The 576,716-nt window shown below is 42.4% G+C and overlaps 1 protein-coding gene across 1 annotated transcript; it reads right to left on the bottom strand.

Annotated features, from left to right (window-relative positions):
- Positions 1–97,861: 97,861 nt before the first annotated feature.
- Cadm1 (cell adhesion molecule 1) lies at positions 97,862–424,515 on the bottom strand. Its single transcript, XM_027412060.2, is given in 12 exon segments — positions 97,862–100,865; positions 102,916–103,047; positions 121,218–121,250; positions 131,720–131,809; positions 136,559–136,731; positions 140,348–140,447; positions 150,503–150,661; positions 152,410–152,547; positions 159,726–159,878; positions 161,337–161,483; positions 424,369–424,422; positions 424,425–424,515. Coding segments are annotated over 12 exon segments (1,374 nt in total). The 5' UTR covers positions 424,501–424,515; the 3' UTR covers positions 97,862–100,746.
- Positions 424,516–576,716: the final 152,201 nt, after the last annotated feature.

Genomic DNA, 576,716 nt, shown 5'->3' with positions numbered 1-576,716 from the left:
CTCTCTCTCTCTCTCTCTCTCTCTCTCTCTCTCTCTCACACACACACACACACACACACACAGAGCATTTGAAAAAATCTTGCAAGCTTGCAGATAAAAATGGGAGATCCATGAGCTCTAGATGTTCCCTGGCCCTGTTTTCTCAGGCATACTTCACTGTGAGTAGGATGGGAAGCCAACAGGCAGATCTATGAGTCAAAAGCAGATCCTCAAAGACAGTGAAGAGCCCACAGACTCCTTGAGCAGTTGCTATGGGCCAGAAATTGTACTGCACACTTCACACACCTGTCATTCAATCCTACCAATTCCGAGACAGCCTATGACAGTCGGGAAACTGAGGCTGGTTGAGATTGACAACCCAGATGGTCACATCTCACTAGGCACAGAGCTGGGACCTCAGGCTTATTCCATCTGACACTCAGACCACTAGTAAGAGCAGCTTTTATTTCTTGGGGGCATCTTATGCACAAGGACTGCCCTACTGCTGTCCCTGAACTAAGCCTTAGGTCTCATGGAGGGTATGGATACTTATGGTCACTAGTTTTTTAAGAGAAAACAGATACAGAGCATTCAAGAAGTTTTCCTGGGGAGTCCTATCTAGTCAATGTACATCATTCGGGGTTTGTGTGTGTGTGTGTGTGTGTGTGTGTGTGTGTGTGTGTGTGTGTGTGTGTGTGTTTGTGTGTGTGTGTGTTGCTTTTCTTAGTTCTCTGGTAATTTCATACAGTGTAATTTAATTTTATTTGCCCCCAACTCCTCCGCTCATCCCAGGCCTACCCTATAGAATTTGAGAAAGTTTTTGACAGCAATACTTCTGTCATGGGATTAATATCTAGAATATATAAAGAACTGCAAATATTAGACACAAAAATCAAAAACTCCCAATTGATAAATTGGCTAACGGAAGGAACAGATAATTCTAAAAAGATCAATTACAAATGTCTAATAAACATTTTTAACAGCGTTCAATAGTTTTAGCCATCGGGGGACATGCAATGACACTACTTTGAAATTCCATCTCACCCCAGTCAGAATGATTACCATCAAGAAAATAAATGGCAACAAATGCTGGCAAGGATGTAGAGAAAGAGGAGCCCATATTTGCTGTTGATCAAAGTACAAACTGGTGCAACCATTTTGGAAATTGAAGAAAATTAAAATAGAGATACCATATGAGCCAGTTGTATCAATCCTGGGCATACACCCAAAGGACTCTATATTCTACAGAGAAGACACCTGCTCATCCATGTTTATTGTTTCTCTATTCACAATAGCAAGGAAATGGAAACAGTCTAAAATGCCCATCAACACAGGAATGGAAGTGTGGCACATATACACAATGGAATTACATTTATCTGTAGAGACAACAAAGTGTATTCTTTTGTAAATAATTTATTTCTTTTTAGTTTGTGTTCATTGTTGTTTTGCCTGTATGCATGTCTGTGTGAGAGCATCACATCCTCTGGAACTGGGGTTATGAACAGTTGTGAGCTGCTTTGTGGGTTCTGGGAATTGAACCCAGGTCCTTTGGAAGAACTGCCAGTGCTCTTAACTGCTAAGCCATCTCTCCAGCCCCAACAAAGTGTATTCTTACCTATTATTTGTTCTATCTGAAAATGACCAGGTGACTCCTTTGTTGGGGCTACAGACTAGCACAGAATCCGTTGACATACATGAAGACTAACACACAGAGAGTACTTTACTGCGCTTTGTCATCTCGTCCTCTTACCACAGTCCTGTGACAAAGAGAGCAAGTCTGAGGCACAGAGAGATGAGGTGAGTGGCCCAAGGTGATTAGAAAGAGGCAAAGCTGGGATTTGAATGCATCTATGCACTTTCTATTAAGCCCTCGACTGTACAACTGAACATGTATCAAGGAGCCCTCAGTATACTTCCTCCCAAGAGCAGAGAGATAATGGCCTGAGGACCAGGCATCAGGGGCAGGAGCTGGAACCAAACAGCAGAGAAGACAGGGATATCCTTAGGACACACAATTATCATTGCCTTTAGAGAAGCAAAGAAATCATTCCCACTGTCCCAAGAGCAGTCCTCTAGTAAGTGCATGTGTGTACACACATGTATACAGGTGCATGCATGCGTGGGCATGCTTGGGCATGCTCGGGCATGCGCGCGCGCGCGCACACACACACACACACACACACACACACACACACACACACACTCACACTCAGCAGACTCTCTGCAGCCTGCCTGGAAGGTTCAACCCATATGACTCGCAGGGCCCAGCCTCACTAGCTGCCTCACCCAGATGTCACCATCAGAGCCATTGATCACCAGGTCAGCCTCATCCTCTCTGACAGCAGGGCAACACTCTTCACTCACCTCCAAGGAGCCTGTCTCTCTTAATGGACTCTGCTGGACAGATACTGACAGTGAAGTCCACAGCAAGCCCTCCCCCTCCCAAGGACTCCAACAGTGGAAAGAAAACATGCTTCATAAGAAAAGAACGAGAAACACGTAGGCCCAAGAGAAAAAGCGCAGCCTCCTCCACCTGCTGCACAGTCCTCTGTGTCACCCAAGGTATATATTCAGCCCCAGTGCTATGCATGTGAGGATATCTGGAGCTGGGTTTGAGTCTCAACTTTGCTGTGGGGCTGCAAGAAGTTTGTCTTCATTGGGCTTTCACTGCCTTTGAAAAACCAAGACTAAGTACCACTTTGGGTGCTAAGAGCCTCCGTGTCTAGTAGTTCTTTTCCCACTGATGCACATGAGTTACTAACTGGAAAAGCCCGGCTGCTGCCTAGAAGCAGGAACTCTGAGATTTGCAGACACCACAGCTTCCTCCTGCTGCCCTGACTAAGGACAAAGATGGACAGATGGCTACATGGATGGATAAGCTTGATGGAATCTGTGATTCTTTTCCTCCACCATATTCTGTCCCACCCAAAGGTGACCGTCTCCCATAGTACATTCAAGACCTCAACTGACCCCATGTCCCACACTGAGGTGAGGATTCCTTTAGTGCTCTGGCCTTGGCTCCCTCCCCCCATGCCCTGCTGGCTAAATGCCCTCTGTGCAATGAGGAACCCTTCCGCTAGCCGATAATTAGCTATGGAGAAAGCTGTATTAATAAAAGGGTGCAGGTGTGCAGTTGACCGCGGCTGTGCAATGAATTGCTTTAATTTGTGAAGAAAGCTCTTCTGGTCTTAAGAGATGATGCCTCCGGACACTCAGACCCCGCTCCTCAGCAGAACAGATACCTACTTCTCTTTTATTATTTTTTAACGACGGTGTTTCTATGTAGCTCAGGGTAGCCTTGCAGTCATAGCAATCCTCCTACTTTAGTATCTGTCTCCCCCCAACACCCCGAGAGTTAGGATTACAGGTGTGAGTGGCATTACAGGCTAATTTCCCTCTTTAACCAACATACTGGCCAAACAGCTGCACAGCTTTCTGGGTGTCAGGATCACCCCTCCTATGAGGTACAAAGCAGAGATGAGGCAGCTGCTCAAGCGGCCCCTGAAACATCCATAGAAGCAGGGGCTTCTGTCTGCTGTCATGAGGCATTGGCCTCTGACGGCAGTGAGCTAAGGAGACTGTCTCATGGGGATATGATGGTGCTTGTGACTGAAACTGTGTGCAAGGCATTCCAAATCATCCCTCCTCTGCTTCCATGTTGGTAATAACCGAGTCCAGTGTGTCTGAGGATCTAAACAGACATCTCCTGGGCACCTAAGCCTGAGAAAGGAACTCAGAACACCATTCTGTATGCAGTTATCAGGTAAAGCTAATGGTAAATCACAAGCTGGAAGTCAAAAGGTTTCTGGGTTCCAATCCTCCGGCAAGCTCTTACCCTCTCAGAGCCTGGCCATTCACATCTGTAAAATAATTTGACAAGGCTGAGGGATGGCTCAGTGGAGAATGGTGCTGGCAGCCAAGCCTGATGACCTGGGTTTGAGCCCATGGAACCACATGGTAGAAGGAGAGAACTGACTCCTGAAAGTTGTCCACTGACCTCCGCGTGTGCACTGTAGCATGTGAACATGCACACACATACACAGGCACATGCACCCACAGACACACATGTCCGCAGCACACATGCTAAATAAGTAAATAAATGAGATAATACATCCAAGTGCCTTGGACTAGTCTCTGATGTTGGAAAGTGCCTGCTGTCACCATCAGCATCACTGTCTACAGACTCACAACTTCTGAGGAGGCAGGGATCACATGCAAGTCTGTGTCACAGCTCCACAAACACTCAGCGACAGAAGAAGACTGGGCAGCCTGGGCCTGTGAACCACACTCAGGCCAGGCTTCCAGACGCCTACTCCTCACGGGAATAAGAATCTGCTGTATAGTCTCCCATCTTTCTTCTCCACAAAGAACCAGTGCCTCCCTCCCACCCAGGTTACACTGTGCACAACAAACAAAATAAGGAGGAAGAAAGCCTAAGCAGCTAGGAGATCCCAGCCTCCCCTGGTGGGTGGGGCCTCTGAGAAGGGTGATGTGGGCATTCATGCCTCCATGCGGGGACCCAGGAGGTGCTGGCAACATTAAATGCCGATTACTCTTGGGGCACGCGATTGCTGTGCTGTGCTAACCCACCCCCTGAAGCGGCTGATTGCTTAAGCATCTCTTTGCAAAATGTTTATTTTTTTCCCCATGAATCTTTAATCAGGTGCCTTGACGAAGCACACAGCAGCCATCTCCAGAGAACTGCTGGAGACGGCTTCATCAGTCCTGTTTGTCACATAGGCTAGTTGGGAGTGTGGCCACTGCCTCTGCACTAACTGTGCGGCCGCCGCCGCCACCACCACCACCCCACCCTACCCCCACCCCCACTTCAAAGACCTCTCCACCACTGCACCAAGGCAGGGTGTCCAACTCCCCCACATGGCCAAGAGTCTCAGGGTGAATCCAGATATTGCAGTCTGGTTGTATATAGGGGGTCCCTGTTTTCTTGACACACCACCTGTGGATCAATGTCTCCCTGTGAGAAGAAAGAGATGGAGGGTTCCCAGCCCAGCCTCTCCAATTCCACACCTAAACCGAGGGAACCTTTGCACACTTGAAAACCTGAAGTGGGTTTTTATCCCCCTTCCTAGCCACCTTTCTGTTTTCTTTCTTTACCCCAAGGCCATCTGCATAAAAAGGAACCAAGGAGCCCATCCCTTGCATTGTCCTAACCGGCTTCCAGCAGAGCATATTCTCTGAGGGACTTGTCTATTTAACCTGCTAGAGGCAGGAGGCTGGGAGGAGGGGAGTCCTCTGGAACTCCTAATTGAGGGGGAGCTGCTCCCCGTACCTCTCCCCTCCCAGCTCACTCCCAGCAAGCTCTGCTTCAGGCGGCCTCCTGACTTCCACTTCCCCTTCACTTATCCCCAGCCTCTTGGGATTATGGGGAAAGCCATTACCTCAGGATTAAGCTTCAGTTTGATTCTCATCAAAGACCCTGGTCACTGAGTATTTGCTTAACACCAGACCTTTCAGGCCCCATCAAATTTAACAAGGCCTGACAGATTTGGGATTAAACAGAGAAACCCACACAAATCCATACTTTCATAGGCACCCCCAGTGACTGCAGCAGGACAATCAGGGCTCTAAAGAAGCAGGCTCTACAGTTAGCGCCTGCATTGTGTCACCACGATGACAGCCCAGCTTCCCAGCTGCCAGCCCTGACCTCTGCCCAGCTCTCCACACTGTATCGGATCTTTTCACTCTAGCGAGTGAGGAGGCTCAGCTCACCTGTGTGCAATGCTGCATTGCTGGGGGCTGGGGAAGCAGGGGATGGAACTCCAGGAGCAGGCGGTTGTGGTGCAGTATGGAAGGAGTCCACGTCTGCATTCCTAAGGCTGTTTCTAGCTCAGCCTTGCACTGTGATCGGAGCTACATGGCTCTCCCCAGAACTTCACTCCAGGCAGGGTTTCACGGATCGTAGCACGCAGAACCAGCACAACGAGGCAAATTCATCTCAGGAGTTACTTTGCAAGAGAAAGCACACATTAGTGGACAACTTAGGAGCTACCAAGTAGGTGTCAAATCTGACTTGCTGGAGTGTGTAAAGGGGTTAAGTGTAAGACAATTATTTCCCTCATGTGTAATATGGGAGTATTGGGGTATGAATTACTTACCTCATTGTTGTAACCTGTTTTTGTGGGACTTCAGTCGGATCCAGCTAACTTGCCTGGTTTGTATCTGAGAAGGGGCGTGTGGATTGAGAAAGGGCAGGTAAAGACAAAAAAGACAAAGATACAGCATATAATCAGGAGGGAAATCCAGTGAATACTGGACATCCCAAGTTTATTCTTCAACATTCTCCAACATACCCCAACCAAAAAGGGGATCATGGCAAAAGACTTCTTTATCATGTACAAGGAACAGACTTTCTTCCTTAATTATCCAAACATTTGGTAGCCACATCTTAGACTCAATTTCTCGTTATCTGGCCTTGAGGGTCAAGAGTAACCATACCTCAGACCCTGTCTGTTGTTATTTAGATAAGACATCCTTGATCAAGATCAAACAACCTACAGAAGCCACACCTTAGACCTTTAGGTCTTATTAATTTAACTTTGGAAGACTAAAGACAGTTTTGAACTCTCTGACCTTAAGTCAAGATGAAGCAGAGCCATCTTTGTGGGCCCCGACACCTCAGAAAGATGTTAGACAGTGAGAATAGCCACATATAATTTCCCAAACGAATGCTCAACTACCTTCTTAGGTGCACATGTGCATGAGTTTAGTGCCTACTTAGACCAAAAGAGGGCATCAGATCCCCTGGAACTAGAGTTACTGGCCATTCTGAGCCTTCTGGTGTGGGTGCTGGGAGCTGAACCCCTGTCCTCTACAAGAGCAACAAGCACTGTGAGCCCCTGAGCCATCTCTAGCCTTCGACGAGTTTCTTTCCTCTTTCCCTCTTAGTTATTTGCAGAATCTGATTAATTTAAAAATTGCTCTAAAACATCTCTACCACATTCTCTCAAATTTCGTGTTTCTACCTGAGCAAGTACAAGGTACCTTTTCCCTACTGAGCCCCTAAAGAGGTGCAGAGCTCAGTGAAAATTACATACAACAAACTCCAAAGAAGCAATTGTTGAGTTTCTCTGAGGCCTGCTGCCTGATTTCTCTCGGGCTGTCTGCCCAGTTCACTTTGGCCTTGCCTGGCTGATAATTTACACCATTGCCTTTCCACCCCAAGAGCCTGGCTTAGGCTCAAACTTCATCTTTAGAAATGGGGGCTCTGGAGGAGGGGGTGCCAGGGAGGCTCCACTTTGACTTTTATTACAATAACAAAGAGGAAACAATGGCTTGTGTTTACTGAAAATTAATTTTTTGGAAATTACTTTGTCATTTGTTTTACTCTTCTTAATTAAAATTTACTTGGTGAAGAGAACACCCCATAAATTAACTCAAATGCAACAGCAAATTAATTAGCATTTAGTGACTAGACATTAGTCACAGACCGGACAAATTGTTTTCAGGCTATCGCCTGCATTTGATGAGGTGAGATGGGGTGGGGGAGGGTCTGAGTACTGAGTGAGGGTATTTTGGGTGGTTGCTCCCCCAAGTCATCCTGGCCCATACTCCCCTGTCACCTGTACTTGCAGACACTCCTGTCATCCTGACCCAGCCCCTATGTGTCCCTTCTTAGCGATTTCTCTCTCTCCCTGGAAACAATTAGGATGAAGAACACCAGGACAGCAGGGGTGTATTGGAGACAGTCTCGCCCAGAGGCCAGCAATGGGCACAGTGCTTTCAGGGGGCCCCTTTCAACCAAAGAGGTCTCAGATTTTATGAAACGCTGGCTTGGAAAAATCAATGCTGAGTGTGTTCTATTCTTAAGTTATGCGACAGATTCTTTGTGGACCCAAGAAAGGGCTTCCCAGAGGAAAAGACTAAAATGACAGAGGAAAGTTAATGCAAGGAACAAACTTACTTGAGCTGCGTCTGCTGACATTCCACTATATTTCTTCCAAAAGAGGCATCAGGTACTGTGGTTAAGAGCCAAGATTGGTAGCTACGAATTGAATCCTAGCACATCTTACCTACCCCTGATCTGGAGAAAGCTATTTATCCTCTCTCAGCCTTATTTCCTTTGGGCACCAGTAGTTCTGATTACCTAGAGTTGTGCTGAAGCTTAGAAGTTCCAAGAATAGAGCCCAGCACGTGTCTAGGACCCAGTGTACATTGAAGGTGGCTGACTGTGCAGCTCCAGAGCCGGATGCCAGGCCTTGAAGAAGAACAGCCTGACCACTTACTAGTGTCGGAACTTCTCAGTGCCTCAGTTTCCCCATCTGAAGAGTAGACACAGAAAGAGGTTCTTGCTTCTAGAAGTGTGTGGTGGTTTGAAAGAAAACCACCCCAAAGGGAATGGCACTATTTGGAGGTATGGCCTTGTTGGAGGAAGTGTGTCACTGTGGGGATGGACTCTGAGGTCTTCTTTTGCTCAAGCTTCCCAAGGTGTGACTCTCAGCTAACTTTCTGTTGCCTGCAAGATGTAGACCTCTCAGCTCCAGCACCACATCTGCCTGCTTTCTGCCATGCTCCCCTTCGTGATGATAATGGAATGTACCCATGAAACTGTAAGTGAGCCACCCTCAATTAAATGTTTTCTTTGTAAGAGTTGCTGTGGTCATGATGTCTCTTCCCAGCAATAAAAATTCTAAGACAGAGTAGATGGCTCAACATATGCAAAGTATTTGGAGAGTAAAATAGTGCCAAGCATGTATGAATGACCATTGAGTGACTTCTTATTGGTGCTTCTCTCAAGACTACTCATTTACATCCTTTTGACTTTGTGATGTGTCTGAGAGGCTCAAAATGAGGCTAGTTCCTCATGACCATCTAAGAAGGGGCCTACTTATCTAGTGTCAATTTTGGCTCTTACTGAAGACTCATCCCCACAACATGCTAGACCCACTAACAAACAGGTGATGACAGGTGACTCGGCCCGGCCTGGCAGCTAGACAGCAGCAACACTGCCATGGTACAGCCTGACTCCTCCTGGCTATGCAAAGCTCAACTCCAGAGATCCCCTTTCTTGACAAGCATCAGGGATAGCCTGAAATAGGCATTCCATGATGAACACTGATCAATGGCAGGTTCTCTGGCAAGCAGCTGTGCTTTTTCAGGGCGGACTCACCACTAAGGAAAGACAGGAAGTGACCTGAGCCTATGATCAGAAGAGGAAGCAGATCCCAGGTTGACCTGTGCTGGGTGTGTGCAGCCAAAGGCCAGAGTATCGAAGTAGCTTTGCAAGGTACCATGTTAGAACAGGTGCTCAAGGGGTGCCACACTCCTGTAATCTCCACACTTTAGAAGCCAAGGCTGAAGCATCAAGTTGGAGGCCACCTTGGGCCCTCCTAAAATAGAGATATTTACAGTGTCCAGCTCCTCAGAGGATTATAGGAGCTAGACTGTGCTTGTACAATCTAACACCTTTAATGGAGGAAGCAGGATATAAATATCTCGTGTTAGCATTAAAAGTCCAATTCCTTCCCCATATATGTCATTCCCATCCTTAGCCTATTTTTATGCAGCACTTACTGTGTGGGAGACACTGTGTTCAGTGCTGAGAGCACCCAAACATGAAAAACAGCCCTGCTATTCAGGAAGGAGCGCCTACTATATAATGGGATACATCTCAGCATATTCCTATATCCGTGGTGTCCCCATCAAATCTCACATTGCTTATTATTTATTTCTTTCAACCACAAGAATTAATTTTGGAGATGTGGTCTCACTATGTAGCTCTGGCTGGCCTCACAGAGATCTGCCTCCCTCTGTTTCTGCAGTACTGGTATCAAAGGCAATAAAGAAAATATTTTGGAGCTACCAGAATGTGTTAGGTACTGTGGAGTGGGGCGCACATGTAAAGAGCCCTACCTATAAAACATACAGTCTAAATATAAGAATATATATATTAATTTATGAGTTATTACTATAGTGTCTTTAGCCGCCAGTCACCCAGAATTTATGTCCCATGTGGCCCCTGATGGGGCCCATGTAACAAAGGCTTGTCTGTCAGCAGGTGGCACTATGAGATGTAGCAAAAGCCTGATAAGTGAAGCCTAGTGGAAGGAAGTGAGGTCATTGGGAATGTTCCCTAGTACAATGCCTGGGAAAGCTCAGTAAAACAGATGCTCAACCATTTCCTTTCTCAAAGATTTATTTGTGTGTGAGTGTGTGTGTGTGTGTGTGTGTGTGTGTGTGTGTGTGTGTTTGTGTGTGTGTGTGTGTGCCTCTGTGTGTGTACATGTATGTGTGCATATGTGCCTGTGTGTGTGTTGTATATTCCACATATGTGTGAGTACCTGAGGGGTCAGAAGAAGGTATTGGATCCCCTTGACACTGGGGCTCTTTCCCACAGTCATCTTTCTCCCGACCTTTCTGGTTGCCATGAGGTGAGCATTTTCTTCCATTATCAGCTCCTGCCATGTTCTTCTGCATCAGTACCAGCCCCAGAGCAACAGGACCAAAGGACTGTTCACTGAAGCAGCCAGCACCCCTCCTTTTAAGTTAATATATAGCATGCTTTTTCACAGCAACAGAAAGCTAATACATCCTGGTTCCACCCAAATAGTCTGACTCTATGCTGCCTCCACATCTGTAGGCCTGCCTAACTAATCCAAACATCCCATAGTCATTTATTGTCCTAGAAATAGGTATATGAGCCCATTTCTATTAAATAGGCACGATGAGAAGGCTGCCAGAGGGGGCCTGGAAAAGCTTCCTCACTCCCAGGAGAAAGCTTTTTTTCTTTCTCAGGACTTGCTGTATCTGCATGTTGCCCAGACCTGTTAAGCATTTCATACAAGACCAAAGATGGTGCTTACACCCATGATGGTGGAACACAGACACAGAAGGAACCTGGACCCCTGGTACTACCCATGAGGCCCTGAGCCTACTAACTCTGCAGCCTGCTGTACCTTCAGATCTTTAGTTATGTGAGGGAATAAATCTCCCTATTGTTCAATCAGCTGGATTCTGGGTTTCTGTTCTTCACTGCTAAAGCATCCCGTGGAATCATAGGCTAATAATACTACACATCACTATTAATAGTTAACATTAAAACATGCTTGACATTTCACAATACACTTTCCATTCATTATTTTCATTTGATTTCCAAACCAACACTACCAGAAATGTCTCCTTTCTACCCTTATTTCAGAGGTGTAGAAGTGAAGACTCCTCGTGGGCTCTGGATGGCTTGCCAGGGCTATTCAGCTCCAAAGTGAGAAGCTGGGCTGTCCCTACACATGTGGGTCATCCAACCCCATTAATATCAGCTACTTCCTATTCTCACAAGACTGTAGTGCTTTAGCATTTTTGTAGCATCTGTTCTGGGATGAGCTAGAATAGATTTTGTTCAAGGGCAAACAGGTCCAGAAAGGGGGCTTCCTAGGGGTGCTCCAGAGGCATCCAGACATGCTAGCTGGAAGCACATGGCTTTTCTATCATAAGGTTCTGGTAGGTGTCATCAGAAATTGGAGACTCTGGGATCTGGGGATGTAGCTTGGTTGATAGAGTACTGTCTCAGTGCAGCCAAAAGAAGGCATATTGAGAGGGAGAGTCAGCAAGATCGCTCTTGCCTATGTAGCAAGTTTGAGGTCAGTCTGGGCTACTGGAGACCCTGTTTAAAAATAAAAAGAGAGATAGGATGAAACAAGATGAGACTCTGGAGCTCCCAAGAGGGCTGATGGGAGACCAGGGCTTCATGTCTTGAGCAGTGACCCACTGTCCCTATGGAGAAATAGAGTAGCCCACAAGCTGTTGAGAAGCTGTACGATGGTTTCAACCTCAGCCTTGGTGCATGTATTCTCTCCCAGTGTTGTTCCAAAGAAGGCAGATGCCAAGTCTAGGAGGAGAAGAACATAAAGTGAGGAAGAAGGAGCCTTTAAACAAGTTCTAGCTGTGAGAAGCTGGAGATACTGTGGGTCCAGGGCTGGGAGTGATCATGGCATAATTGTGTGAGAGGGGAAGCTTGGCAGAGGCCTGAACAGGCAAATGGTCTTGGAGGGACACATCCAAAGAGCAAAGAGCAGGCTGAGGCCAGACAACAGCCCACGACCACCCATGGGTCCACTATCAGGCACACAGCACAGAAGAGATGCTGGGGACCAGAAGGGTCTACTACTCATAGTGCCCCAGTACAGACCTTGATCCCTTCTTCCTCTGGTTCTTAAAGGGGCTGTGCACACTTCTGAAAGTTTTAAAATAAAGTACTGAAATAATTAGTCCATGTGCCATCACTCCAGAGACAGGTAGGTGATGTATAATCCATGATTGGAATGAAGAGCAGTCTTTGGAACACAAATGGTTTCCTCTCGGGAGTTAGGCATCAGACCCACAGGATACAAGGAAAGAGGGCTGCATGATTGAGAGCTCTGGGGTGGCCACTGCAGCCACCCAGAGGTTAGGAACAGGAAGCTTGACCCCACCACCATGAAAAGAAAAGCCAGCTGATTCGGAGGACACGGTTCAGTAACTGTGAAGCAGAGGGAAGATCATTTTGTTTTAAAGTATCTATGTCCTTCCCTTCTGTGCTGATGCAGCCTGGGAAGTTAAGGTTACAAATATCCCTATGTATAATGAGAGTTTGCAGTCTGAAATCTTTCAGGGACAATTACAGGGAGCAGAGTGAATGACCAAAGTGAGAAATACCACATTGTGTGTATCAGCTGCTTCTAAAGGAGAGTCGAAATTACCAGTATTGAACAACTATAGCAAGTGTGAGGTCTCCCAAGGTCTAAGATCACAGGATGGATTGTGTCCCACATTGCCCTTGGTAATCTTTATTTTGAGGTAGAGCAACGGGCATGGGCTTTGAGGTTGGATGTGGTCCTGGCACTTTCTATTCCTGTGAAAGTAAACTTAAATACCATGAAATGGCGTCTCACAGAATTGTGCTAAGGATGCAGTAAGACGGGATGTGCAAAGGGCTTGTCCCCAAAGAGACCATACCAATAGCACCGACATGGTTGGTCCATCAACAAGAATGTCTTGGACACATGCTATATTTGTTAAGAGAGACATCCCATGAAAAGTGTTCTCCGCACAATCAAAAGCATGTTAAAACTCAAAACCCCAAGAAAAATAATTCTCCCTCTTCCTCTACCCCAGGGCCTTTCCAAAGCAGGGGGTCATGTTCGACTGTTTGTGTGTAGCACGAACTCTTTCAAACGCTTCAGAATGCATACATCGAGAGGTTGGCCTTCTGAGATAAGTTCTGTTCGAATAGCATTATTGACGTCAATGAAATAAGTAAACATTGTCTCTACTACTGGCCTTGACTCCTGCTTGCCACAGTCTAGGAGATAGTGACAATCTTGGGCTCTTAGCCTCCAGCTCACAGCACACATGGCAGCAACCTCAAGCATTAGCCAGACACCTGTTACGTGATAGATGCTAAACTATTATTTATATTGAATCTTATTGCACACTGGGCTTCTGCAATAGAAACCATAGGGAGGGAACTCATGGTCTCCCAGGTTGCCTGGCTAGCTGTGGGGCAGATCAAAGTTAATCTTAGTTTTCTCAGATGCCAATGCCTACATTCTTCCTCAGGACCACACGTCATCTAACATCACCTATATACTTCAAAATGTATCGTTTCATCTCACAGCCTTTTAAAAAGCTGTCAGAACAAATGCCAAGGCATCCTAGACTCTCTTCATCACTCCAAATGCATAGCTAAGTTTAACAAGAGCTTTCTTCCCGTTCAGTTTCCATTCTAGAATGAATCTGCCCCTTTATCTAATTTTAACTCTTCAATAATCCTCCCATTAGAATCATGACATCTCTGATCTTTTCAGTATTTCCACTGTGCCAAAGCATAACTGTTCCGGGCATCACTGTGGACAGCCTGACTTTGCTTTCAAAAAATGTGAATGCCAGATCTGGGGAGATGGCTCCGTGGGTAAAGCTCTTGCTGTGCTGGCATGAGGACTCAAGCTCAGATTCCCAGCATCCAAGTGAGGATCCAGGTGTTGCAGAATACCTGTAAGCCTAGCATGGCAGTGAGAGACAGGGACAGGCCGACCAATACAGCTAATCAGTGAGCAGTGGGCTCAAAAGGTAAAGTAGAGAACAACAGTGGTAGATATCCAGCATTAACCTCCATCCTCCACATCCATGTGCACCCTCAAATACACAGGCATATGCTTCCAAATAACACACATGCACATGAACACGCAAAGACACACATGCTAATCGTTCTTCTGTTGTTTCTCCATCTACAAAGGATGCTTTCGCCCTTGTAAGGGTCTTTCCTACAGATATATACAGCCCCATGCTGTATATATGACTATATATCATGTTAGTCTTTGCTCTAAACTTCTCAACACAGGACAATACACTTCTTCAGTGCAGAAGTTACACATTTCCATTTCAGTAACCACCAAGGGTCTTCAACTGCCACCAAGCATTCAACCCATCTATGTCAGCATTTTAGATTCAAACCACACAGCAATGCCCAGATCTCTCCATATAATAGGAAGACTCTACTCTCTGTCAAAATACAATCTAACAGTTACCCTTTGGCCCACTAACACTACTTCTAATAATCTACCCCAAGGAAATCATTGAAACACAGACAAAGATACACATGACACTCACTGCATATTATATATAATAACCTCAAATTGGAAAGCATCTCAGTCTCAACAATGAGGATAGTTAAATAAATTATAGTGCATAACTACAATGGGATATTATGAAGCCTTTAAGGATCATGTTTTCAAAAGATATTTAAAGACAGAAAATGTTCATGATATTCTATAGAACTAGAACTGAAGGGGGAAAAAAACGCTTTTAAAAATATGAAGGATTACTGAGCAGGAGTTAAGTTGTTTTACGTGGCCATACTAGGAGAGACACAGATAGCATCAATAAAAGAAAGCTACCTAGAAACACATTTTGGGTGAATATAAGCTGAATTTCCTAATGGTTAGTGTGGCCCAAGCCATAAATGATTTTCAGAGTAGGTGATGAGCAGGGTGAGTCAGAAAGGATGGAAAGGAAGAGGCTTACAAAAAGGAGGGACAAGGCCAGAACCTGGGGATCTAATCAACACAAGCAAGAGCAGACTGATGTGACTAAGTGCTGCCCCAGACCACATTGTGTTAGCCTGTGGCTGGCCTTCACCAAATCAAGTGGAGTAGCATCTGTCTCATTCCCAAGGGTTCATTTCTCTTCCTAGGAATCCTGTTTGGTCCAGGTAACTTCATGACCCCCCATTCCTACCTTAACCATGTGGAGCCTGGATCCACTTCCAGAATAGGGAGATGTGGTCTTTGTTAAAGAGGCTGGGAACAGGTGGGGAGACAGAGCAGGAAGTGGGCATATGGTATATCTTATTGCTTCATTAGCTGTCAATCAGAACTATCTTGTATTATTTTGCTAGGTTTGTGCGGGGGGGCTTTGGAAAATGCTAGTTTATAAGGGAAATTCAGTCAGTGATAGATCACTGGGAGAGGGCAAATATTACTTTGGAAAAAGACAAAGAGAGGAGAATTTTAAGACACAGAAAAACTGGGAAAGGTAAGATTTGAAAAGTCTGAGTACTTCTTAGTTCTGGCATCTTGGTTTTACATTCATGTTCAGTTTCTGGGTCTTTTCCACAATGGTCTGTCCTGGAGGTTTCCCAGTCTAAGTTTGCATTCCTCCTCCTGTGTTGTGGACATCACTATCTACTCAGGGAATCATTTATGACTTTGGGCAATGATAACTATTAGAAAATCCATCTTAGCCGGGCGGTGGTGGCACACACCTTTAATCCCAGCACTCGGGAGGCAGAGGCAGGTAGATCACTGTGAGTTTGAGACTAGCCTGGTGTACAAGAGCTAGTTCCAGGACAGCCTCCAAAGCCACAGGGAAACCCTGTCTTGAAAAACCAAAAAAAAAAAAAAAATCTATCTTATATCCATATATCCACCCAAAATGTGTTTCTAGGTCAGAGAACCTTGATTAGATATGATGAAAATACCACTTCACCTTGAGGTCTCCTTTCCCATACCACCACATGCCACCCTGACCATGGGAAACTGTTACTGAGGCCCTTCAACAATTCACCTGGCCAATTCTTAGAACCACTCAAGTCACCCAAAATAGGAAAGACTAAGAAACAGGTACAAGCCAACAGGAGACACAATGGCTAAATGCCATGAGATATGTCTAGTGGGGGGCTGGACTAGAAATAGTAAATGAATGTAAGAAAGTCTGGTGTGGTGGTGTAGGTCTGCAATCCTAGCACTTGGAAGGTAGAGGCGGGAGGCTATTTAGTTTGACGCCTGACTGAGCTACATATATAGTTCCAGGCCAGCCTGGCCAACAGAATGAAACAGGAATTCAAAACTCTCTCTTCTCTCTCTCTCTCTCTCTCTCTCTCTCTCTCTCTCTCTCTCTCTCCCTCCCTCCCTCTCTCTTTCTCTCTCTCTCTCTCTCTCTCTCTCTCTCTCTCTCTCTCTCTCTCTCACACACACACACACTCTCTTTCTCTCTCTCTCTCCTAGGAGGACCCTGGGAAAGGGGCTGGGAAGAGGGCTGAGAAGGCCCTGGGAAGGGGCTAGGAAGGGCCTGGGAAGCGGCTGGGAAGAGGGTTGGGGAGGGGGCTTAGTGTGTAGTTTTTGCTATGCCAGGGTCAACAGCATGCATCCATAATCTTGAGCTGGGGATGGGTGGAGGTTTACATGGGAGGGGGTAGCAAGACAGGTGGATTTAGGGAACACATTGGCCAACAAGTCTAGTCAATCGGTGAGCTCCAGTTTTAGTGAAGGGATGGTGTCTCAAAAACTTAGATGGAAAGCCATAGAGGAAGAAGATTCCTGACCTAGATGTCTGGTCTCCACAGTTAGGCATACATATGAATGTATATGTCACACACGAGACAGGCAGGAAGAGGGAATAGGAGCATTCATAAATACTAAGGAAATAAGAATGAATATGGTGTCACTTTTGGTAATAATAATGTATCAACATTTTTAACTCAGGGCAGAATAACATATTAAACATAAGATAGCCAGCTCAGTGGCAAGTGAATTAGAACACGTGGGAAGTTTCTTTTCTGTTATCTAGATTTTCTGTAAATCAAAAGCTATTTTATAATCAGAATTGGTTGTAGATTGCATTTAAGACTATAATCAAGGGTTCCGGAGAGGTGGCTGAGTGATTGAGAACATGTGTTGCTCTTGCAAAGGACCTGGGTTCAATACCCAGCATTCACATGATGGCTCACAACCATCTGTTACCCAGTTTCAGGGATCCAGCTGACACACATGGTGCAAACACATGCATGCAGTCAAAATATAAAAGTAGAAATAAACAGAACTTTCAAAATTTTTAAAGAATATATTCAAAGTGTTGTATGAAAGTTTTTAATAAATAAATATGTTAAAAGATAAAGTAGCAATGAACTGGCCTAAGCCTGTATAACCTTCAAGTATGGCCTTACTCCTTTCCTAGATATTTTCTGGAAATCATAAAAGCAAGATGTTAATAGTAACAACCACCTTGCCCTGAAACCTTTGTGACCTAGGCAAAGCCTCCTCAGCTGAGACCTCATCCAGGGCTAGGAATCACCCCACCATCTCAATCAGGATCATCAGCCATCCTTGAGACATACTTTATAAGCTCAAAAACAGTCTATGTGGCTGGTATAAAGACACCCATGGTAACATTAAAACACTTTATTGTGACTCTTGATCAGGAAACCCTTCCTTGTGCTCTCAGCTATGTCTTTCTTCCCTCTCTCTCATAGTTTCTTCTTAAAATCTATACTAAAAATATCTTTTAATAAACTCCAACTCTGCTTCAAAAGAAAGATTATTTAAAAACAAAACAAAACAAAAAGTCTAAGGAAGAAACTAGAGAGATTTGGGCTGCGTGAGCCCTTTGTAGAAGTTGGCTAAGGGAAACAGACTGCATGGATGCAGCATTAAGACACCAAGAACAAAGTGCTTGGCTGGGAGAAGCAGGGAGCCAGTTTCATCCTGAGCCTGGAGTTTGGGCCTGGTTCCTGCCAGCAATGCCCCTGCTTCCCCAGGCCTCTAGATCTACACGCAATTGTCTGCCCAGTTGGGAGCAGAGCAAGCAGGGCCAGAGATCAGAAGGCTTTGTGTTAAGCAAGACAAAGCCAACGTGTGCTTACCCGCCACTCAAACACCTGTGTCACTTTCTATTCGCTCACCCAGAATAAAGCCATACTTTTGGTTTTTGGGTTTTTTTTTTTTTTCAAATAGCTGCACAAGCTAATGGCTCACACACCTTCCAACAGAGAAAACAGAACCCACCGGAATTGGAGAGTCAGGTTGCCAGGCCATGAGGCATCATCTGGAGTGCTAATGGGTACTTCTTCCTTTTGTATTCCTGGATTTGTGTTTCTTGGGAGCAGAAAGCCTGAAGCCAAACAGGGTGGTTGAATGGTGTTCTATCATAAGTGGAAAAAGAGGCCCAGTGATGAGAAAGAGACTGAGAAGCCAAATGTGTCCTTTCCCTGGTAACCAGAAAGCAGAATTTTAGGAGACCAGGCTGGCCTGTAAACTCATCACTTGGGAGGCTGAGGCAAGGGGATCATTTTTAAGACCAGCCAGTAAGACTAGAGAAAGCACTTAGTTGGTAATGTCCTTGTCTAACAATCGTGAGTTTGAGCCCCAGAAGCCATGTCATAAAGCTGGGCAGAGTGGCTTTTGCTTGTAATCCCAGTGCAGGGAGGCAGGGACAGGTAGATCCCTGGGGCTCACTGGCCAGCCAGCCTAGTCTAATTGGTGAGTTTCAGGCCAAGTTAAAGAAAAAAAAAAAAAAAACTGTCAAAAAAGGGGAAGAAGGAAGGAAGGAGAAAAAAGAAAAAAAGTACTGAGGAAAGATAGCCAAGACTGTGCATGCCCACACATGTGCATATATATCCACATATACACAAACATGTGTACACCCATCCACGTAGATCAGCCGGCTTGGCTACATAGTGAGAGCCTGTCTACAGAGAGGAAAAAAAAAAAAAAAAAAGCACAAAAGAGCATTGTTTCTATGACTCTAAACACTAAGTCCCCTAGTTCTTGAGTGCCTGTGGTAGGTGGGTCCAGCCCTGCCCTGCCGTGCCCTGCTCTGTAATTTGACAGGCCCTGGGCTGACTTCCACCCAGAACTCATCCCTGGCATGGGTTCTCTGAAAATGGCTGGCACTTAGAGCTCAGAGCATGCCCTCCAACAAAACCTATTCACCCCCCCTCATATCCCAAGGAAAAGGAGTAGGGAAAAGTTTGGGGGGTCTCATGATTAAAAAATTGGAGGGGCGATGTCTCATGCATGCATCTGTTATGCTAAAATAACCATCCTTTCTAACCAGGCCCACCTGCTGTCTTTTTCAATTTTAAGTATTTCTAAGTAGCAATCAAATCAGTATAATTTGTTCTTTATCTCGGCAAAACCATTGTGAAAGAAAAATGTGACCATTATGTTACATCAGGGAAATACAAGCCCTTTATCTGCAGCCTTCTCTATATTCTATCGGATCTCGCAGTTGTCATTATGCCAGTTGTATTTAATGTTGTTCAAATGAACAGAGCTTTCTTTAATCACTACAGCCTTCTTTCCCCTAAATGCTTTTTCCAAGGTTATGGTTTTCAGAGATAAATACATAAATACCAATGTTATGAATACGTTAAGGGTATCCAAGAGACAGCTTTCAGGATTTGTAGCAAGAACCTGCTGTCATTGGAGTTACACAATAGCTGGCTGATGTTTTGAGTATGAAGTTACTGGGTATTAGGCAAAGGCCTGATACCCCACATGGAGCCATGAGGCTATTTTGAGCCGATCACAATAGGCCACTCAGCAAACGCTGACTTTAGAAATCTGGCACCAGAATCCTCCCAGCTAACAACCAAAGCTAGTGAGTCCAGAACTGTGAGTACCCTCTGTGCACAGAGGGAGGGGTGCAGAGAGGGGAGCTGTCCTGTAGGCTTCAGGACTCCACCTGCACAGAGCATCCGACTGGATTCTAAAGGCAAGTGTAAGGACTTGCTTTTAAATAGAGGAGCTACCATCCTCTTTAGTTTACTCCATTTGGAAAATAAGAATGAGGCAAAAAGACATCAGATGACTTTCCCAACTTGTGTGTCCAGTTTCCAGCCCAGCTGCACTAGAACCCAAGGCCACTACAAGTAGATTTTTGTTTTGTTGCCAACTGGAGTACCCCCCAGCTCTCTAGAAAACATTAGTGGGGGTGACTCAGAGGTTATAGGAATTCTACCCTTAGTCACTCAGACATCTATTCAGAAAACACTTACTCTTTGTGAGGCACTGAGAATAATAATACTTACTATTAATAGCTAATATTTTTGAGTGCCTGCCACCATTCTATGTGCTAGATGAAAATTAATGTATTTTCCCTCCCAGTAACCCTAGGGGTAGGTGCTATGATGACTATCATTTTATAGACAATAGAGGCCAGGCACAGAGAAGTTGAGTATCCTGCCCAAGGGCACACACTGAGGATTCCCATCCAACAGCAGGTGTCCAGAGTCAGCACTTAGATCCCTACGAAGGGACAATTTTCCCACATCACTGCAAGTGCTGAGTAAAGCATTGTATCCTGCCCCTGTGAAACTCACAATGCAGAGGGAAAACATTTATGTAAACAAATAAAGAAAACTCAAGATATGATATAATTCGTCTTGAGAGAAACATAAATAAGTACCAGCGGGGGTGCGGAGGAGGGAGAGCATGGTGATGACTAAGCAGGAGTTTGCAGAGGGTCTCTGCATTATGGAGAACTCAGTCTGGACAAAAGGTCTGGGGATTCCTCAGTCAGTCAGCAATCCAGGTGTGTGGGATCGCTCCAAGTTCTTATGCTACTAGCATCACTGCAAAACCCTCCAAGGGTCATTAATGACCTCAAAGATATGACAGTCCAGCCTCTCCACTGAGGAAAGGCTACAGAACCAAACACGGATTCTGGACTTCCAAGAAGTCATTCCTCCAATGGTGGACACTGAGGTACTTTGCCTCCCCTTTCTGTCCCCCTGGGTCTCTTGTCACTCAGGCTGCCATACAGCTTGTGGTGGAGCCAAAAATGACCTTCAACTTCTGATCCTGGGGATGCATCCAGGGAAGGCAAACTAAATCCTGAGCATCAGCCCTTGTTCAACAAAAATACCCTTGGGAAATTTTGGTGACATCTATGGAAATTTTGGGTTTTTTATTATCTCCAAGACTTTGGATAACTGGAAAAAAAAAAAAAAACTTGAACCTAGTTCCCTACATCACTATGTTTGTTTGTTTTGGTGTTGGGAATGGAACCCAGAGCCAAGCACCAACTAGGCAAACATTCCACCATTGAGCTGCATCCCTGCATCACAATGGAAGTCTAAGCATCCTTCTCATGAGCTTCCGTTCTCCTGTGTAGTGTCCTCACAAAGTAATACAGTGATACAGAAAACCCAGGCTTGAGGGCAAAGGGCTTCAACTAGCATTGCTTGGTTTCTAGTTCTGAGACCTTGGGGGAATGGGTGAATCTCTCCAAGCCTCATTTTTGCTGTCTATAAAAGGGGGGTGGTAACAACTGACTACAGAATGTAATGGGACAACCCAGTTCATGATGATGCCAGGGACTCCTCTCTTCCACTCTTCTTTCCTTGGGCTAAGCAGAGCCCCCCTCTGTCTCACAACCCATTTGTCTGGTTGGTTTGACTTAGATGTGACAACCATTGTCCTAAGTTTTTCTCACTCAGCCATGGGCGATGTGAACAGAGCATGATACATTCACATTATAAAGAGACACAGCCTGAAGGCCAAGGGCTCTGAGGCTGTCTGCCTGGTTTCAGATGGTCACTTTAGACTAGTCATTTAATGTCTCTGACACTCACATTCTTAACTTATAATACAGGGATTGTGCTGGAGGGAATAAATAGAAAAACAATGCTTATGGAATAGAGTCCCAGCTGGGAATGATAGTCAGTGCCTATGATCCCAGAACCAAGAAGGATGAAGCAGAAGGACCTCAAGTTCCAGGCTAGTCTGGACTACATAGTAAGACACTGTCTTAAAACAAACAAGGGCCAGTGAGATGAGTTAGAAGGTAGAGGCCCTGCTTGGATACAGGCCTGATAACCTGAATCCAGTTAGGAGATTTGAAGGACCTTCTTATAGCCCACAGTCTTTCTTCTTAGACCCTAGCAAACTCAGAGGGTGACCTGGCTACAGGAACCCTGCATCTCATACTCAGAGGGTGTCCTGGCTACAGGAACCTGTACCTCCTATTCAGAGGGTGTCCTGGCTACAGGATCCTGTATCTCCTATTCAGAAGGTGGCCTGGCTATAGGAAAACCTCATCTCATACTCAGAGGGTGTCCTGGCTACAAGAACCTCACATCTCCTACTCAGAGGGTATCCTGGCTACAGGAACCTTGCATCTCATCAGAGAGAACACATCTCAGAGTCCCCTCAAGAGTAGAGGATCCTCAAATAACCAAAACCAGCCCCTTGGATGGTCTAGAAAGCCCTCATTTAAGAATCCACATACACCCCTCTCCTGCAGCTTCCACCTGTGCCCAGACACTTTTGGTCCTTGGTTTTCTCAAGGCAGAGGGAACTGAAGCACTGTTAAGTGGCTGCAGCCATCCTCTGGAACCCATCTTCAGGACCATGGCTCAGAATGATCCACTCTTCCTACAAATGGGGCTGTGCAGTATTTACAGAGGGACACCCATCATTAAAGAGGTTGAAAGCTTGTTTTGTCCTAATCCTGCTGGCTGAACAGGAAAACAAATGGCACTCTATGTTACAAAGACAGAGGAGTCGTCCCAAGAACTGTTTCATCAGGGTTCATTTCACAACCTCCACCAGCACTACAAACACTGTAACTGAGATGTCGAAGAGCGTGATTAAACATCAGGTGGGGCTGAAGGGGGACCCGCTAATTAGATGGTTCTCGGGCTAGTGTGGAACAGTGCAGTCTGGTTAGGAAAGAAAGACTGTTTTCACCATGAGTCTGCTGTGGGTCAGGTACCAGATCAGATGCCACACTGATTAGCAGACTGTCAAATGTCAATTCGATTTCAGTCCCATTTTAAAGGGAGATGGCTCAGTAGACAAAGTGCTTACTGTGCAAGTGTGAAACGGGTTTGGGGGGGAAAAATCTTAAAAACTAGTTTTTAGCCAGTGTAGAACTTGCCTCTGTAACTCAAGTACTCCTACAACCAGACAGCAAGAGGGGACAGGAGGAGCCACAGAAACTCACAGGCCAGTTAGACTAGAATATGAAGAAGCAAAATTGGGAGACTGATTTAGGCAATGACCAGCACCAAAAGTTGTCCTCTGACCTCTACAGGCCAGGGAATGTGCATACCATCACTCACATAACACAAGCATGTACATATGTGTAAACTAAAACTGCTAGCCAAAGAAACCCACCCTGACCCTGAAACCAGAGCCAGTGAAAGAAACACACTTTAGCCCTGAAACCAGAGCCAAAGAAACACACTTTGACCCTGGAACCAGAGTCAAAGCAACACACAGACCCTGAAATCAGAGCCAGTGAAAGAAACACACCCAGACCTTGACCAACTGAGCATGAAACCAACCAATCCCTGGGCAAGAAAACTAACCAATCCCTGAGCAGGAAAACCAACCAATCTCTGAGCATAAAATCTAGCCAATCTCTGAGTTTATCCAAGCTCAGGGATTGAAATCTGACCAATTCCCACACTGAAAATCTTCTCCCTGGAAAAACTCTGCTCCTAAGAAGGCCTATATAAACCCTGTGCCTGTTCAGTTGGCAGCTGCCCCCAAATAAATCTCTTGAAAGAATTTTGGGTGAAGACCTTCTTTCCCTGGTGTCAAACAGAACATCTTCTGGGAAACTCCCTAGTGGAGTAGAGCAGAGAAGAAACTGATACCTCTGCTGAGAAACTCTGTTAGGGGAACCAAGCACAAGTAACAACTTTCGCTGGACTCCTGAGCAGACTGCTACATTTCCACAAGGGTTTCTCCCTTAGCAGAGTGAAGAAGAAAAGTAACAATTTGCGTGGAAGCTGAGAAGAAATGGACCTCTCTGCTGGGAAAGTCCCTTAGGGGAGTGGAGCAGAGCAGCAACCCAAGCCTCTGCTGGGAAACTCTCCTAGCAGAGTGGAACAGAGCTCAGCTATAACAGCTCTGAGGGAGCAGGATTGCCACATGCCGTGGGGAGACTGTCCCCCATCAGAACACAGCTTCAGGTACAGACTGACTTCCTGACGGTCAGGATACCTTTCTCCTTACAGCATATGGAATCCAGGATACCTTCCTTTCACAGCTGTAGGTATAGCTTGACTTCTGACAGAATACCTTTCCTTCAAGAACTGTAACACTTTCAATATATGCAAACACACACACACACACACACACACACACACACACACACAGAGACACTTTCAATATATGCAAACACACACACACACACACACAGAGAGAGAGAGAGAGAGAGAGAGATTCTTTTTTTAAAAAAAGAAGGCAAATCCCTTTTTTAAATTGGTATATTTATTTGTAATTTATGTGTATCAGTGTTTGCCTACATGTATGTGCATGCCCTATGTGCATGCTTGGTACCTGAGGGGGCCAGAAGAGGGCATGAAATCCCCTAGAACTGAAGTTACAAACAGTTGTGAGGCACCTTGTGATGCTGGGAAGAACCTGGGTCCTCTGCGAGAGCAGCTAGTGCTCTTAACTGCTGAGCCATCTCTCTAGGCCCTAAATTCTCCTCTTTTATCTATAGTGGCAGCAACATTAACCAAAACAGCAAAGTGAATCCATCTACTATTGAATACTGGCATTTAATAATGGTGAGAGGAAGGATAGGATTTCAATTCTTGTGCAGTTCAATCATCAGATGTTGATTAAATGAAAGAGAGTCCCCATTCCAGAGCTGAGTGTCCTTTTCCCTAGCCACCAAGAGAATAAAGTTAGACCCATTGGGCCAAAGAGGTTGGGGAAAGCTGAGGAAGGAGCACAGGAGGGTGGAGTGTTGGGGAGCAGAGGGTCTCATTCCTTTCTTATTCCCTCATCCCCTATTACCTTGTTTCTGCAGGTAATGCTAGACAATGAAATTAAATATAAAAATAGGTTGCACTTTCTCTGGCCTTCACACATATGTGCACACATGTGCATGTGTACCTACACACACATGACCCACACATGCTCATTTTCACATGAACATATTCATACGCATGTGTGAGTGTGCACACTCATATGCATTATCACATGTGTGCGCATATTTGAAAACTTAATGGTCAAATGCTTTCAAACCAATATACTTTTGTTCAATTAAAAATGGAAATCAAGGTGTAGTGGCTTACCTCTGTAATTCCAGAACACAGGAGGCTGAGGGAGGACAATCACCATGCGTTTGAAGCCCACCTGGGCTACATAGTGAGTTCTAGGACAGCTTGGGCTATGTAGTGAGCTCCCACAGGCTTAGACCACAGAGTAAAAATCCTGCCTGGAAACAAACAACCCATAAATGTGGATAGCATATTTTTCTCTCTTGTCTAGGGGGTGCAAATAACTTAGAGTTTATGCTTCATGACTTTGGAAATGATAGCATTGGGTACTTATTAGAATATAATAATAATTTACTTTAAATTTTTATTTATATGAACATACTAACAAGTAATCATATACGATTATATAAATTATGACAGTTAAATACTATTATCTTACTATTATAAAAATAGCAGTTATTTTGTACCAACAAAAATATCAGGACTTTTGTATTTGAAAATAGTATAGAATCATAACGCAGCAACACCCCAAACCAGCATTATAATTGTGAATTATGTTCGGTTCTACGCCACCTTCCATAACATTAACCAGTGTGTGTGTGTGTGTGTGTGTGTGTGTGTGTGTGTGTGTGTGTATGCCACACATGTGATTATGCATATGAGTGTGCACACTCGCACATGTGTGCACGGATGTGTGAAGGCCAGAGGGGTCAATGTCAGATATCTCCTCCTTTAGTCATTTCTCTACCTTATTTATGGAGATGTGGTCTCTGACTGAACCCAGAACTCACGAACTGAATAGAGCCATCAAGTCCTAGGCATCCTCCAGTCTCCACTTCTCCAGCACCAGCCTTAAAGTTACACAGTGGTTTGCCAGCCTTTTATGTGGGTGCTGGAGATTCAAACTCAGGTTCTCACGTTTTACCAAATGAGCCATCTCACAGTCCACACCTGGTCTTCAGCTTCTTAATGCTTTGCTTATCTGCTCAGCATCTCCGAGGCAGGAAACAGGAATTATTTTACACCCACTCAACAGACATGTAAGTTGAGTCTTTGGGGCAGGTGTAGTTCAGTGGTAGGGTGCACACATAGCTTGTACACTGCCCTGGGTTCTAGTCTACCATCAAAAAGAAAAGGAAGAAAACAGTCAGTATGTGATCCTTTGGAAGAATCTGAGCAGGGACTTGAGCCCAGAGATGACAACACCAAGCTGCAAGCTTTGTCCTGTTTCCTCTCATGTCTTCTGTTGGGGCTTTCCTCTGACATGTGCAGTGGACATGTGAGTTCTCCTGACCTGACTCCTGTCTGTCACCTCCTTCCTTCCCTCAATCAAAAACTCTTCCAGGTATAGGGGGAGGCAGAAGAAGAGATTGTTAGTACTATATTATTATTATTATTATTATTATTATTATTATTATTATTATTATTAATTTTTCCCCTGTTTTCAAATAAGGGCCACTTTAGTATTTGCATTTTGTACTTCTCCCTGGGCAATATGCAGTTGTCACTCCAAAAAGGGAAACTAAGGCCCAGAGAATTGGCATCATCTGTACCTTGCCTCATTCCACAGAAATAAAACAGTGTGAATTGTTATATTCTAGGCACCCAGGTCCCTTGGGCCACACACGCCTCAGTCATCCCCAGCTGCTGTGTCTGCTACTCCTCTTCCTGCCCATCAAAGCCAAACCTCATCTGCTCTCACGCTGAGATGAGATGTGCTATTCATACAAAAATGTCGATGATGGTTTCAGATCTCTGTCTCTCCCAAGAGAAGCTAGAGTAGAGTAAAGGAAGCCTTACCCCCAAGCTTAAGCTTCTGTTAGCAATTCTCACTACACTAGCCTGGCATGTGGGAAGCCCTGAGTTCCATCCCCAGGAAACACACACACACACACACACACACACACACACACACACACACATACGTACGTCAGTGACTGCAATGACAATGAGAAATAGCTCTGATCATCTACAGTGCAGTGCTCCACATCAACTCCACAAGGAAGCTGGCTTTTCTTTTTTACCGAGGAAGACCCTGAGGTTCCAAACCTCTCAGCCTCTTCCCACCAGGATGGCAGTAGCTTCCAGAAGCAAGTGGTAGTGTGTGGCTATTTGTTCTGGATTGAAAGCATCCCCTCATGGAGAGAAGTGGAAGAGGATCAGGATATTCAAAAGAGTTTTAACTCACAAACAACTCAGGAGACTTACCAGACCCCACTGGGCCCAGTCATATAAGCACTAAATATGCAGAGGTAGGGAGACTGCTTCAAGTTGTTCAGGGAGCTCAGGGATGTGGTTCTCTGGAATTCTAGCCCATCCTGAGATCAGCTTTTTGCTGATGCAGCTGCCCAAGTTGCCCGTGCTCCTGTAAGTAACTGTGGTGTTTTGAATGAGAAATGTTCCCCATAGTCTCAAATATTTGAATATGCTGTTTCCAGTTGGCAGTGCTGTTTTGGGAAGGCTTAGGAGGTATGGCCTTGTTGAAGGAGTTATGTCCTTGGAGGTAGGCTTAGAAAGTTTGAAGACTTGGGACATTTCAAGTACACAGCCCCCCTCTGTTTTGTGCTTGTGTATTTTGGCCCTCAGTGTCCTGTTCAAGCTACCAAGCTTGCCACTTGCTGCTATGCTTCCCTAGCGTGATGGACTCTTAGCCTTCTGGAACTGTATGTCCAAATAAACTTTTCCTTCTCTATAAGTTGCTTTCTTCATGGAATTTATCACAGCAACAGAAAAGTAACTAATACAGTAAACCTAATAAACTCATTATTTCACCAAGATCCACGGGGGTGAGGGTGTTTCTTTGGTCCTCCTATCTGGGGTAAACAGTTTTTCATTTATGTCTCCCCAGGAAAAGACGCATAAGAGAGTGACTTAATCAAGAAAACAGCACTTCCAGGCTTGCAAGCTTGGGCTATGGAGGTAGGTAGAATGTTATCCATATCTATTCAGCTGGTTCTGGAAGCAATGGTCATCTGGCATTGGAAATGCAAGCTGATATTTATTCACCAGGGGGAGCAAAACTAAAAACAAGTGGTCCTATCTTCTATGCTGCTTCTGTCTAAAGTAACTGAAAATTCATTCATAATATAATTTTAAAATGTCCTAGAGGGCTAGGATATAAAACACTCTAATAAGTTCAGATAAAGGAAATAGATAGGGCCCCATGTTCTCTAGAAGTCATGTCCTCAGAGATACAGCTCCAAACACTAATCCACAAAGCAGATTAAGAAATAGTGTAAAACCGGCCATTGGTGAGTCACCCCTTTAATCCCAGCACCAGGGAGGCAAAGGCAGGTGGATCTCTGTGAGTTTGAGGCCAGCCTAGTCTACAAGGCGAATTCCAGGACAGGCTCCAAAGCTACACCGAGAAACTCTGTCTCGGAAAAAAGGAAGGAAGGAAGGAAGGAAGGAAGGAAGGAAGGAAGGAAGGAAGGAAGGAAGACAATGTAAGCAACTGGAGCGGTGGTTTATTGACAAGAGCATCTATTGCTCTTGCAGAGTCCCAGAGTTCAATTCCAGCACCTGAGACAGGTGGCTCCAAACATCCTGCAACTTCAGCCCCAGGGGATCTGACTCCCTCTTCTCTAGCATCCAGGGTCACCTGAAAGGTTCAGGCATTATGCTGGCCTGCCCCTGTTACCTGGTGGAATCCACTCAGGCAATACCCTGGTCAGCCCAAGGTTCCATGGGAAAGAAGTCTGTACGCAGGTGCAGAGGACCCCTTTAAAAGATAGGCCCCTGCCCTCTCTCTCTCTCTCTCCCCTGTTCCTGCTCTCTGTCCCCTCTCTCTGTTTCCCCGCTCTGTCTCTCTATGGCGACCGGCCATGGCGGTCAGCCATTACCCTGTTCCTCTTCTTAGTCTACCCATTCTGCCTTATAATAAACTTATAGTCAATATGTCCATCTCAATATTTCTCTTTTCTTCTTTTTAAACAAAAGAATAACATTTGGCGCCCGACTTGGTTTAGGCTCCCTCCGTAGACCCTCTCCCAAGGCTAGCTGGTGGGATAGTCTTTCTTTGTAACTTTTCCTGCCAGGAGCACGGGAAATCTCGGAGATCCTAAAATCTGAACTCATAGCCCACTTCCATCTCCACTTTTCCTGGCACTTCCTCCGCCTGCAGCAGCCTGAGATGCCGGAACTCAACTCGCCGCTTTCCAACTAAGGATCTCTTAAACTCACTGATCTGCCTATTCGCTACAATCCGGTAAGAAACCCAAACTGTTCCCATGGGGCAGACCCAGCGCTGTTCAATCTGGGTCCATTTTTCGGTTTCGGGCCGGGTGCTCTCAGACAGGGCAATCTGTACATTTTTCGGCCTTGCCCACGGGAAATACATTTTTACGGGATCTTTCGGTTACTGGCAGTGAGTAGGTAAATGAGCGGAGTTCTGCCTCCCAGTGGGAACTTTCTTTCACCTGGGAATGTCCCTCATTGTTCTGTTTGTTCTTTCTCTGACTGTTTCTTCTTGGTTGGCAATGTCTGCTTGAGATGCTCTGAGAGTTTTGTTTGTCTGCTGGTTTTCATTTTTCCACATGAATGAGGTTTAAAACTTTTCTGGCAATTGAAAATGTGCTTACGGGGGGTCGCCACCTCAACCACGTGTGCTACCCTGGGGGCCGCCATCTTGGTCATAACCATGTGACCTAGCTTAGGCCTACCCACTCACTTCAAGCACTGCCACCTGACATCTTGCTTTTTATTTCTTTCACTTGTTGGGTGCATTTCCTAAAGGTCAGGCATGGGATCCCGCTCCAGGAGCGGTGCTTTTTTGCTTTTTTCAGTTCGGACTGCTGGGTCCTTTTTCAGTTTCGGGACAGCTGTGTCCCCTTCGGGGCCAGGCCCCTGGCAACTCCCACGGGCAGACGTGCATCCGTAGAGGAGCTTTTTGCCGGTTCTCCACCTGCCTCACCCATGGGAAATGCATAGAGGAACCTTTCTGGTTTCATCCAACAAGCAGGTAAACAGGCAAAAGCGGCTTAAGGTTGCTGCCGTTTTGGTCATGTGACCTACCTGTAGGCACGCACAGCTCCAGCGGCCTATCGAGCAAACCTGTCTGCCAGATTTTTGATTTCTGCCAGATCTTTTTGCTTTTTATTTTATTTTTTGTCTGTGATTTCTTCTTTCACTGGCTCTGTTGTTCATGGCTTGTTTACTAAATACTGTGCCTTTCCAGGACCCTCTGTTTACTCTGTCTCTTTAAATCTCCTGTCTGTTTGCTACAATGTACGGATCAGAGATTACAATCTGACTCCCCCTTTACTGTTATCCAGTCCTGCTTATCTCTGTACCTGTAATTTAACTTTATACTTATCTAGCTCTATATGCAACTTAAATTAAACTATACTAAGTCTTATATTTCTAAATTGCTATATATCTTTAAATGATGGTAAACATTTAATGTCATAAAGGTATAATTTAACTATACTTAAAATATAAGCTAAGTCTATACAACTTAAATTTAACTCATATCTTTAAATGATGATAAAAGTTTACAATCATAAAAGATCTATTTCAAATTAACAAAATATTTATACCACTCAGTCTGTCCTATAAGCCAGTTACAAAGGTACAGCTTTTATTACAAAAAGGGATTTTTCTCTAACTAAAGGCAAACTTTTAACTGCTAAGATACTAAACAGACAGCCCTCAAATGCTCAGAGATCTAGAGAATATGGCATTTAAAATGTTTTGTTAAAAAGCTTTTTATAACAGAGAGATAGGCCAGCTGCTGGCCCCACCCCATTTCCTCCGAGAAGACTGGGCACTGAAGAAACTTCGTCTCAAGTCAGTGACAATGCTGGTCACTGAGCAACCCTGCCCTTCGCCTCAACTACTACAAAGTATTCCAGACCTTGGACAAGAGGACAACGGAATCGACTTTCCCAGCGTTGCTTGGGCCAACGGTAGGCGAGTCTTCCCAAAGTCTGTAATCCACAGGTCACAAGTTATCAGCAAGAAGGCAGGTGTCCTGCAGCCCGCTACTATGGATGGAGGACCTTGGGGATGGCTGTCCATGCAGCCTGCTGGCAAGTCTCTGTTATTCTTTAATCATTGATTCAGGTAAAATCTTATCCTTCTCAAGAACTCTGATGCTTTTGACGACTGATAGTCTTGCCGGCTTAAAGCAAAACAGATTCCAGTAACAGGTATTTTAGGGTTTATCTATATAAAGATAGGAAAGTCTAAGAATGTAGTTATAAAGGCCTGAGGATAAAAAGGCTTAAATGATGATAAAATGAGTTAAGACATTAAAAAGAATAAAATATGTTCCTGATTTCTCTATTTCTCATGCTACTGTTCATAGTAAAGTTCAACAATACCACTATATGATCATAACTACAAGGTCAAGATTATAATACTTTTCATTGTCAAAAAAAAATCTGTCTGTTTTAAAATGGTAATGCTTTTAGCCAAGTTGCTTCTAACATGAATATGCTACTAATGTGTCTAATACTTATGTTTCCACAAACTCTAAGGATTCTTGTAAGTTCCAGGGAGCTGAATCAGATCCAAACAGGTCAGATTCACTCCAGGTAATATTCAATCTTTCCCTGGTCCCAAATTCCCTTCACTCATCTTGGGACACCTCGGGAACCCCTCCCTCATCTTACAATCTTCCCCTCAAGTGACAGGACCTAAGAAAATTTTTTTTTCTAATCTCAACCTTGTCTTCTGCTCTGTCAACATCTTGCCAGGTCTAAGAGGCGCCAGGGAGTTGCATACAGCCTGGACTACAATGAAACAACCAGCTTCCCCAGGACGTGGCAGCACCCCAACCTTCTCGGGTCCCCCAAAGATGGTCAACGCCCCCCATGTCAGCAGGAAGCAGTCTTAAGAAGTCGACGCCCTTATTCCTTAACCTGCCATGTCTAAACACCCACCTTTTTTTAATAATAAGTAGAGGTGGGAATGAAAGGTTCAGGCATTATGCTGGCCTGCCCCTGTTACCTGGTGGAATCCACTCAGGCAATACCCTGGTCAGCCCAAGGTTCCATGGGAAAGAAGTCTGTACGCAGGTGCAGAGGACCCCTTTAAAAGATAGGCCCCTGCCCTCTCTCTCTCTCTCTCCCCCTGTTCCTGCTCTCTGTCCCCTCTCTCTGTTTCCCCGCTCTGTCTCTCTATGGCGACCGGCCATGGTGGTCAGCCATTACCCTGTTCCTCTTCTTAGTCTCCCCATTCTACCGGGCCTTATAATAAACTTATAATCTTATGTCTGTCTCAATATTTCTCTTTTCTTCTTTTTAAACAAAAGAATAACATCACCTACACACACACACACACACACACACACACACACACACACACAGAGAGAGAGAGAGAGAGACAGAGAGAGAGAGACAGAGAGACAGAGACAGAGACAGAGAGAGAAAAATCCTATAAAAATACAGCTTATAAGTTAGCCTCAGCAGAAGGATCCATCCACACATGCATAGCTGAGACAAAACTTTCATAATACCAACCCTTGCTACATACACTACTATGAGTTCTCTTTATTTCTTTCTAATGCACCATGGAACTGACTTCAAGACTAAATGATAGATCAAAGGAAACCTCAGAGTGGACGATGGAACTGAGTGCTGATGTGCTGGGAAGCAGTGGTTTGTGAAGGTGCATGAGATAAATATCATTTTCCCAGACATTGCAGTCAAGTAGGACTTCCTGTAGGAACTGGCCTTGCAGCTGAGGTGTGAGTCTAAGATCATGCAGACATGTGTGAGCCCTCTCCAGAGCAATGTGTGTGTTATCCCATGGATCATGGCAAGCTGCTACAGGCTGTCAGACAGGTATAGGAGTTGTTACAACTGAGGGTGGAGGCTCTACTTCTCCCTCTGGGAGAGGGGCACCATGGTGCATCCTTCCCCCTTTTAAGTGAAATGGAGCCCTGAGTCTGGATTGGTCCAATGACTGGCATGTGCTAGTGACTGTGAAAGCTTAAGACTCAGTCAATAATCTGCCATATTTATGTCCTCTTGGTGTGGTGACCAAGGATACCGCTCAGCAGCACTGATCCGTGGAGCAGAAAGTAGAAAAGCTCATTTATTTAGTAATGAGCACTCTTAAGAAAAAAAAAAAAAATCAGGGCCGGGCGTTGGTGGCACACGCCTTTAATCCCAGCACTCGGGAGGCAGAGGCAGACGGATCTTTGTGAGTTCGAGGCCAGCCTGGTCTCCAGAGAGAGTGCCAGGATAGGCTCCAAAGCTACACAGAGAAACCTTGTCTCAAAAAAACCAAAAAAAAAAAAAAAAAAAAAAAAATCAGAGCAAGGAACAAGGCTGTGGATGTGTCTAGTGAAGCGCTCACTCTGAAAGGAAGGAGCTGGCTACACAGTTATCTCAAAGATGACTACCAACCAGAAGGTACAGTAGGTGCAAAGGCCCTAAGACAGATCTGTGTCTATTAGTGGCTGGTGTGAGCTCAGTGCACTTTCTCAAGGGGCCATGACTTCTGGGACCATGAATCCCCAAAGCACTCTGGGAAATAAGAGCTTGCCTTGCACTGTTTTGAAAAAGAAACATAAAAGGTTGAGGGACACCAGAGCAGAACGATTCACATCTTTCAGAGATGAACCCAAAGCTTCTTGCTGGGTTGGTGATTCTCCATGCGTGACTTTTGTGAAAATGACCTTCCCTCCCCCACCCCCATGGCCAGAGACGACCAGTTCCCACCTCCTTCCTGGATGCTCTCTCGAGAAGAGAGCACACACACACAATTTGTTTAGGCAAACAAGTTGTACCCGGTTGTGGGATTTAACATCTCTCCTTGCTAAAAATAAACTGGTTATGGAAAATCCCCAAAGATAAAGTGCATCTCTCACCTTGGGAGGCCCGAGCTGGGCTTCCAGCCCTTATCATTAGCTGTAATGTGAGGTCAGGAGGGGTGGCCCCACTGTTTTCAGATGTGTGGGCTGCTGACTGATTTCCTGGGGCCCTTGAGAGAAAAACACAAGCTCTGCTTTAGAACAGTGCTGGGTTTGTTTATCAGTAACGATCTTTTCCTTAAGATTCTTCAGTGCAAGCTTCTCCCTGACCATCTTATAGCCACCATCTTGTCCCTGGTCTTGCACAGCCTTAGTGGTCCAGAGAGCCCTGAAAACAAAACATATGCTCTCTTTCCTCTCAACCCAGATCAAAGAGTGGATAGCTGGCTTGCATAGCTTCTTTAGGATGTCCAGACAAAAGATAGTAAGTTCTAGTTCCCAGAGGCAGTCAGCAAAGACAATTGGGCACAGACCAGTAGTGACCACAACAGTCCATCTCTTCCTGCTGTCCCACAATATCACTGGTCTCTTTATACGTGCATGTACATAGTGGTAAGAGCTACTCTGAGTTGTGTCTGTGCTGGGCTTGTCTACTGTTTACATCATCAACCCCCAGCAACCCAATTCTGTCACTGGAAAGTGAGTTTCAAGTAAGTACAATGAAGTATTGGGGCCACTTTATCCTCTTAAGTGGCATCAGCTGCTGCTGAGTGCTGAAGACTAAATTGTGGAAGGATTGTAGTCTCTGCCTCTACATCAGGGGTACCTGTATGTGGAGATATGTCACATGTATGTACTGTGTGTCTGAGAGATAGATTTGTGCAAAGGCAGAGGAAGGAATGCTGATGGAAAAAGCATGTAGGACATCAAAGGAGCATAGGGAGAGTAACCCTTGAGGAAACAAGCAAAGTGACATAAAGCATGGTGTGCTGGGATGTGCTTATGATCCTAGTGCTGGGTTGGTGGGGACAGTAGGTCTAGCCTACTTGGAGAGTTCTGGGCCATTGAGGGACCTTGTTTCAAAAGACTAGGTAGATGCTGCCTGAGGAGTGGCACCTGAGGTTGATCTCTGGTCCTCACATATACATGCAAATACAGGTGAACTTGTACACCTGTGAACATGAGAGCACATGTGTGCATGTGGCTGTGTCAAGACTCAAGGATGTGCAGATCCTTGGCCCGTGTCACTGGGCAATAAAAGCACTTAAGACAGTTTTAAAGTTGGAGAAGATCAGGCACTAGCCCATATGTATGAGCTCTAATGGCTTCAGAAAGGACAGCTATATACTCTGTCACCACTACACAGTCACATATATACCTCATGCCAATTAGCAACAGAACTGTGGAGAGCAGAGGCTATAAATAGGAATCATGATAACAATTGCATCGAAAAGAAACTCTTGAATGCATTATCTATTGGACTGGACCCTTTGAGTTATTCTCCTAGTGACCATTTGACAGGTGGAGGAAGTGATGCTCATAGACACAGACTCCACTGTAAGGAACTCACAAATGAACTCTATTTCCCCCTGCCTTGATGGAGCCATTCTATTGATTTGGCTATTATGTCCTTTCCTCACATAGGAGGCCAACTCACAATCAGAGTAATAGCAACAACTGTCATTTGTCAAGTTCTTATTCTGGCCAAACAGTAAAATCCAAAGGGAGGCTGGTAAGCTTAAGATAGGGTGGCATCCCCCTGAGGTGTACTGGTGTAGACGGTCTGAGCAGTGAATTGATATATGGTCATGATAGCCCCACCCGAAGCCTTGGCTGGAATATCGGTAGTCTCCTCCTGTATGTGGCCAAGCCTTGGTGGCTTTCTGTTTGTTATGCAAGATGGTTGGGCAGCATCACCTCTGATTAACACACACTTTCTGTATGTGTGTTAATACACTCAATCAATTTACTGTTAAGTCACACCACCCAGGGAGCCATTCTGCCTCCTGAAGGTGACTTTGCGGCTCTCCTCTGTACCAACCTTAAACTTTAATTGGTAACATAACAGACAATCTTAAATTCTCTACAGACTCTCAAAGGTGCTTCACTTTACTCCCACTATCACGAAAAACATACCTAACATACTAGAAAGCAATGTATTTGACTAGTAACAAAAAATCATGCCAAGGAGTTAAAATTGGAGAGGTAAGTTGGCTTAGGGAACACAAAATGCAGGAGTCATTGATCTCAAAATGACCTCTTGGGCCAGGGACATGGCTCAGTTGAAAAAGCACATGCCATTCAAGCACAAGAACCTGAATTTGCTCCCTAGGACACACAGTTTTAATAGGCTGGGCATGGCAGTGCACACCTACAATCCCAGCAGGAAACACACTGATTCCTAGGGTTCACTGGCCAGCTGGCAAATTCCAGGCTAGTGAAAGACTTTGTCCCAAGAAATAAAAGGTGGAGGGAAAATGCTCAAAGTTTCTCTGGTCTTCACATGCACATTCACACCTATACAAATACACCCCCACACACGCATGCTCTCACAAGCACAGAATGGTGCACACGCATACACACACACACACACACACACACACACACACACACACACACACACACACACACCAGAGTCCTTGCCTTTCATGAGCTTTTCTGGAGCAGACAGTATCTCACTGCCACTGGGAGCATAAATTCATGTATGTTTCTCAAATTCATTCCATCCCTCATTCATTCTGTGCACATTGCCGAAGGTACCACATTTACAAAGGCATCTCCTGTTCTAACAGCAGCTCTGGGTGTCCACTCACCGTCAGCACCAGATGGGACAGTCTCAGAGGGAGAGCAGGAAAGAGGTGGCAACAGTCCCCTATCCAGATCCAGCCCACACCTCCAGTAAAAAAAAATGCTGATTGAGTAGGAAAGGCACCACACATGAGGCCATACATTGTTTCCAGCCAGACTCCAAAGCCTGGTTAGGGTTGAGAAAAGTAGAACAGATGAATTTTGAATCTGGCTCAGGATTGAAATTTTAAACTTCACTGAACTGTGTTATTCAAATAAATAAGTCTCTGGCCAAGGTACCAAGAGGGAGGAAGGGAACATTATTAAGAGCAGACATGAGAAAAATCAGAAATCTAAAGCAAGTCTATATATCGTCGCATGAGGATTTTTTTTTATTAACCTCCTCTTTCTGATCTCGACCCCTGCCATCTGTCACAGGTGATCTGTGGTTTGATCCTCTTCTCACTGGACTCCTACAAAGTCCTCCTTGCTGGTTCATCTTCATCCACCCTTGCCCTGACAGCTTAGTTTCTATCCAACAGTCTGTCTGACTTTAAAACCCTCCTGGTCCTAACTCCAAGCTTAAAGTTCTCCACAGATCTGGGTAAAAACAAACTTAGCGCCATAGTTCAGGGGTCAAAGGACATATTTAGGAACCAATATCCTCAACTTTGCTTTGTACTGGTTGGTTAATATATTCTTACATCTTTGTTCTCCTATGTTCTCAGCAAAATGAAGACTTCGATAGAACCAGCACCTAACAGGCTAGTCAGCAGCATCACTTGTCAGATGTTGTCTGCGTTTAAAAACTGGGGCTGGAAAGATGGTTCAGCCATTAAGAGTATGTAATGTTCTTGGAAATGACTGGGGTTTGGTTCCCAGCATCCACAGTCAGGCAGCTTACTACCACTTGTGATTCGAGCTCCAGGGCATCTCATTCTTCTGGCCTCTGCAGGTGTCTGCCCTTGCACACACATGCAGTATGTACATACACATGTAGCATGCACATGCACATACACAAATACAAATAAAATCTTTAAGCTCTTAAAACAGTACCCAGCACACAGCAATCACTGCCCAGAGCCTACTACTGTTATCCCAAGGAGCTGCATAGCTAGCGTTTAATAACAAAGCTGATTGTGGGCTGCCAGAGAGTACTAGAGAAACAGTCATCTTCACTGCCTGACATGGTACCACAGTAGAAAAGACACAACACATTTTTCCTGGCTGGCTGGACACATGGACATACAGACAGATGGATAAATGAATGATGTAACCCTCCTCCTAAACAAAGATTCTTGGCCCAAGCCTCTGAGTACTGTTTGTACAAGACCCTGATACCATCTGTGCATCACTCCTCACTGGGCTCTAAAGCTGCACGGAAGGGGCTGTGGTAACTTAGCAACAGAGGCAGCTTCCATAGAGACGAAGCTGCAGACAAAAAGATCAGGTGCCAGGTCCCACCCTACATTTGAGTGCAGAGCTCGTGCAAACAGCAGCCTGCACCCCTGCTTTGGGATCCTGCAGGTCTTGACACTACCGGGAGGGCCAGACCCAGTCCAAATTCCCCTGAGTTGAGTGTAAGAAAGCTCTAGAGTAGGCGATTAATCTTTCTGGAAATGTTGGAAGAGTGCAAAATTCTCACATAGATCAAATGGCAGGCCACCCTTGGAAACGTCCTTCCAGGCCAGGAAAAGTAAGAAAACGGGAGGCCTTGATAGCCCCAGCTACAGTGAGAAGCAGCTAAAGGTCAGGGAAACACAGGGTTATCCTTTAAAACCATGTTTCAGCCATGTGAGGTCCCGGGCTGGTGCTCAGTGGAAGGCTTCAGAGAACACAAAGACAGATAGGATGACCTTTTTAGGCTGAGGGAGGTGTGTCATGATAGGCAAATGAAAAGGTTTGACTGGGATATACAAAATAAGATGCCTAACCACAAATACATGCTGAGTCCTGAGTCGCTTGTGCCAAGCTTTGTTCTTGTCTTTGTAAAGTGGGGGCCTAGTGGGCCCCAAGGTCCCTGGCAAAGGCACCGACAGTGAGTCCATACAAACCCACCCTGCCCCAAAGAAGGTGTTCTCATTTGGATTCAACAGAAAAATAAGTTCATTTTCTAGCTCCTTTCCCTTCTGACCCACCCAATTCTGCCTGTGACTTGCTTGGAAGACGTAGGGCCATACATAGTAGCAGATCTAACTCCCCACGTCCCATCCACCCACCCTTTCCTACTAGCCCAAAACAACGCTCACAGAAGCGCCCCCCCCCCATTTGCTATCCAGGTGCCCAGGGATAGTTCTGTGCTGCTAGAACTATCAAGCCTGATAATGTCTAGATTCTAAAGAAATACTATCTGAGGCCATTGTCCCAAGCCCCTGAAGTCACAGGCAGGTGTGAAATGTGAAAATCAGAGAAGGATGTGGGGGGAGGAGGCCTGAGGGGAGCCAAATGCTAACTTGACATCAGATGGAGGCATCTTGGTCACACTGAGGTATAAGGGGGAAGTGAGGGCCACACATTTTTAGTGGGACCCACTCTGTCCAGCTAGTTATTGATAAAAGTAAAAGCAGAAGGTTGGGTGTAGGGCAAGGACAATTGGGAGCTAGTGAGGATGGGAGTGGACCTAATTCTATCTCACAGCAGCAGGCCTGCCTGCTCCCTCCCTGGCGTGAAGAAGCCTGTGTTCGAGAAGAGACTACTCCTGGAAAGGCTTGCCAAAAGGTGATCCCCCTAATGAGGCAATAAATGGGGTAATTACTGACTAATTACTGGCCCTCCAAGTGTCTGGGAAGCCTCGGGTGAGAGAATTTGGCCAGCATAATGCCTCTCAGCTCCCATGAGCTGGAAGCTTCACTGAAAAGTAGACCGTGTGAACAGGCCAGGGTGAGGCTGCTTCGAGCGCTGTCTCTTGGTCTGGCTATTTCCCCTCTTTCCTTTCCCTCTCTTTCTGGCACTGGACTCAAGGCCGTTGCAAAGCTCCTAGGGGCCTATGTATTGCCTAGAACATGGAGGCTGCTACATGTCCAGGTATCTTTGAAGACCAGCCATAGTCATGCACTATAGTCCCTTAGTCCCTTGTCACTCTATCCTAATCCATCAGAGCTCCACCCCCACCTGAGGGCTACCCTGGAGCCAAGTGTCCCAGGGACAGGGTCTAAGTGGAGCTTCTTCCTGATACCTTCTCCCTCCTCCCCTGGGAGGAGAGACACTTTCCTTACAGACACTTTCCTCCCTGTTGTGTTAGGAATCTTGATGCCATCAAATCAAAGGTCCATTTATTTCAACTGAGGGTGAGGTAGGGGTTTTTTGAGAGGGTGAAATACAGAATAATTGTTTTAGTGTTTTTTCTAGGTCATGTGTCTCTTTGTTAGTTTAAGAATGTTAAAAATCCATCACACAGGGCTTGCTCTGCTCGGAAAGTGATCCTCTTTGGCATATTAAAATTTAAAGTGTAGTTTATTTCGGCAGTAATTACACTTTTACTAATTGAATTTACTCTTAAATATTTCAAAGTTTTATAATAAATTGAGCTACAAGATACCGAGCCTCGAGATATTTACATTCAATCGTGTTTGGAAAAGAGGCAAAACCTTGAAAAACGGAAGTAATTGCAAGCATTGGAAAAGAAAAAGATTTGTTTTCTGGTATTTTTTTCATTGCTGCTAAGGAGAAGCAGTGTTCCAGTACCTGATGAGGCCCTGGCTATTTACGTGCCTTCCCTGCTTTGCTCTTTGTGGCCAAGGTCTAAGGAACTAGAAGAGGGGTGTGTTTCGAGATGAGACAAACGTGTGAGAGCATCTGAGGGACTTGCCCAAGGTAACACAGGGATACCTGAACTGAGTGTTGTCTTTGAACCTCAAACTCGTTGTTAGAAAAACTTCCCTGAGCAAACATTCATCAATAGGTGAACAGGTACACAGACTGGAGTATACAAACAATGAATGTCATTCAGACTTAAAGGGGAAGGAACTTCTCATTCCAACAACACTGCCAAGACACATCCTGGAACATCCTGAACAAAAAGATGCTTGCCATATGAGTCTCCATCGAGTATGCAAATCTGTCCAAAGGAAAGGTAGCATAGTGGTTGGCAGGGGTTGGGGGAGTGGTTCAGAAGTGTTTGTGAATGGCTATCATTTATGTAATGAAAAAAATCCTGGCAAGGGATAGTGGCAATGGTTGCATGGAATTATGAATATATTTTATGAAGCTGAGTTGCATATTTAGCAGTGGCAAACAATAGTTTCTGAATTGTATTTCTTCGTGTGTGCATGCACATGCGTGTGGGCATGTATGTGGCATGCCACATGTGGAAGTCACAGAACAATTTATGGGAGTTATCCGTTCCCTCCTTTCATCCTGAATCACAGGCTGGAACTCAGTCTTTGTGGCAGGTGTCGTTATTTGCAAAGCCAACTTGCTGGCCCACAATAGTAAATTTTTAAAAAGTGGTTTCTCCTGCACATAATTTTTGCCCCCAAGGCTTTGCTATTCCTTTCAATATTTTCCAGGGCTTTTTCAAAGTCCCCCACTTCTGTTTATTCAAACAAGTTTGAAAACCAAAATTTTGCTTCTTGCACTTCGAGATTCTCTTCTGAGCCACGCCGACCTGAACCAATTGGTTCTTTCTGTAGATGGCTAAGGGGATGCTCCCAGTCCCAGGAGGTGTGTTTCAATGAAAGCACATCTCAGGCTTGGCTTGCCCGTGCATACAAATACTTATTAGCAAGCTGGCCCCAAACAAAGTTTCTATCCAGTGAAGTCAATATCATTCTAGCCCTTCTGAGTGATAGCTCTCTGCACGAAAACATAGCATTCCTTGGGCACTGAGTTAGGAGCAATTCTCTGATGAGTGCCTGCCTATACATGGGGCTTGTTTAGAATCTTAGGGTATTGTTTCAAGCAATGTGTGTGGTCAATGGACTTTCAAAGTTTGAAGACCTTTCTGGGGGGGGGGCAGCAAGTGTCCCTGCATTTGACACTTCTGGTAGAGTGCACACACGTGGACCTCTATTTAGTTTACCAAAGAAGACAATTTTTTTAACACCCCAATTATAGTGATTAGCAAAGTCTTTGGTATTGACATGGTATAAAATAACTGCTGAAGGTCTTGCACTAACTGTCTAGGGATTGTATCTTCTGCTGAGGGTCCCATGTGCTACTTACTTGAAGCACCCTTGAAGTGTGTGTTCATGGGGTGCTTCACACATTAACTTGTCACCCCCTAGAATTTAGATCAAATAGTATTGCATAGTTAGGCTTGCAAGATAAAATACTGTGGTGGGCCCCTGCCATCCCCACCATGGTCTCAGACACTTGAACACTTGGTCTCCAGTTGGTGGTGCTGTTTGGGGGCTCTTAGGTGATGCAGCCTTCCTAGAAGATATACATCACTGGGCTGGAGAAATGGCTCAGAGGTTAAGAACACTGGCTGCTCTTCCCAGAAATCCTGAGTTCAATTCCCAGCAACCACATGGTGGCTGACAACCATCTACAATGAGATCTGGTGCCCTCTTCTGGTGTGCAGGCAGAACACTGTACATATGATAAGTAAATAAGTCTTTTTTTAAAAAAAAAAAAAAAGATGCACATCACTGAGGACTGACTTTGAGATCAAAACCTAACTCCATTTCCTGTTTGCTCTCTTTGCTTCCTGCTTGTGATTGGACACATGAGCTCTCAGCTTCCTGCTGCTGCACCATGTTTGCCTGTTCCCAAGTCTCCTGCCATGATGGACTCTTTTTCCTCCAGAACCATAAGTCAAAATAAACTCTTTTCTTACATTATCTTTGGATGTGGTGTTTCACCACACCACCACCAAGAGGTAAATAATAAAAATACATATAATATTTGGGAATGCTTACATTAAGACTTTTTATACTCATCTGAAATTCACATTTTACTCTGTGTTCTGTATTTTCATTAGGTAACTTGAGCAACTCTGTTCACCACCCACATGGCATTGAAGTCTTCAAATACTTAGACAACACGATATATAACTTTTGTAATTTAAAAAAAAATGTTTTCCTCTTTTACATGACCACCTCCAAGCAGGAGTCGTCTCTACAGGGTTGCAGTAGGTGTTAGAACAAGCTCCTGTTTTAAAATCTGCAGAGGCTATTTTGGCTGCAGTCTGTGGCTGTTTGGCTTCTTGTCATGGACAGAAGTCAGCAAAGGGGCTGGAGGTCAGCTTAATCAGCAAAATACCTGAGCTCAGCATGAGGACCTAAGTGTAGATCCCTATCACCCACATGAAAAGCCTGGAGAGATGGCTTAGGGGTTAAGAGCACTAACTGCTTTTCCAGAGGACCTGGTTTCAATTCCCAGCACCCACATGGCAGCTCATAACTGTCCATAATTCCAGTTCCAGGACACCTGACACCCATGGCAAAAAGAAAGAGAGAGACAGACAGACAGAGAGAGAGGGGGGGAGAAGAAGAAGAAGAAGAAGAAGAAGAAGAAGAAGAAGAAGAAGAAGAAGAACAAGAACAAGAACAAGAAGAACAAGAACAAGAAGAACAAGAAGAACAAGAACAAGAAGAACAAGAACAAGAAGAGAGAAAAACACAAATGCACATAAAATTTTTAAAAAATAAAAAGCCTGACATGCACCTGTAACTTCAGCACTGGGGGAGTGGAAACCAGAGGATTCCTGGGGCTTGATGGCTGTGGATTGTAGAACCATGTTCAGTGAGTAACCTTGTGTCATAAGGTGAAAGGCTGAGGAGGTGGTACTTTGGGTAAGAGCCTTTGCCATAAAAGTATGAGGACCCAAGTTCAAATTCCTAGTACCCACATACAAAGGCAAGTGTGACACCCAGCACTTTGCGGGGAAAGGGGAAAGGCAGAGGATTTCTGCAGTTTTTTTGACCACCAGCCTACCTATAACTGTGAGCCCCAAATTCAGTGAGTGACATTGTCTCATAGGAGCAAGGTGGGGAGTGTTAGGGCAGGGCACCTCACAACCTCCTCTGGCAGCTGCACACACGCGCGCGCACGCGCACACACACACACACACACACATACACACACACACACACACACACACACACACACACACACACACACACAGGGGTGGTGTGTAGAAATAGGAACTTCTTTCTCTGGTTGAGGCTCTTCCCTTTCTTAATTCGTGTGTGTGTGTGTGTGTGTGTGTGTGTGTGTGTGTGTGTGTGTGGAGAGAGAGAGAGAGAGAGAGAGAGAAATGGAGAGAGGAGAGAGGCAGGGTGGGGGAGAGAATATGGTACTGCCCCAGGGTGCAGGTGTGTCCCTTCATCCTGTATGTGCAAATGATACTGACATTAGGAAGTCTTAGAGTCTTGCCCCTGGTGGAAAGTAGCGACAGTGATCTGGTATTCTGGGCTGTTCCATAGGAGCCCTTCCCTGTGCATAGATGGATACAGAACTCATTGACAGAGGGTGGGGAGGAGCCAGGACAAGCAAAGCAGGAGAGATAACAGCAGCTTCCCTGAGTGATTTCCATCATTGTTCTAATTTCCAGATTGGTCCTTGGTTTAATTGTTACCATGGTTCAGGGGGAAATGCTCAGGGCAAAAATAAAATAACATCGTCTAGTCCCTGAACTTCAATTTTTCACTTCTCAGATATTTGAAGAAAAAAGAAGACAGAAACAAGCACTTTTTCATCTCCATTTGGGCATTAAATAGTCTCTCCCAAATGCTCCCAAAGAAGGTGAACTGTAAAGAAAGAAAGAAAGAAAGAAAGAAAGAAAGAAAGAAAGAGGAGTGTCCCCAGACCTAGCACCCACACCTACAGCTAGCCCCCCTCCAGCCCCCCCACCAGCCCCCCACCAGTCCCCCCACCCCCACCAGCCCCCCACCAGCCCCCCCACCAGTCCCCACCAGCCCCCACCAGCCCCCACCAGCCCCCACCAACCCCATTGGGCCGCAAAAAAAGGTCACAGAGCAGGTCAGACTTAGCTGCAGCTGCCCAGGGTGCTAGGGCTGCCACCTCCTCACTCCCTATGTTGCAGCTTAATAAAGCTTAATAAAAGGTGTGATTGCCATGGCAACCTCAGAAACACTGTCAACTAGATGGCCAATTATTATTCACTCATTTACTGTTTATTGTAGCGATGCCAATCACAATGAACTCCAGGGGTGTATTAATGGAGATGTGATCCTGGGCTCAGGGCCCTGGGGGAGCAGCATTGTAATGCCTCCTTCATTAGCATGTAGCATTCCAAGGGGTGGGCACACAGCCTTTCTTAGGTACCTTAGCACCCAAGCACAGCCAGGGAGGACACAAGTGCACACACACACCCACACACCCACACACACACACCACAGAGTGCCCCTACAGCAAACCCAGGCCTCTAGACAGACAGACAGACAGAAATCTTTCTTTGCTCAGTCCTGACAAGAATTTTAATATTTTTCACCTTCCCCCTGGACCCTTTCCACATTTCAAATTCGATAAACAAATCCTCTGTCTTGTTAAACCTTAGCCAAGCTCTGGGGAAGAGGAGCCAAGGCCAGTTCCCCTTCCAGGCAGCCCTCTCCATTGGTGGCTTAGGAGGCTGGAAGGGAAAACAGGCCCAATAATGTTTCTCCCTGGGCAGACTGAGTATCCCTTCTTCCAAATGCTTAAGGGAGAAGAGTTTCAGATACTGGATGTTTCTGGATTTTTGAATAGTTCCATATACATAATGAGATGTTTTGAGGACCCAAGTCTAGATTTTCCATATCCAACACACGGGATGACCATGGCTCTATACATTTTCAGTACACTTAAAACTTGATTTTGACCTTTCTCTCGGGATCAGGTTTAGAATTTCACACTGTCATCATTTAAAAATTTCAGGTGTTTCCCACACACCCAACACACAGCATGGCAGTGGTTCTATACATTTTCAGTGCACCTAAATTTTAATTTTGACACTTCACTTGGGGTCAGGTACGGACTCTCACACTATCATCAGTCAAAACTTTCAGACTTGGGAGCTCAGGGATGGGTTAAGAGTGCTTGCTGTGCAGCAACATGACCTGAGTTTGAATCCTCATCACTCACATAAAAACCAGGCACAGCACCAAGTACACCTATAAAACCAGAGGACAGAGGCAGGGGGATCACTGGGGTTTGCTGGATGACTGCCCAACTCTAGATTCAATAAGAGACCTAAATCCAAAGAAGCAAGGTAGGGAATGATAGGGCCGGTCACCTCTGGCCTTCACATATGCAGCCTTTCAGATTTTAGAGTTTTGAAGAGGGGTGCTTCAGTGGTGGTCACACCTTTAATCCCAGCACTTGGGAGGCAGAGGCAGAAGGATCTCTGAGTTCAAGGCCAGGCTGGTCTACAGAGCAAGTTCCAGGACAGCTAGAGGCTACACAGAGAAACCTTATCTTGGGGAAAAACAAAACAAAACAAAACAAACAAACAAAAACCCTCTCCACTCTGAGCACTGCCCCTTTGGTCCTCTTCTCCCATACCTGGGCCACCTAGATGATGTATTGAGTTGCTAACTTGCATTTTATTCTTCCTATTCTCTTTTTCAAGGAGTTAGTGAGTTGCTTTCCAAAGCAGAAGTTGCAGGTAGGCCCTTTCCCTGCTTGGTTTCTTGGCAGAATCATGCCAAGCCTTCCCAGAGAGGAGAAAAGAAGGGTAAATGTCCATAGGGAAGGAGAAGAATAGGAACTTCCCAAAGCCAGACAGTGCTGATGGGTGTGGAGGCTTCAGAGTCTGGCTCAACAAACCTGATATGGCTGGAGGAGGAGGGGCACACAGAGGAGGGGCACACAAGGCCACTGGGGAAGCTGTGACCATAACTGGAGACAAGAGGCCACCACCAGAGAGGGTTGAAAAAGTCAGAGCAGAGGCCTTTGAAAGTCACTAAGACAGGTGGCACTTCAGAAAGGTAGTTTGGTGGTAGTGTGGGGGATGACCAGTTGGAGCAGTATGACGATGTCCCTGCAACAGTCCTAGCTAGGGACAAAGTAAGAATATAGTAGCTGAACTAAATCTCAAAAGCCCAACACTCTCAGGGTTCAATTCTAGTTCCCCACTAACCAGCTGACACTTCAGAATCACTGACCCCTGGGACCTCAATCTGTCAAATAAGAATATGGGATACCTCCCTTTGTGTTTGTTCTCAGCATCAGCTGAGATGGTCCCACCTCTTGTCACAGGCATTCTATAAAACTCAGGTTTGCCTTAAGGCAAGGTCTTAGAAGAGATGTATCTGAAGTGCAGACACACATAAAATAGCATCTGGCATGTACCAGGTGCTCAAAAAGTATCTGCTGGAAACATCACAGGTTGAACCTAGAAAGAAGAAAGGAGAATTAAAGATAATCTTGAACATTCTAGAATGATCTCTTGGAAGGGTACTGAAGACAGATGGGGAACAGAAGGGGAGGGGAACTCTTGGCGGAATCCTCGGGACCCATCTCCCACTTCTCTCCAGGTTCTGAGGCATCTTGTCTCTGTCACTGTGACCAGATTTCTTCCCAGAGGGCACTGTTTTCACTATAGTTGATGTTCTGCCAAGATTGTAACGGGAAGGAAAACACCTGTTCACACAGGTACATTTCTTCAGCTTTCTGTGTGCACACAGTCATTTCCATGCCAGGAGAGGGGAGATGGGAAGGGAGGTCATGTTCTTTAGGGGACAATAACTCAATAACACCAAGCCTGTGCAAGCTAGGGACATCGCTCCATCCAATCTTCACAATATAAACTTTCAAGCTTGGTGTTATTGACATTATCCATTTTATGGAGGTGGAAAATTTGGCTCAGAGAAGCTTAGGGATTAGCCTAGGATCATGTAGGTAGTATGTAAAGAAAACACCTTCCAACCAGATCTGACTTTGAAACCCAGGAACTAAGAAAGCCTGTCAGTATGAAGGACGGGAAAGCAAATATGAGCAGATGGACATTTATGATGGGTTCCACCCTCCAGCCTCAAAGGGCTGCATCTCCTTCCTGTCACTCAACACCTACAAGCCTGATCCTACACATGCCCTGTCTTTGTCTCCACCCTCTTCTCCAAACATCCCCCACTCCACCCCATCCCACCCCAGGTCCTCAGTGCTGGCAGGAGCCTGGCTTCCTTCAGAGCTCTTCCTACTGGCCAGCTCTTGTCTTTTTGCTGTGATTTGACAAGGAAATGGCCCACATTGAACACTTGGTCCTCAGCTGGTTCATCTGGTGCAGCTGTGTGGGGAAGCCTTCGGTTCCTGGGGAGGGGACTCTTGAAAGTTGTACACACTTCAGCTTGCAGCCCGCTTGCACTGCCTTCTGACTGTGTAAAGAAGTGGCCACAGCATGCTCCTGCCATGAGTCTGCTGTCACCTCTCCCACCATGATGGGTCATACGTTCTGAAGCTGCAAACCAAAATAAACCCCTTCTCCTTTTTGGCATCTTGCCCGGTATTTTGTCATGGCAATATGGAAAGTAGCCAATGCAGGGTGTTGGAGAGAAGCTAGGTCCCAGAGACATATAGAGGGGATTGCTTCATCCAGACCCCTGGACGTCTCTGCAACCCAGGGACACCCAGCAAGACTCTGTCAAAGAGGCCCCTCATCTAAGAGCCCCTCCCTGGCTACATCATCTGAGATAATGATGGCTTGTGGCTATTGAGGGCTGGTTATACACCAGACCCCTGCATAGAGCACCCTGCACACACTCTCACCTGTTCATAGGCCACTGTCAAGGTCAGCAAGATCCATTTCTTTCTTCTCCCCCCTCCCCAGATATGGTCTCTAACAAACATGGACTGTTTGCCCAACAGTCCATGGCTAGGAAGAGAAACAGCAACAACATTGGGACCCAAACCTACTAGACTTCAAATATGACCTCTGCTCCATTAAGGTCCATTCCCTCCTGCAAACACATAAAGTCCTCCACTGTGCCTGTGCAGCATGGTCCAGTGAGTGACATGCTGACTATCAGGGCATGAGGACCTGGAATAGTATCCTTCCAGGTGGGTGACTAGGTGATGCTGTGAAATCCTACTGTGCTTCCTCTCAGTCATCTTGAGTACCAGGAGGAATGTCAACATCAGGACCCATGGCCAGAGATACCTGTACTCTTTGTTCCCTGGGTTTCCTCAAGGTGCTGTCTGAAGCGAGTCACTGAAACTCTCTAAGGCTTATTTTGCCCGTTACAAAAAATGTAAATAACTATCACAGCGTAAGTCATGGGGTTTTACGAGGACTTAATAGGATAATGGACGTGAAATGCTTTATAAACTGTAAAGTACCACACAAGCGTGAGGCTTTGTAATTAATTACCGATGAGTATGCCCATGCTCACACACCCACATCCATAGGTGCCCATTCATCCGTACAAACACGAATCCTTGCTCCAAAGAGAAATTAGCATAAGGATGCAGCCTGCTTACAGCCTCATGCTGGGACCTCCCTGCGTCCTCCACCCTCCCTTCACCATTACCCACTTAGACTGAGTGGGCTCAGGGAGGCTGAGCAGGTTGAAGAGCTTGGAGGAGAACCAGGTGGGGCTGGAGCACACCCTGCTCCCACACACCTGCCTGCCCTCCTGCCATCCGGGTTTATTTGCTGGTTCCTTGACAAGCCAGCACCTGGGGAAGCAGAGCCAGCCCTTGGGAGAAGGTGCTGAGTAGAGCAGTTTACCTATAAAGGAGATTCCACGTCAGAGGTTTTCCCTGGATACCGGGTGTTCATTCATTTGTCCTTCCTAATCCCTAATAGGTATTGAGCACCTACCTACTGTATATGCAGGCCTGTCCCTAGTGCTAGGAACATAAAGAAAGGTCTATTGCTAGGATGGGGTGGGGCTCAGTAATAAAGCACTTATTCAGCATAAGGCTCTGAGTTCCACCCCCAGCATATCCAGAAGGAAAAAAATTAAAATTAAAATTAAAAAAACTTAAACCTCTATATATTCATTTAAGGCAGCTATGTGAGAAAGGTGAGGATGCGGAGAACCATGGCTCCCTGGGGAAGAATGGGCAGCCTTGTGCCTCCTGGGCATGTCTACTGAGCTCTGACAGGTGATAGTGGTTAGGGAGAGGAGGCCTGTTGCCCGGTAGGAGCTTGGACTTTGTTGGTCATGGGGAGCCAGGAAGGAAATCGGGAAAGATGGGACATGAGCCAGGTAGATTGCTCTTTTGCTTTCTTTTACTTCTTGTTTTCAGTACATTTTCTCAAAAAAAAAAAAAATCCCTCTTCAAACTTGATAACAGTGACAGAGTTGTGCTAAAACTAGTGAAAGAATATGAGATGTATAAAGATAAGTCCATAGTCACCCCTCCCCAACATCTGTTGCCTCATCCCCATTCCACATTGCACCATGGTTCTCAAAGTGTCTTCCCTGGGAGGATGGCAGTAATGTCACTCAGTACATGTTCATCAGACCCACTGTTGTTCACTCTACCCCTGCAAGGTCTGCAGGAACTCTGAGGTGACCCAGGCATCTGGCACCTTCTATCAGCCTTCTAGGTGTTTATGACTCTATGAGGCAGTTCCTCACATCTGTGATCCAGGCACAAAGACTCCTTTTAGCTCACAGTTACAGAGATTTTAGTTCGCAATCCTTAGTTCCATTGACTCTGGGCCCATGGTGAGACAGAACACTGTGGTAGCAAGAACATATGGAGAAAGAGGCTGTCCCCATCATGGTGGACAGGAAATAGAGAGAAAGGGACCACCTATAACCTTCAAAGGTGACCTGTTTCCTCTAGCTAGGTTCTGTCAAAGTTTTCATAGTCTCCCTAAAATATTACCAAGTGTGCAACACAAGCATGCAACATTTCCACCCAAACCATAAAACTAATGGTTTTAAAGTTTGGGAATGTATGCTTTATGCTATGTAAGGCACCCAGTAATTTTCAACACCTCCTTCTGTGCTCATCATGTACACATAGATGCCTTTAAAAAATGAATGATACTCTTTATAAAGCAACATGTTTATCTTAGGTTGTAATATATCCTAGTCAACAGTTATAGAACTGACTCACTAAAAAATGTATCATTTTCTAGGGTATGGGTTAATAAAATGTATTCAGATAATTACTATTGGATCTCCAGGTTATTTAAAATTATGTCATTACCTAAAGTCATGCTTTATAATAAGCAGTTCAATCTGGCAAGCTTTCATACCAATGCTTTTGCTTCCATAGGACGGATCTGTTGAAAGTGCTAATGCTGAATCAAAAGTTATGGTTTTCTTGTCATAACAGATATCACTGCCTGGACTTCCCCTAACGTCACAGAACTAAACAATCGCACCAGCAAAATAGGAGATGCCCAGTTTTGTCCCATCTTTACCAGCAGTTGGTCTTGTAGGTCCTCAAATTCACATTTCAAAATCAGGATGGCAATAGACGAAGAATAGATTTAATCCAATGGCGAAGAGGTAAACCCAGAGGCAAAAGACCAGTTAGGGGGCTGTTGTATTGGCCCAGGTGGAAGATGAGAAATGTTTGAATCTAGGAAATCCCTGGGAGGGGGCAGGACAGGTTAGACCAGAGAACTGGCGAGAACCTTCAGTGACTCATTTAATCTTCATCTCCATCTGTTTTCCAGCTGATGAACCCAGGACATTTTGAAGAGGTGACTTGTCTACTAACCCATCCAAAGCCCATTCTAGGGGAAATGGCTTGTGCTGGTTAATTCCAAGTGTCAATTTGGCTGGATTAAGACCCACCTACAGCGTGATGAGGCACACCTTTGAGTATGTCTTGTGAGGGTTTTTCCAGCAAGGATTCAGAGGGAGAAAGAAGACTCACCCTGAATACAGAGAAATCTAGTTGAGCTCTGGGTTTCATCCCTTCCTGCTTTCTGAGTGCCAATTCCTTCCCCACCACGGTGGTCTGTATGCCTTCAAACCAGGATCCAGATGAATTCCTGCCCCCCATCTCTGATTGCTTGTTGCCAACTATTGGGTCACAATTATGAGGAAGGTTGTTAACACACCCTTCCAGCCCAGAAATACTCTCACCTAATAGTTCCTGACCCTGTTCTCCAGCAACTGGTAAATGAGAAAGGATGGACAGGACACTCAAGGTGATCCATAAAGTGGCCTGTGACCAATGGCCTGTGGTCAGGGGAGAGTTAAGTTCAGGTCTCTTCTGGAGTTTGACAGGGACTTAAAGAGCTGCCATCAGTGACAGCAGGTGGCACAGAGACAGGACTAGGGAATCTGTGGGCACAGATAGGTTGGTTATAAGGTGTGTGGAAATGAGAAGCACATGGGGTAAGCAGGGTGTTGAGAGGGTAGGGCAGATGAGCTGAGGAAGGCAAAAACAGTGAGAAAAGCAAAGCTTCTGGAGGAAAGCGGAGATTCGGAGCTCAGCTGCTGCTGAACCAGACTTACTGCTTTCCTTCCCACAATGCCCTGCAACTCTGCAGCTTGAGACCCTCATTCTCATCCACCATTCCTCTCCATGCACACTGCAGTGGTGGCCTAGAGGTCTCTACCGTGTGCGTGTGTAAGCCAGAGGTTCTTATCAGGTGTCTTTCTCTATCATTCTCCACCTTGTTTTTTGGAACAGGACCTTTTGCTGAACCTGGAACTCATCAGTTGTCTAGACTGCCTGGCCAGTGAGCTCCAGGGAGTCTCAGTCTATACCTTACTAGCACTAGGATTAAGATGTCCTCTACAGTGCCTAGGTTTTTACATGGATGTTGGGGAATCCAAACTTAGGTGTGTATGCTCACACAGCAAGCTCTTTACTGGCTAGGCCGTCTCCCCAGGCTCTGGAATCTCTGCTTCTTGTGACCAATGGCTCTGAAAAGAGTAAATGGGCCAGAATTTTCCTGTGCACTACAAATAAGCCTTCAAAATCTAAAGTTCTCCTTTCTTCAGGCTCATGCTATTTGAAGGAAAAAAATAATACCTCAGTATAGATTGTTGTGTGATATTTTGTCTGTGCTTTGACAAATAAAGCTACAAATAAAGCTTGCTTGGAGTCAGAGGGTGGAGCTATCCACTAGTTAACCATAGAGTTCTGGAGGTTTGTACAGAGATGAGACAGGAAGTGATAAGGTGGGGCAGAGAGAGGATCCAGGCCCTTATGGGAGGAACTGTAGAGGTAGGAAGTCACTGGTGGCTGCTTCTCTGGTTCTCCGATCTTTCAGTTTGTTTTTTTGTTTGTTTGTTTTGTTTTGTTTTGTGTTTTGTTTTTTCAAGACAGGGGTTTCTCTGTGGCTTTGGAGGCTGTCCTGGAACTAGCTCTTGTAGACCAGGCTGGTCTCGAACTCACAAGAGATCCACCTGCCTCTGCCTCCCAAGTGCTGGGATTAAAGGTGTGCGCTACCACCGCCCGGCGATCTTTCAGGTTTTTAACCCAATATCTGACTCCTGGTTTTTATTGATAAGATTAATTAGATTTATGCTTCAATAGATAATTAATAAAATGCTTTTTATCTGTGTTATGTATTCCTAGCATTTCCGGGGAGAAGAAATAATGGCCAGAGAAATTATACGATGTCTACATGTCTTGGATTGCTTTCTATAGCTTTGAAAAAAAATCATGCATGACTAAATGCAATTAGGAGAGGAAGGGGTTTATTGGCTTTCATACCCTGATTATGAAGTGAAGTCAGGTTGGGAACTCAAGACAGGAACCTAGAGACATGAACTGAAGCAGAGGCCACGGAGGCGTATTGCTTTCTGTCTTGCTCTCCATGGCTTGTTCTGTTTGCTTTCTTGTACATGCTGGGACCATCTGCCCCAGAGGTGGCACCAGCTACAATGGGCTGGTTCCTCTCACATCAATCATCAATCATCAATCAAGAAAATGCCCCATAAACAAGTGTTTTCTCAGTTGAGGCTCCTCTTCTCAGATGCCCCAGCTTGGCTTGTATTAAGTTAAGAGAAAATAGCCAGCACATTACAGTAGAACACAGTGAAGGAGGGGAGATTTGAATCCTGGTCTTCAGATTCCAAACTCCACCTGTACCGTCTTTCTCTCTGCAGAGATGGTACCCAGGCCACGAGCACCTATAACACCTCCCCATTGGCTCTCCTCCACTCATGTTCCTTTCATCGTACACTGTGGTTCCAGAACTTGCTGTGTACATATGCTGAAGGGTGTGAGCTCTGGCTCACATGAGAATACTGTCACACAGATCTATCTAGATGTCCACACCTTGAGCCTGGGTCAGATTCAGAGGGTTTAGGTGGAAGACCCCAGTACTGAAGAGGGTCTCTTCCAAAGGTGTGACTCGGGGAATAAAAGCCCTTGTTCTTAATTGGATTGCTGTAAAAAACATATCTATTTTAACTTTGGAGTGATTCATTAGCCTCTACCAAGACAGGATCATGAATAGGTTTAAAAGCCAAAAATAACTAACATTTATTGAATATTTATTATGCTTCAGGCATTGTGCTAAGTTCTTTACATAAATTCATTTGAAGTTCCCAATAACCCTATGAAGTGTTATTATACTCATTTCTCAGATAAGGAAACTGAAGCTAAGAGAGGTTAATTAACTTGCCTGGAGATGGAAGGCTCATAGGGGGACCTGGATTCGAACCTTGGTAGCCTGTTTTTGTTCTGCCTGTCAGATTATCTGGGTCTTCTTACAGAGTTCAGGCCCCTGAGCAAATGGACAATGACCAAGGGACTGGCTGAGGGCTGGGAGGGAGAAAGGGTAGGGATGATGCCGGCAATATCTAATCTACTATTCACTGATAGGGAGTCCACAGCACCTGGAAACAGGGCAAAGGCACTGGGCACCCATCTGGATAATTAGTCCTGACTCCAAGAGGAGGAGGGAGGACTGGGAGGAGGAGGGAGGACAAGGAGGAAAAGGGGGAGGAGTGAAGAAGGAGACTGGCGTTTTCTGGGAGACAGAAATAAGTGTCTCTTGAACCAGTCACCATCCCTTCCATCTTGCCCTGGGGGCTGGTCTAAGGGATAGACAGGTAACAATCCCCCAGACAAATCCCAGAAGAAAAATATTCTGTCTCTGCCGATTGCCATCTCAGTCTCTTTCCCGGGAACTTCTTTGAAGGAGTCCTGGTTTTCTCTTGGACTTTGTCCACTGAGGAAGCAGGAGATTCTGGCTGCTGACTGATTCTGAGCGGGTCACAAAATGTGGAAGTGCAGTGGTGTCAGCTGTCCACCCGCAGCTCACCTCCCAATGAAGTCATGCCTTTGAAAGACACTTGAACTTGGTTGAAGCCTCTATGCACACAAGTGTAAGCTATCAACGTCTCCAACTTCTCGCTTCCTCAGCCTCCCCTGAAGCCAGAACTACCAGGATTGTACCCCAACTCCCATGAGAGCAGAATCCAGAAGGGTGTCATGGAACCGATGTCACCTTGTCATATGCCCAGCCTTTGCTGCTGTACTCACAGGACAGCAGTCCTCCCAATGTAAGAGGTGGCTATCCTCTGCCACAATGCTCAGTGGATGCTTGGAAGACTCCCCATCCCTATCCTGATGTTACCTTCTAAAGTCAAGCCAGATCCCCAGCTGTAATCACCTCCAAACTGAACTTGAGGCCACAAGGGTTCGAGACAAGGAGGTGCCCAGCCCTTTCTGCTGTAGGAGGCAGACAGAGCACACTGCACACCATCTCACAGTCCATTTTTCAAAGTTTGACGTCAATTTGCGGCCTTAGATTGGTTTTTGTTTCTCCGTACTTTGTTTTCTTTTTGGTGATGAATGGTTATTGTCAGGCTGGCTTAGGAGAAGCGATAGGCAGCAGGTGGGGGCTGGGGTGGAGAGAGCACGGTGGGGGTTTTCATGGTAGGGTTACTGTTTACATTTCTTTTCTAGGGATGAAATGGAGTAGGAGGTGCCTGAGGTCACCCATGGGTCACAAATGATAGATACCAGGGTCACTTTATGTCTGTGTTCCCCTTCATCCCAGCCAGGAGAAAGCAAGACCTCTGCCCCTTTCTTTTCCCCATAAGTACACCGTCTGGTCTGGGGGGTGGGCAGTATGTCACGGCTGAGGTGGCTGACGCTGTCAACTGCAGATAAATACAACCAAAACAGACCCAGAAAATTATTTCCTCTTAATGGAAAAATTATCAGGCCCTGAGCAGCCTGATCTAAGGGCTTTTAGAAGCACAGAGAAATACACTCAAGCCTGCACTCAGGCTCCTCTCCCCAGCTCCCTCCCGGGACAGCTCTGCAAAAGCCACGTGGGCCTGACTGGAAGAAAACAGCCTCAGAAGGACCACAGGTTAGGGTTGCAGAGGTGATTTGCTTAGGGTCTTCAGGGCTGTGCACTTGGAAAGATTGTAGAAATCACTCTGCCCATCTTGCTCACGTCCCAAATAATTAAAGTGCAGCCCAGAGAGATGTGACTTTCCAAAGGTCTTCGGCCACTCAGCAGCAGATCAAGAGACCAGCTTTTTTTTTCCCAAGCCCTGTTTCCATTACCCACAATCCCCTGGTAGACCTACACAGGTGTGATACCTCTTACTCAAACACTAGGTCCACAGGCCCAGGGGCATTGAATTCTTGACAGGAATTATCGTATTAAAGTCTTTTTTTTTTTTTTTCAGTACTTGGACTCAAACCCAGAGCCTTCCTGCATGCTAGCAAGCTTTCTACTGCTGAGCTACAAGCCTGCAATTCTGCTTTCCTTCCCTCTCCAAAGTGGTGTGACTCACTGGACCCAGAGCAAACATCTCTACCTCGTTGACTCTGGGCTCATTGCTTGGTCTGATTAACACATTAGTGATGCGCTAGGTAGCAGAGGCTTTGGTGTGCTTGCATGACTTAGCTGAGTGGTTAGCATTTCTGCAGTCAGCCATGATCTAGAAGTAGCCGCATGTGGAGCAGATCTAAGCACACCCCTCAGCCTAAAGCTGCTACCCCAGTCAGTACACACAACTGTGAGTGATGAACACAACTGCGTTGGTTACCAGTCTGTGGTCTTGCAGCTGTGTCCCAGCAGAATCCAGCAGCTACCATACTCCTAGCCTCTATTTTGAGGTAGAACCTTGTCTAGGTTTCCTCTTCTGGTCACTGAGGCACCTCGAAGTTAGAGGAGAATGATGGCATGCATTGGTGTGGCAGGTGGTTGCTGAAGGAACCCATGGGGTCTGGATCTACTTTCTTTTTCTCCTTATGGCAAAAGCTTATTGTGTTAATTATGAGATGGGTGGCTAGTGTCTCAGTCCCTACAGCTCAGTGGCTTGATGTCTTCTTACACTTTCTATTGCTATGACAAAACACCCAAGACTGAATATATGTATGTATATACACACACATATGAAAAGAAGTTTATTTTGGGTCATGCTTCCAGAGTCTCAAAACCTCTCAAGAGCATCCCATCAGTATCTGCCTGGCTTTTGGTGGGAACCTAATGGAGGAAGAGCAGATAGGGATATATGAAGTGAAAGAGGCCCCAAACCCCAAACAGCTAACTTATCCCTACGTGGTCTGTCTGTGATTCATCTCCCATAACTCAAACACTTCCCCCAACACACGCTAGACTCTAGCTCCCAAAATACCACACTGAGGAATTAAAGTTCTAGCCTGTGAATCTCAAGAGACATGCTCAAAACTTACATGCTGAATGCTGTTCCCTTAGTCATGGAAGTTACTCAGAGGCTCCAAGTATATCTGTCTAATATCTTTGTCACCTTCCAGAGCCTTCCTTGGACCCAGGTGTGTGAAGCAAAAGGAGACAGTGTAGAAGAAATCTGAGAGAATCTGAGTGTGCTTCAATTCCACCCATATTTCATTGACCAAAATTCAGGTTAATGGCTCCACAAATCTGGAAGGGAGGAAGTAGATGGAGTCCAACCACCAAGAAGAACAATACCACTGTGAGTGGACCAGTCTTGGCAGTGACCACAACCAACCAGTCTCTCCTCTGCCCATGGCCGTAGATCACCCAGCAGAAACTTCCTTCCCTTGATCTCTCTTGGGATCATGAATTGTAGACACTTATCTTTTTATGAGAATTTAGTCTCTCCTCAGCTCTCTTGGATTTCCATTGACTCAAATCCAAATTCCTCCCCTTTTTATGCATTGGTCAAATTGATTTGTACAGCCTGCCTGACTCTGGTCATCTTTGTCCCCAAGTGACTTCTGTTGGCTCCATCCTAGCTTATCCCCTTCTCCAGGCACAGCTTCAGCTGTCTTCTGGGACATCGTAGTTTGGCCATATCAAGAGGAAAAGCTCACACTTAATGAGAACACAGGAAGCTGTTCTGAATTATTGAACAGAGGAGTGCTATTCCAGTGGAATTAGGGTTTGAAGAGGAGACAGTTAGCTAGCTAAATTAGAATGGACCAGGAGGGGTGCAGAATGGAGAGGGGAGAACACGAGGAGTCTACTGCTGTAATCCAAAAAGGGATGTCAAGGACCTGGACTAGCACTGAAGATGAAGCATAAAAAGAGAAGGAGGCACTCAAGAGATGATGGTGAAACTGGAGCCCAAGCCAGCAGGTACCTGTTGCTTGAGATGGGGGTAGAATAAAGGCAGAGACACATCCCCTGTTTCCAGCCCTGGAGCAGCAACACACTTCCAGAGCGTCTCATTGCCTCAGCCCACCTGCCAGCCCCCCTGTGCTCAGCTCCACCAAGTAGCAAGACTGCCTGGCCCTTCCAATCTACTTGCAAGGAATGTGGAGTTACATTTAATTAAAAGTATCTACACAGAAACGAGATTAATTAAGTCTCTTTTACCCAGGAGCCCTCTCTTTGTGTTCACTTAAATGAGGTTTTAAATGTTGTCTCAATGTTATATCTGGGCAAGATTTCTCCAGACAACACTTCGAGTGGTTCCGAGGCTCCACTGTAGCTGGCTGCAAATTATTTCAGGATGAGAACAATCCAAGGACAGTCTTTCCCCCGCCTCAGTCAGCTGAGCTCCAGACAGGTGGGGACCTTGGGCCACAAAAAGTAGAGTTTTAAAATGAAATGGGGGGGTAAGTTCTCTCAGGCAAGAGCTGCCTCCCAAGGCTTCCTCTCAATGTGGAACAGGTGGTCTGAGGTGCTCTCTGAGTCATGTTTAGGGAGTGCTCACATTATCAAAGTTGATCTGAATACAAACATGGCTGTCCAGAGGCAAGCAGCTGAGGCAGTCCCACCTGCAGGCAGTGCTCACAGAGCCCAACAAGGAAGTTAGGGAGGAGTCTGAGGAAGGGCAAAGAGCCCCAGCCAGCTTTAGCACACTGTCTCAGACTACTTGCCTGAACCTACTTTTAACAAATAATTGTATATCTTCCTACAGTATGGTCCCATGTTTTTAGTAGGGTGTATTGACTCTAGCAAATAATGGGTTTCATTGTGGCATTTTCATACATGTCCATAGAATACTTTTTGTTTTTTCTGGTTTTTTTGAGACAGAATTTCTCTGAGTAGCCCTGGCTGGCCTAGAACTCACTAAGTAGATCAGGCTGGCCTTGAACCTAGAGATTCGCCTGCCTCTGCCTCCCAAGTACTGAGATTAAAATTCAAGGCTACTTTAATTTTATTCACATCAATTTCCCTGCATCTCCACCTTACAACAATTTCCCTTCTACTTTACTGTCCTTTTTATCTTACTAGATTCTACACACAAGCAAAAGCTTGTGCTCTATGTCTTTTGGATCCTGGCTTAACACTTTGCTTAACATTGTGCCTTCCAGAGCCACCCATTTTCCTAACAATGATATAATTTCATTTTCCATAGCTGAATTAAGAACTCCATTGTATAAAATTATACTTCATTTATTTGGCCATTGACTGGCATCTAGGTTATCATAGAATAATTCTCCAGGGCTCAACAGATGCCTCAAGCAATAAGGTGATTGCTGAGCAAACATGAAGATTGGAGTTCAGGTCCCCAGGACCCATGTAAAAGCTGGGAATGGCAGCAGGTTCTGGTCTGTAATCTTTTTTTGTTGTTGTTTTGGTTTTTGGTTTTCGGTTTTTCAAGACAGGGTTTCTCTGTGTAGCTTTGGAGCCTATCCGGCACCTGGTCTGTAATCTTAATGATGGGAAAAATGAACACACGAGTTCCTTGGGGCTTGCTGACCAGCCAGTCTAGATGATTGGTGAGCTCCAAGTTCAGTGAGAGACACTGTCTCAAAAAATAAAATGGACTACAATAGAGGGAGACACACTCAACATTGACTGTTGGCCTCCAAAGCATGTACACACACATGCACATGCATGCATACACACACACACACACACATAAACACATATAACACACACACACACACACACACACACACACACACACACACACACTTAAATCTCTAGCTGTGTCCGGTGGCACATGCTCTTAACCCCAGCACTCATACCAAGAGAACTACTGCATGTTCAAAGCCAGTCTGGGCTACATGAGTTTCAGGCTACCCTGGGCTATAGAGAAGACTATGGCTTGAGAAAACAAAACAAGCCAAAATTAACTTTCCAAATACGTTCATAAAACTGCCCTGTTTTTAGAGGGTTACTGGAAGAAACTGGAGATATAAAATATACAGCAGGGGTTATCATCTGGTAGTCAATATTGGCTAGGATGGGTGGGGAAAGGTGGACTCAGCCACTCTGGTGACTTAGCTCTCATTGGGTTTTAGCTAAGGACCAGCCTAAGGCCAAAGGTTTGTTAGATTCCAACCTTCATTTATCCTTGAACCATTTAACCTGATAATGACTGAGGTTCAAGGATAGCCCTACCTTTCCTGCCTATGATTGATTTTGTATCTCAATTTAACTGAGCTAAGAGGAACCCAGATTGTATCTGGGTGTGTCTACATAAGGGAATTTCCAGAGGCAATTAGCACTAGACTTGTAGACAGAATAAAGAAGACCTATCATGGCGGGTTTCTTTATCATGGGCTGGCTTCATCCAATCTCCAGAACACCTGAAGAGAACAAAAGAGGTGTAAGTGGGCAAATTCATTCTCTGCTTTGAGCTGAGACAGCCACCTTCTACCCTCAGTCCCCAAGTGCCCTGGTCTCGGGACTTTGAACATTACCTGAATTCTATCATTAGCTTGCTGTTTCTCCAGTTTGCAAACAACTTATTAGGACATCTTGACTCTCCATGAACCACTATATATATATATATATATATATATATATATATATATATATATATGAACTCTGACTAATATACTAACTTTCAGTGTATTATTAAAACCCAAAGTGATAGTTGGAAAGAAATCTCAGGCAGGAAGAGCACTTGTTGCTCTTCCAGAGGACCAGAGTGCTATCCCATAACTGTTATTCAGGCAACTCATAACCTCCTGTAACTCCAGCTCCAGGGCATCTAGTGCCCTTTTCTGGCCTCTGCAGGCACCAGCATGCACTTATACATACACTCAGAGAGACGATTAAAAAACAAAAATCAGTATTAAAAAAAAAACCTCACAAGGGTGATCTTCCTCTTTCAGAATAGGCAATCCCTTAAGTAGTGTGAACTACTCTCTGCATTTTAGGCCTGGATTGTTGTTCATTTTTGAAGCATTTATTAAGCCTCGAGGAGCTTACTGTCTCTGGAAAAGAAAGTGGATTCCCAGGATGGAGGCAGAACAGGGTCATCTTTAGGGAAGGCTTCCACCTGGCATACCATGGCATAAACATTGGCCTTGGGGTACAGGATCCTGGAGATCTTTAGAGAAAATGTCCACCAAGCCTCCAAAGTTGAGTGACAATACAGAGCAGTATGAAGCCCAAGGATGAAACCTATCTACTTAGCCAAAGGCCCTAGAGCAGCCAGTCACTGGACAGAGCACGGGGAGTCAGCTTCACAGCCAGATCTGCCACTGACTGATGGACAGATGAACCAGCTCTGAGCCCACAGCTTCCTAGACTGTAGAGTGATAGAAATGGTTCATGAGCCTTTCAAAGGGATTTGTGGGGATTAAATGGGACAGTCCCTGAGCCTCACTCATACCAGGCTCTCTGGAAATAACACACTCCTCCTCCATGCATTGTCCTGTCTGGTGGAATGCACTACTTTTGTGGGGTGTGTTGGTTTCTGGCAGTAGAACAAGAATTTATTAAAAAGGCATCCAGGACTGGGGATGTGGCTGCACAATGAGAGAGACCGTGTGGCTTCTTAGCCTTCAAGTTAATATCAAGCGTCTAAGGGAGCAGGTGGAATTTTACAATTGATGGGATTTTAAGAACTGATCTCAGGCAAAGTTTTATGCAGGGCAAAAATCTGGTTTTCAGAATGTTGAAGCTCTAGCAATGATCCAATATCTATATGTTAGGAACAAAGAAGTAATTTATATAATTGATATCTGTGTCCTTCCTACAATGTTCTCCCCATTTTAACCATACACAAATGGAAACCCAGCTCTAGTTCAAACACAAATGTCTCAGATGAGGAGCCATGGTGGCAAGCATCCATCAGCTTGGTGATACAGTTTGCTTTATTCCTGATTTCAAGGCCTAATCTCATTTAACATCAGTTCCTAGGATAGTGTCATGTATTACCACACTCCTTCCCTTCCTTCCTTCCTTCCTTCCTTCCTTCCTTCCTTCCTTCCTTCCTTCCTTCCTTCTTTCCTTCCTTCCTCCCTTCCTTCCTTCCTTCTTCCCTTCCTTCCTCCTCATTTTCCTTCTTTTGTGTTTTATTTTGTTTTGTTGACACAGGGTCCCTCACTATGAAGCCTTGGCTGACCTGGAACTCACTTTGTAAAGCAGGCTGGTCTCAAAGTTACAGAAATCTGCCCATTTGTGTCTCCTGGGTTCTGGGATTGATGCTGTGAGTCCCCTGCACAGGCTTCTTTTCTTTTGTTTACTTCATTGTGTTTACTTTTGATCTGGTTAGAACCACAGTCCTTTGGTTTGGGTAAAAGGCAAGGGCACTAGCAAGAAAAGGGAGGAAGGAAGGAAACGAAGTAGAGAAAAGAAAATGGAATACTCCCTCATCAATTCACCCAGGGCAGGAGCTGAAGCCACCAAAGTCACCAACACAAATAGCTACCAAGGAAAACTTGAAGATCTTTCTCGCTGGGCCCAAGGCTGTGTGGCCTTCTTAACCAGAACTTAGGTCCGACATGGCTTTGGTATTTAGACGATAAGACTGGCAGCAGTGGAACATGGTATAAAGGTGAGGATTTCATGACCCCTCCACAGATCCTTCCTGGGTACTCACTGTACACCTCTTTAGAGAAAGTGTGTTCTGCCCCCTGCCAAGGGCAGAAGATCCCACACCCCCAGGAGATCCCAAAACCATAGTGCTACATAGCTGCCACCCAAGACCCCATAGATGACAGATGTCCATCCTTCCCCGTCCTCCACTGCCACTTTCCCACATGGCTGTGTCCCCTATGCAGCCACCTGGATGTCCCAGCAGCAAGTTCTCTTGCTTCTCCCAGAGCCTGCGCCCTTTGGTCACTGTGAGGGTACCCTTGGGAATCTGACTAAAGTAAACACCCATGAGGAGCCCATCCTCCAGCCCAGTGATCCTAGCACATGGATGGCTGTCACCATTTGCCACCTCCAACACACACTGGAAGCTGGTCCCATTGATGGAGTGAGCAGGGGCTGGTGGTAGCCAAAGATTAATTGGTATGGGTTTGGGAGCTTTCTCTTCCGTTAACAGTGGGCTTTTCTGCTTGTACTAATGAGACGCCAATTAGGATATTTACTCTTTGGGTTCAACTTACAGGTAAGCCTGCTTTCTATAAGGTGGGCCAGAGGGTTGAGACCCTCCTAAATGAATTATATACCAATAGGGAGCAGGGAGGAGAGCAAGTGGAAGACAGAGCCTCTCCCCAGGCACTAGGGAGTTTACAGACTCTAGGGGGAACTCAAATGAAGCTGAGCTCTGCACCCCACCCCTTCAGTTAGTTCTAGCTCTTTGGAGTGACTTAAGACAGTATGCTATTACATATGCCAAATGTTGCTTCAAGGGGGAAAAGGCAAAGAAAAACTCTATTAGAGACAAGGAATCAATCTGGTTTTAATTTATTTTCATGTACCTCTTTATTCTCATCCTTGTTTGGTCCTTGAGATCACATCTGTTGTCACTTTTCCAATTTCTCCTGGGGTCCTGGCCATTCTGCCTGTTGGTCAGGAGTTGTGTTGAACAGGGCATCTTGCTTTCTCAGGTCAGGAGGTTAGTGCTGTAGTACTGTAGGGTAACTTCACACCTACTGTACGCCTAAATAAAGGGCCTCTGCGTCCATTGGAGACACACTTTCCCTGAGTCATAGTCTAGGGACAAGGGTAAAGGAGCTAGAGCACATTCCAGACTATGCTGGAAAGATCCACAGCCTCACAAATGAATGATGTTCACACGTGGCTGTGCTCTATGTCCCCAGCCAGTGTGTGAGCATCTGAGGGCATGGGCAGACTCTCGTTCTCCCCAGGCCCACATCTCTCAGCACCATAGTGAGGACCAATGAGGAGCAACTGGTTGGCTGGTCACTTTTGGCAGAGAGCAGAGTAGCAGGCTGGGGCACAGAGGGAGGCCTGAGGTTTCTTCCCACACACGGCTGACCTCCTAGCTCCTGTTTCACTACAGTGTTGGCTCCTTGTGACCAACAATGGAAATTATTCTCTCAAAGTGCTGGAAAACAGTCACCACTCAGGAACACTCTATGCGGAGGCTGCAGGAGAGAATCTGTGCCTGCTCTCTTCCAGATTTTTTTGGCTGCTGATAGGCTTTGGCTTGTGGCCACATCACTCCCACATTCAATGTCAACAATCTCTTTCTCCTCTCTTCTCCTCTGTTTCTCCTCAACTTCTGTATGTACAGGCACTCTTGTGTGTAGCATGTGTGAGCATGTATATGATCATGTGCGTGCATGTATGTGTGCACACTGAAGTGAGCATGTGTATATGAACAGGTTTGTGTAGACATTTGTGTTCACATGTGTTGTGAGTGTGTGTGTCCACATGTGTGACGCATGTGTGTATGTATGCATGTGTTGTGAGCATATATATGAGCATGTGTGCACGTGCATGTGGAAGAACAGGTGTGTGGCATGTGCATTGCCACGTATGTTTGTGTTCTGGCTTCCTGCTCTAAGAGCATCTATGGTGTTCTGGGCCCACATGGAAAATCAGGGCTAATCCTCCTCAGGATGCAAAGACCCCCTTTTCAAGTGTCACAACCCAGGCTCCAAATATCAGGACCTGAATCTGTTAGAGGCCACTATTTAGCTCCCAGCACTGTCTCTCCTGGCCTTTTCTGCTCATAAGCCCATGTCCAGAGTAGCCCCTATAGGCATCAGTTTCCTCTTCTATGGCACAAGGAGACTTCCAGTGGTTTGGCTGCTTCCTTGTGGCAGTGGAGACTTTCAAACAGAGAGAGGAAGAGTTGTAAAGCTCCACACAGATGCAGGACTATTATTGCCCTGGGAGTGGTGAGTTTAGCACTTGAGAAAACTATCAGATTTTAAAACATGTGAGGGATAGGAAACCAATGTTATTCAAAAACCTCATTTACACCCCACAGCAAAGCCTCCTGCCCTCCCTCCCTTCACATTCCCCTGTGGCTACAGGGGTGTGACAGAAGCCTGTCTTGGGGGTAGCTTTGTGGCCCGAAAACAAATCATTCTTCACAGCTGGCTCCCAAGTCCAATAAGCCAGAAGGAATTGGGAGAGAGATTTAACGATATGTATTTCAAGAAAAAGATGAAGACGTGTCTGCTTTTAGGAGATGCTGTAAAAATGCATCAGCCCACAGTAAACTTGCAGCCAGATGAAGAGAGGGGAGACTCTAACAAAGCCTGGGACGGGATGTCTTCTTTGGAGGTAAATTGCAGGTCTCTTAGAGTCTGCTCCCTACAAAGCCCAGCACAGCCTTTGAGTGTAGGGTCTCACACACCCCAAACACCAAACCCTGAGGCCTCCAGACTCTGCAGGGAGCCAGTTGGCTCAAAGGCATGCTGTCCATGGCCTACCTTTGGAGTGTTTCTGATATAGCTTTGCAGATCTATTCACTAGGGGTCAGTAAAGAAAGTCCTGAACACTAAATCCAAACCACGGGGTCTTGCTACATAGCCAGAGCTGGCAAGGAACTCACCAAGTGGAGCAGTCTGGAATTGGTCTTCCTGCCTCTGCCTCCTAAGTGCTAAATTACAAGTTTGAGATGGTCCTTCTCCCTGTTCTTATAAATAAAGTTTTATTAGAAGACAGTCTTGCTCTTTCAATCTATTGCTGCTTTGACCCAACAACAGAGTTCAGTCTTTGAGATTCCTATTGTTGGGCCTTCAAAGTTGAAAGTGTTTTTTACAGAAAAAGTTTATCAATAACCAAATTAGAGCATTTGATTGCTGATAGTCTCTGGTTGTATGCCCAGCAACTAAGAAGAGGAAGTGTAGGAAGTGCTCAGTGTGGGAGGTGCTCGACGTAGGAGGAGCTCATTGGAGGAGGAGCTCTGTGGAGGAGGAGCTCTGTGGAGGAGGAACTCAGTGGAGGAGGAGCTCTGTGGAGGAGGAGCTCTGTGGAGGAGGAGCTCTGTGGAGGAGGAGCTCAGTGGAGGAGGAGCTCTGTGGAGGAGGAGCTCTGTGGAGGAGGAGCTCAGTGGAGGAGGAGCTCAGTAGAGGAGGTGATCAGTGGAGGAGGTGATCAGTGGAGGAGGAGCTCAGGAACAAGAGCTCAGTGGAAAAGCATGCACTAAACATGCTGGAGGCCCTGGGTTCCTACCCCAGTAGCAAAACAGAACAAACAAAAGCAACATCAATGACAGAAAATAATTTTTTCAGACTTCCTGTGTCCCATTCCATGGTACCCAGAGCAGTCTTGAGAAAACTGAGACTCAGGAAGGCAAGGGGTAACTTTCTTAAGGTTTCAACAGCTCGACACAAAAAAATTGGAGACCCAGGCCCATGCCTGCCTGACCTCCCCACTCCATTCTGACCTGAGCTCTGCAGCCTTGCTCCCTTACCGGTCCCAGTGGGTGGTTCTCAGAGCCCTCTTCTGTCTCCAGCAGCTTTGCAGCTTCCAGATGTTGGGGGTCTTATTTTTTGTTGTTGTTGTTGCGTTATTTTCAGGAGGAGGGGGAAAGAGCATGAATGTGTCACACCGTGCACATAAAGGTCAAGGACAATTTGTCTCTTTATCATTTGTCACTACCCTGTGTATGCCAGGCTAGCTGGCCTGCCTCCAGAGATTGTCCTGTCTCCGCTTCCTGTGTCACAGTAGGAGCTCTGGAGTTACAGACACACATTGCTGGGCTCAGCTTCACATGGGGTGTGGGGATTCAAACTCAGATCCTCACTGCGGCAAGCACCTTGTGTCTCCCGGCCTCCTCTAGACAAAGTCGACACCCGCTGTGTACCAGGAGCCCAGAAAGGAGAGCTTCCCAAGGCTCCTGTCTCATCCTTTACTCCACATCTCCACATCCCTCTCTGAGATTCTGCCGGCCTGCATCCCCGCCCTCCCTGTGTGTTTCCCACTCTGTCCTGCGGGCCGCCCCTGGGTGCAGAGGCCCCATGAAGCTGACGGGGGCTGGGGGGGAGGGGGCGAGGCATTTGCATTCCACTTCCCGGGGCTGTTCAGATCTCACCTGCAATTCTTCTGACAAATCCTTATCAGCGATGCCCATGGCGGAGTCTGTGGCGACTTTGTTCGTTCTTATTAGCTCTGAACAGATTAGCTCTTCACAGCGCTTGGCTGGTTCATACCGATTCCTGATAAACGTGGTGACTGATTTTTCCCGACTGGGACCAGGCTGGGACTGGGGCTTGGGTGGAAATGGAGGACTGGGAGAGGTGCTGGCCAGAGGCAGATGAGGAAAACGCAGGCAGGATTACATCTGGACTATGAAATATTCATCACATGCCTGCTGGAGAGGGGTCAGCCCAGGAGTCTAGCAACAACTTCTTCACCGGGCTAAGCTTTGAAATGCACAGGCCCAGGCGGGAGGGGCCACCACAGCGGCCAGCATCCGCTCCCGAGGCTTCTGAGAGCAGGGGCAGAGGGAGTTAAAAGGAAGGAATAAGAAACCCGCTCACCTGGCCTTCGCTGTTCTCCTCCATCCTTTCTTGCCCGTTCTTCACGATCAGCTTTTGATGGTGGAATACTAATAGCCCAGGTAGACACCACTGTTCTCTCGGCAGCTCCCCGTCTCCCTCTCTGGACCAAGGACTCCTGTGCAAGCAGTCCACCTACTACTTCCAGTTCTGAGGATGTTAGACAGGGGCAGACACCAACCACTTCCCTACACTCCACCAGCTAGATTGAATTCTGCCTAATGGCTTCCACACCACCACCACCCGCTAAATGCCCAGCATATGACTGGTAGAGATGTTCAAAACACTGTTGCTGAATTAAATATGCTCCACTCCTTTGGCAAGAAGGAAGTGGGTACCATTGTCCATGCTGGAACAATGCCAGTATCAATACATCATTTTTCCACTTTCTTCCTGAGACCAAATGTCCTTCCCCAGGTTTTCTTACCATGAGTCTCCAATCAGCTACTTCCTAATAAATAAGCTTGACAAAGGGCTTAGAACCCCACAGGCTTTCTTGCTTCTTTTCTATCTATATAATCCTTTGTGAGCAGAAGCCTTCGCACTCTAAGAGTCTGGTTGGAGGACTTCAGTCTAGATAGATGCTCTACATATACATATTTTGGAGATAAAGATGACTCTACAGGCACAGTGTGCATTTTATTTATTTGTTTGTTTGGGTTTTTTGAGACAGGGTTTCTCTGTGTAACAGTCTGGGTGTCCTGGAATTCACTTTGTAGACCAGGCTGACCTGGAACTCACAGAGATCTGCCTGGGATTAAAAGTATGTGCCACCATGCCCTGCTTCAGTGTGTATTTTAAACCACTCCTAATTCTACAAAGGAGCTGGGCATTGTGGCACATGTCGTTAATCTCGGCACTCAGGAGTCTGAGGCAGGCATATGTCTGTGAGTTCAAGCTCAGCCTGGCCAAGATGTACAGTTCCAGGACAGCCAGGGCTACATAATGAGACCCAGTCTCAAAACAAGTAAGCAAAACCTAAAAGGAAAACTATTTCATAACTTTTCATAGTTATTTGATCAAGGTTATCTAAAAATTCTTACCCTAACACATCACGACACACTGTAAATATGGTGACTAGGTTTATTAGCCATGGGGAATGAATGCGACTTGCCTTTGACACAGACCAGAAGTTTCAATTTTGTTTGTTTGCTTTTTCATTTGAGATTGATTCTCATGTAGCCAAGGCTACCCTCAAACACACTACACAACTGAGGGAAACCTTGATTTTCTGACACTCCTACCTCCACCTACCAAGCACTAAGACTACAGGCAGCTGCCAACTATGCCTGGCCATACAAAGCTTTCAGCACACAGGTCAGCGGCCTCAGGACTTGCCAGCCACATCCTCTCTCATCCCAGAACCCAGAAGATGACCCCCACTTTGCCTCTAGAAGGCCTGAAGACTCCTGGCAGCCATCTCAGGCTGCAGGAACAGCCCACTCATTAGCCTTTCCCCAGATTTATCTTCTCCTGGTAGCCGGCAGCACTTTGATTTGTCCTCCTGTCACCAGGACTAAAGTTGATAGCAGCACCCCCCCGGGGGTGTCAGGCTCTCCAGCCTCCTGCCAGAGGCCTCAAGGAAAATGGATGAGCAACTGACCTGCAAAACAAATACCAGGCTTCCAGGTTCTGATAAAGATTAAATATTGGAGGAGTCATTTCAAATGAATATATAAAAGGAAATGGAAGAAGCCTTTCAGGCAGCGACAGAGTGAAATACAGGCAAAGAGAGATGTCGTCGGGAAGTTCGATGGCAGGGAAGTTGGAGGCGTACAGTGCAATCTCCCCAGAAATACTCCAGCTTCAGGGAAGATTCCAAAAGCCATCATCCCTGCCTCCCATGCTATGCCCACCCAGACAGTGAGCGGGAATGCTCAGCTTCAAATGTGCTGCCAAAAGGATGCTGAAGTCAGCTCTGCTGAGCTGGCCCAACCTACAGAGGGAGAAGAGAAGCCGTGGTGACTCAACACCATCTGCCTTCCATGTGGGGCAGCCAAGAACCTGGATCATTGGTGGAATGGGCTCGGAGACCCTAGCTGGAAGACTTCTGGGGCACTGAAAAGCTAGACATCTCAGAGAAAGGCCTGGGAACAGAGACAGGAGTAGCCAAGGTCAGCAAATGAAGATAGTGTTTCTTCAACCTGGGGCAGAATTTAGTCCATTTTTAAATGCTTGCCACCTTGTTTTCACATAGTAAAATTCCAAATAACCAGAACCTTGCCCCTAGAATCAATCAAGAGATGATTGAGTTACAAGGGAACAACAATCAAGGCTGAATGCTGGCTACTGCAAGTCCAGTAGGATCCAACACCTTGTTGGCCAATTAACATCTAGGTTTCATTCACTTTGCATGAAAATCTTGAAAGATGGGTATTGTCACCCACTGTGAAGGAAGGCTGTGGCTAAAGAGATTAATGAGAACCAGGTCAGGGGTTTGAAAGACTCTGTTTCATTTATTACTCTCAGCTCTGCCTAGGTGGTAGGTTCTGCTGAGCCCATGTTTAGGTTACACATAGAGACTCTGAACTGAGTATATGCTCTATGAGTTGAATATATACATTTATTTTAATTTTAGTTTTTTTAGATTTACTTGCTTTTTTTTTTTTTCCTGGCACTCACTCTGGAGACCAGGCTGGCCTCGAACTCACAGAGATCTGCCTGCCTCTGCCTCCCCAGTGCTGGGATTAAAGGTGTGCACCACTAACGCCTGGCTTGCTTTGTTTTATACATATGAGTACTTCGCTTGCATGTATGTCTGTGTACCACATGCATGCCTGGAGCCCACAAAAGTCAGAAGAGAGCATCGGATCTCCTGCCACTGGAGTTATGGACGGTTGTGAGGCACCGTATGGGTGCTAGGAATTGAACCTGAGTTCCTCTGCAATGGCATCAAGCACTCTTTATTGCTGAGCCATCTCCCCAGCTCTGAGGTATGTGTTCAGTGTGTAAAAGAACTGGTCTTGTTTGTGTCTGACTCCTAATTCCATTCTCCTTCCCACAGGAATGACTTGTAGAGAGCCTTAAGAAAGAAGGAAGATCCATGATGTGCCACTGAGTTTTAGGTGGCCTTTATGACTTGGTTGAGGTCACACAGACTAAGTCTTGAGTGGGCCTGGGAACAAGAGTATAGCTAGTCCACTAGGGCCTGAGTTGGCACAAGGTAGCAGGACGTTGGATTTGAGGAGAATGATTGTCATCACAGTTTGCAACCTTTCTGTGTTCCAGTGGCATCTATGCTGTAGGACAGACATCCTGGTGTAATGACTCTGCACAGGGAGAGGAGGTGGGGTGGAGATGGAGGATGGGAAGCAGGGGATGGTGTGGTTCACATGGAACACGACCCACAGCAATTGCTGCAGCAGTAGCCCAGACACCAATGAGTCCCCAGTCCCGTCTCATTCATGGCTGCCACACTTTCTCCAGAGACTGTATAGAGGGAAGGAGTACCTTGTGGCAGGGGAAAGGGGGAATCTTCAAGGCCGTTCCTGCTTGGGGGTTTCAGAGTGAGCCTGTGACAGGCTGGTTGGAATGCAGTAGTCTTGGGGCATTTAGACTGAGAGGCGCTGAATTGGGCTTCTACCGGCTGGTACCTTCTTTGCTAGCCAATGAGCACACAGAAATGAACCGAATCATCCTGTCCCCAGTCTCATGTACTACAAGGAAGACTGGTACGAACCCACAGTGGATGACATGACTGTAACCTCATTATTTCTGAACCAACCCCCACCCCCAAAAGCACCCTCATGCTGTGTGTGGTGTGTGTGGGGTGTGTGTGTGGGGGGGTGTGGGTGTGTACACACGCACATGCAGGCACTTGCATATGGCTGTATGGTGGTGGGATGACAATCTCTGGTGTGGTTCCTTAGACATCGCCCACCTTTTTCACCCTTTTCTCTTTCTTCCCTTCTTTCTTTCTCTTTTATGAAAGGGTTTCTCACCACTCACCTGAGCTCACAAAGTAGGTTAGGCTTTCAGGGCAGGAAACCCCAAGACTCTGCCGCTTTTGCCTCCCTGGTACTTGGCCTGCAAGCTTATACCACTCATCTGACTTTTTTTTATGAGGGTTCTGGGCATTGAACTCAGGTCCCGATGCTTGCAAAACAAGCACCTTATAAACAGAGTTATCTCCCTATGCCCTGAATTTTAGTTTTTCATCTTCCAGAGTTATTGCTGTTTCTCCACATCTAGTCATAAAAAAACAAAAACAAAAACAAAAACAAAACAAAATAAAACAAAGCCCAGTGAGTTAGGGCTTTCTCATTGCTACCTCACAGCCAGTACCGGAGCTGGGCACCTGAGGACAGAGTTCTCTCTACTCTGTGTCTAGCCACTGCTCTATCCATGCTTCCTCTGTTTGTTTTTCCAGAGGGAATGCCAAGGGTCTGCTGTCAGCCCCCTGAGGGTTCTGCAGGGAGCCAACAGGCCAGGTCACTGGCCAGCAATCACCACAGAGAGGCTCTATTGAGTCAGAAAGAATGAAGTGTCCACACCAATTCCCATCTTCCTGGCCTTCCTTTCCCCTCATATTACTGTGCAGCTGTTTCCTTCGGTACCAGGGCAATTTAGCAAGCGTGTTTTGCATCAGTCCAGCAGTTTCTGATATTAACTCTCCCTGGACTTTCTCAAGGCTGCCTTGCTGTCTCTTTCTCTGACCTCTTCTGACTACAAGAGGCAGCAGTGGGCCACCTGGGGCCAGCCCTGCTAGCCTCAGGAATTGACCTCCTCCAGGGGGTGCAACTGTGTGTGTGTGTGTGTGTGTGTGTGTGTGTGTGTGTGTGTGTGTGTCTGTGAGTGATGGGCTGGGGTCTCTCGCAATACACTTCATGGCTTTTACAACACATGTTACCAGGTCTACCTTACCATGGCAGAAATTAAAGGGTACAGACAGGACGGGACCTACCATGTTGAGGTGTAGTCCTCTTACTTACACATCCAGACACTCTGCTGCTCCCCACTCTGCTTTCCTTTCCCCCTAGAAGGAAAACAGCCTCTTCCTGCCTCCATTTACCTCCTTGCATTGGCCCAAAACAGTTAACATGATCTAGGACAACAAGACTGACCATGCAGAGCAAATGGCTTAGGTCCAGCATGGTCCCAACCCCCACCCGCACTGTGCCTTGGTCACATTAAATCCCTTAGCATGTTTGGTTTGGAAGTCAGTGGGGTCCTAGAGGAGAAGGACCGGGTGCAGATGGAAGTGGGGAGTGGGAAAGTTCCAAAGGACCTCAGGGTAGTGGTTACATTCCTATTTTGATATCTGGTCAGCATGTCAGTCCCACTGGCCTCCAGAGTATCAGCCCCACTTGTGAATGCTAATACTCTGGCCTTCAGTTTCAATCACCCATCTCCCTTCTCTCTGTCTCTCTTTCTCCCTAGTCCTTTCTCTCTCTTTCCATTTAGTATTAAAATGAAAGAAAGGGGCAGGTTCATTCTCTCTAATAATTTAAGATCCTTGCACACAAGAACGTGCAGGTGAACAAAAGGGAAGGGTTAGAACACGCTGGAAAATGATCTCCTGCCTATTAAAAATTAGGCAGGCTGAAGTGGGCCTGACTAGCAGACAGGCCTGCAGCTCCAGGGAAGTGGTACTTAAGGGAATTTGCAATTAAGAGAAGCTTGGAGCTCTGCCACACATCGCTTCCCTTGCCTTCTTTTATTTAGAAAAGCATCACAAAGCAGGGACCTAAATGGAAGATGACAATAATGTAAGGTGACAGATGCCCGTTTGGCAGGGAACACCAGGAAACCAAGTTACTTACCTGTGGCATTCATGCCCCTATCACATGCTCAGCGCTTCATCGTTCCATCTCAGTCTGGAAGGCAAAGCCTTGGTGGCTGTCCAGGGATGGCTGTCCAAATTCCTGGGGAGCCTGCTCAGCGTCCAGGTCCCTCCAGCCCACTCTGGGTAAACATGGGCATCTGCAGGCAGAAGCCCAGCCCCAGTAGGCATGCCCACTCCAGGAATCCTGCCTACTCCAGCTGTCTGTGGGGCTGGGGAGACCACCACCACTCATGCCAGTTTTTCCAGGGGCTTGGCAACCCTGTCTGCCAAAAGCCACTCACATCTTTGAACAGGCTCATTTCTGACTTCAGCAGCAATTGACAGCAAGCCCTGGTAGAGACTGTAGGGGCTTCTGAAAGCCCCTACAATGGAGACCCCAAATCTGCTTGGAGAGATTGACAATATGATTCACACACACACACACACACACACACACACACACACACACCTTCAAACACTCAGAAGAGGGTGGATGGGAGCCATGAGTCTGTGTTCTTAAACTTCCTGCTGGAGTGATAGGCAGCCTGTTATAACCATTGGTTCACATAGAGGGCTGCAGGCTTTTTCTGCTTCATAACTACACTGCTGATGTTGTGCTATCTAGTACCTCCTTTTCTGGGGTACCGTGCATGATGACAAGGAGAACTATAACACCATAATCTGGTCCCAACTCCTTTCCATCATGGCATCTAGTTGAAACTGGTATTGCTGGAGAAGGGATGTGTGATTATAGGTGTATGTGATATGTATTTGGCATGCATGAATGTATGTATGTGTTATGTGCAAAGTGTATGTATTTGTGGGGTGTATGCATGCATGTGGTGTGAGCATCTGTGTGTGAGTGGGTATAATGTGGTATGTGCATAGTGTGTGGTATGTGTGATGTGCATATGTGGCATGTAAGTGGTATTTGACTATCTATGTTTGTATGTGACGTTTGCATGAGTGTAGTATGTAGTGTGTGATTGCATATATGTGGTATGCAACATCTGAGTTTATGTGTGTAGCATATATGTGCCATGTGTGTGTATGGGGTGTGTTATAATATGTATTTGCATGTGTAGCATGCATATGAAATGTATATGTATGTGATGTGTGTATGTGGGTGTGACTATGTGTGCATAACATGTGTATTGTATGTGTGTTTGTAGTATATATATCTGTATATATCTGTATATATCTGTATATATCTGTATATATCTGTATTTAATATCTGTTTTTATATATAGCATGTATGTGGTATGTGTGTGCATGTGTATAGTATATCTCTATGTCATATGTACATATATATGTAGTGTGTTACCATCTGTATTTATGTGTGAATATTTATGAAGTATGTGCATTTGTGGTGTGTATATGTACTATGTGAGCATCTGCCTCTATGTGTGTAGTATGCATGCAGTCTGTCTATGCAAGAGAAAGTGTGTGTGTGTGTGTGTGTGCATGTATCAGGGAAGGGAACTCCTCACAAGGATGGAGCATGGCATGGATATAGCTTGTCTCTCATCTCAAAGTGCAGCTGCACTTCACAGGCTATGCAGTTTTCCTCTGAAGCAGGACCAGTTACCTCGCCCATATCACTTTTATCATCAAATCCTGGCCACCATACAGTACTTCATGTTTATCTTCATACAGATTATTTCATTTTATCTTTTCAGCAACTCAGGATGCAGCTTGCATTTCTACATTTCAAAGGCAAAGAACTAAAATTCAGAAAGACAAAAGTTTGGGATACAAGGATTTATGCCTATAATCTTAGCACTTGGGAGGTGAAGGTAGGAGGATCAGGGTTCAAGGCCAACTTCAACTTACAAGTTCAAGACCATGGCTTCATGAGACACTATCTCAAAAAAAAAAAAAAAAAAGAAGGAGGAGGAGGAGGAAGGGAAGGAGGAGGAAGGGAAGGGGGATGAAGGGAAAGAGAGAGGGAGGGAGAGAAAGAGAGAAGGATAAAAAGGAGCAAAGGAATAAAGATGGGATAGGGGACTAGCCCCAGGGAACAGGACTGCTGAAAGGTGTAGAGCACACTCTCTGCAGGATGGGAGCCTTTGGTCTATTAGAAGGTTGGCATCTCCCCTCTATGGAGCCAGAGGAAGCTGTATGTCCTGTTTTAGAAGGCATAAGGATCATAGAACCACTTGGCTCACCTTGTTTAGATGAAAACAGCCCCTTTGTAGGCTCTGTAACTCTTCATAGTATTGTTTACTTGGAACCTGATATCATGAGGGTGCACAAACATACAAGCTCACACTTAAATACACACAGACACACAGACACACACACACACACACACACACACACACACACACACACACACACACACACAGAGGCTAGACCTCTAGATTATGGACATCAGGGCTCTTCTCTCACCACACATGAATCTCAGCAGAGCAAGGACATGTCCTGGGAAAGTCAGACACTCAGAGATTGGGACTGGAGGTTGGCTGCATTGGGAATCCATGGTCTCAGATGCCAACCTACTATCTCCCTAGGGACTAAAGTAGCTACTTGCTCTTGCTTGCCTGCAGTTTTCTTGTCTGGAATCTGTTGGGGACTTGTTAAGCATACTTTCAGCTACAGCTAGATGAGTCTATGATTTCTTGATGGCCTCCCTCAAAACAAAAGCAAACCCCAGTGTCACACCCATGTGCTAAGTGCCTTGTGCTAATCATCTCACCAAATGAGAAGCTTTTACTAACTCAAGTCAGGGAGTAGAGGACAAGCTGGGGGAAGCTAAGCAACTCACTTAGTAGATGGCCATCAAGTGATCTGGTGGAATTCCAGGACATCAGGGCAATCCAAATTACCTTTGTCTGTTTTTAAATTGCTTAATAAAAGCATTTCTTTCTGTTCAACACAAACTATCACTTACAGAAATAAAGGTATTTTAGGTAAGAAGTAGCGCTCTCATAAGACTTTAGGATAAATAATCCTAAATAATAATTTAGGATTATTGTGGAAATACACAGTCAGGAGAGGATCCGGGGACTGTGATGATGTCATTTGCTTTAGCTAAGTAGCTGCCATGAAACCTTCTTGGGGAGAGAAGAACTCCAGTTTCTCTTTGCGGAGGGAGTCACTCATTCCTTGCTTTGGGTGTGGTTATGTCGGGTCCAGGGGTGTGAGGTGGGGAGAACAAGTAGAACTGACCTGTCATTTCTTTGGATTCAGCAGCTGTTTCACAGATATTCCTGTGTCCTATGTACATCAGATGAGACAAAGAGACAAAGTTGATTAAACAAAACAGGGAAGTTGAAAACTCTGTGGCATTGGGCTTGGCTGTGCCAGGATATGGGCCTTCAGCTAAGATTAGCCACATGGACACCATTAAGGGAGGATCTCTCCAGTTAGGAATGGCAGATCCTTCATACATGCACTCTGTTTCCAGCCCTCTCAGATCATGGACATGTGTGCTCTCTACATTCCCCTACATGAGTCACTTGAATCTTGTGATCTGTCACTTAGATCCAGAACACCCTAACTGGGAGAGGGAAAATTAGAGTGAAGGAATTGGAGTCTCCTGGCTCCAGCCCTGGTCCTGGTGGAGGGGGTCTGCTTCCAGGGCAAAACTGAGGCGTGACAGAAAGAAGGGGAAATGACAGGGACATAGGAAAAGAAAGGAACCCTCACCCAGGAGTCTGGTGAGGTTGCTTATCAGCTGGGAAGCAGGAATGTGAGCACCGCTAACAACCTAAGACCTTTCCATGCTCAGTGGTAAACCTGCACTTTTCTGGGTATCTCAGCAGAAAACCCTTGGACAGCTCTAGCTAGTCCCGGTTTCACCTTATCAGACTATAGTCCCAACCATGGCACCTCTGAAGCCACCCCAGAATATATAATATATATATATATATATATATATATATATATATATATATATATATAGAGAGAGAGAGAGAGAGAGAGAGAGAAACAAGGAGGGGGTAATCCTTTGATAAAGATAAGCACCTACCAACTGAATTGCACCCCAGACCTTCTTCTGGATCTCGTACATAGATCAGGTTGGCCCCCAAAGCATATATAGCCCAGACTAGTCTCAAACTCACAGTTTTCCTCCTGACTCAGACGTCTGAGATTATAGGAGTAAGCCACTAGACCCCAATTCTATACATCTTCTTGCACAGAAACCTCCCTTGCTCCTCTACTGTCACACAACAAGACCTAAGTCCTGGCATTGTGTCTGCCTGCTTTCCCTTTAATTTCCCTGCTCCCCAGTGCTGCCCCACAGCCAGCCCCCATTCTCTTCCTGGAATACTCCCAGCTCCCAGCCCTGCCCACCCCCCAGCTTGAGCTTGCTGAGCACAGTTGCGGAACCTGCACTTCCATGAAGCTGGCATCAGCTTTATAACAGGTGGGTCACCTCCACATCATCCTTTACACCTCCATTAAGACAGTTATTCCACTGTGTGGTCATCGCGGAGGTATGGGTTGGTCTTCCCGAATTGCAGGGGTGTGGTGGGTGGGGTGGGATGTTCCTCTGGAAGGAGCTGGTTCTTTCCTGTTCATAATTGTAGGCAGGACCTCAAGATGGACCAGGAGAAGTGGGAAGAACTTGGTGTGACAGGGTTGAGGGTGGGTAAGAGGGAGGAGAGTGGAAGGTAGGGGTGGAGGAGGTGGGGAAGATGGGGAATGGAGGAAGGGGTGATGGAGGGTGGCGGTGGAATAGGGGGAAGTGGAGGTGCAGGATAGTGATATAGGGTTAAGGGTAGAGACAAGGCTGGAAGGGTGGTGGATAAAAGATGAGAGGGTAGGGGAGATGAGGGATGGGCATAGGGATGAAGGAAGGAGGAGGGGAAGGTAGGGGTGGGGCAGTGTAAGACTGATGATGGGGTGGATATCCTACAGGATGCAGGATATTGATGAGGGAGGTGGGGATGCCTGGGGTTCATAGGCAGCCTGTAGGGGTGGGGAGCAAGGGAGAGTCGCCCCCCGGCCTCCCTCTCTGGCATCTCCTCCTGCACTATCCCAGGGGATCATGGTGCTAGTCACATTGCAGGGTGGGAGCGGGGAGCCCAGCTGATTGGACAAACAAAAGCCTTCCGTTAACTATCCTCAGCGGTGGGGAGAGAATTGCTGGAGCTCTCGACAGCAAATTAGGCATTTAAAGCCAAGCACAGTAGCTGGGAGATTAAATACATTGTAGATTTTCTAAACTTGAGGCGAGCCAAAGAAAAGGTAGACAGACTACTGTTACCCTTCAGGCCAGGGTGGCGGCTGGTGGGACGTGCTTTGGCTCAGGCACAATCACAAGGCACCAACCAGAGACTCCTGGGCTTAATTTTTCATTTGCAATCAATGTCATGCATCCCCCCCATTCACATAGTCCCAGAAACACAGGCCCTTCCTCATGTGCTTTACAGAGACCTCATTGCGGAGAGAAGGAAAAATTATTCAGAGATAATGGTGCTGATTATGGAATGGCAAGTAGCTGGGAAGCAGAGCTGGTGCCTGAAGATGGGGACCTCCTGGATGTGCAGCCCAGCAGGGTCCCCTCTCAGGTCCCACACTTCTCTCTCCCTAGAATAGTGGTTGAAAGGGTCATGGCTTGGCACTGAGATGGGGAGACAGCCCAGTTCAAGAGTGTTTGGGGTGGTATTTTCCTTGTGCCACACCCACCCTTCACGTAATCCGAAAAAACAAAACAAAAGAACAAAGAATTCTAGAATGTAGCTCCTGGGAGATTGGGATTATGGAGATGCATTGGGTGGCAAGAAGCAGCAGCCGCTGGAGGCTCACCGCTGGAGAGGCTGAGTGAGTCTGTGCCCCTTGGCCATCCATACCTGCTTGGCAGAGGCAGGGTCACAACCAAATAGCTTCACGGCCTGGAGAAACCTCGTTCTCTGGAAGAGACAGCGTGTTGGCCTGGGTGGTGCTCAGCCTCTTCTGAAAAGGAGATGGAATAGAGTTAACCCAGTGGAAGCTTGAGGGACTCAGGTTAGACAAAAAGAGTTAGCACAGAGGGGAGTTATTAAAACATAAAATTGGATACAACAGGGGGCTCCAAAAGCCTCCTTTTTCCCGGAGAACTTTAAAACTCACAGCAAAGATGCCCGCACTGTGTCACCCTCTGAGGTGCTGACTTTCCAGGGGGCATCCCACTGGGCACTCAGCCTTCTGGGTTAATTATATTTTTCTGCTCATCAAGGCCTTCTATGGGCCTGACACACATTCAGGCACTCACAACCAGTATTCAAGTATTCATATAATCCCAGATTCAGACTTAGCCATCTTAAAATTGTGGAGATTGTGGTCTTAAAATAAGGACACAGAAGTTTGGGGGCACTACCAATGTTACCATGGGGCTATGCTTGGGAGTTGAATCTGAACTGAAGTCTGACTGGTTTCCAAAGACACATTTGACGGGTGTGGTGGTGCATGCTTATAATACCAGCACTTGGGTAGGCTGAGGCAGGAGGATTATAGTGAGTTCAAGGCCTGCCTGATCTACATAGTGAGACCCTATCTCAAAAACAAATATCAAAATTTTAAGAAGCCATACTCTGCCCCAGACACTGGAGAAAGGCAGGGGAGGGTGGTCCATCACCGGGAGGGCATTTCCATCTGGTATCACTAGGGGCCTGTGAGGTGTGTGCCCCACATATTCTCTTTGCAGAGGTAGCTGTAGCATCCTGGGCTGGGCTTGTGTACATGGAGAGGGTCTTCTCTTGCTCGGGGAAGACAGGAAGCTCCTACCCTGAAGACTTCAGAGACAGCCGGGCTGTCAGCAGCCACCTGTGATCAACTATTCCCTTTGCTTCTTTCACCAGCTCAGAGAGTTGCTGCCACAAGGCCACCTGCTTTCTGACAGTGTGGCAGGGTTGGTCATTAAGTCCTTGGAGAGAGGAGAGGCCATTAACCCTGGAAAGACAGGGAGGGAATTGGCCGGAACTCCAACCAGAGCCCACCCATAACCATGGAAGCCTGGGTAATGACTATGAGGATGCAGGTCTGTACCCTGGTCACTCTGTCTCAGTCACAAGAAAAACTCCAGCTATTGGTTTCCAGAAAATAGCCCTTGCCTCTGCTTCTTCCAACCCACCAGTTCCCATAGTAACAGGAAGCTCAGCTGCCCCCATGCTAAGTGGAAAGCTCATGCCAGAGGTATGGCTATAGGTGAGTCCCCCACCAGCCAATTACTCCTGGTTTTGTGTCCTGGGGCACAAGTCACCTCTCCTATTCTCAGTTTCTTAGAGTGGAAATGGCAGCATCTGCTTCAAAGGTCATTAGGAAGGTAGATGAGCTAATTCATCTGCAGGATTTAGGGCTGTGCCTGCCATGCGTGAATGGCACCCTGTGTGAGTGTCAGCTGTCACCGGGGTTGTTATGACTGCCCCACCTTCGAATGAGAAGGAAGAAGCAGTATCCAGAAAGGAGCTGGGAAACAGAAGAGAGGTTATTCTTCTTTCTTAACCTGTTACCCCGACCGGAAACTCCTCCACCCCAGGATCCTGCTTAGGAGAGTTTGTTGTAAACACAAACTGCAGGAGAGTGGGACTCTGCCTAACTGCTCCTGGTTTAATCCTACTAGCTCTCTGTTCCAGATCACCCTCATTCCTGGGAAAACTAAGAGGGCTGAACAATACACCCCTCTGAGAGGATTAGAGCAACCCCAGTTCAATTGCTCAGAATCCAGGATATTGGCATTCACAGCCATTTTTCCAACACACACACACACACACACACACACACACACACACACACACACACACTTTCTTCCCTCTTACTGTGTGTTTGGTATAGGTTCCTCTCTTCCCCTTCAAGTGTGTGCATAGCACACACACTTAGAAAGGTAAAACTAGGCCCAGCTAGGAAGAATAGGGTTGGGGTTGGGGCAACTGTCAGACCACTAGGCAGGGGCTGGTGTCTGGAAGGCTCATTTCCCACCCACTATGTGACTTATTGAATGAAACACTGCAGCCTGAATGACCTAAACAACACACAGTGTTCTGGGAGGCTGGGACAACCAAGGCCAAAGTATCAGTTTGGTTCTTGGTAATGTGCAAAGAAAAAAAACTCTAGTCCCGTTAGCCCCATGGAGCTGCCGTTCCACCCTGAGGTGCCCAAAAGTTCCCCCAAACCCATCTACCTCCTAAAAGCCTCATTCCCAAACACCATCATAGTAGAGAGTAAATGTTTAGTAAATGTTTTGTGGGGAGGTCCATCTTTCTGGTTTTATTTTTTATTTTATTTTATTTTTGAGACAGCGTCTCATGTATCACAGGTTAGCCCAAAACTTGCTAAGTAGCCAGGGGTGATCTTGAACTTCCAATCCTCCTGCTGCCACCTCCCAAGTGCTGAGATTACAGGTATGGGCCCCCATGAGGATTGAACCCGGGGCCTACTACATGCTGGACAAACACTCTCCAAGTGAGCTATATTCCTAGATCTTAGCCCCATTGTTCTCTTAATACAAAAGGCTCTTAATACTTTGGCTTTTGCCTGGCTAGCAACAACCAGGGCTTGCTCAGAGAGTAGAAGGTGGAGGGAGGCTGGGGAGGACTTGGGGCTTCTTGGCTCTCTTCTTCCCACATGGGCCTCAATGATTGTGTTTCATCAGACACCTGCTGGCCTTAGACAACCCACACACCATTGCTTGGGCGACTCTGTGTATATTTAAGAGAGGGAATGTGGAGGCAGGAAGCAGATGGGGCACATGTGTCCAAAGGGCGATCAAATGGGCACCATCCAGGAGCAGAGGCCCTGATTCACTCAGGCTTCCTCAATTCTAAGTCAAAGGCCAAGCCAACAAGGGCAGAAGGGATCTGGGAAGATGGCAGAGGAGGGCTGGAAAAGCCTGGATAAATTCATTTTGGTTGTTGTTTCCACCTTCCTGCCATTCTTGGGGTCAAGGGTTAGAAAAGGAGGGCCTGTCACACTTCGTGATTGGGCTCTCTCTCCCTGGTCCTCATTACAGCTCTGACTCAGATTGCATAGGGGCAGCTAGTACAGCCATCATCGAGAAGATGCTGAAAAATGACAGGTCTGGTCCTTACAAAGAGTCCCATTGCTCTTCTTGCATCTCCCCTCAGTCCCCTGCCTCACGGCTTGTTTAGCTGGGGCTAGTGAGGTGCTAGTGCCCTTGCTTCACATTTCAGATGGGTCTCTGAGAGGGTTCCAGAACATGGTGTGTATAAGGCCAAGTACTGCCTTCCATGGCTGTGAGCTTTGACCTCCTTTGTGTGAGTGGAGCGTCTCCAACATCCTTTTTTTCATCAGTAGAGCCCTGACCCAAGGGTCTCCTCTGTGTGACACTCCAGGAAGGAAGCCTCTGCTGCCTCTCACTTTCCATGAAGACTCCATTTTACAGAGGGAACTGTAGGGGATGGGAGTGTGGGGGTCCTGCTGGACCACCTCCCAGGCAGGAAGGGGATCCTTGGGGTTTTGTCAAAGTCACATGCCTTCCTTAGTTTTATGGGAGTACAATTCTGTTCTGAGTTCTGTAAAAGCTCGGATTTTTTTTTTTTAACCCAGCATACTGATTTTTTTTAACCCAGTATATGCTCACTAAGGGTAGGAATGAGCTATCTATCTTTTCCTTCCTTCCTTCCTTCCTTCCTTCCTTCCTTCCTTCCTTCCTTTCTCCTTTCCTTGCTTCCTTCCTTCCTTTCTCCCTTCCTTCCTTCCTTCCTTCCTTCCTTCCTTCCTTCCTTCCTTCCTTCTTTCTTGTTAATTTGACTTTTGTTTCCTCAGCACTTAGAAGAGTGCTAGACACTTAACAAGTCTTAAAATAGTTGAATGAATGAATGAGGGGGTGAGGGAGGGAGGGAGGGCAGCAGCATTTTTGCTACATCTCAAGCCCATTGAATAGATGATGACACGAGGTAGAACTAAGTTATTAACTCATTTCCTACAAGCCTTAAGCATTAGGGATGGGGTGCTTACCAACTGACTCCATAAAGTTCTTCTACCAGTATGCCTTGCTTCCTTCTTCATACAAGAACAGCCCATCTCCTCCAGTGAAAACCAACTGAGAGATATGATCTTAAGGAGTCCCCTCGAGGTGAAGTGGGTAGGATCAAATGAAGCTTGAGGAGAGTTTCCTCACCCACCCCCACCAGGAAGACATGGGTGGTAAGGCAAAGCACCTTGCTTTTTACTGTGTGGAAGGGGAGGAAGACTTTGGATGACTTTAGCTATAAATCTCACAGTCACTCTCCCGCTCTCTAATTTGGATGTTAATATATTAGCTACAGCTTTGGCTTCTAGGCTACAAATTGTCCTGTGTGTCCCCCTCTCCAACCCCGCCCTGAAAATTATACATCCGGATAGAGTAGTGTTCATTAAAGTAAGATTAGGAGAGGATAAAATGTGAGAGGTATGTAATCTTTTGCAAATGGTTAGTAAATTGGAACTACCCCAATTACAATCTTGTTCATCACACAGGCCTGAATTACTCTGCCTGGGACGGCAGTCTCAGCCACAGCTCTGCTCAGCTCCTATTTCATAAATATTGTATACAAGTGATATTCTCCGCCATCTGCTTCACTGGTCACTGAGCATGGGTTTTTGGGTTTTTTTTTTTTTTCTTTCTGCTTGACTGCAGAGAGGGGCAGGAGGTGGGAGGCCATCCTGCCCACTTGCCTCCAGGCCCAGCTATGACCACACCTTCTTCCACACCCTCCATCAAGGGCCCTGCTGATAGCTGATGCTCCAGGCTCCATTCCCATGGTATTCTCACTGTGGCTCTGAGCAGGGATCTATGGGAAGGAGGAACTTCTCTGTGAAGGGCTCCCTGGAGGCTGATGAAGGTGACCTGCTGCAATGTTATCACTCCCAGGGGTATAGAAGTGCGGTGATGCCCTAGGTAGGCTGAGAGTCCCATCTCACAGGTATTCTGTGCTTATGTCTTCCACTTAGCTCTTTGGTTCTGACTCGAGTCCCCCATCCCACCTCCTGCCACTTTGATTTCCTAAATCTCATGGATTTCAAAGAGTTAATGAAGCCTACTAAATAACAGAAAGGGCCCAAGGGTCGGGGTCCAAATTTGGAGTTCAGTTTCAATACACCTAACTATTTAAATCTTACATGATCCTGACAAATAGTTTAGCAACTCTATTTGTGAGCTTCTCCACCTGAACAAAAGTCACTGTGATCAAGCTTGACCCATGTGGTCATGTGGTAACGGTTGGTGTCAGCCATGGTCTTACTACCATGGTGTTTCAGCCTCTTCCTGAGATGTAGTGTCTCTCACAAAGGAACACAACAGTACACTGGCATTGGACCTGCTAGTTCCTAGCAGGCAGGGAACTAGACAGAGAGACCAGTTGGATCTTCTAAGTGTTTGCCATGTGCCTAGTGTTGGAGAAGGGCTGTGTCTTGCCCTGGTTACGTCTTCCTACCCTAGTCAGACTCTGAAGAGGCCATGCAGCCCTATGACGCTCATTGGAGAATTGAAGAGAATGAAACTCAAGGGGTCACCTTCAGCCTACTTCCAAGTGTTCCTCCTGGTTGGACTGTTCTTGGTACATATTGCCTCTCTCTCTGCTTCTGAGCTTTCCCTTGTCTTCCTAATCACCACTCAACTCTTGTGCCTCAACTCACCTTTCTCCAGAGAAGCTTTGCATACGGTCCGTCTGAAGACCTTTATACTAACAGTAGGTTCCTAATTTGGTGCTCCTGGGTAGTGAAGGATACTTTCAGAGCTGGAGCTCAATGGGCAGTCTTCAGGGATGGTGGGCTTGCCCTAAAAATAGCAGCACCTTAACTTCATCATTTTCTTCTCTTTTACTTTCAAGACATGAGTTCTTATGCCATGAGATGCTGCTTAGACACAGACCCAAAAGCAATGGGACCAACCAATCACAGACATATGGATACATTGAAAAATGAACCATAAACTGGCTTCCCCCCTTTATAAGCTGACTATCTCTGGTGTCTGTGATATTCATGGTAGGCTGAAAACCACATCTTCCTTAAGGCAACCCTCTAGCCCCAAGTGGAATAAGGCCTCACTGCTACATGCTTTCACAGTAGCATGTACGAGTCCTGATGAAACCATAGGACTCTTTCGTAGCACTTCTCAATACTAGTTGGATATTTCAGAGGGTTTGTTTTTGCATTGGGTGCATGTACCCATATGGGTACGGTCTTTACTCATCAGGAAAGGCTGAGATGGGCAATACCATCATAAATTCCCAATCCAGTTTCTGTCTTGTCCTGTGTCCCATGGTGATGAACAATGGCCTCTGCTCCACTGTGTCACTCAGAGACCAGAGCAATGACAGCTTCAGCCCTTTGTGGATGCACCAGGTAGAACACGTGGCCTCCTCTGAGGCTGTAGCAGAGAAGAGAGGCCGGGGACTTGTGTGTGAGCAGGGGACATGTAGCCTCATCCCAGAGAGGCAGCATTACACCCTGACCTACTATAAAGGGGCTAGGACACAAAGAGCTGGCATATTCTTTGATCTATAACAAGGTGTTAGCGAACTTGGTTTTTTTGTGTGTGTTTTCTATGCCTAGCTCATTTCATTACTTGGCCCTGAGTAGAGGCCCTGGAATATCTGTAGAGGGGATGAGTGTCTGTGTAAGTCTGTGAGGGTCATGCAGCCAGCTCCCTGGATCAAGATTGACTTTCAGGACATGATTCTTTTATTTTCAGAACATTTGGCCTTTGCACTGTATCTTGTCCACCCCAGCTTGTGGACCTCTTTTCCCCCTCTGCATGGAGTGCACAGAGTGCCATGCATTTAGTCACTTAATAGATTTGTCTTTCCTGATGAAACTGATGAAACTTGCATGTCCTCCAATCAGCTTTGCAATCAGACATCCAGCCACTCACCCCAGACAAGTGGCAGTTCAAATGCTGCTAGAGTTTCTTAAGTGCCTACTATGTGCCAGGTGTGTTCTTTGGTGAGCGTACGAAAATACTGGATGAGAAGAGCCAGGCTCCTGCCTTACTAATGGAGACCCTAACACCGTGGAGCAAAGCCACAGCTGCTCTTAGATTTCAAGTTAGCAACTTTCCAACAGGCCAGGCAGTAAGGTTCACAGTAGAGTGGACATCTGGTCACCTGTCGACGTATAGGAAAGGGTGATTGCTGAGCCCCAACATGCTGAAGTCTGAGTCAGTGGCAATGGGTGGGGCTGAGGATCTGCATGTTAATGAGTTCTGTGTTCTGGGTGTTTGACTCACTGGCCTCCTGAACTTGCCTCTTGCCTTGCTTGCAGGAGGGTGGAGGTCAGTAACACACCTCGAAGGCTGGTACCTGGTACTCCTCTGTGAGGCTGTAGTTACAGTCAAAAGTCTGTAAATTGTGTGAGCTGAGGTGCTGGGAGGATCTGACATTCTGTATTGTGTGAGTGTATGAACTCAACCAAAGCTATGGATTCCAGTTAAGTCTCTTCATGGGTGGGGAGAACTGCACACTAAAAACTGCACTGCCGTAAGTACCCAGGGAAGTCAAGGTGTTATCACATAGCCATGGTAGGCTCAGCCCATTGGCTGGCTGTGGGAATCCAAGGTGAGTATGAGACAGCCCCCTGCTCAAGGTGTTGGAAAAACACACACTTGAAACAATGATGGGTGTATGTGTGTGCAAGGACAGAGCTATGGCTAATTGATCTGAGTTAATCACGGGGAGTGGGAGTGGTGAGGGAAACAGCCCTGAGAGGAAGTGGGGCTCCAGAGCTCTGAGTTAAACAATAGTCTATAACTGATATTTGTACAGCAATGGAGAATACTTACCTGTACCATCCCCATCAGTTGGTATGAGGTCAATATTTGGGGGACAAAGAAACAGGCTTAGACTCATCTCAAGTTGATGTTCATGAAGAGAAATTGGGCTTGAATCAATGTCAGTCAAAGCCTGTGTTCTTCAAAAGGTTGGGCAAGGAGAGTGAAAAAGATGGCAGCTTAGACCTCGTGGAGTGTCTTAAATTGGACTAATTGATGGGTGAGGTGAATGCTAACCAAGTAGGTTTAACCAACTGAGCCAGTCAGTGGTGGCACACGCCTTTAATCATAGTACTCAGGAGGCAGAGGCAGGAGGCAGGAGGCAGGAGGCAGGAGGCAGGAGGCAGGAGGCAGGAGGCAGGAGGCAGGCAGATATCTGTGAGTTCGAAGCCTGCTTGGTCTACAGAGTGAGTTACGGGACAGACAGACAGAGAAATCAAGCGGGCTTTCCTTATTGAGGAGCAGAAAATTGTTGTGAAAGTGTTGAAGGCACAAACACAGAGTCAGACAGCGAAATAAATACGCAGCTTTTAAAAATAAAGGTCAAGGCTTGTTCTGTGAAAGAAAAAAAAAAAAAAAATAAATTACCACCACACCAGACTTTGGAGATGCACATGGTTTGGGTGTGATGGTAAACACTTGTCACTCTAGCACTCAGGAAAATAAGGCAGGGGACTAGTAAAAGTTCCAGGCTAGCCTGGTGTACATAGTGAGTTAGCCAGCATGAGCTATCCAGGAAGGCCCTGTCTCAAAAATCGAGCCAGCAAAGAAACAAAAAGATAATGTCACTAAGAGTCAGGGCATGGAGTTTGGCTAGTAGAGGATGAGCCTTATCTCTATCTCCACAGACCCCCCTATGATCTGGAACCCCTGTCAAATGGTTTGTACAATTTTATCTGGTAGTCTTGTGCTCCTCCCTCTCACCATCCATAGCCACAAACACACACACACACACACACACACACACACACACACACACACACACACACACACACCCCTGAGCATGTGCCCAAGATAGTCCCGTGGTGTACTATTTTTTCAGAGTATTCCCTTGGTAGAGGCAATGGGGGTGGGAAACCTCTGTGATTTCCTGCTGTTTTGTTCCCTCCTTCCCAGCAGGCTTTCCAACTGAATCTTTTAAGAGGGCCACTGGCTACGCAGGAAGCAGCTGTGAGAACACAGTGCACAAGGTCAGGGAGAAGCAGGGCAGATTCCTCTCTCTTTAAGGGAGGACTAACAAAAGAGATAGCACATGGAGGTCCCAGTCAAGGGCAGAGAGAGGTGTCCGAGGTTCCCCTCCCTCATCCCACTGTTAACATGGACTACAAAGCTCAAGTCTTTATTACCAAAAAGAGAGAGAGAAAAAAAAGGTAGCCTCAGCACAAGTGGGAGTCCGTGAGAGGGGAGAGAGGAGCGAGCCACACACTGAAATCAATACAGCACAGGACAAGCATTATCCCATGTGGAACACCTCGAGCCTCTGCCTAGAAAATTTGATTGGATCTTCAGAAAAACCTATTAGTGTGTTGTCAGGACCTTCTGGTGATAACTGACCAACTCTTGCCAATCGATGCTCTTCACTTGTGGAGCTCCTGATTTCTTAACAGCATAATTGTTTTTTTAATAACGGGCCGGCTCACCCACTCCAGCAAGCCGGAGTCAAAGTCAGACTCCCAACTTAAAATGTAGAGAAACCTGGGGCTCGGGCCTCTCTGTCCTAATTGCACAATTTCTTCATAGAGCACCAACAACAGGAGGCCGCAGTGGGGGCTGGGGGCAGCGGGGGCTTTTTCACCTGAGTGAAGTTGTGGGGAGAAGTCACAAAAGTAATTATACAAGTAAAAATTACGTGGCAAATGAAACCATTCTTCACAAAAGAGTTTTATTTATTTTTAAAGAAAAGGGGCCCAAATTGGACGATCCCAAGATGACAAGGACACTATGAAACAACAGGGGGATTAGTCATCACTCATTATAGCTTTTTAATTTTCAACTCAAGAGCAGACAGTACAGTTTGTTGGGTTCTAAATGCTCAGGGTCAACATCATCCCTTTTGCTCACAGGTGGTACCTTGGATCTAAGGGGTCAAAGCACTTTACAAAGGAATGGAAAATTTGGGATCGAGGCTCTTTATAGAGGAAGAACAAGGCTCAGGGAGGCATCCATTGCCCAAGGTCACAGGCTGAAACAGAGGGACAGCTGGAAACTCAATTCAGGCCCCTGGCTTTGCAGTCCACCCCACCAGATTATCCCTCTATCCATGCACCAAAACCAAACCAAACAAAAACCCCAATGCTGGAACACAGCAGTGGGCCAGGGAAGAGAGCTGGCCTCTGAAGCCTGGGCCATCACCTGGACAACTTGCCTTTTGCAGTCTTGAAGCTTGGGTGTGCAGGTCACATACCCCTACAGATTGCAATTGCCCTTGCTGCACGAGGGAGAACCATTGCTAAAGATGGTGTTTAATTGAACATTTAACACATCTGCAGGGTTCTGTGACTATTTAGACTAGAACAGCTTGCCATACTGAGCCCCATGTGTGGGAGTGGAGCCTGGCAAAGGGTTACCTTCTGCCTACCTGCCTTTCCTGGACTAGCTTCCTCCATAGCATCTTATATACTTAGAGAAAGGGAGATTCAGGAGAGGGGGAGAAGCAGAGGGGAGAGAGAGAAGGGAAAGGTGAGGAAAAGAAAGGAAGCTGGGGTAGGGTGGAGGAGATGATGAAATCAGGAATGGGGAGGAGGAGAAGGAACAGGTGAGGAAAGAAAAGAAGTGGGGGTGGGGGTCTGGAAATCTTTACAGCGCCTAGAACCTTGAAACTGAAGCTCACTTCCACACTGTGAGAGCCTGAAGCCTACACTGCTTACACTTAAGGCCTGAAGTTAAAAAAAAAAATCAGTTTCATGCAGCTTGCTGTTTGGTTGACAATGTTATAGTTTTGTAGGTGTTTAATTGAACACTTAACACATTTGAGGGCGCAGTTTTCTTGTCTCCTCTGGATTTTAGAGCTCATATTTATTTCCTTTCCAGGCATCAAATATGTTCACAAGCCCTGGAGGTGTTAGTAGGCCATGTACAATGGACCTTAACCAGCCTAGAGAGATCACAGGTAGGATGGGAAAAAGAAAACAAAGAACAGCCAACAACTTTGACTGTAACAGGAAGAAACAAATTCCAAATTCGACAAAACAGGCAGGGGGAGTTGGAGATATTTGAGAACTACTGGCTAGAAAGAAGGGGACAGGCCATACCCACCTATTTTCAGAAAAGAGGCAGACACAGATGAAAAAAATAGTCTTTTTACTATCCAACAATTTACTGAGCCCAGAGCCAGATACCATACTTGGTTTTGGAGATACAGAATAGGATTTGATTCTGTCTCTACTTTCAGGAAATTTGCTGTTTTACTGAGGGAGACAGAAAGTAAATAAATAGTTCAGACATGAGATAAGGACAGAACTCGAGGTAAGAATGAGGGACTGAGAAGGCAAAGGGAAGCATCCTGAATCAGCCCCTCCCCTGGGGGGAAATTCTGCTATTTTCTAAGGCACAGAGGTAGGGAGGGTGCTGAAGTGGCCTCGTGCACAGAACAGCACAGGACATGCAACTGAGGGTCATGGAGTAGGGCTGAGGGCCAGAGTGAGGTGAAGGCATGTTGTGAGCATTGAGTTGATGGTAAACCCATAGTGAAGCAGGGACTTGGCCTGAGCAGGGGATCTACCCAGAGTAGGTCATTAGGTCTAGCAACAGGGTAGTGGGCAGAAAAAAGAGGGGAAGCTAGGGAAAAGGCTGTCACATGTTTTGAGTTGAGGAGGCATGGGCTGTTGATGACACACAAATAACAAGATTAGATGGAGTCCGAGAAGCATTTAGAGGACAATGGACAGGAGCTAGTAACTCCTGATGGTGGGTGATGAGAAGAGAGATTTGAGAATGATGCTGAGGTCTCTGATTTGGGGGAGTGGCTGATACACTGAACTGAGGCAGGATATGGAAGGGAATGAGCACTCTTGAGGAAATGCCACTCCCCCAAAGGCTCAGGACCCCTGGCAGGTTACCAACAGCAGGACAGTATCCACTGAAAAGTTACCGGGAACTCCCATTTAATCCCCAAAAGACTTTGATACCGTTTAAGAGTGGCGCTAGCTAAGCCAGAAACATGGCTCCAGAGACCAGCCACTATCAATCCATCACTCTGCCTCAGAAGAAAGCATCTGGAAGTGGGCACACGCTGGGATGACTGGGACCCTGCTGTCATTCATGGTTGGAGGAAGTATTGGAAGTCAGCTCATGAACACCCTAGCTCTACTGGAATTCTACTCCCACTGGCGACACACCTGGGAGGCAGAGTTGAACTGAGACACAACTATGTATCAGTCACACCTAACTCACTGGGCTAAATTCCTACCACACGTTTTTCTGTGGGAGAAAGCAATGAACTAAAATTAAAAGCCATGGAAATCTGACCTAAGGAAATCTGTGATCATGGCATTGTTTGCCACAGCTTCATTTGGTCTGGGATTTAAACAGGTGGAAACACTTGCATGAGATTGCCAAGATTTAAAAGTGAGCACGCATGTCACAAACATGGCTGGGGAGATGGTCAGCTTGCCCAAGTCCTAACCTGGTCAGCATTCCTGGGAAGCAAACAGTCTCCAAAGCAAAAGGGATGGCGTTTCTTTCTCAGTCTTCAAGATTGGCGAAAGAAAGACAAAGGAGGCTTTGGTTTGGGGACAGCATGAATGAACCACACGTGTCCATAAGTAAACCAGAGGCCCTCCGAACATACAGCTCCTTTGTTCCCACAAAAGCCAGGCTGGCAGCCCCCTCACCCTGCCATGTTCACAGTTGGATCCTTAATGCATTGTGAGCATTCAATCAAACTTTTAGTGGTGAAACTCTAGGAGCAGAAAGCCAGCTAAGCCCAAGTGGTCCCTTTGCTTTTCCATCTTTTGTGGCTGCCTGGCTGTGCTCTTCTGGGTTTTGTTGTCAACAAACTCCTGGCTTGCCTTTGAGCGCTCCAAATTATTGAAAATGACTACAGCTTAAGACTGGCAGGATGATTGTTAAAAACAGCCCTGGCATTAATCATAGCTTAAGAGCTTTTGGAAAACGATTCTAATTCAGAAGGGGTGGCTTACAAAGAGGCTTGTCGAAAGCGAAGCAGACATCAAATTCTGAAAAGAAAAAAAAAAAAGCCTCCTTAGTACCTACACCTGGCTTCTCCTGCAATCCAGCTGGCAGAAGTATGTATGTGTGTGTGTGTGGGGGGGGGTGAGGGTGGGGATGAGGGAGGGTGGATGGATATCTTACCTTTTTACAAGCTTGCCCCCGTTTGAGACCAGCTCTGGGTTTTCCACCAGTCCCATTCCACCTATCCCAGCCCTCCCCAAATCTAAGGACCTTGAAATGGGAAAGACCTTGGGTCAGGGTACCCACAGACTGAAGTATTCCTGACAGTCCTTGGAATAAAAGAGAGGAGGCTAGGAGCCTTGTTTTCTGTCAACAGTTGGGGTGCCTTAGTCCGATGCTAAAATAAGCTGTGCACATAGAGGCAGCTGCCTGGGCAAACACATGGTCAGCATTTGCAAGGAGCCAGGCTCTTGCAAAAGACAAACTAATACTTCTGCCTTTTGCCTGCCTGGCACAACAAAGGAGAATGATTTTTGCCATCAGCATTCTCCCTATCATGGAATCATTGCACAATTTAGTATGATTAATGGTTTCCATTTAGGAGGAGCTGAGAATAAAACAGTGGGGGAGTGATGGCACTGCGCTGGGGATGCTTGTGACTGCAATGAGAGGGAAAAGGAGAGAGATGGGCCGGTGCCTGCAGGCCACGCCCCTCTACCTTCACATTCAGGCACCGTGGGGAAAAGACTCATGGCTTTTGACCTGAATTTGCATCGACAGTCTGGAAGCTGCAAGCCTGTGGCCCTGTCATTCTTGCAGCTTTCCCAGTATTTGTTAGCAAGAAGCCACTCCCTCCTGGACTGCCCAAGGGAATGCCCGTCCCAGAGGCTCCTAACTAAAGGCTGCCTGAGAATTGGCAAGGCAATGTGGCTGCATAGCTGAAGGGGGCAGAACTAGCTACATCACTTCTTGGCATTCCTGACTGGCCACACAGGGATGCCACATGGTAAGGAGGGATCCCACCCTTGTGCTGGGAGGGCAGTGGTGTCCTCCAATATAGCCGTCTGTCTCTGTTGCGCCCAGGCTGCTGAGCTGAGTCCCAGCTCGCCTCTGCTGGCTTTCCTGGAAGTTCTTTTCCACATTGTAGCATCTTTTCTGTCCACATGTGGAGGCACTGTTTCTTCTGGGATCTCATGCAGCTGCAGGCGAGTGGTGAGACAAAGGGCTCCAGAGCCAGAGACTTGTGGGTGCTGACAGAAACCAACCAGGAAAACAGAGAATTCAAGAGGGCCTGCACGTTTTGAGCAAGAGGCTTTGTAACTGAGGCCAGAAAGGGAGAAAACCGGTGATCTTGGCTGGGTCTAACTCGAATCCAGACCCTTCTCGAGGTTTTGGTGTCTCTGCAAGGAAATTATTATTTTCCATAAACTGTCTTAAGTGTCTCCCGGCTGCATTTCTGGCTGTGTTAAGGATCAAGCCATCAAGAACAGCTGTGAGCAGCAGCAATGGGCTTTGGCAGCGAAGTAGGAGCAAAAAACCCAAGTAGGACATTTCAGTTGACAGTAATGGCATTTTCCCTTCCTTGTCCAAACGATAAAAGATTCATGCTCCTAACTGCGACACTATAGCTGCCCCCATCACTTTATTCTGGGAGAGGAGGTTAGAGAAAACAGGCCTAGAGAGAGGGAGAGAAAGAGAGAGACGGATAGTAATTTCGTCACTAGCTAACAGAGACTGATTAGTGTAGAAGACCCCATCCATAGCAATACTTTTTAATCAGGACTGCTGTGTCTGGGCAAACAGCTTTTGTGGATTAGCTAGACTGGAGCCTGCCAGCATCCGTTGCAAGTTTAAAGGATGAAATACACAACTACAGAGAAAACAAACCGAAAAGAGTAATAAAGTCACACATTTCAATATTCAGCAACCATTAAGGGATTTAAATATTTGCTTGCTATTAAAGGCTTGCATTAGGCTCTTCCAACACCAGCTCTGGAAGACTGAAATATCAATTACGGATCAATTTTCCCCCTAAGTAAACACTAATGCAGGATAAACAGTATTAGAAGATGCAATCGTAACATTGCTGACTTCAGGATGGACTTCCTGCTGGTAACAGCAAGTTTAAGCCTGGTGATTAATTAACCTGAGAAGATAGCACTTAAGGAAGATTTAAAGCAAGCATGTCTGAAATATGAGCGTGAGCCAGCGTATGTATGCAGGACAGCCGGAGAGGTCTTGGACCAGGGCGTGGGTTGCTTTGCTCCTCAGTAGTGGTCCTGACTCCCCAGCCCAATGTTTTAAAGGATTAGGAGGGAGCAAAGCGAGGAGTGCAGGTGGATGTGATGTTTGCCAAAGAAAAGGCAGTTGTCTTGAAATTAATTCTACCTTTAAATAAGCAAGAGTTGTAGTTCCTATACTGGCCACCAGGGGAGATACACATGATAGTATCTTGGGAAAAAAAAAAAAAAAAAAACAACAACAACAAAAAAAGCAAAACCCAAAAGGCAAACCAAACCAAACCAAACAACAAACAAACAAACCAAAACCCACCATTAGCCAGATGGATCTCTGTGAGTTTGTTGCCAGCCTGGTTTACAAAGCAATCCAGGACAACCAGAGCAGTTACACAGAGAAACCTTCTCTTGAAAAAAACAAAAACAAACAAACAAAACAAAAAGAAAACAAAACCTAAAGCCAAACCAAAAAACAAATAAACAAAAACCCCAAAACACCAAACAACAGCAAACCCCATCACCAAAGCCTGTAGTTCTGTACTGTACCAAACAGCCTGGATGCTGAGGATAGTAAGTTGTTATTTCGGGTCTGGCTTTGGGGGTGCTCTCATTGTCTTGCTGTCCACCCCCCCTCTTCCTACCAGATAAAGTGGTGAGAGTACTGCCCTCTTCCACAGCTCCTGTTGGAGGCATGCACAAGTAAAGTAAGAAGCAGATTTTGAATTTTTCTAACCAGTGGTACCTCATTCTGAAGGACCCTTATGATATATGACAACAATGTTACCTTACAGCATTTCTCAGCCATTACCCAAAAGTCATCATCATTGCCCAAGGAGGAAGAAGTACCAGTGCTGGCAGGCCTCAGAGACAGATGGGACCAAGGGTACTAAACTTGGGGTGTCTTCAAAGCCTTACAGGAACTACCTAGTTGGGGATGGACTTGCAAAGTCAAAGCTTGAAATAGAGACTAATAGTACAAGGTCAACTCAGGCACTAAAGCTTGCTGAATGTTCACTGTGTGGCTGCTAAGACCATGACAGAGGGGCTATGAGCCTGTCTGGGTGACAGCAATGAGCCTCTTCTCCCAATTGCTGTACAGTAGAGTCAGGCCATTTACGCTTCAACTTAGTTTTTTCTGTGCAAATGTGGAACTCACTGAAGGAATCTGACTGCTATTCCTTTATGATTAAATATTTGTGGCATCTTGGCTAAAAGATGTATTAGGAATTTGAGGCCATGTTTTGTAATGTAACAGAAACGCCTTATGGAAGGAAGGTTTTTCTACTTGTCATGTGGTGACCGCATGATTGCTTTAAGGCTCTGGATGACAGAATCAAAGGAACAGCTCTCCATAGAGCAAGTCCACAGTATAAGAGTTACATTTCAACTAGACAGGGGACAGTGAAAGATTGCCCTAATTAACACCTGGGAATTACCTCGAGGTTCCAGTTGATGTATTTGGAGAATGCAGCAACCAGGCCAGGCCAAGCATTTTCGAGAACCCTCTGGAGGGAGCAAGGAGAGTTCTTGTGCTATACCAAGAGGCACACCGGAAACTTAACAGGCAAATACTAACCCAGCTGCTTCTAGCATCTTCACATTTGCAAATCTTACTGTGCTTCAACAGCCAAGTGGCCTATCACCTTGTGTCTGCCTCAGTTCACTGACCACCAGGGGTCCCTGCTCTGTGTGTTAAGGCTGAATCTGGAGCCTCATGCTATAGGCACATACAGCATGTCATGTGGCTCAGAATAGTGACAAATAAGTACATCGATGAATCATGATGAGAAAATCCTTCAGTATTCTATGGAAAAATTCTCAAGGGCATGAGTTCACACAGACAGTTCTGTCTAAGGAGTAACCAGTTCTTATAGCCACAGGCACCCTTGTCTTCTAAATCAACATTTCAGCCTAATGAACACCTAATGAGTGCTTACTTCCTGAGTGCAACCTTATTGCCTAAGCACCAATTTCTTATCTTTTTGGTGGTACTGGAGATTGAACTGAAGGCCCACTGCATAGTAAGCACAGGTTTTTACCAATGAGTTATACCCCCAGCCCATGGTGTGCATTTCCCCCTCCTCTCCGAATGGCCTTAGAGGTTATAACAAACTCTACCTTACCCAGCAAAAGACAAAGATAAGGTGCACTAGGCAACATTCTGAGGCTTCACAGCTAGCAAAGATGAGGCAGTTTCTTAAACCAAGACTGGTCCACGCTAGCCCTTGATCTTGAGTGCTATCCTGAATTGTCCTGTGGGTCCTATAGAAACCTTTGTCTTTTGGCAGAAGTTGGGAGAGGCCAGTGAACACTCAAAGCTTCTGCCTAGACTATGAGGACAGCTACATGACGGACCCGACCCACAGAGCACCTTACTCTTCACATGTTGGTCTGATGGCGAGGTTCATTGCCCCCTGCATCTGACTCCGTTTTCTTCTCTAATGTCCTTGGAAATCCAGCAAAGTTCCAAGCTCTTCCGTTGAACTGACTTGCCAGCTTCTGCTCACTTGCCTCCCCCAAGAAATCCCCACTGCTTTTGCCATTATTACATCGGGTGTGACACTCTCAGATGAGGTCATTTCTTCACTGGTGTTAACTGGCACCTTAGCCTCTAGTAATCATTTACACTTGTCTGTGTCTCCCACAATGTCCATGTGTCACCCAATGACAGCATAGCTGCTTCTGTTGGTATTGCTCTACTTAGAGACAGACTAGAGACCAGACCACGATGTAAACAAAGTGACATGCCCAGTCTTGGTCTTTTCTGGAGCTTACCTTGTCTCTCCCTGCCAAACCTTCCCTGTTACCTGCCTGAGACAGAGGGAGAACCCAAGGAGAGCTGGGGTGAAGGTGAAAAAGGGCACTTTGGGGTGGTCATACTCCTGCTTATGGATTACAAGTACGATCCTTGCTAACTTCGCCTGCAAGGTAAGGACATTGACACGGTGCTGTTGAATCTCAGTTCACCTGGGCCTGGAAGTTTCCAAAACCTAAATGGTGAGTGAGGACAATCCACAGGCAGCCAAGCTGTTAGTCCTCAGCAGCTCACCGCTTCATTTTTGTTAAAGGAGAGAGAATTTTAAAAGGAAGAAGGCAGTATGAATCGTTAAGACACACATCCCAAAGAAAGAAGACGGTGGAGCAGGCGACACAGGAAAGTTGGCGGGTGGTGGGTGAAAGTTGGGGAGGGTGGTGGTGGACACATCCACAGATGGGGTGCCATCCCCAGCAGCTGCACGCACACCTGCACAAATCATTGCGCCCACTGGAAGTGACTCCTTTCAGCCAAGCACCGGACTCCCCTGTCTACTGTGAGGGGAGAAGAGGACAGGACACAGATGAGCAGACAAGAGAGACAGCTGGCAGCCACTTCCCAGCAACCTACTGCCAGTGTTCTGGGCCCCATACAAGGTCCTAGGAAAGGAAGCTGGGACCAGAGGCCGAGTATCGTAAGAATCCAGAAAGAGATTTAAAGGATCACTTGTAACATTAATTTTTTTTATTAAGAAGACAGATATTTTATAGTACTTCTTTTTTTTTCTTTTTTCTTTTTGTAAAAATGGTATACATGAACCGATACAAAATGCGAATGGGAACACACGGATGTGGAGTTTCTTACACTGTAACATGGTCCTTGTACACCTTAGAAACAGAACTGGCCTAGAGGGAAAAACAAGACGTTGTTGTGACTAAAGAACAAGCTTATTTGGCATCAATTATACATCCTTCATTATTTTATATTCCTTTAAAAAAACACAAAAAAAACAAGTTTGTTCTTTCTTCACTCTAAAAGTGATCAACCTGTACAAAGTAATACTCAACAATACATTTCAAACAGTGCACTGTATACTTAAGAAAAATACATAAACCAATATACAACTAAAATCCGTAATTTCCTGTTTTTGCTTTGTCTTATTATCATTATAATTATTATTTTTTTCCAATGTGTGGGGCCTACACTTTGCAATCTACCTGAGACGGAAAAACACCAATCAAAACACAGGAACCTGAGACATGTCAACATTGTAAGCCATAAAGTTACATCAGAACACTGCACTACTGTACACTTGTCAAAACAGAAAGATGGGCGGTCCCGAAAATGAGATGCCAATTCTGTGAACAATGGTAGTTTTTTTTTTGTTTGTTTGTTTTTTGTTTTTTTGTATTTTTTGTATTTTTTTTTCTAAAAAGAACAGCTGAAAAATCCTTTCAACGACATGCTAACTGGTTCTCACCCTTTGATATGGTCACACTATGTTCAGGATGGGTGCTAAGGGCTCGGAATAGATGCACATTATAAAATTCTTGAAAAAGGGATGTTCCTTGTGGCTTTTTGTCTTGGTTAAGTGCCTAGGGACAGGAGAGGGGTCAACAAAACACTGCTCGATAATGAATTTTCCTTTACATACCAGTCCGTTCCCAAAAGGCCCCCATATTGCAATGGTTCTATCAGAAGTGAAAATAAAGACAAGAAAAAGAAATACGCTTTCAAATAACAGAGTCGACACTTTTTCCCCTTAAATAAATCAGCGTAAGTTTTCCACATAATGTAACAATAGTAAAAATGCACCTTGCAAAATCCAAAAGTACTGACTGAAAATGTTATATAATATATATTTATATATTTATATATATAGATAGATCTATATTTTCTGATGCCACCTTTCCATAGGGACTGTTTTTTGGAGTCTGGAGCCTACCAACACATAGGGTAAGAGCTTAGGTTTTAGTCCTTCTGGATTTCCTCAACACTTTAGTGACAAACCCCCACTTAGCTTTAAAGAATGCAAATGGTAACTTGACTCCTCTATCTTCCCCCAGGCTCCAGTCTAAGATATGTTCAAGGTAACTTATTTTAGTAGCTATGCGCTATGGCTGCCATCATGCGAGATGAGGAATTTTTGGCAGATGGTTCTTAAGGCTGAGGAAAGAGGCCAAGGCTAGTGTATGAAAGGTAGAAAGATAAAAACACATCTGAGTTTTGATTAAGTAACTGAAAATCTCTCCATGCTGTGTTTGCACCTCGGCTCTGACCTTTCGAGAACAATACAGGCCTTTCTTTTGTACCTCCTGCCTTTGTCAAGCCAAATCTGAAGGAATGAGAGCTGCTTAGGATTGGAGTTGGAAATCCCAGCAGGACAGGAGTCCCAGCAGGACAGTGTCTGTAATATACAGTACATGCAGGCCACATCCTACTGCCCTCCTAAGTAAGCACAAAACAAAAACAAAAACAAAAACAAAAACAAACCCCCAAACAAAAACCTGTCCCCTTCATTCACACAACGCACGGACTTGCTCTCTCTCCTGCACACTAGTGAGCAGTAAGGCCAATTGGGAAAGGTGGATGGAGTTGTTTGGAGTAGAAACAACCAGAGCAGGACTGCTTAGCCCCTCCCTGCTTCCTCTCCTGTGGCAACTCAAATTCGTCCACTGACATAAAATGGACAGACCTCACCTGTTGGGTCTGTTTAGGGCAACGAGGAAGGAGGAGACTTTCCACCCCAAACCTTTCTGCACAGCGTGGGGTAATCTATACTGAGCCGCCTACAGATACAGAATTAAAGACAGATTCAATCTCATTGCGACACACCTCACTTGCAGATAACCCTGTACAGTAATGAAGATCCACAGCAAACAACAGTTTCAGAGTCACAGTCTACTTTTCTAGTCTTCGCTGCTCTAAGTATTGAAACATGGGCAGCAGCAAAGAGTTTTCATTGTTTTTTCTTTTTTTTTTTTTCACCCAAATCTTTACGACAACAGAGAAGAATGCATCATGGAGACACTAAATTCTGAACTATGAAATCTAAACTGTGCTGGTTTTCCTTTTATGCAACTGAATTTGGAACAGAAAGTAGTCACCGTCAACACAAAAAAACAAAAGAAAGCAGGAAAAAACGGCAACAATGGGGAAAAGTCTTAGGAATCCCAGCAGGTCAATTCCAAAAAAACTTAGGAGGTTTGGGAAGGGGAAAAAATGATTTTGGGAAAAATAAATGCATAAAAAGGAAAAGGGGAAAGAAACACAACAAACAAATGAAAAACAAGGCACAGAATTTTCTGCAATCTACCGAAACCCAAGTTTGACTTGGTAGAAATAAAAATTAAAAAAAAAAAAACAAAAACCAAAAACCAAAACCCAAATCAAATTAAAACCAGATAAAAAGAGGTGTCAAACAGCAGAGCGTACTTTTCAAAGAACATTTTTTTCTTTTTGTTTTTACATAGCAAATCCCAAGCCTTCCCAGCCTCTCATCTTCCCACCCACTCATAAAAAACACACGAGCGTCTCGCAAGTTCCAGTATCACTGTCTCTTTTATCATCTAAACAGGGCCAGTTGGACACCTCATTGGAACAAAAAGGCTGATCTAGATGAAGTACTCTTTCTTTTCTTCGGAGTTGTTCTGTCCTCCTTCTGCATTGATTATAGCTGTGTCTGCGTCTGCTGCGTCATCGGCTCCTTTGGCTTCATGAGTGAAGTATGTACCTGAAAGATGAAGGGGTAAAGCACTGTGACTCTCTGATGGCCTCTGTGTGAAGTGGTACAGAGATGGCAAGTTGCTTATGGCCATCATCAGCCGAAGTGGTGTGCAGGCAGCAGAGGGGAAAAAAAAAACAATTGGAAGAAGAGAGCAAGGTGGGTGAGACAGATGGGGATCCCGGGCTCCAAAGGTACCACTCCAACTGAGCTGCTGCGATGTAATTCAGCAAACAAGACATTAGAGCAGTGATTATGACCAGAGAAGAAGACGTGAGTGGGGCTAAAATGCAGAAAGCTGGAGAGCTGCTGACTAATGCATAAACAGTAAACACCAAAGACCAATGACCAGAGATGTTCACACATGGTTAAAGACCAAAGCAAGGAAGAACAATTAGCCAATAAATGAATTAGGGCCCCAATGACGCTTCTATTGTCATCTTGAACCAGTTACTCCAACCATACACTCCTGGCTTCATGAATTGCTATTGGCTACCCACATGTGAGACTGTGCTTTTATAAGGACTGGTTTCCCTATGCTTTCCTTTTCAGAGTAGGGCATCAGATATAGACATAATCTGACATTGTCAAGACTGCAATCAAGGCTTGGGCTCTGTCTTCATGAACAAGGAATTCTTTCTCACCATGTTACTGGAGCCTGGACCCAGATTCATGGATTTGCTAATTGGCACAGCCACTTTATAATGACAACAGACAGAACATTAACCAAGTTGGTGACATTTCTATCACCAAATCCCTAGGGTTTACGTGAGGAAGACAAGACTTCACCTCGGAATAGCAGACAGGTAGAACTCATACTGTATAATCTGATAACCCTCTTCCCATTATGTTCTGACTCTAGATTCTTATATTTCAAAAAAAGTCTGAGACATTTTGTTGAATTTTCAGATTTTAAAGGCATAAACTGAGCAAGCAGGTGGTCAAACGCTTCCTTCCGGAGTCCTCTCTCTTGCAGAGACATGTTACCGTCTTCTGATCCTCCATGGATGCTATGCACACTCTGCTTGGCATCCTGGCTGTACCTTCCCAGTTCTACCAAGTTAAGCACTGAAAAGTGGAGGTTCTGGGCCACACAGCTCCAAGAGTCCCCAACTGTTCTGTGCTCCAGGCAGACACTTCTGGATCCTAAAATCTGTTGTTAAGCACCCTGGACCTCCACTGCTGGGGTCCAGGGACCTTCCCCAAACCCAAGTCACAATGAAGCTGTATGCAAGCGTTTACAAAACCCCCAAAGCTCATTGCACAGTGCTTGAGAAAAACAACTGAGAAAGACAAGGGCCGACAAAGAAAAGGAAGACTAAATTACCAGGAGGGGAGAAGAGGCTCAGAGCAGCATGAGGCAGAGAGGAAGAGCATTGGCAAAGATGATTGCCCATCCAGTCTGCACAGTTGGTAAGTGTGATGATTAATGGCAATTTAAATCAATTGCCCTGATAATTTAAAAAATACATATTTATGTGGCTTTTAAGGCAAAGGATTTTTCTCCTTTCTTTCTTTCTTTCTTTCTTTCTTTCTTTCTTTCTTTCTTTCTTTCTTTCTTTTTCTTTCTTTACCTTCCTTCCTTCCTTCCTTCCTTCCTTCCTTCCTTCCTTCCTTTTTTTTTCTTTTTAAAACCTGGGCACATCACATCAAGGAGGAAATATTCTGGCCCTGGGGACCAGCTTACTCAGAGTTCAGGGTCAGAGAACTGGTCCACCTGTCTCTGGGGCTGTGGATGTTTGCCACACATACAGTCTTCCAGGGCTCAGGCCACTCATCACACTAGTCCCTATCTTATTATTTTGACTCTATCCACAAATGTAGACTGGGGCACAACAGACCTATTCAGCTTTGTATTTATAGGGAATTCAAATCGCCATGCAGTCTTCAGCAGCAGTTAAGGTTTCTTCACCTACTCAACCCCACTTCTCCTTGTTTAGGAACCATATACGCTGTGTCATCCTTTATACCAAGCTGCCCACTAATGACAAGAGTGAGGTCCCCCAGTTTCAGGGCTGTGGTGACATGTTGCTCCAGCCTGCCAAAGCACCTTGCTTACCTTTATGTCTGGCAAAATAGCGGCCCAGAATGATGAGCAAGCAAAGCATGGCAAACACGACCACAGCTACGACGCCGCCAATCACTGCATGGTCCACTGCCCCAATGGTGCCCTCTTCACCTGCTCGGGAATCTGTTGAAATCAGAAGAGGAATAGGGATGTAGAACTTATTACAAGACACCAGGAGCCCCAGGGACACTGCCTCCAGGGTCAGAAGGTCACCTTCTTTTTTAATGGAGGAGTCAGCAAGAACAAACCAGATGGATCAAGTTACACAGAGGGAACAGACTGGCCTGTCCAGTGCTGAATTGATCTGTTCTCCCCACAAGGCAATTTCATTAGAGGCAGCATAGGAGTGCTACTTCGTGTGAAAGAAACTTAGGGAGCTGTGTGTGTGTGTGTGTGTGTGTGTGTGTGTGTGTGTGTGTGCTCGCATGCGCGAGGGGAGAGGGAATCCTGCCTGTTCTCACTGATAATTAGCACTCACTATATACATACTGGAACTTACACCTACTAATAATTAAGGAGGCTAACCTAAGTATTTATGGGCACCACGATGGTATCTTCAGGCTATCAGAGGAACAGGGGTGGGGGGTGGGGGAGTGTGGAGAGGTCCCACATCACACTCTCTTAGAGGAACATGCATAGGGAAAGCAATGCTGTGTAGAGATAAAACCAGGCTTATGAGACTAAAGACATATGACATGCTTGCCACATTTACAAGGTGTGAGGAGGGGAAAAGCCTCAATTTAAATCCTAATTCAAAGGTGGGGGTGGGGGGGGGCTGTGGGAGAGAGAGGAAGAGAGAAAATGTTAAGACAGGAAGGAATACTTGTCCATGGCCACAGACGGTTTTGATGTCAATTATTTAACATCTCGAAATGCAATTAGTTTTTCTTAGGAGCCTCACTCCCTCAGGATGTTCCTTTTTGAGTTGGGGAACAACTTCAGCATGAACCCAGAATGAGCTATGGCAATGCAGAATGGATGTATGGCAGGGTAAACAATTTTAATTTAGGAATGTGGCTACATCACCCCTCGCTGAAATCCTAATGGCACCCGAGATTTATAACATAGTAAAAAACAATTATTCTCCCGTTGATTAATACATTAACATTTTGGAGTGGAAGCTAAACCATTGTCCTTTTTTTTTTTTTATTGAGTCAAGTACGACACCTCCATTAAAATGATTTACTGGCTGTACCTTACAATTTAAGCACAGCAGCAACAGAAACGGTAAAAATCTTTTAACTTTACATGATTTGTGAAGTCATATGTGAAGGATTTACCATTTAAATCTTTCAGTACATGAAGCACATGGCCTATAAATCTGCCCCCCTTGTAGTTGCTGGATGCCTAAGAGAAATGCGTTTCACCGGGAAGACCGAGAGTGCAAATTCAAGTCAATTTCTAAGAAAGATTTATCTCTGTCTCTCTCCAAAGAACAGAGCAAATCTCTGAAGCCTCCACCTCTAATAATATTTGAAGTTTATCGATCAAGTGTACAGATCCGTGACAGCTAAAGGTAATGGTACTCTTCTGAGCCGAAACCTGATACACCGCTTTCAGCGGGAGGGCAGGGCTTACACTTTCTATCGATATTTCCAATTCTGCTTGGAGACTAGGCACTGAAGGATGTGGGGAAATAACTCGTGACTGAGGCTCCCATCGAAAGCGCTTTAATTAAAAGAGCTTCAATTAGAATGTGGAGTATTTAAAGTGTTCCATGGAGTTAGCTTTGGAAGGACTACAGAATAACTCAAACCCCAAACCCCAACAGAAATGCCAAGTCATAGGCAGCGGCAGGTCGCCTGGACAACAGGATGATGGGAGTTTAATTGGAGGATAGAGATGGGTTGGAGGCAGAGTGCTGCAGCCAATTAGTCTACTCCGTGATGTGCAAGCCCCTCCAGCAACGTGTCTAATAAGCTTCACTTGAAATGTAATGGAGAGGAATCCCCTGCCTCAGACCAAGTGCTGCTGACTGCAGACAATGCAGCCTCCATTGTCCTGGAAGTCCTTTCCACAAGGCAGACAGTGGTTATGGAAACTTTGTTGACTTTTAGGAAACAGCTTGGTGACAGGAAATACTGTGTGTGGGGTGTGCATTAGTTATTGTTCTTCAGTGATAAAATATCTGCCACAAATAACTGAAGGAAGGGTTTATCCGGTTCCCATTCTGAGGGTACAGTCCATCAAGGCAGGGAAGGAATGCTGGCAGGATTGAGTGGGGCAGCTGGTTGCATGGTATCCTCCATCAGGAAGCAGAAAGAGAGGAACGCTGGTACTGTTGGCTATTTTTTTTTTTTTTTTAATTTGGTCTGGGATCTGACCCCTGGAATGGTGCCACCCACATTTAGGATTGGGCTTCTCTCTTCAATTAAACCTTTCTGGAGACACTGTCAGACACATCCATGAGTGTGTTTTCATGGCCATCCTAAAACCAGTCAAGCTGAAGCTGAAGAGTAACCATCACAGAGTGGTACTGGATTCTGGTACATGCTGGAGAACCACATTTTATATTGTGAAGACACACCCCACTGCAAGCACTCATATGTTCTCACAGGGACTGAGTCATAGTAAAACTCACCACTTGTGTCTGCATGATATCAACTAATCTTTAGTTGCCATGGGTTTCAATCTGATTGAATGCTTGATTTTTTATTTCAACAAACTCTTGTGTGTCTTAGATTTGGGACAAAGTGATAAACAGAGAAAAGAGTTACATGAGGTGGGGAGGTGCCACTTTGGGAGGTCTGAGAGTAGATGGAAGTATCTAGAAGCTGTTTAAGATAGGGTTGCTGTCCATCTGGAGGGAGGCAACTCTTGTCCATTGTTAAAAGACTACTTTCTGCAACTTCAGGAACAACAACAACAACAAAAAGACCAAGATAGGTACTGGTATGTTTGTGCTTAGGGTACGAGAGAGAAAAGAAAGAAAGAAGCAAGGAAAAACGTCTCAAAACAAGGTTAAACCAAAACCAAAAAACCCTGTCATCTTTGGGATTCCTTACTTAAGCCCAACTATTCAGTTGACCTTTGCTCTCCAAATGTGCTCAGTCTAACTATTTCCCCCTGTACTTAGCTCACACTAAATACCTATGTTTTAGTTCTTTCCCACCCTCAAGGACACATACATGTTGCAGATACTTATTTACAAGAATAATCTCTCTAGCTACCTTCTGATACTCACTTTGATCAGAAACTTTACTACTGCTAGTTAATCATCAAGACACTTTTTCTGCTTTCAATTAAAGCAGATGGACACAGAAGGTAACTGATGTTTAATTTACAGGGAACACTGCTGGTTATGAGCTCCTGGCAGCCTCTTCCCACCTCTCCTCCACCCTACTCCCTCCCCTGGTTGACCATGGGAGGCGGTAATAGAGCTGTGACTGTTCTTAAGTGCCTGTCATGGTCTGGCCTCCCATGTGGAGAGCAGTTGTTTCTCATTCATCTCTTCTGTTTCCTCTTGTGGGATGGGAGGCAGTTCCAACGGCGCTGTGGATTGGCTCAGAGTGGCAGGGGTGATGCTGGTTGTCTGCTGCTGGGTTTGAACCACCTGCATCTGCAGCTGATGCCTCGATGGCCACAAAAAGCAGCAACAAGCATTGCCACAGGGATGCACTTGGCTGTCAGAGCTGGATAAAACACGAGTCTGAGGACAATATGTATGACCCACTGCAGGATCTGTGGCAATGTCCGCCAGCCTCCATCTCTCCTATCTTGATTGCGAGGTGAGAATTCAGAGTAGTTCTTGAAGAATCACTAAGTGGAAAGGCCACAGCTGTCACCATCATCTGAAGATCCTACTCCCTTGAGGGAGGAGATGTGTCCATGAGGGTCTCATCCCATTTGCTGCTTGTTTTCCTGGGAACATCTGTCCCTTTAGTACAGAGACAATGAAACTGAAACTCTCCAGCTGCTGCAGCTTCTCAGGTAAAAAGTGAAGGTGGAGTGCAGAGGTCTTCTGAAGGAGCCCAGTCTTCGGGTAAAGGGAGACTCTTATACAGTCATAGGTGTTAGTATTTCTACTTTGGGATAAAGCCATGCCCTTGCTGTATTGGGGAGGAATGCCAAGCATATACAAGAACAAGTCATTCTAGTTTCCGCTACTCTGTGTGTAGTTAATCTCATCTAAGTAACTTCATGCACATATTCAGGTGAATGAGTGAGCTGGCTAAGTCTAACTTAGGCAGCACTGAATGCTAGGTGTGACAATGCTATTTTCACACAATCCCTGGTCTGCCTGTTTTACCCCAGTCTGCATCACTTTAGAGCTCCAAATGTGGCAGCTATGTCATGACCTGGTTAGAGTTGGGAGTTAGCTTTTCTTTTGACATAAACTGAAACAACTTAGCTCCATGTGAGATTTATAAGTCCCTTGCAGAATGTCAAGTTGGCAAAAACAAAAACAATTAAACAACAACAACAATAATAAAAAACCCTGTGCCATAGTTTCAACTACCCTGGCTGTGATTTTAGCATCTTAGAAATCTCAGAATAACAACAATAAAAGAATTAAAAACAACAAGAACAACAACAAAAATACTTTCATCAAGTCCCAGGGATATCCCAAACTGTTCAGCTTTCTTCAGCTCAGCAGTTGACCTGAACCCCCTATTCCTCAAGGACAATGTGAATCGGGGACTTCTGAAGGCTGGAGTGGACTTTCAGTCCCTCCCTACCCCTCTAGTGGACATCTCTCTTTTTCCTACTCGAATTCACTTCTTAAACACTTACTGTAGTGGAGCACTTCCTCAAGAAGCACCCCCTCAGCCCTGCTGCCTGTGTGGATCGGGCATCTGGAAGGGGCCCTGGTTTCTATGGCTACTTTACCACCTGGCAGGAGATGTGCCACACGAACTGCCAGGAGAATGCCATGATCGTGGGTCTGTCATAAGCCTTGCAGGCTGTACTGCCAAAGCAGGGATCCACGGGTAACGGGGAAATGGCTAGGATGTCCTTGACAGGCTCCTGGCCAGGAAGGAGTTTGGCAGAGGGACTCACTGAGCACAACCCTCACTGCAACTGCAGGCTGCCTGTTCGGAAGCGCAGGTAGCAGAATCTCAAGTCAGTCTTTTTGTCAAAAGGATACAGAGCTCTCTGCTTTGGAGAAGGTGAATTGTGAAATGTGCAGCATCAGGAGTGATGGCCATAACTGTACTGTTGTATCCTCATATCTCTGGTTTCCTTGATGTAGGCTAGATACTTCTCCAGCACCCACTGATCTGAGCCTAAAAATTACCTTGGGTTTCATTAAAGGGGAGGATTCCAGGTCTCCCACTCCCACAGGAGCCTCTCCTGCCCAGAGATGACTGAAGCTGAGGCTGACATTTTGCAATAGCTATCACTTGGTGCAGCTGAGGTCTTGCTGGACAAGTCAGTTTAATTAAAAATTCGTAGAATTGGTGTTTATGATGGAAATGCTGCCTCCGGCTTCCTAGAGCCGGACGGATTAATCTGTCTCAGAAAAGGCTTAATGACTGTGATGTCACTCGCTACTTCTTGCTAAGGAGGAGGGAGGGGGGAGGTGGTACACATTCCAAACCTGAAGAAAAACAAAACACCAAAAAGGAGCGCGTGCACACATACACACGCACACACCAGCTGTGCCATCTGAAAGGTGTAGCTACTCATTTTCATCACCTATGGTAGGTAGCTCTCATCTAGGGCAACCAAGCTAAGCATGCGCTTTAAAAGCACAGCTTTATTACTGGAGGGGAAACACTGAATGGCAAGCGCTGACAAAACGCCACGTTGTTTGCTAATCCTAATATGTTATTCTTCTTTTAAGATTTGCTTTTCTCAGCACCAATTCAATTATAGATGCTACAAATCCTTCTGACATTTAATTCCCTCTTGTCAGAGAGTAGTAAATGTATACAGTACATGCACAGCTTTCCCATTAAGATGTTAATATATATTGAAGCACACTAGCCTTTATGCAGCATAACCTTTCCTTTCTGTCTTCTCAGAGAAGGGAAGGGAAGGGATCAACGTAAAGGCAAGAAAATCATGAAGATTCCCATACAGCATGCCAGGTGGCCAGTGTCAGCCATCAGCTGCATTCGATTCTAGCAATGTCATGCTGCTATTCTGACTCTTGGAGGGGCTGTGCAAGGCTGCTGCAAGGAAAACTGCAGTAGTCATCCTCAGTGTGCACCCTGGAGCTCAGCATATGCTCATTTAAATGACAACTGTGTACAGACAGTGGCTGCACACCATCACTCAGTGATTAGGACTCTCCCTGCCTGCCACTACCAAGGCACAGGGGACCAGTTAGGAGCTCATCTATCTGCATGGCCCATGAGAAAGTGCACCAGACTTGTCATCAGACTTGGGCCAGAGCTGAACTTCAATTCTTTCCTGTGTGACTTCAGGCAGGTCAATCACCTACTCTGAGACATTGGCCCCAATGCTATTCTGTCAGGGTTGCTGTCAGGGGCCAGAGACTGGCTATGATGGATGGAAGTGCCTATTTGGCTTAGGGCTTGACATGACATCAGGACTCATAGTCTGATGAGCTACAGCCTGTTCTATGAAAACCCAAGGAGGATCTTTTTGGTTCTTATCACTGACCCTAGGTCAGTATTTGTCAGCTCTTTAGGAGCAACTGGGATCAACCTTTCATTTCACTTCTACAGAATCAATTCGAGCAGTATCTAATGGCTTCGCCATTCTCTATGGTGACAAAGGGAGCACAGGGCCATCGGATGATGGTATGATTCAGGAACACCATTTGAGGACTGTAATGTTAAACATGCAGAAGCTAAAGATTAGGACAAGTCTCTTAAAACATTGATTTCTCTCCCTTCTCCAGCCATGGTTTAGTTAATTTAACCATCAGCAGAAATAACTCCATGAAACAGGATGCCAATCCCAGGCATTTAGCCTCTTCAGAGACCCCTGCTCTACTCATCTTGGAACAGGGCCCTTGGAAGTGGGATTGACTTTTACTGAGGATGACACTGGACTTTTCCTTATAGGAACCTGGTAAAGACAACAAAGTGTAAAGTACTTCCAAACAGGCATTCCCACTAGAGTCTGTCTCTACAGATAGATGCTGCGGTGGTCCTCAGGCATTTGGGGGTGTGAGAAGGATGGAATCATGAATATGGTGAAGTCACCCCAAAGCAGTGTCCAACCTGTGGGACTGGAACTCACACTTCACACTGTGGCTAACAGCTTTTTAGTTTGAAGGAGAGATTTAGTCTATTTGGTGGTGGCCACCTTTCTCCCCATGGTAAAAACAGTAGCATGTTGGATTATGGAAAAGATCAGCATGAGGGGGAATCCAGAATCCTGTTTGTGGGAAAGTCACTGACCATGGGCCCTCAATGAGAGCTCTCAAGGTATTGATTCACACTAAACTCAAGGTCCTTCGGCTTCAGACCCAGAGCTCCAAGGTCACCACAGAGCACAACTTAACTTCTAAAGAAGGAAGCGTCTGTGTCTTAACCCTTCTCAAGCATTATCTCACAATGGTATTTAGGACCACCTCAGGGGGAATTAATCCCATCATTTTGAGGACTCTATGGGGCAGTGATACTGAAAAGTCAGAGCAGAGCATGGATGGATCTCCTCTAACAAGGAAGGCACTTAGTTTAATGATTAAAATAACCTCCCCAGGTAGGCTGGCACACAGCTGTATATCTGAGAGGGACTCAGAGCCCAGCTTTCCCTTTCACCTTCCCTGATGTCAACACTAATATAAAAAGGGCCAAAAGGAATTGTATGCTTGAGAGACTCCAGACTGAAGGAAGCTGTGAAGTTCTCAGAGGCCTCGAACCTGGAACCAAAAGGCTCCATGTTCTTCTGTAGGCAGGAGGACAGTGTTTAAATCTGTCCACATAAATTTCCTGGGCCTCATATGGGTGCTGACTTTCTTTACTTGTAAATGAATAACCCTTCTTTAAGTATCCTGCAGGAATTACAAGAGGATCCATCTCCCAGAGCTGCTGGTTCATTTTCATCCATCAGGTCTTCCTGGCCTTGGTCTCTGGTATGATTTTCTAAACTGGCCTCCACCCTCTCCTGTCCCAGCTCTTCATCTGCAGCTTCTTGGATTAATTTCCCATAGTCATGACCAGCTTGGGTATCCAGGCTGTATTTCCTACTAGAAAGTTATCTTGGAGTAGCAGGACTAGTCTGTGAAATCCAAGGCTGGTCCAATGCCTGCTGGGCCTTATTCACCCCTGTGTCTTAGGGGCCAGCCCAGAGCCAAGTACATAGAGCTCAAATACTTGTGAATGTCTTCATCCTGTGATGGTGGATTCATGTGTCCAGGAGCAAGTGCCAGAATATTGCCCCTTGCCTATGAATCCCTGGATACGAAGGCCTGGGATGTAAAGCCTAGGCTTCCTCTGTAATCCACCAAGAGAGCCAAGTGCTGGCTCACCAGGATTTCTCCTAACACCTATGCAAGGGTTAGTCAAGCAGAATTCTGACCCTCCACAGTATGTTTTTGTGGCTTGTGAAGGGCGTGAAGGATTTTTCCAGATCACTTTCTCATTTGGAGGGTAACAAGAGTTGAAAACAGGCTGGAATGCCTTGTCAGTGCCTCTGATTCTAAAGCAGGGGAAGGGTGGGCTGCTCTCTGGTGCTGAGGGCCATTCTCTCGAATACTATTTACCACCTCACTCCACTCAACAGTTCCCAGAGGCCCCTCCACTGCTGAAGGCAGGGAGGCAGTTGGAGACATTTTTGCTAAAGTTTTAAAATAAAATAGAAGGATAAATATGCTTAAAGCTATTCTATTCCACATGGGTGGCAATAACCACCAGCTGTCACTGAGAAACGACAGATGTAATTGATAAAACAATTCAAAACTAGTGTGGCTCTATCATCAATAAAATTAACACCCCAAAAGTAAATAAAAGGGTTCAAGGAAGAGCCAGATAAGCCCCCCAAGTTGGCCAATAATTAAATCAGTGAACTAGGCACCGAGTCTTTTTTTTTTTTTTAATGCAGATTACAAAGGAGGATCAGCTGGGCATCTCAAGTTGCTGGTTGAGGGCTGCACACCATATGCTGCCTATGAAACTGTCATTAACTGAGGCAGGCACTGGTGAATGGAGGATGAGTGGTGGGGGCGGGGCAGGGGACGATCTGGAAGTGTGAAACATTAATCCCTAATGTGTAAAGGATAGACTTTCTACCCAATACAGCAGGGTGTGGGTAACATTATTCATTATCACAGTTTAGCATTAAATGGGCAACACCTACTCTAATTTATTGATGGGCTGTTTAAGGAGGGTGTTAACCTGTTTGTCTTGTATTATAATTGAATTCAGTCTCCAGGCTACAGAAATTTGAGAAGTTCATCCTTTCTCAATCAATACGCTCCCCTTCAGTGACCCATTTCAAGACAGCTTCATAAAAAATAATGTATTTTGTTTTAATAAATTTAAGCACTATGACAGCTGCTCAATTTTTATTGGTTGTTTTTTTCTCCCTTTAGATGTCTCTTTGCTGCCTAGAGAAGCCAAGCTCACAATCAATAGTAATTGATTAATCAGCATCCCCTTTGAACAAAGGTGCTAATCAGTTTTTGATTAGTTCATCAAACCAGATGCAAAGGCAACCCAGCCCAGCCTGCTAGTTCATCAGCGTTCTACATGACTTATGACTTCCAGCAATAGGAGTGCCTTGGCCCTGGAGGGAATAAGGTGGCAATGTAATTATTAATTTAACCGAATTATTATGAACACAAACAGTTGTTGGTTTATTGCTCCTGACTTGGGTGATTGATAGAACTGCAGTGGGGACCCATCTAACACATTGCAGGGCAGAGACATGCTGGCTGACTCATGTTTTTCTAAAGAGGACAACAATTCCTTTTGCCTGTCTGAGTGATCCTTGTCTGGAAAATATGCCAGGAGAGACCAGGGTCAACCCAGGAGAACTTTCTCAAGATTCTTGAAAGATCCAATTGTGTCGGGCCACTGTATGTGGGGTTGCTCTAAGGTGAGTGCCAGAACAGAGAGCACCTTCACTTAGAAGGCAAGCAGCTGTTTATTTCTGGCATTGCATCAGAGTCAGGCAGGACTTACCTACTTCTACTTTAAAAGACAATAGTTTTATTTTGTTTTCATGTTTTTGCAACTTCTTAAATATTTCCATCACAAGAGGCAAATGAATGACATGACTAGTAGGTGATTACCTTCCTAATCTATTTTTTTTTTTTTTTTTTACTGAAATTCACTGGTATTTAGAATTCATTAATTTATCCAGAAAGTATTAGCTGGGTGCTTACTGCAAGACAGGAGCAGGGGACAGAACCAGCAAATAGCCTCCTGGAAGTGTCTATTCTGGGAAATTCCAACAGCTCAGCTACCCTGGCACACGGGACAGAGCAGAAAAGTGAAGGTATCCCTGAGGTCTGATAGAAGCACACAGCTAGAAATACATCCAGTGAGTTCTGAGATATGGAGGGAGTACTAGCTTGTGTTTTCACTGAGGGATAGTTAAGGATGGCACCTCAAGTGCTAGTCATAAAAAACAAACAAACAAACAAACAAACAAACAAACCAAAACCAAAACTATAGTGAACGCTGTTTGGGAAGCAGTAATATGGAACCCTGCATTCCAGTGGGCTCCAGTTAGCAATCACATGCTGGTGCCTTGGTTTCTCCACTGCAATGTCAAGGGGGCTTGCTTACTGATTCACTAAGTGATCAATCAAAGTGCTTCAGAAGCTGCAGGTAGTTGTCACTGAAGTCTCATGTCATCGTGGGAGCTCGTATAATTGTTTAGCTCTGACCACTTTAAATCTCCTACCTCCCGCCTTTTTAGGACATGCTTCTTACTCTGGATTAGTAACAGCTAAATCCTGGAATCAAGCATGAAGCCTACTTTTTGCAAGAGCTCAGTATGCTGTGAAAAAGGTCTGAGGTGGATAATTAGTTTACAGCCTGGTGTGTGACAAAACAATTGTCCCCCTTCCTCTCTGCCCTGCTCTACCACCTACTTCAAAGTATACGATATGGCTTTCTAGTCTATTCCACAGAAGTAGACAGTCAATATGACTTTAAGATCGTGTCACATAATCCAACATCAACTGCTTTATCATGCAACCAAATTTCTCCTGAGCCATTACACATCTAGAGTGGAAACATTACTTCAAGTCAGCAAGCAGAGTGGCCTCAGCGTTTTGTTCTCTACTGTATTAAAAGCACAGGCCATGGTCTGCACTAGACACATTGTTACCATAGGAAAGAAAGGTGGGTGAGAGAACAGAGAAGAAATTATCTACAGGTGATTTGTTCTTAGTCTCAGCACCCACACTGACTTCTCAGAAAACCAAGTGGTCATTTGGTCACAGTGGACAAAGCACCCACAGGTTGGACACTGCAGCACCTTACCTAATGACTAGCCCTTACCTGAGAGATCCTCACTGTCCAGTTCTTCTGCGGAATTGGGCAACTGAGTAAGGCCTTACAAGTAAAAACAAATCGTTTTTTCTTTTCATTCCTCGAGGGACATAAACAAAACACTTAAGAACTGAGGATGGATTTTGTTTAAAAAAAGAAAACATGAGCCAAATCTCTTGCTCTCTCTCTTTTTTGGAGAGCTTGAATACATTAATCCATATGTTCATTTCCTTAATTATGTAATTGTTATTGATATACAATCAAGGCAGAAAGAGTCCTCAGCCTCCACTGTTGAAAGCACATGAAACATGAGGGTGAATGTTTAAAAATCACTCATTCAAATAAGCATGCAGAAAGAAAAAAAAAGTAAAACTGGATTGTTAGCTGTGGACACTCTGATAGATCTCTTAAATATGAATGTATTTAGATGCTACATACTGACATATGTAAGTATTATCTCACATTTTGCTGAAAATTGAAATCCTTTGCCAATACTGACAAACATAGTTCATTTATCAATTTAGAATGATCTTGGATCACATATTTCAAAATGGTATAGCATCTGCTAAGTGCAGATTGCAGGTTATGCCTTCATCAGAAAAATCTGATTCACAACTCATTTTTTTAAAGAAGAATTTCATAAATCAATGGTATTCCGGAAAAATAAAACCCTCAAAGCTGAAAAAGCAGTTAGGTCAGGAGATAATCAAGTGGGGCTTGAAATGCCTGTATTCCAGTCAACCCCAATGTTGGCCAGCTGGATGGTTCTCCACCAGCTCTGCTCTGAATTAAGTGAGGCAGAGAGGAGAGTAGCTTAACAGAGGGAGGCTCAGCTAGAGATGGCTTTTATCTCCTCATGCTTATTTCTTAGCTGATCTTTTAAAGAAGTTTATTAAACACCATAAAATGTTAAGATGGTCAGGGTGGCCTTTGCTTATTCATTGCTGTTCTCCAATTCCATCTTATTGCCCCAGGAACTCGATTTCCCACAATAGCTATCATACAGCCTGTGTCTGTTGTTTTGAAGATGGTTGTGGATCTAATTCAGCTGTAAGGTCTTTGGAGAGAGACACTAGTTTTGTTTATTTTTGTATCTTTCCTCTCCCTGGAGCTTAGCATAAACTATATTGTCAGTAAGTATTTGCTGAATTAATGCTTTGAGAGTCATCCTTGGTCAGCTACTAACCAGTGCCTAAAGGCAACCAAAATAAATGCTTTGGCAATACACAATGGCAGACTGGTTGCCACTTATATTCATTTTAAATGAACTACAACAAGCTTGTGTGGGGTAGTCATTAAAACTTGTATTTTCTAAGGCGACTTACAAAGAAGCCAAGTGAACACGGTGAGCTGGTTGAGTATGTGAGGAGGGTGTCCCACCATCACTCCTAAGAGAATTTCTCACATGAACCCTGGGTGCCAACTGCTCCAGAGCAGAAGCCAAATCAAAATGAAAGTCTTTAGAGTTCACAAGTGTTCCGAAGCTATGGAACCAGGCAACTAAAGGGAACACGGTAATGCAATAAATTATAGAGGCAGCTGAGTAGAAATGCTAGCCCCTTTGTCCTGAAATCTGATTGGCTGAAAGTATTTCTATTTCTAAATGGCTTTATCCATGGTATAAAGACCAATGAATACAATTATTTGAATTACTGTTATAAATGGGCAACATAAAGTAGTTCTCTGTAGTTAATTATGAATTTGTAGTTTTCAGAAGGCTAATCCCTCACTTCTATGTGGCCTGATGAATATCAAAGTGTTCTACATACATGCTTGGTGCCCACTGAACCACGTTAAACAAGGATGTTTCAGGCAGGCAACTTTACTGCTGAAGGCCTGTTTCCTTGGGGAGGACACTAGAAAGCTAATTAAAAAAAATAAGGACAAATATGTTTATGAAGTATCATTGATATGCAAAGTTTTCCATTAAGAAGCGACAGACAGTTGATATACACCTCATTAAAGCTGAAACTGTCATTTTTAATGGCATAAAATTTTAAAATATACCAAATCATCTGGAATCTCCTGCTTAGATTATGTTCCAAACTGAGAAGCCATTTAGGCCAGTGGCGTTAAATTTGTTTTTGCAGTGCAATTGTGTCTTATGAATCTACAGCACACTGCCATAGTTGGATAATTTCTGAATAAATATAATTAAAAGAGTTTAGCACTGGTGTACAAGTGAGGAAAGACAAAATCCACCTCCTAGAACTGCTCTGGCTTAGGTATTTTTCTTTCATGTTAAAAATTAGACTCCTCTCATTTTCTCAAAGAAAATGACAAAGATGCATTTTATGAAGCAGAGAATATTTCTCAAAAGGAAGCATTGCCATTTAATAATAAGTGGGAAATTACTTCTTGGTGCTTCTATTCAAAGTTTCCTATCATCTAGTCAAGCTCTTTCTAGTCACATCTAATTAAAATGCATGCAATGCATTTCTTTAAACTCCATTAAACAAATGAAAGTTTACTTTTGTTGCACACGGGAATGTTTTTTTTTTTTTTTTTTTTTTTTTTTTTTTTTTGCAACTAAGGAAGTCCTAAGGTGCAGCCGTGATAATTTAATTTATACATGAAAGCTGTCTCTTCTGCATAGACTCATGTTTGGCTTTTTCTTGTGTCATAGATGCTGTGGTTCAGGTTAAACACTGTGCACTTCTGGAGTTGTTCCTCCTTCTTGTCAGCACCTGCTGGCTTCTCAAAGTGGTTATAATGTGGCAATTTTAAACCAGAAGAAAAACCTCAAAGAATTATAACCAATCAGAAATCCTAGCCATTTCAATTAAATGCAAAAATCAAGTAAACCTAAAGAGGGTCCTGGGTTCAATTCACATATATATATAATATATATATATATATATATATATATTTACAGAAAATTATGAAAAAAACCAAAACAAATAAAATCCCTAGGAAAGAAATCCTCGGCCCACTGGCCTTAGTACCATTCTCATTAGGAAAAACAAAGTAGGCGACGGTCTCTCTCTTACCTACGCAGCACACATCTGATCACTTGGCCATGTCATGGAAACTGATACTTCCACCATCAGCCATAAGAGTTCAGACGCCCCCGGTAGTTTTAATCTAAAAGCTCAGTCATCCTGTTCTTCCTGCTTTGTCAGCTTTTGTGGAGAGTTTTTCCCTTCTTCCCATTAGCAGAAATTTGGTTCACGCCGTTAAACAGCAGCACATAGTTTCCAAACTGCATATCAAGGCTGCAACGCAATCTTCAGGTCCTGCAGCCATTCGTAAACCTCTTTAGCTTTGTTCTTGGGTAGAACATACAATGTCTGCAGAGTCCCTTGACTGAATGACAGCCTTTGAATGCCATTGTTATGTACTCATACAGAGATGTACAGAGGTACATACACAGACGGTGGACATAGCGGTTGTAATCACGTGCACTGCTGGCTAGTCTTCTTTCAAACGGGCTTACAAATTTCCCCACAACTGAATACCACGTAAGATAAGGACATAACACAATGCTTTTAGAATTCTATCACTGTCTGCACTAGTCATAAATCAGGGAAAGGGAGACTTTGTGGGGTTGTTACCTAAAGACAGGCAGTGGTCTGGGGTGCGGGCTTGTTCTCTAGCACTGGCAAATACTTTGAAACCAACATGGAAAATATAAAATGAATGTTTGAGAGGGGCTCTCCGTTCTGGAATGAATTAATCTATCTATAAACTCATGTGGGATATGAAAATCCATGAGATTGTCAGCCTCTACTGTCTCAACAGGTTGAAAAAGGTAGGCTGAATTAGAAGAGTGGGGAGAAGGGGATGGGGGAAGGAGGAAAGGAGAGAGGAGGAGAGAGAGGGAAAGAGAGAGACAGGAGAGAGGGGAGACCTTCAACCCAGAAGCCAGCTGATCGCAGTGCAGCAGAAGCACAAGCGCTATTCCAGACCAAGGGCATGCTGTCACCTGATCCCTCATGGGGGCCAGGGGGAGGGGAGGGAGAGGGAGAGGGAACACATGGGACAGAAAAGAGCAAGGCACAAGACATTTAAAAAGGAGTGCCCACATTGAAACAGACAGACAAAAACCATCACACGCACCCACACAGAAAATAATCGGGATAACGACGACACCACCCGTGCGCTAACCACCCATGCATGTCTGCCAGCAGCTTCTGACCACAAGCTATCAGGATTTGGCAGTGGTTTTTCTTATTTCTTTCTTTCTTTTTTTGTAGTGTTCAACATGCACACACAATACAGGTCTTTCTGTTTTTTTCAATTGTTCCCTGTGCAGGCCTTTAAGGATGAGCTCCAAAACCACAAATGCTCAAGATCCTTATTCAAAGAGACCCCTTGTGTCAGCCTTGCCTGAAAACATCTCATACTTATGCTCACATTTGTCTTTACTCTCAGTGAGATCCTTAAAAAAAAAAAAAACATATGGTGAATTGTTGCTTGGTTTTCTTTTGGAGAAAATCCATTTGGTTTTGAAACATGCCCATGCACTTCCAATCTTCCAATACATGCTTATTCCAATCAGTTATTGGTAAGAACAAACAGTCAACATACATGAACATCTAGAATAAACTTCATACATACTCTAGCAACACAAGCTTGAATAAAGTATTTTAATGAGTCTTCAAAGGGAAATCTTGAAAAAGTCTTTTTTTTTTAAATGGAAGAAAATAGAAATATGGAAAATCCAGTATAACACTTTTAAGACCATTAAGATGGCCATAGCTGGCTGACTTAGTACGTCTTGTCATTTATGTTGCTAAGTTATCAAGCCACTTTTTTTCCCTCTGGGACCAGGTCACCATAAGGAACTTCTCAAGCTCACCATCAATTGAATGCCAGTCATGGTTGCTGCACTGACAAAGCTGGGTCTCCAGTAGGATACAGTCAACTCCACAGTATCATCTCCTTTTTAATCTGCTTCCTCCCTCTGTAATTTCCACATCCTGTTACGCTTTACAGCTGACTTGGAAAATTTCTTTCCTTTTCATCAGGTAAAGTTTCAGACATTACTTTGTTTTTCATTAGTGCTTTCGGCTGTGGGCTTGAGAGTCAGCAGGTCAAAATATTGGGGGACACTTTGAGAAGTGACTATGAGGATCAAGGATGAGTTGAAGAATGAATTTATAAATGCACTATGCAGGGGTCATCTGGGATGATCCACCACCACTTATCTGGTCCTCTGTGGCTAAGGAGTCCAATTGAAGGCATGAGAGACGCATGATACAGGAAGGGTGTGTTTGCTACTTTCTCCCACAGACTTCTCACACCTGTTAGTCTCACCCTATGACTCTGGTGTGGTGTTGTCTCCAAATAAAAAGATGGTGGCTGCTTCTCAGCCTTGTGTCCTGCCACCAGTATGCTAACTGATCCCAATGCAGGTGTTCAGACTCATTTCCCTTTCGATCTCTTTAAAGATGAGTAGCTCCTAATCAGAACCCACTTTTAGTTGATATTTTCACTTTCAGACCAGAGGACAACTTTCCCAGTTTGAATAACCTATCCAGATGTTTAAGGACCAGTTCCACAAACAAGAGTTTGGGTTTTATTGAGGGACCTAAAACATGGAACTTTGGAGCTTTAGGGATAAATTGTCACTATTTCTTCAAAGAGCCCAGAGAATTTGGAAATCTAGGTTGTACTTGATCCTGGAATTAATTATAGGAAGCCCAAAACTTGGAGTACTTTAAAATAGTCAGGAGGTACTAACAACTAAATTTAATGTAGCTAGCTATACGGACATCGCCTTACAACATGCACATTTTGTATCTAACTGGTGTCTTATGACTATCAGGTGTACCTTTAACTTATTGCATGGACATTAGGACAGAATGAAGTGGGAGTAGGCTGGAGTGGGCTTTCCTACCTAAGTCTGTGTTGCTCTGGGGCAGAGAGAGAGAGAGAGAGAGAGAGAGAGAGAGAGAGAGAGAGAGAGAGAGAGCGCGAGAGAGAGAGAGAGCTGCTGAGCTGACCCTGAGTAAAGCATACTTTCCAACAACAGCACAACACAGATTTTACTCATAGATTTCCAACTTCTAAGTTCTCAGACATAGTTGTCAGTGTGGGCTAGATGTCATTCTTTAAGCTGAATGAACACTACAGGGCTGGCTGATCACCTCTTGTCACTTAAATGATAGATTTTCACCCTGCACAGCATGTAAAGTGATTGAAGCAGGCCCTTTCCCAAATGATTCCCTTGGATTCAGTTATTAAAATAATGCAGCCCCCTTTTAAACTAGCATATCTGCTCTAAGCACAATCTTGCCAAGGTTAGATTTGAGCTGACTAAAAATTATATACAGATGAAACAGGACTCTTGCTTACTGATTAAAAGAAGGAAGGAAGGAAAGACAGAAAGAAAGAGAGAAAGAAAGAAAGAAAGAAAGAAAGAAAGAAGGAAAAGAAAGATCCACTTTTTATATTTGGCTTGCAAAGTACCACACACCAAAGACTACCTTAAAACCCTACTTCATGCTCTTCAAATAGACTTGGGGAACATTCTTTGGGAAGCTGTTTCCCACTGATGGGAACATAAGATTAAATGAATTGAGACTGGGTGTGTAAGTTCACGGAGGAACATGACCTTTACTTCAGACGATAGCTCTGTAGACAAATACCCCTCCCCATTTAATTAAAAACAGTTTTTTGAAGTCTCATTTAGTCCAAGGTTTGGTGTAATTTTATATGTAAGGAGGAATGTGTGAAGGACACCCTGCCACACTTGCCATCAGAGAGGAGGCCTTATCTCAGACTGCAACCATTGGCCACTGAACTCACAACAGAAATGACAAGACTCAGTGTAGTGTCAAGCATTAAAAAATGATGGTGCATTTATGAGACCAGTCTATTTGGAGTGTGAATTCCCTTGAAGACTGCATTTCTCTTTTTCCCAGGCTTGCCTTGCCTCTCAGCAGCGCTGAGAAAGTAGATAAACAGTAATGTGATACCAACCGTGAACTGCTGGTTCTGTCGTCGCCGTGGTGTCTACAGACGGGAACAGAGGATTGGAGGAAGGGAAGAAACAGGAGGAACAGCATGCAAAAAAAGGGAGAATGGAAAAAATGGAACAGATAATATATGAGCAAGCTTTCAAAGAACACCGCGTGACAAGCAATAATAAATGAAAAGCAAAGAGCATCTGAAGTGAGTGCACTGTTTTAAGACATGCCTTGAGCTCAAAGCTGGGAGCCAGGGAGGAAAACAGTAAATTCTTTGGTTCTGGGTGTCTTGCCAGGACACATGTATTTGTGAGTCAATAATCAGGGGACATGCAAAGTGATGAGAAACACCAGTGCAAACTCAGTGGCTGCTAGATGGCTCTTAAAGCATCGAAGCTCAGGACTTCAGCTCAGGACTGTGACAAAAAAGCTCAGTTGGAAGGCTGGTTAAACAATGGATTCAGACATTCAAACATTGCCTTTTTTAAAAAAACCCAAACCATCCTGATGCTGGGGCTTCTTGACTGGCAATTAGGCATCACAGGAATCAACTCCACGGTCAGGAGGATACTCTTCCAGGTGATGCTCAGATGCTTGCAGGTTAATATACGACACAGATTCCAGTTCTGTATATGCTGTATTACTTCATCAGAAGTTTGCTGGTAAGTTCCATTCATGGAGTGGCCATGGGAGTGAATATGTTCAGGACATATATACACACATTCAACACACACACACACACACACACACACACACACACACACACACACCAGATTCTTCATTCTATAGGGTATGTCATAATCTGTGAGGCCTGTCACAAAAACACACATGTTCACACAACTAGACAAACACCACTTGAGAATTTCAAAGTCTCAAGAATCCAGTCATCCCTGTCTGCGTTCAGCACCGCATCCCCACGTTTGCCGGTTTGGCTGTCAGGGTTCGGCTGTGTTGGCTGGGTCAGGAGACAGAGCCATCATTTTCGTTGGTGCTCTCCTACTTGAGGCCTATCTCTTTTAGTTTCGATGTTGTTCCTATCAGGTTGTGGCAATGGCTTCTCTTTACAGGAAAATTCCTCCAAAGCATCAAGAAATAAATTTTTTCTTCATGTTTGGCTACATAAGTGGGGTGAATAGCTAACAAAGTGCATGGTGAACTTCTTTTTCCAGTCACCTTAAATACAGTTCTTCTAGCAAACTTCATTCTAATGTCAATGTGCCAGCTCCCCGCTCTCCCCTTTCACGTCTGCAGTTTTCAAGTGTGTTTCTTCTACCAGCCCTTCCCTGGTCAAAAGCTGCTGCTGGTGAAGTGGGATGCTGAGGTACAAGCAGTACCCTGCCATTTTCATCATGGAGCTCCTTAGCTGGCAATTGTTTCCAATGTCTTGAACTTGATACAGGCAATGTTTAAATGCACTGGAACTTCAAACATAGAACTTTTTTTGGGGGGCGGGGGTGGGTGTTAAGTGAGCCTGGAGCTTCTGATGTATAAATATGACACATGAATTCACACCAGTGTTCCCCTTCAGTTGGCATGCTTTCTGGGACCACAGGGGCCCTGTTACCATAAAAAAAAAATCAAAAAAAATCAGAGCCCTTCTAAGGAGCCAGAATTAACCAGAGGTCTGGGAGGCCAATGCAGCTTGATATAACTGATCAGTAAATTTCTCAAGGATAGAGGAAGGAGAGAAAACCATAAAATACACTGCAGAAGAATATAATACTTACAAGTCAAGTCTGCGTGCCTAAAATAGCAGTGAAAACAATACAGGAAGTTGTACAGTTGAAACAAACCCTACATCAGATCCTTAAAGGTGACAGATTCACCTCCATAGTTGAGATATCCCAGACCAACATCGGTGTGAGGTACTTTAAATTTGAGGGGCAGGGTCAAAGGCACATTTGTATATGCATGTAATCCATTTTATAGGCAGGCATTGGCTCCTTTCCAAAACAGAAGAGAAAAGCAATAAATGCTTTGGCTCATTATTTTTTGTGGTAGCACTTCTAACACACCTTTATTTTTTTTGACCAGGTAAATCCTTAGTATAAAATGAAAAAATGGGGGTGCTTAAAACACTAGGGTTAGAAGTCTAAAAAATCAGATGTCAGGAGTGACCAATGATCCCAATTTACTGTCTTCCTGTATTACAACATTATGTCAGCTTCATGACAAAATTAAACCAGATGAAGCCAGGCGTCAGCTCTTACATGGGCAGCAGACAATACACGCAGCCATGACCACAGTGCATTTTGCTCCCAACTCTAGGGATGCGAAATCCATCAATTGAACCCAACAGAAGAGAAAAAGGGGTTTTGAGGAAAAAAAGCTCTAAAACAGTTAAGCAGACACATATTCAAGTCAAACAACATGATTACTGCAGTTGGAAATGGAAAACCTAAGAGCAGCAAAGGATGGGCTGCTGCGGCAGGAACACAGGTTGGCTCTGGTGTTAAAATCGGGATTAAGAGTGTCTGGGGAGCTACTGACTCCTTTCTCACAGAGCATCTGGTATGTATGAGGCCTGAGCAGAGGCTACTTCAAGTCAAGAGAGAAAGGAAAATGCTTTAGAAGTGACTGTGTGCTCCCCATTGTGGGGGCGGGGGCAGATATTCTAGGACAGGACCTAATTCTCCTTCGTAACTGCATTATGACACCATGCAGAAACCATATACAGCTTGGCTCTGGGGTGAGTGGAGATCGAGTCAGCATGATTTAGTAGGGTGTCTTCATCAGAAAATGGAGAAAAGTACAAGCCCACCCCCCACCCCAAGAATTAGCTTCTGGGTGATCACTGGAGCATTATAATATTTTAATTTTGTGGGCAAATGCAAACATTTCCAATGTAAGTTGTAAATGCAATAAATGGCTTGAAATACTGTCTAACTGCCCCCACAAAGGTTTTTAAACCTCATTTTTTTTTAAAGCCTTTGAGCTAGGCCAGTGAGAAAAATAGGTCACAAAAAGTTGAATGGGTAAACCATTGTCTCTAGTTTTAATTATACCAAGGGCAAATGCATTTGTGTATTGTTTTATATGTTTAAAAGGAAGGATGAAACAAATAAAACTGCCAACCCCTGTTCTCACAAACACTGAATGTATGTATAGTCTTCCTCGGCATTTCCTAGCTGTTTCATGAGTCTACAATGAAAAGAAGGTATGTAAGCTAGGGCACATAATGACGTGGAAGGCACTCTGTTACAACACTGACTTCCCTTTTTAGGCTCACAGCCCCGTAAACAGTTAATGTGGCTCCACCTCAAATCAACAAAACAACCACAGATATTTCAGGTTGAGGTATAAGATATTTACATAATGAAAAAGCTATGACAAAAAAAACGTGTGAGGTTAGAGACAGTAGCCATTTAACAAAGTAGCCAAGAAGAGAGGGGAAACCAACAAACAAACAAACAAAAAATCCCCCCAAAAAACAAAACCCCAACCTGCCTGAGAGACAGCTGGGCAATATTTAGTTGAAACAGTCATGTGTAAGCCCCACTGTGGCCCATTCTAATCCTTTCAGATGGATTCTCTCCAACTCAGAATTGTTCATTGAGTGTGACAGACTGGGGGCTTAAAACTAATCCATAAATTAGTCCGTGGTCTCCAACACAACGGGTGCCATAAATGAAAATGAAAATCCTAGAACAAAATTAAATTCATCACTTTAAATACTTTTCTTACCAATTGATCTGAGCTGTTCTTGCATTATGACACATAGTCATGGTAAGGTACCACGTGGCTACGTGAATCCAGGGTGGACATTAGAAAATGCTGAGGGTACAGCCTGGAGCTTAGTACAACCTGGGTACAGCAGAGCTTAGCTGTAAGGAATTCAAACTGCTCTGTTTTGCTGGCTTAGATGAAAATGGGACAAGCAGTCTGGCAACATTTTAATACACTTTCCCCTAGTTTATTTTCTTAACTAAAGTCAATACGGAAGCAACGGGCTTTCTTAATTGAATTCCTCTTCAGTCTCGGCTATGGAGGGGCTTTAAATCTCAGCACCAGGGCAGGCAAAGAATTCCCCTGACAATTTTACTTCATAGCTGTGCTGTGCTTGCCAATATATATTAAATATGGGTATTTTTCTTTCTCCTTCCCCCACTTCAACTTATTTGAAATCTGTTGAAAGAAAAAAAAAAGTGCTGAGAAATTTGAGTTTGAAATGTATTTTCTACTGGTTTTCCAATTAATTTCTTTGCCACCTATGTTCTTCTTAATTAACCTACCATTCCTTAATGATGGAGAAAGTGGCTAAGAACAGAGCTAAGCCAAAAGGCCTATGAGAGAAAGCTATTTTACGTGTGTGTGTGTGTGTGTGTGTGTGTGTGTGTGTGTGTGTGTGTGTATGGGGTTAACGAGTGTTATATATGTGTGTGTACTCACCTGTGTGGGTGCATGTGAAGGCAAGAGTTGACATCAGGGTGTTCTCAACTGCTTCTCCACCTACTTATTTGTTTATTCATTTATTTATTTATTTTTAGACAGAACCTCTCACTGATCCTGGAGCTTGCCACTTTGTCTAGACTGGGTTTCTATAAGCTCCTGGGATCCTCTTGTCTCTGCTCCCAAGTGCTGGGATATAAGCATGGCTGTCACACCCAGCTTCTTTCATGAGTGTTGGAACCCTAACTTAGGGTTTCATGCTTGAGGAGCAAGCACTTTACCCATGGAGCCACCTCCCCAGCCCTCGCTTATTTTTTCAAATGTCACCTTCCCCTTAGAGTGAAGATTGTGAGCTCCAGAACAGCAGGAAGGGGAGCTGATTTTGTTGTTGTTGTTAAGTAATTTCAAGTTTTGTTAAAAGCTTCTTCAAAATTGTTCACTCTGTGCAGCTCATGCCCCAGAGATCTTCTCATTTGCAAACCAGATGTTCTCCAAAATAATCGGAATCTGTAGAGTAGTTTCCTTTAACAAGGAAAACAATCCCTATGGCATTGTCTCGGAATGCCAGTGGGATTGGACCAAGGGGTCAGGACATGAGCCAGGGGAGGAAGGGCTGGGAGTGCTGCAGGGAATGTGATGGCCAAGGAGAAAAGGAGGGAGGGGCTCTGTAAGGCTGACTGAGACTCATCTTGCATGAGGTCCTGGAAGACTGTGCCCTTCATTCCCATGTTCCTACGACTGGGAGAGCTCTGGGTATCACTTCTGAATCCCAAGAAATCCATATTTGTGCTGCTGTTATTATGTGCTTTGCTGACAGATGTTGAGCACAGAAACTGGTTGGATCTCTATCTCTAAGACTAATTTTTAAATAAAGAACATACACTTAGGAAAATTATGATAGAAACAGTAGAATAAAGACACCTCACCTCACTTTCCACCCCTCACTCTGTTTAAAAAAAAAAAAAAAGTTGAATCTGATGACTTTCAATATTTGCAATTCTCTTACTTTCTTCTGTTTCTTCCTAAACCAGCCATGGGTCAATGCCGGCTGGATATGAGGCAATAGGTAGAGGTCTTACAATTACTGGCAGAATGAAACTGTAGACAGGACAGTATGAAAAGAAATGGACATGCAAAGGTGGTCTACTAGGTAAAAAGAGGCTCATGATCCTGTTCTCAAACATACTGGCCTATCAGTTACACTCTGTAAGGGTTCAATGCATGAGGAAAGAGTGTATTCACGGAGTAGATGCCAACCCTAGGAAGAAGACAATTCAGTCAATGTCCTAGGATGAAGGATGTGTTTCCTAGAAAAGAAGGGGGCTTACTCTTGGCAGCATAAATAGATACACCTTGAAAAGAGATGCTAGAAGTACTATGGGTTCTTCATGCTTCATTTCCAAATGCTATTCTTTTGTACCTACATTCTATCTGTTCTTTGATGGCACAGAGCAAAGATCCCTTCTTCGATGCTCTCCTGTGGCACCTGTTGCCTTTGACACTTAACACTCCAGCTGCATGGCATCTCTCAACCACACAGGAAGGGGTTTAAGGACTCCTTCTCTGCATACACTGTGGGCGCTCAATCTCTATGGAATGCATATGTAAAAGCAGATCAGCTTATAGCCCTTGCGCCTTGCCAACACCAGCAGCACAGGATTAGAATCACTGGGCTCAAATTGGAGGAACTGAAATCTCGGTGTGGAGCAAAGCTCCATTACTACTTAGATGGCCACACCATAGATTTTGCACCAAGCACACGAGTCCTCTCCTATATGTCTAAGACACATGCTAGGTGTAAGTTCCCTTACTGGCACAATCTCCAAATATCACTAAAGGATAAAGCCTGTGTCTGCTTTTTTTACATGATCTGATCCACATTTACATTGAGAAAAACCTATGATATCAAGCTGTGAAAGCCCAAATAATAACATGGGCCTGAGGCTAGGAGTTACTTCCTCCTAGGTATATTGGCTTTTGAGTGCTTTGACATCAGTAAGAGAAACCTTGCTATTTTCTTTTCCAAGAAACACCAAATATTTAATTGAATACATGCCTTTAAAAAGGAGAAAAACTCATTTAGAAATGACCTACTTCACTGTTATGAAAGAATATTTAAATGCATCTCACTATTTGGCCCTATAGCTATTCATTCTTATTCTAAGGCCATTTTAATTTTTTTTTTTTAATTTATGGCAGATTCGTGTATAGTGTGACCTACAGGTTGAGCTCCCCCTGGCCTGAATTTTGTATCTAAACTGTTAAGAGTGTGTGGGACTGAATACTGAGCATTTTTCATGGCACTCTCTATCAAGCACCCAAGTCAGGACTCTACCAGTCAGGAACAATTCAATATCCAGGTTAATTAAGGAGAAAAACATAGAACATTTTCCCAAGGAAGTTTGAGGAGGGAAGCCTGACCCAATAGAGAGGAAGAGGCTAAAGGTTATCACCAAGCAAGAAACAGGAACTGACACTAGCCCTAAAACACGAGCTTGCCTAAGAAGAAAGGTCAAATAATTCATCTGGTTTGCTTTCCTGTGCCATGGCATATACTCTCACAAATGAAGAAACCTCATGGACAACTTGACGTGGTAAAAAACAAAACACTAAGGGTGGGAGTTTGCCAAAGCCAAGAGCTGAACAGACTCAAGTGATCATAATGTCAACAAGCAGGAATGATGAGAGATACTTGTGAACCTGAGGGCAAATGCCAACGAGGCTCTAAATGGCTTCTCACCCAATTCTATTCTCAAATTATTTTGTATGTGGAGAGGCCTTAAAATAATGCCAATGATAAAGATACAACTCTGCTGATTTGGTAGTTGGATACCAAATATTCTTTTTTTTTTTTTTTTTGAGACAAAGCCAAATTATATAGAACAGGCTGGCCTCCAATTCACAGAGATCCACCTGCCTCTGCCTCCCAACCACTGGGATTAAAGTGTGTACACCATGGCCAGGCTGCGTATTCTTTTCGATACTTAACACATTGCAGAGATTTTTTTCCTTAGACAGGGCTACCATTCAGGTGTGACTGACAAATCACCAAGTGGAGAGGACGGTATGCAAATGCCACTGTCCTCCTAGGAAACTAGAAAATGTAAGATTGAGGGGGAAGGTGGTTAGAACAGTTGGAGGCCTGTAGGATTCCTCCCCTTCAAGGGTCTCCAGAATGGAGAACAATTCCATTACCCTGGTTAGGGAAGATGAAAGATAGCTATGCTATGCAATGCTTCTTTTAGAGAAATCAGAAACCAGCTAGGACCTTTTGGGCTTAAAAATATTTTCAATTGCATTTCAACATTTTTCTGGTAATGAAATCCTAACCTGGAAAATGGGTTCCAGTTACTGCACTTGACTTAGGAGGAAAGAAATAGCTGACTGCAGCTGCTTCTTTTTCTTTTTAGAGCCCCAGCTTTAAGTTACTGTCACTGGATTCAGCTGTTGAAGCTTTTAAGGTTAATGGTGACTGTAAACGTACCAAACAGTACAAGAGAGAGGAGGAGTGGAAATTAATTTAGCTATCCATTTGTCAGGATTCAGTCTGGAAGATTCTTTAGGAACCAATTTAAATCTAGAGGCTAGCCTGGACCTTTAAAATGGGACACAGAACCATCTAAATCCATAACCTTTAATCTGTTTGGAGAAAGGAACAAATGTTAAATTCTACAGGTTGCTTTCTGGGCAAGATAAATATATAGAATGTGGCTTGTTAAGACAGAGTAACCCTGAAAGATCACATCCATTAAGGTGACCGATCCCACAAGGTTGTTTTAGTAGCAGTTTTAGTTTAATGACGCTTGGGTGTGCCACTGAAGATCTGGGCATTCATTACTACAGATGCATTTGGTGTATAGAGAGAGCATTTGAGTGTTAACACCCACGGACCGAGGTGTACCTATGACATCATCCTGAGTTATTTTGAACTGAGAGGCCAGTGGCAGGGACAGAAGTAGACACATTCCAATTAAAGGCATCTCTGATGTGGCAGAAATATGGTGTTGTTTATTCTAGGAATTTCTTTTTAAATGGAGTCTGTTTAGTCAGAACTGTGATCACATGAGTTGCAGATGTCGGAGGACCTCAGAGGAGAAGGAGGTTCTTGGGAGCAAAAGATTATAGCTGTGAATTAGAGCAACTCAAGTGACTTGAGAGATTGATTGTGGTGATGGCGAAGAGTCAGGGAATGCTAATGCTCTTAAAACAAAAGCAAAACAAAACAAAACAAACAAACAAACAAAAACAAAGCAAGCCTAAGCCAGTGATGAGGCCAGTCAAATGAAGTGTTGTTTCACATTCAAGAAAAATGGGGAGTTTATACACAGAATGAATGAGGACTTTATTGGCTTAAGATGTAAACCCCTATAGATACCTAAATAGTACTTTCTGCAACAGGAGGTATAAAGCTAGGTCATACTTCTCCAAAGATGAACACACTGCTAATGATACCTACACAATTTGGTTATTTATCTGACAGCCTTTCCCAGGAAACTATGAAACTGGTAAAAAGAGCACATGACTGAGGATATATTTCAGCTATACAGTGCTTGCCTAGTATTCCAGAGGCCCTGTGTTCCACCCCCAGCAATACCAGTCAAACAAAACACAATAAAAAAGTACACGCCCAGTCCAGTTTACTAACTAGATAAGAGACAAGGAACTGAATTCTTAGGATGAAGCACCAGCAGTAAGGCTGCTGTGGACATCCAAACAAAGGAGGAAGAACATCTTTGATATGCTAATGAATGATACAGAAGATGCCAGGGATTGGTCTACTATGCACAAAACTGAGTTCACTAAGAAGCAAGGGGAACTGACAGCTCAAGCAGAAACACACAGACAGGAATTAGGAAGCAAATTTTCTAGATGGAGCCAGGTATAGAGTGAGACACAACACCAATTGATGGATTTTTTAGAAGGTATAACATTTAGTACAGGCACAGGTGTGTTTGTAACCAGTATTTAGGAAGACCTTCAATGGTGGGTTATGGCAGAGTTCTTTGTCCCACTGCAACAGCTGCAAAGTGAAGAAAACTTGGACTAGACGATCCACTGTAAGATCTACTGATGGGGCCTCCTCTTTCACTGAGCACTCTGTACTCTGGCATCTCATCGACTCTTGAGCAAATGGAAAATAAAATGTCTCCAGAAAAATCAATGTGATCTTAGAAGGTGGTTGCTAGACCTTGAGTGCTAAAGAGCTGAACATGAAGGGCACCAAGTGAGATATTCAGTGGGTATCAAGGAGTCCAGGGATGGAATGGCTGGACTCGTGGTTCAAAGGGACCTCAGACACTTGCCAGGTAACAGACCTAAGTGGCAAAGTCACTTTTTCAAGAGATTCTATCCTTCCTTAGAGTGGACACTAAGCAGCAGTGGTTGGGGAAGGCCTGGTCTAAGGAAGTTCTACACATTTGAGTTGGTATGGTATGGTATAGCCAAAAGCTGTCCTCTCTTGCTATAGCAGAAGAAACCTCAAGGCTCCCAGTCAAGCAACATCAAACTATTTGCGAGCCACTGGACACCAGGATGAGGAGAAAGGCCATATAAAAAAGAGGTGGTGCACATGAGTGCTCAGCTTGGAAAAGACTGGCTCCCTGATTCCTGCAATCTCCTGGGCAACAAGAGGCTCATGCAGCTATACTGCTAGTGGGCACACACTGGAGGAAAGAGGATGATAGGGCATTCCGTAGTGTGACCCAAGGAGGCATGCTGAAATTTGTGCTTTGTTTTCTTCATTGGATTAAGATGAAATTTAGACCAGGACATGATCCAGGCCACAATACTTACCATTCCACCAGCTATAGCCAACCGGAAGCTACTGGAGGGTTCTCTAGTAGCCAGGCTGCCATTTTTCCTAGTGTTATTGCTTTGGGTGGTGACACTTCAAAAAGAATCCCCTCACACTAAGTAAGGTAAGTCATCTGATCTGTTAAAGGCTCAGATGTTAAAGTTTCCCCTAGATCCTTAAGATTCAATTCAAGAGTACAGTATCAAGTGTCTGTGGAGCTCCAAAATAAAGGAATGGTTAGGCTCAGAAGGGGACAGGTAGGCTTCTCCTTGTTTATACCAGAAAGACAATATACATTCAGGACATTTCCAGTGGCAATGAAGGTACCATACCTGTGATGATGGTAAGGATGGTGGTGGTGGTGGTGGTGGTGGTGGTAGTGGTGGTGGTTGTTGTGGGAGGAGGGATAGTTGTGGGGGGATCTGGATAAAAAAAAAAAGGAAAATCAAACCCACAATGCTGAACACAACAATGACCAGTAATGACAAACAAAGACATGGAGACACTGAGATGCTGGTTGGATGGCATCCTTCTTTAAACCATCAAGTTCCTTCACCTCAGAGACGCAGGCATGAAACTACACCCCAAAGCCTCAGTTGGAAAAGCTAAGAAAAGAAGAACAGCTTTCTTATACATGAAGTGAACAAAAATGAAATGGGAAATAGAAAAGTGAAGGAAAAAAATCTAAATACACAAAACCCCTAACCCCACCAGATCTTAAAGGCAAGGCTAAGTCACCTCAGTGCCAAGAAAGCACAATGGCTGTCCCTTTCTACTTCACAGAAGGGAGAAAAGAGGAGAAGGGGATGCTGTATTTAAAGGGCTTGTATCAGCCAAGGATGAACGTGGCACTGCACACATGCTCTCTGCAAATGCTAACTTCATTATTCTCCATCAATACATCCCAGCAGGAAGGAAAACCACTTCTGTATCCATAATAAGTACAAAGAAGAGAGAATGTCACCACGGACGGAGTACCAAGTTCCAGGCAAGTGAGATTTTACTGAGATGTTATTTTTTAAAAGTCAATAAATTTTTACACCTTATAAATATTAATAAGTTGCCTTTGCTCATGTTAAAAGCTTGACCTAAGTGGACCACAATGATAAAAATGAAAGAACATCTTCCACCTTGTAAACAAGAGAGCTAAATATAAATGAGGTTTGACCCTTAAATCCAGGAATCTGATAGGAAGCCTCTGTCTGGTACTTGATACACTGTATCTTCTATCATCTCAAAAATTATTTGGGGATAAGGAAAGGGCAAAGAAAGAAAAAAAAATCTAAGCCCAGATGATCAAACTGAATATGTTAAATTGTCAGCAAGACTTTGAACTAAGCAATCATTCTGCTATAATAGAGCAGAGGACGATTTGAAGGCTTTTGATTTTAAATTTTATCTAAAGCACGTCAACTTTTTCTCCCTGACACATCTGGTGTCCTTTTATCTTCAAGTGAGCTCTCGGATTGTCTAATTAATACATCAAAACTTTAATTATATATTGCACCTTTACTGGGTTTGGCACAATTTCCTGGAAGTTGATGGAATGACTCTTTTGTTGCTTGGCTGCAAGGTCTGCATGAAATGATGTCGATCATTCATCGATAATCAAAGGTTTTCATTTTCTTCACCAACTGCCTCTCTCACACAATCATACTTGCATAATTCTGATAAGAAAGAACCAACAGCAAATGGTTCTGTTTTATGACACACTTTTCTCCTTGAAGATGTGGAAACAAGCAAATTAAACTGTTGTTTAATGCAGTCTCCAATGAGTCAAAAAAAAAAAGAAAAAAAAAAAAAGAAAAAGAAATAAAAGGACTCCAGGCAAAGCCTCATTCTAAGAGGTAGAAATGATGAAATTTAAAATTAAAATTATCTTTTAAAAAGAACAGGATAAGAAATGGTTGGGCATCATTGCAGTCTTGTCCTTTGGTGTGTTTTATGGAAGCCACAGGTGATAAAGTTGTTTTTGTGATTGGCAACTTGTTTGAACACATTTACATCAATGACAGGTGCCAACTAGAGACAGATCATGAGATTCTAGCCAGCATGACAGACACTGCCTCCTTCCACTACAAGTAAACTGTTCAAAGAGTACCTCCTGCCCATCTAGGGAACAAATAATGTGCTTTTTCTGTTTGCTTCAATTATAGTATTGCCACTGAACAGAAATATTGCTACTTGGAAGACTTGCCCTGCTGTACTCTAATGCTATTTTCAAAACCACTTCTAAATGCAAGAGCACAAAGCATATGATGTGTGTAACACAGTAAGAATGACTGTGAATGTGATTTGAAGATATGATTATGAACTAAAAGGCAGACAAGATGAACAAGGGGACAGATGTCAGGGAGAGGTCAACAGGACCTCTCAATATGTAAAAATGGCACACGTTCAGTGATCTCCATCACTATTGGGAAAATCTTGTCCTTCACATCTGGATCAGGAAACTCTGAATGCATCAGATTCCATTATCAGGTGAAATGTCCTTGCTGAGGTCATTTTCAGTAAGAAGGGTAGCACAAGGCCACTATTTAAGAAACCAGAGGGCTGGGATGAAGCTCATCAGTGAGTGCTTACCCAGTATGCCAGAGGCCCTGAAATCAATATGCAGCATTACAACAAACAGGGAGAAACAAAAAGGGCTGAAGCTAATGAGCTGTGCTTGAAACATGGATGCTAACAGAACAAACCCAACTGGGATTCAGGCTCTAACCAGCCAGATGCTGTAAGAAGAGAAGTTACTTCCAGAGAATTAAATATTTTAGAAGTGTATCAACTTTTAGTTCACAGAGTACTTAAAAAAAAAAAAAACTGCTATAGTACCACAGTATATTGCTTTGGAAAGACAATCTGCCCATCCTTCCCCAAATGGTTAGAATGGTTTGTTACTAAACTTCAGTTTAGTATGCTAGCCCTCCATTCCAATGGTGCCACTAGCAGGGGCCAAGAGATAGAGGATCCAGAGGAGGCTGGATGGATCATGGACATGCCTGCATACAGGTATGCTTGCCTAAGTAGGTGAGTTCCTATAGTACTTCGTTTTCAAATAATGCATTGTGGTCCAGGGGGCCAATTTCAAAAGGTCAATCTTATTCTGGAGGGACTTGGTCTACTGAAAAGACATGAGAATAAGAGGAATTGCAAAGACCAACTTTGCAGTGGGTTTTGGGATGACAGTATGATGGCCCTAAGGCAATTTGGGGACCTTGTGAACTAGGCATGTTGTATGATCTTCTAACCTTTATTTTATTGTATGTTGAATGGGGTAAAAAATAAACACAGATCATGGTGTTAGTGTGGAGATTGGAGGAGATCATCTAAAATTGTCAATGCCGGAAACGGCATGAAGGGCACACTCAACAAATTCTAGTTACAAGCTAATTTTTCAAATTATGCAAATATGTTTTCCAAACAAGGTCTCGAAATGTCTCTTCTCATTTTGAGATGTAGGAATAGTAGATACTGCTGAATCAGAGAAGAGTGTCATACACTGGCACAAATTGATCAATATTTTTTGTAATGTGAAATCTGTAAAACGAACTAGACTGATGTCTATAAACCTGGGCACAAATGGCAGGCGCACTTCCATAAGGCTCAGACCTTAGGGTGGAAGGGGGGTGTATGCAAAAACACAGAGAGGAAAGTATCTTCCGTCTCTGCCAAATAATGCAACAGAGCTGTTCTGCACATTGCCAGATGAAACTGGGTGCCCTGTGCCCCTTCTCACTCACACAACAGAGCCATCTCTCTTTGTAGATTTCCTTAACTACTGAGGAGAACAGTAGCTATGTATGCACCACTAATGAGACATGCAAAGACAGTATACTCTAGAAGCTTGCAAATTTAGGGATTTGACAGGATCTTTTAATTTTGCATTATGCTAAGGCAGCAGTTCTCACTGTGTAGGTCTCGACCTCTTTGGGGTTGCATATCAGATATTTACATTATGATTCATAGCAAAATTATAATTATGAAGTAGCAACTAAATAATTTTATGGTTGGGGTCACTGCAACATGAGGAATGTATTAAAGGGTTGCAGGTTTAGAAAGGTTGAGAACCACTGTGCTAATGGGGAAAAACCCCCTCAGGTATAGGCTAAGAATTATAATTTCATATTCATATAAGTATGGTACAAAGGATGCTCCTCTTCTTTTTTCTTCATAAGGAGGGTGACCAGGTTCTGAGACAGTACAGTGTAAATACTATTCCATATGTATAATTTATGTGTCTATGTCTATATTCACTCAGTTGTAACTTAACTTGGATTGTTTACAAAGCTATCACGAAGACAGAAATGTAGCCCCATATTCAAATATTTGTAACATTAGGATCTTGATGGCTCTGGTTACATATTATGTATTGGGCCAGTGCATGACTTTTTTTTAGTATAAAATGAAGAGACTTCAATTGGACAGAAGAGATTCAATTTGATAGCACAAGACTATAAGGAGAGTGTACTTCTCAATTAGAGGATACTTACAATATACAAAATCAATAGCAAGATATAAATGGGAAATGCCTGGCACCATAGGTGTTCAATGCCTATCTGTTGATTCCAAAGTAAAATTCATAATATGCTTTAATAACCCCGTAGAAAGATGTTGATTAAGAAAACATGATGTATTTTTAAAAGTTGGCATTTATGTCTAAAACAGAAGGTGTAGGTGGTTTCTGCAACTACCAAGGACTTTGTATTTATTTTGAGTGTTTACTGGCTTGCAAAGTCTTCTTTAGTAGCTTCATGTTGAAAATAAGATAGCTCTGCTCATCAAAGCAGGAGAAAGGCTAGCCCAGGCATCATAGGAAAAAAACCACTGGGAATAAACTTTCTGAGCTGAACGCCACTAATTGGTAAGGTTGAATTTTTCAGACATTACTTCTAACATAATCTTTATGGCCTGTGCCTGAGGACACCCTTCCTACTCAGCACGACCAGAGACTCTGATCTTGTGGGAAATCCCCGCGATCGGAGGGAGAGAAGAACAGTCACAGTTGACCCAGGTGGGGACCATTGGGGTCCACCTCAGGCCAGGCTTCTTTAAGTTCCTGAAGGACACCAACTGTTTTTTTGGTTTTCAACTTGACCAAAGGCTTTAGGGGTAAAGCCCAGGCAGCAGCTACATGCAAAGGGGCAAGTAGGGGAGTGTTTTGTCTTCTCACGTACCGTATACATACAGCATATAGTCCGAATGAGCTTTCCCCACTATGTTAGAAGCCTCACAACGGTAAGTACCGTTATCTGTTTTGTTCAGGTTATTGATGAACAGGTTTGGCCCGGATAGTACGGCGTGTTGAGGCATTTCATCATCAACTCTCACCCAAGTTACCATCACAGGCCTGCAGAGGGAAGGCAAAAAAGACAGGGCATAGGATCATTCCCCACTCAGGTATCTGTATCCAGTTTTTCACCTGTGCAGCAAACAAATCACATGCAGGGTGATGCCATTAACTGGACCCACTGGAGAGATGTGACATTAATAGAATTAAGACCATGCAACTGCCAAACGCAAGCTTGGAATACGATTTAAAAAAACAAGCAAACACATAATCAGGTGTTTAGAAACCTTTAAGACTTGATAAGTGAGTCTTATGATTTTCAATTCATCTTTAGTAAGTCAACAAATAAGTCAACGTGCCCAACTCACATGCCCTGCTGTTTGGTTTCACACTAATTCAGCCAGGGCAGAGTTCATCCATTGTTAAGACAGACAGACAGAGAGAGAGAGAGAGAGAGAGAGAGAGAGAGAGAGAGAGAGAGAGAGAGAGAGAGAGAGAGAGAGAAGAAGAAGCAAGGTCTAGGCTAGGCTAGTGGTGCATGCAACAACCTAATGGTTACTAACACACCAAATGTTGGCTTGCTCAGAAGCCGCTTGTGAGTTGTAAATGGACTCTGACATCTGAACAGCCCTTCCTTTCTCCAGTGGGCACTGAACACACTGTCTCTACCACTAAGCTATATCCTCTGCCTTCTTTAATTACCATTTGCTCTCAAGGTTGCCCTAGCTGGTCTGGAACTTGGTATGCAGACCAGGCTACCCTTGAAACAGCAGGGAATCTTCTGATTCTACTTCCAGAGCAGCTGGGATTACAGGCCTCTGCCATCAGCTCTGACTTAAACAGAGCTTTGCTATGATCTGTTTTAGGAAAAAACTATCTTTGATTCTGGAAAGATGCAATCACTTCCTCTCCCTTTATCCTGACTCTTGCACCTGAGATGCCACTTGGATGGCCCTGTCCACCCTGTCTGTCAGCAACTGGCCCTCTCTCTGTATTGGCTCCTTCCTCTAAGCCCAGATATGGCCGCATCTTCCCTGTGAGTGCATTTGGTTCTTGGATTAATGATGAAAGAACACATCTCAAAGTGAACTCTTCAGGCACAACAAGGGAAATTGCTTATCAAAAATAAGTTTTAGTGACTTAAAATACCACTCGTATCTTAAGACAGCCATTAAGAAGAAGCAAATTTGACAAGATGCTCTGGGGAGAAGAGTGCGCACACACCAACCATCTTTCACTCACTGAACTTGAAACCTGTGTTCCTCAAGGTGCCTCTCTCATGATCCTATGAAATCAAGCGCATATCTAAGAGCATATCTGAAACCATGTTCTTTTGTGTGATGCTGGAGACAGAACCCAGGGCCTGGTGAGTGCTAGGCAAGCATTCAACCTAGGTTATGCCCTTAGTTCCCAACTTTTATTTGAAAGGAAGACATGAGTTTGAACACATAAGCAATTTTCTTTCCATCCCTATCACTACTTCTGGGAGGAATGATATGGGCAGAGACCCAGGTGTAAATAACGAACAGATACTCAAGTTAGGCCTGTCATGTAGCATTCCAATGTTCAAATGGGATGTGAAGTTGCAATTTTTCTTTAATTACACATGGCTTTGTCATCACAATGCAGTAAATTATTTAAAAGTTAGTACTGCATATGTCCCCCTTGTAGGCAGTGGCAAATGGGGCTGCCTGGCAATCAGACCTCACGTCCTGCTGCTTGACAGCTGAAACAATCAGTGGGGGTAAGCACTGAGAATATTCACAACATATAATGGCAAGTTAAATTACCATTTTTATTGTATGCAATTTCTTGAGAAAATAAATAGGTAATATGCAAGGAGGGATTGCTACAGAGTAATGCCTGCTTGCTCAAGCAACCACATACCCTTTCCAATTTGAGAGGAACAAGCAAATACCCTCTCTGGCAAAAATGTCCTGACGGAAACATGTAATTTACTGTCCCTGTGGCACATACAATTGAACATAGTACCTTCTTCAGGAGAAAAAAAATACAGAAACAAAATACAGGTTAGCAAGCCAAACAGTATAAGTGCGAGTGATGTGGTTGAATATAGGTGCTATAAACAGTCAGAGGCCCATGAGAAGTACTTTCCTTTGGTCCAGGGGCCTGTTTGGGAGACAAGGGAAGCTGCTAATTAGGGCATAAATCAGTTTATAAAAAGAAAGATCTCAATCTTTTTAAGAGAAAAAGACTGCTCTGCCAAAGCTTGGATCAAATATCCCAGCAGCAGCAGAAAAGAAGCTAAATAGAACCTGATCAACCTTCCTCTAAAGGTTACCTTTATAACTCTGCCTCCTCAGGCAGAGAGAAGGCCAACCAGCCCATGTGTAAAGGACAGCGGGAGAGGGAGAAGGGACTAGCCATAGCCAGGCTTCCCTCTGACACAGGGCACTCTTGGCTCCTCAATCATTACAGGGGGAGTTCTCTCTGAGGATGTGGAGGGGAGCTCTGGGAAGATGCTCCAATGTCGTTATAGGAAAATTGTGAAGATGCTGCTTACTCAAGCTGTGATGAGGAAAAAGAAACCACACCACAGGGACAGCAGAGGGAGCTCACTGCTGTTTTCCCATTAGGCACCCCTCAAAGTTTATTGCCCTTAATCCCAACCTGACCAGTCCTTCTAGTTCATGATTCAGTGCATTGGGATGGCTTTTATTTGTTTGCCTTGTTTTTCTTTAAAAGAGTTAAAAACATTTTTTTTTTATTAGAAGGATGAAAACCTCCTTTCCCCCCTCTTCTCTAAGTAAACTGAGATATTTACAGTAGCACAGCCTCAAGGCTTGTTTGCTATGTCAGTGGTGATCCACAGCGCTCTTCTGGTTCTTGCTGGATTACTGTGCAGAGATAAACAGAGCATTTCTGTCACACCCCTCAGCAACATGAGAGTCTGTCAGATTTCCTCTCCTCCTGGGCAGTGACAGTGACATTCTCCTTATGGACAGTTCCTGAATCTCTCCTCTCCTCACTAACAAAGCTGCTTCACAGTTGAGTACAGCACTTTTCTTGGAAGCAATTTTTTTTTTTTTTGTCTATATCTGGCCCTAAATGCTGTACCTCAGAGTTCAGAAAACCATCTTCCAGCAATGGCAAGAACATCATTGTTAGCAGACATTCTATTGCATTGAGTGCATTGAGGGTATACTGACATTTTAAATGATTTTTTTTCCTCTGGAGAACCATGTGTGTCATTGTGTGTGTGCACATGTATGTGGGTACTCATGGAGGTCAGAGAGGGCACTGGGTCCCCTGGAGCTGGAGGGATATGCCTGTTGTGAGCCACCTGATGTGGGTGCTGGGAACCAAACTGGATCCTTCACACTAGCAGTGGGGGCTCTTAATTGCTGAGTCACCTTCCCAGCCCCAGTATGCTGAAATTTTATGTAAGAGAAAATAGCCCTGACCAGCCTGTTGACAACAGTAAAACAGAGTTTGCCAGAATTTCAGCTTTAGCTGGCATTTCCGTCCCAATCCTACCATTAAGAATCATAGGTATTTATTCCCCTCTCATTGAATATGCTTTGGTTTTTGAAAAATCATCCATCCTTTTTACAGCAGGAGACAGGTGACAGGCCAATGAGTTGTGAATGAACATCTTCATGTTGTGACATTTACCGCTCACGACCCTCTGCCAACCTTGGCCTTCAGAACTTACTGGGGCTTCCCGATGGCTTCACATGTTAACTCAAGCGCATCTCCTTCCCGGGTTAGGCCTTGTAGAGGGTAAGTCATCTGGATATGCACTTGCGGCTTATCTGTGTGACAATAATACAAAATGTGATGTTTAGCCAAACAGCGGCATCAGGCAGATCAGACCTGCACACTGCCACAAACCCCACATGGCCAGTACTTACTCTCTCCCCATCCACGTTCCTTCAGCAGCATCCTTCTAATTAGTTAGTAATCCTGGCATTTGTTCAAATTAAATCGACTAATAACTCTAAGGAGTGAACCTTGAGTAGATAAGAGATTCATAAGCCAACTGTGCCACCTCAAACAATTCCTGTGAAATACACTTTGTTACATTGTATCTCTGAACTCAGTCAAGCTAAGGGAAACTCATTTGCCTTCATGTTGAGGTAAAGCTGAAGATATTTGTGGTGCTCAAAATTGACACATTTAATCATATATCACATACCATGTGACAATGTGTTTTGACATTGCATATTAATAAGTGTCTCTTCTATGCTCTTGCTATCAAATTGTTTCCTGAATTCCACTTAAACAGCTTTATGATGAAAAGATCTGGGAGAGATGGGTGGCCCCAGATGAAACAATCATGGCAAAACCATAGAAGAGGAAAGGGGATTGACATTTATCCAGAGCCCACTCTCTGAGGAACCATTACCTGCAATGGAATACGCAAGAGTTATAGGGAAGACAACATTGGTACCCATAAATGACACAGCTAGTTGGAGGTCACAGAGACAACACAATACCAGATAGCCCTATAGAATGGAGGGTGAGACAGAGTTCTGATTCTAAAGTACATTTCTCAACAGCTGTCCATAATTAAATCTGAGCATAGCTTTCTAATATAGTTGTACATTCAGGAAAGTGACACAAGTTATTTTTATTTCCAATGGTGGCTTAAAGCTGAGATTGCTGGAGAGATGGCATGTGGGTTTCAGCAATGAATGATGGGGGTTCAGGGACTAGGGCAGGAAACAAGTAGTTAGAATCAACATGGATAGATGTACAAAGACATGTGTAAATAGAACCTTAGTGGAATCAGATATTTTCCTACGCTTCTCATTTAATTCTGTGGTTCTGTAAATGTATATTTTTGGAAACGGACCCCAGAGTAATAAGTGTGAGAGGGCAAGACATCAGTTGGCTGAAAGGTCAAAACAATTACCATAGTTTTACTTTCCCACACAATCACATCACCGAAACAACAGCTCCTTGGCCTTTTACAAGTAGTGGTGAGCTCATTCGTATTCATCCTATAGAATAAGAAAGAAGACAGAAATATGGCCAGGTTCTGCCAATCTCACCCTGCACACAGCTATGGATGCTGCACAGGGGAGTGAGTCATCACCCAGGACTGCTGTTGCCAGATGAATTTTTAGTCCAGATCCCATCACAAACCTTATGCTATGTCATAGAGAACCCACAACATTATGGTCTTTTTAAGAGAGCCCCCTTGAACAGCCACTAGTATGCGCTGTCCACTGGGAATTGGTACTACTTTCTGTGGTGCAATGTCACTTGTTAGAGGACAGAAAGCTGACAAAACCTCCAGATGGCCATTGCAAGTCACACAGTCCCTCCCTTGGACTTACTGGCAAAGCAAAATGGTAAGGATCCTAATAAATTTTATTAGAGAAAAGCAGGAATATTTGCAGAGAATAAATAGGGTGACCTTGAACTAGCACTGGCTCTGGAGTTGAAGCAAGGGCTCCCGGGCACCCACTTTTAGATCCTATCTTAGACTAAACAGAACCCTGAGGTGTACTGTATGTCTATTATTTTTAGTGATACAAGTTCTTTTGCCTGACATGCAGCTATTTGATGAAACCTGGTTTTTTAAAAGAATAAAAGCAAAAGAGAGGCTATGACACACAGATAACAAAAGACCTATCTAATAGTTCACCCTGAGAAACCAAATAGCACTCAGGAAATCTTGCTTAGGGGACTTCTGACATAAATGGAGGGCCCCAAATCTAGGCAGCAGCAGAGCATTTGCTTATAGGTTTATGTGTGAGCCACAGAAGAGCCAGGTATTTTCATGCCCTACTGACTTCAGCCCATTCATTAAGGAGAACAGAATGGCTGCTGACCTGCACTTGCTACTTGTGTTCACCAAAGCATGCTTGCTGGTCTCCTGGTCTGCAATTGCTGGCTAATGCCTGCTGATATGTACTTGCTGGTCTGGAGTTGCTGGTCTATGCTTGGTGGGCTGTCTTGCTAGTATGTGCTTGCTGGTCTGTGCAAATTTTCTGTTGCTTCTCTCCTCCGTGTAATTTACAAGCAATCAGGAAAGGTGTATTTTCAGGACAGTGTACTTGGGTCTCCCATGTTCAACTTCCAGTTGAACATGAGAGAGTGTAGCAAAGTCTATCCCACCCTGCCTCTTTGTTACCACTTAGTTTTTCTTAGTTAAACTTTCTTTTTAACACATGTTCCCAATGAGCTATTTACCAGTTGTCAGTCACAACATAAATCAGAAAGAATAAGTGAAGGACTTGACATGCCTGTAATTTGTATTTTAAGACAGAAAACTATACCCTGAGCTTTGATCATTGATTTTCTTAGTTTATTGTCGAGGTACCTGGAGAAGCTTCTACCATGTTAGGTATGGACATGGCTGCCACAGTTACCCTAAAGGTTGGCAGAAAAATTGCACATCAATATCGCTTGTATTATGCAGCAAAAGGTCCCTTTCCATTGACACACACAGTATTTATGGGCATATTATCTGACCATGGGCAGCTGAGCTATCTTCATACCCTATAAAGCAAGCAGTAAGATCTGTTCCTGAGGTGATAGGAAATGTAAAGGCAAATGTTATTCCCCTTTCAATGTCCTAACTGAGGAACTTCGGACTCTTCAACAAGTGGAACAGCAACATGGAAGTTCCAGTGATGCCTCAAGAGATCAGGGGCATTAAATTGTCTCCCAAAAGACCCTGGCTACATACACAGAGACATGTCAAAATATCAAACTATCCAGATGGTTGATTGAAGAACCAGAGCCTATCATTTATATTTTAATTCCATCCATAAATCAAATGTTATAACTCACCACATCTTTTCTGAAACAGAACCAGACTCCAAGATTTATCTTTAAGTAATGAGATAAAGCCTTGCACATTTTCTAGGGGATCATTTTACGCCTCAGTTGGTGTCGTTAGGCACAAGGCTAAAAGCCAGATAATACTTTCTACCCATGCAACAACTGTCCAGCAGCATATTGCTCAGAATGGCTTAATGTCATTATAAAATGGAACTGCTATACAAAAATAAGGAAAACAGCTAGGCCTTTGAGCTTAAGGAGAATTACCCTCACAGAGATGGCATCAGCAACAGCCAATCAATTAGGTGGAAAGATTTGAGGTTTTCATAATACACTGTAATTTTTTAAGCCCTCTAAAATACACTTAGAAAGACCACTAGAGCTTACCAAATTTGTTCATGAGTCCAAGTTGCACAGAGGGTTAAATACCAGGAGGCCACAGGGCACACTACAGTAGCAACCAATTAAAAAAATAATTTTAGGAAGACATTCTGATTTGATGAGACATTCCTTAAATGTACTTTTCTCTCTCTATAAAGAGGGACATATAAAAGAAAACTCTTATAGAGGTCTGAATAGCTTTCCGGCAAATTACAATTGATTTCATGCCAGTCTGACCTTGCACTACGTTCTGTGATCTTCTTAGAAGATGAAACTCACGATTTTGCAACCTGTATGTCAATTTCCTATGCAAATGAAAACACAGTCTCTCCTCTTCTGAAGCCCAAGACTGGAGCATCAGGTCTGTGAGACACCCCCCCCCCTGCCATCTTTCCCATGGAGGAGACAGCAGAAGAGCTGAGGCCAGGAAGAGTGCCCTGATAGTCTTGGCAGGAGGTTTACTATCCCCAGGGCACCTGCTACTTTCTCTCTTTTTCTGAGAAGTTCTAAATCAGGGCATGCTAACATCAAATGTTCTTTGACATGGCTACTACAACCAGGCCCAAGGGCTTTGCATGAAAATCTCTACCTATAACTACAAGGGCTTGAGTGCAAATCTCCAAGTTCCTTGTTTTATTTTCATTCAATGTTCAGAAACACACTGAGTGTGGGATTTGATGCTTGTGGATCAAGAGCTCACATTTCAAGTTCTCCCAGGGAGAACACAGCAGCCCCCACCCTGTCTAGGAGAACTCAGCACTACCAGCGTGGCTACGAGAGGGTCTGGGTCAGGCTCTGTGCACTCAAGCTTGGAAGAAGCAGTGACTGAAGAGTCTGTCAATCATGGAGGATTACTGCAGTTTGGAGTAGAACAACAATGCCAAGATTAACCTGAGATTTGGTTCATATTAGAAGCTGTTTGAGCTCAAAGCAAAAATCAGCCCCTACAATATGGTTGTCTAAACTGCTGGGGGAAGACAGCTTTGTATGAGAAGAGGGCAATATGCAGGGCACACAAGGAGACTGCACCTGGCTGGGGAAGAGGTCCACAGAACTTCCAGAGAATTGAAAAAGGACAGCTTGTAAAACACTGGCCTTTTTATTGTTCTAAGACATTTGTGACTAATTTTCAGGGCTAGTTGTTTGCTCTCACGTTGAAAGGACCTCCTATAAGTGTGGCACTTAAAATTATACTCCCTTCTTTTGATCTCAGCAGCTGGGAGGCTGAGGCAGGGGGATTTCCATGAGTTTTAGGAAAGCCTGGGTTATTGAGTGAGACATCTGCCTCAAAGCAAAAAAGAAAAGACAGATTAAGACAATCAATTCTACTTCTTGAGGAGGGAGGAGCTATAACAGATTAAGAGAATGAAATAACTCTGCTAGGGGCAGGGTGGGACCTGAGAACACCAGTACACCAGACAATGTCAGAACACCAGACAATGGCACTTCTTCCTGAAGGATGCACTAGTCTTTTTGTGGATGTTAAAGTTACTGCTCCCTCAACAGAATCAAATTTTATTCTACACCCCTGAGGAACACAGTTCTGCTGAAAATGGGGTCTACATACAGAGAGTGCTTGCTTCCCCATAGCTTTGAAGGGACATTTAGGATCAGAAGCAAGTATTATTGAGGAGTGCTACTCTGTGAGAAGAGACAGGTTTTGTTTTGCCTGGTGCCCACAAGAGGGTGTTGGATCTACTGGAACCACAGTTACCAATGATTGTGGGCTGCCATGTGGGTGCTGGGAATCAAACTCTGGTCCTCTGGAAGATAAGTTGGTGCTTTTAACCCCTAGCCACCTCTGCAGTCCTCTCTCGGCTTGTTTTCAAGCCCCAGGCAACTACAAATGTGTCAGGGCCTGGCACACAGGAGACATTTGACAATGTATCTGTAGAAGACGTGGATAAACATTAGGTCAGGCCTTCTGTTCCTAGCTCAACCACAGAATAGAATAATAGCAACAACAGCAACAATAAATTAGACAGGAGTCCATCTTAGCCCTCAAAAATTAATCTGTGTGTTTGTTTGTATGTTTGTTTTGAAGATCAAGCTGGCTACCCACAGCCCAGGTACTGTGGCTGAAGAATGTGCATTTCAGTTAGCTGGCATTTCTTGCATCTTTTGGGACACTATAAGGGGTTTTGTTTGACTATTCTTTTAACATTTTAGAGGCCAGTGTCACTATCATTTCACCTTCCACAGAATCAGAATGTGATCCCGAGTTAAAAACCTTTAAGCAAAGAGTATACATCAGGAGAGTTTCACTATGTGAGTACTGGATGTCCACACCAAACCAGAGCCATCTTTTATACCTACAGCTCAGCAAGCAGCACTGGCTGGCTTTTGGGGTGGAACTACAGAAGGCAAAGTCCTTACCCTCAGGATCATTCTCTCCTTGTCCAACCCTCACCCTGCCCTTTCATCTTGAATACTGTCACTAGCTTCCTGCTTTCGTTGGTCTAGAAACTTCAGGAACTCGGAGCTGTCCCTGCTCTTGACACACACAAAGAATGCCAGGTTACAAATGGTGCTTCAACTGGGATCTCTCTGCCTTGATGATTTCTCATAAGGAATAATAATAACTGAAATAAGCTCTCTGGAACCCAGCTCACTGATGCATACATCAGATCCTGTTGGACACAGAGCCTAGAGACCAGAGCAACAGGTCCAATCTGAAAACACAGCTGTTTTGACTTTAAGAATACAACCTGGGAGAGTGGGGAGGAGCTGATCAGTTGCTCTGGGAACTTTTGTCCTCCAGTCCAAACAGGAAAGATTTCCCAATTTCCAGGTTTTCAACCTTCATCACCACAGGGTGCTATCAATATCACAGAAACATTCACTTTGTCACAGATAAAGAATGGATTTTGATCATCCCTCTCAACGCTCAATTTTCCTGTAGTTGAGGGAATGGGGAAAAAACCCAAAACAAACACCACCCACCCTTCTCTAGACCTTGGAAGGATGGGAATATGGATTTATAAAATACCTGCCTACATCCAGTCAATAAAACTCATTTTGAGAATGATGCCCACGTACACTATTAACTGTCATGTGAGAATCTTGGCAGGGGAACGGCTCCAATACCGGCTTCTAGAGGCTTTGTTTCATTTTCTCTTTCTAGACTCATCTCTTAATTTGTTTCTTCCTTTTTTACAAATAATGCACACATGCACAAAACCTGAACAAAATGAGGATCTCTTGCAAAAACATTCCAAAGAGAAGACTACGGTGCAGGAGATGAAAGCCACGCAGCGGTCATTCCAGCTCACTCTCCTGAGTCCAGAGCAAGGCTTTCTTCCCTTCTGCACAGCACTCTGAATTCCATACTGAGGGTCACAGCTTCCTTTTGAATTCCCAGCTTATGTCACAATGTGTTGCCACCTTGATGCTATTTAGACAGCTTTCTTTTAGCACACAGACAGTGAACTGGTTTTGTTTAAACAGGCTGTTATTTGACAAGAGTGCACTCCCTCAGATCTGATGCTCTACTAACAGTGCTTCAACTGTATCACACTCTGCTGTAATCAACCATGGTGTAAATCTGGGCAACACACCTATACAGCGCTTGAAAGATGGGGAAGAAAAAAAAAGGCACAGGAAGACTTTAGGGTCATATAGCTCAGCATATTTAAAAGGTACAACTGTTCTCTGCACAACATCTAAGAAAGCAGAGCTCTGAATTCTACCTTTCTAACATAATTATTTTCTGTTTTAAACATTTAGCTGCATGCTGCTGTACCCTTGCTGGGTCTCGGAATGAAAGCTAGCAAGCTAAGAGCCCTACTGTATGTTCTTCATTCCCAGCAATGTTCCTATGAGAAAACCTTATTAATGAGCTTGCAAACGAGCACCCAACAGGGAAATGTCACAAACAAGAGCGGCTAATGCCCCAGAAAATCAAATAACTGAACACTTGGCTGATTGTGGTGCCTTTCATATTTATAATAAAAAAGAGGAGGGGGGGCTTTTAATTCACTGATTCTGGAGGGGTCAACACCTTGCTGAACAAAACAACTCATTTATTTATGTTCAGAAATCTCCAGATGATAAATTACATTGATGTTAATCACTTCAATGCATACTACACAATTAATATCTGTACTCACCAAAATTTAAGGGTTATTAAAAGTATGACAGCATACACATCTGGCTGATTTTTCACATAATTGGGCACAACAATTTCTCCTGGTACCACAAATAGAGGTACTAACACACAAACACTACAAAATACTGATTCAATTAATTAGGACTTGAAATCACAAAAGCAATGCCAAGATGTAGCTCAAACCTTGTCCACCATGCTACATGGAGATACTTCATCTTAAGGGGAGAAGTACTCTACTTCTTTTCTTTTTATTACTCTTCTCCTGTCATTCTTCAAGTTAGATATGCAATGGCATAGAGTAAAGGTTGTCATTTCATTTTCCTGTGAACATCAGTTGTAACACAGGCTCTAACCTGTACATAATTCTACCATTAGTCACTTAGTCCTGCTCCTGTCCCAGTTGACATTCATTTATCTTAGATGGGGCAGAGTGGTCATCCCATAAACCTACACTGTCCAAAACTGCCAAGATGAAAGTCACTGAGGACACTTAACAATATGCAGAACTATTTGCCCCCCACCAAGGTCTTATCTACTTGGGGTAGAATATGAGGGCTGTGAAGGGATTCAGTATTTCCTGGTAACTAACTGTTGATCCCTGATGATAGTCTGAAGAAATCTTAGCTTACAAAGGAGAGGACATTAAAAAGAAAAAGAGTATTTTTAAAAATTTTATGTGAAAACACATAATGAATAAAATGCATATTTTTACAGCTACTAATAATATACAGATCATAGTTAGGTTAAAGCAATAGGTCTTACCAGTGGTTGAAGAAATTAGCAAAACTCTAATGGGTAATTGAACTCCTTATATTACAAACAAAATGTGGTGACTGATTTTATTCCCTTCCCAGGTCTATTGCTATCAAAGGACTCTTAGGGGTCAGTGACTCCATAAAGGTGATAACTTCAGGGATTTGAGTCAATTTAAAAATGGGGGGGGGCAGGATGTACATTTATTCTATATGGATGCCCACAAGAATTCAGCATCTACACAGAATGCTTTCAGAACAACTATTCTAAAAATCCTGTTTGGGGGCTGCAGAGATAGCTCATCGATTAAGTGCACTGGCTGCTCTTCCAGAGGACCTGGGTTCAATTCCTAGCATCCACATGACAACTAAGAATTCTGTCTCTTTCCTTCAGGTCATCAAGATGCCTGTCTGAAGAGAAAGGATTCCTATGAAGGAATGGAGCTGAGCTACCCCTAGTGGCTAACAGCTAAGACTTAGTGTCTAATGCACTTGAGCCTCAGACTTGGGGATAGGAGTCCTCTGATATGGAATAGTTACTGGTGTTTAAGCAGACTCAAGTTGGTTGGGAATGATACAGAGACTCCCAGTGTTTAAAGACACTGAAGACTCCCTGGCTGTCTTCCTGATGGTCAACACAGCTCTGCAAATGCAATGATACTCACAGCCTGAAGAGCCAGGTGACTTTCTTAAGTTCTGAGAGGCTTACAAACCAGATCCCCAATTTCCCTTCAGAATTATATAAAGCTCTGTAATTCTTAACTTTCCTTTTTTACAAGATGTTTTTTCACCTACATATATTTATTTAAAAATCATCAAGAATAAATTGTTTTTATAACTTCAGTTGAGGGAAGAAGAGAGTTGACTACAAAAGGCTGCCATGGTAAAGGTTTGAAATGATCAGTAGCTGCAGACTCATTTTTTTTGAAAGTGTTACAGTCACTCTCCTGAAGGAAGGAACCCACAGTACTTTGTTAGATTGGAGCCAAATGGATTCAGATACAGAGCTATATTCATTTTATTGGAAGGACAAATCCCTCTTGAATATACAGAAAATGAAAACAAGACTAGGAACCATTATCACATTTTCCAGGGGTAGGAGGAGGTGTACTACTTGAAATATTCTGTATCTGGCAGTGAGTATAATTTTGTAGGTGGGAGGGTCTACACTCTATTTAAAAGATACTCTGGGAAACTACTTAAAGGGTTTAGGGGTGGAAACTGGGTGGATATCCACTCAGGACTCACAAAGGAGCTAATGTATTATTAAAGCTAATGGGCCCCTACAAGGAACGTTAATGGATATTAAGTTTGCTTAAATGAATTACATATTAACAAAGTCACAAGAAATCTAGTATCTGCCAATTTAGATAATATCTGATCATTTCTGTTTTCCCATTACAGGGACATTATACCACAATAGTTTTAGTGATATGAAAATTATAAGCATGATGCTCATAATGAAGCTATATAATGAAGTAGAGGAAATGAATTAACAAGAAAAACCTGCATTCTCTAATGTAAATTGAGCCATGCTCGAAGGGCAAGACGAGGTTGGGACAAGATGGTCTCTACGAGCAAGTTTATAATGTTCCCTATATCTTGTACTACTTGGACAATTTAAACAGACAATAAGGAATGTATCAGCTAAAAAAATGCCTTCCAAAGGCAAACTCAAACCCCAAGAACCTATGAATATGGTCTAATTTGGAAAAAGAATCTCTATACATGTAACCTAAGTACCTCAAAATAAGACCACTCTGAATTATCTGGGTGGGTCCTAAATTCAGTAACACACAAACAGGAGAAAACAAGATGCTTGGTTACTCACACTGCACTTCTAGATACCGCTGGGTCTGCAGGTTTCCAGTGACTGCAGGGTGCTCCACCTGACAGATCACTGGGACCCCATCATCTTCCTTGTGCACCTTCAGCATCAGCTGACTGGTCACAGTGTACATGTCCGACCACTCTTCCACCTCCGATTTGCCTGTGTGAAACAAAATGTATCAAGATCTTCTCCCTTCTCCACAACCCCAACAATGTTATTTTACCTAACATGAAGGTAATGTTGTGTCACTAGTCATGGCAATCTGTGGCTAGGGATCCCATAAAATGATTATTTCCATTAGTTTCTTTTTTTTTTTTTTCAGCCTTGTAAAACAGTACTTCAGATATATTCCAAATGTAAATAATAGACATTATTTTTATTCAAATATATTATGTATATTTCTTCTATCTTTGAACCTCCTGGAAAGTCATTTGCAAGTTCAACCATTTTGACATCTGGCTGCTTGTGGTTTTGGGAGGGGGAAGGGAAAAAGCTTTGCACCCCTACCACCATCTGAACGTCAAATATCTACAAGGCTGTCATGCCTCTGAAAAATCTCAGGGCATCGTCTAAATCCCCCAAGCAATTCAATCAGCAACAGAGATATAAACAAGCTCCTTTGCCCATCCCCATCATCAAGAATTAAGAGGGAAAGTAACTAAATGGATTTACATAATTGAAATTGTAATTGAAATGTTTAAACTCGGAGACTTCTGGAAGACCACAAAAAAATGCAGTGGCAGTGGGATAGAGCAAAGTAAGATATAGGGCTTAGGGCCAGATGGGAGACACGTCCAAGAACACCCAGAAAAGGAGGGAGGAGGCTTCCGGAGGGAATGAATAGGCCTAGGAAGTCCCTTCCTGAACCCAGAACTCCCAGGAGCATGGCACACCATTAACTTTCTTTGAATGTTTTGTACTTATCGGTCCACATTTAATGGCTCAATTCACTTAGACAGAGGGGAAGAGGGGAAATGAGAAACTCCTTCCTTCTAAAACCATACTTAGGAAATAGGGGATTAAAACGGAACAAGCTTTTGGAAAGTTGCTGCTCCCCACAGAATTCTCTGTTTCTGGATATAAATTTCTGTATCGCCTTTCTAAAAGGGCTATTTTCATCCTTGCACTGTTTATTTACTTATGAGCACACATATAACACTTGTTCTGTCTCAGGCACTTCCTTAATGCTCATTTCATCTTCATAATAACACCCTATTACAATTGTTCCCATTTCACAGGAAACTGAGGCACATAGCTAGTATTTTTGTAAAATAGGGGTGAGCTCCAGAGTCCTTTGTTCAGGCACTACTTCCAGGGCAAGCTAAAAGAGAGAGCCAAACGCTGACAGGGGTGAGACAGTACGGCGATAGAAAATTGTCAAGTAGGAGTAGGGCTATAGGAGCTGCCTGTAGTGTAACCCCAAACTCAGAGACTTTGCAAATGGGCTGGCAAATCAGGCAAGAGAATTACAGTTCACCAGCCAGGCAGTCCCTGTAAGTTCAGAGGTGACTTGAGCTCTTGGCCTGCAATGCCACGCCTCTGCAGGAAAGCTCATCGCAACAGCTAAGGCTGTGGTGCATGCCAGAATAACTTGGCCTTCTGAACCATTAAGTCACCATCAAACAGAGAACAAAAGCAGTGACACTTGAGATATAGACACAATCTTGGACTGTGGGATATCCCTAGCAGAAACTCCTCCTGGTTTGAAGAGTTGGAGTTTACAGGTTTGGTTCATTACCAACTCTCAAACCCCAGAGGGAGGCTGTGAACGAAAACAATGAAAGCCATTCTATTCTGGCCTCAGATGCTTTTGCTAATTGATTAGAAACCTAGAATTTTCACAAAGGCCTACTTGCTAGAGTTGAGTGCCAGCTAACTGCTTCATGCCTGGGCAGTCTGCATCATACCTTTGAGTTCCTTGTTCCCTTTGAACCATCTGATGGTGGTGGCCGGCTTGCTGGCCATGGCAGTGCAGTTGACTTCAATCTCTTCCCCTTCAACTGCTGTGTCTTTCTGGATATCGATCATCAAGTTACGTGGAGGGACTATAAATTAAACACATATGCTTTATAAACACAGGGACCATTTATGGACAGGTTCTCCTACTCACTGGGAATCAGCATAGTTGTTACTAACAAAGAGGCAGGCAAGGGACATTGCTGATGAGGTCACACCCCAGGTGCAAAATAAACTGCCAGAGGATAGATAATGTTCTATAAAGTGTATCATGCATAATTGGTTAACTCAGAATATCTTTTCTAAATGTATTCTATTTGGTGACCAGTCTTCAATTCCTGAATTATCACCGATCTATAAGATTAACAATCCAGATATTAGTCATTAGAAAATGGATAAGGAAATAGGTATAAAATCAAGAGGAATACACATTATTGAAATTAATGTCCTTACCTGGAAGCCCTGAAAGCAATAATTCTCCTTGAACTCAACCCTTGGATTTCAATCTTCATAGGAAAGACTTCAAAGTCTACTAACAAAGATAAAAAGCTTGGGGTCCCTTAGAAGAATCACTCACCACAAACACCCACAGAAAAAATCTGCCTCAGAACAAGTTCCACTGAACCAAAGTGAATTATATAAGACAGGACACACTCCTGTCCTCCAGTGGGTGAAGTGTCATTAAAAGAAAGTTTTGGCAATATAGGAAATGCCAGGTATGTGCAGGCATTTATCATATTCCAAATTCCAACACTCAGATCTTGGAAACCAAAGGTAAACAAGATTCCTAAGTGCTTGAAAGACACTCAGATATCAGGATTAAAACCACTTCTCTATAAGCATATTAAATATCTCTGTAATAAAATAGTCAAAACAAAAGACTTGAGAGATGACATACTGAATAGCAAATCAAGAGTGTGTGCATGACAGCAGTGATGATGATGACGGGAGTTATCTTTTTTTTTTTTTTTTAAATAAAACTGAGTTGATGGTGAAACTTCATATGATGTGCAGTCCTACCTCAAGACTGAGCTTCGTGAAATAAAAATCAGTAAGAATACAGAATTCAGTAGTGTGAATCTAAGAATAGGATCCCTGACCACCATGAATAAGCAAAGACAGGGCTGAGACGTATGGTTAATAAGTTTCTCAACTCATAAGAGAAACAAGAAATTAAATATGTATAAACATGCCATCCTGACTATCAAGTTGAATAATACATCTCTGATACTGCTTCAATAAATTATGGGATTAAACCATGTTATTTGGGATTTCCAACTGTTCCAGTCCAATGTGAAACTTCTGTCCACAGGAAGACTTTATACTGTATTAGAGCAATTGAAAATTCTTATAGAGAATGATGAAAGAGGAAAAACAAAACGATTTGTTGCATATGTTTCTCAGCAAGATGGTGCGCTGTGGAGGCAGGGAGGGGGTAACTGCTGGAGCAGAGGTGTTGCTCTCTGTTCCCAGGAAAACAATACATTTGCTCAGTCAAGTGGGTTGCTAATGTGGTATGGCCCAAAGGGGTACTTACTCATGGCAAAGAACTTTTAAAAACTAAGCAGAAGACAGTTTAGCACCCAGTTTAAGGATGTACATTGTATGGTATTTTTAGAGACACAGAAAAGCATTGACAAAGAAACAGGATGCTTTGGTTGGCTGTGTCCTTTTCATAGTTTGTGCAAATGGTAGTCAGATGGGTTATAGATTACCATCGGTATAGCTAGACAGTATGCAGGAAATACACAGAGTATATACTCAGAATAAGCAAATACTAAGGTACTCTGGGTGCAGGATGGTAGGAATAGTGAAGGGGAAATGCTACTGTTGGATCAAATGTCTGTGGAAACAACTGTCTAAGCCTAAAGAAACTAAGATCTTGATAAGTGACAGCACAAGAAAAATAAAAAAGGAAATGGCTAAGGAGTAAAAGGCCACAGGCTGATCCTCACAAACTGAGACATAGAAAATGCAGTCTCTTTGGGTCTGGGTGGAAATGAAAACAGTGAAGAAAATAGTTCTTGAAATTGATATACTCGATACTTCCTGATGAGAACTGTAATTACTAACATCATTATCAGAATATGACACTAGCTGGGCGTTGGTGGTGCACGCCTTTAATCCCAGCACTTGGGAGGCAGAGGCAGGCGGATCTCTGTGAGTTCGAGGTCAGCCTGGTCTACAGAGGGAGTGCCAGGATAAGCTCCAAAGCTACACAGAGAAACGCTGTCTCCAAAAACCAAAAAAAAAAAAAAAAAAAAAAAAGAAATAAGAAAGAAAGACAGAATATGACACTAAGGATACAAGAGAAGGCAAATGGCTAAAACTCCTGAGAATGCTGGAATTTCCTCTGAATGGAGTATTCTTCCAACTTTATGATTCTGGGAGGAACACCTTGATGGACACTCAGAATCTAGGAACTTTTTTAATGGGAACAGATCCAGGGGTTGCTGGGATTCCACATGGATGACCAAGTTGCAGTGGAACTTGGTATCCATGCAGTCTGTCAGTCATGCTCTATGTTCTGGGCATCTTGCCCTTGTCCCCCGTCCCCCCCCTCCCTGCCCCGGGTCTGAGACACACCAAAACTCCTCACCCTGGCCCTCTCATAACCTCTACCAAATGCTCATTTCTTTCTGTCTTATTTTTCTTTTTGTTGACCAAACATCCAACATCCAAACAAAACAAACGATTGGCAGGACTATTTCTTTCAGTGCACAATTTCAAAAGCTTCAGTCCTTGGTCACTTTGGGTTTCTGGGCCCAGAGTTGGAAAGAACAATATAGTGATGGAGTTGTGTGGAGGATGTCATGGCAAATAGGAAGCAAGTAGAATAGACTAAAGGGACCAGGGCAAGACTACGTAGCTCCAAGGACAAACTTCCCAAGGCATGTTTCTTTCAGGGAGGCCCTATCTCCTACTATTTACCTCTCTCACAAATGCTATCATGTTACAAATCAATCCAAGGATGAATTCATTGATTAGATAGGGGGCCTCAAGACCTAATCACATCCCCAAAGCATGCCAGCTGGTGAAAAAGCCCAGAATACATGAAGACGACTGATATTCTGATCTTAAGTCTCCAATGGCATCTCTTGGTGGAAAGCCTTTACTGTCTCCACTAAGTCATAAACATGTTATCCGTTCCTCCCACATCAACAACAGTGTCTGCTAATTGAAAGCAAGGAAATAAAAGAGAGACAAGTGTACACAGAACAGGAAAATCCATAAAGATCACCATTCCACTTTGGGGATTGAGAGCTTGACAGACTGTAAGGTTTGTATCTGACTTTCTCCACATTGGCCTTAGCTTTGTTCCTTTTGCCTCTGTTGTCATAGATACACTCTCTGACCCTATGACCTTCCTATACAGCTGGCATCTTCATTACCTTAAGCCAAGAGAAAGTGTAGAGAATTCCAAAAGCTGGAAAATGTATCCAATATAGAAAAACAATGGACTTACATATTGTGGAGGTCAATGATTTTCCCCAAGCCCATAAACAGTTTTCTCAAGGTTGGGATCAGTATTGCTCCTCTTTGCTGACATCAGAAGAAGAAAGAGACAAGTGGGGTGGGAGTTGTCTAGCTATAAGCATAAGGTTTGACAATAAGTTACATTTTTGATGCTATAAGGACACTTGTCTCAAATTCTTTCCCCCTATGTAGAAACCCTTATTTAGTCTGAATTAGAAACACTCACGGGGGGGGGGGGTCTACATTTCTTGGAGCAACAAAGAATTGGACAATACAAGTAAGTTGATTTAAACTTGCTTTTCTGAGAACAGAAGGTTGGAGAAGAAAAAAATTCTTTTGGCCTATTAATCCTATCCCATTTTTCCTCTGTAACTTCATTCTGATTTCATAATGTCTATTCTAATACAAAAGAGGTTAGTAAAGTATGAAATCCATTTCTAGAAAAATGAATTAAAAGTGTTGCTAGCCAGAGAACACACTTTTATACACGATCCACTAAACAGACACAGCTAGTAAGAACTGCCTGCAGCCATTAATGAAAACAACCACAGACCTGTCTGGGAAGGAGCATGCAGAGGAAAACCTGAATGAAAAATCACACACAGGGAAGCACTAGAAGACAGTCTGGAACGTCGAGGTTCCTCGACATTTGCTAACCTCAAACCTATAAGAGTGCTAATTATAAACATTACACCTACAACATTAAAAAAAGATCAGCAATATCAAGATGAGTCACATTAATTACCACAAAAGAGGAGTCTTAAAGCTTATCAGTATGTGAAATCTCTCTCTAAGACCCTTTAAAATAATTAGGTTCTCCCATTCCTGGAGTCTTAAGAGTGAGCACTAATCTTAGGAGGACAGGACTGTAATAATATTAGCTACTATTATCAGTAACTGTATTCATCTCAGCACAGTGTCTTCTCTCTCTTGTTCATCTCCTCTTATGAGCAGAATATAAAGAGTCCTACATTGTGTGCTTGGATAAGGACATGAACTCGTCACAAGTGGAAGGACTGAATGGCCCACATGGCACCTGAATACGCAGAAACTATCACAGGAGAGTTTTCAGGTTTTGCATAGACGAGCTCTAAACATAATGTAACTACAGAACAGCAAAGAAGCCATTAACAAACACTCATCTCTGTATCTTATAATTATGCTAAAGGTTTTGTTGAATGCATTAAATAACTAATAGTCATATGCACTGAAATGAGCATCTTCAACCTATCGAGGAGTTTGACAGCTGCGTAAGTACATATGGAATCCTTTTCAGAGTGCCATGGATAGCAACGGAGATGCTAATACATCATTCTCCATTCATTATAATATCTAAAACTCTAAACCTTAGGAGGAAGGCTTGAATGTGTATCAGTGGAAATTGTCAGATTTTGGAATATGAAAGACTCTCATACTGATGACAACAATTTTACTCTGTCAAGGAAAAGGAATCCTAGAGTAACTTCAATGGAAAGAATATTAAATGAATGCATAATATCTGCAAAAAGAACATTGACTAGTATTACTTTCGAGTACACTTAAGTTAATGCCTCTATAAAATACAAGCAGGAACCTATTACTGCTAGAATAATGAGACCTCCAAATGGATTACAGGCATGATGCCTCTCGGAAGTCTATATGTTGGTAGTTGACTCCAAGTACAGGGTAAATGCACAGCTGAACTGGACCAGCACAGTGACTTGGAATAAATGCTCCAATAACTGACAAGAAGCAGTATCTTGCCAATGGTCTAAAAGATGTGCTCCTGAAAACAAAATGTGAAGCTCCAGAAATGTCCTGAAACACAGCACTTGGGTTTCCCTGAAAATGACCTGCACTGTCAGACACAGCGCTTGTCAGGCAGATAAGTAAGGTCTGTTTTGAGTCCCTAGAGTTTTGTTTGTTTGTTTGTGTGTGTGTGTGTGTGTGTGTGTGTGTGTGTGTGTGTGTGTGTGTGTGTGTGTGTTCCCATATTTATGTATGTATTTGGAGACTAGACCTCAGATGTTGCTCCTCAGGCACCATACACCTTGCTTTTTCAGACAAGTATCTCAGTGGCTTAGGGCTTAGGATTCTCTAAGTAGATTAGGCTAGCTGGCCAACCCCAGGGATCCGTCTGCTTGCTTCTCTAGTGTGTGAATTATAAGTGCATGTTATCATGTCTATATTCTGGGGATTGAACTCAGATCCTTACACCAACTGAGCTATCTCTCCAGGTCTTCAGATTATTAATTCTTATTGTGTGCTTTGTAACCTTGGCAGAGTGGCTTATCTCTGCGAATATAATTTTTTCTATGAAATTAAGATATCAAAACCTAAAGGTCTGTGTAGTAAAAAAAAAAGTCAGAAAATTAAAAAATGTCATGGGTACATTCTGTTTCTTTGCCACCACTCCTGTGGGGATGCTGCAAGTGATGGCAGCTCAAATGTAGAAGACAGTCACTTTACACATGTGTGGACAAGCAGAAATGGGAAACTTCAAATGCTCCAGGTGAATCTGGTTCATCTGTGCATTACCAAAATAGTCACTCCACCAGAACTTCCATGCAGATCTTGTACAGATTAAATCAGGAAGTGACAGACACACACGTGTGAGCTACAGACCCTTGCACACAGTACATTGGAAACTGTGCCAGACGTTAAGTCTGACTTTCAAAAAGCACAGTCATATCAAGAATATACACAGGCTTTGGGCACATGGTTTGGCTTAATGAATTAAAAATATTTTCTCTTTTACAGCTGTGTTTAAATAAAGCGATGAGGAAGCAGCTCAATATGTACGTTCATAAATACATATATGTGCACACACTCAGTGAAAATGTCCTTCGTATTTATCATTCCTCTTTAATCTTCATATCATTACACCAAAAAGCTGCAGCCTGCTGCCTCAAATAGACTTTGATTCATCATCCTACTGAAGGTGTAAATCAGAAATCCTGCCTCACTCTACAGTACTATGTCCTCGAAAATTCAGTTTCAAAACCCTGGATCAGCGCCTGTTATGCACCAGAGTGTATGTCTATGTAAACTGCAATGAACTCAGACCCCTCAGCAGAGAAATACCTGCTGACTGTATCAAAACATAAAACCATCACCCTGGCCACTGGGATCTCAGTGAAAATTGCAATCTGCTGACCACAAATGATGGCACTAAAATCACTAGAGGTGACCTCACAGCCTGCCAGTAGTTCTCTGCTGTTTCCAGGTGAGCTACTCTCAACTGCCTATGTCTGATGGCTGTACCTGGTAACAAGGAACGTGTTCATGGGTATGGTTTTCTGTTCTGTAGCATGAGCTGGGCACCAGTAATAAATAGGGAAATACATAAATAAAGCCAAAGAAAAGGGGCCAACCACTTTCAAATGAGGATGTTAATCAGAAGGACATATTATCACAAGATATTTGAGCTTTTCCATAAGTATAGATATGGGTGCCTATCTTCTCCTTTCATGCACAGAAGGAAAAAAAAAAAAACTTGGGGCAGTTAGAAGCAATGCCATTTCATGTGGTGAGTAATTCACTTAAGGGCTCTAACTTCTCTTGATCTTCGATTCTGAAGCATGAGGTTTGAAACCCAAGAACAGGTGGAATCTATAAAGACGGCTGACTGCTATTCCTTAGAGTATTTGGTAAAATAGGCTATTTTTAAAATTCAGCAAGATGGGTGGTGATTCTCCCTAAAAGAAGTTGAAACAGTGAGACCTACTCTTAACCCTTTCCTTGTTACTGGAAGCCACTTAGTAGCCCGAGCCATCCCACTGTCTCCCCAGGACTAACAGGCATTTCTTACCCAGGACTGTGATGGTGGTGTAACTCTCCTGTGGGGGGTCAGTGTAGAGTTGGCAGAAGTATCTCCCTTCATCCGAAATTGAGACGTTTGTCAGTGACACTTTGAGTTCACTGCTAGAAAAATTCAGCAGCTGAAACCTGCTGTCCTTCAAAGCTGTGAAACAAAACACAGTCAGTGGTTGTGCAAAAGATGATGGACAATCTATTTCCTTTAACTAGGCATGAGAAAAAGTCAGGCGTTAGAAAAACAGCCGTTGAATGGAAATAATTTAAGTCTTTCTGTTTGTTATGGTTTTAGGTTTCTGCAGTAGCAACATGCAGGCAAATAACCCTAATGACCTATCCTAAAGAAATTTATGCAGAAGTAGGCATTGAGTGCACTGTACAACATGCCAGGCTCTCTCAGATCAACAGTAGATGTTCAGAAACAAAAGTATTTTTAAAAAGAAAATACAAAGCCAAAAACAAACAAACAAACAAACAAAAACAGTGGGACCAAATCATGGAAGAAAACAAAACAAATAAGTAATTTTAATTTCAAAGTAAGATGTAAAATTCCAATTTTTATTAAAACTCCAATTTTTAACATGTTATAGCAGACTATTTAACTTGGATATGAACTGAGGTGGGGCAGCCTGATCTGGGCCTTTAGAGGCCTTAGTTGGTTATGCAGTTTTCTAGGTAAGCCCACCTTACAGTGGGCAACTGATCAGATCCCAAACAGGAAATTGAAATCACCAAAGAGCATCATAAGTGGACTTCTTATTTAATACAAAAGGTCTATTTCAATGCCTTATTAATTTTAGCAAAGGCTATTAGTGCCACATGCATGTGAAATTCAGAGGACCAACCACTTTGTAGAGCTGGGTTTCTCCTTCTACCATGTGGGTTTTGGGAATGGAACTAAGGTGCTCAGGCTTGGTATAAGCACCTTTAGCCTCTGAGCCATGTCACTGTCCCTTCTTTAGTCCCTTTAAATGTTCCTTGTTTATCAACTCTTCCCACAGAATGGCCCAAAATACTGGGAGTGGACAGGAGACAAGCAGCTGAAAATAGGCACGATGAATACTTGTTTCACAGTTAGGTGTCTTGCCAAGCCACAGCAACCATATGAGCCATTGGTGTCATATAGAATTCAGTTTTAAAGGCTGGCTTTTGTTAAATTGCATTTGAACGGATCTTAGCATATGGCTATTTCTGTACAGCAGAGGCTATGGTGAAAGATCTGGTCCTGTCATTACAGATAGATTGTCTTGGAAATGCTAATCTTCAAACCAAACAGATTCCCTATCAGAATGCTATATGTTCCTTGCCTTACTCTATTTGAGCTGTTTGTGTCAGCTAAGTATTTGGGACTCGATTGCAATTCACCCTGAATTACTACAATCAATTCCTATTGCAAAGTAAGACTTTTAAAGGGGACCATTCAAGGTTTCTATTAAGTAGAAAGATTATGATTGCCTGTCTCTTTTTCTCTCTAAAGAATTGACTAAACTTTAAGCATCTAACATTAAATTAGAAAAAGGTGGCCTTGGCAATCTCTTTATCAAGACAACACATGGGTAAAAAAAAGAAAAAAGTTGCCATCTACTACTGTGAGGTGGAAACTTACGCCTGAAGTCCTTGAAGTAAATGGTCTGCCTGTTGGGATTCAGTAGTTGAATCACGGAGTCGTCACTCTTATTGACTTGGCAGCTGATGGTTGCGACTTCTCCCTCGATCACTGTCACGTCTTTAGTAAACAGATTCTGTCCATTACCTTTGAAAAAAGGGAGAAAAAGGTCAGATGCAACTCCCCATCATTTAAAATTTAGTCAGTGAGACCCATTAGAGCAAAAAGAAGTGAGAAATGCAATAGGAAATTAATGACTGATATGGCCCGAATATTCTTCTTCCTAGTTCACAAAATGAGTCATCAAACTAAGGCAGAGCTCAGTGAAGATACAACTAAGCTTGGAATTGACATGGCTCAAAGTAAGTGGTATCAAGGTCCCCATCTTCCAGTATTTTGAACTGTCAAGCAGTGTGCTGAGGCGGGACCAGAAAGACCAGAGTACTGACTGTTGTGAACATCGAAGATTTCCCACCTACATGAGGGAAGGTATGGCCTAGCCTAGATCACAGGCCCTTGAGCCAAGCTAAACTCAAGGGTCACTGAACGAAAGCAGGAATGCTCAATAAATGAGCCTGTCTAGTTAGCAGATATTGACACTCCCAGTTGGCAGGCACTTCATTTTGTCACGTGTGGCAGTGAGGACTAAACTGGCTCTTTGGGACCTCAATACACCCACAAGGCCTGCAGTTGAAAGTCTGACTCAGCTTTCAAAAAACACACCTTCATAACTCACGCAAAGCCTCAGGCAGCTCAGAGCTCACCAATGTCCCTGCAGATAACCCCTTCAGTCATTACAAACATTTCAGAACATGTCAAAATGTGAGAGCTCTCAGATCCACTGATAACAAGGCATAGCTCTAGATCTGTGCCAGTCTGCAGCATCAAGATTTGTTCTAGGAGCCAGAGCATCTCCTAAATGTGTGAAAAGATCCACAGCACAGGTGGAAGTTCAATTTAGAAGCAGAAGATAAGGGATTGTGAAGTGTTGCACTCTGTGCTTCACATAACAGGAGACAAGGGAGTCTGGAACACTGTCCTGGCCTTTACGGAACCGAGATGTTCATAAAAAGAACACCTAATGACTACTTCCCAAACAAAAAGTGTATTTACAGGCAGCAAACATAACAGTCAGTCCAGAAGGGGGAAGACAGACTGCTCTTACATCAGGAAATTTATCTACCGTACTGAGCCAGTTTCCCATCTACAAAATGGGGGCAGTAATTAAAAGCTATCCCACAGAGTTGTTATAAACACAAAGCAGTTAACACCATGTCTAGCTTTTCAAACTAAACAGATGGTAACTGCTACTACTATCATCACCATTACCATCACCATCACATCACCATCATGCCACCACCACTACCAGCACCAGCACCAGAACCACCACATCACTCTCATCATTTCTCTAGACCACAAATCTCCACACTTATTAAGCCATTATCATGTGTGGGAGTAGCAAATGCAAGAATGTAGGCTCAAGGCTCCTGCTCTGCAGCTCTCCATGTAGCCCGCATGTATCAGCTTAGGGTATCTTCTTGGCTCCTTGAAGAAATGTTGTTACATCAAGAAGCAAAGGTCAAAGATAAATGCTACTTTAAAGACTAAAAAATCGAGGCAGCATAAATAGAGGTACAATTATAATAAGTGGAGGATTCCACCTGCTACCACATTTCTTCTGAAGGATCCTTTTTTGGCAGGACACAGTGGGAAAGTGTGATGGTGTCTCTAAGATGGCTTAAAGCCAAATCCACATAGAAACAGACCAGCCCCTGGCAGAGGATTAGAAGAGAGGGAACTAGAAGAATAAGGGGTAAAAATATTAGAGCTGCAGATAAACAAAATGTCTCCCTCTTGTAGAGCAAACTCAAATGAAACTTGACCTTGAGCTCCATGACTTGGGAAATTAGCCTTGCTGTGGGGACACAGGCCTGTGTGGCTGGAAGGACTGAGACTGAACTGGGGAAAGTTAAATGCTGTTAGAGAGGAACAACAGAGTGGAAGGTGATCAGAAAAAACAAAAACAAAAACAAAAACAAAAAACCGAGAGGTGTTATTGTTTTTCCTCTGTAGATTATTGTAACAAACACAGAATCCAGAACCCAACAGGAAGGAATGGGTTATTCCCAGATAGGAGCAAAGACCAAGGTGACAGGAATTCCTGCCAATCAGGCCAGTTTTTCAAGGTGGACTTGCTGGCCCTGGATAAGTGTGAACAGAGAGCAGGACACTAGAAACTGTGTTTGCAGGGTAACTTAGATGAGGAAATGAAGGAAAAATTACACTATGTAATGTAAGAGTAAAATGATGTTAAAGTCATGGGCTTGCCTTTAGGAGGCCAGAATATCAAACAGGATCTTCTTTGGGACAGGTAGGGATTTCTTCTGCCTGCAGGGAGTTTATTAGTAACACAAACAAGATTCTTCAACCCATAGAAGGTACATGTGCAGAGGCTGCCTGCTGACAGGATCAGTCCCTTTGGATACCAACTAGTACTTGGAAGCTCCTAAGACTTAAAGCTGCCTCTAATTCAGTTCTGTTCTAATAAGACACTTTCTGTGGAAATAACTATTGGCTTTAATTTTAGTTCTTCATGGTAGGTCTACAACCAGTATGTTCCAAGAGGAGGCTACTATATTTATAGCAGCCCATGTGTAGGAGGTTGGGAGCCAAGACAAATGAAGCATGGTTTTGCATTTTTAAGAATGAAGGAAGTGACAACATCAAGCAAAAGTTGTTTTTGTTTTGTTTACAACACAGTCTACACGTTCCTAATTATTACTTAAAATGAGATACTATATGACCAGTCCATTTACCAAGTCACTCAAGTAAACTTTTTGCCTTTGCTGTACCATTCTGCAAACCCATGGTTTGTCCACATCATGGAGTTATTACTTTTTCAGTTATTAGGACCAAAATCCAGTGTCTCAGAAAAATGCCAACTTCTAGCTATGCTAATATGGTTGGAGTACCAATGCAGGAAATTATGTGATAATGAAGTATTTGGCTGAAAGACATCAAAGTGCTTCGCTGATGGTGGTGGTGGCCCAAGGATGTCATTCTTTAAAAAAATCACCAATAAATTATACAGGTCAGCTAGATGGCAGTTATATTAAACAGAGCCCCATACTTTGAGGCACTATAGATGGCTGCAATGGGATAATAATGACCTATTTATTTGAGGCAAAGGACTTGAGTGACAGCAAGGAAAATACAGTATGTATGTCAGAACTCTACTGCCTGAAGCCTTTATGTAAAAATGATTTCTGCTCACATCCTCAAATATGTCTTCCAAAAGCAAGAGTACATGCTATGGCTTGATAAATTTTCCCCTTGAAATGAATGTTGAGACAATTAGGTTGTCACAAAATGCAATCTCATGTGTAGCAGGAGAGAAACATGAAACTTTGGTATCTTCCTTAAAAGAATGCATTTAAAAACCCTTCAGAGTTTTTTAAAACTCAATTAGCTGACATTCTGTCAAGGTAGGAATAGTATGTGTTCTGGGGAAAAGAAATCAAAACAGGTACAATATCTAGCCATCAAAAGAAGCTGTTAACAGCCAGGTAATTTATTTTAAGGGTGGAGCAGTGGCTGCCATGTGTAGACATTTTCAAGCATTAATTGGTTGGTATATTTGGAAGAAGTTTAGGAGATAGAATCAAACGGAATTTTTATTTATACCAGAAATTGTTGTTATAGGGGTGCTTCCCATGACTTTCAGGTTTTTTGTTGTCTATTTTTCTTCACTTAGCTCTATTTACTTATTTGTGTGTGCATGTGGAAGTCAGAGGATGACTTTCTAGAATCAGTTATTGCCTTCTAACATGTGGGTTCCAGGGAGTAAACTCCTCAGGTTGGGTGGTAGGTACCTCATCATGATAGCCCTGTAGTTTCTTCTTCCAGAAAGTCTCGCTCTGTCCCCTTGAATGGTCTGCTACTGACTATGTAGTACAGGCTATCCTCGAATTTATGGCAATTTTCCTTCTTCATACTTAAGTTTGCTGGGATTACAGACATGCCCCACCACACCTGGCCAATTTTCAGAGTTGCTCTATAATTACTAAAAACAAAGACCTGAATCAAGGAGAGCCTTTTATTAAAGAACAAGTATCTTTCATCAAACCAGACACCTCTCAGATAGTTACAATGACCAGAAACCTTATTGTCTACAAAAGGCAAAACTTCCTTTGATGACAACCAGTGACCCTTTCAGTGCTTGATAGGACTGTTATTGGGATTTAACTTCCTTATTAGCAGCTTTCAATTAATAGTATAATATAATATAATTATATAATTGCTCAGAGACTCTTCTAAATATCATTTTGTTAAATACGACTTTAGGTGACATTGTACAATACTCTAGACTCCATCCCCGTCCATTTAATCAGCAATAAGTCCTAACAGAAGTGACAAGTGACAAGATCTCAAAACTAGAGGTGGAAGTGAGAAACAGGAAGAACTAAGAAGTCCCCAGTGCTGGGTGGGGTACTGGCTGCTTTCCCCTTCCCAGAATCCTGGTGTTTTCACTGCTTTTACGATAAAGATTGAACTCCAGAGCCTGATTTGGGGAAGTTGCCTGGTATGAGTCAGCTAAATGGCTGAGACTAGGGTGTTAGAACCTGGTTCTGGAAGACAACTCCCTCCCTCCCCGTTACAAGCCAACATCTCAGGACTGGTTGCTAAGGACCCTTTGGCTCTGCCTTGAAATTTTTAAAGAGGGTTATTGCCTTATGAGCAACTTGTGATTATTTTTATTTCCATAATTTACCCTGAACACAATTACACACTTCAAGATGAGAGAGAGGCCATCCTGAATGCAAAGTACCTGTTTACTACTGCCTCCTCTTTTAGCACTCAGCACATTCTGCCCCCAGAGAAAGCCTTTCTTAGCAGGGCACAGTGGACATTTGCCAATGCCCAGAGCTCTCACCCTTGCTGCCCGGCTGTTAACAAAACACTTAAAACAAGAAAACAAATAAAACTGGGGGAGTCTTCCCAGGTCCATAATAAAAAGACAAATCACAGTTAGAACAGACTTCAGTGAATGCTGTGGCAGCTATGGAAACTCCCACCTACCCACACACACAGAGGGGCACCATGACACTTAACTGAGATGGTGGTTTTGCACAAAGAAGCAACACATAAAGCTAAATCATATTAGAGAAACTCTGTCCCCATCCCTACTTTAGGAAACACTGAACCCCTAACATCAATTTGGAGGGATCACTGTCTAAATAGGAGGCACCCAAGGCCCAAATGTGGATGGCTAAAAGAAAACTCACCCTGAATATGACAAATTCAGAGACTTAAAAAAGCCCCTACTTTGGTCCCCGAAAGTGTATTTCTTAAATTCTGTGTGCATGTATGCATGTATTTGTGTGCAGGGACATGAGCCAGTGCAGTAGGTGTGGATGCCAAAGGAGGATGGCAGGTGCCCTGCTATACCACTTCACCTCACTTGCTAGGTTGGTGGTCAGTGAGCACCCAGGACTCAGGACTGCTTGTCTCTTCCTGGCCCCCCAGTTATAGACACTATCAGCCCTGCCCAGTTCTTATGTAGGTTATGAGGATTCAGACTCAGGTCCTCATGCTTGACCAGCAAGCACTCTTTCCCACTATCATCTCAGGCCCAGTGCTGGAAGCTTTACAGCAAAGACTTGAGGTTATGCATTCTTATTCATAGAGGCATCAAAGTTTGAAACTTTCAAAGAAGCAAAACATCTGCATTTCTTTGGCTTATTTTCATTGCTATTGGAGCCCTGTGTGACCTGAAGCTTGTCACCTATATTTACTTCTACTGGATCCTATTTTTACTCCCCTGTTAAAGATGTGCCCAACTCAGAAGAGAGTCCTTCTCGACCAAGTAAGACCATTATTACAAGCAGAAGCACTGTAGTTCCAGCTAAAGTTTCAAGAGCCAGAACAGAGATGAGTATATTTCAGAAAAGGAAACAAAAAATTAAGATTCTGTTGAAACCCAGAGGGAGAAATCTTTCTAACTGCATATGTTCCCTCAAGTCAACGTAAACACAGTGTGCGCTACAAATCATTAACAAAGCCATTAAGATTTGATTTCTATCTAAGCAATTATTGTCAGCATATTTTGTACATTTCCTTTAAAAGACTCAATCCTATCTTTCAATTCATTAAACTGTTCCCTACATTTACAGAGTTTTATATCAAATCAGAAACCTATTTGAATTAATAAGAATTACAGTAAAAGTAATTTGAAAATAAATTATTTGAAGTTCAAGCCACGAAAGCTTTTGATGAAAGAATTCAGTCCCATTTAAACATGACAGTAACATTTTGAGTCAGCCACATACTGATGAGAGACAGTGAAAGCCATGTCCCAAAAGAGAGTTCCATCAACCAGGGATTAAAGGTTAAGGGGATGACCTCTTCAAAACAAATACAATTTTCTTTTATTTTTAAGGGAGGCAATATCCCAACCTTCATGAATACTTGAATATTTATTTAAAACCAAAAGGAATCAATCTGTCTGTGGTGCACAAGGCTTCTGATAACCTTTTTGATCCTCATCCATGTTTTTCTGTCCCAAAAAGTAAAATGGAATGTTGACTGTTCCAAGGACCAGCTCCATCTTCTTAATGGTCAAAACAATTATGACCACAAGCCACACAGACCATAAGCTTACAGGCTAAATACAGAGACATGCCAAAAACCCCAGGGTAAGCACCAGGACAGGACATATGTCCCTATGGAGTCTCCAAGAGTGCCTCTTCTCGCTTGTTTCTAAATAACATGAACTGATTTTGTTCTAATTGTAAAAGCGATACATGCTGCAGTTCTGAAGGCTTTGCCATAGTTTTAGATGGTATTTCTAAGGTGTTTCCTATGTAGAGGTAGCCAGATATTCTTAAGTATTCACTGCTCTATAATTGCTGTTGTGTCACTTGAGCTTATAGAAGGAAAAAAAAAAACATTGAATTTATTCTTGCTTTCCTTTTATAATCAGCAAAAGGTGAGGCACATTTCTGAACCGCAAGTTAAAGAGGAATCTTCCTCAGTGCTGGTTTTTCTTCAATTAAAATTGTTGATTTCCCCAGAATACAAAACAAAAAATATCTGACACAACATTAAGCTATTCATGAATATTCTGTATACACATTCTTGTTTAGTTGACTAATGGCAAATTAACGCTCTCTATTTTAGCTTAAACACATAGTATAGGTATGTTTGATTAGCATTGAATTCCAAAAGCTGATTACCATGCATGCTTTGATTATGTAATTACATAATAGAGCATAATGGCTCCTTTGGAGTCATTATGATCTATATGGCAAATATGTTTCAGTTTTGCTATAGTTTAAATACATGCTGAGATGACAGCTCATAACAAGGTCCCACTTTTCAGTCTTATCAGCTAAATGGGCATTTCCTCATTCATCCTAACATCTCCTTGACACCAATTAAGGCTTATTGTGGCAAGCTGCACACACTTTTGAGAAATTCCCTTTGTTTTCTTGGCATTCAAAAATGGACATTAATTTTAAAGCTATATTAAGCAAAAGGTGTGGCTTTTTATTCATTTGGGTTTTTTAAAAGGCTGGAATTCCATCCTTCATCCACCCTCTGAAAGGTCTGTGGGGAATCACATCTAGTTGATTAATCACTGCTCAGACAACCACAAGGGGGTTAAAGATGGAATTTCACCTTTAACTCCAAAATGCAAGAGCAGGGAGCATGGCAGAGAATACAGATGCTCATGGAGGTGGCTTGCCACAATGCATGCAGCTCAGGTCTCCATGAACATCAGCCACACCAAGGGGCACAAAGGCTTGTTACTGTAAATCCCTGTCTCCCTTATATTTTGAAGTTTCTTGGGGTGGAGGAGGCTATGAAACTGCACAGCAAGACCTCTCCTTCACAGCCTTTGCACTGGGGTTTTCATAGATCTAAGGCCAACACATCTTCAGACTGGAGAGATTTTTGATAATTCTACCTTGACCTTACAAACTGCAAAGTAGTCTGTCTGGTTTTAAAATAGGAGAAAAGTTACTGTAAGGAATTATGTAAAGTTTTTCTTGTCCCCATGAAACTCTTTAATCTCAGCTGCAAGAAGAGTTATTTCTGCCTTTCCCTCCCAGGGGAATGATCCTTATACCATGCCAAACTAAAGGTGACCGGAATCTCAACTTTAAAGACGAATACGCACCCAGCTATTTTTACCATTTTGTCTATTGGCTTTCAGCATGGAGGCTGAAGAACTGAGGTCAAGTGCAGTACAACTTGCATTTACATGGAATGGGTATTTCTTTTGTGAAAGGAAACATTGATTAGACACATGAAAACTCTTTTCAAGGAAGATGATGACAAAGAAAGTGTCTGTGCTGTTTCAATTTAAACCATCACGTTACCATTCATCGCTTTGAAAGACTCCAAGTTCAATAACTTTTTAATCAGGGCCTACACCACTAAAAAGGCCAAGCCAATTATGACACTTAAGGTTTAAACTTGTCTGATCCCCAAAAGGAGGAGCTGTGAGCCACCACATTGAATGTGTCTACGGAGTGGTACCAGCTATGAAACCCAAAGGTCTGAATTAGTTTTAAATTAAAATGCATGCACCAAAGAAACTAACAGCAATAAAAGAAACAAGAACATAAAAATAAACCATAAAGATTAGGAGTGATTGCTGAAAGGACTCAGACTTCTCTACCTCCTTTCATTTACTTCCCTGGCTGGATATCATCATCTTGTCCTTCAGCAACAGGATAACATATTTTGTTTGTTTGTTGTTTGTAGAGAATATTGCCTAACCCTGAAGACACTATCCACAACACACATACATACTGGGCAGACTTTACATGAAGAAAAATAGAGCCCTGAAATGGAGTTTTATTTGCTTGGGAGATGGCATTGAAGTCACCTTGTGAAAGAGTCCTTTTAAGCTTGTTAAATCTGCTTAGAGGCTCTTGGGAGAAGGAGGGTGGCTCTTAAAAATATTAATTAAAAAATAACCGCAGTCATCCAACTTGGACTTTGGAGAAGAACAATCTGAAGACAGAGGCTTCTTATAAAACTAATTGTGTTGGCAGAGCAAGTGATTTCTCCTCAATGGGCTCGATTCTGTGATGCGCGTTTATGGCGAAAGAAGAAAGGGCCGGGTTAGATGGCGCTGTTTCAGTCCAACTCAAGCCTGGCTGCTACGCCAACATTTCAAAATGCATTACACTTCTCCCAGACAAAATGCAGCTGTGCTGAAGGCCAACTGTTGATCTTCTGTGTCAGCCACTTTGCTAATGAACTGATAATAAGATATATTCCATTTCCCGGGACTGTTTGGTGACTGCTCTGCAGAGTGAGAGTGGGCTGTTCTTGCCCCCACTGTCCACAAGCATGGATCCAAGGAGGAGAAAATTGCATACGGAAAAAGGGGTGGATTGTGTAGACAGCATCTGAGTGTGGATGAAACACATCCTATTCAGGGTGGTTCCTTGGGCACCCAGATTAGCTGAAGTCTGAGATGACAGGAAAGGGCTGTTTTAATTTAGGTAACAGAACTATCACTATTTCTAAAACCACAGCTATCCACAATGGAAATGAAGGGTTTATACGACTGAAATTCAAATTACTTGTTAAAACACTTGACAACCACCCAAAGCTTAAGCATTCTGTTTTGCTGTTCCTGTATGGATTTCCCTCTTACCCAGAAAAGAGCTGGGTGGCCAACTGCTCAGTATATAAACCACAGTAGCCATGGCTAGGCTACAACAAAAGTACAATGTTAAATTTTCCTAAGGAAATAAAAAGCACAAAGACTATGGACATGGCTGCCTGCTGTGGTAAGTTGGACTGAGACATGCGTTTCCAGTCCCCCTAAGCAGTAAATATAGCAGAAATGGACACCACTCAGCACTTGCCCTTACCAGTTATGCCTTAACAAAATTCTCTAAATTGAATTTCTGTAGAATTCCAGCCTCCAGTCTCAATGGAGATGGCACATGCATTCCGCCTACTTTTAAACTCCCAACTCATTTTTCCCTTTATAAAAGGTACCATGATTGAACTTAGGTCACTTTCGCTTCAACTCACTAAAAGCTGAGGAGTTTTTTTTCCCCCTTTTTGTTTGCCTCTAGGGGTTAAATGATTAACAATTAGTGTAAGGTATTTAAAACCACAAGGTTAAAACAAAGAACTGCAATTCTACACATACACAGAAGAAAACGGAGGTGGCTGCTATTCTTTATGCCTAGAGTCAAGAAAACTAAATGATTTTTCTAAGGTGTTTGTTACTATTAATTTTTTAGCATCAAGAAAACTTCCACTGTTATCTAGAGGGACTATTGTTCAAGTCATCTGAATGAAAACCAAAGCTCATTTATTTTTAAGGTGTTTTCAAATGTGTGAGGTTATTATGTTTTCTTTTATATCATCTCATTTAAACCTTACTATATTCTCATGTTGTTTGCTGTCTTCTGATTGCACCCCATGTGCACACAAGGAAACTAAAAAGTGGTTGGATCTGATCCTCTATGTTAACCCTACATCTGCTGCTACTAACAATCTCAGTGTACCAGTGAAGGAGCTAAAAGGGCATTACATTTTATGTTCTAAAAGAACATAGGGAACTAATGGAAGACTCTACAGCACCTCAGTTATGACTCAGGAATAAAACCAAACAACATGCCCAGCATAGAAAAGAATCCAAAGCCAAGCAACTCATCTATCAGCAATTGGCATGCCCCAATATGCAATACTGAGAAAGGCAGCTCCACAACCAGAGCCCACAGATCAGGTCTTTAGTATTTTGGGAGGAGACCTCTGTTCTTCAGACTAATCAGGCTCAACAGCTCAGCTACAGCTTTAGGCATTCACAGTACCTGCTTCATTCAAGGACATTCATTAGTATCAACAGTCTATGTGACCAAAATTTGGCTGTAATAGCAGTCTCTCTCTATGTCACTTCGTTCATTTTTCCTGCCAACAGGAGCCACTGAAAACTTTTCCAAGTTTAAAGCTTAGAACCGACAGGATGAGCATATAGGGCTATCAGTTGGAGCACATCAGATATGGACTCTGGGTGAATGTCAGCTTCAAATGACATTACTACAGACACAGAAAGTGGGGAGACAGGAGGGGAGAGATGTTTCATATTCTTATTCTAGAGAGTGTCCCAAGTGTGTGTAATGTCGTTTGTTCGAGAAACAGCTGTAAATCCATGATAATCATCATGCTGAATAATGCTGCAACATTCAACTTACATCTCCTACCAGGAAGCCAAGCAGCTTTGGACTATTATATGAAACAACAATTTCTTAGCTAGAAAATTGGCCCTTATTGGTGAGTTATTCACTCTATCGTCTGTCAGTCAGAAAGCAAGTGGTGGGTGGTTTATTTTTTAAACCTCTGGGTGTTTGAGCTGCTGTTCTCAGCTAAGTCTGAAGGAAACACACTGAACTCAGGAAGCTCTGCTCAGCCAGAGTTTGATGATGGGATTGCATAAGGGGAGAGGCAGTGGCCCAAGGAGCTTCCTTCCAGATTCCACTCTCATGCTTGCTGATTGCCCGGTGCCAAGCCCATGTCAGGCAGATATACACAGTAACGATCCAAATTGGTGCCATTATACAAATAACTTGATTAGTATCATCCAAGTGTGGGCTGCTGATTAATCATCACTGAAATTAGAGATAAGTGATAAGGGCATTCATTACTCATGACTTGTTTTTCAGGAGTAAGGGGGCAGCAGAGGAGAAAGGAGAAGAGCATTAGACTTGGAAAACAGGGATCCTTGCCATGGTTCGAAGCTTCCTGGTGATGGAAATCTGTAATTCTGAATTTTCCTACATTTTTAAAGTAGGTAAATCTTATCTCTCTAACAGTGTTATAGGGAGACTTGAGTAAAGAAATGCTGTGTATGTGCATGTGTGTTATAAAAAACACAACTCTGAAAACGCTAAATAAAGGATTATATATCCTTCAAATTTCTTTATGGTCAACATCACCTTCATGGCCTCTGTCTATATTACTAAGATGTTTTTAGTATCTTTAAAATCTGTTGATTTTTTTTTATTTTAAGCTTCAGAAGTTTAGATGTTATTCATCTGTCTTAATTTCTTTTCCTGTTATGATGATAGAACGCTTCGACACAACTTAAAGGATAAAGGGCCTACTGCGCCTTATGGCCCAAGGTACAGTCCTCCATGGTAAGGACGACAAGCACAGGAGCTTGATACAGCTGCTCACATTGCAGTCACAGTCAGGAAACACAGGGATGGATATATGTCAGTGTTTGTGGTTTTTCATTTTACACAGGTAAGGATCCCCTCCCTGCCCAGGAAATAGTCCTGCCCATAGTTAAGATGGGTCTTCCCACATCAATTAATATAACAAGGGAAATCCCTCATATTATACCCAGAAGCAATTCCTGATTTCGTCAAGTTGACCATTAACACTTATCATCACCTCATGCTACTGTACAATTATCTGAAAAGCAGAGAGCAAATTTAAACATCTTCTTTGAAAAACATTTATGTTAAACTACCTACTAAATTCTGTATATATGAAAAATACGAGGCAAGTAGCAGATATAGGCAGATGGATGACATTGGTATTAGATTCAGTGTACAGCATTTAAAGAAGGTTTACTCTAAGGCTCCCTCCCTCTATTTCTGTATGATCCCACAGTAAGTCCAGAGAGCAATTTCCATTTTCTTAGACAACATTAAATTGGCAGTACAACACAACATCTTCCTTGGCAAACTTCACAGTCAACATCACAGATACCTGGCATACTAAGGGGACATGATACACAAAACTTACAGAGATCACAACTGATCCTAAATGCCAAAACTAAAGCTAAATGAAATGAAACAAAAACTCCACCACACTTGCAAACTTTTTGCTATTCTTCAATACCAAAAGAACCCCATGAAATATGGAAATAAGCAGGAATGGCTGAGCCCTCTCTAACTCACCTTAGCCTGTTAGGCTCGTCTATGTCCTCTGCTGTTTCTGGGCAATGTTGGTTGTCACTTCTCACACATAATTTCCTCTTTTCTTACTAAGTGAAAGAGCTTGGGAGAAAGCTACCAGGCACTGAGACCTTTCCTGCTTACTAATGAGTTCCTGGGTGTGTCTAGGATGTCTGAGGTCTCCAGAAGTGTAACCTTCACTAAGTGCTGTTCTCCTGTGGCATGCAGGGGTGTAATTCCCCCCTTCATATGACATTGGAGGAAAGAAAAGCACAGACAAAATTTAATAATAATATATAATTTAGCTTGACAATTATACTTTGACACTAATAGATATTCTTAGGTAAAAATACACCCTTCAATGTAGGAGCAAATCAATACATAACTGGAGTCTGACACTAGCTTGTTATTGACAGTAGTTTCTTATTTTATCACTGGATCAAACCCCCTATCACTAATATATTCATAAAAGCAGAAGAACTGACCCTGAAGAATTCCCACATATTTTGCAGGTTTATATGTGGTGGTGGGGCTATATTGTGCAGGTGTAGTAGGTATGTTCATGTGTGAGTGGGCATGCAGCCCAGAGGTCAACCTTGGGTGTTATTCCTCAGAAGCCACCCTTGGGTTTTGAGGCAAGGTCTCTGACTGGAAGGGATTCACTAAATTGGCTAGGCTGGCTAGTCAGGCACCATCAGAAATCTACCCATCTCAGCCTCCATAGTGCTGGAATTACAAACATGTTGACTCCAAGACTAGTTTTCTTTCTATATGTTCTGTGATTTACTGCCTGTGCTTCCTGACTCCCAGTATACAGTGAGGCACACACATGTCAGTCTCCTTTATTATGCCTACTGCTCCGTTTGTTTGCAGGGTGCTGCTCTGCAATTGGGTCAATCCTACCTTTGCCCTTATCAGCTAGACCTCAGGCCAGTTGCTTCAGCTCTCTAAGCCTCAGGTTTCCCAACATGTAAACAGGACATGAAAATGTCTCCTCTGTTAGGGTATGTTGAGAACTACAGGATTCTCATTTGAAGATCTGAGGCGAATTTATGGATTGATATAGCAGTACACTTAACATGTATATCCCAAATTACTTAGTGTAATTTTAATTATTTTTAAATTCCTTATTCCTGTGTATCCCCAAATAAAAGCTTTATTTACCTATGTTATTATTTTAAGTATTTTTAGTGTCATCTTATTTATCTTTGTATTCCTAAAATAGAACACAGTGTCACCACATATGGCAGGTACTCAGTAAATGATCAACCCTGTTGGGACTTCATATGCCTTGGACACTCTCAATTCCAGAAATTAACTAGTCCATATAATGTCCAAACATCTTCAGATATTTATGTGGCACATAGATTTTTTAATGTAAACTTTTAAAGTATTTCTATAATTTTAGCTTTTGAAATGATCTACAATAGATTGTTTTATTCTGATGTAAAAAAAATCTGTCTCAGAGTTTTTTTTTTTTTAAAATAAGGCTAGAAAGCAAAGGAGCAAGCATCACACACACACACACACACACACACACACACACACACACACACACACACACAAACACACACAGAGAGAACAATGCGCTAATATTTGCCTGCCTCTCCCCCATATGTGTCTCACCATTGTGTTCTGAGAACTGAAGGCCCAACTCACATGAGTGGAATTTGAAGTGTGTGTGTGGGGTGAGTGTTTAAAATACTGTGAAGACTCTAGTGTGTCCTGAAGAGAGAGACAAAAGATGCTTTCCAGAGAGGTCACAGGCTGGATAATGAAGGACATCATATGCCAGGCTAGGGAATGTACACTTTATCTTATAATTAATAGAGAGCCAGAGAGTGATTTGAATCCAGGGAGTGATACAAACACACCTGGACTTTGGAAGACAAGTTTTATATGGAGAGGGAGAATGAGACATCAACCAGAGAGCTAAGTCAGAAATGGGAAGAGTGAGCAGAGACGGGCTGTGAGAAAGAGGGTGACTGATGGATCCATGGGGGCCAGGTACAGGGCTTTACCACCAGTCAGCTTTCAGCAGAAGGGCTCAGTGGTCCTTAGCTCAGTTTTCATTAATCACACAACTCAGCACCAGCTAATGCTCAGTGGCCTTAAGGAAAGATAAGTAAAGGGCTACCTTTAAAAGAAGTCAGAAAGCCAGGCATGGTGGCACCAGTACTTGAGAGCAGAGGCAGGTGGATCTCTGAGTTCCAGACCAGCAGGGTTACACTGAAATAAAAGAGGATGAAAGACACACACTTCCTGTCACTTCCAGTACTCACTACTCAGATGTTTTTAAATATAATGTTTTATGAGTTGTTTGAAAATTTCATACATGTATACAGTGTATTTTGACTATATTTATCCCCTTCCTCCTCTTAATTCTTCCTAGATCCACCCCATCAACATTGTGTCCCCCTTTTTGGTAATAACCCCTAAGCCTTGTTTGTACTGCCCTTAAAGATAGTCATGACTATGGGGTATGAAGCCATAAGACACAATTTGCTTTTTGTAGCATCTCTTTGTTCCTCTGCTCCCTGTGTCTTAAGGTGTCTGTGTGGCCGACCAGCAGTTTTAATAATGTTGGGTGATTGTAAAACATGCATAAATTCAAATTCTTACCAGAACTATCAGTCAGATTCTGCATTTTAACAAGAGACTGGGATAATTCGTGGGCCATGTGAGTTTGAGGGCCTCTGTCTAGAGTGCTGTAGCTGTTCATGTCGTTCCTCCCTTAAACTGGTGTCACTGGAACCTCGAAACCAATGGCTTACAGCAGGGCAGAGCCAGAGGGAGACACACAGACAACTTGTTTCAAGGCCCCCACATATCTCAGTGGGTCACTGGACAGAGAGTCAGGAATCCTCACCACCAAGTGAGTTCAGTGTCCAGGAAGAGAAAGTTTAAAAGCAGATGTGTCAGAAGATAAAGTCAGGAGGTACCAGAATCTAGCATCCTTCCTCTGACTGCACACAACCAACACTGTGCAAATGCAAACTCCACTCTCCAAGCAGCTGCCTGTGACCAGAGCAAATAGATTACTGAGCAGTTAGCTGCAAAAACAACCACTTCTAGTCAGCACTGTCACACAAGTGGGGTTTGTCAGTTACAGGCTCTAGTACCCTAGTTAAATTTTTGCTCATTTGGTTTGCCTGTTTGTTCAGTGTTTGTGAGCATTAAGCCAGTGAAGATAAAACCAGTAAGTCGGGAAACAAAGCAAGTGGTCCAAAATGAAAACTGAAAAGAGGCTGCTGAGGTTTGTTACAAGTGATGAAATCCAACTCTATGATTTGGAGGTAGAAAAAAAAAAAAAAAAGAAGTGACAGTACCCATTATATCAGGCCTTTTCACTCTGCCTAGCAGATAAAATTTGCTGCAAAAATACAGGTGACGGCATAAACAGAACTTTAAGGGAAATAATAAGAGTGTTCAGCTGGAGGCAGAAAAAATCAGGTCTGGAAAGAGCCTGGTAGAATGCTCAGAGGAAGGAAAGATAAACAATGGTTTTACTTTTTTTCACCGCCTCTTAATGAACATCCATAGACCATCCTGGACCTCTCTGGCTTGTTCTCAATTGCTGGAGTAACTGTGCCTTGCCATCCATATGCAGGCTAATAACATCCTTAGGAACTACTTGCTGAAGAAAATGAACATTTCTCTGAAAGCAAAGAATTCACCCAAAAGTAAGAATCTCAGTTTGAAAGGTCTGTCCTATCACTCTGAAACCTTATGTTTCCAGAACCTTAACTTGTACACAAGCTTACTAATATATTTAACTTAGGGGCTGAGGGAGCAGCAACATGGTCACTGCCATGTCCTAGATTCTGGCTTCCCTCCCCTTTCATCTGGCAATTGTAATTGGCTCACACACCATTCTGTTAACAAGTCGGTTTTTAAATGAAAGATTTCAGATTTCTTTTTTAAAACCACTGGCATGCCCAGATGCCTTTACTACAGCAGGAGCAGATCTCTGAGTGGTCTTCTGCTGGGTTACCGAAGTGCTGTTTCAGAGAGAATAATGTTCCGAATTCTAGTCTCTTAAAAAAGTCGTTAGGTTTCTGGGCAGTCAGGCTCATCACATTTAGAGGCTGAATTATGAGCTTCACGGAAACAGTTAAACCCTCAGAGTTGTGCACAGCCATAATTTCTGCACAGAAAACACCAACAATTGGGGGAAGTTTATTACGACTACTTTTCATGGATAAGATGCCAAAATCAACCCTTCCAACGTTATAAGGTAGTTTTTTTTTTAAATTAAAAAAAATAAAGAAAAAGAAAAAGAAGGAGAAGAAAGAGAAAATCCCTAATGGGTTGCTTGCTGTTCTATTCACTTTTTAGATTTGTCAATTTTTGAGTGACTGCCAGCACCGGGGACTCTTTGTAGCACCTTGTACTTGGACTATAATAAAAACATGAAATGATTAAAAATATCGTGAGCATAACTGCAGAAGGGACTATATATTCTGGGCCCCAAGGAAGGCTGTTTCTTTGCAGAATCAGACAGACTCCATTTATGTTATTAAAGTGTAGCACTATTCACTGTCCAGGCTGGAAGCTTCCCAACATGTCAAAAGCACTAACTCTGTCCAAAGCATGCACAGTGCTTAACCTCCAGAATGTAGGCCTCTTCTAGCCACACCAGTCAAAGAAGTGCAGGAAACAGCATATTTACTTTTGCTATATTTTAATTGATTAATGGATGCATACACACACAAATACATACACACAGAGACAGACAGACAGACACAGAGAGAGACAGAGAGAATAAGCACACAAATGTGGGAGTTCTTGTAAGCATGCCACAGCATACAAGTACTGGTCAGAGCACACCTCGTAGAATCTGTCTTCTCTGCTGTGGGGGTCCTAGGGATTGAATTTAGGTCATTAGACTTGACAGAAGGCACCTTTGCCTGCTGAAATATCTTGTTAGCCTAGGAATCAGTATATTTAATTTTATGGCACTGTTTGTGTGTCAAAAATGTTTGCTTTCAGCATTAATTTCTCCATTCCTTGCATGATTCCCTTGTGAATAAGAAAAGTTTGAGAAATGAGGGGCTTGTAAATAGTATTGGGCATTAATAGCAGAATAAAGTATAGAAATAGTGAATCATCAATCCTATGCTACTTTTTTGAAGTAACCCTGTGCCAGGAACCACTTGGGTTTCTGAGTTTTCTCATTGTTTGTCTCAAGGCTACCATGAGATTTTCTGCTGGGTCTCAAGCCATTTGAGGGGTGGGGTCCAAGAGCAAAGAGTTTCTAATTGATGTGGATGCTAATGAATCAGGGACCACACTTTGAGAACACATAATCTCTCCAAACTCTGCATAACCTCCTAGAGCATTGTCAGGGCAACTTTATAGAATGAGAGACTAATGCTGTTAAGACTGAACATCTCTGGGTCCCTGTGAGCATGACCATCACCATTTAATATTTCTCCTACAACCGAGTCTTGTCCTTTCCATCTGAATGTCCTGTCCTGTCCCTGACTTTATCCAGATGTTAATCCATGTCCCCCCCTTTTTCCTACTGCCCATTACTAGTCCCGTATCAGCTCAGATTTATGATCTGCCAGCACTGTTGTGATTAGATGTCATCCCTGTCTTTCTATTACTACGATATTGATAGATAAAATTCTGTGGTGATGCATTGCCTGCCCTTTCAAAGGTTACTGCCAGCAGATGCTGGGAATCAATACAGTTCTTATCTGTCACAAACCACAAGAAAAGCATGGTAAACAAGGCTCAATAAGAGGCCGTGAGCAGGTCAGAAAGAACTCCATGATGCCTGGTGGTACCTGCACTGTTTCCTGACCTACTCCAGAACCCAGTCTTGCTGGACTCTCAGTGGTCTCAGTTTGAGGTCATATGATAAAGACATGTTGAGAAGAAGGCCTTGGTGCAACACTACTTCTGGTGACCCTTGTTATGGACACTGGGAGCTATGGGCCATGTGACCAAAGCTCTGTCTCTGTTGTATATTTTCCCAGGATCAAACTCATATTTGAGTTTCATGGAGGCAAGCATTAAATAAATCCAAGGAGAATGGGTAACTTCATTCACTTCATCCAGATTTCAAGTAGGAAGGGCCCTAGTTTAGGGGGTGAGGGTATAAATAAAATACACAGATTCTATCTGTTTATTTATCTGGTGTGAGTGTGTGTGTGCATGCGTGTGAGAGTGAGTGCACATGTGTGCAGAGGCTAGAGGACAGCCCTGGGCATTATTCCTCAGGCACTGTCCACCTGTCGTTTTTCTTGAAACAGAGTTTCTCACCAGCCTAGGTCCCATGAAGTAAGCTAGACTGGCTAGCCAGCAAGCCCCAAAGGTCTGGCTCTGTCTGTCTAACACCACGATTACAAGCGCACAGCACCATACCCATCATTTTTATGTGGGTTCTGGGGAACAAAATCATGTCTTCATGTTATGAACCAAGCCATCTCTCCAGTCCTATTTTTGTTTTCAAAATGCTATAGCCCAAAGGTATTAAAACATAAATTTATTATTATTATTTGGTTTTTTGAGACAGGGTTTCTCTGTAACTTTGGAGCCTGTCCTGGAACTGACTCTGTAGACCAGGCTGGCCTTGAACTCCCAGAGATCCACCTGCCTCTGCCTCCTGAGTGCTGGGATCAAAGGCATGTGCCACCAACGCCCGGCTGATTATTATTTTTAAGAGACCATGTAAGTCAACTTTTTAATTTTCTTTCAAGAGAATAGAACAAACCAGGGCTAAGGGTTAGGAGCCTGCCTTGCTACGGTTGAATTCAGCCCAATGGGAGTGTAAGAGGAGGGGTGTCTACAAAGACTGCAGAATCATGCCTCCCAAGATCATCACCAGAACTCCCATGCATGCTGACTCCCTCTCCTAGTCCTGGCCCTGGGTCTCCCCACCTTGTCGTCTTACTGTGGGTCCAGGCTCACCCCAGGCTTTGGTGTCACAGTCACTGACCTTGCTTCCCCAGCATCTCTACTCTGTTGATAGTCTTCACCTTCCTGCAGGTGGGACTGGGCAGTCTAAGAACTGTTGCTCCGATACTGACTTATCACCAAAGTGCTTGGTATCAGGTGGCCCCCAGTATGCCTGATAGCCTAGGATAAGTCAAGTTTTCAGAGTATCATGATGGGTGTAGTTGCTCACGTTAGGTCAGATGGCCAACACAGAAACTTACTGTAATCAATTTCAAGCAACCGATTTCCAGATGTTTTTTAATGAGATTATCAGTACTTTGAGATACCTGTACTCACTTGCTATACAGGCCAAAAATACTTTGCAATGTGTGCAACTTACAAGTGGTGAGAGAGGAAACATTTTGTAGGCTAAATGCCATGCCATAAAGTTACATCTATTTTGGACACAATACTTTTTCCCTGTGGAAAACCATCAAAGATATATTTAGGAGTACACCAAGAAACAGCATACAAAAGCAGTTAATCTGAAAATATCATCTATGAGAGAAGACGACTTCTCACAGACGACTGAAGCTACATTTCCAGAGTTCTAGAAGGATTCTTATTTAATTACAGTATTATCCTTTATTCAACTCATACATTAGAAATCCTGAGATTTTCCACCACTAATTTTAAGAACAATGTTCAGTCAGGGCTGGAGATGAAGACTGTCAATCCCAGCCTCTCAAAAGGTCAAGGCAGAAGAATGGTAAATTCCAGACCTGCCTGGGCTTCAAGAAGAGCAAATTTTGCAAGACCCTATCTCAAAAGAAAATGGTTCGTAGGAAGTCTAGAGATGTTGCTTAATGATGGAATACTTGCCTAGTATGCATTTGGTTCCAGGTTCACTTTCTAATACTTGGGAGACAGGGTCTGTGTCATTGTAGTACATTCCTGAAATCTAGTGCTTGGGAGGCTGAGGCTGGAACATCTCAAGTTCCAGGCCAGTCTAATGACACCCTGTCTCAAAATAAAAACAAACAAATAGGATATACCTCAAAAATTAATAGTTTACTGTTTCATTTAATTATAAAATTATAATACTCATGGCACAAAATGTAGAAAAAATTAAAAACAACAAAAAATATCTCATAATACTTCTGCTCATGCAATTATTTTAGTGGAGTCTTGTTTTCACACATGGCTTTACATATGTGTTATTTATTTACATATGTGTCTAATAATTTTAATGCCTATGTTATCATACAGATATGCCAGAGGTCATTTTACCATCTTTCTTACTATTTTTAGATCATTTCTAAGTTTTTTGCCCCAAAATTACTGCAGTGAAAAGAGTTTTATGTATATATTTGTACTGGTTTCATAGCTAGAGAATTAGCATAAAATTTTCATGTACTCTAATAAGAATAATATATTTTTGATATTCAGTATTTTTTTTTAAACTTACAGCTGCTATCTATACGCTTTAAGGCATTGTTGTTGTTGCCATAGAAAACTCTAAGTATGATTCCAAACCCAAAGGATTCTTCCCCAAAACAAAATAAGTAAAACCCCTGGCACTGTGGCAGTTCCAGGACTTGAGGTACACAGGAAGCATTTCAATATAATTCTTAAAGTATTTGGAAGCTCTTAGGGTGAAATGACCTTGAAAACATAAATAATGAATATGATATTCCCATAGACAACACTGACCACTTGGAATGAAGGATTAAATAACGAGCTGGTTCAGATTGCCTGGTCTCTAACAAAGACCCTCTTCCGTGTGCTTACAGGAACTCCCACTTGTCCTATTTCAGCACTTGGTCAAGCCTCTCCATGCCCCACTCGGCTATGGTATCAACAAATGCAGGCAGGGAACTGATGTCTTCTCCAAAGCAGGCACTGTGGAGAGAGCTGCAGAGGAAGATCGCCTGCTGATTCTCTTAGCCACTGTGCCTGCAGCAGCCAGCAGTGTCTGACAGGAACTACTTCAATAAATGAACAAATGAATGAACAAACTAATGAATAAATGAGTGGATGAACAGGATTCATTTTAAATTCTCCTTTGCCTAAGCTTTCAGATGCCCTTGATGGGTCCAACTTTTAGTTTACTCTTAACATTTTGAAAAAGGGACTTGAAAACTTGCAAGCAGCATGTTCTTGCAACCCTTGTGTCCTCCTCTCGTTAATGTCGACATTTACTTACACAGCAAAGCAATGAGCATGGGGCTCACACCACTGTGTGTCCTTGACAATCTGATAAGTGATGGTCTAGCACAACATCCATCAGTTTGGGATTGTTCTGTGTTCTCTCAAGATTACACTGAGATTAAAGACTTAGGGGAAGAGTAGAGAAGAGGTACTATATGACCTCTCTGCATCACATGACAGAGGACATGAAACCAATGTCTTCTTATTGATGATATTAACCTGGGTCTCTTGGTTAACATTGTACATGCTGAGGTGCAGTCGACACTCTACCTCCTAGAGGGAGAAGCTCTACCTCCTAGAGGGAGAAGCATCAAAGGCTTTGTGGATATATGCATACCTCACAAACTCTGAGGTAATTAACACATATTTGGGGGAGATACTTGGGCAGTGTACCTATTACATCTCTCCTTAAACTTTCACTCATTAATAGAGCATTCACTGGTGGATTTTTGCATACAGCAAACATTACAGTGGAATTCAAGTGGTATCCTTAAAAAAATCCTTTTACTTTTTAAATTGAAATTATTTTCAAGACAAACCTTTTCTTTTCTCCTGTTTATTTACTTAATAATTTATTTATACTAATGCAGACTCCTGGATATTTATTTTGTTCTTTGGCATATAGTTCACTTTGGGTGTTGTTATTGAGATTGGCCTACCCATGGCCCCTGGGCACCCTCTCTGTTCCACCCATCAAACAGATGTAAGGGGAACTCAAAACCAAGTTTATAGGGACAAACGTAAACAGACAAATGGTGGAAAGGGAAATAGAAGACGAGTCAATTGGATACTTTAGGAAAAGACAGAGGAAAATAGCATATTTTTTTTAGAAATAAGGATACCAGCTATCAAGCTGGCTATTTGTAATAGCTTACACACACACACACACACACACACACACACACACACTTTCTAATTTCACTGTGACAGCTTGCATTCTCACAAGGTATCTGCTCAGCGAGGGCACTGTATTACGAGGAGGAAGAGTAGATAGTCAGATTCTAACAGACTCAGCTGCTCCCCGCAGACTACTGCTTCCATCTGTATGTTTAAATACTCCTCAATTAGGATCAACATTCATTTTTTATTAATGCTCTTCTGAGACAATGGCTCTTTTATCTGCGTTTTATCTTGCAGCTACATTAAGACCAAGGACACTCTCACAGAAGATCTGAAGGAGGAGACCCTGATGAATTGGGAGTTTAAAATACAAATGGAACTTCCTTTGTCAGTCTTGACTTGTTTTATTAACATCTGAAGGTTGATATATGACAGATTACCAGGCAGGAGGAGAGGACTGTTTGTCCAATCACTTTACTTAACACACACAATTAGGAAAAACAAACATTCAAAAATGTTTCCTTCTATTGGGCAAAGGGATAGCACAATCCGGTCTAAAATAGTTACTTCCATCTCTGTCTTCCCTTGTAGTGACCAAGGACAAGTGCACCCTATCTTGAGACCACAGACAAACAGGCTCTGCAAAATCAAGGTTTCAGGTCCCTCACTTTTTTCTGAATACAAAGAAGGATCCTAGCAACAATGGGACTCTAAAGGGGCATTAAAGGAGCTAGGTTTAAGCCCTGCTTCAACATATGTGGCTCTATGACCTTGAGTCAAATTTCTAACCTAACCTCCATCTTGCCATCCATAAAAAAAGAAAAAAAGAAAAAAAAAAAAGAAAAGAAAAAAAGATTTTAAGAATGGCTGTAGAAGGTTGATTCGGGGGTTAAATGAGATAATGCATGTGCTGACCTTTTGAAGGTTCCAGAAATGCCAGCCATTTTATGCTAATGATTATCTCTCTATTATCCGGTTTCCACATCTTAAAAAAAAAGGGTTAGCTGTAGTGGGTGTGAATATGGTTGAAAGTCTACTGCTGACTAGAAAGGAATTCCATGGACGTGAGTAGTGATTTCTTCATCTCTTTGGGAGGGCAGTACGCATGCAAACATGTGAGTAGGGAAAAGTCGGTCAGCCACAAGAAAAATTGAAAACATCCATTAGTCAATGCTTGCTTTTGAAGTAGAAGATACTAGATGATCTGCAATCTTCCACACCTCTGTCCTTCCCGATCACACTTCAGCTAGAAAGCTGCTCTGCCCATTTGCCAAACCACAGAATTCTACCACTCTATTTTTAGGAATGCAATACCATTACTGAAAGTTTGCATTTTCTTGGTTGGGGGACAACTGAACCTCAGAAAGGAAAGTGACCTGGGTGTTTAGCTTGTGGCTTTCTCTAGTGACTGGAACAGAACCTGGCTCAATCTTTGGGGGTGGGAGGTCAGGTTCTTATCTGTATGCTGAGGGCTGAGTCAACCCAGGCACCTTGGCCAGTGCATTATTGCTTTTCTACCTTTCTTCTTGCCTCTTGCTCTAGTACTTCCAGTGCCAGTGTCTAATATTTGTACTTGCTCCTGTGTTCACCTACCATCCCTGTCACTGACTACATCTCTGTGCCCTTAGTGCAAGAGCTGCATGCAGCATAGGCTGCCTACAATGAATGTATTTGGAGTAGATGATCACTGGCTTTGTCAGGAAGATGATGGAAGTGAGGAATCAGGAAAAAACAAACAAAAACCCACAAATCTTATGGTGTAAAGTCGAGCTCTTTTCTTAGGTCTGGGTACTAATAGAACCAACTCAGTATGTATGTCACTCAACTGGGTTCTCAAATGATCACTGATGGATCACACCATGAAGGAACTTGTTGAATACAAGCTCCCAGGCTCCCTTCCAGCACTACTGATTCAGTTACTGGAGGAGTGGAGCCTGCATTCTGTTTGAATAAGCCTTCCAGCTGATTCTTCGGCCTCCTGAAGTCTGGTGGAAAGGGCAGTCTTTACCCACCTGCGATCAGTATGCCATGCTTATCGCCAGCCATATTTGTCAAATGGCTACACTGTACCCATTATTCCAGGGAGCCAGTTACTATGCTTAAAATAAAGGCGACATTAGTCAGCTCTGTCTTCATATTTGGTAACCATTCTTCAGAAGGACTTTGACAGATGCTGCTCATAGTGGCAAAATTTAACATCCCCGAACCCTAAGCTAACATTTTTAACTCCTCATTTTTCTAGGAAGTATGACTTTCTCAGCTGGGCTCTCTGCAGGACCTACTGTGCTGCTTCTGTGCCTGTGGCCTCCTTTAGGGCTGTGGCTTTCCTGTGTATCTGCTGGTAGAAATGCAGCAGAGTGGTGGGTTCTCACACTAGGCACCTGCAGGATCAAGCTGCCAAAGGGCTACATACTTCCCCAGGCAGCAAACAGAGATGCACACTAGGTATTCCTCCTACATGTTCTGACTTAATACTGTACCCACCACCACCAACACTCTTTCTTCTGCTGGTTAATTTATAGCCACATGGGTATACACATTTGCTGGGCTCTTTTATCATTCGTAACTTTGTTCTGTCAGTAATATCTGTCATTCTTCGCAGCTCAGTAAGCTCTTTCAAACCCAAGATATCTCTATTTCTAAATGGAATCTGAGATGAATTTTGATAAACATGCATCCTGTATCTTAATAAAAAAGGGATTTCCACCCCCTAACTACCTGCATATATAAATGCTCAAAAAGTTGATGAAACCTTTCTTTGCATTAGGTGAAAATTCAATGTCAAAATAATATTAAAAATACACAAAACCGTAGGAAATTGTTTTAACCGTGATGTGATAAATAATAAATCAGAATAAATCAGAAATACAAGTTACTCTGCGATTATGTGTTTTCTCTATTCTTTAAGCTTCTCGCCTGTTCCACATCAGTGGATCGACAGCCCTTTAGTTTAACAATTATGCACGGAGGCAATCTTGTTAGGACTTGATAAAACACTGTCACTGTCTTTGTCACTGCCACGCAGAGATGCCACAGTAATAGCTATAATGCACCAAGCTGCCGTGCAACCAGGCAATGTGCCCAAACGTGAAGTTCAAAGCAAACTCCTAACGGCTCCAATGCACTTCTGAGTGCTTGGGGGCAAATGTGAGAGCTACAACCCCAACACTACTTAGTTTGTGCAACCCTCCATAATTATAGCTCAGACTACCTTTGAATTTGCTTGGCTGGCATGGTAACTATCATGACCCCTCTGGATTCTAATGTATTTCAGGTACCTAAGCTTTCCCCAAAACCAAATGCTTCATTTTCGGTAGCATCTTCTCTGGTGAGGCCAGCCAGCATGCCATCTCCTTAAGGCGTATTTACTTACATATTCAGTTCAAATTTACAGTGCCTGGCTTGCAAATGAAATGCCACTTAGAAGGAGAATACCATACCATTGTGGAGAGAAATCAAACAACCACTTCTTATTTTAACACATGCTGGAAATCACACATTTCTGAAGCAGTATGTAGGTTACATGAACAACAGACATGTTCTGCCCTGCTCAGTACATTTTCCTGGCTACCACACAAACTAACCTGGAATTGCTTTCATTGGCAAAAGTCTCCTTCCTGAAGCATCCAATTCTCCCCTTTGTTTCTATAAAAGAATGTAATGCTTATATGAGGCAGTGAAGCTGGGTGGCAAGCTGAGTCTAAGAAGGACACTTTCCAAAAGGAGCTTTAGGAATGGCCTCGTGGAGGTCACCATCTCATTTATGATAGGGTCACTGGGCTGAACTCAAACCTCAAGGGAAGATGAGTGTTAGCAACAGGATTCACTTCTGGGGTATACACTGCTCCCTTCTGCTGCCATCAATGGTGCCTAGTGACCCTGGGTAAGTATTTACTGAGAATGGGTTTTCCAGCGGCCTTGGAAGGTTTGCATGAAAGGAATCACACAGACCACCAACCTCACTTGCAGCTTTCTTGGGGGTAAGAAAGAGGCTGGGGGCTTAGTCACCAGCTGAGGTGACAGGTGACAATTCTGAGAAGTTCTGTGTTTATAAATTAATGTGTGATGTTTACACTTGAGCTCCTCTGGCTTGACCACTTTGCTAAGAAATTTTCAGTTTGAGATGGATTTCAGCTTTAGAGGAGGAAGAGAGGCTGAACAACTCTGGCAGTTTGTTCATGTAGGAGAAGGCAAACTACCCCCCCCCCCGACTGTCTGTAGACTCTCCTGAGCTTTTCCCTCAGTAAGTCTTTAAGTTACCTATTACTGCTTGCAAAGGGCCACAAAGAAAGGCACATGCCCTCAAGTCTTGAGGAAGGCCTCCCAGTTCCCAGCTAAGAGCCCAGGAAGCACTATGGAGGATAAACAGAGCAGGGCCCAGCACAGCCCCCATTTATTGTCTGCAGATTTTCTTCTTTGCTTTCTTGATGAAACTGTCAATCTTCATAATGGTGTTAGCCATCACAGGGATGTGAAGCGGCTTTAAAGGCATCTGATAAAGAGAAAACCTGTGCTCCTCCCGTTCCTGAGCCCCTCTTTAGAGTCAGTTACCAGTGATAAGGTTGGGCATTCTGACTTGTACAAAGTACAAGAAATCTGACTTGGCAAGTCAAACTGCCACTACCTCAACAGGACAAGTGGGGCTCCAGAGCCACAGTCTTTGCAGCCATGTGCAGGGAGAATTTGACATTGCCATACTGCTTGTTCTGGCTGGCTGCACTCCAATTTTACAAACACAGGTAAAAATGCTTGGGCATGAGAGATTGGCATGGGTTTTCTTGGGCTATTTGGTTAAAAGCAACTCTCTACCTTGGCAGGCCTCTGAATAATAATAATAATAATAATAATAATAATAATAATAATAATAATAATAATTCCCACGAAGAATTATTCCTGTGCAGGAACACAAAACCATGCACTCCAGCACTCTACTCAAGTATGGCCACATAATGACATTCAGGCAATTCTAAATGAAACTGAGTATTGTTCTTGCATACATCTTGACATGGTAAGACAGAGAGAGGCCTCAAGTGCTCATGAGAGACTACCACAACTCTCAAGATCCCCCCAATCACCATCATAACAAGCCTCTAAGACCTACAGGCCTGCCATTTCTTCCCAGAGCAGTTTTCCACCAACAGTTTCCCCTGGCCAACCGGGCAAACAAACACTCAAACTGCTGCTCTGCCTGCCTTATAGGATCTCCACTTCCATTATTCAAGTTTCCTAAATTGCAAACTATTCAAGGGCAAAGTGAGCTTTATGGTCCCAATTAGTTATTCTGGAAAACTAGGAGCTGTACTACACATTAAAAAAAGGAAAACTGCTTAGTACATACTCTGCAGGGGCCTCCTAACAGCAGGTGATTCCACACACCATATGCCATTCAACAGCTAAAGGCACAAAGGGGAGTGGAAGGTAGGGCTAGAGCTTCAACTCTGACTCCAAACCACAGAAGCCAGGAACTTCAGCTGCAGAACTGCAAAGTCGAGTGAGATTTCAGATGCACTCAGACCCGCAGAGTCATGTGACCCACAGCATCTGTCACTAGCCTGGCCTGATCGCCCCTCTGCAGACTTGAACTATGGCTGTGCCCATTTGCACTGGGGCACTGAGGAGGAAAGCAAGGTCCCTCAGGGTTTGATGAGATCTTTAAGGGACACTGTCTCCACTCCAGTGTCTCAGAAAGTCAGCTGCACCAAAATAGGTCATTTGTCAAGCAGTTATTTGCTGTATTTTTTCCTGCTGGAAATTATGCCTTCTGCAAGGGAAGTTTAGACGACCAAAGGATTTGTATAAAAGTGTGCAGTCGTCAACTCCCACTATTTCCTTCTCTTCAAATTCATCCCAAAAGGGACATGCATTTAAGTAGCACAGCAGGCCAGTATGACCAAAATGACAGCGCTCTTTCCAATTTATACTTCTAAAAGAGAACAAGCAGACACACAATAACAAAAGCCTTTAGTCTAGATTTCATATCAGACAATTTGATGAATAGTAGCCTAAAGGGCAACATATTTATAAGTTTTAAGTCTCTCCTGCAACACAAACTGTCCTGATTTATCCCTATGATAAAGGCAGTTCTGAGAGCTACTTTACTGTATTTATTATTTTACAGAGGGGAAAAAATGTTGATTCAGCCCTCAATCTGCCACTGCTGGAGTTATAAATGCTGGTGAGAGACCAATGCTGATGTCTATAAATATTAATCTCTTTGCCATAAGTTCTGGATGTCCCTCCTCTTTTCTTCCAGACCCCCCAACACACACACACACACACACACACACACACACACACACCCAACCCCACCTGCTGAAGTATACAGGATTTGCTTTCTCCATTAAAATCTTAAAAGGGATTGAGAAACTCACTCTTTGCAGTTTATTACAGAGCAGGTAGCTGGCGGCCCGTCAAAGTTCAACTCAGGGTTTACTGAAAAGCAATGTTCTACAGATGACGTCTTTTTGGCCAGTAGAGAACCAGGTAGTTAAACTTATCTGTGAATGTAGCACCTACTCTCAATTCCTACTCTGAAGTTTCCTTCCTTCCTTCCTTCCTTCCTTCCTTCCTTCCTTCCTTCCTTCCTTCCTTCCTTCCTTCCTTCCTTGCTGGGGTTTGAATCCTGGACTTCATAATGTGCTTCACATGTGCTGTACAACTGAGCAACATCCTTGGTCTCAAATAAACACTTCAGTATGGAATATGCTCTAAAAGTACTAAGTTCATTTATTTAAATTATCTTTTCCCTTGGATTTTTGAGGTCAAGAAAACACTGTACTTTCTCTAACATCCAGCTCATTCCATTTATGGCACAGTTAATAAATCATTTTGGGGGTACACCTCAAGTTACTGCTTAGCTCAGCTAACTGGGAGCCACTGGGAGTTTATTCATTAGCAGGAAGGAAAAACATCTGAACACAACCACCAGATTGTGTTTGTCTACAGTGTCAAAGTGAACTGCTCATTAGCATTTGTGAGAAACGTTCAAGTCACCAAAGGGTATTCAGCCAACCTGGGGAAGGGGTGGAGGGTTAGGAGCTGATGTGTTAATTCACTATCCCGAATTAAACACCAGTGACAGGCCCTTCCGTCACACCCTGTCAGGTTAGAAATGGATGCTCTCCTAGGAAGTAAAGGTCCTAGATGTGTTATTATAAGTCAATGCTAAGCAGTTAACTGAGTTCTACATATAAGATCTGGGGCTGGATCCAGTCAACCACAGTTCTGTACTGCTGTGTAGTATTTTATAGGTTGCTACACATCACTGTACTATCAGAGGTGAGCACAGGTTATAACCCATTTTATTCCAAGAAGTACCATTCAGAGGTAGAAACTTTCAGGGGATTCTCTATAGTACAAAGAAATGAAGGTTATTTTTAGGGCAGTTTTGAGGAGTTTCACTGTAATCATTCTTGGCTAATTTTGAAAAATGCTTGGTATAAACATTCCATGTGCTGGTTAGACTGGCTGCCAAAGAACCATTGAGATGTGGTATTCCATGTGGATGTGCATCTTTAATTAGTCTCAATAGATTCTGTATGTATTCAACATTAATCTATACCACCTGTCACAGACTAAAAACATGAAAATGCTTCTTCTTAGCCACTCTTCCACCAAAAATTACTCCGTACCTTCCTCCAACAAATTCTGAAGGCCTTCTGGAAGATGTTAAATGTTAATTTGAATGTAGTAGTTTGAATGTAATTGGCAGCCATAATCTTACAGGGAGTGGCACTATTATGAGGTGTGGTCTTGTTGGAGGAAGTGTGTCACGGGCGGGGAGGGGGGGGAGCCTTGAGGTTCCTTGCTCAGGATACTGCCCAATGTCTCACTTGACTTCTTGTTGCCTGCAAGATATGGGACTCAGCTACTCCAACACTACATCTGCCTGAGTGCTGCCATGCTCCCTTCATGATAATGACTGGAACCTCTGAAACTGCAAGCAAGCCACCCCAATTAAATATTTTCCTTTATAAGAGTTGCTGTAGTCATGAGTCATGGTGTCTTTTACAGCAATAGTAACCCTAAGACAGCACCCACACACATGCGTGTACTCGCACACATGTGTGTGTTCGCGCGCCACACACACACACACACACACACAGATTCATTATGGATTTTTAAAACAGAAATGTCCAGTGACTATGGTTGTATGATTTTGTTAAAGGCGACAGAAAGCAGTTCACAGATGCATTATTAACATCCCAACCTGAGCTACAAGCTAGAGTCTTCCCTCAGCATTTTAATTAAAGTCAGTGTTCCTCACTTCTCCCAACCCAAGGATTAGATTTGGCTACAGTGTTTCTCTGCAGTTTGAAACCCAGCTGAGGTATCAGTTAACAATGTACCTGTCTGTGAACTTAATATGATAAAGAGATTCCTTGCTTCCTTCCCCTACCCTTCTCTTGCTTCCCAAAAGTGTCCCTGGCTTTTGGATTGGGTCAGGTATCCATAGATAACTGTTGGTCATATTTTAAAACAATTGTTTTTTCTTTCTTGATTTCCTTCCTTCCCTCCTCCTCTTTTTTTTTTGTTTTTGTTTTTGTTTTTGTTTTTCGAGACAGGGTTTCTCTGTGGCTTTGGAGGCTGTCCTGGAACTAGCTCGTGTAGACCAGGCTGGTCTTGAACTAACAGAGATCCGCCTGCCTCTGCCTCCTGAGTGCCAGGATAAAAGGCGTGTGTCACCACCGCCCAGCTAAAACAATCGTTTTCAAAGAAAAGAATTAATTTAAAAGTCACTTAGAAGTAAGAGACAGAGTATGGCTGAGTCATAGAAAATTTGTCAATGAAACCTAGGGCCCCTAGTTTGAAACACGAGCAATGCCTGCCCATGCCCAAAGCCAAACAAACAAAATCAAGAGTCTCGTGTGATGGTACATGAGTGTAACTAATGCTAGGGGGGCAAAAGTAGGGGGATCAAAACTTGGAGGCTACCTGAACTACACTGTGAAATCATGTCTCAGAAAAATTTTTTTAAAGCCACTTTTTTGAGGGAGGATGAATTTATAATGCCGTCAGTTAGCCTAAAAAACTGTGAACTCCAAAAAATTCTGCAAATGCCATTTCCTAATAGCAATTTGAAATGCAGAGACTACATGATGCTTACAATTTTCCATAACATGATTTTGAGAAACATTGAGACATAAAATAAGAATATCCCTTCAAATCCCAAAGATGTAGTTTCATTTAATTCTTCTTTCTTTAAAAAAAGAGTGAATTTATTTATTTGTTCATTTACTTATACCTATGTGTATGACCATGCACAATGTATCTACAGTGATCTCATAGGCCAGAAGAGTATGTTAGATGTCCTGGGACTGAAGTTACAGGCAGTTTTGAGCTGCTGAGACTTGAATCCAGATCCTCTGACACACTGGCCCATCTCTCCAGCTGCCTAGTCTTATTTTTTGAGTAAAGAAACACCAGGATGTTTTCCTGTGGAAAGGCACAAAATTTGAACTTCTCACTGCTAAGCAGATCAGGGAGCCTTGATGTCTAAACAGACACGGGTCAATACCAGCTAGTTATAGATCTAGAGCTACAACAGGCTCCAGTCTGGAAAGCCACCCAGCATTCTGTCCATAAGCATACATCAGCCTTACCAGACCCCAGGACTAGCACCCCACAGGAAAGAAGGCTAAAGAACAAAGTTGTTTTTCTCTAGAAAACTACCTACTTTATGACAATAAACATCCTAAAATATATAAACGGCCATTTCTACACCACATACCAGAATATCCCCCCAAAAAACCCCCAAAGCAAAATAAACTAGGCTTGCCCACAGTCGATAGGGCCCGAACGTCACTGCTGCCTGGATAGTCTGTCTACACAGTGGTGGCGGTTTATCATCTGGCCTATCACACTGAATTCAGAAACATCTCTTAAATGTTCCTCATTAACTGAACACATTATTCAATTCTCTGCTAAATTTCAAAAAAGCTCTTTTAACTAGAAATGAGAAACAAGAAGCCATCCTGGATATCAGCTTGATAATTAAATGGGTTCGTCAGTGTTTCAAAGACAGAGGGAAAATGAAACCCACTGATCTTTGCTACTGAAAGCATTGGGATTTTTATCACATATTTAACCAAAGAACTAGGTACCTTAAATGCTGGTTACAAAAATAAATTGTGTTTGGTTTTTAATTAAGTCTTTATCTTTGTGTTAAAAAAAATTAAAAACTCAGGCCTGGGGGTTTAGATTGTCATTTTACACAAAAGTAAATGGTAAATGCCTTTCTACATGCAAAGCCATTAGATGTAATTATGTAAGGAGTAAATCGTGTATCACACTAGAAATGTCATTTGGTTTTACAGTTATAAACTCATCAACATTTATCAAAAAAACATCGCCTGGAGAAAGAATGAGATGGCTATGGCTTGTGACAATACCATCTTTGAAATGAATGACAAAAGGAATGTCACCATATACACAATTGCATGGTAAAGTGGTATCCTGGGGGTCTTCATACCCATTTAGTAGACTGTGTCATCTCTTCTAGAAAAGGGCCCAGCTACAAGAACATTTTTGTGGGGCCTCAAGGCCTATTTTCTTCCCACACCTCCAACCAGCTTTTAAACACCAACATAAGGTGTGCATAATTCCAGCCAACTTCTGCAGAGAGGAGCGTGTGAATTCATCTAGATGAGCTTTAGGGTTGGATTTCAATTGCTTATTCAGCCACAAACCCTAGTGCTTCTTAGTAATCTCCTAATGGAGTTCTGTTCAAATGGAAACCCGGGGACTGTTCCTGCTAGGTTCCAGTTAGACCACGGGGGTTTGTTTCGTGTTTCTTGCTCTGAGTCACAGAACAGCACAGGTGCTTAAGCACGAGCATCAGGCTCTGCTAGCACACTGTGTTAACAGTTCTCCTCTCTGAGTGCCGTTTCACTATCCACATCAATCTAGTAGTTATCGCCCAGGGAGATTTGTCCCTTGAAAAACAAAATGGCTGGGCTTAAAAGTCTCCGTCTTCCCTTGTCCCTATTTCCGCCTCACACAACTTGTTAATATAAAATCTTGACAATGGTCCAGGGTAATAATGCCAATGGCAATGTTTCTGTCTGAACCACTCCTGTTCTTTGTAATGCCTAAAAATCAAGGGAGTTAAGGACAACAGCAGCACCCCAAAACCTGAAAGGTCAGCAACCATCTCCTGAACCTGCTGAAGAGGACAGAGCCACTAAAGCCAATTTTGTTTTATGCAGTCCTCATGTCAGGAATAACCTCATCATACCTTTCTCTGAATGCTTGGGACATCTATAAATACCAGCACGGTGTGGGGGCACTGCCCAGGGACTCCACAGTGGGATGGGAAGTGCAGAGCTTGTGTCTAGCTCCAGATCTGAGCTGGCTTCACTACAGAGCCCTCCCTTGCTCTTGGTCTTGACTGTTCCTTCCTTATATCTTGGCTCCTCTCTAAACCCCATTCCCATGAATTTGACTCACAGACCGTCTATCCCCATTGCCCTTTCAACTGAAGTAAGTTCCCTCTTTAGTTAAGACGTTTCAACCATTATAAACGGTTGTCTGATGTTTCTTAACCAGCTTAAGAGGAACTACAAAGGAAACTGAGGAAAATCTAGTTGTTTCAGTTTTTTAAGTTGCTTCACTACCCAGAACCAGCACCACTTGGGGCGCCATACTGTGCCTTCAGCTCCCCCATGGCTATAGTCACAGAGACTATAGTCATTTCCATGTGCACTGGAAATAACCCCTCTCATATACTTCCAGCTTACCCCTCGAAACCTGCCCATTCCAACTCATTTCACAAATCCTAACTTGGGGCCTTACCTGATTCAGCTCTTCCTAGAGAGACCCAGACACAACACTTTTCCTTCCCATCAGAGGAGAGGTATGCTCTTAAATGTTTTAAAATGTGACCTTAGGAAACACTGCTTCAGTATTTCCCATGAAAGGAGAAAACTCACTGTCAATGAAATGTATACTACATATTAAGACTGAAGATAAAAAGTGAATACAGCTCTTTGACAACAAGAGGTCATATGAATTCAACATATTTAATGATTTGCTCTTTGATCCCAACCTTGTATTTGCAAGTAACCTGTTTGAGGACCTGGGACATGCAGCTGAACTGATTGTGTGCTGATGGGAGGAGGGAGCAGGGATACATTTAGTTAAAGGTTTGTTTTAACTATTCCAAGAGGACCCAGTGAGACTTAATAGGGAGACAAATCAGAATGCATTAGAGGATAATCACACACTTGCTACTTAAGGGTCCGCATTACTTGTTTTCACTAACAGAGATGTATTTTTTTCTTTAAATTCAAGCTGATCCCATTAGCAGCAATTTTCAATTGAACAGTATCTTCAAATAGCCAAAGAGCATCCAGAAAACAGCAGAAGGGAGTGTAGCCCATGACCAGAGTTAGTGGCAGTCTAGTTATCACCCTTACTTGTATTTAATTTTAAGCTAGCCAAGTCATACCTTTGGAAGGAGGGAAAAAGAAAACAGGTTATTTAAACTTGATGTGTCTTATTATTATCCATCGTTAAAAAAAATGAAGCTATTTTACCATTTCAGAAGTAGTGGGCAGTGAATATTTAATGCTAAGGCTAGCTTTCTACAGTTCTTTACAAAATGACAACTTTAAATGACTATGATTTATATTTGTTACTGGCACTCTGGCATTTAATTTCTACTGGCAAGGCATTTGTGTTTGTGCTTAAAAAGCAACTCAGTAGCACCTATGAACCAAAAAACTGCTTGAAACAATAGGCACCATCAGGATTAGAAGGCGAAAAAGTCACACAAGTGGGCACTTGTTACAGAGACAACATATGGGAGCTGGGAAAGAGAGCTGGGGCTTTGCCATTCCCAAATCTATTGGTTGAATACATTAGACCAGTAAGATGGAGCCAATCCAACAGACAAAGCTAAGAGACAGAAGCAAAAATAGGCACAAGAATATGTGCCTATCGGCTCACAAGACGCATGAAAGAAAGGACACACCCTTATGGGAGGTATCAGCACCTGGAGGGCAAGAACTGCCTTTTCCATTTAAGTCTGTTTATTTTTTTACACACGTAGAAACCAACACACTGCACTTTTGTTATCGGGAACATTTCTTTGACAGTTGTTGACCAGAATGTGCCCAAACACTCTGTGGGTATAAACAAACTATTTCTAGCTATTTCTAGCTATTTGCATCTTTTTCTCTATAAGGACAGCATTCTGGTTCTTAATACCTGAAAACACCCCTTCTCCTGTCCTCATACTGTCATCTGTCCCCTCTTGTTTTCTGTTTCTGTTTTTGTTTTTTACTTTTTCTTCTTTTCCCCCACCAGCACCAAGCATCCAACTAGCTCTGCAGATCCGGACAAAGCAAAGTCGATCTGTGCTGAACACTAATAAAGACCACATTTTCTCAACGAGATTGCATGCAGTAAATTGCCAGCCTGAGGGCAAAGTACAGAATGGGGGAGGCTTGTCTGAAGGAGGCATCTCACAGTTGGTAGCCAATACCCAGCTTGAGTAGACAGGGACATACTGCTGACCAGCAACACAATGTCCCACCCCAAGAGCTGCTGCAGAGACATCTTTTGCCCTGGCAAGTTTCTGTTTTGATTCACCTATTGGGATGGTTTTGCAGCACTGACACCCCAAACTCCGGAGCAGCCACCAAGCTTTAATGTTGTTATGGAGACTTGATGAAAGCAATAGCCTGACAAAATACACTGGGCTTACAGCTCCCTGAAGGGCATGCTAAAGAGCAAGGCATACGTTCTTCCTTAATTTGATAAGAAAAGAATCTGCAGGAAAATAACTCTACTGCTAGACTACTCACAGTAGTGCTGCAGTCTGCTGAAAGTGGGGTGACTAGCCAGGATTGTTTTATTTTACCCCATCAGAAGCCAGAGAATAAAGCATTGTGGTTACCAAGGTCAAACTGGGAAACAGGGAGACTAAGAATCCCCTCTCTACCCCTAAAACTCCTGCTCCAAATAGACTTCAGCTACCATGCTCGGAGGTTGAACCATTCTTTGTTCCACTCATCATCACATGTTACTGATCATGCATTTGCCACACACTAAATGCTGAAAACACAAAAGAATAAGTCATGTTCCTTTTCTGCAATGACCTTAAAGTATGCATTTCTGTCACCAGTGTCTGTCGTCTCTGTTACCATACTAAGAGTGACCATGCATCTCTCTATCTATCCAGTAATTCTCCCTCCCTCCAGACATTCTCAAGCTCCTAGTTCATGGCTGCCCATCTCTATAATAAATTCCCTCCTTACTAGACGCTGTGGGTGGGCATGAAGCCTTGTCTGATTATGTTGCATAGGCATGCTCTCTTCTGTCTCTTGAATTCTATGTGCACTGTTATAAATGAAATAATAACAACAGGAATGATGGCTGTCACATAAGCTAAAATGAGGGGAACTGTATAAAGGCCTTAGAATAGTAATGACCATATAGTACACATTCAGTAAATGTTAGCCATAATTAGTACTAGCTATAAATTATTGTGATTGTATGAAGTCAGTATAAACAAGTTAAGAAAGTTAAGTTTGTCCTCAAACTATTTAAGATTCCATTGGATGGATGAGAAAGGTGTTCAGTAAACTAAGAAGAAGGACAAGGTGTGATACAGATTATATGAGTATCTACTACTGAAGTAACAGATGCTAAGATGAGAGAGAAGGAAAAGATTTCATTCTGTAGGTGCTGAAAAAATGAGCATGGAAGAACAAGGTAGAGAGAGATCATGTATTTGCCCCAAGAAGAGTACATGTTACACAGGACTCTAAGATGGACTGCACGTTTTTGACAGAGTATGGAGAGGACAGTGAAATGACCAGCTAGGATGTTAATGGAATACGAGCAAGAGTGATGCTGCTTGAACCTGGTGGATATGAATAGGAAAGGCCATGCTCAAGAATGCAAAGACAATTGATACATTGCGGTTGAAAGCCAATGGTGGAGGGGAGGGGGAATGAGTAAGTGATGAGACTGAGTCTGAAGGCCTAGCTAGGTCTTGCCAATGAAGGTGGAACTGGGCTGGGATGGTAGGTGATATACACAACCACTCAAAAAGTCTGTAACAGTACAGTCAGAACTGAGCTCAAGGGTAAGGACACTGTAATTGCTTTTCTTTGTAAAATGATAATCAGTTAAGAATGCAGGGATTTGTAAGCAGGAATTCTGTATTACAAGAGTCAAAGACAGGCTCTTTTGTATTACAAGTTATAGGAGACAATGGAGTTCTTTCTAAGAGAAACATTTCCTTTAATTGTGTGATGGTTTGAATACGAATGGCCCCCCCATAGGCTCACATATTTGAATGTTTAATCATCAGGGAGAAGGATTAGGAAGTGTGACCTTGTTGGAGCAGGTGTGGCTTTGTTGGAGGAAGTGTCAGGGTGGGCTTTGAGGTTTCAAACGCCCAAGCCAGGCCCAGAGTCTTTCTTCTTGCTATGTACAGACCCAGATGTAGAACTCTCAACTACTTTCTAGCACCATGTCCACCTGTGTGCTGCCATGCTTCCCACCATGATAGTGGACTGACTGAAACTTTGAAACTGTAAGCAAGCTCCAATGAAATGTTTTCTTTTATAAGAGTTGCCATGGTCATGCTGTCTCTTCATAGCAATAGAACAATGACTATGACAAAATGAAAAACAAAACAAAACAACAACAAAAATAAACCCCAAAGACTACATGTAATATATTCTGAGCATGTTTTCTCCCTTCCCCAACCTCTCCCAGGTCCTTACCTCCCTACACATCCAAATTTATGTTCTTTTTCTCTCCCCAAAAGAAACATTTAAGAGCTTGGGGAAGTTAGGATTCTTCAGCATTTATTGTGTAGTTCAGATCAGTAAGAAAATAATTCCCCTGTGGTAAACAGTATCTAAACAATAGCCCTCAGCAAGGATAAGAGTGGGGAGGAGCCAACTCATGAAAATACATGTACTTTTTCCACACATACTCCAATATATTAAGCACAAATTTTGCCATGGGCAGCAAATTCAGTTTAATTAAAACAATATTCCTATCCACATTTGAAATATTCAGTTCCTACCAAGCTCTCATGAAGCAAAATACGGTAGAATGAACACATGACTTGCATACTGCATGGCTGCACTACTAACCTCCTTCTCATACAAGGACAAGGGACTTGGCCATACTGCATGAAGTCACTGGACCTAAACCAGTTAAAAATAGGCACTGGTTAGTAACACAGTCACTATCCAGTCAAAGATGGGTTAGTAACATCTACTATGGTGATATTTCTTGCCTAAAGATTAGAGTGCAAAGCTATAGAAGCCATAGAAGCCAGGCAGTGGTGGCACACACCTTTAATCCCAGCACTCAGGAGATGGAGGCAGATGGATCTTTGAGAGTTCAAGGCCACCCTGGGCTACATTAGAGTAAATCAGTCTAAAAGAGAAACAGAGCTCACACCTTTAATCCCAGCACTAGGGGGATGGAGACAGGAGTGATATGGCTGGGAAGAGAGAAAAATATAAAGCAGGGGGAAACAGGAACACAGGGAAGTCTCAGTGAGTTTGAGCAGCAGTGCAGTCGGGAGCAGTTTGAGGTTCGGTGGTTCACCTCTTTGGTCTGAGCATTGGTAGAGGTAAGAACTCTCTAGTGGCTGGCTACTTTGCTTTTCTAATCTTCAGGCAAGCTTTATTAGATCATCAACAAAATATCACCACAATCTAGTACTAGCCTACTGCTTTAAAAGTTACAAAACAAGAGAAGCAATAGAGAAGGGGTTATGGGTACAGGAAAGTCAGGCAACAAACAGCACTTTCTCTGAGACTCTGTGAAGCTGGTCACCTACCTTCCCAAACACTGCTTGGGTAGTAGTCATCAACATGACCACAAAACGCAATGTCTTTTTCATAAACATGGAATCTGTGTGTCTTCTTCCAAGAGGGGTTAGAAAAATATGATTTTTTATTGCTTTCATCTCCAAAGAGCTTTCTTTGTAAAAATGGAAGAAAAAATGCTAGAATTTGTATATAATGCAGCCACTGGAATAAGAAGGCAGGGAAAGAAAAGGAACAGGGGATTAATTATCAGTCCTACAGAATGAACTTTACCCTGATAGGCAATATAGTCCCTGTAGGCAAAAGAGATGAAAAACTTATACCATGCTTAATACATAGACACTTATTCATATTGTAGCCATATCAAAGTGGGCCTCACATGGCCTCCAAGGCTCAAATCCTCACAGATCTGCAGTATCTCATCACCACCAGAATTAAATGAGGCAACCGGTTCTGAGTGGGCAGAACACTGCTGACCAAGCTGGCAGGCAGGAAGATGTCAAGGAGGGATGTTTTCTAGCAAGATGTGGCTTTATCAAGGAGCTTATTTACCTAGGAATGTGGTCTCTTGGTGATTAATGATGAGGAATTCTACCTTGACAAGTAACTTATCCTTAATGCGGCCCGCTTAAAAACAGGCAGCCAAGAGCAGCGCATCTCCCTAGACAGTTTGTCAATTTCAGCTTCTCTATGGAAGAGAAATAAGAGCTCGCTAATGACAACTGCGGGGGCCATGGCCCCTCTGGCCTTGACCTGATGTTAGCTATAAATGGATTGGACTCCCAGAGGATGGGAAAACCCATGCAAGTTGAAGGCAGAATGTGTTTCTCTCCTTATGGAAAAGGGTTACAGAAAAACAAAACAAAACAAAACAAAACAGATTCTATCTTCTGCTTGTGCCTTCTATAGCCATGTGTCATGGAAGACTGCTGACCAGAGCTGTGAATAGCTATTCTGAAGAGACCCTAGGCCCTTCTCTAGTGCTGGGGGATGGTTCACTTGGAAAGTGTTTGTTGTGCAAACATAAGTACCTGAGTTCAATCCCTAGAACATCCACAGAAGGCTGGGTGAGGGTGGTGTCCATTATCATCCCAGAGCTGGAGCTCACTGGCCAGCCTGCCTCCCTAACAGGAGTGTCTAGGCCACTGAAAGATCTGTCTCAAACGCAAAGTAGATAGATAGTTGCTGAGGAATGGTGCCCGTCTTTAACTTCTGGCACAGACACATGCATACCCTTCGTCACAAACATGCACACAAACCCTGAACACACCCAAACATACACAAATACACATACAGGTATTGAAGAATATATATGTATTTTTTTTTGTCCTTGTAGAGCACAGGAGATAGGTCTTTTGTAGTTATAGAAAAGGCCTAAGAACTCTCAAGAGAAAATAGAGGGAAAAAATAGCAGAAGCATTAATTCAGCCAAGAGAAAGAGCTTAATTCTAGAGGATATTTCTTTCTCAGGCTCTGCACTTGAAAAGAACATCCTCATAAATGCTATTTTTACATCTTGAAGGAGAATAGTCTTTCTCTCTCTCTCTCTCCTTTTTTTTAAGGAGGGTGACGATATTTTCAAAACTATTCTCAAAACATTTTAACCTATTTCCTAGCATCAATTATGCTCAAAGTTATTGAGCATTTGAAAACTTACCCAGTTTAAGATTCCTAATGGGCACTGCTGATTTCATCTGCCAAACAATGAAGCTTGTTCTTCAACGAAATCACTTAGCTCCATGAGAGTTTAAAACGAGTCTGCTAGAAAAGATGGATGTTCGGATCCAGGGCAAATATGCAGTACAAGGTGCGCCCTAAGTGGGAATACGTGAGCTTGTCTCTAACTGCAGCAGTTCTTAGTGAAAAAAAAAAAAATCTTAGTTCTTCACAGTGAAGGATTGACTTTCCAGCTAAACAACCAATGTGCAGAAGGCAAGTTCAAAGTCATGACACTGTATTTAATGGCAAACGGAAAAGACAAAATGCCCTGTACCTGATGCTTAATCATGGGGTTAAATACCTAGTTCATTTTAAAGGTGTATTTCTACATTTACAAAAAGATCTGAACTAGTTTACAGAATGAATCATGCATCAAAGTCATCCACTCTGAACTCGGTGAGCACTCTTCATCATCATCCCCATCTTTATCATTGTTGCGGATTTTAATATTAGAGAAGAAACAACTTTCATGGAAGTATTTCCAGCTAGCAGGAACTAGCTAATAAAGTGATAACTTGCATAGATTTTTTTTTCTCCTATTAGTTTCAGAAGAACCCTACAGGACACTGAGTAACTTACTTTACAGATCGGGAAACTGAAAAGTTAGCAACGTGCCAGAGGCAGGGTAACAAAAAACAAAAACAAAAACAAAACAAAACAACAACAACAAAAGGCTAAGCTATACAGTATGGCTTTAGCCCTTCAATTCTGAGACAGGATCTCACATGTAATTGCCAATGCGTGATGACCTAGAAACATGAATATGAGGAAATGTGAAAGGTCAGACCTCAGTACTCAAACACGAATCACAATACAAGAGGTACCTCAAGTTTTGAGCACACCACAGTTAACAATCTGGGTTAACCACCACCACTGCTTTCTTATTATAATGCTACAGAGAAGCAGCTGAGGCTGCCCAAGGCTTTGTTCCTTCATTCATTTCAAGGAAAATGTTGGTAATTTTCCCTCTGGGGAGCAGAGAAGGGAGGAGTGGCATCTCTCCAAAAGTATTGTTATAGGTGATAGATGACCAAGATATTCTGTATGCAAGCTATATCTGAGTTTTTAGCTAGCACCACTTCATAGGCCAATGTCCTGCACAGAGGAAGACCATTAAGACCAGAAAAGTTACGAATGAGGAGACAGGACTTGGCAATTCTTTGCTGATAAAGAAAGTCTGTAAATGAGAATACGTTGATACTAAAACGGAAAAACAAATGAATTGAGGCTAAGGAAGAACTCAGGGCTTATGGTAAAGAGGGTCTTCTGCCGAGCTTAGAAATTATGGTCCTTTAATGCACACCAAGGCAAACAGCCCCATGAATCCATCTCTTGCTTCTCTGTGGACTGAATTACACTCTACACGATATACTAAAGACAGCCATGAACGGCTTTTATAGCTTTGATGAATGGCACTTTAGTTTAGGTTGCATTATGAGAACAAAACAAGTGGTCGTGAATCATAACGTTTTATGGGTCTGCTGCTTCATATAGTTCTCTAAAATTAAGCCTCTAAATTATACTCCGCCCTCATTAGGAAAACAGACCAGAAAGAGGAAAGCATTACAGAGCCATGCAAAAGAGGGTAAAACTGAACTGATGGGCACTGAGGGAAACAAGGACAGGGTAGAGGTAAGTCAGGTGGCTGGCTGTTGAGGAGCAGAAGACAGCAACTATCAGTAGCTGGAGTTCATGACCCATACGCCAGGCTCAGGCCAGCTTTACAGATGACATCTAAAGGAGCAGAGAGATGAAAACATCCATCTGCAAAGGCAAGAGAAGAAATGGGGTGAGACTGGGAGCAACTTAAGAAGTATTTCTAGAGTATTTACTATCTACTGAGTGCTGTGTAAGACCATAGTGTTAAAAAAGGCAGCAGAAAAATACAATAAAGTAAAGGTCAATTACCTCAGGGTAGTTACCTTTCAGCCATCAAGATGATAACATAAGGAAGAGAGCAATGGAATGAGTGTGCAAATTTCCCTAGGCGCTACTAAGAGAACTCTAGACACTCCGGGGACGATGAGATCAGTGCAGAAGAGCAGACAATACTTGGCAAGGTACCTATTTATGAGCTCCCATAGCTCTCTGGACACTTTGCCATGGCACCCACCATGCACTGGCTTATATCCCAAAGTCTTTTGAGGGTGCAAGCCATGTCCACATCCTTCACTGCAGTGTCTCTAGGGTCTAGCATCCAACACACATGTCCCAAGTGGAGATGGACTGAATGCAACGAGAGAGTAAAGAGAGCTAGGTCTTGGGTAAGTTTTGAAAGGTGAAAGAGCTATTGAGGGGGAAAAGCCATTCCAGAAGGCAGGACTGCAGCAACCCAGAGGGTTACAAGCAGTAACTGCTTGTGCATGTCTAGGAAGAGCAGGAAGGGGCAAGAGCAGTAAAGTAGACATGGATGGTCAGAGAAACAGTTGTAGTTAGAAGACTTTCTGCTCCTAGAAATGGGTCAGTTGTGTCCCGCCTGACAGATGACTCACTATTATCAATAGAAACAGATGTGAATCATTTAAATACCACTGACAATGTTGCCAGCTAAGGAGAAGAAATAATTTCTACACATGGTACAAGAGAGGGGTCAATTGTCTGACCAACCGGCTGAATGCTGCTCCCTCTCTCCATCTTTCAACAGATGTTAGTTTCTTTGCTCCAGTTTTCCAATTATTTAAAGGTTAGAGTCTGTCAGACAAGGCTTGTTTAAACATAGGGAAAACAGAGTTTAAAAAAACCCAACAAACAAACCAAAAACAATAAAACACATTCACAAGTTTAGGTTTTTGTAACTCTAAGTACAATCCAAATGTTCAGTTTCTCTTTTTCATTTTCTTCTGTCACAGTACCTCATAAACACAGTCACTGCGATGAATTTTAAAAAGACAAGAAAAAGTTTTCTAAAGCTCTAAAGGAATGGTGTAAGTTGTACATTAGAGTTGAAGCTTTATATTACTTTGTGCCTGAGAACTGTTCTGATTTATTTTTAAAGGCATTTAATCAATAACTAATGTTCTCCTATTTTTAATATGTCTAAGTGGTTAACCCAGGATTTTTTTTAAGTTCATTCCTATTAAATAGAATGACCAAAGTCTTTGCTTCCTAGTTCAATGGACTCTGTCCAAGAACGCCAAGAAAGACAAAGAATCCAAGTGATTCGGTGGCTCAGTCCAATGAAGCGTTCACCCTCGGCCCCTGACAGCTCAATCTCAATGCTTCCTGACAGTATGAAGGATTGCTAATTTCTTGTGCTCTCACTGGTGGTTCTTAAATGTTCACCAATGAACCAAATGCTGATCAGTCAATGCCAAGGCATCAGAAACCAAACTGCCAAGCCCCTGATTTATACAGTCCAGAGATTCAGGAGAATACCATCTTACCTTGCGGGTTTACTATCAGATCCAACACCATAGAACTTCCAGTAATTTACAGCACAGTCTATTGTGAATGCAATTTATAACTTAAGAGGTGAGAAAGCAGCACTATAACTCAAAATGCATTCTACCTGACTCTGTTGGGGACTGTTTGAAGCAACTGGGATGCCTTAGTCCTTATGTCTTCATTAACAACCCAATGAGGTAGCATTATTCCTATCACCAGTTTTACAAGGGAGGAAATTGAAGCATGGACTTAATAGCTGGTTTAAGGTCACCTAGAGGGTGAGGGGTGAAGTCTAAGATCACTGATAGGGAGCTACAAGTATAGCATCTGCAATACCAGGCATGAAAAGGAAATGACTTTAGATGGAAGCATGAGGAAAAACTTAACTCACCAAATGACAGACAAACATGTTTTCACATATTTTATCAAGGAGGGAAGGGAGGACCAAAACTATAAAGTGGGGTTAGTTTTGTCATTTTGATAGACAAGGAAGCTAAGAGAAATTGAATAATTTCCCAGGAGCACATATGTCATTGGGAGAGTGCCCGGGCCTCACTGGCTCAAGGGGAGCCCTTCTCTTTGGGCCTCTGCACTTCACTAGTCACATGTGTCTTGCAGTGGTGAGCTTGTGTTACTCACCAGGAATGCCCAGAACTCACTGGAAGCCTGAAACCTTGGCACCCAATATCTGCGTTGATGTAGTGACTGCAGAGGTGTTGGTTCACTTCTCTGGGCCTCAGTATTTTTCATCTATAAGGTTATCATAGAAACCACTGTAGTAAGGAGAAAAGAAACGATCGACAAGAGAGCAGCACATGTCATCTCCAAAGTCACAGACACCTGCCAAGTATAAGAGTATCACGAAAAAGCCAAAACCAAAAGCAGAACAAGCAAAAGAGCCACTAGCTGTCCCAACACTTCCAGCTGGCCTTTGAAAGGTCTTCTGCAATATGTGTAAAGGATTCCTTTGTAAGTAAACCTAAAACCTGTTTCTAGCTTATTGAAAAGTTTATGTTGCAATTAGGAGAGTTGTACCATTCTAATATACAGTCACAAGTAGTAACAAAGGGCTACATTATAATTCTTTCCTGCAGACAAACACTTCAGTGGCCCCAGAACAAACTAAATTCCACTTTCCTTAGGCCATTAAACACCCACAGCCATTTTCCAGGCCCAGAGTGTTAAGCTTATATTCAAAACCCGGTATTATATTCATTTCTAAAATCATTTAAACATAGAAACCTGACTACTTAAAAAACCAGGGCAGGCACAAGATTCCCATCACCATGATCTGAAGATACGACAATTTGGACTTGGGTCCTATGTTCATGTTGCGAAAATGTCACTTCAAAGCCAGTGGTGGCTGTGTGGAAATCCTGGTCGAGACAAAAGCTAAGTGGGGTAAAACACACATTCTGATAGAGTCCAACTCATTATGTCCTGATGGCACCAGTCTTCATAAAACCACCTTCCCCCAATTAAGCAACACTTTTGCCAATCAACTCTCCCTGTACTTCATCGTCCCAGACAGAGTAGGAAGGAGAGGCAGGGTGTCAGGAGGGTGCTGTACCTCCTGTCACATCACCACTGATTAAAAGGTCTTGGAAAGAACATGGGAAAGTGCATTTAAAGAACAACAGAACCTTTCAGAGAAAGTACATCCCCCTAATTGAAAAGCAACTCAAAGCTGTTATTTTTAGACTTCAAAATGCTGAATCATTCTTCAAACAATTTTCACAAAATCAATAAAAGAGAAGTAGTTCTCCTCCAGACCCCTTCTCCTAATCATTGCCTCTTTGAAACATTGTCTTGACTTTTGGGGCCTGGTTAGACTGAGAACCAAATTGTCAAAAAAAAAAAAGGGGGGGGGCAGTGACAGTAATGGTGTCAGTAAGGGAGGAGGAGCCTGAGTAAAAGGGAGGAGGAGCCTGAGTCTCGCAGCAAGGCTTTTCTTCTGAGGATTGTATATTGAACTTCCAGTTCTGAAAAACAAGGTGACTGGGGACTGGGGATGGGACTGGGGATGGGATCCAGTACTAATTCTTCCTATTCTAGTAAAAGGTAAGGCAGACAGAATGAAGAGAGAAAGGAAAGGGGAGGAGAAAGGACAGAAAAAACAATAAGAGGAAAAGAAAGGTAAGCCCAGGTAGGACTTTCTTAAACTAGATCTTAGGCAAAGGGCCAAGAAGTGATGGAAGGTACCTAGTTTAAATTTAGAAAAACAAATAACAAAGGGAAAAAGTCAGAAAACCAGGACAGTCCTATGCCAGTGACATGATGTTGGTCCTAGAGACAGATTGCTGTATCCAAGCAGGAAGTAATGGCAAACCCAGTGCACTGTAGACAACCCAGGCATCCAGTGGAGAGCAAAACACCAGGTAGCAGAGTGGTGATGTGGAACTGCAAGGTGAGGATGGCCTCTAAGTTTAGGCCACCTGGAATGGTGAACTGCTCTAAGATCCAAACCTCAATTGTCTTTTTCAGGAGGAATGGTGAAACAGATCACTAGAACAGCTAGTCTAATCATTCCGTTTCATAAAGACAGAACCAACCCAGTTCCTACCAATGAATCAAGACCTACCACATTGGGCACTCTTCAAGGTCATGGACATAGGGCCATAAACAAGTCTAAGTCCTGGTTCAGAGAGCTTACATTCTTACACACACAGATCATACGTGTGATGACATATACAATGTTGGCTGTGAAAAAAGCATTGCTGGTCGAATGGAGATGGGAGTGTGTGGGATGGCCAGTAGTTCACACAGGATGGGCAGCAAGCATGTGTGAGGACATGGCATCCCGGCAGAGTTGGAAGACTGGAAGGAGACAGTCAAATGGACAGCTGAGAGAAAGTGTGTGTCCTTCTAGGAAAATGAGCAATAAAACAAGGGTCCAACAGGAAGAATGGGTTTGGTGTGTTCCAGAAACAGCAAGGAAGCCAGCAACAGCCAAAGTGAGAGGTGTTGCCTGAGAGAGAATGGCTCAACCTCTAGGAACTCACAAGTGGAGTGAAATAAATACTCCATTCCAGAACACTAGGAGGCAGAGAAAAATAACCTTGTTTTATGGTAAGCTTTCAAATAAACTACTATGAGTCTTTGCAATGTCAAGAATTTTATGACTGCATATTTTATATAATTCATAGCTACCAATCTGTTTCTATAAGTGCTATGTGTTTAAACTAGTTTACAGTGGAGAAAGGTACATGAAAGACAGAGCAACTTAGGACCCTCCCTTGACAGTATCCTTTATTTCTCTATTTCTTCCTCATTTCTCCGGAAGTCAGTACAGTTCCTCCTGGTTCCTGTAGAGCTCATGCATACCTAAGCCCTGGCACTTACAAGGCATCCCTGTCACTGTCTGACCTTTGTCTCTTATACTAGCTATAAAATATTGGTTAACTTCACTACAATAGACTCTCAGTGCTTATAGGTGAAAAGAGTGAATGAAAATTGGAAATGGCTCAATTTTCCCATCTTGGTTTTCCTTTCTACTTCCACAAAGAGGGTAGATGACTCAGATAGCCTAGAGGTCACAGATACCATCCAGCTCCCTGCCCCAGGTGATGATGAGCGGTGGCTGTAATTCCTGAGAGGCTGAGGCAGGAGGATTGCTACCAATTTCAGGCCAGCCTGGGCTTTATATGAAGACCCTCTTTTATAACAACCACTCCAAAAGATCTTTATATGGGGTGTTCTTTAGAAGAAATGAAAATACTAAGGGAGCTTCAGCATGTGGAGGAATGAAGAGTGAGAGCCTCTTGTTCCTAGCTGGAAGTTCTGGTGTAGAGCTGTAGACTAGAACCTCATGGGTTAGAGAAGGCACGCTCCATGTGCACTGTTCAAAATTGTCACAAACCATGCAGCTACTGAGTAATTGAAGTGTAGCTGGAGTCTATGAGAAGCTGACATTTTGGGTTTGTTGAGACAAAGTTAGGCTAAATAGTATGTAGCCCAGACTGGCCAGAAGCTGGCAAACCTGCCTCTACCTCATGAGTGCTGGGACTCCAGGTATGCTCCAGCATATGCAGCCCTGAATGGGATTGCAGGTGTACTCCATCACATCTCACTTAGAATGGGGCACTGGTGTGCCACCACCCCCATACCTGATGGGATTACAGGTGTGCAAGAGAGTCCAGCCTCTGAAGCTTTATTTGCATTGAATTTTGCCTAACGAAGAATCACATAGCCACAGGGTGCTAAGCAGCAGCTGTAACAACACACAATGAAGGCCAAGTGCCTTCTATAACAGCAGCTTGTTTCTCCTTCATATATGTCAAAACTGATTTTAATGTGTTTTCCAGGGTGGTTGAGTTTCTGTGTTATGCCCAGAGCCTGGCACAGTGTTAAGGAATCTCTAGGAGTGTCTGTAGGAAGTGGAGGGGGATTTGAGAAGGATAAGTCGGGGTTGGCAGGGCCTAGCTGTACCGTCCATGGATAAGCTGGCACTTTCTACTCACTCTGAAGCCCCAAGACACTTCTTATTACATGCATTTATTTAGGACATTGTGTGTGTGTGTGTGTGTGTGTGTGTGTTGTGTGTGTGTGTGTGTGTGTGTTGAGGTGTGTGTGTGTGTGTATGTGTGTGTCTGTGAGAGAGACAGACAGACAGACAGACAGACAGACAGACAGACAGACAGAAAGACAGACAGATTGTACATGGTGCACATGTGGATAACAGTGAACATCCTTTAGGAGTTGGTCTTCTCACCAAATGGGGTCCTGGAGACTGAACTCATGTCTAAGAGGATTGAAAGCAAGCACTTGTACCACTGAGCCATTTTGCTGGCCCTGAGATACTTCAGATGAGAATGTCTGTCTGTATGGTCTGTATAGCATACTGCTATGGTAAGCTTAAAAAAACAAACAAACAATCAAAACAAAAACCAGATAAAATCAGAAATGACAACAACAAAAACCAGAACAGTTGCATATTAGAGAGGACTTTCTGGTCCATGGGGGCTGCTTTTGCAGAGCTGAGCATTCTTGTTATAGACCACTGCAGGAAGCCTGACAGGCTGGAAGTAACTCCACTAATGTCTGCTTTTCCTAAACATCTCAAAAATCAGGCACACTGTGTGGGAGGAATGAATTTTTTAACCTCATTTGTGATTTTGAGTAGGAAATTAAAGCCTGTACACAGGAAAGGAGTGAGGGCCTGCTGTATTTGATCAGGGATGCTCTATGAAGCGTTTATTATCAGGGACGAATATCAAACGAGAAACAGAAACCACACAGAAGCCCCAATAAACCACCAGAGTTTGACAAAATAAAGGCTGTGCTGATGGGCTTGAGCTGTTGATGGCTGAGGGATAAGGAAAAATAAAAGGAGGGAATTAGAACAAATAAGATGGATGATGTAATTAGGATCTGAACACAAGTGGTAAGGGAGTGAGACCAGAGCTTCTTGGCCACAGAAAGTAAGCGATTTCAACCTAACTCCAAAGAAAGACTTATTTAGAATGCATACATACTGTAAAAAAAATCTATATTTAAATACCCAAACATCAAATTGGACCCACAGTGGGCTCTGGTTTGTGTTGCCTGGCATCCTCTCTTCAGCATACCAAAACATCTCTAAACATAAAGCACAGATCACCTTCGGCTGCCTGACATTAACTCCATCCTGTTCCCCACTCCTTGTTCTCATCTGATTGCCTTCAAGATAGCACAGTGCCCAACATGAAAGGATTACTATAGCAACGCGGGAAGCTCTTTTTATCAGCACGGAGGAGGCTGGGTGGAGTGGCACAGGAAATCCAGAGCGGAGAGGAACCAGGAGTACCCACTCTCAAACCTTCCTGGAGATCCTTCACTGGAGGATATGTGTTCCAGAAAATGATTAATGCTTTGGGTGTGAGGGATGCCATTCTAATTGAACATACAGTAATTCTGAATTTTCTTTTTGCATGATAAGATAAAATCATTGAATTTCTTTTTCCAGCGACTTTGTAGCAAAAAAGAAAAAAGGAAAAAAAAACCTTTGTGGAAGCAATCTCTTTGGTGTCTCAAAGATAGTCTTTTCATATGAAACAAATTCTGCATCGGGTTACTCAAAGCACCCACCTGCTTATCAATCTAAAAGCTGCATCTTTAAAGGTCACGAGTGAAGGAAAATCAGATAGACTCATTCTAATTCCTAGCAAACGGGAGCTCATTTCTCACCAATCCACCCCGCAGCGCTCAGTGGTGTGACCTTTCACTCACAAAGAGAACAGCAGATTTGGGTCTCCCATGCAGGCCTTCCTTCCTCTTCAGGAATTAAATGCAGTTTTGATATTATCATTACACACTTCCATAATACTCCCCCGAAAGTCTATATTTTGGTGTGATTTTGCCAAAATGCCCAACTAAATTTCCCTTACTGTTACTTGGGCTTGGAAAGGAGTATTAATTAATTGCACAAAACACAACTTAGTATACTATACAGTACTCCACAGCCAGAGACAGCTTGGAGGGCCTGGGACTTGCAGCGGTGAGCAAATAAAAAATTAAAAATGAATATTTAATTTCACGTTGGTGCTTTTAAATTTGGCCTGACAAATTCATCTGGAAAAAGAATTCTGAGAGGCTGCAGAGCAGTCCTTCTGTGGCATCTCTGAGATTATAGGTGCCTGGGTGACCCTAGGAAGTAATCTGTATATTGGGAAGCTATAGCAAATAGGGACTAACCAGCTGAAAAACTTCACATCCCAGAGCAATGAAGACTATACAGGCTTGTCTTCTGTTTGCTTACCACCCACCGAAACAACAGCTAGAGGGGTCAGTGACCTGGTGTGATGGCAGAGACACCAGTTTCTGAGCAGCCACTGACAACCTTGTTCAAGTGTAAAGTCAAAGTGACTCCAGATAACACACAGGCACACCCAGATGGGAGGATTAGCAGATCAGCTCCAAGGCTGCCATATTTACATTAATGTTATATTAGCATGCAAATACCTGCAAGACTATTGGTTCATGGGCAAAGGAAATTCCTTCTGACACCTTAGGAAGTAATGTTAAGCAATCTAGTTTAATGTATACTATTTTAGGTTCCTTACTCATATACAAAGGGAAATGGTTTAATGGGAGCAGGGCAGTCAATTCTGTGTGCCTCAGTTCCCCTCACAAGAGAGAAGGGAGTGTCACATACTTATATGATCATGATCTCAATTAAAATTCTGTGTATGCCAGACTAAATCAGATGCCTAGTACATTTTACATTAGTAATAATTAATAATTCAGAGATGACAAGGTTTCTTCTGAAATAATAATAATCTATATTTGTGCAGTGTATTATTGTGGACCAAGTATGGGCTATGTCCAATCCCTCAGGAATCTGTGCACTGAGCAGGACACACACTATCACGCCCATTTGGTTAGAGAGAAAAGGAAACCAGGAGGGAACAACAGTGTGGCAGATGATATTTGGAGTACACTCAAAGGACTGGACCTAATACTTATCAACCCTTGACAACTAGAGTTCTCTCCTATCTAGAAACATTTGTCAGGAACATTGTTTTCTTTTTGCACATGTTGAATCAATATTGATATTCTAATTTAGGAAACAAGGACTGCCCTTGCTATTTGCATATTGTAACAGCCTTCAAGATAGTTATGGAATGGATCTTCCGAAGAAAGAAGCCACATTTTTACACTACTCACTGCCTTTAGAAAAGTAGAATATATGACATTTACCAAATCCTGCAGCAATTAGCCTTCACTTAAGCTACTGCGAGGAAACAGCATTAAAGAGGGAAAATAGAAAACCAACATTTCCAACAACTTCTTTACAGCTAGAAAATTAAAGATAACTCCTCTGCCCTAAAGAGTGCCCACATCACGTGAACAACCAAACCCAACTGGCACTTCAGTTTCTACACTACTGCCCAACCAAATCCTGAACTATTAATTTGAAACATACACATAAAATGTTACTTATGTACAATGTGCTGGGGTCATGTGCTGATGAGAACACCATAGTTGTTTCTGATGCATCTTCCCTTAATAATTTTATTGGCTGTGATTTTATTATAATATACTTTGAGTTTGTAACATACAGTCCAATTTATTGGAGTCCCAGTTTCAAGCATTATAATTCAAAGCAACCCTTTTCCCCTTTAGGTCAACAGGCCCATTAAAGTGTTTATTTAGAGAAGTACACAAGACAATAAAAACATTATATCTGAAGTTGCTTTACAAGCACAGCATATTGGGAATTGACAATGGTTTCTGGTGTCCACCATGACTCCATTCAGAGAAGGAGGGGAAAGCACCTCTACACCATGGGTAACAAGCAGGCCACTGTGAAACACAGTCTCTAGTGGCAGATACCTCATGCCTCTGGGACACCCACCAAAGCTTCTTCACAAGGAACAGGAGGCACTCTCAAGGGAAAAGAAAGGAGGCCTCAGATTGGATCCTGAGAAGTGTAGTCTCCTGAAAATTGGTACGTTCACATCCTGTCCTCTTCTACCTCAAACTCACATTGTATCCAACATTTGGCAGAATACTACCACCTAGGCATGCTGCCTTAAACCCTGGAAGCCCTTATCTTTCCCAGCGTTCTTCCCATCTCTGGCTATTTTTGGTTTATGCTTTGTACTCTTACTGTCCACTAACTGTTAAGTCTCCTGAGGGTCCCCATAAAGTAAGAGAGCAGAGAAAAGACTCTCAGATGAGTACAATAACTTCAGACTGATTAAACAGAGAGTGTACTTGTTATGAGACTTCTCACTCCACAGACCCATGTCAGTTCAAAGAGACACTAATGCTTGTATTTTTTGTTTTGTTTTGTTTGTTTGCTTGTTTGTTTTCAAGACAGGTTTTTCTGTGTCCTGGCTTTCCTGCTTTATTGACCAGGCTGGCCTTGAACTCACAAAAATCCACCTGCCTTTGCCTTCCAAGTGCTGTGATCAAAGGTGTGCACTACCACAGCCCAGCAGTGTTTGTATTTTAATAAATTCACTTTGTTTAGAGACATTTCATCAGATGTTATCAATTCAACTCTTAATGGTATACACATCTGATGTACTTCATTCACCTTCCCATAAAAGTTTACCTAAATTGTTCTAGTATAACAAAAACTTAGGAGTCAGAAATTTAGGTAAAGACCTGATAAATCAAAGGAACAGTGGAGAGTCGACTGACTGACCCTCTCTCCAAATTGTTCTCCATCCATCAGTCCTAGAAATCCTCCTGGACACTCCTTCTTCTTTCCATCTGTCCCTCTCTATCAGACTACTTTAGTCCTCCAATGACTCTATGACTAATCCAGTTCAGCCAATCACAGACTCCATTCTTTGATTCAAGGTGGCTTTATTGGCACAGTGGAATGGCCATTAGAATAATTCTCTCACAACATTTCCCCCTTTTTATATAAATAAAAAGTAAAGGTTTTTAACTCTGACATAGTAAAACTATATACAATAAGAAAAATTACAGAGTAAGAAATACATTCACAATGTCCAATATGTTAATATTTGGCAAATTCAGAGAAATTACCCTATTATCTATCTTGGCAAGTCCAAATTTTGTACCTAATTTACTTTCTATCATAACTAAGGAAAACTGTAACTATGACTATAACCATCTAATCTTCAACCTCATCAGAGATCCAAAAAGGATATAATATTACCTGAGTAAATAGGAAGTCAGAGCAAGCAACTTCCAAAACCATAGAAACAACAGAGACATATGGCTATCTCTGACAGGCACCCCAGGGTTCCTCTGCAATGTTGGGACATTCATCTTTGGCCTACAGTCCTAAAAATATCTGGCAGATGTTTTGTGAAGCAGGATATTTTGAAGGACTGTCCTACCTTGTTTTGACAAAGTTCAGCAGTCACCCATTTTTTGAGTCCTGCTTGTTTGGTTTGGACAGCATACTGTTTGCAGTTGAGGCAAGTGCAACCCCTTGCCCAAATGGCCAGCCTTGCCACATTGAAAGTAAACTCCATATGGAGGATTTTCAATACCCCCATCCTCTCTTCAAGTAAATTGGTGCTGTCAGGAGCAGACATGTCTCAATGCCAAGAAAAGTCCTGTTATCAAAATATTCTGTAGGTCTCTGAAGAATTTCATGACCATCTATTTATTTAAAAATATATCTCTACTTGACCTAAAAACTTATCTAGTTTGATTGTTATAGACGATTGTTATATTAACCTGTATTTCTTTATTATCCTAAATAGTTTTCGAGGACTAGAACTTTACATTAAATTGTCAAAGGAGCTGCATAGGAACAATACCTTAAACAAGAATAGAAACATACATACAGTATAACAAAAATAACCTTAAACTTGTATCAGTAATAAAAATATCTTAATCAAGAGTAGAAACATATATTTAGCATAACAAAAATGGCACCGTGGAATAGCCTTACAAACAAATCTCCTGCAACATCCCCATTCATAATGAAAAGTAAGTCTTGTACATTTCCATCTACATCAATGAATGTTCAGTAAGTAGACAACAAAATATACCCCATCAATCCATCCACTTGCCCTTTTCTTGGCCCCTCCAAGACCATCATTTTGACTCCTTTCACCATTTCCTTTTGTACATTCTACATCCTTGAGAACCTCCCAGAGCATCTGTCTGCCATAGCCAGAACCTTCCTTGTGGTGACAGCTGTGCTCTGTGGCTTGTACGTTCTCACCTCTGTAGTCCATACTTCTTTTCATGTTGTATCATAAACACATTTACATCTATATCCTCTAAAACTGTATCTACATCCTTACCCATGGATCTACTACAATCCACATCTCCAGAACAATTCCCCAGGATGACTCTACCCAAGTTTAAACAAACTAATATAAAACTATTTTCTGGGCATGATTTGGGATTTTCTACTTCCATGCTTTATCTCATTCCATAGGAGGAGACTTTCCCTTTAGTGTTTTTACAGACACCAAGCTTCTATTCCCCGAAGCCATTTTGGATTTCCATAAGTGGAAGTGAATCCTCCATCCATGGGGGGGGGTACTATCTAAATATCTACTTGCTGAAATTAATCTGCAGTGATTCTCATAATTAATCTGTTTCTATCACAGATCTTTTTAGAGTAGGAAGAGTATCCCACTTTGAAATCATGCAGATGGTCCTAAACATAACAGGTTGATCTTAGTAAGTATTTAATAAATGAATTAATGGATAAAATTGGAGTTAAATTCCTGAATTATTATACCCCTCCTGTTAAAAATATAAATCAATTTTAGCAGACTGTGAAACATCAGGAGTACAAGGTTCTCCTGAATCAAGTGTATAATACTTCAAGTATTCCCACAGCACACTCCATTCCTCACTGTTCAGAGTGTGGCTTTGAAGAATAAATTAGCACAAGGGCTTCACTGGGTGTGTGATCGAAAATTAACTTCTTATAAAATGGCTCAGTTCAAATTTATTAGGAAGCACTCTGTTTTACTGTTTTTGCTTTGTGGAAAATTTTGTGTTCACTCTGATCAGAAATGGTGGGAGTCAGAGCAGCATCGGCAGAGCTGTCTAGGATCAGAGAGACCCGGATGATGCAATTAAAAGGCGGACAGACAGGTAGACAGATGCTCAGCTGCATGATCAGGAACAAGATTGTATAAAAAGGCTTCTTTGATCATTAGGGAAGCTGCTATAATGAAGCCCTGGATACCCACTCGGTGTTTGTGCCGGCTCTCATCTCCAGCAGGTGTCTTATAGAGAAAATACGGCAAACACAAACAGATCCACTGCCAGCTAGTCAAAGCTGCTTGGCATTTCTTCCTGTTGATTAAGCCACAAATAAAATCATACATGTTGTGCTTCTGACACAGGCGAGGTTTGCAGTTCCCAATCGTTACAGAATACATCTTTCTGAAATGTTTCAGTATCCATTACTCTATGGGGATCAAGAAACTAATTTCTGTTCAATAGTGTATCCTGTGTGATCCAGAACATTCCCCGGGGCTAAGAACATGACAGTAAGTAGAAGCACCAAAATGGATTTAAACGCCCAACATAGTACAGAATGATACATTCAGAAAATGCAGGTAAACTGTGGAACAGGTAGGCAGAGCGCGGGGCTTAAGAATAACTAACTCTTCGTTATTTAGAAGAGAGAGCTGTGCTTATGGATGAGCTAAAATGGCAGAGCTAAATGCCATTCACAGTTGACTCTGAAATGCACCACATGGTCCCTTAGAAATCATGTTTGCTTCTCGTTTCATTTCTGCACAGCTGAAAATGAGAGCAGATTCTCTGATCACACACAAGCAGAGGGTAAAGCTCATGCATCGTTACAGACTCACCAGCAATGACAGATGTGGGTGCCATACACGGACCAACAGGGCTGGAGGTGGTGGTTAGGGATTTGTTTGGGAATAAGTCACACACGAGAGGCTTGAGAACAAGTCTCAGCAGTGTCACTGACACCCTTATGTACTGGGCATGTCAGTGCACCTCCTTGTCTTGGGTTCCTCATCAAAGACACGAAAACAATCCTAACACTTGTTATTTGCAAGGAAGGGCTTTGAGAGTACAACTAAGATGCTGTATGAAGCAGTGTGACTCATAGTGGTGTGGTTTCTTACAGAATCTATGGACTGATTCTGGCTCCAGGGTTAGGTTGAGGAGGAAGAGAAAGAGCAGAAGGCAGAAAGAGAAAGAGGAAGAGATCTAGTCATTAGATCCTGTTTTTATGGCTTGAGGTAGAAGTGGATGTCTCAGTAAATCACACTTTCAGAGACAGATGATCCTCTTGAACCACAATTTCTCCTTCCAGAGTCGTCACTTGGGCTTGTGAGAGCTTGCAGCATCATGTACTCATGAATCATCAATCCTGTTACAAATGAGTGACACAGCCTGGAAGGACCAGTGTGGTGGGGCTTTGATAAGGAGTTGGAGACACCACATTTTTGGCTATAGGTTAGATAATCAGCTAAGACACCATTGTTGTTGCCAAAAGGTTTGCCCTTAGAGAGATTATTCTCAGCACATGCTTTAATTAGTCATTTAGCATCACGTGGTCTTTGCTAACCACAGTTGCACACCATACAGAACAAGAGCCAAATGAGAGGAATGGCTGCACTTCTCACCAACAGTGGTTCTGTCTGCCCTGGATTTCCACAAGCGGCCCTTTGCTCTACAACTTGAAATCTCAATATTATAGTCCCATTTGTGATGTCACCCGAACACTGTCAGGTCAGACTCTCTCAGAATACTAATATCGAGAAGATCACCATGACATCTGCCTGCTGTAGGTAACAATGACCAACCATAAAGGTGATCTGAAATTGGCTTCTCTTTCAAGATATCACTAACTCAAATTGCTTTTGTCATAGTGCTTTTCAAAAAAATATTTTCAATTTAGAACTGGAAGGAAACATGAAAGAGTGGGCCTGACTGCCCGTGAAGTTCACTGCTATTGCAGTGCTAAGTGGGCACAGACTGGGCAGACAAATGAAACACGGCAAATGTGTTCTCCCTTATGCCCAAGTGTGGTATTTAATACAGTTGAAAATGATTTATTTTTATCTTTGACAAGACCCGAAATGGCCAATGACTTTATCTGCAGATAGGATATCCTCAAAAATATTATTTTCCTACCCCAAAGGAGAATAATTTTTTTCCAGAGTACATCAGATGCAAAAAAAAAAAAAAAACCCTGCTGAACACTGTGTATGCATATGTTCCCCTGTCAACCATCATTAACTATAAAACATCAATGACTCCTAATAAATTCTAGGAATAACATCTAGCAATACATGAGAATGTCAAGACAGGCTACTCTTGTACACCATGATGGAAAGGCCTTGGGATGGTGGCATTCCCTCTCAGTTAGAAGATATTTATACAGTATATAGTATCTCCAAGTTGAACTGCTTTATTATTTTGAGATTCGTTCTCATATTCCTGCAGAGTTTTGTAGTTTGACCTATTTGTCTTAAGGTTGGACTGCATTATACATTCTTAAGAAGCAGAGGCAAGACAGCAATGGCCTCAAAAATCACCATCAACAGTGTAATCAGTCTCTTTGATAGAGGTGACACAGAGCATTGACATCTCAGCTGCCATCTTCCTTTAAGATGGTATTCTCATTCATTTGAAGACAGAAGGAGAGGCCTCTGCCTTGAATTTTCAATGTTTAAAACTGTGAGAAATACCCTATTTGATTCAATGCCCAGACATTAATGAGGTGAATTCAAGGAATCTAAATCACAAAGGGGTGGGGACTTTGTAGTAATCTTTCCATTAAAGCATCCAATATTCCTTCCTGATTGAAAACTGACTTTAGATTTGCTACTCTAAATGTATTATAAGGAGCAAATGCAACTGACTCTTCTTGTTGATCCAACCTAAATTAGGCAACAATTCAGACAACAAATAGGGAAGTAAAACATTAAAAGGAGGAGAGAAGAAAAATATTCCCTAAATAGCTGGAGCAAACTCAGTATTAGCATGTGGCCAGTGTTGACTAGGATGACTTCTAGCTGTGTATTTCAATAGAAAAACTTTTCAGGGTCTTTGTTCATCTAAATTTTGGCAATTACTCCTCCTCCCTCACCATAAACAATGATGTGAGTACTATAAAAAATAATTTTCAATGATCACACATGTACATGTGTGTCTATGCATATGACTACAGATACCCATGGATGCCAGAAGAGGGTGTGAGAGTTTTGGAGCTGGGGTTATAGGCAATTATGAGCTGCCTACTGTGGATGCTGGGAAACCTAAGTTTGGCCCTCATCAAGGGTAGTATGTGCTGTTAACTCGGGAGTCATCTCTTAAGCTCCACCTTTACATTTTTCATACATCTTCATTTTAAAAACATACTCCCTTTACTTTCATTGTGTGTGTTTCACATATTTGAGAAACATTCCATGCTTGTCTTTCTGCATCAGGCATGTGTTCTTTAAAATGATTTCGACTAAGGCAGGGTTGGCTGGGGGTGGAGAGCTAAAAGGCAGAGTAGGGAAGAGAATAATGGAGCAAAGAAAGGCAAGTATTTTATATTTTCTCCAGAGAACACACACACACACACACACACACACACACACACACACACACACACACACACACACACAACCTATACATGAATATGGCAAGGAAGCAGAAGAGGGATTATCTGGGGGGAAGAAGAGAACTTTCAAGAGGGGAGAAAAGGAACAGGGGAGAGCAATGTGGGGGGGAGTGGATAAGAGCAAAGGAAAAAATATATATGTGTGAAAACCTTATAATGTAGGTTAGCTAATTTTTTGACATTTATTTTTTATTTTAATTAGATGTGTAGCAATGTGTATGATGTATATGGGTGTGTAGGTGTCTAAAGAGGCCAGAGATGCCAGATACCTCTGGACCTAAAGTTGTGAGTCACTCAGCATGGGTACTGGGTAGTAACTCTGGGTCTTCTGCAAGAGCACTACACTCTATTAACCTTTGACCCATCTCTAATAAACCACACTACCACCACCACCACCCCCAAAACACATTTTTTTTCCAGTAGATCCCATCATCTGTTTTTATAAATAAATGCCTTTCCTAATAGGAGGGAGGTTCTACAATGCTCCCTCATGAAGGATTACATTAAGGGATCAAAATTAAAACTCTAAAAAAACAGTTGACATCTGGTTCCCTTCCCTTTTCACACCAATACCAGGTGGATCCTACATCTTAGGCATCTATCAATCAGTTTGTCACACAAAACAAGTGCTTTCCAAATTCTTTACAGAAGAACTCTTGAAACCAAATCATCCTGGAGTGCTAACCCTCAGTTGTGCTGTGCATCTCAATAGCCTGGGCTGATTATTATTTAAAGAAAGACAGTAGGTGTCGATACTGGGGGCTGCTTCCTCATAGCTTCATGGCCATTGCAGCTGACTGCTGATCCTGGCCCCTGAAGACAGGAGGCCACCACTCAAAACTGGGCAACAGGTCCGTGGTCCCTGGGCCTAAAGTCCTGTTGATTACAGTCATATCCAGTTTTAGGTTGGGACTGTAGATTGCTTGTAAGGGAGCTTCCCAATGCTTTTCCAAACCTCCTGCCTTCCCCTGAAGGAAGCATTCTGCACCTCTGTATCCAGCTCACCCACGCCCAAGAGAATGTTAGCACTTTTGTTATTGTTCATAACTTCTTTTGCACTTCAGGGGATTTCTCCTGAGTGATGGCAGCCGAATCCTGGTCTAAAGCACAATTCTTTATTGATATTTAAGATGGTGTGCGCATCAGCACATTACAGTGAAAGCCGGGATGAATGATTCTGGTTATTATTCCAAAGACTGACTCACCCACAAAGACAGGGCCACAGCTTCTGACAAGGGGTTGATTTTTCAAAAGAGAGATAGGACAGTGTGAGCTGACCATGACAAACAGGGAAGGCGCCTTCAGTCTCTGTGTGTCTGACACAGCCTGAGGGTAAGTGAGCATGACATGAAGGAGACTTAAACACTGGGAGTTTGGCCCCAGGAACAAGAAGGGTTTCCATATGACTCACAAGTATGTTCATTTTTGCCCTATTTCCACTCTTACCTGAAGCCCAAACAGAACAATCAACCACAAAAAAAGAACAACGGACCCAGTCTTTCACTAGCTCTTGAAAGCACATCACAGAAAATTATCCTGTAATCCTAGACAAGATGCAATACCATGTTTGGATCATCTAAACCTGATGCTTCACTGAAAATGTAGTCCCTTGCCATTTTCTGTGAGCAACAATATAGGATAACACAGGACAGTCTGAGTTCCAGATCCTAATGCCGGTCACACTGGCTTCCCCAGGTATCTGGTGTGTTCATGACAAGGTGGCTCAGTTCCTTTAAGTCCTCATTAAGCAAAAGTAAAATAAAAGGCTGTTAAAGAACATCTGCTGCTCCCACAGAGGACCAGAATTCAGTCCCCAGCACACACACCTGGTGTCTCACTATGGCTTGTAATTACAGCTCCAGGACATACAACACTTTTCTGGCCTCTGTAGGTACATGCATATATGCACATGCACACATAAAAATAAACTAAACTGTAAAAAAATAAAAATAAACTAAAATTGGACAAATGATAACTATCAGTGCCCACCTCATATCTTTATGAGGGCCAAGTGTTTGGGACAAATGAACTGCTCTAACTTGTATATACTTATCCATTAACATAAGACTTAGGAAGACCCATACATACAAAGAAAACAAATACAAAAATGCACACACCTATAAATAAAAGATATTCAGTAATTATACAAGGCTCCCCCTACAGTGCTTACCATACAGTAATTACCAGACTGTGTGTTACCAATACAGCTGTTATTAGGGAGCCAGGTAGAATACACAAAATGGAGGTGGGGGAGGAGGACACTGGCTGGTCCAGTTAAGGCTCTTAGTATATGAGAGGTAAATGCACTTTGCCATCAACAAGTCACTGGGGTCCTGCCATGAGTCCTATGGGGGTGCAGATATTGCCATCTCTGTGCCAGTCTCAGGTTAGAAGAAAACACATTACCAGTTGCAATTACAAGATGCTGGGAGAAAAAAAAAGGAAAGGAAAAAGAGCAGCTATTTCTGTTGCTAGACATGAAAACAAACCAACTGAGAAAAGTGCTTTGATGAGCAGAGTGTATGCTGCTGGGTGTGTGGGCTGGATTCTACCTCATCCTCGGCAAGGGAGGGGCTGAAGGATCCTCCAGGTTCAGACTCAACTGGGTGCAGAATGAAAACACCAGCCAAGCATATTTGCTATTCTTAATAACCCTAAATTCTGTTCTCTTTTCTAGTGTAAAGATCCAGCATATAGAGTTGGAAAGGATTTTTTGTTTTTTATAAAGGCAGAGGATATGGGAAACAATTCAGTGCAAGATTCCAGCATGCCTATAATCATGAGCTTTTCTGTGCCTGCATTTTAAAGACTGATGTTTTTGCTCCAGAGCCAGTGAGCCATTGGCTGACACAGACCATATAATGTGTTGACGCTCCCTGATGGGCAAGCAGGAAAGCACTTATCTGGTTGTGAAAACACATCCCCTCTCAATATGCAAGTCTATTTTTCTTCCTGCAATAAACTACATTTGTTTGATGTGGTATCTGATAGTTTTATAGTGTTTGTTCACATACTCACTAATTTGCAAGATTGGGTAATTTGCAGTGGGTCTCACAGGTCATTAGCACAAACTAAGAGCAGCCTGTAAAAGATAAAGCAAGAAAAACTGGTGCTCTGTCAGAGTGCAGAGCTCTGCATCATATTTCAATTTAGGAACTTGACATCTCCCAATTCCTTCCCCCACTGCAGCAAATCGGTTCTGGCCACCCATACCCTTCACCCCTGGGTCCCTGCTGGAATTGAGTGCAATCCAGAAAGAGATGCCAACCTACCTTCCTATCACAGGTTGTGGTATATTTTGAAAGCACAACTATATTAATATCTTGGCACCTGTCCACCCTAAACAGTATACTATTTATATGTGAACCTGAAAGGAAGGCACAAAGCCATCCTTCCTATACGATCCCCTAGGCCTTCTTTTTTGGCATGGAAAGTACACATGTTTTTGCAAATTTACTCAACATATACAGCTGCATTCCACCGTTTTCATTAAGAATTCACGAGACGAGCACTGTTGGCTTCCATAGGAAGGTGACTAAATCTACAGGGACGTTATGTACAAACAGTCTGGTTAGAATAATAAATGCCGCCTATGCTTTATAATGTCAGACATGTGCGACATGGATTCGTTTGTGATCAGAGTCTCAGATTTTCAAAACTGGATCCTTGCCTGCCTTGAGATAAACTTAAGTAAATAATGTTTGCCATCAACTCTAAATGAAGAATGACAGTTAAATTTTATAATCATCTTCACAGCTCCAGGACTTACTTTATATTTTCTCAGGCTCATGACCCAAAGGTTGCCATAGCAACTAGGAAATCCTACCTTATCAAGCGCTTACATTTACATTCCTTGCAGCGGCTTCCCTTTATGAATTAAATCCATCATGGTCTTCTATTCTCAAAATAAAAAGTTCTTAGGATTATCTCACAGAAACAAGGATCAAATGCTTTGATAGAAACCCACTATGCAAAAGTTAATTCAATGGTGGTTTTCTTTGGCGGGGGGACATAGAAGTATGGCACAATAAACAGCTTATGCCCAAACTTCCTGGCTTCAAAGAAAATTTAAATAGAGACATTGTGCTAAAAATGACACATCTGCTGCCTATCTATTTCACCCTGGAATTATCAAAGAATTAATCTGATTGGATATCATACTTCAAACAGGTAGAAAGATATACAAAGAATTAAAACATCCTGGGAATCCTGTTACACAAACGGCAATCCTAATGAAATGCATAACAGACAAATAGGTTCAAGTTCAGACTCAAGGAAAAGGAACTATGCCAAGCTTCACTTTCATTTTGTACAATTTTTATGGTATCCAGCCTTTGTTTCTAGCCACATGTGATAATAATGGATTCAATGCAAGGCCCCTCATCTTCCATCCTTGGCAGAGATGAGGAAAAAAGGAAGAATATTCTTGTAGGCCTGCAATCCAAGACTGCCTAGACTCTCTCAACCATGTAAGAACCAGACACCTGGAGAGGAGGCATGTAAGGAGGCTAAGATACTGAAAGAATTCCTTCAAGCAAGACAGGAAACTGACTTCTAAGAGATGGACTGGAAACCAAACCACACAGAGCATCTTGTCACTACTTGACAAGTACTTAGTGGAGATGGAGAGAAAAGGAAGGAAGGAAGGAAGGAAGGAAGGAAGGAAGGAAGGAAGGAAGGAAGAAAGGAAGATTCTAGTCTTAAGTGTTACACAGCCCCCAGAAGGCCATGTATAATCTGCTCTGGGCACCTTCCAGCTCATGCCAGTTTCACACAGACCTCAACACACTTTATGTTGTCAAAGGACTCTCCAATTGCTGGTCTCCACATGCATCTGTCCAATGCTGACTTGGAAATTCCTCTTATTTTTTATGTTTTCAGTTCCTGCTTCCTGTAGTCAGGCTCTGCTGCTCGGGCATTTCTGTCTCTGCTGTTTATGTGCCTTTTGAGTAGCAATCTTCTCTCCCCTCTGCACCTTAGAAAGTAACAGCACAGTGGAGGAAGCATAAACAGAGAATCACCTGGCCTCAATGGAAGAGTTTCTTTAAAGTTCTATTAAAACTAAGTTCCTTCTGCCACCACAAGCTCCCCCTCCCCCTTTTTTGCAGCTAATGGGAAACTGGCATCTTGGCTTCAGATTTTGGGGGGAGAGGGGGCTGGGTGTGGAGGGATAGGCAACAGCCCAATTCTAAAGTGTTCTAAGAGATATGGCACAGGGTACCCTTAATGATTTATTAGGGCTCAGAGAAGAGATGGAAATAGACCAGCCAGTTACTTGTTCTATGGTATTTGATTCTTGTCAGATTTTTCTAAAAGCATAAAAGCCATGTAACACAAACTTTTATGTAGCAAAAAGTGTGATTTGATATAAAATACACTTTTCTATACATCAATCCCCTTTTGCCCAGGAAACATTATTTAATGTCAAATTTTTAATTAAGGTTTATTTGTGGGAGAACAGACATCACACACAATATCTACCAAGATGAATGACCACCCACTTATGTGATGATGTATTATTAAAGAATCCCATCGTTTCTTATATAAAACAGAATTCAATTCGGGGAAACATTTATGTACTGAACATAATGCAAGAGAGCTGTCTGTTGTGTGTATCCTACTTTCCTGAATAACTGAAAATTAGGATCATTTTATATTAGTGGGAAAAAGGAACTGTCACAAAGTGTCTCTGTCAACCACTGAAGATATTAACTAGCCTCCAAGAGAGGGGAAACTTCTAGAAAGCATTGCCATGAACATGACTATGGTTCACCATAAAGAGATCCGAAAAGGTACGTCAAGAGCCAAGCAAATGATCAGGCCAGGGCTTTAATTTGGTTAATGCGCTTCTCATTCATTACTGGGCCTCCATCAAAATCTGGTATTCAACTTATGGATGCATTGCTCAATTACCCATGCTTCTCTTTTCAAAATGAGAAAAATTTAGGTTGTCCATCAATACCTCATATAGGGAGTACCAGGATGGATGGAGTGAGTGATGCATAGTTAGAACAGGAAAGAGAGAGCTGTTGCATTTCAGTGGGTACAGGAAATATCTCTGGCAAATCAAACATATGAACCTAATAGTTATGATAGTGATTTAAATGCTCTCATGTCTATGTATCAAGATTTTCAAACTTGAGAGCAGATTGCACTGTCCACATGGCAAGGTTATTTGCTCTAGATATGTCTCAAATCCACTAAAAGTATTTTCTGGCCAAATTTGGGAAAAACTTCAATCAGAAGTAAACATTTATAACTAGACCTTGAATAATTTTTGACATCATTATCCTTTGGAAAAAGTAACTTGCAAAGATAAGATGTCCCAGCAAGCCAGATTCTGCAAACTAAAAACATTACTCAAAGGGCTTACTTATCTTCCATTAGTAGGGAAGACTCTGCCCCATCCCAACAACATCAAAAGGTCATGGAAACATTTTAACTAGAGTTCCCACAGCTAATCCAAGGAGAAAATGCTTAGGCTCAGTTACTAAGACTGCTAATTGCCAAGGTTGATGCTGATCTATGCTATCCAGGAGTAACTAGGTCCCTAGTATCCAAGGATTTTCTTATCTTATGATTGTTTGTCAGTTTTTAAGTTCGCATACAGTAAGACTTTAAATTAATAAGGTTAGAACTGCCAAGGAAAACAAAGACAAAGATTTTAAATTAGTAGTATGCTTTGCACTAGCTGCACTGAAGAGCTATGTGCTGTCAAAGATCCATGCACCCTCAATTACTCTGCAGACCCTGCCCTTGCATGGCAGTTGACCTGTCACATCTATGTTGGAGCTTTAGAGTTACTTCTAGGATTCTCTTGTTTGAAATCCTCAACAGCGGGTCCACTTTAATACCCTAATTCCAAATGTCTCAGTCCTAAATAAGTAACCAGAGGATAAAGATCTGCTGCCATGGAGTCTATACTAAGGCTATCCAAATAAAAGTCATAAGAATAGGTTTTGCTAAACATACCCTCATTGAAACAAGCCTACCTACCTACCTAATCTTCCAAAATGATTACTGTAAAAGACAGAAAGTTTATATGTTTTTTTTTAGCTTATTTACAGCAGGATATGGTAAAATAAACAAATGCCACAAGCAAAGGTTTAATATTAATACACTGCTATGAAGCATTCTAGTGTCAGTTGAATAAATTCACCTCTGTGTTCTGGAAGTAATTTCTGAGGAACCTATGACTGAAATACCGACATGAGGGGTGAAGTCACAGATAGGGCTTCATATATCAGAAACTAGATCCACGGCTCATCCTAAAACTTGCCCTTTGACTCACCAAATATAGTAACAAACACTCTAGTTACGAAGCAGGCTGACTCAATGAGCCCCCAATGACAACAGAGATATAAGTGTGAATTCCTTCCACAAAGCCTTCTGCCATGTCCTCCGCAGTGGTAGCTTTCTTGTAGCAGGAGGTAGTTGACAATGGTACCAGTAATTTTTCATCAGTGCTTCATCAAGGGAAACACTCACTGTTTGTATCATACAGACTACTACTATGTCGCCCTGGAACTTTCTGGATAGAATTCATTCATTCATTCATTCATTCATTCATTCATTCATTCATTCCTCTATTTAGTCAATTAGGAAATATTTATCTGTCACAGTTGGCTGTGAATCTAGATGATGATTTTTCCCTCTTCACTTCGGACGGCTATATAGCAAATAAGCATTCAATTAAGCTACATGTTACATGAAAGGCAGAGATGTGCTTCTATGTCCTGGCAAGAAGCATTTAAGCAAGGCATAAACTGTATTCACAAGTGAGAATTAGATCAGAAATGCTTGGCAGAAACCAATAATTTGGGGTTTCAATTTTCTTTTATCTTCTTTATTTTTTTCTTCTACCAACTATAAATCATATCACTACCCATTCATTCTTCTAAGACATGAGAACATTTAAGTGAAGGTTCTGTTTATTCTTTCTCCAAACCAGTGACTAAATTTAAAGAAAATGTTCCAGAGGTTAAAGGAACACACCACTTCTTTTAAAGTTGTCAACCCTCTAAAAAGAGGTTCTAAAAAAGGGGCACCAAAGGAGGACTTGGCAGTGCATAATTTTAAACATACAGATTGGCCTCAACCCAGTGGGCTTTTTCAATACACAACCAAGAATTCTGTCAAAGTGAAAAAGAAAATAAAAGAATAGATGAAGGGGGAAAGCCATCATGAAACATTAGTGCTTTTTAAAAGTTTTTTTCCCTTTAATTCTCTAGTTTTTAACTAGATAGGTGTGCCAATTCAGCTGTGAAAAGTCGTTTTCAACCAGTCCTTTTTTTTTTTCTATTTCTTTGACAGTTTATCAATTATGAATCACAAATCTCCGATGGATTGGTTAGCTGGTAGGATGAAGACAAGGTCTCTTCATGCAGCCCAAGGCCTTTCTGGGCCTTCCTGCACATGTACCGCCATGGCCAGATACTCCACGTTCTTCTCAGGAAGATGAGCTGTGAATCATGTGACTAGAATAGACTGAGTCAGTGTGACATGCACTTTGGATCTACCCTCTGGCACAGGGACTTGAACAAGTCCTCAAATGATCTGACCCTCCACACCCTCGCATCTGTAAATGAGGATAAAAACAGCATTTATCTTAGAGACTGCTGCTCAGGGCGCACCGAGTTAGCACCAACACTCGAATGGTGTGGCGCTGGTTTCTCGTCCCATTCTCAGGTGAATTCACAGAGGATTATGTTTCAAATGTACAACAGCACAGTAATACTATGCCAATTTCATTTTTTTTTTTCCTCACAAGAAAAGGGAATTCTCTTTCGTGAGAAGCTTGGGCTTCCAGGCAAGCTCCTTGGACCCACATGTGAACAATGACCCCTGCAGGTTGTACATGCTGATGAGTTTGCTGCTGTTGGTGGGGTCATTATCATGTGGGACAAGAGTTAATGTGAGGAGACACGCTGAAAAATTGAAAACACAACCTTTTGTTAAATTCTACATTTGGTACCATCATTTTCTCTATTCTCGCAAATAAGATTTTAAGTTCCTTCAAGGGTAAAAATATGGTAGAAGCGAGTCATTTAAATACACTGGGGACAGGCACAAAAAATAAAGGTAACTTACTAGAAAAATACAAAGGCTATGTCTAAGAAGGTTCATAACTAATAAAAGGAAATTTCCTATTAATAATATGGAATCAGATGCTATAAAATAACAAATTTTCACTTAAATAATATTGATGAAAATATTCCCAAAGGATCAACCTGTTAAACTGAATCACACACACACACACACACACACACACACACACACACACACACACACACACACACTTACCATACACACTGTAGTCTACACTGCTGAAGTTATCTGCTACATAACTCCCCCAGGTAAGTGAGGTGGGCTGAACTACATCACTAGATCCTATAAAGAATAGAAAACAATTGTTTTAATAAAAGGCTGGTGGTAGGGAGATGGTCTTGGATACATTTCAGCTTCTGACCTAGAAACACACATTTTTAAATGGAGGAAAAGAGAAGTGAAATATTTTCAGGGAACACACAGGTCGTCAGTGTCTTATCACTTCACTATGGTGTGAGCAGCTTTCAGAAACATATGATAGCAAATATTAGTTACATGCATTGCGTGCTGGAAAAACAAACAACTGCCACTTTACATGGTTCAATCAATCCATGATCTAATATTCCTAGAAAGTAGAGAGAAGGAGGATCCTATCTCCTATTTTCTTTGACCTTGTGGAACTGTGCCTGCACTTCCTGGGGTTCCCTTCATCATGTCAGAGCCTGCTTAAGAGTACGAGATTGAATAATGGCCACGGCTGACCTCTAGGGAAAAGAACCCAAGGAGTCATTGTTAACTTCATGGTTGACCTTGGTTGGGTCAAGTCCTTCATACCAAAGATCTCATTTGGAACTCATGACAGGTACCCCAGGTAAAGTCCCACTGCTGACCCACATTCACAGGGGGCTTCACAAGCCTATAGTGGGCCAGAGTCTTGCCTGCAGTCCAAAAGTCTCACATGAGAACCTTAATTGACATTGTGCTGCACTGTGGGGCATTGAGCACGTGAATGAGTAACATCCTTTATATTGAGAACCCCAGAACTCTCCTCTTCCAGTTCCTTGTAACATACAGGAAGACTGCTATACACCACTTTACCCTGCATGGCTAGGCAAGAACTCACCCCTCCTATTCAATGGTATTCTGGTACCTATCTCTCAGGTCCTCTGCAGCCCCAGCCCTTATTCTTCTAGCCTCTAAATTTCAGCTTTTACATATAAGAGTTGGACTACGTGGCCTGCCTTATTTCACTTAACACCAAGTCCTCCAGTCATGATCTTGTTACCATAAATGAAAAGGATTCATCCTTTTTTTATGGTCAAGTAAATCCACTACACTTTTTTATCTAGTCCTTCTTGCTGATCCTCTCTATATGGGTCAGTGAGAACCATGTTACTGTGAACACATGTATACACATATCTCTGAAATACTAATTTCATTGTTTTTGGAAATAAACCCAGTAGTGGGATAGATGGATTTAGTTTTTGTTTTTTTTTGAGGGAGAACTTATGTTTTTACAACTAGATGAGTGAAACAATTTTAGACCAATATACACAGAACACATTTTTAAAATTCATTTTAAAAAAGCTATATTAAATATTAAAATGGCAGAGAAGAGTAATGACAAGATCCTCTGCACACAGAAAACACAAATACCAGCTTGTCCAAAATTAGGGTGTCTTTAATTTTAATTTCGAGGGAGGGATAATGTATTTCTCCCTTAAGATATTTATTCATCAACTACTAATGCGTTTACCAACTACATATTGATTGAATGTCCCAACATGAACAGAATACATTCTCTTCCTGAAAGAAGTTTAGAGTGAGATGTGGAAAACAGAAACAGAATTATAAAGCAACTGGGCACTGCAGTGGGAGCCATGTGAGTTGTTAGAGTTAAGTAAGCAAAGTGAGGTGTGGGGAGGTTCGCCATCAGAAAAGCAATGCTCTGCTTCCTGACCCAAAGCCACTTTAAAATTCAGTTCAATTTAATGTGCCCTAGACATTAGGCTTATTTGCAAGACATTGAAAACAGATTAATATTACTAGCTAGGTGTGCCTTTTCCTAGCACCTTCAGTGAGCAGTTTGACACCTAGGCACCCCACATGTTGATTGCCAGAGGGCAGGGCAGTATATAAATGTGTAGTTGGAATTCACAGTCTTTATGAGTCTTTATGAGTAGCCTCAATGTAGCATAAAGTGACTCAAACTCAGAAAACACTTTAAAACCACTCCTATCTTAGGCAATATGAACATTAAAGCCACAAGCTGTAATTAAGATTATCTAGAACATAGGGAGCATGCATTGAGCTTGGCTTGGCACACACTTGACTTTCACTTCTTGTCCCTCCCCTGTCAAACATATAAGAAAACTCAAGGTGATTTTTCTGTCTGTACAAAACAAAAGTAAGGGTTTGCTCATACTTAGGAAGTAGGAAGACGAAGGCGATACTGTCTAAATCCTACCTTAAAAATAGCATTTATTGCACAGCAAGAACTCTGATAATCCTTTGTTTGTGAGAGAGTAGCAGAAGAGATTAAAGTCCATCTAAGTTCAGGCTTAAAGGTTCCAAAGACCTGGACATATTTCATCCTGCAGCATTCAGGAGAAGGTGGGGATAGGATTCCACTACTCAAAGCATGCAGAAAATCAGACATAGCTTCTAAAATCTAATCAAGGTAGAGGAAAATATGCTGTTCATGATCTTTTGAGCTCCTTGGAGGAAAGACAGTAGAAAAGCAGAAGGCAGTAACACTGGTAGCAATCTTTCATGTCATCACAAGAACTGTTTGTGAAGAAAGATCATGAATGGAAACCTGATTTTGCATTAGTCAGTGGCCATCTGTATATGCTGACAGTATTTGCAGGCAATAGTAATTAAGCCTTCTGGGTTTTCCTGTATATGACTAGCATACCAGCAGTACATGTAATATCTTCCCAAATGGGTGGGGGATCACAAATCTACCGAAATTTCCCTATTCTGCCATGCTTCCCAGAGATATGAGAGAGAGGGGAGTTTAAGCATTCAAATGTTCCACAGCAAGTATTTTCCTGACAGACATACACAGTAATTTCAAAGTGGAAAATGTGTGTATGCAAAGTACCCAGCCCTTGACATTAACTAGAAGAAGGTGAGCTAAATGTGCTGCCATTTTCTACGATCATCTTTATAAACAGCTTAGACTCAAAGAAACTAAAGTATTAGCTTTAGTGCAGGCAGCATTTGCTATTATTTAAAGTCTCACACAGCAACTGTGGAATTTTACAAACAAAGATGGTAGGCGGCAAATTGGTTATGAAAAGCTGAAGGTGAAAGAGACCCTACTAACTCCATCTCTGCTTTCATGCAAGCCCAGTCATGTGGTTGATCTGTCAAGTTTCTTTCTCCTTTCCCAGTTTTCCTCACATTGGATTAGTCAGGTGACTAAGTTCTTTGCCTTGTGAGCAAAAGGGGAGTGTGCCTTTCTAAGCCTAGTGACTATGAAGGCTGTTTCTCTTCTACCTTCCCTTTCCCCTTTCAGGAGGTCCAAATGATGTGACCAGATGGCTCCAGAAGCTAACACACAAGAAGCAGAACCTCCATGAACTTTGTCTACTATTATGGCTGGATGGAACTGAGTAACCACAGATATGGAACACCCAGGCTAGACTAGCACAGGTACAAGAAATAACATCACTAGCTACTCAAGCCACTACTTATTTCATGCTTTCCATCTCCACTAATAAAGTCCCAAAGAACCACAGATAGAGATGACAGTGTCAGATGGTTCTCTCAGTTTCCTGTCACCAGTGGCTGGCTCATCAGCGAGGTCTACCACATGACCCCTCTTGGGCAAGTGTCTTCCAGGACAGCCTCAGACAAACACCAGCACTGCTTCAGTAGACCACAGACTTATAAACACAGGCAGGGCAACAGCAAGAGCCCTTCCCTGGGTTCTTCACTCTCCACTGTCTGGTAAATTGTGTGTGAGGATTATGTGGGTGGACACTGGAGGGGAGAAGAAGGGTGAAGAACCACTAAATAATTACCTTAATGAGCTCAGGTTTCTATTATACCTCAACATTGAAACTTTTTCTTCTTATCCCCAGGGAATTATTTCTACTATGAATATAAAAAGTTCCCTCTCACACAAAATAATTGCCCCAGCCCTCCAACTTCAAAGGACATGCCTCAGTGTAATTAATGGAAGTGAGCAGTGCTGATTTCTAAGGAACACAGCAAGGCAGACAAATGAGCCCTCCCAGTGGTGTCTACACTAGGGTTACATGCATGGGTATGTGCAAGTGTTCCTTCTCTGTTCATTTATGAACAATTTACTGTAAGTGCCTCCCAGGTACTATGCTGGGTGCCATAGACACAGTCATAAACAGAGTGCACATCATTAGTAGGCTCAGAGGCTCTGACAATGGGAATTCCTGGGGCCAGCTTGCCTGACAGACATTACACCAGTGGAAGACAAACAGCAACAAAAACACCCACCACGACATCACCCACAAGATGTGCCAGGAGAAGCAACGACAGACAGATGATTCCAGCTCATAGGCAAAGTGGCCATACCCAAACAAATAGCTTCCAAAGCTAAATCAATTCCGACCCTGACATATTGGCATCTAGAACAAATGGTCACTTTGAGCGAGAACTTGTTTAGTAAATTAGGGGAGGGAGTTTGTGAAATGTTGAAAATTCCAGCCAAGCCACTGGGATGTAAATTGTGATCGGATTCCGAGCTGACACGTTAAACAGTTTAATTTAGGTACAGCTCTCAGCAGTGTTGGGCATATGAGAGAGAAACAGATGCCTTGAATCATTTCAAAGTACATTCCTGTCAGAAATGTCCTTTGTGACACTGAAATCAATTTCCTACGCCTTTACTAACTGTTCTACCAAAAGAAAAAAGGGGGAAGGAGGAGGGGGAAAAAAGACTCTTTTAATCAAATGTCTTCCCACTGAGGCAAAATTAAACCCAAACCTATTAAACAGCACAAATTTACGTTCAATTTTTATAATTAGTGTTGCTGTGACAGATAGAACCACAATAGGACTGAATAGGACACAATGCACTTATGTCGTGGAGAACTACCAAAAGTCCTTGATTTGTTCTGAGGAAATAAGGGAAGCCAGACAAGTGTGGTTCTGGGTGGAAGCTACAGTCCACTCGGGTACAGAGGATGGTGAGAGTAGATTTGGCTTCACTTGAGAATCTCAGCCACCTGCCTCAAGTCTGAGGGCATTCACCCAAGTCTGCTGTGTGGAAGATGCCTGTATAGCTGCTGTGGAAATTCAACCAAATACAAACCTTACATGCTGGTTAAATAAATAAATCAAAATGCCACCAAACATGACAGAAATGAAAACACAGACTAAGTCCTGCAGTTGTCCCATCTTTCCTGAAGCACCAACTCAAAATACAATGGTATTTTCCTTTCCTACTGAGTTTTGATCCACCACAAAATCCCAAAAATCTGAACACACACACACACACACACACACACACAGAGAGAGAGAGAGAGAGAGAGAGAGAGAGAGAGAGAGAGAGAGAGAGAGAGAGGCTGAGACTGGCTGGGCGATTGAATGCTCATTCTTCCCCTTACTTTGAAGACATTCCAGGCCCAGTTTCTTCTAGAACCCAAGCATTCTCTGAAGCCCCTAGAAAGTTATATTCTCTGGAAACTCATATGAGTTAGCCAGCCATGGCCATGCCTGATATGGTTTCCTTCTCCCAAGTAGAAATTGTCTTTTATTAGAATGAGATAATAGTTTTAAAGCTTAGCATGGGAAGTTTGCGACATTATGTAGCTTTTAGGGACAAGTGAGCTGACTTATGTCCTACATTGTCAGGTGACACAGTGACTCGTCTATGGTCAATGTGACAGCGAGTTCATTTTGAGAGAGTGAGTGACTCTGTAGGGAAGGAAGCTCAAAAGCATCAGCACAATGCTCCTGGGGCACTTCAGCATGATGATACTTTCCAATCCCTGTGTGACTATTGAATAGTCTGAGGACAGGAAGAGACAGAAGTCTGGGACACAGGGTGTAAAATTCTGAGGCACAATCCCCATCCCTTGCATAGCCTCTGTTCTTACTAAAGTCAAGAGGATACAGAGGCACTAAGTGCACTTACCACACAAAGACTCATACCTAGCCTAAGAAGCAACAAGCTCACTCTTGACCTGTGCCAATACTGCAGTCAAGCTGTGCTTCCAGCCCTAGACAGGGAGTTGGTAGCACCTTATTAACTGTCTGGTAAAATTTACTTCTTAGAGAGGGTGGTATACATAGTGTATGCATACTTGTGTGTGCCAGTGTGTACAGGAGGGCAGAGGAAGATTTTTGGTGTCCTGTTTCACTAAATCTGTAGCTAGGCTGATGGCCAGTAGGCCACAGAGTTCCTTTTGTGGTTCCCCCACAACCCTATGATTACAGGTTACTATGCTTAGTTTTTTACCTGTATTCTAAGTGATTTGAACTATGTCCTCATGGTTGTGCAGTAAGGGCTTTTATCCAGGGAGCCATCTCCTCAACCCTACTAGTATCTTTAAGAAAGAGTAAGAAGGATGCCATGGGAAGACAAAGTGGAAGCAATGCAACATGCTACTCTGACTTTAGTCAGCACAAGCTAATGAGCTGCAAATCATGAACAACTCCGTGTAAAACCACAGTGTGTACATGTTATGAATTTACTCCACAAAAGATTGCTTAAGCAAATTTACAATGAAAAACAACATCAAAACACCAAAGAAATCGGATGAATATGAATATGAAGTACACTTAAACACCTGACTTTAAGGGAGAGGGAAAAAAAATCCTCAACCTTCAAGAATAACTTTTCCTAGAGTACAGGGTGAAGTGGGGTCAGCAACCAGCCTGCCCTTCTTCACTTATCAGTATCGTGTTTATACGGGAAGGTAAGACCAAACAGAAAACTGATCATAAACTGCCCTCACATCCATGAAGATAGCATGCAAAATTCCATCCAAGGCCCTCTTCAAGTGGTGGAAATGAAAGCACAACACCTGGAGATGAACAAGAAAGATTTCATTGGGACCCATGAGTCTCTAAAGAGCAGTTTTGTACTGGCCTATAAGCTAATAAGAGTGGTTATAAACTGTGAACAACCAATGCGTAGAAGGAGGCGCATCTATCACCTTAACATGCCTAAAAAGTGGAGAGGGCTCATCCATGTGCTCCCAGCGGTTTCTATTAGAATGTTAATTGTTCATACCAAAGAAAAGGAGACATAAGGAATGGCTTTTACCATCATGTGTTAAGTTTATTTCAGTTCTTCTGACCAGTTCCCAAGGGGCAGGAGGCTAATGACTGCTCTTCATCATCAACTGCAAAGGATATTTACATCCATCCTGTAACCATGACAGCTGTGTCACTAATTCCCTAACTGCCTCCACCACACGAACCAATCATCTGGCATGAAGCTGCAAGATGGAGTGCCCTGCAGTCATTATTCACCAAGCACTTTCATTAACAAACTGCCCTTAATTACAGTGGTAATTGCAAAATTATTTCATAGCAGCAATTATTTTTCTCAGCCAATCCAGGCTATGTAAGTAGGACAGTGCCTATGAAGATGGCATAAGGCCAAGCAATCTATGACCAAAGATATGTTTTAATTGTATGACCAACTTAGTTCAAAAATATTGCTTCAGAGGGCTTTGAAATTATATTACACAGCCCATTATAACACACACACACACACACACACACACACACACACACACTGATAAGAATAAAACTGACCTTCCCTATTCTTTATATGAAAGCAAAATGCATTCATAGCATTCACATTAAAGTACCCAAACCAATGCTATTGTCTTGCAAAGAAAAAAATAATGAGTTTCTGGCTCCCAACCTATTCTCTGAGAACTGCTGAACAAACCAACCCATTCGTTAGAAGGATGGCTCCCTTCTCCCTTTCCTTCTACTTAAGAATCCTTTGTTCCTTCATGCCTTTATATGTATACATTTAGATACTCAGCTATGATAGAGTGCTAGTCTACCTACTTATTATAGGCCTCAGAAACAAGATCATAAGAAGTTTCCAAAAATCACAATTAAACATTCCAAATTATAGGCAGAAAAAAAAATCTGAACTTTATTGTTCCTCTTTCAACTTGAAAATTCATAAAAATTTACCCTGAGGATAGAACTAGAGCCACAAGTCCTTACTTGGAAAACAGTGAGTTTTCAATGAGGTACAGAGTACATAGACATGTGGCACTGGGTGTGGATGTTGCTAGAAAAGTGGCTTAATTAAGATAAAGCTTTAATACCACAGTGAGATGATAGCAAGGCAAGAATATTGCTGTAGGACATCTGGTAGGTAGTGAAGACCTGTGGAAGCAAGGGATGGAAGCAGCTTCTGCTTAAATAGTGAACACATAAAAAGGAACAGAATGGAGGGCATCATGGACAGTCCTATGTGCACAGCTGAATTCATGATTGCCAAGTACAGAGTTGTAACGAGCATGTCTTCCAAGATGGCTCTGAGGTTTCCCATCTTGTAGGAGCAGGCAAGTGTGCAGCGAGGACATAAAACAAGGATCTGTAATACAGCTGAATGCTTCAAGTTTTAAGAGTGTATACAACATTAACCTAGAGCTATCGGAGAAGTGCAAAGAAATAAGAATAATTAACATTTACTGCTTACTTATAACATGTCTGGCATTGTGCTAAACACATTAGATGCATTAACTCCAATGATAACCACAAACAACAGGATCCTGAATTAGATCTTGTTTTTATGACCATTTTTAGAGACAAGAAAGCTGAGGTACAATAAGATTAAATTGCCTAAGGTCACGATGGCAGAGAGTGCCTAGCAAGTATCTCTTCTCCCTTGCATTCTTGGAAACAGAGCCCCTCTGTTTAAACTGTCCCCAGTAGAGACAGAACTTCCCATCTTCTCGACACCTAGGTGCTAACTTCTGGCCTCTGTGAGCACTCATATGTGTACATATGTACATATATTCATACACTTCCCACCTTCCTGACATCTGGGTATTGATTTCTGGTCTCTGTGAGCCCTCACATGCGTACAAATATACATGGATATGTACATGCATGAACAGAAAAAAAATCACTATGGGAGGGCTCCTTTAGAGACATGAGGAATTCCTAAATGACATAATCACACATTGAGTATCTAGTGTGTTGGGATCTGAACACAAACTGTTGAATCAAAATGCTTTGTTCTTTTTGCACAAGAGTTCAGCTGCTCAGGACAGAACAAGGCCAGAGTCTAGATTTGTCAGCTATTGGTTAAATCACAATTCTCCTCTAAGACAAAAATAATGTGAAGTAGATCACTATTAAAAGGAAAGGTGATTATGGAGGATTAGCATAATATCAGATTTAGGAAAAAATTCCAGTATCACCCTAATATTAGTTTTAGGAAAAAAATTCCAGTATCACCCTAAAATTATCAGGCATAATTTTAAGTTAGTTACTGATACCTCCCACCCATTTGTGTTTAACAGAGCCACAGGAGCGGCAAGACATCCATACATGGAGTAAGTGAAAAGTAGTCTAGTCCCTCTGTCTGTTTTAATTAGAAGGAAACTCAGTTCTGTAAAGAAATTAAATGCAATGATTTTGCAATAAAGTCTCTTCCATATAAAAACAATTTTAACTTCTCTTGCCCCAGTTTTTAATAATTTATAGGTTGAAATCAGTTATTATTTTGTATTTCCTCTACAGAAAGGTGTGTGTGTACAGTTATTTCCCTTTATTACATGCTGGTAAATACTAAGTAAAGGTTAACTGTCTTTTTATTATGACAAAAAATGCAAAAAATACTGAATAGACCTTCAGCTTTATCTTAAATGCTCGAGTATTCTGTGGTTGGTAGGAATCCAGAGAGAAAAGCTTCATTCAGCCAAATATGAAAGTTGACTGGGCCAAGTAGGATCTCTGCAACGACGACGGACACATGTGTTCTGTGGTTGACAACATTCTTAAAAGTCAGAGGAAAGAGTTTCTTTATAGAATTTCGGGGGAATTTTCAACATAAAATGTGGGCTTTAACCAAAGAGAAACTGCATGCTCTGATTAAAATATTATTTTTGAAGTTCATGATTTAACTAGGATTCCAATCTAGTCTCTGTAAGATGAGACAAATGGATTATTCCATCTAAAGTAACTATTGCTATATTCTAGAAGATCCACATAGTTCATGCTTTTAACAACATTACAGCCAGTAAGTGAATGTATTTCATTTTGATGATTTCATATATTGCATTAATGAGAATAAATCGGGGCATATTATCTTAGGATCTAAAATATTGTGCAATTATAAGTTTTATGCCAGCTTTCAAGTAATTCAGTTTTTCAAAGATAGTAAAGGGGGCAGAGTTTGAACTAAACGGATAGCATCTCCCTTAACAATGAAAGTCGTTCTACTTAACAATTGAATTTCTCTCCTGGAAGGCTGCATGATCAGTGGAAAGAAAGTGCTGGATTCATTTCATATTCCTTTCACTTATGCATGCTTTTAACATCATCTGGAGTAAACATTCTAGCAGTAAGCACACAGTACCGGGGAAAATGTCTACCATAGGACACTCCTTGGCCCTCAGTAGTGACTAAAAGCAAACATAATAAAACAATCTGACATAAAATCAGTGCTTCTCTGTCTAGCCAATCTTCTCTCAGTACTTTAAAACATGCAAATCATATTCCAATGCATTCTTAATGCCTGCCCCAGATTACACAAAACAACACCAGGGTAATGAAAACCTTCATATACTTTATTTGCAAATATTGGAATGGATGGATGATAATATGCTACAACCATACAGCTAGCGCTTCCTCCTCCTAATATTACAGTTGAGTTCACAGATAATTCTGGAACTTTCTGTAGCGTCCAGGTCCTCCAAGGTTTTCTGACGACACCATTGCCATGTGTCCGTCTTCCTAGCAGTTTTGTCTCAGTGGTGTGACACTCTAGGCACAGCATACCATAGGGTTAGAGCGCTGCTTAAGGGAACCAGAGGAAGGCAATCATCACACACAAATGCACCATCTGCTGTGTCTTGCTGCTTAATTAAACTAAAACTGGTAGGTTCTTAGTTCTCACAGCTCATAAGGACAAAGGTCACAACAGAGCAATGGTTCATGCCCCATCCACATAGTGTACAGTTGCTGAAGTATTCTGCCAACATCACTCAAAAGAAGAAAATAAGAAAACCATCCCCCCACTGACGTCAAAGGACAGCATGATTTCATCAGGCTGACATCAGATCAATTGACAAGACAGCTACCCCATCAAAATGAGTGACTAGAAAGACAGAGGTTCGATTCCTGGCCATCATTCTTAATATCTCTTCCTTAGCACTTGCCAAGAAACTCCTCACACACTAACAAGAATTCTTACAAATTCATTCATTAATCCATCCATCCATTCTTCAGTTGCTTACCAAGCATTATGTGTAGCATTTTGGGGGTGATATGAAGATGCATTTGACATAAAGTCAGACAAGCACAGCTGCAAGTGACTTCACTGTCTATAGCTTTACTGCACATAAGAGTCGGTAATTCATGCACTTGAAGTATACAGTTCAGTGGTTTCTTGAATGTGCTAGAAATCTTTAGGTTTGCAGGACCCTGTAACTGTTCTTACTACCTAAGTTATGAACACTGACTCCATCCCCAAACAATTTCACTTCCATTAGGAGTAGTCATTCTCAGAACTCTTCCCCACCTTAGCAACCAGTGAATTACTCTCTGAATCTGTAACTTTGCCTTTCTTGGAAATTTCAAATGAATGGAATGGGATGCTTACTTCGGCTTCTCTCATTTAGCATAATGTTTTCAAGGCTCATCCATAGTGTGTACTGTTTTTAAAGACTACATAATATTCCACTGGGTAGATATGCCACATATTACTTATCTATTTGTCAAGTAATGTTTATTTGTATTGTTTCTGGGTTTTGTGATTATGAATAATGCTGCTGTACATATTTTAACATGTTTCTATGGAGACAAACTTTGATTCTTGGGTATATTGCTAGAAGTGATCTTTTGATAACTGGATCTTTTGATAACTATTTTTAATACTTTGAGGAACTACCAAGCTGTTTCCAAATTGATTGCACCATGTTATATCACTACCAGCAATGCATAAACATACTAGTCCTTCCACACCCTTGCTTGAACTTATTATCTTTTTAAAACGTTAGTTATCCTGGTGGAGGATGAACTGTTTCTTACTACTGTTTTGATTTGCATTCCTCCATAGTGATATGACATCAAGCATATTTTGTATGTATTCTGTCTGTGTATCATCACAGGAGATGAATTAAATACTTATTTTTAGAAAACTTTAGTCAGTTATTTGTTATAAATATATGAAATACTATATTCAAAATCTCTTTAGCTCCCATGTGTGGACTTTCCCATCAAATAACATGTGTTCTTATCTGAAAAACCTTTTGGTGTTTAAATAGAAACACAATGTCTAAAACCAGAAAAAAATGTTGAAATTCCACAGTTAAGATGGGGGTCAGTGGGAAATTTTTCATTTGACTAGAGAGCTCTCTCTAGCTATAGGGCCATTATACAAATCTACTAGATGCAAACTAGCAAGGGTTTCTAAAGAAGACAAATGACTTAGACAATATGAATTACGGGAAACTAAAGAGGATGAAGTGATGGAAAAGCAAAACATAAATTCAGTTTTAAACAAGGACATTTAAGAAATGTTTCAGAGGTAAAGAAACAGGCTTGGGACTGACTTGAATTTCCAGTGGAAAATGTGGAAGATAACTAGGAGTTATTCCCCAGAACCCTGAATGTCCAGAAGGTAGGGTTGGGATGGGGATAGAAATACCATGAAGGTGGGCAGGTTACATGACAGTAGCTTCCACTGTGGACAAAAGGGGAAAGCACGTACCCAATGTGTTGTGAACCACAGTGGGTCTGGGGGTGCTGGCTGGGTAGTACTGTGAGTCAGAGGAGGTAAGCCCACCCAAAGAACCCAGCAGGGCGCAGGCGAGAGTTCAAGACCGGGTCTGGGTTTAAAGGAGCTGGTGGGAAAAGGAGCACTGCAGTCATTCATTCAGCAAGGAGAAACCCTACCTTCTTAACTCCTTTCAAACCAAATCCCTCTAGCTGGGAACAATGGAGAGCTTAATTCAGTGATATAGTTATGAAAGGCTGATGAATGAAAATAATTGATCCTCATTATCTCTTCAACACCTTTAATGCACCAGTAACAGCAATCACCTGTCTTCTCTTGGAAGTCTCTGAACTGAATCATGCATCTTGAACTTCCTTGACTGCAGTTTTTTTTTTTTTTTTTTAAACTTCTTAACCTTCCTCTCCAAAAGAAAAACAAGTAGAAACAAACAACAATTAAATAATGTTCTGGATGCCACTCCGTCCACAAGAAACGAAGGTAAAACAGTCAAGTCAGCAGTCCTTTTAGGCTACCCACTCCGGCCCCAATCTATAACCCTGTTGAGGCAGTGTCCAAGGAAAGGGCAGGGACCTTACCCAGCAATTATGTGTGAGGAATCTTCTGCCAAAACAGCTACTACAGATGTAACCTTTCTTCCCACAGACCCTAGCAACTTCCCATGGCCATAGAGAAGCTTGATAAATACTATACGCTTAACAATTGATCAAAGTTATATAAATACTAAATGTGAGGAATGACCAATGGGAGAACCGGGTGCTTCTGTGAGAAGCTGAGGTTACCGCGCTTCCTGTTTCCTGTAGGTGGCGACAAACTCCTTGAAGAAAGGGAGAAGCAAAAGGAAAGTCTGTGGAATGTCTGTCTACACTGAAGCCCTGGAGAACCTGCTTGTGAGTTGGCAGTCTCTCTCCCAAAGCAGCTCTTCTTCACTGTGTTGGCAAGCTCTGGGGCTCAGAAATGATTCACCTGCCCTGCGTTATTTATGAGCCGCTCTTTTCCTCTGAGTGCCCAGCCCCGCATTACAGGATGACCAGCTCCACCGCGGAGCTCAACTGTGTTGAGTAAATGGAAGGTTCTTTACAGTAGCTATTAAAAGGATTGGCAAAGGTAAAAAGAGTGCTTTAAAGCCATTAGGATCCCGTGCGTTAAGTTCTCGTGAAGAAATGTCACAAGGCTGCTATTTAAAGCCACCAGCCAGAAACGGGTATCCACAGTTAATCAGCAGTAAGATGCTTCTGTATGCTCTTGATCTGACAGGCTTGTCAGTGGACACCCCAGGAACACTGCCCAGGTGAGGTGTGCACTTCCTGGAGGTAGCCAGGGCCGGGGCGTTGGTCCTCACCATCCTGAAGTGCTAGGGAGTTCCTGGGAGTGGGATGGGGGTAGGGAGGAGTAAAGAGGCGTGGTCAAACTGGTAAAAGATGCTATGTGCAGGGTGTGTCTCTGAGGGCTCTACAGCCGAGCAGAAACTGGGTATTTCATCCCAGGTTTTCACTTGCATTCTCTAGATCCGATTTTTATGACAAACAAACACTTTCCTGCAACCTCCTAAAATTTTTTAACAGCAGCCGCCAAAACCAACTTATATTCTGCACAATTATATAAGACCGAGCAGTGCACTGCTCTCATTTTTGAAGCTTTGTTTTAAGCTCGCTCATTAATCTTTCAGTCTCTTCCCATCTCTGCCTGACTATAACTGCCCTGAATTTATCCAAGCCTGCAGTATGCCAGGCTCACTGGTGTCTAAATCACCAGGAGCTGAATACACATTCGACTCAGGGGACTCTACATTTCCATCAGAAAGAACCAATCACAGCTTAGGAGAGGTAAACCTCTTTTTAATTGTATTCTATGATACTAACAGGCATTCATTACACATGGACCTTAAAACAAGATTTGCTCTTGGCTGCTCATAATTGTATTTCTACAGCAGTTTAAACCGTTGGCACCTGCAATTGCTAGCAGGCCTAAGCTACGAATTTCTATTATCCCAGTTTCAAGGGTTACATTTAAAATAAAACTCAGAGGGGCAAAACATTACATACACACATATTTACACAAATTAAATACTATGCACAAGTCAATACCTTCCGCACACAAAACTACATTAAACTCAATTAGCCCTAAGCAAAACCACAGGAAACAGGTTTCTGGTGAACCCAGGGTGCTCTTCCCTGTACTACAGAATATAAAAGCAGCCAGACTAAGGAGTTCTGCAGAAGTGTCAATAAAGGCTTTTAAAAAATCATTATCAATACTAATATCTTAATTAATTAGCATATGTAAAATTAGAATAGACCAATCCAATTCAAGGAATTTATATATACACAACCCCTGACTTCTGAGTGCAAAAGAAGAAGTGTTCTTTAAACGTACAAAGGTCAGCCAGAGTTTTCCAGAAAAAAATATTTCTAGCTCTGGGCCACAAAAGAGCCACCAAACTAAAGTACAATGTCCTTCTTGTTATGGTTTCCTTCTTGATTATGACCAAAATTAAATTATACAAATATTTCACTAAATATCTTCTCGAACCTTATAAATATTAATATGAACTCAATCTCCTATGTGCCCGGCATTTAAAAATCCATTTAAAAATCTTGGAAACTAATTTAAGATTTCCATCTAGAATACAAATTAGCAAGTCCTCCTCCTAGCTCTGTTTCGCTCAGTACCCATATCTGCACATTTAGTACTGAATGTCAGTTGGTAGCACTTAGAGACCATGAATATTAAAACCACGCATGGCCTGCTAACATATTAGAGCAGGGCAAGCGTTGAGTTTGTCATAAGCTGAGTTTGCAGTGAACAAACTATTGCCTCTACAACACAGCCTATTGTGAATTCCCCGGTTGTGCAAAGGGGACACAGAGGGTGGAATTTTACTGCTAAATAGACAATCTGGGAGGGTTGCACAAAATTAAAGTCTTTTTAAAAAACCCACCACCATATAATACCACTTGGCTATTTGTCTTTGAGTATTTACTTGAGGACTCTATCTGAACAATAATGTCAGCTACCACTAAATGAATATGTGCTAAGCTAAGCACCACACACACACACACACACACACACACACACACGTGGTATTTTATATACATGCTCATATTTGCACACCACCTTTAGACTACCTTGTGTATATACTGCACACATGAATACTTATCTTTACATATACACTACCACATCAAACACTCTGCCTTGCAAGGGCTTTATCTCTCTGGAGGTTAGGACTTGTTTGAGCTAACAAGCACATTTTAGAATGGTAAGAGCCCCTCAACCTCCTTTCTCCTGAACTCTATTATTCTGCCAACATTTTGACACCTGATGGATATCCTCACCCTATGCTGCTAAGGGGATGAGGACCTTAGCAATACTTATTTTTCATTGCATGAGAAAAAACATCTCTCATGCAAGTCTTGTTTCTGTAAGCACTTTGTTCATCTAGAAGACTAAAGAAAGGTGTGTTCTGATTAAAATACATGAGATTATTTTATTTTACTTTAATCAAAAAATGGCACATTGGGATCATGTATGAAGCAAACTGTATTGCTGTGTAAAACACAGCTTCTTCATCTCCAACTGCCTGGCACAGAAGGCAGGAGAGTATGACTGGGATTGAGTTCAGGACCCAAGTTCAAACCACACCACCACCTTCTAGTCTCATGAGACCAGCCTTGCTGTCTTCATGTGTAAAATGAGGCAAAAAGTGGTGGTACCCCCTTCACAGATCTCTAAGGAGATCAAACAAAAGGATGCTCACAGGGTGCTGGACACAGGGTATGCTCATTGATGCTGCTTGTTATCAATCTCTGGGGTGACATTTTATTAAAACATGTTGGACACATTTCATTAGACTGCTCTGCAGTTCTTTAATTTGTCTCTTATTAAGAACTGTCTTAAAAATTCAGTAAGTTTTTTTTTTTAAACTCAATTTTCTGCCATTGGCTCCACAGCTTTCCAAATCATACTAAATTTTCCTAGACTTTGAGAGATTCAGATTCTTTTTGTAAATGATATACTAAGATCCCCTCTTGAGCTGATTTTTCTAGCTGCTTAATCATTTCTGTTTACCTCTGCTTCTTACCAGATTAGCCAAATCTCTCTGATAGGAAGACACCCAGGATAACAATCAGAACTAACCGCTTAAAAGCCTAAAAATTAGGACTCATTGAAATCCCTTCTACTTTATGACCTTCTAGCATCACCTTCAAGTTCTCTGCCACATCCCATTGTAACATTTCCTTAGTGTCTTATATCACAACAGATGTTCTCTCCAGATTTCAGAACAATCACTCTCTGTCTCCCTCTTTCTCATAACTAGGAAGCAATGGTAGAACTAGTTACAAAATTGTTTGTGGATGAAATACCATGTACCTAGTATATAGCTAGTTAAGTTTTGTAAGTCATCATTAATTCATTCAATAGATAATATAATATCTACTATGTGTCACAATAAGTAGGGCTCATTTGGTTTTGTAAAAATACATTTTATGTTCTAAATTCTGGTTCCTGATAATAGTGTCTGACAGCAATGTTGTAATTTAAGGGTTAATTAATTATTTCTTAGCTATGTAGGATTCATATCTTCAAATCTAGTCTTTTTTGGGAGAAAAATTTATGAACACGGGTCTGCAGATAATGAAGGAAAGGGAATGTGTAAGTATTTTGTTTCCCTTCAGCTAGGTGGGACTGGGCTTTGTATTTGGTTCTGCTTTTTCTAGAGTTTTATATTCATTCAGTTTATAACGTATCGGTTACACAAACTTTCAATAACTTTCAAGCAGTGTCTACTTGCAACAAAACCCCAAAAGATAGCAATGGAAGACTCAAAATTCAGTTCATTTGTTTTCCCTTACTGTCCTTGCCAGTTTCTAGTTTAAAGATACCATTGAAATATTTTTCAACGTTAATCTATAATTTGAAATTCTACCTTGCATGGCTTGGGATTTGTTGTGGAATATTATTTTAACTGGGCAAAGATGTGTTACATTTGTTTATGCTGCAGAATATTACTTTAACTGTGTAAGGTGTGTTACTTTTGTTTTTGCTGCATTTGTTTAAATATAAATAGATGTTTTGCATTTTTTTTTTTTACCTTGCCTGCCTAAGGCACCCGATTAGTCTAATAAAAAGCTGAATGGCCACTAGCCAGGCAGGAGAAATGACAGGTGGGGCTAGTACACAGAGAATAAATAGGAGAGAATCGAGAAGGGAAGAAGCTCAAAAGAAGGAGGAGAGAATGGGGGACATGCCTGGGGCAAGAAGCCAGGCAGATGCTTGACAGACATAGGGGAAGCAGTGAAAGTAATATACACAGAAGTAAGAAAGGTAAAGGTAGATAAAGAGAAACAGGTTAATTAAGTTAAAAGAGCCAGAAACAACCCTAAGTTAGGCCTAGCAAAACTAATAGTAAGTCTGTGTCATGATTTGGGAGCTGACTGGTGGCCCAAAAGAAAACTCCTGGTACAGGGATTCATCTTTTAGTATCTGAGGTCAGGTCCCTCACATCTGAAAGCCGAATCACAGTTGCTCCTAACCACTTCAGCGCTGGATCTGTGACTCCAGTTGCTCATGTGTCCTGGGCATCTCTTCCTCATGTTTATTTCTTTTCACTGTCTTTTGTTTACAAAGACATTCACTGAGTCTTGAAATGAAATTTGTACCTCAGGATACCCCTCAGTAGATACAACCTCCTTTAATATCTGCAGGAGATCACAAGCTTGAGCTGTTCTGTTCATTCCTTAAGTTAAACCTGTTTAAAAAGGCTGTGATACATCTTCTCAATCAGGTCTTGGAGCTGTATGATTCTGTTTTAATCACTCATCTATAATACAGGATTTTGTGTCCTTTTTTTTTTTCTTTCATATTTGAGTTTGGCTCGTTAACCTTGGTTTTCAGTGTGTACCACACTTGAAGACCACTTCCCAGAAATACAATTTGATTAAGGAGTTCAACATTACTTACTGTGAGTGAGCTACCATTCTTAGGATGGGGGATGAAACTAGAAAGACTCTACCTCCAAACCCTACTCTTCCTTCCCACCATCATTGAGTCATGGAGTTTACCCTGCACTGGAGACTGATAAAGAGGCCCTTGCAGATTTCCTAGTGTCTAACGCAGAACCAAAGCCTGGCTAGCAGCAGGCTCACATTCTAGTCCTCAACTTCAGAACAAGTAAAGTCACAGACTAAACCAAAACCTGCCTGGGGGCAAGCAATCAGCAGAATGGTAACAGCTCTCTGCTGTACACCAAGCAGAAACTAAGGCCACCAAAGAAGGAGCAGGTTAGTCATTATTTCCCAAATCACCTGAAACCATCAGTGGCATTAGAGATAAAGGAAAACCAGGCTAGGACAAGGAGAGCAGGGTTCCTTGAGCAGAGGCAGAAGTAGGAGAGCAGTGGAGGGAGGTGGGGTGCTGAGTCAAGGGACTGCAATCTGAATTCACCATAAAGAAGAATGAGGCGATCCCTTCCAGAAACCAGCATGGGCTTCACGCTGTGTACTCACTGTGGTTACTTCTGGGGATTTGTTGCCTTTTCAGATAATTTCATGGGTATTTTAAGGAAGATGTTGTTCACTGCACTTCCTCTCACTCTGCTATATTCTTGGAAGTTAGCGGTTCAATCTCAAATGAAACTTCTCACTAACATTATGTTCAGTTATTTGTGCTCTCCAAACAATTCGTGTTTTTAGGCAAAGATTTTCTAGCCTCTCCAACTAAACAAAAGAGCCTCCTACACAGAACCACATATTTCCATTCAGAAAGCCCTGCAGGCAGATCTGTGAAGCTTGCCATCATAAGACTCATTTAATTTTAAATTAAATTAAGGGCCCAAAAGGTAAGAACAGTGTTCAGGTTATTCCAACTAATGTCCTAAACTTACAATTTCAATGATTCTCCATCCAACTGATGACTCCTACTGTAATAAAGAATTCATGAACCATGGAAACAACTGACAAAAATAAAATAAATAAATATCACTCACTGCTTCAAGAGAAAAGCATTCATGCAGCCTACTCCCAAACCCACAAAGGGTGAATGTCTAGGGGAAGTTTTTGTCAAGGTTTTTATCAAGTCTGTAACTCTAAAGGGGTAAAAATGGGCACTAAGGATGACTGTCTAATAAAAACACACTAGGTTGAGATGATCCCAAACTTCTGAGGACTCCAGCTGACATTCACAAGTGTGCACATAGGCAGCACTACTGGGATGCAGATGTAACTAAGATGAAATACAAGCCTTCAGCTTTCCAAGGTTCCTTTCTCCCAAGTGAACAGGGATGAATCTGACAAATTCCCTTATTCAACACATTTATTGATCCAATTGCCCTAGTTTTTGTGAAGTTTTCTACAATGCTTAGTTGACTTCAAAGCAGCAGGAGGAAAACAGCGGAGAAAGGACCTAGTTTGGAAATTCTCAAAGAACACCGTGCAGAGAGAGGTTCCACTGTGGGATTCCGGGATACCTCTGAAGGGACTGGCCCACCTCATCCCTCCCTCATCTTCCCACAGTGGAAAACAAGGGAATGAAAGGGGAAGAAAGGAAGTTTCTAGAGAAACACAGAGAAAGGGGCAGGTATAGAAGGCTGCTTCACAAGAGGCTAATAGAGTTTGAAATGCTGAGAGTGGAGCAGATCTATTAGGGGTGGCATGTGTGTGCACAGCTGAAGTGGAATAAAGATGAAGGTCATTTGAGATGAGGGAGTCAGAGAACTGGGCTGTAAGTACTAGAAAAGCCATTAAAGGGATTGTGACACATCCTTGGGGTTCTGCATGACTCATGGACAGGGTGAGACTACTTGGAAGCTCCATTTTTATTGCTAGGGAAGGCAAACAGGTAGTGGGAATACTTAACATCCTGGCGCTTCTATACTGCTCTAGCTTGAATCCAGAAGGCTCCTCGAGGCTCATGTGTTAAACATTTGTTCCTGACATGTATGTAGCTCTTTTGGAAGATGGAGCCTTTATACATGGAGCCTTGTGGGAGGAAGTTAGGACACTGGGAGCATGTCGCTGAAGAGGACATTAGTATTCCAATACTTCTTTCTGCCATCCCTCCCAGCCATAATGCTCTGTGCAAAGGGACATGGCCAAGTAACAGTGGACTGACACTCCTGAACTGTAAGCCAAATAAACTTTTCCTCCTTAAAGTGTGTCTCAGACATTTTGTCACAACAAAGTAAAGCAAATACAGAAGCTTGGTTGTCAGTTTCCAAAACTAAGAATGAGGGCAATCACAGTTGCTCCAGGAAGGAATGAACACTAATGCCATCCATCCTTTGCTTGCTACCCTCACCAAATTGCTGGTAGACTGTGGTTATTTATTTAAGAGTAATTAAGTAAAAGCAAATGAGAAATAAAAATGGGACGAGCTGAGAGTAAATAAGGAGGGCTATGACTGTAAGAAAATCCCTGGTTTTCAATTCAAGAATAATAGAAGAGGAGGCATTCCCTAGCCACTTGGGAATCTTCCCGTTTCTCCCCTTAGGTCACCATTGTGGCCAAACCACGCCTGATGTCTTATCCTCCTTACTCTGTGTACCCTAAGTAATGTTAGCTCTACTTCACTAGGCCCTTATCTCACCATTCCTCACTAGCATTCCCAATGTCTTACTGGCCTATTCTCTCTGGATGTCCCATCAGCTCTTCCCAACCAATACCACTGCAATTCAATTTACAGTCTTCCTTCTCCTCTACTGCTGTTCACATAGTCACTCACACCAGAAAGTTACCTTTTAAAGCCTAGTTTGTCTTTCCTTTCTTTCTTTCCCCAATACCAACTGATGGACAAGTGCCAAGGATCACAACTACTTTGTAAATCCATTCCTTTTCTTCCATTCTGACATTTATCATTAGACCCTATCATCTTTACTCACCCAGTTTCCCAAATGGTTTCCAATGGTTCTGTAGGATTCTAAAACACCCTCTACACCACTACCAGCTCTACCTCTCCTAAACAGCAGCCACATCAACTCACTTCCTCACTGAAAATTTTCCATGGCTCTCAGGGCCTACTGGGAGCTCTGCAAGGTCTGAGTGACACTGTGTTAAGAGAAAGAAAGCCTGCTATGGGCCTCAAAAAATCATTGGGAGGATCCAATAAATATTTATGGAGAGGCACTATCAAAACTATAAAACATTAGCCACTGATACTTACCCTGTACGAGGCCACCACAGTCCTCCTTGAGAGTCTGCTGAAAGCTCTGATGCTTTATCAAAAGCATAAATGCATGCCTTTACCTACAAGTAAAATCTGGCAGCCAATGTCAGGACATCTCTGGGTGCTCAAAGACAATCTAGATTAAAACCCTTGCTTCTGTATGGGTACTTTCACATGGGTACACAGAATTGCAGTATCATCTCAACAGCATTTCCAGCCTCACAAACAAGCAATCGGCTCTCCTGTGGGCAGTCTGATTATTCACGCAGATGTCTAAAATATTCATCAGCAGGGTCACTGGGCACATAGTGAAGATAGGCAGAAAATTAGTACAGTAGTTAGCATACAGGCTCACAGTCATTTCGTCTGAGCGCAGCTGTCCTGACGCACGACTGTTTGAAAAGAACAGGTTATTTTGAAAACAATCAGATGAATTGAGTCAAAAAACTGGCCAGTAGGCCTTCATTCTAACTGAATGGAAATGCAGTGAGGTTCCTTCCTTTTCACGCAGCTCAATGATGCAAACACAGACACGCTGAAGCCATTCCATAGCATAAATGTTCGTTATTCATGAGCCTGCTTCTTGCAGCTGCACCTCTCATGGCTTCGCTTAGCCTCATTCATCTGTATGTCTTTCTACAGGTCTGTGCCCACACAGGCTACATGTTTCAGTTCTCGAGGAAGAAGGCAGGGAGTCATGTTGACTTTATGTAAGACACATTGCAGAGGCATGCCGGGCATTGGTGGTACACGCCTTTAATCCCAGCCCTTGAGAGGCAGAGGCAGGCGGATCTCTGTGAGTTCGAGGCCAGCCTGGTCTACAGAGTGAGTTCTAGGACAGCCTCGAAAACAATATAGAGAAACCCTGTCTCGAAAAATGAAAAAAACAAAACCAAAAACAAACAAACAAAAAAGAATTGCAAAGACATGGTCTTTAAGGACAATACATTTCAAATTCTTCACTAGAGAATAACCCTAAAATCCATATCATAAGGCCCCTTTATCATTACCCAGTGACTGACCATAAGCCAAACATAGGTGACAGTGATGGAACATCACTTAAGTGAAACATCACACATCTTGGTGTATCAAAAAGTAAGGGTACCGATATAGACTAGGATCTCGGTACTAGCAAATGTACAACCAGAACATAAGACATGATCATTACTGGCCTGCAAACAATGTGAGTACTTTAAGCACTTTAAGTGTTTTTACTTGCCTTCTAAAAATTAATATTTTGGTACATAAGACCTTAAGACATATCCCTTGGACACCTGAGTCAATGTCTTTCTTTTCTCTAGATAAATTTCCAGCAAGCAGTTTCAAAAATTATCCCCAAGACTTCTTCAAGCAGAGCTTTTTCAGAAAATACATGCACTTCCCTATTCTGTCAGCAGATGGCAATCTCATGCACTGGTAGGCTATAACGATCATAAATCTAATTGTACTACATTAGAGGTGTGGCTCACACATATTATGGTGTCAGAATCATCTTTAAATTTATAGTTAATTGAGGACCCCAAAGAACTTTGTTTTCTTGGGCTATGTATATAGACTGTCATCACATTAGAAATCAAAACAAGAAATTTGATTCTTAGTAATCCAATTAAGATATAACAAATCCATTACATGCTATCAAAGACACAAACAACTACATTTTCCGAAGGGGGTAATATTAGTGAAAGGAAGTTTTGGCAAGTCCCTTTAATGTTTGGTTTATTAGAAGACGCATCGGTTCTCATGTTTGCTTCTTCAGCTGTTGTAATGAGCTGTTTCTGTTCAGCAACATAAAAAGCACCCAGCCAGCCTCACACAGCTATGGTAGGTGGAACAGGGAAAAGGGCTTATAGTTCCTTGTGATAGTGATGGGCACTGATCCTACACCGAACTCAGCAAGAGTTAGTTTTCTAATGGATAGATAGGCAGGGTGTAGTGCCTGGAGCCATGGCAAAGAACTTTCCACACTGTCACATGAAGTCAGCCAGCTACCACTGCATTCTGCCTACTAATCTCTTACCTATCTGAATTTTAGCATCACATCGTGGCCATTTATGAACTGGTCATTCACTGGGCTATACAGCTCTTCCCTACATCTGTCCACTCCACTCCTCAGCATCAGGGCAATCAGCTTCATTACTATGGCCACAAATCTCAGCATCCATCCCCAGGTCTCAGGAAATTTACCAAGTGCACAGTGGTGGATGCAGCTTTTCAATAATTCTTGTTTTTCCATTCAGAGTGAATTTTGTGGCTGGCAACACACACTGCTCATTGTTTCCTGAGAAATGACAGGCTCACTTTATTTCCAGTGAAACATCTGCCTAATACCCAAACCTTAATAACCACAGTTTGTTTATCATTGGGGGGGGGGTGCTCCACGAAATCCAGAGTTAGTTCAGTTTACAACTTGAACTCATCAGCACCCTCCCCAGACAATCATATCTACCACTGCCTTCCACCCTTCTTAAAACTGTTGTGTGTATTAATTAGAAAAAGGTTACATGAAGTAGGGGGATAGGAAGGTTGGAGTAGATTTCAGGAAGTATGAATGAAATTGAGAATTAACAAAAAATTATATTAAATAAAAAATGAAGATGAAAATACAAATGTGTTAAAATAGATATATGCATGCATGTATTCATAAGAAACAAAACAGAAAGTCGGAAATAGCAGATTTCTGTTCTAGCCCGATGTATATATTCACAATTTAATCCTTTTATAAAGATTACTAGACCTCATAGACAGAATCAGGAGCTCTGTCATTTCACAGTAGTGAAGCTAAAAATAAGTATGGAGTGTTCTTCCAACTTCTTAGAGAAGTGCAGCATCAGTGAGCATTTACACGACATCTCAATACAGAAAAAAAGTAAAAGTGAATTGAAGTTATTCTATCTGCTTGACGAGTACTCTGTCATAGTTATTCCTAGTAACCGTTCATTAAATAATCTCTAGATGTTTGAATGTTTAAAGGCTTCACACACACCCTCCATCTCATTTCTTTCACCCTCCCACTTTTTGAAGGTGCCATCTTGTAGTAACATTGTCACTATTTTACAGAAGGGGAGGCTGAGGTTCCAGGGATTGTTTTGTCCACTAAGGCAACCAGTAAGAAGCTGAGTGTAACGAGCATGTTTAAGCTTGACTAACTCCAGGGATGACTTCCTAATTCCTGCCTCTTCTCAAGAGATTCCTGGAGCCAGCAGTTCAGATTTGTAACTGCAGGTAGCTCCCAGATGTACTCTAGTTGTATGATCTGTACTTGGTGCCTGGATTTGCAGACATGCTGTGGACACTGTCTCACAGAAACATAAATTTGCCTCTTACAATTGCTAAGTTCTTAGCTTACCAACCTGCTGTTTAACTATCTCTGAGCACAGATCTTTTCCAGCACACCCAGACTGCTTTTTCTCCGAATATGCCACTTACTCTTCCTCTACCATGCAGGGTGCACTCCACTTGGTGAGAACTAAGATGCAGCCTTTTCCATGTCTAGAGAGCCTCTGTCCCTGGGCTCTTCACAAACATTCCTTCTCAATGGCATTTAGCTCTTCCTGTGCATTTCTTGATTCATCTAAATTAAAAATTATCCTTTCATTTTCACTCTTTGTAATTCTCACAATTTCTACCACCATCCTCTATATAAACTAGAGACCCACAATGTTGTGGAATTAACACACCATAGAGTGGTGATAATGATGCCAGTGTGATAATGGTTTATTAAAAATCCACTTCTCGGGGAACTCAGATAAAAATGTTATGAGAGGGTCACACTGCTGCTCCTGGTCATAAATCACCTCCAAGATGACCAGGAAAAAACAATTACCAGCTCTGCAGTGAAGTAGACTTTCAGTTCTGCTTCCAGGAGATTGGGAAGCTAAGTACAAAGCTATGGCATACAGTCAGCCTGGAGAACCTTAGGTTCTAAAATACTAGTCTGCAAGACTGCCTTTCCTCAGGAAATGAATGAATGAATGAACGAATGAACGAATGAATGAATGAGGACAAAGCTCACATATCTACTAATGTCCAGGAGGAGAACAATGCCACCAGTGCCATAATGCAAGTGTATGCACCAGTACTGTGTGCTAGACACTAGTGCAAGCACTTCACATATATCAGTTCCTTGAGTGTTCACAAAAAACTTGACCAAGTTGGGACCATTATCAACTGTATTTTATAGATGAGAAAATTAAATGACAGAAAGGTTCGAGTAAACACAGCTAGGAGAGTGCAGAGCTAATCACAATATGATTGAAGCTCTCTAACCCTCTGCCTAATACTCATGCCCTTGCCTCCAGTTTTGGAGACACTGTCATTTGGAAAAAGACCGAAAGACTCACTACCATCCAGAGCCACTAGTGTCCTGGCACTTACTGTCTCTCTAAAGAAGATTCCAAGTCCTTGAGCCCAACATATGTCCAAGTATCTACCATAATCACTTAAGCCTTTTAATGGCTTCCCATGACCAATGTAGAAGGCAGGCTGTGGGCAAGCCACTGGCTGTGCTTGGTCCCATAATGGAGCTCAGCACCCTAGTCTAGTCCAAGCCATGGCTCTAGTCTCCTTGAGCACAGGGTGACTGCACTGTAACACTGTTTCCTCTTCAAATATCCATGCATTTCTCCTGGTATAAAAACATGAGGAAGCAGGAGACAGAAAATATTTTAAGGAATACACAGCATAGCATCACGCTTCTGCTTTAAGGAGCTTTGTTCCAACCTTCTTTTAAGTATCTAAAGATGTTGTCACTTCAAAATGCAAACAAAGTGAATCAGTTTTCAAAGCGCCTTTCTCATACTTGCTCCACAGAGGCCACTCTTGCCCTTTGCTTCTTCACTAATCTTACCATAGAATTCAAATTTTCATTTTAGCATATGGCTCAATATTCAATGATGTATGGCCATACACACAGCTACCTAATAACAGGACACAGTAATTAAAAGAAAGGATATCAACTCCAAAGTGTAACTTCCAGTTGAGTGGCATTCAGCAAGCATATTCATTAGCAGTTAAAAAGAACAAATTTCCTTTCAATTGTAACAAATGCATGTGTATTGAAGGTTTTACCAGATCTCAGACACGAGCCCTCTTCAATCCATTACCTATCAAGCCCAACTGAGATTCATAATATTTTACTTAGAAAGAGGTAGTAGATAAAGTATTGATTCTTCTGGGCATTCTAAATTGTATTCTTGTTTCCAGTAAGATGCTGAAGTACCTGGATCACATTAAAATCAGTCTCTTGCTGGGTGGTGGTGGCACTCACCTTTATTCTCAGCACTCAGGAGGCAAAGGCAGAGGAATCTGAATTAAAGGCCAGCCTGGCCTACAGAGTGAGTTCCAGGGTAGCCAAGGCTACACAGGGAAACCTTATCTCAAAAAATGAAACAAAGAAACCAACAAACAACACCCACCCCCCACAAAACCAAAACAAAATGAAAACATAAAATCAGTCTCTTTGCCAAGTCTGCTCCCCCATCCCAGGCCAATACCTCCAGGCTGTAAGTTGGGCTTCCAAATTATGGAGCTACCCTAAAATCAGTGTTACAGCCTGCTTCTCTGGTTCCTTCCAAGCCACTCCATTGAGGCTTTTTTTTTTTTTTTTTTTTTTTTTGGCTTTTCAAGACAGGGTTTCTTTGTGTAACTCTGTAGAATAGGCTGGCCTTGAAGTCACAGAGATCCTCCTGCCTCTACCTCCTGAGTACTTCGATTAAAGGCGTGTGCCACCACCACCCAGGCACTGAGTCTTTCTTCTCCAATGACTTAAAACTGCTCTTGACAAAATAAGATAAGATTCAAATCTGCACATGCCTAAAATGTTCACTTAATGAAAACAAGACTGAGCAAACTTACTGAGGTAGTTTCTGTTTTTATGGCATCCTGGTGACAGAGTTAGACAATCCTTATGAAGACTCAAAACCTTCTATGTCCATCCCTTTCACGATGTTTTTGAAGAACATTCTGGAAAATAGCTATAATTGGCAATACTAAAGAGAATTTTTAATGATAATACTTGCAATATTTTTGGAGGGAGTTGCAGACAAAAAGTTACACTGCAATGCATGTAGGATAATGAGATCTATTTCAAATAAAATTTCCTTAGTCTGAGATCAAATCACCAAACTTACAAATCTGTCTACACAAATGGAAGAAAATATTGATACATATTGATACTATATGTAGCATATTTCAAAAGTAATACTAATGAGCCTCCATGGTTACTCAAGGACTGGTGACATAGCCTGGCTGGGAATGAAGGAAGGGAAAGAAGAGAAAATCTAAAAACAAAAACAAAAACAAAAAACAAGCCATCAGTTCCTACTACTTCAATTAGGAAACGAAAATGCCCACAATTGCTAGTGCTTAGCCTGCCTGCCAGGTATGCATATTTTGAACAACTTTTTTATACTTTGCTCTGCGGGTGGTAAGTTTGGCTCAGCCAGTGGTAGGGGATTTACCCAATATGCATGAGGCCCTGTTTTCAATCTCTGCTACCACATAAAAAAGTTTTAAGCTAAAAAAAAAAATGAATTCAACAAATAAAATAAACATTAAAGATACTAAAGATTAAATATCTCTTAGAGAGGATATATGATCAATTTATTCACTCAACAAATATCACTACATGCTTTTCTGTGGCCAGAACTAGGTAGACAATATTCTGATTAAATTAAACGACCTCCTACTGTGCTATAATGAAGCAAAAATAAATAAAAGTTAGTAAATGATCAGTAATGACAACTAACTCACTTTAATTAATACGACTTGAAAGCTTTAAATAGGAGACTCTCCACCTGCAGCAAATTACAGCTCAGTGGACTGGGAGACAAGGCTCAGGGAGACTAGGCTCTGGGTAGCCTCCACAGACTCCACTCTGTACAAGGACTCTGGGAACCAGAACGGGCTTTGTTTTGCAATCTTCAGTTTGAGGGAGATAAAGTTTACAAAGAAGCACTGTGCCTTTGCTCGGGAGATAAAACATTAATCGAACTGTTGACCTAGATATAAGACATAAAATTATAAATTTGTCACAAGGAATCCTGACGGGAACAAGCAACTCGAGAGGCTCACAGCACTGGTTAACTGCAGACTGGGGACAAGACTGCATTTAAAAATGGCATGTGGGAAAAAATAATATAAAGATTCCCCCCCACACACACACACTTTTTCTTCTTTTTTAAACAGCAAATAGGGAGCACAACATCTTCTTTGCACCATGGAGTTCAAGTCTAACCCATTGGGAATGACTGTCAATTCTCATCTATGCAATTTTAGTCTCACAGCAATACAGAGAGTTCCCAATATGAACTTAGTGAACTGGGTTGCACATTATTATACAAACTGGATCAGAATGCAATTTACTTCATTTTTGTCAACAGAAATGCTTTAACATCTAACCTAGTGTTATAAGTTGAAATTTCAAAAATTCCCTTTAAAAAATGCATACCCACTATACATGATTCCCTGTTATACCATCTACAAAGAAAAAACTAAATTATGCTAGCTATTTGTCATAACTGTCACTGAAGAATAAGCCACAACTGAAAAGGTTTTAACTTACCTTCTTGTGACTACATTAAAATAGCTATGCAGGCAGTGCTCTGCCACCAGACTATAACAAGAGATTAACTTTTATTTTTTAAAAGAGAAATCAGATGGAAGTAATCAGAGAGCCTAGGAAAGAATTCCATACTGACAAAACTCAAGAGCTGCATGTGTACAGTGGCCCAAATCTGTGCTAAGGAATACACAGCATAGGATCACACTTCAAAGCGAAACCAGGAAATCCAAAAATTGACTATGGCCTGAAAGAGATGGAAGGAAGACAGAGAGAGTCTAGGTGGAGGAAGAACAGTGTGAGCAAAGAGAACAGGATATGCTCCTTGCCTGCTAAATCTCCAAGGCTGATGTCTGCTACATGCATTTAAGCCCCAAGGCCCTGGAGGCAGACATAGCCATGGCATGGGACTCACAGAGCTGCGAGCACCTCCCCTAGCTGATCTATCTGAACTCTCTGCATCACCAGAAGCCAATACTGCCATCTCTCTCGTGAAACCTTTCTGATTTCCCTAAGTCCCTGCTTATGTTTTCACAGCACTGTGTCCCTTTTTTGAAGACATGTCTCATGTTACATATCTTTATGCATAGTGGATTTTCTCATTCTGTGATGAAATACCTGACAAAAGCCACCAAAGAAGGAATGATTGGTGGCTGGAGAGATGGCTCAGTGTTTAAGAGCAATGGCTGCTCTTCCAGATGACCAAGGTTCAATTCCGATCACCCACATGGCAGATCACAAACTGTCTATAACTCCAAGATCTGACACCCACACACAGACATACATGCAGGCAAAATGCCAAAGCACATAAAAAAAAAAAAAGAACTTTTTTTTTTTAAAAAGGGGAGGTGGCTTATTTTGCCTGTCATACAGCTAAAGGGAGTAGAATCCACCATTGCAGAAGAAGGCATGGCAGTGGCATGGAGCACAGAGTGGCTGGTCCCACTGTACCCATGTCACGAAGCAGAGAGAGGAGCAATGTTGTTCAGCTAGCTTCCTCTTTTTAATTTTCCCTTTTTTATTCAGTTTGGGTGCCCAATCTATGGGATGGTGTTACCAAAATTCAGGGCTCATCTTCCCTCCTCAGTTATGTGTCTGTGCAAAACCCTCAAAAACACACCTAGGTGTGTGTCTCTCTTCTATGACTCCACATCTAGTCAGGTTGGCAATGAAAATTCCCACCTTACTTTATCATTATTAATTTCAACTCTCAATTCTCACCCTAGAGAATATGGAACCTTACTATGTCCAAGTTGGTAAGGGTGCCAACTCCATACTCAGTACAAGTTAATTATTTTTCAATATATAAAACTTGATATAGTTTTGATATGTTTTTGGAAAGACAAAAGAAACACAGTAATTCTACTTTAAGAATTTACCCTAAGGTACCAGTCACAAAGACACAAGAAGGTTTATGTGCATGGATGTTCATTATGGCATCAGTCCTAATTTTAATTATTATGACAGTAATAACGAAAACAATGATCTTATATTGTGTCCTTTGTTTAAGTACCATGAAAGCAACTTTTCTGCATTATCTCATGTTATTCCAACTTCCAGCAGCCATAGAAGGGCTTGCAATCTTAAGCCCAGAGAAGCTAAGGTTTTGCCCAAGGTCAAATAGCTAGTGAAAGATGGAGATGAAATTTAAAGCCAAAGAAGTCTCTGACCCCAAAATTATGCTCTTACATATATGAGCTTGCCATGTGCCCAACAGTTATTCTAAGTGCTTTATATAGCCATCCTCAGGCATCTGTCACAATAACTATATGAGGCGAGTCATTACCATCCCATTTTGCAAATAGGGAAACTGGGACACAAAGGTTAAGAAACTTACCAAAGATCTCATCGGCAAGAAGTGGTGAGGCTTGGATTTAAACCTCGGCAGTCTGGCTAATTTATACCATCCTTTTCCTATTTATAAGAGCAAATGACTAGAAATGACCTAAATATTCAGAGACAGGTTTAAATATATTTATGAATGTATGAACGCAGAGGCAAAATGTAAAGGGCAAAAGCTGGGTACTGTCAGCATCTCCACTTCTCCAAATGATTCTGTCAGATTATGCACATCATTTATCCTTTATTTCTATATATAAAGTTCAAGTCTGTATCATATATATTCTAGAAGATAGCATAGGCTAACAGAGAAAGCACATAGGAAAAAAATCACCAGACCTAAGTCTGAAACTCAGTCCTGACATTTATTACCCGTTAGATGCTGAGTGAAACCTTAACTCCTCCATGCCTGTTTTCTCCCAAATACAAGACTTAGGCTCTTCTTAACACCAAGGTTCCATTCATCTCAAGACGGCTAGAGCAGACACTAAAATGTGGTTACTAATACATGTGTATTTAATAGGAGTTTAAAAACAGGAGCTAGAGATAGATCCGTGGTTAAGAACATGTTGTAGAGGACCTCAAATTCAGTTTTTGGCATCCATGTGGCAGCTCATAACCATCTGAAAAAGTCTAGTTCCAAAGGAACTGATATTCTGGCCTCTGTGGGTGCCAGGCATGCACAGAATGCATATACATACTTGCAGACAAAACACTCATACACATAAAATAAAATCTTTTTTAGAAGATTATACTTTTTAAAAAAAGGTACCAGTGGAGTCTTGATAGGTTTAGAAAGACCTCCTAATACTTGCTAGCTAACTCATCTGCCAAATTCACTTTTTGGACTCTTTTCTGAAATGTGACTTAAGATGTGAAAACGTCACACAGTCAGGTTTGAGTAATAGAGTGATCCCATGGTGCCATGCTGATTTCTACTTATTTACCTGCAGTCCTCTGGCTCTTCGGTGGCCCCCATTATGAGAGTAAACCGATCAGCACTCTGCTAATCACTTCCAGTCCAAATCTCTGGCTCTCACTTTAATCACCAGTCTGTTTGATGGATATTTATCTTTTCATTGTCATTTTGCTAAGTCATGTCAGTCAGGATTCAGTATCAGCCACCATCAATTATCCCTCCAAACATTCTGACTCTCCACATTCAGTCTGTTGCTAATCCCTAAAACTTTTCCTGTGTTGCAGAATACCAGGGGTATACCATCCACATAGAAGAGAGGCCACCATCCCCTATTATTCTACCTGTCACAGCCATGACTAATAAATCACAGAATATCTTCCTTATCTCCCCTCTGAAAGAAACACAGACATAACTTTATGATCCTTCCATTCATATACTTCAGGGAGCCCCAGACATGGACTTGAGGGTTGGATGTGAGGCTAGACCTCTGGTTCTTCCATTTCTCACACTACTAGTCTACAACAACCCTCCTGCCTGACAACTCTGATATAAGTATCCCTCCATTTAATTTTTCACATGGTCTCTAAACCACTCAGTCATCCTCAGTGACCCACACTACCTGTCTATAGGGAAAAGAAGAATATACTCTCGTCTGCTAGCTTCCCCAGCTGTCTACATTCTAATTGTGCCTTTCCAAGCCCATCTCCTACAATACTCTAGCATCAGAAGTTTTTAACATCCTTCATTTTGCAATTCTTTCATCAAACAAAACCTTGGACAAAATCCTGGTTAAGTCACTGGCAAAACCAGCACAGTGGGCTCCAGCAGGCTTAAACAAACAACATAAGCTCACCTTGTTTCCTCAGTGGGGCTGAGCCTCTTCCGAAGAGCCCCCCAAAGGCCTGCTCCTGTGATCGCCAATAACACGAGAAGCTGAATCAAGACTCTTACTCAACATTATATTATAAGTTCCTCTGTGACTATAAAATAAACCAAGGACATAACTAATCAAAAGAGCCCAAATACTCAAAACCGATTCCAGCAATACATACAGACATACCCCTCCTCATACATAAATTTAACATGATTTTCTTCTGCTCTGAAAATGTCAGGGCTCAGCAAGAGACAGGACAAGGTTAAGAGAAGCTGACAGAAAGAATTGGATGGGGTTGAAAGCTAGAGTCCTGCAAGTTTATCTACACAAGCAGCACAAGTTCTCCTGGCATAGTCCCAGCTCAGCCCATTGCCCTCCAGCTGCATAATAGCAATAATTTTTTTAAACACCCTCATTCTGTCCGACCACATCTCATAATGTGTAAAGCCCAGCTGGGTTGCGTGTAGGATTTTGTCAAGCTGTCTTTAATCTTTAGCTTGACTTCCACTCCTAACCACTGGGCTGGCAAATACTTAACTTACTGATGTTTACAGGCTGCTCATTCTATTAGTGGTCTTCCCAGAAGCACTTTGGGCTGACAGAGGCTAGTGGCAGGGGTCCACTTGCCAGAAGTAAACTTCAGTGTTCCTTCCTCTACCAAGAACCCTCTTGCTTCTCCCCCTGAGTGTTCAAGAATCTCTTCAGTCTATTTTTGTTGGTGTTTCAACTTGGCTTCTGGAATTAAAAGAAAAACATACGTGCATCCAGCTCATTCCCTGAAACTACAATAAACTGAAATCACCTTCTTCATTGGGTTTTGGGAGCGCCCATTCTTTTTAGTTCATGTGGTATCTATGGATTCACTGTGGCTCCACAGAAATCACACAACCCCTTCTGGGCCATTCTATATGAATCCTATTATCTCAAAAGTTCCTCTTCTCAGAGATCTTTAGTTTGCAGCACAGATTTCAGAGCAGGGAAGACAATGGATGCAGTTATCTTTCAATGTCCACTTTCGGTTAAACCTCCAGACAGCCTTCAGATCCTACACTACTCGCCTTTGCCACCCATTACATGGTTTGGCCTGTATTCAAAACATAATGCTGAGGAACTGACACAAAATGAATAAGCAAACCAATCTCAAGGGCCTTAGTACCCACTGAGGAAAGACTTCAGCAGCCTTCTGTACACAGCAGGGCTGAGCAGTGTTCTTTTTGGATCTCCATCAGTCATTGGCTTTTAAATGAACACAAGTTGTGTGCGTGTATGAGTATGGGTGTGCGTGTGTCTGTGTGTGTGCCCGCGAGAGTCTGTCTGTCTTATCTGTCTGTCTGTCTGTCTGGTGAAAGGCACAAGAGCTATCTGCAGTTCCCTAGAATCCACAATTTAAGAGGACTTGCCTCAGTGCTGGAGAGATGGCTCAGAGGTTAAGAGCATTGATTATTCTTCTAGAGGTACCGAGTTCAATTTCCAGCAACCACATGGTGGCTCACAACCATCTATAATGAGATCTGGTGCCCTCTTCTGGCCCGCAGCACACATGCGGGCAAAATATTGCATACATAATAAATAAATCTTTAAAGGGGGGGAGGGCTTGCCTCCAGGTCCATCCCAGGGTTTTGTCTAGTCTGTAGTTAAACTGTTTCTCTTCAGCATCCTGACCATTTTCAGCAACAACTGTTGGTAAACTGCTTAAAGCACTCCCTTCTGCCTGATTAGATTATGCACAGTCCTACTTTAAAAAGAACACTAAAAACGTAAAGAGATAGAACAAAATGGAGACTATTAAACAAAGTCAGTACATAAACATCCATTCCCAATCCAATACTAACAGAGATTAGAAGTAAAAGTAAATAAAACACTCAGCATCGTTGCCAATACAACACCCCAGGATAGACTGTTACAAAGGTTCTGATTTCTTTTGCATTCCCAAGTCACAGGTCAAGAATGGGCCACAGTGAGAGTGAGGCTTTCAGAGGCAAGGACACATGCCTTGCTGTCTGCCGCTTGGCCTCTCACTCTCCTCAATCACCATTATACTCACTCATTCAATAATTTGATGAGACTGACATAAAGCAGAGAGCAGGTGTGTGCAATATGTTGTTTTCATCTCCCCACTTGGAGTTATTAGCGCCTCCCATCATTCACTTTGGCAGGTCCATTTTAATATTAGCATCACAAACAAGCTGCATCCTTGAGAAAGGAGGCTATTTCAGACTTTGCTGGTAAACTATTACTTGGATAATAGAACATTTATTTCATGTCATTATAAAATTAAGCTTTACTTCTGAGTCCTTAAAGGGCTAATTGGGGGCTGGAGAGATAGTTCAGTGGTTAAGAGGACTGGCTGCTCTTCTAGAGGATCCAGGTTTGATCCCCAGAACCCACAGGGTAGCTAACAACTATCTTTAGGTCCAGTCCCAGGGGATCCAACACCCTCTTCTGACTTCCTGACGCACTAAGCACACACATGGTGTACAGATATAAACGCAGGCAAAGCGCTGGTATACATAAAATTTTTGAATTTTAAAAATCTAATCATTCTGCTGGGCGGTGGTGTGCATACCTTTAATCCTAGCACTTGGGAGGCAGAGGCAGGCAGATCTCTGTGAGTTCAAGACCAGCCAGATCTACAAGAGCAAGTTCCAGTACAGCCTCCAAAGCCACAGAGAAACCTTGCCCGGAACACCCCACCCCTGCCCCGCCCCACACCAGAAATATTAAATTAAATTAAAAATCTAACCATTCATTTTCTCTTTTCAAAAGATTAGTGTATTATTTTATGTAGTGTGTGTGTGTGTGTGTGTGTGTGTGTGTGTGTGCCAGAATAAAGATTTGCACCATGTGCATGTAGGTGCCCACAGAGGCAAGAAGAGAGTGTCAGATTTCCTGGAACTAGAATTACAAGCAGCTGTGAACTGCTGATTTTGGTGCTGGGAACTGATTCTGGGTCCTCTTCAAGAGCAGCAAATGTTCTTAATGACTAAGCCCTCCCTCCAGCCTCTCAACTTCCCTTTTTCACATTCAAGAAGTTAAAATTCTCCTGAAAAGAAAATATGAAAGGGCATTTTTAACCACTGTGACAATTCCTCTAGATTGCATAGTACAATGGAATATTTTTCTCAACTATATAAAAACATGGATGTTAGTGTACTTAAAAAAAATCATGTTACATAAGAAAAGTTTTAATGCCCCACTTCACTGCTATACTATAACAATTTAACACCTCAATTATGTGCTTCTAAAGGAGGCTTTGGGGTCACAATGTCAACTGTATATTAAGGCTCAGCTTTAAACACATGTATTGTCTGCAACCTGTTTCACAAAGAAAGAAAAATATTTGACAAAGCAGGAGTGTGAAAAACTAAGGTGGGTAAGAGGCTCTGTTTCCTCTTGTACGATCCTAAATATTCCGAGGGAGCCTGTTAAGAGTGCTTTTGGAAGGCCAGATTCTTCATTTGGGGAAGTTAATTACGTATTATTAAGTTCCACCTCTCATGGGAAATCAGCTTGAACACATGGATTGTGCTTGAGGACTTAGAAGACAAACCACACCAAGACTTATTTGTTCAAGGAAAGGTAGCTACATACTGAGACTGTAAGGACCAATGGTGTTTCTAGGTGAACTACCAGGATGACTGTTAGAAGTTTTCTAAGTTTGCTAATAAAGATGGTAAATTACTCGGCTGAAATCTGTCATTTGTTAATCAAATTTAATAGTAATTTCTTCCTGCAGACACATGCCGAAGACAAATTATCAATTTCTGTAAATCATAATTAGTTCGGAGGCAGAGTCCAATTCTCCTAAAGATTAGCTCTGCATAGCTTAAATGAAAGGCGTTCAGTTGCTGCACAGATCGGAGGGAACCTCAGCCTTTGCTGAGGTCCTCGAGATCTTGGGTTATGACCACTTGAAGATTTGTGGTAATAATTCAAAACGTTTCCACTTTGTTATATGCACCGACGTCAATTTTCACTAAGTGCACAAGGCAAGAGACCAGGCAGAGGAGTAGCAAGCATCATCCTTGTCTGCCGTGTTTTCTCTGTGTAGATGGCTTTGCTGCCTCTGAGACACGGACCCTTTCCAATCTTTAATTTTCTTTAAGAGTGGATAAGTGCCGTGAGCAAAACTGCTCACCGCTGCTCTTGAGGTGCTTATTTAAAAAGAAATAAAACATGATTAATTTCAAGTGCTTTACAATTAAAAATATATAACAAGAGGGTCATCTGGGCAATTTAACTACACCGGGAAGGGTCACAGGCCTATGAAGTTAGAAATACCCTGAGCTAGACTTGGCACATGTGTTTATTGTCACTGGTAGCATATTAGATTATTAAAAGGGACATGCTAATGTGACATTTTACTATTTCAAAGGAAACTCAGTACTAAAATTAGAACATAAATCAGGCAGATATGCTTCCAGACACGCAATCAACTCTGTCTTCCACTCATCTTCCTTTATGCATCAAGGAAGTTATATTCAATTTCATTTCATATTTATTTGTTAACTGTATGTGTCACTCCTTCCTAAGTTCAATGTGAGTAACAAAAATTTAGTTGTATTCCAATAACAACAGATTAAGTTTAATGGAGATAAAGCAAGGCAATTAGGATGTCAGAAAAAATACTTTAAAAATCAAGACTAAAATATAAACCTATTAGTTATTTTTTTAATATTCATCCAGATTACATTTCATGTGAAGACTGTCTTCAATAAAGCTCTCTTTATTGCACAGTGTCTATATTCATAAAATAGCAAGACTTGTCTGGGGAAAGGAACATGACAATCCAACTGATTCTTTCCCCCAAACAATGGCTAGTTTTGGGGTGGAGACCGCAGACAACATAAAGTAAACCCCTGTCGTGAAATAATAATTAGCATTGTCAAAAGAACCTCCTGTGCTTCGGGTGACTAATGCACAATTCCGGTTCGAGGCCATATTTCAAGTCTGAAAGCCACCAAATGAAATTAGCACTTTCATTCTGCAGTCAGATTCTGTTGGTATTTTTGCCTGGAAGGGAAAGGAAACCATTTCATACTCTCACACTAATCCAAAATAGCAAAAACTCGTCATCCTACTTGCTTAAAGGGAAAGCTGTTCAAGGGCCTGACATAGAAGATGATGGAGGTTCAATTCCACAGCCTCCTCCTCCCAACTTCATTGTTGTGAGTTCACCCATCAGTGGGGGATTGCTGATGGACTTTGTTTTATTTGGAGGTGTCTACAGAACTATGGGCAGGCAGCTCATGGTAACAAGGTCAAAGCTACCAGCCTGATGTTACAGTGACCGACAAACCGATTAAACTATTTCGTTGCCTTACATATACCATGGCAAATGTGTGTTACTGGTCAAAGGGTGAGTCAGGAAGTCCAGAATATCAGTGGATATTCATCATTAAAGAGGAGAAAGGGTAGAGAAAGAGGGAAGAAGAAAGATATGGGATGAGAAGGAGCCCTGAGACATCCTGAAGATGTTCTACCACTCTGTCTAGAGAAGCTGTAATTGTTATGTTTACAAACGGCAGTGTATTCAGGTCATATACATGCAAACATCAAACAGAAATACAGTGGTTAAGAAAATAGCTAGCTAGCTGCTAATTTATTCTATACTAACTTTCAAAAAATTAACTACATGTATATAAAAATAAACAATGAATTAAACACTATATTTCATGCCTTAAAAGAACTCAGCACATTAGAAATTAGCATTTCCTTTGTTTTCAACTCATTGAATTTATATCATCTTTCAACAGTGTTTAGCTAAAGCAAACAAAAACAAGAAAATCACATTATTCTTTCTAAGCCATATAAAAGTGATCTGGAAAGTCACGTTTAAAATCGCTATCATGGATTAGCTTAAGGCAATTATTTCAGTCGCCGAATTCTTTTACAAGAAGTTAAAAAAAAAAATCAAGCTTCTTGCCTAACAAGAAAAATGAAATCCCATTAGTTGTGTCTCCAGTGTATATTAACATTCCTTTTGTTTAGAAAGGTTAATATCTCCCAAATAAAGGAGCATACAGTGCCTGTTAAAATAATTACATCATGACATTTTAGAAAGGTTGGCAGATAGACGTGGTTGCCAGCAAAGAAACAAACAAAAGTAAAAGCCAGTACTTTTTAAATTATCCATGACTTCACAAAATGGAAAGCTCTGGAAATTCCACCATGTTTGCAGTTTCCTGCCAGCTCCTCTGGTCTCTGGTTTCACTCCATCTCCGTCAGTACCTTTCTGTCATAGAAACTTAGGAGACAGTGTACCTTCATCTATAAATCAGATGACCTAGTCTAGGAAAACAAAACAAAACAACAACAACAAAAAAACTACAGATCTGACACTGGGAGAAGTTCACGACAGACTGGTATGAGGAAGCAATGTTAAGCCCAGGGGTGCCATGACCACTTGGACTCCCTCACAGTACAGATGTGTCATTTCTCAAAACTTGATCTTTTGGTCCGACAAGCGGATCGAAGGGCCCAGCCTCAGTGAGACAGGCCAGTGGGCAATTACAGTCTTCAGATTCTTCTCTCTGAGAGTTTAGGAAAACACTTCCCACTTAATGCAAACACAATATATACCTCTGACCCTGCTGCTTGAGGCAGAAAGAAGCAATTCTCCACACAAGAGAAACAAAATTATCTTTCCAGCTTATGGATACAGCAAATAGGTTGTTTTGTTTTGTTTTAAATAAAAAGTAGGCACAATAAAATCTAACTGACCCGTATTCTCCACAGTAGAGATTGGTCTTTGGAGTTGTGAAATAGGGATGCCCTAACTGTGAAACTAACAAGAAAAAGCTGAGGAGAAAGACAATGGTTTCCCCCCACTCCCACTTCAACTGTGGAAAGTTTCCTCAGTTAATGATAGCTCCTCCTCTGGATAGCAGGTCACGGGGTCTAATTGAACAAGTATTTTAAGGGGCTTATTAATATTCCCAAAGTCACAGAATGCTTTACATCAGCAACTTCCAATAACTCCAATAACAAATTGTGTGTATGTCCTGCTGAAAAGGCCATTGCCTTAAGAGTCTAGAAAATGATCTAATAAAAACAAATTAAAAGCTCCCAAGTCACCATAACAAGATATCAAAAAACCACATAAATCTACAAAAGGGAATTCAGTGGCCAGCTCACCTGATTGTCTCATAAAAAGCCACAAAGGGGAAGTTGGTCCTAGCTTTCAGCAAAGGGCTGTGGGGATCCACAGCTCAGACAAATCAGAACCCTCTCTTAAGAAGCAACCCCCATGCATCTCTAGATGAACCATTTACAGGGAACAGCCTTCAGAAACAAGCCGTAGCGCAAGCACATTGACATTTTTTATTGAATTGGCCAGACTACAGAGTACAGGATAAAGAGGGAAACGTCTTCTTTTCCCAGAATCCAGTTAGTCTCCAGGGAAGAAAAATGAGAGAGTGAGCAAAATAAATTTCTTTTTCTTCCCTATTCAAGGAATGTGTGTTTCTAAGAAAAACGCAAGGGGGTGGTAGTGGTGAGGATGGTGGAACCCTAGCATTTTCTGTGTTGATCACTGTTGGCTGTCATTTACCCGACTTAATCATGGCAACTGTGGTATGAAATAGATGCTGGCATCAGTCCCAAGTCACAGCTGAGATAAAACACAGGAAGGTTTCGTCACCCACTTGTCTGCAATGAGATTTTAAGGTTGGGCAGCACAAGACCATGGTCTGTTTTTGACAAACACTGTTTAGAATGGCAGGGTCTGCTAGAACTTTCTGTGTTGGTGGGATACTTTAGGTCTGCAGTGTCTAAGACAGAAACCACATGTAGCTGAGTGTTTGTAGAGTATGGCCAGTGCAAGCAGGGAGAGGAAAGTTTGGGGTTTGTCTGTGCTAGATTGAACCCACACCTTAGTGCAAGACAGGCTAGTGTTCTACCACATCATAAGCCCCTAACATTTACACCTAAGTAGCCATAGGATGCTAACTAAATTAACTTTAGTTCTATAACACAATTTGTTCAGACAATAGAATGCAAGATCTGTCCCACATGTTACCCTTTTGGAAAATTTTCTATTTAAGGGCTGACAAGTCAAAGTTCAGGAAATGCTTATGAGGTCACCTCAAAATACGTTGGTGGATAAAGACATGCTCCTTCAAAGAACAATGTATCTTGACAATGGGAGCTTTGTAGTTTACAAACCCATCTCACCTGCATGCCCCTGTGGTGGAGAGGAGGCTGGATGGTGGCAGTGGTGGGTATTTTAAGTCATATTCGTAAAGCAGTCTTCATGAAACCTTTCATACAGTGTATTCAATGACTGCTACTAGATGTTTACTCTAGACCGTGGCAAGGACAAAAAGACACAGGAAGAATACAGACAAAAAACATCTGAAAATATGTAATTCACAACACTATACATTATATATAAGATTTCATCTAATATTCAATACATAATCTATGTCCATAAAGTGGTCAATAGACAGATGAGTGTTTGGATGAGCAGACCAAGGAATAAATAATAATAAATAAATAATAGGATATAATTTTCAAAAAACTTAAATATAGAAAAACATATAGTTAAAACTGCATTATCTTCCCTCATAGTCCTTTTGAATTTCTTTGATCCACTCAAGCCCACAAGTAAGGAATTTATTTTTGAAGCTATTCTATATTCCTGATCCCTCTTGCCATTACCCTAGTAGGGCTTATCATTTTTCATTTGAAACATGGTACCAGACTCTTCTGTTCCTTCTTCCACTGTTACATTCCCTAAATCCACACTACAAAGACTCTGGAAGCAGCATTCCTAAAATTCAAGTCTGATCTAAGCAAGCTTTGGGGTAAAGTTCATGTTGCTACTTGTACAAGGTGAACACTCAAGTCCCTTGATGTGTCACAGCTGGTCAACAGTGAGTCACCCAGGGACAATCTTTCTAGCTTCATCGCTACAGTCTATCTTTTGGAAATAACAGGCTGCTCATAGTGCCTTGTCTCTGTGTTTATAGACCTTAAGTTTCCCACGGACAAGGAGTGAAGACTTGGGCAGGAATTCTTGAACATTAAGCACTGTGACCCACAGTCAGTAAGCAGTGACCAAAGGCTTGCTCAACTGAAATTTAAGCAGTGTGATCAGGAGAAATAAAAGCTCTATTTGCCAAAATGGAGGCAAATTGTATATGAACTGCTTCAAAATGACCAGGGAAAGAAATAAGGGGTGAATTAGGAAGAAATTCTAGGGGCGTAAGGACTCAAATTTTGGGCTGCTCAGACAGCTCAATGGGTAAAATCATTTGTCCTGCAAGCCTGATGGCCTGTAGAAGGAGGGAACCAACTCCAGATAATTATTCTCTGACCTCCACATGTCACACATGTTCTGCATATACTTAATATAATAACTTTTAAACTCTAATTTTAAAAATTAAGTTAATACATTTTTGAAACGGAAAAGGAAATTAAAAAATTATTATGTATACAGTGTTCTGCCTGCATATATGCCTGCAGGCCAGAAGAGAGCATCAAAACTCATTATGGAAAGTTGTGAGCTACATGTAGTTGCTGGGATTGAATGCAGGACCTCTGGAAAAGGTGCCAGCACTCTTAACTGCTGAGCCTCAGAAAAGGAAATTTTTAGATAAAGATTACATAGCTACCTTTATCAATGATTACCTTGGGTATGGGAAACAGAACTTTCATCCCATCTCTTCAATGCCATCAAACTTTGTTTAAGACCTTTGGACACCTGCTTACTCTTCCATGGGAAAGGACTCTTGGTTTTTCCAGACAGGGTCTGTCTGTGTAGCCCTGGATGTACTGGAACTCACTTTGTAGAACAAGCAGGCCTTGAACTCAGAGATTCACCTGCCTCTGCCTCCTGAGTGCTCAGATCAAAGGTGTGCACCACTACATCATGGCCAGGAAATGACTTTTTATTTATTTGTTTGTATTTTATGTGCATTGATGTTTTGCCTACATGATTGTCTGTGTGAGGGTGTCAGATACTGGAGTTATAGGCCAGTTGTGAGCTGCCATATGGTTGCTGGGAACTGAGCTTGGGTCCTCTGGAAGAACAGTCAGTCAGTGCTCTTAACTGCTGAGCCATCTCTCCAGCCCCCCAGGAAAGGAATTTTAAGCCATCTTACTAGCATAGACTCCAGGAGCTAAAGGTTCAGATGGGAGATGCTGGAATATCAAAGGTCAGACACATATCTCAGTGCTTGAACCTCTTGCTTCTTGGCGTCCTCTGATACCAGTGCCATGGTGAAAACAAGCCGTAAAAAGGAATGGTAGGGTTTTGCACGGCCACATCAAGAACACCAAGGAAGGCAAAGGAGAGGGCTTCTAGCTGGACATAGGCTAAACATGCTAGCCACTTAAGGGGACAGACAGAACTCTGGAAAACAATAAGGCAGGTCTCAACAGGCTTCCACGAACCCCTAACAAAAAGCATCTATATGGCACCTGGTTAACGCCCCCCCACCCCCTGTAAACTTGTCAACTTTATGAGTGTTTGACCTTTATACATATTCTTGCATCTAACTGTAGCAGACTGAATTGTGGGTAAAGATGGCTTCTAAAAATGCCTCTATTCCAGGAAGGAGACTTCCCCTGATTACCATACACCCAAGGGTGTAGACTCCATCCTCCTTCATTGTGAAGGTGCAACTTTCTGATTTTGCTTTCTCACATGTTGAAATAAGCCTTTACTATTTGCTCCCTTCCTTCAGGAGCATGACAACGCCACCAGTGCTGCTGCAGGGATAAAAGGGAATGTGGGAGAGGGCCTAGCCTAGGGCTATCACCAACCCAACTTGTAGGGACTTCATGGAGCTGAGCAGTTGGAGTCAGGTGTACCATTCCTTAGTTATTCCAGGTTCAATCCTGACTGTAATTGGTCAAAAAGAAGATTCTACCTCAGTTTTGGAAAAGAGAGGAGGAAAGATATCCCCTGACAGAGTCCAGCCTTTATCAGAGTCCTGCCTTGGAACCTAGGGTCCTTCTACTCTTTCTTGCATTGGAAAAGGAGAGTGGAAAGTGGGTAAGGGGAGAAACTGTGGAACACATAAAACAGTTTATGGCAAAACTGTCAACCAAGTATGTATTTACTTTCTAGGTACAAAGCCACAGTGAGTTTGTTTACTTGCTCGTTTATTTTAAACCACAGGACAGAAAAGGCCTAGTATTTAACACACAGTAAAGATTTTATAAATATTTAATCTGGTTGCAATATCTAAAGTTGTCCTAGAGGCAGGAGAGACTTTAAAATGTCAGGAAAGATAGTGAAGCTATTATAATAATCTAGTACAAACTAAAGAGATTTTTTAAAAATATGGGGAAGGCAATTGATTAAAATTACAGGGAAACTACAATTTACAAAACACCCAAGCACCATGCTGTCCATTGTTTTAATTAGTTCACATGATGTACTATATGTAGTTATCATTTCCAACTAAGACATTAGGGTTGGGGGTGTAGCTTTGTGATACAGCATGTGCTTATCATTCATAAGGCACTGGTTTCAAATTTCAACACCACCAAAAATAAAAATAAAATGAATTCAGAAACTTAAGGAACAAAGGAAATGTAAGTTTCTCAAGGTCACAATGCCCAAAAGGGACCAATGGACACAACAGTCTATGTCCATTTAGGGGGTCAAGTGGACTTAGCAGTCTATATCTATTTCGGGGACCAAGCAGACAAACCAGTCTACATTTGTCTAGGGCCTAATAGGACACAGTGGTCTACATCTGTGTGAGAGCTAAGTGGTCATAAACATCTTTCTAAGGACCAAATGGATATAGCAGTTTGTACTTATAGGGGCCAAGTGGACACAGTGGTCTTTGCTTGTCTAGGACACTAAGCATCAAAACCCGGAAATGAATAACACAAAAGCAGTGTGGGGGAAAGGACTCGATGAATGGTAGGAAGCTGCTAAGATGGTCCCCAAAATCATGCATTTTCTGAAAGCTCTCAAACCCAAGAGCCTTGACTTGAAGGGATTTGCAGGTGGTCAGATAATTATAACACAAAGTGATATGAGCCTTAAATAGCATAGGGAGGTTATGGGAAAATCCAAGTTTCTGGACATTTTTTAAAAACCTGTTGAGAAATTATAGAAGGCTAATACATAGAAGTCAGCAACAAAACTGAAATTAAGGAACACCAGCTCAGTCTCCATATCAGCAGAAGACTCTCAACAACTTATCTTAATTATAAGATATTCGGCATTCATTTTATTCATTGCCAATGCACTCAGAAAATTTCCCTAAACATTTCCAATGCACCCACATCTGCCAGTTAAAAGGAGTTCTGTCTACTTGAACAAAACACACCTCCATATCTTAGAGAAGTTTAATTTGTTAGAATTACATTTATAAAAATTATCAAATTTCCAAACTCAAAACCTTCACAATTTTCAAGTCTGAACACAAAGATAAGAAAATAATTAATCCAAAAATCATCTCAAGAGAAATCAAGGTACAGACAAACTACCTGCAATCAAAGGTTTAAATACCTAAACCATTTAAAGACCCCTCCCCCACATTCAAAAAGTGGGTTGATCACTGAACTCATTCTCTTAGACTTCCCACATTTTGGTCCTTTCTTCCTGAAACACACTATTTACATGACTCATATCAGAAACTATTAGCACATTGTGTAAAATAAGGAAGGAGGACAGGGCTGGGGAGATGGTTTAATGAACAACGAGTTTGCTGTGCAAGCATGAGAACCTCAATGGTACTCTGAGTAGGTACAGTGGCACTCCTGCAATCTTGGTGTGAGGGGGAGGGTACACAGTGGATCCCCAGAGCAATCTGGCTAATGAGAATAGTCAAACTTGTTGAGCTCCGTGGGGGTTGGCAAAAGACCTTGTCTCAAGTGGAAGGTGATGAAGGAGGACACCCATTGTCAACCCCTGGCTTCCATATCCATATGCATGTGAATCTACACCTGTGTGAGCCCATATACATGAGAAAAAACATATACATTATACACATGGGGGAAAAAAAGGATGAGGGCCACCAGGTCAGGAAACTTGATCTGAGTACCTGAGATTTGGGCAGAACTATAAAGCCACTATGAAAGCATTAACAGAAGAGACCCACTTCCTGGCATTAATTAGGTGCCTTCCAAAAATGTTCCTCCTGGGCCTTCAGCACCTAATATGGTCAGATGCCACACACAGGGTGGTCTAGATGTTTTGTTTTTCTTTTGATTGAATAAATAAGCAAATAGAGCAATGGATGACAAATCTAATGAAATCATATATTCTATTTCCCTACAAAAGATTTTTTTAAAGGGGAATCTGAAATGTTCCAAGCATTATTTTTTATTTTAAGTATTACTTACAGGAAAAACAGCAGTTCATATAAACCCCAGAGTGACATCCACATAATCATGTATGAAAAATAATGGGGGAACCACTACAGTCAAACTTGTAACTCTTGCCAGTGATTTTAAGTCTGATGTACTATAATTACATACATACATGATAAAGTGATGTTTTAACACCTTCTTAAGAAAAAAACCAATTGCCTGATGAAAACACTTGAAGTATTATTTTCAGAAATGTAAACATTTTTTATATCCCATCATTCTTCAAAGATAGTGTTGAAAGCAGAAGGAGGCTGGAATACATTTTAAATCTGTTACAGTACTGCAATGCAAATATTTCATAATCCCTGTTTGAAAATTTAATATTGGCCTATAAAAATCCACTGTTTTAGGGGGAACTGACACGTACTACAACTGTGCAGACAATTAAAATGTGTGCTCTTTTCATCCCCCTTCTGGCACAAGAATCTCAAAAGTGACAATAGGGAGGGGGAAAAATGTCCTTCAGGGCTTCCAAAAGGTTCTGCTCAATTTCTTGGCAGAAAGTCATGTTGTTTGAGGCTTTACCCTATCCTTCACATTCGGGTCCCAGGCTGTGTAAGAGGAGCCATACAAGATGTGGCAACTTTGCACTACAAGTCCTGGAAATGTAAATGAAAGGACCAGGATTTCCCTAAAGATGCTCAGTCCTGTATACATTCACAGCTTCCTTAATGTTTACTGAAATTTCTCATGTTGAAAGAAGAGTGCTATTGACTGAGTCTTACAGCCTTGAACATTTCCCTGTCACAGCTTCATAAAAGTCCCTGTCACGCAGACCATAAAGAAATGCCAACAGGTCTGAGTGCAGAGGTTAATATCATGGACTTTAAGTCAGACAGTCATGATTTTGGCATTCCCTCCACTTATTAGCAGGTGGTCGATGGCGTGTCATTTACTGTTCTGAGCTTTGTTTTCCTTTTCTGCAAAATGGAGATAATAAAATTGTCTTTTAGAAATGTGATGATTCATAAAATAACATTATTTTTAGTATAATATGTGGTTGGTGGCAAGTGCTGAGTACATAGCAGCTGTCTGTGCTTGTTAAACTGCCTATCTCCTGAATCTTTAGTAAGGACCTGTCACTGGTTGCCCACTGGAGAATAGAGTAGACAGGCCAGTCTTCTTGGATAACAAACTAAGTGGTTCGTTGATTTTAACTGTTTAATGCCACGCAAAATTTCATTTTAAAGATTGATGTGGGGGCAATAGTATGTACATATATGTACAAGTGCCCACAGAGGCCAGAAGAGGCAGTCATAGTCCCTGGAGCTGGAGTTATAGGTGGTTGTGAGCTACCAGACATGGATGCTAGGAACCAAACTCTGGCCCTCGGCAATAGCAGCAAACACTTTTAACTGTTGAGACATCTATCTCTACAGCCCCACAAAATTTTATTTTAACAGCTTTACTGAGGTATAATTGACATAAATACTCCAACTATATACAATAAACATTTAGTAATATCTAATATACATACATCATCAAAATCAAGATGATAAAAATAAGTATCACTTCCAAGAAACTCTAGGATCCATATGGAACCCCACTTTCTCACATAGCCCCACCAGTGAGAACCAGACTCAACTGGTCTATCTTCTCCCCAGACTTTATATTGCCTTGTTAGAGAATTTAACACAAAAGGAACTGTACAGCACAGTCTTTCATCTGGCTTATCTACTTGGCTTAATAAACATTCATTGATGTTACATCAATAATTTTAAAACACACAGAATAAAAACAATCATCTGACCATCCCACCTTTTCCTTCAAATGCCATCTCTCCACTCAAACTTCTCCCTGTGAATTCCAGGGAGCGTGAATAAATCTAAAGTCAACCATGTTTTCAAGAGTTTGCTTCACAAACGCATCATGCTAAAGACTATTTCTACATCCGTTGCTGCTTGAATCCCCATTGACTACTTCACACCAACCACTATATTTATTGTCAGAACATAAAAAGAAATGCTTTGTGCTTTCCGTTTCAAGAAAACAAAATCAAGATAAGCAATCTTGAATCAATCATGAGATCAGACTCTCGGGATAGTGTTTTCTCTCCCTCCCTTCCCCCTTGAGATAAATGCATATACACGTATGCATGTATATGTGTGAAGCACTTTTTAGATATGCTACAAAATGAGAGGCACATCTGTGCAGCTTGACAGAAGACCGTAGAAATGTCTGAGAAACTGTTCTACAGATGTTCTCGTACCTAAATATTCCTCCTATGGAAACTGAGGATTTCCAGCTGAGTGATCAAGTATACTGCTCAGAGGCATGAGCTTCTGGTAGACAACCAGTACAGATGGCAGAGTGCTACTCCATGTACTAGATTAATAGACAATTTCAGAATATAAAAATTGAATAAAAATTTCTTTCTGGGGGCTAGCAATAGTCCACTAGTTAAGAGCAGGCACTACTTTTCAGAGGACCCAGCATTCATACTGGGCTCATAATGCCCTGTAACTTCAGCTCTGGGGGAACCAACACCCTCTTCTGACCTCTGGAAGAACATGTATTCATGTGTGCACACAAGCCTACACATAGGAGCCCACATATACACATAATTAAAAACAAATAAGCTTCTTTCATTTTACTATTAAATTTCTTACACTTCTAACTAACCTAACACATCAGGATGAGATTATATCTTTAAAGGAGTATAACAGTTGGCACACAGTAGGGACCTCAAGAAGAATAGAACAAGAGTGACATCCCTGATAGAAGACCGGCCAAGACCAATACATAACATGACACAGTCACATTGAAAGCAGCCAAGGAAGTAGCTCAATGGCATAGCTCTTTTGTAGCATGTGCAATGCCCTGTGTGGTCTAGCCCTACAAAAGAGGCAGGGGCGGGGAAGGGTGACAAAAAAAAGTCAGAGACACAAATCCTCCCCTTAATTACAATATATCCTTCATTTTCAATCAGTCATTAACAAAACTGCACATACCCCACTCATTCATAACTAAGGCAATTGGATATATAATATTCAGTGTGTTCACCCCATTCTAGGAACAGGACTTCTGGGAATATGAGTAAGATAAAGTGATCTTGGCCCCATCTTTGCTGAATGGTCTAAATCTATTGAGTTTAAATGTGACAGGACAAACATGAAAACTAACATTAAGCATTGCCTACTGAGGTTAAGTTTGAGATTCATGGAAATAAGAGAATGTCACAGCCCACAGGCTCCGCCTACTGTTCTTTACTTACCTCACAATAACCTGACATTTCGGTTTCTAAGTGTCCTTTGCTCAAATATATTTTTGAGAACCTTGAATAACAATCACAATGACGGTTGCATCCATTCACTGCATGCCTATTATCTGCCAGGCACTGCCGGGTCAAATTCTGTAGCCAACTGGCCAGAAGCATTAATCACACAGACGAGGGTGTAAGTAAGCCTTTCTTTGGAAATAAAATAATATACCTGCTAGTCTGACATTTGCTTAAGTCATGCACTCAAAAGCTGACAGTGATATTACATTTGTTATTAAAGATTCTAAAAGCAGTCAACTCATATAAGTGTGAGTACAGCATAGAGATAAACTACCTAAAAGCAACTCAGACTTTCTGCTGACTTTGTGGTTGCACCAGAACCAAAACCTCACAGTAAAATCAGATTACACTGCGAATGAAGAGTCTTATGCTCTTGGGTGTCGATAAAATGAAGCATTTGCCAAAACCAGCTAGCACTGCTTATGTGATGACTAATGGGAGCAGGACCTGTACATGTACAGCATCAGATGGGTGACTCCAGTGAGGGAGAAAGCTAGCTGAACACACATACCTCCCAGGGGAAGCAGGAATTAAATGCTGACACCCAAAAGGCATGCACGTTAAGTAACGGCATCAGATGAAAATCTTTCAAAGCTGGATACATTTCCTGTTGAAAATTTCTTACATTCCATGACTAAATACTAAAGGCCACAGGCATCCTTTGCAATCTCCAATTGTGCTGATGGTACAGAAAGGGAGCTGTACTCATTTGGTCCAGTTGTCAGCACAAGCCCTAGACAGACTTCTGTTGCAGTCTTGAGGCAAAATAAAAGTGTCTGAGAGGCAATTCACACATTTTCAAAGGAAAATAGACAACTGTGACCTTGAGCCCTTTCTAAAGGTTGTCCAGCTTTAGATTCTTAAAGGAGTTCAGCATCCAGCTCCAAAGTCCCAGCAAGAGTTTTGTTTTGTTCGTTTTCTTTTCTTTTCTTTTCTTTTTAAAGGGGGAGGTATTTTAATTGAACAGCAAAGGATTGTACCTGATATATTTACAATTCCCATGACAATTACTAGCATTATTTATTGAGTACAAAGGTACTAGTCATTCTGTACTCAGCTTAGATTTAATGTATAATTAACATTTTGGCTATCCTAAACCCTTAAAACTGTAATGTCTATTTGTAATTGAGAATGTTCCACTTCTTAATTAACATTCTGAAGGAAGAAGAGGAGGAGGAGGAAGAGGAAGAGGAAGAGGAAGAGGAAGAGGAAGAAGAAGAAGAAGAAGAAGAAGAAGAAGAAGAAGAAGAAGAAGAAGAAAGAAGAAGGGAGAAGAAGAAGAAGGGAGAAGAAGAAGGGAGAAGAAGAAAGCAGGCTGGGGAAAGGGAAGTCAGGACAGGTAAGGAAATAGAAAAACAGGCACCTTGAAAGACAATCCTTCCTCCAACATACAACACTGACTCACCAAGAGTACCTGGTGCTTGTCTGGGAGATGCCATCACAAAATATGGCCTTTAACCTGGAGCTACTGACAGACGTGGGGACATGCAAGGCTGGGTGCTCCCTGTCAGATAGAAGTAGGATTTAAACTCTGCCCAGACAACAACTAATCTACCAGCCACACAGACAGTCAGAATGCTTAACTCACATTGTACCAGTGACTATACATCTGCAGTGTGAATATATGGACTGACCTGAGTTTTATTTACATGGCCCCAAATGATGTCTTCCAGCCATCATGCATGACTGGGTATGGTTCTTCACACTTCACATTTGATTGAGAAAACCAAGTTTAACTGGGGTGGGGTATGAGTGTGTGCAGCTCATGTGGAGGGAAGTATATGCATACCCCAAATACCCCAAATCACACAAGAGTTTTGTAAAACCTCTGCCCTTAAATCACACACTTACACACTCAAATATCCTTGCATATGCTCATACTCTGTTAATGAACCTTGGGTGTAGCTAGTGTGTCTCATTTAAATACTAGAGTCATATTATTTAAAAACAAGTACTAACAATGGCTTGTAATAAACTCTTCACTGAGGTTAATGATGCCTATGCCTCTGGACTACTGATGAGACAGAACTGCCTAAGAAGGACTTGGCACAAAACACAAGGAAACCAAACCCATATACCTTCAATCCCCCTTGCCCAGCCTTGTACCACTAAGAATTTATATTGCCATTCAGAATGCTCAATTCCCCAAAGAATGTACCTTGACATCAAAAACTGACATCTTTGTATTTTACCTTTTAAACTCCTGTTTCCTATCTTATCTTCCAATGAAATGACAGCTACGTGCAATTCCCACAGCCTCAAGAGTATTGAGACCTAGTCAACAAAATAGCTTTAATTAATACATCAATCTGTGCTTTGGTTGCTAGGACATTTACTTAACGTGTCTTTAGAACGAAGCCTGTAGAATTAATAGTGTAAACAGATTATTATGATTTTCCTTTATATAATACAGTGTGTCTGAACTATGGTCTTTCATATCTAGGCAGATTTAGGCAGAGACAGATGGCAAAAGCCTCTACTTAACAATGAAAGACTCAAGGAGAAGGAAAAGAGGGAAGTAACTACTTAATCCTTTTTTCACAAATAAGTAGCATGAAGCTGTGAGGTCACTGACTATTTCATGTCTATAACCTGGAAGAAAGTCATCCTCGCTCAGTAATGTGTACCAACAGCATCATTACATAAACATACCCACTATACCCAGCTATTAATTCTAGTAAACATCTACCCAGAAATGTGCAGTGGGTCTTTTATCCAATAACCAAACTCCTAATGTAAGACAGGTAACAGGAGCATGTGAAGAGATCCTGTAACTTGTTCAACTATCTGAACTCATTGATTTCAAGTCCCTACAAACAGAAAAATCACAGAGACTCACCCAGTCCACATAAGTCTTCCATTAAGGATCAATTGTTCAAGCCAAAAGAGCTCAGACTCTTTAACCTCTTGTCACTGTGTTCAAAATTCTTTTGACCCCATAGGGTAAACTGGCACGACTTCCAAGATCAGCAGGATGTGGCATAATTTGTGCCAACATACCGAAAGCATTCAAGCACCAGTGACCTTAAATGGAGGTCATTATTACCATCTCCTACCGTTTTTTGTGACACTTGGCTGCTGTTCTCTGAATGTCAGGAGCCTGTAAATTCTTCTGAATCAGTCAACTTAGGGCCAAGGTTGCTTAGGGGTGTCCCAAGTAATGTCGTGTCAACATGAAGGAAAACAGCTCCTTCTCAGAAGGAATCTGTTAAGAAGGATTCAGAAGCCCTGGACAATGATAGATCTGTTTGTTTGCCAAGTCTGTTTGAGGGTAATTTTCCTTTTTAAGCAGCAATCTGGATGACTAAGTTAAGAATAATGGAAAGTACAAGATGAATGCATGCAAAAGCACAAGAGAGGAGCTTTAAGATAAACAGAAATTTGTTTCCTTCCATTCAAGGTCCACTGATCATTGCATCAGTTCAACTAGGAAGGCTGAAGAATGTGTTCACTCCCAAAGGGAAAGGCTGTTCTAGTGTTCTCATCGGGACCTGAACCAAATGACCCTGGGATGGCATTTCATCATTTTAAATGCATCTGGGACCCTGCTTAAAAATTTAAGATATGCCCCTTTTTCTGACAAGTTCATCTCAGTCACAAAAATTTACAGCTCTTAGACTGCTTACCTAGGAAACTGGTTTCTCAGGCCAACTTACCCTTTCAGATGTGTTTCAAACATTTCATTTACACTCCATCCTTCTGTCTCTTTAATACCTGAAATCCTCCCAATTAACATTCTCTTGTATTCTTTCACACACATATACACACACCCTTAAAGGTCCCTGTGCATCGAGTAGGGGAAAACAGAGCAAGTTGTGCTTGCATATCTATAACTGCAGTGCTTACAGGCTGGAGTCAGGATTGCCAGTTTGAGGCTAGCCTGGGCTACATTGGAAGATCTTATAACAACAACAAAATCAAAGAAAGAAAGAACAAGATCCAACAAGCCAGGTGGCACCCACGTGTAATCTCAACATTTAGAAGCAGAAGCAGGGGAACCAAGAGTTCAAAGCCATCATCAAATCTACCCATTAAAGCTTATAATGCTTCAAAAAATAAATAAGGGGCAAAGGAGAGGCCTGGAGCCCCAGCAGTTCGAAGGCTAAGGCAAAAGGATCACCTGATGACTGAGACCAGCCTAGGTTACACACATTAGAACCTGTCTGAAGAAAAAAAAGGAGACTGGACCTTTATTTGTTTAGTTTGTTTAATAGGGCCAGACACACTGTTAACTTTACACTTGATGTCTGTCACAGGCAGCACTGTACTTAAGTGTCTGACGGTCCCAACTGTCCATTTTCCAACTTCTCCTCACATTTGAGAACACATTGCTCTCTACTCTTGAAAAGTTGAAACAGCATCACAATCAATTAATAAGCACATACATAATAAACAAAGTAGTATAATAGATCAATGTCAGCATGTACCAAATTAAATAATAGTTTCATTAGTATTTACTCAACTACCTCTGGCTTTTCATTTGAGAAAGAAAGCAGAGAACAATGGTGAAAATTAAATTTTTATCAGTTTTCAGCTGTAGTTATTTATAAATGTTTACAGGGAAAGGTAACAATCTTAGCTCAACAATGCTTCCCACTCTCGCTGCAAAGCCTGCTAAATGAAGTTTGGGGTGCTCTAAACAAATCTCCATCTAGTGGACTCTCATGTGCCACAGCATGTGTAGCCCACCAGCAGAATAGCATGTTGACAAGTTCCTTGAGTTTATTCTCACAGTTGCTTACGCCAGTTGAGTTCATTAATGAACTTTCAATTTTTTATTACCACATTAATCCCCTTGCTTGTCACAGGTCTGTTTTTAAATTATTGGTATTATCTTGTTTTAATGTATGTAGACTAGATGTGTCTAACAATTCACCCATTTCTTTTAGGTTTTCTACTGGAACAGTGTTTTTTTTTTAATGTTTATTACATTTTATTTGTGTGTTTGCATATGTGTGCCATGACACACATGTGCAGGTCAAAGGACAAATTACAGGTGTTTGTTCTCTCCTTACGTTGTGGAACTGGGAACTGAAATTAAATTGTTAGTGTGCGTAGCAAGTGCTTTACCCACTGAGCCATCTTACCTCTTTATGCAGTTTCAATTTTGAAATTAAATATTATGTAAACAGATGACATCAAATAAGTTGGCAAAACTGTTTTTAAAAAATGTTATTTGTGTCAAAATTAAGCAGACTATTTGAAGAACTTCATAAAGAAGAATTATAAAAATAGTATTGAATGAAATACAATGAGCTAGCCGGGCGTTGGTGGCGCACACCTGTAATCCCAGCACTCGGGAGGCAGAGGCAGACAGATCTCTGTGAGTTCAAGGCCAGACTGGTCTACAGAGCAAGTTCCAGGACAGTCTCCAAAGCTACAGAGAGAAACCCTGTGTCGAAAAAAACAAAACAAAACAAAAAGAAAGAAATACAGCGAGCTAACTGAAAAGGGTTGGGAGAAAGCTGGTAAAGGTCTAGAAGAATTCTGTACTTTAACTATTTCACAGTATCTTTAACTTACTAAGTAAGAGAGAGGGACATAGCTCATTGGTAAAGCTCTGGCTTAGCAGGTATTATGTTCTATTCCCAGCATCACTGCACGCATGCATATACACTGTGTGTGTGTGTATACACAGATAAATACATGAAAATCCTAAAAAAATTAGCATTGTGAGTATGATTTATGCAAAAAAAATTGTAAGGAGTTCTTACTAGGCCTTGATCTAACATCAAATATTAGCAAATAAAAAAAACAGATATATATGGACAGATATAGACACAAATGTTAAAATCAGAAGTAGAAAATATGCATCTATAATTTGTTTTAATTTTTCTTGACAAAGAGATTACTGACAAAAGTCAAACTGAATAAAACTTCTATAATAATGTTTTTATTTTAGAAGAGGCTCTGTCTAGCTCAGGCCAGGTTAGAACTCACTATATTGTAGTTCAAGATACTTTCAAACTTATGATCTTCCTGGCTCAACCTCACAAAGTGCTGGGATTACAGGTATGAGCTACTGCTCCCAGCTTAGATTAACTTTTTAATTGTCCCATAAATCAGCTAAGGAGTTCTGAGGACAGCAAAAGAACACTCATTTCTTTTGGCTCCAGATTTGTGAAGCTTTCCCAAACATCAAGCAACAAAATGCAAAAATGCTTACAGTACCTTGCTTGAAATGACAATCAATTTTCAGGGCGAGGCCATTTGAGAACAGTAGCACTTAGGAGTTCACTCTTCCTGAAATGGGAAGGTTTTACCCAAGTGCCGCACAAGAGTCACAGTAAATATTGGTGTGTGTGTGCCTGTTGCTCTGGCATTTGTGAGAGCACTGAGTAGGTTTTGCAAATGAAGGCTGTTGCCATTAAACTGCCAGGATTAATCTGCCCAGTGTGTGGTAATATTTTCATTCAGATTAATGGCTCCTTGTTCCTGAGACCCATTTATTTATGTCACTGGGGTTGCATGTTATCATGCAGTCTTCCACAGACAGTGCTGGCATTTTCTGTTCACTGATCACACAGTGCGGGCACACTGGAGTCATCAGAAGCAAACATCACATCGCAGTGCGGCACAAACCCGAGCCAACAGAAAAAACTTGCTGAGCAAATTGCCTGTGTCAAGTCCTCCCTGATAGGAAGTAAGGAACCTACTTAAATATTTATTTTTAATTCATCTGACTAAGATTCAGATATGCAAAAATACAAAACACATGGCTTTTTAGTGTCAGATGTCCAGAGCAACAAGCAGTGCAATCTACAGGCAAGGCATCTGTCCAGGACTTTGTAAGGTGGCAGTGAGGGCCGTCCTCTGGTCCCCTGGAGTTCATGCCCAATCCCACCTGTGTCTCAAGGACTCTCCTAAAAGAAGGTGGTTTCTATGGTTTTCCCTTTTCTGCTATTCAGTGCATCAGGTGAAGAAATAAGACCCCCCCCCCCCCGTTACTGAGTCTGTAACAAGGAGCTGCACTAGAGAAAAGAAATAGCGCAACAAAGATAGCCTCGTGTTCAAATTTCTTGAGCATTATTATTCCTTCCAAATGTCAGGTATTTACCAGAAGAAATAAATAATTAAAAAACCTGAAAGTAAGCAGTCCTTAAGGTACCAAATGTTTTTTTATATTTTAATTGAAATATACTCATATCACTTCCTCCTTCCCTTTCCTCCCTCCAGCCCAATGTATGTTCCTGCCCCCTTCAAGCCCCCTCTTTCCTAGCTGATAGCCTCTTTTGCTTTATTATTACATATATTCATATATTTAAAAGTTATTATAAAACAATGTCAAAAGATAAAAACAGACCTAAATTACCTTTACTCTTAAAACTATCTGTTTCCATTATTCCACTGGGAATTAAAAATAATTGGTCTAAAAACAGGCTGAGCACTTTTGGGGGGTTTCCACTGTGCTAAATGCTAGCTAGTGTCCAAGATCTCTACATTCTGATGGATGAGTCAGAATACTTCAGGCCGATGGTGAATGACATGACATCACCCACGTGTGCTGAAGAAGACAGGGCTAATAATATATGGAAACATTCCTGAGGCTTATCTTGGGTGTGACAGTCTAGGACTGCTAACGATGGGGGAAAAAAAACAAGATGTGTTGAGAGACAATGCAGTCTCTCTTACCCAGTGCCAGCCTGCAGAAGGCTGTGCCTGAGCAGAAGTTCCTTTCCATTTACTTGAGTTAACCTGTAAGTGAAGACCTATAAATCACATCAAGGATTCTCTTGAACGCGTTCTTTTTAACTGATCACCTTTCCTTCTATCCTAATTATAAAAATAATGCATATGCATAAGAAAAATAAAACACAAAAGAGTAAGAAATCAAGGAGCAGCCACACACATCCCATGGCGCAGAGTCACTGGCTGCTAACTATTGTTGCTGCTTCTACTCAGACCTCCATTGTATTTTCCTGTACACCTAAAGCTTTCACACTTTGTGTAAACCACACTTCATTTTCTGTGGTTTAAACATTTTTTATTGGCACTCCTCTGCAATCCTTAACAAATTCTTCAGGGAGTGGTGGTTCAGTCATCCCCAGAATTAAATAATACATGTGCCCAAATTCAGATTAACTCAGAATATCAAAAAACCTACAATTTTCCATATGAAATGATCCCCTCAGAGGGTTTTTTCTTTTTTCCCAAAATTTACACTTATTTGTTTTATTTCACGAAGTTGGGTGGGAGTGGTTAACATATAAGCCACCATGCACATGCAGAGGTTAGAGGACAACCTGCAGGTGTGGCTTCTCCCCTTCTACCAGGTGGATTCTGGGGGCTTGGACTCGGATTATCCACAGCAAACTCCTTTACTCACTTTTGCCCTGAGCTTGGTTTTTCTTTCAACTTTTTTATATTGACTCTTAAGACAGAGGCAGAGTTAAGTGACTCGGTGTTGTGTTTTTGTTTCCTTGCAAGTCATGATAAAATTCACGTGGAACATTATAGAGCATATTTAATTTAGAAAAACACTTTGTTTCTTCCTTTTCACATTCATTAGGAACTCTCCAGGCACAAAAGTGCCTTTATTGTCACTGGAGCCACTTTTCCTTGTGATACTTTCCTGAGCAAATCATTTTCTCATGCAGGTTGTCTGCAGTACAGCACTTTTTAAAATTCATGAATGACACATTTACCATAAGCACCAATTCACTTAAATAGCAGGCCAGTTTATTGTGCGTCCTGCAGACACATAATTGGGATCTCTATTCTCCACAGCAAAGACACCATGTTGTTGTTTTATCTGTCCTTACAAAGGCTTGTTTATGATAATGCCCAACATATGTAGTTGTGAGAGAATGTCAAAATTACTACATTTGTGTTAAATTTTTGTTCCTCTTTATCTGATTTTGCCGAGTAACTTCTTTAAGCATCATAAGCATTCACAGAGGCCATTTTGAGGTTCAAAATGAAGTAATTGAAAGATTACCCATAATATTAAAGCCTTTATAAAATCCTGATTCATATATAATGGCTTCTTTTTTTGAGGAATAATATCCCAGGGTGGAAAATCTAAATATTAAGGGTGACTAGGTAGTGAGAAGAACACATCAATACCCAACAGGAATTTTCCTTATAGTGTGCTTTTGTTTCCCTTTTCATCTTTGGGTTAACATGACTTAAAACTACTACAACAAACACACTTCGGAGCACATAATTCTGAGTAATTTCTAACCAGTATCACACAAGAAATGTTCTACAATGTAAGAAATCTTCTGTCCCATGCTGTCCGACATGCCCACCACCAAGCACCTATGGCTACTCAGCACTTAGGAGGTGGCCAATACCCCCAAGAACTTACTTTTCAGCTAGCACTACACTGAAATGGTCACAAGTGCTCAGTGGCAATTCCATTTGGTAGCTGATCAAGATACAATACGATCTTCTTGTGCCTTTGCAAACTGCAGAGCCTGAGAGTAATGAGAATCTCTCTTTTTTTTAATTTAGGTGATAAAAATGAGAGTCCCAACAAGGGGGCCCCTGTTCTTTAAAAGGGGTAGCAGGGAGTCACACTGGAAGCAACAGGTTACACTTCGAACAAGAAAATGAAAATGCCATCAAAGCCTAACCTTACTGTCAAACTCCAGCTGTCTGGGCTGGGGAGTCGGCTCAGGGTGAAGAATACCAGCTGCTCTCACAGAGGAATTGGTGTGGTTCCCAGCACCCATATGGCAGTTCACTACTATCTGTAACTCAGTTCTTGGGGTTCTGGTGCTCTTTGGCCTCTGCAGATACCGAGAATATTCATGCTACACATATATGTACACAGGCAAAACACTCATATATGTAAAGTAAAAATCCATTAAAATATCTTTTTAAAAAACACTACTCTAAGAAGAGGGAACTCTTAAAAACAGACTTCCTCCACCCCCATCTCCCCAAACCTTTGTATAAACATGAAGCACATTCAGGAGACTATTGCTTGTTTCTAATCTGTCCTAGGAGTTTATGCAAGTGGTCAGTCCTTGGAAGCAAACAAATCACATAAACTGGGAATGCAGGATTTTAAAATCCTATTTCCTGTAAGAATCCTAGCAAGATTTCTTGTTTAGCTTAACAAACATTGTCACAATTTGATTTACCAATACATTTTATCACTGGGGAAAACACCTCACAGATGTGTAACAAGCCAAGAGAGTAAATTAAAATACAAAATTGTGATTTCACACAAAATCCTGCAGAAACATCAGGGCATGCCATCACCCTAAAACAAAGGAATAATACTTATAAGTATACAGTATAAACAAAAGAAACAAACCCACCTGCCTCATTCATATGGCACTTCTTTGCTCATTAATATCCAATGGACTCCCTTGTCCACCTCATTGTCTAAGAAGAAAAGTCAGCATCACATCTGATCAGGGCTCTGACTCTAATACAAAGTGACTGGAGAGGCACAATCAAGCTCAAACTCACGCTCCACTGCGTAATTCTAAACCTCGTCCACAGAAAGAGACTCAGCGCTTTTTCCATCTTCCATTTTCTCGGGCAACTAACCTTCTGCTTAAGACTTAGATGTTAGGATGCAACTTGTCCTTTCTGAAGCATCCTACAAGTACAGGTCTTCCTACTGGCCTCCTGGCCCTCATCTCCTCCAAGGTGCTCCTGATACAAACAGACACAGTCATTAATCCAGTGGAACTAAGTAAGTTCTTGGCAACTTAAACAGAAAGATAAGAATGAAGATTCTCTCTTTGGACAAGTACAAGAAGGGTTCTGGTCTACTGATCCAGTAAAGTGTTTCTTCTAGTTCTCAGTCCTAAGGAGGAAGATTCAGGTTTACAGAGTGACACATGTTGACCAGAGCTTGTGGCAGCTATGGTGGATGTTTGTGCACCCCCCAATGTGATGGTACTTGGAATAGTACTTTTGGGAATAAACTGGGTAAAATAAGGTCTTGGGGGTTAGAGCTCTCATGGGGGTTTAGTGTCCTAATAAGAGGTATCAAACAGTTGGCTTCATCTCCCCACCTGTGTGTTTGTGCCCCTCTAGAGAAGAGGTCATATGATGGGAAAGCAAGACGGTGGCTGCTCGCTAGCTAAGGAAATGGCTCTCGGAATGAAACAGAACTCGAATCTTCCACATCTCAGGCCTCTAGACTGTAAAAAATAAGCTTCTGTTGTTTAAGCTAAACAGCCCATAGTATTTAGTCACAGCGTTTCATGCTGACCAATATAGGTGGACCCAAAAATTGAGGTTTATCTTTATTCATCTTGACTCCTACATATAAACTTCTGAAGGGAAAGCCAGAAGCATCAATAGTGAATGCCTAATGTAAACTGAACTTAGCTATTAAACAATTCACCATGAACTACTAACAATTAAACCTATACTTAAAATTACTAAAAACTTCACTTCACAATTGAAGTGAACTAAATACAGGCTGTCCTCAAAAACAGTTTTTAAAGATAAAGTGAATGAAGCATGATACATAACCAATAAACACACCAAAGAAACACCTTCAGGAAAGAGGAAAACCACACTGGACACAAATGAGTCTAGAGTGGACTAAAATACAGCAGATTCATATGATAAATATAGAAGAACTGTTACCTCTTTCAGATGCTTAATTAATAAATAAATATGTAATAATAATAATAATAATAATAATAATAATAATAATAATAATAGTAAATTGTAGGGTTTCTGCCGTGTATGAAAATAAAATGTATAAGAAAAGTATCACAAAGGCTGAGGAAAGAAAACACAGTACACTGATGTAAGTTATTACACTACACACTCATTTGCAGATAGACTTAGTAAGCTGAAGATATGAACAATACTTTCTAAGAAAATTACTGCTGATAATCCATCAGAAGAGATAAACTAGTATCCTAAACAGTACTCAGCACAAAGAGGGGAAAATGGGTAGGAAAGAGAACAAACAACACCTAAGTCAAGTGAAAAAACAAAGATGATTTGATTGACCTAATCACACATCAAAAGTAAATGGTCTAAATATCCTTAAAAATGCAGAGATTGTCAAACTGAAAAAGTCAAAAAGCAAGACCCCACAGCACATCTACTATGAGGAAGCTACATTAAATGTAATAGCAAATAGGTTAAAAGTAAAAACATGGGAAGAGTTGTATCCATACTACAATCTAAAACAAACGTTTCCTTCCCGCAAGCATGCAAGTACCTGTAGTATCTCACATGGAAAATACTGCCAATGAATCCCCATGCTACAGTTTAAAAAGAACCTAGGAAATGTCCTTTTGAAGTTTATAACCTATATAATTACCATTGAAGGCATAATTCATTGTTACAAACATCCTTTAGTAGAATCATATAATGTATTCTTCACAGAATTCAGTGCCAGGAAAACGTCTGTATTCTATGTGAATTCATGTGCTTTCCTTAATCAGATAAGCATTACCCAAGCCAAAGTTTTCCTTTTATGTCTTGGCTAACCAACAGAAAACTCAAAGCTAAATTCAGTGCCAAAAACTAAGAATAAATCCACCCAGGCACTGAGCAGGATTCTTATTCTCTTCTTAAATTGGTTTTTGACCTTTTCTAAAATTATTTTACTTGTACTGTAATATTGGACGCTATTTTGAACTTTTTTCCCAAAGAGTTGGGCTTTATAACAGAAAGAATCAGACATGAGCACTTGCTTCAGTGCTTACAAGATGTGTGACCTACATCACTGAAGTTGCATAATTGCTTTCTAGTACCATTTTACACCATACATTGAAAATAATAGTAGCTACCCTGCCTTGCTCTCAGGAATGATGCCAAAATGTGAATGTCTGCAAATTTACTACATAACAATGCCAATCAAATATTAAATGAAGTTAAAGAATTATCAGAATCAACATGACTGTATTCTTTACCTAAAACTTAATTTTCTAATATGTTCACTCCAGGCTTTTTCTCTGTGAACAACACTAAGTCAAATAAAGGCCTGGTGAAACAAGGTAGATCTGTAGTCACTTCTGAGAAAGAAGCAGTAGAGGACAAGCTAGTGTCAGATATTCCAACTCTGGATGCAGAACAGAGAACAAGAAAAGCAGTGCCACTCTCAGATGAGTGGGGATAAAAGAAGGTATGACCCCAACCAGGCCTGGCATCACAGAGGTATGAAAGATGGGCCCCAAAGGCTTGTGAATTCAGGTATGCACTTGTTATTCCTTTGATTGTCAATTAACATTTCTGCATAGGAGGAAAGAAAGGGAACAAGGGTACAAGGACATAAATTGCTCTGATATTTAATCAAATGCAGAGTTGCCCTTGAGCAAATCTACTGCAGTACCAGGCATTCTGCTCAAAGCAAGGAAGATTCCCTGGCCTCGGGCAGAGCTTTAGTTGTGAGGATCACCTGTATTTTAGCACTCAAGTGGTCAAAAGCATCTGCAACCTGGTTTTCACAGGACTGAAATGATTGCTGTCTTCTCTGTTAGGTATGCAGTCAGTAGGGAGCTAAACAGAAACAATTCAGATAGGACATGGTTCAACTAGGATACGGTCAATCAAGGAGGATGATTCTTAGAGGGAAATGGAAGGTTCAAGAGTCAGTGACAAGAAGCAGAAATAAATAAATAGATAAATAAATAGATAAATAAATAAATAAATAAATAAATAAATAAGCTAGTGGTTCCTATCCATTGTAGATCATCTGAGTTTATCCAGGCAACTTGTTAAAAATTCAAGTCCAAACTTCATCTCCAAGAAACTGTGTGTGTGTGTGTGTGTGTGTGTGTGTGTGCGCGCGCGCGCGCGCGCGCACACGCACGCACACCCCATCAGTGTTGGTGTCGGAATTCTGTATGCACAAATGAAAACACAAATGCAAAGCTTTAAATTAAACTCAGGTGATCTTGAATTTGACTTGGAAGAGTCAAGACAAGCCCTTACTCATTTAAGCTTCAACACAGCAGTGGCGTATTTCCTAGCTCTACTTAGTAGACATTCAGTATGAAGTCCATCTCTAATAGTAATAGGCATTCCCTGTGACCAGATTATGGCTTCTAAATAACACTTTCCACTGGAAGAAATGAGTTCCTAGGAGAAATAGCAGATTCCAGACCCAAAGCAAGACTAAGACAAAACATACTTCATAAGACAGGCAATATCAGAAAAGAAGGCTGAAAACCACCTCTGCAACCATGCTGAAAAGTCTTAGAAACTAATATGAAGAGGCACCCACAACCAAAATTGGGATAATTTGAGTATCAATATGGATACAGATTTTCATAGTTTGAAGTACAGGAATATAAGTTTAAAACTCGGCATTTAGATAGAATGCAGAAACCTTCTCTGTCAGCTGATAATCACTCACAGATTAAAAATATCTGGAGGGGAAAATATGTATGTGTACTGAACATGTATAGACATTTTTCTTGTCATTATTCCATAAATACAACACAACAATTATTTTCTTAACACTTATATTGTATTGAGTATGAAGTGTATAAAAGGGTCCAGCATAGGTTATATGTAAACACATAAGTGATCTAGGCATCTTGGGTTTTGATATTTGGATGCTGGTACCAATTTCAAGTGCCTATGTAGAAGAACACATTCTACTGAAACAAAGCAAAATACAGACTCCATGATTGCCTCTGATGGGTTACAGAGAATCAACTGATCTTGAAAACCAGTAATTCAATGTGTATAATCAACTCTGTTGCCTTTTGTCTACAGACCACATCTTAAGTCTCATAGGCAGGGCTGTTGCCCTTGATAATGAAGAGATGGAAGAGTAAGGTCATCCCCAACTAAAACAATGAATCTAAGCAATGACCTTCAAATAGCCACTTACACCACCCAGCAAAAATGTACGAGTGTTATGTTATGTATGAAATGTTCTTGTCCTTCACATACCCATTTCCCAAAAACTAAAATTTAAATTAAATCTGAATGTGATACACTTTTGATTTGCAGAAAATTGAGACATAAAGAAATATGCTGAACAGCTTCACAAGGATACTCAGTCACACTGCATGCAACACTGTGGGACAGTTGCAGTTTCTTGAACAAATATATTTCAAGGTGAAAAGGGGAGATGGTAGGGAAATTATAAGTTAAAGAGATTTGACATTCTTACCAGTAGTTAAAATTCATGGACTTTATTTTGGTCTTCATTCAATCAAACAAAAATATGTTTTCAGAACAATAACTTTATGATAACTATAAAATGTTACATGTTGGCTGGACATTGTTGGCATGAATGTAAATTATATTTATTTACATACAAAAATAAAACTATGATCACCTTTTATAGCGGCTCTGTCTTTTAGAGATATATACTGTAATCCTTATAGATGAGATGATATAAGATCTATAGTTTTCTGTAAAATGACCTGTGATAGGTGAATGGGTGATATTATAGATGAAATAGCATTGGGCATGAGTTAATAATTGTTGAAGTTGAGTGATGGGAACATGAGGGTTCAATATACAAGTCCCTCTGCTTTTGTATGTTTGACATTTTCCACAATAAGAAATTCTAAAATGTCAAAAGCAAAAACAAACAAAAAACACACAACTATAGCATTAAAGTTCACGTCTAGGTTATCTTTGGAAAGGAAAGAAAAGCAGTAATTTTAAGAGGCCAGGAGGGAGAACTGGGGTGCTGGCAAAGTTCTATTTCTTGATTTGAGTAATGGTCACTTGTGTTTTTACTTTGTGGTGTTTTTCTTATTGAGCTATATATTTATGTATCGTGTGCTTTTTGTTGTTGTTGTTGTTGTTGTTATGCTTCAATCAAAATCCTAGCCTGAGTATGCAGAAATCTAGACTACAGCTCGGCAACAGAAAGATGGGTATTTATTCAACAAGATGGGAGTCTTCAGCACTTCATAATATAGAATATTCACATCAGAAATGTATGGAATTTGAGCAAGAGAATGTTATGAAAATTGTAATGTTTATGGGAGGTAGCGGGGGGGGGGGTAAAATGGGACACAGGATATTAATGTGGAGGCTGGGGAACAGTAATAACAATTGTAAATACTTATGGAGCATCTATCATGTGCTAGTTGGGTTAACAGATGGTTACAAATTCTTTTAACTAGTCTTTTAACTAGTCTCTTTCTCTCTCTTCTCCTCCCCCTCTCCCCTTAAATTTCTCCCTTAGAAAAGGGTGTTACTGCATCTTCTTGGCTGGCCTAGAACTCACTATTTAAACTAGGTTAATTTGAATTTACAGAGATCTTCCTGCCTCTGCATCCTGAGTGCTGGGATTAAAAGCGTAACTATCATACCCTGCCTAGTTTTTCATTCTTGACTCTTCCTTAAAGTATTGCACTCATATATACTTGTAGGTATTTATATATAAAGGTAAAATTACTTAGGTTTTAATACATTCAAAGAAAATGTAATAAAAATAATTCATCTTATTTTGAACAAAGCAAAGTGAACTAAAAGGCTGTTATGTCTCAGTATCAGGAAACAAACCTTTGGTATTAGTCAATCTTGAAGTCGAATCCCAGTTCACATAGAAGTTATAAGACAGTGCACGAGAATGTTATCTTTTGATGCCTTAGTTTTAAGACTTTCAAGTAGAATGATAACAGTATTACAAACTGTTAAGACCTAAAAAGCGAGGGCTTGTAGCTGAGAACCTGGTATATAATACTTGTTCATTTAGTATTATCACAGCTTTGTAAGTATCACTGTACAATGTCTTCCTTGTTAACATTTCTAAATATTCCTCTAAAGGAGATGTGAGGAAAATCACAAAATTGGATTCTCAAAAAATGAGAATACAAAATATAAAGGCTCTCAAAAAACAAACAAACAAACAAAAAAACCAAGAATTTCAATAAAGAGGGAGAAAAAAATAAAGAAGCATTTGGCCGTAGCACAATTGGGTGGTTGAGAATTTTAAAGACCAAGAAATAACAACTCAAATCAAAACACAATTGCTGTCATTTCAAGTTGCTGTTGGTGTCGTGTTTTAAGTATGTTTCTAAGGTGAAAATTTACATGCCAAGGCAAATTTAGAGGAAATTATTCAGTGGCCATAAACAATTAGTTAAAAACCAAGTCATGTGGTATAAAACCCACGGGAAAGCCACCTGAACCAGACAGCCATGAAATGCTCAGCAGGTCTGACTGAATAGACACCACTCCCTGCAGTAGGAAGAGACCATGTGGATGCTGGGAATCCCAATGGGGGATTCCTGAGGACAAATGGGTGGCCCTGGCCTTCCCTGGAGAATCCAGTTTTTCAAAGCCCAGAGGACTGTTAAGGTATGTGGTATATTTTGACAACAGCATGCTTTAAGTCATTTGTCATCAGCAAACTTCAGACAAGGTTAATGAAAGTTCTGTCACTTTAATGTCTAGCCGGCTTTAAATTACAAATGTCATGCGCCATGACTAAAGAAAGGGCACTAGAATAATACCATAAACCATCATCTCCAGGGACACACAGGTAATTGCATAGCTCATTAAAAAACTGTTTTAATTATTAATTGACCGTGTCAGAGTTGTCCTTTGAAGTCAATTTCAATTTTTTTTTTTTTCCTGTGCAAGCATTATGATTTCAAGCTGACCTACAGAACTTTGTGTACCACCAAAAACACTGCGCCTGGAAGAAAGCTCTTCAATGCCTGGGAGGATTTCCAAGCCATTTGCAAACAAGATGCTATTTGGAAAGAAGAAAATGAGAGAACATTTCCAGAGAGGTGGTCTGGTTCTCAAAGTGAAAAACCACAAAACTAATAAAGGAATAAACAAAATTACCCGGGGCTAAAATATTCCCTTCCATGATGATAAAAATACAAAGATTAAAACTGCAAGGAAATTCAGTTCCATATGATCAGAACTCAACTAAAGTTACATAGTTGATAAATTCTCTATTTAATGAGTAAATGACTCAAGAAATAAACTGGCTATGATCACCAAAGCTAGAAGTCTGCATTGAGAATGGGCAGTCACAATAATTCATACATCTCAATTTACCCTACAATTCCACTCTTCAGGAAATTAACATTAACCCAAATTCTCATGGTTTTAAAATGAATTTAGAAACTGTCTTACAAAGTATGTCCACTTTGCAAAAGTGGTCAATGACAAACCTAAATGAGAAAGAGCCAAACATCCATAATGTCAGATGACAGAGTTCCCACTGATTGATTAACAAATTGAACTTTCACTACTAACAAATCTCTCAAAATCTGAAGCTGATGAATTAATCCAGCTCTTGGTGAACACTCTTTCAAAAGGATACTGTCAGCCTCAAGTATGAATGATTCATCATATCATCAACATTTGAGGTACCATGTCTGGTAGCATGTCTGAAACAAGAGCCCTCTCTCACAGCACAACCTAAACATCAGAGAACATGTATGTTAGGTGGTTGGGTGCAATAATGAAGCTGACCTTAGACTACTTCTTTCAACAAACACTGACAACAAGTCTGTGCACCAAGTGTTCAGGGCCAACAAGTCCTGATTCAAACCCAGGTCAATTTATGGACTCCATTATTGTTAATAATCCTGCAAGGAGACTCACACTAGAAAACTGACAACATCCTTGGGACTAACAGATCATCCCCCAGAATGTGAAAATGAGGTAGGTCTATTCCACTGCCTTGTCGAACCTTGAGAATTAAACAGCAACTACCAACTGTTACCAGAAATTACTCTCACTGGACTCTGAACTCCTGACTCTCCTTTGTCACATCAAGCAGAGATGGGTAGATAATAAAGAGACAGAAGCTTCACTGCGCCCACACTTCCTGCATTATGAGGAACTGAACAAGCAAGGAGAAAAAGCAAATTACCCAAGAGATGTAAGTATAAGAGCAAACATACATTTATAATCCTAGCACAGTGAGTAAGGGACTCTCTAAAACATCGGTCAGCAGAATAAGACTCACAGTCCAAACCCAACAAAACTACCTGCTTTTGGACAGTCCATGAGCTAAGGATAGTTTTTCATTTCTGAACAGTTGAAAAATAATTTTGAGAATAATATATCACAACACATGAAAATTCTATGCCATTCAAATCTCAATGTCTATAAATAAAGTTTTATTGGAACACAGCCATGCTCATTCGTTTACATATTGTCTACAGCAGCTTTCACACCACAACAGCAGAGTTGAAGAGCTGTGAAAGAGACCGTATGGCCTATAAAGCCTAACATATTTACTATCTTGCCCTTTATAGAAAAAGTGTGCCAGTCTGTGGTGAGATAACACCTAATTTCTGAACCTTCAATGGCACATTGAAGCTCCATCTCCCTTCCTTCAAGCAATTCTGATGCTTAATAATTCAAAGACTTTCCCCAAAGACATTTTTGAAATCAATGATAAACACCTTCACCTGGAGGGTACAGTGTGAGCATTTCCAAACTGACAGCAAACTGGTATACACAGGTAAGTTCAATGCAATGTGCAATATTCTCAATTGAAGGACTGTATGAGCCATGAGCCAATCGGGTCAGAGCTGCTAAGCCTATCTGGCTTTGGCAATCTACTGACATTAGGATAATAAAGCCCAAGGTAGGTAATATTGAAGATATTTAAAAAGAAAACATGTTTATCTTCAATTAAAATGCCCACAATTCTGACAATTAACTTATTATTCCTTCTTACAGAAAGATTAGGTTGAGTAAAACATCACACCAAAAAAGAAAGCCAGTCCTACATGGGGAAAGTGATGCTACATTTTAGAGAAGCTAAAATAGCCAGGTTTTTCTGTGATACCAACACTTCACACATTTGGGAGAGAGGGGACAACAGGCAAAATAATGATGCACAAAATATTCTCTAACTGACAAAATGCTGCACTAGAATTTTTGGCTCCAATAAAGCTGAACTCCCTCCCTGGAGTCGGAAGGGGAAGCACTACATAATTTACTTGCTGGCAGCGCTGGGGGACTAGGTGGTCACCACCTCTGTCAACTTCATATTTTGAAACTAAAAATGAAATGATGGCTCATTTCATTCTCCAGGTTTTATGAGGTTATTGACATAAACACACAAGATATCAACTCCACTGTGAAACTATTTTGGTATGTCATAAAATACAGTATATTTAATATAGTCAATTAAGGTGACAATTAATTTTACAATGAAAAAAATTTAAAAATTGTGGTCCCTTCCTCCACTTGCAGTATAGGCCATATATCAAAATCCAACGATTTGTGGTAGGTGGGTGGAATGGGAAGGGCCCACAGGAAGTCACCTGTGACCATGCTGGATTTCAACAATGATTCTTGGGCTCCATAGCTTCTCCCTATTCAAAAATCGAAGAACCCAAGCAGCCTTATACTCAGAAAGACAGGCAGTTTGCCTAGTTCCCCATTTTCCATGATTTGGAATATGTATAGTAAATTTGGCAATTAAGGCAGACAGGAAACCAAGAAGAATAGAATCATGGGAAAGGGAAGTATAAAAGGGTCCCTTGGCAGCTAAAGAGAAGTTACATCAAAACTGAGCTTCCATGGCTTCAGTGTTCAAATTTAGCAAGTCACATCCCTCACGTGTCAGTCCTGATTATTCTCTTAAAAGTGCTACTGTGTGCGATCCTCAAAATATTACACCATCCATCAGCATAAGTGGGCCCATTAAACAATCTCAGGATAAGCCATCCAGCTGAGTGAAAACACAAGCCTAACGATTATATGAAATGGGAACCAAATGATTTAAGGGCAAAAAGGTTTTCTAAATTTATCTTTAGGCAAACAATACTTTTTAAAACTTTATTTTCTACCACCATAATAAATAAGTTCAAAGATGTATTGAGCACCCTGACAACATTAAAGCTGGGCATGGTGGCATACCACACATAGACCTAGCACTTGGGAGGTGGAGGCAGGAGGATCAGTAGTTCAAGATCAACCTTGTTTGCATAGAGTTCAAGCCTAGCCTGGGCTCACAAGACTGTCGTAGAAGGAAGAGAATGAAGAGGAGGAGGATGACTAAGAAATTGATCTGAAAAGATTATGGTTTGGAAGTGGGACAGGCAATATAAAAGACTATAGTGAAACTCTAGTTAGAGGTAATTTTAAAAAAGGACTGTTTTGATGGTCTCTGAATCCATTTAGCATAAGATGATGGCTGACTTGAATCACATCCACACATGTTGAAAACACTAACTTCAAAGTTTAAGATAATCTAAACTGCATTTAATGGCCCATTTAGAGAGTTTGCTATGCAAGCATGAGGACCTGAGTCCAAATCCCTAGGGACAGAAATGGGGATTAATGAGGTTTGCTGATTACCAGCCTATCCCCAGGACCAGAGAAACACTGCCTCAAGAGTGATAGAGCAGGACACCAACATCTTTCTCTCGCCTCCAAATACTTAATGGGAATAGGAATCATTATACAGATGTCTCTCTCTCTCTCTCTCTCTCTCTCTCTCTCTCTCTCTCTCTCTCTCTCTCTCTCTCTCTCTCTCTCTCGGAAATTCTTGTGAAACTTTTCAAAAATCAAAGCTGAACATACAGCTCCCAGGAGTGCTAAGAGGCTTCCTTTCATCCAAGTCTTCCAAGGAGGTGGCAACACTTTCAGAACGGTGAGAAATGCAATTCCAGAGGCAAATCACAGACTATAAATACCACTTGCAGTGGCACTCCACCAATCACTGAGAACTAACATTGATAGAGCAAACTGCTATAGGAATGCACACAGTTAATTCACTAATTACTGGAAACCAGCAGCATGTACCAAAGAAAGCACAGACTGAACTCGGAGGACCCAGCTTCTTGTCTTACCTCTAATTGTCACTAAGCTATCTATTTGACCTTGAGAAGGTCACTCAGCTGTTCAGTGCTTCAGTTTTTTTCTTTCCCTTGGTGTTGTCTTGACATAGTGTTTCATCATGTAGTCTAGACTGGCCTGAACTTCTCATGTAGCCCAGGATGACCTCAAACTTATATAGTGATCCTTTTGCCTCAGCCTGCCCAGTGCAGAGATGAGCAACCACAACTATCTCACACTTGTATTTTCTTATGTGAAACTGAGGGACAACTTCCTCACTAGTGTTAATAAAGATTAAAGAAAAAAAATAAGCTACTAAAAATTGGGCTTGATACATGGGGTACATAGTGAATTTAATCCCTGCTCCTCCCATGATTGCACCAATGTTCATCAAATTTGACAATATGCAAAAGCACACTAGGATGGTGTTTCATAAGTGTGAGGGTATTTTAAATGGTACATAAATAAGCTTCATAAATTTTGATAATTGGGATTTTAATCTCAATACATATAAAAAGATACAGCCCAACAAATCTGTAATTTCATGGCCAACATCGATTTAGATAAGGTTGAGTAGAAAAATAAACAAACTTAAAAGACAAGTGTTCTGTAAGTGATACTGGCAATAGAAAGAAGTGCTGAGAATATGAAAGACAGAAGATGGGGTGGCTGCCCTCAAAATGCTTTTGGCCCAAGTGCTGTATGGATCAAGAGTAAGTAAACAAGGGAAACTGCTCAAGAATTCAGAAGGTTATGTGTCAGTCCAGAAACATGGTGTTATGTACCATTCCTCTTGGCTCTTTCAACGTGTATCACATATAAAAGCTCTTTAAAAATAAATGAGTTTAACAATTCTCGTGCTGAGTTTGTCATAAGCTGATTTGGAAGTCCTTGTGCAGTAGCATGTTAGGGATTTGTATGTTAAATCTTTTCTTTGAATTATCCAGGAAATCATTATTTTCTCACCTTCATTTTCTTTACAGGAAACTGAGAAAACAAAGATTTCTGCTGGTTTAACAGCCAAATCACTCAAGACTCTTGGAGCAAGACATGGAACAATCTACTTAAAACTGTAAGATCCAGGACAGCTAAAATGGCTTTAGATTGCAGTGAGTGCCATCCTGAGAGACCTTGCATGTGACAGGAATAAGCTGAATTTGCATTTGAAAATAGAGCAGAGCAAAGCAACACTCCCTTTCAAGGGAGATTGGTAGCAAAACGGAAAAGAAGAAAAAGACTTTGTATGTATTCCCTAGGAAAAACACAAGTGCCTTAAAGAAACCCAGGAGAGGCAGGTCTGTCTTCAACCTGAAGCATTTTAAGACAAAACAGGCCTCTTACTACCTCAGAATCCATACAGTCTACTAACTTTTGCTTCTTTAATCTCCCTCAGAGTGGCCTTCTGTTTGATTGCCTCAACACATTTTAGCAGTACACCTGTCTCGTGTCAACATTTGTCTATACATAGTACGAGTTTAAAAGTAAATAGCAAAAAGCTACAGGAAAAAAATAACTGAAGCCACATGAAAAAGACCCAATGCCCAGCAAACAAGGGGCAGAGATGCTGGGGCGAGGGGTGGGGATGGGGGTTTAAAGGATATACAATTCAAAAGAAAAACCCCAAATCAGAAGAAAAGTAGAAATGCAGTGACATTCTCCAAAATACAGTGGACCATGCTTCTACATATGACTTGAGAGCACATTAATGGCTAATTGGGTCCCTGTGTTAGCTAATAGGCAAGAGGAATATAGCTTCAAGACCATATCCCAACCTCATTCTGTCATATTGACATCCATTCAAACCATGACTACTGCATCGATTTCCTTAGAAGCTTTGCTTTTCAGCTGCCTCTGGACCACACTTAGAGCAAAGCTTACCTGCGTAAGGCTAAGTAAAGATCTGGAGGAATTAAGACATTAACTGCTTGTCCCACCATTAGCTTAGAAAACGGCACCGGGTGTATACAACATCTATAAAGATAGGACCAGAGTTTAATTGCATTTCTCAGATGGGTACATTTGAAATATTAAAGAAATCCTATTTTCTTTAAATGCTGTAGTTGAATCTAGGCTGTGGACTTTTATCCTAGCCCTTTCGTTTTTGTTTGTTTGCTTGTTTTTGTTGTTGTTTTAAACTTGCTTGTCTACTGCCTTTAATTACACTTCATACCAAGAGACACTAGCATGGGCCTGAAACAAAAGGATCATGCTAAAAGCTCAGGAGACCCTATATTCTCTAAATGGACTGGGGCATAGATCCACAAACCCAGCAAAACAACAGATCTGCATAGAGAAACACAAACCCCAGGGTCATTGCCACTAAACCAGCAGACCAGCACAATGAACGCAGCCATCGATATGGCTATTCTACCTTGACTTTTGAATGTCAAAAATAATATGGACAGAATTGACTAAGCAGTCTCTAAGGTACTGCCTTTAAAATTTTTAACTTTATGGCCATTAAATATTGAACAGATAATTGGATTTATCCCCTTCAGTGCTTTATGGATGTACAAAGTACCTACCTTCTCCTGTTTTATTCAAATTAATGGCGCTCTTTTAAAGTGCCTGCCCTGAGTGCATACTATAGCAGGCTCATGCCAAGGAGGTTTCATCCTCTGCTTACCAACTCTTTCCTCTATTTTCCATGAGAGGGCAAAAAACATACTGGAGCCCACACTGATAGTTAAGGGCAAATTCATTGAGATTTGCTCTTAAACCTGGAGTCTCTCCCCCTCATACTCCACCCACAAACTCCAGTTCACAGTGTGATCTGGCAGTCTATTAGCTTATCACAGAAAACCACAATCAGAATCCATTTATCCTGTTGCTAATTACAACATTTAGAAATGCTCTTTACACCTGGGTAGCTTACTGCTGCATTTAAAAATTGAGTCTAGAGAACACAGCCATTCCAATGCACCTCTAGAGGATTAGCCAAATGCAAGCCTGGACTGTGTGTTGGACAGGGAGGAAAAACAGCCATGGAAAGGTTGTGCAATCCATGGTGGTGATAAGGTATTTCCGTCAAGTGTGACTAACACCTACAAACGTACAATCTGAAAATAACTCTGGTGGAGGTGCTAGTGGAAAGGGGTTAATGGAAATAATGTTTTCATTTGGAACAATATAAATCCACAACTGGCATTCCATTGGCCCATGACCTACCCTCCCCAATCCCTGTTCAAGTCATTTGCTAGTGTAATTGAAACCTTCTTTGTGAGTCTTTAGATTTCATTTCATGTTTTGGGGACAACGCAGCTAAAAGACATTTACCATCCATCTTTCTTAACATTCCTAATCTAAATAGAAGACTCAAATCCAAGACTGTGCCTTTGATGGATCACTCACCTCCCTGTACAGTAGAGCTTAAAAGGTCCTATTACAGTGCACAGAAGCCTCACAGAAAACACACATTCATACTCATTTTCCTTCCTACCACCTAACTGAAAGGCATATATTCATTTCTTTAAATGTGCTTTGAAAGGAAAGAATCTCAACTAGAAAAAAAAATTTTTTTTTTTTAACAAAAGAACAGGGGAGAAACAAATGGCACATTAAATGCAGGTGGGAAAAGGAGGATCACAACATGACAGGCTAAAAATACTGAATTGTGTAAAAAGGATTTGCTGCTCTGGAATCAAACATGTAAGATTTGTCTCTGAGCTTTTCTGGTGTGTGAGGCCTCTTAATTCAGGTCTCTGTCTGTTAATGTCTCTCACAGCTGAAACAGGCAGTGGGGACGTGTGCTGACTAGCCAATGTCATCAACATGACCCTCCTAAGAGAAGTGCTTCTAAGGATCATCTCAATAATTCCCTTACATATTTTCAAAACTGTGTTTTATATATTGATTGTTGGCCTTGAAATGTATACAAAGTCTATTTGATATAAACCTGGATAATTTGTAATTGCTTATAGGTAGGAAATTGTGCAAGATTAAAGAAAAACAGACACTTCTGACATGTATACAACTAGTGATTATCTGTATCAAAAATTATACAACTAGCCAGAAAAACTCACAAATACACATAGATAATGCAATAATTTTACATGCATTTGACCCAGACTGTTTAATCAGCTGCTACAAGATGGCCTCCTTTTCATATGCATGCCTAATTTCTTTGGTTTATAAGAGACACAACAGAGAAGCAATGAAATCATAAGCAAAGCTGGCTGATAGACCTCACCTCACTAATTCTATAGTCTCTTTGTTATACAAACCTCCTATTTTTGTTTCTGTACTCAGATGGCACATAAAAGAGGATAAAACTGGGCACACTCAGTTATTAAGACTCCATGTGTTACCTCTAATGAAACTACCCACTAGAATGAAAAAAACAATTGAGAAGTTTGTTGCTGCCTTTGAATCTGCAAATCCAAATCTTTCCTGAACCACCACTGCAGCCAAGCTGTTTGGCAGGTCATTAAGGCATTCAGGACTAACTTCTGTGAGGCCATAAGTCCATAAACCCCAACTCTAATTTTGAATAAGAAGCAGATGAAACCACATCACATGGACAATGGTTACAAACTCCAAATATAACAAAGAAAACACAGAAATCCCATCATGACCCAAAGCCTTGTCATGTGGAGTATGAAATATGAAATATACTCTATGCCACATATATATTCTATATATATATATATATATATATATATATATATATATATATATTTTCATTCAAAGCTGTTTGCAAAGTTAAACTTAGGGGTAGGAAATAATGAAAGCCAGAGACAAACATCTAAGGCTGCCTGCACTAATCAAGTCTTCCTTTCAGGTGGGAAGAAGTACACTGAGGAAAGAAAGAGTGGGGGGTGGGTGGGGAAGGAGACTAGAAAGAAAAGAGAGAGCTCAAGGAGAATGAAGGTAGGTAATGATTTTAACTCTGAGAATGAATCATTCCTTTTTTGAACAAATGATCAACTCCCAGCAGTGATGGGTGTTCAGGATTTTTCATCTAAAATAGTCTCCTTTACATTTTCATCATATAAACATGGACCTGAGAATGCATGTGTCTCATCTACATGTACAAAGAACAAAACTAATAAATCAGAATTGGGGAAAAATAACAACCCAAAATTGAAAACAAGAGGAAGTAAATGAACACAAATGTGCTTTAAATTAATAACTAACCACTAGGGAGAAGACAGAGAAAGAACCAAAGTTAGAATTTCACCACTTCACTCTATATTCTCATTCAAGGAAGGCATATGGCAAATATACCCTAGGCTTTAAAATGCTGGGTTTCTGTTGTGACATGGGTAAAACAATTCTGAGCCTATCACTAGACATGACAGAGGGCTGAATAAATGTGTAAGGAGCTGGGGATTTCACTGAGGAAGACAGAGGGACTATAAGAACACCCTGAAGAGGGGCTGGAACAGTGACTCAGCAGTTAACAGCAGATACTGCTATTGCAAGAGACCCAAGTTCAGGCTCCAATGCTCAAGGACAGCAACAGCTCACAAGGGTCTGTAAGTCCAGCTCTAGGAGATCCAACACCCTCTCCTGAATTCCGAGGGCATCAGCATTCACATACACATACCCAGACACAGACACACATAATTAAAAATAATAAAAAAATTCTTAAAAACTTAAAAAAAAATCCCTGTAGAGATAGTTTGGACTAGAAGTACTAGTGTGGATTTATGATTCCTAAAATGTGTGCATCTCTGTGTGTGTGATACTGTTTTTAATGACTCCTAAAAATACCTACATGGGAACCACCAGTTTATAACACCTAGTAGCCCAAGAATAGTTTTGAATACTATTGTCCTTTAAAAATGGCAGAATTCCCCAGAAAATGTTTCATTGCAAAGCCACAGGGGACAGGGCACAAAATGTGCCTAGAACATTCCAAGAAATAGAAGTTATACTTCCAAAAAAAAGGCAGGAAACAAATACCAAGGTGAGTGGGTTCCTACTGCTTCAGTCTTAAGAAACGTGATAATTTTAGCAGCATTAAACATATATTATTAAAGATGCATCTATTAATGGTGGCACATACTTGTATTCCCATCATTTTTAAGGCTGAGGCAGGAAAAATACCCTGGGATATAGTGAGACACTGTTATCAAAAAAGAAAAAAGGGAAAAGTGTGTGTGTGTGTGTGTGTGTGTGTGTGTGTGTGTGTGTGTGTGTGTGTGTGTGTGTGTGTGCGCGCGTGTGCGCGCACGTGCGCACATATGTGTCCTATATGTCAATACAAGTATATCCTGTATGTCCTCATACCAAAGAATGGTCACTACTGACTAGTAAATGCTGATGAGTGCTATGGTTGTGAACACAACAGCAGGAAAGACAAGCTCAAGTAAGGATCATCAATGAATGCTGTATCTAAAGAGAAATTTTTAATGGAATGATATATTTGCATGTGTTTACTTATCAGTTGTCAGAAAATATATTCAATGCACAGTAAGAAATCAAATGATGCCTTGACCATATACAGAAATTGTTATCACCAACACAATGCACAAAGACACTGGGAGATACCCTCACTTAAGGATTTCTATGACTGGGAACACAGACTTGATCTGTTCAGACTGTAAGATCAGATAAACCCAAATGTGGAATTTCTGCACAAAAGGCATCAGAACTGACTCTACTTTTTATGGCAAAATCATGTCTGACAAAGAAACTCAAGCAACTGTTCTCCACTAAAGGAAACTGTGAAGACAAATATCAACTTGGTTCACCATGTTATTCCAGACTGGATCTTATGCTGTACATGACATTATTAGATCAAGTGGCCAACCTGATGTATAGACAAAAAATTAGAAAAATCCATCACTTCTATGATTAAGTGCCTGAAGCTTAATCATTGTGTTGTAATTGAATGAGGAAATGTTGTTCTTTGGAGATATACTTTGAAGTGTTTGGAGGCAAAGGGGCTTGATGTGTGCAACTTATTTCCAAATGGTCCATGGGTGGGAGGTGAATAATAAAAGAGAAATAGGAAGAATGGGAGGGTGAGGCTATATGAAGGACAAAGCAATGGACAGAGATGCCTGTGAGAAGTGAGCCTGTCAATGGAATACTGACATTCTTTGCTCTACTGCTGCAACTTCCCCCCTATATTTAAAACACTGCTTCAAACACAAAGGTTTGTTTCCTGTTCAGTGTCACCTCCCACATGGCCTAGAGACTTTGAAATAATATTCACAGTATATTACCAGTCTCAGCCTTTTTTCTGTGACCATTGCATGTGTCCAGTAAATATACACAATGACGTTTGTCACAGTACTGTTAATGAGACCAAAAGTACGAAAATGCATATATATATTTTAACTAACAGAATGGTTGCCTCAATTGTCTCATGTAAACTCAACAAAACAAGCAGTCTTTAAGAGTGCTTAGAAAAACTGACCACAATTGGAAACACAACATACAGTTAATGTGAAAACAATGGTATTAGGATACATGGCATTTGCAGTATGACCATGATTAATTGCAGAGAAATCTAGAAAGAAATTCAGGAAAATATCAACATGGAGCAACCCCCCACCCCAAGGAAATGGTCTGTGAGCACTTTTCCCTTCTTTCTGTACTCTAAACATATAATGCTACAATTAAAACAAAGTCAACTTCCTTCCTAAAATACCAAGTCAAAGTAAATAGGAAGAAGCTCCCCCTTGCTAAATAAACAGCTGTACTGTTGACTGTCCAGCTGTCTACTCTGAGCTACTTGGAGTTCCAACGATGGGAAAGTGGAGAAAGAAGCCACACTAGGAAACTGACTTCACTCAGGGTCATTCAGGATACAAACTCCACATTCAATGCCACTGGCACGTCCCTCCTCCTCAGTCTTTTGCTTTATTTTTGATTTACCCAAGGATTTCAGGAAAGAACACTACATTTGCATCTACCTTTTCTCTCCCTACCAAAACTCCTCTCTTGTCCCCCATCTTCTCCCTCTTCTTCCTCTCCTATAATTAGTTATATTTATGCCGCCACCACCACCCTCAACCCCCACAAACACATCTTCTGAGTCCAACTAGCATTCCTCTATTTGCATGTGTCTGGGACTAAACACATAGGACTGGGGGTGAGCTCCTAAAACAACCAAACAGCCTAGTTTTCCCCTTCAGCAACCACAGATTGCTTGTGACTCTTCACCTAAGGGTGGGACCTTATGAACTTTTCCACCTCCCATGTTGGCATGTCAGCTGATGTGGCCTTCACAATTCTAACCACACTGTCAAGAGTTCATGTGTGCCCCCATCCCTGTCCTGTCCAGTAGTCATCCCAGTCCTATGGCTCTTGAAATCTAGGCTATCTGGGGACAATAAGATCCCCAACTGCTTGTCCCTACCTCAAGGGAGTGGGAAGAGCAGCAGGATGCTTATGAAGGAGCCAGCTATGGTGGTGGTATTACCTGTAACGGTCTACCCACTCTTGCTCAGAGGTTCCAGACTGTAACTGAAATTCTTCAATCAGCCCCAGCTGGGAGACATGGTGCGCTTCGGGTCAACCTGAACAGACCTGCCTGACTAAAAGGAATCCAGGGTACCTGTCTGTACAGAGAGTTCAATGTGATATTCAGGGAAAAGAGACAAAAAGAGAAAGGTGAGGAACTTGAGGGGAGACGGGGAGAGGATAAAGGGAGAAATCTTTCATTAAAGTAGGTGGTAGTGACCGGATGTAAATGTTTGGTTAACAGGAAGGAAAAATGAAACAAGCCCCCATTGTCACTGTCAAAAGGGCCAGACACCATGTGTGAGAGATGAGGAAGTTTATAGATTTAATAATTATTACAGTTCAATTGCTGTTGAAGTCACATACATACCTCTGCAAGCATTTAATTATATTTATTTCTTAATGTACTCTTGTTTGAGTAATCTTCAATTTCAGCTGAATCTCATAAGCTCAGCCAATGAAATAATTAAAATTCTTTTGCCAACTTGATTTGGACGAAAAAGTCAAACACTTCATTTAAAATTTATGTGAGGCACATTCATAAGAATATACTAATTTCTCATTCAGATTTCAAATTGAATCCACTTAATGACTGCTGATAGCAAAGCAATAGGAATACATAGAACAGTCATACAATTGACAATTACCCAAAGTTTCTGTCAGGTTTTATGAATCAACAATTGTCTCCAAACTTGTAAAGGAACCCAATGTGCATTAGTGTCTAAAAATCATACAACCTGTCTGCACTATGCTATGAAAAAATGAGTACAATTAGACATACAATTTAGAGAATTCATCAATTTGAATGAACAAAAATAAAGAACTTCTCTATGAACCCGTGTTCCTTTTGAAGGCAACACAACTCTCAGACTGTGTAGTTTACTGCTGTTTCTTCTGTGTATTCATGTTCTTTATCAGCAAAATGGTTGCAACGGTCTTTCAGACCTGACTGATGAATGGCAAAGCAACTCGGCTCCATTCTGAAACATGAATGGCCTTGGAACACAGCACCATAAACCAACTGCAATGGTTATGCCAGAGAAGAAACAGCCGCTTACATTAGCAACTTCTTAAATAAAGCAGGCAATGGAAGAAATAAAGGAAAAAATAGTGAAAGGGAAGGGGGAAGATGGGGGAAATTCAGTCATTTGTATATCCAGTAACAAAAAACAAAACCCCTCATCACTATTCTTGATTTCCCAGGAAGCAAAGTGTCATTAGGACAACGCAGACAAATAATTTCCACAAGTGGTGAGCACATCTCATTCCTCTTGTACATCTCCCCTCTCCACACGGAACTCATATATGCACAACTTCTTTTACAGTTATGCACATTCCGACCTAAACAGCCACAAGTTCCCATCCTGCTGTAGCAGCTGGAAAGGCCAAGTGAAAGGCAGGTCCACTGAGCTCTTGCACAGGAAGACGGCTATAAAACCCTGCAGCAAGGTAAACAGGTATCCAGGTAATGGATCTTCTACAAAAGAGAACCCGAATAACACAGAATAAAATCTGATTTTTAAAAATCAAGAGAAATAACTAGTTCACAGTGAGATTGCCAGAGGAGCAAATATTTCTATACTAGTAAACTAAACAACCAATGGAACCTTCATTAATGTCAGTCTCATCATGGCCACTCCTGACTGTTCACTTTTCCCTAGTTCACTGGTCCCTCTTATCCCATTTTATTTTCCGCAGTTCTCATCACCCATAAAATACTGTTTAGTTTGTCCTTTTATTATGTCATTTGTTCATTTCTTACCTCCTCTCAACCACAGAAGTTCTCCAAAAGCAAAAGGAGTTTCAATGCCAGGAATATAATAGATACTCAATAAATGTGTGGTAAAGGAATAGATCATTCAATAAGCTAAAGATTACGCAAGCTCTTCTAACTGAAGTAGGAAAGGTAAAAAAAATTAGGCACAGAATATTTAAAAATCATGATAGAACAAATAAACAGCTATTATGTTCACCCTAAAAAGCCTATTTACAGTACACACGCACACAGACACACAGACACAGACACGCGCGCGCGCGCGCACACACACACACACACACACACACAGACACAGACACACGCGAACACACACACACACAGAGGAAATTCTTAAATATTGGTTCATAAATAAGTACAGGACCTAAACAGTTATAAGAAGACAAAATGATTAATAAATATCTAAGGAAAATAACTTCCCCAATAATATAATCAATAACAAACACAAATTAAAATAAAATTGTATTTCCCCTGTACATTTATCATATACTTTTTAAAAAGTGAAAATTTCCAAACACAACAACAGCAGAGAACAGTTAATTCCAGCCAGAAGTAAAATTAAAACAACCATGCTAGCCCTACCAGGAAGGTACAGGTAGAAGGATCAGGGTCATCTTTGGCTATATAATAACTTGGAGTCCAGGCTAAATACCAGAGATCTTGACTCAAAACAATGGTGAAACATTCTAGACAAAGCCACTTGGAAACAAATAGGAATTGAAAGCAAAATAATGTCCTCATCTCTAACCAGGTATTTGAATAGTGAAACCTTACTCTCAAAAATCTTTGACTTATAAACAAAGATTAAATTCAAAGATGTTCATCATAGTATTGTTTACAGGAACAAAATTAGGGGGTGGTGCACAAGTTTAAAAAATAAGGCATACAACAAATTAATATACATCAGGAAATTAGCTATATGCCCTTCAGATGTATGCTTAGAGCATTATTGCAGAGATAGATAATTCTGAGTAGTTCCGTGTTAAATACCAAAAGTGAAATCTGGTCTCAGTCAATTCGAGGAAAGCAGAAGTGTTCCTGTCATAGAACAAGGCAGTGCAAGTCTGGAAGGTAGAGGCAGAGGGCAACCAAGCACTCAAAAGTCTTGGCTGGGCAGTGGTCACATACAGCTTTAATGTCAACACTCAGAAGGCAGAGGCAGGTGAATCTGTGAGTTCAAGCCAGCCTGTTTCAGGACAACCAGGACTATATAGTGGTGTCCACTTTTTGTTTGTTTTTGTTTTTCTTTTCTAAAGAGAAAAAGAATTCAAGGACATTCTTGCCTACATAAAAGGTAAAAGGAAGCCTGAGCTATATAAAACCATGTCTCAAAATACATATATGCACATACGCATGTGGTATATATTTTTTACTTCTACATATATATGTATACACACACACACATATGTATGTATGCATGTATCAGCAAAAAAATAGAAATAAGATTATAGGTGATATACTCTAAACTTTATTTTGATGGATTTTGCTTTTAATTAAACAATATACTTTTATAATCAGAAATAATTTGAAGATTCATAATTTAGGATAAAATGTACTCAAGGTTGTCATTAGTTGCAAGAAAATGAATAAAATATCAGAAAATAAAGTGGGGGGTCAAATGTTAACAGTATCTGAAAAAATAGACTTGTTCTAAGAAACAGAAAACTCTATTCCCCTTAAATTAAAAGTAACAGAAGGTAAGATACAGCTCTAAACAGCTTCCGGGTCCTTTTCATGAAGAATCAAATTATTAAGATTTTTCTGTTCAAATTCAATATAAAATCTGGCAGGAAATCTACAGAAAAGGAATCTTACTAGTTTTAGTTCCTAGGCAACACATCCATGAAAGAGCAATGAAACTGGAAAGTGGAGTGTGCGCAAGGGCACCAGCTCAGTGGGGAAAGAGCCTCTAGCAAGCACAAGGTCCAGATCTCAATCCCCAGAACCTACATAAAAAAACAAGCATGGCAGTGTGTGCCTTTAACCCCAGCACTAAGGAGACAGAGAAGAGCAGAACCTTGGGGCCTCACTGGCCAGTCAGCCTAAATCCCCAGGCCAGTGAAGATATCCTATCTCAAAACTATGGAAGCATTTGTGAGGAAGGATACCAGTCTACACACTCACACCTGCATGTGCATAAACACACAAAGCAAAAGGAAAAACTACAAAGCATTTATGACATTAGCACCATCTTTACCTTGAATTTAAACTAGAAATCAGTGTTAATTAATGAACTTTTCAATGACCAGCCAGCAAAAGAGTCACCAACAACAGTGATAAATCATCCATGAGGCAAAAGCTGCAGTAGATAGGGAAGAGGTGAGGAAAGGAGAGAAAGGAGGGGGAAAGGGAGAACAAAACTCTGTATGGAGTGAGAAGAAGCAAGCTCAGGGAGGCTCTTTTCCACACAGGCAGTCCTTCAGAGGGCTCTAAGCAAACAAGACAGGATGATGGTAGTGTTCTCAGCTCCGGATCCGGACTTAACATCTGCACATGCTCTTTGGAGGCTACAAGACAGTGTCAACAGAAGCAAGAGCATCCTTTGCCATCATCTGACATTCCTACTTCATGGAATTACCTCAGATCTCTGTCTCCATCAAATTTTCGGTGCTAGCCACAAATTTGGTAAAAGAGAATGTGAAATAAAAGTAAGAAAATTCAAGTAAACCTGTTACTTTTCTTTTAAGCTCAAATATATTTCTTAAGGCTAAACATCCTAAGCAAGACACTCAAATTTCAACACTTCTCTTTATAACCTTTGCTTTGTATCTAGCTCCAGAGGGAAAATTGTGTTTACAAGAACACGAGACACGTGAAAAGCAATAACCAAGATAAATGAAAACTGGCTGGGCTAAGTTTTAGTCAGAACTTTATTGCAAAGAACTGGGTTTTATGAGATGAAGAAATCTACTTGTTCTCGTCTCCCCTAGTGCCACACTTTGAAAAACCAAACATGATTAAACTATTCTTTTAATGTCATCACATCATTTACAAGGAGCTTAAGAAAAACGGTTTGCATGTAGGCAGAGTACACTACAGAGGAGTTGTGTGGTGTGGCACCCAATGTCAAAAGTAAAGGTTCCGTTTCCAGTGTTGGCCAAGTCGCCAGCACAGACTTTTCCCTACCAGCCTGTGGGGTCTGTTATCTGATGCAACTCAAAATCTTCTAAAAATGTAAAGCCAGTTTTTAAAAGACAATAGCAGAAAAGAGAGAGAATTAATTATCATCTCTTTTATATTCTAGAAGAGAAACAATAAAGTGCTGTGTCAGAATCATTTGGTTATTTTCATGGTGTGAACTCCAGAAAGAGGAAATGAGAGTTCTGGGGAGAGTGTCTATGAAGTAGGGAGGGTCAGAACTGATGCAGAATCTCTGATGGACCCATGATGTGTTCACTTACTCTAACTGGCAGGCATTCCAACACAGACACCTGTGGCTGGACAAACTAATCTGTATCCCCAAGTCACCTGGAGATTATTTAAAGATCCAAAAGCCCAGAAAAAGCACCTCTAAAACTATTAGATAACATTTTTTTTTGGAATAAAATAAAGAATCAGAGCTTTCTTTCTTTCTTTCTTCCTTCCTTCCTTTTTTTTTTTTTGATGTTCCCCACACCAAACAAATTTTCCTCATGTTGGAGACCTCCATAATTGTGAGCACAGAGAATCAGAAGGAGAAAGAAAGGAGAAAAGCAAATAATCACCAACCCAATGCATACATCTCTCTGTACAGAAAGTCTTGTCCAGATCCACACACGCCCCCCCCCACACACACACTTGCACTTTCTGAAGCTTGATAAACAGAATGTTGAAGAGACCATTAGAAAAGTACATGACACAGTGTGCTGACATTCGACATGCTCTTCTTTAAGAATGGTGCTGATTTGGGAGAGCACAGAAGGGAAGGGGTGTCTTAAGACAAATCCAAAACAAGCTTATGCAGACTCCAAGGTGATAAATTGTCAGCAACTAGAAAGAGATGTTTGAAGAATGTCAATTTGCTTGGCCTCCACTACCACAGTGCCTCTCTGAATAGGGCAAAGGTCATTAAAATCTTGTACTAATTTCAACGATGGAAAAAGAGGGAGACTGAAGAAATCCTCCAAGATCCTGTAATTTCAACCCTAATGCAAAGACTTGGTGCAGCTAATTTTCCAATTACACATACTATTTATACACGGCCCAGATCTCTTTCTCATCACACAGCATGTTTTTGTCCCATGAGTTCTTCCTACACTTACATGGTTTTGAAAACCACTTCTGGTGTATGCATCCCATTGGTATGGAATATGACAGTCAAAGCGTTGACAGTGCGCACAGCACCACCTGTGCACTTAGCTTAAATCTACAGAAATCTTTTATCCTTTGGAAGAGTGAGATTATTTTTGTGCCATACAAATGGGAGAATGTCCCAGATACCAGATGATGGAGCCCCTGAGAGACCATAATATAAATGTGCTTATGAACACTACAAAATTTGGCTTCAGAGATACCTCTGGGTTTGGCAGAGCTTCCACAGACATGGGTGAACAGTGGGGCTGTGGCCACTAAGCACAGTAGTCTAGGCAAAGGGTACAAGGCAGGAAGCATGTCCTTCCATTTGCAATCACATTAGACTGACTCAACAAGTCCCCTCACAGGAAAAGTGGATCAGGAGTGCTCCATCCATTTATGTGGCACAAAAATGGGTGTGCTTCAGTGCTGTAGCATAGAATTAAGCAAATTATGACAACTTTTCAAGACTTAAGGTCCAGCTACAGAACACGTTTTCCTCAGTGTTGGCTTCAGTCACGTAGGGTCATTTCAAAATTTATGACAGGCCAACCTTAGGCGAAGCATCACCTAGCTAAACATTTTCTGAAGAAGATACAGGTAAAGGAAACAGGACACTGTAGGAAAACATGGACCGGATTAACTTGGCAGGTCTCTTGCATCCTACATTCTGCTCTGGCTCTATCATGCAGTGAAGTCACAATACATCTGTGACAGAATAACTCTCCTGGCAACTGGCTGACATCATAAACACCAGATTAAGACTTGGCTGCAAAGCCACAGGAGATGATGGGCTGGGAAGAAAGAGGCTATAATTCAAGCAAACCTCTTCCATAACAGCGATGTGCATACTAAACATTACTGGCCAAGAGAATTGCTTTTTGTGTAAGTATTCTCTTTTTTGAAGTTTGCCCCAATGTGAAAGTCTCTCTGTAAGTTGGAACCTTCACATTATTTTAATGTACTGCTCTGTATTTAACAATCGTAGGCTTCAGACATTAGTCTGTTACCATGGGAATGACAGTACCACAAATACAGGATTATGGCTATCAAGCAAGAGAAAAGAAATTATGAATAAGCCTCGTTATGTTCAATAATTAGCAGCTACATGGAAAAAAACAAAACCATGAATTTAGGTTGATGCATTTATCTCAGAGTTTGAATACAACTCTGAGTATGTTACTGCTTTAAAATGAGATTCCAACCAACTGCCAAAAAGTCCTTGACTAACAGTTGTTCCTTGGGAGTACAATGTAAGAGCCCATCCTGTCCATCTTTCTTAGGTTTTTCCCTGCAGAAGGCTGGGAGCTAATGGGTAATACACAACATCCCAAAATGGATGTTGCTATCTTCAACCAACATATTAGGGAGAACAATTGTAAGCACTCTTGGCCCCTCTACCTTGGAATAGCTTCCAAAGAGAGACTGTTTCCCACAGTGGAGGGTCTGGACATGGAGACAAAGAATACCAACACTAAGCACAAGGCCTCTTCCCAACCCAAGCAGGACTGAAGAAACAGCCTGCCATCAGGAAAGCAAGGACTTGGACCCACCACCAGGCTGACATATAGCCCCATGTAGGTCTTTGTTATCAAAGACTAGATTTCATCATCTTTGAAGGGGAACAGCAGAATGTGAAACTTTAATTTTAATCAGCAAGTGATCCATTTAGTGCAAGACCTTTTCTCTCTAAAATGAGGTCACTGTACTGCATTGTTAACATGAATAGCTAAAAAAATGTGCATTTATTGTGCAGGGACTTTATTAGTAACTTCAGGGAAGATGAACAAAATGGTGGACAAAGATTCTGAGACAACCAGGCCACTAGACTTACAGTTTCTAAGTCACATCACCAAGGCTTTCCTGAATATGTGCAGGCAAAGCACATTTCTGGACTCTGGGCTTCCTGTAGAATCAGCCACCTCTCTACAAAGTGCATTCCTCATTATCCAGGCTAAATCAGGCAGCAAGAACAAAATCGTTACCACTATTAAACCAGGAAACATTCCACCAAGATCAACAGCTCCATGGTACTTACTGATGCCAAAGTCCTTCTCCCATGGGTTTTCTGCATTCTATGCCAATGGCATAAAACATCATTGGAGGGAAGTAATTTTAGAACGTTCTATCCAAATTAACTGGTCTTCAATAGGCTCTGATTAAAATATAAAGGGCTTTTAAAATAATTTGAAATGATTCACTGGAACTAATTTGGAGATATTTTAATCTCTAGATGTGCAATGAACTGTGGTCTCCCTTGGCCTCAGCCTCTCCACAGGCCTTGCCATTGGGTTGAAGCACACAAGCTAAAACACCGGTGCCTGTAATTCCCCAGCCCTTCAAAGACTTGTGTCTTCCAACTCAGGCGCAGCTCACTCCCACTTTGGAAATTCGTCTACGCATGCTTCTGCTTCCCAGTGGAAACTGCTCATCTGTTTACAAGCCCAGACTGTTAGATGATTCTGAATGCAACAATGTGACAAGTATTTAAAGAATTGCATGAGATAAACAGTCTCAGCTTACATTTTCCACTCATTTGTATAAATCCCATTTTTGATGAAACAAAGGCATTTGTTTTCCAAGATACTGTCCCAAAACAGTCACTGATTCTTCAAAGGCCACTTGTGAGATAACACCTAAACCCACCTGAAGTGGGCTTTTCTACTATGGCTAGCAAGCTCAAGGACATGTTTGCTGTTTGGAAAGTACCTCTTTAGACTCACTACAGATTCCTTTACAAAATCCCTGTGTGCCTGGATTCCAAGATTCTCAGAATCTCAAAGACACTTGAAATACCAGGCACAGAGTCAGTCTCCATTTGCCCATACTGTAGAGCTCACTGTCACTAGGCATCTTGATAAAAGGATGGAGCTGGAAAGAAAGAAGAAACTAGGCCTGTGTTCTGGAACACCAATTTAGTCCTCCTGGGATACAGCAAACATTACTATACATACCTAAAAATGGGAAAAATTGAGAAAAAGAAACACTACAGCCAACCTTCCACATAACTAACAGTGGGGAGCAAAGCTTCCACTAAGCCGGCTCCAAAATCCAAGTTCCTTCTGCACCACTCGAGATGCAGCATTCTTGAGATCAGAGATATTTCCGTGCCTTTTTACTCCTATGTAGAATCTCAGAGCATGCTCTTATGTAAAACAAGTAATGGTAAGAGGAAACTGACTTTCAAGAAATTACCTAGGTTCTTCTTGAAGGCAGCCCCGTGCCCACAGCAGCACAACATACATGAAGACTAGGACTTACTACCACGTAGCAGAGGCAGGGATGGAGTCTTAAACATGCATCCGTTCTGACTGTGGTAACCAGGCATTAAACTGTCACTTACCTAAAAGGAAAAGGAGAGAAAACACCATTATTGTAAATATAGGAAGTGACTCCTCGAAGGCTTTATAACTACTGGAAACATTAAAGAGACACCTTCATTTCATAATCGGCACACCCTAATCCCAGTGGCAGAGAGCTTTTTTTTTTTGTATCTCCCAATTTTGCATTCTCTGTTGCTAGGTGTTTAAATTCCATTCTTTTTCTCACTTTAACCTGGAACAGCCTTTATCTTTTTGAGATGAAGGAACATTTTTTAAAAATTGATGAATCCTCTGTCCAGAAAATTACACAGACACCTCTTTCCATGTAAGTTCTGTGGTTCACTGTCCTCCACAGTCTCCCCATTGACCTTATGATGAACACCTGTCTGACAGGAGACAAGATGAGATTATCTCTGAATCTACAATACAATTCAAATTTGCATCAGAACCCCATATAAACCTTAAATTCCTGAGCTGGGAAGATGGCTCTGTCAGTAAAGTACCTGCTGCATAATCAGGAAGAACTGAGTTCATATCTCTGAAACCCACATAAATAGCTAAGCATGGCACAGCATAACTATAAGCCAGCATTGGAAAAGCCAGGGGCAGGAGAATTCTTGAAGCGTGTTGGGTAGCCAGTATATCAGAATCCATGAGCTTCAGTATCAGTGAGAGACCCTGTCTCAAGAAATAAACAATTGAAGAAAAACATAGGGCATCCAACTTGGACATACACACACACACACACACACACACACACACACACACACACACACACACACGTATATATATGCACACACATCTGTACATACATATATGCGGGTGCTCAAATATACGCACACAAATTCTTAAAAAGCCTGTGGTTTGTGTGCAAAGTCTTGCTCCTTGCAAACAGAAAATACACCTTCTTTTTAAGCATATGTGACATGGACACAAAAAGTTGATCAATGCTAAATAGCAAACAAAAAAAAAAGTCTCTTTCTTGAGAGGAGTAAAGCCAAGTATTTGGTCACCAACTACATCTGCTATTTTTAATATTCAAACTTGAAATAGTTTATAAATAAATTAAGCAAAGTATTACCAAGAAAACCAGAGCAAGAAAGGCTAGGGGTGGGAAGCAGAGACAGAGACAGAGAGGTTACAGTGGAACTGTGGCCAGTCTTAGCAGGACATAGGCTCATAGGGTAAAAGCACTTGGGAAAGAAGCCTGACACTCCCTGGATCTCAGGATAGAGGGTGGGAACTAATTTAGAAAGTTCTCTGTTGACTTAAACACACACATACATATGCCAGAGACGCATGCAATAATAAGTCATTTTTAAAGATTTATTTTCATTTTATGTGTATGAGTGTTCGTCTTCACGTAAGTAAGTATCAATCAAGTGATGCACAATGGAACAAAACAACAGCTCAAAAGCTAACCAATAGTTCATGGAAACTCGGTATAGAATGAACACTATCTTGCAGATTACCATGGAACATAACATGTATATAATACATATACATATACATACACACACACACACACACACACACACACACATACACACACACACACACACACACACACATATATATGGCATTTGCAAAGATGCTCTCTGCATCATATGTCACCAAGCAAATACCAATTACAATAACATATCAATGCCCACCTTTAAAAATGGTTCAAATCCAAGACACTGACAGACAGCACCAAATGTTACTGAAAGTGTGAAGCAGCAAGAACTCTGCCATTGTCAGTGCAGAGGCAAAACAGCCACAACTGTGGTGGCTTCTTGTAAAGCTAAACATACTTCCACCCAGCAGTCATGCTCATGTTTACCCAAAGGAATTGGAAATTGTGTCCACACAGAAACCTACACACAGATGTTTACCACAGCTTTTTCCAAAAGCAGATGAGCTCTGAAGTCATGAAGGAAAACAACTGAGTATTTTTTTACATTTAAATTCTTTATTAATTAGATGGAAATAATCATAATAATAGATTTAGATCTAAGTCCATATAAATAAATGCATGTAAATATATGAAAATAGTATATTTTACACAGAAGAACCTTTCCTTTTTAATTGTACAAATAACTGCCTTTTAATATCACTTCCTACCACATGTGATAGTTTCATTTCTGGTGCTATGATGAAATACCGTTACAACAAGAAACTTGGCAGAGAAGGAGTTTATTTTACTTCACAATTCCAGGTTATAATCTATCATTCTGGTATGCCATAGCAGCAGGAGCATGACGTCACTGGTTATAACACATCCATAGACCAGAAAAGGAAAGCCTTCACACTTTTTCACAGCTGCTGGGTTCAGCTTGAATTTTCCACTATTATACTGTCAGAATCCCTTAGCTAGGGGATGGTGCCACCCACGGTTGGCTTCATTCTCACCAGAGTCCTTCATTATAAATTCAATAATGAAAGATCTTTAAAATATGTATATGTGGCCTGGAGAGATGACTTTCTTGTTAAGAGTGCTTGTTGCTCTTAAAGAAGAGCTGAGTTCAGTTCTCAATGCCCATTTCTCAGGGCTCACAGCCGATTGTGGCTCCAGCTCCAGGGGATTCAACATCCTCTTTCTGCTTCCTCAGACAGCTGTACATGTCTCAGTTTTCCCTTAACAATGTAATGATAAACTTCAGCCTTATAAAAACAACAGCACATATTGTTCTGTCCACAACATACACCAAGAAACTTGAATAAATCCTCAGACAGCATCTGCTGATCCAAGACCATGTTCCTAGGAGGACTACTTGGTACATATCCATGCTCCAGCCCATGACTTCCCTATTGGAAATACTTTAGGAAAGGATACTGCAGGTGCTGATCCTTTCTTCATTTTCTTTATGCTTATCTTCTTTTTATTTAAATTATTTTAATTACCACTCATATTTACATATTCATCCTCCATTCCCTCTCATCCTCACATGTTCTCCACCAACCCCAGCAACCCAGACCCCAACAGGGACAGTGAAGGCCCTCCAACAGGGACCTTCAAAGTCATATTGTTTGGGGGAAGGCCCAGGCCTTCCTTGCTATATCTGGGTTGCAACATTATCCCTCCATAGGAAATGGGCCCCCAAAGTCCATTTATGCTCTAAGGTTGAAGACTGGCTCCACTATTAGAGCTCCCATAGACTGCCCTGGCCTCCTAGCTTGGCACCCACATTCAGAGGGCTTGGTTTGGTCCAATGCTGTTTCCCAGATTTATGACTAGGGTCTTTATACTCTCACTAGGTCAGGTCCACTGTTTCTGCAGGTTTCTCCAGCCCTGTCTTGGCTCCTTTGCTCATCCCTCCTGCCTCTCCACAACTGAATTCCAGTAGTATGGTTCAGTGCTTAGTTATGGGTGCCTTTTTCTGCTTTGAACAGCTACTGGATGAAGGCTCTAGGAATGGTAACCAAAGTAGCCATCAATCTCATTATAGAGGAAGGGCACCAATGGTATTTTCTCCACCACTGCTTGGATTCTTAGTTAGGGTCATCCCTGTGGATTGCCTAACAACAACTGAGTAAATGAATGGAGACAATCCAAAGTGGGTGTGTCTTATCATTCTGCAAAATAGAGAAATTGGTGATTGCTCTGGGTAGGAAAGGCAGCAGGAAGGATGAAGGAGCAGTGGGCAGTGGACTTACTCTACGGTATTACAATGGTGAAACATATCATTAAAAATATTTGCAAATCATACAATGTCCCAGTGTGAACGCTAAAGTAAATCATAAAAATTGAGGGATAATTAGGTATGAAAATATGTATGGGCTTACCCTTTTTAACAAATGATCAACTCTGTAGGGACTGCTGACTTAGGGAACACTGTATATGTGTGCAGAAGCACAAAATCTTAACTTTTCTCCTAATCTACCACACCTCCCCACAATCTATAAAACTCTTGAAAGAAAATGGGTGACTCTACTACAAACTGAGAATGAGAAAACAGATTTAGCAACAAGAAAAGATTAATAACTTCATCTACATAATAATTCACAAAAATATGCCATCAGCTAAAGACAAATGGCATATTTACAAAAATAAATGTTTGCATCTTATCAAAGGGATAACATGCCTAACATACAAAGAGCTCCTTAAAAATAATGGAAAAGTGCTTCCACAGAAAACACAATGGACAAAAGGTGTGAAAAAAGGAATATGTAGAAAAAATTAAAAAGCACAAAGCATGGTTAATGGAAACAAAAAAAAATTTACTCACATACGCTCACTTTTTTTCACAAGGTAAAATTCCAAAACTAGATTGGACATAGTTTTGCAATAAAAAAAAGCAGCATTGTCCAATTGTGAGACTGGACTGAGGGCATCTGTGCACATTGCTGTCCAGTAGGCACAGGGATGAAAAGCTCTAATGGAAACCTGGCAGATTCTAGTAGAGATGTAAAGGTAGATCTGTATATCAATATAAAAGAGATAAATATGGGCTTTTCCATAACACTGATAGAACTCTGCTAATGAGTATAAAAAGATGACAAAAGTAACCATTTGGCAAACATCACATCAAGAATGGATAGCAGAGGAGAAAGAGATGAGTACACACTTGTAATAGTCAGTATTGGTTTGTCAAATTGACTACATCAGAAGTCAACTAAAACCCAACCAGTTAGGCATTCCTATAAGGGATTTTCTTGATTATATGATTTCAGATGGGAAGCTCCACCCTAAACCTGGGTCACAAGATACACACAAAAGGCCACAGGAAGAGTGAAACTTTTGCTTTTGCTTGCTTGCCCCAACTCTTGCTAGTAAGTTCATCTAGCCTGGTGCTTAAGATAAGAATCTACTTCTTCAAGATTCCAATGTAGACTTACAGCCAGTCCCTCTCTAGGAATCTAAAGAGGACTCTATCACCAGATTGGGACTATTGAGACATTCATGACTCAACAACTATATTTTCCTTAGGAGATACCCATTCTTGGACTACTTGGACCACAGCCTGTAAGCCACTCTAATTAAAGTCCCCTTTACACACACACACACACACACACACACACACACACACACACACACACACACACACACACACACACACACGTTCTATTTCTTGAGAGAACCCTGACTGAAATACTACTGAAGCCAAGAGACTGAAAGGACCATCATCAACCAGAGCACCAACAGGCACTGCAGACGGAATTCTTCATGATGCACCAAGAAAGACACAGTCATGTTTACTTAAACAAATGCATAACACATCTACCTATAAGACATCAGAAAAAAGAAAACAAATTGTAGACATTCTTCAAAATACCTGACTAGCTGTCTTTAACAACATCAAGCTGATTAAGACAAAGGACAAGCTGAGAAAGGGTCACAGACTGTTAAGTGGGACAAGACAAAGTCAACTCAAAGTGTCCTCTTAGCCCAGAGGAACACAGATAATTAGGGTGACAACTGTTGAAATTTGAATACAGCCTTAAGATTAGATAATAGTGTTGAAGCTCTCATTTTCATACTTCAGCTGTGGCCATTTAAGATAATGTCTGGACATCCGGATGATCACTCCATGGTCAGGTTTGGTATTATTTTTAAAAACTCTTCTTGGTTAAGTCTAAAATCAGTTTTTTAGAGCTTAATTGTTTTTTGGTGTTTTTTTTTTTTTTTTTTTTGGTTACTTTCTTTCTTTTTTTTAAACTTGTTTCTTTTTTGAGACTAGGTCTCACTATGTAGCCCAGGCTAGTCTGGAACTACTATAGACCAGGCTGGCTGGTATTCCAAGCCAGAACCATCACATCTCTCTGGCATTTTTTTTCAAAAATGTTTAAGGCAGAAAAGGGGAAAAAAGGAGGGAGGGAGAGAAGAATGAGGCACTGAGACAACAGAAATCATAAGAGAGAGAAGGGAGAGCAAGAAAGCAAACGAGATACCTAACAAGTTAACTCAAAGCAAGAGGTAAAAACTCTGACATTTTCTGAAGACAATGGCACAGAGGGGACATTTTATGACCTTGGGAGGAAGGGATGATTTTTGAAGGGAGGCACAAAGAATACAAACCATGAAAAAAAGATTGAATTTGCCTGCATTAAAACTAAAAACTTTTGTTCAACAAAAGATAGTATAAACAGGGTAAAATACAAGCTACATACTTGAAATGCATATAAGTAACAATAGATTAGTATGCGGAACATGAGGAGTTTCTGCACATCAAAAGGATTCAAAGAACAGTAAAAACAAAAAGAGATCTCATAAAGCAATTGACAGAAGAGAAAACTTAAATGGCCAACAAGTGTGTAAGGAAACTGAGCCTCACAAGTCAGGGAAATACCTACCAAAACAGGGGGATATGTTTCACTATGACCAGATTAACAGCCCAGGCAATACCAGTAATGGAGAAAGCAGGGAGCAATGGGAGTCTCACATACCACCTAGGAGAACAGCCAAGAGCATATTACACCTGGACATGTTATTCAAGAAAGTCAAGGGTGCCCAAAGCAATCCACAACTAGGTATTGTTCACTTGAAATTCTTGCACATTTAAAGCAAGAAAAAAAACAGGACCACATGTACCATGTTATCCTTTTCACTGAAGATGGGCTCAAAAACCGAGAAATGACCTAGCAGCCCAAATAAATATGCCAAGATCACAAAATAGAAAAAACATATTGCAGTAAAAATTAAAAATCATAACCTTAGGCATCATACAAATGAGTGAAAGCTGAAAGCAAATTTAAAAACATAGCAGTACGATAGCATTTTAGCACATATGAACATTGTGTTCTACCCATAGTGCAGATGAAGTTTCTATAACATTGTTAAATATCTTGTTTAAAACATGAAAAATTATACCACCTGTATAGACATGCAAATGCTTAAAAGAAATAACTAGGGACTTGAAGGATGGCTCAGAGATTAAGAGTGATGGCTGCTCTTGCAGAGGATCCAAGTTCAGTTCCCAGCACCCACTTCAGGCAGTTACAACCACCTATAACTCCACCTCCAGGGGCTCCTAAGCCTTCTGACAAGCATCCGCACTCATGTGTGCACACCTACACACACACCTACACACACACACCTACACACACACACACACACACACACACACACACACACACACACATTCATAATTAAAAATAAATCTTTTTTAAGGAAATGATTAAAATAGACCCAGGGTTGATAAGCACTAAGCTGAAGATTGTGGGGCTAAGAATAGACCTCAGTGACAGGGACCTTGCCCTGAATGTGTGAGGTCCTGGGCTTCAATCCCTAAGAACACAGCACACAGTTTTACCCTAGGAAAAAGGATGAGGAATAAGGAGAGTGAAGAGACAAACATGAGTTACAACATGGCAAAGCTAAGTGCAGGAGTGCACTTCTCTATTCCCTAAAGATAAGCTTCTCTACAAATTTGAAACACATTTCAGACACGATGAAACAACCTCCATCAGAGACAGTAGCCTAAACTAAACAACGACTCAGCTGCATTTTAACTTGGGAGGGTTTTTCTTTCAGTTTTCCTATGGAGATTTTCCCCCTGAAATCATATTGATATATAAACATAAAGAATATCTTTAGCTCCCACACTCTAAAAATGGAACTTCTTTTTTCTTTCCTTAAAAACACTCAGATACTTCTTCCTTCATTATTCACATATTCAGTCACTTCCATAAGAATTTTGTTTGAGAAGAAATTTACTCAAATCCTACTTGAGTATGCTAGACATCAGAATATGTTGATGATGTTAAATTTTAAAGATTTTTATTTAAAAAAAAAAACCAAATGCAGTAATAACAAAACCTAGATATTGACAGGGCACGTAAGGTATCCTAAATATAACCAAATATAATCTCATTTCCCACAATAAATATCAGCATAGACATCTCTGTGCAAGCTGTATGTTGGGTGGTGTCTAATATGAAATGTCCCCTGGGATTGAAGAACCATTGTAAAAACAATACTAATAAAGCCAAAATTGAATGCTCTTGGGTATATATGTAAAAAGAGGTACTTTCCTGCACTACACAGATTTATAACAGCTGTAGCCAACTGTTGGATTTCACAATGAACAAATGCAATGATTTCCCATCTGAAAGGTCAATAGTAGCTATGGAATGCCACAAAGATTTGAGTGCAGGCTACAAAGACCACATTGACTGCCTTTCTCCCAAATGAAGCATTAGTGGTCAACACTTGAATGAATGAACAACACAAGAGACCTTAATCAACTTTTGCTCATATATTAATTTCATAAGGCTGAAAAAATTAGTTCTCTGGCTCTGTCTTAGAGTTTTTATTGCTGTCAAGAGACACCATGAGCACAGCAACTCTTATAAAGGAAAATATTTCATTGTGGCTGGCTTACAGTTCAAAGGCTTAGTCCATTGTCATCATGACAGGAAGCATGTAGGCAGACATGGTGCGAGAGAGGTAGCTGAGAGTTCTACATCTGGGTTGGCAGGAAGCAGAGAGAGAGTGATCCACTGGGCCTGGCTTGAGCTTCTGAAATGTTACAGCCTACTCCCAGAGACACATCTCCTCCAACAAGGCCATACCTACTACACCAAGGTCACATGTTCTAATCCTTTCAAATAATGCCACTCCCTATAAGCCTACAGGAAGCCATTTTCATTCAAAGCACCAAAGGCTCCCTTGCCTTGGTTCATGGTCTTTCAAGCTGAAGAGTGGACACACTAAGTGTGTGGAAGCTGGGAAACAGGGACCCCAGGCCCATGGGCAGCATGTCAACATAGAAAGGCTTCTACATCAGGAAGGTTTCAAAGCTCCCCCATAGAGCCAAGAGAGAAACTAGTTTCAAACTGAACTCTGAAATGTACCGAAAAAGGCATCAAAAAAGGCACATTAGTGGTTGTGTACTGAAGAGAAGAAAGGTAAGTCAGAAGAAAGGCTGATAAGTCCCTTAATTATCAAATTTATAAAGTGGTCCCTGTCCCCGTGGGCTCCAAAACTGAACAAGTTCCAGCTCCAAACAAATTGTAAAACAAGACCTTTTTAAAAATAATATCTCTGTGAGTTCGAGGCCAGCCTGGTCTCCAGAGCGAGTGCCAGGATAGGCTCCAAAGCTACACAAAGAAACCTTGTCTTGAAAAAAACAAAAAAAACAAATAATAATAATAATAATAATAATAATAATAATAATAATACCTTATAGGCGGTAGCAATGTTGATACTGCTGGCAACAGCTTAGAAAGAAGCCAAGCTGTTTCTTATTTTTACATGAGAATGGAAGTAAAAGAATGATGTCTTCCTTTGAAAAACAAAATAAATAAAAACACTCTCATGTATTAGCTTTCCTCTGGCTTTAAAAAAAAAAAAGTGTCAATTTTAACTCCTAAAACAACAATTTTTCCTTCTGACACAATAGCTCACTTCTTCAGCCTAAAGCTAGTTGGCTGACCCCATCAGTTGAAATCCCTGCTCGATCCAAGATCTGGGACCGAAACCAAAAGGAATAAATCAATGAAGGCCTGGTTTTTCTATGCCGCTGTGCAGGCCAGCACTCTTGGAAGATATGGGGTGGCCAAAATCTGTAGGTAAGTTCACAATCGTGTTGGTAAGCAATCTAAAGTCACAGGACGTAGGAGAAATGTCATTTAATTCTCCTTTTACTTTGGTGTACTACATGCCAAAGATTCCACGGTGCTCTTACTAATTAGTACTTATTCATAACCAACTCTACTCCAGGAAAATAGTTAAGTCATCCTTCTTCTGTGGAAGGGCTCCTGAACAGTTCGAATTCCATGATAAAAGAAGCCAATGGAAACTGGGGGAAGGAAAAGATGTTGGCCAGAAAATACTTATTCCAACAGAAAAGTTACATTTGATGTTGTTCCAAAAAGAGAATATTGGCAGGAAACTCAAGATTTTGTGCTTTCCGCCACTACCAAAATGAAATGATTTTAGCCCTAATCCGGCAATGAGAAACAAACTAAAAGCACACAAAATGGGTAGTGCAAACATAATTGCACAATACCATACAGCATCAGTCCAAAGAGGTCAAGGCAGCAGCCTGAACAGCATAAGGTACACATAGAGATGAACAATGAGGTTTAAATCCTCATCTAGTGGGAGGCATACAGGAACACACCTGTGCAGACTTCAATAGCTAGATAAGAAAGAGGCTAGGCGCCAACTTCATCAACAAGCCAAGAATATAATAAAGCAAAATTCAACTTCAATTTTTTTGCAAAAACACTGGTATTTTGACATTCAGAGAAGGCACTACAACATCACTCTGAAACATACAAAGGGATGTGAAATCCATGCAGCATACAGCCACTGGACAATCCCAAAACAAGATTCCTTAAGAAATCCCATTCCCTACTTACCCCTTTCTGTTATTTTTGTTTGGTTTGGTTTTATTGTTAAATACTGGCATGCTGAAGAGAAAAATTCTGAAAAACAATCTCCATTCATTCACTCAAGGGCTGACTCTAGTACTCTTGAGCCAAGGGAAGTCCAAAGATAAAGGACACTGGAATGATGGTTTTTTAATGAAGCAATGGCCCAATTGAGTAAGTTGTCGAAAAGTACATGAAAGGCACTGAAATCTGATCTGGTGGCAAAGAATAAAAAGTCAACATAGTCCAGAAAAGGCTTGCAGTTTCAAGAGATCTGTACTCATTTTTACTTTCAACACAATCTTTTTCAGCGAATGTTTCCATATTTTTTTTTTTTTTGTAAGTCTCCCTTTTCTGCTCCCAGATATACAACATTGGGGCAGGGATAAATTTCAAACTGGCAAATGTCCAAATCCAACAGTTGCAGCTGTAGTAGCTGCCTTGTTTACAAAGCAATTCAGGAAGCTTTTAGAGGGCAGAGTGCACCAGACAGACGGGGGTCTGTAAGCAAAGCATGGACGGATCCCAGTGCATTCAGAACAGACAACACATCTGTTCCCAGGTCCCCCTTGGAAACACGCCTATTCGCATAGCAGTCGACTTCAGTGCTCATGTCTTTTTTTTTTTTTTTTTTTCTTTAGGGAAGTGTATCTGCTGAGGCACTCGTATCAAAATTATATGACAGTAGCTATGAGCTGGCCCCTGGGCCATCTCAACATCCTAACCAGACACTGCAAATAGCATACTGCACATGTTTTGAGCAGACTGGAATCAACTCCCACCAGGACTTCTTTGCTCATTAATGGTGCCATGCATACATACGGACTTATTACACACCACCTATATCCAGCCACAGAGTAGACGCTGATTACCCTGTTATTTCTCCTATCCAAATCCCGTCAGGTAGTTTCACTCTCTCTCAAGCACTGTACAATGGTAGATCCTGGATATTTTGTTTCGTTTTGTTTTTTTTCCTTTGCTTTTGCCGGTGCTATAGTTCAATTCAGAACTCTTTTCTAAGAAAGAAATACAGTAAAGCGGTAGACCTGGGAACATGGAGGAAGTCGTGGAATAATTTCTGGGAGGCAGAGTACACTAAGCCTACTTACAGAGCTACAGGTGAGCAATGATGACATAGGTAAGAATCCAATGGCTACTAATGGCACCAACAGGTAGGTAGGTAGGTAGGTAGGTAGGTAGGTAGGTAGGTAGGTAGATAGATAAAGAAAAGGTACTCTCAGGTGTTTAAAGAGGGAAGGTAACCAAAGTCTTAAGAGTTAGAAGAGAACAAAGTAATTTAACAGATGAACATGACAAGTTAATTAAGAAATTAAATACACAAACAATTAAATTCATGTACTTTTATGGGGCTATTCATGAACTAGACACTGGTTTCACACCCAACTTTCTTCTGTGAACTCTCTAGGTTGGATATTTCATATACCTACAGCAAAGGACAACTGTATTGCAGTTGTTTCCATGACCATAAAAGTGACTTTCTGAACTCAAATGAAAAGTCAAAGCACTGCAGATTTACAATGGGAGTGCCGCACATAAAATCTTGTCTTTGTGCATGCAGCACCTAGGCAATAAATTAACATAGAGCCAAGCTCTGATATGCCTATCACTGTGTAATTACACATATTAATTACATGTTTAATTGCATATATTAATAACACCTTGTCTGTAATTGCAATGTATTCACGTAAACCTAATCAAGGAAAACTAGAGTATTTGAATAAAACTCGTAATAGAAAATATAACGACTACACTAACAAGATAGGGAGAGGGATGCATATGTGTGACAAACTGTTTGTGTCAAGAAGAATAGAAAGTGATTCTCTTTCCTGAACATTATTTCAGGCCCATTTAACACAATCTGTACCACTCAATGAATGTTTGGTGTCCTACACACATCAAATCTGATTTGGACAATGTTCCTCACTTGAGATAAAATTTCATTGCTATATTTAGTTACGGAATGATAGGAAAGGTCTACATTTTTAAGCTTAATAAAAAGTAGAATATGCTAATGATTGGGACAGCCTCTACACAATCTGTCATGTCACATCTGCACAACAGAGTCATCTCACTCACTGGTGACTCCATACAGTCAGACTTAATTTCCTTCTTAAGTAATCAAGAAAGGGTATAATTCTTTTTTGGCCCAAGAAAGTAGAGATCTATTTTTGAAGAATCGTGGGGACAGAGCTAATTACTGTAAGCAGTCATTGCTACTTACAGTGTTGTAGACCTTCACAGGCAAGTGGGAACTCCTGAAGGTGCATTTCTGCAAAGAGGGCCAGAATTTGGTAAAACAATAAATCCAAAGTCAATTAAAATACATCAAGGACTCTAACCCAGTAATTAGAGGCTGAAATTAAGGTCCTTTTATTGGACTTATCTGGATTTTTTTAAATGAAACTTAAAACCACAGGCCTCAAGGTTTTAAAGTTTGTGAGTAGTCTAGTTTACTCCTCCCTGTCTGTGATTTTTCTGGGGATTGGAAGGGACTCTGAGGCTAAACTAAGTTTATCTGTGAATGTCAGTAAACAAGTCTATGAAGCAGACTTCAGCAACTTAAAAATGAATATTGAACCTGCTTTTATAAGCAGCCTTATGAAGCAAACTTGGATCTTTGTAACTGCGCCTATACTGAATTTGCTTTCTTGCAGTGATTTACAATGGCATGTCCACAGGAGGAAGAACAGCAAAGCTTTCTAGCAGGCTCTGAACCAGAGGATTTAGGACAAGACAAATTTTAGCAACAAGACCATGCTTCTTCTTCTCTTCCCTAGGAGGGAATGATTCACAAGCCGCTGACTACCTCACTGGAGTTACAAATGCCACCTGAGTGGCAATCCAGTGAGGTCCCTATTTCAACAACATCATTTACCACCAACATTCTTAGTTCATAGAAAACCTCAGTTACACTGCAACTATCAAGAGCCCGTCTCCATTAAAAGAGCTAATAAATAGCTATGCCCCACAATGGAAGAATGCAGTATTTTCCACAGAAAATGGTATCATTTATCTTTTCCAAAATTTTATTCACACCTCAATTACTGTTCATCTGTCACCATCACTCCTACAACTCGAAGCAAGTAGTCAGCTGGGAGATAAATTCTCACTGGACTTCCACTGTATTTACACATGAGGAAAGAAATTTAAAACTATCATCTCACTAAGCCATTGAAGCAGTCACTGCAAGGATTCTTTGTTAATAACCCTAAGAAATACCTGGCTTACTTATGGGGGAAGGCTAGGAAGAAAGACACGAGAGGAAAGAAATGTACATAAGCAGAAATTAACGTTTGCCTGTTTGTAAGATCTGAAAATATTTGTGCCAATGCTGGCGATGCATCATGCTGAGTTCTCACATGCCATTCAACAATGAACTTAAGCTTTTAAGTTAAAAGTTCTTCCCGAATTGTGGGGATTTGGATGTAATTGGCCCCCATAATCTCATAGAGAGTGGCCCTATTAGGAGGTGTGGCTTTGTTGGAGTGGGTATGGTCTTGTTGGAGGAAGTGTGTTACTGTAGGGGCAGGCTTTGGGGTTTCCTATACCTTTGGGGTTTTCAGGATATCACCTGGTGTCTCAGTTGATTTCCTCTTGTCTGCAAGCTGTTGCACTCTCAGCTCCAGCACCATGTCTGTCTGCATGTTGCCATGTCCTGCCCGATAATGGACTGACCCTCTGAAACTGTAAGCCATCCCAATTAAATGTTTTCCTTTATAAAAGTTGCCGTGGTGGTCATGGTATCTCTTCACAGCAATAGAAACCCTAACTAAGACATGAGGTTATTGTTTTGCTAACAACAGAATGCTGTAATGCTCTGGCCCCAGCAAAAGCAGTTCTCTTTTTTCTTCGGAAACCATGAACACTCCTAACCCTCATAATGATCTAATAAGGACCACATTGCCACCATGTTTCATTGTCAGGCCATGTTTCTAGACATTCTGCATGTATGTACTAACTCAATTTTCAAAATAAATCTATCCCAGAGGTATCAGGTCTCCATCACTCAGACAGGGAAATTACGGCACTGAGAGATTATAAAGCTTGAAAATGTTCACATAGCTTGTAGATGAAAGAGGCAAAACAGGACCCTACCAGTCTGGCTGCTATTCAGTTATTATCTATCAGGATAAAATTAATACCAACCATTTGCTCTCCTGCTATCACACTCAGGAGAAATAATTCCTAATGTAAATGCCACTTACATATTTATATACATACACACAAAGCATGCAATTGTTAATCTGCTAAATAATGCAAATGCTACATTAAAATAAAGACCTCTTTTGGAACTACAGCTTATATTTTTGCTACCTCCACTATGCTTTACCTGATAGACTTTTATATTCATAAAAGAAGGCCTAGGAACTAGAAGACAGAAATATCCAATGTTTTTATATGAAAAAGACTTCTTACAATATTTAATTAAGCAATGCTTTCATTGGTTATTTTAATATTAATCATTTGAACCCGTCATTACGAAGTGGAAATAAAAGCCATAAGAAAGGTAATATATCAAACGCTTAAAATTAATTTTCACTCAATTAGCAAAATAATCTGTCTTTATTTAACTCTTTATAGGTCCCTACCAAAAATGTAGAATTTGATAAAATAAAACTATATGAATAACAACAACAACAAAAAAAGCAATGAGAACACAGGAAAACGGAGCCAAAAAAATAAAAAAATGTGGAAAACAACCCTGCACTAATGAAGACTCCGAATCTGGAATGTGAAAAGGGAGGTTTGGATGGCCAGTGCTCACTGTCAGCTTGCCATTCTAAAATCACTAGACAGACAGGGATGGCCTATGTCTGTGGAGAATTGTCCTAACAGTGTTCATTGATGTGGGAAGACATGTTTATTGTGAGTAGGACCATTCCCTGAGAGGGGATCCTGAACTGTACAAAGTGGAAAGCCTGCATGTGTTCATTGCACTCTGTTTCTTGACTGTAGAAGCAAGCTGACCGGCTGCTGCCTTACCAGTCATGATGTGCTTGTTACACCTTAAACTGTGAGCCAAAGTAACCTTTTTCTCCCTTAAGCTGCTTTTCTATCATTTTCAATCACAGAAACAGGAAAATAAACTAAGTCAGGGGTTGTGGTGGCATTCCAACACCCAGGAAAACTGCTATGAGAATAGATACCTCTTGACTCACTACTCTTCCTAAGAATTAGCACAGAGTTGGAATTACAATTTCAGTGTTCCTTAATATAAGATGAAATAACACTTTTAATTTCAGCTTCACTCAGCACAGTAAAGTTCAATCCAATCTCTTTATCTGTATTTACTATGAAGTTTCTGATACCCGCTCTAAGTGGGTTCACTTAGGTGACCTTTTTTACACATCAATTATCAGACTCTTAATAAAGAGGATTCCCTTACAAGATCTGCATTTTCAAGGGAACTTTAGCTTCAAAACTGGATGAGGGAGATACTACACCTCTTCTAACAGTAAAATTAAAGAAGTTTTGAGAGTGAAAAATGGTTTCCAATCCCAGCTGAATCGCACAGTGGCTGCAATGACTTGGGATATCTCTCAACTTCTCATGGGTCGTTTTCTCACCTGAGAAGTGGAATATTCCCTCCACCTCAGGGCGCTATTGTGAAATAACTCTCAGGAGAGCAAGCAAGGTGACTCACGGGTAGAGCAATTTTTAGTCTGCAAATGGCCAACTGTTGCTTGTGCGTATATGGCTCACCCTCTTTCTCTACAAACCACAGTTCATCCCTCAGCATGTGACATTCACACTGAAAAGGCACCAACCTAAAGTCTGCTCATGAGTTTTCAAGGTTATGAGCTGTGGCATATGCAAAAGAAATTAGCACAGAAGGTGAGTAAGTCACAAAAGATTTCTTTCTGAAAAGGGGAAGAAATAAAAAAATTAAAACACACACTGAATCTGATCCAACTGAGATAAATGAAGAAAAAAAAAAAGTCAGAGTGATCACAGGGTTGCAGAACTTAGAGAGGCATCACTCTATTTGGCTCACCCCAATCCCTTTTCTACTTATATAAATGGGGCCCTCTAGCACAAATATTGGTGGGACGGCAATGTGAGGCTTGTGAAGACCTTCTTTCTGTCCATTGTTATCTGCTGTGCCAGATAATCACCATGGCTCTGTGCGGTATAAACAGTGCCATGGCAGAGCTCCTCAGCTGATAATGCCAAGTCATGCCATTAATACACAACTCCACTGAAGACACTGACAAGAAATATTAGCTCTAGATCATGCATTTATGAAGAGATAATCAAAGACACATTTTTGTGAAAAGCGGGAATCATATTCAAAGCTATGCATCTCTGGCCAATTGTCCGCTGCTTTCTTGTATTAAATCTCTAGAGAGAAAAATATGAAACAATATACTTCTATTTTTGCCCATCAGAATCACTAAAGCCTGATATGAAGTGTACTGCTCACACTGTAAACATGGAATGCATAAATTTGCCCGGTAACAGTAAACTCAAGTAGCACAAATCACATCTAGTATTCTTGTAGACGCTCCTTATCAGTATTTTAGCAGCAGAGACAGTTAGAGCAACAACCACAGATAAAGCACACCACACTATTAAATTCATCCTGTGCTCCAGGACCCTAGGACTATATTCTGCACTAGGACTAGATGGCTGATTTTCAGTCAGTACATAACTCCAGCCCTAACTGATGCAGTAGTCTCTTGTCCAAGACAGTGTACAGCCACAGACCCACTTTCTGCTGCTTAACTGCACTGATGACATGGGGTGGGATGAGGGTAGATTCTGTACTCACAGTCCAAAACCTCAAATAAGCAATGAGGTAAGAACGGCTAGTAGAAGAAATTGAATTAGACTACAGTGTAGTTTGGTGGTCCATCACATGTTTCAAATGCTCAAGGTCCTGGGCTCAACACTCAGAATCAAAACAGGGTGGGGTGGGGGTGGAAATACGACGTGTAATAAAATCATAAAATATTCTGCATAATTTAATATTTTTGAGAACTCAAATAATTACTGTTTAGATGGAGTCATGTCAGCCATGGGAAATGCAATTTAATAAGAAAGCAGACACAAGATAGGTGTGGAGTTCCTAAAATAATATAACCAACAGCATTTTAATGGATTGAGAAGCTTTGAGATGGCTAGTTATTACATATACATAGATATGTAAAAATCTTTGAGCAGTACACACCAGTGTGTTTGCAGAAACATAAGAGAAAAGGAAATGCTAAGGGGAAAATATGGCCCTATACCTATCTTTCTTTAACCATCCTGGGGAAAACAGACCTCAAGTCACTTGAAAACTGTCTGGCTATATAGACTGTACAACACCCCCTCCAGCCCCAGTAGCTCATTAAACTGTTATATCACCTTGGCAGTCAATTCCTGCAAAGTTAAATGCAAATCAAAACATTTTAATTGAATCATGCATTACATGACTAAGGGAGCTCTCTGTTTATAGGAAACTTGTGGTAAATCTTTGCAAAGTCACTTAATACTGTACTAAAAGTACCCAGAGTGTCCCTGACAGATACAACTCAGATGCTAATACATCATCCTAAAGCCAAGAACACCAATATTAAAAAGATAATGTAGGTATTCGGACTCTTTCAATACCTACTTCAGAAATGGGCAAGAAACTGTGCTGATGACTTACAGACTGAATTTGATGTGAAAAAACATTTGATTTTCCTCCTCTTCTACCTTTCAAACACTAGCAAGGTTTTTCTGCAGCATTAAAGTAAGCTTTTCAGGGGACCACTGCCTTGCCAGTCCTGGGACATGCCAATCATCTGTCATGTGGTGGCTGAACTCTGTATGTTTTTGTTATCCATTAGAAGAGAACAAAATTCCTTTAACATCATAGCTTGGAGGTATGAGAGGAGTGACACGCACAAGTGGTTAGAACTATTAGGCTGCACAAGACTGGATAGTCTAGACTCTGCTGCATCGTGTGATCTATTTACATTCAAGGCTGCTATATTTAGAAGATTCCTACAGAACATGAGAACTGAAAGATACAAATCAAACTGCTAACTTCCAAGACTCCAAAAACTTCTATTAGCCTCAGGAAAGCATGGCCATTTGGGAGTTTGCCTCAGGTGAGAGCCACAGAGAATCTATCAGAACCAAAACAAAAATTACTCTGTCTTATTTACCTAAAATATATTTCTGCTGCAAAGTGCATTAAACTGTTCCATATTTGAGATCAAGGCTTTTACATATTAATGCCAATGAACCAATAGCCCAAACCCCAATGTTTATCACTACCTGAAAAATCAAATTAAATATACCACATGAAGGAACTAACCAAATTTTACCTCCATTAAACCCAAGCCAAGAGTGAGGCCTTGACAATAGGATTGAAGAGATTAGGGTTTAATTTAAACAGAGTGACTGCAATAAAACAATTCAAACGTGAGCCTTTACAGGAGCCAGTACTTAAGGCCCCTCCAGACAAATATTTACATAAACTATACAACATTATAATCTACTAAAGATAAAAGATTCAGGAACCCATTCAATCATAATTTAGAATACAAATATTACAGAAGAAGGAAAGGAGATGGCACTGTGAGCTGGGGCCTGGAAGTGAATGCACAATGAAGATTTTTTTGAAAGGTAAGAGACAAGATGAATAATGGGTGAAAAATATGAATTTATTAACAAAAGAATCAAACATGGATCTGATTTTGCTGTGGCCTGCTGTTGGCAGCATATCCTACTTGGCAGACATGCCTCTAGAAGATCTTAAGGTGAGAGATTTCCTTCCTCTTGCCCTTACACTGCTCATTGACTAGTTTTGCTTCTCTGGTTCCTGAAAGATTTCCAGCTATGTATGTGCACTTTCCCCATGGCCAGGCTTGGGTTCCATGTACTCCCTGCTCCTTTCTTTATTATCATGTTTAATCTCACACTCTGAAAGACACAAATAACTCAGGCAACATAGCCACCTTTCTGCAATCCCAGGAGAATGTCAAAGAAAGGTCTCCTGGTGATCCCTTTGCTGTGCCTCTCTTGCCTTAAAGACTACGAACCATAAACAGACAATATCCCTTTTGAATTCTTATCCCACATAATAATTATTATAAATTGCTATCATCAGAGATTTCCAGTTTGCAAAAATCTCCCCGTTAATGAAAGCTATGTGTTCAGGTTCATAAAGCCAATACCCCATCTGGTCTTTTAAAGTAGGAAATTAATGGAATCCTCTAGAGAATTAAGAAATCTTTGACCATGAACCTGAAAATGAGCCTCTGAGACTCAATAATCTGATTAGTTAAACTGGGTGAACACGATGACAGAATGGACCTTAAATGGGAAGATCCAGAGCTAGGAACAGATGCTAGAATCAAGAAGTGGCTTACATCCAAACCCAGTCACTCAGTTGGCTCTTCTACAGAGATTCATCAAGGGAACACATTTTTGTCCTTACTACTTTCATCTCCACTGTGCCCATGTCCTGAATGATATTTATCTACAAAATGGGTTGCTTTTTTGAATGCTGAATCCAGTTTGTGTCTTCCCATGGCCTCCTTAAAAGCCTCATTCTCTTCAGTCACCTTGAAATACTCAGGGGGATATTTCTAAAAAAAATGTGTATTAGAATTACCTACACTATTACTAAGAAGGTCTGTTTCTCGAGCTCATTGGCTCCTTAAGCGCCTCAACAACACATAGCTGTCATAGAACCAGTGAGTTCAGAATGGGCATGCAACACGGAAAGACGGGGTCACACAGGAGATCGCCACAGAGTCAAGCCATAGTAGAAAACTTAGATCTGGCTTCCTCCTGATGACTTAACTTCCTCATGTCCTAGACTGCTTGATATTGCCAGCCAAACCCTGGCCCCATCAGCAAAGGAAGCATCCAAGGGTGCTGGCACTCCTGTAGTACTCAACAGGCTGTTCCAGGTATGGACTCTGAAAGTTGCCATTACACTACTGGAGCTGGCATCCTGGGGTGTCACAGGTGTGTTGATAGTTGACACAGTCTGTTTTGTTTACGATTTCCTACCCGACAAATTGCATGTTTCTACAGATGCCTAACAAATTCAGGACATTTAATTCTTCAGCTGCCACTACGCGGCTGTTTATATCCTCCTCATCCATTGGTTTTGATAGTGTCCGAAGACACATTCACTAGCATTAGGAAAGGTCATTAAAAAGCTCTTACAACCATCTGTACCCAGATGGACAAGTCTCCAGCCAAAATGGAAGAGGTTCCTGCTCAAAGGGACCTAAAGGACCTGATGCCATGAAGTGCCACAGTTGGTTTTTAATTATTGCTTGTGGGTCCTGAATCATTTACATTTGAGCTGTAAATCTTAATGACCCATGCCATGTTCTTCTTGGCTTGCTGATGAAGAACAAAGCCAAAGCTGTATCATTTACCTGATTCAGTGATGCTGCAGGAGACAGGCCAAAGAAAAGTGTATCTTCCTAAAACGTCTTGCACAGGTTCATGGAACAAATTATTGTCACTTGGATTCTTGTCTAGGTCATTTGTCATACACTTCTCAGTGAATTTGCCACTGCTGTCATAATCTCTCTCAGTAGAATATGTACTTGGACAGGACATGTTTTATTCCTTGACCTCTCTATCTTACATATAAAAACTTTTGATTTTGTTCAATGAAAGTGCAATGACTTTTTTTGGAGGGGTTGCTTTTTCTTGAGACAGGCACTATATAGTCTAGCCAAGGCTGGCCTTAACTTATGATGTTCTTGTTTCCACTCCCAAGTGCTAGGACTTCTGGTGTGTTCCACCACACCTGACCACACCCCACTTTAGTTATGTTCTTCTGGTTTTACTTTTCTTTAATTTTTATTTTGATAAAAGGTTTCATGTATCTCAGGCCAGCCTTAAATTCACTATGTTACCAAAGACGACCTTGAACTTCAGATCCTCCTGCAGAAGGGTTTACAAGGGCTTATAAGGGCTGGGATTATAGACATGAACCAACTGCATACGTGGGGCTGGGAACAAACTGAAGGGTTCACGCATTCTAGACAAGCACTTTACCAACTGAACTGCAATGCCAAGCCCATAATGACTTTTTATAATGTAGTGATGTCACAGATTAATTTGGTGGCAATAGCTACCACAGTGAAGGGGTTAAAGACTATAATGTATCTTGGCAAATTATGGCATGACTACAGCCAAAATCAGACAGACACTCAAGTCAAGGTCCTTCTAAATACAATCTTGCCAAGTGAAATGATATTGATCCAGGGTTTCATTCAACTCACCTTTCCGGAAGTGAATGAGGAAAGCAATGTCTTTTTGGTCACCAATGCTTAACCAACTAGAAACCTTTGCCCAATTGACCTTCAAAATCGCTGGAAGAATCAGTTCTGAGTACAAGCCTGGCACAAGGGAACAGGACTGTGCACACACACTTTACAGAGTTACAGCAGATCTGAACGTCACTATCTCTGCCTGCCCTTCTAAACCCCAAGCAGGCGCGCTAACCAGTGGTGCCAAACTATTCGACTCATCATGTCTATGAACACTGCATATGAAATGCAAACATTTTTCTCCATTTGGGCAAACATTGGCACAGGAAACTTTTCTTTCCAATGTTAACAGCAGGGAGCTTGAATAAAAGTTCAGTTTCTTGAAGGGTGGGGGAAGAGGGAAAAATTCTAATTCTAAAAATATGTCATCAGCACCATGCTATCGCCAGAGACACTGTACATGTTCCCTCAAGTATGGTTCGCTCAAATGAACTTGACAGCTTCCAGGATCACTTAAAAGAAAGAAAATTTGTTGCATGAGGCCTGCCAGACACAAAGGTTCACGTCTCAACAGATGAGACTTGATAGAGCCCCATCTTAAATATTTCTGTACGATGATTATGTGAACTCAAAATTAGTGTTCTGTCACACATCTGCACACAGCCTTGTGCCCCGAGGGTATTCTCTCAACCCATTCACAGGACTCTCTACTAGAAACTGCCAATTAACTTTGAAATCTTGCTACTGCTATTAGTTTCCTACAAAATGAATTAAAGCTTATCTGGGCACACAAGCAAAATTCTACAACTGAACTTAAAATAAGCTGTTTTCCCCTGTCTACAGGTGTGTCCAGGTCAGATAAACAATTTTAACTGGGTTACAAATTATAGGTATCAGTGCCTTCTAAGCCTGGCTAGTGCTGGAGAGAGCCGTGCACAGACAGGCCATTTACTGAAATGGGACTATTCAAGAGAGGTTTTCGTTTAAACCCGATTCTCCATTTTCTGAAAACCCTGTAAAAACCAGGTGTGAATATGATCGTTTGACCTGAAGCTGCAGCTCTCAGACATCTGATTAAAAGGAAAAGCAGGAAGGCATTACTACTCCCCAGAAAGCCACAAAAATAAAGGCTCCATCTTCAAGAAGACTGACTCCAATTACAACACCATGGTGGAGAGAATGTCGGATGCAGCAGCCTCAAGCTGCATAAGCCCATGGCAGCTATGCTATCAAATAGCTGAGGCAGCTCAGCACATCTATTTGTTTTCTCATCCTCTTAGCCATAACCTAGATTTCTGGATCCTGGTTTAAAATGAATAGGTCCTTGTACAAGGCAATGCTTTACAAGGGAACCGTTAGCTCACTCTGCCCTCCGAATTGATGCGAGAAAAATTAGAAGCCGGTCTTTAATATTAAATATTTAATCTTTGTAGCACATCAACCCTTTAGATTTAATCCCAGACTTGTCAGGAGACTGACTGCTGTGTTTTTTTTGTTTTTTTTTTTTTTTTTTTGAAACTGTTTTTTCCTCACACTCAGAAACAGATAAGCTTCACAAGAAAACCCCAAAGTTTATCGGAAGTGCTTTATACTTACAAAACACTGTCTATAGCAAGAAGGAAGGAAACTGATTACTAAATACACTAACACTTGAAAATGTTAAAAGTTGGGTTTTCTCCTTTTAAAAAAATTTATTTGTGCATTTTAATAAAAATATATTTGTGCAAATATAAAATATGAGCCTAAGCAACAATGAACTAAAACTGAAGTGTGCCTTGACATACACAATATCAGCCTCCAGCATTCCATGAAGACCAAAGGATGGGAGTGGTGACTTTAGTTTGATGTTAGATCCCGGGTTTCCATCAAATGATGAAATTACAGAGCATGCACAAATGATGAGGCCTTATTTAGAAACCACAGTGGCTCTGTTGACTTCCCCCTAGAAAGAGAATCCTTCACTGTGATCTTTCAACATTCATCTGCAGGGATTACACTTACACCTGGACAAACTTAAAATATTCATTACTAGCAAGGGGCGGGGGTGGGAGAAAAAGATCTGACTAGATCCAGAATTTTTACTCATAGATCAGAAGAGACATATTATGAGCATTTCCAAAAGGGACAATAACTTTAAAATGCACAGCAACTCATTCTTTTTTTTTTTTAATTTAAGAAACTACCTGGTAACCTTACACTTGCTTCCCAGTTCTTATTCTTTTGACACTATGACCATTTCACTTTGTGTGTTATTAACTAATGTTGACTTAAGTACAGTAGAACTCTCAAAGTTTTCACTCATTTGAAATGCAGAACACATACATATTTTACCAAAAGGTTTACCATGCATATTAATCTTTTATGCATTTTATTCCTTCAAGCGTGAAAAGAAACAAGTTGAAGTAATAGAGGCTGCCAGGTGTTGGTGGCACCCATTCCACTGTAATGACAGCCATGACTTAAGGTTTTCTTTCACTCTACTCTGCCTCTGAATTGCAAATCTTTAGGTTGCCACAGCAACTCTATATACTGACTGGTAGGCTTCAGGAAGTACCCTGGCCATCATTTTCATCTTGTTTGCTTTGCTTCGTAGCACCCTGAAGTTCCCACTGTATGAGGGCACTAGGGGCTGGTTCCCCTTACAGACTTATTCCAGCTCACTGTCCACTTGCAACGATTAATCATTCCTGCTTCTTGAGCTGACATATCGAGGTAGGGAAACGACATCCTAAATGAGCAGAGCTGATTACCTGGGAAAGCAATTCTTCAAGATAGCACGGCTAACTAATAGCTCCATCTGCTACACAGAAACACATTCCAAAGCCCCAAAGTAATGTCAGGATACGACTAACAGAGTTGGGTCCTATGTGCCAAGTTTCTGTGTGTCATAACAGGTGTTTGATGAGCACAGAAAGTATATGAACTTTTTTTCCTCTGTGGAAGCACTGGTGCTAGCTCATGTTAGAATCTCCAGCCACCAGAGAGGATATTTTGGTAGAGTTCTAGGTGTGATTTTCTGTCTTCATAAAGTGTGAAATAAGAATTCAGTGTGAAGTTTCATGAACTTTAAAGGAACAGGACAGGCCAATGGTAAAACTCACTTTCCTAAAACACAAATGAGCAACGCTACAGACAAGGTGCTTTAGGTATCCATTAAAGTGTGTAGCAGGATCTAGAATAAAAGATTGAGAGCTTGTTTCAAAGTGGCTAAATAAAAAAGAAAGCGTCTATGGATTGAGTCCAAACATCAGAGTTCAGCAAATTCAACAAACTTAAGAAGGCTGTGGTTAGAATTCATCAATACGTTCAGAAGACAGTTAAATACAATCTGGCCATGAGATCCGGAACTCTACCAAGCTGCCCTTATGGACAAAACTATAAATGACTCTCTGAAATTTTTTTTAATCTAAATAACAAGCAGTTTCTGAAGTCACCACTACAGATCCTGTCTGCTCCTTCATTATTAATAAATCTTCCATAATACAAATCAGATTCTAACATCTCAATGCTGAGTGTTTGAGGAGGCTGTGGGTTTCATTTTCCTGATCAAAGCATTGGCATTTTCCAGTAGCTGTATTTAACACTGCCTCTGTATCGAATGGGAACAGGCTCCAGTTCTTTCCACATTAGCTGTGATTTTAATAACATGCCAAGCAAAGCAGGCTGGCGTAATAAGTTTCATTGCACCCACTTCAAAAACAGATAAGCGCCTCATTTTCATACAGTTTCCACTTGTTGCTAGGTAACCACACCATATGAGACATCTCCAGGCATTATGCAGAATGCATCCTCTTCACCCAAATTTGATGTGCTTTGGGCATTAAATACTGTTATTTTAACCATACCCATCACTCAAGCAGTTTAAGCTTTGGTTTAGATTGTGACATAGGTTTGTGGGATTGTTGCTTTTAAGGGGATTTTAATGTGCCCAGATTTGAAAAGATAAACTACAATAATAGAAGTCTCTCCTACCCAAAAGAGAGCCCACTGCATTACCCAATGAATTGATAGCTTGACATTTCAAAGAAAGATAAAGTAAACCCTCTCCAAAGACACCCATACTATGCCCTCTTTGCAGTAGACAATGTCAATTAAAAACTTCCTTACTGCTTTACGTGACCATGAAGGGAAGTTTGTAAGCAGGGGTCTGTGTGGAGTTGGGCTTCACCTGCAGGCTTCGAACAGAAACCCTTTAACTAGGCGCATCCGGGCCAAAGCGGGAGCCCCATCTGTCAGCCAAACAAACCAGCTTTCTGCTGGCAGAAAGCAAAGCTCTGCAGGGACAGATGCAGCACCAACCTGGGCTACTGAAGGACTCTGGTGATAAGGAGGCAGGAGGGCCACCTGCAGGAACGGCAGCAGACACTGACATTTTCAAAAGAAAATCAATCTTAGCAAGCAGCACTGGGCATCTCCAAAACATGAATTTTCTGTTAAGCTTTCAGTATATTCCATCCTGCGTGATTAGTGGATGCTAAAAATTGTTCTGTCACCTGACCTGCTATGGAGCTAAATAAAATGGTCTCTCTCGCAGATATAAAACTGAAGACACTAACTTCAGCAGGAAATACTGAGATACGGGATCAGATTCTGGCCCTCAGACTTCCCTGTCCCTCTGTTTGCTCAAGATTCAATACACCAAGAGCACAGCCGATACTGGCTTCACTGGCTGGCTAGAAGTGGGTGGGACCCACACTGTAGCTTCAGCAGCCTTCTATTTTCCCCCTCATTGCTAGCTGAGAAGCAAGTTGAATGCTATGCCTCCAGGTCTTTTCTCAGATGTACTTGCTCTTCCCCAGTTAGCTGGGACAGGAGCTGGGTTTCAGCCAGAATGTGCTCTTCCTCACCTCCACCGCCTTCCTTTGCCTCTCTGGGTTCCTCCACAGCTTTGATAACTTAACCTACTTTTCTTCACAAGACCTGGATAATTTTAGTTGAAATATCAGGACTGAGTGTCTACTGTTCACAGGGATAGACTGAGATGAAACAGAACGGATGAGATAAGAGCCAGGAAAATGCTACTATTGGTCAAGGCAGCATCATAAACTCTTCGGAATTGATCTAAAACTCCATGGGGCAGTAAGATGGCTGGACTCATAGGCAGGATGTAGTACATGGGTGGGTGGGGGAGGAGCAGGAAATGAGGGAGGGAGAGAATAAATAAATATATAATAAAAATATTTATTTTTAAAAACTCCATGAAAGACAGGAACACCCCAGGCACACAGTGGTGTGTGGGGAAAACACCTTTACTTCTTATCTATCTAAGAACATCATTTGGCTTAACTTGGCTCACTTTTAAAAAGTTCCTAAAAGAAAGTTTAAAATGATCATCATTGGGCATAGACTCTATCAATTAAAGTTAGAGCATGTATAATCTATGATCTAACAGCACCATCCTAAAGGAATTCTCACACATGTAGATGTAGATGCTTGTACAAGAAACTTCATTCAAGCACTCTTTACAGCAGGGAAAAAGACACAAAATCCCAAATGTGGAACGAATGGAGGAAAGGCTAAATAAACAGGGGTGTATGTGCTATCGAATATAATACACCATTTAAATAGAATAAGCAAAGCCTAAGAACAACGTGTCGGAGCTTCTGGGACACTACATACCAAAGGGAGCCATTCACGGGGTGAAGAGAACAGTGTGATTCTCATAAATGTTGTACCTCAGAGTTTCTACAGATTGTGTTTATACCTACATCTAGGAAGAACGGTGATTGACGGATGGTAAGGAGATGTGTAGGGGAGAGACAGTCAAACAACAGAACAAGCAGAGAATGAAGGGGAAGGAAAACAGAAGGAATAGAATTTAGCTAGGATAAACTGAGAGTCATCAATGGGGATTCTCACATTTTCTGAAACGTTTGTCTATTTGTTTGCAGCACTGAACATTAAGCCTCACACATACTTGGAAAGCATTTTATCTATCACTAGGCTACACCCCCAACCCAAAACACTTTTTAGAAAGAATGATATTCATATATTAACTTCCTAATTAGAAATTAAAGATAAAGTGTATTTATAATGAGCCGGGTTTTAATCAAAAGGAATAATAAAAAAAAAAATTAAAGGACCTATATCCGAGTTTCCCAAATTTTACCCAGGGGCTAAGAGATGAGCCTTTTCTATGCCTATGAAAAAGTTCATTTTGTACATAATTCTAAGACAAAAGTATAAATATTGATTGGGGGAGTTGTTCTAGTGCGGTGTGACTTTATATAAGCATTAAATATATAGCCATCTCTGAGTTCCATTAGAAAAAAGCCAACATTGCCAACATTACTACCTACTACCATATGGTATTACATCCATTAAGTGAAAAAAATAATAAAATAAGAGTTCTTATAATGCCTTCAGGGTATCTGGCCATAGGAGAAAGATACATAAATGGTTCTCATTTATATAGAAGTGAATTCATTAATAGCAAGAGGCCATGCAGCTGGTGAATTTTTTTAAGAGTTTGGAATTACGCCTAGAAGTCATCAGATTTGTTGCTAGTGAACTCCCATCTGTCATAGCCTGACTCTGAACTATATATAGCCTTTATTCCCTAAATCAATATGTTGTGTGTTCATGTAATCTAGTATCTAGTCTAGAAGCCTTGCAATTGTCTGTGAGCTCTCAATTCTTATTTTCACGATTCTTTGCCTTGTTATACTTCTTAATATACTACTGACAGAATATAGACATATCGTGTTAAAGACTACAATCACTGAAGTATAGCTGTGGGAGGAGCTAGCACTCTGTGTGTGTGTGTGTGTGTGTGTGTGTGTGTGTGTGTGTGTGTGTGTGTGTGTGTGTGTGTGTGCATATGAAGCCCGTAAAGGACAAAAGTACAAACCACTATACCGACTCGCACCAGAGGTAACTACAGCAAAGGATTTCACAGGAACACATCTCAGGTGATACACCTGCTAAAACTCCTCGTCTACCTGGTATCTGCTAAGCCCAGCTCTTTACGGCATCTGAGATCCTAGAGAGACATCCAAGTTACTCATATGCCACAGTCTAAAGTCCCAGTAAAGTCATGGAGTGTACAGTGGCTGTGGTCATTTGCTGGCTTCACATACTTCTGACTATGAATAATCCTTGTTACCTCTATTCCTACCCTGCCCAAGAACCAAATCAAAATTTTAAACAGGAGACTAGAAAGCTGAGAGCAAAGGAATACCTATTTTTAAAATAATGTTGAGAACTCAAAAAAATGCATAGCATTCTCTCTGAGTGCCGAATGGAAAACAACCAACCCAAATTCACAGTTTCTAAAGAAAACAATTTAGTATTCTAAAAGATCCCAAAGCCATTTATTTAAGTAGGACTGAATTCAATATACTATGTCTTTGAAAGGCAGAGAATTGTGTATTATATTTTAGAACATTTTTTTTCAGACATCATGAAGGAAATTTGTCTGTTGAACACAACTGAGTGCCACAAAGAAACCAAAACAAAACAAATAGCATAAAGAGCAAGTGATTTCAGGTGGTAGCAAAGGTGTACATGTATAAGAGGCTACAAAGAAGGCCTACACTGGGCTTGTTCCCTGCATCTTCCCTGGTGTCTAGAGCAGCTGTGAACATGCTCATTATATGAGAACTCAATCTCATTAACATTAGCAGCACAGACGAATGTGTAGATTAGAGAGGTAGGGACGGATTCCAGTTTTCTCCAAACACAACAACCGTATAGTCCAGCTTAAATATCAAAAGTGTCTGAGGTATGCCATGAATGAAAGTTCTTATGAAAAGCAGGCAAAGCCAAATTCAAGAAAGAGAAGGATAAGTTGGTATCCTTTACCCCAGGGACATTCCTTGGGTGCCATAGCTCCCCCACTTTCCATCTTCTTTGTTCTTTCTGTCTAGTATTTTCTTCCAGCTACAGGGTGGAGACAAGTATTCTATAGAGATCTCCAATGCCAGGTGTTTCCATACCCTGACAGTCTTTGTTTACTTAAGATTTAGCTCAAAACTTCATTTTCTACTTGGAAAGCCTTTCTTCTTTAAGTTTTGAAAATAAATTCCATCAACACTAAATCACATCTCCTTGAATTATAAACCTATCAAGCTTGGAGAATTAGCCTTAAGCTGTCGACATCAAAGCAAAGGAGCCCTGCCTTTCGTGAAAACCACCCACCTGATTTATGGCTCTGTCCTCTGCATTCAGAGTCACACTAAGTAGAAAACAAAGGGGTTATCAAATTTCAGTAATTAATGGAAGTAAACACGAGTGGAGCTAACAAAAGCAATTACTTGGAAGTTTAGTGCCATTATCTCACCATTTCATGTTTTACCTTTTTCAATGGAAAGCAGAGATGAAAATGAATGCCTCGGTACTGGAGATTTGGTCATTTCATTCAAGAGTTCCCAACCACCTGTGTAGCCCCGTTGACAGCTAATTTAATACTCTCCTCCATATAAAATAAATTACCCTGAATTCAGTTTATAAATGAAAGGCTCCTTAGTATTCCAGCTCACTTTTGATATGAAAAAATAATCACTTAAATTTTCAGAATCAAATGGGCAGGGAGGCAGAAGGCAGCAAGTTTGTTTCTGGTGGCCTCTTCACATTCTGCCTACGTGGCTGGCAACGTTTCACTCTGAGGCCATCCTCTGCTAGAGCCTGTTCTTAGGACACTCCTTTCTGGAATGAGACCTGAGAATGTCTACTGTCCTCATTATATTGAAAGAGGTAGAAAGAAGCAGAAATACAGTTTCTCAAGAGACACAAAAGGAGCCTCGGATAATTAGAAAATGAATTGACAGCTACAATAAAAATATACAATCTTGAAGAAACAAAATAAGGATTATTTCATGGTACTTAATGCCAGCCTTAAACATTAACTCTAGGGCAGTGGTTGTCAACCTGTGGGTCGTGACCCCACCAGGAGGTTTCATATTAGATATTAATATTAAAATTCATAACAGTAGCAAAATTACAGTTATGAAGCAGCAAAGAAAACCATCTTGTGGTTGGAGTCACCACAACATGAGGAGCTGTATTAAAGGGTCACAGCATTAGGAAGGGTGAGAACCACCCCTCTAAGACAGCCCACAATGTCTCACATGGATCAGCCTTGCTCACAAACATCTATCTAGTCAATCACTACACCAAGAGATTTAACTTCCTAAATACATTTCAATTCCACCCATTCCCCGCCACACCTTCTCCTGCCCTCAACACTCCCCTAATATAAACCACTGCCTCTTGTCCTTCCTCTCTCCCAAGTCACTGACTTCAGCCAATGGCTCCCTCTGTGAAGATCTTCCTGGCCAGTCTAACCTGACTAACTCATTAGGTCAAGTGACAGTTTGTCTATCACTTCCTAGATGATATCCTCCCTTGACTTCCCAGGCAAGCCCAGTTCTCCTAGTATGTCTTGCACCGAAGGTTTCTCCTCCATGAAAAGTAGATTATTTTACAACTGTACATCTGGTTAATAAGTAATATGAAGTGTAATTAATAAATATTCCTTGGTTGAAGGAAGCATGAGGGCTAAGCCTGTCTCTGTTTATCACTATGTTCTTCCCACCCAAAGCCCCTCTACCTTAGTACATGCTTACTAAAACATCTTGAATTAATGAATGCATGCATAATAACTACCCATGCGGGCTCTGTCTTCTTCAGAGGACTAGGAGGTCAGACCTTCTGCCTTATTCCCTCCTGGCATCTCAGTATTTAGCCTAGAGCCCGGCACAGATTGAACTGCCTATCAATAACTGTTTAATGAATATGCCAGACGAATAAACAAAATTTTTAAAAATATAAAAGCAGTTTCTCTTCCTAGATCTTAAGAGTGATTAAGAATTCCACTATTTGTATTGCTCGGGAGAATCAATTACCTCAACTTCCTGCAATGTTGTTAGATGAGAAGGGATTTGTTGAAATGAATAGGTGGCTCTGATAGCCTGCGGGTGTTCTCGTCCAGCAACTTACATCTGCTCCCTTTAGACAAATGTAGCATGCCCCACTCACATGACAAAAATGAAAATCTGTCCACACAGATTTTTATTTAAACAGGAGCCTACCTGTTTAGAAGGAAAAGCAAATTAACTCCCATACATTTCTGAGACTTTGATTTCCGATCCTGGATTCACACAGCACACGTACTCTAAGGATCAAAGCCTGGCTTCCCAATCAAAGCAGGTGAATAGAAAGAAAGCTAGTATTTAAATAACATCCCAATGCACTATAACCAACCTCCAGCTTGTCACACTCAAGGTCTGTTTAATAGGCTTGGTTAGTCAATAGGGTTATCCAAGTACTGCAGCCATGCATGTTTGTGGGTGTTTTAGGAGGACAAACACACAGACTCCAAACCCCAAACCATCCCACGCACTACAAGACATTTTCTGTTGACTACTGAACAGTAGCTTTTCTTCTTCTCTTGCAAAGGCATGTAGATAATATTTCAACAATAACCACACATGTCTCCCTGTGGTATAGACACATGCAGAATGCATTAGGAAAAATGCCAATAACTGCAACACTCAGCTCGGTGGCTCTATTCAAGTGAGTGTCTCCCAGGTACCACAGAAGTGCACAGCTTTCTGATTTTGGTTCCAAAGGGAGCTCAAAGTCAATAAGCCTCCTCAGCTATCATCCTGCATGACTAAATCACTCCAAGGGCAAACCTTTTCTGAGTTATGTGACCATTTCTTTTGCAGAGTTTTACCGAAAACGGCATGCCATAAACCAATTTAATTCAAGGTAACCCAAGCTGCTGGATGAAAAGGAGCCCAAGAAATGAACAGAAGGAAGAAAACGAAAGTGTTTCAAGTTACACACGATCCTCAATTACACATTGAAATGGGCACAAATTAACAGACCAAGAGTTCCCAGGACCAATGAGGTACCCCTCCAAATATAATCCCCAGTTTCCATTATTAGGATAAACCACCCATTATGTTGGGTTTTGCCTGTTAAAGAGGTAGAGCCAAGGAAATCCTTTGCTGAGGAGAATTACCTTGTGCCAGCATGTCAGAGGCTTCAATGATGTTCAGAGGACATCCTAGGATCCCTTTTATGTTGTTCTCTTGTGAGCCGAGGACAGGAGGATAGGGAATTCTCCACTCAAAAAATACTCAATTATTTTAACAGGATTACATTGTAGACTGACAATGCTTAAAATAGGCCCCTGAATTTATTAGCTTGCCAGCACTTCAAATAAGCAATTTTAATGCAAAGATCTTTTAAGTTTAAGTAAAGGACTGGCGATGAGTCAAGAAGCTTTCTAAGACACCAGCTATCAACTGGGACTTCATGAGCTCGGAAGGAAGGACCTTCACATCATGGTCTCCAGGGTTGTGATTTGCCACATTTTAAAGACAGGACTTCCTCTGAACTTTCATTTTTTATTACTCCATTTTGGATTGAAAATAATATTAGTCTTGGTCAAACATAAGTTGACTGCAAGGTCCAGCTGAACCTCTGACACAGGCATCCTGCTCCTTAGTCCCTAATGCCTTCTTATCACTTAAGCTCATCCCTGAACTTAGCAATCAATAATATGGACACAGGAGAGCTGCCTGCCATGTGAGTGGCACCAGGCTCTGTAAACCAGCCCAGTGTTCAGCCTTTCACTGGCCACCCATTTTTCTTCATATTACTCTGTGTGTGTGTGTGTGTGTGTGTGAGAGAGAGAGAGAGAGAGAGAGAGAGAGAGAGAGAGAGAGAGAGAGAGAGGGAGGGAGAGGGAGAGAGAAGGAGAGGGAGAGGGAGAGGGAGAGGGAGAGGGAGAGAGGAGTTTCCTCATACAGTGGTTTTGATTTAGATAAACATTGTTAGAGGGTTCTCAAATGCATTCCTAGAACCCTGGAAACACCATTTGCCTTCTCGATTGTCATTGCTGGACTGTTCTCAGACAGTAATTTTGTTTTTCATATTCAACCCCTACCCTCATTGGGTTTGGGGTTTCTGTTTTTGTTCGGGGAAGGGAGATTCACCTAGCATCTTCTTCTAGGTTCTTTAGTCATAGTCTTTCACTCATGCACTCCTAAGGACCAAAATACAACTGAGGTAGTAACAAAGGCAAGACATATAATTGCTTTCTTCTCTCCCATGAGCCCAATTCTCAGATGTGTTAGCTTCTCTGACTGATGATGTGGCAATTTATGCATTTAGTTATCAAGAGAATCAATTAAAGGACTGAGGATGATGCTTGCAAATCCATCTTCTGTTGTAGCCCACCCCTGTGGTCTAGAAGAAGTGCTTCTATGCATGACAAAATTTCTGAAAGAACTAGATTGGGCTTATTAATAGTGGCTTTATCTCTTGCTTCTAATGTAGAGCCTAGAGCAGTAGTTCTCAACCTGTAGGTCACAACCCCTTTGAGGTCACATGTCAGATATCCTGCACATCAGATATTCACATTACAATTCATAACGGTAGCAAAATTATGGTTATGAAATAGCAAGGAAATAAGCTTATGGTTGGTGGTCACAGCATTAGGAACGTTGAGAACCACTGGTCTAAAGTGCTGCTGTAGTATATTCACTGGTCTTTCGGTGGCCAGGGAAGAGTTGCTTCAAAAAGGTGATTTGAGGCCTGTCCCCTTTGCTCTGCTCCTGTCATCTTTGATATTCTGAACAGCACTGCAGGAGAGACATGAGAACAGCAGTACCCAACCAAGTCTTCCTGGGAGTGGAATGTCTTACTGGGGTCGACTGAGTAGCTTCAAGAACTACATGGCCCAATAACTTCTTGGCCTCCTGGCTCAAACCAAGTGAAGAACGGCAAAGACTAACTCAAAATCTGGCAGAATAACAGGTTCTACGAGAACATATACCCTTGGAAGAAATGACACAGAGTAATAGTGAGATGCAGCAGGCCTACCCAACCACTGGAAAGGACAATGCCATGACACTGCTCATGGCTGAGTGCATTAGGTCCTTTTGGGGTCTGAAGGTTCAGAAATGCCTTCTCATTTTTCTTTTCTTGCTTTTGGGTGGAAGTGGCAAAAGAAGGCTAGGCAGAGACAAACGTGCCCAAGATCAAATACTCTGTTTTAAATTACACTCCCAAGCTGTATCTGCTCCAAACTCCACGTTATTTCCATTGGATTTATTCTAGATATTTCTACACAGACAAATCAATACAGGAAGACATCTTCTTGCCTGGGAATTACTTGTTTTGGTGGGTATCTGCAGTTTCACTGTAAAAGAGCCATAGAGAGACACTAAGGCAACGGGCAACTCAATGCCCCTTAGAATTACTTTTCATCAGGAGACACTTAACTACCAAATACTAAACATGTCAAAATCAAAACCCCAACATACAATTACAAAGGAACTTTTTTAAAAAGTGTGTTTCTTGATGGTTTTCTTTTCTTCAGGACCATTTTTCCACTACAGACTTGATTTATGCATTGCCATCAAAATGACACCTGTGACTGGAAGCTGCAGTATAGATTTCACCTAACTCCATGGCAGAGGTGGAGACGAGGAGAGGTTTGTTGAGGTGGCTCTCTTCTCAATCAAAAGAAGAATGTAATAAAGAAAGGAAAACAAATCAGAATCCCTACTAATGACATACAGCCCAAAGACACATGAAAGCAGACAGGCCTACGTGAGCTTTGCAAGAGGCCTGATGGATGGCAAATGTATTTTAGCATACTAGTTGTCATAGCAAGTCAGTGGGATTTGAGAGCACATTTCTGTTTTGACATCTGGCCCATAACAAAATTACTATTGATCTGTTGTGAGCTTCCAGCAAGAGTATAACCTAGTCTCAGAACAAAGCATCGTCCACTAAATAACAGGCAATAATCATCCTGAATTTGTGCCTTTCATTCAAAATCACATCTCTGCTAGTGTTCTGCTCAGAGCATTTTGGGATAAGCTTCCCATTCCTGAATAGGGGTGTCCAGACCTTTTTTTTTTTTAAACGAATCTTCCCATTATCAGATTGATTCTGCCTTCTGTCTTCCAGAAGCCTGTGGCAGCAGCAGGATAATGCTGACATCTACCTCCTGCACACACTTTGGTTTTGCTGCTGATTCTGGAAACTGACAGGGCAAGCATTATTTTCCAACAGATGTTCTACAGGCAGTAGAAAGAAGCGACGAAACAAATCAGTCAGAGCTGTTCACGGAGGTTTGGAAGGGGTGAAAAGAAAATGAAGAAACGAAGAAGGAACAACCATAGATAGGTCTTGTTTCTCATTCATTTTCATTGCTCTAGAAAAATTTATAGGCAAGTGCCACTCACAAATGACACAGATTTCATTAAAATGATGGGTTAGAATTTTTAGTAGGCTGTATTTTTCAATGATACTAATAAAGCATTAGAGAACTATACATAAGCATCATTTACCCCAACGGAGTTAGTTCTTTTTGTAGCCTGGTTCAGCTAAACACTGACCATCCTCCCCACTCTCAGGCAGCTAAGTCTCCAGTCATTTCAGGCCTTGGCCATTTACATCCCCAAATATATCACTTCTCTCCTTTTTGCAGAATGATGCTGTATTAACCAAGTAGCTATCTGATGGTTTCTTTTGCCTGCATCAGTCAAAAGAAGACAAACAATATAGATCAAGTGCATCTGTGCTCTAGACCGCATTGATTTGTTGCATGTGTGGTTAAATCCTGTCAAGTAGTCTTAAAGGTGAAGCATTACCGGCACAGACCCCATTCTGGGAGGGAAGGAGGTGCCATGAGTCATCAGTGGGTCTTCTACTTGCCACTCATAACATTGTACAACTTTGTGCAAACCACAAGGACATTTTATATATGTAATCTATGAACCCCCACATCTATTTCTAGACAAGGGCTTTTAGTGAATGATTATATACAAGTAACAACTAAACAGGTATTCGTTACAACAAGAGGAGACAGGCTCATATGACGATGGAGATGTGATGGACAATGTTGTACAAAGAACCTAGACCAATCTTCATCAGGTTCATAACTGCAGAGGGGGAGGTAGACCAGGTAACCCACTCTTGTAGGAACTGTTTGATCAACACAGACATCTCTGCCTTCCCATTCCACTGTGGTGGCCCTTGTTGGCTTGTGAAACTCTGATTTGCATAGAGTAATACACTGAAACATCGTCTATTTCTATTTGTGGCCTCAACGGATACAGTCTGTTGACAGACTGTAGCTTAAAAGGACCAATTATTTAACTAATGTTTTGCAGAGATGTCCACATGCTGACCTCAGCAATATTAAAACCATACAATTACTATGCAGAGTCAGGAGTATAAGCCCATTTCAGAGTTCCCTATAGGAAACTGTCAGATCAGCTCGAGTGACAAAAGCACAGGCAAGTGGTGATCTGAGGGAAGTAATCCATAACACGCCAGTAGCACGGAAGGTCTTTCAATAATCTCTGCACTGAGAACATGAACAATCACTCCTCCTTTCTGCTTTATTTCCTCCACCAAAACATGGGCGTGAGCATCGGAATGTCTAAAATAAATCAGACTTTCAATAAATCCTGGGATGCCTTTACTATGTGCTAACAATTATTTAAACCCGTTCCCTACATTAACAGTGCCATAAATTCAATTCTACAAGTGGCAGGGACCATGAAGCACAGCAAACATTTACCCCAGGTTTGCCAAAGCAAACATGATTCCAAACATCCTATCCCTCTGTACTCATTAATCACTGTGATGTCCCAGAAATGCATATATTTGAATGCCCAATTGTATCTTTAATATTTTTATTCATATTTGGGTTTGGCAAAAAAATTGGCTGCATCTCATTTCTTTGGCATACTGACTTCAGTTTTTAGAAACATAATCACAGTACCAAGCTGCTAAACAGCAAACCTTTCATTCCCTATGCTTCCTGTACATGAGACTCTGTAATGGTTTCATCATCTGTGCTCTCAATAGACTCTAGGCCCTTAGGCAGGGGTTCTATCCATCATCTTAACCATATTCCCAATAGCCAGCACTGTGCTTGGCACATGACAGGTGCTCAATAAACAGTTGCTGAAATCTTGAATGTTAAAAAAACAAATCAAGGGTGGGGACATGGCTCAGTGGGTAAGAGTGCTTACTCTGCAATCCATGAGGGTCACCAGCACTCACATAAAACAGCTAATAGTGGCTGGGGAAGAGTGGAGACCAGAGGATCACTGGGGTTTGGTGACCGACAGCATAGTCTAAAACATAAAAACTGGTGAGCTCTAGAGTCAGTGAGGGATCCTGTTTCAAGGCAGTATGGTGGAAAGAGCTAGAAGGGGGTCTTCTTTTGGCCTGTGGCACAAATGTTCTTAGAGACATGCACTTACATGCATGTACAAACACACACACACACACACACACACACACACACACACACACACACACACACACACACACAAATACAAAAACAGACCCTCACCAGTAAACTCTCAAAATAATGCAATAGGGTGCTTTGCTACTTGAGCAAAATAAACTGTTGTTCCATCTTCCAATTAGACAAGTATCTGGGTAATTGTTATATACAGAAAGCATTGGGAGGCCTAGAGGACACACCAGTGAATCTATGGAGGAGGCATTAGCTTCAGTGCAACTTGAAGGTCATCATCAGAATGATGATGCAAATAACCCTGCTTTCCCATGTTCTACTTCACAAACTGGATCCTTAAGATGCTTTGTGTTTCATTCTTCAAATACAGTAACTAAAGCCAAGACCAGCTCAAGATTTTATTTAGTTAAGTACTGCTTTTAGCAATATGGATATTGTGTCTCTTTTTATTCTCCTCTTGGGAGTAGGGGTGGACGGACGAACAGTAAAACAAGTGGCTGCCACCAGTGAAGTAAGTCTGATGCTCTCAGAGCACTCTGTAGGCTCAGAAATCATGTACATGCATGTGGCTGAGGGTTTCTCCAATCATGGGGAAAGGGTAAGGTGTGTGCTATAACTTACAGGAAGAATTGAATACTTTCCATGAAAATGATGACTTGAATCTCAATAGCCTTGCAGGGTTGACCACTCAATACAAAATGGAGAACATCCACAGAAATAATGAATAGATGTGGTAGTTTGGACAAAAATGACTCCCAAAGGCCCAAGTGTTAAGGTTTGGTCCCAAGTGTTATATAGTGATTTCTTCCAAACTGAATCACCCCTCCTGGAGGAAGGAGGGAATCTCAAAACAGTAAAGAAATAAAAGATATTGATGAAGGTTTTTAAAAGTAGGAACCCCAAATATTATAAAAAAAAAAAAAAAAAACTGGGAAAAGGAGACTCTGACCAGTTGAAAAGCAAACCCTGCAAGTTCCACAGCCTGCTGCAGGGACATAGCTTTCACTTGTGTTGGGGTAGGCTTTTCAGTAACACACCCATGGTCCTGTAAGTAACCCCAGTAAACTCAATGTTCTCTAAGCTAGACTAGGGTGGGATTGCTTATGTCTGTAGACAGTGCCCTATCTGGTATAAATGGACAAAAGTCACTCACAACCCATAGTGAAACTCTTGAAAAGTAGTGGAACCTCTGAAAGGAGAAAACAGGACCGTGGAATCCTGGTCTCTTAGGTGTTTTTCTTCTGCTTCCCAGCTCATTATAAGAGGTTTGCTCTGCCATGTCCTCCAGGCAAGACAAGCAGACAAAGGCCAAAAGCAGTAAAGATGCCCAATACTGGACTGAAACCTCCACAACCATGAAACAAAGCATCCTTTTCTCGTTGTAAGTTAATTGCCTCAGGTACTTCATTATAGTAATATAAAGCTGACTAATGCAGTACCGTAAGACAGACACAAGGTTAAAAAACTATAATGCTGTTACATTTCTTCCAAGACACTTAATAATGTTAATTTGTACTCCTACACAGAACTGCAAAACATGGGACGAAAGATTACAATTAATCCCTCATTTGGGAATAGTAAGTTTCTATCGTGACAAAAAGGTCAGGTACAAAAGTTTTGAGTGGGAAAATCCTACTTATTACACTACTAAATTTGTGTACACAATCAAAATTTATAGGAGTGAACAAGGTGCTGACTTTCACTCACCAATCACCTGGGTGCCTCAGGCGAATGTTTCCAGAGAGAAATATGGACTCTGAAATCAATGACAAGTTGTTCTATGGCACTTTCAGCACCTCTCTCATTATTTCACAATCCCCCAAACCCTAAATCACACAACCCAGACAGCCCGGAGAGTTTCAATTATCTTGAGCTCAATGAGCAACCTAAAAGTTACACCTATAGGGAAAACACACTGGAAGCCTGAATGTAATAGGAACATTAAGCATGTATCTAGTCATTAATGGCTACTAAGTAAGGACTGAGCACTGTCTGAGGCACCCAAAACTCCACAATACATTAAGATCAGATGTTGCCCATACAGCCAGAGTACACAAAGGAAATATGGTGCACGAGAAATATGTGCAAACAGAATGCGCTAAGTGGGAAATAGACTAAGCCAAAGGAGAGAGGAAAGTGGGAACCCACCTGAGTGAAGTGGTCTGAGGCCCACTGAAGGAACATGTGTACAAGGGACTGACCTGTGAACTCAGTGACTTGGTAAGTGGATGAAAAGTAAGGTCGAAGGTTCAGAATATACAAGGACACAGAGAAGAGGATTTGACAAACAAAGGAACTTAAAATATGACATAGTCAAGAATGTCACTCATGGATAGTGACCAGCAAGGATTAGACTCTGGGTAGTGAACATTACAGAGAGCAGTGAATACAAGGATGACAGGGGAAACAAAAAAACACTGAATCAATACAGCTACCATGGGGCTAGGGTTATTCTATGCACAGTCTAAGGTCTATACTAATTTCTAAAGTCCCTTCCACCTCTGCAATTCTGATTGACCAATTCTAATCTCAACACACCAACCAACCTCTCCCTACAAAGGGCTTAGGAAGCATTCTCATTTATAAGCCAAGAGAAGGGAGAAGCACGGTCTCTCCATCAGTGCAGGTACATTAGCCAAATCCAAGCATTCTTCCTCCCATCAGAAGACCTAATGTAGCCTTAAAAAGAGATACCTGCCAAGCAATATGAGTTATGACAAATCACCAACAATGTCGGTTTCATTGAGTTTACTGAATCCAAAACTAGTAGAGAAAGAAACTAGGGAAAACACTTGTAAATTGCTAGGGTTTTGCTGTGGCCTGCCCCCCACCTACCTAATATATTAATATTCCCCATACAGAACTTGCCTAAAAGTAACTCTCCACAGTATAGTGACTCTTACAAAAGGCCATTTGCTGCTCCTGAAGCAGGAGTCTACAGGCATTAATAAGGATAAGTGCAGCTGTTTAGTCCATCACCCCTGAGGAATGGATACATGATTTAACATCTTTTACTTAACAAGGTTCCTAGCCAACAGAATCCTCTCATCAGCATGTTTAGACGCTTACTTGCATATTCTAATGGTGATAGTACCAGATGACAGTTTTAGAGTAGATACAACAGGGTATCATTTCTCCTCTGAACAGATGCCAAGGCACACATCTGAGGACAACAGTGCCTTATTGGTCACAATACACTCCAGTACCTCTTTAATGAAAACAGAGTTTAACCATTTGGTGATAAGTCAAGGAGATGCATGCATTCTCTGGCTCTGAGCCAAAAAGCTCCCAAGAATAACTAATTAGGTGAAAAGGAAAAAGATGTGAATACAAGAAACAATTTCCCACAAGTAGATATACAGAGCTAATGGGCCCCGTCCATTAGCCAGCATCTACAAAAGCCACACAAGCCCATCTCATCATTGTCCCCACCATCACTTTATATATTAATTGTGCATCAAAATAAATGAGTGATATTTTCAGTGATAAAAGGATTGTCAGAATGAGCAATCTGCTTGCACAGCCCCAAAGAGGTGTAGTGAGGGAAGGCTTACAAGGTAGAAGCCAATGATTCTCGTAGCAACAATGATACTGTCTCTAAAATTCTTAATATTAATAATAACCTTTGATTTGAATTTCTCTGGCCTGTTTTCTGACTGGCACAAGTTTTCTAGACAATATAAAGATGACCACACACACACACACACACACACACACACACACACACACACACACACACACACAGTTAGACCCTGGATTTCAATACTGTTATTAACTATTACTAACTTCTTATTTCCTTTTGGAAATAGAAATTATTAGATGACTCAATTAAACATTATTTCATATTTTATACATGCCAAGCATTTTGCTAAGTTTGTGAACACAATGGTAAACCAAGGAGATGGAAACATGCATATAAGTGGCTCAGGATGTAACTCACTTGCCTAGCAAACCCAAGGCTCTAGGTTCAACTCCCATAACCAGAGGTAAAGAAAAGGGAAAGGAAAAGGTGGTAACTACAATATCAACTTACTGAAAACAATTAGCTGGATCAAAAATGAAAATAGTGTTGTTCACTCTATAGGACAATGTACACAATATTATGGTAGTATTCTTTTTTAGTGGTGCCCACTTTCCTCGGTATCACATTAAAGCAGGAGAGGAAGCAGTTTAGGTTTTACATATGTAATGCATTTTAAGAAACTGGATTCTGAAATCCTCATGAGCACTTACTATACTCAACATTAGGATGTTCAGCATATCTTTACTTGGAATTAGAGACACCATTCCATGCAATTGCAATAAGCAAAGAATAGTTAAATTGGGAAACTGAGTAAAACACTATTAGCATTAGGTCAAGAACAAAGGTAAATCCCAGCCAACACTCAGTGACAAGGAAAAACATAAATGAAATTCATGTGAGAAATGCATTGCAGAAACAATCAGCAAAGAGTTAATAAAGCCTCTGCAAACTTAAGAGAAATATCTCTATAAAAACGTACATGGAATAAGGCTACAGATCATTGGTTAGCTGCCAGAAAAATGATGGAATATAGTATAGTTTACTTATTTCTTTTTAATGGCTCCAACATTCCACCTGAAAAATTGGTCCCGGAGCTGTATAATTGGGGATAAAAATTAAATGACAGTTTCCATTTGTCACAATGAAAGCTGATCACTTGTGTTTTTTCATTTATCCGCACTGACTAAAGTGGTTCCTAAAGTCTACCAAGCCAATCTTTTTCCTAACAGTGAAAATAATGGTGTTACTAAAATAAAAGGAGAAATGAAATAAGCTGTTGGCATCTGAACACACACTTCATTCCCATTCCACAGTTTGTGAATCTGTCTGTTCCCGTGCATTAGAGCTAGATGCCAGATGACAACCTCTGGGATTTCATTAAGTGCAATCTGAAAATTCATCATTGGTACCACTGTCTTGCTTACAAATATCTTGGAATCAAGTCAGTAGGACTTCATATTATTAGTAGAAAATCAATGCTCTCTCGCTCACATTCAAAAGTCTGCCAAGGGAAAGTCAATAAGGAGAGTAAGGACACTAAAGGGAGAGACTAACCTTAACTCACATGTGAGAAAGATGAGAATACATGATGCTAAAATTCACTGTTGCTGTTATATTTGAAGGGACAGGGTGTGAGAAGGGGTTAAGAGAGGCTAAGAACAAGGCAGGAAAGGGTACTGATGATGACTACTAGTGCTCTCGTATGTCAAAACCGGTTCTAATCTTACAATACAAGTGTTCTGTGTTTAGTTCTTGCTGGTTGCTAAAGCTCTATGTGAAGGGGAAACCATTCTCCCCACCCCAACCCCAAATGTATGTGAAAGCATAAAAAGAGACAGGTCAACCTTCCTTGAGGTATATGCCTTCCCTATAATTTTAGATGTGAACTAATTTGGATTTGATTGACTTTTCATCAGTGACCTCTGATAAAGTATTTTAAAACTAGAGTTGAACCAAGCAGTACCAGAACCCAGTGAAGAGCAATGGCATTGGAGCTAGACTGTTGCTCCCCCACTTACTGGCTCATGACCTTGAGCCAGCTGCCCTAGCTCGCTTACATTTTAGTTTCTCATCTAGAAAATGGAGATTCAAAAGAGGACTTGAATGTTAAAGAAATGGTTGGTGTATATTGCCTGGAATAATGACTAGCATGTACCGAATCCTTAATAATGTTACTACTACTATTATACCATATATTCATGACTTCAAAAAACAGCAAAGAACCATGTAGTCAAAAAATTACTAACAAGAAATCCAATAAAGCTATAACAATGTACTGCTTTAAGACAGAAGACTATGTGCAATCAAGGCACAAGAGAGATAAACTCAGAGGTAATTACTCATGTGCAAAGTATTTACTATATAAAGAGACTAGATTTGGGAAGGCTTCTGTAGTGGATGTGAGCATCTCCTTTTATTAAACTGGCAACACCACAGAGTGTGTTGGATACCAAGTGCTACTGGCAATTCAAGCATGACTAGAAAGAAGAGGGACTCTGACTTCAAAGAACTTAGATCTTGATGGGCAATGACACTCCAAACCATTTACAGAGTACCGCCTGCTATGCCTATGTCATTTCCCTTACTACTTATCAGAATACAAGAAGCTACAGACTGTGGCTCCCAGTTCATCAAGTAGAAGACTGGGACACAGGAAAACAAATCACTCATCTAAGGCCCTGTAACTTTAAGTTGCAACACTGCACTTCAAACCATCTTGGGTTTGATTCCGAAGTCACATTCTCACTAGTACATCTCACTGCCCTCCATTTATTTGTGATCCATCAACTACTTGCCAGGGACAGGATCAAGAGAGCTCCTGTGTGGAACTGCTGCCAAAGATGCTGCCAAAGATGCTGAAATGGGAATAGCCACTGAGTTTTTAAGAAGAGGAGAGCTTAGAAAGGCCATCCCCTTTATAGATTAAAGAATGGATGAAAGAAGTAAGTCCCTGAGAGGTTAAGTAACTCACCCAAAGTCAAATGATAGAGTAGTTCTAAAAAGCATGATGTCAACCAACATGAAAATAATATGGAGAATAAGTCTATTACTCAAAAATAGATAAATATATGTAGCTAACAGGACTTGATGGTTAGTTTTTATTGTCAAGGTGACCCAATCTAGAGTCTCCTATGACAGGGAACCTCACATGAGAATTACTTCGATCAGATTAGCCTTTTGGCCATGTCTGTGGGAGACTGTCTTGACAGATGATTGATGTGGGAGGGCCTAGTTCACTAAGGGCAGCACCAGCCCTAGGCAGACAGCCCCAGGTTGCAGGGAAAAACAGAGCTGAGCATGAGCCAAGGAGCAAGAGAATGAGTATGTGAGCAGCATCCTTTATGGTTTCTGCTTCAGTGCCTGACTTTCCTCAATGATGAGGAAACCTCATTGTAAAATGAAATAAACTCTGGATTGTACAATGAAATAAACTCTTTCCTGCCCTAACTTGGTTTTGGTCATAGTGTTTACTTACCACAGTAATAGAAAAGCAAAATGGAACACAGGGCCAAAAGGTTCTGAAAACACAAGGCTGAACACCCAGTGTCAACTAGGGGACAGCTGGGAGTGGGGTGTACACTAAAAGGGCGGCCTGAGGGAGAGAAGGTAAAATTTTATCTAACCCGAGATCCATCTCCTGTCCCTATAATCTATGAATCCAGTTTGAGGCTCCTGAAAGCTGCCAAGAGGACAAACAGGTATGTAGCCCAACCCTTAACTGATATGTGTGAAGCCAAGATTTGGGTAGAAGGGGGCAGCAGGGACCCCAGTAAAATGAATACTACACATTCCTGAAAGTCTCAGACACTGATAAACTCAACGGTTAATATCTTCAGAACTCCGCTCAGCTGGAGGGCCAGACAGAAGGGAACTAAGCAAATGTTTGACCAGTTTCTAGAATTTGCTGGTATCCCCAGTTCAAAGAATTCCCCAATTTTGGGGAAAATTCTGGGCCTTAGACAATAACAAATTTGAGTTTGAGGTGTGAATCTTCCATTTGTTAATTATATGGCCTTGTCATGGCTAATCTTTACTACCAGCACGACAGAATTCAGAATATCTAGAACACAAATTTCTTCTAAGTGATGGCATTTCCAGAAAAGTTTAACTGAATAAGGGCGTAACCTGATGAACAGCAATATCCCAAGGGCTAGAATTCCTGACTGAATAAAAAGGAGAAAGGAAGCTGACTGTGGGTGCAACGTGACCAGCTGCTCTCGTCACCATACCTCCCTCACCATGACAAGATGGGCTGTATCTGAAAGCCATGAGCGGAAAATAAACCTCTCCTCTCTTAATCTGCTCTGTGTCAAGCATTTTGTTAGAGCAACAAGAAAAAACAACTAATGAAGGCATTGAACAAATCACTTATCTACCTGAACTTAAATTTGTTTTCACCTATAAAATGGGGAAAATATTCCCTTTTCACTATTTCTGGTCTCTAAGATCCAAAAATAAGTAGCGTTTGCTTCTGTGCCAGCTGTCACTTTATGGCCCCTCAGCTTCAATTCATCTCTATTTTGCCCAGTCTGTGACAATGGATCTGGGCCCTTTTAAAAGTTTTTTCCTTTATCCTCTAGCACCAGGATAAGGCTTTTCAATAGAGGGCGCCAGAGAGGCACTACAAAGTATGACGACTCTCTAGCATATAGCTACTGCAGAGTATGACTCTCTAGCATACTGCTACTTCAGTGAACAGGGAGTTCCCACTGCCTGGGTCACCAGGGCAACTTGTCTGTCGCTTGCTTCAGAAAATAGTGTATCTCCAAAAGCTTGACTTTGAGGAAGTTCCCCTAAAGACCTAGAAGGCTGATCTGCAGTGGAGTTTGTACAGCACAGCAGCTTTTCTGCCACTGTGAGCACAGCTGCAGCACCTCCCACAAGGCCGGGACTGCTGCAGGCTGGCCAGGGGACCCAAGCCTGGCTGTGCTCTATTTCAGCACCTGGGCAGTGGTTGCCTCTTGTATTTGCTGTTATTTGGAATTCTATTCTCTTCTTCCACTGGCCAATCTCATTATTCCAATCCCTTATTGCAGTTAACAAGCCCTTATATTTTCTGTGTTCTGTGTCCCTGTTCTGTGTAACAGTGTGATTTCTCCATTTTGAAGAGACATGGATTAATAACTCCTAGATTATCACCTGAAATATGGTTAATACTCAATAAATAGCACATCATTAGAATAACTAAAATGACTTGGTCCTGTTCTTCCTTATTCTTAAAGCAAACCCTTAATCATCCTTACATTGGCTACAATATGGACCCATCCCTACACAAAACCCCTGTATAAACAAAGAATGAATGAAGAAAAAGATGCACTAACAGCTGCTGCCAAAAACCTCATTGGGAAAAGGGGATGACTTATAACTAATTGTTCACTGATTCCTTATGCAGTTTAAAAAAAAAAAAAAAAACTGCAAATTCTTCAGTTGATCTAAAGAGAATGCCAAAGTATGAGAATGCCTGTGTTTTCTTCCCAAGAACATTTCCAAAAGTATCTTGAAAATTATTATCATATATAAAAGAATTACATTTAAGTAGCTGTTTTCATTTTGCAATTCTAAGGTAAAATCTCAGACAAGAATGGCTGGTGCAAGCGTGTGAGGCATAAGAAGAACATCACTCTAAAGAGAACGAAAGGACAGGAATGGGATTTGTCACAACGGTACAAAGTCAACATGCACCTCCTCATCCTGTAAACACGCCAGCTTAATTCTTGGGGAAGGAACATAAAAAACGATTCACAGTGTCATGTACCACTGGCACAGACTGTGAAATCAAACCACTGCAAACATACAGTGCAGCTCAAATGGATGAAGTTTCCATCTTCAACTTCCTTATTGCAAATCCTAAGTTATTCTGCCCCTGGGGGAAAAAAAGCCATTCCCATTCACAGGATACAGTGTCATCTATATTTTTTAGTCCATCTTAAAATCTTCCCTAATTATCAATTTTATAAGGAACAAAAAAACAAGAGAGGGAGAGGGGAATCTCATTAACTTTTCTGCAGACACCTTGTTCAATTTAAGACCTTCCTTCCATTTTAAAACACCCCAGAAAAGATATTGCAAGCCACCAGCAGGACCCCAACATAAAGCAAGGCTCCTCATTAAGAGCTGGAATGGAACCTGCCAGGTATGCCTGCAGGGATGTGCGACACTAGCAGCTCATACCACATGCCTTTTTCGACCTAGATTAAATTACTGACAAAATGGACAGACTACCCAGAACTGTGAGCGATACATTTTGCCAATGAAAATAATGATTGTGCTTGGTAAAGCACACATGCTTTAGGCTCAGCTTGTCAGCATTGTCAGCTAAAGGGCTGGATGGTCTTACCAGCTAACCCTTTGCCTGCCAAAACCAATAAGCTACCTTCATTTCCTAAGCCCTTGGGGCTTTGAATTACTCTCCTTTTTCCACTTAAGGTCAGTATGGCAAAACTATTTTACTCCCTGAAAGAGTCATAATCAGAAGCAGCCCCTTCCTACCACCAACTTATTTAAAACTCAGATGAAGAAAATTGAAGGATATGTAAACTGCTCGTAATTCTCCAGTTGGTCCTGCATATTCGCATTCTGGAAAGGTGTGCCCACTGCTCAGAATGGCAAGTTGCATTTCCTTACAATGCCATCTCGAGATGCTCTCCATTTTTTATAAGAAAGCATGCATTCTGTTAAGCCAGTGTGTGACAGCAGTATTTCAAAGCAGCTTAACTTTATAGTGTTGCCCATTCTGGTGAGTTTAACAGCCTCATGATGTTAGAATGAACCGCAATCACTTATGTGTGCATGACTACACACTCCTTAAAGTATACATTTTGTTGGATTCTATTTTTCATTGTATATCAGAGAAAGCAAGTTCTTGACAAATCTCTTCATAACAAGTGAAACTCCTCCAGAAAAAAAAAAAAAAAGCCTTGTCATTAATATGTTCGTTCACTCATTCAATTCATTTACTTATGAAAGAAATCTCAACTGTTACCAACTATAAAGAAAAAAAACCACACCTTTCACTCTGCCCTGTGTCTTTCTACACAACATAAGGATTGGGCAGACTCACTGGATTTGTCCAGGCAAGTTCAACCACTAACCTGAGGTCTTTTGCCCTAGGGAAGAGCCCGACAGATGACAGTTTCGAAAAATAACTTTCAGCCTCCAATGGAAGGTACTGACAGGAGCACCATTCTTATAAAATACTGGTCCCCAAAGGCCCATCTTTCTGTCAGTTTCCTTCTGCTGGCATCAAGCTTGGGTTTCCAAGCACAGTGCCTCTAACTTATCTCTCCACCTCCAGGCCTCCCAATTCTTAACTTCATTCACAGCCCTCCTCCCCGGTTCTAAACTGAACATCTACCCTTATAAGATGGTGGGGGGGACTCCTGCTAAATGAGTCTCTATTCTGATGTGATCTTTCCAGTTATTGAATGTTTCATTGAATTTTCCACTATGCAACTTCAAATGCAGGAAGCAGCCAATTCATTTTGTTAACTGTTGTGCAGTATAGATAGCTGGCTCCATAACTATGCACTTTGATTTGGTACATGAAGAAACGTCGTTTTCATTACATCCCTTATCCTCCTAATGACATTTCCAAACAGGATTTTAAGAACTGTGAAGCAGAAATAAAATTATGCTCAAACTCCAAACTGATCTCATGGAATGGAAAATGGCTATCACAGCCAGTGAGTATGAATGGGATCCAAAGCTAGCACGGTTCAAGTTCAGAAACAGTCCTCAAATAATGATCATCTTTCCGATGCCCCTTTCATTCCCAATCACAACAGAGACTCGGTGAAAGAACACGGACTAGTGTGGGATCCTGACCCTAGCCCCAGAGCTTTTATCCCGCACCCAGGCTTCATCCCCCCTTTGATGTAACTTCTTTTTTTCAGTAATCAATCAGGGTTAACATTTTGGTTATCTGGGTTTACACAAAAAAACCTAAAGGAGCCATGAAATTGCTTCTGTGAAGCACACCCTGTGTGACTTTTAAATAACTTTCGGAATGATCTAGAAATGAAACTACTGCTACAGCAAGTTTTGTCTTCTCCACTCAGATACTGAAACAATTCTCCCAGACTTAGAAGGGAGGGAGATGTCTAACTTCCATAGCACATAGACAATTACAGCCCATTGTCATCTTGGTTGTATTAATTACCTGCCTTCCCTAAGTTATCAATACCTGAAAGAAGCCACCCACACATACACAGCCACTTATTTCGAATAACACCTTTCCACGGAGGCAAAGGATGTAATTCATTCCAGAGTTTTTCTCCTAGTACAATCTAGTACAATCCCATGTTTTCCCACTTGTGGCTTTTTGGAAATGACAATGTCACAGCCAACAGTCTATTACTCTCAACTTGCTGAGGGCTCACAATGCAGGAGGCACAATGCAGATTTACTCGGTGATCATGACCAAAGCCTGAAGCAGGATGAGATTATCAAAGGAGCAGAAGCAACTGTAGTTCTAATAATAGATAATAATCCTTTTATTCAAATAACTAGGCAGACTACTTACTAGCTTCTTCATCTAAGACCGGAGCACTGCTGAGATGGAAATGCAGGAAACACCACCCTTGATCATTGCAGCGTAAGAAAAGGTTCCTAGCAGGGCTGGGCTTCTTTCCTAACTAAAGGGAGTGAGAGGAGTCAGTGTGTATAAGACTGCCACATAAATTTGCAGTCTAGAAACCAGGAAGAGGCAGTCCCCGAGGCTGAAGAGGTAGCTCAGCAGTTAAAAGCACTTACTGCTCATGAAGAAGCCCTAGGATCAACTCCTGGCACCCACATGATGACTCAAACCACTTAGAGCCAATGCCAAAGGATCGAATGCCTTCTAACCTCCAAAGGTTCCTGCAGGCATGTGGTACATATAGATATACTCCGGCACACATATACCCAATCAATCAATCAATGAAATTTTAAGGGAGAACAAGCTCTCCCAGACAGTCCTAGAAAGAGTCCACAAAAGGCACCCACAAACTAAAATGCTCTCAAACCTCCTAGAAGAAAAACTGAAGGGCCCGGGCTGAGGATGTAGCTGGTAGTCAGAAAAATCAATCCAACAATGCTGGTGTGGTGGGCATTCCCATAATCCTACCACTTGGGAGGTAAAGGCAGGAGGATCTGAAGTTCAAGGTCATCCTCAGATAACTAGCCTGAGTTACAAAAGTCCCTGTTCCCAAACTGATTTATTAGTTAGTCCATTAAAAATAAAAAACTAGAAACAAAACAAAAAAACTATAAAAATATTTTACAACTCTGACTTCTGTTTGAAAAAAAAGATATGAAAAGTAATTCAAGTAAACCACACTATGTCTCTTAACTATGTTAGTTTCTTATTTAAAATTGAAAAGGTTGGGGGGAGGTGGGAATCACCCAAAACAACTGAATGACAGAAAATGAAGGGGAGGGGGATCACTGGTTTTGATAAGTACTTGACCGGGTAACCTAGGATTTCCCTTGATCATAAGAACTAGATTTCTGTTCCAGTCCCACAGGCCAGAACCTATAAATTCCATCTGAATTACAGCTCACCAACAATGATTCTCCTGGAAACTAGAGGTGAAAGTCAAGTGCTTCATCTACTCAGACAAGCGGCTGTTCCCGGATCAGGAGTATTTTAATGAAATGAGACTTAAGTGAATTGTTGACATAGGCATTAAATGTTGTCATTTAATATCAACAGTCTGTTTGATTTGTACACAGTTATGAAATGTCATTCGGGCCGGAGAGTTATATTGAGGTTTACCACATCATAGGCAAGGATTTCCAGGGGGAAGTGAACTGATCTGTCTCAAAATAAAATATGTTTACATTAACACTTTGGGGGAAAAAGGCAGCCCTGCAAACATAGATGGAGAGATAAAAATAAAAAGAGCACAAAACTCAACTTGGGAAGGGTGGAATAAAACATACAATAATTTACTACACATTTTTCTTCGTCTTTAAAAAAAAATGGGTAAAGTTTACATTGGTGAACAATACCATGCTGGAAAATATCTATCACATTTCAGCCTCCAAACTATTCTTTTTTTTTTTTTTGAGATAAGGTCTCACAATGTAACCCTTGGCTGCCCTGGAACTCACTGTGTAGCTCAGACTTGACTTCCAACTCACAGATCACAGAGATCTTCCTGCCTCTGCCTCGAAAATACTGGGAATAAAGGTTGTCCCACCTCACTAGGCTCCAAAACAAGTTTTAAGGCACATAGTGGGACTGACTGCTGTGAGGGTAGAGGAAATGACTGAGTGAGCACCTTCATTTGCTTTCAAGGGTGCAAAAACAACACTCAGGCATCTACCACTTTGCTTTATAAAATACTAGTTAGACTAGTTTTGCATAAGTGAACAGTTAAATTAAACTGTGACTTGTCTGGTTAGTCTAGCTGTTACAAACACTGGCATCATAAAAGATACTCAGATGATATGTGCCCAGGACAGTGTTTTCCTAGAGGTGACCAGCTTTTCTCAATCCAAGCCAACAAGGCAAATTCTCATAAAATTTACAAGTACTTACCTACACAAGAGCCTAAGGCAATAAAATCTGAAGTTAAATGCTAGAATAACTGATTGAGCTAAACAAACCCTGGAACTTTCCTAAATGAACTCACAGATATGACCTCCTAGTCACAGGAAGTACCCCACATAATTTTTTACTGTTTTATACCTTAACACTAGGATGTGAAAAAAGGTATAGGAAAAAAAAGTGCTTCTTTTATTGGTTACTTCTTGTAGGATGTTCTTAGGAAGCAGGGAGGCCTTTGGAATCAAAGCTCACAGGGGCACCCCTCCCGAGAGTCTAAGTGCTCCTAGTTCTAAGTGAGTAAAGTTGATCCCAAAGAAACTTGAAGGAAGACAAAAAAGTGCTGGGATGAGCCTTTGTTTACAACAGATCTTAATTCTTTAGCCTTCACTTGAGGAAGCTGTAAGGTCTTTGGCACCAGGCTAAAAATAGCAGAAGTAGAGCAGGTGACAAAGATGAATGGTTCCCAGAGACACAATACAAAGCATAGGAATTTAAGAAAACACTTCAGTAGAGTCCATAGAAGATCCTCTCCTGCCAGGTAAATCAAGGTGGAAGCAGAGGCCTCCTCTTGGGGCAGAATCACAATTTGCCAGGCAGACATTTCTCTGGCAGTGTTTCTAGTTCAACCTTGTGCTATCTAAATATATTCAAACTTTAACAAACTAGTTTCTCCACAGGGTCAATGAAGTTTCACTGTAGCCTTTCAAAATGGAAAGATCATACAGCTTATCTCCTAAATCCCTGGAAATCTCCATGCAAAATGGCAGGTTCCAGATGGAGATAAGACTTAACATTAATTATTCATTTATTTAAGTGGAAGGGGCTCATGTATTTGGAAGCCAAATCACAATTTTCAGCACTCAGTTCTCTTCCACCCTATGACCTTGACCCACTGAGCCATCTCTTCACCTGCCCTAGATCAGGGCCCTGCTTCTTCCAGAAGTCAAAAGCAGCATCCTCTCAAATGTCTCTGCAGTTACACACACGAGTCAAAGGCCCAAAGATGAAAGCCTAAGAGCTGGTTCTTGAATTGGACATCTGTCTGTCTGTAAGTGGCAGCCTTGTCCCTACTTTCTCCACCTTCTAGTATCGGAAAAAGCATTTCTGTCTCTCCCAGCTTTCCTTACAGGTCATAGCATAAGCACCCCTTTCTTGGAAGAGCTGGAGAGGATTCTCCAGAGCTACCCTTGCATTCCATGGAAGGACCTTCCCTAGTGAAGCTGGGGAAAGCTTTCATGGGAGCAGAGCAGAGGTCAGGTTTGTTGGACTCTTCAAGTTCTTTTTATTAAAATGGCAAATCCTTCTTGGACCTTAGCTACCAGCCTGGGGTTTCTTCCCCTTTTTTGCAACCAATTGCAAAATCAAAGTGAGAACTCAAAAGGTCTCATTCAGAAGGTTCCATGGGTAACTCTGAAAAGACAGGTTTTTTTTTTTTTTTTTTTTTAGAATTCTTCAATACGCTTTGGAAAAAAAACTAAGAAAAACTAAAATAAAGGCAACATTGAGGAGTGGGAGTATCTCTAAGAATAGAAAGACTTCAAAGACAAAAACTCAAACAGAAAAAAAAGATAAGTACAGTCCCTGGTAGAAAATCCCCACATGCAGCTTTAAATAATAATGTACTTAGCATCCAAGTGTGAAAGGAGCCCTGGCATGTTCAGTGATGCTCTCAACTGTGGAAGTGCACCCAAGAGTCAAGTACTTCGAGAGAATCTGACTATTCCAGAAAATCCAAACATGAGACCAGAGGGCCCCAGTCACATCTGTGCAACTAGAAGGAACTTTAAAAGCTCTTTCCTGCAGAAAAAAAAAAAAAAGGATAGATAGACCCTCCAAGCTCTCTTCATTGGGAGCAAAGGGAAGGTGTGGGTTTGTGGCGCACCCAACACTAAGAAGCATTTCACAGATCACCAGGACATTAGCATTTCTCTCCTCTCACAGCGAGTTCGTATTCAGAAATCAAGTTGAAAGCACAAACATGCCCTGCATACTTATTTGGAAATGTCAGTAACTGGCAGGATCCAACAACTCCAGGGTTCAAGTGAGTACTTCCTGAGAAGTAGAGCTGGGCTCTTGCCCTTCATGTTGAATACCTTGGAACTGGTACAGGTCCTAAAGCACAAGAGAATGAAAGGTGGTAGTTCCTTGTTCAAGTAGTGGCTTTTAAAAGGGGATGAGGGAAGGCTGAGAAGATTAAGTTGGTAAAGTTTTTGATGTGTAAGCATGAGGACTTGAGTTCCATATAAAAAGCCAAACACCTATGTGTGACCATCTGTAAACCCAGTGCTGGGGACACAGATTTGAAGACACTGGGGGCTCACTTGCCAGCCAGTGTAGCCAAATAGGCATGTTCCAGGTTCAATCAGAGAGGTTGTATCAAAACTAAGGTGGAGAGTGGTTGAGGATGGTACCCATTGTTGACTTCTGACCTCAAAATATAAAATACCATAGAAAAAAAGCAAGTGTGTACACACAGGTGGAGAACACACACACACACACACACACACACACACACACACACACACACACACACACACAGACACACATGACGTAAGTGTCAGTGAAATGGCTCAAGAGGTAAATGCTGCTTGCCACCATGCATGACTATCTGATTACCATGCATGATCCTCAGAACCCTGATGGTAGAAGGACTTCAGCAAACATTCATCTAAGCTCCTGGGCACTCGCACGCATGCACGCACGCACGTCAATCAATCAATCAATCAATCAATAAAACATTGTAGATGACTAGACAACAAAGCTGTAGTCTTTGATAGTTTTGCCAAGAAATCAACGTGTTTAAATCAAGTACAGCTCTGAAAGAGAAACCCCCGCCTCCGATATATTTTTGTCATTAATGAAGTAAGGCTGGGTAGGTGGGACTTTTAATTGAATCCTCAGAGAATCAGAATACATGTAAGGGAATGTGATTTCTCCATTCTATAAGACATGAAATACAGTGAAGCCAGAATAAAGGAGATGAGATGAAGAAGTGGCATTTGGAGTCTCCATATTCAGGAGAAAAAATAACTACATTTTCCTTTCTTTTTTTTTTTTTAATTACAGCCACAAGTGACATATATAGAGAAGCTAATGTATAACCTCAATTTCATTTTATATAACTTTATCTCATCAGATGAGGTTAAGTAAAAATGTTTAAGTAAAAAGAACATTATAAAGTCTCATTAAATTACCATTAAAGGCTTAGCACTTGTGTATGTAGATAAGGCCAATGACTCTGAATGTTACAGGAGAAGAGCACTGGACAGGAAATGCAAAACCTGGACTTTAATCCCAGCTCTTGTACCAGCTATGTGACTTCGTAAATCACTCAAATCCCTTATGAAATAGAGGTGGTAATTCCTGCTGGTCACATACGATTTGTAAAGATCAAATGAAATAACAGATGCCATAGATATTACAAACCTCAAAAACATCCCTCCACTTACTTAGTAGTTGCATTTATATTGATGTTTAGAATAGGAAAAATGGAACATTAATGGCTTTCCAAATACCTGAGGGTCTTCCAGTGTTTCACACCTTTCTGCTTACACAGTTCCATTGCTTGAAATGCTTTGTCCTTATCAGACCATCAGCTCTGTACAGGGATCCGGCCTTACCCAGCTGAGAAGTCCTGTTAGCATGGTGCCCAGACAGACTGCACAGTCCCTACAGTACTTTGGGAACACTAGGTACTGTGAAGGGATTCTGCATGCATTTCCCTAATAAAGTAGGCTATAAAGAGAAAACTGATACAAAGAGAAGTCAAGTCACTTACAAAGGTTGACAGCCATATAGGAGGCAAGATCAGAATTACAGCCCAGGCCTTTCAGACTCACTGTGTACTTCCCTTCTAGTCTGCTACTCAGCCCTTCACACAGCAGGTACTCAAGGAACAGGCAAAAGTTTAAATATTCACCATCATATATCTAAGAAGACATTACTCAATGTAAGCATTTAGAAATAAACTAAAGATTCAAACTTAACAAAAAAATCATGGGTTTAGAGACTATAGGTGTATGTAACTTAGGGGTTTCTAGCATGTTCAAGACCTTGGATTTGGAACCCAGCACTCTCCAAAAAAGGAGATATAAAAAGGAGATGTGTTTAGCCTGATTAAGAACTCCAAATTACTCAGGCTTGGTGGTGCACACCTTTAATTCCAGTGCTTGGGAGGCAGAGGCAGGCGGGTCTCTGAGTTCAAGACTACCTTGGTGTACAGAGCAAGTTTCAGGACAGCCAGGGAGGGAGGGAGGGATAAAGGGAGGGAGGGAGGGAGGGAGGGAGGGAAAAAAACTCCAGATTAAATAGCCTCAGATTTCTAGATGCACCAAAACACAAGTGAGAAACTCACTCTTAGTTGGAGAGAACAAAAGCAAACTAAACATCTGAGAGAGGGGCAAGAAGGAAACCATTCCTTTTGTCCTGCTAGAAAAATTCCAAAATCATTCAGCTCCTGTTTACTTAAATAATTAAGCAATTGCAACTTTATTTAAAGAGCACTTCCATGAATATAAATGTCTAGGCTGCCAGGAAAAGTGGAACAGACTCCCCCCAGATCTCCTCCCCGGGAGGAAAAGCAGTCTAAGGAGTTTCAGCCCAGTAGGTAATTGTTTTGTAAAATTAAAAGCCACAGAAAATTGGAGTTTCGAATGGAAAATGGCATCTCAACCGGAACACTAATAAAAACAGCTAATGAATAAGCGCATTCTGGCAAGAATATATAAAAATTGCAAAGCCTGCTGTGGACAGTACAGAATGCAGAAGGAATCCATGTGAGTAAACAGCAAATGAAGGAGTATCCTTATTTGTGAAGAATCCACTGCAGCAAGAAATTGGACTAGAGGCCTTCTGCATCCAAGAGCAGGCCTACCTGTGGCACCCACAAAATGGCTTTATGGCTGTGTTCTCAAAACTCAACTATGGAAGTCACAGCCTATGTTCTGGGATCTGTAGTCCTGGAGACAATCTCCAGGGACAGAGCTCTAATTTTCAGTGGTATGAATGCATACATGTAGTGAGGAATGATGTAGGTAAAATGATGAAGGCTTTCAAAGAATGAGCTTTGCCTTTCTACTACTACCGTCCACAGCAGACAGCAAAAGCAGGTGAAAGGCCACTGGGATCATATCCCAGAGCTCTGTTGGCTGTGTGATCAGCAAACAAGAAAATGGTGCGATTGATCCGAAGCCTGCGGATAAGAGCATATATTGGGTTAGGTTGAGAGAATTAAATGAAACAATGACTAGAAGATGCTTACTTAGTACAGGGCTTGGAAGACAGCAGGCATTCATAAATGTTAGCAGTGAGAATAACTATCCTTACATTATAGCCTGTGCATTTCATCTGGAAAGCTACAACTCTCAGGTGTTAACTAGAAAGTCCTGTATGAATGAGTTCCCTTACTCTGCACACGTTTAGCACTGCTCTCATTTCTAGTAGTTCAGGAACCAGGGATACCTGGTTCTTCAGGGATACCACTTCTGAGGTCCAAATTCAATCGTGCCCACCAATAACCTCTCAGCACACATCAAGACCTCTGAGATCAGATAAAAGACCAGCCCACATACTAGACTCAATTGATATTTTCATTTGCATCTTTCTAAGTTAAAACATAAATTTGCCCAAAGATCTAACACATTTTTTCTTAAATTACCCAAAGCCTTCCAAAGTTAGGGCAGAGTTTCCTCTTCATCCTTGCATATGACAAACTGCTTGGCTCCACAGTTCAGCTAATCACTCATCATGTAAACAAAAAAAACTCTCGAGAGCCAAAGAGCAACATGTGCATGGATTCGTGATGCATAAGGGCTTTTATTTTTTTAAAAAAGGAACAATGCAATCTATTCAGTAGAGAAGAGCATACCATACCAATTAAATATGTTGGGTTCCATAATTATAACTGCAATAATGAATGGAAAGGAGTGTTATTGCTATACAATGCACCTCTGTATTCAAGCCCATGGTTGGTCTCTGGTTTGATTCCTTTAGATTCTCTCTCTGATTAGATGTTACGATAGATTATTCTCATGGCTAGCAGGCACACCCACTCCCCCAATCAATAAGATCCAAATTTCACAAAAGACACCACCACCTAAAAAAAGAAGTCTATCCTGATATAACTTTGAACACACACACACCTCAAAAAGCAGGGCCTTGCTGTATAGCCCTTACAGGCTTGGTTGTCCCTATGCAGTCTTGAACTGCTTCAGCTTCTGAGTGCTGAGATTGCAAGCATCTGGCGCCGCACCTGATTTAATTCTGTACTTCCTAAATATAAAATGTATAAAAGCATGATTACATTTTGAGGGGAAGAAACTACATAGTAAAACTGTGTTCAGACCCACCCCATCCCGAGAGATGACATGAGGGATACTCTATCCTTCCCCTATGTCTGCGAGGGGAAAGAGACAGGCTAAGAGAGAGAGAATGTTCAGAGCAGGGATGAGAGGTGAGGATCCTGTTTCCTTTCTGCAGTGCAGCTGAAGGGTAGCACAAGGTAGCACTGACCAGCTGTCATTCCCCTGTGGCAGCACTGGAAGGGGCTAAACTAGAAAGACTGACACAAAGTTAATTCAAACTGGCTTAGTCACTAGTTGCAGCCATCTCAGGCATCTTCAGAATTTCATTCTGGACCACATGTGCATATGGTTTCTCTTACCCTCACACTTATGCTTCAGTGGGTTCGATAAATTTTAAAAATAAATTACCTCCTAAGACTTCACCAGAGTACCGGCTCTCTGGCCTTTCCACACTTGGGCCTGACTACTTCTGTATGTTTATGTGTAATTTGTTTAACCTTCTATTAAACCCTCTACTGATTTTCCACGAACGGATTTAAATTTTGGATGTGCCTGCAAGCAGACCTGAACGCCTGGCACCTTTTCCCTCCAGCTAGCAGGCAGGTTCAGAAAGAATCGACTGTATCCAGAGTGGCCCCTCCTATCATGTTCAGGCTCTCTGAGCTGGTGAAGCTTCCCAGCATTCCCTCCCAGCAGTCACTGCTGTGCTCAGCCAGGCTCCATGGAGCGTTAAGGGAGACACATACTCCCCGCTTCAATTGAAGTCCACTCTCAAAGCAAACCTTTTCCCTTGGCCATGGTATTGGTTTGCCACAACTGTAAACAGTTCTTCAGATCAGTCCCAGAGGCCAGGCTTTCCAGGTGCTGGAAGTGTGTCACACAATACAATATTTACAAATAGCCTGGAACAATACATCTCAACTACACATGGCTTCACGGGTTTGACAAAATCCTCTCCCACAGGTGACCAAGTGCTGCAGGCTTAAATGCCATGTATTAACCTTTCACTATGGGGTGTACATAATTCCCTAAGAATCTTTACAAAAATACAATGTCATCACAGTGTTTTTTAGATGATAAATGGTGAAAGCAGAAGTAATAATAACAGGCATAATAATAATGACATTGTTTATTGGTTAATGAGCATGGTTAGACATAATATTTTCTTTCTGTCTCTAATTTTTCCTCCTATCCACCCTTGTCCTGCTGTCGCCATGCTGCAGGCCTATGTAGGAGGGAAGAAAACCCTAGTACTGCCGAGTGCTTTCTTTTTAAAAGGAAAAAAAAACCCAAAAAACAAAAACCCACATAGCTTACATTGACAACTGGTCACAGGCACTGTGTTTCCCATTTTTCTTGTACTAAAATCCTATGCACCTATAACCTGGTTCCTTTCTGATACAGATTATTTCAGGTTCTAAGCCCATGAACCCATGCTAAAATTCATGGCTAAGCAAAGAGGCTCCAAAACAATTAGACAAAAGATCGTCAGTAGGAAGAGATCTTTAGTTCCTTCAAGTTAGCCTGCTAACCTAAGTAGAATTTCAGGGTAGGTGTTCATTAATCCATTCAATAAATATTTATTGGGTTCCTAACATTTACATGGTACTGTGCTGGGTAGCATACAAAATGGAGAAAGAAAAGTATGTGCATAGAAAGCCTTACTATGCTAGTATTTGTAGTCTAGCTGGGTGATGAAATGGAAACAATGCTAAACAAAATGCAAGTTGTAAACCTCATAAAGAATAAAATAGCAAGGACTGAGGATGTAGCTCAGTTGGAAGAGTGCCTGTCTACCATGCATGCCCTTTGCCTTTGGTACTGCCCCCCAGTTTGGTGGAGCAAGAAAGCAGTAATCCCAATACTTGGAAGGTGAAGAGAGGGATCAAATGTTCAAAGTCAGCCTCTGCAACATAAGGAGTTCAAAGGCAGACTGGGCTACTTGAGATCCTGTCCCTACCTGCCCCCCCCAAGAGTATGAATCATAGTTCCAATAAAGTAAAGGCAGTCAAGGCAGACTTGATCTTCAAATAGGAATAGAGACCTCAAAGAATAGATAGGGGAAAAGAAGAATGCTGAGAAAAAAAAAATCCCTAAGAGTGAGAAACTGCAAAGCGGTTAATAGTGTAGGACAATGTATTCACACAGGTGAAAAGACACCTAGGAATTCTGCTTTGAAAACTCTGGACTCTAGGGCCAGATGGTGGTGATAACAGGGTTTGAGACAGACAAATCCACCTTTAGTATGTGGATGAACCATGACCTGGAACAGTGGTTCTCAACCTACCTAATGCTGAGACCCTTTAATACAGTTCCTCATGCTGTGGTGACCCCAACCATAAATTATTTTGTTGTTACTTTATAACTAATGTTGTGGTTATGAATCATAAGTATCTGTGTTTTCCAATGCTCTTAGATGGCCCCTGTGAAAGAGTCCTTTAACCTACCCCAAAGGGTCACAACCCACAGGTTGAGAACGGCTGTCATTGAGGACTGTATCACTAGCTAGCCAAAGGAAGGAAGATAATGTGCCGTCCAGATGGACATGCTTCATTAAGGTGAAGAAGACCTGGACTAGAACCATGTGCACATAATGTGCAGAAAGAAGAGCTGGAAGTCTGCAGATTCAGGCCTGGGGGTTCCAGGAGCCCAGAAAAGAGAAGGAAGAAACATGGACCAACTGTTTCAGAGATCTGTTTATGGCAGTGACTATGGAGGCAATACTTCTAATTCTTATTTTCCCTTTTGGTGTGCTTGTGTATTTGTGTGGAAACTGACATGGAAAGATAAATGCAGCTGTGTTCTGTTGGTGTTTCTATTTAGACACACACACACACACACACACACACACACACACACACACACACACACACACACACACACACACACGTGCACGCACGTACAAGATCTCTCAACTGCCTAGAACTCAACAAAACAGGCTACACTGGGGCTAGTAAGTCCCAGGGATCTTCCTGTCTCTACCTCCCCAGCACTTGGGTTATAAATCTTGCCAGAAGCCTAATTTGACAGCATTTTACATAAAATCTAGGAGGTAGTGGCCATGTGCACACACTTGCTAGACAAGCACTTTACAGACAGGATTATCACTCAGTCCTGAGTTCTGTTTTAAACAACAGGAATTTGTGGAGACAGTGGGACTAGGGGACAGAAGGCAGTTGGCAATGCATTTTAGAAATTTTCATAGGGGGGACAGGATCCAGGCAGAAAGACTGCAAGACAGCCCTGGAGAAGTGAGTATGATCTAGAAGACAGAACATCCAGGCAAAAGAGAAGAAAATGGTCAAGGACAAAATGTAGGGAAACAGTTATCTGGGAGGAGAAATAAGAGCCAGTCCAAGTGCCACCAAATAAAGCTGTCCAAAAACAGGCAGTGCCGCAGAACAAATGGAGGAATTTGTAAAAGGAAACAGAAGTTAATGGTGCCAAATACCACAGGGCGGGCAAGGCAGATAATGCTTAACTGCAGGCTACCAATGCTTGGTGACCTTCAAAAATATCATTTTACAAGATAGATCTCAGAAAGCTGACTGCTTCCATGGACCACAAAATGTCCAAAGAGCAGCCCAGGACACTGCAATAGGCAGACAGGGAGCATGGAGCCTGGTGGATCATCTGCATAACACCCAGCAGCTAAATGTGAGCTCTGAGGTTATGCTTCCGGTCCTCCCACTCAGCAGCAGGAGGCTTCCTCTGCTGAACCACCCAATTTAGGTTTGCAGGCCACCGTGACCTGTGCTCAGCAAGGTGTACCGACATGGCCAGCCGCCTCTGCTGACAAGTGCCGCATCTCATCTCAGACAGAATTAAAACAGATAACACCAGAGCAGAGCCCCGTGAACCTATTAAATATTCCACAAGTAATTTATTTTTGATGTAGAGGAGAGGGAGGGAGGAAAGCAAGGGAAGTTAGTAAACCATCATTATGTTATCAACAAGGAAGGGGTTAGCTTCACAAGACTCCCAGCTTCTGTTCTGGCTGAGCCAATCAGGGCTTAAGGAAGGCCTTTTAGTTTGTATAGCCATCAAAATGGTTGGCACCTAGATCATCCTCTCTGAAGTGTCCCACCTAAGAGAGGCAATGGAGCAGAGGATAGAGAGAAGGGAAGAGGGTGTGGGGACAGGAGTGGGACTGGTGAAGAGTATAGCACTGGAGACAACTGGTGGGAGCGGCCTACCTGGAGTCCCTTTATCCCTTTAAGATGCAATAAAAAGCACTGACCCTCCCAGAGAACTATAAACAAAACATCCAAGGTAATACCCAGGGACATACAAACCACCTGAAGCCCACCCTGATGGGAGCCCCCCCCGACCCTTGGTGGGTACTCGTGGCTCTTGCCCACCAAACTTTTCATTATAGCACCTTATACAACTCATCAATCTTTTAGATAATTTTGCCCCTGCCTCAGTTTACTAATGTAGGTCCCTAAAGGGGAAAAAAAGGAACAAGTAAGACTAATTCCCAATGTTAACATCTGCTAAAATATAATATTCCTATTTTCTCACATTTCCCAACATACCATCATTAGGCTTCTTCTATTTAAAATAATCTGAACCAAAAAAGAAAAAAAATGATGTCAGAAGTACCTTTCATCTGTATAAATCAGACAATAAAACAGCTTAAAAAGAAAATGAGGTATGTAAGTACATTCTACAATTGGATTATAGGAAATCTAATGCAGAGATCTGCTTTCCTTTCCTTTGGTGGGGAGGGATGTGGGAGGCAAACCTGGATATCTGACATTTCACTGTGTGCCCTATGAAAGGCTATGTTTTCATAACGGAAAATTCTACTCTGACACAGTGCAGTTTCTAATTCCTTTCTCATCAATTAAATCATGGCAAATTCTAACTTGCTTTAGTGAAGTATGGGCAAGTTTGTTAACACTGCTAGCATGCGAAAGAAAAAAAAAAAAAAAAAAAAAATCACTAAAATACTGCATCCATCTGGTCATCTCCGATCTACTCAGTCGCCTGAAAATAAAAAGGTGGCACCCCCCCAAAAAAAAACTTTCCATGGAATTAAACCGTTTTCTGGCTCCAGGGTATAAGTACACACACACACACACACACACACACACACACACACACACACACACACACACACACACTCCACTTTGGCACAATTACCACCTCAAGGAAAGCTGTATTATCCACAGGCCACACATTCCCCTGAGATGGGCCCTTAGCCATGCAGATTTCTCTGCAGTCTTGAGCACTCAAGTCTGCTGACAAGGCTTGGATGATCTGCATCTATTCCTTTTCCCTTTATCGTGAATCAATTAGCAATGTTAAATATTTAACACATTAGTCTAATTTCACCGCACAAAACAATTCTGAGAAGCCAAAGTAGTGGCACTACAAGATAGGCAAGGGACAAGATGTGGAGGGAACTGAATGAAGGAAAAGTATGTTGAGGTGAATGTGTATTTTTAAAATATAAAACTCTATTCACAATTCACTGAAGATGGATTGCTTGTTTCTTTCCTTCCACTGACAGGTCCTGAATCTTTATGGAGAACATTAAATTAAAGCGCATAATGGGTTTATGTAGCGTAGTGCACATTGGAGACATTAGTCACGTCCCTTAAGCATTTTTCTCATTTTCTAAGCCTGACTTAAGCCCCATTTCCCCATTGATGAGGGAAGTCCATACTAACCCACAAACCACATCTGCAGTCTGCTGGGCCATTTTTTACATTTGTCAACACAGGCTGTATCCCATACTCAAAGCTACCAAAGATTATTACATTTCCAGCATGGTTTACAGGATACACAGAAAAGCTAATAGGGTCATTCGAGTGGGAAGCTTTCCTTTCCTCCCTACAAAAATGCATCATGGCATTAAGGGGAAATGAAAAAAAAAAAAAAAAAAAAAAAAACAACTCACAGCTGTCTTGCAGAATCCTGACTGAAGAGATGGGGAGGCCACTTTCTGCTCAAGCACACAGGCAGTTCAGACAGAAGCTCTGAACCAAGAATAGTGGTTACTTAATTATGTTACGTGGGCAGTCCATCTACCTCCATTTCAGTATATTCTATTATTCCTGCTAGGGCAGTATGTGTTCTAGTGACTTCCATGAGGCATTTTAATCTATTGCACATCCAGCTAGATTGTTAGTATGTCAAGCTGACCCATGCTGGTACTATTTAAAAGATACACAAACTGTACAAATGCTTACAGGGCACCTAGGTGAATGTGATGCTAATGAGCAGCCAAAATGAACGGTTACTTGCCAGGTAGCAGATCTCATTAGCATTGTATAAACTGTTACATCATAGTATTTTTATTGTGAAATCATTGTTTCGGGGTCTGGAAGGATTAGTACTCAGCACAGCACATTTGGGCTTGAAGAGAAACTGAGTTGAAGGCTGTCAAAGAGAAAGTCAAGAATACTGCAAGAATACCCCAAAATTTGGGGTAGTCTCATCATACATATCCTAAGTTCCAAAACATTGCCTCACAAAACTGTTCATGTTCTACATAGCTTTATTCTGAATAAGATGACAAGTCTTCTTTAAACTTGACTGGAAGAAATAAGATGTTTGATTAATGTGTTAGCACCTAAGTCTCATTGCATTTCCTTAGTTTTCTGAAAGAAGGAAATAAATTTACGTAGGTCACAATAACCAACAGTGATGGAGCCCTCACCAGCTGCTTTGTCCTTGAAAACCATCCTGTGGATACAGACGTATAAAAATTCCTACAATCTCATGAGAAAGACATCATTATCTCTGATTTTATAGACTTTGTATAAAAAACAAAAAAGAAGACAACGACAGTCTAGTGATACAGCTCACTGGTAAAGAACTTGCCTGTCTTGTCTAGTGCAAGGCCCTGGACTGTTATCTCCAGGACTGAAGGGGACAAAAAACTGAGCTCAGACTGGTTGAGTTACTTATATAAAAGTCACACACTTGGCATGGGCAAGAGTGAGAGCTGAAGCCTGAATAGCCTTGCTCTGGAATTTGCTCTAGAATTTGCTCTCTTCACTGCTGTATTTATTTCCTGTACTATTTACCTAAGAGGTTTCTTTTTATCCCAAGTAGTTAATTTTGATCAAATAGTTTGTATACATTTTAAAATAAATTAAAATTAAAAGGTAAATCCAGTGTTGTAAGCATCAGTCTAGGAATTTAAAATGCATTTGCCTATGTTTTCTTTAGTGTTTCAAGGAGCACATTAGCTTTAATTCTAGAGCAGCCTTCTGCTGGAATGAGTACTACATAATTTATTAGCTTCCAGTACAGAGTAGGCAAAAAAGAATACGATTTCCATGTATCCAATTTTTAGTGGATGGTTAGACTCCCACAATACACTTCACTGTAATTCTCAGAGAAATGTTCATTTATCCACTCAGGTAATTAGAAATTTATGATGTTTATTTTCTGGTAAAGATATTAAGAAATGAACCAAACTCCATCTTTACCCTAAACTTTTGACACCCCAAAACTAAAGCAACAAGGCTGACAACACCCAAAGCCTTTCAGCAGCTCCTGGTCCAAAGTGAATGAAGGCGAAACAAGTTTGACATTTCCTGCTGACTATGATTACAGCATCTTTTAATGAAGCTCACTTCAAATCATTTTAAATCCATTTGCTCATGTCAACATCAATGTACTCAGCATTATCTACCAATTAGTAAACCGGAAAATATTCTTTGGATAATCTGAAATCTCAGTAAAATATTCAGTGTGCCATTCATTTACTATAAACTGCCCTGTAAAAACAAATTAGCGAAAGCAGCTGTCGCAGGACAACATAAACACCTATTAATACAACCCAACTACACTTTAGTCTCTGGCCAGATTTGCCAGGAAAGAACTATGCAGAAGAAATATAAACCCATTGACATTTTCAAATCCACAGGCCTAGGCCAATATGAAGGAACATATTTACCTGCCCCATGTGTGAGATGAAATTGGGGCTGTGAAGAAAAGGGCTAACCACCTGCCGGCTCTTTCAAGGAAGAGCTCACATCTTTATGCTGCAGGAAGTCTAGAAAGCCAAAAAGGGCCTAACAGATGGCATGCTTCATAAAGATCAGAAATGTCAAAGAGCGTGGGCACTGACCAAATGATTATGAATATGCAAGGGAGCAATCATTTTGACTGCAAGGGCCAGTCTATGCAGTACACTCAGACTGCAGAATGCTGCTCGTGAACTTACGAGAAGCCTGTAGTACATCACTTACTAGCCAGCACTGGCTGGTCCTGTCCCACAAATCAGCCTGACAAAATCCTATCATTTAAATATGGCAATATTTCAATAGCCGCCTTCCACTCAGGACCCTTTCAATATTTTTCATTTTAATGCATCAGTTATAAATAAACTGCGGCAGCACCTGTTTGGAAGGATTAAAAACGCTTTTATATTATGAAAGGCCGGGTGAGAGCTCGTTCTCTGATGAACACACTCGTCATCGGCAGAAGACATCTGCAGTGGAGGAGCAGTGTTCTTCAAGAACGATTTCGATTTGGGGATCTAAATGAGGCTTCAGTCACTAATGACTACTCACTACTATGAACTTTCACACAGTAAGGAACACTTCAGAATGGGTACCTAACACAAACGCTATCAATCACAGAATGGAAAAGGCTAACATGAGCAAACCCAACTGACTGAAGGTAGAGAGGCTTATGAGTGCAAGGCTGTTGTTTCCTTAGAAAACATGACCCCATGAACACCATGTGCTGCAGCAAACACCAGATCCAGTTTTTTGAAAAAAAAAAAAAATATGACTGCGAAGAGCTCCACAGTGTTTCCTAAGTGTTTCTGGGCCACTTAACTACGAAGCAGCTCATTTTCTAAGGCATTTCCATTTTGACATGTTCACAGTAAGGCATGGAGAAATAAACACATTCAAAGATAGGTGGGTTGGGGGCCAAAGAGATAGTTCAGCCTTGCAAGCATGAATTTCATCATGGAACCCACTGAAAAATCTCAGATATGTTAGTACATACTTGTAATCACAGTGCTAAAGAGTTGGAGACAGCTGGATCTCTGGGGCTCAATGTCTGGCCAGTGTAGCCTGCTTGGTGAGTTCCGGGCCAATGAGAGACCCTGTCTTAAAGGACATTTCTGAGAATGACACTCAAAGCTGTCATCCTCTAGCCTCCTCACCTGCACGTCCAGGAATGAAAGAACAAGTTTACACACACACACACACACACACACAAACACATGGTGGCTTGTCACCAATTCTTCTTCCAGGGCCATATTGGGCATAGGAAAGAGAAAAACCTCCCATTTGAACCAAGACCAGTAAAATTTAGATTTTTTTCAAAAGATAAAAAAAAATCTAAAATACTCTCACAAGTCTAAGACTTAAAGAATTTACAGGTGCACTAGGGCTTATCCTTATCTTACAGCAATCCAAGGAGAAAAACATAGGAACCTTCAAGGAAAAGAAAGACCTAAAGAATTCAAAATCCTAAGTCTAGTCACACCCATGCATCCTCTAGAAAGAGGTTGTAAATACGTCTAAAGTCCACAGTTCTCAACATTAGTTATTAAGAAAAGCTTTTCATGCTGATTATAGCCACCAATAAATTAAAAGTGAATAAATTTCTTTAGGTATTTAATTTCATTACCCAGTGTCACACACAGCCTGTGGCTTTTATAGAGAAAGAGACTTTCTTCCCCAGCCTGTAACTTGTTAAATGGAAGAAAAATGCTAAGGAGAAGGGGGAGTTGGAAGATGGGGAGAGAACTGTGTTGGGGAGTATGAGCAAAGCAGAATGAGATGCGTATGCAAATTTGATAATGAAACCCAGTATTTTGTGAGCTGGAGAAAGAGACCCAAGGATACACAAACGTTCTGTACATTGTATCTGTAGGGAAGTCACATCCAGCTCTCAATACTAATTCAAAATGTTGTAAATTTTAAGTCCATTTCTAGTATTTACCAACATCTTAATAGGTTTTCTAGTTTTAAAAAAAAAGATGCATTTCTCACTGAAAAAAGAATCAAGCAGCAGAGAAAATTACACAGAAACACTATAGGCAGCACAGTGTCATGTCAGTCTTGTATTCTCAGCTCTACAATGTATGAGCTGAGGCAGGGACATTGGCAAGGAGAAAGCTTGAAGCCAGCCAAATTCTGAGCTTTCTCTGCCATCAGAATGGGGCTCATGGAACAGGTGACTTGCCAAATCCACAAGAAAAGAACAGAACTTCGCAAATAGAATGTTTGTTTCACTTGTGAAAATCCTAAAAGGAAAACTACAATTTCTAAAGAAGGCAATTAACAACTTACTTCTTGTGGAAATGGCTACCGTGCTTTTGATCCCAGGGGAGCATGTCTGTGTGGATGATGTGTGGATGACTCTTCCTGTCAGGTGGGACATTATTGTGGTCCTAGAAATAGAAATCCCAGGATCCAATTTTTTTACTTAAACTAGAATCCCAAAATGTCCCTACAATTATGGGAAAATCCAAACTGAGAAGGATATATACGTTTTACCCTATTAATGCCCCGCCTAAGAATTAAACAGCTGTGTCAGAATGAACTCTTATGGACGCTCTGGCTTCCACTTCTGTAATTATAATTATGTCTAAGTACAATCACTTACCTTTTATAGGAGGCACTTCATCCACTCTTCCACAACAATAACAGCTAATGCCTATAGGGCGCTTACTGTGTCTCAGACATTGCTTTGACATGCTAACTAGGCTCATATTCTCAGCTCCCCCATTCATGAATGAGGAGAGGAGGCGCGGGAACATGAGATCTTAGGTCTGTCACAAGAAAGGAAGCAAAGCCAAACTCTGAACCCAAGCAGATTATCTTTTGTGCCACTTGATGGAATGTGAGAGGCAGTACTTTTGAATCACATGAAACTGTACCCCATTTTCCTTGTATTAGCCCAAGAAGAATTAGAAAATGTATTTTGTTTTGGGCACAGTCTCCTGGATCTAGTCTGGCCTACAACTCACTATGTAGCTGAAGATGGCCTTGGCCTTCTGATTCTCCTGCCCTCATCTCCCAAGGGCTGGAATTTCAAGCATGCACTATCATTCCCAGTGCATGTGGTAGTGGGGATCCAACCGAGGGCTTCTAGCAGGGTAGGCAAGTATTCTACCAACAGAACTCCATCAACAGCCAAGAACTGGAGCTGTTTTTTTAATAAATGTCTTATCCTCAACTTCACGGTCCTTTGTTTTACCTTCTGGTTTTGTGTAATAAATAATCAAATCATCAATTCTCTAATTAGCAAACAACAAAAAAAATAGCAATGTCAATTCCATATGATCTCTAAAATACGGTGGGATGCAAGTTAAAGCACCCTGAAAACTATAGCAAGTAAGATGAATGTTAGCTGCTATTACAATGATTAAAGTTCTCACGTCGTCATCTCTCCTTCTCCATGTTAGACCACTGGACAGTTCCGTTAATTAGATGTGTTAGGAAAAGAACACAAACTAAATAAGGAACCAAATGCCAGAATTGTCTGAAATTGCCTTCAAATAATACTGATTAAACCAGCCATTGACAATGAAACAACAGTCTTGGTAGGGCATTGTGTCAAAGAGCCCATTTAGCTAGCCTAATTTATTCTACTAAAAAAGAAAAAAAAAAACCATAAAAACCTTTCAGATACTATTAGAAAGTAAGCTATCATCCATTAAAAGGAAAGTTGAATGGATAAATTTTAAGAAATGCACAGATTTGTCAAAAAGTCAAGTAATATTTCTTAGCATTCATTAACAATTATAAAGCACTAAAACTTGAAGCTCTATAGAAAAGAGTGTCTGCACAGAACAGAACCATGAAATGTCTTATCTATGAGCAATACATTCACTAAAGGCCTTCAATGAGTGGACAGGACTGAGCCCAGGGAGAATTTGCTTTAAATGTGCTGTTCTAATGGTGTTAGTACCTAAAGGGACCATTTATAGAACACAGAATATAGGACAGGGGTTGTATAAGGACCTCCCCTGAAATCTCATTTAATCTTTGCACAGTGAGAACTATATGGAAACAGGCTGTAGGTTCCCAATTTTTCAAACGATGTAACAAGGCCCAATAGTGTGAATTAATCACTATAAAAGGTAAAGGACCAGAAGTCAAAAACGCCTGTCCAGTCTGCAGTGCATGGCATACTACAATCAAGAGTGTTGAAGGCTTGTTGAGCAAGAAACCCTCTAATGCCCGAGGAGAGGGATTAAGAAAACCTTAGGTGGCCCCAAACAAAATTAAACGTTGCTGAGCATAGACACCCCACCACTGAATAGCTGGGCTCATGGTGTACTCCAAACAACAATGTACTTACTGTTTGACATTTAATGTTTTTCCTTCAATTTACTACTAAAAATGACAAAAATATATTCTCAGTGCTGGGTTGAGGACACGTTATACCATTCTACCTGCTGAAATAATATCCAGGAGAAATGAGAACAGTATAAAGCAAATGCCTGCTGCATAGGAAAAAAATTGAAGATCTTCCTCCATGTAGTTAATTTGGAGTTTATTCTAAACATGTAATTAGAAAGGTCTGAGAAAGAAAAATGGGTAGGTGTTGAGAATGAAATACACAGACACACACACACACACACACACACACACACACAGGCGCAGACACTAAAAGAAAAGTTGCTCTACACATCAGAGGTATACCAGGGGGCATCTGGAACTGAAAGAGATGACCTTCTCTGGGTTCTGGTTGTTGATTATTGCCATCCTAAGAAGGATCTGAAGTGTTTGTTAAGCCCAGGTTTCTGGGTTCCGTCCATCATCTGGGGTGGGGTACTTCTAACAAGTTCCCAGGGAATGTGGATACTGCTAGCCTAGACCCCATGCAGCTTGTTTCAGGAGATCAAAGGAAACGGGGGGGGGGGTGTTCATTGCAGTGGATTGAGGGATTCAAAGAGGGGATGGGTGTGGATGTCCTAGTTTTCAACCTATAAGTCTATTGGTCTATTGGGAAACAAGAGAACTGCTCTAGATAGAAGAGGAAGCAAGTACCATGCCCATAAAACGAGAGACTTGGCCTAGCCTGCAAGAGTCAAAGAAAGCACTGAGCTAAGGAGTCATACTAAAGGGAGGAATAAGAAGCCAGAGTAAGAGGATCCAGATCAAACTAACAATCAGCACAAGTCATCAAGTCACCTACAGATTTGGTCACACCAAAATCGAAGAGAGAGAAGTCATATGTTGTGAGGTGATGAAGAGCATGTCTATCATATTGGAATAAATAGGGAAATTGGAAATGCTTGCTCTTTATAAGGATAAGAGGAAACCAGGCTTGGTTTTGCATCTAAGTTTCCAGAACCAAAAAATCACCCCAGGAGCTCTATCAAATATACAGTTAAGAAACATCAGAGCTTAAGGAAAAAGTGTAATGGGACAGAGTATGTATGTATGGGCATGGGAATTGTTTGTCACTTGAAGAAAGTTGGACTACATAACATGTTATTTCAATTCAAAGTACTTCCTGAGCCAGGCGTTGGTAATGCACGCCTTTAATCCCAGCACTCAGGAGGTAGAGGCAGGCGGATCTCTGTGAGTTGGAGGCCAACCTGGTCTACAGAGTGAGTTCCAGGACAACCTCCAAAGCTACACAGAGAAACCCTGTCTGGGGGGGGAGGGGAGATAGGGGGCAGTACTTATGAGAGGTGGAAGGGATGGCTCAGCAGTTAAAAACACTAGCTGCTCTTCCAGATCCTGATTCAATTCCCAGCATCCATAAGGTGACTCACAACTCACATCCAAGGGCTCCAACAGTCTCTTCTGGTCTCTGCAGACACTGCACACATGTGGTGTACAGACATATGTACAGGAAAAACCCACACACACATTAAACAGATTCAATGTATTTATGAGAATGACATAGATGAGGATGCAGCTTCCTCAACATGCATAAGATCCTGGGTCCATTCTGCAGCATCTCAAAGAAAGGAGACACTAAATAATTAACATATGTAGTCACTATAGTCTGCACTTATCATCCCAGGATTTGGGAGGGGGAAGCTCAGGGTCAGCCTGGGCTACACACTGAGCCTGGGTTTTTGCATTTTGTTTCATTTATAAAGCAGCAACAGTGAGTTCCAGGACAGCCAGAGCTGTTAGAAACCATGTCTCTAAAAATCAAAAAAAAAAAAAAAAAAAAAAGAAGAAAGAAAGAAAGAAAGAAAGAAAGAAAGAAAGAAAGAAAGGAAGGAAGGAAGGAAAAGAAAAGGGCAGCAACACTGTCTAAGCTGAACTCACTTGCGCGCGCGCGCGCGTGTGTGTGTGTGTGTGTGTGTGTGTGTGTGTGTGTGTGTGTGTGTGTGTGTGTGTGTGTGTAAGAGTGAGAGGTAGGACAGACATACAGGCCTAGTTTTTAACAGATTAAATACATGAGCTTAGGTTACAATCATCAAAAGCTAACTAAATATGGCATTCTTCAAAATTTTCCAGTTTGCCAATATTGAAACACTAATTTATTATTCAGTGCCACGCTAGTGTCACTCTCTCACCTCTTACCAAGTTCCTCGCATAAGCCATCTGGATGCAAGTTACTCTTGGCCCATCTGTGTTCTCAAATTCACAAATCCTAAACATCTTTTTCTATCCACACAAGGAACATAGATTTCTACCACTCTCTTTTAAATAAAGGAAATGGTGTATGGAGCGCCTGGATTTTTAAAAAGAATATTATGCCTTGTTAAAGATTCTGGAAAGTAATTAGGTCTACTAACTAATGGCCTTGCAAGCAAAAAAGAACTTCCAAGTCACTTATCAGATAACTCAGTGAGATCCACTCATCACATCTATGCTTCAAAAAAACCACAGCCATCAAACATTCCTTAAAGACAAGCATTTTAAGAAGAAGCAAAGTAACTAAGATTATCTCAGGTGCCAAAGATACTTCCCAGGCTAGCACAGCTTTGGGAGCTGGACAGCCCATCCTTAGCATAAGGGCCTGCTCAATCATCTGTTGCCGAATTACCTTAGACAAGATGCTTAATTTGACTAAGACTTGGCTCCCTCATCAGTAATCTGAGGCATGAAAAGTAACTACCTCAATTGACAAAAAGATAGACACATTGATTAAAAAGAAACAGTCTAAAAATAGAACAACACAGATATTGATTTTTCACAAAGGTGCAGAATCAGTTGAAAGCCAAAGGGATAGACTTTTCAACAGATATTCCTAAAGCAACTGGCCATCTATATACCAAAATATAAGCCTCAATTTCTTCCTGACAAGTACATAAAAATTAAATCAATGGTTAACAGAGTAAAAAAACAAAATGATGTAACAAGCCCAACAGGCAGTACAAGGGTGACATATGCCTCAGGACAACTATGAATGGCACCCAACTCGAAAATTATAAACCTGTCAAAAACTCTGAGGGCACTGTTTTATTTTGAAATTTTTCTTTGTGTATGTAATACAATTATACGGTTTTCAGGCACGAACTCTTAGATGACAATACTGATTCACAATATCAAATGGCAGGACACAGCTGAAAACTGCAAGAAGAAAACAGGGCAAAATCTCCATGATTGGTTTAGTCAAGATATTCTCAGTTACCCCATGGAAAGTATAATCCATAAAACACAAAGTGAAAAGCTGGACTTCATAAAACTATAAGCTTTCTCTCACCCAAAGATATCACTAACAGGAGAATGAAAAGACAAGCTACAGACAGAGAAAATAAAAATTACATATTTGGCAAAAGGCTTATGCCCACCATTTTCAGTGTTTGAGAGTAAGAAAACAACCCACTTTTTAAAAATGGGCCAAACCTTTGAATAGACACTTCACCACAGATACTCAGAGAACAAATAGGGACATTAAGTGTACCTCACCAAGTCAGTGGAAAATGCAGTTTAAACCAATAAAGACATCTCAATACAACTATTAGAATGGCTAAGATTACATAACCATGCACTGACAATGTTACCTTCTTACAAAGGTGAGAGAACACAAGACTTCAATTCCAAAATGGAGTGTAAAATGGTACAGCCATTCTGGAGAACAGGTTGGTGTTTTCTTAAAAAATTAAATATGTACTTACATATGACTAAACAACCTACTTCGAGGCTTTTGAGTAGGAAAGGTGAGAACTTACATCCATAAAAACTTGCACATAAATATTTACAGCTACGTTATCTGAAACAAGCATCAGTCTCCCTTGGTCAATGCCATGGTGCATTCACAACATAATTCTACTCATCCATAAAAATAACTGAGAAATTTAAATTGTAAGATGTTAAGTGAATGAAACCAGATTCAAAAGACTACATCTAATTCAGTTGTAATTCTGTGGCATTTCTGAAAAATTAAGATGATAGTAATATGGAATAAAACTAGTGCTACTACAGGGTAAGTATGTGAGGGTGTCCTGCTTACGGAGTCAGTGTGAAGGAGTCTGGTAATGAAGAACTGTGATGCCATCATGTTGCCATGAGGTAGGTACCTTACTCTAGTCCCAAAACAAACAAAATTCTACCTCCCCCAAAAAGTGAGTTTGTGTCTGGGGAAGATTTGAAAACAAATTCTTCGAAATAGCAACTGGACAAAAACTTCCCTACCAAAGTTTCTTCTCCTGGAAACTCCTCAGGTGGTGACTGTAACCTGCTCCCAGTAAGCACTCAGTAGAGCTGTGTGACCCTTCCCAACTCTAATGATCTTAGAGCTTGTGGAGCTGCAGCTCAAAGAGGGTAAGAAGTCACTCTACCAGGGCTGTATGAAGTTTGCCAGAATGACCAGGAAGTAACTGGCTACAACAACTATAAGCAAGAGAATACCCTCCACTGAAAGGGTAGAGAAATTTCTCAGAGACTTAGTGTTACATTGCTCTGAAATTAGAAGTTATCAGAAGTCTGCTCAACTTGGCAATTGTCAAGCTCCCCTTCCAGCGTCCGTTGCTAGGAATTTCTCCAGAATTCTACAGATCTGCACTTCAGACAGCAGCTATTATTGTTTCCTAGGAGCAAGACAGGCTTATTTGCTTGGCCCTTTTGAAGGCACCAGCCCGTGGGTTGGCCATGCTAACCTGCACAATTACTCCCAAAGACCCCACTAGCATGTGGCATATGTGCAGTGTGCTAAGAATCCACCATGACAGGAAATATCTCCATCCCCAAAACAAACAAAAGATTTCTCTTTCCCTCTCTTCCTGTTATGGGTAATTCTGCACCTTGTACATATTTTCCATGGGGTCAAAGTGACTGACTACATGATTGCCACTGGAAAATTCGAGGACAGAAATTGGGTATTAGTGATTCTTCCGTCTTTGTTTTTGTATGGTTTTTAACACAAACTTGAGGACACAGACTATGAGTGTGAGTCAAACAAGTCAGTGAAAAAGTCTCAGCAGCTGAGCTCCATAGAAACCATAAGTATACCTACCACAATGTTCTAAGGAAACATACTTCTATACAGTAGACACCAGCCATTAGCAACACTTGCACAGGTTTCCTGCAAGCACATGTTTTTAATGTTGTCTGTCTTCCATGCTGTTCCTTTAACTTTGCGATTCCAATTCATTAAACTAAAAGAATAATAATTTGAATTAATGAGGCATTACTGTGGCCTCAGTCTTTAATACGCAATTCACATCCAAATCAAATCAATACTTTTATCAAGAACTAATTATGTCCTGATGCAGAGCTGGCTTCCACAGTAAATTCAAGACATTTTTAGTAGCTGTACTCTCAAGAGTCTTAAAAATATAACTTATGTGTGGTTATATAAATCCAAAAGTGAAAGTGGAAATTCGATTATGGACATGTTTAAGAACAAATCAACACTAATTCATCAAAACTAAAAAGATGGCCAAGGCTAAATATTCAAGATAATTTCCAAGGTGTCTGTAAATGGACTTAGCTAACTGGTGACTTGTTTGCTTCTTGGTTTTTTTTCTTTATACACAGGTTTATCTCACCTTATGCCAATATCACAATGGGTATGTATTCTCTAAATGGGCATCAGTGGACGGCTGCATGAGAGAGACAGAAGCCTGAACGGATAACTGAAGTGACCCTTGAGTTAAACATTTGGTAGTGGTAAGCCATACTGGTATCCTGCAAATTTGACCAACACCTCTGCCTCCTCTGGCAGACTCAAGAGAGTTAAAGACTTCCTACTTTGGATATGACAGACTCTGAAGACCTCCCTTATGGAAGGCCTCCCCCTCCCTGGGGAGCAGAAATGGTATGGGATAGGTAGGGTGTTAGTTGGGGAGGCAGGGGAGGAGGGAATGCAGAGGGAACTGGGATTGACATGTAAAATAATCTTGTTTCTAATTTAAATAAAAATGGACAGGAAAAAAAAATAACCACAAAAAAAAAAAAAAAAAAAAGACTTCCTACTTCAGAGGCAGGCAGCTCTCTGTGAATTCGAGACCAGCCTGGTCTACAGAACAAGTTCCAGGACAGCCAGGGCTACACAGAAAAAAACCAAAATGAAAGAATGAATGACTAAAATGAAGACTGACTACTACAAAACTGCCCTGAAAGAAAGATGACTTAGAAATCAAGCACTGCATGTGTCTCACAACAAGGCGCTTTGCCATGAACCCTACTACACCAAGGACACACCATGAGGCGCTAACCAGAACTGAAGTTAATGACACACAGACTTCTGAAGAAAACAAGAAAATCCTTAAATAAATACAGAATCCAAGAATTTTGGTAGTTGTAATTTCAACAATCTGTCATCCTTCCTCCCCATGATTTTTAAATGCTGGATCTTGAAATAATGTGAATAGTTCCCAAACAGCACTTCTTAATGAACTAGATTAGAACTGGATAGGACAGGACAGAGTGGGGTGGGCAGCACAGAATAGGGAAGGCAGGACAGAAGAGATAATGGCCACTAAAACAAAGACAAGACTGGTTTGGACTGAAGAAAAAACCAAAGTGCAATGAGCACACACAGGAGAAACACTTCATATAAATTTAATATGCCTAGCATTGCATTGTGACATCAAGAAAACATAAAAACCACTGTTTTGAATCGTATGTAGGGTTCAGTATGCTACTATTCAAACTCTTTAAGAGCATTTGCCATCCTCCTCCCAAGAACAGGAATCCAATGGCTCATTCTAAGAAAAGGAATTACCTACCCAGTTCATGGCAACAGAACAGAAGGGGAGAAATGTTTTTACATGTAAAGCTATTACCTAAATTTGTATTGCATCTTAAGATTCCTAAAATATATCCAGGTGTCTACCTCAGGATCTATCCTAACACATATACTCACAGTAGTGAAGCAGTAAGGCTCACAGTGAGGGTCTGAAATCGCTGTTTCTGCTCCACCCCTTGTCATTAAAAAAAGAAAACAAGATTAGACATTAAAAAGGACAATAATCACCAGCCTGGGTATACTGTCTCCCTGATACTATTTTATCTGTACTGATGACTCCCCTGCAAAGACAAACTGGCTGCACTGGAGAAGTCTTGCTACTCCAGCTTTCTGCTCTGCTTGCAGCTCCTATCTAAACACAGACACAGACACAGACACACACACACACACACACACACACAGAGAGAGACAGACAGAGAGAGAGAGAGAGAGAGAGAGAGAGAGAGAGAGAGAGAGAGAGAGAGAGACTGACTTAGACATTCAGTACAAGAGTCAGGATCTAGAAAAATCACATTCAGAATGAATCCTGAGCCACAAATTCCTTTCATAGATCCTGATATAGAGCGGTTATAATGTTTTAAAATAAAGACTGCAGTCAGGACACCATAATGCTTTAAACCAAAAGCAATGTACAGCAAAGAATATTAGACAGCAACTAAATAATGTCAAGAAAGCAGGTTAGTGTGGTGAAGAAAAAAAACTAAAAAAAGGATATGCTTCAAAAACAAATGGCATGTAAAGAAACAAACAGCAGAAAATCAGTACAATGGAGCCAGAGAGATAGTTCTGCAGTTAAAGGTGCATGCCACCAAAACTAACAATTCACATGCTAGAAGGACAGAACAAATCCCTAAGTTGTTATCTGGCCTCTGTCATGTCATGGCAGGTGCACACCCACACACACGTATCAAGACACACAAACAAGTGTAACTTTAACAATCAGTACAATGGCTCAAGAATAGTAAATAGAAACACATCTTCAACCTTCTAGGCATGCAGACAAAAACAAACTATATTGGAAAGGGTATAACAGCACCGAGTCAGCTGATTTTTAGCCTACTTAAGCAGCAGGCTCTTTGTATCTTTTCTCTCTCTCTAATTACCAAGTAGGTAACTCATATTCATCATAGAAAATTTAACCATATTCAAATATAACTTCTTTTCACAGAAATCCTTCAGAATCCTATTCTCCAAGAATAACCACTGCTAAGAGATTGTGTTCATTCTCCCAATGTTAAATGAATATTCCAATTAGATAGTAGCCATTCTAGATTAAATATAATAAAATGACCATCTACATCTACAATATCCTCCAGTAACATACTCTTCTTTCTTCCTAGTTTCTAATGTGTATACATGGTATATACATGTGTGTATGCATGTTTTTGCAATGTGTATGGGTGTGCATGGACATCTATGTGTGTGGACACATATGAAGATGTGGTGTTGATATCAGGAATCCTCCCTGATTTCTCTTCCACCTCATTTTTTGAGGCAGTGGACCTTGATCAAACCCAGAGCTCTCACCAATACGGCTGGTCTTGTAAATCAGTTTGTTTTGAGGATCCCTGTTATCATTTTCCAAGGCTGGAATTACAGGTAGGCTGCCACACCCAACCAGCATCTTCCTGGGGATCCAAATTCATGTCCTCACATTTGAGAAACAGGCACTTTAAACACTAAGCCATCTCCCCAGCCCCAACAGGATCTTTATCACTTATTGATACAGACTAGAGATTTATTCCTGTTGGTGGACATGGCACAACACCACTTTTTTTAATGGCTACAAAATATTCCATTATATGGGCAGAACATAATTTATTTAACCAGCCTTCTCCTGATGGGCACTTGGATTATTTCCAGTTTTTATTATTAAAAACAACACGGTTTCTAGGTTTATATCCATGCACTTGTTAAACATTACTGTGGGCTGATGCAGGGATCAAAGAATGTACTAAACTTTTTTAATCATTCATTTCATTCTAATTCATACTACTATAAATCTTCAAGAAGATGGCAATTGCACTAATTGCTTAATTATTTTGATTTTCAGCTTTAGCACTTTTTAGATAATGTATGCTACTCAAAAGTAATTGCATAGGAATTAAGTCAAAAGGTATCAGTTAATGTATTTCTGACTACTTATTAGAAAGTGTCCTTTGCCTGAATACTACATAAAGAAAAATATCCTGTTTGAACAAATTTCAGGTTATCAGAAAAATATTCAAATGCAGCCATGTACAACAGAGATATGTCCCAAGAAATGTGATATTAATGTGTGGTATTTGAATGAGAAGTGTCCCCAAGTCTCAGGCATTGATGGTGCTGTTTAGGGAGGTTGAGGCATCACAGCTTTGCTGTAGGAAGTACATCACTAGGGGAGAGATTTGACAGTAAAAGCCCTGTACTGCTTGCAGTTTGAAGATGTGAGATCTCACTTTCTTGCTCCTACTGCCTTCCTGCTTGCTGCCACACTTCTCTGTAATGATGGACTCTTATCCCCCTGGTCTGTAAGGCCAAATAAACTCATTCTTCAGTAAGTTACCTTGGTCATGGTGTTTTATTATAGCAACAGAACCATAACTAATACATTAGCTAATTTCACCCTTCTACTTTATAGACAGAATTTCCAACAACCTACATGGTGTGATCTATTAGACATCTTAACTATAAAGTTTGAGAGAGAGAGTGTGTAGTATGACCTTACTGTTCCTAGGGCTGTAATGAAGAAAACTACAAGATCAATCAAGTCGAAGAGAAACTGGTACAATGAAGAGATGTTCCAGGGCGCTGCCAGCCAGTATAATACAATAGTGTTATAGAGAACACTCTTCAAGTAAAGAATATACTCCAAAATAAATATATTAGTATGAAAAAATACCCTGAAATAAAGGTGTATTAACATAAGCATACAAACCAGAAACATTTGTTTATTTAAATATGATCATCTACACATAATTGTATGTGTTCAGCAATGTCTCTGGGCAAGAGGAGTCTCTGGACTCCACTGTCATCTTACAGGACCACCATCATATTTGCAGCTCATCACTGATCAAATTGTGGTTCCATGATTCAAGGCTTCGTTCTTCAGTTCTAATTTAGACCTGGATCTTCTCCTTAATCTCAAATAGATTCACTATAATCAGATTCTTGTTTGTGTTCCCAAAAAAAGCACCCAAGGACACACACACACACACACACACACACACACACACACACACACACACACACACACACACACTCACTCACAAAGACATGGATCCCCATCACACCTACAGCTTTAGAATACAACTCAAAAATAACCTACAAAACCGCTATTTCCTCCCTGAATGAGTGCATATGAAATTTAAATACAAAAAGTCATGACATTCAGAGTTTGAGATCCAGTAAATCACCCAGGACACATTTCATAGAGAACAAAATACTTGCTGAGAAATAGAGTTACCAGGGCAACCATAACTGACCTTTTATGTTTTATTTATCAATCATATTGCTGCATTATTCGCATTCTTAGAGACAAAGAAGAAAATGTATTATAAACAATGATAATTAATTGAGGATCCCCTGCTCCACACTAAATCGCTCCTTAAAAAAAACCTCTATTTATCCAGCAGTTGTGCTATTATTTGCTTCTTGGTTCTCCTCTAGGCTAAGGGCATGGAAGGCAGAGCCCACAAAGCTCACAGGTTGCCCATATCAAACTTGATCTCAGGTGGTAGTGTATCTTCTGTGTATCATTTCTTAACAGACAGCAGGACAGAAATGGGATTGCTCTATCTACATCATCATAATCCCTGCTGCATACTAGATGCTCTTGAAATAGCGTCAACAGAAATACAGAATAAATGAAACTTGGAATAAATTATAAATAATCCATCTGACTTTGAAATTAAACAGTTTATAACAAAAGAAACATCAAACACTTCATTCAGTGTTTAATCTAGATTATTACAAGTCCCAGTGATATTCTCATCAAATCAAATGCCATTTCCTCTTGGGGAAAATATATGTTTACTTATTTTTAGAATACTAGAGTATAGTTATTCCTTCTTGAACTTGGCAAAAAAAATTTAAATAAAAAATAAAAAATAAACTGTAAGAGAAAGAAAGAAAATTGCATAGAATTCATTAGGTCCAAAATACAAAATAAAGAGAATTTATAACAAGATGTCATAATTCTTATCAATGAGAGAACAAAGAGAGAGACAACACTCATCTACAAGGCACAGTTGGGTCTTAGCCCTGGTTTGAATGTATTTGACAAGCTGCTCATTTTCCTGAGACAGTTGCTCATCCACAAGCAGAGGAAGTTGACCTCAGTGCTCTCCAAGTTCCCCAGATGTCCCTTATACTGGCCTGCTATCATCAGTAGAATGTGAAATGTACCCCACAGCCTCATGTACTTTAACACTTGGTCCCCAGATATTGGCATTATATTAGGGGGGAGCCTAGCTGAAGGAAGTGAGTCACTAGGGGAGGAGGAAGTTAAGGTCTTATATCAGGCACCCACTTCCTGTTCTGTTTCTTGACTGGCACAGATGTGAGCAAGTGTCTCACACTCTTGTCATCACAGCTGAGAAGCGCTCCTGCTAGCCATCACCACACATAACAAACTGAACTTCAAACCATGGACTAAAATAATGCTCTGCTCTGCTCTGCTCCAGTACTTCTGGTCAGATCTTTAGTCACAATGAAAAAAAAATGTAATTAATGTGGCCTGGAGAGTAATCACTGGTTAAAAGTACTTTCTGCTCTTCTTGAAGAGGATCCAGGTTCAGCCTCACAGCTGTAGTTCCAGGGGATCTAATGCCCTCACCTGGCCTCCACAGACACAAGGCATCCAAAAGGCACACACATACATTCAGGCAAATACTGAAACACCTAACAATTTTTAAGTTAAAAAGAAAGAAAAGAGCTAATGTACCTCCTTCCTTCTAAAGAGGTTTCAAGAGCACCCCATTATCAAAGTACTAACCTAGGGACATTTTGTCTGCTGCTCAGGCACGACCAAGAAGACTGGTCGTGTGCCCTGCACTCTTCTGAGTTCTGTCCAAGGTAGGTACATCAAGCCCTCCCAGCTAGCCCCCCATCCCAGCTCCATCTCCCATGGGCACAGCACAGGCTCCCACATCACCTGACAGGTCCTTTCTTCCTTGAGTTATTAATCTGCCAGAGACAATCTTACCTACACCCACAATTCTTGGCCTTCCCCATTATCCTCATTTTTTACATACATACATACATACATACATACATACATACATACATACATACTACATACATACGGAACTCAGACTCCTTAAGCCTATGTCCTTCCTTAGCCTCATCAGGGCTCTGCAGGTTTGATTAACTCCCTTCTTTTTACTTTCTCTCTGTGGTACCTCATATTTGATTAAGTCTCCCTGGTTCAAAATATACACGAACCCCAACCCCCAGTTCTCCATCAGTTTTTCATTCTTCTTCCTTTTCCTAATATGACTTCCTAAACCAAGCCAACATTTCCTCAAACCAACTTCCTTCCAAGCTGCAGGGCCAGGTCCTCATCCAAGGTTTGCAGCATCTGAGTTGCTGTTCCCTGACCTCTCTAACTGTTAACCTATTGTTGGTCTCTAGTTGTCCAATCCAGTCTATACTTCCCACTCCCATATAGATATCCCACAGACTAACACCCAAAACCCAGACCTATTACTGTCAAGTTTGTCTTTCATTCTATTGCTGCCTTAACCACTTTTCTCCCCAGGCTCTGAATTTAGTGATTTACAAATAGCAAACTACATGTAATTCCCAGAATCCCCCATGCCTTTTATGCTTCCAAGTTTTTCCACATATCACCTCCCAACCTAGAAAATCTCCAATTTATACCATCCCATCTACCTGTCTATCTTTCAAGACTCCTCCCCTAAAGTCTCCCTGAAAGTCTTCTGTAACTAAATTTCCATCCTTGGGTAGACAGCCTTGCCCTATACGTCCACTGTGCTCTGCAGCCTCCTGCCTCTGAGCACACAGGATATTGGTACACAAGAGTCTAAAGGATGAGTCTTGATAGAAAAGATTCCATACAATTCATCTCAGAATAGCTAGTACTCATCATAATATACAGTACACAGTAAGTCCACAGGCACATACACATCACTCAGAACACATCAGAAGAAAAAGACAAAATTAAGAGTCATCTTTGTTTTAAATCTTAGATAAACAGCACACTCTGGAGCTTCTGTAACTTCACTGAGTTGTGCTGCAAGTTCCTTAGAGAGAGTGGAAGTAGAAGACTGTCTTTCAATGCCATTCTCTTAGACAATGGTCAATTTCAATTGGGAAATATACACTATGCACGGGATACTACTGAAGAGTTAGCTAGGAATCTGTGAGGTGTATGCCAGGAAAGAGAGAAAACCAAAAAGGGCTGTACTCAGGCTTGGTATATACACATTCCTTAGCGTTCATAGTTTTAATGTAATAAAACAAGCAGTACTTCAGGCAAATTATGTTTTTCAATGGAATTTTTACTTTTTAGGTTAGGATTTGAAAGTTTACTCAAATGTCCTTCTGTTGCTTCTTCGTTTTCTCAGTTATTAAGTTCCAAATCCCTGTCATTGGGAAAGCAGTGAACACGCAATAATTATTTCCTACTTTTCTCTCTCCCTATCATCTTTAAATCCACAGTATCTCAATCCAACTGATGTCAGTAAATCCAGACTGTCCCAACTTTTCTCTAAAACTCTTAAAACTATTTGAATGAGGTGTTGAGCAGCTGTCAGTTATGGATTTGAAAATAAAAAAGAGCCTGAAAATTGTACGTTCAGTATAAAAAGATTAGGTGAGGCAATTCAGAATGTTTAAGAACTTTAAATCAAGTTAAAAGCAGTTACTATGGCCAGACCTCATGAAGCTCCGCTTAAGAGTCGCATTAACCTGGCAGTCAAAACTATTTAAAATGAATAATGTTTCTTTCACATTTCACTCACTTTCAGCATCATAAAAAAAAAAAAAAGAAGAAAGGAAAAGGAAGAAAAAAACACAATGTGAATTGGCACATAGCCATACAGTCACGTAACAGTGACCTTCAAGGCTGAGCTTCCTAAGGACAAAAGCTGGTGCAGCTAATTCACACATTCGATGACCTACACCCCTCTTAAGGCTAAAGAGAATAATTTTTCAAATGAAGAAAGAACAATGATGATATTCCAGAGGCTTTTCAATCTAAAAAGCAAGAGAATAAGAGAGAAAAATTCACAGTTCATATGCCCACAGTAGCTGAATCCAACCTTTAATGAAACCCCACTAAATCCAAAGTGACCACTGTACCACACAACCTTTTCCAAACCCCTCTAACCTTCTGTTGTTGTTTTGTATTTGCTTGGCATTTTGTCAGATATGGTGACATGAATGTGACCATTCAGATGTAAATTAAAACTAAATGCAACTACGCCCGTTTTCAGGACTTGATGGTCACAGGTCGACAGTGATGGCTCATCTGCACAAAAAAAAAAAAAAAAAAAAAAAAAAAAAAAAAAAAAAAAAAAAAAAAAAACAGGGACTATTTCCACCATCATAGCAAGTTCCATTGGGTAGCTAGAAAGGCACAGCAAGAAAAAATGGAGACTAGAGAGCAGGTTCCAAGTTCTGCTGCTGAATGAAGCCACTTTTAGGCCAGATACCCCCTAAAGGAAATCATTAAATGTCTGCAGATATGTTATTTATTTTTTTAGGATTTAATTTTATTATTTCAATTATGTTTATGTGGGAGTAGAGATATGTGTACTTAAATATAAGTACCCTTGGAGGCCAGCAGTGACTGATCTCCTGCAAGCAGTTATAAGCAGTTGTAAGCCTCCTGAAGTAGGTGCTGGGAATCAAACTTGGGTCCTCTACAAGAACAATATGCGCTCCTAACTGTTACGCTATGTCTCCAGCCCGACCACTATGTGTAGTAATGTACAGAGAAGAGTTAGGGAAATTCAGTCTGCAACTTGGCATGTTACTACATCTCTCTACTCAACTGTAGATGAAAGTGCTCCAAAATGCCAATTCAGTGCAAACCCCTACTGATTGATGTGTGCTAAGGAACTGCTATGGTTTAGAAGTGGTTTCCATCACCAAAGTTTATATTTAAAATGGGTTGCCAGCATAATGGTCTTGGCAGTCAATAACTTTCAGAGAAATTAATGTTTTTCCCCACCAGCTGGATTAGTTCTCTCATGAACGGATTACATCTCAGGAGAGTTAGCTATTTTAAAGCAATGTTACCTAGTGTGCCTATGTGCCTTGTCAACATGAGGTATGCACCAGTAGCTGAGTAGACGCCAACACCATGTTTTTGGCCTTCCAGAATCATGAGTCAAAATAAATCTCTTTTCTTAATCTCCCAGCCTCGGGTACTGTCACAGCAGCAAAAACAGGCTGAGATGGGAGCCATTGACAGTCTTTCCCGCCTCTTCAGTGACCTGAAAACCAGGGTTGCAGACACTAATCTGCCAGAAGAACAGGAGCAGCTGGTGATGACCTAGATTCCTCCTGCTGTCCGGAAAGTGCTTCCCAAGCTACACAAGGATTCCAGTCATTCTCTGGTGGTGGTTGTTAAAACAGCACACTTCCAGAGACAGTTCCCAGACATCCCCCTGCCATGCTTAAGCCTGCCAAAGCTGTCATTCATCACAAGAAATACAAAGACAGTTGTGGGCGTCACAATTTGTTCTTTATTCAACATAAAAACCTAAATAATCTTGCCGGGCGTTGGTGGTGCACACCTTTAATGCCAGCACTTGGGAGGCAGAGGCAGGCGGATCTCTGTGAGTTCAAGGCCAGCCTGGTCTCCAGAGCGAGTGCCAGGATAGGCTCCAAAGCTACACAGAGAAACCCTGTCTCGGGAAAAAAAAAAAAATCTTAATGCATTTGGGTAGTACAGACAGGTTGAACAGGCTTTCTGTAGTTCTTTGCTGTTGTTCTGTTTTTGGAGACAGGGTCACTTACATATAGCTCTGGCTGTCCTGGAACTCACTATGTAGATCAGGCTAGCTTCAAACTCGGAGAAATCTGCCTGCCTCTGCCTACTGTGCTGGGATTAAAAGTGTGAATCACCATGCCTGGCTTTTCCGTGGTTCTTCGTATTATATAGAGACTCTATCTGATAGATCTGTGTCCACAAATCAAAACAACTGGGATCTGGTGCTGGCCTTGCCACACCGGAACTGCATGCTAAGGCACTCATTTCATTCACTGACACGACTTTCCCCAAAGATCCTTTATGTCTAAGATAATACATTTCTCTCTGGTAAAGACTTCTCTTCAATGGCAACATTCATAACACCTGGCACCTCTTGACAATATTTCCATCTCAAAGATCCCCATCCATCTCCTTAGTCCTGCCTTCCACACCATGTATCTTCCAAACCTCTGATAGTCCTTCCTGGTGTCCACCAAGTGTTCTTCATCTTGTCCCCACAACACCCACCTCCTGTGGGCTCTCTCACACATTCCTGCCCTAACATGCCTTACACCTACTGGAAAATTAATAAATTTCTTTGCAGGGTATTTCAAATCCACATATCCAGCTCTACTCTCAAATTCTCTCACAAACTCAAGAACCATATTTCAAACTGCTTCCTAAACATTTGTCCTGTACATGTCAATAATGGCTAACATAACGTGTTCAAGTCAAGCTTACTAACTTTACCACAGACATTTTTTTATATCTTAATTGGAACAGCCATTTCTCTAGTCACTAAAACTCAAAATCACAGTCCGTCTTCGTTTTTTCATTCTTTTCCCTCAATTCCCATTTTCCAGTCAGCCACCAAACCCCAGTCAGTTCTGCCTCCATTCTTCTAACACTACACTTCTTCAAGTCTTCATTAGGATCTGAACTATTATTCCCCAACCTAGTGTTCTAAGTCTCATCAAAGCTTGCAATTTCTAATCACTCTCAGATCCACATCCCAAACCAAGCTTGTTTTTAATTCACTATTCAAAAAGCTTTCATTAGCTCCAAATGGCTTAAAATTTAATCTAAACTCAAACACCATGGTTTTCCACACCCTACCTTATCTCTTGTTAATTCCACTTCCCACTAGTCACTTCTGGTTGTCTACCAATAAGCCTTTAGTCATATGGTCCTCCTCAAACTGGAATATCTCTGATCACCATCTCTTAGTAGAAATCTGTCCTGCTTTTTTTAGAACTTCATTTCAATGGAAAGCCTTTAAGATACTCCCATTCCCTGCTAGTTCTCTCTTGAAGGGAAGACAGGCATGAAAGTGATGGAAAAATCTCAACTCTTCCCATTCTCTGCTGTGGCCACAGCCACATCTTGTGGGATCCCAAAGCAAATAGGAAAAGAGGAAATGTCAGATAGATAAGCACTCTACATCACTGCCTATGACGATAGCCTCAGCCCTCATGATTGCCAGTACATAGAGCTTTCTCCTCTCTGGCCTGATGTTTTGAATGTGAAGGAATCTTTTTGTTTGAACCACTTGCACAAAACTTTAGAAAAAGAAGAAGAAAAGAAAGAAACAAGACAAATAAGGGGAAAAAAAGCAAAGTACTTTTTCCAAAAAGCACCTTGCAGGTGGAGCAGATACAGAAAAGGGGGGGGGTTTCCTCATGCTTTGAGTGCCAGAACCAGATAAATGTTAAAAGGGGAATTTAGCTTTAATCAGTTGTTCTATTAAAAGTATATAATATTACTTCCCCCTCCTCTACATGCTCCTTTAGTTCATGGAAAGTTCAGGTCAAAATCTTGAAGGTGATAACCTCATTTTTAAAAAGGCTAAAATCCTGGAAAATATTCTATTAAAATATATCTCGGTATGCACTCACCTTATGAAGTGAAGATAAGAGATATAACCACAGGTAAATTAATATAAAAATGGGAGATAATTTTTGGCTAAAAACAAGTGAGGAAAAGTCTGTTACTATGTTAGTCTAAAACTCAAAGTTTTTCAATTGATTCACGCTCCTGCATGAATGGATGAGAACACTTGAGGAATAACAATCCTGGATGAAAAGAAAAGTGAACCAATTATGTTACTTAAAGAATCATCAATGTGTTTTCATGCAAATGACCAGAATAATGGAATAAGCAATCCTGCAGACAGGATCTAGATGCAATTGTTTTAAATAGGATACTTGAAGCATTCACCACCCAATTCCAGAAGAAACTGATTAACTCATCTTTTCTTCTTGGGTAATTTCAGCCATATACTATACATTAATACACTGGCCAAATTTGTATTACAAAGGTATAATTTTTCTTGGATATTGCCATCAAATCATTATTAACTAGACAGTAGGTCACACTGATAAGGATATCTCTTTGAAGAATTATGGTAAGAAAAAAAAAAAAGGTTTAATGCCTTCAACTTAAAAAGATGTCTCAAAAGGGCAGTCACTGAAAAAAAAAAAATCTACCAAGAAGGGGAACTTGGCACGTGGCAGAAATAAAGGGAAATTGTCATTCCTCTCCAAACCTCAGCTCATTGTGTAATCCACTCACAATGTCAAGCAACACAAGCTGTGTAACATACAGAGCTACAAGGAGAAGCATCCATAAAACACTACGATCCCCATCACTCAAAGTACTTAAAGCAGCAGACACAGCCCAGGCTGGCTGGACAGAAGCCTCAGGCAGGGGAAGAGGATTCTCAATGGATAGCTGTGACTATGACGACAGTGCTGGACAAAGAAGCCATAAAAAACAAGTCCTCCCTCCCCAGCCTGCTGAGGTAGTGAGAAGGCATCACTTCTGACAGTGAGAAAGAGGGCTGTCCACCCCCTGCTCTCCAACACCTTCACAAGGTCACAGTACATCAGTGTTACAAATATACTTAAAAAATATTACAGCAATAAACTACCGTTAGAGTGGTTCCACCTCTACACTCAAGGCAAAGACTAAACTCCAAACTTCTCCTGAATTACAAGGTAATGTCAGAAAGCACTCTTCCTGCACACAGATTCTCGAATCTTCCATGATGACTAAGAGGAAATCTGTTTAAAATGCGACCAGTAGTAGGCAATTAACTTTATAAGCTTCATTTTATCTCAGTCTTAATTCCTACCAACGATGTAGTCGCAAAGAGTGGAAACAGCCCCAGAAAAAAAGTCCTGCCTTGCCCATGTTTTTAAGCACAGCAACAAGCCATTTCTCATGTGTGATCCGATTACGGTGATCTATTTTTTGATTCTGCAGCCACTGACTCCACATACATCTTTATTACAGTACAGGGAAAATTGTTACCCTGAGGTTTAAATTTCCCTATGTTCACCACCTCTTTTGAGAACATATCTCGTTTTTAAGACAAGATTCTCCTGAAAGCCGACAAGAGGAGGAGATGACCTCCAAGATAAGTCTCTTGGTTTTGCCGTTATAACCTCAGCAATGACTCAAAGTCCAGCTATCCCAGGACTGTGGAGTGACTAAATAAATGGGAAGAGAGTCTCTTATCTAGGCCGGCAGTCTAAATCTCTCCAGTGATTGCCCAACAAGTATGAGCAAACACCAGAAGCTAGTCCTTCAAGCTTTGAAATGGTCAAACATTCTACAGCTCTTCATCCATTAGGAGAGAAAAATCAAACTCTTGTGAGACTCAGAGCCCTAAAAGCTGGAGATAGGACAACCTCTAAATCTATAAATAGTAAACCTGGTACAAATTATAAATCCCAACTAAGAGAATTTCACAAGTGATAAATGACAAGACACATACATATTGAAAATTCAACACTATAACAGGAAGCTGGCAAATAAATAAGCACACTTTGGACTGGTTCATTTTCAAGTTGCCCTTCAAGCCTGAACTAGTGTCATTGTGTCCCTTGTTCATGTATATACGGAAAGAGTTAGAAAAGTTGTAATGGGCACCTAATATTCATTTATTGGTTCAACTCATTGAGCATGTGGTGTGTTATGCACAGGCCTTTGGGTTCAATACTGTTGAGGAATCACCCCTCTGTTCAAGACACATGGACACATGCCCATCCACAACACATGGATACATGTCAACATGTAAAAAAGAAAATGTCAAATGTCATGGAATGGTCATAGAAACTGCAATAATTTTCAAGGACAATATTATAATCTCCCTGCCTAGAAATTACATAAGACCTGAAAAAAGAAACAGCAGACTTAGGCCATTCTGTACATAATTTAAATTTGCTAACCTGAGGCTGAGAAAGGAATGAGACATTTCTCTCCATAGAAAGAAGCTGTAGAAAAACAAACATGCCCCAAGTACATACTGGAGACTGGAGTCCATGAAGGATGTTTGATGGGAAGGAACAAGTTAAGTCAGGAAAATCCCTGAGCAAAGTACAAAGGGGAACAACAAAATACAACCTAACCAAGCTGGGTGATCAGGGAAATTTCCTTCAAGAGTCAGTACTCAGCTAACAAGAGTCAGCCACAGAGGCTGGTGATACACATCAGGTAGGGAGGAGGCAAGAGAGCCTTTGGGTCAATGAGATGCATTTACTTCTGTAGTCCAAAAGTGTGGAGGGTTGGGAGGAGATGAGAGTAGAGGAAGCCTGATGGTAGGTGATAAAAGACTCCAAAGGCCATGCAGAATGAGTAAGCCTTGCCTTAAAAGTACCAAGAACACATTTAAGGATCTTAAACTCAAAAGTGACAATCTAATGTGTATTTCAGAAAGATCATCCAGAAACTGTATTAAAGATGCATTACAAGGGATAGGGCTAGAAGTAAATGCATCAATTAAGGAGCTGTTATACCAACTAAATCTACTTTCCTCATCTGCAGAATGAAGACAAGAGGGACCTATTAACTATTAGAAGAGAAGATGGTGAAGAATGCAGTAGTACTGAGACCACACCCAACCAAACTCCAGGGTGGATAGCAAGACATTTCACCAGGAACATTCAGGGTAGAGGAAGGAATTGGTGGGGTGAGGGGAAAGGGATGGAGACGGGGGTCATGCACATTAGGCTCATTTGTAGACATGATGGTTTGAAACCACAGAGTTGTATGTTTAAATTTATAGATTGGAAGACTGATCTGTTTTGTGTTGTTTCTGTTATTTGCTATTTGTGTTTCTTCCCTCCTCCTCCTCCTCTTCCCAGTTCCTACCTGTAAAAGAAATCAGTAGTAGTAAGTACTTGCAGGGTGACAGTGAGAACAAATAAGCTCATGAATACCGACAGGAAGTCATAGCTGCCATTCTTGCTTCCTATTGTCTGGGATGACTGTGGAACACTCTAATGGAGATATACAATAAGCAGGTTCTTTGTTCTTGTTTTTTAACATTGTCTGAGATTTAAATACAAAAGGCATCTTGGTTGTACACCTTAGAGTAAGTTATACTACTTTCTACTTTTTTTTTTTTTTTTTTTTGTAGAGCTGGGTATGGTGGTGTACACCTTGAATCCCAGTACTTAGGGCACAGAGGCAGAAGGATCATGAGTTCAAGGCCAGTCCACCCTGTTTAAAAGAAAAATAGTAAAAAGTAGGAAGAGTTAGAGCTTGAGCTATAATTATCCAACTTATTAGATGGGGAGAAGAATCTTTAAAAAGACTAATCAAAAGCAAAGAAAAACACAATCAAACATCAGGCTAGCAAGATTGTAGGTCTAGAAATCTTTCTTACTTTTCAATCAATATCAGATACACATTATAGTGGTACAAAAAAGCAGCCCTTGTTCAAAGACATTGGAAAATTAAAAATATATACAGAATCCCACAAAGTTTGAAAGAAAGTAGCAGCAATACATTTGAAGATGACAGAAAAATTGGTTTCTAAAACAAAGCTGAATGATGAGGATACCATTTAAATAAATGGGAAGCAGCCAGCGTTGATCAAATAAAAAGAACACAGGGATGTGATAACACAAATTAAAAAAAAAAAAAAAGAGTACCATTACCTATTTTAAAAAATAGGAAGCAGAATACAAATGAAATGAAAAAAAAAATGCTACCAAAGGAAGGTTGTTTTGTCTTTAATGGAGCAGAAAAAAGTAGGGGATTTTTTTTTTTTTTGAGCCATGTGGCTAATTTAGGTACTTAAAAATATAATATCTGCAAAATTTCTCTCTCTCAAGCACATACAGAGAGACAGAGAGACAGAGTGAGCACATTCAGGCTCAAACTTAACACCATATATTTTGTCTACATAAGTAGTATTGTTTTGGTTTTTTGTTTGTTTGTTGGGGTTTGTTTTTGTTTTTGTTTTTTGGTGAAGGGCTGTTAAGACAGTGTTTCTCTGTGTAGGGTGTAGTCCTGGCTGTCCTGGAACTAATTCTGTAGACCAGGTTGGCCTTAAACTCAGAGATCACCTACCTCTGCCTCCCAAGTACTGGGATTAAGGGCATGTGCCAACACCATCATGAAAAGTAGGATCCTTTTAATGATAAAAAGAAAAGAGGGGAAAATCTTAGATTTACTTGGTAAAATTATTGTCTGATGACATAATTTCAAAACCGCTCCATACTAATTATAAGATACAGCTGGAACCCAGGGTTTTCACCTGGTGCAAAAGATACAAGTAAGAAATGGGAAATAGAGAAAAATAACGTGGATATCAGGCTGGCAAACAAGGCATCGGTGTTACACATCATGACTTAACAAACTTAAAAATACAGGATAGGCAGGGGATGAATGTAGTGCATGTGGGGGGTGGGGTGCCAAGTCCTACCAAGTTCTGTTCAATGGAAAAGTCTAGAAACAAGGACAGCACAAATCCATTGAGTACAACTCTCTTCCATTTACTGAACATTTCTCCACAAAAGCAAACAGGACTCCTTGGAGAAATAGCTAAATCCAGGTCAGGGGTGGGAATCACTCAAGGTAAGCTTATATATCGTGTGACATAAATCGAGAAAATACTTGGAAGACTGGGCCAGCAAGATGGCTCAGGGAGTAAAGGTCCTTGATGACATGAGTTCAATCTCCAGGACCAGCCAGTGGAAGAAAATAACTAATTCCTCCAAGTTGTCCTCTAGTATGTATACACATATGTTTTAGAGCATGCACATGTACACACAGACACATGTATACACATTCACAAAATAAATGTAATTAAAAATGTTTAACTAGCAAGGCTACATCAAAATGAGACAAAAGAGTTCGAATCGGATCTCAATGGGTCAACTTTGATGGTAACAAGCCATTGTCAAATCACACTGAGTTCTTATTTTTTAAATTCACAAAAAAAAGGGATGGGGAGAAAAGAAACAAGCTTTTTTTTACACAGGAAAACCTCCACCTACTATGGGAATCACAGAATTGGAAACCACCAGCTTTGTAAGCACCAGTATGATAGTTGACGAAGACATTTATTAGTGCTATTGGCCCATTTACTCAAAAAGTGCTCTAAGAGAACAGGATCAGCACTCTCAAAACTACCCTAGACTTCTTTATTCATTATAAAGGGGCAACAGTAGAGAAATATGTGATCTACCTAAACTAAGTGATTAGTTTAACCAGGATCTAGGGGGAAATTGACAAGAAGCTACAAGATGACAGTATCAGTTCACTTATCCAGTATTTCTCACCAAAGATGCTTGATCTGAGCCAAAGTAGGGAGGAAGGATCAGATAATCTGTACAACCATAAAACATTCTAGTAAACAGTGTGTGTGGATTTAAAATGCTAGGGCCATGAAAGACTCCTCTTTTTAAAAAATCCTTTTAACGGGGTGAGAGGTGCATCCTAGTTACAGATTATTACTCTAGCAGGCAGGAAACCCTAGGGTGATCCTGAGCACCACAAAAGAGAAATACAGGGGAAGAGGGTGGATAGGAGGGAAACGGTTCTAGATTCCTGAGACATCAAAACCGAATCCTGGGTGTGTTTGCTGATGCTTCAAGATCTGTACTGGGAAGTATAAAACAACGTTGAAGGGCCAATTGGACAAATCTGAATATGACCTAGATACTAGGCAATAGTAGAGTTATATTAAATGCACAGTAGTAACATTTCTGAGACCACACGGGAAATTAATCTTATCTTCAGGAATTCCATGATGAATGTTCAAGAGTCAGATATCATGCCTACTACTCATTTTCCTGGGATTCAGAAAAAGAAAAGTTGTGAATGTATGTTTATATATTGTTTAAGGAGATGGCAATAACACAAATGGGCAAAATCTTAACAGTTGATGGCTCTAGGTAAGGTAGATATAAATATGCATTGTCAGTGTACTCTCAAGTTCCCTGTGATTTTGAAATTTTCCCAAAATAACTGGTGGGAAAAGGGGGGAAAAAAGAACACATATAACTACCTTTTCGGACATCAGAAATATGCCCAACAGTTCCCTGACATGAAAGTAGATACTCACTGATTAGCCATTTTCATAAATCAAATGTTCACTTTTCTACCTCATTCTAGTCTTGTGGGCTAGCAGTACCCTGTCTTTACTCAATATAGCAAATACAATATAAAAGGTTGATTAAAATAATAGTCTGTGTTTAAAAGCCTGGTAATTAGATTATAATCACCCTGTTTCTCTGATGTTACATGATTCCACTCACTTTATTCTTCCACATCCCCTCAAAGCAGACTGAGAACATCTTGAACTAATCCTTTCAACATAATTTTTCAATATTGCCTAACATGTAAGGGATTTACAAATGAATATGTATTATTAGTCATTACCCACCACCACTAGGTAGATATTTTAATAAAGAGATGGACAGACAATGGATATTCCCAGCACAAACATGTCCCTGTGTGTGTTCTGCTTCAACTGTTATCATTCTGTAAGGCAGGCTGCTTTGCTGTTCTTCATGATCTTGCTATGGAACCTAAAGCAAGGTTTCCACTTGCCAACCTAGACCAGGGATGGAGAGATCTGCTCCAGGACCAAGCAGTGAAAAATCAGCTAACATTCTTGTGATTGCTAACAAAGCTGGAGACAAGGAGCAGGGGACTTTTCACAAGGATGCTTGCTCACAAGATAGGCACAAGCAAAAGTGAAAGTGGGTGTCATTTAAGCTAATCTCTACTTGAACCTTTTAAGAGATAAAACCATTTGAGCAGTAATTTAGTACTAAATTAACTTGGTTTTTTTTTTCTTTGTATCGTTAAAGTTTTCATTGTTTAAATAAGGGTTTCTGCAAGAGAAATGAGGCGATGCTCCGATTCTATCAGAAGAATGAGGCTGATGATTTGCAAGAATGACTGGGCAGCTTGTTTCGACATGGGCAAATGCTGCAAAGAGTCAAACAGACAAACACAATCTGCTCCTAGACCCATTCCTCAACACTGTCCCAGACCATCAGAAGACAATGAAATGTTGCACTACTGTGTTATCCCAGTGCTAACCTTGGTATACCAGCAAGAACTCTACCAGACAAGGAAAAGTGAAGGCAAGGAGGATGGCAGATGGTAATACCAGATCCTCTGAAAGAAGCCCTAAGACAGCAAGTTCATCAGTGACATGAAGAAACAAGGACTCCACGTTGCTGTTTATTGAGCCAATGATAATCTGTCCTTTACATTACCTACCAAAAAGCAACTAGAGCTGCCACAAAATTGTAAAGCTGGCATGACTGTGTTGAGGTAAGCAGCTCTGTTCCCACAGTAGCCCACAGAGGCCCAGGATTAGGAGAATTCTTGGGTAGCTTTTTCATGGTTAACTACATGCACCAGATATAAGCATCAAGATGCCATCTGCAAGGTGGCATTTCCCGGATCACCTTCACAGTGGCTGATCTCTTACCACACCAGTAGCTCCACACGAGGTCCTTTGATTTTGCTTTATCACCCTTGAGAAACAGTCCTCCTTTGAAAGAACTTCACTTAGGGCTGAAAGTATTATTCTGACAGACTATAATTTAAGTCATTCACACCACTGTTTTAGGCTAGAGTGAAGCAAAATATTCAAACAGATTCTATCAAACAGCCACAGTATATTTTCAATATTCTGAAATTTAAACATTCCATGAAAATTATGGTCACAATAATGACAACTTTCATCCCAGTCACTAACTGGCATAAAGAAACATACACACACACACACACACACACACACACACACACACACACACACACGATAAGGCAGAAAAAGAAAGGCCAGCATGGAGGCCTGCTTTAAAGTACAGGTTGCTTAAAATGAAAGACAAAAAGAAAAGGTGTCTATTCTCAAAGGAGATGAAGAGAGCCAGCCATCCTTCACCTATGAGCCAAGACAGACAGTTAAAGTAGAAGCAGAATCCTTTTATGCCACAGAAACCAGATGAAGGCTGATAGGCACAACCACTTTCTTCCTCAGTTTCAATGCAGAATCATCAGTCTTCCAGTCCCATCAGGATTGGGCTGAAAAGTAATAAGAAATGAGGGCAATTAGAGAGGAAATGAGAGAGCAATCGAGGAAGGAACCACCTAAAGACAAAACAGTACGGAGATTGAATTTGAAGCAAGAAACAAGAATTTGACATTAAGTTTCTGCAAGGGAAGCTCCACCATCCTGTCCTGAAAGGAATTAGAACTGCAGCAGACGGCCTTGAGCTGCCTCTGAGTAGCAGAGACAATCAGTATTCGGAGAGGAGAGTGGCTAGGTAGTTTCTGAGAAAACACAGCACATGGCCACTAAGTTTCTAGATGTGGCCCATTTAATTTCAATTTAAGGAAATTAGCTTAGTCAGTAAAATGTCTGCGTCAATGCCCTAGGTTCCTTCTGCAGCACAGTTCAATCTCTAGAGCCACATAAGCTGGGTATGGTTGACAGACACTTGTAACCCTAATACTCAGCAGACAAAAGCAGCTAGATCAAAAGTTCAAGGTCATCCCTGACTCCATAGCAAGATCTTAAGCAAGGCTTGGAATCACAAGATCCTGTTTCAAATGACAATAGTAATAATGAAAGGGGTAAAAAAAAGGGGAAAGAGGGCTGTAAATTCAGGAACTTGGGGGCTAGGGTAATAGTAGCATTGTTCCCAATAATGAAAAGGCTTTGAAGAAAGCTGCTATCAGTGGCAGAATAATGAAAAGGTCCATTTTAGGAATGCTATCCCAGCCATGTAAGACACAGTTCGGACAATAAGAGAGATTGGGGAGTTGCTCTTTGTTTTCAGTGCCTCATCTCTCCAGGGATGGCATAACTTAATTCTAATTTGATGGTGCTGTCTTATGCTAGAGAGCTGAGGAGGAATTAGACAGTCTACCTTCCCAAAGAACTCTGCCAAGAGCAAGACACTTATTCTAGGCATCTACAGAAGTCCATGCTCACTGGAACACCAGCTTCAAACTCTGAGTACCACTTAAATATATTTCACAGCACTTACTTCAAGCTTACTTAACATCTCTGAAATACCTAGATCAAAATATTGGGTTAAGTAACTAGATTCCAGTACAACATCTAATAAGAGATTTTTTTTTAAATCCCCACCATAAGGTAGATCAAAATATTGGGTTAAGTAAGTAGATTCCAGTACAGCATCTAATAGATTTTTTTTTAAAAATTCCCTTCCTTAAGGTAATCTCTTTAGTCAAGACCCCCACTTGTCACGAACAAGTTGTCTTGGCACCTGCTTTTGGCAACTTAACACTGAGCTTCTCTTTTGCATAACCATCACAGACATACATCATTTTAGCCATACAAATACCTAGAACTCCCTTTTGTCTATCCCTAGTCCATGGACAACTGCACCAAGGCTTTGCAGGACAAGCACTGGAAGACCTTCAAAGAAAAAAAAAGAAAAAGTGTTCATTAACCCCCTATGGCAGCTGCTGGTTGGAGCCTGTAATTTAAATCTCTGAAAAAGAAACTGTGGCTTCTGAAACTCCACAAGGAGGTATCACTTATGATTACAAACATTCCAGTGGGTTCCTTCCTTCATTGATGGCTTCCAGACAAAGTCTCCCCCCACCCCATTTTGGTGAAATTCCCCAAGTACTGGATGTACAAATTCTTTCATGCATTTTCTTGACCAGTGGCCAACCCAGGAGGGGTTTTTTTCCCCTGGCCAGGCCCACTCAGACCCTTAAATGTCACCTCATATGTAATTTCTTGTTCAGCTGGGAACAACAAAAGGCTTCAGATTTGCATCTGCATTAAATAAAACCTTCAAAAATGAAGGGGCTGAAGAGATGGGTCAAAGGTTAAGAGCACTGTTGCTCTTGCAGAGGACCTGGGTTGGGTTCCCAGCACCTACATGGCAGCTCACAACCATCCATAACCCCAGTTCCAGGGTATCTGATGCCCACTTCTGACTTCAGTAGGCACCAGGCACACACTTGGCGAATGTGGCACACATGAAAGCAAACCACTCATACACATAAAAAATATTAAATATGTTTTGATCAAAAAGAAAGGGATTTAGGGAGGGAGGGGAAGAGAGAGAATGGGCAATCTCACATGTCACAGACTTTAGAAAATGGAAATTTATTTTCAGGAGGTAAAAAGAAAAAGAATTTCAGAAATGAACACTAAGGCTATCCAACATTTCCAGCTGAAATGTTAAAATCATATTTTAAATTAGTGGGGGCAAATATTGGGAAATAAAGCTAGTAACCTTTTCTCTTCCCTATAACGCCTCAACACCAACTTGCAAAAATAACACCATAGTACTCACAGTACGCAGTGTGGCTTCTCATGCCACCGAAGAAGACATTTTCATCATTTCAGTGACTGAAATCAATACCAGTTAGAAGTGGAAAAAGACATTTTTAAGCAATATATGCACAAAATGCAATGGCATTTGTACCAAAAAGAACTAGGAGGTGCGAGAGAGAGAGAGAGAGAGAGAGAGAGAGAGAGAGAGAGAGAAAGGAAAAAAGAAAAATAGTGCCCATCTTTCTGTGCCTCTGTGTATGTGAATGGAGTATCTCATAGCCATCAAACTAAAATAAGCTTGTCCTACAACAGTCTGCAGATGGTGGGTATTCATTATGGGAACAACTGGAAATGGCCAGTTTTGCCAAGGGTACAGGCCACAGTGGAGGGATTAGCCACAATTACTGCATATTTACACAACCATATTTACACCATCATAAAACTCATCTTGTCTGATCCAAACAAAACCTCGCTCAAAATAAACTTAACCACAGGAAAGATCTCCTGAGCACAACAGTCATCTTTCTGATTCTCAAATTTCTGCTTGACCATTACCCACTGAGACAACCCTTCATTCTGTCTTTCCCCGAAAGGCAAGAGCAGAAAGCAAGATTCTGGATATCCAGTTGAGAATCTGTGTAATTCAGATAACGATACTGTAATTATGAGTGGGGAAAGAAGGCTGTATCTTAGAGATTCATTCTGAAGTGACTGTGAAAAAATTATAGGATGTCCAGGATTTATTTAAAATAATCTGGGAGGAGTAGAAAGCAGAGGAGACAGGCGTGTAAGGGTGGGTAACTATTGAGACCGGGTGATTTCATGCAGAATTTAGTAGAGCATCCTTTCTGCTTTTGTGTATATTTGAAATTTTCTGTAACCAAGTTGGGTGTGGGGGAGAGAAAATAAAGCCAATATGAAAGTCATAATAAAAAAAGTTTCCCTTTAAGGAAAAGAAAATTTTCCCTTTAGCATTTTCTGTGCAAATAACAAAGGAGAACCTGCAAAGAAAACCAAGGTAGGCTCTTGTTCTAGACTTCAGAAAAGACAAATGAAATTTTTAAAAACCAAAACATGAGCTTCCCGAAGCTTAGCTTTTCGCCTGTGACTTATTATAACAACACAACCCGGCGGTCTCCCATACGAAGGCACTTTGGACGACATTCACATAGTGGCTGCCAAATAAAGTCCAGAGGTTGCAGAATCATTTGTCAACACCAAGGCAAAGGTACCAAGAGCTGGTCCTTTCTTCCCGGAGGTCACTCCTTCTGATCCATAGGTTTATTACCTAGAGCAAACAATTAATCTCGCTGCCTTCAGAATACAAAATAGTTTTAGCCAAAGTAGTATCCTCCCATGATCTGTATCTCTGTCTGGGCATCCCTGCCAGGAAGAAGAACAGAAGGTCCACTGGCTGGACATCAAGGGACCTGTCCCCATCCAAGATGTACAGCTAAACTCAGCCTCAATTCAGCTGAGCTTCAGCAGCCTCGCCTAAAAACAATGGTTATTTCTTAAGAAGACTGCTATTATCTTTCCTTTTCAACAGTTCTATAGTCATGAGAATCTCCAACAGTTTGTAAAGCACTTCGGCACTCCAGTGTTACATTTTCTAGTAGTTTAATTTGAATATGTGAGCTTCTGTACAATGTGTGTGTGTGTGCAAATGTATATTTGCCTGTGTTCATATTTGTGTCAGTACACATTCCCTGATACTATTAGGTGGTTACACGGGGCTAATTGCTTCCATCTCAATGCAGCAAATTTTCAGTTCTGCAACAGATGTCGCTGTGTGATTTCTCCTTTCTATGCTGGATTTTCTGTTAAAAATGCCCAGTATAATGGTCAGTAGCATTCTTCCAAAGAAAGATATACAGCATGTTAATCCTTTGGATTTCTTTTTTTTTTTTTTAATTTGCTTCATATGTGGTCAATTTCCATTCAAACCACAGTATCAATTAGTTCGGCCCCTTCAAAGAAATACCCTCACATAAAAATGACCCTTTTGTGAAACACACACACACACACACACACACACACACACACACACACACACACACACACAAAATCATTCAATCCAAACATTAAAAAACTAAATACAAATTCTATGTGGCCAATTAGCTTTAAAATAGCACATCCACAGACCCAATAAAAATGAGTCTCACAGCATTGATCTTCATAGTAGTACTATCAATGTTAAAGAAAATAAAATCACTTAACAATAGAGGCTGAAGAATTAAAAAGAAAAAAAAAATCATGTATGAAGCTGAAATGTACCAGGTATGGGATAAAGTTTAAAAATAAAATCCAAGAAGACAAATAATAATGATTTTTTTTAAATTGGGATGTTAATTTTAACAGCATCCTTAAAAAAATAAACACAATGAGGCTAACGATAATTGCAAGACATCTTACCTACCATTCTGACATTCACTGTCTTGACACATGTCATAGAAAAGGCACATCTGTTTCCCTTCACCCAGTACGCTGTCCAATGTTGTCGTCAACAGGTAGCTAGCTACCTGTTTCTTCCGATGAGAACCAACTATGGCAGAAAAGATTTCAAAATCTCCTTTGAAATCTGAGAAGCTGTTATGTTGGGGGGTGGAGGGTTGGAGGGAGTGGAGATTGAGAAGCAGGAGTGAGTAGGGAACCAACTCCAATAAGAATAGGAAGTCAGGAAGTAAAAGAGGAAGCCAGAGTGCCCAGCATGTTATCACCTTCCCTGTCCCACTCCCCTTTACCAGAAGAGCCACTGGGGAAAACTGGATAAAGCATGTACAACATCCATATGAATAAAGCTCTTTGTTCCGGAGAACTGCCTGCTCTTTTATTCCCCCCTTTTTCGTATTTGTTCATTTCAAAAGATTGCTCAATGGGTCTCTTGTTCCTCCAAAATGTCCCGGGCAAATAATGCAAGCTTGTCTCGTCACACAAGTCACTAAATGAAGCCTTGTGCGTCTCCAGTGACACACTGTAAATATAAAGTGGCATTAATGAGGGATATTTTATCGAAGCTATCACAGGCAAGTGCAAGTCCCCCCTGTGACTATTCAATTTGATGCACGGAAAGTCAACAATAGCAGGGTGTCACTTTTGCAAAGTCTCTGTCCCTGGTATGCAAGCTCCAACTGAGCTCCAACAAAGTCCCAACCGGATAGAGCAAACCGGGACTAACTGCCACCCCCACAAATCCCCTACCCATCAACCATTGTCTCTAATCCTGAAAAGGGTAAGAGTGGGGTGATCTACTGCAGGTTCCTTCAGGATTCCAAACAGCAGCATGTCTGCACCTTAAATATGACAGGAGTGATTAACACATGTATAGGCGATCCAATTATGGCTGCATTTCATACAGGTCTGTTTCATCCAAACACTACAGGAGAGATGGGAGTAGATTTTCTCTGGGATGGGTGTAAGGGTGGGTGGCAGGCAGGATGGCTTCAGTTACAGAGGCAAACATTGCCAGAAACCAGTACACAATACCGGGACTTGGCTTTCTCAGAAAGGATGGGAATGAAACAAGCCTAATGAAGTTAGAAGGTAGCACCAACAGGTTTTTTTAAACCGGGGCATGAGAAGCAGATGCCCCTGAGAAAGCTTTAACTTAGCATATGAGGAAAAGAAGTATTTCAGTGTCTACCTGAAATTGACCCCTGCAGTATGGAATGTAGGGCTTGGCCAAGACCATCTCTCAAAGTGTACACACACACACACACACACACACACACACACACACACACACACACAGTATTCAAAAATTAAAGACAGTCATCTCTCCCCTTCACTACAAATCAAACCCAATTACTTTCTAATTTGAACACAATCTGATAAGCGGCGTACAAACAGGGATGTACACAAGAGCAAGAAGCTGCTTCCATGGTAACTGGCAACAGAATTCTCCTGTAGCTTTGACATGCACGGTTGAGTTCCAGACCGTTCCTTTCTAAGTCAGCACACATCCCTCGCGGGGAAGGCCAACTTCTCACTGAGATAGTACAAATATAGTACTGCCGTTACTACCCGATGCCTTCAATGAGCAGGCCTGACAGGGGAGACAAAATCTAATCCTTCTCTGCATGTTTAGTGGCATTGCATGGCTCCCATTTTTAGTCGAAAGGCAATATCCCAGGCCAGCGCTTCCCACCCCCACCCTTCCTTCTGCAGCCAATACAAGTCTATTGTTGCCTCTGTAATGCGCCAGTTACCCAGCCTTTACTCACGCTCACGTTTAACTGACAGTGGCGCTTTTTACAATGCAGCACGAGGAATCTCTTTCGGGAACACTCTATCGAACCCTTCCAGTCAGTGGCATCACCAGAAATTAAGTTGTAACCACACGGGCTTCGGCTAAACCTAATTATCGCGTAACTCATAAATTAAGAATTCACAGAAGAAAAACATATAAACATCCGGAGACAGACCGTAGTATGTAAGACAAAAATCTCAAGCTGGAATGGAAGGTGCTGCCAGGCTCCCACCCTTAGAGACTCAATGGGTTCTCCAAAACGAGCTCCTTCGCAAGCCTGTTTCATTTTTTTTGGGGGGGGGGGTAGATCAACCAAACTGGCATCCCCTAAATCTTAAGCTAGCACTCCTAAGCATCCCCCAAATCCAACAGCGTGTCTCCTGCGGTGTTTACATAACTATGTGTCCTCTAGCGTGTAAACAAAAGACACAACCCAAGCAGAAAGGCGCCCCCGGAACCGCACGCTGGCCCCAGGGCTGCATCCTCCCGGGCTGGGGGCTCCGCAGGTGGGGGCTGAGCTCGCGACGTCCTCCACCACTTGTTGCTCCCAGGTCCTGCAGCTCGGAGCTGCAAGGAGGGGTTTTAGAGGCTCAGAACCCAAGCGCATCCCATCGCGCACAGCCGCCCGCTCGCCACCGCCCCGAGCCGCTCGGTCCCGCCGGCCGCCTGGAGCCAGCGGCAGGCGGCACAGCAGCACAGGGACGCCGCGCGGCTGGCGAGAGCGGCGAGGTGGCGGGAAGGCGGGCGCAGCGCGGCCGGCCTCTCCGATGGGGAAGAGCTCCGGCTCCCTTTTGTTAGCAAATGCAAACACTGCCCTCTTCTTTCCCAACCGCGCCAACGCGCCCGGCACAGGGGCAGCCACACGCGGGGCTCCTGCCAAGCGCTCGGCGTCTTCAGGGAAGGCGCGGCGCTCGCAAAGCCGCCACCCGGGTAGATTCTCAAGACGGCCTGCCACGCGGGGAGCGCCCCGAGGCCCGCAGGGCGAGCGCCTGACCGCAGAGGCCGCGAACGCCCCCGCCACCACCTGCCGGCCGCTTGCCCGAAGGACGCGCAGCCGGGAAATCCCGGATCCTCACTCGCGGCAGAGGCCTTCGTGGCGCGGACCCGCTGAAGGCACCAGGAGCCCCTTCGGCAGCCGCGGCGACGAGCGGCCGTCCCCGAGCCGGGAACTTTCCCTGCCTGGATCCCAGCCAAGCCGACCCGCAGCCCAGCGGAGGGGGCCGAGGGGCTGCGTTCGGCTGGAGGGAAACACGAGAGGCGTGCAGCTCTGGGGCGGGGGACCTGCAGAGCGCGGGCAAGCGGGGAAGAGGACACGACTGTGGAGATGTCCTGGGGACCCGCGGGGAGGAAGCTTCGGGGAATGGAGAATCGATCCGGGGTAAGAGCTGGAACGGAGGAGGGGACGAAGGCTAAGCCCGGGGACACAGAAGGACCTGCAAGTTCCAGGGACAAGAGCGAGTTTCGGAGGGTCCGGAAGGTTCGGGGCGCCTCGGAGGGCTTCCCTTCCCCCACGCGCTAGCCCCTGGCCCCCAAGCCCACTCCACTCAGCACCCCGCGCTACGCCAGAAAGAAGAGGTGTGGGTGCAGCCATCCCTGAGGGCTCCCATCCGCAGCCGGCGGGCAGGAGGGAAGGGGCGCCGACCCCTCAGCCCCTTCCATCTCAACCCCGACTTTCCTTGCCACGCTCCCGCCGCTTCGGATTTAGGAAGTGGGGGGAGGTTGTCATGGAAACGTCCCCCCTTCCATAGCTACGGCTCCTGGGGGTGCCCGGGGGGGGGTATTTCGGGACCAATCCGCCGGTGCCCACAACCTACCTGTGGGGATCACTGCCGCAGCCGAGAGGAGCAACAGCAGAAGCCGGAGCCGGAGCCGGGAGGCGCTGCCGCCGCCGCCACAGCCGCTGCCGCCGCACACTGGGATCCGCTCGGCAGCACAGCACTCGCCATGTCGGGCACCTGCCTCAGACTGGCGGCGGTGGCTGCCTCCCGAGCCCGAGCGGACAGCTAATGAGATGCTAATGAGATGTGCTAAAGGCGGAGTCAGGTCCGACCAATCGTGACGCCGCGAGCCCAACACGGCTCTCGGAGGACTAGCCCCCCTCCCCCACCCCGCCCCCTGGCGCTAGCGTTCGGCCGCGCGCCCGCGCCACCTAGGGGCGGGGCCGATGGGAGGGGCCTATGCAAATATGTTTACGTTAAAATTCGGCTTAGCTTCCCCGGTGGAGGAAAAAGTGTACTGCCTGGCGCCTGGCATGGATGCGGGGGAGGGGGGCTGCGGCTCCAGGAGGCGGGTCTCTAGCTTCTGTGCACCTTTATTAAGAACGTCTACGGCTTTCGCCTCGGCGGATAGTCTCACCGCTAGGCTCCTAGGCCCGGGCACTGCGTGTGCATCGACCTGTGGAAGTCACACTTTGCAAATTTCCTTCCTTCACCTTGCACGAAGGAATGAGATCTTTGGGAAACCGGGGAGTGGAGAGTGTAGGTCCCCGGATTGACAAAACAATCTGGGAGAAGTGCATGCGTGCTTTGCACGTCCGTCGAAGCAGGAGAGCCCTTTCAACATCCTAGCGGTAGACTAGGGGATAGTAGGGAGACTGAAGCCGTGGAGTCGGGTTCCGGGATTTTCAAGAGTATGTTTGGCTGTAGATTCTGGAGAAAGGTAAATCAAATCGCGGCCGGGGGGGGGGAGGGGGGGCGGGAGTGGATGCTCGGGTTTCCCATCTTGTTGAAAGTGTCCTTCCCATGTTCGGTAGATTTTAGTATGTAAGCAATATGTATTTAAGATTACAAGCACACAAAAACACAAAATCCACCCGTCAGGTTTGTGGGGAAGGAAATGTGGGGAACCAAGTGCGGCAAGGATAGGGAGAGTCAGCCGAGATCCTCCTCCAGGGCTCAAACCAATTCCCTTCTCTGCTACGCTTCCAGTCCTTTTCAAGACATCTAGAGACCAACAGGTGCTCTCGCTTCAGTTGTGTCTCGGAGAGGTTCTCCTGCTGAAGCTACTTGTATGCCTCTATGGACACACTCTACCTCCCCGAAATTATCGTTGCTTTCTTTTCAACCAAGCAGCCGGCTCTCTTGTTTGTCTGCCTTTTAATTACTTATTTACTTCCCCTCTTGAAGACCGCGTGCGCTCTGACCCTCTGTTGCTCAAGCATCAAATTGAAGGACGAGCCGTATTAAGTGTAAAGGTTTATAATAATTTAAGTATTCATAGAATGCAGAACAATAAGATGTAGGAAATACAATTTGCATAATAAATATCAATATCACAACAGCTAAAACAAACCATGACAAATTATCTGTGGCTAAATGACCAAGAGATTACTGAATGTAAATTACTGAATCTGAACTATAGTGAAGAAGAGCTGTACCAAGCCCTCTGTCCTCATGTTGCAAAAATATATATAGGAAGTTAAGATCGGCCAACCCATCAAATGAGTTACACATTAAAGCAGCCTCATATTATCCATTATGCATAAACTAATTTTCGAAACTGCCCTGTCTCCACATCCCTGGATCTTCTGCTCTGTAATTACAGGCCCCAATGCACGAACTGCAGGCAGTCCTCCAGAAGTGGAGAAAGCTCCAGTGGGCAAATCACAGTACATGAGGCAGAAAACCAACACCACTCGGCCACCGGGATAATGTCCAGTCTGCAAAATCCTATGTGTTCTTATCATCGCCAGAAGTAAACTACCTTGATCAGACCTGATGCAAAGCAGATTTCTACCAAAATCAGAAATGAAAAAATTAGAGGCTACCTATGCTGAAAATGGAGTGTATATTGCAAAGTCAGGTCCTACATGTCAGCCACAATAGCACAGAGCCAGTCACAGGAGAATGTTCTTTATATTGCAGCTACTCTTGTGTCCTTGAGTCCCTATCAAGGAATTTTGGTGCATAATCTTATTTAATTGAAACAACCTTTAGAATAGATTCTATTGTCTCCGTCTATCTTTTTTATTCAACACAGTTAGAAAAATTAAACACCAGCCTTTAAAAAAAATCTCAATTTCCAAATTGCAGACAGAGCCCTCACAACTAACCACTATGCTGCACTGTGCCTCAATAAATATGTGTTAAGTGCAGGAATAAATTTCACATCATAATGCATGAATAATAAGCAAAGGAGAGCTGTATTTTTAACATAAGGTGAAAATATGCCAGCAACCCAGAAACATTTTTGAAAATAACAGGATTGCAGCAGACTCCTAAGGAAAGACATTCCTCATGAGGCTGAGGCTCCAAGAGAATGTAGCCAGGCCCTACTCCTCCCACACTCGGAACACAGTATGGGGACATTGGAAGATGTGGAGTGTTTTCATCTCCCTTCGTTCTCTTGGCACATCAGATGAACACCTACTCAAATTTCCAGTTGGCAAAGAACAACATGGGACATTTCTATAGGAAATGCCAGTGCTATGTAACTTACCTCACTAGAAGACTGCAAACAGATTTAGAGATAGTCACAGAAATGCTACCTGCCATGTAGGGTTAGAGGAAGTTGTCACCCCCCAGTCTTAGCAGGTATGGAAACTGAGGCCTGCTATACTTCTGCATAGGAGCCAGACTTGAGAACGACCGATGAAGCAATTTGTTGTTGCTCTATCTTCTAGCCACACTCCTCTCCCGCCCCCCCTCCCCAGCTCTTTCACACCAAAGATGTCGCCAAGCGATTTAACATATGGAACATGCGAGGAATGCATCAAATTCCCCACAGCCGCTAAGTACAAGTTATGACTACCCTGGCTTTCTCATAGTAAAGCGCGTCATTTTCTGCTCCATGGACTAGAACTCATCGCCAAGAACAACTTCCAACATTTTCCCCCTTGCTACATGGATTTTACCAATTTTAAAAACCAGATGGTGTTTTTGCCATTTATAACTGATAATCAATTGTTTTGTGAATTTAATTTTTTCAAGAAAGAACTGAAATACTTATCAGAATTACAATCTGGGTGCAACTTGTGTTAGAACAAACTTGCCAGAAGCACCAAGAGCCTGGTTTCCTTCTTTTTTTTTTTTTTTCCATAATGAGAAACCAGAGAAAGAGACAGAGAGACTTAATATTGTTTGCCTTCACCAAAACAGTTGAGAAATGTGGATAAACATATATAAAAAAATAAGCATTAAAGGGGATTCATGTTTGTGGAAATATATCAGAGATAATTAATGGCAACTAGTAACATCTTGCCTCTTAAAATGCTAATTATTTTAATACCCATGTATAAGAGCAACTCAGTCAAATTATTAAGAAAAGGAAAGCAGTATTTGGAGTCAGCATTTGCCCAGCTACTGGGTTATTTAAATATTCATAGAAAAGTGTTTTAATCTCTGTTACTGACTGTGATCCCTGCCCCGACACACACACACACACACTCTCTCTCTCTCTCTCTCTCTCTCTCTCTCTCTCTCTCTCTCCTACAGTGAACTCTAAGTCCCAGTGCAATGCTATTTGGGGGTGGGACCTGTGAGAGATAATTAAGTTTAGATGGGACCATGAGAATGAGGCCTCCATGATCATCAAAGCTCCTGTAAGAACAAAAAGACAGTAGAGTTCTCTGAGTGTGTGGAAAGGAAATAAGACACATTATAGTGACAGCTGGACTTTGCAAGTCAAGAGGAGGACACTCAAGAGAATATAGCAATGCTGCCACCATGATTTGGACTTTAAGCCTCTAAACCAGTGGTTCTCAACCTGTAGGTAGAGACTCCTTTACAGGGGCCAAAAACCCTTTCACAGGGTTACCTAAGACCACCATAAGACACAGATATTTTCTTTCTGATTCGTAACAGTAGCAAAATTACGGTTATGAAGTAGCAATAAAAATAATGGTATGGTTGGGGGTCACCACAACATGCAGGACATTATTGAAAGGGTGAGCATTAAGCATTAAGAAGATTGAGAACTAGTCCACTAAACTTTAAGAATGGAAGGAAAATAAGTTTTTGTTGTTTCCGCCCTGGCTTCTTAATTGTGGTTCATAGCTTCTATGGAGTCATGTGGAGGTCATTTTTAAAAACTGGCAACACTGAGATTTCTTAACATGCAACGGTGAAAAAGTAACTCAAAATCAAATATATGATGAATTTGAGATGTTTCTGACAGCTTTTAATGTCTGCCCTGTTTGACATCACCACAGCCTTGCAACATACACACTTTGCACTGTACATGCTGTGTGTGCATCACACTATGCAATATCAACAAATCCTTCCAGAAACACCTGAGCTCATTTGAAACCACTGTATGCCATGAGTTGGAGTGCATTGCTTTTCTGCTCTTACAGAAACATGATGATTTAAGTATGAGAAACAAAGACTGTTTATATATTTTGCTACAGTCACCCCTCATCTTGTCTCAATTAATACACCATGGGGTTGTTTGGGATTAGAATGTCTATTAAAAATTACTGAGAATTGATGTCTTAAATTTTATTTTAAAATTATTCAAATAACTTGGGCTGGGATTGGGACAGAATTTCCAATAATTTCTGAAATGGCCCCAGACATGCTTCTGCCGTTTTACACTACATATCTTTGCAAAGCAACAGTATCATCAGTTTGGGCAATTATAAATTGACAATATCAACCAACTCTGAAAAGTACCGAAGTCTGTATCGTAAAATATTCAGCTAAAGTTCAAGTTTTTATGTAAAAATGAATAAGCAAACCTATGTGTACACCAAAGAACTATTTTTAATTTGTTTTTTATCAATCAATGTTTCATTTGTTTACATATTTTCTATGTTTATATACCTTAGGTTGCATAGAAATTTCCTGGGCAAATAGGAATCACAAGCAGAAAATAATTAGAAGTCCTGGTTTAAGGCACCTAGCTGCTGGTATTTTGTTGTAGCATCCTGGGTATACGAACACAATCTGTGGCCTTATCAAAGGTATATTAAAGTATCCTTAATGCCAACTTCTTACAGAAAAGTATTTGACAAATTAATGTTAAGTTAGCAAATTGGACCAGATAAATCCTTGACCCTACCTAGTAGACAGCTTTTGTAGTCTTAGATTAAGACTAAGCACTAAACAGCTCTTCTTTGTGAGGATCATCTATGAATCTTTATGAAACCCAAAGCCAGCTAAATCCATATTCCTAAATGAGTAATTTAACGCTTTACTCAAAAGTTTATTCTTCTAGAATCAGAGTTGACAATAATCTCTTGAATATCAAGAGTTGAATACCAGCTGGCAAGAAAAAAGTTAGTAATGAAGTAGGTTGCAGAAAACTACACATAAAGTGGACCAAGGTGCAGCCCCACTTCCCACTGAAGGGAAATTTACCACTGTCATCCGAGTCATGGTTTGTTCCAGTCAAATCCAGTCAAACTCCAATCAAGGTATCAGTGGCAGATCCAAATACGCATCCAACATAAGAGGAAAATTCGGAGTGTCTCTGAAATGGTCACTGTTATATTTTGGAAAGATAAGTAAATGAAAAGATATATCTACTATCCTGTAACTCACAGTACAGTAGGGTAACAGATACACAATTATTAACACATAATTACTTTTATAATTTGGATACTCAGCTCTACCAAGACAGAAAAGAAAGGCTTCACCTATTCAGAGAGCAAGTGTAATGTCTGCCTATCAGCAAAACATCCTAGTAGGAGAATGCTTTTTCGCTGAGTCTTAAAAATTATGGCATACAATGGACTGAAATATGTAGGGTAAAAGGAAGGTGTGGTTGGAGACAGGGGCTCTTTATAAGTTTCAAAAGCCTTAGAGAACATGATATATATTTAAAGAATTACAAATAGAATAACTGTCCCTGGGCACCTGTACTCACACACAAAATGGGTTTACAGAAGACAAGTATCAAGAGAAGAAACCAGAAACATACACACAAACACATTTATATATACATGGGGCAGGCAGCATCATGATTGACAAGCTAAGTTGTTTTCTTATTTTATTATAAGTAATAGGAATTCACTCAACAAGTTGGGCTGAAGGGCCAGATTTATATTTAAGAAGTATTACACTGGGGGAATGAATGCCTTCTAGAGATGAGCTGTGGTAAGTATTGATGACAACCATTAAAGACAGGAACTCAAGGAACTAGGTTTGTTTTGAAGTTTAACTGTTTGTTTTGGGGCATGGACACTGGGGAAAAGATGATAGTTTCATTTGGACGTGTTGGCTTTGAAATAGGAAATATTTAGTGAGGCAATAAATCAGCTGAAATGACGGTCTAGAACTCAGGCCAGCCATTGAAATGGGGTCATAAGCAGAGACTGAAGCCATAGAACTGGAGGGTGATGGGGTGGGGAAAAAAATCTAGAAGTTATATTGGATGGTATACATTAGCTTGACACAAGCTAGAATTATGTGAAAGAAGGGAACCTCAAATGAGAAAATATTTCCGAAGCTGTGAGGCATTTTCTTAATCAGTTATTGATGGAGGAGGGTACGCTTATTGTATGAAGCACCATCCAGGGACTGGTAGTCCTGAGCAAGAAGGCAGGCTGAGCAAACCAGGGGAAGCAAGCCAGTAAGCACTTCTGCATCATCCCCTGCCTCCATGGCTTCTGCATCAACTCCTGCCTCCAGCTTCCTGCCCTGTTTGAGTTCCTGTCCTGGCTTCCTTTGATGATGAACAGCAATATGTAAGCCAAATAAATCCTTTCCTTCCCAACTTGCTTTTTGGTCAGGTATTTTGTTTCAGCAATAGAAATCCTGACTAAGACAGAGGAGTTTCAAGTCAGAACAACTAACTGGCAAACATCGATTATTTAAGGGTGAATAGACCTTGAGACTGAAGAACATGGGATAGAGAAAGAGCAAAGAGCAAGGAAGGCAAAGAAAGAAGACAAAGATTGGCCATGCTACTTGATATGAAGAGGTCAAAGGTTATTGGATGCTGGCATTAAAGTCCCATTATGGTTACCTCACACCCATTTAAACAGTTTGATTAGAGTTTGACCAGTCAAGAAATTCTCCAATTTGCCAGCAGGAAGATGTGGCTTGCTGATGGTTTTCTAGTTTGGAGAAAGAGCTTTAGAGTTTCCAATTTGACAGTCACTCTAATTGACATTGACAGACAGCCTTGGGTGGGATAGAGGGATTGTTGAAACTGAGGTAACTCAGCTAATTAGCACGTATAGACCTTAGTTTTTATTTCCAAACTGAAAAAAAAAATGGTTATGGTGCTGCAAAACTTTTCTCTCACACTTTAGAAGTCACATTTTCCTGATATGATATCATAATTGTCAGATGAAGCACTGTGATAATTCCTTATAGCACAACTTCCCAGGCAATGGGATTTCAGCAAGATCCATTAAAAGCAGACACTGATATCTATAGATTTTCATAAAGCTGCAATATAAACTAGCCATACTATGAATATGAGATTGTATCCCTCATACTGCTCAGAAATGACAATGGTAATATAACTCTTTGTAATATGGGTTGTAAACAGGACACGTTCTGAATAGAAATTCTCTTGGTGATCTATCTTGAAGTCTCAAACAGGAAAAGTTTATGGAAGAATGTTCTAGAAAGCCCATCCTTTTGCTGTCTTAGGGTGGCCCTGTGTTTGTCATCACAGTCTCAAATGGTACTCACCTTTCCCAGCTGCATATTCTGTGACCTAATCCACTCATGTTTCTTCCTTCTGATGCTCCCTGCCAAAATGCCCATATTTGTGACTTCCTGAAATTCTGTCTGGTAAAGTGACTGGGTAGACTTGAAGCCCAATGACCTGAGTCTTTTTGGCTAGCCTGCCCTCAGGCACGCGCACGCATATACACACACACACACACACACACACACACACACACACACACACACACACACTAAATAAACACAAATACTTAAAAATAACCAAAACTTTTGTCTCATTTATCAAAACAGCAAAACCTAGGTTTCAAAAAATGGTGTATAGTTTCGCATCACAACTCCTGCTGAAGCTGACATCTTAGTCAATCCCCTATAACTATTTGAAAATGCAAAGGTTTGTCAAAAGGGTTCCAGAGGAGGAATAATCAACTTATACTTTTGCAGCTTTAAATAGTGTCCCCAAACCTCTCTTTGAAAAGTAATTTCTACACTCCAAGGATACCTTCCTCCCAGCTAGTGGGAACCCCACGAGGTGCTTTGAATATCTTCTCGTACCTGTCTCCAGACTGCGAAGAACTGGAATGCGGTTGTTTAAAGTATCATGTTTTGAAGAAAAGCAAGGCTTAATTTCAGTCTTTCATGCTCTCTGATGTCATTGTCACTAGCTAAGCTATTTCTCTAAGACGTTCGTCACAGTGCGCTAATATTTCTCTATATATTTTATTTATGTGGCTTGGTCCACAATGAATAACACATTTATGCAAAACTCTCAATATATCTAGGAGATGTCAATACACAGAAGGGGTAAACTCTCCTACAGTGCAGTTAATAAAATGCAGTAAATCGCATATAGTTTCAAAGGCAATTAGTATAGTTCGTGACTTCAATTATGAAAAAAAGTCCTTATGATTTCTAGTAATTATTATTTATCTTTCATTTGAAGTGTTCCTCTTGTCTGCATCAGTTTTGGCCTTGAAATAACACTGCCAGTGGGGGAAGTACACAGCCTCTGCTTACAGCCCCAGAAGGAGAAAGAGAAATGAGGATCGGGACCTCAGAGCTAACTGCTCTTTTCTGGAGAGGTACTCCATGGGACTTTGAACTGATCCTATTCTATGTCTTCCACTCAAGGCCTCCCATCAGAGTCAACTGTCTGGCTTTGAATCTTGCTTGCTAATGTGAAGGTGGAGAAAAGTCCCTGAAGTCAGTTCAAAGTTGGGAACAACAGTCCCAAGGTGGCAAGGGGTCTCCATCTTCATCTCCTTAGGAGGGCCTCTGTAAGGCACCATTATTTCAACAGGATATGTCAGTAACTCATTCCCACTTCTATACCTATTTGATTTTGAAACAAGCCCAAGAGGGTCATTTGTCTAAGTCTTCATCTCCAGTCAATGACAACATGTCAGTGTCCCTATCCTAGATAAGCTCCCAAAGAAGCTAAAATGTGAGATCTAGAGAACCCAGAAATGTTATACTAGATATTTAAATGACTGTCCCCTCATCTCAAACTTACAAGGCATCCATCACACTTACATTCGGGGAAACAATGTTAGGCTGCTAAATTACATGTGTTTGGCATCTACCGCAAATAGAATTTCTGATTTACAATTTACAAAATTATCTCTTCCACCCTCTGGGTTTGCATTGTGGCTCATCCAGAGGCTTTTATGCAATATGTGTTTTGTTATGAAGATGAAAAGAGAAAAATATATAAAGCCCCCTCCCTCCCGGGCACTTTTCCTTTCCTCCATCAAATGCAGCCATAAAAAACAAAGTCTTTTGATTTAGGAGAAATCCTATTGGGGACTTAAAGGCGTGCCATCTTAGAGGCATCACTTCTTCATTAGCTGATTCTTTTCCCAATTGGCAGTGCTTTACAGAGAACCACTGTCTTTCAAAACCAACGAGAAAAGGGTATTTGAAATACACAGACCAGTCCTTCCTCAGCTAATTCCTTGGATCACCATGGATTGTGACTTTTAAAGCCAGTTCCAAGGAACTCAGCCTTTTTATCTTCAAATGTTCAAAACTAATTTGCCGAGCCATACAGATGGCCTTCCCCCACACTGCAATTATTCTAAAATCCCTGAAATTTAGACTGCTCCTTAAGAGGTAGAGGGGTGGTTATACCTCATGTTCCTCCTCCATTTATCAGGTTCCCACTATTTGTCTATTTAGAATAATTGAGAAAAGAGATACCCTCTTCAGAGAGCAGAAGGTTCTACAGCTAATCGGCAACAATTCTGCACACATCAGCTCAACCTGATTACCAAGGGGCTGGAGGCTAGTTTCTCTTTCTCAAAGGCAAGCTAAAGTTCACACCAATGGAACTTCTTTGCCAAATCAGGTTACCATGGCCAATTCCATATTCTCATAATAGCCAAAAGATTTCTTCCCCTTTGTGAAAAGTGTTAGAAATAAACACACACATGAATATACAATAGAAAAATTTACTTCTTCCTAGAAAGACACAAACTCAAGGGTAGCTTGACATCCTTGTACACTAACATTCCCTTAAAAACAATGGAAGTAAAGCTGAGAAAATGGCTAGGTGGCTAAGAGTATGCACTGCTCTTACAGAGGACCACAGCTCAGTTGTGGCACTCATGGTGAGCAGTTCACACCTGATGAAACTCCAGCTCAAGGAGTCTGGTGCCCTCTTCTGGCCTTCATGGTCACCTGCACTCATGTGCACATACTCCCACAACACACACACACACACACACACACACACACACACACACACACACACGGAGAGGGGAAGGGGGAGGAGAAAGAGAGACAGAGAGAGACAGACAGAGACAGAGAGAGAGAGAGAGAGAGAGAGAGAGAGAGAGACTTTTTTAAAAAGTCAGAATCACTGACCTGACATACAGAGAACAACCCCGAAACCACAGTAGCAAGACTATTACCACAGCTTCCCCCCTGCCACATACACTCACCATTAAGAGTCTGGATTTTCAAGTTTTCTTAGGAGATCCTTTGAAAACTCTGAACCTTTGTAAAAATGTATTATTTAAAAACACTTTGCACTTCAGTTAAACTCTCTGCTTGTGAAGGAATTATCATTTTATGGAGGTTTGTTGCTCATTTTATTGATTATTAAACTTGTTTACTGAGGGAATTAAAAACCAAAAGAACAAGAAGAAATAAGTACAGTGTGCCTGGAAATGGGCTTGCTTGCTTTAAATGCATAATATGTTTATTTCAGGAGCATTTCCTTTTATTTCTCCACTGATGTGCACATCAAATAAAGGGCCTTTTCATTTCTAGCAAAAAATAAAATTGAAATTGGCTTATTTTGATCCTAAACAAGGTTAAAGGGATAATATTTGAATTTTTGCTGAGGGGATCCAAATTGTCCGACTACTTCAGTGGATAAAGGAAATAAGAGAGATCAGATCTGTATTCAAATACTATATTACTATTTTTCCTTGGTCAGTCTGAAATGCATTTTGACAAAGGTATACACATTTTAATCATAACAGAAAAGTGTGGCATAAGAAAGAAAAGCATCAATATTTCCCCCAAGGTTTCAGATATTTCTCCTAATATCTCTCTGTGAAGCTCAGATGGTAGACGGCCTGGCTTCATCTTCCTTCTGAACTGCTTTCTTGGGCATTTTAAAATTAATCAGTCAAGCAAATATTTATTGACCAATACACTATAGTAGGCACAGAGAAAGATAAAAGCCATACAAGACATGATCTCTTATCTCAAAAAATATATAATCCAGTGAAAGACAAGATCTGTAAAGTTAATAGCTGAAGCTTGTATATAAAAAGTGGCTGGTATATATATGGAGGGGGGAGCAATGCAACTATATTAAAATCTGTTAAATGAGTTCTTATGCCCAGTCAGCTTAAATCTCTTAAAGAAATAAAATCAAAAGCTCTTATACAACCCAATTCACTATAATATAATCAAATTTCAAAAATAACAACATTCCTATATCTAAAAAATATGCCTATTTATGTTGACACCTTCAAATTCTAAGTTGTCAGCTTAGAAAAGAAGAATCTAAAAACTTGGTATTATGTTTGCATGTGATTTGTATTTATGTGAAAAGGTGTCTTTGTATAGCTCTCTTTCCAAAGGACCCTGGGATGGTGTAAATTGCCCCCACACACACACACACACACACACACACACACACACACACACACACACACACCAATATCTAGGATGCAATCTCTAGAACCTGTGGAAGTTTCTTTATATGGAAAAGAACTGTGTGCAGATGTGATTAAAGTAAAGATCTTTCAATGGGAGATTACCCAGGTGGGCCTTAAACATAATCACAATTATCTCCATGAGTAGGAGGTAGAGAGATTTAACATACACACAGAGGAAAAGGGGATATGAAGATAGAAAAGAGTTTGAAAAGATACACGCTTTGAACTCGGGAATGATAAGGCCACAAATGAAGACATGCTCAATAGCTGCTAAAAACTGGAAAAAGCATGACACAGCTTCTCCTATGGAGCCCCCATAAACTAAGTGGTTTTTCTGATACCTTGATTTTGGCCCCAGAAATGCAGATTTTGAACTTTGGGACTCCACAAATGTGAAAAAAAAAATGTCTCTCATTTTAAGTCACCAAGTCTGTGGTGATTTGATAGAGTGGCTTCAAGAAACAAAAACAGACATTAATGTTTATTGATCGTCCACCATGAGCCAGTTTTTTTCCGTATAAGATGTTGTATTTAATTCTTGCTGTAACTGTTGTTAGGAAATTGAGACTTGGAATGTGCAATAACGTGCAAAAAGCTTTTTTATTTTTTTCCTTTTACGCCCATGTTCTTTACGAACACTGTAACACCTTCCTCTTTCATTCTTGTTGGGTTAGGATAACCAAGGCTTATGTGAAGCATAACTACCTTCAATGTGTATGTGTATGAAAGCCTTTGACTATTGCATGTCCACAGGTTCTCAATAGACTTACCATCATAGACTCTCAGATCCTGACTTAAAAAAAAAAAAAAAAAAAAAAAAAAAAAAAAGGCCAAGTTGAACATGCCTGCCCTCCTGTAGGTAGAAACTGGCTTTGGGAGTCATCCCGCTGTACAGGCCCATATCACTTTACCCTATTTTCCTGGAGACATCATAACTCAGCACCAGAATGAAAATTCTTCCTGGCTGCTGTTGCAAACATGTAGATATTAATACAGTGTTCACTGCTAGTTTACATTTTGGCAAGGGAAGCTTTCTGATGGAAAGAGGGGCTGGGGGTGGGGAAGGGGGGTCAACCTTGTCTCTGTGTTCCCTTCTTTGCTTTGATGGCTGGCCTGGCTTTGAAGTTGGGCAAATACACAGCATGGTAGGAGGGGATGCCAGCTGCCCAGACACTACTGGCAGAAGACTGAAGAGCTGTTGCCTCTCTTCCCCAGCCTGGGAGGTGTGCCCTGATGCAACGTTTTTTTTCCCTGGAGTATTCCACGCTGAGATGTGCCAAAAAAAAAAAAAAAAATCCCAATCTGAATCCCAGTGGTGCAGCCTTTAGCAGGATCATCTGGGGACAAGGGTTGTGAGATGCCAGCATTGTCTTCTCAGATGATACTTCCCTTTGTGGGTGGTCGTCTGTGACATGGGACAGCAGTGGATGGAGAATGCTCTGTCTCCTCACTCCATCCTTCTTGATACCTCTCTTTCCGAATTGTTTTTCAATTTCAGAACTGATCTCTTTACCACTTACTCTTTCTTTTCTATTAAAATATAAACACCCATATGATATTTTCAGTCTGTCCTGGAACTTGCTCTGTAGACCAGGCTGGCTTATGAACTAGAGATCTGCCTGCTTGTGCCTCCCAAGTGCTGAGAATAAAGGCGTGTACCACCACTGCCCAGCTTCATGTACAGGGTATTTTCAAGCTAAACACTTACATTATGCACCAGTAGTACACAAGGTGATGCCCTGAAGGTTGTGTTGTAATAAGGCTGAGCTCAGCATCAAAGGCTGAGCCCCTGAGCTGCATGGAAGGAGCAACAGCCATTAGTGACACCAGGGGAATAGAAGCCAACCTGGCTTTTCCTGTAGAAACAGCCTTCCAGAGGATAGCTTCACTGAAGCAGAAGTGCATAGATGCCACCAATAGTATCCCAAAGACTATTTTTTTAAAATCCCAAGAAACTTTACTAAGTGATTTAAAACAACCAGAGCTGGAGATCAGAGAGTAGAGGCAAGAGAAAAGCAAGAGGAAGGAAGATTTTTGCAAAGGAAACAGAACTGAAATATCCAATATGCAAGGAGTTGAGATTCCATGAACAGCTGGGAGGAAAGAGGCCACTCATAGCAAAATTAAAAAGCATGCATTTTTGCACAGAAAATAGGTATCAGCCTTTACTAAGCCTGCAAAGAAACTCCTGGGGCTTGATTCTATATCCTATTAGATGTCATTCTCCCTTCTCTGGTGACTGGAGTGAAAATTCACTTTTTTAAACCCACTTTCCTCATTTAAGCATTTCTTGCCAGGGTTGAAACTAAGTGTCATCTCAAATCTAATATTCTCTGTAATGGGTAGGTAGTGTTCTTGTTCATTTTTCCCAGACAAGGAAACTGTGGGTTGGAAATAATAAATAATTTACTTAAGGTGACCATAATAAGTGGTGGATCCTACTAGACACCAGTTAGGAACTAACACCAATGTCAGTGTTATGTTTCAACTATGTAATAAATAATCTTCTCTCTCTCACTCTCTTTCTCTGAGGTAGATCTCAAGGTTATTCAAATATACAGATGTTATGACAATGTCTTCAAATTTTTTTCTTCTACTTTTTCTAGAAGCATTGGTTAACTGGCCCAGGATCCACTAATACTTATGTGCTACAAAACAGGAAAAAAAAGAAGTCAGAATCCACCATCCTAAATTTCTCTGTTTCCTGGGCTGTTTCTTGCCTGGGCCTTGCTTATCTGTGAAGTCTTCCACTCTCACAGTAATACTCGTTTTCTCTTGCCCAATGGTGCACGCCTCGTATAATTTTGTTTTTATGGTCACTGAAAGTTAAAGCCATTTACCAGAATACAAAGCAACCATTGGGGAAGAAAAACCCTCATTTCCCCACCTGGGAGAGTGCACTTGGCTGAATGCATTGCAGGTTGGTGCTTTCTGAGAATGTGACTTCTGCCATGTTAGCTCAAGAGCTCTCTGAGGCTTTCAAGCTCCAACTTGTATCACAGACACCCAGAAGACTTGTCAAAACTGATTATGGGCCCCACCCTAATGCTTCAGACTCAGACCTCTGGGGTGGGGCTCCAGAATTTGCATTTGTAAATCTCAATAGTTCCCTGGTGGTGCTGATATTGCTGTCCTGGGTACCATGTTTTCAAAACTGTGGTTATCAACAAATGCATTGTGCACCTATTTCACAATTGAATAATGTTTATTGCATCTGGACTGCATGTGTCAGTGTTAAATAGAAGACACATATCACACATATACACATATGTATAGTACATCACTGCCCATGAAGTGGTACTGGTAGCATAGTGTGTTCAAGACAGTGGGCTCCAAGATCAGGCACCCAATTGCTGGTTTTGTTACTTGGAACAACTTGTTTTAAGCTCTCTAAGATTCATTTTCCTATTCCTAACATTGGAAAATAAGAGTGAACTCTTCATGGTAATGTGATGAGAGGTCATGGAGGTGGTACAGAAAAAGTTCCTTGCATGCTGGCATCTGGTGAATTGTCCCATCTACAGATAAGACGATATAAATTAAGGGAGTTGCTCAACCCACCCCCAACCTGCTGGAGGCAGAGCTGAGCCTCCAGTTCTGCAGCCTTTCACTTTCCAGGAGTGAATTCCTGTTTGGATCATTTCAACACATTGCAGATTCTATAGGCAGCCTTGGGGATGGTGGTAACCCCATAAATGAAGCCTCTGGGAATGAGCTCTTTTTGTTCAGAAGAAAAAAAAAAACCTTCATAAATCATTTGAAGAAAAGCTGCATGTATTCATAGCTGCCCAAGACCTCTGAGTACAGTGTCTATTTGCCCCTTCTAAGTTGACTGGGATGAATAGGGCTCATCCTGGGCAAATCTGCAAAGCCTAAGAAGACTCCCTTATTGACCTGCTGGCAAATGGCAGGTGTTCTATTTCCTCCTTTGCTCTGCATAAGAAGGCATCAGTCATTGACTCTTACTAGTAGGTTGACTTGAGTGTGAATGAATTTCAATATGCAATCACATGTGCATTGTAAGGCCTTTTTTATTGAATTATAGAACTAATACTTTTCTTCATTAACATAAAATTCAAGCATTATCTGGAAGACAGAGAAAAATGAGAGAAGTTAAGAAAATCATAGGCTAGCTTCTCTTTTGCCTTGACATATTAGAAGGATGAATCAGGACCGCAAAATTCTTCCATGACAGTGACTTGCTGGGAATAGGATAGGATAGGGCAGGAGTAGGGTTTTTCAGAGCATCCACAGACACCGCCCCCTACACACACACACACACACACACACACACACAAAGTCAATATATAAGTATGCTTACCTTGCAAACAAAACGTTATGGCAAGCCATCAAACCCAAACAAATGACCATCTCTAGACCCTTTCTTTATAGAAACCCAGAATTGCCACCCTTCTCCCCTATTATACTTGCTTTTTTTTTAAAAAAAAGAATATTTATTTATTTACTTGTTTGTGATTCTGAGTATATACACACATGTGTACACACATGTGGAGGCCAGAGGAAGAACTTTCTCATTCTCTACCTCATCTTTTTGAGGCAGGATCTCTCCCTGAACTGGTCCTCCCATCTCTACCTTGGTTATACATGTGTGTGTCCTGAGATCTGAACTCCAATCCTAGCACTTTATTGGAGACAATATTCCTGAAACCTGTTTCCTCCTTTATTTTTACATGACTAGAGATTAAGTTCTTACCTTCAGTCTATCAAATGAAATTGGACAAGTGACTTAGCGTTCACGTGATTTGAGTACTCCAAAATTTTACCCAAAAAGGGGGGTTTCTATTTTTAGTGTGCCGTGTGTGTGTGTGGGGGGGGGCCCACCAAAGCAAGTAGAAGGTGTCAGATCCCCTGGAGCTGGAGTTACAGAAAGTTGTGCACCTTCCAGGGTTGGTGCTAGGAACCCAATGGGTTCTCTGGAAAAGCACCAAGTGTTCTTTAATCATTGACTCAGCTCTAATCCATCTCTCCAGCCACAGATCCTCTGGTTTTGAAATATGTATACTACTACCTTCATTGGCATCAGAAGAATGAAAGATAACACAAATCCAAGATTCCTAGGACCAAGCCTTCCCCTCGTGGACACTTAAGAAATGCTTACTAATTCAGTTTCCCAGTCTGTTATTGGGTCAATAAAACAAACTTTGGTGCATGCCACATATGTCAAGCTCAACACTGGTCACCAGAGGTGTCATGCGGAGCAAGATCTTGTTCCATTGTCGTTGTTCCTGTTAGTCTAGTGAACTGCTTGCCTGATGTGTGATAATGTTCTTGTTCGTTGTAAAGATTTGTCACTCATATTGGTTTAATAAAATGCTGATTGGCCAGTAGCCAGGCAGGAAGTATAGGTGGGGCTAATAGACTAGGAGAATGCTGGGAGGAGGTAAAGGCAAAGACACAATCACCAGCCAGATGCAGAGGAAGCAAGATGAGAATGACTGAGAACAGGTACCAAGCCATATGGCTAAACATAGATAAGAATTATGGGTTAATTTAAGTTGTAAGAGCTAGTTAGTAATAATCCTGAGCAACAGGCCAAACAGTTTATAATTGATGGAAGCCTCTGTGAGTTTATTTGGGACTAAACAGCTGCAGAAATGTCCATCAACACTTGCAAGTCCTGCATGTGCATCATAATTTCTAGTGTAAGGAGACTTTCCTAGAGCTCCTGATTAGGGATCTTTGGGAAGGAAACTTTTCATGTATTAAGAGCACCATAGATACTTCAGCAGCAGAGCCCACATTGAGAACCAGGTTAGAGCTTGGCCTCTTCTCTTCTGCCAGTTTTCTGACAAGATTATTCTTTCTTCTTTCTGCATCATGGAAATAACACATTTTAAATTTTGGAGTTTCTTACTTGGTTATTTTAGCTACTTCTCCATAGTTTGGGTGTTTAGCACTGTTTTGGTAACAACCTTTTTTGTTTTTATTCTCTCTCTCTCTCTCTCTCTCTCTCTCTCTCTCTCTCTCTCTCTCTCACACACACACACACACATATATATATTAGTAGCTCTACTACATGGTCTTCATTCTTCACTGTAGTGGCTATCATCTTGGTATATATTCTCTTTGCTTGTATATATCTTCCATCCAAGTACTAACCAGGTATGACCCTGCTTAGCTTCACAAATGAGATGAGGCCAGGCATATAGTCAAGGTGGTATAACTATAGAACTGCCTGCATGTGTTTAGGTCTGGTAGTGACGCATATGACTTAGATGTTTGCCATTGACATGCATAGTCTTTGCTTGTAATGGTTGTGCCTGTAAGCTAAACCATGTTGTACAGATGACAGACATTTTCTATAGCACTCATATTCATTCTTGGTCTTTTGCTTCTCATCTTCAGGCTCTTCCATTACTTCATATTAGTTAAAGTAATCAATTGCAGTAGTTTGGAGCTCAAGTTTCCCATTCTCACCATGATAGTTACTACCTGTCAAAAATGTATCTATGGGTGTCAGAGACCCCATGATTGCTAAGTTCCTAACAAGTACTGTAATTATCATGATGATGTATCAATCAAGAAGCCCTCAATAATACAACAGAGTCCTTCAAAGATCCAGCCAATTTAGCTCTGAATCAATACCAAATGTTATCCAAAAGTCAAGTTCTGTTGTGAGACACTAGACCCATGACTGATCAATACACAGATAGACAGATAAGTGGGCTATGGGGCTGGTCAGTTATAATTCTAAGCTGGCAGTTTCAAAAAGAAGCAGAAAAGAAAGGAAGAAAAAGGTTAAAATCCTTAGATTGGATGGAATGAGCTGAAGTGTTTTCAAATGGATTTGAGAAACTGGACTGTTCCCAGGCGAAAAGATAAAATGTAAAGCTGCAGTCAGTCTGGCTTCCTGGCTCGTCTAACCTTTTTACTACCGGATAATGAGGAATCAGCTATAATTTAGACACAGTATTCTTTTCTCAGATTATATTGAGGGGGGGAGGGAAGGAGTCTCACTTTATAGTCCTACATCCTCTCTCTCTAGCAGAGGAATTGAACAGGTCCTCCCTAGAGAGGCACATTGGGCAGCCTTGCCCTCTGCATATTGTTGTGGCAAATTCCAAGTCAAGAGGGTGCTTGAATTGGATTTATTACAATTGGAAGAAAAGAAATTGTAATCTTTATGGCCAATGACATGGAGCCTTATAATAAGAGAATGAAGGTTCATGTCAAATTTAAAGCAAATTAGATTATAGAGTCAAATCCTACAGTAGAGACAGAATGTCTCTAGAGTATTACTCCTCTGTTTGACATCCTTTGTCCCACCTCAGGTTTTGCAATAACATCTAAATGTTTTTCCTCTATGCATTTGGTACTCCTATAGAGTAAGAATATATCAAAACACTAAGTGGTGAGTAGCTGGAAAAAGGAAAACCTACTCAAATAATTCAAAGACCTAAGCCAGGACTTAAGTTCATTAACTTTCTCTGCAAAGGAGCTCACCTGGCTACCTGCCTCTCTAGGAAGAACACATGCAAACTCAATAGGAATGGGCATCTCATTTTGAAACTTCTCTGTGCATATGTGTACATATGTGTGTATACACATGTGTGCATGTGCACATGGAGGTCAGAAGTCCACATGGGGTGTTGTTCAATTTCTGTCCTTTTCTTTCAATGACCCTGGAACTCACTTATTAGAATGGTTAGACTAACTGGCCAGTAAGCCCCTCCTCCTGTCTCTGCCTTGCCCCTTCTCACACAGTATGCCTCTAGAGTGGAAATACAAGTGCCCACAGCCACATCCATTTTTTACTTGGGTGCTAGGGATGTGAATTGAGGTAATGGGAAACATTTTACCAGATGAACCATCTTCCTAGATTCTCTAAGTTTCTTTGTAGAAAATATTGGCTTTATCATTTGTCTAAGCTAGTATTCAATATCTAAGCAAGACCAATAAACCCGGCCTTATATGTTATCAACTCTTGCCTTACAATTTAAGACCTTGTCACTAGCCTGACCATTGCATTCACCCCTTGTCTTTCAGAATCACCTGCCACCAACATTGCTCTTTGCCGGAATACTGACTATTCCTGAGCTGTACCCAGAACCAGACTTCATTCTCATATTAATTTTCTAAGGGTATGGCTGAGCTGTTATATAGAGATAACATTTGGGTTGTGCTATAGATCTGCCCTTCCCAAAAGGAGTTGATACTCCACCTCTACTTCAGCCACAAGCCTAACTCTGCACCTCCCTCCTCTACTTTGTCCACCAGCCCTAAACTCCTCGGGAGCCTATTGGCTTCTTTGATACTGTCCATTTCTGATGTCTCAAGAAATTAAACAAATATTAAGAAAAAGATTCTAGTTCTAAATCAGCTTTGATTAAGACTGATTAGAAGCTAAAATAAGGAATTTGGATGCAGCTGTGACTACGAAATGACTAGATTTGGAAGTCCAAAGATTAAATAAATAGATAATATTTCCATTCTTCTGCAGCTTCGGTGTTAGAACAATGGGTGGCTAGAACTTGAAAGCTCTCTCTCTCTCTCTCTCTCTCTCTCATCCTTGTCAAGTCAAGTCTGTGAACATAAACACATAAGCATGTGCCTTCCATCCAGTGGCCTCAACACATCTTGTTAACACATCACAATAATCACCCACATTGTAAAGGCAGAAAATATAGTTAACATTAGGAACTAGGCCAGGTTATTCTAGGCAGTGGTGGCTAGGATCACAGTCAAGACTGTCAACCCCAACCAAGCTGTTTACTCTTCAGCCACTTTGTCCCAAAGGGACCTCCTCTGCCCCTTTCACCAGCATTTCCATTGAAACAAAAATGGGCTATGAAGACCCCATGGCCCTGGAATAGTAATTTCTCTGCTCCTAGGAAAGGTCTCTCTGGAGATCATCTGTGCCAAGTGGAGGTTTAGATGATCCAAATATTTAAGTGCATATTGATTGCAGTCAGATACTGTATCCTGACCTGCATCACAAGCTTTGGACTGTATTTCTCTGGAATACTAGCTTTTTATGTATTAACCTCCAACCATCTCCCCATGGAACAAAGCATAGGCCACAATCAAAGGCCTGGACAGGGGTCAAAGTTTTACCTATTAAACTGTGCCAAAGCTTGACCTTGAGAGCTGAGTGTCGCATTCACTTAATATTGCTACAGATTGTTTAAATAATCTAAATAATTGGGCAGCCATATGCATAATCCTTTTAAAAATAAAGACTAAGATTTAAAAAAATTAAAAAGGCCCCAAAGTGCAAATCTTCCTCTTCACTCTAGTACTCTAGTGTGAAGGAGGGGCGGGATTTCTAAGGAATGTCAACTCTACAGGCACTAGGAATAAAAGAGCTTTCTGGCCGACAGTAGTAAAAAAGAGTGTTAAGGTATCACAGCCATAAACCTTTGAGTTGTTGGGGGCATAAAAAAATCATCTGAAGGTGCTTACCATGCAAGAATGAGGACCTGAGTTCAACCCACAGAACCCAGTGCTGGGGAGAGAAGCAGGGGGACCCCTGCTGCTAGGGCCTAGCTGGATCAGTGAATTCCAGGGAAAAATGAGAGACCCTGCCTTAACACACAAGATGCATGACTGAGGAAGACAGCTGAAATTGGCCTCCAGCCTCCACACACCCATGCATACATGTGCATTTGCATACATGTGCACACACACACACACACACACACACACACACACACACACACACACACACAAACACTATACCGACACCAAATAAATAAACTTGCTTAAAGAGTCATCTGATTCAGCTGCCTGCATTCAGATGAGAGTTTTTGATCAGTTGGAGAAACATATCTGGGTGAAGTGACTGATTAAGTGATTTACCCAAGGTCATACAGCTAATGTTAGAGCTTCCTGCTTTGGAGTATAGAGCTGGCAAAGGAGAGCTCAACTCAGTCACAGACAGGCAATGTCTGCTCCTTCATCAGAAACAAACTACCATCAGGCCAGATGGCTAGAGTTATAAAATTAATATTAATTTTTTTCTCCAAAAAGCTCTTTTTAGAATGGAAAACAGAGCAGTGCAGTGGAAAGCTCTGTCCAAGGTACACGAGGTACACACAGGATGGGATGCTGTCAAGAACAACCTGGCAAGGGGCCTTCAGGAAGGTTCATGGGACTTCCAACCAAATTATTAGTGTGGTTTCAATCAGCAGATGGGAGTCTGCAAACAGTAACATTTACAAGGTAATCTCTATCCTAAGTAATTGCCATTTCCCAGGAGCCAGCTGATGGGAGAAGGTACAGCCACTAAGCAGAGATGTCTGCCTCTGAGCATCTTTCTTACCTTCAGTTAGCTTTTGGCTTAACGAATGCATACATGCTTGAGTTTATGCCTTCTCTCAACATGTTTGTGATCATGTAAATATACGGGGATCCTCCAAAGGTCTCAGCATAGATCATCTGCAGGATTTTAATTATCCTATGTATAAATTTCACACTAGCTCTACCAATAGGAAAGAACAAAACAGTGCCGGCCAGTGGTGTCCCTGTATCAAAGAACAAAGTTGAAACTCCCATACAATTATGTTTGATCACAGTAGAAGGTAGAAATCATTAGATATTAGCGAGGTGCAGTGGAATAAAAATGATGTGTTAGCGGGGGTTCATTACACTGTATTTTCAGAGCCAAGAAGATCAATGCGTTCATGCATCATGAATTAGGCTCCGGCTTTAGCCTTCCCTGCTCTCCGGAAACCCAACATGATCTATCACCGGCCATACATCACCGTTTCAGGATTGCACATTAACAAGAAAGCTGCAGTTTCCGCCTGTCAAGCTGACCAGCTGCCTCTTTCTCTGCAGAAGGGTGGGGGGCACAATTCGCAGCCAGAATTTTACTTTTAAAACCGAAAGGGGCATAAGAGGTCAGCATCAGCTGGACAGCCACAACACAGTCTGATCTCTGTTGTCTCCACATTGTGATGGATGGTTCTAGCTTTCTTGACCTCTGGCCATCCTGGATCTGGGCCTGGAGGAACTGGCTGTGATGACTTTAGATGTTACCTAAGGACATAGCTTACGTGATACACCTAGAGTCTCCTCCTAAGGTAAACCTCTTACTTCCTCACAGGATTGGGAGGTACACCTCCCAACATCATTGTGTATATGAAGCCTTAAGGGGAGTCCTATGCTAAACGAACCCCTTCTTCTGTGCCCTGTATCTGCAACATCACTGCCTACCTCCCCTTAACTCTTGAGGGGGTAATAGTAGATCTTTTACCACCTCCCAGTTTGCCACTGACACTTTCCCTTCACTTACTCACAGGCCAGGGCACTCCTCCCCACCTGACCCCACACCTGCCAGTGTGGCCCTCCTGCCTGCTAGTGCAGACAGTTCTGATTGCTGCTTTTAAGCGCCGTTTAGCCAGTCTGCCCATATTTAGTTCTTTTAATCTTTCCTCATCATTCAATCCCTCCAGCCTCTTCATCATTTTTTTTTTTTTTTGGTGTGTTTCTCTTTCCTGAGTTTTATCCAATTTGTCTCTATCATAGTTCTGGCTGTGATGTGCCTACCAGCCCTGAACTCCTTCATTGCAGGAAAGCAGCTGTTACGACCCAGAACTCCCCTTCTCTCTTCCTAGAACACTCAAGTCTATGCTTCACTAACCGGAAGAAGCAGAAGCTTGGGGGTGAATTTTGTCTGGGCAAGTCCTGCCCCTTTGCCTGTCTGGTTCATTGCTGAACCCCAAGCAAAGGCAATAGGATGAGTGATATCAGAGCAAGGGACTGAGAAGAAATTTCCATCAATCCAGGGAGAGAATGAAGGGAACCTTAGCTTCATCTGCCTGGCCTGTGGAGTAGGATGGCTATCTCAAGAGGTCTTGCTGTCATGCTCCCACCCCATTTATACCCTTCAGGGCTCGTAGAAGGACCCACAAGTTGGTGACTTGGCTGTGATCACTGTTGAGAAGTTAGCCTGCCCTACTTACATGTGGTGCAGGATGAAACTGAGCATTTGCAAAGGGGTTTATAGTTTCTTCTAAGAATTCCAGTAAGAATTAGCCTGAGGCCTTGGACGGCTTTATGTTGGAGCATTGCAACTTTATGAGGAAGCTTGAACCAGCAGCAGGAATTACAGACCATAGATACTCTTATAGGAAGCTGTTCACTAAAGAAGGTAGAAATGGGCCACTAACAAGCTCCCAAATCTGGGTGACTTATCACCAAAGCCTCTTAAGAAGAGGGCTGATTTGGAGCTAGGAGAAAAGTTTTGGTTGCTGCTTTGTATTATTTGTTTGTTTGTTTATTACTATTACATGTGTGTGAGTGCATAATGGGGGCACATGCCACAGAGACTCTGGAGAGGTCAACTTTGCATTGTTCTCTTCTTCCAACTATATAGGGGTTCTAGGGGCTACAGGTTACCAGGCCTGTGCCTGTTCTAGTCTTCCTATTTATTAGGAGTTTGGAATCTACTCTTCTATTTCATTCAGGTCTCTTCTCAAATGTCATTTCCTTAGAAAAAGCTTCCTTGAGAATATCATCTAAAACAGTGTGCACTCCTTGGCTTTCTGTTCACTTCTCTGAAAATACACTAGGCTCACTTTAACACTTCAGGGACAGAATTCCCACCAGAATGTCAGCTGCCTGCGAGGGGTCTTCCCCCAAAGCAGCCGCAGCAGAGCTGGACACTGTTTCTGGGTTTGATTGCAGACCATTCCCTACAGATACATGAATCACTAGACTGCTATACTTAATCTTGAGTAAGGCAAACAGGTTTGAGCCACCCTGGTTCTCCTGGGATCACTAATCAAGACCCTGCTAGTTCAGGGAGGGAAGAATGAGTTGGGAAAGCCTGTTCCCTCCATATTTGTTTCCCTCCTTAGCTGCTGAAAGTGAGAGAAAAGAAAGTGCCATGTGGATTGGAGAAAAGAAGGAAGTGGAGGGCCCAGTCTCCCTCTGCCTCCCATGGCTGTCATCAAACCTGTTTATCCTGTTTCCATTTTAAAGGCCCTGTTCCCAAGAGATCCTTGTCCCCCACAGAAGCAAAGCTGCCAGGCCTTGTAACTACCACTTTGTTTTTATGAATGGCTTTAAGTTCAGTAAGAGATGGAGAAAGAAACTCTGCAAAGGGTCTCTGCCACTCTCTGTCATACTTTGAATGCTGTGGGACCTAACTGATACCAACTCTACTTAGTAGTTATGGACTCACATGTTGCAAACACTTCTACCAGGGGTCTTGGCACTTATGTCTGCACTAAGAAAAGTTAACTTTTTTGCTGCTCTGTCTCTAGCTACTGTTCTCCTTTACTTTTTTTCATTACCCAACATCTACTAGACAGCTCTGCAGGTAGCCTGTAGGTCAGTCCAGTTCTAGTACTCAAGAATAATTGCAGAAGATGCTGGGGACATAGCATCATGATCTAGGGAAGGACTGACCTGGACTCTGTTCCAGCTTCCTGCAGCCTCCTAGAATCAAATGACCCTTGGTGCCTTAGCCCAGAATGTCATGTAGGATGAGGTATTTCCCTGGGAACCCAGTGTCAGTGGAGCATCTGCAGATGACTTTCCATCTCAGGCCTTGGCGGATGGGCTAGTAATGAACCCTAGGCTTCTGTTATTCCTCACCAACAATATTAAGTCAACTTCATGCCACTTGTTACATATGGGTGTGTGCTGATTCACTCGACAAGTTGACAGCCAGGGTACGGTGAACCAGCATCACCTTGAATGTTTGAAACTCTATGAGTTTCGCCAATTGGACTGATTAGATTACTACATTTTAGACTCTTCAGCTGGTGCACAGTAGATACTGTGTACCTACTAATAAATGCCTGTTAAGTAGATTCCTTTGTATCTACAACTCATATGCCATACATTTTGCACATTTAAAGTATGCAGTTCAGTAGTTTTGGGTATAATACACAGATACTAATTTTTAAAGTCATGTTAACATGTAGCTAACATAAACCTTGTCATTTTATATATATATATATATATATATATATATATATATATCCATGTACACACACATACATACATATATATCTTCAGTGGTATTATTTATATTCATGTTGGACAAACATCACCATCACCATCATTTCCAAAACCTTTTATCCCCATCTAAAACTTTACCATGGATATTGTGCTGGGTTGTTTTTTGTTTGTTTATTTGTTTTTGTTTTTTGAGACAGGGTTTCTCTGTATAGCTTTGGAGCCTGTACTGGAATTCACTCTGTAGACTAGACTGCCCTCAAACTCATAGAGATCCTCATGCCTCTGTCTCCTGAGTGCTGGCATTAATGGTGTGCAATACCACTGCCTGGCTGGGTTGGTTTTTATTGTCAACTTGACACAACCTGGAATCCCCTGGAAATTGAAGACTTGTTTCAACCAGATTGGCCTATGGCCATACTGTGGCCAAATTCCTGCAGGACTGTCTTGACTGATGATTGATTCAGGAGAGCCCAGCCCATCATGGACCATACCATCTCCAGGCAGATGGATCTGGGCTATGTAAGAACACTAGTTGAACATGAGCCAGTGAGCAAGCCAGTAAGCAGCTTTCTTCCTTGGTTCCTGCCTCTGCTCCTGCTTGAGTCCTTGTCCTGACTTCCCCTCAAGGATAGACTATAATATGATGCGTGTTCTTCTTCATGTTGCTTTTGGTCATAGTGTTTATCACAGCAACAGAAAGAAAACTAGAACAGATATATTATTCCTTAGAGTCACCAAAGGACTTCAAAGAATATTCTCACATCTAGACCCTGTCCATCCAAGACCACTTAAGTCAAAATCTTTAGAAGTAAATTCTAGGAAATCTGTTTTTTATAAAGTACTCCCAGGTGATTCTAGCATGTGCAGAGTCAGGTGTTTCCATTTTCGACATCTCTGTGCTTTTATGATCATGACTTCCTACTCTAGGAAGGGGCATGCTTGAGTTTCAGATAGCAGTGACTGCATTTAGCATATTTTGATGTTAAATTTTTAGTGGAGCAAGGAATGTGAGGCAGCACCAAGTCCCCCTACTTGAAACACATGTTAGGGCAGTGGACCTATTTGCAAGAATGGCAAAAGAATGGGATTTGGACCTGTGTTGCAGATATGAAATAGATAATGTTGGAGGTGTAGGGAGATAGATGGGAAAGTTATAAAAATTATATGCTAGGAGGGAAAGATAAATTGAATATGGTTAAAGTGAGTTTGGGAAAGTGAACTAGAAGTTCAGACACATGGGCAGAGGGCATGTGGTCTGTAGAAGGTGTCAAGGTCCCAGACAGGGCAGTTGAGTTGAATTTTGTTTAGAATCATTGCCCTTGGGTTACTTAGAAAAAGACCTATTACTATAAAGCTGATGCCCCCAGGATAATTTCAGGTTGGTCAAGCTAATAGAACTGGAACTCAGGGCAGAGCTCAAAAACCAAGATGTCTGTGAATAAAATCAGGTGCTGCCATTGAATCCAGACTTAGTAATAAAGCTGGAAAAACAGGCAAGCAAGCTGAAGCCATGTATCTCTGGATCAGTGCTGAGAGAGTACACCTACCTGAGTGATGACATAAAAAAAAATGCTCCATGCTAAAATCAGCAGATTATTGAAGGGAAGAGATTGAAGCCACCTAAATAGTTTTGGCGTGTCTATTCTGTATACCGATGATGACCTAGCAGTTACCTAGCAAGTGAAAGTTTCTCAATATGCAAGCATGGAAGATGTGCCAGGTCTGAAACTGCCTGCAAGTAAGGATCCTTAATAGATTTAGTGTCTTTTAAAAAATAATCTTTTCAATATACAGATATACAATTCATTCATTTTAGTGTGCAGTTCAATGGCTTTGGAATAACATATCATTATTCATTTTCAAATCTGAGTAAAGTATAGGTAAGAAAAATTTAACCTTTCAATTATGTCTGCATACATGTTTTGCTTTAATGGCATTCGCAGCATCACACAACCGTCTTCCCGACATCCATTCCCCACACATGTCCATCACTCCAAACTCAGTGATAATTAAGCAACACTTCTCCCTCCCTCCTCCCAATTCCCTGCCATCTATAATCTACTTCAGTTTCTCTGTGTGGCTTTGGAGCCTGTCCTGGAACTCACAGAAATCCACCTGCCTCTGCCTCCCAAGTGTTGGTATTAAAAGCATACGCCACCAACGCCCGGCTCTACTTCATATTTCAGTGAACTTTCCTAGTCTAGATATTTGACAGAAGTAGAATCACATGACACTGGTTCTTTTGTGTCTACTCAGTCCACCTAGGAGACATGGTCTTGAGACAGTGGAAGAATGGCACGAGTGGTAGAGAAATTGATAAGCCTGTTTTTCTTGTTGCTATTTTTTCATAGTGGTGTTAGTAATGGTCCTCTCTGAAGGAAGACTTGTGGTTTTGTTTGGCTTTGTTTTGCTGAAGCTTTGAAAGCTGGTAACAACCCCTACCCACCTCCCTCATCTCCACCCCAGTCACCTTGGACACAATTGGATTTTCTTTTCTGAGTTGCTTTTTAAGTTGGTAATACAGCGAGTAGTAAGAGGCTGTTAAGTCTCCCAATTAATACACATCTCCATAATAATTAGCTGAAGGGTTGCTTTGAAGTGTTGGGATAGTGTGGAAATCCTTCTGCTATAGAAGGAAGGGCCTGTGCTGCTTCTGTGTCCTCAGCCCTGGAAGAGGGGTCATTCTCCACCTACCAGGATCTGGAGCAGCTTGCTTCTGCAAGGTTCTAACACGAGGACCTCCTCCCCTCAACCCCCCTGGCCTCTTCCCTGCTGTTTCTTCCTACTCCCATAGTTCTATTTCTTAGGACAGCAGCCAACTTTTCTCAGTGTTTCTGGGGCCCTGCTGAGTTGCTGGTATTCACATGCTGGGCTCTGTGATGCCAAAATGTTCTCTTTTGTAAGCTGTGGCTGAGGCCTTAACAGGGAGGAGCTGCCATCCTGGACAGCTGTCCTCTTCAGGGTTGTTCATGGCAGAAAGATGCTGATAATGGAACAAGTAGGTGAGGGACATATACAATATAACATGAGCCAGCCACCTAGGTTTATTGTCTCATGTGTGAGGCTGTGGGTATGTGTTTGTACATGCGTGTGAAGCCAGAGAATAAATTCAGGTGTCATTCCTTAAGGACCATTCACTTTTTGTTTGTTTGTTTGTTTTGAGACAGATTCTTTCTCACTGGCCTTGTGCAGCTTCCATGTTCTTCCGTCCTAGAGTCCCTAGACCAGAAGAAAGAATGAATTGTTCTGGCTGGGTTTTGTATCAACTCCACACAAGCTGGAGTCATCTGGCAGAAAGGATCATCAGTGAAGAAAATGCCTCCTTAAGATTGGGCTGTGGGCAGCCAGTCTGTAGGGCGTTTCCTTAAAAGTGATTGACGTGGGAAGACCCCGTCTCATTGTGTGGATGGTACCCACCCTGGGCTTCTGGGCCTGGTTCTATACTACAAAAGTGTAGGGGAAGCTGTAGCCACGCCTACTTAGGGGCTGCTACAGCTTCCCCTACACAAAAGCAGGTTGAGAAAGACCATAAAGAGCAAGCCAGAAAGCACTCTTTCATGGCTACTCCGTCGTCAGCTCCTGCTCCTGTTTCTGCCTGTTTGAGTTCTGCCCTGCCTTCCTTCGATAGGGAAGAATAAGTGAAATAAATCCTTTCCTCCCCAACTTGCTTTTTAGTCATGGTGTTTCATCACAGGAATAGTATCCCTGGCAGAAATACTCGTGTAAGGGGGGAGCATGCATAGATGAACAAAGGTTATTGGTTGGTGACTTTGTTTGAATCTAGAGTCCATCCAAATCACATCTGTTGATGGAACATATAAAGGGAACTCTACAGCTGTGGTTTGTGATGATGGAGTCTCTGATAATGTCAAGAAACTCTCTAAGAAATATTAAAATGTACACACACTTGTAGGGGAAGCTGTAGCCATGCGAGGGTGTGGTCAGGGGACGTAGGGTGACTGCGTTTTCGATTTTGGTTTCTCTTTTGGGCTTGTGTACAGACTGTTGCCATGCCAGCTGGCTAGACTGCTCTGTAAGTAAGGCCTTTCCCTATTAAATACCCTTATATCTCTTTGAGATGACTTTAGGGTTTAGTTAAAATAGATATTTAGGATGTGACATAAGCAGATTGTTGTATCTTCTTATATTTTACCTTTATGATTGTTAATTTTGGATACTTTATACTGTTAAGTTTTAATCCTCTTTTAGACTAAAAGGGGAATTGTAGGGGAAGCTGTAGCCATGCCTACTAAGGGGCTGGCTACAGGTGTGCCTGACCACGCCCTCCCAAGCTTGCGAGGGCGTGGTCAGGGGATGTAGGGTGACTGCGTTTTCGCTTTTGGTTTCTCTTTTGGGCTTGCGTACAGACTGCTGCCACGCCAGCTGGCTAGGCCGCTCTGTAAGTAAGGCTTTTCCCTATTAAATACCCTTATATTTCTACCTGACTCCGTATTGGTAATTTCCCACTATACACACTCCCAGAATATAACCTTATTAGAGCTGCCTCCCGCCCCTCAGAGTTCCATATGTTTGACATCCTCGATCTAGGACACAAGAAACATGACTGTAGTTTCGAACCGGGCCCGATTTGTTCATGTATCCACATTGAATGACAGCTGCTGCAGCACAGTGCAGATACACCCCAAGTTCCGTATCATATCCAGTGTGCTTCAGACTCTGCTTCCCGTCTCACCAGGAGATTTAAAGAGAAGTTTAGCAGAGCCAGTGCTGTTTCTGTCAGAATTCATATTTCATCTTCTTAATTCTGTATCTTTCACCACATCCCCTGCTGTTAGGGACAGAACACCTACTTTTGAATGGTTGCTTCCATTTAAACTAATTGTAAGAAATTCTCTGTCTCTCTGGCAGCAATTTCTTCAAGTTTCCTCTCTAAGTACAGATTCTCCATTAGCTGTATCTCTGCAGCTCCAGCTACTGCTGTTTATAATAGCTACTGTGCAGGCCCATGCAATATTGAACCATTTGTGTATTCGCTCTATGAATTTTCTGTGCAATTACATATAACCCCAAGAACATTATCTTTTTATAGACCAAAGCTTGTCTCTGTCTCATTGCTTCGTGTGTTCCCTGAGCTCTGAGCCCTGGGAGGAGTTTCACATTCGCCCCCCCCCTCACTCCAATTTGGAGGGAAACAGGAGAACAAGAGAATCTCTCATTTAAGAAGTAATCAGAAAAGTTTTTGCCACCCAAAGAAGTCTTAGACTATGCCCATGCTACTCCCTTTAAACCTGCTTTTCATAATTATACATTCATTCCCACATCAATGGATGACCATGTATGCTGCAGGAAGAACACAGAGAAATGACAGTCGGCTGTTCATTTTAAGTCTGAGATTTCATTTTGCAAGTGTACACGATTGTGTGTGTGTGCACACCTGCTTGTGGAGGGCAAAGGTTAAGGTCAGTTTTTCTCCTTCATTGCTTTTTATTTTGAAACAGAGTCCCTCACTGAACCTGGAGCTCGAAGATTCAGTTCGATTGGCAGGTGGTCCACCAGCTTAGAGCTTATAGGCTCTGCTAAATCCAGCTTTTATGTGAGTGCTGGGCTGGGGATCAAAATAAGGTCTGACAGAGCCATCCCTTGGCCAAGAGTGCATTCTTAATTCTGTGAATGGGACATGAGGATGAATGATCTAAAACGTTAACAGGGTCTTGAAACCGGTTCATGTGGGAATGTCTGTGTTCTCCCAAGAGAAAGACTTTGTCTATGAAGAAACCTGAGTTCTCTCCATTGTCCTATCTCTCCCCTGACACTAGAGTCAGCTTGGGTTAGAAGGAACTTCAGTTCTGGGCCTTATGGTATGAACTTGGTGAAGGCAGAGCTAAGCATGCCATGTATTGTTTAGAACAAATAAAGTTGCTTGATGTCACAGATAGGTGCCCTCCCCCACAAGTCCCTGTAGTGCCAAACAGAATTTATTACTCACATTAGACTTGGTGATGCTTTCTCTAGGCCTATGGCTTTCTGTGTGGCTGGTCAGAGATTCAAGCTCCTCTGCCCTAATGTCTGTCTTCCTCTAATCTCTAGACTTCTCTTCATTTACCTGGAAGAAAGGAGGCAAAGGGTATGTGGCCTTAGTCTAGGGGAGATGCTTTTGGGGACCAGGTCTATAAAGAGAGACTCTCTGACCTTGCCTTGTGTTCAGGTCAGAGCTCAGTCGCACAGCATTCTTAAGGAAAGCAGGAGGAAAAGGAAGTGGACTTTCTGAGCATGAGTCAACCTCTGTCACAAGCTGGGACAGCCTTCTCGCTTTTACTGACCCAGAGCCTCCTGTATACATATTCTCTTCCTCCCTTGTGTTCTGAGGTAAGGGGAGGATGGCAAGGGACTCATCCTTTCTGCCATTTAGATCCCCCTGAAAGGGATGACAACTGTGTGTTGAGTATCTATTATGTGCCAGACACTGCACCAGGTCACTGATGGTAGGTACAGTGTCCCTACTAGTTGGGGACACCTTTGTGAAAGCAGAGAAACAGTTTCTTATGAAACATCAGGGAAACTTTTTAAGGAGAATCAAGGGAGATTCTTCTAGGAAAAAAAAAATGTTCTTCCTCAAGCCCTGGTATTGGTCTTCCCAACTTTTTCCTTTTTCTGCCTCACACTGGCAAACAGTACATCTCAAAGTCCTAGGCTGACTCATGAGGTTCTTAGTGATCTGACCTGTTTATCCCTCATTTCTCTCTTGCTTGCCTTTTTAGGGTCTGCATGCTCCGTGGACTGGGTCTGCCTGGTATGTTATTATGTCTTTAGCATCCTGTTCCATCCTGGGGACATAGTGAGTGCTCAGCAAGTGAGTGAAGCACAGCTAGGGCCATGCTGTAAGCACAGCAACTTCTGCTCCTCTTACCTGCCACTCCTCTGAACCCGTTTGTAATTATACCATGAGCAGAATCAGTGATTTTCCATCACTTCACTCTGACTTCTGACTCGTTGCTGTTGTTACTTTTTATTTCTGTGTTATTCTTGAAACATTTCACTAACAGTAGAGACTATCTCAAGCGCAGAAGTCATGACAAATTGTCTCTAAATCCATTACTCAGGATTAGGTACTCTAGCATGTGTTGACTGGCCATGGGGCTCATGAAAATTAGTTCCTAAAGCCTCACAATGTATGCCTACAATTCCAGCGTTGTAGAGATCTGAGACAGGAGGATTGTTGGAGCTTGCTGGCTTTCAGTCTACCTCCAGGCTCAGTGAGACACCTTGTTGCAAGGGAATAAGATGGAGGGTGATAGAGTAGGATACTGTCATTCTCCTCTCTAGGCATGTGTATGGTTATGAACACCTCCACACACATATTCTCTCTCTCTCTCTCTCTCTCTCTCCTGTCCACTCCTCTCCTCTCCTCCCCCTCTCTCCCATTTCTCCCTCCCCCCTTTCTCATACATAGCATCAATTCTGTCCACTGGTCTACTTCTCTTCTTACTGGATCCCTAGACAGTTAGAACTGAAACTCAAGATGACAGTCAGTGAGTATGAGAACATGAAGATACTGGATCCTGGCATGACAGATGCCTCACTGTCCTTGCTTAATGAGTAGGTACATAGGTCGTTAGGCTGTTTGGCAATCAAGTATCTCTTGGGAAACAGTTTTCTTTCACAAACCCTTTCTAAATTTAATGTTTCATTATTTTCTGTTTATGGGCATGATGTGGAGAAAGGTATATATCCCACTATGCCTGTGTAGAGGACAGAGGACAACTCTGCAGAGTCAGTTTTCTCTTTCCACCTTTTTGTGGGTTCCATAGGTGGAGCTCAGACTGTCAGGCACACAAAGCAAGCACATGTATTTGCTAAGCCATTTTGTCAGTCCTTTCTCATAAGTTTTGAGGAGCAGTTGGCATCCTGGTAACTGTAAAACTAGGGGTCATTTCATTGACTTCTTCAGGTAGTCATTCACTCTAAGAACACTTGTGGGATCCTTACTGTGGCAGTTGGAGTGAGAAATGCCATCCTTCCCCATTGGCTCACAGGTTTGAACACATGGTGCCTAGTTAGTGGTGTTGTTTGGGGAGGTGATGGAGGCTATAGGAGGAGCCTTGCTACCCTCGGCATGTCACCAGGCCTGGGCTTTGTGAGTTTATAGCCTTACCTCACTTCTTGTTGGCTTCCTTGACTTTCTGTACCTGGATGGTGTTGTGACCTCTCAGCTCTCTGGTCACCTGCTTCCATGCCTTCTCCGAAGCTATGGACTCTCCCATCTGGAACTGTGAGCCAAAAATCAATTAGTCCTCATATAAGTTGCTTTTGGTCATGGGATTTGATTACAGCAACAAAAGTAACTGATACACTATCTGTTCCTTACACAAGGACACAGAGGTGAACAGGACCTGAACAAAGAAAATGATAGCCGAAAAATGCAGGGGAAAACCCTCAAGACCACATAGAAAATGAGTGCATAAAATGAGGAGGCATTTCTGAGGCCTCATGATGAGGCCTGTATTTTGGCTACCGATGGAAGATATAAGCTTCTTTTTCAAGAAGTCCCCTTGCTCTCTCAGGACACTGGGTATGCCCTGCAAATCACAGCTACATACTGTCCCCCCTCTAATTCCTAGCAAGAAGCAGCTGTTCTCCGAGGACCATGTCAGTTCATTCTTCATCCTTCCTGAACCTCTGAGCAAGAAGTCAGGCTATCAAAAACAGCTGGAGCAGAACCAGGCATCATTTGTGTTCCATCTGCCAGGATTTACCTGTTCCCAGGTTTTGCCCCCTCGCTTCTCTGAGCCCAATCTCCTTGACTGTCAGATCTGTAGGCTCAGCTTGGCCCCAGGCTCTAGGATCAGTTTCAACTCCAAGCAGGGAGGATTTAAACTACTGCAGTCCAGCAGTGTTGATTCAGTCTTCTTACCCGACTGCTCCCTAATCTTGTGACTCATTCTGACAAGTGGATAGTCTGACATACACCTCTGTCCCTAAGTCCTTGCCTTAGTTATTTTCCCAGTATTGATACCTTCAGAATTCAAGGACACGCCTTCCTTAAATGACTGGCCCGGCCCAGCCTCTAGTCTCCTTGGTATCACATCTTCCCTTTCTTGCTACCTGCAAACAGACATTCCCATCAGTGTTTGCCTTATGTCTCATGTGCATCTCTCTCTCCAGCCCCCTTGCAGATGGCCTCTATTTTCCACTGAAGCCCTGAAGTTAACATCTTGGCCCCCAGTTCCATGTGGTCTCATACTCTGTCAACGTCTATGCTTCTCCCCGTGTCCAGATCACTCTCTCCCCTTTGAGCTGGCTCCACCTGTCTAGAAGAGTCTAATCCGAGATCTCAGAATTCCTACTGTCTTTCCTGTCCCAACTCAGCTAATCAGTTCATGTTTAGCTGTGTTCCAAGATAGGATTCTTCCTTCCCTTGGGATAAGCCGTCCTTCTTCCATCTTTTAAGTTCCCCAAAGATCTGTTATAATCAAGAAGCCTCAGAGCGTCTAGGCTACAGTATGGGGATGATGGAGTCCTCTTAGTTATAGTTGATAGGGATAGGAAAACCTAGGCAACAAAAAACTGTCAACAAAAGCCTAGGCCAGATGTAGGTGAGACATGGCAGCCTTGCTAAGTACAGAACTAAAATCCCTGTCATTTGAGGGACAGACGTCACATAAAGCCATGTGCAGCCCAGTTTATATTGAATAGTTAGTTTTGTCATGAGATGGTTGTCTTGTTTGTGTTGGAAACAAAGGTGTCCAAGGGGAGCCCTCCTCCCCAAAGGGAAGGAGGCACCCTGCCCAGGAAGGGAGCACTTGGGATGATGCTGGAATCCAGCATATGCAAGATTTGTCCTAACAGATCAACTCTTCTTTCCTTGGTTCACTCTAGGCGTCACCTTCTTGTTCCCCATTTCTTTAGGCAAGCCTCTAGTTTTGTGGTACCTCAGTTTACCTGCTTCTAGCTACCTTCCTTTTTCTTGATACATAGTATTTATTCATTTATTCTTTCAATTTCTCTGCTCCCAAGGAGCCTACAGTTTGGATGGATGTCAATGACAGAAACAGTTGTTAGATGAATACAGATGGAGTAAATGGTACACAAGAAAGCTTGAGGGTGTTAGCAAAAGGTGCCAGCTTCCCCTAGTGAATCCTAGAACACCTTCTAAAATTGTCCTTCTGAAGAAGCAAGTCAAAGGGACTCTGGGAAGAGAAGACAGAGAAGGCATCAAGAAGGCTTCTGGCTCCGGGGAGCATCACAGACAGAGATCCTGAGGTAGCCAGGTGCTTTTCTGTGTCTTTCCTCTGGACTCAGCATGGCTCATGATATCTACCCAGGCACCAGTTATTGTTGGACATCCTTGATCTGAAGACCTTTCCTTTTTGCACTATGTCATGGAAGCCTTATGGATCAATCCATTGTGGAATTTCCAAGATCTATCCCTGTCTTGACTTTAGTTGCTAGAAGCTGTACTAGGAACATACTTGAGGGATCCTATATATTTGAATCAAAGTGGAGCCTGGGGGGGATTGTCCAAGACCATAGCATCCTTCATATTCCTTGGCCATGACTGCATGGGCTCAAGTCCTCCCTACCCCAGGCTTCCAGTGTGTGCATTTGCATCTAATGCTGTGCTTGACTCACAGTGAGCACTCAGCACAGATGCTAACTGACTTGATTAGGTTTGATCGGGGTCAATGTAAATAGGTACAGGAGGAGAAACAGAAGTGAGAAATCAAAGCATGATACTACAAGGGAACAGTGATGTAATTTTAACCTGTAAATTATCTGTAAATAGACTGCACGGTTTATTCAAAGCTGAATCTTTTATAATCTAATTATATGCAAATACCCCTGTGGTCTCCCTTACCATCTTGTATACCTGCACAGAGCATTTTGGAGCAACTGAATGGAGTTCCTTGAGACTTTAACTCTTACTTGTTTTTATATTTGTGCATTTATGCATATTGTGTGTGGGAGTAGGGGCACATGTGTAGGAGTATGGGTGTACATATAGAGGTCAGAGGACAATCACAGGTGTCAGTCCTCACCCTCTATATTATTTGGGACAGTGTCTCCTGTTGTTTGCAGCTGTTATATGCTATGCTAGTTGGCCTGAGAGCTTCTTGGAAGTCTCCTGCCTCTATCCACTTCAGCTTGCTGTAGGAGTATTGGGGTTATAGACCTGCATTATCGTATCTAGCTTTAAGTGGTTTCTGGGGTCCAAACCCAGGTCCTTATGCTTGCACAGCAGGGGCTCTACTCACTGGGCCCATCCCCCAGCTTGGAACGTTGAGTCTCTAGGCTGAAGGGCAACAGCAATAATTTAGTAGAAAATGGCCCTTCTCACAAGTATATGTTCTGCCTCATTCCCCACTTTTCAGGTTAGATTACAAGCCCTGTCCTACCCCATTATTGGTAATTGATAGTAGTAGAAATGCCAAACATTAAAACAAAATTGTGAGTTTCTCCTTGGTTCAAATCTTACCTTTCAAAACCTTTGAATAAATCTAATTTTTTTTCAGGCTTTCCATCTTCATGTTTGAAGATGTCCACTAGGCATCTGGTTTCACAGTGCATATAGGTTTCTCTCTGCTATGGAGCCCTGTTTGATCAGCTTAGACAGAATAGATGGGGGACCCCGAGAAAGAACACAGAAAGCCCCTGCACAGTGGGTCACCTTGACACTGTTGCTATGCTCCCCCATGACCTCATCTCTAGCCATTTCTTCGCATGCTAACAGAGCCTATGTGTGAGGTCCAGCTTGCGAGTGCGACCATGTTTATTCTCACATGCTTAGATTTCTTCCGTAGCTCCTGCCTGGCATCAGTACATTGAATTGGGACCCTGTTTTACCTCACAAAGCCTCCCTCAGAGTGTAGCCAAACTCTGTCCCTGTGGATGACTACCTCACATTTGATTCCAAGTACTTGTGCCTGCTTTCTCCTTGGACTCTTGCCTGCTCTCAGACTCCACTCTGCTCCTCGCTGCCTGCATGACCTCAGATCCCCTGTTTTTCAGTCTTCAGAGTGAATGGATTCGAGTGTATTGGTGGATATAAAAACTAGACTCATCTTGAAAGTTACCTGAAGAAAACATTACATAGGATGCATATATACCCCACGATCCAGATCGCAGATGAGGAATGGAAGGTAAATGGTAGGATAGGAACATGACACATCCATCCCTCTTGGAGACCAGTTTGTACTTGTAGGATGCTGAAAGAATGTCTATCTTCATACATCATGTGCCCTAAGAGCCTGGCTTGCTTCATTCTCATCCCAACTCTGCCAGTACCAAAGCTACACCAATGGGGATCCTAATCTATTTGGTTCAGGAAGAGGCTCAAATATTGCAGTCTTTAATACTATTCAGGGATTGGGAAATCCCTGAAATATTCAGGGAATATTACACTAAGATTGGGAAATACCAGGCAGATAATCTCTTATGTGTCAGTTACTGAAGTAGGCGCTTTAGGACCTTGAGACCCTGAAATGATCTGTACCCATGCTTGACCATGGGACTTTTCTAATCTCTTATGATGGTCACCTTTTTTTTTTCTTGGTGAGTTTGTCTCACTTCCCGATCCCCTGAGGTTCTGTCTAACCCACACCTCTGCTGTTCAGGGCTTCATTCTAACTTCCCTTAAAAAAAAAAAAACAAGGATCCAAATGGATTCATTCTCTTCACTTCTTTTTGGGACACAGGCCAACTACTTGTTTACATTTTTCATGACACGATTTGAAGAGTTTATTACACTGTGGTATTTTTGGAATATTTACACTCGTTCATCTGAGCAGGTCTGTGCTGAGGATCTTCGTGTGTCTTGCCCTGTATCACTAGCTGAGGAGGGCGGAAGTAGTATGTATGGGATATCCTTCGTGCTTAGAGTGGCTTGTGGTAGATGAGTATTTCCCCAGTGTACTCTCTGAACAGATGTTATGCAAAAGCAAAATAAACTGGAAAAGTAAAATCATTTCCTACTCCAGTAATTTAGGAAGATGAGTTAAAACAAACAAGTTTCTTTATTGAAGGCCAGATCAGGGTCTCTAATATGTCAGTATGGACTGCGCATCTCCATACGAGGAAGCAGAATGATGCAATTCCCAAAGGTATAACATATTTTAGATGATGGTTTGTAAAATCCTGTTATAGGTCATAGAATGCTGAATCTGAAATCAGCCTTAATCCTGGATATGAAAACTCTATCCATGCTGTCCCCAAGTCACATTGGCTGTTTGAGTGACTGCATACTCTTTGACTCACTGGGGTTTTAGTCTGGCCAAATGCTCAGGTCTTGTTTTCATCTAACTATCAATAAGCAGATAGTCTCCATTTGGCACTTAGACTGTTGACATTTTGGGGACCTGAATATAGGGCCTGTGAAGTTTAACGGAATTGATTTTGGATTACAGTTAAAGACTGCTGAGATATTTTTCGAACTGAGTCGTGCATGTCAACCTCTTAGCCAGGGTTCCCAGCTCTGTGTTATACTTACTCAAGCTACAACTTAAGTCAGTGGATCTTCTTTGTCCTGATCCAAGCCACTGAAGAACCTGCTGAATAAGACAGACCCCTTGTGTCACAGCACTAGAGACGTCCCTTGGCACTGGCATTGATCTTTTAATCAGTACTGTTTGGTTTAGTCCTTCAACAAAGCGATAGAACTGAGCCATTTCTGGGCTCACAGCCCTTCATCTGAGTCAAAGGATAACATAAGAGGTTTTGGGAAACACTTCATGGAAACTCTCATTCCCTTGGCCCACCTGTCTGCTCATTTTTCTGAAGAAAGGGAAGCAAAGAAGTGAGTATTTTATTTCTGTGATTATAAAAGAAACCTGTACTAATTATAGAAAATGTGGAAAAGATAGAAAAAATGTCTAGTTGTAGAAGAAAATTTAAACCACCCCAAATATGACCACTTAGAGATTTCAGTTCATTTTTCTTCAACATTTTTTATTGTGCACATCTATTCATTTGCTTAAAAGTATCCATTACTTTCTATTGAACATTACAATAAACACAGCCCTAAACAAAAGACTTCCGTTCTCCAAATTCCTGCCCAGATGGAGCTTGTACCTTCGGAGAGGAAAACAAACAAATAAATACAATCTTTGATGAAAGATACCTTGAAAATACTTTGCTTTTGAGCTGAGTAGATGACTCAGTAAAGTGTCTGCTGTTCAAGAATAAGAGCCTGACTTCAGATTCCCCAGGACCCATGGGAAAAGGCAGGCTTGGAGGCATGGGTCTGTAACCCAGCTCTGAGGATAGTGGTGAAGATGGTGGATCCCTAGAGCTCACTGGCCAGCCAGTCTAACCAAATTAATGAGTTCTAAAGCCAATGTTTCAAAAAATAAGGCAAAGAGTGATGGAGGAAGACACCTGATGTCTACTTCTGGTCTACACACACACACACACACACACACACACACACACACACACACACACACACACACAGCTCCCTCCCACACATTTTGAAAATCTTGCTTTTCTCTTTGAACTTAATGTATCAGAATGATATCCCAAATTAACTTGTGCTCATAAACTGAGGTTGGCTCTCAACAATTCCTATTTTTCCTTTCTAAATGATCCCAACTGTCTCTTTAATATTGCAACCTAGATTTTTGTAGAGGTTGGGATGATACTCCCCAGCTTAGGTTTCCAGAATGTAGCTTCCACCTTTCTCTGAAAATTGGGACAAATGTGCTTATCTCCAATCACTCAGCAGTGTTTCTTTTTCATGATTTCTCCAAGATTGCAGACTGGCTTCCCAGTCCCACCTGTCTGAGAGACTGTCTTAAAGGAGCTTGAAGACTTGATCTCATTTGCAGGCATCTCCATCCATCGAGGGCTTCTGTCTATTCCTACCTGAGTCTGTTCTCCCTTCCTCGATGAAAGACTAGGCTTTTGTTGTTACTTTTTTTGGCAGATGAGATGGATATTAGAAGAGTTAGGACGCTCTGCCTGCTCTATGGCCCACTTAGCATCTTGTCATCTACTTCAAATGGCAGCCTCTTCTTCAATACTTACATTCACTGCAGGAGGGAAGAGGATGGGGGATGGAATGAAAACCCTTACCCTTCTAGTTTTCAATAGTCTCGTTATGCTTTGAATGTGAAATGTCCTCCACAGGCTCTTGTGTTTAAGCACTGGCCCCCAGCTGGTGGCACTCTTTTGGGAAAATTTGTGGAGTCTTTGGGAGCTGGAACCTAGCTGGAGGAAGTGGTTTGCTGGGGATAGGAGGTGGCCTTGGGGTTTCTAATGGGCTTCTATTTCCCATTTCACTCAGATATGAAGAGGTAAGGCATTCCAGCATCATACTCCCACCACCCTGGAGCTACCTGCCACCACGCTTTCCCTCCCATGAAGGATCATATTTCCTCAAAACAAATGGGCCCAAATAAACTTCCCTGAAGTTGTCTCTTGTCAGCTATTTGGTCAGAGCCATGAGAGAAGGAACTAATTGCTCAATTGCTCTCCTTTACAAAAGTCCTGGCAGTAGCTGCAGGGGTGGGGGGAGTTGAATCCAATCCCAAACTAGAATTAGAATATTCATTTAACTCCACCTTGCAGTATTCGAGGAGAAAGAAATCCTGCATGAAGCAGATCACTGGGGGAGTAAAAGGACCTCAGGAGAAATTTAATTGAGAACCCCTCTCATGGGGAGAGGACAATGGATTTCATGGAATGAGCCCCAGATTGTAGCAGCTTTTTCCTGGTTGCAGACATCCCACTGGGACCATTCTGGTCTGTTCTGCTTCCGGGAATGGCAACACCCCACCTCCTTCACCTTCAGCTTTGGGTTCCATCATAGAAGCCAAGCAGCTGGTTCTTCTCCCTATGCAGCCACCTGGCACTCCTCTCTTCGTTAACTGAAGCCCTTCCTCAGGGGAGCGGCTGACAGCTCCCTTTGATTGGCTATTGACAGTCATGCTGGGCCTTCTAAGTAGCTCCCTGTTAACCTTGAAAGATGACTATTTTAGTTCATTGGAGACTCTATCACCTCCTGCAGAGGGAAGTACATGACTTAAGAGGCGAGCAGGTAGGAATTCTGTGACCTTCAACAAGAGATAGTCCAGAATCAGTGGACACAGGCGAAACTCTATATGCCTTGTCTGTCTTTATGCCTTGGCTCTGTCCCCAGTCCACTGTGTCAGATAAGAGATTTCATGTCAGTCTCTGAAGGGCTAGGCTTACCAGGCAAACTCAAAAGCAATTCACAACACGATTTCTCAGTAAACAGCCTTTACCCATACTGTAGAGTAACAGACTTGGGATGATGCCCTTTGGGTACCAAGAGTACCATCTTTGAGGGTAAAGGCTGTGTGAGCAGACACATGAAACACACAAAAATCAAGTTAATTTAGTCTATTCAAATGCATGAATAAATAAAGCTGTTCCACTTGCATATCATGGGACAGAAAATTCCCTGCAATAAATAATAGAACACAAACTTTAACTTCATGGTAGCTGGGCAAGTCAGAAAAAGGTGAAGAAAGTGAGATGAGATGTGGGGTAGGGAAGGAAGTTAGAGCTTGGAGCAGGAGAAGAGAAGAGAAGAGGCATGCTGTAAACACAGCCATGGCCTCTAAGATGCTACCATCTTGATCATCTGGCTGCTCAGAGCCACCTGCTAATACCTGAAGAGCTCTCGACTCTAAAGCCTACATTGTCCTTTCCCCATGAGAGAGGTTCTCAGTTCACTTTCTCCCCAGGCCCTTTTTTCTTCTCTTGTGATCTTTTTCATGCAGATTTCCTTTTTCCTCAGATACTACATGGCTCACCTGGCTTTGTGAATGAACAACAGAGTTCTGGTTCATTGCTATACTTGGTACATCAGTAGTACTCTGGTTCCATTCTGGGCAAGATTACTCTAGACAGTTGGTTCTGATATTCACTGTGCTCTTTTCCTATCCTGCTGGACTAGTGCTGATCAATAGGAACGCTTCTGCAGCTCCTGCCAAGTATAATATGGACCTATGACTTCCTTGCTTGATAGACCAACTGCAGAACTGTAGTTTGCCAATGGCTGTTCACTCCCAAGTATGCAGATGTCTCTGCATGCCTTTTTCTACTATAGCTATTTCTTCTGTTCCTATCAGCATCACCCATATTCGTGTGAATGCAGGAATTTCAGGGGGTGCAATTCTGTTCCGCTACCAACCTGTTCTAAGAATTCCTCCTGTAATAAAATGCCTCTGCATGATATCCATGAATGTCTTTCCCAGCTGTTATAGAAGGGGTTTTATTATCTCCCATAGGTTTAGACAGGAAAAGCCCAACTTTAGGGTGACTTTCTCCTTCCACGGTAGCTCTCTATGGTTGCATCCTGTGTCCAACCATCAGATGGCCCTCAGCCACAGCCAAGGTTTCTCTTACTTTAATGCACTTTTTCTTATACTTATAGCCTGTAGTTTTCCATGTTCCCTCTATGGCTGATATTATTTACCACCCCCCTCCACTGTCACTTCTTCTACCAGACCTATCAACCTTCATGCCTCAGTAACCTCCTTCCTTGCTAACTAGACTTCAGGGTCTTGGTTTACTTTGCACTTGGATCTCCAGCAAAACCTCAAACCTCCACCCATTTCCCAGTAACACTTGGAGGCCTGTCTCATCTTATGATTATAGGTTAAAGGACTTTCTCTAGCACACACCTGGACTATGTTGGCCAAACAAGACTATTGTAACTCTGTGTCTTCCACTGCCAATCCAAAATAGTCTTAGGTGCACTAATTTATGTGTTCAGAGTAGATTTACAACATGGACAAAGCCATCCTATTCCTCTTCACCTTTCAACAAACCAATTGTTGAGCACGAAGCAACATTGTTATGTCTCTTTTGAGCTTCTGAGGACAAGGCCTCTCATATCTGACAGACATGTGTGTGTCTAGAACCAAAGAACTTACCTTAATCCCCTTGGGGTTGTCAGGAAAGGGAGCAGAGTAAGAAAGTTATGCATTTCCTCCCACTTCAAGGGATTTCTGAGGGACAGACTCACCTAGATTCTACCAGGTCTGTTTAAACATGATCATTTGACCAGTACAGGAAGAGCTTAGAACAATACTTCTTAAACTTTGAAGGCCAGAAAATGATCCTAGCAGGCAGATTTTGCTTTAACAGGTCTATGGAACAATCTGAGGATAAGACTAAAGGAAAAGCTCATGCTGACGTTGAACCACCATGTGTAAATCCAAGGAACTGGAGTTCTCCACTAGGCACTAGATTTGTCCACATCTTGGGCTCCCTTAGTGGCTAGTCTCATTTAATAGTCACCTCCATTGTTAGTTCTACCAGGCCTAGCATCCCCTGTGCCCCAACAGCTTCCCTTATTTACTGACCCAACCCCTACTACATCTTTGGCTCCCTTAATGGCTGATTTTATTTATTACTGCCCCCACTCACCCCCACACACCGCTGGCTCTACAATGCCTAGCATCCCCCTTGCCTAACAGCCTCCTTCACTGCTGATCTAGACCTCAAGGTCCATTTACTTTGCATGTACAGCTCCAGCTAACCCTCAAAGCTGAGATCCACCATTTTTAAGATAAGGCCCCGAACTGCATGATATCTAAGCCCTTCTAAATGTTAAGCTATAAGGCTCTGAGCAGTGCACGCCATCTTGCTCAACTCTAGTCTCTTCTTGACACTCTTCTCCAGTTCCATAGCGGAAGTTCTCATCCTGAGCAACTTTCAGACCTCAATTCAATTCAGCTCTAATAGTTCACTTCAGAAGCTTCACTGAGTAGTTTTTCTGTTTGAAGAACTAAGTTTCTTGCTTAGAGTTTAGACAAAGATGCTGTCAACTAAGGTGAATGGCTAAGCTACACAAATGGAAGAGTAGGCTTGGGGTGAATATCCCAACTTCATATGTGTTATATGTGTTGTGTGCTTGTAATAGGTAGAAATAGAGGCATTGCTTGTTGTGATACCCCTAGGGCCAGATCACCAGATTGGAACTCAGCCTTGGCACTCACAAGTTGTGTGAGCTCAGAAATGTTACTTAACCTCTTTCTGCCTTGATTTCCTTATTTGTAAAATGGAGATAACAACAGCAACTACTTCCTAGGGCTGACATTTTGTTAGGAAGATGAAATGAATTAATATTCATAATGTGCTTTGAATAGTATCATATATAGTATTTTAAAGAAATTATTTTTAAAAATAGATGTTCTGGAATTGTCACTCAACAAGAACAGGAGATTTGGATTTAGGGGCCATCAGCATTTAGTTGTAGTCATGGTCTAGAGACAAAAAGATGATTCCCTCTTTCTTTCTTTCTTTCTTTCTTTCTTTCTTTCTTTCTTTCTTTCTCAAGACAGAGTTTCTTTGTATGGCCTTGGCTGTCCTGGAACTCACTCTGTAGACCAGGTTGGTCTTGAACACACAGAGATCCATCTGCCTCTGACTCCCAAGTGTGGGGATTAAAGGTGTGTGCCACCACCACCCAGCTTAAAAGATTTCTTGAGAGATTGTGAGCTTCAGATTGAGCAGCAAAAGAAATAGAGATTTGAACGACTACCAGTATTTAGGGAGAGGGCAAAAGAAAATAAATCAGTGCAGAAAACCAAGGAGCATGACCCAGGATAAAACAAAATCAGAAGTCAAATAAGTAGAGACTTAAGAAAGGGTAATATTAGCCAGGCATCAGTGGTGCACACCTTTAATCCCAGCACTCAGGAGGCAGAGACAGAGGCAGAGGCAGGCGGATCTCTGTGAGTTTGAGGCCAGCCTGGTCTACAGAGTGAGCACCAGGATAGGCTCCAAAGCTACACAGAGAAACCCTGTCTCAAAAAACCAAAAAAAAAAAAAAAAAAGAAAAGAAAAAAAAAAAAGAAAGAAAGAAAGAAAGAAAGAAAGAAAGAAAGAAAGAAAGAAAGAAAGGGGTAACATTTAACATGAGAAATGGCACAGCAACATGGAACAAAGACAGGAATGAAAAACCACTTTGTTCCCATGGCCATGAAAGCATGTGTCAGCTACATATAATTTCTATTTGTTTCCATGTTATCCACTAAACTATCAACTTAAGGACCAAGGTTATGATACAGCCTCATATACTGAAACTGTCACATGGGTGCTATACAGCAGGCCTTTCCCAATACTGCTGAAGTATCATCTAGGATGCTGGACTCTCTGTTGACTTCTGTTCTTTGGTGGCACTTTACTCACCTTGTGGCACTTGTCTATTGAATAGAGACAGTAGACAACATTAGAAGAATCACATTTCCTGCCCTGCCCTTCCTTCCTGGGGTAGGGGAACCCTAAGGAATTGGGAAGCCAGAATTTCTTGGTAGTGTATGTCCTTTTATGTTGAGAGTAGGGCATTGAAGAAATTAAGATGAGGTTCTACTCAAGAAGCTAGCCTCCAAAACACCAAACAATCCAATTAAAAAGTGGGGTATAGAACTAAATAGACAATTCTCAATAGAGGAATCTAAAATGGCTGAAAGACACATAAGAAAGTGTTCAACATCCTTAGCCATCAGGGAAATGCAAATCAAAACAACTCTGAGATACCATCTTACTCCTGTCAGAATGGCCAAAATCAAAAACACCAATGACAGTTTATGCTGGAGAGGATGTGAAGAAAGGGGAACACTTCTCCACTGCTGGTGGGAGTGACAACTTGTACAGCCACTTTGGAAATCAGTATGGCGACTCCTCAAGAAAATGGGAATCAGTCTACCACAGATCCAGCAATTCCACTTTTAGGCATATACCCCAAAGAAGCACATTCATACAACAAGGACATCTGTTCAGCAATGTTCATAACAGCACTATTTGTAATAGCCAGAAACTGGAAGCAGCCTAGATGTCCCTCAACCGAAGAGTGGATAGAGAAAGTGTGGTACATTTACACAATGGAGTACTACTCAGCAGGAAAAAACAATGGACTCTTGAAATTTGTAGGAAAATGGATGGAACTAGAAGAAACCATTCTGAGCAAGGTAACCCAATCACAAAAAGACAAACATGATATATACTCACTCATATGTGGATTTTAGACTTAGAGTAAAGAATTACCATCCTACAATCCACACTGCCAGAGAAGCTAGTAAACAAGAAGGACCCTAAGAGAGACAAACATGGTCCCCTGGAGAAGGGGAAAGGGTCAAGATCCCCTGAGCAAATTGAGAGCACAGGAAGAGGGGGGAGGGAGCTAGGAGAATGAGAAGGGGAGAAGAGGAGGGATGCAGAGGACATGAGTCAGGGGAAGAATAGAAGATAACAAAAATGGAGATACCATAATAGAGGGGGACATTTTAGGTTTACAGAGAAATCAGGCACTAGGGAAATGTCTGGAGATCTACAAAGATGACACCAGCTAACAATCTAAGCAACAGAGGAGAGGCTACCTTAAATGCCCTCCCCTGATAATGAGATTGATGACTGACTTATATGCCACCTGATAGCCCTCATCCAGCAGCTGGTGGAAGTAGAAGCAGACACCCACAACTTATCACTGAACTGAACTGGAATCCAGATGCAGAGAAGGACGAGTGAAGAGGAAAGGGGTCCAGACCAGGCTGGTGAAACACACAGAAACAGCTGACCGGGAAACTCTTGCTCCCCAGACTGATAGCTGGGATACCAGCATGGGACTGATCCAGACCCCAGGAACATGGATTTCATTAAGGAAACCTTGGAAATCTACAGGACCTTCTGTAGTAGTTCAGTACTTATCCCTAGCATAGGTGTGGACTTTGGAAGGCCATTCCGCATAGAGGAATACTCCCTGAGTCAAGACACACGGGGGTGGGCCTAGGCCCTATTCCAAATATTATGATAGACTTTGATGACACCCTATGGAAAGCCTCACCATCCAGGGGGAGCAGAAAGGATATGTGATAGGTAGGGTTTTAGTTGGGGTGGTGGTGGTAGGGGAGAACAGGAGGGAGAAGGGAACTGGTATTGTCATGTAAAACAATCTTGTTTCTAATTCAAATTTTAAAAAAATCTGAAAAAAAAAAAAAGATGAGGTTCTATTAAGCCTGGGATAGGAGTAGCTATCTGGTAAAAGTCTTGGGGTATCTTGGGAGAAACCATCTTCTTGGCCTTCAACAGCATCCCGAGGCAGGGGTGCTAAGTCTTCCTGATAAGCCAGTGTGCCGTTGTAGGGTCCCAACTATGTCCAGGAAGACCCTCTGGGACTGATGGCTATCTTCCCTTCTGGGAGATCACCTAATCTCCAGTTGGTGGTGATGAGTAAAATAATCTACTGGCTATCAGTTTGGGACAGCTGATGTTAAGATAGTTTTCCAAATTTAAGACAGTAAGCTCCCAGGTGACCACTCTGATGACAGCAGAGTCTAAGCTTTTCCAGGTAAAATTTGGGACAGTGGAGAGGTCTTCAGCCCACAACTGGATGTTTAGGTATCTACCAGTAGGAGAATAAATGGAGAGTGATAGGGAGAAGGGACAATAAGAAAGGAGGAATGTGTGTAGGTTGACTGTAGAGCCTCTGCTAAGAAATTATAATTCCCCAGGCCTGTGGGCTAGGTAAGAGGGAAGAAGGGGAGGGGGGCATTGACTGGGAGATGGGGGGGAGCTCTGACTCATTCTCATGTTGACAAATAGGCTGGATTCCTTTCACTCGGCTGGACTTTGCCCTTTCAGGATGTACAGCCAGCGTCAGCATACTGCTAATGGGGCTTTGAGAGTCTCCTTTGATGAGCACGTCCCAGAAAGCAGGTATTAGCCATTTCTGCTGGGGAGGCAATGAAGGCATTTGCAGCTGAAATCGGCTTTCCTGGCTGCCCTAATAAAGCAGAGACTTTCAAAGCCCCATTAGCAGTGTGCTGACTGCAGCTTTACATCTGTACTAGCCCAGTGCAGGGGAGGGGAGTGCTGGGCACTCCTGTCCTGAACCCCAACAAACAAACCGACTGTCCAAAGCCAGCTTCATTTCCATCAACACACGTGGAGCTCCTTAGAAAAGAGACCTCAACTCTTCAACCAAGGGCCTAGCGTGATGCAAAATAGACTCTCAGTCATTGTTGACGGAACTGATAGACGCAGTCTGGAGGTGATCACTTGCTAAAAGGAACTGGAGCACCACATTTTTGATAGCTCCCAGTCTTTGGCAAGTCTGTAATAATACATGGTTATGAGGTGGATGGATGACAGGTAGGTCCAAGACGGGGTGGGAAGACTAGTTGATGTAAGAGAAAAGGAAGCAGACTGGTTCATTCTACCCATCCTTGCTGAATTCTTCAAGCAGGATACTCTGAACGCATAGCCCATGTCTCCTCAGGAAGACAGCTAAGGATCTTTCCCTTGTTAGGTCCTGAAGCTGAGGACTGGTATGGAGTGGAGGGGAACCTGTTGCCAGGTTGTTTTTGAAAGAGGTGGGTACTGGAAAGTCAGCATTGACAGGAATGATCTCCGTGTTCCAGAACAGGGAGAAGAGCCTCTCAGAAGCCATGTGCCTCGTCTACCTTTCTAAAGATGTAAATGATAGAACCAGAATTCAAATGTGAGTCAGCTGGCCTGAACCACCAGCCCTCATTTGACTAAGGCTGCTTCTGATCTCACAGAAGTCCTCCAAAGCTCTGGGGTGTGACTGGGGCTCTTTGCCTGGCCGTTAAGCCATTTGAATATTTTCAGTCAAGATTTAGTCACTGCACATCTTTGAGAGTCCTCTAACCAGAGAAATTAACTCTCATCAGACACAGGAATTAATCTTTGTTAGTGCTCTTGTCAGTCTAACTTTGCCTTCCTTGGTGCCAGGCATGGAAAGGGACATCCTAGTAGGGAGCTGCCACCATAGCCAAAGACCTCAACAGAAGAATGGAAGCTGGCCCTGCCTCCCACCTGGGTGATCTGTGCTGTACAGAGATCTAAAAATCATTCAGTTATTTGAAAGTGTGAGTATGGTTATGAGAAGACAGGAGAGGAAGCCCCTGGGAAGGGTACCAATCCCAAATGTCACCCAGCCAGGTGTCAGGAAACAGCATCCAAAGAAGCAGATTCATTATTGACTAAACCGTGTGTTAAGTGATGTCTCATATTTTGAAATAATCCTTCAGTGGGCAGAAGGGGGAGCAGCAAGAGTGACGACAGGCCTTCAATCACATTCACAGAAGTCTGGAGACAACTCCAAGCCCCTGAGAATCGCAACTTGAGTCAAAGAGAACCTATAATGTTGAGGAGATCTGGTTGCTGCAGAATAAATAAATGGCATGTTAACACCATCTTGCATAATGTATATTTCATGTCCTCTCATTTGCTCATGAAAAATATATTACATAGACTTGTCTGTTAACATCACATTCCTTGACTCCAAGCACTTGATTTTGTTAGTGTCATGCTATCCCAAGTCAGCTGTAGTCAGGTGTTGTTCATAGCCTTCTAGAAGAGATTTTCACTTCAAGTTGTACCCTTTGTAGTATTAAAACCTCCAGGGGCTTTGCTTCTGAGGGAAGGGTGGACAAGGAAATTTCTTGTATGGGAATCTAGAAGGGACTTGCATCTTTTTTTTCCGCCTGGCATGTTTTGTGACCTTGAAAATTTACTTCTCTTTGGTCCTCAGTTTTCCTGTCTATAAAATGAGGCTTTCAGTTAGGATAATCCCCAGGATTCTTTTAGCTCTAATCTGCATTTTATCTGTAAGTGATCACTGAGAAAGCAGAGCCGGGAAATGCCTTAGGTGTCTGTGACTCAGAAGGAAGTGAGTTTATGATTTAGGTCACAATGGCCAGAATTTAAGCCACTTCCATAGGCATTGTTCAGAGGTTCCCAGATAGGGCTGGAAACCTCACATTCTTCATTTCTTTGATTATTGCTGTTTCTACTACTCAGATAGATAGATAGATAGATAGATAGATAGATAGATAGATAGATAGATGAAAGAGAGAGAGAGGAGACCCCCTTCAAGATAAGTCACCTTCTCACTGCCTTGTGGCATGCTACATGAGCCATCTCTATTATGGATGCAACCATGGATGCCACCAACATTGATTCATACTTTGGTGACCTCATGGATCACTGGCAGTCATGTCACCTGGCAGGCTGCCTGGAACTCACCAGTGCCTGTCAGAATCCCCAGCTGCACCTCAGTTTTGCAGGATGCCACAGGCCCAGCAGCTACCCTTGGGTTTCAAGCCTCCTACTGTCAGTACCTGAGGGAACAATCACATCCTCAAATCAAAAGCCAGGGATTCTAAGAGGAGTGGCACTGCTCACAGAAATGAGTGGTGGCTTGCAGAAGCACAATGAGATAACAAAGTTTCTTTCAAACATCTTTTCATAGTTCAAAGCCCTAGGAGGCCGCTAAACAATGCCTTGGCAGCCAGGCTGAGTTCTTGCTATCTTGTTGACTGAAGCATTCATTGTGAGACTTCCTGGGCTTCCTATTATGAGGAAAAGGAAGGCTTTGACCACTTCTGCATAGTGTAGATTAATCTGCCTGCTGCACAACACCTTTACTTCATGGTCTTTGTCTCATCGGGCGTCGGGTGTCACAAGGGAGGGTGAGCTGCTCTCCCTAGGTTTTGGATACTTGCCTTTTAATCTTTTTCACTGCCTTTGATTTTGACTTTTGGCTCCAGGGAAGCGTGGTTGTGGTTGTCGTGGAGAGAGGAAAGTGCTTGTGTGGGAAGCAGGAGGGACTTCTGTGTGCTGAAGGAGCATGAACTCTGAACACTCATGGGTAGGTTCAGGGCCAAGGTGACCAGATCTCCCTTCTTGACCTTCATGCTCGGAGGATCTCATAAGACTAAACCAGGCATACAACTGCAAAACAAGCTTCCCAAAACACAAACAGCTCACTACCACCGTCCTAAAACTCCTCCCTGCATAGACAGCTGCGAGAGATGGAGGACGGATGAAAGGAAGAGGAAGCTAGGTAGCAGTTCGATGTCAATTTCTGAGAAGACAAGCACTTAGAGAGAATATTTGGCATCTGGCAAAGCTGCCACTTCCCAGACTTATAAATCGATCTCGACAGGGTCCGGGTCTTAAAAGAAATCATGCTACATACTCAATGAAACTAAAAAGTAAATAGAAAAATACATTTTGTCTTTTTGTTCCTTATCTGTGGTTTTATTGGAGTCAGAAAGCTGCGTTCTAGAGGAAAGAGCATGTTGGTAGAAGGAAATCCGGCCGGAGTTTGTCTGAGTTCCCCAGATGTACACATCTGTAAAGTGGGGATAGAAATACTTACACTATGATTATAGTGAGGTCCCTCATATGAATAGAGCAGGGCACATAACAGATGCTCAGTACATTGAAATGCTACTCGTTTGGAAGAGTGACATCGTCAGTGTGAGCATGATCCTTGGCTATTTGTGCTGCCCTTTCTGCTAAAATTGCCAAGGAGCAACAATTTAGATTCAGGAACAGATTTTGTGTCTGAATGGCCAAATGGGGTGAGATTCTGCTGTGAGGGTTATAGAGGGACAGGTGACATATCAGGGAGATGGCTGACTGCCTTACAGCCAGGAGGAAGTAAACACTTTTGTGTGTGTGTGTGTGTGTGTGTGTGTGTGTGCGCGCGCGCGCGCGCGCGCGCGTATTTACTTTGGCAGGAAGGAAGGATGTTGGCTTAGACCCTGCCTGGTGGAATTTGTCTGACATGAAGATGCTAGTGACCACAATTTCACTACTGAGGACAGATATGTTTCAGAATTCTTTAGATTTTAGAAGGATAATCAGGAGTAACTTACCATACATGATACCAAGTCTGGAGTCTTAATTTATAAGGAAACAAAGTCATATTTTTGTAGAAACTATTCATTTTTAAGTGGAATAAATGAAGTCTACAAAGAAATTCAGGTCAGGTCAGTTTTGTTGCCAAATGAGTCATAAAAAAAGTCTTAGTATCCAGAGCTTTTTGAAGTTCAAAATTACACCCTGTTGATTTACAATAACAATAGAGATAATGATAAATAGTAACAATTGCATTTAGTAATCACTTTCCTTGTGCCAGGGACACTATGTGTTTTACATATATTTTCATATTTATTCTCTAACTGTCGTAGGACATTAGAATTACCATTTTCCTTTTAATGATGTGGAAAACAAGGTTCAGAGATATTATACAACTTACCTCCAGGTTACACAGCCACTCAACAGTCACCCCAGGATTTGAACTTATTTCCATTTGATGGCAAAATCTATAGTGATAAAAATGGCTTTTTATTTTTTTTCTTGCACAGCAGAGGTTGACTCTCATGCTGGAGTTCAGATAGTTTGTCTTAGGGGTGATAGGCTATTTGCAAGACAATTCCAGCCACATTGTGTCTTACATGGCCTTGTAGCTGAGAGCTATAAAAAGTCAAGAGGTAGATTGGGTTTGGGGGACATCAGACTGACCACCCCCCTGTGGGCAAACCAACTGTATCTACACAGTCCAAGCCCAGACAACCATTGACCTTGGTTTGATCCCCACTACTCAAGATAAACTTCCTTCATGATCAAATGTCCTAATTCGGAACTCAGTTGTCAGACAGGGTGAGTGAGCCCACACCAGGCCTCCTCTCTGTGTGACCTCTATTGTGTGAGTAGAGTACTACATGGGGACAAAAATCCTAATGAGTCTTAATGTGGGAGGAAATGGCCATCCTAAAAATAGCACCGGGCCCTATGGAGTAATGACATCATTAGCCAACTCCAGCCTAGAGGGATCCTAAGCACTTTGACTAGACATTTTATTTTAGCACAAGATGTATCAACTAGATCTATTATGCTTGTCAGCCCAACCAAGGGTTGCAAGGCAAGAATTAAGTGGAAGGGGCATGTAAGGGGTCATGATACTTCCTTTAATCACATTTTACATAATTAGAATAGTTGCTATCTTGACTCTTTGGCCGGGCAGTCTTCACAAAGCACAACAAAACAGATCTGGGAAGAGAAGCATTTCTACCACATGGAGAGGAGGACTTGATATTTTAACTTAGTTGTGAGGCTTGGGGAGGAGTAGCCTGGGAAACTGGATTAACCTGTAGCTGCTGAGAAAGCCAGAAGCCAATGACATGGGGAATTCCTCTGCCTCGGGATTAGCCTTCTCTTTTTAGTTGACAAGTAAGCAGAAGGCTTCCTAACTTCTCATGGTCCTTTCCCTAACAGGGTTCTTAGAATCACGCATGAAGTAACACGGTTTTATCGCCCTCCTTTAGCCTCTTCTATTTGACCATGAAGTCTGGGAGTCCAGGATTAGACTTAGCCATGCCCTCTTCCCAGTCCTAGGCATAGGGCCTGCCGGATGTAAGGAACTTCGGAAAAACTTTGTTGAGTTAAATTAAAAAGCTGGTAAGTTCCACAGGTTCATCTTTGTCTGGCCACTTAAAAGAAGTTATTACTAATGTCCTTTAACTCCAGGAATGGAAGGGGAAGCCAGTCCTTTTCTAAGATGACAGAGAAATAAAATGTGTGACAGGCTAGGATCAAAGAGGCTTGTATGTTGAGCTGGAGTTAAATTGATCTAAAACTTCAGGTTCCCCTTCAAATACTATAATGACAGCAATCTGCTGTCTTCATGGAAGGCAATAAATGACATCATACCTGGGCATAGTATGGAGACAAATCAGCTTTCTATCGTAACTTGAGATCTAACATGCCTTTCCCTTTACTATTGACTTGGTCCTCCATGGGCATGGCATAGGCATGGCATTCTCACAGGTTCAGATCCTCGAGGCAGGAGATAGATGCGTGATCGCTCTTTATGTGGTCTCCCACTTGTCTTTATGTGGTCTCCCACTTGTCTAGCCCTGTACTCGATTCTCAGAGTATATTGCAGCTGCCTCTCCCTCTCCTTCCCTTCCTCCCTTCTCTGCCCTCCTTTCCCACTTGCAATCCTCTTTCAGCCCTCCCTCCTTTGTTCAGCCCCCCTGGGGCCTGTCATAATTAGAAAAAGGAGGAAGGAGGGGAGCCAGCTTAGTCCATCAGGGCTTTAGAAGGAGCTGGGATTGCATGCTGGGGACCCAGGGCTGCAAAGGTTTCAATATCTTTTTTTCTTTTCCCACCACAGAACCTGTCAACACACAGAACCTGACACTACATATCAGGGAGGAGCTAAGACCAGCAGCTCATGTCTTTCCTTATGAATATGGATATCATGAACTGTCAGTTCTCATGTGGTACAAATTTTCAAGGAAATCCCTTTGTACTACCCCCCCCTTCTCTACCTTTATCTTGAAGCTGCCCCAGACCTCCATTCTACAAGTTAAGAAGGAAACAGTAGTTGGACTAGACGGCCAGCAGAATCTCAAGTCATCCCTTCCTGCAGCAAGCATCAGAGTGAGCACAGCTGAGCATGTTCAAGCTCTATACCATGGGCCACATGCGGGAGATGGATGCAGGCTTTCCCAGCTTCTGCTGTACCACACTCTTGCTCCTGCACTGGCATTTTCCTGAGCAAGGCTGAGGGGATCATTAATCTGTCTCCTTGCTATTTTTTCTGCCCAGCCCAAGGGACAATGTTGGCCTATAAATCAGCTCAGGGTAGAGGGGGAAAAATCAAGAAAAGGATACAGTAAGGAAGAAAACAGCCACTTAGGAAGGCTGTAGGCCTCAGTCTAGTCCAGAAAGTGGAAGAAGACGCTTCTGTGATCTTTTGAAGAACTAATGCAGAAAGATAAAATCACACCAACCTAGCAGGGACAAAGATCTAGGACAAAGGGGATCGTGAATCTCTCCTTCAAGATGCAGTTCTAAGCTTCTTGTTCCAGCTAATCCCTCAGGGATACAAGTAGGCCATCTGCTGAGGTGGAATCCCACCATACTCTCACTCAGCTTTCTGCAATTGGGAAACTGCAGCATATGCAGAGAAACAACAAATTCCACCATGCTATCTATACAAACCCTACCTATCTGCTCATGCCAATTAATTACTAAAATGTCCTGGAAAAGATTTCTATACAGCACCATCAGAATTAGGAGGCAGTTTAAGGAAAACATGAGCCTGGAATGTGGTCAGGTGCTGGGCTTTTTTTCTGAGTTGTTGGGTACATTAACCCTGGGCTAGTTAGTATCTCAGTTTCCCTATCCTTTAATATGAGCTTGAGTGCTGAGGTTCTGTGACAATGGCATCTATCAGAACAGTGATGGGAAGCATTCATGTTTTATCCAGTGGCTCTGCCATGTCTTGGCTACCATTCTGAGGCTTCATGGCTTGCAAGGAGAAAGGGCTGCTTCAATGTGCTATCATTGTGGATCCTAGCTTTAGCCTTGCTGGTATCCACTGTACACGAGTTTGACCAATTCCATCTAGGTCAAACTCTGCTCTAGGAATTGTTATATTTTGCAAAACATTATCATGTGTTCAAGAGCTCAAACTCTAGAAAGAGAGGGAATTGGGTTCGAAGCTACTAATGCACAATGTGGCTGCTGGAGAGATTGTGGGCTTGGATGAGGCTTTGAAAACACATCTGCAAAATGAACCCACAATACCTGTTTTACTGGTTTCTTGTGAATATTAGGGAACAGGTAGGAGGAGCAAACAGCACAGGGACTGGAGCCTGGAAAGTACTCAGTGTGGGAAACCATGACTATGATTGGATCACTGGAGTTAAAGATGAAAGATTAATGGAATGAGTGTGTCTTTCAGGAAGATATCCCACACGGGCCAGCTAGCATATGTGTGCTTATGTTATGAGTATGATATGAGTAAGAGTACATGAGAATGTGTACATTTATCTGCAAGTATGTGTATTTCTCTTGGAATACACATATTAACTAGTTCTCCATGTAGACTTTGTCTTTCTTCACACTTCTCTTCCTGCCTTGAACCTCCTTCTCACCTTCCCTATTCTGTGGATCCAGAGTTAGCTTTTAATGTAGCCTCTTTGAGTTCATCTTTGAACTCTTTGGGAAGAGTTGATCATTCCTTCTGCCTTCCTCTGCTTTTGTTTTCACTAGGCAAGCAGCAAATAGAGGGCCTAATGATATGGGGTCTACCCCCCATAGGTTAGAGTCTTGGCTTTCCAATGTATAGCTGAGCCCTTTAGGAGCCTTAGCTTTCTTGTCTGTAATATGGAGATAATGGTGTCTTGCTCATAGGGTTCATAGTTTTGTTTTGTTTTTTTTTTTCTGAGACAGGGTTTCTCTGTGTAGCTCTGGCTGTCCTACAACTCATTCTGTAGACCAGGCTGGCCTTGAACACAGAAATCCACCTGCCTCTGCCTCCTGAGTGCTGGGATTAAAGGCATGGGCCACCATTTCCAGCTATGATTCATAGCTCAGAGCAATGCCCTAGAAGATTTCACATGTTATCTGGTCCATAGTAAGTGATCGGTCCATGCCACATATCATCATTACTCCTACTGTTATGTCTACGACATTACAATGTTTGAGTGGCTCACTATATTTGTTCCCACTGATCTGTGAACTCTCCTGAGTGGAGACCTTTTCTCTAGCACCCAAGTTAGCAGCTTACTCTGTAGCTGTTTAGGAAACATCTTTCTTCTGCCCCATCTTAACCTCTCCAGACTCTCCTTCACATTACCATTAGAATGAAAGTCCGAAAGTTAGGACACAGCCTTGCTTCCATTAAAAACCAGAAATTCTTAGTCAGTTCATTAAGACCCACTCTGCAGCTATACTTAGTAGGCATTCAGCACATACTTATTACATCACCAAGTTATTTTCCCCCACTGTTGTCTTCAATAGACTCAGTTGAAACACTAGTAAATGTCTTCAGGTCCATCAGTGCATCCAAGGCCTAAACTTCTGGTAGGACAATACCCTACTGTTGGTGCTCTGTACAATGTGCCTTTGGCCACCCTGTGTTGCTCATTCCCCCAAACATGCAACACCAAGCAAAACTGGACCCAGAGAGAGAAAAGACCAGTTCACTAGAGAACTGACTCTTACTGCACACAGATATAACATTGTGTAGAAAACAGGCTTTCAGCCTGCCTCATTCTCTATCCTTCCCATGCCTCCTTCCATAGCGATCTAAGAAGAGCTTAAACTGGAGGCTGAGGCCCACTCCTGTTTCTAAGGCTGCTGTGCCTGACATGGGAATTCCCCTCCTACTTTCTGGTGAGGATTGGGAGTAAGCTGTGCTTTCTATGATGCAGGATTTAGTATGCTTGCATGAAGCCCAGGTATCTAAGAAACTTCTTAGAGCATTTATTGTGCTTATATTATTCAGTCTTTAGGTCCAGGCTTCTACCTTGATGTACTTCTCTAATTTTTCCCCACTGCATAATTTTGGGAGCTTCGTGCCTGGCATGAACATGCCTTTTGCAGTAGGGACTGCTAGCATAATATCACCAGTGAGATGCATTTGTCTTCTTTCTTAGAACTGATTCCACTTGTATCTCCCTCTGTCTGTTGCAAGTACCTTGGTGATGGGGTCCTTCTGTATGCTGTGAATATATGTTTTTCATATTGGTTGATGAATAAAGCTGTTTCAGCCAATGGGCAGGCAAGGAGTTAGCCAGGTGGGAAATCTGAACAGGGATAGAGAAAGGTAATAGATGGAGTTGGAGAGTCAACATGTAGCCATCAGGGAGGCAGGATCCCTGGGCATTACTGGTAAGCAAAGGCCACGTACAGATACACAGGTTAATAGAAACAGGTTAATAATTAAGAAAGAGCTAGCCAGTAAGAAGTGTAAGCCAATGGCCAAACAATTATTAATAGATATTAAGTCTCAGAGTGGTTATTTCATAGCAGCTCCAGGGACCCGATTGGGTGGAGAGAAACCAGTCCAGTTCGACTGCGACTGGATGGAGGAAATCTTCCAACACCTTGGTGCACATGAATAGACACCAATGTACTCTCCCTTCCCTTTGGCCTCATCTGATCTCTGAACTCTAGACCTTCTCAGGTCTTTGTTTCCTCCTCAACTTGGTGTGGGCAGGTATAAATACACTAGAGTCTTTGGACTCTCTCCAAGGTATCAGACAGATTTTCCCAGTTGCTCTCAGAGCATCAGGAACTAGAAAAGTATACAAGTTTTATGGTTATCTTCACTGTCCTTTCACTCAGTGCTCAAGCACTGAGATTTTTTGCTGGTGTCCATATGTGTGAACGCATGTGAGCACGCGAAAGACACAAAGGAGAATTCAGTTTTAGATGATCCAAAGTTGAGGTATTAATAGACCCTAGCCAGAGAGGTTTCCAGAAGATGATTAGAGACTCAATGGTAAAACTCAAGAGATTTAGCTCAGTGGCAAACATAGACTTAGGCACCATCAAATTGTGCAAGGTCATTAAGTCCATGAATCTATCTGGGAAAGCCTTGCAGAATAAGCCGAGTTTTGATCCTGGGAGACTCGAGGTGTTTAGCCAAAGGCAATTGAAAAAGCTGCCACAGGACTGTCGAGATGGCTCAGCAGGTAAAGATGCTTGCCGCCAAGACTGACACCTGAGCTCAGTCTCTGGGACTCACATGGAGAAAGAAGAGAACCGATTTCCACAGCTGTCTTCTGACCTCCACATGTACACCACCAGACATGTGTGCCACCTCCTGCCCTGGGGAAAGAAAAGTGTAATAAAAGCAAACCAAAGCAAGGAAAAGGCTGTTGTAGAGCTTACATTTGTCAGTACACACCACTGTGCCAAAATACGTGAGAGAAACCATTTAAAAGGAAACAGGACTAATTTTGGCTCACACTTTGTGAGGGTTCTGTCTTGGTAGTAGGGTAGCTTTATTGCTCTAGGCTTGTGTTAAGAAAGAACATCACATCTTAAGATCATAGTGGAGTGGACTTACCTCCTGGTGTCTTGGAAACTGAGGGATCAGGTACAGCAGAAAAAGGCCAGGGACAATGTTTGTCCTTCCAGGGCACCAGTAGTGACACAGTTCATCTACTTTCCACCACCTCTGAATAATGTCATCATATTACAAATTCAGAAATTTTCGAATCTATGCATCAGGCTACTGTTCTTGCTCTCACAATGTCGTCACTACTCAATGATGTACCAACTTGAGACTAAACCTTCAACAGGCGATTGTTTGTGGGTGGGGTGCTTTATATCCAAATTGTGACAGAGTTTGAGGAGAAATGTTGGGGGAAGGAGAAAGAGCCCATGAGGAGAGTAGCCTCTTCAAAGCCAAGGGGGAAATAAAGTAATAGCTAAAAATATCTGTCAGATTTAGTTACAAAATGTTACTGGTGACTTTGGAATGAACTGTTGTAGTGGGCTGGGGCAAAGGCAGGTGTTGCCATGGAGTCACTGGCATTTGTGTTAATTATCTTTCCCATCACTGTGGCCAAATATCTCACAGAGTCAACTCAAAGGTAGAGGGATTTATTTTAGCTATGGTTCAGAAGCTACAGTCCATCATGACAGAAAAGTCCTGTTAGCAGTTGCTAGTGGCAGCAGCTTCTCTCACATGGTATTGACCAGGAAGCAGGCTGAAACTCAGGACATATCCTTAAGACCCACCTCCAGTGACTCACTTCCTCCATCCAGGGCCCACTTCCTGCTTCATGATCTTCCAAAGCATTGCTATCACCTGGGGACCAAAGGTTTAAACCCATGAGCCTTTTAAACATGGACATTTTACATTTACACCATAACACAGGGGAGGGTGAGAAGGTGGGAATACTTGATACATTAGTTACTGTTCTGTTGCTGTGGTAAAACACCACGACTAAGCCAACTCACACAAGAAGGACTTTATTTTGGAGTACTATTCCAGGCGGGGAAGTCTAGGCAGTAGGCTGGCACAGCACCTTGAGCAGGAAGCTGAGAGCTCACATCTTGAGCCACAGACACAAAACACAGAGAGAACTAGAAGTTGTTCAAGAATTGAAGCTCTCAAAGTGTGTGTCATGTGGTGTACATCCTCCAGCAAGCCAACATCTCCCACCCTTACTCCTACCCCACCAAATAGCACCACCAACTGAGCACCAAGTGTTCAAATGATCATTCAAACCACTACACTTGGGGGAAAGTTGTCATGAAAAGGAGAGATGTGTAAGGGGGTAGCAAAGGTGAACACAGAGAACAAGGAGAGCGGGTGTGCTAGTTAGGGCCTTCTAGGGAACTAGAACCGATAGTATGTGTGTGCATAGACTTATGGGAGGTTTTGTTTTGTTTTGTTTTGTTTTTACTTGATTCATGGAGGCCCAGGAAGTCCATAATATGCTGTGTGCAAGCTGGAGTCACAGGAAAGCCAGTGTTGTACTTCAGTCTAAAATGAAGCTACTTGAGCCAGGGGAAACAATGGAGGAACCCCAAGGCCAAAGCCAAAGAGTTGAGAAGCTGGGGTGATGTTGACAGAATTCTGAGAGTCTGAAGACTAAGAGAACCTGGTCTGCCATATTTGAGTTTTGAGATGAGTATTCCAGCTCAAGAAAAGAAAGTAAATTCAACCTTCCTTTACCTTTTCTTCTGTTTGTTTGGACTCACAATGGATCAGATTTTTCCCATTAATGTTGCAGAGAGCACATCTTTATTAGTCTACTAGGTTAAATGCTGATCTCCGGAAAGGTCCTCCCAGACACACCTGGACATAGTATTTTATGAGCTGTCTAGACATCCCCCAACCTGGTGAAAAATGACATGGAATTAACCATCACAGCCAGTTTGTTTTATTTTTCATGGAAGAGACTTGAATATGTGTGTGCCCTCAGAGAAAGTATCCAGGGGGAGGTTAGAAAGGGGATTATTGATTGGAGAAATTCCCATGAGGCAACAGGACATGGGATGCTGAGTACCAGTGATAAGAGCAGCCTCTGACAGAAGAGGGACCCCTTTTTGCCTTTAAACTAGATGTAGCAACCAATTATTAGTCAGTGAACAGACCAGAAGGATGTTGGGTGGCAGATCAGGAGCCTACCATCTAACATTTGGCAGAGACAATTCACAAAGACAAATTAGAGTGGCCTGAACTTGAAATGTCTAAAATTATGAAACTCTGAAAGTGGCATTTCCGGGCCTCTGACACACATTCACAGTGACCCGTGATGGGACAGAAGCAATGATGGCAATCAGTGACCCTAAAATGGTACCACATGGTACCTGCCGAGTGCTAATGGAAGAGGTAAATTGTGCCTGGCAAACAGGGCCACGTGGGAGGTACAGTTCTCCCAAGGAAGGTGGGGCACAGCGCTTCCCTTTGGGGACTGACTGCAAGGCTACCTTGATGGGGCCTCTTCTTGCCTGCTGCCATTTTTCTTCATTATTTCTGCTGTGTCACCCGTCATGTTGTCAGTTTCCTCTCAGAACTGCGATAAATAGCGCCTCTCATGTGATGTCCTTAGGGGACACCTGTTATTTATTTCAATGATGGGCAAGATGCCATGGCTAATTAAGAAAAATTGTGGACTGCCCACGGCCAATCCGTCCATCCTTGTCTGTTCAGCCCCATAGTCCTTCACCCCACATTGCAGTTATTTCCCCCACAGAGTTTTCAGGGAACAGGTGACAAGGGACAATGGATACCATCCCCTCCCTTTATCCCTAAGTTTCACAACCCACATCCTGTGGAGCTATGTGGGGAGCCATAACCGGACCCCTCTTCTAAGTCTCAGGCCCAGGACCGGACATTTACACGCTTTCCCTTTGTCCTCATTCAGACACCTGGAGACACAGCCAGCGCAGTGTTTTCTCCCCCACGCCTTGGCAGGGACAGAAAGGTCACTTCTCATAGCTGCTTGGACATCATGACCTAGATACCCAAAATAAGCCTTTCTGAGCCTAGATGACCCAGTGAGTCTAGTTCAAATTTCCCTAAACATCCCAGTCCTGTGTTGCACCAATTGGTGGCTAGTTTCTGACTAATTCCTTAGATTCCCAAGTTCCGCCCAAAGGCAGTAGAAAGGTTGGGTGTGAGGTTAAATCAGAGATTCCTCAGAGAGGCAGTTGGGCTGCTGCAGGTCAGCGGTGGGATAATATTGGAAGCATTATAGTTGGTGGACATCAGAATGGGGGACAGCTGATGTATATGAAGCTTTCCCTGGAGGTTTTCATAACTGAGGGGAAACCAGATTGGGGGAGCGGGCAGCAGAACGGGATGGGGCTTACCCAGGACAGAACTGTCTTAATAACTCCCGGAACAGCAGAACCCTGGGAAATTTTTGCAGAAATTTATAACTTCAGGTGTTAGCTTGTGGGCTTAGGGAAGTCTTTACAGTCCTGGCAGTCTTTGGGATGTCAAGGGAGGGTGAGGGTGATGGATGTACAAGCTGACTTGGGATAGGTTTAGCTCGAAGTTGAGCTCAGCCCAGCGTGAAGGCGCCAGGGAACCATGTGTACTCCAAATGAGGACTGGAAACTAGAGCCTGCGCCTTGGTATGGTGCTCATCCCACCTCCTCCTTTGGCTGGCCGGTGCACGAAGCTCCCAGCCCTCCCTGCTGATCAGGTTATCAGAGCACGGCCCGAGAAGAAATTACATTGTCTCCGGGGCCGCGATAACTTCAGAGCAGGCTGTTTTGTTCACACTGGGACATAGCACAGCCTCCTCTTTCTATCTGCGCTTTGATTTCGCATAGTACCTGCTTTAACATACAACCCAGGACAAAAGTCCTCTGTGTGTGGCTCCCTCCTCCAGCTCACCCTCAGATGCCGCTCTCTGCCCCCACCCAGCCCTGATATGCTCTCGGCAGAGACGAGACGAGCAGACCACAGAGATGAGATCTGGAGTTGGCATCCCAAGGACCCAGTGGTTTCAGGAATTGCAAATGCCTCTGATTAAAGCCAGCAGGGCTAATCTGAGAACAAGTCACTACAGTATGGGAGGAAATAACAGTTTGCTGGCTTTCTCTGACTCCTCTAGTCCAAGAAAGCAAATATTCACAGGAAGAAACAAAGAAGAGAGGGAAAAGAAAGCTCCATACATGGATGTGTGGGTTTGGGCTCCCATTCTCGCTGGTCCAGGCAGACTTTGAGGGCATCCACCGTTCTGCAGGTGTATGCCCTCACCTACACACCTTCTTAGGGAGACATATCTTCTAGAAACCCTAAAAAGACTCTGGCATTCTAGACCCATCTGTGGCTTTAAAGTTACCCCCACTCCTGTCTAAAGCAGCCTGCCTCCTGCTTTAGTGGCTTTGGCAGGGGGAGTATGGTAGGATGAGAGGGACACTACTTACCTTCCCTGAATGCTCAAAGTCTTTGCCCCAGTCACCAGTTGTTGTTTGACAGTAGTACTAATTCTGAGCACTGACCAAGTCTTGACAGGTCAGCTGTTAGCTAGGTAGGGTTAGCAGAAAACACATAGGCGCTATAGGATATAGCTCCTCTGTTTTACCTTGCAAATATGAGGACTGCAGTTTAATGACCAGAACTCTAGTAAAATGTTGAGCCTGGCCACCAGTCCTTGTAATCCTAGTATTGGGAAGATTGAAAACAGGGGGGTCCCTGGGGATTGCTAGCCAATCAGCTGGCTCCTTTGCAAACTCCAGGCCAGAGACATCCTTTCTCAAAAAGAAAGGGTTGTTCTCTGGCCTTAATACCAGCCCACATCCATCCACCAGGGAAAGCAGTACAATGAAGAAACAGCGTAGTGACAGGAACCTACATCTTTTCACAGTTCCTGAAACAGAAACCCAATGAAGCCACATGAGCCTGTAGATCTCATCACAAAGAACGTATGCTAGAGGAAAGAAAGGGGCTAGCAGAGCTTCTTTTCAGTACTTGCTGGACCCCAGTGAGTCCCCAAGCTCCTCCCAACTGTAATGATAGTTCCCTGGGCTGTCTCTGGAGTTAGCTTAGTTCTTGGGATGCCAGTTTCATATGGCAGCCATGTTCTACCCATAGAGGCTTTTCACAGTGGCTCTCCCACAAGCCCAGCTCCTTCCAAGGGCCAGGCTCTGTGAAGATGGGTGTGAGCAACACAGCACACAACCCTGCTCAGGATGCAGATGCAGAATCCATGTTGATGGATGTTTTCCTACATTCCACTATTCTGGAAACCTTTTTCTAAAGTGGCAATTCTCCACCCAGGTCCTTTGTTACCATCTCTCTCTTAAAAAACAAAACAAAACAATATTCTTTTTTAATTGAGCTCATTTCTGATGAAAAATGATATTGGAACAGGGCCTTCATGTGTCTCAAGAGTTCACTGGCTGGATGGAATCTGTTTTTACGTTCATTCACAACTATCCAGGCCTGATTCTGAATGCCAAGTACTGTGCAGGTATTTGGTTTCTGAAGATGAGGTCACAGATGGCAAGGAAGATACAATTTAATGCAGGAGACAGATAGAAATAATTAACTATGATAGAAGGCTGAATGGAATAAGGGCTAAATAGCAGCATTTGAAATGACTTCTGCCTGGAGATTCAATCTGTGGCTGGCTGAGTCCAGGCTGAGCAGCTGGCTACCTGAGAAGGATGTCTTTGTCCTCCAGTTCTTCTGAACTAACTCAATACAGCTCAACCTTTAATCTTTTCCCCAATGTCTGCCTTATTCCTCCTGCCAAGAGTGCCTTGATGTGTTCTTCTTTCAACCAAATGACAATAATGATCATTTCCAAATGTCCGGTACTTTATCAGTATCTCTTATAAAGAGATGTGTATGGATCTGGACCTTGGAGAAGTCATTGTATTAGAAAATGGGAGAACCTGCATTTACTCTCCTCTATGGCCAATCTTGTGTATTCTTACTGCTACACTATCTTGCTTCTGTACAAGTTTTGGTTTGAATTTACTCAAAACCACTTTGGAACGAGATGAAGTGTATACAATTATTTTTAAAGTCTCCTTTAAATTTTATAGCAATTGTATGAGTTATAGGATAGTATCTATTTTCTTATAAGTGTTGAGACTTATCTTGTTTGAAATTACAAGAGCAACAGTGATGCCATAGCAGGCTGAATTTTCCAAAGAGCTTCTACATACATTACATCCACTTAACCACTTAGATATAGTCAGATGGTACCCACATTAGTTACCCCAAATATATCATCTATTTAAATAACGTATTTATGGCAGGCATTTTTCTAAGTGCTTTACATATATTAATTCATGAGAACCTATAAGGAGTCATAATTATGATCACCATTTTAAAGATAAGAAAATTGAGACATAAAAGGGTTAACTAACTTGCCCTGAATTGTAGAATGTCAAGATAGGATTTGAACCAGGAGGCTGTCTTGTAGATCTTGTGTTTTATGGAGGAGATTCCTTTAGTTATATTTCAGTGAGGTTTCCTAGCTACCAAAGATCAACTTATTTTTATATGTGTGGGTGCGTTTGCTTGCATGCATGTATGTGCACCATGTGCATGCAGTACTGGTAGAAGACAGAAGAGGGCATCATATGCCCCAGAAATGTAGTTACAGGCATTAGTTTTAAGTTGCTATGTGGGTGCTGGCAACTGAACCCAAGTCTTCTGTAAGAGAAGCAAATACTCTTAACCACTGGCCATCTTTCAAGTTCCCTAGCAGCAGTGGGGTATGTGTGTCAACTTTTTGAATTTTCTTTTTTCCTTTTATTGATGTGTGACCTGTGTGCATGCGCCATGGAGGCAAGAAAAGGGAAGCTAGAGAGAGAGAGAGTTGTGGGTGCTAGAAACCAAACTCTTTTCCTTTTCCTTTTGAGTCTGAGCCTTTAATGGCTGAACCATCTCTCCAGCACTAGTATTTTGAAAGCTTGGTTCCAGCTAGATAAAACCCAAATGACTTGACTTGTTTCTTAGTCATTTCCAGAAGCTGTGCTATGGGAGTCTTATGGAGACCAGGCAGTTTCAGATTAAAAGGAAAAACAATTCTGCACACAGTTTCATCTTTGGAGGAGCCATTTTCAGCAGGGCTAGCTATGGTACAGAGGCTGGAGCAGAACTGATGGACGCAGCTAGCAATGTCGAACTGCCTGGGACAGGGCTTGTTATGCAACAGGGAGTGGGACCATCCGGCACTGAGTCATGGAGTGGGTGAAGACTGGCCTTACCAGCTTTGTGCTCTTTGGGAAAACCATTCTTGGTTAGTATGAGTATGAAACATAGGGGAAGAGGCCTGGCTACCTTTAGGAACTTTTTAAAACAGTGGTCTGGAGGATGGGAGGAGGAGACAGACTTGAGGGTTTTCTGAGAGTCAATGGACAAGACTTTGTGATGGTTAGGAAGGAGGAAACCCCTTGATTTCTCAAGTGTTTGGCTTGGTGAACTTGGGAGAAGGGGATGTGAGCAACAATAGAAACATGGGCCAGTGTGTTTCCTGGGGATAATAATTGTATTGAATCTAGAATTTTTTTATCTGAAAGTGTTCTAAGAGAAACCTAGTTTTTAAGTACTTAGGAATTGTAGGTGTTTATTACAAATCGTTAGACAAAAGGACATCTTTAGAGAATAAAATAGACAAATGTAATTTTTAAAAGAAGAAATATAAGTTATAACAACAAAGAAGTAAATAATAAACAAAGAAAAAAGCCAATATATGATTTTTACCTTGTTCTATTTTTAAAAAATATTTATTTTAACTTTTAACTATGTACATGTGTGTGTTGTATGCACATTAATTAGTGCAATTGCCAGAGGAGGTTAGTTACAGTCAGTTGTAAGACACGTGATGTGGGTGTTGGGAATTGAACTCAGGTGCTCTGATAGAGCCACACTCGATCTTACCCTCTGGGACATCTCCCTGGTTCCTCTACTCACAAAGCTAGGATTATGTCTGGTTTATGCTAAGACTTTGTTATGCTCAGCAAGCACTCTACCAACTGAGTTACATCCTCAACCCACTACTACCAAATTAGGAAAATTGGTTGGCCGTTCATTGCTGGCCAAAATATATGTGAGAAGAATATTCTCTGAAGGTCATCTGACAGTATTTGTTTAAAAGGCTTGTATACCTGCACCGAATAGATTAGTCACAAACATGCTCGTTGCTGTGTTTATGACAAGATAAAACATAGGAACAAGATTAATGTATAGAAATGAGAAGACATGGAATTTTGTGTAGCCATTGAGATGATAAAGAATTATTTTTAGTGATTTGGGAAAACCACAGCAAAAAAGAATTAGCAAGCAAGTTACAAAGTAGGATCAAAATTTTAGGCAAAAGAAATGATTTTTTTTGTCCCAAATTCAGTATATTTTCACAGGCAAATTCAGGAAGGTTAAATATACATCAAACTATTGCAAGTGATTATCTTTCTGGAACTTGGAATTTCAGGGTTTTGCCTTTTAGATTTTTGTTTGTTATCTGTGATTTTCTGTAAAAAAAAAAAAACAAACATGTGTTACTTGCATAATTTTAAAAAGTAATTTAAAATTTAAGTATTGGGTGATCAAGATTACTTTTACAAAATGAAAGGAGTTGATGAGTACTGAAGTTGAAGAACTGGGAATCATTGGCTTGCAGGTGACAGGAGGTGGAATTACGGGGAGCAGGTAGAAACAGAAAGCCGAGGGCTATCCAGGTCCATGGGTAAGAAACTGGAATTGGTGAAGGGGGATCCAGCGATGTGATCCAAGAAAGAATGATGGGAGAAATGACAGTGGACAATATCAAGTCATGCCCTCTCGCCAAGACCGAGATTGAGCATTTCTTAAAGATATGGTTCATTGTACTGGAGTCTGTAGGTAGAGGGGTGGAGGGAAGTCATTAGGTATAAATAGCAAACAGGTCAGAAAGCCTTTAGCAGGTGGGTTTGTAGAAGCAGTGTGTAGATGCCTGGGCTAGGAGGAGAATGTACAGAGGAGAACCTGAAGACTGCTCTTGGACAGAGCTTGGTGGGTGGGAAGACAGGTCAGTCTCTTCCAATAGAAGCAAAGGTGGACACTGGGATGGTTTTCAAAGGAGTCTGGAATACCTCTTGGTTGAGCTAAAGCAGTTGTCATCAGGAAAGAAACTGAAGACGTGGAAGAAAGTGGGGATAATTAATTGGTCAACAGTTGAGGGGGGAAGGAGAGGAAGGAGTGTAAAGAGGTGTGTGGCTTTGTCTCAAAAGAAGGGTGCATCCCCTCTTGGTCAAAGGGAAGTTGTTTTTAGATGTGGGCCTAAGCTGCCTTCCTCTGGCCTTCAGGACTGCAGGGTTTATTGCCCCAGCTGGTGGGTATATCCCTCTTCTTTAAGAATGACTTCAGTTAAAAGAGTTATGGCATGGGGCAGTGGTGGTTTATGCCTTTAATCCCAGCACTTGGGAGGGAGAGGCAATGGATCTCTGAGTTCAAGGCCAGCCTGGTCAACAAAGCGAGTTCCAGGACAACTGGGGCTGTTACACAGAGAAACCCTGTCTCGAAAAACCAGAAAAAAAAAAAGAAAGAAAAGAGTTATGTTAATCAAACCCACAGACCTTTCTGTGGCAGCTGACACGTTACTTTTCACAAGGGTCCTGTGTTTGTCTAAGAACTCTGTTGGTATTGTCTGGAAACTCTCATTTTTGAACTTGAATTCCATTGTATCTAATAGGACAATGCAGCAGGCCTGCAATCAGGGGAAACAGAGGATGTGTGTCCCTTGAGCCTGGTTGTCTTGCTTGGGTACAGAATACAGTCAGCACACAACCTCCATCTACACTCATTGAGATATGGCTAAGCTCTCAGACATCATGGGTCCACTGAGTTCTGTGCACATGTGTCAGATCACTGAAGGAACAAGGGGCTCACAACTGAAGCAGGCCAGAACATGCTTCCTATGTAGAAAAGGGGCACAGCAACAGTCTAGGAAGTACAGAGAATTAAAGAACCTGACTGTGACATTTCTGCTCATCACTTTCCTGCACCAGCAAACCACTTACGATGCACATAACGAAGCAGAGGAAGGGGAAAAGTAGGGTGTGCCTCATCCCCTTTCCTTTTGGTTGCTACTCACCACTGAGCTGAAGGAAAGGAGTGCTGGATAGAATGCAAGCACAAGGAAAAGCCAAAGAAAACTGTGTTTTGCCAAGTCTCTCTGTTCTGGTAAGAACAAAACAAATGTATGCGCAAGCTATCCACTCCCTATGATTCTATGTGTGTGAAGACATGCTTATATTTGCTTTTAAAACTGGCATTGCACTGCATAAAGATGAAAGTAAAATATAAGATTGCAATTTTAACTTTAACCTTAGAATGATAGTTACTTCTGTTATATATCTTTTAAGAAATATAGTATTTTATTTTTATTTACATTTTTTTTGAGACAGAGCTTCTCCATAGCCCTGGCTATTCTGGTACTTGCTATGTATACCAGGCAAGCCTCAATCTCAGAGATCCACCTGCCTCTGTCTCCTGAGTGTTTTGATTAAAGGTGTGTGTCACCATATCTGTCTAGTTTTTATTGTTTCATGTGATATACATATCACAACTCAAAATCACTCTTTATCTTAATGTTTTGAGACAGGGTCTTTCTCCAAACCTAGAGTTCACTGATTTGGCTAGACTGGATGGCTAGCAAGCCCCAAGGATCCATCTGTCTTCAGGTCCCCCAGCACTGGGCTTATAGATGCACGCTACTATATCTGGCTCTTTATATGTGTGCTGGGGATCCAGACCCAAGACTTCATGCTTGTACACTAAGCAATTTACCAACTGAAACATCTCTCCAGTTCTCTCTAAAACGAACAACCAAATAACATTTTAACGAAGTTTTGGGGACTAGAGAGATGGCTTAGCAGTTAAGAGCATTTGCTGCTACTGCAGATGACCCAGAGCTTCCATTCCCAGTACTGACAGTTCACAACTGCCTGTAACTCCGGTTTAAGGGGTTCTGAATCCCCTTCCGGGCACCAGGCACACACACGGTATATGCACTCATACATATAAAGTATAAATAATCATTTTCAAATGAAATTGTACATATCAATATTTTAGAGTTGATTTTCTTGGTTTTTGAATAAGGAGCTCTGGTTCTCTGCACACCCCCTGTGGGGGGACTCCACAAATTACAACACTGTTCCTGACTAAATCGTCACCTCTTGTTAAAGGCCTTAGACACCTTTCTCAATCTCACCTGTACAAGGCTGAAAAAAAGATGATGGACATTCACATACCTTGAGAAACATGATGTTATGCGTTCTCTCTGTCATTGAAGAAATGGCCACATGACAAGTGTGGTGGTTTGAATGAAACTAGCCCCTAGGCTCATAGGGAATGGCACTATTGGAAGGTGTGGCCTTGTTTGAATAGGTATAGCTTTGTTGGAGGAAGTGTGCCATTGGTGATGAGCTTTGGGGTTTCAGAAACCCAAGCCAGGCCCAGTAGCACTCCCTCTTCCTGCTATATGCTGACCTGGATGTGGAACTCTCAGCTACCCAACCAGCAACCATGTCTGCCTGCCTTCATGCTGCAGTTCATGATAATGAACTGCAAGCCAGCCCCAATTAAATGTTTTCCTTTATAAGAGTTTCCTGGTCACTGTGTCTCTTCACAGCAATAAAACCCTAACTAAGACAGCTGACTCTACAGGTAGAGGATGGACTATAAGATGAGGTTAACATAAGATGGGCAGAGTTTGAAAGAATGGAAGCCATACATGAGCAGGCAAGAGCCTGGGCTGTTTAAGCAGAAGGACTTGTCGGAAGGACAGAAGTGGATAATGGAATGGAGGCTAAATGGGTTGAAACAAAGGAAAGCAAGACCTTAGAGTTCCCATTATCAGATGAATTGTCCTCTAGAAGACTAGAGGTTTTGGGGATGCTGACAGAGATCTGGTGGGGTGACCTGTGAGCTGGAGAAAAAGACTAGAGGGATCTGTGGGGGTGACCAAGGTCAGCAAGTGGTTGTGGTCAGGCAGGAATTGCAATTGGGTGTGGGATCTCAAAAGGCTCAAGAAGGGGAGCTGCTGGTTCCAGCCTGAAGCCTGGCTCCAAAGGGCTGAAGATGAGAGTAACTAAGACATAACAGAGGCAGGATCAAAAGCATAAGCTTGTTCTCATTTCCTGAAGGCCAGGGACAAAGATGACCATCAACACCTAATTGAGAAGTAATAGGCTCACAGACACAAATGGAGCCAAAGATCAAAGGAAAGAAAGCAATTGGTCTGGAATAGGTGTGGAGATGGCCAGTTCTGGGCGAGACCCATCAGATTAAAGGGTGGTCCAGAAAAATGCAAGACAGCATTCAACCCCCTCTCAGAGCCAGGGGAAACTGCCACATTCTTATCTTTGCCTCCTGGAGTCCTCCCCTACTGCCAGGCTTTCTAAAGACCAGCAGTCTCTACCCCCAAACAGTGGTGAGATGGTTAATATTGTCAATTTGAATCACAAAATCTCTGGCCATGGCTGTGAGGGAGTCTAGACTGGGTTGGTATTGGATGACTCACCTTAGATGTGGGTGGCTCCACTCAATGAACTGGGTCCTGTACTAAATAAAAAGGAGAAAGGAGCACTAGCATTTTAACATTCACCTCCCTGATTTCCAGCTATACTGCAATAAGACCAGCCCCTATGCTCTGCCGTCATGACTTCCCTGCCATGATGGACTGAGTCAAAATAAACCCTCTTCTCTTAAGTTGCTTTTGTTGCAACTCTTATTATAGCAATGAGAAGATTAACCAATACAAGTGGTGATCTTGTATTAGAAACATATCCAGGACATTACTAAAGCCAGTTAAAAGTGGTTTGAGGGTTAGGGGTATAGCTTAGTGGAATAACATTTGCTTAGCATATATAAGGCCTTGGGTTTGGTTCCTAGCACCACAAGGAAATAATGCAAACAAACAAAACCAGCCAACTATCTACATGGTGGCTAGTATCTACATGTTTTTAGTCTAAATGGACTGGGCCCACTCAGCTCTCAGATGGTAACAGTGAGCTGTCTGGTAGTCTGTCTCTCAGTCTATGGCAGTCCTCAGGCATCATGGGCTGGCACTGTCATACAGTGCCACTTTGGAGACCTTCAGCCAAGACCACAGTATGGGGTGCTTTGTTCTCTTGGCTCTCATGCAGCTTTCCAGTGCACCCAGGTCTTTGTTTCTCCAACAAAGGACGCTTCAGGCATCCTTGCAGACCCCTTCCTTTTCCTCTTTTTTTCAGGACCCTGTCAGCCTCTCCAGGGTCCAAGGCAGGCCTCCCTTTCCTTCCCAGACCCCATATCCTAGGGTTTCTCTTTTGCATGAACAATTCTTTTTTTCTTGTCTTTCTTATTTTTCTATCCTTTTTTAAAATTATTTTTTACTCTAATTAGAAACAAGCTTGTTTTACATGTCAATCCAAGTTCACACTCCCTCCCCTGCCACCCACTGACCCCCTAACCCATCCCTCTTCTGCTCCTCAGGGAGTGTGAGGTCTTTCATGGGGGATTTTCAAAGTCTGTCATCATATCATTTGGAGCAGGGCCTAGGCCCTACCCCGTGTGTCTAGGCTGAGAGACTATCCCTCTTTGTGGAATGGGCTCCCAAAGTCCATTCGGATACTAGGGATATATACTGATCCACTGCCAGAGGCCCCATAGATTGCCCAGACCTCCTAACTGACACCCACATTCCTATGCTGGTTTCCCAGCTATCAGTCTGTGGTCCATGAGCTCCCTCCTTGTTCAGGTCAGCTGTTTCTGTGGGTTTCTCCAGCCTGGTCTTGACCCTTTTGCTCATCACTCCTTCCTCTCTGCAACTGGTTTCCAGGAATTCTGCTCAGTATTTAGCTGTGGGTGTCTGCTTCTGCTTCCATCAGCTACTAGATGAAGGCTCTATGATAGCATATAAGGTAGTCATCAGTCTTATTATCGGGGAAGGGCATTTAAGGTAGCCTCTCCACTATTGCTTAGATTCTTATTTGGGGTCATCCTTGTAGGTATCTAGACATTTCCCTAATGCCAGATTTCTCTTTAAACCTATAATGGCTCCCTCTATTATGGTATCTCTTTTCTTGTTCTCCTCTATTTTTCCCCTGAATCAATCTTCCTGCTTCCCCATGTCCTCCTCTCCCCTCCTCTTCTCTCCTCTTTCTCCTAACTCCCCCTCCCCTCCCCCCATGCTCCCAATTAGCTCATGGTCTCCAAGGGACCATGTATGTGTCTCTCTTAGGGTCCTCGTTTCCTAGCATCTCTGGAGGTGTGGATTGTAGTCTGGTAATCCTTTGCTGTGAACAATTCTATTTAATCTCTCTACTGCTCCTATGTAATGGTTTGCCATTAGCCCAGTGAAGAAATGGAGACCTTCCTTAGAGACAAAAAGCCTGGGAAAGGGACAGAAGGGGGTTCCAGGGAGGAAGGAAGTAACTTTTGTATTCCTGTGTTGAGCATGTTGAAGAGATAAACATGACAGAGGTAATTTCTAAGTTACTTATTCTGGTTTACTGACATGCAAATTGACTGCTTTTCTAGATGCAGATTCCCTGAAATGGAGTTGAGTCTCAGTGGATTCCAGAGTCTCTCCAGAAAGGTAATGAAACTGTGGGACTGCTTAGGTGTCCCTGAAGCCTGTCACTGAGGCTGGGATAAGACTGCTGAGCCAAGACAGGAGCTGACCAGGCTGTAAGCACTAAGTCCCCTAAGAAGTGGCATTCTTGCTGTGCCTAGTGACCTGTCTGCAGCTCACTAGAAAATGACATTAGGTGCAATGGTGGCAGTGTTCAGGCAAACAAATGGATATCAGAGTGTTTGCCTGAGGTTGCAGAGAGAAAGAAAATGTGTTTCGGAGCCAAATACAATAAGCAAAGCGTATAAGCCTCCAGACTACTTATTAGCCAAGGGACCAGGGAGTTGGGAGAGGGATGGAGTAGACAAGGGCTGGAAGATGGGTAGTTAAGATGCACAGGGATCTGGCTCTTTCCTCTCATTGATATCAGGAGATGAGAAAGTTAACAGCCTTTTATTTTGTAACAACAAAACTTTTACTGGTCCCTCATTCTAGCCAATCCTCATCTATTACCTGAGCCTTAGGGAAAGACAGTGCTGTCACAGTTTACTCGCCAAATATGTCCTTTTATTTTTTCTTATGCTTTCCCTACTGTTTATTGGTTTGTTTGTGGAAGCCAGAGGTTGATGCCATGTGTCTTCACTGCTGGTCTACCCAGCTGTTTTTACCTGAACACTGAAGATTCAATCTCAGGCCCTTACACTTGAGCATCAAGCACTTTCTCAACTGCACTATCTCCCAGGCTACTAACCTTTCCTATTTTTGCTTTATCCCTTTCAGGAGATAGAGCAGATGTAAGCTTTCTATTCTCTCTTTCTGTGGAATTAATAGGAAATATTTGTTTCACATGTGAAATTTATAAGCAAGACCTGGGGAAGGAGAGAGCAGTTGAGGAAGATGGCTGGGTATTCAGGCAACACACTGACTGCTTTCTTAGATATGTCAGCCAAGGCATGGGCAGCAACAGGGTAGATGGATTCACCAATGGGGGAAATGAACTTACTAGTGATACATGAACACAGGAATGCTTTCCCACTAGTATCTCCTTCCATCTGGCTACAGAAACATACATTTAGGGTGGATCTGAGTCAAGAAAATTCCTCTTGGGTGTTATCAGCAGTTTAGCTCTTAGCTGTTTGCAGATTTAGTCAAGTTCATGGCCAAGACTAACCCTCACAGAGGGTGTGTGCTTGCTGACTGAAGTGCCTCAAGGCTTCTGACTGAATGGGACCTCAAACTGTAGGGGCTGATAGAGCCAGAGAGAGGACAATACTCAGTGGCTGTCACTGAATGCCATGAACCAATTTGTCCCTGGAGGTGGAAAAGGAGACTATAGAAGAAATGGTAGAAATCCAAAGATTTGGAATCCTCAGAAAGAAAAATTGTAACATTGGCATACCTCAATTTCCCCATCTTAAATCATATTTCATTGGTATGAATCTCATCTACAATCCAGGCCCCAAGAAATTTTCTTTAAGTCAACCCAAATCCAATATTTCAACTCCCATATTAATAAGAATATGGGAAGTAGAATCTTTGTCAAGGAGACTTTTTCTCCTAGGGTTGTACAAATGCCCTGGGGTCTTATGTAGTACCAAGGTGTTTAGAAATCTTTTATTCGTTCAATGAATACCATTTTTTTTTATATCTACTCAGTAGCTAACTCTTAGCTCAACAGTGCTGTAGACATAAAATTTATGAGCAAAAGAGTTTCTGGTCTCAAGTAGTTTGCAGTCTGCAGGGGCTGGCAGGGAGTGGGAGGTGTGTTTACGGGGGCAGGCAAAAGATGGATAAACAAAATGAGTCACAAGAAGCACAGGATGATGACGCCAGGACAAGGTAAATGTTGTAGGCTGTCAGAGCCCAGTAAGGGCATACCTGTTCCCAGCTCAGCTCTCAACTCCAGGAGAGACAGGCAGATGAGTCAGAACTGAGCTCCAAATGCCGGTTTAATGGCTAATCAAATGGAGATCAGAGGATGTGACTCAGGAGCCCAGCGACAAGAGTTCTTCATGCTGAACCCTGAAATTAGGAAGATTTGCATATTTAGTTTTAAGAAGTGATGATCATCCATGAGTTGCCCCCACATGGGGGAGAACTGTCACTTTTAAACCTGCTTCTTGGTCCACAACAGCTGGCTCCCACTCTTGTGGCATCCTAAAGAGAAAGGGATGAGTTAAACCACCTTTAGCCAACTTGTCAATCACAGGAAAGAAGGCTGGGACAGGAGCTCATTCCTTCTGCAGAAAGAAACCTCAGGAAGCCTTGTCCTGATCACCAACTGTAAACAGACATTTACAGGACATTTGTTTATCTTTTTTGTTGTTGTTGTTGTTTTGTTTTTTCGAGACAGGATTTCTCTGTGGCTTTGGAGGCTGTCCTGTAACTAGCTCTCGTAGACCAGGCTGGTCTCAAACTCACAGAGATCCGCCTGCCTCTGCCTCCCGAGTGCTGGGATTAAAGGCATGCGCCACCACCACCCTCCACCCTGCGACATTTGTTTATCTTAAAGATTTTCTCTGTCTCTGCCTCCCACACCTCATTCCTTTCCCCCTTTCCCTTTTCTCCTCTTTCTTCTCTTCCCTTCCTCCCTCCCTCCCTCCCTTCCTCCCTCCCTCCTTTCCCCTTCCTTTCTCTGGCTGTACTGAAGTTAGAACCCAAGGGTTTTGAGCAAGTGCTCTACACTGAGCCTAGGAGTAGATATATATATATATATAATATATATATATATATATATATATATATATCCCCAGACCCTTAGCTTCCCTTTCTCCCTGTCCCTTTTAATATACAAGGGTTTGAACTAAGTCATGTTCATGTGGCTTGAGTCCCTCTGAAGAAACATGTGCCTGACTGGCTGTGAGAATTAAAAGGATTTTTCCTAAACTGTTTTTCTCATTTGCTGGTGGAAGATGAGACCTCTGCTGGCTTGTGGGGAGGAGAGCCCCCACTTTTTGTACCTCCCCAATACTGACTTGGCTGAGCCACTTTCTCCCCCAGATCTAGAGTCTATCATCTTCTTCCTCTGCCCACCCCCATCCAGTACCCTGACAGCCAGGGAACACTTAGCTGAGATAGCAACTGGTATTTAGCAAACAGCCTAGCTTTTTGGACTTAGTTATTTCAGTGGGCTTTGCTTAGGGCATGGAGGTCAAGGCCCAGCTGGACAGGAGGGCACCCCACAAATAAACATCCAGGTCCCCTGGGACCAGCTATCCCTTGGTGGCTTCCCAGCACTGTGGCTGGCCCCACCCATGCAGGATTCCATTCTGGGCTGGCCAGGAGGAGCAACTAACCAAAGGTTTCTCAAAGGATTCATATTTGGACCAGCATATCCTTTATTCTGAGAGCACAGAGAATGAGAAGAAATATTTAGCACGGAGCTTGGCCACTAAATGCCACAACATTCTCCACACTGGTGGCAACCCGAAATTTCTAGAGTTGTTGCTAAATGTTTTCTAGGGCTGGGTATAAATACCCCAGCAAAGGTAATTGATTTAGAGTGCTGTAGTATCCATGTGATGAACAGTAAGCCCCACACTGTCCTGGTTTGTCATTATCTGAGTGCCAATCCACCTCTTTGTCTTTACACCTTGCTCTTCTTGTACACTGTGTGTGTGTGTGTGTGTGTGTGTGTGTGTGTGTGTGTGTGTGTGTGTACAGGTGTATTAAATTGTCCTTGCTCTAATGTGATTGATACCTTATTGAAAATTTTGAATATAATGCAAATTTTGTATTTGCTTATGCACAATTTTGTTCCCCCAAACACTGAGTGAACACAAACGATGGGATCTAGTTAACTGATCTCTGTGGAAAACATATATCTATATATCATACACACTCATATATCACATACATACATACATCATATATACTTGCATATCACACATAAACATCATATACACATACATATATCATCCACACATTATATGTACACATATCACACACATATGTATCAGACAAGTGCATCTGTCATACACATATACACGTATCATACATACACATCATACATATGTCACATAATGTATTACATACATATACATACATCACACATATTTATCACAAAACATACATCAAATATATATATATATATATCACACAATCACATAATATATTACATACATGCATACAAGTCACACACATCCATAACACATATATCACACATATCTATAGCACACACATATGTATTCACATGCATATATCATACATATTCAGCATACATTGTACACACATATATCACATACATCACACATATACATCCCACACATACACATACTGTGCATATCTTCAGAAAGACAGAACACACACACTCCTTTGGGCATTAAGAGACCACATATCTCTTTATGTTCAGCCTTAGTTTTCCTTAAAGTTGGGAACAGGGCCCATCAGAAATGGTTTTGAAGTAGGAAACTGGGTGGGATTGAGTTTGAGAACCATTAGGGACTCGAAGGTTAGTGATCAAAGTGGTGAAGGAGATAGTAGGCAGTAAAAATATGGGACTAGAGCCATCAGAGAAATAAAACCAGAATAACATTGAGACTCTGTCTCATCCCAGTAAGAATGGCTGTTGTTATGAAAAGAGCAAATGCTGAGGAGGACAGGGCATCTTGCTGATGGGCGGTGGGCAGGTAAATTAGTACAACCGTTATGGAAATCAACCTGAACTCTGCTCAGGAGAACTCGGGAAAAAGAACTGCTTTATGATGCAACATCCCAGGGGACTCCTGGGTATATACCACAGGCATCTAAGCACAACACAGAAGTACTCATGCATCCATGTTTACTGCACTACTGGTCACAGTAGTCAAGGTGTGGAAGCAGCCTAGGTTGTCACCAACAGAGAAGAAAAATATGGTATGTATATGCAATAGAGGTTTTTTTTTTGGTTTTATTTGCTTGTTTGTTTTTTGTTTTTCTTTGTTTTTTATTTTTTTGTCTTTGTTTTTCATTTGTTTGTTTGTTTTGTTGGTTGATTTCGGTTTTATGATACAGGGTTTCTCTGTGTATCCCTGGCTGTCCTGGAACTCACTCTGTAGAACAGGCTGTACACAATAGAGTTTTAAAAGAGATCTGTAAAGAGGAAGAAAATCATGTCATTTTCAGAAAAACTGGTGGAACCGGAGCTCACCGTGTTGAGCAATACAAGACAGACTTTGAAAGAAAAATATCATCTGCACCCTCCCATTGGTGGAGTATAAACTAAAGACAAGTCCATGGAAGTGGAAGGGAGACTATGGAAGAGACCAGTAAGAGGGAAAATGAGGAGAGAGAGTGGAAGGGAGACTATAAAACATGCTCTTTCTCTCTCTCTCTCTGCCTTCTTCATGTTGGTGTCCCTCTCTCCACCATTTCCACTACATGCTACTAGCCATATGAGGGAGGTGAGGGTGGGTGGGTGAGAAAGACGGACAGGCAAGTGTACACACACACACACACACACACACACACACACACACACACACACACACCCCACATAGGCTGGGGGATACAGAGAGAGGAGTGGGGGTGGAGAATTGTTTTCCGATGAAGAATGAATGGATACTCAGCAGGTAGAATCAGGATGATGAGGGTGCTCCAGGCCCCAGAATGCATTGCAAAGACTAGAGTGCCTCAGAAATCTCAGCATAGGAGTGCCAGAACAATCTCTGAAGCGGGCATTTAACACAATCATCAAGAAGAGGCTGAGTTGTCAAGGGGCCGAGGATCTTAGGCTTTGTTTCAGGAGTGATGGGAAACAGCAGAATTCTCTTGGCAGGGGATGGACAGATGTGATTTTTCTCTTTGGGAGCATAGGTACTACTGCCAGTGAGATCTAATTTACATATCCACAAAACCCTACTGAAGCACACAATAATCCACTTAGTAGATTTGCTGATGTGGCCATCACCTTCCAAAGAAACCTCAAAACCTTTAGCAGTGCCGAACTTCTCACCTGGCTCTCCTCAGCTCCAGGAAACCCTTTATCTGTAGCTGTCCCTATTCTGAATAGTTCATATAATTGGAGTCATACACCATGTGACTTTCTGTGCCTGTCTTCTCTCACCACAGCCCCTTTAGTGTTTCTCTATGATGTGGCATTCACCACGGCTTCATTCTTTTTCATTACTATTTAACATTCCATTGCCAATCGTGGGCAGGAATATTTGGTTTGCTTGCTCCATTTGGCTATTTTGAATAGTGTTGCCATGAACGTTCATGCTGTATGGAGATGAACATCTATGATCTATGAGGTTGCATTTGTTGTGGGTGTCTATCTGGAGGGTGGAAGTGTAGGATCAGATCGTCTGTTTAATTCAGTCAAAAACTTCCAAAAATGGCTATATTGTTTTATATCCCCATCAGTAATGTACAGAGGTTCCCATTGCTGAACATCTCTGTTAAAACTTGTTCCTGTCTGTCATATCTGTTTGTTCAGGAGGATCCTGGGACAGCAGACTGAAGGGTAAGCAGGCATAGGTTGCTTCCTAGAGGAGGACTCTTGTCATGAGCTACAGTGGGCAGGCATAGCTGCTAATCTTGCTGATGGTATTAATGACAGTGAACTCTGAATTTACACATGGAAGTGAGTATCCAACTGTGACAAGCTCTCCTCTTCCTGTCATTGGTGGCAACATGTGCTTTAGAGACTCTTTGAGGCCAGCAGAAAAAACATCCATCCAACAACTATATTTTTGGTGATTACAGGTAATATTTCCCCCAGCTTGGAGGGTAGCTCTGACTACCATAGCTAACATGTGTGACAGCGATTAAGGAATGCTGCCCCACAGGGCAGGATTCAAACAGCACACTTCTTTGAGCAGACACCTAGCCGGGTAACAATCAGTAACAATGGAAAGTAAGGCTCGGTTCCTTTTGATACAATGAAGTCCAAGCATCCCAAGTTCATCTGAGCAGACTCCAGCCCATCCCAGCTGACAGCTCCAGAGAGCAACTAATGAGGCTCTCCCAGAGTTTTTGTGAAGCCCCTGCTCCTTCAGCAGTGTTCCAAGACTCAGGGTCAGGCTGGGTGTCTCCTCTTCACAGTGTCCTCATGATGGCACCCTGTCCACCCAGGGAGGACAGTTGCTCAGCTCCCTCTCCTCTCAGCTAAACATCCTTTCCAGCCACATGGCTGGGCCAGCTTCCAATCAAGGACTGCCTGTGCCAAGGCCTCTGGGTGCATGGAATAGAAGCCCCAGGCTTCCTTTCCAAGAACTTTTAGCCTAGAACCTCCTTAAAGGGAGCATGAAAGGAGAGACGACAGGGGGAGGAAGGAAAAGGGTAAGGGAGAATGGGAGATGGGGGCAGAGAGAGAGAGAGGAAAAGAGGGAGGGGGAAGAAAGAAGGAAAGGGAGAGATGAGGGGAAGCTGAGGGAGAGGGAGGAGAGGGAGGGAAGGGAGGGGGAGAATGTGAAGGCGAGAACTCGAGAGTTCGGTTAGAATGCAGCCATTTCCTTTGAACTTATTAGAATTCTTTTGCAAAGCAGTACTCCTACCCTCATCAAAGGGCTGTGGGGCTAGAGGGCAGGCTCTCCTCTCATGCAACAAAACGGAAGGGTGCATGTGTGTATGGCATGTATGCGTGGGCATGTGGAGATGGGATGCTGCCTCCAGGCATAAAAAAACAAACAACCAAAAACAGAAACAAAAAATCAGACTTTCTAAAATCCTTTCCCTTCCATCTCCATTGCCACCCCCGCCCTCCCAACCATGTGCAGCCAGTTTACAGGACATGGGGAGAGGACAGATGGGTCAGCAAAATCTCAAGTTTATAAAAATAGAGCACACGCCAAAGCAATAAAGTGTGTAAGACAAAGACTTCCCTTTGGAAGTGGGAGCCTGAAGGTACAGGGGGATCGCAGGACGACCAGGAAGCGATGCTTCTCTCCTAATTATTGGACACTCTCGGCTGTGTTTTGTTGACCTCGCTGATTTCAATCAGTTCTCAGCACAAGCAGCCTTCACCTGCTATGAATCAAAACCTGGAGGGCTCTCTGTTCTCCACGCTTAGAAAGGAACCCTTTGATAAGGTTGTTAGGGATGCAAGGCAGAGCGGGTTGGGCTGGGTGGTTTTCTTAGACTGGCATTACACATTTATGATGTACACCAATGCAGGAGCAAGGGCAGCACGTGCCAGAGCTGCAGAGGGTGGGACATCTCCCGGAGAGTGGCTACCCTGTGGCTCCAGCTATTGTAACAAAGGCTGTGGAGGGAAGGGTGAGTGCTGGCAGGGTGGGGTCACAGGTCCCTCCTGAGGCAGGACTACAGGATGTCTCTCTCTATTTCTAGGTTCTGTTGCATTTTTTTTTTTTTTGTGGGTGAGTGGTGTGTGTGTGTGTGTGTGTGTGTGTGTGTGTGTGTGTGTGTGTGTGTGTGTGTGCTCGCACGCACACGCGCTTTGTTCTCTGTTTTGCTCAAAGTACCTAGTTTCAAAGTACCTAGCCCCTGTAGTTATTAAAGCAGTTAGAATCGATCAACTGAGAAATGAGGAGGAAGAGGAGGCTTATTTGGTGAAGTGCAAGTATCAAGACCTGAGTTCGGATCCATACACACATCAAAGCCAGGCATGGAGGCGTGCTTCTGTAATCCCATAGCTGGGGAGGTGGAGTCAGGCAGACCCCTGGAGCTCATTGGCTAGCCAGCCTAACTGATTGAATGAGCTCCAGAGACCTGGTCTCAGAAAAATGGGCTGGCGATTGATTGAGGAAGATACTTAACATCAATCTCTGACCTCCTTGTATAACCTGCATGCATTTGTATACACCCATGAGAATGTATATCACACACACACACACACACACACACACACACACACACACACACACACACACACACACCAATGAATGGTCAGATTAGGTGCCAGACACTCTCTTTTTCAGAGCAGCTTTTTGGCTTGGAGGAAATTAAGGAGGATTCTGAGCTCTAGGCTGCTATAGTGACTGGCTGCTGTGGGGAATGGGGAAGATGACAGTGAGTCTGAGAGACAGATGGCGGAGGAGAATCAGGTGGTGCAATTAGCTTGTACTAAAAAATACAGATGCTCATATCCATAGCTCCCCCTCCCCCTGTACTCTCACTGTTACCAAGGGAAGAAATGGGCCCTCCCTCCTTACAGTCTCCTGTGCTCAAGCTCTTAGAATGAGTTTTTAAAAAGCAAGCTTCTTTTCTTCTGAATGTCAAAACACAGACACATAAATACACATCCATGCATGTACACAGATACACACACATATATACACAACATACCATATAAAACATGCACACATACATACACTATACACTCCACCCCTACCAACACACACACACACACACACACACACACACACTTAAGTGCACACACATATTGGAGTGCTCGCTCGCTCTCTGTCTCTCTCTGTCTCTCTCTGTCTCTCTCTCTGTCTCTCTCCTCTCTCTCTCTCTCTCTCTCTCTCTCTCTCTCTCTCTCTCTCTCTCTCTCTCTCTCTCTCTCTCTCACACACACACACACACACACACATTTCCCCTAACTGGGTGCTGACTATATAACCTTGGACTCTAACATACCAGCTCCCTTACTCTGCAGCATGAGGTTCACATAGTGGATCAGGTAGATAATGGAAGAGTCAATGCATATGAACTTACAAGTCCATTGTTTCTGGTTTGTACATGCTACCACCACCATGACCATCAACACAAACAGAGATGAAACCCATTGCTGCATCTAGGCATGCATGACACGTTGCCTATTGTCAACAGATCTATGGTGAGATTAGGAAGGGAAGGGACAAGTGGCCATTGCTTCCTGGTGGGAGCCATGGCATTTCTTTAAAACAATTTTACTTTTTTTTTTAAAAAAAAATTGCATGTGTGCGTTTTCTTGCACCATGTGAGCTCAGTGCTCACAGAGGTGAGAAAAGGGTATCAGATACACTGAAGTTGAGATCCAACTGCAGTTAAAGAGGGTTGTAAGTTGGCATGTGGGTGCTGGAAACCAAACCTGAATCTCTGCAGGAGCTACAAGTCTTCTTCACTACTGAGCCCTCTCTCCAGTCCCCCATGACATTTCCTTAGCAAGCCTGGCATCCTTCTGATTGCAGAGAAATCCATTATTGATTTACTTCACAATAACAAACTCCACAGGGGACACTCTCAGGGCCACCATGGTGGTGGTGTCCACAGCCTGGATCATTTTCAGTGTTCTTAGTAACAACACTTACCTCTCCCTTAGAACTAGATCATATTCCTTCACTCCAGCACTTACTGTGTCCTCAGCATCTTTCCCTTACAGCATCCCTCTCTACCTCTATCCCTCCATTGTGTGTCTTGCATGTAACAGGGTCATGTATTTCATTATATGTGTAAGATGTGTGTGCGTGTGCATGTTGGTGTATATGTGCATGTGTATATATGTGCACCTGTGTGTGTGTGTGTGTGTGTATGTGTGTGTGTGTGTGTGGAGGCCAGAGGTCAATGTCAGGCACCTTCCTCAGTTTCTCTTTACCTTATTTTTGAGACAGTCTCACTGAACACAGAAATCATCTATTAAACCTGCATGTCTGACTTTCAAGTTCTAAGAAACTCCTGTCTCACCCTGTCCTTCCCATGGCTAGGGCTGCTACTGTGCCTGACTTTAGCATGGGTGCTGACAAACCAAGTTCAGGTCCTTGGGATTGTCTGGCACACACTTCACTAGCTAAGCCATCCCTCCAACTCTGAGGTCATATATTTCAAATTGTACATTGAATTTCATGGTTTGGGGTGGGAAGGTGATAGAGGGAGGCAATGGCAAATCAGGCTATGGGCAATGGTCTATGAGCAAGAGGTAAGGGTGGCTTTCCTGGGTCTCCGTGCCACTCAGTGGCATGGTGTATGCCCTGGACACATTGGAATCTCACAGGGCTGGTATCTGAGTGTTGGGAATGTGTGCTGATTCATTGAACAAATATTTACTGATGGCCTCTGCATGCCAGAGACTGTTTACAACAGCTCAGATAACAATTGGTACAAGAACTAGGTGAAAGTGAACTATCACACTTAGCCAGAGTGGGGAGCACGTGTTAGCTTAGCTGCTATGACTTTTCCTGGGGAATAGATGTCACGATTTTGAAAATTCTAGAACCTGTGTTAATTCTCCTTTATTATAGTATTTTGATGGAAATTGTTTGGAAAAAGCTAAGATATATATATATATATATATATATATATATATATATATATCTGATCATTGAGTCTGACCAACCATGTGCTTTATTTGTTTGTTTGTTTAGCTTCTTAAAGGATTTAATATTAATATTATCATTATTATTAGTCTCTGTGTATTATGTGTGTGTCCATATGTATGCTGTATATGTGGCTGGTTCACACATGCCACAGTGCTCATGTGGAGGTCAAAGGACAGCATTTAGAGGTCAGCTCTGTCTTCAACATGAGTTCAGGAGATTGAACTTAGGTCCCCAGGCTTGCATGGCAAGATGACCTGCTGACCTGCTGAGTCATTTTGCTGGCCCCAGCTTTATTATTATTATTTTTTAAAGCACAACTGCTTTAAAACTGTTGCTTAAGGGTGAGTCTTTCATTGCCTCAGCTCCACCACACTCCTGATTCTTTCCTTCCATGTTGTCTTTTCATCAAATTCTCATGTTTTCAAGAACTTAGAACCTCATTCCTGCTGATGGTTATGAACATTCTCCTTTGCCTGAGGAAGATGCTGATCACCTGCGGCCTCACCTCACTGTGCTAGAAGACTGGAAAGGTGGAATGACTGGTTCCTCATTATAGACACAGGCATTGTGATAGACTGAGTAAGTTCAGGGATCAAGCAGATGAGGATTCCGCTCTGGGTGGACTACTGATGGAAAAGGGTAACTTGATGATTATATTGGCTTGAGTCTTCCTAAAAAGAAAATTGGAGCAGCAATACATCTAAAGAGCTACATGAAATTACATGTATGTCTATATTAAGACATGTGGGCAAGTCGTAAACATCACTTTGTTTTCCAGCCCCCCCCCCCCATCCTTCCTATAGCAATGCCTTGTCTATATGGCCTTAATGTCACCTGGAGCTGATCATGTCTCAGCTCCATTATGCTTAGGGGAGTGTGTGTGTGTGTGTGTGTGTGTGTGTGTGTGTGTGTGTGTGTGTGTATACTTGACTCTGTTTGTGTGCAGTGTGTGTGTGTATGCATGCCTATGCATCTGTATGCATGTGTGTGTGTGTGTGTGCATGCCTCTGTATATGTGCAGAGTGTGTGTGTATGCATGCCTATGTGTCTGTGTCCATGTGTGTGTGCCTGCCTGTGTGTGTGTGCATGTGTGTGTGGTGTGTGTGTGTGCATGCCTATAGTGTCTGTGAGCATGTGTGTGTGCATATATGTATGTGTGCCTGCATGTGTGCTGTGTGTGTTTGTCTGTGGCAGAGACAGACAGCACAAGCTGGTTTCTTTTCTCATCTGTCCTGTGGGAGGAACCTTGCACAGAAGCCCCACGTGGCTCTCAGAACACCACGAGTAAAAAACAAACAAAGCAGAGGTTGTTCTGCCTGTCAGCGTCTGAGACCATACGGAGCTGAGACACCAGTGTATTACCACTGCTATACTGCAGTTGAGCCAAACAGAAACGCCATAATAAACTATTCTGGGGAGGTCCCCGAGCTCCCTGCACAGCGCACAAGCAAATAAACAAGAGGGTGGCAGTGTTGTGGGTTTTTCTTTTTAAGGAAGCATCAGAGGAAAACAAGGTAGTAAGAGTGAGGAAAAATGGAAGAAAAAGAAAAAAGGGGAAGGAAAAAGTAGAAGAGTCATGGAGCTGGATTTTGTCAGTGGGATTTCTTTAGTGGCATAAGATTAGACTTCTAGGGGACTCATTGTTTTCACCTGGGTATGTGTTAAAATCTGATCAGAAGTTCTGTATATGTCTGGTTTGTGAGGAGTTGGGAGGATTGAACGAGAGAAAGTGCAGAAGAATCTTTAAAATAGCGTATTTGTTTTAATTTCTTTAAAAATTAATTTATTTATGTACTTTATATAAAATTGTCTGCACGTACATTTGCACATCAGAAGAGGGGCATCAGATCCCATGGGACTACAGTTACAGATGGGTGTGTGTGTGGGACCACCTGTGTATAGGTGCATGTGTGTATGTGTGTGCATGTGTACAGAAGCTCAAGGGTTATGAATCGGGGTCTTCCTCAGTCACTCTCAACCTTATATATCAAGCAATGGCCTTTCAGTTGTATTTAGAGCTTGTGGATCTGGCTTATCTAGCCAGCCAGCTTGCTCTTGTGAGCCCTTGCCTCTGCCTCCTGCACAATGAGATTACAAATAGGCCTCTGGAGTCCAGCATTTACTTGGGTGCTGGGGATATGAACTCAGGTCTTCACAGTTGTGTGCCAACTACTTTCATTCACTGAGACATCTTCCTGTACTTGTTTGAAAGAGCCTTAAAATAGTTATTTCCCCCTTTCTCTTTCCACCCTCATGTCCTCATAATTCCAGTCCAAAATGTTGATGAAACTCATCTCTGTCACACTGACCAGATTCTCTCCTTTTCAAAACCGGCTCAATATTGAGGAGGGGTGGGTAATTGAGGGGTGGATGGGTACAGGGGTACATGGTTCACATAGAAATTATTCTGCACTGTTCCTGTGGTTGGGTAGTTAGGCTATTTGCCTATTGGCAGTCTTCACAGACTTCAGAGAAAATAGATAAAGCAGGATAAGTGGAAACACAGCAAAATGAAAGCCCCACAGCTAAGAGAGGCTGCTTCTGAACAAAGCCTTACAGTAGGAGAGGCCTCCCCAAACAACAACAGACTCATGGAAATGTGTGTGAGGTCCAAAAAATGACACTATTTAAATTGTTTGTTTTCCAGATATTAAGGATAAATCCACAACTTTGAGAGCTGTTGTCTATTTTGAAAGTGTGTGTCAGTGTACAGCTCAAATGCAATGCCAACACTAACAGTCATGACCTTCAAGTGCTAATTATGTTTCACTCAGACTTTATAGTGAATTTTTACAAGGCTTAGTTTCTAGAAGCCATGTAATATAGTGGCTAAAATATAGGCTTTTGATGTAGACAAATTTGGGTTCAAAGGCAAGGGCTGAAAATTAGCCATCATGGATTCTTGAGTCATTAAGTATAGGAAGATGTCAAAAACAAAGCCTAAGGATAGTATCTGGCATCTAAAGTTGACTTTAGATTGGAATTGGGGGTGTAGACTATGAGATAAAAATTAATGAATAGATTATTTGATATATGTATTTTGACAGTTATTGCTCAGTCATTAAAGATTTTGATGGTGATGATAGTCATAGAAAGAAATCGATCCACATAAAACAGAAAGTAAAAACATAGGAAATTATAAACTCCAGGAAAAATAAACCCTAAGAAATGAAACTAAACTATAGTAAACTTAAACTCTCTGGCTCATCAAAGACCAAAATGTCTATAGTCATAATGGAAAGGTAGTAGGAAGAAAGTGACAGTGTATTAGATGGAAACTGAGTGGAAGTTAGCTCTCTGTACACAATAAAGGGAAAGGCCCATGGTAGAAACCACAAACTGGCCACACAAAGAGGAGAACAAAGAAGGCATGGTTAAATTAACAGCCAGCTAGACACTAACCAAGGTTGAAGACCAACAATGCTTGCAAGGTCAAGGACTGGCAACACCAGCCAGCGTTGGCAGTAGCCAGCAGATGAGCCAAGGTCAGCAGTTTACAAAGCCTAAGTCAAAGGTGGACAGAGATGGGCTTCAATGGATTATAGCACCCCCCAATTGGGTGAGCAATGCATGAGCAGTGTATGCTCATTTCCATATGTGGGCCAGGGGAACATGTTCAGAGAATATAGGCCCCAATTTGGCTTGGTCTGTGATAGGCCCAAAGAATTTACCAGTTTTAATAAAAACCACCTCAATCTTTGTTCACTTCTTGTCATACATCCTATGAGTAGCCCCTAGACAAGCAGCTCAGTGGGTTTTCCCTCTCTTAAGACCCCTCCCACTCTCAAGGTGTCTCCTCCTTTTCCATAGTCTCTCACTTTTTTCTTATAAAATCTGCATTTGTTTTGCTAATTTGTCCTGTATCCACATCTTTATTCCTCTTTGGTATGAGCTAAAGCATCCTAGAACCACTGTCTCAGGTTAGGATAGGGACTCTCAAATGATTGTTGATCATCCAGCACCTTAGTCTCTAGGTCAAGCTTATCTGGAATGAGAGAGACCCCCTCCATGCTCAAAAATCTGCATTAGCAGTGTAAGAAATTCAATAGAACTGTCTAAAACTGATAACTAAATAGCAGTATGAACATGCTATTTAAAACATCAGAAATCAGAGCCAGTATAAATCTCTAAGAGTTGAGAGAGTCCAGTGCTGTGGGGCTGGAGAGGTACAGAGGCATGGGGCTGTTTGCTGCAAACCTTTGTTATGGTTTAATGTTTTTAAGACCATATACTCAGATTATGTTGATAAAAAAAAAAAACCTAATGGAAAATAGTCCATATAATAGCTTACATAATCTTAACAAGATGTTTGGCACAAAACAAGGCTTTACTGATTCAGTGGGAATGAGTGGGAATGGTTAGTTTTGTCCATTGTCCTGCGTTAAGCAGGAACAACACTTACACCCTAACCCCTCTTCTGCTATCTCCCAGATCTGGCAGCATTGCAGAGTATGCCCAGGACTCTATCAATCTTAACCAGCTACATGACATTGGTGTGCCAGTCTCCCAGTCTGTGATGGCTTGTGCCATGTATGACATTGGCATTCTACTCTTCTTCAGTCTATGATGGCCTGGGAACAGTTTTAAACAGGTGACATTACTGTAATGATCTTTTAGAACTTGGAGAAAGCTTAACAATGGTCCCCCAAGTATGTCCAAGTCTCAGTCCCCAGGACTTGTGAGTCTTCCTTATATGACTCTTAAATATAACTAAGTTCAAGGTCTTGAGCTAGAAGTGTCTTGGATTACCTTGGTGAACCTAATGAGATCACATTCTTTATAAGAAGGAAACAGGAGAGGACACATGATGACAAAGTAGAGAAGAGAAAAGCTGAGGTTTGGAGATGGATAAAAGAGTCTCAAGCCAAAGACTGGAGAGGGCTGCTGGAGTTTGAGGATGTTAGGGAAGTTACCACCAGGGCCTCCAGAATTGGTCAGACTTGTGGAAAGTTTGACCTGATAAAGGGATTACAAACTTCTGCCCTCTGAGCATAATAGAGAATGGGTGTTGTCTTTAGTTACAGATTTATGTTGTTATGACACCAACAGAAAACCTGGGAAGTTCTAAGGTCTCCAACCTCCCATCGTTGTCTCTTCTGTTATCTCAACTGGACACACAGCAAGCCGGGAATTAGGGTGCTGTGGAACTCTTTCCTCTGTATTGTAACATCCCCCTCTGAACTCATGGGAGATTCACAAGATTTCCCTAAGTGCAGAAAAGGTTTAAGAGTCTCAGGGCCCCTCCTCTAGGTTATTAGAAGAGGAGACATTTGGTGGGAGAGAAGCTCCTCTTCAGTGGAGCTGACTGCAGGTTGGACAACAGTGTCAGTAAACACAGCTAAGTGAGTAGTCATCACTCATGCTGGGTGATCTTTGGGCTGATACAGTTGCTCAGGCCATCCATGATCCCCTAAGTACCTCCTCACTTATGCTTCTGTAAGCAACACTCGAAACTTAATGATTTCTAAGCTCTGAATTGGTCAAGATTATTTCTTTGGTCTGTCATCAGCACCCTATCTGGTATAAACAGACATTTGGCCATGTCCCCCCAGGAAAATTCATGCAGTACAATGTCTCCCTGGGAAATGGAAAATTACTTACATTGAAGTGCTATGAGTTATTATATCTTTCAAGGAAATTTACATCTTGAAAATAAGATTCTAGGAAGGGAGTCTCCAGGGGAGAGGATTATATTTTACTCATATTTAGTACCTACCATAGTGCATGGTTAACAAATGACTATGGAAAAGAGCGAACAAGTTAGTGGCTAAATACACAAAGGTATAAATAACCGAGTAGGGACCCTAGGCTCAAAGAAAAACTCCATCACTGCTCATTAGTCAAAGATGTTTAATATTCCTCACTGTTAAGAAAGTCTTCTTGCTGCCTAATTGAAATCCCCAAAGCTGAATTTTAAGTGATGTCTTTCTTATCCTCAGTGGATTTAGTGAACATCTGGTCATCAACCAACATCTCTGAAGTAACTCTCACATTTTTTCAACCTAAATAATCCCATCCAATGAGCCATTTGCATCTGGTTTCTCTTTGTACTGGTATGAACAGGCTGGTTTGCACCATCAGTTTTGCCTTGGGCCCCATGACCCAAAGGAGCTGGAGTGGGGAAGGGTTTCTAATTCTAGTTCTTGAACCTCTATGCAATTTGTTTAGGGACTATGGACAGAGGGACTCTCCATCTGTGTTATCAGCTTTGTGATTGGAGACAACTGAGTCAAGCAGTGTGCCAGTGGCCAATTTCTATAGCCATTGGAGAATCTAAGAGCATGGCTTGTGTGTTGCATTCATGTGTGCGTGCACATGTGCAAGTGAGCACGTTCACAGCGAGCACGTGTAAGAGATTGTGTGAATATGTGCTTTCCACAGTGCATTATCTGGAGGTCAGATATGCAGACTACCCTTGCTTTCCACTTTGTTTCAGACAGAGTCTATTGTTCACTGCTATATTTGCCAGGCTATATGGCCTTTGAGTTTCCATTGATTCCCCATCTCCCAGTACAGCTTTGCTGGGATTACAGATATGTGTGTTACTGTTTCTAGCCTTTATGTGGGTTTTGGCTCTACAAACTCAGTCATTTGACTTACTTGGCAATTGCTTTTCCCACTGAACCAATTCCTCTGCCCCAGGAGCACTGATTTTAGCCTCCACTAAACACAGCTCCAGGATCCCTTTCGTCACTTTTTGGGTTAGATCATAAGAAACTCTCTAACCCTCAGCACTATAATCTCTCCCACAGAGTTTCTACTACTTCTGTTGTGAGGATTAGATTGGATGACATGAAAAGCACCCTTCTTTGTGCCTGACCCTCAGAAGTTACTTACTGAGTGTTAATAACAGATGCTCCTCAGCTTACCTCCCGACAGACCCATTATAAATAGGAGACATCTTAAGTGTGAAATGCATGTGCTACACCTAACCCACCGAGCTAGCGACTATTAGCAATACATTGCACTGTAGATCACTGGTCGTTTACACTTGTGATGTCTGTCAACCTTCGTGAGTGACTATCTTATTGCTAGCCTGGCAAGAGATGCAATTCAAGGTACCATTTCTACTAAATGCATATTGCTTTCATGTGGGTAAAATCAGTTCTTAATCCATGGGATGTAAATTCAGTCTGGGGCTATCTATGTTCTAATGAAGACTTTGGCTAAGGGTGTGGCAAAATTTGTTTTCCTCCTTCCATTATAGTCAGGGCAATTCAGGAGGTAGGATAGAGTGAGGGACTCAGGTCAGGTTATGGTGTGTAAGAAATATGAGAATTCATTCATTTATCTCATGAACATTTATTTTGTTGCCTAAAGGAGTCCTCAGTGTAGTAAGGAAATCAAAAGATAAACTCGGGCTTGTACTGGGCTATGCAAGATAAGGGGTTCTGGAGTGGCTTCAAGAGGAGGAGACATTTGAATGAGTCTTAGAAGATGAATAGGTACTTTCCAGGAAGAGATAATAGCACTCTAAACAGACGTAAGGAAACACACAAAGCCAAATGTGAAACAGTAGGGCAGATCCAGGCTGTATTAAGAGGGATGTTTTAATAAGAGTTCTTGTGTGTGTGTGTGTGTGTGTGTGTGTGTGTGTGTGTGTGTGTGTGTGTGTGTTGTGCGTGCGTGCATATGTGCACCTACTATATATATGTGTGTGTGTGTGTGTGTGTGTGTACACAGGTATGTGTGAGCATTCATGCAGATATGGGTGTCAGAGGACAACCTGAGGTGCTGGTCCTTGCCTTCAACTTTGTTTGAGACAGTCTCTTTGTTGTTCCTCACTATGTATGTCGGGTTAGCTGGCCAATGAACATCCAGGGACTCTCCTAACTCTTCCCACTGTCACTGAAGAGGCTTTGGGATTAAAGGTACGGACTGCCACACCTATTTTATATGGTTCTGGAGAATTCAAATTCAAGTCCTCAAGCTTGCATGGAATAATGAATAGTACTGTTGACTCAATACCTAGGAGGCAAACCTCTGGGTACACCTGTGGGGGACTGTCTAGATTAAGACTGGCTTCTGAAAATGTCTGTGAGGGATTTTAGTCATTATGTAAATTGACATGGAATGACCCCTCCAACTTGATTGTAGGCCAAACCATTCCCCAGGCTGGGCAAGGGTGGGGTGTCCTGGATTGTATTAAATTAAGAGGGCAAATTTAGCAGTCGCATATATTGATTCATTACTCTCTTCTCCGGACTGTGATTGCAATGTGCCTGTTCTCTCAGGCTCTGTCACTTCCCTAGAGTGATGGACTGTGACATGGAACTATAAGCCAAATTTAAACCCCTTTTTGCTTAAGCTGTATTCCTTGGGTTTTATCATAGTAACAGAGAAAGAAACTAAGGTACATGGCAAATGCTTTACCCATTGAACTGTCTCTCAAGCCCTTAAAGAAAGTTCTTTATCTGTGGTCAGCAAGATGGCTCAAGATGTGAAAGCCCTTGATGCATAGGCCTGATGACCCAAGCTCAATCCTCAAACCAATGTTTTAAAAAGCCACATGCAGTAATGTACATTTGTAACCCAGAACTTCTACAGTAAGGTGGGAAGTGGTGGTTGGAGAATCAGCTGGACCTTCCTGGGTCAGCTAGCCTGAAGTATGCAAAAGCAGAAGTAAGAAAGACTCCGCTGCATAAGGTTGAAAGGAAGAACCAACTCCTTAAAGTCCTCTGACCCCCACCACAAAACACACACAATTAAAAAAATAAAACAAAAGAGTTCTTTATACTACTTCTAGCTTTACACTTTCCGAATATATGGGGTTGAGGTGTATCTCTTGGCCTCAGGTCTGGGTTTGTTTGTATGTACGAGGGATGAGCAGAAATTCCACAGACCCAAGCATTTTATTGACATAGTTTCTTCTAGACCCTTTTGTTCCCTCATGAAATTCACTGGGTATGATGAGATGGTAGTTTCTCCTTTTGACTTGAGCTGGAGCAGGGATCCCCAGTTCTATTCCATAGAATATTGTATGGTTCACTTTTGTCATTATACGGCTCAAACATTGCTTGTTACTACAACATAACCTACCTTATTCTGACTTATAAAGTCAATATAGTCTAGGGAAACAGTAATGTATAGTCTCTTTCTTCTTCCTCCCCTAAGACTCCCCAATGACACAGTAGATTTCAGTACATTTGAAAGACAGTCTTGAAAGCACATGTTATAAATGATGCTTGTCAATATCTACAAGGCTGGAATTTCCTCCCAACACTTTACTTTTGGGGAAGGGAAGTGTTACTCATAGGTTGGCTGAAAGCATAGCTCCCTTGGTTCTCCCAGCATCTACTGCTTCGGATACATAGCCCTGTACCAGGGGTGTGGTTTCCTAAATTCTGGGAACCACAGTGATCCTTTCAAATAACGACAACTCTGCCCTTTGCACAGCTCTTTGCCTAGGGTGATGTGTCTCCACATGTTTTATTTCTTTGACACCTCACAACAGCCATCGAGGTCAGTGTTATGATTAGTTCCATTTTACAAATGAGGAAACAAAAGGTCAGAAAGGTTTCTGGGTTTGTGCAAGATCATACAATTAGTAAAATTTAGAGACAGGTTGCAACTTAGGGTCTACTGGTGCCAGCTTGCAAATTCTTTCTGCCCAACTCCCTTCTTCCTTTCTTCTCTTGACTGGAAGGTGGTTCAGACAGCCTTTCTAAATATACCCAGAAACAGTTTCACATTTACAGTAGTAATAGCTTGGGGGAGGAGTAGTGGTGGAAAATGATGCCAAGCCACAGAGTTTCTTCCCAGCGATTTGTTCTTTTTATTCATCTGAAAGAACAGGAACAATCAAAGTATTTTCACAAATATATAGTGCCTTTAGGTTCATACCTTCTTAGACCCTGCCTTTAGCTTTAAGAGGCTTGGTCTTTTCTATCCTAAAGGTATTGCTCATTCTGGAAGATGTCCTTTCTTGCCATCTCTTTGGTCCAATCCAAATGATTCCTTCTCCATGGAGACTTTCCTGATAACCCAGAATATACTTCTGCTTTGGTTTTCATTATATTAAAATCTCCTAATGGAGTTAGACATGAAAACACTGCAATGTAAACTCCTCGATGATGGATAAGAGGACATACTCTGTTTTGAAGGGCTGGTGTAGTAGAGTAGAAGGCCCTGGATTCTAGACCTGTCACCAGCTAAAGTTGAAGCCTTTGAAAAATTGCATACCTTCTCTGAACTTCCATATAAAACACGGGGGTCAGAATAAAACCTTGAAGTGTCAGGGCTCTCTCTTAAAGGATACACAAGGCTTTATATCTCTCTGTGATTGCTTTTCAAAATATTTATCAGATACTTAAAAAGGGTTGTCATCCAGGAGAGTTTATAAACCCTTAGATTAAAGAATTTCTAAGTTTGCTTTTAGTGCTAACATTGTAAGAATCCATTTGAAAAAAAGATTCCTCAATCAATGGAGCAGAACAGGAGACCAGAAATAGGCCTGCACTAACCTTATCATTTGATTCTTGACACAAGTGCAAAAGTTACTAAGAGGAAGAGAAAAGCCTCTTAATTTTCACTGAAACAACTGGATATTTGTATGGAAAAAATGTATCCTGGCCTTTATCAAATACTACATGCAAAAAAGATTATTTTTGAGACAGATCATATACCAAAAGCCAGGAGTGAAATGTAGAATCTTCTAGAAGAAACCCATAGGAAGTCTTTATGACTTGGATGTAGGTAATGACGTCTTAGGGGAATAAAAACAATAAACACAAGATATAAACAACAACAAAAACACAGGGAGTAGGCTTTATCAAAATAAGACACTTATTCACCAAAAGCCACAATTAAGAAAACAAATAGGCCGGGCGTTGGTGGCACACACCTTTAATCCCAGCACTCAAGAGGCAGAGGCAGGCAGATCTCTGTGAATTCAAGACCAGCCTGGTCTACAAGAGCTAGTTCCAGGACAGCCTCAAAAGCTACAGAGAAACCCTGTCTTGAAAAACCAAAAACCAAAAAAAAAAAACCAAAAAAAAAAAAAAACACAACCCAAAAAACAAATAAGTCACAAATAAGGAGAGAATGTTTTAAGAAAACATGTCTGATAAAGAATTGAAATCCAGGATGCACACAAATAATAAACACTTAATAATAAAAAGATAGCCAACATAATCAAAAAATGATCAAACAATTTCAACAAATACTTCTCTAGGGAATAGTTTATGAACAATAAGTACATGAAAAAATGTTTCACAGTGAGATACTATTAAATGTCTGTAGGAATGGCTCTAATGGAATAGATGGCACAGAGGAGGACATTGTCATTCTTTTGTATGTGTGAGAAGGCTGCCTGTTATGTATGTGGATGTATGCATGTTTTTGTGCATGCTGATGTCAGAAGTTGATGTTGAGGAGTGTCTTCCTAAACCACTCTCTACCTTATTCTTTGAGTCATGGTCTGTCACTGAACTGGGAGCTCACCGATTCAGCAAGACTATCTGGCAGCAAGCAGCAAGGTTGCTCTTATCTCTGCCTCTTTAATGCAGAGATTACAAGTACAAGTTGTAGGTGCTACGGGTGCTATGGATCTTCACTTTAGCTTTGAGGGATTTGGCCTTTTCTATCCCAGAGCTGTTGTTCATTGTGGAATACCTCGGAGTGGAGTGTTCTTTCTCCCCATTTCCTTGGTCTGATTTAAATGACTTCTTTTCAGCAATTTTTCCTGATAACCCTGAACAGATTTCTGGTTTGGTTTTTATTATATTAATATCTACTAATGCAGTTATCTGTGAACATGTCTGACTTTGTCACTGCAATGTAAACTCCTTACCTCAGATCCTTATGCTTGCATGGTAGGCACTTTACTGGCTCAACCCTTCCCAGCTATGGCAATTTAAGACTCATACATTGCCCACACCAGTGTTCAAGCATACAGCTACTTTTGAAAAAAGGCCTCATAGGTTTGTGAAAACTAAACAGGTGCCTAGCCTATGACTCTTCAATACAACCCTTAGCAACTCATCCAAGAGAAAGCATATGCTTACAAGGGCTTTGTGGACCTTTCTTAGCAGCTTTACTGATTAGAACCAAACCCTGGAAGCATCCCAGGTGCCCCCCCAACCCCCCCAGAAGAGCAGATGTAAACAGAGAAACTCTATTCAGTATTTAAAAAGAATGAACTAGTGATCCATACATCAATACAGGTGACACCTCCAAACAAAGATTACCTACTGTATCATTCCATCTACATGAACTTCCATGGCAGGAAAATCTAACATATCCTGACAAAAATCTTAACAGTAATGGTCTGTGTTGACAAGGGTGGGGTTGGACAGGGTGGTGCTATGAGACTGCTTTCTGGGGTGGTGGTCATAATCTATAAACCAGTAGGGTTTGGAGGGGTCACACTGTGTGTGTATTTATTGAAGCTCTTTGAATGATAGAATTAAGATCTGAGCATTTTGTGGTGTATATGTTATACTTTAAAAAAACATGAACAAATATTGAACTCTAATGATGTATGTCTAGGGGTAAAGTGCACTGATGACTGAATTTCATTTTGAAATGAATCTAAATGTGTAAGTGAGACAGAGAAAAGTTATGAGGGATGGCTATGCAGACAGACCTGTGTTAAATACAAGGTGTTGACCATACAGCCTGGGGCGCAGGCCTCTGGGTGCTCTCTGTGTATTCTTTCAACTTATCTGCTGTGTTTGAAAAATTTTATAATAAAATGTTGGGAAAATAAATGCATCCATTAAAAGGCTAATAACTTATCAACCAGCCAGCCAATTAGCAAGTCAGCTGATATAGCATTCCCTAAACTTTACTTACTGACTGAATCCATCTGTCATTATCGACAGATTTAAATAATAATTTAACTGAACTTAACTTGCATTATGAACCTTTGGTCTACCCTGGCTTCTTCCTGAGAAATAATGCTTGTGGAATCATGCATAACATATAAATTATATTTAATAGTACAATGTGTGTTAATATAAACCTACAAATCAACTAGAAAATGCTTACTTGTTTGACATGTGAAGTTATGGCACTTACCCCCACATATACTCATATACAGTTTATAAAATTTGATCTCTGCTTTGTGCTGCACCTGTTGGGTGAGGGGTGCCTATAGATTGTGTGGCCTCTGGCTTTAAAGCGCTTAGGGGACTGTCCCCTAAAGCTTCAATGGACAGAAAGCACAGGCTGTACAAGTGGCGGCAGCAGCCAGGGTTGGACACGAGTGCCAGGGAAATGTCTGAAGCCAGCCTCATTGCATGGAAAACAAAGACAAAAATTGCAGGTGACACACAGGTCAATGGGCAGCTTCCCTGCTCAGAACAAGCACAGAAAAGAAGAGGCTCTTCAAAGTCTCAGGAGCTGACACTCCAGTGGAAAGCCCCTTGGACCAGCAGCCTTGCTGTAGACTTTGAAGAGAGGAAGGTGGCCTCAGAAGCCACCCAATCACAGGCCCCGTGGTCTCCTTACCCACCCTCTACTCTCTACCAATTCCACTCCTCTTGATTGTCAATTAAAATAAACAGCCTTGCATTCCACAGCCTGGTTTCAATCTATCTTGGCCGGGAGGATACGGGCAGATTTGTGGCAGTGCCCGAAAGTCCTTGCTCAACCTTTTTAATATCTGAACAAAGCAATCAAACCCGATAAGATCTAGCAAAGGCAAGAACACTCTTCTATCCCCGGGATGGAAGCTTATTAGTCCATGGTCCACATCATCAGAGTTATTGTGCCATGTGAAATTTATTGGTGCTATCTCACCTCATTAAATACTTAAATAGACCTGACAGGACAGAAAAAAAACGGGCTTTTTAATTCACCCCCTCGATGCATAGGGAGCTGGCATTTCCCATGTTCCAGTTCACCTCTGCTACAGAAAAAAGACGGCAGAGCACTGCAGGAGAGGGAAGGTTCTGGATGGCTGTGTGGTCTCCAGGGATCCTCCAGCTCCACCTTCTTTGTACCGGGGATGGGAAAAGCTCCCCATGTGTACACATTTCAGTGGTCACAGGCAAATAGAAGGACATGGTACCATGGTGCTTCATCTTTGCTGAGTTACTCAAGTCTGTCAGCATAATCACCTAAGAAGAGGCTTGTCAGTCTCCATACCTGTGTGCACATTTAGGTGGTGTGTGTGTGTGTCTGTGTGTGTGTGTGTGTGTGTCTGTGTGTGTGTGTGTGTGTGTGTCTGTGTGTGTGTCTGTGTGTGTGTGTCTGTGTGTGTGTCTGTGTGTGTGTCTGTGTGTCTGTGTCTATGTTGGGTGTGGGTAAGAGTCAGGGGTGAATGAGTTGCAAAACAAAGAACTCTCAGACCATCCTCCAGCCCTCGGGCTTGTTCTCTTTATTTAGCAAATAGCCCTGGCATTGGCCATAGCTGGACCTAGGCCAAGGCCAGGATTTCCCCAGATTCTGAGCTAGAGAATTTGGCAGTCTGGTGACACTCTACAGAGAGCCACTAGCCTGAAGGTTTCAAACAAATTACAAATGATGAGCTGTGGGTGTCAAAGAATGTGGATGTGGATGTCACATGTGGATGTCACATGTCCCTAGCCTTCCCACCCCCCATCGTGTGTGTGTGTGTGTGTGTGTGTGTGTGTGTGTGTGTGTGTGTGTGTGTGTGTGTGTGTTGTAGTATGTTGGTGTGGTATATTAGAAGCCAGCACAGAAATTCAGGAACTGAAGAAACTTTGCAACCTACAAAATGTTCCAAAAAGGGTTGCATGAAGAAGTAGGTGACTTTTCTTCATTTATCAAGCCAATTTTCTTCTCAGCCAAGGTGATTTGGGACACAGCCTCTCTGCATCCCCTACCTCGCCTCATATCTCCACCTGCAGTGAAGGTCTCTTTCCTCCAGCTGTTTTCTCTCCCAGCCTAGGTCCTCGTTTGCACCTTGTTAATAACATGGGCAAGGGGCCAGGAAGCAGCTCCCAGGCGCCTTCCGTTCCTAATGTCCTAAATGGCCGTGACACTGTGCTTAATTTCCGTTTTAGTGCAACTGCTGGCAGGACATCAGTGGGCTGAGACCTGGGTCCTGTGACAGGATCTTCAACAGCCACCATCAGCCTCCCTGTAATTAGATGCCACTTGGAGCCTACAGTCCTGTAGTGCAGGAGCTCTGTGGACTTATGTAACTGTCCCTCTGTTCAGAGCACAAGGCTTTTTACAACCTCAGAGTCTCCCAGCGTTAAAACAGCTCTAATCCCCTGCCCACCCTGGGAGGGAAAGCAGGTCATGACCAGATGGGTTATCTGTGTTATCAGTTTAAAATAGTGTGGGGCATGTAAAACCCTGGGCTACTGCAGAAAACCTCGATAGTTGATATTTACCAACTGGGGAGCTTTGCTCTTTATCTTTTCTGGAATGTTCCATGGTGGATTTTAGGAAATGAAATGGTCAGGAGACACTGATGGGGACCAGGCTGCCTTCAATGCACATAAAAAGTGTTAGAGGCAGCACATGCCTGTGATCCCGGGCACATAGGAAACTGAGTCAGAATGATCCCAGATGCATGGAAGCCCTGCCTAGGACACTGAGTGAGTTCCAGGCCAGCCTGGACAATTTAGTAAGATCCAGTCTCAAATAAAGATGATAATGGTGGTGAGGATGATGATTGGGGTTATAGTTCTCCTTTCCTAGGATTCACAAGGCCCTGGTTCAATTCCCTGTGTCACCGAATGGATGAATGAATAATATTTAATAAAAAAAATGGCTCACTGGGTAAAGAACATGCCATGCAAGCATGGAAACCTGAGTTCAAATCCTCCAAACCCTTGTAAAGCCAAGCAGAGTAGTGTGTGGCCCAACCCTCATCAGGCAAGATGGGAAGCAGAAACAGAAGAATCCCTGGGAGGCACTCAGGCCAGTTAGCCTGTCATATGAATCTGTAAACAACAGAGAGACCCTATCTCAAACAACATGGAAAGGGAAAACAACACCAGAGGTTATCCCCTAGCCCCACCATGTGCAGGTCTGCATACACAAACACTCCAAAGGTAAGCAAATGGTTACACTACAGGCATAATGAAGGAATGCCAGTCATGGCAAGGATTAGCTGGGAACAAGAAGACTACCTGTGCAGTACAAGAAGGTCCAGTTTGATTTGAACTGGATACTGGTTTGAGTGAGGGCAGGGAGGGTGTAACAAGTGATTTATTCCCTCTTGATGGCAATGCATCTTCATCTAGAAGATATGTCCTCAATTACTGATAATGATTTCCTGCATGGCTCTAACTCAAGGGCTGGTCCAGCATGGGACTGAATTGTCCAGATTTATGTATTGACTAGGCTCTCAAAGGAGGGACAGGAGGATGGAAAGTTACTCTGGAGAGCACAAAGCTGGTTTCAAACCAACCTTTCCCCATAGGGCTCAATGACGGAACAAATGCTAACCAAAACCTGAACTCATAATACTCTGGAACAGAATGAACCTCTTCAGAAAAGCCCCATGCCTTCCTTAATTCTTAGGTCCTGTTTGTCTTCCCTAGGTCAGAGGATTGAGTGGGTAATTTCCCTTCCATCTTGTGCATGAACAAAAGAAACCCACCCCATATAGACAACCATGTACCAGGTCGAAGGTCACATCTTCCTCAGTCATCTCTTGTTCAGGGATCTCAGCTCATGGTTAGGGATCACCAAAGGAGTGGGTAAACAGAGATTCCCACAGCCTAGATATGTAACCTAGAGTTTCAGGGGTTGCAGGCTGCTTAACAGGCTTCCTAGGTGTTGTTTAGAGAACAGGCAATTGGGAACCTCTGCTGCAGTCTGGTTGCCTTCCCAGCTGGAGAATAACTCCTCATGGAGTCCTCCTCATCCCATTGACCTCCCCATCTTGGAGTCTTCAGCCTTTTCAGGGTCGGACGTGGTCTTAACAAAATCCAGGCTTCTCTGGCAAAGCAACAGAGAGAAAGAACAAACTGATCCCAAGGGCAGCAGGCTCTTCTTTGTCACCCACCTGCTTCCCCGGTGAGACTAGGTAAGCCAGAGGCAATCAGAGCACTGAAGGGAGATTCTAGAATAGTCATCCTCACTGAAGACCTAGGTGCTGGGCAAGGGCAACTCCAAGCTCCCTCTCTTTTCTGATATTTCCCATCTGCAAGACACCATTTAAACTCCTCCCATGGTTCAATGTAAGGCAAAGGCAGAAAAAGACACCCTCTTATCTTAGAGTGTCAGCTCAGCCGAAACAGGGCCATTACTGCTTTGTTTCATAGGCATCCGTCTTTATCTTCTCTGCTTTCTAACGCCTGTCCATCTCTCAGGTGACCAAAACTGGGGGTAGGTGTAGATTGCCCTCCATCCTCCACTCGTTAGAACCCGAATTCTGCTGTTCAGTGCTGTTCAGGGCATCTGGTGCCTTTCTGTTGTTCGCATAAGTTTTTCTCTCTCTAGTCAGAGAGTTTATTTTGGCATCCTCCTCCATTCTTGAGTGTCTAATCTGCAGGTGGCTCTTCTCAATTTATAGAATATAAATTATGCCCTCACAGGCAAACATTTCTTCCCTTCTTGCTCCTTATGAGCTCATTGCCCTCAGTTCTGAATGCAGGGCACTGTCTCTCAATGGAGTCCTCTGTGTCTGGGTTCACAGCTACTTCAAGGGATTAGTAAGAGTTAATTGACAAATCACTGTTGTGTCTTTTAGGCTGCTTCCCCAGTTCCAACGCTAGTGGAATTTATGAGTTATGTCCCGGGGAGAGGTCAAGGATGACTCTGGTGTTTTGAGCCCTAAATAATAGAGTTGCTATTTGCAACTGACCAGCGATTGACATCTGCTATACATTCTTAACACACGGTCTTTGGGAGAAAAGCTTGCTTGCCCAACATGACTGCTCTGGGCTCAATTTAAAGGGCATTGACTGATGGCCATTATGTTCCTATTGTGGTTCAGGAAGCTAGAAATGCAGGAGATACCAACAAATAAAGAAACAGGCTTCCCCTCACACCCAGGTCTTCAGTAGGAGGGTATCCCCCACACTGATATAGATAGGAACTGCAGGTTGGAGAATGGTTGCACCTGAAACATTGTGAAGAGTTCAAAGCACGATCAAAATGGCCTTTAAAAATTGTAATTCAAAACTTTAATTCTGTGGCTGGGTTAGGCTACAAAAGTCCAGGGTTTGCTCTGAGTTCATTATATTAGAAATTGTTTCATTTCTTTCTTTAAGAATGCTTCTATTAATTAGTCCTTATGCATAAAGGACTCTGAGAGGCAGGGATACTTTTCCATATTTTTATTAGCACATAAGTGGGTGGAGGGCTTAGTAAAGGTGAAATCTATGGTGCGCACGGTGTGTGTGTGTGTGTGTGTGTGTGTGTGTGTGTGTGTGTGTGTGTGTGTTTGTGCATGCATAGGTGTTTGTGTGTGCACAGGTGTACCTGTGTGTGCAGTGTACATGGGTACACGTGGAGGTCAGAGGTCAATTTTGGGTGTTGTCCCTCAGGAGCCATCCACCTTGATATTTATTTATTTGTTTGCTTGTTGTTTGTGTCTTTCAATGGCTTGAGGCTCATCAGTTTGGTTAGGTTAGCCTGCAAGCCCCCAAAATCCACTTGTCTCCACCTTCCCAACAGTGTGATCACAAATATGTGCTGCACAACACTGTTATCTGAATTTCTCCATGCGGAGGTCAGATAAGGTCCTCACACTTGGGCAGCAAGCAGTGAAGGGACTATGCTGTCATCCAAGCCTCAATTTGAGGGTTTTTTTTTTTTAATTTTAAATAGAGGTTACTGACTTTGTAGGTACACAAAGACTGCCAATATCTGCCTTCTGTAGCAGAGGGTTAAGACATCTGAGAGTTTATAAGAAATTCATGGGTCCCTAATTGACCCTCTGATTCATATATTGATTCTTTGATACAGTGACTGGTAGGTTAATGATTAACTCCTGTATTTATTTAATAAACTCCAGCAAGCTTCCTTACACAAGTTCTTATTCAGGAACATCAAGTGGGATGTTTTTCTTCTTCCTGGAATCTCTTTTCTTTTCTTTTCTTTTTTCCCAAAGCAATTAGGAGAGGCAAGAGAGCTTCAGCACAAAGATGGTGAACCTGACCCCTCTGGGATGCTCACCCTCTGGGCAGCCTTCTCCAGAGGGAAAGACGGGCATCTTCTCAGAAACCCCATTTCTCTTGGTTCCCTGTCCTCTTCTGTGGCTCCTTTGTTCTGAGTTTTTCTGCCTTAGGATGGATGACCTGGAAGAGTCTGTAGTTCAATTCAGCCTACATGCTCCCCAGTTTTACCCTCCTGCCTCCCTCCCCAGCAACAGAGGGAGTTGGAGACATCTGGTGCTCTGGTCTCTCGGGATCCTTTTTAATATGATTTCATTTCTTTTAACCTTTATTAAGACAAACATTGAGCAGAGCATAGGCTACACTCCCAGTAGAGAGACACTTTTCCACTTCGATATTAAAAAACAAAACAAAACAAAACCTAAACCCACTCAACCCGAGGCTCAGAGGAGGGAGAGGGGAGTGAAAAAAAAGAAAGAAAAAGAAATATTCTAGAGATATTTTTACCTTCAAAGATCCATCACTCATTACGGCATATCGCAGACACGTCTACAATTCCATCTTCTTACAATTCTCCGTGAAATAAGTGTAAATGGAAAATAATACCCCATTTTGAAAGTTCAACAAAATGTCTTTATCCACCAAATGTAGCCCCAGCTGTCTCATTTTCAGAAACAAAGCCTGATTTTAAATAGCATCTCACCGTCCAAATAAACACCAGCAGCTCCCTCCAGCTCCCCACAGAGGCTGCCTGGGTACCCCAAGCAATTGACCATCTCACTGTGAATTTGGCCAACACCAAAGCTCCAACAGGTCTTGGGGTCCCTCCCTTCGATCTGGGAGAAATAACAAAACTGCCTTTCTCTCACAGAGTGGGGAGGACAGTCGTCTAGGTTACCAACCCTCCCCCTCTAGACTGCTTCCCACTGCAGACTCTGGAGTGGGCATCCCATCTCCCTGCACAGACAGAAAGAAGGATGGCTCCTCACTTCAGCACCAGCACGTGTCTTCCTCTTTGGTGGCAAGTGAATGAAGAACAATAGGTTCACCTCATCCTTAGTGAACCGTCAGGGGCTTAGATGCACAAAAAAAGAGGCACCGCTCCAACTTGAAGAATTGTTTCCCATTTTCCCATCTCTGTGACCCTCAGCATCTCTTATATTTTTGGTTGTGAGCCTAGCCTTTAACGGCTGAGCCATCTCTCCAGCCCGACCCTCAGCATCTCAGCATTTCTTTTGACCTCTTTTCCTACAGTATAAATGCCCTGGGGACACTTTAGTGTGTCCCAAACAAGTCCCTCTCTTCTGCTTCCCTATGGCTTTCTCTTCCTCAGTGAAGCAACTCTAGTTGTCTGTCTGCTCTAGTTAAACACAGTTTGACTCTTTCTTGCCACACCTGGTCTGATTGCAAAACCTATTGGCTGTACCTATACATCCAACTCAAACTCTCTGCTCCCACAAACCGGGTGTACCCAGTCAAAGCCACTATCATTGCCCCCAGCTGCTTTTACCCTGAGCCTCATACAACAACAGAGCAAGGTGAGAGAAATCCCAGAATTTGGAGCGAAACTGACTTAACTCAAAACCTGACTCTGTTGTTTTTCAGCCATGTGGCCCTGGCAAGCAATCACACCTCTGTATTGTCCTCATCTATAAAATGGTGACAGTAATAGACTCCAGAGCTTGTTGTGAGGATTAAATGAGTTAATATGCTTAATATACTTTAATAACTAAAAGTCCTTGTCACACAGGAGGTGCTATGGAGGCATCTGTTGTTACTGATAGTATTTTTCTGGATACAGCACCAGAGTGACCGTGGTAAAATATAAATCAAAACATGCCTCTTTTGTGTTCCAAGTCTTCCAGGACCTCCCTGTATGAAATGCATGGTTCCTTACAATGTCCAGTGTGAGCTTACCTCTGGTGCATGCCTCCATTTCACTCTGTGCTAGCTTTTCCCTGTGCTAGCAAACACCAGACAATTCCTATCTCGGGGCTTTTCACTTCTGGTTTCCTCTGCCAGAATGCAGGTCCATAGAGAGACGCATGGCTCTCTGTCACCTTTCCCAGGTCTCTACTGAAGTATCTCCTCCTCAGCCAAGTCATACCTGACTGGTCTGTTTAAAATTAAACCAGGGAAATCTATACCTCATTCATTCTCAAGTATTTCTCTTCCAACAGTTTATCAGCATCTTATATACCATATATTTTACTTACTTGGTTAGGTGACTTTCTATTACTTCCCATGGGAACATAAGCCACAGAGATGAAGGATTTTTTTGGGGGGGGAGGGGGTTCTGTCAACTGGAATATTGCCAACACCAGGGTAGTCCTTGGTACACCACAGATTCTTGAGATATTTGTTCACCAGATGGAGATAAAGGTAGTGAGCCCTGGTGGTCTTGAGCATCTTTCTTTGAGGTTTGTATCCTGGTTGTCTAATGCTTCTTCTTACTTGTAGAGCAGGGGAAGTTCTAGCTATTCGATGTAACAGAAATTAAGGTATATCTTCAGATCTGAAGGAACACAGGTGACAGAGGCAGTTCTGGAACGTAGACATCAAGACATGGTTTCAGTCCTCTCCCTTCCATCTTGAGCCTAGAGTGCTTGATCTGATCCACACTTGTTTGCTGAGTGCATGTATGTATGTATGTATGTATGTATGTATGTATGTATGTATGTATGTATGTATGTATGTATGTGTGTGTGCTTGTTTGTTTCCTTTCTCCTCAGGAAGAGGGCAGGGAGCAGTAAAGCCTGGCTGCTCTGACAGGTGTGGGCTGACACCGCCTAACATGTTAGGAAAGGTCTTGTCAGTGCTTCTGTTGGGCCATGAATCAAACAGATGATTCAGGAGCTGGGCAGTCTGTCAAGGCAATCTCAGATGGAATTGATGTATCAAGGTGTAGTCCTAAGTTGTTTATCGGAAGTGACACTGAAAAAGATTGACAGGCAGTCACTGGACAAATAGACCACAGGCTCACAGAGACGCCCAGTGGTACCTGTTGTGAGAGACTCCCTGTGAAGCCTCTGGTGAGATTTTCACCATCTTGGAATGAAGGCCATTGCAATAGGTCAACATGGGAGTGCTGGGGGGTGGAGCGTGCTGCTGAGACCCTGCCTTAGGATCCCATGGCTGCTGGTGTCAGGACTGGGCTCACCTGCTTTCCCATCAGACATTTCCTTCTGCCTTTTTATTTTCTCAAAGAGCCAACTGGATCACTCTCACCAACCCTCAGAGTTCTTATGAAAGGATCCCCCAAATTGTCATGGTCTGGACTGGCCACAAACCAACTTATTGCTGCGTCAAGTGTGTGTTGGGGCATGATGTTTCTTAAGGCTTGCACCAGTCTCTACCTCCTGTCAACAAGTAATGATGGTTAGTGGTCATTGAGTTGTGTGAAGTATACTTCAGGTGAAGCCCTAGCCACTCCAGATGGAGTAGTGAGTATAATCCCTTATTATAGCTGAAGAAATGAGCCTCCAAAGGTGAAATTATGTACTCAGGTTAACGGTTGTATATTTCTAGAGGCTGAGCTGTGGCTATACATCACAGGATGACCTTGATCCTCCTACCTGTACCCACAAATGAAGAGATGACAAGCATGCACTGTACCTGGGGTATGCACACTGGGGACTGAACTCAGGGCTTCATGAATGCTAAGTAAGCACTCTCATCAGCACCACATTACAAGGCCTGGAGCCCCTTTCTTGATCCCTGGCCTTCATTCCACATTCCTTCTAATTTCCATTCTTGTTTTTATCTTCTCAGCAAAATTAAATACCTCCATAACACTTGTGTTATGCCTGGTGTCATCTGAAATCTTAATCTTTGCACATATTAACTTGTTCAGTGGTCATAACAGTGATCAGAGGAAGGATTCATCATTGTTCCCAGTTTGCAGAGTTATGGGAGGCATGCCAGGGGCACACCTCAGAGCTGAGCACAGCGCCTGGCTCAGGGTGAGCTTGAAATAAATGTTGGATAAAGAAATAGCTTGTTTATACCCTATCTTGATGTTTTAAACCTGCCCTTTCCAGTCCACAGTTGCCTCCACTGTTGCTTTTCAATTCACCTCTTTACACACGTTCAAAGCCTAATTTAAACCTCACTTTTCTCTTACTATTATGAATGTACCTTGGTGCAAAACTTAATGGAAGACTTGACAGGAAATAATAAAGACCCTAGACATGTATTCTCCTTTGACTTCATATGTTTAGTGATAGAGGGTTATCCTAAAGAAATAATCATATGTGAAGAGAGAGAGAAGTACCAGACACTTGCCACTGCACCCAAGTGGAAATCCCTGAATCTATAAATACACATTTCCTTCTATGTTCACACAATAGGAAACCTGGTAGTCATTACCAATAATGAAGATATATAGCTATTGACATAAGAAATTAAGTGAAATAAGTAGGTTATAAAATAGTACACCCAGAATAATTTGATTTTTATTAAAATTGTATGAATATAAATATATGCATCGAAAAATGTCCAAAAGGACATATATCAAACTGTAGCTAGTAGTTATCTTCAGCTTGGGATTGTAGGTGCTTTTTATTTTCTACTTTTTATTTATTCATTTCTAATTTTCAGCAAAACACTTCTTAAAACGAGAGGAAGATGGATGTTCTCTAAGGAGTAGTTCCTGATTCACTCTTTCCTTCCTTCTTCCTTCCTAGATCTACTGACTGCTTAATATCTGTGTCATTGACTGTAAAGGTTCCACATTATATCCATAAAGGTGTGTGTGTGTGTGTGTGTGTGTGTGTGTGTGTGTGTGTATAGAATTACATATATTAATATGTGTTCATACACTAGTGATGGTTGATGGTTTTTGAGCCATTTAATGGGTACTCCATATGATACTCTTTATATATTCCAGGGATTTGCCTCCCCAGCACCCATCTGGGGTAGGGCATACATACATATTACTATAAGATATTGTACATTGGGATGTTTACATTTTCCCTCTCTGGCTCCCATCATTTTTTTCTATGAGATTAAAAAAAAAATGAAGGGTGTTGAATTTACCTCTCCCTTGGGGGAAGGAAGGGGATGAAGCCATTTCCCCAGGGCTGGGCAAAAGCCCAAATTAGCCCATGAAGCCAAAGGCAATCAATTATCCAGAGACCTCTGAGGTCAGACCCTGGCCTGCTCTGGCTACCCCCTTGACCTCCATAATGGGCTACGAGCAGTTATGATTCATGCAGATGCTGGCTGGGCTGCTGCCAGCCTGATTTGAAGAGGCTCCACAGTTGGAACTGCACAGACCTAAAAAGATGTACCCCCCACTCCCCAGGGACAGCTGGGGCCATGTGCTGGAGAGCCTGGTAGGAGAGAAGTCTAGAAGGGGGTTCTCAGAATCAAGACTGGAGACACATGGCCGCCTAAGCCTTCTCTCATCTGTGCAGTGGGAACCCCAGGGAGAAATCTACAGCCATTACCCAACCAGACAAAGCAAAAAGAAATGAGTTTAAAGCACCAGAAGGCAGACTTAGATAATAGTAATGAAGTGAGTGGCTTGGACAGCAACAGTTGCAATAATATTTTCCATTTGCACAGGACTCTCTCTACTGTGCACAAAAGGCTCTCGGATTTATGACTATATTTGACCCTCACAGCAAACCCAGTCTTTACCTAGATTCTCACAGGACAGAGTTGGAACTGAGAAAGATGAACTGATTTACAGAAAGTCATGTAGCTGATAAGAAGCCAAGTGTTCTGACTTCACCATACTAAGAGGAGAACAGGCAGGAGTGGAAACAGAGTTGAAGACTATGGGGATTCACAGTTGTGGTCAAAGAGTAGAAGGCTCTTGGCTGTGTTTAGAGGAAGTTCAGACAGAGAACCTGGCTAGGAGAGAAATGAAATGACTCTTGATAGCCCTTGGTTAATCCCAGGGCAGCAGGTAGATAGGGCTATGGCCGTGGCCCCTGGAATATATGCTTATGCTTCAAACACATAATCTGGCTTCTGCTTTTAGATTCAAGTAGAGTGATGGGTCAACCATGGACTTCTTTGCCAATGTTTCAGACAAAACCTCCTGGTTGTTCAATGTGTGAGTGGGGTCATGAAGAGGCTAAAGAGATCTAAAGTTTAGGGAGAGTCAGGTTGGTGCTTGAATTTAGAAAGAATCTCAAATTGTCCTCAGAGCCCCATGAGCTGTTGGGGGAGGAGTTCGGTCAGCCAGCCAGGTAAACACCTTCTCCAGCCTTCTACAGACAAAGAGGGAACATCTCAGTGGTTATATTTGTCAGAAAGGGCTCTAAACATAAAGGATCGAGTGGATTTTCTTTTTCCTTCTCAGCGTGATCCAGAGGATTCTGCAACACTCTCAACCACTAAAGTTGTTGCCCTCACCTCTAGTAGAATTCTCCCTGGCCTGTGAGGTGATGACAGGGGCTTTGTAAATCTCAGGAATTTAGCCAGTTCTATTTCAACTTCTCATAGTCTTTGCTTTGAGATCACTGATGCCTCCCTGCTTGGTCCTAAGTACTCAGACCACTGGGCTTCAAGGAACTGTATTTGTCCCAGATCCAGACATATCAACAGGAATGACTTCATTCAGAGCATTGTTTAAACAGAAGTTTATTGCTTGGGCCTGAGAAAGTGAAGGGGAGTGTGTGTTATTATTTGAACCTGTAAGCATCAAACAGTGCCATGCAGAGTTGGGACCCAGACCACTTACTGCCACTGGGACACTTTAGGGACTGTGGTGAGGCTGATACCGAAAACCAAGGAAGCTGGAGATTATAGACTGCTATTGGGAAACAGAAGTTCTGGGCTGGCATGACACTGCCTGGAGAAGCAAGTGAATGGATATAAAGAGTAAATCCCTGCTCCATTTTTCCAGCCTCTTGTAGTTTCCCCTAGCTGCAGGACCAAACAGGTGCCACCGTCTGGCAACGGAGAAATGCAACAGGCAGTGTTCAGCATCACAAGGCAGAGCTAGAAAGGTGGGTTTAGAGTTTAATATCTACCACTGAGCTTTATGCTCTGGGGATTCATTGATGGCAGGTGGGGGCAGGGAGAATTTCCAGACAGATAGAAAGCCCTGGAAGGGAGTTTGCTCTGTTATAACCCAGGCACTTTGCTAGTTCCTGAAGTCACCATGTGTGACCTGCCAGTTCTTAACTTTTCAGGTCCCAGGGATTTTGTACATTGTGCCTCTCTTTTAATCTGGGAGGGTGGGCACATCTTCTTTAACCCTTTGGGAATCATCTTGAGTTTTTGCTCTTTGCCTCCTTCCAAGTGATAGGAAGAAGGATGATTTGAATGTCGAAGAATAATGGCAAGATATTATCAGTGTAGCCTGTGATTGTGTCATATAAAAAATAAAATACACACCAGTTAATCAAAGCACTACAGACACTTTTAAGTAATCCCACTTTGGCTTTGCATAACTCCATATACTGCCGCCAGCGCTCTTGTCTACCACCAGAGACCATAATATACATCAAAAATTCTCCTTTAAATTTATTTTCAGTAAAGATTGGTCTTTTGAACTGCGGCAGTGGAGGCTTAAGGGTACAAAATCTCTCGCCTTTTTCTCTCTCTTTTTCTATCTCCTCTGTCTTTCTCTTTGGTAGGGCAGTGACTCCAGGGCGGGGGATGAGAGAGGCTGTGGGTTCCACATATCTGGTTGAACCTTCTGTCCTTTGCATGGATCAGTTCCTCTCATCTGCCACTTGATTAAGACATTAAAGCTGGAAGGTGAAGGAAGGTTGAGCTGTAGCAAGAGGGGGTGAGGAGCAATTCCTCTGCGTGCATTTTGGAGGGAGTCTGATTGCTGCACCTTGGGATAGTTTTGGACTATCCTGACCGAGATACTGCACACGTAATGCTGTCTTAGAATTCTGGATTGTATAGACTGTACAACCGGGTATCTCTGGGTATTAATGACAGGCTTTCACTAATCATTTTGTTGCCTTTACCAACATGACAGTAAATAAAAAGTCTCCTCAACTCACAGGCAAGATAATATATTTTATCTTAAGAATTTAAAGCATGTTATTATTATTATTATTAATTCCTACCTTTTTATTTTAGTTTGGTTTTTCTGAGACAGGGTTTCTCTGTGTAGCTTTCTCTGGCTATCCTGGAACTAGTCCTGTAGACCAGGCTGCCCTCCATCTGATCTGCCTGCCTCTGCTTCCCAAGTGCAGGGATTAATGCCTGATTATTAATTATTTTTGTTGGAGATTGTATAAGGTATGTGGGTTCAGGAGCACACGTGGAAGTCAGATGACAACTGTGTGGAGATAATTCTCTCTGTTTACTTTTCTGTAGGATCTGAGAATCGAACTTGCTTCTGTGCAAGTACCTTTACCCACTGAGCCATCTTGCTGCCACAAGAAAGTTATTTTAGTCCTTAGTCCTTGTCTGCTGTTATGTATTACTTAATAGCAGTGTGACTTGATTTAAATTTGTACTGTGGGTAAATATAAATAGTATAAAATTGCCACCTTAATAATTTTTAAGTACACACTTCAGTGCCATTAACTCCATCCACAGTGTTTGGTAACCATCACCACCACTTGTCTCCAGGATGCTTTCTGTCTACTTAAACTGACTCTGTATCTTTTCAGCCCAGCTTCTCATCCCCAGTCCCCTCCTGAGCACTACCAATCTAGTTTTCATCTCTATGAATTCCATTTCCCTAGGAACCTCACATATGGGGAATCATAGAATGTGTGTGTGTGTGTGTGTGTGTGTGTGTGTGTGTGTGTGTGTGTGTGTGTGTGTGTCATGAGGTCCCCAGGCTAGACTTGAACTCATCTTGTAGCCAATGATGACCTTGAACTCCTGATCTTTCTGTATCTATCTCTAATGCTGGAATTACAGGTATATGTCATTACTCCTGACTTCAGTGTTTTTGTTTGAGGCTAGCTTCCTTTACTGCATATGCCTTTGAAGTTCATGTTATAACATGTGTCTTGGTTGGTTGTCTCTATTCTAAATATGCAGAGAATCTCCACCTCATACACTCTGGTTCCTTGCCCTGTCTACATAAGAGCCTGTTAGGTGAAATCTATGGTGGGTGGGGGAACAGAACACACCCACAGACTTTTACTATGGAGAGATGGAGAGCATCATAAATAGATTATTCCATCCTAGTTAGAGGCCATCACACTACCACCTCTGAGTGGCAGGGGTCCAGTGAGAGCAGTACTCCTCCACATTTAAAAGTGAAGTTTTTTGTCTCCTGACATGCTGTGTTATTTCATTTGATCTTAATTGTAATCTAGATGTAGGCAGGCCTCATTTCCTTGGTTTTCCTTAAGGTTGCTAAAGCCCAGAGTGTAGAGAGAAATAGGCCCTGAGCAATGTGAGGGAGCCTCATGTCCTCAGTCTCCTTTCCTTTCTCCAGGTCCAGTCTGTCCCACATCTGGTCTGGATCTTAGGTGTAGAGACAGAGCTGTTCATGGTTGATTCCTTATCCAAGGTTTGCTTAAGAGTTCCTGTTTATTTGGATTCACAGCTTTGAACCCCAAGTCAGCTATATAAATCTTCTGCATCACATCCTAGAAAAGGGAAAGTGCTAGGTAGGCACTGTCAGAGCTAAGCTGGGGTGAGACCAAAGTTCCAAGTAAAGCCATCAATTGCACTAGAGAAAAGTTCACATCTTCAGGGCTACTACCTTGGTGACCAAGGCACATGAAGTGAGTCTATTGGGCAATCTTCATAATAATTGTCCTCCCTCTTGTCCTGAAGGTAGAGGGAGCATAGAACAATTACAGTCACCTACATGATACCTGAAGAAGACAAATGTGATACCAGTCCTCCTTTGCTGCTGGCTTGCTCTCCCAATTTTGAGGTTCTGGAGAGCAGAGAGGTTCCAAGTGCCCAGATAGAGCCAGCTTAAGGGCCTTGTCTCCAGGGGTCCCTAAGTGATGGATGAAACTCAAGAAGAGCAAGCTATTTACCATCTGCTGGCCCCAGAGGTCATGAGCTCACAGATGGTGCAGGATGGGTGAGGGCAAAGGGCAAGAGGGCAGGATGGCAACTGGAACATCAGAAGATTCCAGATGAGGACCATGGTGTTTGCTGTGCATGCCTTGCCCTGCTTTCTTTAGATCTGCCCAAAGGAACACAATCCTCCCATAAATACTCATCCTTATGTAAACAAGCACCAGGCTCCACAGGGAAATGCAGATATGTTCCTTTAAAGGGGTCATGGTTAGGGATATCCAGGGCTAAGAGGTAGCTCAGTTGGCAAAGTGTTTGCTTTACAAGCACTAGGACCTGAATTTGAGTTTTAGCACACACACACACACACACACACACACACACACACACACACACACACACACACACCAGGCACAGAAGCACATGTCTGTAATCCCAGCACTGGAGAAGTGGAGGAAGATGGATTCCCTGGGACTCCCTATGCAGCCAGCTTCTCCTATTTAGTTCCAAGCCAGTGAGAGGTCCTATCATTAAAAAAATGTTAAAAAATAATAATGAGGGGCTGTGTCTGGAGAACAATACCAGAGATTGCCTTCTAGTGTCCATGAATACACACAAATCCATGTGCACCTGCACACACGAGTGAACATACATGTTCACACACACACACACACACACACACACACACACACACACACACACAGAGGAGGAGAGAGAGAGAGAGAGAGAGAGAGAGAGAGAGAGAGAGAGAGAGAGAAGTACTGTGACACTGGAGTGGACAGCTGAATAGGTAGGGAACAGGGGAGCATGTTTACTAAAGTTTTTCTCACAGGATTCAGAAGCCTATGTGGAGATGCTGGCTTCTATGTAGCAGTACAGTTGGGGACAGGGGACACCATCTTTGCTCTTCACTGGCCACCTGGCTCTCGGGAAGACCAGGCCTGGGACTCTACAGCAGTCTCTCAGCTGCCCCAGCTGCACATTCCTAAAAAGCTGACACATTAGTGAGGCATCCCCCAACTCAGACATGAGTTACACCAGCTTATTTTAAGTCTCGAACTCTTCCTGGGAAGGGAATCTGACAGGGGAAGCCACGTGCTGTGAAACAACCCTGGACCCAGGCCAACAGCAACAGAGGCTCCCTCCAGCTTGCTGACAACCTCCTCCAACATCCTGACAGAGCCAGGAGCAGCTGTGGGTCCTTATATCCTTCACTTGTGGCCAGAACAATGGAATGTGTAGCACTAGCAGCTTGTGTGCCCATTGAGATGCTACTGAAGGCCAGAGAAGGGGGCAGTGAGCAGGGATAGGAAGCCCTACTGTTGCCTCTCTCTGGGACTCAGCCTTGTTTTGTAATACACACTAAATCTCAGTCCTTTGAGAACTCATGGATAGAGGGGGGTGTTAAAGCACTGGCACAGGCACATTCGGTCCAATGTATTTAAACTTTTTAATAATTCATGTGACCATTCCCATACCCAGTCCCACTTTCTGCGGGATCCCAGAGACACTTAAAAGCTTTCTGATCCCTCGGCCTCATCCAGCATCCTCCTAAAAGGTTCTCAACTGGCCTCTCCGCAGTCACAGCTCTGGTACTGATGAAGAAGAACTAACAGTTCCAGCTGGTTGTCATTGAAAAGTCACTTAATATTTCTCAGAGCAGGGAGCTGGACCTAATGGGACACAGTGTTTTTTTTTTTTTTTTTTCCCTAAGCAGTTGAGGGGGGGGACCCATTGACATCATATTAATAATGTCAGGTTTTATCGGCTTTCTCATTTGACATGATATTAAACTTTGCAGACTCCATCTCGAAAGAGGTACAGGTTGTTAAAATGTGGGCAGACTTTACAAAGAGTGACAAGAGAAAAGTGTCTCCTGAGGTAAGTGGAGAGAGGTGCAAAGATTGGGCATAATACCCACTTATTCCTGTGACTTCCTATGTCTTCTCCCTGAAACTGCCAGTGTTAGCTAGCTCAGGGGCACATGAAGCCCAGAACCATGAGGTGTGAGGTCCATCCTGTCCTCTCTAAGTCTCTTTCTCTGGACGGAATCAAGTGAAAACATCAAGGCTAAGACAGATTCCCGGGTCTCCATGACGCCTCCTTGGGAACAGAAAACTCCCTGTGTTGTTTAATGATAACAGCACACAGAACAGCCCAATCTCAGTTGTCCTTAAGTGGCTGAATCACTTCGAAACTGTCCTTGGCACTTCCCAGAAACCCAATGAGCTCACCACCTTCCCTTACTCCATTGGTTTGTCTTTTTTTAAAGACAGTATCTCATTATGTGTTCCAAGTTGACCTTGAACTTGAGAACTTTCAGCCTTAACCTTGAGAGTTCTGGGATTCCAAGCACACACCACTAAACCTAAATCATCCCATCTTAGAACAGAAAACTGAGGGAAAGGATATTATGCAATTCCCCACATTTGAGTTGGATTCACTTGGGAATCCCATTTAAACAGTGGCTCTGCTTGGAGAGTATGTGCTCACTAGTATTCAATACAGTAGGTGTCACCCTGGAAGAGCAGGGCCTCCCATCTGTGATGGTTAGAGACTCCATCCTCTTCTACCATTTGGAGGTGGAGTCCTGACCTGTGAGCAAGTAGCCGGGAGACAGCACTGGTTTTGTCTGTCAGGTAAAAAACCGTAAATAACATACTTTAAGCAAAGAACATCCCAGCAAACCAGTAATGCATGTCTAAAGCCGTTTTGATGTGGAAGACATGCAGTAATACTTTTATGCTTTGTTTAAAGAAATTGTTTGCAGCATATTTGTAGTGAAATCACTCCAAAGAGTTTATTTGGGATGATTGATTTATGGGAATCCGGCTCTCATACCCAGAGGATGACACTTAAATCATATCTTCTTTTCATATATAATAAGGAACAAAATGATCCTATTTTGACAAGTCTGATCATTTGGGGGGTTGAGCAGGTTCCCTCGGTGGGCTCAATCTGTAGCTCACGGAACTGATAGAATATTATTCCGTCTCATTAAAATCAGCTGCGGCTGCTTCGGCTGGCTGCCCCAAAGAAAACAAAGCTTTGGCGGCTTTTCCTGCTGTAGTCAGCCAGTCTACCTTCTGATTTGAAAGAAGGGAACAACTGGAAATATCTTCAGCTGTGTTTGTCAAAGCCCTTCCTCTGGGTTTGAATTGAGAGCATCACCTTAAGACACCTCTCCTCCCTGGGGGTGACATTTGCAAATCTGAGTCCTTCCTTCTCATTGATGTTGCTTTAGCCTCTGACCCCACAGAGGCTTCTTCAGCCTAGCAGGAGATCCTCCATGACCTGGGGTGGTGGTGAGAGTGACATCTGTGGCTTTGGTATCTACTCTTTGACTAAACCAAACAGGTGGGGTTTATAGCTCTCTTTGGTTTCCACATCTGCACCTGGGGCAAAGCAATTTGCTTCCCTGTTGATAGTTATGCTCAACATCCTGGGTGGGGCTTTGGGTTGCATGGAACCAAGTATACTGTAATTATTTACCCTAGGTCAAAACATTCCTCCGGACAGATGTAGGGGTGGGGTAGGGTTTGGGAAGACTGCTCAGTGGGTATAGCCCTTGCTGCACAAGTGTAAGGATCAGAGTTTGGTCCCCAGCACCCAATCCCTTGTCAATCTAGTGCTCAGAAGTCAGGGACAGGGCATCCCCAGAGTAAACTGGTCAGCTAGACCAGCAGGAATGGAGAGTTCTGGAGAGTTCTGGGTTTAGCTGAGAAGCCCTGACTTCCTGGGGATGTAGATTAGTAATAAAATGCTTGTCTAGCATACACAAGTCCTGGGGTTCAAATCCTAGTGCTGAAAGAAATAATGTGGAGATCAGTATAGAAAGATTCCCACTGTGCACACAGGCATACTCACATCTGCCCATGAATACACAAGTGTGTAGGTACGTACACACACACACACACACACACACACACACACACACACACACACCCTCTTGAAGGAGGGGTGAAGCTCAAGAAACTCACAAGAAAGTTCTAAGAAACATATAGGACTCTCCACTCCACAGCCCCAGTTTATAAAGACAGTAAACCATTGGCTGGCCTTGGGAGGAGACTGCTCCAGAGCCTCAGGAGAACTTCAGGGACACAGCTTTCTGAGTGTCACTCAAGCTGGGGTGTTGATGGTGTAGCTGCCCAAGTCAACCATGCTCCGGAAATGTACCCTCACCCAAATTTATTGGTTCACCAGGCTCAACTTGGGAGGAACTATTTCTCTGGTCTGTGGTGAGCACCTGCCTCTGTGTCTTCTAGAAGGAGTTGTGCTTCTCTACTCTCCTGCAAACCAGCAGGCCTGCTCATCTGATGCCCTCTATGGCAGAGTGGCCTTCATGCCACCCCTTCGTCTTGGGGCAATCCAAGTTCAGTCTGCCAAACTCACAGTGAGTTCCTCTGTAACAAAACCTAGCCAAGTTCCGGGGGCCGCAGCGGTCTGAGCTAGAGTAGTTCGGTAAAAGGGTTTCCTTCTCTCATGTCCCTCTTTCATCTCGCTGAATCCCCTCCCCTCGACTTATCTTCCCCCCCTCTGCCCCTAGCCCCCTCCTCTTTCTATTCAGTATCCAGAACAGCCAATTTAGCAGGCAGCCATCCGCTCCAGCAGAAGTCCCTGGGATCAGTGGCTATAGGGAATGGCCCAGGCAGGAGGAGAAATCAAAGATGAAACAGGCATTTGGATCTCACTGAAGCCGAAGCCTGGCACCCTCCATGCATTATTCATGGATGACACTGTCACCCTTTCTCTGCTCTCTCCACTGAGCTACAACAGAGCCCTGAATACAACTGGCTTTGAAACACTGCACTATGACATGGATCGATCCTCAGCCCTGCACACAGCCAGACAGGGCCATGTACTCGCCTGGCTCTGGGACACTACAGGGCAAGACAGGTGAGCAAGAACCCTCAACTGCTCTCCTTTGGCAAGACACTGCAAACAGCAAGGAATGATTCTCAGTTGGTGTTTGCCCTTGACACCTGCAGCAAATGTTCAAAACCCTAAGCAAGCAATTGCCTCTCTTTCACAGTTTTGAATAATGAATTATTGACCTTGGGCAAGTCGTTAGATTTGTCTGAGCTTTCCTGTGGCATCTCTACAACTCAGAGTTCATCAAGGCTTCTGTACTTCAAGCAATAAAGAAGGAGTTAGTTAACCCACACCAAAATGCCTTGTAACCTGTAAAAGGTTCCATTCATAAAAAGCAACAAAGAACCAGGTGGTGATGGCACATGCCATTAATCCCAGCACTCAGGAGGCAGAGGCAGATGGATCTTGGTGAGTTTGAGGCCAGCCTAGTCTACAGAGCGAGTTCCAGGACAGCCAGGACTGCTAAACAGAGAAGCCTGGTCTCAGAAAACAAACAAAAAAGCAACAAAGAGAGTCTGGGGCGAGGGGCATTCACTGTCACTGGCAGTGTGTTCTAGATACTCGTTCATTTCATCCTTAGGGAAATCCCAATGAGGTCAGTGCTACTGTTTAAGGAGGAAATCTTACAGATGCAGAGAGGTGAGAAAGAGCTGGGATTCCAAACAGGTGTGTTTCTTCCTTCCTGCTCCTCGGATACCATCTAGACCAGGGAGAGGGAAGCACTACTGGCGTCCAATACAGATGCAAGTGCTGATTTGCTAGTGTCCCTCAAATTGTTACTGCCAGGGGATATACTCCTGGACTGGGAGCAGGTGGCTGCCCTGGGGCCTTTTCTACTCCACTGGCCAGTAGTAAAGACAGTAAACAATTGGCTGGCTGGAGGAGATTGCTCCAGAGCCTCAGGAGAACTTAAGGGACATAGCTTTCTTGGGTGTCACTCATACTGGGTGGGGGGTGCCTGTTAATGATACAGCTGCCCAAGTCAACCATGCTCCGGAAAAGTCCCCTCACCCACATTCCTGAATGTAATCCCAATCAGCTCATTGGCTCCCCAAGCTCTACTTGGGTGGAACCACTTCTCTGGTCTGTAGTCAGCGCCTCCCTCTGTGCCTTTCAGAAGGGCATGGTGGTGCACACTTTACATTCCAGCATGGAGCTTTCAGAGAGTCCAAAGAGCCATCCCCATCTCCTGGGGAGGTGCAGGAGGATGTGGAGCTGTGCCCCTGGGTGTTGCTTAGTGTAGGGTGGAATGCTGTGGCTTGGAGATTCTACCCAAGCTTTGTGCAACCTCATAGTGATGGGAACATAGGGGATGGGCCTGTGACAGCCAGAGCAGAGCAGCAGATCCTGTGTGGGAGTGGTAAACACTGCCTTAAGCTATGGAAATTTCTCTTCCAGGGGTGATGATGATGCTGACGTAGAGATTTAGGGATGCGAGTCTGGGGATAGAGCAGGGGACTGAAGAACCATGTCTGCTGAGAGCTCACTGAGAGGCTATTCTTCCCATCAGGCGCAAATGGCAGCAGGAGAGACTAAGCTCAGGTGAAGCTTGGATTTAAAGCTAAACCAGAATGCTTCTGGTCGCTATGCTATAATTACTAAGTTGTATTATTTACTAGATTTATTATTGTTCTAAGAACTTTCTTGTCTTGTTTCACTTAACCCTCCCCCAACCTGTCCTACAAACGCCACAGTATGATTACTGAATTTTCATTTCATATCTCAAAAAGCCTAGGTTCAGATCACTGAAAAAGTGTCACAGTCAGTGGCTCCTCCCAGGTCCCAGTGCTGAAGTGTCCTTGTCATTGATGTGGCTTCTTCCCACCAAGCCTCTCTACATCCCAGCTTCCCCTGTGCTGTGGGGAGGGCAAATCAAAACCATCCTCAGACCTTCACTCTCATGGAAGTTCAGGCCCACCCAGGCACTCAACGCCATCTGTCTCTGGGATCTACTCCACCTGTTGAGTTAGGTCACCAACTCCCAGGCCAGGCCATAGAGTGAGTCACATGTTCCATTGATCGTTTCCTGAGCTGAGTTATCTCAGACAAGTGGTAGCCTCCTGACCCTTCCAATCAATCGCCCTCTCTGGTCTCCTGGGCTCAGCAGAGGTCTGCTCTGGCCCAGGAGGCCATTTAATAAACATTTCCTGTGTTATCAGAATTACTTCCTGATTCATTCCCTTCTGTCCCTGAATATCTAAATCCTATTGCAGTTAATGCCCTTCATTTTCATTTATAAAGACAGATACAAAATAATTACTTCCTATCTCTGCGGTTTCCTTATCTCCTGGCCTAATAATGCCTTCAGCTGATGAACGTTTCCTCTCAACGGAAGCAGAGTGAGTGTTTGTTTGAGACTTATTTTTTTTCTCATTTTTTCCCTAATTAAGAGGAAAAAATGAGTGTGTGTGTGTGTGTGTGTGTGTGTGTGTGTGTGTGGTGTCCGGGTTTATGTGTCCCTGAGTGACTGTGTAGAGGTAGAGGTTGACATTGGGAGTCCCCCTCTACCACTTTTCACCAGGTTTTGAGACAAAATCTGTTAATGATGTGGAAGCTCATTGATTGGCCAGCCTGGCTGACCAGCAAGTCCCAGAGATTCTCTGTCTCTGCCCTCCTTCCAGCTTCCCCTCCAATGCTGCTGCTGCCCACCAACTGGGGTTATTGACGCTGCTTCGTCATATTGGGCTTTTTTTCCTTTTTTATGTGGATGCTGGAGACCCCAAATCAGATCCTCAAGCTTCTATTGTGAGCACTTTATTCACTGAGCCAAACCCCCACTCCCATCTCCTTCTCTTTCACTTTCAATCATTTCTCTCTTCCTACCTGCATTTCTTCCTGGCTGTCCCTGTCTTCCTTAGGGGCCACACCCTCCTGCAACTCAGACCTTATCCCGCTGTGCAGGGGGCTTCCCTCATCTTCCTGTTGACACTGCAGCTTCATTTACATTTTACCAGTCCCAGCCTGCCTCTGAGCACAAGCCCTCCCAGCTAGCAAAATTGGTTGGAGGAGCAGACACGTCTCAAAAAGAAAAATTCTTTGGTTTCCTCTCATGAAAACCAGCAAGCAGAGAATTCACAGCTCTTTCTCCCAGCATCTCTTTGAAGTGTTTGATTGAAAGGAGAAGGGGGATGTGAGTGGGGGGTGGGGTGGGCTGCAGGAATGAGGATTCCAGGTTTAACTAGCTGCTTTGAAGGCAGGGACCCAGGCTTTGGGACTCTCTCTGTTCCTTACTTCAGACTTTTTCACCCACCTCCTTTATTATTTTTTGGATAAAGTAACATACAATTTAAACCCAAGGTTTTAAGAAAGCCATTCACTGGAGCAGGCTGATTTATAGGGACAGTTATGTTCTCAGCCAAAAGTTGTTCAAATCTAACAGCTACCCGTGCCAAGCACTCCTACAGGCGGGCCACACAAATGGTCTCATTTACGTCTCAAGAGAACCTTGTTACCTGCCTGTAATTGGTGTCATTGTTTCTCTGTCATGCCAGTTGGGAAACTGAGGCTCCCAGAGGATGAATACCTTGCTCCCAGGACCCAATGAGCTGTGCTGCATCCAGACCTTGAACCCAGGCTTTTCCTACATACTCCTCCTCCTCCAACACTCAGGCTTCGTAGAGCAAAGGACGCCTGTCATCCTTCTAGCTTTAAGAGCTTGGTCAAGGTCAAGGAGGTTTGCAGAGTTCCCGTGTGAAGCGGCCTGAGGGCTGAACTCCAAGCTCTCTCTTCACTGGTAGAGAATCAGATTGTAAGGCCCTGAGTAGGAGGAGTGGGGGAGGAAAGTTTGAGAACACGGTGCTAGAGGTAGGTCAAGGACTAGAGTATGATGAACCCGGAATGCCTCTCTATCGGGTCCTTCATTTTAGAGTCAAGGAAGCTGAGGCCTAGGAAGAGGGCCGGCCTTCTCCTTTGTCTTCGCCTGACTCAGAGGCTAAGCATCTGGTTTGGCCATAGTGCCTGCAGAACTTGGTGTTATCCTCTGGAGGGAGATAGAGAAGTCAAACCTGGGGCCAGAGGAATCTGCTCAGGGAAACCTGGGAGGTGGAACTTCTCACATCAAGAGTGAAGGCAAGAAATTAATTGTCACAACAACAATTACAATAATAAATCAAAATGGGGGTGGTTAAATAGCTACAGACTCACACTTCCAGGCCTGTAAGCTCTGAAACCAGTCAGTGTCCCTCAAACTATGAAAGGGTAAGTGTCCTTGAGGCCTTGACCCTAAGAGAAGTTATTCCTGGTCAGTGCATGGCACTGGCCAGTCAGTGCTGTCTTATGGCTTCCTAGAAGAGCATTCCCTGTAAGACCAGTGTGACTTTGAGTTCTCATATTCCAGAAGTCCAGTGACTTGTTAAATAAGAGGCAGTACAAGATCTTGTGTAGCTCAGGCTAGAGGGAAAGGATGATGTAAAAAAGGAAGATTTCACAGCCTTGAGACTATTTGCAGACCCATGCCCACTACACAGCTGTTTCACAGAATAAACACCGGAACTCAAAGCCTAAGCGGTCCAGACAGTGTCTCTATTGAAGTCTGAAAGGCAATAAGACGTCTTCCTGTTCCTTTGTTAGTCTGCAAGTCTACGTTTAGAATATTCTCTACCCTAAGAAGTTCGGCTGATGGACAAATGTCACTAACAAAGAGAAGGATAGTAAGTCACAGCTAGACTTGGAGCTGCAAAGGTGTGGGGCTTCAGGGCAGATACAGTTTGTTTGGTGCTGCTGGGGACAGGGCAAGAGTTACCTTGGAGGAGGAGGAGAAGAGTGGAGAGAGCTTGGAAAGGACAGCCTTGCAGTGTGTGTTCCTAGATCCAAAAGAATCCCGAGTGTGAATCCTGAGAGAAGCTGCTCAGGGCTAAAGGGCAATGGTCTTAGCATGGTGCAAGGCAGTGTTCCGGGGACTACCAGACTCTGGCTCCACTGTCTTTCTTTCTTTCTTTCTTTCTTTCTTTCTTTCTTTCTTTCTTTCTTTCTTTCTTTCTTTCTTTTTTGTTTTTTGAGGCAGGGTTTCTTTGTGTATCCCTGGCTTTCCTGGAACTCGCTCTGGCTCTGTAGACCAGGCTGGCCTCAGACTCACAGAGATCCGCCTGCCTCTGCCTTCTCAGTGCTGGGATTAAAGGCATGCGCCACCACCACCAGGTGGTTGCACCGTTTTTTTTCAACCCTCAGCTTATTCACATATTGCTCAGCAAATTTTATTAGATTTTCCTTTCAATTGTTTGCTTTTAAACCTCACCCTTTGGAAATACCACCCACAAAACACGGGTTAGGTTTGGAAATGACTTTTCTGATGCATGCCAATGTGAACTTAACCATTCATTTTCCTTATGTTTGTCTGTGTGATAACTTCAATTATCTTTTATACTGCCTTTGGAGGAACCATGGGCCAACTGATCACAGCCTCTTCCATTTCTGCAACATGGTGACAGATTCCACCACAGGGGAATACCTTCCTTTTGCTTCCTCTAAATGGAGGACTGCACTTGTAGAAGTCCCTGCTGGGAGAGAGAAAAGATCTGCCTGTTTCATGGATGCTAAAGCCAGGCTCTGAGAGGAATGACAAAGTCATTGCTAATTGCAGCCAATTACTCTTTTGGAGGTACTGGTTAGGAAAAATGACTTCCAGAGTTGTTACAGAAAGAATTTCCATGCTGGTAAATAATTTTGACTGGAGTGATTTTTAATGCAAAAATTTGCTACAGGTACTTAGAGAACAACAATATATATATATAAAAAAACTCACAAAACAGTGTCTCCATAAGCAAATAAGGAGGCCACTTTGTAATTAATATCTCTGAGTCACACCTATAATTCCGGGTATGAAGAAGCACTCACGATGTCTTTCTCTTGCTTTTTCTAAATGCTGCAATTATTTCCCCTTGGTCTCCTGATGCCTGAGATCACTCACTGAAGAGCTTTGCTTTATTCTCAGGGGACTCACTTCCTGTTCAGCCCTTAAAGGAACAAAACTGCCCCTGCTCAAAAATGTCTCCGTTGGTAAATGCTTTGCCTCACAAGCATGGGGTCCTGAGTCAGAGCCCCATAGTTCATGTAATAAGGTCCATTTGGTGGTGTGGGCTTGAAATCCAACAGTGGGGAGGTAGAGATAGGCACATCTCTGGGTCTCATTGACCAGCCAGCATAGCTTGTCTCAAAAATCAATGTGGACAGCACTTGAGAAACCATGCATGAGGTTGCCCTTTGAACTACACATAGACATATGAGTGTGCACATACATGCAAACATGCATGCATGCACACATACACACACATACACACAGGCATACACAGGGCATGTGTTCAATGTGTCTCAGTTGGATCTGTAAATGTCACTTTTCCTGGCCAAGAGAAAAGTAGTTTTTTTTTCCTTTTGTCTATACTTCACTTTTTCCATCTATAGGATGAATGTGAGGTGAAATGGTCTGAGGACTGTCATGTTTGAGTAGTGTGTGTATATGTGCATGGGTGTGTATGTATGTATGTACATGCATGTGTACATGTGTGTGCATGTATGTGCATGTGTGCATGTGTGCATTGCGTGTTACATATAAGCTGCAGCTACATCTTTAAGCAAACTCTCAAACTGCTTGAAATAATCAACTTATTTCGTTTAAATTTAAGAACTTTTAAAACACGATCATGAAGTCATCCAATCCATCCATCTGTCCATAGATTCACACTTATCAAGTATCACTTATGTTTTAGACATTAAAGAATATGCAGAGTTGTAACAGAGCCTCCCTCCACTCAAGACCTGATACTGTTTTTTTAACAAGAATATTTTGTCGTGTAATATTTTAATAATAATACAGCTTAACTGGGGCCAGTGATAGAATGATGCAGATGGTAAACACATTAAGAAGTAACTTTTATAGATGTAGGCCTGTAATACTAGCACTTGGGAGGCAGGAGGACGTTGAGTTTGAGACCAGCAAGGGCTGTATAGTGAGTTCAAAGCCACCCTTTGTTACATAGTGTGAACCTTGTAAAAACAACAACAACAACAACAAAAAACTCCACAAATCACCCCTAAACAGACAAACCAACAACAAAACAAAAAATAGACCTTCATAGATTGGTAGATTTAAAAACAAGCAAGCAAAAGATTATGGCTCAGAGACAGAGCTGTGTCGTAAGGACTGGGCTTAGGATGTATGAGGCCCTGGTTTCAATGCCCAGCATCAAAATCAAAACTAAACCAGCATCAATTAAAAAAAAAAAGGAGGGCTGGAGAGATGGCTCAGAGGTTAAGAGCACCGACTGCTCTTCCAGAGGTCCTGAGTTCAATTCCCAGCAACCACATGGTGGATCACAACCATCCATTATAAGATCTGGTGCCCTCTTCTGGTGTGCAGATATACATGGAAGCAAAATGTTGTATACATAATAAATAAATAAAATCTTTAAAATAAGGGGAAAAAAGCCATAATACACCCAAATCAAATTTGAGCAAGGGGGAAACCTCAGAAGAGAGTAAGAGATGAGCAGTTAGTAGAAGGGTATTATAGAAAATATCAGCTCAGTCATCCACTTTGGTGTGCAGCTTTTGACAAATGCTGTGGCCTCTCTGGTCCTCAATATTTTGCCATGTAAAATAGGAGTTGAGTTGGCTGTTCCTAAAAGTCTTGACCCAGTGAAAATCTAGCAGGCAATTCAGGACAGTACAGAGGGGAGAGACAGAGTGGCCTTGGAGTAAGTAGCCTTGTCTGATAGACTCAGAAAGCCTGGGCTCTGTGTGTGTGGATGGCTGTATAGCCTGGAGTTCTCATCTCAATTCTCTTTCCCTGGACTGGAAGAAGCACACTCACACCATCTCATCAACAATTGCCTGTGGCACCTTCAGTGTCCTGCTTGATACAGCATTTGGAGGAATTTTTTTCCCCACTGAAAACAAAAGTTTTTGCTTAATTATTCAGCACGTTCATGCATTTAAAACTGTCTGCTTTCTTAGCTAGCTGTCTTTTTTAAACAAAGCTTCCTAGCTTCTGAGGAGCTAAGCCCCTTTGTCTAAGACATCTTAGGAAGCACCATGGGCCAGGCAGAAAGTACCCACTGGGATTCAAGAGCGGCATCCCCAGACAGATGAGGCATCTGTACAGATAGAACAGAGTGAATCTGGGCTCCCAAGGCACATGGAGTGTGGCTGGAGTTAAACAGTGAGACAAGGTCATTTCCCCTAATACAGATAGTGGGTTTTAGGCACCAGAAAAGTCTTTCTCTGCACTGTCTCCTGATCCAATTTATTCACTCAACCATCTAACATCTGCTTATCTTAGCATCCATCCAACACATACTCGTTTCCTATTTTGTACTCCTCTGCTCTGGGTCCTGAGATTCTCACATAGAGAGAAGAATTGGTACAGAGTATGGTACAATTATGAAGGGGAATAAGTAATTTGTTCCAGTGTTCTGGAGCCCTGCAGTTTTGTATTCTTTTCCCTTACCCAATTTATTGCATGAATTATTTCCTCCCTCCCTCTCTCCCTCCCTCCCTCCCTCCCTCCTCCTCCCTCCCTCCCTCCCTCCCTCCCTCCCTCCCTTCCTCTTTCCCTCTCATCCTTCCTTCCTTCCTACTGTTCTCACTCCTCGTCTCTCCCTCCAGTCTTCCCTTTGTTATTTCTTTCTGACAGGGTCTTACTATGAAACCCAGGCTGGTCTCAAGACTGAAATCCCCCCCATTTCCTCCCCACAGATGCTTGCTTTGGCTACAGGTGTGTGCCACCAGGCTTAGCTTCACTCTATGATTTCTCTGAAACATCGTAATTACGTGGCATTTTGAGGAGTTGGCTCAGCTGATGGGCGCTATCTTTCCTTGAGAAGGCATTAGATCTCAGCTTCCCTGGCTGCACTGCTGACTCATGCATGGCTCAGCACAGCAGCCCTTGATCAGTAGACGCCTGGTAGCTGAGGAATTTGAATGAGGTGCTATTTATCCAAGCAGCAGCCCACTCAGGAGCCAGGATTACAGCATTTAATGCGGCCACCAGCTTTTGAGTGTCCATTTAATAGTCCAACTGCTTCCCCAGCCTCCTTGCTGAAGATGCCAGGAACAGTGACATCAAAAGAAAGGGAAAGTGCCTGAAGTTGGAATCATGACTCACTCTACACTGAAGCCAGACAGTTGGGCAGGGATTGTCCCTCTGTCTATGACCCTGCCAGAGGGTCTTCCTGACAGTCCTCACCTTTTCTGGGGACCTACTTTATCTATAGGGTGGGAAGGTGAGGTGCTGGTGGTGGGAGGGGCAGGTTTTCAGCCTTCTCTAACTCTGGGCTGCCGAAGGTAGTTGAAGCTTAGCAAGCTTGGGATTTCTACAACTGGAGTAGAAGACAAGCGGAACTTGTTATGGGAGTTTAAGTGGACCATTTTGTAGGACTTGCTAATTACTAGAGTGTCCAAAGGCTAAGGAGTGCTAGGTTAGCCATGACCTTCCAGTTCTTCCCCCTCAAGTTGGGATAAAGCTGCCTATCTTCAAGGCAGCAGTATTGCTAGGGTTTAAAGATAATGTTCTTGAGGATGGCAAGGGTAGTAGTTAGCATCTATCATGCAGTTAGTACTTGCTGCTTGAATCTGAGCCTGACCCCAGGAGAGGAGAACAAGCCTCTAGGGGCACCGTGCCAGTTCCTAAGAATATCCTGGCCAATGGATGCTGCCTTTTCGTGATTCCTGCCTCCCCAGTGGACAGTCCATCCTGCAAATGGCTCCACTGATGCTGACTCTAAAAACAGTGATTACCCAAAATCCCTTTCAGAAATACTGAAAACAAAGGGCTTTTCTCAGATTCCATGACTTACCTATATTGGCAACTAGGAGGTCTCTAGGACCACTGAGCTCTGGACATGCTCTATGGTGCCCAAGCAGATGAGAGAAAGATGAAGTCTCCAAGTATCTGAACTCTAGATGGCCATGTTTATTCCTTCCTATCCCGTTTCCTTATGAAAGTTAAAGCAGGGATTATCCATCCCCACCAAGCATAACACATAGGGACCTGCACTCCATCAGCAGGGATTTAAAATTGACCCTTGCAAGAAATTCCAAATGTGAAGGGGTAAAGTTGGAATGGTTTAGACAGCTATCCCAGATTTTTCATACATCTTCTTCAAGGAAAGAGAGGCTAACTGGGCCATCTACCAAATACAAGTACATCATATGAAGACTTAGAAGACTCCTTCCAACCTGAAAGAAGACTAGTTGTACTCTGGAGGTACTTAGGTGGTAGGAGATGGGATGACTGGCCTCAGACTCAGGATAAAGGCTGCTGAAGGCAAAGACTGATGACAGCAGGAGGGAGGGAAGAAGCCCACAGGAAGAGTGGGAAAAGGATGTCACAGTCAGATGGCTTCAGCCTGAAGCATGGGTACTGCTAGCGCTGGGCAGGTATGCCTTGTGCTGTAATTGTGCCAGAAGGAGTTATGCAATGGACCATAAAAACCCACATATTCATTTGCAAACTGTTCACTTAATGTCAGATACACAAAATATCTCAGATCCTGTTTCTTCCTAGTCTCCAACAATCCATTTCCTCTCCTCCCTTTCTCAGCACCTCTGCCTCCACCTTTTTGTGCTTTTTTTCCCCTCATGATATACAGAGAGTCCAAGCCTGGCCTGCACAGCCCTGTGCCTTTCTCCACTTCCCCCACTTTTTGTCTTTGCAAACCTGTTACCCCTCTTACAGGATCTGTAAAATGGGAACAATAGCTATGTCTCAGAGTCATGTCATGGAATAAGTTAAAATCAGTCCAAAGCTCTGTCCCCACAGTTGGGACCCAACCCAATACACCCCTCCTTGTCCCTATTCTCTCCAAATACTTCCTACACAACTCCAGGAAAGCCTTGCAGCTCTGAGCTCTTTGCTGGAGTTAGCTTTGGATGCGTAGGCAACTCTTGGTCACCTGTCCAGTGTCCGTTTTCAGTGAAGGAAAGGGGAGAGGAACAGTGTTAGCAGTGGTGACACACCTTCCTGGCATATTCCAGCCTCCTCTTGCTGTAGGCTTCTCTCCTTCATCTTCCCGAGTACATGCAGCTTGAAGATGTTCAAGTCCTAACCCTGGTGCAGGCCTGACTCCTTTTTCTTTCCTCAGCTCTGCATCAGTCTGATCCTTGAAGCCGGGGAGGGGGCATCACTAAATCCCTGGCTGTGTCAGTACACCTGAATCAGAGACCTGTGCCAGCTTATCCAAGCAAGATGCTTGCGTGACTTCTGTGGCCCTCTTGACATCTTTCTTCTGTACCCGAACAGTGTCCTGGCTTCAATCTAAGCATTAACTTTGGAGTCTATATTTAGGAGTTGTATAGTGAAAAGAGACCTGCTAAGTTTTCCATTTGTATCCTAAGGTGTCCCTTGGTGGTGACATGTTCCTTCCATCTCTCTATTACTTTGGGCCACCTGATTTTTGTCTTCTGCTATGGAGCAACGGTGAGGGGTGGTTATATACAATACTTCTTCTCAATAAGAAGTACTAACTAACAAGCTGGAGTAGTAGCTGCTGTATGCCATGATCTGTTGTAAGCACCCTGTGTACATAATGTCAGTCAATCCCCACAACAATCATTTATATCTCACATGTAGAATGAGGACTCCAAGGGAACAGCCAGAATCCTTTCACTTTATTCCACCATGTCTCCATGAGTTATTACAGGGCAGGCGTGTGCAAGATAAAGAGTACTGATTCTTGATGCTGTCCAAGTTTGGGGGTGAGAGCAAATGTGGAGAAGTAAGTGGGGTTCAGTGGAACTTCCTATTTCAAAGAATAAACAGCTTGTACCATCGCTGACAAATGGCAAAGATGTCAGCTACCAACTGGTGGCTTTCTTGGGGGTCTTCAGGAAACAGGTGTTTCATGAAGGAGATGTTGTATTGATAAGTGAGGAGTAGAGCCTGGGGACAATAGTCAGTACTTGTTGGGTGTTGTGTAGAAGGTATGTTCATAAGTTTGACCACATGTCTTTCTGTACAAGGCCCTGTACTAGTCATAGAAAGAGGACATGAAGGTCATTTTTTCAGCCCTTTCCAGGCTCAGAGGGCCATTGCACCTCCTGTTTTGGCAGGTAGAAAGAAGACTTCACAGCCTTCCCTTTCCTCTCCAGTTCCTGCTGCACTGTGGTCCTGATCTCAATTCAGGCTTCCTCAAGTCCGAGAACCCTTGTCCTTAGGCTGGACAGTCCCTCGGGTATGAAGAGATCCACGTGTTTGTTTAGCAGGTCTTCCCACTGTGGGACTATCTGAACCTTGTCCTGTCAGCCTTGTCTTGTTGGTGCCTAGGGGGTCTGATCTGTACTGGGACCATAAGTTTATAGCACAGCCAATAACTTGCTAAGTCATTGACTTGCTTATTCTCCAAATAGTGATTAACAGTCTCACATGTGAAAAGCTGGTGCCGGGGCCCAGGGATATGGAGATCAAAGAACTCTGTCTGTTTCTGTTCTCAAGGGCCCACTGTCTAATGGAGGAGACAGACAACTTCAGAACACGTTGCACCATGTCCCTAGATCCACCATGGCTTAGGGGGACAACCCAGAAAATCTGTCCCTTGATCAGGGCCCCTTACCAATCCCATATGGCTACCCCTGTCATCCATCATACCAATTAATTAATTAATTGCATTTTATTTTATATTCTGGGAGTTTGGGTGTTTTGAAGGCAAGAATGCAAATGTATGCAAATCAGCACACAAATTTATGCAAAGACAACATGGAAATGTGTCCCCAGATTTTATGAGGGAAAAAAAATCTGGAGTCCTTAGCCAGTTCCTCAGCAGGCTGCCTGTCCCCAGGCCTGTCCTGTCTTCCCATTTGTTTGTGTTCTTAATCTGCACTGGGCTCCCTGCCTGACCACTACGAGGTCAGTAATGCAGGTGGGCAGGCAGCAGGCTGGCCATCCATTATCTCGAAACCTCTCAGCTTCCCAAGCCAGCAGAAAACTCCTTCTCTCCCCATAATCAGCTTTCATTTGAAACAATCAAGAGATTTCCTACCACTTTCCCTATGACCAGGTCCTGGAAAATCCCCAGATGCTGAGCTTTGGGTGTGGAGCTTGACTTAGTGAAGGGACTTGATGGAGAAGAGTGTCCTTGTCTGCTTCTGGTTACTGGAAAATACATTTTACTGACCATCTTCTGTGTAGGTGCCTTTGGTTCCTTGGAGAGCTAGTGAGGACAGGGGGCAGGAGATGGAGGAGCCAGGCCTGGGAGGATTGCAGAAACTCCTGGCTTTGCAAGGTAGGCCTGCTGGGCAGGTATCACAGTGATAAACAGCCCTGTCTCCTGAGCTGGACAAGAACCCTCAGACAAGCTACAGTGAGAGAGGAGAGGCTCAAAAGGGCAACGGCTGAGGGAGCCTGCACAAGAAGGAGATCTGCAAAGGCCCCTTGCAGCATGTCATCAGGTGGTGGGAGCCAGACAAAGCAAGCTCATGGCTCATCCTGAATGGAGAGGCCAGTAAGGGGCAGGGAGGCTCATGTGAGGGATGGGCTCGACTCACCATCCTCCCACTGGAGAGTCAGTACCTGGCTCTGTGTCTAGGTCACAGCTTAGGCACATGAAAGCATAGTGCATCAGCTTGTCCATTGTCTCCACACCCTCCTAATGATGTGTGAGCTGAAGGCTGCCTGAAGGATTGTCTTTCAGCCAAATGATAAGAACTTCCAGAGGGTGGGTGTGGTGAGCTAGATACTAGAACAGGTGACTTAAGAGAGGATGAGAAATCTCCTTCCCTTGGAGAGTCTGAAACAAATCTGAAACCCCATTTGTGTGGGAGAGGCAGCACAGGAGTGCTGTCTGGAGGCAGGGGATAGGCTGGGTGACTTTCAGAAGTCCAAAGAGACCAGAGCACACTTCCCAAGTAGATAAGCATACAAAGCAGATGCCCCCTGCTAATGTGTGGTCATGTCCAAAAACATGGCTTCATTTTCTCATCTTTCCCTCTCTCCTCCCAGGAGAGTCTGAATATATCAGTGGGTGGAGTCATCCCGTCCAATGGGAAGCAGAGCTCAGGCATCTTTTGGGAACATGTGTCCTCTCCATCCCTGGGGCAGCTTCAGGGGCCAGCAGCACTCACAGCCTTGTTGCCATTCCAGCCAGAGCCTGGAGCTCAGCCTTCTGGAGGGGCACAGGGCAGTGTGCTGGTGAGCCAGCATGTCAGAGAGGCTCTAGCATTTCCCTAGAACAATTCAAATTGCTTTTTTTACACCTCGCTGCACTATGCCAACCCTGATTCACGTTATTTGTGCACTTGCTAAGTGTGCATTATCTGATCCGTCACCCTGTAAAATGCTGCAAGGGGAACCCGGGGCTCCTGTCTACTGCTGACTGTGGGTCAGGCTCGGAAGCCTCCCTACAAATAGTTTTCACAAAAATGGAAGGACGGACTAAACCCAACACTGTCGACAACAAGAGTCCACCATGGCTGTGGGTTGAGATGGGAGTCCTCACCTCTTGCCTCAGAAGCTCAGGTTGTCTGGGAGAAGGTAGTTGAACCAGAAGCCTTGGCACCTTTCCTTCGTGGCCTCCTCTCTGTGCCTGCGTGTTATCTAACAGAAAAAGAGTGGGGAAGTAAGCCTTTGAACCCAGCTATGCAGATTTCCTCTAACTGGTGCTCAGGGTCTGGAGGGAGCTGGAGGCAAAAGGCAGAGTAGGGGAGAAGGGATACTCCACACCCCGACCTTTCAGCCTCTCCAAGGGAAAGGAAAACTCCCTGGCCTGTTTGGACCAATGACCTCAGAAACTTGACCAAAAGTCCTTTCAGTCTTGTCCACCTGGGAGCTTTGCTCAAAGTTGCTGATGAGTAAAAAAGTTCCAGGCTGATGAGTAAAAAAGTTCAAAGTTACTAGAAAATTGACACACTGTGCTTCCGAGACACCATTCCATACATCTGTTCTCCACTCCTAAGGAATCTGGACAAACAGAGATCTCACTTTGTCTCAGATGGTCTCTGAGGGTTTAGTGTTTGTCCCACTGAACATCAGGGTCTTTACTGTAAGTAGGAACAGTGGGGGATAGTCTAGAGGACAACTAGAAGAAGGTCATTCTCTAGGTTTGGAAGGGGATCCCTCTCAGTCGGAAAAGTTTTCTTTTAAATGGTTTTATTTTTGTTTGTTTTGTTTTTTTGAGACAGGGTTTCTCTGTGTAGTTGGCTATCCTGGAACTCCCTCTGTAAACCAGGCTGGCCTCTAACTCACAGAGATCCTCCTGCCTCTGCCTCCTGAGTGCTGAATTAAAGGTTTGTACCACCACCGCCCAGTTCCAGGCTATCTTCACATTGAAGACAAAGGATCTTTTCTGAGAGAGTCCTCCCTCCCTTCATTTCTGCTCTGGGTTTAATCCACAGCACAAGAGTGGAACACACCCAGAATGCCAGAGTCCATCCAGGAAGGACCTGTGGGATGGAGTGATCGTAACAAGAGGAAGATCCAGTCCCTGCCCTGGGGTTGCTTATGATCTGGTTGGATTGACAAACAGCTATCTCTCCCAGCTGTTCTGATTTGGCTCCAACCCCAGGGCTCCTGAAGGGCATTTAGCAGCAGTGAAACCCAGAGGTCGACCAGCTGAGTACCACATTTTCTTTCTTTTGGCAGGAGCCAGGCAGCTTCCACATGGGAGCCCACATCTCAATGAAAACAAGAGATCTGATGCTTCCCTGACAACTCATTTTCTCAACCTTCATTCTGGGGGGAAAGGCGACTTCTCATTCCAGCTGCCATATTGTAGCTTCAACCCCTGATGCGCCATCAATTAAAAACAGCAATAATTATGCATGGGAAAAAGCCACAGATAATAGGCTTCCATTAGATTAAGTAGTTATATGAATAAAAAAAATAAAACCTATACTTCGGCTAATTAAACCCACTCACCATCTGATTAAGATGTGTTGTGAGACCATGGAAAAGTACCAACCACTAACTGTAAGTAATCCGGCACAGATGGGAATTAATAGTATCTTCCCTGGCTTAGAGATAATGGATCTCCATAGAGGTTAATCAGAATCATTAATAAGCAACAACAGGATGGACAGAACCAAACAGCTGGTGCCTGATGTTGGGGTCAGGGCAGGCCATGCTCCTAATAAAAACAGCCTCTCCATTGCACTCCACCTGCTTAGGTGAGAGCCCCAGGAGCTATAGATGTGCTGATCATCTGAGATGCCAGCAGATCTGAGGTTGTCTTGTGATTCTAGACCCTCTGCTCTGGGCTCAAAATGGCTGAAAAGGGACTATGACCCAAATGAGAGAGGATGGCATCAGGCTCCAGCTGGTTGGCTTTGCAGAGCTCTGCACCCAATGCAGGCTTAACTCTGAGACAGATCTTGGGACTCTGGGAAGATTGCATGTAGACCCATTAAAGATAGCCACCCTCTCTTGTGGGTGTGGTTTGAGTTGCTATGGGAACCAGTATTTTATTTGGCAGGGCCATCTGGCCATGGCTCCCTTGAGGTTTGGTTGACTTATTTCAAGGCTACTGTTTTGGGGGCTGAGAATCAATATCCCGTATCCTCTTACACCTGGGGAAAATGACTTGGGGACAAAGATGAGCATCTTTCCCAGGCAGTAACATGGCAGTAGAGAGGGAAGACAGCCTGGGGTCTCTCAGCCAATGTGTGCTGTTTGCTTCTGGCTCTGTCCTTCCAAGCAGCTGCGAGGAGAGCACCAGGGCCCTGCCTTCTAATTACTGCTAATTAGGTAAATGCTGAGACGTCTCTCTCTTCCTTCCCTCTCCCTCCCTCCCCCTAGAAAGGCAACTGAGTGGCACACAGAGAGGTCAAAAGGAGACTTTTCCTAATGGGGGCAGGCAGAAGTGACATGGTGTGACTACCAAGCAGCTGCTGCTCAAGGGAAAGCAGAGGGGACAGGGCAGCCAGACTGGGAGAGAGCAACTGCTTTCTGGAAAGGCCTGGGTGGAGGAGAGGGAGGGGAAGGGCTGAGGGAGGTCTGGGGCTCAAGTCACTTTCCAAGCCTGGGTTTCAGCCTCCCTCCTCTAGCAACAGCAGGGTCAGTTGGGTGAGAAGGGGCCTTTCAGGGAGTTGCTCCTGGTTCAGAGGCCTTGAGTATAGGTCTATCATGTCATGGATCCGGTTCTTCTAAAAGACCTTATGGTAGGGGAGGAGACTTGGCTTAGGCAGTCTCTGAGTAGTTCATATGTTCAAACACACCTCGATTGGAGTCTCAGGAGCCACAGTATCTCAGACAGGCACGGGTGCCCGATCTGATGTTTGAGGTGCTGAGTCAGCTCCGTCCTTTTTGTCTTCATTTTTTATCTCCATGGGTATCACTTACTCCCCCTAGAGCAGGGGTTCTCAACCCTCCCAACATTGCGACCCTTTAAGATAGTTTCTCATATAGTGGTGACCCCCCAACCATAAAATTATTTTTGTTGCTACTTTATAATTTTGCTACTGTTATGAATCATAATGTAAATACATTTTGGAGATAGAGGTTTGCCAAGGGGATTGAGAGCCACAGGTTGAGAACCACTGCCCTAGTGTAGGGAGAGATCTCACTAGGCACCTGTGGCACTGACCATGCCCATTTGGGCGTGGTCACAGGTGTGTACAGGGCATGTGGGATTTAGGCCTGAGGGGAGGACAGTTTGGGCGTGGTTGGCACCACAGGCAAGAGCCTTGTAAAGCTAGGAGGCAAAAGGAAAGGACGTGCCCATTTTCCAGATGGAAAAACCAAGGCCAATAAAAGGAAAGTGACATATGTCTGTACATTTTGACTTTAAGGGCAAGATAAAAAAAAATACTTGAAGCTCTAGGCAGTTTACTAAGTATCAATAAATTTGAGACTGCTTTGGCTTTAAGTTATGAGAGGAAACTGTATTTATTTGCAAAAAAAATATCAAATAGTACAGAAGAGTTTAAGGTGAAAAAAGTCTCAAATTCTAGTTCATCAGTAGGGTCCCACGAACTACTCTGTATAACAAATTTCTATGTCTACATCAAAAGAATATATTTGTCTTATATTTTTCCTCAAATTAAAGGTGGACTATACCGTTGAACCACACCTCTATTCTTTCATTTGTTATTCTTTTAAAACTATTTTCTTTTGTCTTGTTTGTTATTATTGTGTGCATTTTTGAGGCCGAGTATCTTGTGCTGTTTCTTGCCAATTTGGTTTTCTGATTCTAGTCAAGGACCAACTACAGCACACACTGATTCAGGACTTCATAGCCAAGACTGAGAGTGTGCCTACAACACTGACTGGACGCTGACAGCCAGGAATCCTGTGCACCCTGTGTCTACACCCCTCCCTGAGCCTACAACTCCATGATAAGGGCAATATTCCTACCCTCCTCCCATCACAGGTGGAGAAACTAAGTCACAGAGAGCTTTGATAAGTAGCTCATGGTCATGCTGTTAAGAGCACTTAGCATTGGGGGTCCACCAGAGTTTGAAATTTTAATTCTTTATTTCCTTCTCTCTCTCTCTCTCTCTCTCTCTCTCTCTCTCTCTCTCTCTCTCTCTCTCCCCCCCCTCTCTCTCTCTCTCTCTCTCTCTCTCTCTCTCGCCTTCTTTTTTCTCTTCCTTCCTTCCTTTTCTCCTCCTCCTCCTTCCTCCTCCCCCTCCTCTTCTTCTAAGATGGAGTCTTACATAGCCCAAGCTGTCCTGGAATTCACTACATAGCTAAGGATTATCATGCATTCTTGATCCTCTTGCCTCCACCCCACCTAGAGCCGAGGTTACAGGCATGTATCACTATGCCCAGTTTGTTTCTTCTTTTTATTCCTCATCCTCACTCTTCCATGTCATTCTTTGTTAAGTACTCATTTAATTCTCATACCAACCCTGGATCAAGTGCCAATAGCATCAATGATCAAGCAGCTACCTCCCCAATGTACCAAGTCAGTAATATGGCATTTCCTAGAGGCATTCAGAGATTTCTAAGTATATATGACCCAGTGGAACACCCACACAAGTCTTAGGGATAATAAAAGTACCAATAACACCACTGTACCCAGATGGCATTGGCTAAGCTCCCACTACACCAAAGGTCCCTGTCAAAGTCTTCCCCCTCCTTTTCTTTATTTCTTTTCTTTTCTTCCCTGACTTTCTTTTATCCTCTGTGTTTGGGTGTGTGTGTCTGTTTGTGTGTGTGTGTGTGCAGTCCTGGAAGAGGGTGGAGGGGAGGCAGAGGTCAATTTCTGGTGTGGCTCCTTAGGTACTCTCTGCCTTGGTTTTATGAGACAGGGTCTCTCAATGGCACCTGGGGCTCACTGATTAGGCTAAGGTTGCTTATCGAGCCCTAGGAATTGCCCTGTCTCTGCCTCAGCCTCTCTAGCACTGGGATGTTAAGAGAGTGCTACCATGCTGGGTTTTTTCTGTGAGTGCTGAAGATCGAAGTCCGGTCCTGACACTTGCACAGTAAGTACTTTATTGGCTGAGCCATCTTCCTAGCCCCCTTTCTTTTAGAAATGGTCTGGATTGTAGACTAGGCTGGCTTTGAACTTATGATCCTCTTGCCTCAGCCACTCCAGGGCTGGGGTTAGGTATGCACTGCTACGTGCGGCTTCCATCCACCACCTTATTTTATCATTATCCCAGATTTCTGGTGGAAGAATTGTCTTCCTCATGTTGTAGGTGGAGAACCGAAGGTTCAGAGAATTTGAACATTTCTCTTCAAGTCACACAGCTCTGAATTAAGAGCTGAGATTGGACCCAGGCTTCTTTTCATGCTGGACACTTTCTGTCCAGCCTGTGGATGTTTTCCAGACTGGCTAGGGCATTGGTGTCTTCTTTCTTTACCAAACCCCAGCTGCCTGCCTGGGCAGGAGTAGTCAGTCTTTGGCTGCAGACTCGTCTATTTCAGAAGAATAATGGTTCCTGTCACAGATTCAATCTGCTCCAAATGCTCCTGGAAGTGCAGTCCCCAGGCTATTCATGCTGATGGCCTGGCTGGCTGGAGAGGGTGCCAGGGTCTGAGCATCTTGCTAACCCTGTTGAACATTAGAGCATTTGGGATGCATCTCTTGACACTTTGATTTGCCCTTTGTCCCAGTTAGTTGTCAGATGCCCCTCTAGGCTGTGGACACTGATGAGGATCCCACACCCTACAGCCAAGAAAGTGCAAATACTAGCTGCTCACTAAATGGGTCCTCCAGGAGTATATGGAATTCTCAGAGTTAGCCTTACCTGGCAGAAACTTCACCTGATACACATTCCTCACAATTAGTTGCATTTGTGGTCTAGCCTAAATATCCTTAGCTCGTCCCAGACAGAGAGACCTATCACAGTGGTCCTCTTTTGCTGTGAAAGAGGCTCACCTGCTTCCCTTCACCTCCCACTGTAGGGTTGCCAAGGATACATCCAAAGAGGTCCTGCTAAGAGTTCAAGGCTTGGGACAAGGATGCTGCTGTCACGTTGATTTTCCGGTATCTTCATGGATGAAAGGATATGGGATACAAAGGGCAGGGTAGCCCAGAAATGCATAGCTTGCCGGTCAACACACAGCTGTGCTTTTGTGCATGTTAGGGAATAAAAATATGTGCATATGTGTACCCTTCAGACACTGTTCTGTGAGACAGAGACCATATGACTTTCCAATAGCTGTACTGGGAAGGAACACACTCACACTATCCAAAGACCATTGAGAAGGTGTACTTTTCAATGTTTCTATTGTAACAGAATGCATACAGCATTAAGTTTTCCATCCTGACCCCTTCATGTGGTCTTTTCCATGGCAATTAGGACATTTATGGCATTAGATGACCATCATAACCATCCATCTCCAGAATTTTGTCATCTTTTCAAAGAGAAACTGTGCCCCCATTGGTCACAGTCTTTCTACTCATGCCCCCAGTTCTGGAGACTACCTTTCTACTCTGTCTCTGTGAATTTGGCTACTTAACACACCTTACATATGTAGAATTTGACAGTATATTCTTCTGTATCTGGCTTATTCCCTCAGCATAGTGTCCTCCTGGTCTATCCCAGATGCTAGCCTTTTGCTCTGTAAGACTCAATAGTGTTCCATTTTATTGTATTAGCCACTATTCTTGTTGCTATAATCAATGATTCAGTAAGAAGCAACATAAGGTTGGAAGGGTTGAACTGACTTACAGTTCAAGTGGGACACAGTCCACGATAGCAGGGAAGACATGGTGGTGGGAGTGTGAGGCCCTTGGTCACATTGCATCTGCAGTCAGCAAGCAGGGAGAAGTCAGGAAGTGGGGCCAGACAATAAAATCTCAAGACCTGGCCCTCCTGGGCTCACTGTCCACAAGCAAGGCTCCACTTCCTAAGGAGTCTACAACCTTCCAAATGGCAACATCAGCTGGGAACCCAAAGTTCAAATCTGTAAGCTTATGGGGGGACATTTCACATGTAAACCACAATAGTGTGCACTCACCATGCCTTATCCAGCCATTAAGATTGGTGGTTGTGTGACTGTCTTCCCTTTTCATGTGCACAGGGCCAGTTGCTAATCAGTCCTCATGCTTAGTGTATGTATGTATGTATGTATGTATGTATGTATGTATGTATGTATGTATGTGTTCATGCATGTATATGAGTGAAGGAAGAGGGAGGAAGAGAGAGAGGGGATGAGAGGGAGAGAGAGAGACAGAGACAGAGACAGAGAGAGCACAAGTAGGTATGTGAAGGCCAGAGGTCAACATCAGATGTTTCTTCAGTTGCTTCTCTATCTTATTTTTTGAGAAGTTTTCTCATTGAACCGAGAGCTCACTGATTGGCTAGTTTGGATGGCTAGGGAAAGGCTTTGCAGAGGGGGCAACAGCTGAAGTGTGCCTTGACAGATATGGAGATATTTGGCTACTCAACAGTCCCAGAAATGCCCTTTCAAGCAGAGAAACAGCTTCTGTGGATAAAGGGTGGGCTGTACCCTGGAGATGGTAGTGACTAGAGTACTGGAAGTCTCAAACCACAGTAGGAAAGGAGGATCCAGGGTCAGGAGGTCCAGGATAGGACAGGGTCCCTACACCAAGGGAGTTGGTGCAGTGAAGAAACCACACCTGGGGAAGCCTCACTGGGGAAATATCCAGGGAAAGATGAATCTAAGGTACACTGGGTATGTTTCTCTGTGGACTAGCATGCTATTTCAGCAGCTGCGGTCCCAGACAAATGATTCCCAGGTGTCTCAGGGTTTCTATTGCTGTGATGAAACACCATAACCAAAAAGGAAGGTGGGGAGGAAAGACTTTATTTGATTTACACTTCCACATCACTGTTCATTATCAATGGAAGTCAGGGCAAGAACTCAAAAAGGAAGATGGAGGAACAGTCAGGAATCTGGAAGCAGGAGCTGATGCAGAGGTCATTAAGGGGTGCTGCTTACTTGTTTGCTCACACAGCTTGCTCAGCTTGTTTTCTTGTAGAACTTAGGACCACTAACCCAGGGATAGCACTACCCAAAATGGGTTGGGCCCTTCCCCATCAATAACTAACTAAGAAAATGCCCTAAGCTGGACCTTATAGAGGCATTTTCTCAATTGAATTTCCCTTTCAGATGACCCTAGCTTGTATAACGTTGATGTAAAACCAGCCAGGACACTAACTAGGGTATCTCCTGAAACTAATGATGCAGAGAAGGGCTTCTGGGCTTTGGAGGATTAACCTGGTGTTAGCTTGGGCCCAAGTGAGATCTGAGAGCTGCTGACTATTTTCAGAAGAGGAGGAGTGCCAATGGTGAGACACTGGATAACTAAGAGGAGTCACCCACCCACATGCTTGGAAACTCCTGAGCTCTGGCCAATTATAGACACAGTAGCTAAGAAATTCAGGAAGGGAGAAAATAGGAAACTCATTGAAACACTGTCAAACCGAACAGCAAGATGTAGCATGCCACTAAAAGAAAGGAAGGAAACCTGTTGTTGAGTCATGACACTTGACCCTGATTCTGTTTTGTCAGTGATTAGTTATTTCACCTCCTCCAAGTTTCTCAAGATCTCCGAGCTCTCTGATCCTGTTTCTACATCAGTAAGATAAGGATGGCAAGACCCACTTTGCTTATTTTAGATTAAGAATGCAGGGGCGATCCCAATAAGGAAGGGAGTGTCTGTTATAATAACCAGGAGGCTAGTGTGGTGAGTGCTGACATGGGCTGTGGGTGGGAAGTGATGGATAGGGGTGGTCTACAGAGTGGGAGTCAGAGGGTGGGAGGAGTGGGAAAGTGAAGGAGTTGAACACGCACGCGCGCGCGCGCGCACACACACACACACACACACACACACACACACACACACACAATCTCTTCTCTTTGCCCTGGGGTTTTTATAATAGAGATTTACTCTCAGATTGTCTTGGGATGTGTTGGTGATAGGTGGAGCTTGAACTGAAATCCCACAAAGGATGCTAGCAAAGTCCTTGTGTGAATTTCTTACACCTGAGAGCTATCTTTATAATAGACGCAGTTGAGGGCACTAAGCTGGTGCAGGCAGGTGGCTCCTGGGAGCAGAGCCCTAAACATGGGTTCAGGGATGTCAGGTCTTGAAGAAACCTGGAACTAGACCCACTCAGCACCTGTGACTCCTCTTAGCACTTCTCACCTCACTGCCTATCCTAAACCTCTCTAGCCCAGGGGCTAAGCTTCACTCCCTGCCCCCAGCTTCTGATCCTATACACCTGCACTCTTGGCCACTTGGTCCTTGGCTCCTCTCTCTGTCTTCTCTCCCTCTTTTGCTCTGCCCACTCCCCTCCTCTCATGTCTGGGCTCTCCCAGATGCCTGGGCTGTTCTCTCCCTCATGTCCACACTAAAAACCTCCACAATCATATCCAGGAGGAGTCATGTCCTCATTCTTGCTCAATGAAGGAGCAAACAAATCTGAGTCCTAGCCTGGTCTCACTGTTTATGGAAACTGCACTTGTCTGAGGCCGAGAATTTACCAACTCACCTGTCAATCAAGAAAGGAAAATGGAGCCGGGTGTTGGTGACGCACACCTTTAATCCCAGCACTCCGGAGGCAGAGGCAGGCGGATCTCTGTGAGTTCAAGGCCAGCCTGGTCTCCAGAGTGAGTGCCAGGATAGGCTCCAAAGCTACACAGAGAAACCCTGTCTTGAAAAACAAAAAACAAAACAAAACAAAACAAAACGACAACAAAAAAAAAAAAAAAAGAAAAGGAAAAAAAGGGAAATGGAGCTTTTTTAACTGTGAAGCTCTGAAGAAACAGTCACTTCCATGAAGGTATCTACATGATTGTGTCCTTCCCACAGTTGTTCTCACCAAGTATGAGCCTGGGAGCTACCTATCCACCCAAGGCACTTGGCTGTTTGCAGCCTCAGCTGCCCGACATGCCTGTAAAAGCTAAAAATACATTATAAAACTGCCGTAAGGTTTTATGAGCCCTCTTTCCTAGGGACCCATCTCGGTGCAGTGAATCACACCAGCCATGGTGCACAGTGCTCAGGGTGTAGGGCTTGGATTAGATGAGCAGATGGGGTGAGGAGACGGAGCTGCAAGGGTGACTGTGGAACAGCAGGAGCCTGTAGCCTCCAAAGGGCTTGGTGCTGGGTGTCCTTGCCTGTATCCTCTGCCACCTAGGTTGGGCCTTTTGGTTTGCCCCCCCAGAGATGGAAATGGAATACAAGGAGTGAAAAAAATTGAGATAAATAAACTTAGCACAAAAGTCAAGGTCAAAGGTGTACATCTGGCCGCCTTCATTCTCCCCTGTTGTAACTAAGGCAGGCTGTTTAACCTAACATGAGCTCTAACTTCATGTCTGTACAATGGGTGTAAAGGAAGGACTATGCTTAGTCGTTGAGAAGAGACAAGTGTGTAAAGTGCTTAGTGACATATCTGAAGCACAGTGCTGAGTAAGCAATAATGGCAGCAGAACATGATAACATTTGGCTCTAATCCCAGCGTTTGGGACGCTGAGGAAGGATGTTTTTGAGTTCAAGGCCAGCCTGAGCTACATAGCAAAACATTGTCTCATCAGACATCAGAACAAAACAAATTAAAACAAAAACAAAAATCTAGTCATTTTCTCCATCATGATTCTTTCGGCAATTTAAATCCTGATAGTACTTTTAAACATAGTTTTCTATGGTAACTAACAAGGAGCACTCAATACATATTTCATGAATAACTAACACAACTGCACAATATGAAAGTGTTCAAGAAAAGTGTAGAGAGGAGGGAAGAAAAGCCTAGCTCTACCACCATTTCCATAAAACCAAAATCTTGCATGCTCTTTCTTCCATTTTCCTTATCAAAAACGTAATGCTTGGTCCCCAGTTGGTGGAACTGTCTAGGAAGGATTAAGAGGTGTGGCCTTGCCAGGTGGTGGAGCACACGCCTTTAATCCCAGCACTCTGGAGGCAGAGGCAAGTGGATTTCTGTGAGTTTGAGACCAGCCTGGTCTACAAGAGCTAGTTTCAGGACAGCCTCCAAAGCCACAGAGAAATCCTAATGGGAAATTACCAACACGGAGCCAGGTAAAAATACAAGGGAATTCAATAGGTAAAAGCCTTACTTACAGAGCGACCTAGCCAGCCAGCAGGGTAGCAGTCCATACAGCAAGCTGAAAGCAAACCCAGCCCACTGTAAGCTTCCCTTACTCTCCGTCACCCTGACCACGCCCTTGCAGGCGTGGTCAGGCACACCTGTAGCCAGTCCCTAAGCAGGCGTGGCTACAGCATCCCCTATAAAACACTGTTTCAGAGAAAAAAAAAAAAGAGGGAAGACATGTGGCCTTGTTGGAAGAGGTGTGTCACTGGGGCAAGGCTTTGAGTTTTAAAAATCCACAGCATTCCCCATGAGCTCTCTCTGTCTGTCTGGTGCTTGTGGATTAGGTGTAAGCTCACAGTTACTGTTCCAGAGCCATGCCTTCTTGTGTGCTAACCATGTTCCCTGTCACGATATTCCTAGATGCTAGCCCTCTGAGACATTGGGTCCCCCAAGTTAAATCTTTTATTTTCTTTCTTTCTTTTTCTGTTTTAAGATAGTATGTCTCTATGTAGTTCTGACTGTCCTGGAACCATCTGCCTGCTTCTGCCTCCCAAGTGCTAGAATTAAAGGCATGTGCCACCATGCTTGGCCTAAATGTTTTCTTTTATGAGTTTGGTTTGGCCATGATTTTTTCATTGCAGTAATAAAAAAATAACTAAGACACCTACCTAATATTTGTTGAGCATCTGCTGTGTGCTACTGTTGTTCTAGGCACTGAGGAGGGTACACAGACCCCTCATGTGATATACTTCCTTTCCAGAAAGTACAATAGCGATGGCACAAATACACAAAGCCATGATGAATGACTAAGCTGCATACTCAACAGCATGTGACCAGGTGCTGTGCAAGGCCCCAGCTGAGCAAGGGGGCTGGAAAATAAGACCAGCCAACTTCCTGCTCCTGTTGCTATGCTTCCCCTGCCTGGTGTCTTGCCTCCCCCATGGCTTTCATGCCATGGAGGACTCTTATCTCTTTGGGACAGTAGCCCTAAATGAATCTGTGTCTCCATGAGTTGCTTTTGTCAGGACATTTTCTCACAACAGCAGACAAGTCACCTACTACAGCATCTGTCCTGACTTGTACCTCTCTCTTCCTGTCCCTAGCTCCTCTCCATCCATGTATCCCATAGCTCTCCTCTATGACAACAGAAGGTGCTGGAGAGGAAGTTTCTCTTTCAGTTTAATAACTTCAGTGGTATCTGTTTCTTCTCAAAACTTTGGTTTAGCGGGAAAGATGAAAGAGTAGCTATCAATCTTAATGCATGAGAAATACTAGAAGCAGATGAGGGAGGTGTCAAAGGCCTAGGCTGCCAGGTGCTCTGCCCAAGCCAACTGACAGAGGGACATGTAGTAAATTCATGCTGTGATAGGATTGAGAGTCAGGACACCTGACTATACACTTACTTGATCCTTCTGCCATCAGCATGCTGGTCAGTCTTGCTCAAGTCATCACTCTCTGGTTCTGGAGTGCTGAACTTTGAGGCATCTAATATTTTGCAAATCTAGTGGGCACCTCCGTGTCATTTCTACAAGGTGATACTCTTGTCAAAGACTGAGTCTGGTTTGTCTTTGGGTCTTCAACACAGGGATAAGGGAGGGCTTGAGCCTTAAGGAGTTTCCTTCCAGCCTAGAGCCTCATTAAGGAAGCTCCTGTCAAGAGATAGTCTTAAGCTATACTCTGGTCCCACACATCCTGCTTGACTGAGCATTGACCTCTTCTGCCCAAGGGATTCCCATTAAGGAGAATCTGGTGGGAAAAAGTCAGTTTGTTTACTTTTCCTTAACTTGTCTCCTGTGGGCTTCCTCCAGTGTAGGAGGAAGGAAGGAGGGAGCTGGTTAGACAAGTAAAGTGGTTCAGCCAAGCCCCTTTTGAGCACCACCCTTGGGGCAATCCGCTTCTGTCTTCCACATGCAACCTCAGTTCAGAGCTGTGTGTTCACAAATGCCTTTGGCTCCCAGTCCCAGGAGTCTCATGCCTTGGGTTGCTCCCACCTAGGGCCTAGCTGTTATAATGAAGGGAACCTATGTCCTTGCATGCATCTCCACATGTCTCAAGAATGAGCTCTGCTGGCTGCACAAGGCCAGTAATCGCCCAGATATCGATCTGTGGATGGTAATTCTGAGACAGCCATCACTGCTCTGCAGGAGGGCACATGATGGGGACAGGATGGATGTGGAGCCCTGGCTTAGACTGCCAAGGAGTGTCTGGGAAGCTGCTGAGGTCCTCCACCTTGCAAAGCATTCCCGGGGTTCATGGAGATGGAACTTCCAAATCTCTGTGGAGGGAGCCTGGATGAGGAGAAAGGACCACAGTCTTTCCCGATCCTGATTGGTTGATGAGGCAAAACAAGAAGTGCTGTGGACTTTGCTTCCAAGTCCTTCTGATGGGCTTTTCCATTAACGAGGTGCTATTGCTGACCTCAGAGTGACATTTCAGTGTGGGGCACCAAGTGAAATGCCTTCCCGTGGGAAAATAGCTCCAGATGACTGGGCTACATCCAAGCGGAAAGAAATCCTTGTTGTACTAGTGACATACCCAAACCCAGTAGATAAAGAGAAGCATGAAACATTGCTTCAGTGCCACCGTTGCTGTGTCCATGGGCCTGTGTAGAGACATCCCTCAAGCCCTGGCTCCTCTCCCCTGGAAAATCTTATAGCATTGCCATGCTAGTCTCAGACAGTAGGTGTTCCTGAGAGGAATCCTGGGACTTTAGTTCTTCATTTCCTGGATCTTGGTTGAAGTCATTGGAAGAGTTGGAGACAGACCTGGATAGGAAAGAGAACGATGAGAAAAAACAGGTGTGAATGTGTTTTAAATCCTAACGTGCTAACAAAAGTTAGCTGATGCTGTTGGGCTGGATTTCTGCAGCTATCAGTTAGTCGTACTTCAAATCAAAATGTCCAAAGCAAACAATTTTTTTCCAAACTTATTTTTAAATCCTTGGTAACAGAAGCTACCTCTCCCCCACAAGCTAAGAGTTCAGAAAGGATGGAGATTTGTCCAGGCACCCAACGTGTCTTTTTGTCAACAACCTATTCTTCTTGAGATCTCACATGCAAACCCCAGGCGAATGCTTGAACTAATGGATCACTTAAACACTTTTAGCTCTGGGTTACAAAATTCCCAAGAATGCTCATCCACCACCTCACTCTCACTGCCCTCCTCTATCTCACCCTGCCTTTGCTTCTCTGGCACCTGCTTTGTGTCCCTGACCCCTTGCTTTGCTACTCCCCCCTGTGCTTCCCAGCTCTGTTCCTCATCTCTGGTCCCTCCAGGCTTTGACAAGAAAGACCTGCCTCTTCTCTAAGAGCTGCCCTGAGACTTCTATAAGTGGCTGGGAGGGGGAAAAGATCTCATTTATTTTTGGTACCAGAGATAATCAGATAATTGTGCAATTAGCAGTAATTTTATCCCTCCTGTAATTTTCCAACAAGGGCCCCCTTTAAAAAAAAATAAGAGGGATTTCTTTTCCTCCATGTTGTTGTTGTGTTGTCTGGAGTGTCACAAGAAATTTGGGTAGGACACCCACGCGCGGTGGCGAGGGGGTAAGGGAAAGACGCTGGAGACAGAACTCCTGGGGGAGAGAATTTGTCAAGTGGACAGCTCTGTGGTGCTTCTCCGAGGAGCTCTGGCAGTGGGAGTCTGCTCCAGCCTCCAAAGAGGCTGCCCTACTTCCTTTCCCCTGGATGGCTGAAGAGGGAGCCTTGGGGGAGGCACCAGATGCTTAGGAGGGTACGATGTCCCTCTTTTTTGGGGGGACCCAGTAAGAGAGAGTCCTCCGTGTCACCTGTCATAGTTAGGGACCCGGGAGCCCACGTTCTGGGACCTACGTGCATTGCTCAGTTCTCGTGGTCTCGGATCCAGCCACTCATCAGATTCCTCTCGCCACATGGGCTGTGGCACCGAGGGAACAAACACCCTCAAGGCCTTATGCCAGGTAATTACCAAGCAAATTCCCTGTCCCCTACCCCCCACCCCCGGGCAATGCCTGCTGCGTGTTCTCTGATTCGGCCCGGCTGTGCAATCAACTCCAGGTAACCTGCGGGGACCTGTAATTGCTCTGGAGTTGCCAGGGACTTTGCGAGGTAAGCACGCGGAGCGCTTCTCCGGTCCCGGTGCGCGCACGCGCCTTAACCCCCCCCCCCGCGGGGTGCGGAGGACCGGCAGAAACAGGGTGCGCTGGAAGCCAGGTGGAGAGAGAGAGATCCGATTCCCAGAAGTCAGGGCGCTGCTTTGCGATAATGGAGCTGAGGTGGAGAAAGCCTAGAGAAGGCAGGAGGGGAGTCTAGGTTATTTGTGTAGGGAAAAGGGGCCACCTTGCCCTGCCCAGGGGACAGGAGCCTTGGGGGCCATGGGCTCTTCCTGTCCCTTCCCTCCGGTGCAACGTCGCCTCATTGATGAGCCTTGTCATCATCCTTCAAGTGTAATTTTTTTAAATTGCAAAAATCTTACAGAGCTATTAACCTCAAAAGAGTTTAACATATGGCAGCCCGAGTCTCCCTCTTACCCTAATTATAAGGCTTGCAGTAATGGGGCTGTCTTTTAAGTTACAGCTGCTGCGCTTTTGGCTTTCGCTAACATTACATCCTATTAAAGAGCTACATTAAATGCATGCAAATTGCCGGAGCCACCGCACTCTCCCGACCAATGAGGGGACGGATTACAGCCTAGGCGACGATAGCAGGGTCAGACTCACCCTGCTGCGAGCACCATATGATCTATCAATCAAACTCCTCTCATTAATTAACTAATTCATTAAATATCTTTATATATGAAGGCCCGGCCAGGCGGAACATTGTGTTGACAGGGACGTCCCGTCAGCACTTAGCCCTGCTTTCTCTTCCCCTCCCCTGTGGCACTAAACACTCGGTGACGAAGAGAGGTCAACTTCGCAGTGTGTGTGTGGACACTGGAGCACCTACTGTTTGACTCCGCGGGGTGTCCCCTCCGAGTGACCCCCATATGTCCGGCTGCCTCCCAGTGCGCCTGTCCTTTGTCCCTAGGGCCTCTTTTGCCTCCACTCTCATGGCAGCCCCTAGAGGGTAGGGCTCAGGAAGATCTGATTGATACACTCTTACCCCAGGGTCCTCACCGAACTAGGCTCAAGACAGCTGCTTTCCTGAGTGTGAGCTCACGCCAGTGCTTCAGTAATAGAGTGGCCTTCCTCCCAGTGGCCTTTAGGAAGTCAACTATACAAGCCAATGTGGTTGTTGTAGCAGATGGTGTCACGCTCAGCATACTGGAGAAGGAACCAGCATGGAGATTGGGAGAGCGGAACTTTTTTTTAAAAAGTTCAGGCTATAGCTAGGGGGTGGTGGCACACACACATGAATCCCAGCCCTTGGGAGGCAGAGGCAGACAGATCTCTGAGTGAAGGTCACCTTGGTGTCCAGAGTCAGTTCCAAGACAACCAGGGCTATACAGAGATACCCTCTCTCAAAAACCAAGCAGCAACAACAACAAAGAAGTGCAGACTGATGCTGAGGGTGGCTCAGGCCTGTATCCCCAGTACTTTTGCAGGTGGAGGCAGGGAGATTTGTAGTTCAAGGTCAGCTGGGGCTATAGGATACTGTTATAAACTAAAATGCATTCAGAGCTGGCCAACAATGTAGCTACAACACCCAAATTGAGGAAATTCTTATGCCAAACGTGTGTGTGTGTGTGTGTGTGTGTGTGTGTGTGTGTGTGTGTGTGTAACATATGTGGTTACTATCAAATTCCTTTCATCAATTCTTTTTATTAAATATTAGTATATGAGGGCACCACTGGTTGGACCATTTTGTTGGCAGGCACAATACCATATACAGGTGTCTATAATTTATTGAACCCTATATATTGCTTCCATAGTTTATACTCATTTAATGTGTATAAACACAAACAGCTGTGTGGGACTTTGTTTTTGCTTCCAGACAATAGGAAAAGAAACTGAAGCTCTCACACCATCTCAAGTCCAAGGTTCAAGTAGCAGAGCTCAAAGCCAGCCTTGGGTTTTCTAGATTCAGGACCAGTGCCTACTGCTAATCCCATCAGAACACAGGAACGTCTTGCTTATGAGATCAGCTGATGGGTGGCTGTATTAGTCGTCTACTGCTATGATAGAATACCATGACCGAGGCAACTTATGGAGAAAAAGGAGTTTATTTGGACTTATGGCTCCAGAAGGTTAGAGTCCATGAGCTAGAGCAAACACAGGGCAGCAGCAGCGGGAAGCTGAAAGCTTACATTTTGAACCACAAGCAGGGCAGAGAGGGAACTGGAAATGGCAGGAAGCTTTAAATACTCAAAGGCCACCTGTAGTGGCACACCTCTTCCAACAAGGCTGCACCTTCTAAGTCTCCCTAAACAGCACCACCAACAGGGGACCAAGTATTCAAATGTATGAGACTTTGAGGGGCATAGGCTCTCTTTGGTCACTTGTTCCCCCACTTTAACCATTTAATTGCTGTTCTTTCTTTGTTTTGTAGAAGCTGGTGCCATGGCTGCCTTCTGGCTGAGCTGGTAGGCTTGGGAGTATGGAGGTCACAGCACCTGCTGTTATCTTGGCTCTTGCCTGGGTTCATAATTGGTTGAAGTTACTTTCTATATGAAATTCCCTGAGTAGACAGAGCCAACTGCTGACCCTTTGAGATGACAGAGGGACATAGGCCCTGTTCAACTAGATAGAGGGTTGGAGCTGGGATAGGTAGCCTCTAGGAACACTCCTTCATCAGGCTGTGGCTCCTGTTGGGCAGAGCAATGTGAAAGAGAACAAGTTAAGTCAGAGGTCTCTTTGCAGAGGTTAGTCTTGGCTCCTGCTAGTCAGTTCATGCAAGTGCCCACTCTCCCTGGTGAAGTCCAGTGTGCTGGCCAACATTCAGAGCTGAGGAATTCTTGGGGAAACACATGCCAGATCCTGTCAATGTTGCTTCTCTTTCTCCCCCTCCATCTCACTCACTCTCCTGCCCTTCTGAAACTTGGGGCTAATGGACTTTGACCGTTATCACCTGTGAAGTTGGGCACCAACCTCACCATGGGCCTCTATAGCTTCTTCTCGGCCCTTTGATGCCCAAGAATAGTTTTGGAATGGGGAGTGCTGTGATAATCGGGGTTAATGGTAACCCCGACATCAATTTTCCCTCCCAGAAGAAAATTCTCTGGGCTTAGGCTGCACACACTGTAATAGTGAAAATGGCTCTAGATTTGAAAAATTGGCACGTTGAGATCCAACAAGGCAATTTTTGAATTGTTCCATGCAGCTGTGTGCCTCTGGATGCTGTGTGGCCTGTTTCTTAAGGCCATGGATAGGGAGAACATTTTCCGGCCAAAACCAGTTCAGGCTTAAGGTTTTTTCTTCTCCCACCCTAGCTTGTTTTATTTTATTTATTTTTTTGTTCACCTGCCCAAAACCTTTGGAACTTCCTCCCGTCCCTTAGCCAGACCCAAGAGCTGGTGGATAAAGACAACATGCTGTGGTTCTCTGGTGAGTTTAATTCTGCAGGCCTGAGGACAGAGAACCTGCGAAAGGGTCCCTGATTTCCTGAAGATCAAAGTCATCCATATGCTACCAGCTAACTAGGTTCCTCTTGCTGGTATCAGAGCCAGTTCTTCCTTGGATTGACTGAGAAGAACCCAGGAGAGAAAGCATTTTTGTTCATTGTGCAGGGTACCTGGTTTTGGTGAGTTGTGTTTGCTCAGCCAGAACAGGAGAACAAGCCATCCTGCTTTAATAAGCATTAAAGGGCAAAGCAAAGCATCATGAAGGATATGTATTTCAAGTAATGGAATCATGAACAGGAGCACCGCAAGGCAGCTTGCCCGTTACTTAGTAAATGTCCTTGTTGCACAGATGGGAAAATGGAGGTTGCCCAGGGTCACATATCTGGTCAGTGGTTAAGATCTTCATCTTACTACATGGCGCTGCAAGCCTTTTTGGTAATGACCCAAGTGGCCAGGGAAAGCCATTGTTCAGTTCCTCTGCTCTGATTGGCCATAGCTCCCTCCTTTCATCTTATTTTCTTCTTCATGAGTTCTATTAATGCAGGTCTTATTTGGTGACTCAAGATGAGAACCTAGAAA

Source organism: Cricetulus griseus, chromosome 4, assembly GCF_003668045.3.
Source record: "Cricetulus griseus strain 17A/GY chromosome 4, alternate assembly CriGri-PICRH-1.0, whole genome shotgun sequence".
In the NCBI taxonomy this organism is placed as follows: Eukaryota; Metazoa; Chordata; class Mammalia; order Rodentia; family Cricetidae; genus Cricetulus; species Cricetulus griseus.
This window is presented reverse-complemented; position numbering and strand designations above follow the sequence as displayed.